The sequence below is a fragment of the Rhinolophus sinicus genome, linkage group LG03 (genome assembly GCF_036562045.2).
Source record: "Rhinolophus sinicus isolate RSC01 linkage group LG03, ASM3656204v1, whole genome shotgun sequence".
NCBI classification, from domain to species: Eukaryota; Metazoa; Chordata; class Mammalia; order Chiroptera; family Rhinolophidae; genus Rhinolophus; species Rhinolophus sinicus.
The window spans coordinates 43,366,512-43,901,084 of record NC_133753.1 but is presented as its reverse complement, the minus strand read 5'-3'; the positions used below and the strand labels follow the sequence as shown (position 1 = coordinate 43,901,084).

Sequence of the window (534,573 nt, the reverse complement as noted above, 5' to 3'; positions counted from 1 at the left end):
ATTTATCATGTGTTTTAAAATCTCCCGCTTGATAATATGATCATAAAGACAATTACACATTGCGGAGTAGCTTCTTTGAAAGGAAGAGTGATGAAACACGATTAACTGTTATATTTTTGGGGTAATATTCCTAAATGTAACAGAGTTTTAGCTATTTTTAACCAACAGGAGAGGTGGGACGCTGTTGATTAATTGTCCAAAGAAACAAATCAGCCTTTTAATTTCATAAGATGATAAAAAGAAAGTCATCCTTTCCAGATTATATAGGCTGAGTTCTTAATTGGATATTGCATATTTTTATCATTTTTATTAATGAAATATAATTATAACAAAATAATCTACTATGATTCATAGCAGGCATAGAAGACTAGGGTCTATTTTAAGCAAAATCTATCAGTCAAATAAGAAAGAACTGCAACAAAGAATCCTAATTCCCGTAGAAAAATCAGAGGTCTAAACAAAATCTGTAAACTAATTCTGCTTTCAGTTTTTTTGGCCAAGTTCTTTCCTCCACTTTTAATTTAACCCCTGTACTTCTTTATTACAATGCATCATTTGGTGTTACACTTAAATTCAGTGGCATTTTAAAATATATTGACATTAAATGAGATGTGCCAAGTCTGGGGCTCTGATGCTATGAACTGGTACAGGAGGCAGCTGCCAGCCAATGAAACCCCCAGTGCTGAGTTTCCTTTCTTACTTCTCTTCTTCCTTTAAAATAAAAATAGGGGATATATCGAAATAGGATTTTTCTCTTTTCTCTGTGTAATCTTTTATTTCATTGCCAGTTGATTTAATGGGTAAAAGCCATGTATATAGTTCATGCTCATTTCCCCCCCTCTGCATCACTTCAGCAAGTCATCTTTGGGGCTAACACAGTTAATGGCTTCCAAGAGAGTCCATTCCATAACATTATGGATTCTGCTATTGTGAAGTTCATGAAAAACATCATTTTCTGCTGTCCTGTACTGTCACAAATGCCTAAGAAATAGAAAAACTTTTGTGCACAACTGTCCATACACTGAACTGAGAAAGCCCCAAATGCTCATGAGACTGTTGCTTCTGACCTCCACTCCCTTCTGCCAGAAGATAAGAACTTGTGCCCTCCTCCGTTTGTGACCGTTGCCAAGAGGGTTCTATCTGAAATCACCTTTTCACGGTGCCTCCAAACACATTGGCACCTTCCTGCTTTCTCATTTTTAAGTTGACAACTCAAAGACAAGATAGATTCTGTCCCTTCTACCTCAGGGCTGGGGATTCAGGACTTGCTATCAAATCTTTGCCGTCTTCAACATGTGTTTTGGCAAGGACGGTAGTATGGAATCCATAGTTTAGCGATGGGGTTGCCACACTAAATCCTTGAGACAGATGTACTGCCAAGATCTCCCAGAAAGCATTTCCCAAAAATATCCGGGTCTTTGGGGATCGAGAACAAAGTACACTCAAACTTTTATTTACAGCCCACAGTAAAATTAAAACATATTTATATTCATCCACGTTGTATTCATCTAAGTAATCCAAATCAACCGTCATTTACTGGTTAGATCACACTTGGCCCCATGACCCTGTAATATTAAATTACCCTGTTGGTCTCGAGCTATCTGATGTTGTGTCGTGCAATGCAGAAGCACTTTAACTGGGTATCAAGTGAACCAGCTCATCAGCTTTTCATAAAACGGATTAACGTTAGGATATAATCTAAGAACAGCCTTGCAATACTAAGATAAAACTATAATCTTTGTCATCTCCTTCATTCTCATAAAAAAAATATTAAGATGTTTGAGATGTTTCTCAAACTTACACTTGTAATGACTATTGAGGACCCTAAAGAGCATTGGTCTAAGTGGATTATATCTATCAATATTTACCATATTAGTAACTAAAACTGAGAAACTTTTAAAGTATTTATTTTAAAATAACAATAATAAAGCCAGTACTGTTAACCTAAATAACATATTTTTATTTAAAAAAAACTATTTTCCAAAGCAAAAATAAATTTAGTGAGAAGAGTGACATTGATTGACATGTTTATAAATCTCTTAATAAAACATAATTGGAATCTCATATCTATTTCTATACTCAATCTGTTGCAATACATTGTTTTGGTTGAAACAGATAAAGAAAACCTAGCCCTGAACAGATAAGTGTTTGGAAAAGGGAATAATATTTTACGGTTTCTACAGCCTTTTCAGACGATTGTGAATAGTCTTCTTTGATTTTAAAACTCAACAGGGTAATCCTTACATGTTAGTTACAATGTGGAATTTAAAATCATATCAATAAAGCTTTTGTATTTTATGAGACAATAAGGTTGAAAAGGTAAATATCATCTTAGTATTATTTCGAAAATATTTTGACTTCACAGACTTCCTGAAAGGGTCACGGGAGCCCTCAGGGTGCCCAGACCAGACTTCGCGAATCCCTGGCTTTATCTGCATGCAGGGCTATGCCAGACACTGACAGAAAGTTTGATTAGGAGAAAGTTCTCACCCTTTTGAAAGGAAGGTCTTCAAAACCACACAGCAGCCATTTGGGCAGTCTGGTTTGAGAAAGTTTTCAAAACTCAATACATATTTGAGCGCCTCTTGTGTTTTCTACATCCTCATCACAAAATTCCCTAATCCCCCTCAGCAGCCCCCCAAACACAACTCAGTTTTATTTTCATCAAACTGGCACTCAATATATATATAAATAATGCAAATAGGCTTCTCTCTTGCTATATCTTTTCTCCTATCTCAGTGCCTTGTGCGTTTACACTTGTACAAGTAATTGAAACCTGGATATAACTATAATGTCTAGATCACACTTCTCTAGATGATTGTAATATGCTGGTGTGCAATCATTTGTGAAGTATGGCACATGTTCCCTAAATTTTTGCTATTAGAGTACCAAAGTTGGCTAATGGTGAACTTTTTTTTTAATGTATTAGAGCAATTCAAGACAGTCTCTATAATAATGTCACTCTTGCTCAGCTTGCATCCAGCATGCTTTCTTGAGTGGAAGAGAAAGGGATGGAGTTACTGTTACTGCTACTGCTGTGCTCCTTTCTGGAGTGTGTGATACATTTGAACATCTCCCATCTGTGTTTCAAAATGGGAGAAAGATTGAGACTTACTGCCCCAGACTACCATCAGGCCAAGGTGATCAGATGAATAAAAACTACTTAGTACTTAGAAGTCCATTTTTAACCCCTTCTCTGCCTTAGTGACCATTGTAAGGAATGGGACTTGGAGACAGATGAAGCTAGCTGTCAACCACAGGGTATTGGGTAGAATATGTGATTCTACTCCAAGGGCAGGGGTCTGTCACAGAGGCATGCACCAGTCCCAAGAAGGCTTAGTCATGGAGCATGGCCTTGCTCATGTTCTTTGGTTTCTGTGAAGGAAAAGCCAATCCTAGCAGAGCTAGTTTACTGGGTGCAAAGAGTCAATTGGCATCATATGACAGGAATTTGTATGGGAGTAGAGATGGTGATGGGAAAGGACATGAAGGTAGAAATGAATGGAGAAACGATAGCCCATAATGAGCATCCTTGGTTCAGCAGAGCCAAAAGTACTGAGAGACCCTTTTCTGATGTAAAGCAGAGGCAATACAATTTTGAAAAAAGAGGGAATACTCTATCAAACTAGGAATGTTTTTGAGGTGACAAGGATGGTCGTAAGGAAAGGAGCTGTGTCCCTCTCCATAGTGACAGGAAGAGAGCGTGCCCCTTTATGCCACTGCTGTTTTATTCTATGTGGATGAGGACCTAGAAGACGCTAAAAATTCCACCGACTAGTCTTAAATTCCCCAGAAGTTCTCCAGATCAGAGAACTCAATTTTATAAGAGTTGAATTGAAGAGAGGGAATGATGAGAACACGTGGCAGAAAGGGTTAGGAATTTAAGACAGATTCTTTGAGTTGAATCTTAAGACATATTTCGTTCACTCGTTTGACTGGGGATATCACACTGTTTCTATTTTAATGGTACTTACAGTCTGGTTACAGGAGCCAGAGTAGTGCAGGGGAGGGGAGAGACATACAACAAACAAATAAACAAGCAAGGAAAGAAACATGTAATGACGAAAATGAGAACAGTGTAGTGGAGCAAGAATGAGAGTGAGGGGAGACTGAGCTCTTTCTTCGGAAAGGGTATTCAGACACACCTGGAGGGCTGAGGGCCGAACAGCTGCCTAAGCTAGAAGAACTGTACTTTGAGAGCTCAAGTATAATCTTATGTTTGTAATCATAATAATTTCCCTACATTTAAATGAGATTCCTTTGGAAAATTTCAGTCTGCCTCAGCTGAAGTTAAGAAAGAAAGAATAATAACAACAACAATAACACTTACGTAATTTATGATGAGCTCTTATTCGGGATCTTGGCCCTCCCTCATCTTTTAATTAGAGGTGAAAGAGAAGCAGGATGCCTGAGACGGGTAGTACCTCCTGGGGGTAAGGAAAGATAGACAATTATATTAGTTTTCTATCAGCCTGTAACAAGTTACTACAAGCTTAGGGACTTGAAATAATACAAATCTCTTACGATACAGTCCTGTAGTTCAGAAGTCCAAAAGGAGCTAAAATCAAGGGGTCAGCAGGCTGTGTCCCTTTCTGCAGGTTCTAGGGGAGAATCCGTTTCCTTCCCCTTTCCAGCTTTTAGAGGCCACCCACACATGAAGAAACAAGGAAAGCCCTTGGCCTCCTTCCTCCCTCTTCAAAGCCAGAAATATGTCATCTCTCTGTGCCTGTCCTCTGTAGTCACTTCCTCCCTAACTCTCTACTCTTTTGCCTCCCTCTTCCCTTGTTGAGGACCCTTGTCATTGCATTGGGCCCGGCCACATAATCCAGGATAATCTTTCTTATTTGAAGGTCAGCTGATTAGCAACCTTAATTCCATTTGCATCTCAATTTCTCCTTTGCCATGTAACCGAACGCAGTCACCAGTTCCAGGAATGGGGACATGAACATCTTAGGACATCTTTATCTGCCTGTCACAACAATTGAAAGTAAAATTGAAAAAAGAGGCAAAGGCTCTTTGTCCCTTTTGGAGTTCTCCACTCACACTGGGAGAGTCTTCTCTCTTATTTTATGTAACTACATTTGTCACAAGAGCTACATCTGTAGTACGTGAACCATATAATCATTTCTACGTTTATATGATCTTGAACAAGAGACAAAGCACTTACCCTGAGTTTCCCCATCTATAACATGGCGGGGTTGAAGTAGATGGTCTCTTAGGACTTCCCCAGTGTTTCTAGTCTTACCTTTGAAGCATCCTGTCTTTGTAGATTATACTCCAAATTGTGATGTTTCATTACCACTGGCCGTGTCTGCCCACCCCCCAAAACCACAACATGCTTGCTGACAGTTTCCTGGTTCAGTCACTATTGTATTTAAGATATGCTGTCAGCATTGATGAGGTCTTTTCATGTAGGTGTCAACACATGTACTTTGTGGATAAACAGAACAAGAATAAATCTGATATATATTTTTTTAACTTGATTCTCAACATCTGCTCTGCTGATGGCAAGGAGCACTGCTTTATATCTTGCCCATGTGGAATGGTCTGTGGCATTTGTTGCAACATACACAGAATTTGTTGTTGGTCTTAGGAGCTTTGGAAGTGCACACAGCTCTTACTATTAAAATACCTTATGTTTACACAGCACTTGACAATTTACAAAATGTTTTCATATCTCTTACTTCATATTATCCTCTATAACAGGGGTCTCCAAACTGCGGTCCACGGGCCAACCGCAGCCCATGATCCATTGTTAATTGGCCCGCAGCAAATTCCAAAAATATATTTAGTTTACTTAAATAAACCAGGTGAAGCAATACGTACTTCACCTCGAATGAGTGGCCCGGCTGTTTGTGTATTTTACCGCATACGGCCCTTGGTAAAAAACGTTGAAAAAAGTTTGGACACCCCTGCTCTATAACAATGTTCTAAGATTAACGTGCGGTTCTTTAAAATGGGTGTATTTGAAGGATTAACTGAGTAACCAGGTCTATCATAATTCTGCATAGACATGTTATGTGCATCCTTGATCAGTGGTAAGGGAGGTACCAAGTAATTTGTTGGAAAACTAACCTCAAGCACTTGGTTGAAACACGGATTTATTCACTCCCGTGCTGCATGTGCGGCAACAAAGTGATCAGACGTCTTTTATATTTTAAATTGGACATCATCTTAATGAGACATCTCACACTGCCTTTTATCTTTACTTTTGAAAGGAAACGCGTTCATGGAATGCTCTCAGGCACTTTTCTTAATCATACTTTATTCTTTAGGCATTTTCCCTGCCTTCTTAGAGTCTCGATATATGAGTTATTCACAATACATCTTTCTAAACATTTATCTGACTATAGATAGAATTATACATATGCAAAATCCCAAGAGTTACAATATTGCAACCACACATCAAGACGGCATTCTTTGTAGCTGTCTATATCAACTTTCGTATGTGGACTGGTTCCCCAAATTATTTTAGAAATTAATAATTTTTCAAAATTAATCCAAACAGCCCATTTGCCCTTCTGCCTCTTTAGTTAAGTTCATCTCCATAAAGCAAAAGGGAGACTTTTAGATGAATTGCACACTCATTTAATTTCCAGACATTGTCTAGTGTTTAAACACTGACATCAAAGCAAAGAGCCAATTATCAGAGTTCATTTGATCTGAAGCCCTGTTGCCTGAATTGCTATAGTTTTCCTTCTGCTGAAAAGGAAATGTGTGTCACATTGCGAAGATGCAGTATTTAAAATCACTTTATCTATAATAGTTTAACTTGAAACATGTGTTTGGGCTCACTAACCACAAGGAGGCATTGAAGCATCTCTCCAAAATTTGAAAAGCAATTTTATTAAAAAAAAAAAAAAGTTGCACCTACAGTTGCTGAATTTCACATAAGCAATTACACCTGCTTGATTTTACGCATGCATGCCTTTTAAGTTCATGTTTTCATTCACTTATATTTTTTAACCCCTAAAATGTCAGCAGAAAGTGTTGTTGCTGTTATTTCTTTTTGTGGAAAATTTTTCGACAATAGTCCACGTGTTTTCCTTTTGCTCTGTTGCCAATGGACCTGTAGGCAACTGGCAGGACTTTCATTAGGGCTGATGAAGAACTGCACCAACTGTAATAACCTGTACTGCCCTGTAAAGGTCAAAGGTTCTTTGGACTGTGTCAGCAGAAGTGTATTTCTTTAGTATTTGAATCACTTAAATACATGTTCCTGCCAGCAAAGTGTTTCTCTGAAACTCGTGTGTCAGTTTAGGATGATCCTGGGACCTGTCTTCAAAATGCCCCATAGGAAGCATACGTGAAAAAGACAAAATTTTTTTTTTAAACCTGAGCATAATTTTCTTACATGCCGTTTTGAACATTCATGTCCAATGTCAGAAAATGTCCCCATGCTTTTATAAGCCTGATCCCCAGCAGCTTTGCTGGAATTGAAAAACATGAACCACTCTCTGTTGCAGAAAGCGCTGCTTAGCACATCTTCCAGAGTAATGCTTAATCCCCTGAGAAGCAAGGACCTCATTCTACGGAGTTGGGTTGTTGCTGCGAGGTGCTTCAGAGAAAATTCTTGCCTGGAAATGTGAACTGTGACACTTTGAAATTCTCGTGTGCCATTTTGCCATACTGACTTGCTCTTTCTGGGTGTTGACACCTTGTTTGCCTTTTAGGATATTCCCAGCCCGTGCGACAAAATATTGCCGACTTCAACACGAAGCAGAACATGCAGCTGGGGCGGCTGTGTGACATCTTAGGTACAGAAATACTTGCACGGAAATGACTCTTTAGAATGTTTATCAGTGGATGTTGATAAAATGTTTACTTTCTGCTTATTTTCTTTTCTTCTACAAGGAAAAAGCTTGGATTTCTAATCTACTTGCAGGGCAATTGAATGTTTTATTTTAAAGAACAGATTTATAGTGAAGTCAACTTGAATTTTAAAATGACGTTTTTCATAGAGACTAGAGTCAGTGGAACTATAACAGCTATATACGATGTCAGAGGGGTAGTAGATTGGGGGTGGGGGGTTATCACTTTGTGAGGGGTATAAATGTCTAACTATTACATTGTTTTGTACACCTGAAACTAATGCAAACAAATAAATAAATAAGACATTTTTAACCAATTTACGTGGGTAGTTTTCTCAATTCACTTCGCTGCAGTTTTGGATTAGGATTTCTCTTCTATAAGCCCAAATCTTCTTCTTTTACTGAATCTTGCAGTGAGTGAAGTTAACATTTTCATGTCAGTATTGTCTATTATATTATCTGGGGAATACGTGGAAGGTGGCATCAGAAATGAAAAGCATTGCATCTTCATTATAAAAGTAAGAGGGAAATAAAGACAGGTTTTTAAAAGAATCTTTTATTTAAATATATATCATCTAGTTATTAGAAACCAGGAGGTGTCTGATGGAGGGGATTCTAGGAAATACAGACCTGGTGTGATAGATACATCTTTGTAAAGGTTCAGTTCCAATACTGCTTTGGTCAGTGCTAAATCAGACACCACCTGGAGCCAGGAGCAAAAGGTGCAAGAAGGCAAATGGCTTTGGTTGACACCATGCAAAGCTCAGGTTCAGGTTAGGCTTAAAGAATAAAGGTGGCAAAGGCTAAGCAATAATTTTGGATTGGTTTGGGAGGTACTGGCCCAAAATTCAAGGTTAAACAAGCTTTTTATTAGTTACCAAATAAGAACTTCTTTGTTTTGTTAAAATGTCATTGCTTTGGCCCTTATTTAAGCAAAACAAGGAAGAATTTTAAACTATCAATGACCAATTGAGCTGGTTCCCTGGAATGACATACTTTACATGATTCATATATATTTCAGCATCATTATTATTTTATAAATTCCATTTGATAACAAAAATACATCAGTACTAGAAATTTACAGTGTCCTAAAATAGTAATAGTGTAATTGCTTTAATCTATTATCTAGGCACTAATATTGTTTTTGCAGCATCACAAAAAAAATTTTTTAATGACTTGAGATTGATTTGTCAGTGCTGAGCTATTTCAACTAAAAACCTGAGTGGATGGAAACCACTGAAGTGCAGCCGAGGGCAGACTTTGCTCTAATTCATTTGAATTAATTTTGTTCTTAGCTTTTTGTATACCCTTCTCTATATAGTACAAACCATCACCAAAGAATTTCTTTATAAATGACTCTCATTATTAGAAAAACTTGAAGGTATTAGGCTTCTGTTTTAAATAATTCAATAATTCAGTCTATGTCTACTTGCAATGGAAAATATTGCTAATATGAACATTTCTGAGATATTACTAACTAAATGCCGTTTCTTGGTACACTGTCTTCATGACATAGCGAGGCACTCCTAAAACCTCTCCAAAAGGAGTAACGAAAGTTTAAAAACACTAGTTCAAAGAAAGAAAAAGCACTTGCTTGTGAAATAAAAATATGAAGAAACTAGGAAAATTAGTAAAAATTTTGTGGAAGAATAAATAATTACCTTTTTAAAATTTTGTTTTTAAATGATTTTAGTTTCAGGTATACAGCATAATGATTAGACGTTTATATCCCTTACGAAGTGATCCCCCGATCATTCTAGTATCCATCTGACACCATACACCGTTATTGACTATATTCCTTATGCTGTACTTTACATGATTGTCCTTTCTTATTCCATTAATTCCTAGTGAAGAGTGTTGATTTTTCCATTTATTCAAGGGAAGCAAAGATAACCTGATCATGTTGGTAAGACTTGTCATTCACATATTGGCTGTGAAGTCAGGGTATCAGGTGGAGGCCCAGTGGTATTTTCAATTCCTGGATGAGTTAAGCTAGAGAATGACTGACATTGACTATTGAAGAGCAATCAAAGCCTTCTGCATTTTCATATGAATTCCTTTCCAAAATTACCTGTCAATTAATTTTGAACATTTATAGATTCACAATTAAACCACATTAATACTGGATATTAGTGTTAGTGATAAGTGTATTCCTTTGTCAGAAATGAACAAGAAAGGTGAAATTAGCAACATGATTTGTTACCACTTGTAACCTAGAAATTTCTTTCCAAGAGAAATTTAGTTTTCTGCCATGGAGTCTTGAAGTTATTTTCATTTGTTTTTGTGTCCTTTTAAAAAAACATGTACTTTAAAAAAATACCAGTTTGATTTTTAAAAACCACTAGTTTGGTAAGACAGTAGTCTCTTCCTGAAAACACAAGATTTGAGATAACTAATTTGATCATTCAGCAATTGGAGCCAAGTGATTTAACTACTGTCTCCTCGGTTAATTTATTTTGAGGTTTATGTGGCAATTTGGTTCCAAAATTAAATAGGAGCTTATATATTTACATGGATGGAGCACTTGCTCTAGGCTGATTAAATTTGAGCTCAGCTGCCTAGGTGCCCTAGGTACATTATTTAGCCTTTGTAAGCATTGGTTTGTTCATCTGCAAAATGGGGCATAAAATCACCTGGGGCACAGAATTTTCGAGAGTATAAATGAAAGTATATATATACTTTGTGAATCTATAAATGTCATCATATGTATATCTCTATCTCTCTATATATCTATATATTTATATCTACATCTATATCTACATCTATATGGCACCTGGTGCCATATCTGGCACATAGTAGGTGCTCAACAAACAGTACTGCTCAATGGCTTCCCTTGCCTAGGCCAGCCAACAGTGATTTCCCCACCTAGCCCTCCACACCTATAGTTCTTTTAATCAGTGTCTCAAGGTTTAACATCACGAAGTCCTTTCCTCTGTTGTTCCATCTTACTGATCTTGTCTCTCTGAACTCCTAAAAGGTAAGGTATATACTCTTTCTTATAGTCCCCCAAACCCTGGTACAGTGTGGAGTATGTAGGGGGCACTCCCTAAATCCTTGTGGGTTGACTGAAGGGATCTGGGAGACTGGAGAGATTCAGAAAGTGGGAAGTCTTATGCTATTACTGAGCACCAGAGCACACAGGGGCACCCTCCTCCTCCTGAGACAGGCATCTTGTGTAGAAGCAATGTCTTCTGAACTGGCCCGGGGCTGGGCCCAGAGCAAGTGCTCCATACATGTAAATATATAAGCTCCTATTTAATTTTGGAACCAAATTGCCACATAAACCTCAAAATAAATTAACTGAGGAGACAGTAGTTAAATAACTTGACTCCAATTGCTGAATGATCAAATTAGTTATCTCAAGTCTTGTGTTTTCAGGAAGAGACTACTGTCTTACCAAACTAGTGGTTTTTAAAAATTAAACTGGTATTTTTTAAAGTGTATGTTTTTTAAAAGGACACAAAAACAAATGAAAATAACTTCAAGACTCCATGGCAGAAAACTAAATTTCTCTTGGAAAGAAATTTCTAGGTTACAAGTGGTAACAAATCATGTTGCTAATTTCACTTTTCTTGTTCATTTCTGACAAAGGAATACACTTATCACTAACACTAATATCCAGTATTAATATGATTTAATGTGAATTTGTGTATATTCTGCCAAAATGAACAGAGGAGTTTTTAAATCCCCTCTCGGCCCTACCTGACCAAGGAAACATTTCCAATGCTCCCTCTTCTGAACTTCCCTAAGCCTGGTCTGTGTGCTTCTTGGTGCCCTGTCCTCTCCACCATGTTTCGTGGATGTCCATGCCTGTGAAATGGTTGCTCTTCACGGGCAGCATCTCCGTTGCTTTGATTCCTGTATTTCCCTCCACATCCAGGCAAGTGCTTTGCTCCTACTGATCAGTCAGTAATTTTATGAACGAATGCCTGCATGCATGAATGAATGATCCCATTGGCTGCAGATTTCCTGCCCATACTCCCTAAAATGTTCTGCTGCCTGGAATGCTGCATTCCATTTGGATGGGATATTTAATTAGGGTTTCTTTCTAGGTACATAATAAGAAGCACATCTTAAGAAGGAGCACAGTTAAATTAAGACAGTGTTTCCTTTAAAAGGAGAATCACTAGATGGCCTATATAATTAATCGACTCCTCTTTGGGAACAAAGCAGGGAAAAGGTTAATTTCCTGAAAAATATCATGGCTGTGGTCATAGTCAGACCATTTATTTGGGCAGGACATTCCCTGAATTGGCCCTGCCAAGTCCAGGCAGCATAAGAAATTGCCATTTCATCAGCTTCCAAAAATTAATAGCTCCATTTCATAATTTACTGAGGTTAATGGGATACCTTTTTAAAGCAGTATGCAATTCCCATTGATAATTAATGGGAGTTCTGGGGATGACTCCCTGTGTATTACTTGAAAGTACACTTCCGTGGTACCTCACAGCCTTCCTTCTGAAGGAATCATTGTGTCTATTTTTTTGGTGGTGGTGGTATTCATCTTTTCTTTAGAAATGCTAAAACGCAAACAAGCCAGTTAAACTGCTAAGATCTGTATAAAACCAATCTAAATGAACTTCAATGTGGCTTTTGGATACGCTCCTTATTTTAAGTTGTGTAACATCAATTTGACGCCAGAGTTCATAATGTCATTTACCTTTATCCCACTAATTAACTTTGTGCCTGTTGTTTTCAGATGCCAATGTGAGCGTCATCTACATCTGCTCCCATCAAATGAATGACGAGTTACTGCTGTATTACAACAAAATCCTGAGTCTACAGGCAGCTGTCAAATCGGGGAACCTTGAGGACAGAAGTGACCTGCAGGACAGGTTCAAAATTATCACCCCTGAAGCTATAAACATCTTCACTGTGAGTTTGTCTTCTAATTACGACGGCTTCAGGGATGCAGTAAAATTAAATTGGAAATTTTATAACTTGCAACGCTCTAGTACACATCAGTGAAATATTATTGCAAGTTTAACCGCTTTACTGATTAGACTACTAGTTGGACGGTAGGAAATAAATATCCCAGTTTAACTTTCAGACTTAGTTGCACTACCCCTGCCCAGTAACTCTGCAGCTGAAGCCTAATTGAGGTTATTGGGTGATACCATCAAGCGGGTGAATTTATAACATCTGTGGTTCCTTTTTCTTCATTTTGCATGAAAGACACCAAGGCAGAGAAAGGCTGGGCCAGGCCATGGTCACAAAACTAGTTAGGGACAGACTCTAGACCAGGGCCCCTATTTTCTGATTTTCCACACTGCCGTTCCTTCTTACTCCATTGGGTTGTTCCCCACCCTCAAGGGAATTTGATCGCATTTACCAAATCACATGGTGCCTCATGTACAAAGTTCAGGTTTTTTTTAACGTGTACTAATTTTTAACAAATGGAAAAAATGCTGACTGAAATCTCATCCCTAGACAAGAGCTTTTGGGAAATTCATGGAACCACAAGGGCACCAGTCCAGAATAAGGCAGTGCAAGAGATGGCTTGAAATGAATTTCTCCATATTTTAACAAGAGTTTAAACTTTCCACATTAAACAACCAACATTTTAATACCTAATGGACTATGCAGTTTTGAGGAAACTTTTTTGGGGTGTATTCAAGGGTCTGAATTTGCTGGTAAACATAGCTCTCTCCATTCACAAGTGGGATGCACCAAAGTCAACTCTATGGCCAGAGAAGCTGATTGCATGCTTTACATAGAAAGTGTATGTATTTGTTGAGTTACTATCCATTAGCCCTTCAGATGCATCATGATTTTGACAAACACACATACACCCCCAAAAGTCCTGCCAGGCCTGGGGAGGGTTGCTGTAGCATTTCTGCTTTGCTGGTATACTCAGTGAATTGTCATCAGGTTTTACTCTCTCCTACCAAAATGATGATTTTATTTTCTCATAACTGGATGCATTAACGTTCTCCGCCCCCCAAACTCTCTGTTTCATTGTCATCACTTGGCTGTGGAAGAAGAAGGCAAAAGCTGGGGTGAGACAAGCAAGAGAAGAGACATGGGACAAATCATCCCCATTTACTTATATTCTTAGGGGCCTCCCAGTATCCTCCACCAGCTTGCTTTGGTTCTTCCTAGCTATACCCTGGCCTCAGTGGCAGAGTTACTGTGGACAGTGGGAAGCAAGGAAGGAAAAAAGCTATTATTAGTGTGTAGTTAATAACCTCATTTTCTCCAGAGGTAACGCCTGATAGCTGCCAATAAGGAGTTTCTGCACATCCGAAATGCCCATACACATTGCAAAGGCATGGAATGCGCAAGGGGCACTCGTTTGGGAGAAGGAAAGTGAGTGAACTAATGTATCAAATGCTCAGCATATACTTTCTCATTTGATCCTCAGTACAATGCAACAAGACAGAGATTATCAATCTCCTTCTATGGGTGAGGAAACCAAGACTCATTTTCGAGTCCCAAGTTACTAGTGGGGCCAGAGTACGAACCAAAGTCTGCCTGACCCAGAACACTACTCATTGGAATGACTGCTTTGCTCCTGGATGACCTTGTGGCCGTGGGCAGGCAGGCCCTTTGCCTCTCTGTTCTTTGTTCTTCATCTATACCATGAGGTGATTGGTTAGATCATTTAAATTCCTTTCCAGCTCCACAGTTTTATTCCCTGAGAAATGTACCCTTGCCAGCCCACTCTTCAACTCCCAAGCAGAAGAGAGGCAGTTGGCACTCACAAAAGCACTGAGTTACAGTCATAATTTAGGTTGGCACCTTGATGAGTAGAAACAAGCAGGGAATATTTGAAGTACTTAATACTTCTCCTCATACTTTACGTTTACATTATTTGAGTAATCACTCATAGGCAATCAACTTTTTAGAATACAAAAATTAAACTCTCACTTCCTGCTCTCTCAATTCCTGCTCATGTTTAGTTATTGCTTTATTTCTTTTTAATGGGTTGGAAAGATTGTATCAGTGCTGATTTTCATTCAAATGGATGAAAATGGCTTTGAGGAGATTTTTTTAAAGCATGCCAAAAATCTGTTTGTACATCTCTCCAAGTTACTATACAATGTTTGAATCTGTAATGGGTACAAAGTGCTGTCATAACGTCATGTCTCCTTTTGAACATTTTAATGTTTATGAAGGCATCCTAAACAACTATCTTTTGTCTCGGGTCAAAAAAAACCCTAAAAAACGGTGGTGATAAATTAAATTAGTTACAATGCTATGGAAATAGGAACATTTTAGATGTTTGTCAGCTCTGTTAATCCACTGCGTGGATCTGATGATATTGATTTTTTTCTAATTGGTCATAGAAGACCCACAGTCAGTAATGTGTCCTCTGCCACTCACTCACATTCGAATCTTTATTAAACACATATTGAACACAACACATATTGAAAACACATATAGAGTACCATCTTGCCTGAAGAATAAGGCGTGCTGCCCACAGATGACTGTAATACAGAGTCGGGTAGAGTACTTGCCAATAGAAAAGCAGACCTAGAGGAGACAGAATTCATGCCGGCTGGAGACGTGCTCAGAACGTTCACGTTCTGTTCTATTGCGGCATCTGCCTTCCCCTCATCACACCTCATAAACTCACCGGACCTTCACTACTCAGTCTGTAAAATGGGAGAAATTGTGGCAGCTGTGGTGCGGCAGCTGTGCTAACACCTGGGTTTAAATCCTGCCTCTGTGTTTACTAGCTATGTGGCTTTGGGCAAATCACTCGAGCCTCAGTTTCCTCATCTCCAAACGAGGGACTGTTCATTGGTGCGGCGTTTATGGATCAGATGAGAGAATACATGTCAAAATGCTTTCAAAACCTTGTGAATTTAACAGGAGAGGATTGCCACCTTGAAACACTCTTCTCTGTATCCTGAAAAGCCCACTGTGTACATTGTGACTCAAGTCACCAGTTCTCCCAGACGTTGAATATTTTACATTTCCTCACTGGAATAATTTGTAGGGAAAGGAAAGGACTGAAATAAACAAGGAGGGAAGATAGTGATCTACCAGATGGGAAACACAAATTCAATGGCCATTACCAGCCATTGTCTAATGTAACATTGGGTTTCCTAGAACTGCGTTCTCAGAAGTAGGTTGTGAAATGGATTTCAACTGTGGTAGGAAAGGCATATTGCATCAATCTAAGGAGCTTAGGATAGAACACGTACTCTAGAGGAAGGGCCCTACTGGGTAAATCAATAAATCCTCTTCTCAGAGGGCTCTTGTTTTGTTTTGTTTTATTGGGAGGGGGTAAAATATACACAACAAAATTTACCATTTTAATCATTTTAAGTGTACAGTTCAGTGGCATTCAGTACATTCACACTGTTGGGCAACCATCACATTATCCATTTTCCAAACTTTTTCAACATCCCAAGCAGACACTCTGTACCCATGAAACACAAGTTCAGAAGGGCTCTGACTTTAAAGTTATTTTCAGAGCTGGAAGCTCCCTAGAGACGTCTAGTCCAACCCCTCATTTGAATATGGGAAACTGAGGCTCAGAAAGATCAAGTTTTCTAAATCACCTTGCAAGTTACAAATTCAGGCAGAATGGAAATCCCGGGCTCTCCCAAACTCAGCAGTTATTGTATCCACCAAGGGGTCTCACACCGGGACTGCTGGTATTCCCAGAAACAGCAGCTCGACATTTCTCCACATTTTAATGTCTGTGGAGTAAACAATTTTGACTAGAATTGGGGGAGTAGGTGCTAATCTACAAAATCCCTTGAACTCCCTTAAGACTCTAGCACCTTACATTATATTATTTACTTGGCATTTTAATTATTTTTAAAAAGAGAGTGTTCTTTGTAATCATAAGTGCTACCATTTATTGAATACCAACCCAATGCCATGCATTGTAATAGATGTTTACATTCATGATCTTGTTTTATCCTTAGAGCAACCCAGAAAATGGGTATTTTTATTCCATTTAACAGATGGAGAAACTTAGGCTCAGGGACTCTAAGTCATTTGCCCAAGTTCAGGTAGCTCGTATGAGTGACAGAACTAGATTCAAAGTCAGAACTGTTTGAATCCTAAGCTCCAGCCCTTCTCTAGAGGAAGCGGGCACAGTCTTAGGTTCTCATATTCCATCCTTGGCTAATGTCTTTCCCATGCCCACCCTCACCTGATAAAATCCTACCCATCCTTCAAAAGTCACTTCAACCCCAACCCCTTTCATAGTAATAATATGCTGGCTAACATTCACCAAGTGCTTATTATGTCCAAGGCACTGTGATAAGTGACTTACATGCATTCTCTCATTGAATCCTCACTGCATTCCTATGAGATGGATACTATTATTATACTCATTTTACAGGTGAGGAAACTGCGGCCCAAGAGGAGGAGGAATTTGCCTTTTCAGCTCTCCCCACCAGCATGTGGCTTCTGTCTCCCTCCTCCATGCCCCTGAGCCTTCTGTAGCTCTGTATGGCCCATCCCTGCTTTGTATTAGTTACGCAATAACAGTACTCATTTGCGTCCCCACTCCTAGAACGCAGAAACATGGTAGTATTCAGTGTGGTGTGTGTTGGCCATCTGGCTCTGTCCTCAGCTCCTATTAGACATGCCAGAATTATTTATATAATTAAATGAGACAGTCAAATGCATTGCTGAGCTGGGTCTAAATAACCAAAAGTGAAATAAAAAAAAGTTTTCCATTGGAAAATGAGTTTGAGTCTTGCTGAACTTTTCAAATATTTTTCATTCATGAATTCTCTCCAGAGTTGTTGGCTAAGAACTATGATAATTATTATAACAGAACATAATCCCTGAAACGGAGTTTGCGGCAGAATTTTGGAAAAGAGAGTATCAAGCCAAATGCTTTTTTTCCTACCGAATCGTTTAAAGAGTTGCCATATTAGGAGTCCTGTACAGTGAAGAATACTAGGGGGCGTTTTTCTTCATTTTTTTGTATTGATTTTCCAGACGCTTTAGTGTTAAACCATGCCAGAAGTGTTGCAGAGATGAATCACTATTATCCAAAGGCCGCCAGCCTCTTTTCCTTCTGACAGAAGGATAATTCCACATGGATCAAATAAATACAGATGTGTAGTAATTAGTTCTATTCCCAGCGAGCCTATTTCCAACACACTAAAGATGTGAGCGATTATAGAGCCTCACCCCAACAGCTTTTATCAATTTAAACTGCTAAACAACAGGATAGGTCATAACCCAGCCTGCTATTAATAATACATTTATTGTGTGCAACATTATAAATTAGGTGTACGGACTAGAAAAAGAGCACCTTTTAACAAGAATAATATGCTCTCCCCCTAGAAGCATCATATGTGCCTGACCACTCACCTGATGTACAGTCCCAAGGCAATCAAAAGAATAAAAAATCTCATCCGAGGCAAAGAGGCCTACATGGTCAGCGGGTTCCCCCACAGAGACGACCTGGCCGTGGCGGACATGTTAGACGTACCCATCCTGGGCCCGGAGCCTGGATTAGCTCACCTTTATAGCACCAAGTCTGGAAGTAAACGGGTCTTTGGCAGCGCCAACGTGCCGGTCCCTCCTGGAATATGTGACCTCTATAGTCATCAGCAGGTAGGTGAGGTGGGCAAGAGAGGCTCTGTTCAAATATGTCACATCCTCTTGACCTTGCAGGAATTTCAGGTCTTCTGGAGCCAGTCCTAGCCACTGAAGACAATGTGGAAGACTTGAGTTGATTCCATGGGATCTACTTTAGGCCTTTGTGTTTCAAAGTATTGTTCCTTGCAGAAATTGCTGGAATTCCCAAAATATGTACTCATTTGGATTAAGACATTGAAGACTCTGTTAATGTACCAATCTGCTATCAATATGTATTGCCTCCACATGGACTAGTTCATCATCATATTAGCGAGCCAGTCATGGAGCAGGACCCTGAGAAACGTGAGTCAGTTGGTTAAAAGGAGCAGGTTCAGAAAGCTCCAGGGAGTGGGCCTTTCTGCCGAGTCAGGTCGCAGAGGGCCTGTAGCAGGGAGCTGCAGACACCCTTGGCTCTGTACAGACGTCTTTTGGTTCCTCAGCAAGGGGCCATAAGGGGAGGAGGGGGAAACCCCAAAAGGGGTAGTGAAGTGACTCCAGGAATAAAACTATCTGCTTCTGGGTTTTGTTGTGGGCTAGATCTACGGCTATGCATTCTTCCAGCAGATAGTTAGGGCCCAAGCAATTTGCAGAACTATAATATTCGCCACTAGAAATGATCTCGGAGTTAATTCTGGCAGCTGTTCTCCCATTTAACTGCTCTCTTTTTTCACAATAAAGGAAATACACAAACAAGGCTGTTAACATTTCCTAACCTCTGTTTCAGTACATCTCCTGACCAGTACTCTGAGCCAATCACAACTGGTCCCAGGCAGCCACTTCTTGGCACACTAACGAACTGTGCACGATGAGACACATTGTGAGGGACAATATTTAGGGATCATCCCTCTTCTCTCAGTTGCCTGACCATGATGCTCCAGACCTCGTAGATGCTGAGCCCCCAAATGAAGCCTTTCAACAAATCATACTTTTCAGAGACTCCTTTGAAGATACCATTAGCTCATTACATTGCCCTAAAATATTTCCATCTTGCTAGAGTGTTCTTGGGCAATACAGGGGTTCATGAAAGAAGTTTCTCTTAAAGGTGGCAGAGTCTGAAAGAGGCACAGGTAATTTTAATAGGAGTGGAAGGAACTCCCCCTGAGTTGGTGTGTCCCTTCCATTGTCATTAGCCTCCACTGGCATTTGAAAATGACAAACTGGATTGCTTGACTCTGCCTCCCAGTAGAATACTCCACTAGTAGACTTAATATAAGTGAAATGCATTTTAAAATGATACAATTTCACATGTGCACATTATATTAAACAATCTTCAAAAGTTTAAAATCTATATGCAATATTTATATTGAGTCTGGCTTTCACCTTCACGGATGAGAAATCAGGCAATTTTTGCCATGAAATATTTTAGAACTTTATACGTATGTTGATTTTGGTTAAAGATGCAGGCACATTTAGTGCAGTAAAACCTCCCTCTAATGCTGTTATTCAGAAGTAGGATTTAAAACCTCCTCATAGACCCATTGAATTTGAAGGATGTCATTTCACCTATGGCATGTGCCAATTGTTATCACAATAAACCGAGTTCTAACTGAGTTCTACTCTACTTGTTTGGAAAACACACATCTGAGGTCCTGAAAAACTGAAGTAGTCACCGATGTGTTTCCAGGTAGTGACTACCCTACCTGATCTATCTGAGGGTGTCAGCGTTTTGAATTTGCAGATGGTGATGACTCCACAGCACTAACTTTTTACCTATGTGCATCATAAACTCAAAGCTGGTGAAAGAAAGCTGTGATTCTTTCAGTTTAGGTTCATAAAGTCCTGACTATCAGTTGGATTTTAGCAGTGGTCGTTTTTCTACTTCTGCTCTATACCAGTGTAAAATGAATGGCAATTTAAAACTGTATTACGTCTTTTGAACAGATAGACTCAAACAGAAAATGATAAATGTTTGGAAATAGCATAAAGTCATTTGGCTTATGATCAAGTTATTTATTTATTAAAATCTAGCATGAGCACAGTGAGCATTTCCTGTTTTGATCCGTAAAGTAATCATGCGAGTTCTCTTTCTGGCATGTGCTCCATATGAAATATTGACAGCTTTGGTTAAATAATCAAAAATAGCGATGCTATTTTAAAGCACTGTTCAATTTTCACTTAAAGATAGCACATAATTCTTTCCCGTGATGCAGTCTTTACAATACTATTGATCCTTTTCAATATTGTAGGGGATCCATCAACAGACATCCATTTTATAGGATTCTCAGAAGCAGCAAATAATAGGATTTGGGAGAAACAAATAATAATTCTGTTAGTATAATATGAGTCTCCAAATATACAATATATCCAAAGATACAATAAAAAATGCTATGCAAAAAACACTTTTCCTTAGGCTGGCAAAAGAATTTTATTGGACATTAACATGCCAAATATCATTTCTACTTCTGCAAAGTATGATCATAATACAGCAAAACATGATTAAATATAGACTCTATCTTCTCAACACAACAATAGAGAAAGAAGGGATGCAACTTTGGAAGGCACATTAAAAAACCTTCATAGGCTATGCTTACAGCCATATGGTGTGTAGACCAGAGTGCTTGTCATTTAAACACCCAAATTATCCACAGACACTACTTGATAATTATGGAGCTAAGACAATTCCATTTTCACCCTAATTGAATACCCCATGGTTGCATGGGGCTTCCAGGGATCTCAAGAATGCCCATTTTGGTGTCACTTCCACACTGCTGTGTAGTGTAACGTCCCCAGGAAGATTTGCTGAAAAGACATAACTCGAGAGAACAGATTGTGCCTTTAATCAAAAGAATTATAATCTTCCAGCTCCAGACTTCAGCAGAACTATAATCTTGAGCCCTTTCACACTCTTTAGTTGAGAAAGTAATACAACTCCGTTTGGTGAGCAAAAAGAATCATCAACAGAGAATAAGAGCGTTGCAGCGACCTCCGTAAGCACAGAAGACCACAGCTAAGAACGGCAGTGGGTAGGCTCGGAGACAGAATGCTTAGGATTGCTTTGTTTCTTTCTGGGAAGTATGGATTGGAAAGTCTGATGAGAAGACCAGACAAAAAAATCATTTTGTGATCTAATGAGTTATTTTTCTCCAAGGCTCTTCTAGACCAGTATTACTTATAATTAATCTTGTTATAGACTTTTGTCTGCTTCAGACTTATCCCAAATGGCTTATTGACTGTAAGAAAAGATGCTTCTCTTGCTCCTCCTCTGATTTCTTTCTCCGCCTCCCCCTTCTCCCCCACCTGTCTTCAGATTAAGATAGGCAGCACTGTGGAGAGAGCAAGAGCTTAGCTGTTGGAGTCAGAGACATTGGGCGGAGTCTTTGCTCTGCCTCTCAATGCTGCGTGATCGTGGGCAAGTTATTCAAATTAGCTGAGTCTCAGCTTTTATATATAAAATAAAACAAATAATGGTGCCTACCGTATAGGTTTTTGTGAGTATTACGTGAGAAAACTCATGAAAAGAGCTTAGTCAATGGCCTCGTGCCTACTGAGAGTTCAGTAATGTTTGATGGTATCATTATTATCATCATGACATTAGAGCTTGAACTTTTATCCCTTAAACTTCCATGTGATTGAGCCCAGTGTTTGAGGGAATACTGTTTCAAATAAAATGTAGAAGTGTGTATTCCAGGAAAGTTGCTTCCATGAGTGTTTTTTCTCCTTTATCTGTGTTGTTCATGTAATAGATATAATATAATACACTTGGTCGATTAACCAGCCAAACAAATGTATTTCACATATTAATGAGGAAAAACTTACATGTTTTATAGGTTATAACAAAGCAGCAAATAGTTAAAGTTTTCAAGATTATAACTCTTTACAGCCTTGAAATTATAAAAAAAAGTCATTTGAAGAATCAATAAGTAAACACACAATTCTCTGAAAAAGAAAGAAAACAATACTAAGATTCAATTACAAATATTCAAGGATTCTTTATTTTGCCTTCAAAAGCAGGCAAAGTGATAATTTCAGAGTTTCTCATAAGTAAGACTATACTTTTAAAACATGTCTTTTATTCCACTGGCATGTGGTTTCTTCACATCATACAAATATATATATCACATAAAACTTCTTCCATCTAATGTAATAACTAGAAGATAACCGAATGAACAGACCATTTGAAATTACGACATGTGAGAAGTACAGCACCTAAGTGAATACAATAAAAAGGAAGCCAGGAAACTAGCTGTATTAAACGTCGCTATGTCGTCCTATCCACAGATGATAGAACAGCTGAGTCAGCTGGTCACTGATCACCTGGAAATCCAACGCTGGCTCTTTAAAATGGACTATGAGTTTGGAGGAAACGGGACTGCATTTTGTGACATACTTTCCCACTTAAAGTGCCGCAAGTGGGTCCTAAAGGAGAGTAGCAGATATGGCCATGAAGACTGGAAAAAGAAATGGGCACAGGTAAGTGTTCAATGGTGACATAAATCCAGTGTCTGTGAACTGTTAGGAGATGAAGCAAAAACCTTAGTTAGGAGATGAAAGCACTTTCTTCTAGGCTCAGCTGTATCACCTACCAGCAGTGAGACCTTAGGCAAATCATTTTGCCTTTCGTGGGCAATAGGGTTGATTAGGTTATTTTAAATGCCCCTTCATTGGGCCCTGAAAATCCTCATCCATGTCTTCAAATTGATTATGAAAGTTAGGAAGTAATTTTTTTTTTACCATATTCAGGTAACATTACAAATCTCATCATTTGCTCTAAGTGGGTCTTGATTTTATGGTTCTAACAACTGACATTATTAAGCTAGCCATATTTTATTATGAGAAAGAAATTCTATTAGTGAATGGTTGTCACCTGGAAGCTAATGTATAATAGCATTCTGTCAGCAGTCATATGTTTTTGAAGACAATTCAAGGAAATTTATATAATTGCTGGTCCCTGTGAGATGCTGAGAAAATAATACATCCCAGCCAGAAAATCTCCCAGCCAAAGGTGAACAATAGGTAAGAAGTCTTAGCATATGAGTGGACGTGTGTAGAATTTTCCATGTACGTTGGTGGAAAGATGAATTGTACAACTTCTTAGTCTGTTCCAACTTGCTTAATAATTAAAGTAATCTTATATGGCTTAATATATAAATTAAACCCATAATATGTAAATTAAACCTAGCATTCTAGAAGCTGCTTCACTTTACATCCAGGGGCCTACGCTTGCCTGGCTTCTCTTAATCCCAAATCTCCGTTTTGGCTGACCTACTGGTGACAGCATAACTGATGAGGAAAATTCAGACACAAATTCCCTTCACCTTTTCCTTCCCTACCGACGAGCATAGCAGTGGGCTGTGCAGTGATTTGCATCTCCTTCGAGCGTCCCACTACAGAAGTATATGAATCAAGACACAAGTGATAGGGAGGGAGGGGCACACAAGAGAGAATCGCATTATTCTTGTGAGAGTGAAACAACAAATAAATCTAGAAAGTCAGAAGACAGAGTTCCTTTGACAAATGTTACCGTTCTTCCCATGATCTATTCTGGGCTTTTCTTCTCCCCTCCATCAATAAATGGACTAAATGCAGTACCTGTCATGGCCAGCTTTTTACATATTATTTAAAGGATACCAAAGTGAATTACTCTTCTAGAAAAAAAAAATAAAACAAGGAAAATGTATTTAATTTTGAGGCCCATAGAGGTTTCTCTTGTGTTCCCTTTGAACTGGATTTTGTCATCTTGTAAAGAATTTTCTTTTTAAGGCAAAACTGTTGAGATTCAGCGATGAAAAGTATGCCTTTTTATTTGAAAAGTTGAAATGTTAGTGTGCAACGTATTTGCTGGTCCAATATTTAAAACCAATCATTTTTAAAGAATTCTCCTGACACTAGACTGTGATAAATTTGAAATGTTTGACTTTTAAGTTTAAAAAAATATTTAAAATATTGATGTTAGCTGAATTGCACATGGAAGCCTGACTATACATTATTTAATTTCAATTATTTTAAACTATCATTTGGTGACAAATTTTAAATTGTCACCAAACACATTTGGCCTTATTGTTAATGTTATTAAATGTGAAACTTGAATAATTAATAAGCTATCTAAATCATTTTTTTTAACACTTAAGAGGGGGAAAAAATTATGCAGAAATCTTTTTATACTCTGAGACCTATGCTTAGCCATGGTGTGGTTAGAAGCCAAAAATGAAAATAAAGCAGTTCTGAAGAGCTTTTTTTTTTTTTTTTGTAGGAAACTATTGACATTCTTTTGCCTTCAAAGTGAAATTGTATTCAGAGTACAAGTGAACTGCAATCTTCATTGAGTATAGCTATTGAGAATTTAGGATTGGAATTATCCTTTGTTCCAGAAGACCATCATAATAGTGCATATTTAGACATCAAAGCATTACTTATGAGCACAGGCATGTTTTAATGTCCTATTACAGTTTGTAGACCTGTTTCTTTTGATAATGAAGATGTTGTATCATCAAGCCTAGCCTGGCACATACAAAACATATGCTGGCAGGTTATTAAAAATATCAGCTTCTTGATGAAAGACTATCCTGCAGGCTAAGAGTCCAGAGAAAGACTCCATTCTGGGAGAATTATTAGAAATGAGATTATGACTGTAAGCACTAAATTATGTTAATACTTACAAATAGCATCATTTGCATAGCAGTTTATGACACGATACCATGATTTTTCTCATTGGTATATTGTAGGCAACAGATTAAAAATAAGGCTGTTTATGGGAGTTGGAACTGTTTTGAGATTCTCTTGCGTCTTATGCAGATATTGGTTTTAGATCTGGGCATGATTCAGTGTAGACACGAGGATATAATATAAAGATCATCTTTTTTCCTACCTACCTAATTTAGAACCAGTTATTTGGTCCCTGTGAGATGCAGATGAGACTTGAAACAAAGTCACAGAGTCGACAAATGCTAAAAAGCTATAATTCCATTTTAAAAAATCAGTATAGACACGTAGATGATTTTAGGAAAAGCAGAATGTTGCATGATGGCTACAATGAAAGCAGTACAAATCTCATTTTCCTTCGTGGTGGCTCAGTACCAACCTTGTTCTCTTCATCCTACCAGGTAACAAAACCTAATTCCCCCAAGAGGGTCCAATGAACTCACTCATTTAAGTCCTCAATGCTTGTTAAAGTTTAATGACTCCACACACTTGCACACACCCCAAACGCCCCACCCCAAGTCGGGGGTATTTCTTTTATTTAGGAGGAATAAAGGCGTAAGTCAAGGAAGGCAGCTTAGGGGAAAAGCCTTCTTGGACACACTCACTAAGACAGTGTAGGGAAAGCCAGGTAGACATTTGCTGTGGTATCAGTCCTTCTGGCAGCGTTTTCTTTCTTTTTTTAAAGGATAAATCTTCCCTCCCTCATTCCTGGGAGGTTGGCTCAGTGGCAGCGATGCTACTGGTGATCCTGCTTTGCAGGAGACTGTCACAGACAGTTTCTCCGTGAGAAGAGCTAAGGCAGTTTACTTTTGGGTTTCTCTATGCAGACCTTCTTTGAGCCTCTGTTTCCCCAGATGGAACGTGTAGGATTATAGAGGTCTTTTGCGTCACAGTTTTACCACTAATGAGAAAAGGGAAATTGAGCTGGCTCTGAGCTACTATATAATCTTGCTATTTTAGCCCTTTGCAAGAGCAATTTGACCTTTACTTGTACATTGGTGTACTTCATTAGACTTTTAAAGTTAATTTGCCAAGGAGGGAAATAAATAAATATAAATATAAATATATATATACAGAGAGAGAGAAAACCAAAAAATGTATACACATTTTAAGAAAGGAAAACACTATTAAAATTGTAATACTCAATATATACCGATAATAAAAGATGAATAAAGTTATGTGTACACAAGTGGACACTTTGGTCAGCGTTGCTCAAACAGTAGTTTGCCTTAATCAGAAGTGTCTGGATGCTGATGGTGACCACTTTGAGCACCTCTTGTAATTGCAGACGTCAAACGTGATTTGTGTTCATCTTTTGTTATCAGTATATATTGACTATTACAATTTTAATACAGTTTTCCTCTCTTAAAATGTGTATACATTTTTTGGTATTATATATATATACACACACACACACTATATATATATATTATATATATACTAACATATATATACACTATATATAATATATATGACATATATATTATATATATATAATATATATATAAATTCAAGGCATCCAAGCCTAGAAAAAGTAGGATAAATCACAGTAGTTGTTTTGCTTCCTTGTAGAATGAAATCAGCAAACAAAATACACTATTACAAAAGAGAACCAACAGCCAATCAGTGTCTTGGAACTCCCTATGTCTCCATTGTGAAGACCTCCATCCATTCACATGGCCATGTAACTGGGTCATAGGAGCCACTATAGGATGGCTGGGTCTCGTGCCTTGTGTGAAATTTATTAGGTATTTATTAAGTGATCCCAAACAGCCATTACCCTGTACCGACATAATTTTTTAGAAAAGTTGAAAGGTAATATAACCACATTAAAGAAATATTTAATCAAGTAAGGACATAATCACTTTTATCAAACCTAGTTATTTTCATTTTTGTGTATTAATTTCCAAATGTGCTGCATTTATTTCTTATTGCTACAGTCATAGTGTATATGCTATTTAAATATCAGATCTTAAACGTTCTCCATGTTTACATGTAGTCATCACAATTAATGGCTGTATAATATTCCCTCATATTGATTTACTCTAACATGTTAAACCATTCAACTAAGTTGGAAAATTAGATTTCCAGCTTGCATTTTCTTTTTTCTTTTTGGTGGTGGTGGGTGGGAGGGAGGAAGGCATAAGGAGGAAAGATTTGTTTATTTTTGGTTTTGTATACACTTCTCTTTGCTTCCGATGAATTATTTCTCTAGGAGAGAGACCCAGGAGCAGACTCCTTTACAGCTCTTGTTACATATTGCCACATGACTTTCAAAGAAGGTAGTACCCATTTCCAAAGCTACTGGCAGAGAGTAAGCATAGTTTTACCACCACCTTACCAGCACTGAATGTTATAAATAGTTTGCACTTTTATTTCAGATGTCAAATGCATCTTATAATTGCTGTTAGTTTACTAGCAAAATACCATTTTTCATGTCCTTATTTATTATTTGTATTTTATATCAAAAATACAACATCTTGGTATTAAGAGAAAATCTAGGTTTTTCTAAGTTAAGAGAAATTGTAGGATATCATTTTTCTCTAATCATTAAGCTACATTTATTTTTTATATTTTGTTTTTTATATTTGTTTATTTTTTATATTTGTTTATTTTTTATATCTTAAAAACATGATTTCTTTTGTAGACCCATGAATATACTGTTAAGGTCTTGACACTTCCCTGTATTTTATAATAATAATAATAATGATAATATTGTAGAATACCTGCTGGGAATCAGGCATTTCAGCAATTTACATGAATTGTCTCATTCAATCACAGAAAAACCCTAAGGTTTTTACTCATTTACTACCACACCACTTTGGTAAGGAAGGTATTATTATTCTGTTTACAGGTGGAGAAACTGATGCTTGGGAAATTACATGACTTGCCCAAGTTCATATAGCTAATAAATGGTATTCTAGCTAATAAATGGTCATGCCTAGCTTGGAACCCACACCTACTCCTGGCCCAGTGCTCTGGCCACACCAAGCTGAACCCATTTAGAAAAGACCCCTTGTTTGAAAATCCCCAAGCAGTGTTCTCTCTCAGGTCCTGCCACTGTGACTCGCTGCCCTTGTGGCAGGTTTTCTGCTTTCTAGAGACTTTTGGGAAATACAAAGGTCCCTAGAACATAGCAGCCATTGCTCTTGAATTTCTATAGCACACCAAGGTTATTAGAAAGGGACCATGGACTCTCCAAGTCTCTATCTCTTCATCTGTAAAGAGGGATAATATGGGTACCTACCTTGTGGGGAGGTGGTGAGAATTAAATAAGATAACCCTTGTGAATCGGCTAGTCCTGTATTTACGGTAGCACACAATACGCCTTCAAAAATTCTGTTATTATTATTACCATAAAATTGCATTACATCTGAAACCATAAAACTCCTAGAAGAAAATGTAGGAAGAAAGTTTACAGATATTACCTGGAGTAAGATTTTTACTGATATATCCCCTCGGGCAAGGGAAGTAAGAGAAAAAAATAAACGTGGGATTATGTTAAACTAAAAAGTTTTTTCACAGCAAAGGAAACCATCAATAAAACAAAAAGAGATCCTACTGAATGGGAGAAGATGTTTGTCAATGATATATCTGATAAGGGGTTAATATCCAAAATTTATAAAAAACTCAACTCCAAAAAAAAACAACCCAATTAAAAAATGGGCAGAGGACATGAAGAGACATTTTTCTAAAGAGGACGTACAGATGGCAAACAGACATATGAAAAAATGCTCAACCTCACTAATCATTAGAGAAATGCAAATAAAAACCACAATGAGCTACCACCTCACCCCAGTCAAAATGGCTATCATCAGTAAATGAACAAACAACAAGTGCTGGCGAGGATGTGGAGAAAAGGGAACCCTTGTGCACTGTTGGTGGGATTGCAGATTGGTGCAGCCACTATGGAAATCAGTATGGAGGTATCTCAAAAAACTGAAAATGGAACTACCTTATGACCCAGCAATTCCACTCCTAGGTATATACCCAGAGAAATCCAAAACTCTAATTTGAAAAAATTTATGCACTCCTGTGTTTATTGCAGCACTATACACAATAGCCAAAGCGTGGAAACAACCGAAATGCCCATCAATAGATGACTGGATTAAGAAACCGTGGTATGTTTATACAATGGAGTATTACACAGCCATAAAGAAGAATGAAATCTTACCATTTGCAACAATATGGATGGACCTAGAGAACATTATGCTAAGTGAAATTAAGTCAGACAGAGAAAGACAAATACCATATGATCTCACTTACATGTGAAATCTAAAGAAAAGAATAAATGAATGAACTAATCACAAATAGCCTCAGAGATATAGAGGAAAAACTGAGGGTTGCTAGATGAGAGGAAGGGTGGGGATGAAGGAGAAGGTGAGGGGATTAGAAAGCACAATCGATAATGACAAGATTGCCACGGGGATACGAAAGCCAGTTTGGGGAATATAATCAATAATGTTGTAAAGATTTTGTAGGGTATCTGATGGACACTTGTCTCATTAGGGAGAACATGTCAGGGATGATGTAGATGCCTGATCACTGCACTGTACACCTGAAGCTGAAGCTGAACAGTAATGAAAGTCAACTATAATTATATATATATATATATATATATATATATATATATATATATCCACAAGAAGTGGAGTACAGCATTAGGAATAGAGACAGTGGAAATGTAACGGTACGCGATATAGAGGGGTAGTAGATTGGGGCAGGGGGTTATCTCTTTGTGAGGGATACAAATGATAAATGTCTAACTATTACATTGTTTTGTATACCTGAAACTAATGTTTTTAAAAAAAGAGAAAACGAAAGAAAGAGCACAAATCTCACACTTAAAGGAGTATAAGTTATATATTTTCCCTCACATAACCTAATCCACTCCCTGGATTTTTACCTAAATATCAGATGCATCCCCAAGTTTGATTAGGTCCTCTTCAATGATATACATGAAGAATAACATCTTTGTGCATAAAATATAATTGAGCTTTTTAAAGCGGAAAAAAAATTGCATTACAATTAAATTGCAGGCAATGTTGAACAAATATGCACAATTTAATTTTCCTTTGGTGATTTAGACGATCTTGTAGGGTCTTTTAGGCTTCCAGAATATTTTTCTATGCATCAATTATCATTGTATAGAATTGTGGTTGTTGAAGATACAGAATGGTGACCCAATTATGCCTAGCCAATGATTTATCCAGATAATGCCTTTAAAAGAATAAACCTTGGTAGTGCCCTGGTTTCTTATCATTTGAAAAGAGAAAATAATTCTAGTTACTTGAACTTTCTACATGTTGAGTAAAGAGGCATTGACCTGATAAAGTAGAGATTATTCTCACCACAAGATTGAGACCTGGTTACTTCATTTTCTGGTTCCAGTTGGTGTCTTTTCTAATTAGTGTAGCAGCACGTCACCACAGTCGTTGGAAAGTCTTAATCATTTACATATTTTTCCTTATCTCTGAAAATGACTTAGAATGTTTTCTTCCAGTTCAATGGTTATTTTCATGAAGCTGCCAGAGTTGGGTTTGAGGTGCTTCTCTGTGCCTGAGGAAGATGAGAGGAGAGGGAAAATTGCATCCCCAAGTTAAATGAAAGCTGGGTCCCCCTTCCGAGGACCTATAATAATCAGCTATACAAGCTGTTGGTTTGTGTGTCCTATTGATTTAATATGCTTCTAATCAGTACATAAAGCTATGGGCCTGCAGTGTTAATTTTTCATATGCTTACAAAGTACCCTTTGATTTTCTGTCACACGTTAATTACAGCGTTTTGCCATTAAATAGGAAGCTTTGTGTAAACTAATTACTAGGTAATCATTGTCTACTGCAAGCGTGCTGTTTGTACCTTTTATTTTATTCTAAAAATGCACAGATCTCACAGTCTGGAAACACTCTACCTTCCAGCCATTAGCTCTCACTAATTCATAGCATTATTGTGGTGAGAGTGGAGGAGTTGTAATTGTTGTGGTATCAGAGCTGTTAATTACCGGAGTAAACAGTTGAAATGGTGCCAAGGTCTATTGTACAAGGCAGAGAAAAGGAGGTTTAAATGTTACTCCCACCATCTGGGGACTAGGGGGAGAGGCAAATGCTTGAGAACAGCAGTGAGGCGCTATCGCCGCCTCAGCTCCAGGGTTGGCGGCCATATGGATCCGGAATATCCTGAATCAATTGAATTTAACTGCCAGTTTTTCGCAATAACAGCGTGGAAGGAAGAATAAAGCAAAAGATGAGAGGAACGAGAATTGGTTAGTGTTTTCACATCCAGGAAGTCCTCGTTGGAGTTGTTTTGGAAATATCTGCTTTGCTGAAAACCACAAAGCAGGCATGGGTATTTATTTGGACCCAATTTAGAATGAGTTTTACTCTCCTTTGCCAGCGACTGCGCCATTTGCTTCTGGTCATCTGTCCTCAGTGCCCCTGGGGAAGAGAGGGAGAAGACTGGGACTTTCATGTAATTGTGCCAGATCAAACAAAATTCCTCACTTTTGGAATTCACTGATTTATTGCACTGGTTTTTTAATGAGCATAGTCCATGGAAAGAAAATAATCATAAATACATAAGGCTATTACATTGCCTTAAGTACGTATATACGTCTGTACATGTGGGAATATCAAGGAAAGTACAGCTCTTCACTCTGATTAAGAGAAGTAAATGTTTGCCCATTCCTTTTGTATAAAATAAAAATACAATGGTCTCTCATTTCATTCCACAGATTCACCCTTCTCCCCTACCACTTGAATGAAAAATCAAGTCCAAAGGGCACATGTGTTTTCTTTTGTTTTTAATTTTTAATTAAAGAGATTTTTCAGCATATGCAATTTTTTTCAATCAGTAATATTTCTCTAACTGGAAAGAAAGAAACTGATTGCCAATAATAATTATAGCTACTTCCACTTATGGTTGATTTTTAAACCACATGGTTTCTTTTTTAAAATACTGTGTCATTTTTAAAACAGGCATATGTATTTACTTGATGTCACGCATATTTAATTTCCTTTAAACCCATTTTCCAACATTAAATATATTTTTAAAAAATCTGCCACTTGCTGCTGTAATTACTTTTTAATATCATTCCCAAAACATCAACGTATTCTTCTTTTTTTAAACCACCCTGGATTATTTATTTTTAATTGTTCCTTTAGCAGATGTTGAAGTAATTCTGGGTGTAATGTAAACAACTCTTTTAAAGAGAACGATCACAGACTGCCACATGCTCCATGAACCAAGGACAGTGTTTGTCAGGCTTTATGATGGCAGTTTGGGTCGCGGAAAAAATTTTCTGCTTTTCTGTATGTGCAGAGTTCAATTACGAATTTCAAGAAATGCTTAATCTTTATCTATCGAAACCCCAGCATGCAGCATGACTGGCTGAGCCTAGAAAGAAAACCATGGCCCCCTATGGGGAGGGGAAAAAGGAAACAGCAGTTTAAGTGCTGGGAAGTTGAACAGAAATGAACCTTTGTAGAGTTTCTGGTTGGGGCGAAGCGGTTGTGCTGAGATTTGGAATGGCGGCGCGACATATGTGCCTCAGTTGGACAAAACGCTTCTCAAGTCAAATCAACTTGCTAGGCCTGCACGTTGGTGCAAGGTGGAGGCCTAGATAATGAGGGACAGACTCCTCAAGAAGCAGCGAGTGGATAATGCTACATAAGTATGGAATTATATACCGCATTTTCACCATTCTGTTTAATGAGAGCCGCCGCCGCAGCGAATCACTTGCCACACAGCCGAAATGGGCCATTAGCTATCAAGGGAAAATTGTCTTTGCCGCTTTCAGCAGATGGAGCAAATATTTTACAAAGCAATTTTACATACCAAAAACATTTGTGTGCCTTAGTAATGTTGGCTGTTTTACATTATGTTACCTTCTACAGCAGCATAATTTTCCATCTCATCGAAGGCAAAGTTGGCATTTTTGATTTTTAAATTCTCAATTAACAATTAAACATGGAGTATTAAAGCAGTCCTTAAACTTTAAGTAGGTGTGGGAAGTAGTTTATGACTTGCTGAAGACATTTTCATTTTTTTTCTTCCTCCTCTCAGCATATTTTTGCACTCTAAAGAGGGACTATTTCTAATGATCTAATGGAAAGGAATGAGTGAAACGTCACTACTGATTGCAGAACGAGAGTAACCAATGCATAGAGTGATCAGAGCATTTGCTGGCTTCTAATGTCCCTCACGGATTGTGGTTACATGGTTTGGCCCACCCACTTGTATCAGTTTAAAATGTTTAAGCTTCAAGTAACGGCAAACCCAATTCAAAATAGCTTTAACAATAAAGAGAATTTATTATCTTAGCTAACTGAAAGTCCAAAGATTGTTCTAGCTTCACACAAGGATTAATCCAGTGGCTAAACATCACTCAGGACCCATTTGTCCTCTGTACCACACATATGATCTGCTCCATCCTCAGGCTGGCTGTCCTCAGGGTTAAAAGATGGCCTATGTAGATGATCTAATGTGACCCAGAGTGATCATTTATGCCCGCTGATGGTACTTACAGACCCCATTGCAATGTGGCATCCTGGCAGCCACCGGATTTGAATCCCAGTTTTGCTACTTCATGCCTGTGTGACATGAAACGGGGATGATAGTAACCGCTCAGAGAGTGATTTTTGAGATAATAAATATAAACCCCCTCCTCATGCAGGCCCACCACTTGGTAAGCTCTCAATAAGTGAGAGCTATTATTTTACCTGAAAAATGACTGTAGTTGTAAAAAGTAGTCCATGCACAGCAAAGTAACCTTTCTAAACTCAGCCTTGAATTTGGATCCCTCCCTTCTCTCTCTCTCTGTGCCACTAGCCAATTAAAATCCTGAGCACCTTTCATGGTCGCCCACACTTTGCCCTCTGAAAGAGGCAGCAGAAGTGAGAGGACTCACCCAGGGTCCGAAGGCAGCCAGAGAGCTCCTGCGGCCTCACTGTGTGAGTGTAGAACCCCTGGTCCCTCTTCTGTTACATGCGACATTTGCTTGGCTAGTCCATATGGCCCCTTTCAACCCTGACAGTCTTGCTTAGTTTTCCAGGTCACTGTCTTGTCCTTTTGGCCTTATGCCACCCTCCGTTCCTCCATTTAAGGATATCAGAAACCTCTACAAAGCAGAAGGTAGGTAGGTCTCTTGGTTTCTCTTTTTGAATACCACCGAACAATGCCTGATGTGGGAGATTTGAGATGATTAGCCAAGACGTTATTTTTCTGAATTCAGACAAAATGAGTTTTGGTGGGACTGATATTTAGAACAGTCTAATTTGTATTCCTTCTTGCTCCTCTCCCATCTTCCTGAATACACACACACACACACACACACACACACACACAGAATTTACTTCAGAAAGTTAACTCTCTGGAGTTTGAAGTAGCTTTAGTCATTGAGGGCAGTATTAAATTGGATATGCTAGCAGCTTCCCCTGAGATATCCTGAATTTCCTTCAGTGAAATATCTCTTCCTTCAAATTTACACTTTCTTGATAGAAAAAGATAGTGAGCTGAGCGGCGAGGTCCATGCTGGATAGATAAGATCTCTCGGCTGCATCGGTCAGGCTGCTGGAGGCCCTGTGCCTTCTGTAGATGCCCTGGAACCCTCCAAGGTCATGACTCTTGTCACACTCTCAGGGGCAAATGTGGGTACTGGACAAAGGGTGGCAAGGCTGTGCTGTGGCGTAGATGGGGCTGAAGTTCCTCCTGATGGGAAGGGCTCTAGAGCCACCAGCTCCACAAAGGCCAGCTGCCCATGTGCATGGCCAGAGCCAGTACAATCATGAGGGAATGAAAATCTGGAATTCTGATTTTTTCCAAAAGTAAAGATTACTTTTCTAACATTTGCTTATCGTCCACAAGGTCCATACTTTCCTTCTCACAGCCCCAGAGTCGTTAGGTCTCAATGATCTGCCCCATGCGGGCCATAGGCTCTCTGAAACACTGACTTAGTAGTCCATCACCTCGATGTGACTCACAGCAAAGAAACTTTCTAAGGACTCGTTCTTAAGTTTGTAAGATAGAGGAGATGTGCCCCAGTGGGCTTGTCACTTGGTTTTCCCAAGCCCAGTGGGAACCCACAGCCATACTTCCTCAGCCCGGCTTTGGGGCATTGGTCTTCTTTGTTAGAATGAATGGTTTTAACTGAAACAAAGGTAGCACAGAAAGAAAGATGGGTGTGGAGAATAGTGCTCAAAGGGGGGGTCCAGGTTGTTGGAACTGCGTGTCTTGTCTGCTTCTTTATGCTTTAGAGTCAGGGCTTTGGGGAGATGAGGGAATGTACAGTGAAGAGCAGAGAAAACGTGTACTTTGTGCAAGATACGAGAGGGGAAAGTCCCACTGCTTTGACAGCGATTTCTGTGCCTCCACGTCCCACGGCAGAGGCTGGCTGCGTGAGTCGGCCTCCCCAACCCTGATAACAACCTCCCCACACCGTGCAGAGTCTCCCTGAATGAGCGTGTGCCAGGACACTCTCCCTTTCTCTTGACATTTTTGTTCTGTATGTCCAGCTCTTACTAAGCTAACTAACGAGACTCTCCCACCAGGATTTCCTGGATAGTTCAGAAATTATTCAGATTATTTCGACCTACCTAGAGTATATATGCATATACTCTCAGATGTTTGTTGTCTACTGTAGATTTTCAGGGGGCACTAGACCCGGAATGAACCAGATGTTCCAAGGAGCTGGGGGGGTGCGGGGGGAGGAGGACGATAATCTTGTAAGGGCAGGCAACTTGGAAATAAATGCGTATACAGATTGTTTCTAAGATTCTTTCTAGCCCCACTTGCCAAAGCTGATTCTTTTTTGATTCCTCCAAATTACTGAGTGTTCACTAATAGATTGGGAGGTTCCCAGCAGCCCAAAGCAAGCCTGAGTCCTTCTTGCCAGAGTCCCATATTTTAAAATGAATACTGCCTGTCAAATGGTTTTGTATCTATGACCCTGCCCTACTTTAGACAGAAATAAAATCTGAAGAGGTAGCTTCCATGTGAAAATTTTTACATAGTCTTTTCTATTTGAAAATTTTTAGCTAGTCTAAGACAATCCAAAAGAAAAATAGTGTCCTGGAAAACCGAGTCTTTTTGTATCAAAAAGTCAGGCTTCTTATTCATTAGAAGGTTCCCTGCTGTTTTCATTTTGACAGTTGCTTTATGGTAATGTGGGGCCAGCCTCACCTGTAGTCAGATGAGGCTGTGACCTAGTGGGGAGCTGTGGCCTTGGGGGACTGAGAGCGGCCCCTCCCCACCTCCCTCTTCTAACCTGCCCCCACTTCAAACCCCACCTTTACAGTGTCAGCCTGAAGTTTAAGGCTTTGATCCCAAGGCTGTAGGACGTGGAGGCACCCCCACCAAGGGAAAAGAGCACAGCTTTAAAAGATGTAGGTGCCAAAGAAAGACCGTACCCACTCTGTAATTTCTCCTAGGGTCAGCCCTGGTAGGATCATAGAGTAAAAAACTTTCAGGTCCGAAGGATCTTAGGAAAAAGGTCCGTTAACTCCACATTTTACATCAAGGGAAACTGAGGCCCCGAGTTGGGGGGCACGTTGCCCAAGGATGCTCAGCTGGTCAGACTGCTGCGGGTCTGAAGCCGGAGTTACCTGATGCTCAGGCAGAAGGCTGCCTTCGGAGAAAACAGGCACAGGGAGCGGCAGTATTCAGGGGGCCAAATCACTTGGAAATATGAAAACGAAAGTGGCTGGGAAAATAAAGAAATTTTCAAAATGGCTTTCTGACTCTGGATAAACAGTAACCACATTTTTTTTTTTTTTTTGCCTGTTGGAGGCCTGGTTTTTAATCACTCCACAAGCAGTTTCCATTTCTGTAGTAAAATTGCTTGTGGTTCTATTTAATTTGTTTCTGCAGGAGCCAGCTTTGCTGAAGATCTCCGAGGAGCTGGCGGGCATTTTAGCACAGCACGCTCAGCCAGTCAATGAGAGACGCTTCCCGACGTGGAGGAAATTCCTCCACACATTTCTCAGTCAAGGTAAATAAGACTGTAAAGTTTCTGGTGAGCATCCGTCTCCACAACCTTGAATTCTAGTTTTGGGTCGACCTGGGGCCGACTTAAACACTTTACATCTCTTCTGTTGGTGTAGGAACGTGCTCCTACAAGCGGACTCTTTTAAACTGTTCCTAAGTATCTATCCTGCTCTTAGCCTCATACGTAAATAGGAACCGTGCACACCAAGCTTGTCTTGCATAACTCAAGATTCCTGCCTGTTGTTTGCACCACAAAGGTGAGCTTAGGAATCGGGTGACCTGGATCTCAGTCTCATCCAGGTTGATGAGCAAGGCTCTTCAACCCTCAGAGGCCCAGTTTCTTCACTCACCTACTTCACAGGGTTGTTGGGAAGATTCAGCGAGAAACACAGAAAGGAAAGTTTCTACCACAGAGCCCGACCCCAGATAGAGCATTCATAGATGCTGGTTTCCTCTTCCGTTTCCTAGGAGAACAGAAATGGTCTCGCCTCCAGATCTAAACGTAGCATTTCTAAATAAGAGTCCTCTGCAGTCCTGGAACAAAGGCATCCTCCATTCCTTCATCCCCCTCCTCCTAACTCATCCTCCTTCTCTAAGGACATTAGGAGGTTCCCTGCGAATGAGGGACTGAAGAGAGTGACTGCCGTGTATCCCCAGGGACACCCAGGCCATGCCCCTCACTCTCTAGGAGGTTACAGAGTAAGACAGATGTTCTTATATGCTTACCCACGTGAATGATAGCAGAAGGCTAGTATTACAGAAAACAGAAGAGACCTTTCCACTCTATTCACCACTATCAGGTGATAACATTATATTAACATTAATATATAACAATATCATAATAATGTTCTATGCTAACAGCAGCAGCAACAACACAAGGATGATAATAGCAGTGACGATAACATAATAAGCACCAACAGTGCTAATTGTGTGCCTGCACTATTCTTAGTATACGTAGTAATTCATTTATTTGATCCTCCTAAGAATCTTAGGAGGTGGGTACCATTATCACCCCTGTTTTATAAAGGGGGAAACTGAGGTACAAAAGGTTAACCAACTCACCCCAAATCACTCTGTTGCTATGTAGCAGAGCCAATAAAAGGCTATGTCTGTGTTGCTCTAGGAGTCTTGGCCAGAGCCAGGGGTATATTTATGAAGGAACGCAGGCTCAGCGATGACAGAGCATCAGGAAGGACAGATTTGTTGGTTACTGGAATACACTGTGTGTTAGAACACATAGCAAACACTCTGCTAATTAACTACTCAAGTAAGGGGTTGGATGGCCAGCCATCTAACAAGAATGCCGAAAAGGGGTGTTCACAGGAGGGGGAGGTCATGCTGTATGATCCCCCATATTCTCTCAAATCTGTTTCTATGATGCTACAAATTTCCACACGTACTCACTGACAAAGTAAAACTCAGAGTCAACCCCAAGCATAACTAGAAGAAAATAAGGTACCTACAACAACAAAAATGGTCAAGAATAAGAGATTCTTTTTAAGTTAGGAGGGGAAGACGAGGAAGATCTCCAAGTCCATCCAGGACAGGCTGTTAGGAAGTTTCCAGATCTTCCAAGGTCAGCCTGCAAATCTTCCTCTAATCTATGCATTTTCACGTGAGCTTTGTAGATTAGAAAGGGTTTTCCCAGCCACTGTCTTCCTTGAGCTGTAAAACCACAAGCTTAGGCTTTGCCTTGATGTTCATCTCTCCCTTCTTTCCTTCCTTCCTTCCTCTCTCCCTTCATTCCTTTCCTTCCTTCTTTCTTTTCCCCTCCCCCTCCCCCTCCCCCTCCCCTCCCCTCCCCTCCCCTCCCCTCCCCCTCCCCCTCCCCCTGTCTCTCCCTCTCCCTCTGTCTCTGTCTCTGTCTCTCTCTCTCATGTTGTAAACACAGTGCCTGTTTATGGGAGGCAGAACTAGCTTTATTGAGTCAATTTATAGATGAAGAAACAGGCACAAAACTAGGAAGTGACTCGGGTAAAATCACACAACAAATACATGGTGAATGGGAACAGAGCTGGATCCTACAATTTTAGCACATCTCAGAAATCCAGTCCTACTAAGGTGTTTTCTAAGTCATGTGTTTTTATACCTCTGCCCAGCTCTGAGCCTAGTATATACATCAGACCTACATAAATGTTCACTGACTAAACAAGTCCTTCCCCCAAGGTTTCCTGACTCTAAGGTCACCTTCTCCTGCCATCTTCCACCATTGTCCCTTTCATTTCATATCTGCTCTTTCAGTATGCTTATGGTCACAAAATGTGCTACAGAGGGGATTTCTGCATTGCCATGGTCTTATATCAAAGGCAATACAGTTTTTAAAAAGAAGAATTAATTCCTTTGAAGGGAAAATAATTAACAGCAAAAAGGCATGGTTATGGTGCTGAGAAAACAATACAAATAAGCTACTTTGAAGTAAAAATAATCTTATAAGTATAAAGGACAATGTGTTTCCACTATCTTTCGAAATGTAGGTGACAGCGAAAGCCACAAAGTTATCTGTCTCAATCAGACACACACAATAGGTTTCTTTGTGGGTTTTGTTGTTGTTGTTTTGCTGCATTTACCTTGTTAAATCTCCAACAACTGTATTTCGGTACAGCACACACGAGTCGGTCTCATCTAAGAAAAGCACGTCTCAAACCAACCAAAAAGATAAATCAGTTTTCCTTCTGCAACTCAGCTTTCTTTGGGGCCAGCTCCAACCACCTTTACAGACACTTAAGGCAAGTGCCTTTTATATGAAGTAACAGATGGCTGCATTTGAGAACTTCTAAAATATCTGGATTTAACCCTATATGCCATTCAAAGCCTGCGGGCAGAGACCACCTCCCAGCAAATTTGTGAAATTAGCAGGCCAAGTTTCTCTTAATACTGTCAGGCTCCAGAGTCCGCCACGTCTAGGGGACACATAGCTGTTCCTACTTTGAAAATATATCATCTGATTCTTTACAAGTAACATTAAATTTTTTTTTTTTTTTAATAAAAGGGATATATACAGTAAGATCTATGTTAGGCCTGAAAACAGAAAATCAGGGCCATGTAATTTTTTGTGGACAACCACCACTGAGCCAGCCCACAAATAAATAACCTAGGGCTAGTATTGTTGCTGTGCTGTGGCATCAAATTTGCCTGTATGATTTTTGTTCTTCAGAGAAAAAGGGAAAATGTGATATATTGTAAAGCTTTCATTATCAGCAAGGAGGAAGGAAGCACACCTGTTCCTTAAGGAAGGCAGCACCTCCTGGCTCTGTATTTTAAAGAATGTTTTACAACTGGCCTTCTCTAGGAGTCCTTTGGCTGACATAATATAATGGTCACTATTTCAAAAGGCAGTGGAACGGAACAGAAAGGGTCCTGGTCAGTAGGGTATGAACTGTGGACTGTGAGCAGTTAATTCCCCCCGAGGGATTTGTCTATAGGCCTTATGTGCATCATTTACGTAACGAACGGGCATAGACGTAATGATCTTTACAGTGTTTTCCTAATTATGATCAGAATCAAAACTGCCATCCATTGAGTCCCACTGTATGCCAAGCATTGGGCTAACCACTGAAAATACTGTATCTCAAAGACACAACAATCTTGTGAGGTCGGTTTTATTATGCCCATTGTACAGATGAGGAAAAGGAAGTCCGGAGAATTGAAGTTACTTGCCCAAACTCTCACAAGACATGGTACATGCAGGCTCTGAGACCCAGTCCATCGGTTATAGCCCGGCCTCTTTCCTCCTGCTCTAGAGTGGGGCATAGTCCTTGTGAACGAATCCTTTCACCTACTCCATGCTTTCCCCCCAGGAGGTGTGGCCGAAGCATACCCACCTGCAGAAAGCGTCACCAATCTGACGGTGGACATGCTGATAGAGCCCAACGGAGAAATCAGGGTGCTATCAATGGGAGACCAGTTTCATGCGGAAGGCCCCTTCATCTCCTCCGGTACCACCATGCCTCAGACCTCAGTGGATCCCCAAGTTCTCAGTTCTTTGTGTCTCCGAATTGGAAACGCTTGTAAAATGAGAAATGTGGTTGGTTACTTTTCTATAGACCTGGTGACTTTCATTGATCCAAGCACCATGGAACAGCAGGTAAGTAGACTTGATACCATGTGAAATACTAAAATATGTAGACTCCATAGTGTCCACACCCATGCAACAGGGCATATAAGGGAGCTTCTAAGACCCACTGCTCGTCAGATAAGCTGAATCGGTAAACTCTGCATTTACATGGTCCGTGCCAATCCGTGTGAGACCAGGCTGTACGTCGGGAAGTACAAGACCAGGGTCTTCTCATTCAGGTGCAGTTGGAGTTTAAATGATTACAGCTCATCCCAGAGAGCTCTGTTGATTGGGCCTCAATTCTCTGCCTGGGTCTTATTGTGAGATTATTGTATGCCTTTCAGGGATCGAACCTTTCTAGAACCTGTTCTTAAATAGAAGGCCAATCACTAGAAAGGAGTTCAGAGTCCTTGTTTCTGTTCCTTTTCTTAGTTCACCAGCAACTTAGGTTGTCAATATTTTCTTCTAAAAAATGTGTTACGAAATATTTCATAAATATAAAAAGGTCCAAATAATAATGAATATCACGTGTCCCTACCCAGCTTAAAATAAAGTGCCAGCACCACCTCCAGTCCTTTGTACCTCTTGCCAAGCCTCCTCGCCCGGTCCTTCTTCCTTCCAGAAGTAGCCACTGTCTTACATTTGCAACTTTGATTCCTTTCCATATTATGCTTTTACTGCACATGGGAATACCCATGAATAACATAGTTTCATCAACTTTGTGCAGATCATAACCTCCTCTATGTTATTATTCTACAGCATGCTTTTATTCACTGTTACATCCGTGACATCCTTCATGTGCACATGTGTGGCTCTGATGTATAATATTCTAAATTATAATGTTTAAACTCCCTACTAGTACTTCACAGGACTTGTTTTTTTAAATGTTCAGTTCCTCCTCTGTGAGTGTTGGGTGACCACACCTCTGTCTAAAGGATGAAATGGCTTCCTGCCCTCCCTCTCCAAATATCCTCTGGCCATCCAACACTAGATATATTCTAGCTGTTTTATATTAATTATTCTCTTTTACGATTCTCCATTTCAGTCAGATGATGGTTTCAAAGTAAGAGTTTATATTGTGGGCAGTTTTCCGCTTATTCAATAATCATTTTCCATTTGCCTTCCTGGACCCTCCCTTGGTTTTACATTCTTTTTCTCAGGCCCGCAGATTAAGAGAGAAAAGGATAAACTGAAGGGCATTCAGAAATAATCTACCCTGGGTGGAGGGAGGATGGAAACAGTGCCCTCTGGTGGAAGAGCTGGGTGGCAGGGAAGCAGGAGGAGGAAAATACGCCCTCTCCAAACGCCTGTCATGAGAAAGAAGGATTAAAGCTGCAATCCTTTGGGCGGTAGGGAGGACGGAACTATGGGGAGAGTTGACTTGTGGTTTTTACTTATTCGTGCTTGGTATAGGGAGATTTGCACATGGCAGTGGGAGTGATCTTCTCCAAACACAGAGCTGGTCCTGTCCCTGGGCTTACCACCTTTCCAGGGTTCTGGGATAGAGGTTCCACCCTTCCCCTGACTGGTCCCATGTACCTCGCCAGCCTTTACTCACTCTAACTCCTCCTCTTTTTCTCTCTTTTCCAACCACACTGGCCTCTCTCTGTCTCCCTTATTCATCATAGTACCTCCTGCCACAGGGCCCTTACATATGCTGCCCCTCTGCCTGAAATGCTCTTCCTCTTCTTTATCTAGTTAATTCCCTTCCCGTCCATCATGTTTCAGCACAAGCCCCATTTTCTTAAGAAAGCCTTCCCTGACAAAGTCAAATTCACTTGTTTTAGGTTCTCACATCATGTACCTCTACTCCATATCACTTAACTTAGTCACAGTTTAAACTTATTTACATGATTATCTGATTAGAGCTGTCTCCCCCTGTAGAGTATAAGTTCTCTGAGGATCTGTACTATGTCTCTCTTTGCTCCCCACTCAATTCTCAGCACTATCTCTGCACAAAGTAGGTGTTCAGTAAATATTTGCTGAAAGAATGAATGAATAAACAACAGATGCTGGGTGGTGATGCCAAGGCATTTAGAGAAGGCGCTCAGACATCAGTTGACAGATGGGATAAGTAAATATTAACCCATTGTTCTCTGATTTTATCATACTATGATTTCTAATCCCTTCCTGTTAATACTTGAGTATATGGCCATTTGTGTTACAATTTTCAATAGGACATTGGAGGAAGTTCTCAGTGAGCGCACCAAAGGGTGTTTCTATGTTGGCAAGAGAAGTATGTTAGCTCTTTGTGTGTGTGTGTGTGTGTGTGTGTGTGTGTGTGTGTGTGTTTGCGAAATCACTAGCATATTCTCTAGCCATTTTGCAAGTACCATCACTTCAGAAAGCACCTTAAGTTTGTTTTTCTAATTGGCGTGTGTGGTGCCAGTGAAGAGACTGGCATATTATCAACCTCTGATTTTTGCCGGTCTAACAAAGAGAGAAATGTTAACTTGTTTTCCTCAGTATTTCTTTATTATTGATAATAAACATCTTTTCATATGTTTGTTGGCAACTTATATATCTTGTCTTAATTGTCTCATCATATCTTTTGCCCTTTTAAATTGGACTACAATACAAATGCTGATTTGTAGAAGCTCTTTGTATATAAGGAACTCTTATCCTCTGACTATTATACATGTTGCAAATATCTTCTCCCAGATAGTCATTTGTGGCTTTTCTCTTTTTTTCAGCCATGCTTCTCCATCATAAAATCATTGTTTTTCCTTTGTAATTTATTAGTAATATTTTGTGGAATTATTTTGTAGAGTACCAAGAGTACTCTAATATCTTACTGCTCATCAAACTTCAATCCACAAAACTTAGCATCCATTGCTAACTTTCTTCTGAGTCAGCCACCACTACGATGGTGGTAATTTTCTATTTCCATCATTCTTTCTACATTTATTCATTGGCAATCTACTGCAAGGAAGAGTTTTTCCTTCTCCATCTTTCATTTATGTATATATGCATGGATGTATGTATATGTGCATGGATGTATGCATGTGTGTATGCGTGTATGTATGCGTGTATTATTTATACCAGTTCGAACTCATGAGTTTCTACTCGCTTCTGTCAATTGTATTATATACTTTTATCATTTCGATATTCAGATTGTCCCAAATTTGGCTAGTGGGAGGCCCTTCAGTGTGGCTCTTGTGTCCTTTTGATGTGTCCCATATTCTTTGAGCATTGTCTTACCTTCTAGCACAATGAGATGTTCCAGGTTCATCTTACACTTTCCCGAACCCAACCAAGGATCAACCTAAGAGCCTTGGGTCCTTTTAGTGGATCTAGACTTGTGCGCACTTCGGCAGCACATATACTGAAAAAAAGATCTGGGCTCTTAGTGTTCTCATTGCTACTGGAATGTTATTGCTTCTGATCTCTTTCAGTGGATAGAGCAAGAAAAAAAAAAATATATGTATATATTTTACACACACAAGCAAACATATAGCTACGTCTATACATACATATTTATCCATCTATGACTATTTCTATCAGTGTATATATTTTTTCTATTTATTTCATTTAGTGTATTCATCCTTCTTTACTTTTATTATTCCAGCTGCTGGTATCTCATGTTATAGTTTTAAAATTGTGCCTATCATAATTTGACAAGCCTCTATCAGTGTATATATTTTAAAACCATGCATTCCTGCCAGTATCTCGAAATTCCAATCTAGATTCTTTCTAGACTTCCCCTTTTCCACACTTAAAAATAGACACTTTCTCCAACAGTGACAAACCTGAGTCTCTTTATCCTCAATATATTTACTTATTTGCTCCATCAAATTATATATTTGTTCAAGGTAACCAACCAATATCCCAACCAATCCTGCTGTGTTCTTCACCTGCCACACCTGTGCTCCACCCCTATGCTTCCTGTACTTGGACACAGAACTCTGTCATTTGTGTTTTAAGTTTATTCGTAATGTTCTTCATCATACTGAAGTTTCAAATAGTCAATTCTAGCTCTTTATCTAAAGTACTGTATTACCTTGAGCTTATCACTTTCAGCTTCAGTTTTCTCAGCTATAAAACGATTAGGTTGGCTTATTTGACTTCTGAAGAACCTTAAGTTTCAAAAATTATTTACTTCAATAATATTTTTATAGTATTTGTTTTTCACATTCAAAATTTAATAGTAGTAAGAATCCCTTTTTAAAAACTGTCACAAGGAAATCATCACAAAGATTTATATATACATATATTAATCACAACATTATTAAGAATAGCAAAATTTCCAAATAGCCCAAATTCCAATAATAGAGAATTTGTTAAGCAAATTATGATAGCTCAATAGAATTGAAAGCTATGAAAACAGTAAAACTGAAGATATTTTGAAGAATATTGAACAGGAAACTGTTCATAGAACAGTGGAAGGGTAAAATGCAGATTACAAAACAATAAATGTAACATGATAATTTTATAAAAAGAAAAAAAACATACATGCAGAGCAAAAAGAACCTAAAGAAATAAAAGATATTACAAGTCATTATTTCCGGATTGGAGGATTGGAGGTGTAGCAAGCAGAGTAATACTCCCCACCTCCCCACCCCTCCAAAGATGTCCGTGTCCTAATTCCTGAAACCTGTAAATGTTACCATACATGGTAGCATGTATACGTGATTAACTAAAGGCTGTTGAGATGGGAAGATTATCCTGGATTATCCAGGTGGCCAGTGCAGTTACAAAGGTCCTGCTGGCTTTGAAAACGGAGGAAGTGACCATGAGCCAAGGAAAGCAGGCGGCCTCTAGAAACTGGAAAAGGCAAGGAAACAGATTTTCTTCTAGAGCAGATAGGAGGAAGGAAGCCTTGATTTTAGCCCAGTGAGACTCCTGACATCTGACCATTTAAGCCACTAAGTTTATGGCAATTTTGTTCCAGAGCAATAGGACACTACTACAGGGAATAATTTCTGTTTTGTTCTTTGTGCTTTCTGTGTTTGCATTTTCAAAAGTAAGCATGCAATATATTTGTAATCAGAAAAAAAAAATGATTGGCTAATGAAAATCATAAATTTGTATAAAATGTTATAGTTTACAAAGCACATTCACATACATGAGCTTACCCACAAACATGTCTTACAGTAGACACAGGACACAGAAAACTGAGATGACTGCATTCATCTCAAATTCTTGCTCTCTGACCCCAGCTGGGCCCCCTAACTTACCGTGCTGGCATGGTAAGAGCGGAGGGGACTAGCAGCCAAAGAAAGGAAGATAAAGTAACAGTGGTACAGCAACGACAGCCCCACAATTGTGAGTCAACTCCAGATAAGAGTATGGAAAATCCTGTCCAGACTTCAGGAGGTGAGAGTGAAGTTCTAGGCTAGCAAAATGGAGGAACAGTGGTAGAAATGTAGGGTTTAAATATTGGGAACATCAGGCAGAATCCAGGGTCATTTGGAAATACGAGGAAAAGGGCCAGTCCTGGGAGATGGAACTGAGGGGAGCATAGTACAAAACCACTCCTGCCAGGGGACTTATGTCCAAGATTCCAGTACCCTAGGGATGAGGAAACTCCAGGCTTCCCCAGAATCCATCCAGATACATGGAACTACATGGCAGCCATGTTAGAGAAATGGCTTCCCACATGAGGATGAGGGGAGAGGCCCTGCCCCATGTTACTGTGGAGGGGTCCAATCCTTAAACAAAGACCAGCACAAGCTATTTCCACACCCCACTGTGTCCTGGAACCAGGGCCCTTGAGGGCAGTATCTAGGGGGTTCCATAAAGCACCTACCAAAGGCCTTAGATTGAGGAGAGTCTGACATGTTCATTAAATAAATACTTTTCAAGGGCCTACTCTACCCCATGTTAGATACTGAGGGAACAAGACATGTTCCGTGTCAGCTGGAAGCTCATTTCATATCCATCATCCAATTGCATTTGCTACACATGCACACAATTTCTTTGTTGTCTTACTGGTTCTTAGGTATAAATATTGCCTCCATGAGATTTCTAAATCCTCTAGAAAGCACTGGACTTTCATTTTTTTTAACCTCTTCCTGATGTCTAATACAATGATAGTCACATGAATGCCAGTTGATTGATGGACTTTTGAAACTTCTAGAAGATCCAGATCTGTTGAACTTACTTATTCACTTCTGGGCAATTTTAAAAGAAAGAATAAGTGCTTATTGAGCATCTATTATGTATATGCCATTATGGTAGGTACTAGAGAGGCTGCAAAGATGCAAAAGATGTAGAGGTGCCTGCCCTTAGGGAGTTCACAATCTATTTGGGAAGACAATCTTGAAAAGTGAATTACAAGAAAAAGCTTAAGTGACAACTACATCGAACAATAAAAAAGAGACATCAAAAAGGTAATGTCGGTTTAACTGCCTTCTGTTTGGAGCAATCAAGAAAGGTTTTTACAAAGTAGGTAGGATTTGAGTTGAAAGATAATTAGGATTTGAAGGAGAGTAAGAAAGAGGGAAGGCTGCCGTGAAGGGTGGTGGTAGAAAAGCACAAAACACATAGGGTAAAATGATGGTCTTACAAACATCTTATCTGATTTACCTCATGTAAATACCCATTGATAGATCATTCTCCAGTTCCTTTTCTTTATATAAAAGTCACTAAACAAATAGATTGGCAAAGATGCTTTCTGTTAAAATTCCCAGATTAAAAACTTCTTTGTTTTTAGATAGCTGTAAACTTTAGAAATAACTATCTATTATGAGCATTGGTAGTTATTACTTTTAAAAAAGGAAAGGAAATCCAATCTTTAAGAAAAGAGTTTAGATGAAAAACAACTGTAGGAGACTAGCGATGGATGACGGCCCTTCCTATACACAAAAGGAAATGAGACTTGTTACAAAGTACAAACGGTGAGGAAAGACAAAAATGGAGACCCTGATGTATATCAGAGAATAGCCCATATATTCTGAAATCTATTTCTAAGAGTTTCTGTATACAAATATATCAGTCTAAAATCGAAAAAAAGGAGATAGCTGAAAATATTTTCATCAAGATTGGTTATGGATTCTGGCCCCAGTCTTTCTACTTACCAGTTGTGATACTTTAGACAACTCACTAGACCTCTCTGAGCCTGGTTTTCTCAGTGACAAATGGTGAATTCCTGCCCTCCTTCCCGCAGGATGTTCTGAGAGGCTGAGCAGATATAAGGTGCTATTCTTATTAAATCAAAAGGCATAATCACATGTAAAGCTGTCACCCGAGCCCTCAGCAGGTTCTCAAACTGTGAGTGGAATCTGAATTGAATTAGCATTACTTTTAAAAGTCAGCAAGCATTTTCATCATCATAAAGTGAAATACAAGCATCAAAAATGAATATATTTGTTTCAGAGAGTGGAAAAACCAAGGTCTACAGAAATATCATAATTCCTTCTTATTCATTGCTATATACCCAGCACCTAGCACCATGTCTAGCATATAATAGATCCACAATAAATATTTATTAAATGAAAATGAATACTTCTCTCTGAGCACCCCCTCCCCAGTACTCTCATTTGCAACATCTCCCTATCTCTGTTTCCAAGATATACAAGGTGTTCACCAAGGGAGCTCAATGAGATTTATTTTTTCTCTTTAGGGAAGGTATTTTATTTATATATAAGAAGGTTAACAGTGTATATCTAAATTAAAATATAATAGGCCTTTGGTATAAACAGAAGTGGCTATTATTCTGTGTTTTTAAGTGCTATAATAGGCACATTGTTAATCACAAGTTAATACCTAGTGAAGGGAAAATAGATCCCAAAGGGTTTTAAAGCATTAAAGTAAAAGACCTGTCCCTTTAAAAGGTCTGCATCTTTGTGTCATAAAACAGACCTGTAATATACAAGCAATGACCATAGTGGTGGTGATGATGATGATTTCTACAAGAAACACAAAGGTAATGATAACAATACATTTTACAGTGACAATTACAACTTTGTGTCTTCACATTGACAATACAGGTAAACTAGTGGCCAGCTTTGCTATATACAATATTACCACATGTGACTGTCCTTAAATGTCCTTACATTATAAACCTTGACCTTCAGAAAGATTGAACACAAGCCTAAACATCAGCTGTTGGGTAGAAGTTTGGTTGGTCTACATATACTGTAGACCCAGTTCCTCTGTTTACATCTAGTCGTCCCACCCAGGAATTCAGATACCCATTCTCATCATGGAGATTCTTGTTTTCTTTCAAACGAAACCCTGAAACTTCTCTCTGGACTTTGAGGACGCTAATTACCAGAAACGTTGCCAGGGTGAGCAAATCTGGGCACCCAAGTTTCTCCACATCCGTGTGTTTGCAGTTTGTTCCCCAGCATCACAAACACAGAGCTGAGAGATGCTTTCCTACTTCCAGCTGTCACCTGTGGTCGAGACATTTTGTACGATAAATTTTGCCTTGGAAAGTTGTCTTTAACATTCATTTTAACCTAATTTTCCCTGTATCATAATGTTGGGGTGACAATGTACAGGGTAATTTGTTCTAGGCCTTACCTATTTCTTCCAACAGCCCTCAACTAACCCCCACCTACCAGGGGGCACCAACTGCTTTTCTCACTGATCATGTCCAAAGTACCCCCAGGACAAACAAGCTGACCTGCTTGGTGACTCCCATGCTCCATAAATGCTTTCTCATCCCAGCTCCCACGTGCCCCCTTCATTCCTACAACTTGCCTCTCCTTTCTTTTCTCTCAGTACACAACTTCCCTTCTTTCAAAACATGTTTTGCAATCCAGCTCCTCATGGAAACCCACCTTAATTAATCCCATTTCAACCACCACTTCAGTCTCTAGCCTTTCAGAGCTGAGCAATAGTATTGGTGGCCAGAGTAATTATTAATAACATTAACAATTTATCAATTTTTTGTCAAATGCCAAGCACGCTTTTTATCTATTTTACGTATAGTATTCCGAATTCTCACACCAAGTGGGTATTATTATCCCTAATTTACAACAGAGGACACTGAGGCTAGAGTGTCATGTTCAAGGTCACACAGCTATTAAGTGGCAGATCCAGGGTTCAAACCATGACAGGAGTCAAACCAAGCTAGCTGCCAAGCCGGTGTACCTTCTCCATAGCACATACTGCATTGAATTGATGGTGACTTCTTTTGTAAGTCCCTCCCCCTTCCTGAACCACCATCACCAAAGAAAATGTGTGTTTCTCTTATCTATCCTCAATATGTTTGCTGAATTGAGTTGAACAGCTTAAAGCCAGAAAACACATCTCCTATCTTTTTTAAATATATTCCATCCTTGTGCTCAGCACATAAGGTAATCATTAAATGTTAATGACTAAGCGAAATGGAATAAAATCAGTGTTGTGGTAGCCATTTGTAAGCTTTAAGAGTTTAAATGAGCAAGCCCATACACAGCACCACAGCTGGGAGCACCATATTGCCATTAAGCCAGAAGGTGGATTCACGGGATGGGAGCATTGAGAACAGACACCAGAAGAATAGTTAAGTCAGTTTTCCAAACCACTTTCTACAAGTAGCTACTGCTTTCTTCCCCCATAATAATTTCACAATAATTAGCCTGCTAGGTGAGAAATCTCAGGGGGGAAAAAAAAGAGAGAGAGAATCAGAGGAATTTAGAATAAGCACTAAATATTAGGTCAGGGTTGGAGGTGATGGTGACAAATAGGTAGTCATTCCCAGCTAGCTGGTCAAAAAAGTAAGGGAAGTGCCATCTAGATTTCAAGTCTGGGCTTTACCTTTCAGAATGAATGTCTTTGTTCTCATTGTTAGATTAATGAAATCCAATCTCACATTCCAACACGTGGTTATCAAAATGCATATTTGGTGAGGAATAGTGTCTTAGGCTATCAATCTCTGTTTCCTTTCGCCTTCTTTGCTCCTAGCATGAAATTTCCTACTTTTTGCCAAAACCTTACTATGTAGCTTTTTAACTTAATTAAATATATAGGCAATTACTGACACCATCTGTCTTCATAGAAAAAGCACAAGAAGTGACACGAAAGACTGGAATTCTGAAGGGAATATTTAGCAAACAAAATCTTCCAGCTCCACTATAGCGGTATTTATTTTTAGGAGCCCTTATTTTAAATCACTTACATTTTTTTTAGAAATAATGAATTTGAGTGACACTTAAAATGTAGTGGCTTTGGTATGATTTTTTAAAAAGAAAATATCAAGTAATCCATTGCTTTTTCAGTAAAACGAAAACTTAAACACGCCGTTGAACATCTGTTACTAGTACAGTCTAACACGGCACTTAAAATCCTTTAAAATCCCTGAAAACCTTTATAAAGTCACATGAATCTTTTGCATAAATAGAACTGTTTTAACAATATGTATATTCCTTTAAACATATATTTTGCTTTATGAAACGTAAGATCCATTGTGTTGCCTATTGTCCCAGGCCCTTATAAATAAATAAATGAAATGGCTTCCCTTTTTGAGGGACTCGGTCATCCCCTAACACGCCACATTGCTAGCCCACTCTACAGTACCTACTTATCTATGTCTGCTTTTACATTTCTAAAATTTTTCTTTTGAGACATTTGTGGCAATGATATCAATATGTAAATGATATCAAACCAACCCTTTGAAATTTCATCCAGCTAAGGTAGGAACCAATACAAAATACAAGTCCAAAGAATAAAATTCACCCCCCACAGAAAGAACATAGGCAGGAAATACAACGGAATTGTAGAAAAAAGAGCCGTGTGTACGGCTCCAAGAAGATCATGGAGTTCCCCTAATGTTGGCGGTTACCACCAAGATGACAACTGCGTTCTCTTAAAGCTTTTCCCTGAACTGGAAAAACAGGTTTTGAATATTTGAACCCCATGTGGCAGCAACTAAGTGCGTACGCTCCATAAACAGAAATGTGCAGGACACGAGAACATCTCTAGAGAGCCTTCAGTATAAGAAAACACCTTACAAAGAAATAACTACAAAACTTCTATCCATATGAAAGACGTACCGTATACCAAAGATTATGCTATTTCAGATTCGAGGGGAAAAACATCAATGCATGTGTTTTGAATTTTTTTATTCACTTGTTGGTGAACGAAATAATGAAGTACTTTCACAATTATTTTGTACAAATTGCTTTGAAGAGACTGTATAAAATGCTTATCAAATACAAGTAGAGCAAGAACTAAGAATTTACACTTATCTGCCATGACTTACAAGCCTTCTAGTGCATTCTCCTGAGAGTAAGCTATATATTCAGAAAGACTGCATTGAATTTTAGAAGAAAAGAAGGAGGGAGGAAAGGAGGAAAGAAGAAAGGAAATACCTTCCTTAATGCTATTTCTTTCATTTGGTAGAAATTGAACCTAGGGACAAATGGTATCAGAGGGGGTTGCTCAGTTGAAAGCAGCCTCTGGGGTGAAGCTCAGAGGAACAGACCCCTAGCATAGCAGCAGAGCCCCAACAGGTAAGCCAGGACTGAGGAACACTTATTCTGGTGAAACTAGAGGGTAACTTTCAGTCAGCAGCTACTAAACTTTCCCAGGGTCCTAAGGCTCCACCCATACATTTCTGGAAAGTGCCACAGGACTTTCATTGACCACAGGTAGCAACCTTGGCTTTTAGCCTACACTGAAAGACAATATTTCTTTGTCTTTATACATACAGCTCTTTCATTACAAGCTCTCAAAGTGCTTTACAGATAAATAATGGGGAAGGTGAAGCAGAAAGGTGTTAAGTGACTTGCCCAAAGTCCCACCGTAAATCACAGACCTTCCTCTGGCTTCAGATCCATCTAGTAATTGGTAGAGCTTCTGGATTTGACCGCCAGCATCAAGGTGATTGCTCACATTCTACCAAGCATTTTTTTCACTCACCAGGTAGAGAGTAATCTCCAAGGTCAAGCATAGGAGAGAAAACCTGGATTTCAGAGTCAGTCACACCTGGATCTTAATCCCATCTCTGCCCCTTAGCTGTGGAACTTAGGCACATTTCCATTTTCTCTGAGCCTCCACTTCCACTTCTATAAAATGGGTATGTTAATATCTACCTCACAAGGCTGTAAGGATCACATGAGAAAATACATACCAGAGTGTCTATTATATAATAGGTCCTTAATATACATTAACTCCCCTTCCCCTTTCCTTCCCCGGGCTTCCCTTCTAGAGTCTGTCCTCCAAGTGCTCAAATCGGCAGCTTTCTAAATATGGGGCTGCCATCAAAAAAGAAGCCATATTGGCTCGATGGGGAGCCGAATCTTTCAAACACCAGAGTTCATAGACAACAAAGGCAAAGTTGTGGGAATCAGCTTCATCTCTCAGATAACCAGCTCCAGAAGGTTCCATTGTGGTAAACAACCCTCTACCATCACGAAAGTAGTGAGGACTTATTGGATTACTGGATTGACATGATGGGGATGAGCAAGTGTCCCTGTGGAGAGAATAAGACTGAGGGGTGGGGTGCAGAGAGGAGAGCGCCCCAAGCCCCAGAAGCCAGGCCGAAGTCCTGGGAGGACCGTGGAATGAGCAACAGGAGGGAAGAAGAGGAGTGGCCATGCCTAACAAAGCTTTCCCGTGCCACACGCCCCTGCACAGCCCTGCTGCTCATCTGGATTTGGCCAGGCCCAGCCACACGCAGTCCAGGAGCTGATGTACAGTGAAAACCTGCAGTGAGGAGTAGGGGAAAATGTACCACCTTTTAGAAAAGTGACACGGTGTCCTTAGAGCCAATTGCGTCTTTTTGACAACGCTAATGTATTATCCCTCCCAACCCATGACTGCTCATTGAGGCCCAGGTGATAACCCTTGCTGAGGTCTAGTTTGCTTTAGTGTAGGTAGCAGATAATTTTTACCCACATATGAAAAAGCTTTTTAAGGTACAGACTGGAAGAATACCTAGAATAAATCCAGAGGGCAGTTTGGAAGGTCGTTTATCATGGGCTCCCTCATTCAGTCATTATTTACACACTCAACTAGATTCAAACAAATGGTCGTACAAATTGTGTAGGCATCCTTCCAAGAATAGGTCTCCTAGAGGCTGGGGTATGTGTGTGAGTGAGTGTGTGTGTGTGTGTGTGTGTGTGTGTGACAGCTTTACTGAGATACACATGCCGTAAAATTCACCATTTTAAAGTATACATTGCAGTCGTTTCTAATATATTCACAGGGTTATACACCGTTACCATTATCTAACTTTAGACCATTTCCCTTACACAAAATAGAAACCCTAACCCCTTAGAAATCATTCCCCATACCCTCTTCCCTCCAGCCACTGGAAACCATTTTCTGTCTGTATGAATCTCCCTATTCTGGACATTTCATATAAATGGGATTATCCAATAGGTGGTCTTTTGTGACTGGCTTCTTTCACTTAATATAATGTTTTCAAGGTTCATCCATGTTGCAGCGTGTATTGATGCTTCATTCCTTGTAATGGCAGAATAATATTCCATTGTGTGGATATACCACATTTTGTTTATTCATCAGTTGATAGACATTTGGGTTGCTTCTACTTTTTGACTATGTTGCCGTGAACATTCATGTACAAACTTTAGTAGGAAAATTTTTTCATTTTTCCTAGTTATATACTTAGGAGTAGAACTGATGGGTCATATAGCAGCTGAAAGTTTAACTTTTTGAGGAACTGCCAAACTGTTTTTTAAAGTAGTTGTACCATTTTACAATCTCACTGGCAAAGTATGAGGGTTCCAATTTCTCTGTACCTCTGACAACACTTGTTATTGTCTTTTTATTTCAGCCATCCTTATGGGTTTGAAATGGTATCTCTCCTGTTTGCGTTTTAAAGGGAAGATTCTCTTTCTTGTATTATTTAATTGAATCATCCAATGTAGATTTATTGTACACATTAGTTTCTGGAGTTCTGTGTTAGGTGTTGTATACGATGCAGAGATGAATATGAGAAGGCCCTCATTCTCAGTCAAATTCTCCTCTCCAGGAGTTTTCCAAACGTAAACAAATTTGTCTTGGACTTGAAATCATGAGCTCTGAGCTCTAGTCTGAATTCTGCTCCTGACCAGGTCTCTTCCCTTCTTGGAGCCTTGTTCCTGGGGTTTGAGGGAGCTAGACTAGACCAACTCCAAGGCCATAGCTCACATTCCACATTTCTTGCCTGTATACTCTGCAACCGAGGTAGTTCTTTATTTTGATTTACTGGAGTAATTCTAATTTACTGGAGCCATTGAGGAAACTGGGAAGGTCCAGCATGCTCTGTGCCAACTCATTGCACTGAAGGGACCAATGCTGTGTGTTCATCCTCATCTTCCTTTGCACAACAGTCTTCCACGTCCACCAGGACTGGACACAGCAGTCCTCCCCGAACGCAGATACAGAACAAGAGCTTTGTGTTTTGAAAAGTCACACAAAAGCCTTTAGAGCTTATCTGTAGTAACTTTAAAGGAATACTTCTCAACTGAGCAAATCATTCACCAGCCCTGATAGTTGCAGCGTGAAGATTAAAAAAAGAGCATAACTATCTACAGCATGGGATTATTATATTGAATTGCCATGGAAAAAGCATATACAATGATAGTCCTAAAAACTTGTAATAGGTTTTAAAAATTGGGCTTTCATGTTTATTATAGTTTAGTGTTAAATGTCAAGAAAGTGGTCTTCCCAAAGTTCATAATAAAAAATGTAAGGAAATACTTAAAAAGAAAAAAGAAGTGAATAATTCCATGTGTTAAGAATATAAATAATATCAGTCAGGCCATTGATCTTGAAAGTAATAGAGGGAGAATCATAGATTTATAGAAGTAGTAGAAGAAACTTAGAAAAGGAAGCCGAGAAGGCAAGGGTATATTAAAAGATTTGTGATTTTTTTTTTTTTAACAAAAGTGAAAAACATAAACACGGTTGTTGATGATGCAGGTTTTATTTCAATATTTTCCATCTTGGTCCCCCAAAATATTTTTTAATATAGTTCCTGCATATCCTGAAAGAATTTCCAAAGCCACAGAGAAGCTTCTGGCACTACAAGAAATTGGGCTATCAACATTGGTAACTTGGTGTCATGGAAAAAGCTGGACCAGGAGTCAGGAAACTTGGGCTTTGCCTCCATATCTTCCCCTATTGAAGGACCCCAGACAGTCAGTTCACCTCCCAGAGTCCTGATCCATGAAATGAGGAGGTGGGAATGACAGAGGTCATTGTAGGTCTGCAGGACAGAGCTGTTTGGTTTTAGAGAGTCTATCACCCTACATCATACAAAGTGTACTAAATGCACTCCCATGGGACACACAGAACTGTATAAGAATTGTGTTGCATTTCACTGACGTGTCAATGTGGTTGACCTTTTTAAAAGATTTATTGTTATTTTGCAGATTTCTTATTTGGAAGCCAATAACGTTCTTTGTGTGCGGATTTTTTCAGAATCCAGACATCATTTTGAAGGCCTTTGAAAATCGTGGATGCCCTAGGCATGGCAGACTACCAGGCCTTGAGTGCCAAGTGGTGGGGCTCAGATTTTTTGCTGCCTGTGACCCTACGACTCCAAAGGCCCAATATAAGGCAGTGTCCAGGGTGGGTGGTACAGAGAATGGCTGCTCTAGTTGCTCAGAGACAGCCTCGTGGAGCTGTGATTTAAATCGTGCCCAGAAGGGTAAATGGGATTAACAGAGATAGAGGGGAAGGCCTCCAGGAAGAATACTAAGTCTCCACTGTGGATCAGGGCCCAGGGTGACAACCCCACACAGCAGCAGTAGCAGCTCTCCTTTGCGTCTCCAAGACACTGGGCTATCCCAGCAGCTGCCACTAGGTGGCGGCATGCCAAGAGGCTGCGATCTCCTCTGTCTATTGACTGTGTAACACAAGCAATTCTTAACAGGTACCAAAATCACATCACTATTTTACTAACTGAAAATTCTTACAGTGCACTGTACCACCTGCTTTAAGATGAAGTGTCAGTGTGTTGTTTACCACAATGGAGAGCTTGATGCTGTCTGGTGATGCAATGGCCAAAGTAGCTGCCTAAGAAAGGACGTTCTCTGTACGATAGCCAGGATTCTGGAGCCTGTTTTTAAACAGCATCTGAGAAGAGGTACATGTGCCCCCAGACTGTGGCAAGAATACCAAAGTCAAGAGCCAAGCAAGGGAGCTGTTACGCCTGCCCCAGCCTCTGCTCCTGACAGTTACAGGGAAGGAGTCAGGGTCCAAACAGGCCTGTGTCTGCCAGACCCCCCAACACTAGTCACACACTGCGTCTCGCTGATCCTCACAACAGCCCTCTGAGATAGAGACCATCACAGGCAGGTCTGTGTGAATAGACAAGGACACTGAGGCCCAGAGAGGAAAAGGAAGTGCACACCACGCAGCCAGTGAAGGGCAAGGCCAGCTCTCCCTGGGGGGTCCTGTAGCCCCATGTTGTTCCCATTCCAGCGAAGCCACTTGCCACCACCATGTCTCAGCCCTCTGCATTACCACGTCTTTCCTGTCACCTTCATGTCTCGCCCAGACTGCAGCAAGAGCCTCCTCACTGGCCTTCCTGTTTCCATCCTTGACCCATCACGGTCTCATCAGCTCACCACAACCAGGAAAACCCTTTAAAAATATAAGTTAGATCATGTCAGTCCTCTACTCAACACTTTCTCATGGATTCCTGGCCTCCGCCATTGTCAGTAGCAAACAGGCCCATGGCTGTGTGTGCAGCCAAACCGCTAAGGACAGAGGGAGCCTCGGCCTACCCATGGCTGCATTGCCCAGCCAGCAGAGGAGCTGGGCAGGTGGCCTGGCCTCCACATCTTAGTCATAGTTGCGGGGACCCATGAGTCTGACTGAGGGCTTGATCTTGCTCCGGAAAGACTCAAGGGGTCTAGTGGGGCATTTGTCGCACACTGCCCTCAGCCAAGACAGGCTGCTGAGGAGGGTGGGCTGGGTAGCACACTCTGCACTCTGATGCCGTGTCTGTGATGGGTGAATTCTCAGCATGGCATCTCTCAGTTGCCTTTGTTTGAGGATATATGTCTTTCAAAAGTTTTCCATGAATGAGACATCTTCACAATTCCCAGTTAGCCTCACAGATGCATCCGGAGGCAACTGAGGGAAGGTCCACCAGGACTATTAGCCCCAGTGATTAGTTGAGGAAAGTGTGGTCCAAAGCGGTGACTTGCCAAGGATCGCAGCTATGTGTCTCAGACCCTGGTACCGAGAGCTGGGGGCTTGAGCAAGTCGTTTATCCTTAGGGAGGTTTGGTTCTTCTCCTTGCCAAAAAAAAAAAAAAAAAAAAAAAAAAGGAGGAAAAGGAAGGAAGGCGGAGAAAGAAGAGAAAGAGGAGAAGGAGGGAAGAAGGAGGAAGAGAAAGAGAAGGAGGAAACCTAAAGATGGTTCTCTAAAACATCTGTGGATTCTTAAAGCTCTGAAATTCTATGAGTCTTCAATGAATGTTATTTGATCTATAAATTAGTCTCTCCATCCCATACCTACCCTGATGCCCATAAGAGAGTTGGGCAACACCCAAGTCTTTGCTATAGAACTTTATTTGCACTTGGAGACAGTCACAGAATATAGGGCCTGAGCACATCTGCCCACATCTGCACGCTCTGCCACCCATCCATCCTGCCTGCCACAGGAAAGAGGCAGAAGCAGCAGGGGTGGGCAGGCCGTCTCCATCTGTCTGTTTCCCACACCTCCCCACACAGAAGCATGCTATTAGCTTTTAAAAATCTCAAAGCTTGCAGCTCAAACGGGGCCCAGACCCTGGGAACAGAACAATTCTGGGCCAGCTTGCCTGACTCTGTCTTCTGGTTTTCACATGCTTGTTCCAAGATAAGTTGCTTGCTTGTGCCTTCTGCTCTGTGTTGTGCCCCCTCCACCCCAGGTCTCCCAAGGCAGCTGCAGTGAGCGCTATATCCAGCACAGGACTGCTTAGGGCACTGGAGGGCTGGGCCTCTGCAGCACTACTTCCCATCCCATCCCTACTGGCCCTGCCCCTTGCTGAAGCTGCAATTGACTTTTATGCAACCACTCTAATAGAAACAGAATGTACAAGGTCTGACAATTAAGTTCGTAAACTCGTTCTAGAAAAAGAGCTATATCCCTCATTGGTGGATATCACTATGGTCACCTTCAAAGTACTCCCCTTGGGAAGCTTTGCACTGACGCCAGGGCCTAGTCCACTCTTCAAAGCAATTTTGGAACTCTTGTTCTGGAATGGCCATCAGAGCTGTCATCGTATTACCCTTTATGTCCTGAATGTCATCAAAATGTCTTTCTTTCAATATTTCCTTTATCTTCAGGTAAAGAAAGAAGTCATTGGGGGCCAGATCAGGTGACTAGGGAGGGTGTTCCAATACAGTTATTTGTTTACTAGATAAAAACTCCCTCACAGACAGTGCCATGTGAGCTGGTGCATTGACATGATGCAAGAGCCATGAATTGCTGGTGAAAAGTTCAGGTCGTCCAACTTTTTCACAGACTTTTCAGCACTTCCAAATAGTAAACTTAGTTAACTGTTTGTCCAGTTGGTACAAATTCATAATGAATAATCCCTCTGATATCAAAAAAGGTTAGCAACATTGTTGCAATAAGTTCGCAAACTTGTCAGACTTCCTATGCCACAAATGTTAAGCCCCAGGTGACATTTTAAATTTTCTAGTAGCTTTGCTTAAAAATGTAACCGAAAAATAGATGAATGTAATATAAATAATGTGTATTATTTAATCCAGTGTAACTAAAATATTATCATTCAATGCGTAATCAATATAAAATAATATTAATGAGATATTTCACATTCGTTTTACCTCCTTTGCCTTCAAAATCTAGTGTGTATTTTACATTTACAGCACATCTCATTTGGACCAGCTGCATTGCAAGTGCTCCATACAGTGGAGATAATATTAGTGCAGATCTAGAACATACATGAAAATCCACATAATTGCACTGACCATATTTCTGGTAATATTAACAATAACTGTTAACATTTCATTATATGCTCATCTAGCCTTTTCTATGCAAAATATTATTTTTGCAAAGTTGAAGTCATATTGCCCATACGACTTTATATCCTTCTCTTGTTGTTTTGTACATCTTCCTACATCATCAAAAGTTATTCACAGTCATTATCTTTAGTGACAATAGCATAGACTATCCTGTGACTTGGATGAATCATAATCTTCTTAATCAATGCCCAAATGTTGGGCAGCTGCAATTTTTCAGCATTACAGGTAATGCTGAGATGAATATTTTTATGTTGCTTGTGCTTCTGAAGGTGTTGATGTAAATCTCTCTAGTGTTGTAGTCATTTTTAACAAAGTGAGTTTTGAATATCATCAATCAGTCAAACAACTATCAACAAGTGATTTATGACTGGGAGCACCTTGGTTTCTCATCCCACACCTTTGATACCTGGCTCCGTAACCTAGGGCAAACCACTTTGCGTCTCCTACCAGAGTCGCTCCATTTATAAAGTAAACTGATTGTATGAGATGATTTTTAAGGGTCTTTCCGGCTCTCACCTGCAGTGATGTTATCGTCTCAACCTCACATCTAATCAATTAACCTGTCAAGCTAGTCATACAGTCTTGCAAGTCATCTCAAAGCCACCTCCTAAACATTTCAGACTCCATCCACTTGCCCCGCTCCCCATGCACAGGGCCTGTGTACAGGCTGCCGTCATCACTCCTCTAACGGGTGATGGGCGTATCCAGTGCAAAGAGAGGCTAGGTTCTCAGGTTACCATTGAAGGCCAGAATCAAGACTAGGATTAACTGAGATAGCATGGGGCTGGCACCCAGGAGATAGATGCTCAGTGAATATTTGCTGCATTTGAATCTGAAACCAACTTCTGGAGCCCCCCCCCCACCACCACCACCACCCGCCACAGACCCTGTCCTGAAAGTTGCCGAGGAGCTCACAGTGAGGCATCAGAGGTGCTGCAGGCAGAGCCCTGCTCCAGACACTGGGTGGGAGGGAAGACAAAGACTAGGCAGCTTCCCCTAAAGGGATGACAGTCTAGGGGGAGACAGGACCCCCGTACACAAAACAAGCAGGCCTCAGGCAGTGTCTTCAATGACACCACCAGATGGAGAGCAGAACAATTATCTCAGCAATTCAGGCAAGCCTGCTACTGAGAAAAAGGCTGAAAGAAATTTGTTCTATTTCTTTTGAGGACCAAGGGGTTAGGAAAGCCTAGGGGAGCAGAAGTGGTTGGCTCGACAAGACCAGAGTTCTGGCCTGTGTTCTACGATCTTAGGCAAAACCCAGAAGCCACATTTTGATCGCAGCACCATCAGGGGTTAAAATAGAGACAGAGTAATACCAACCTTGCCCAAACCTAACCATCTACTGGATTCAGTTGTCGTTAGATCGAAATACCATGGTTCTGAACAGGGAAACAAACCAGTTACTAAATGGTGCAATCTAATAGCTAGACAGGCAACTGAAAATGTGTCCTAAGACCCTACTCCTCTTAAAGGAAATATCTTTTTTTTTCAATAATCATAAATAACATTTGTATTGAACTTTATTATGTGTAAGACAATTTTACGTGCATTTACTTCATTTTGTTTTCAAAATCCCATATGGTAAGTACCATCAGTTGCTCCTCTTACACTTATGGATACTGAGATGAAGGGAGCTAGAACAGTGGTTCGAGTTTACACGGTTTCTGAGGGCCCGATTCAGGCCTTCCAACTCCTCGGTTCTCGCTCTTTCCTCTATATGGTACGGCCTTCCCCTTAAAATCCTTATCACTAAAACATTAATAGTGACATAGACTTTAATCATGTTGGTTATATACATTTCCCTTTGATCGAGGACCCTGAAACACCAAAACAGACGTTGTAGAAAAAATGCCAGACATGCAAGAGCAGCACGTTCATTCTCTCGTATTAAGGGAAAGGAGCTGTCCCCGTCTGATTTGCATTTTATGCCGTGCAGCAGGAAATATTTAAGTTGACAAATAGGATATTTACCACTGCAACAGATACTTGGCAGTTAGTTTTTAACAATTGTTGCAAATGTGATTTATTTGCTATTATAAAAGGGTATTACTGTGCGAATATGACTCCTGAAATTAGCTTCAGTTTAGCAAGGGGCCTTGACAGCTTGACCTCTTAATATCCTTATAATGATGCCATTTACATTCAATGCTTACTCAAGTCACTCACTGCTAGATTTGTTTGAGAGGAGTCCACTCTAGGGCAGATGTATTATGTATTTTAACATACCGCGTTGATGTGTGGGGCACATGTAGGCCTTCTAAGAGGAAAAAAATGTTTAATCAAGTCTTCATGAAAATGTGTTCATTTCCAACTTCCTACAGTGAAAATGCATTACTGCTAATTACAGCATACTCCAGAAATACAATACTTCATGTTTTCTCCACAAGACATTTCCATGGCGTGGATTATATTAAACAAGAACATGTTTTGATCCTCGGCAACTTTAGCTTTTAATTTGACTGAGAAAGTGGTGCAGGGTAAGGATTGGCTGGGCCAAGATCAGGGCTGCCTCCTCCAGCAAGAAATGGGAAGAGGGCGGACTGGAGTGAAATCCCAGCACCACCACTTCCTATCTGTGTGGACTTGGGTACCTCTCTGAACCTCTGTGTCCTCATCTATGACATGGATTGCTATTGTTTAGGCCGTTATAAAGATCTGAGATGTTTGTGATACACCTGGCACATTGTAGGTCCTTGAACCGAGGAGCCAGTCCTGTTTGTGTTGCTGGTCAAAGCTCAAAGGTCACCTGCTCCATGATGCAGCCCTGACTCCACTGGACAAATTCAGCCTTTCCTTTCTTTCTGCTTCAGTAATACTTTGTCCCATCCCTTTATTATATCATGCATTGCACTGTGTTGTGATTAATTGAATACGTATGTCTCTGTCTTCCCCCTCTTGATGGCAGGACCTGTGCTTATATGAACCTTTGACACTGGTGACTAACAATAATAGGACTTGAGCATTGCACTGAGGAGGATTCTGGGGTGCTTCTGGAGTCAGTGTGGGGTGGGGGGCAACAAAGGCAATTAGGGGTGCACGCCACCCATAGGACAGGGGAGGGGGAACACGTGACCCACGTTAGCCATTGCCAGTTTAACACACAGTAGATGCTCAGTGAGTATCTGCCAAAGGAATTACTGGACATCACTCAGTTCTCTAGTAGCTTACAGGAACTCATAGTTTACGTATGTCTACTTCAAAGCATTTTAATTCTTATTGCATCGTTGTGTTCTTCCAATAACCCTGTGATGCAGCTTGGGTGGTGTCACTGTTTCCCAGCTGAGGATACTGTGACATTGTGCATTCCTGCATCCTCATAGTAAAACGGTGCTACAGCTAAGACTTACATGTCAACCGTAAGTTTCCCATCAGCAATATATTAAAATTCCCTGAGAGCCCAGCACTGCTCTTTCTGAAATCAGGGCAAAATGCCTGTTTCTCATACTGACTCACTTTTCCCCCTCTGCTCCCTTTCAGTTTCCCATCCCCTGAAATTCCTGTCCAGTCTCATTTCTCAGTAGAAAACATTGCACTGACCATCTCAGAAACGGCAAATCACAAGCAGAAAAAGCAAAGTCCACAGGAGCCTTTTGGAACTGAATATCTCCATTAGATTATCTTAGCCCAGAGTTTTCACTTGTGTAACTTCCCACAAGCACCTTGAACCTTCTGATTACAGGCGGACTGGAGGCTCCATCCCTCGTTGAATAAAACAGAAACAGAAGCAACACCATCCACACTGTGAAGTCACACATTCACTCGTTCAGTTGGGTCTGGTGTGGTTTGGGCTGGTCGGGATGGTTGGGCCCACAACCTCACCTGCACTTCTATGGCTCGTTTTACAGGTGTGGGCAACAGGCCTCGACGTCTCCTACAGTGACCAGCTGGCCCTGACTCAGCTCACCTTATACCTGACCGACGGCCATCTGGATTGCAGGTTCAGCACCCTTAAGGTGCCCTGCTTTGTTCCCAAGAAAGAGAAGAAAATGAGCCAGCTCGCAGCCCTGTCAGTGCCGGTAAGCGCCAGAAGCTTTCTGATTCTCCCCGGGGTTCAGCCACACTCAGCCGCCACATACTGATTCTGGGGACATGCCAGACTCGTTGAGTAGAGGGAGGAAAGAACCTCAGGCAAGTCACTTAGCCTCCTCGAAATGGGTTTCTGACATATGAATGCACTGGTCAGAAGAAAGGGGAGAGGGCATTCCCAGAAGAGGAAGTCCGAGGTGGAAGCGTGAGAGAGCGTGGAGTTTTCTGGGGTGCATCTCTTTGGTGTTCCCCTCGGTTCTCTTCTCAACTCACTTCCCTGGGCAAGCACATCCACACCCACTGCTTCAATTACCAGCAACTGCTGACTAAACCCATATTTTGTTGTTGTTGTTGAGCTTCAGACTCCTGGACCCAATATTGTACAGAACTTCTCCATCGAGTGCTCAGGGTCAAACTATCCAAAACTGCATGCGTCGTCCCCCTTCCCTATACTTCCTTTTGGTGGGTCAGGCCAGAGGCTGATCGGACACCCCCTACGCCCACATCCAGTCAGCAGCCAGCTCACGTTGATGCAAGCTACTACGTGAAATGCCTCAAGTCCGACCCCTCCTCTCCCTCCTTGAAGACAGCGCCTTAGTTTCGGCTTTCATCGTCTCACCCTGGTATTGTAATAGCCTCTCACTAAGATTCCCTGCCTCCTAGCTCTCCTTCAGCCTAAACGAACATGCAGTCAAGGTGGTCAAGGTGAAACACAAACCTGAGCATGTCGCTCCCCTGCTTCTGAGTTTGAAATGGCTCCTGTCATCTGCAGGAAAACCCAACTTCCCGGGCGGAGCTCCTGAGGCCCCTCATGAACCGCCTCTGCCCGCAGCCCCCATCTCCCATCGCCTCTCTAGCCCATCACTAGGGTGGCTGAGGTTTACCAACCTCAGAACCCCGGGTAACAGTGGGCTGGGTCGGTCATGCGGAAGGAGAACGAAGGTAGAGGGCCCCTCATGTAGGTGGGATGTGAGAGGGGTGGGGCTCTCTGGCCATAGCTGCTCTGACAGCTGCCAGAAGCTTCCTTCTGCCTGGTGCCATGGTGGGCTTCATACCCTTTCTAAAAGGGAAGCTCTACTTGAGATCCAAATATATCAACCAGGTAAAAGAGGAATTCCACTGGTTAACAGGACCCCACACTGGTGTTCTAGAGGTACCTTTTCCCAGCAGTATCTCCTGCCTCTCTGCTGAACCTCTTTGGTTCAAAAAAATGCCGCTGGATTTAAAGAACCCTAGTTTGACTCTGCCCAGGGTCCCCACATGCACCTTCCTTGGCTGGAACTCAGAGTACATTTGGGTAGGTAGCCTGGACATGGTCTTGGGAGACTCAGGCAGTGGCCTTTTCCTCCTCAATCCTCTTGTCCTGTGAGGTACCCTGGCTCACAGAAATCCCCTTCATCTCTTTGCTTCTCGAGAAGAGAAGTAGAGTTGGAGTGGGGGGGGGGAGCAGACCCACTTTAATTAGGTCCCAGGACCTTGCTGAGAATCTCCCAGATCGGACCCCATCTGTAGCCTCCATCCTCACCAAAGGGACCTATAGGAACCTAAGTTCAATGCTAGAGGGAGGGACAGCAGAAAAGTGGGAGCCCTTCTGGCTTAGCAAACCTAACTCCATGCCATTTCTAAAAGGAAGCTGGAAGCTGAGTTAGTATTCAATACGAGACTTCCAAAGACAATTTGCTGCATTTAAGCATGTTGCTTCAGAAGGCCGTAAGCAGAAGTTGTACTTATAATTAGAAGCACTCTCCCATTTTCCCCATCTTGCCTATAGGTTTCAATCCTAGCTACAGGCAACATACGGGAATTCTCCTGTGATCAAGAGTCTTAAACACTTTTAGGAATTGCCTGCACTCAAGGGGAAAGCATTATGATCTTCAATAATTCAAATGTCTCTACAATCACCGAAGAAAAGCTGTGCAGGTTTCCTGATGTAGGGAAAAATTGAAAGTGCTTTTGGTTTTAGGAAGATAAATGGATGTTCTCCTGGCGCCACTGTGCGTGTGTGTGCACGCACATGCTCCCATACACGCGTGCACATGTGATAGGCGATTTTGAAAGGAAGCGTACACACTTGCACACACAGTACAATTTACAACCAACCTGAAGCTTCCTGAACAAGTGCGAACAGACTGGGATGCCGTCAGGTTTACGATCAGTCAGTTGACAGCCCCCTTTGAAGACTGAAGAAAAAGGAACCAAACAGATGAAACCGCAATGATAATGAGAGTGCATCCAGAACTAACGCCTGTAAAATGCTTCATTTGGGCCTATGCCTTTAAACAATATGCTGTGCAGGGGGAAAGCAAAAACTTGTCTGGACTCTAAGAGCTGTTGTCCCATGTCAGAAACAGGTGACAAAGAACTGTCATTTAGACCCATTTACCCCAGGTGCATGGGCTTCCAACGTCCTCCACAAATAACCACTGGAAGGCAGAAACTACATCGGAGGAGTCCCAGACACGCATGTTTTAGAAATGAAAAGGAGTCACCCAACAACTCTTAAACTTCTAAGTCACATTCTGTCAGGATGGGCCTAAATCGTTATCCATTTCTACCCATTTTTCCTCCTCCTCTCTCTCTGTGGCCCCTCCAAACCACAGTGGCGTAGGGGCCAAAAGTCACCGTCTTCGCCAACATCTTAAAACAACCCAAGTCATTTATAAGCATTTTTAACAGCACATGATCTGTAATGAATGATTAAGTAAAACCTTTTGTGTTAAATTACGTTAATAATGATTCTGTCTCCTGTAATTTATTATGAATTCTCAAATGCTTCGGGTTTGATTTTGATAGAATGCAACAGCAACGAAGTTTATGTGATGACTTTATTTTTAGAACTCCTTCTTTGAAGGCACACAGTTCCCCCACTACTGCTGCTACTGTAATTATGTACAAAACCAATCACTCATTAGAGTTAGGATACATTATCTTCTAGACAGATGAGGCTAAATAAGCAACACATTAATAATTCAGAGAGCAGTTCATTATGCATGTGGATGCCTGCTTCGTAACTGAAATAAGAACCTCATCAGCCTCTGCCAACCCTTAAACAATAGTTCTGTATTATTGCAACCACATTCAAGTTTACGCTTGTTAAACTGCTACTTGGATTATTTTATCAAACATTCATTTATTTGTGGTCCCTCTACTGCCGAGAACAGATTTTGGAAGCTCCTTTTTTAAGTTAATGATTTGAGCAATGGGTGTTATTAATTCTCAGAATATTATAAACATGATTAATTTTCAGGCAGAGATTTATTACATAAGGATTTCAACTATGTCAACTGAAATGCATCACTGTCACAACAAGTATCATGGCGAAAATAGAATATGCTCCACACTTCGAGTGCTGGTGCTCAGAACTAAATCAATTTAAATTGTGGCTGAAGCAAAATTATATTCTCCAGTGAAAAGGAGTATTTCGAGCTTCTTTTATTTGGCTTGAAGCATTCTTGTTAGCTTGTGATTTAGAAAGGTAGTTTAATAAAACTAGACGTCTACCGGTAATATTTTGTCTTCTATTTTTTTCCCCCCTTGTTTTACTAGAAAAGGCTAACCTCTGGAATTCCCACACATTCCCAATGTGGTCAGTGGGAATTCGGAGTGAAGAGCACTGGTCTGGAAGCCAAGGGTCGTGAATTCTGATCCTCCCTCTGCCTCAGTTTCCTCGTTTGTAGAATAAGGGAGGGCTAAATGATTCCCAAGGCCTCTTGAGAGATTTGATTTTATGGGCCTTACAGAATGGAGCTCTGTCCCAAGCCTGGCCCAGGCCGCTTCATGTACAGTGGGGTGCTGGCGTGGGGGCGGAATGTGCTGTAAGGGAACACAGGAAGGGCCCATCCCTCCATACCATAGCCTTCCATCGAAAGGGCTTTTTCTTGTAGCATCTTTCAGAAAGGAGTAATATTGTTGTGACAGGTTACATCCTAAGTCCTCATCAGCCACCACCTATCAGTTAATACTTTCAGCAAAAATCACCTAGAAGTTAATTCAGCAAGTTTTTACTAAATAACTGCTTTATGCCAGATACTCTACGAAGCCCAGAGGATATAAGGATGAGTAGCAAAGACCTCCAAGTTTATTAAAGAGCACACACAGGCCAGCAGATAACTATAATGCATAGAATAATACGATAATTACATCCAAAATGTATTGAGTCTTGACTCCATGCCAGGTACTTTAATGAAGTGCTTTACGTGAATCTTTAGGCAGGTACTGTTATTACGCTTGTTTTAAGATAAGAAGACTGATGTTAAGATATATTAAGAAACCTGTGGAAGGTCATTCAGCAAGCAAGTGTGGAAGCCAGGATTTACGTCCAAGTCTGTCAGGCTTTAAAGCCAGTGTCTGACCATTGTAGTATCAACGTGCCTTGCACTTGGCTGAGAATCAATGATCCAGCCCCAGAAGAGAGCTTAAGCTCATTCCTGAGAAGTCTCTGGTTGAGGCCACAGAGAGCTCTTCTTCCAAGGGAGGATTCAACTCCCTGCATGGTGAGGTCGTTTCCAGGCATACTGCCATTGTCTACTGGCTTCTAATCTGCTCTGAGCTAGGTCAAGAGTTTAGTGAGCACTGAACAGGCCAGATGATCATGGAGGAGTCTTCTGATGCTATGAAATCCATTTAGATTGTGATGTCCTTGGCAAACCTAAATGGACTTTATAGCATCTGAAGAGTAGATTATACAAGTCAACCTTTTAAAAATGATGTTATCTGTTTGTATAATATTTTATACTTTAAACAGACATGAGTGTACTTGATCTCCATGATAACCTCAAGAAATAAAGAAGACAGGGGCTATCATACCCATTTTACAGATTAGGAAACTGAGGCTATGCAAAGTTAAGTAAGTTGCCTTATGAATCACAGATTCCTTATGAATCACAAGCTGAGGTCTGGGAGGAGGGGAAATTGCAATCTGTCTCTATAGAGAGGAAGAAACCTCAGGATAGCCTGTCCTTACTTGCTGTCAAGTAATACTGGACAGTATGCTCTTCTCCATGGTTTGGAGCCAAGATACAGAGCACTGAGCTGGACCCTGCTACTAGATGCCTGCCTACCTCTCTCCCTTACTGACTAGGGCCTGATCGTGGGTTTGCTAGTTTATACACTATGGCAGCATAAGACAAGTTTAGAAGACAAAAATAACCTTGGAATTATCTTGTGAATTCATGGTAATTACCATGCAATTACATGCTCAGTAATCACAATGGAATTCCAGAGTATTTACAGTTTACTTCCATATACAAAAGCTCAGGCATCTGGGCCTTGATTGTGAAGGCAGGAGCACGGCACGGTGATCTCAGAAATGGAGAGAGAACCTGAAATGTCATGATAATGTCAGGTCTTATGATCCAACAGCACTTCCCTTTCTTCTCCTATTCCTGGTTGCCCAGCACCTGCGGGTCCCCAAAGTTCAAAATCTGGGCCAGGCACCTTCAGTTTCTATGCCTGCAGGTTGGCCATGACCCTATATGCCATTCTCCAAATTTCCAGTTATCCAAGGACAAACATGGCTGGTTGGCAAAAGCAAATATCACATCTTACAAGACATACTACAAAACTTGCAGGATCCAGTACTTTCTTTCGTACATATTAAATTTGAAACGTTTTTAGGAAATATTAGAATTGAAATACGTTAGGCCTACTGCAACCAATCTCTTTGGGGTAGCTCTCACTGATAGGCAAGCAAGAAAAAGAACAGGTGTTTCCCAAACAACGAAAGCAGTTGGAATAAAAATTCTAACATTGGTCCTCTCGAGGAGTTGGACTACAGTTTGTGACTTGCTTCCAACGGGTACAGTATAGAAACGGGGAGAAGTATCTTTACAGCAAGAAACCTGGCAAAAACCACCGTAGCCAAGAGATCGAGACTGGGCTCATCACTCGTGTTGATACATGTACCCTTGATACAAGGTGATGAAAATGGCAGTTTACCGAGGTTGCCCTCCTCTCAAAAACACATTACCCCAGTCTAATCGTGAGAAAACATCAGACAAAGCCAAGTTGAGGGACATTTTATAAAATAGCTGATCAGTACTCCTCAAAACTGTCAAGATCATCAAAAACAAGGAAAGTGAAACACTGTTACAGCCCAGAAGAACCTAAGGAGACACAACAACTAAATATAGTGCGGTACATTGGATGGGATCCTGGTAAAGAAAAAGGGGGGAACTTAGGGGATAACTAGTGAAATGGAAACATAGTATAGACTTAATAGTAATGTAGCAATTTGGTTCCTTAAGTGTGACAAGCTTACCACAGAAATGTACGATGTTAACTATAGGGGAACTAGATATGGAGTATACAGGAACTCTGTATTTCTGTATTAGCTTTGCAGCTTTTCTGTCAATTTACAACTATTCTAAAATCAAAAGTTTGTTTAAATATGTTGTGAAGAGTCTTACATTCGGTTGTGGTCTTTTCCAGTCACAGGCCACCCATCGCTACGCAGTGATGAGCACCCAGCTGAGACACAACAATCTCTCACTGGTTTTCCACTACGTTTTCCTCCAGATGTGCAAGGCCCATGGCATTGGCTATGACATTCAGGTACGGAGGTCACAGTGGGTCAAGGTTGGACCATATATAAGCCTGTGGGCAATCTAGGCAGCTAATAATTTGAGGCCCCTTCAAACATACGCGTTACACATTAGTTTGACATGTACTTAGAAGAAGGATAATAAGCATGGCTTGGGGAAGGTTAGAAAAGCAGCTTGGTCCTGGGACATTCAACTCTATCCCCCAATTGTACACCCACCTTGGTAAAGCAAAAGCCCTATCGCTCATCAGACTTAGGAGGAATTGGGGGGCCATCTCTGGATCCTGAAGCATGCCCTTAGCTCCCTGACCCCACCCAAAGTTGCTTATCCGTTACGATCCTCTGTCTTAGTCTGCTCAGGCTGCCATAACAAACACAGGCGAGGTAGCTTAAACACAGAGATTTATTTCTCACAGCCCTGGAGACTGGAAAGTCCAAGGAGAAGGTGCTGGCTAAGTCGGTTCCTAGTGAGGACTCTCTTCCTGGCTTGCAGAGGGCCACCTTCTCGTTGTGTCCTAACGTGGCAAGGGATAGGGCGAGCTCTGGGGGGTCTGTAACCTAAGGACACCAGTTCTATCGGAACAGGGCTTCACCTGATGACCTCATTTGCCCCTCATCACCTCCTTAAAAGCCCTAGTTCCAGTACAGTCACAGAGGGGTTAGGGCTCCAACACATGTATTTGGGAGACACACACAATTCAGTCCATAGCTTTCTTCTACTTCCATTTAGTGGTTTCTTTCGAGAAAGAGTTCTGATTTTTAAAAGTGTTCCCCATTTTTGGTCTATGTCCAGTGATATGGATGGCCCCTGCCCAGCTGCTTCATCCTTAATGGAGCTAGATGGGAGCAAGCCGGCTGTAATATCTCCTGCCTAGACTAGAACCTCCGTATTGTGCCTAGAGACTCATGTTACGCTGAGAAAGTTTCACGTTTTTGTACTTCGATTCAGATTTTCAAATCTCTGACACTGATGACTACTCTAAGACCTGACTGACCCATACGCTTGCACTTGTGGAAGACCCATTCCCACATCACATCAAACACATTAACATATATTCACCTGTCACATAAAGTGTAATTTATGGATAATGACATAGAATTGGGCAATAACCAATTGATTGAGTGTTTCGATTTGCAGACATTTAGGGCTACATTTATCAAGTTTTATTTTTTATACTTGAGAATACAGTTTTTCAGGGGTCAAATCTTTTCCGAGGCCCCTAAAAAGCATATAGACCTTAGCTTAGGCACAAGGCCAAGAGTGAGTAGAATGGCCTGCCTGACACTTGGCAATCTCCACCACACTGCAGGGCACTCACTGTTCAGGGTGCATAAGGCCCTTTGGTTAGATTGGTTCGTGCTGTTTGCAAACATGTATAATGCAGCTCATATTCCCTTGCAAATTACATTAAAATTGGTAAAATATAGAAAGAATGAGAAAAGCCAGACTGAACTGATTTACCTGAAATTAATTGTTGCATCTGCTCAACACAATCCCTTTGGAATTAAGTAGTTTTTAGCCCCAAACCGACTAGACTGAAACACTTCCATGTACCAGAAGGTGGCTAAACCTAACTCAGCTTTATCTGAATCTATTTATTTTCTTTTCTTCTAAAATATCAAAGCAGAACAAGCTCTATGAATAGGCATATGTGGCAGGGGAAGTCTCCTGCCTAAAAGAAAACATACGCCATAACTTTCTATTGCCTGAAATTATTATTAGAGATTTATTTCTTTGACTAAAGCCTTTCTACTTGATTGAAGTTCTAGTACTCCTGGGAAAAATAAGGCACCAAATTTTATAAGTTATTTATACCTTCGTGGTTCTGAGTTGATCAGATTCACTTCCAAGAACAAATTTGAGTGGGGGAAACAGACTCCCATGGCCCAGGGGAAACAGTGGACGGTACAGGGGGAGGAGTTCCGTTGAGGGTGAGAAGAACTACAGAAAGGGTCAGAGAGGCACTGAAGACGCAGCTCTGCCTCCAGGGCACACGTGCTGAACAACTTATAAAGGATGAGAGATGAAATGGGAGAGAAAGAGAAATATGGATTGGGGGCAATGGAGTGATAGAACAATATGAAAAGAACAAAATAACAGAAGAAGAGAGAGGATAAAATCCAGAGACTAGAAGAATCCATTTTTTAAAATGAGAAGGAGGGGATAAACAGAAAGAAAAAGAGCAAATAATAAACAGAAGTACAAGAAGAAAGAAAGATAGAAGAAATGGAGCCCTAAAAACCTGAGGTGAGCGAAAGGAGTCGTGTGACTACTTGGAAAATTTGGAAATTCTTCAATAGCATCCTCGCTCTGGTTTTCCAGACATGGGTTCTCATGTTTTCAGACCCCAGGGTCCTTCCCTGGTCAGAGCTGTGCCCTTATTTTCTTAATTGCCTGTCTCAGAGAGGCAGGTAGATGACCCAGCATTTACAGAGCACCTATTATACACTGGCCCTATTACTTCATTATCTCTTTAATCTTATCTCTCCTGTAAGAAGCCATTATTTCTACACATCACACTGAGGAGATTAGGCTCAAAGAGGTTAAGCACTTCCCCAAATCACACAGCCAGGCATTCTGTGGAACTGACATTTGAATCCGTAATTGTCCATAAAGTCAAACATGATTCTTTTTCTTACACCAAGCTGTCCTCTACACACCTTTTCCTCCCCACGGGCCCTGTATATTCTAAAATATTATCACCAACCCAATCCAAGAATCCTGGGAACCATTTCAAATAAAATATTCCACCTAGTTCCCCCTAACGTATTCCTCAGCTAAAGAAGCACAAACTTGTCCATAGCCCCCCATGACTATCTCTACCTTGCAAAAGGACCAAAAAAAAAAAAAAAAGCTATGCTTAACAATTAATTTCTCTAAACTTTTATAGCCTCCTTGAGTTATGCTGCGTCTAAAAGGAAGACCAGGGTCACCTCTGCTACCTGCTCCCATTCTTGCTCAAATTTAATGTGGGTGTTCTTTCCAGAAAAGAAAGCAATATTAACAATACAGCATTGTCAGTGCTACCAAAAGGAGAGTCCTAAAAAGTCATTATTCTCAACATTATGTTTTTCTTCCCATTATTATCACAGAATTTTAAATGATGTTTCTTGTCCAACATCTCAGGGAGAAACAAAAAGGGAAATGAGATCACCCTATGAGTTTATTTTTCCTTGCTACATATTGGAAGGAAGCGTTGCTGAGCTTGTAAGCAACTTAGTGGGTCCCATTCCTGGTATCTCTGTAATGCTACAAAATACCCCCACTGATTTCCTAATGAAATGAAGTTGCAATGAAAGCCATATGGAGGGAAGTGTCATGTTTACAGCCTGTGACAGCGTGGGGCAGGGCTGGTCTCACACATACGTAGGCAGTGTGCCATGGTCCTAAATCGCTCCACACCCGCCAGCAATCATTTCCTCAGGCGAGGATATTGCCATGCTGGCAATCATTAGTGCCGTTCAAAATATTCTGATTCTCCTCCTTCCAGGCACGTAACACAAACACACTCGGCCCTCTCTCTGCAGCCTGGCGTAGCCAAGTAACTTGGTTCGGCCAGTGAGCTATGAACAGAAGTGCTAGATGTCCTTTCTCTGTCGAAACCTGTAAGAGCCACTTCCTGAGTTGCCATATCCTTTTCTGGCCTTGGAAATCATGGAAGCACATTGAGATGGAGCCTCCTTCCCCCTGGGTCCCTGAGTGTCACCAACAGTGACCGGAGACCCATGCCAACCCACGTGGGAAATGGAGCATAAGCATGAACCACATGTTGGTTGTTATAAACAACTAAGAATTGTTTGCTTTTTTTTTTTTTAATTACTGCAGCAGAACTTCTCCCACCTGACTGATTCAGAAATCAGTATCAAGAAAAGAATGCTCCCCAAACAGAAAACTAATATTATCATTTCAACATGTAATGAGTATACAGTTATTGAGATAATTTACTTTGTTTGTACTAAGTCTTTGAAAGTTATAGCACATCTCGATTTCGACTGCTGATATTTCCAGTTCTCCGTCGCCCTGTGTGGCAAGGGGCTACCGTGCAGGACAGCACAGTATAGAATGTAAGACACCAGACCGATGAACTAATCAGTGGTTCTCGGCCCTGGCTGCCTGTTAGAATGAGCTGAGTGAGGAGCTTTACAAAGTGCAGCGGCCGGGGCAGGGCTGGGATTATAGTGAAGGAAGTGAGGCACTTACTCAGAGCACAAAATTTAAGGGAGCGCGCACGCACACACAACCATTAGTAATGAAGACAAATAATATTGTAATGCAATGTGCTAAAAATAAAAACTCATGCAGAAAATCCATGATGAGCAAAATATCAACATTTTATAGTAAAATGTACTAATTGTTTCCTTTGCCTCAGGTTCCAATATGGCACTGTACCCACTCCAGACCAACTATTAAATAATAACTAATAAATCAGTGTTTCTGGAGGTAAAGGCAATATGTATTGTAAATTACTCAGATGATTCTAATGTGCAGAGAGCACTATCTGTGCTAATGCCCCGATTTCCTGATACAAGGGGGACTTAGCAGGCAGTCACAATTCTAGCATGTAATATCTTTTACCAAATCCCCAAAACGTCATATTCTCTTTGTATTTCCAGAGATGAGAAGTTCACAACTTCATGGGGCAGCCATTTCCACTTTTGTACAACTCCAGTGTTAACTCTTATTTATTTGGAGAGAACTGTTAAAAGATAATTTTCCAAAAAAAATAAAATAAAATCATGCCTCTCATACAGATACAAAATTAAACCCATGATAAAGATTTTATTTAACAGAGAAGAATTAGGCAGATGTTATAACCAATACCAAAAAGAATCCAAAAAAATTGGACACCTTTATAGATCAGGAATTTTGAAATGAATATGCAAATAGACACAAAACTGGTTTTACCGCAGGGGAGCAGGAAAGGAAAATCAACTGAACCTCTACCAGACTGGACAGAATTTGTTGTCTCTCAGTCACCTCAGCTTACAGAGCTGTAAAAATATCTCCCATAGAATCAAAGAAATAGGGTATGCCACAGACAACACAGTTTTCCATTGAAGTACAAATTATTTTCCACACAACAAATTGCTTCTCTCTATTTTTTACCCATTGCTCTTAGAACAGTGGTTTTCAAATTTTGATGTGCACGAGAATCACTTACTAGGAATTGAGCTAAAAGGCAGATTCACTCCCAGTGTTCCTGAGCGTGGATGCTGCCCATGCAAATGCCTTTTTAACACACACACCAGAAGATTCTGACGCAGGTATTTTGAGGATCTGACTTCTAAGAACACCTTGTCCTTGCCACGAGGTAACAGGTGTTGTTGCGGTTGTGGAGAAAAGGGAAACTCGCGCACTGTTGGTGGGATTGTAAGTTGGTGCAGCCACTGTGGCAAACAGCATGGAGGTGCCTCAAAAAATTAAAACTACAACTACCAGCAATATGATCCAGCAATTTCACTTCTGGGTATGAGTCCAAAGGAAACAAAATCACCATCTCAAAGAGGTATCTGTACCCCCATGTTCACTGCAGCATTATTCAAAATAGCCAAGATATGGAAGCAACCTAAGTGTCCAACGAGGGATGACTAGGTAAGGAAGCTGTGGTGTACACATGTACAAGGGAATATTATTCAGCCGTGAGAAAGAAGGAAGTCCTGCCATTTGCGACAACATGGATAGACCTTGAGCACATTATGCTAAATGGGATAAGCCAGATAAAGACGAATATTCTATGATGTCATTTATATGTGGAATCAAAAAGCCAAACCCATAAAATGGTGGTTACAAGGGGCACGGGGAGAGGCGAGAACTGGAGATATACTGTCTAAGGGCACAAACGTTCACCTAGAAGAAGACTAAGTTCTGGAGATCTAATGCAACACTGGATTATATACTTCACAACTGCTCAAAGACTAGATCTCATGTGTTCTTATCACTACAGAGTCATAATTATGTGACATGCTAGAGGTCATAGCTAAGGGACAGTGGTCATCGTATTATAATATGTAAATATATCAAATCAACATGTTGTACACCTTCAACTTATACAGCGTTGTATGTAAATTATATTGCAATTTAAAAAAAAACACTGTCCTAGAACATATTTACTCCATAGTCTGGAGACAGCTTTTCCAAATGTGCTTCTTACAATATTTGCACGTAGTTCTTGATTTCAATACAAATCCGTCTGAGTGGTCTTAGTGTGGTACGTTTTCTTTGTTTCCAACATAATATGCTATTTCTCTTCTCCCCGTTTAAATTTTATAGGACAGACAAGGAACTGTTTTTATATTATATGAACACCTGAAGAGAGACAGGTTGGGAATGTTGTGAGTATAAAGTGTGTCTATGAGAGGTAATAAGCTGAGAAAATAGACTATAACCACTAACAAGAATGATGCCTCTCATACACTTTAACCAGCAGGCTGATTTATTGGAAGCCTATCTTATTTTATTTAGATCTTCAAGTATTTCATAAAATGACTTTAGCTGTGTCAGCCAGGGTTCATAAGTATAATTAATTATCCAAATTGATGAGTAAGAGGCTAGTTTCAACAACGTAGTACACTCAAACACACACACATACAAGGCACAACCAACCCGGCTGACGATGAGCCAGCTCGGATGGTGTGAAGGGGAAGGGAAGCTGGCATGCTTGGAAACGTGTTCCGGTGACTTTGACAAGGTGTTGCCCAAAAAGGCAGGGTTTGTAGCCCCTCCTCAGACCCAATTTCGGCCCTAATGCAGTCTTCTCAAGATACGTGTCTGCTGAGAAGTGTCCTGCCCAGGAGGCTTTTCTATGCTTCCCTGTGTCCTGCCGATTTCTCTCCAGGGTGTTTTGGGGAGCTAGCAATGTTGTCTCCTCATCTAAGACTCAGAACTATAGAGCCACCATCTTGACTTGTGTCTTAATTCACATCTTGGAATATGGTGATTTGGTGCCTTTGAGTAATCCCATATCTCTCTTCCTTCTAAGAAAGATAGATGTCATAGATGGCATGGCCTCGGATCGAAACTTGCACACACAGTAAGATCTGGTCTCACAGAAAACTGACCGAGTAAGAGCCAGTTCCTCCATTAGCATAGATGTTCCTGAACAGCCTCTGTTTCTCCCCACTTGCTCAGTCTCCTCGACACTGGTCCCAAGAGGTACACAGGAAAACAGGCAAAGAAGCGCCCAGGACAGGTGTCGGCTCCCTATGCAAAGTGCAGTCCTTCGTTTCACCAAAGCGTTGTCAGTTATAACGGACCGTTATCCGTGCAGTGGATTCACCCTCATCAATTCCTTTGAATTTATGAGACGTTTTGGTTTCTTCCCCCTTTGGAGCTAGAATGTGGCTACAATTTAATCTAGTACTTACGATCTTAAGTGCTTCTGACCACCTGGGAGGAGGAGAAGCGCGCTGTTGGAGTCCTCCCCTCCAGTCCCAGCCTTTCCCCAAGGTCCCTCTAAACATACAAATCTTACTGGGTCACATTAAAAGAGCCCCTTCACTATTCATTTTAGGGTCTCGTCCCCACCCTTCTGCTATACTGCCGTGATAGCAACAGCAATGAGACCTCAGTCCATAACATCGCAACAAGCACACACTCATGTTATCCACCCAGATATTCACATCCAGGATGATGGTGGAGCCACAGGCTCCCCGGCACTTGTGCAGGAGAGAAGCTGCCCTTTGCTTCCCAGTCTTATTCTATCCTTCTGCTCCCCTCCCTGCCCTACCCAGACCTATGAATAAAATCCAAAAGCATTTAGCCAACTGTGCCAGACACAGTTCTAGGGGTTGGGCATACGAGGACGGTAATGAACCACAAGACAAGTCCCTGCCCTCATGAAGCTGCCATGGGGGTGAGAGGCACGCTCAGTAAGTAAACAAGTAAATATGACTTAGCATGTTACCTGCTGACAAGCCAGGAAAGGGGAGCAGCAGCTTACCAGTAACCAGAACACCAGAGATGAAGTATTTCCTGTTTCACTCCCTCCAAATTTGTCACTTGGATGCCAAGGCTGTGGCAGGACATAGGCCACCAGGCAGTTACTAGGCCTGGGAGGACCAAGCACTCAACTGGATTTGAAGTTGGCAAGGTAGGGAATAAGAAATTTGTATTTTCCAGAGTTATGCCTCTAATTAAGCAGGTGAGGTTCAAGGCCCAAGTGTACTTCTGAGCTCAGGAATTCAGACAGTGTGTTAGTTAAGTACAAGAACTAGAAATCAGAACAAAGACATGAACTTCACGTTACCAGCACTGCCTGGCATGAAAGGTACACTGCAAAGGGCAAGCTGGGCTGGTACCGGAACTAGACAAACCCTGATGCATGGGGTGTGAGGCTGGAAGGGGCGCGTGCCCTTCAAGATGTTGAGGAGGGATGGCGAAAAAGACACGAATCCTTATGTGGACCCCTGCATTGTACACACACATGCGCGCACACACCTATAATTTATTTGAAGTATGGGTTGCAATCTTTAGTATAAATAAGAATCATGGGGACGGGGAGTCGTTTGGGGAAACTACACATTCCTGGATCCCAAACCCAAAGATTCTGATTTTGTTGATCTGGGGTAGAGGCCAGGAATCTGCTGTTTTAGAAGCAGCCAGGGTCTGATGCGTTCTGACCCTGCGGCAATAAGATACAAATCCTTTCTTTAAATGATTGACGTTGAAGTTGCCTTTGGCTGTTATTTATTCTCTTAAAAGAAGAGATACTAACGTTCAGTAGCTATAAGGGGTGGGGGTGGGCAGTCCTTGGATTTGGGAAACGTAACTCAAAAAGTTTGGAAGCACCGATCTAGTCCAATTCCTTCATTTCAGAAATAAAGAAATGGAGACCCAGAGAGGTTAAGTAACTTCCCCCCAAGTCACAAAGTCAGTGGCAGGACAAAGAGCTCTGGTCTCGTGTCTTGGGGCCTGGGAAACTGTCTACTCCCGCCCTGACCCAAGGGAAAGCCCAATCAGATCGGAGGGCAGCCATTCCAAAAGGTCTAAGCCTTAGACTCTCAGGTGACTTATTTTACAAGTAACACTAGGAAAGAAGTAATCCCAACGTTTTTCGCAGCTGCCTTAAGGGGCAGCTAGCTCTTTAGGTTCAACCCCTCAGGACAGAACAATTTTTTAAAAAATTAACCCCCATTCATTTAATCTTTTCTTTGCCTCGAATAAAGAAAGTTTGAAAAATAGCTAGAAAAAAACACCCTGGAGTTTTGTTCCTAAATTTAAAAACTTGCAATGACCTAGTTTTTTGGGAATGTTCACTGACCACAGTACAAGTCTACAGGATGGCTTGTAAGTCATCTGCGAAATACTTAGAATGTGTGTTCAGCTTTATAAAGATTGCTGACCATGAATCGGGCACCTTCTCCTCTGAATGTGGATGGGTTGCACTCATAAGTAGCAGGAATCACTTGAATACATGAAATAGACAACAATACTGAGGGGCAGATGTGGACAAGGAAATTGTTAGGCATGAAGTATGCTTAGCAACAATTCTCTTACACTAACTTAAACAATTTTTTAAATGAGCTAATACTACTGTCCTAGCTCAGTGGTAGCCTTTTGCTAGGAATGACTGAACCCATTCCTATATTCTGCTAAGTTGATTAATAAAAAATATTTATTGCACAAATCCTTTTTGTTGACAAGTTAAAATGAAGCCTCATCCTTCATATCTCCCTGAAGATTGCCACCTTGTGAGATTGAAAATACTCATTAAATTCCATCACCAGACAGGCACAAATGAAAGGGTGATTGTTTTTAAGCATGTGGGGGGAAATGTTGGTAAACTCATTTGTTTGGATATCATTAACAGAACAATCGGTGAGGATCTCCAGGGGGTCCTCATGACCTTTGCTCGCAATCTCTTCATCATCCATCAAGAAATATCAGCACCTAATATGCAAGGCGAGACCAATTTTAAGGTGAGGTGTTAATTAACTAACGATCCTGGTTAATTTCTATACAAGGGCTGACAATACCTCATGCTGTATTGTAAACAAGTGCTAAACCATCTTTTTTTTTATTGTAAGCAGTACATTTTTACAATGTGCAGGGTCAATATTGTAAGGTTCCCACTGAACCTGTTAGTTAAATTTAATAGTTTGAAAGTTTTTCTTTGAAATATAGACTGTTTTAACTTGCTACCATTTCCAAACCCAGGCTTACAACACAATAGGGCTTTCTGATGTTGGAGGGGAAGTTGAAATGTCACAATGGGGCCAAAAGAGAGACTGGCACAACCAAAAATCCTGAATGTCATCTACCTATAGTTCACTGTCTGGCTAGGGATTCTTAGCAAGCCCACGTTTCTAGGGCCAGAGAAGTTCTGAGACCAGGGAGGACAATGTGTTTAGGGAGGAAATGAAAAGGACCCTCAGCACATACTTGAGCCATTTGCTCCACCCTGTTTCTCCAAAGTGGGGCAGATGTTTCATCACTAACCTTTGAAACTTCCACATGGCCTTTAAAGATGTTCGTTCAGGTAATCCAGTCGTCTGTGATTGACTAGCTGTCTCCAAATTCTAGAAAACAGGAGCAGGATTTGTCCAAGAGTTTTTAAAATACCAAATGAATAGAGAGGAACTGGATTTGGTATTGATCACCAAGGTTTGCATCTGATTCCCAGCCTGAGCCTTCATCATATTTGAATGGGTCAAGTAACTCAAAAGGCTCAGTTGGAAACCACATGTCATTTTTCTCTTAAATGGAAAGCCCAACAAAACCTTGATGAACATATAATTTTTTAATATGTTTTTTCCTTGAGCTAGGGCCTGGTCCCTCTAGTAATAGTAACAATGATAATAATGCTTTACTCTTCAATGTGATTTTTATGAGTTGCAAGATTGACCCCACTTTTCCCACAATTGAGAAGATTCAATAAAAAACAGGCCCAGTGTTACATCAACTTACACTGATCCTAAAGGATCTATGTTCATCATTTATACCCTAAGTTCCTGCCAGCTAGCATCATTTCACCTATTACTGCTATGAGCAAAATTCTGAGCGTATGTGCACATAATCAGTATAGTCTGTCAATGTATAGCTAATAATTCATCATTGTACTGGAGGTTCTAGCCAAAGCAATTAGGCAAGAAAAAGAAATAAAAGTCACCCAAATCAGATTGCAAAGAAAAAAATAAAACTATCTCTAATCACAGATGACATAATCTTATATATACAAAATCTTAAAGAACCCAGAAACAATCTATTAGAACTAATAAACAACATCAGCAAGATTGTAGGACCCAAGATCAACATACAAAAATCAATTGTATTTCTATACACTAGCAATGAACATCTGAAAATTAAAAAAAAAAATTTTAATCCTTTACAATAGCATTAAAAAGAATAAAATACTTACGAATAAATTTAACAAAAGTACAATATCTGTGCACTGAAAACTACAAAACATTGTAAAAGAAAGAAGTTCCAAATAAATGGAAAGATATTCTGTGTTCATGGAGTAGAAGACTTAATACTGTTAAGATGACAATACTCCCCAATTGATCCACAGATTCAATGCAATTCCTATCAAAATCCCAGCTGGCCTTATTGTAGAAACGTACAAGACGATCCTAACTTTCACAGGGAAATGAAGGGACATAGTCAAAACAATCTTGAAAAAGAACAAAGTTAGTGGAATCACACTTCTTGATTTTAAAACTTACTACAAATCTACAGTAATCACCATAGTGCAATATGGGCAAAAGAATAGACATAAGATCAAGGAAATAGAATTGAGGGTCCAAAATAAACCCATACATTTATAGTGAACTGATTTTCAGCAAGGGTGCCAAAACAAGTCAATGGGAAAAGAATAGTCCTTTAAACAAATGGTGCTGGGACAAAGGATATGTCCCTATACGAAGTTGCACCTCTATTTCACAACATATATAAAAATTAAGTAAAAATCCATCAAAAACCTAAATTTAAGTACCAAAACTCTTAGAAGAAAATATAGCTATAAATCTTCATGACCTTGTGCTTAGCAATGGTTTCTTAGATATGATACCTTAAATGCAAGCAACCAAAGTAGAAATAGTAAGTTGAACTTCATCAAAATTAAAAACTTTTGTGCATCAAAGGGCACTACCAAGAAAGTGAAAAGACAACTTACAGAATGGAAGAAAATATTTGTGAATCATATGATGTCTGATAAGGCTCTAGTGTCCGCAGTATAAAACTACTCTTACAACTCAACAACAGAAAGACAAATAACCCAACTTAAAAGTGGTTTGAATAGATATTTCTTCAAAGAAGATATACAAATGGCCGACAAGCACATGAAGAGATGTTCAACATTATTAGCCTTTAGGAAAATGCAAATCAAAACCACAATAAGACACCATTTCACACCTAAGGAGGTGACAATAAAAAAGACAGACAATAGCAAGTGTTGGCAAGGATATGGAGAAACTGGAACCCTCCTCTATGGCTGGTAGGAATGTAAAATGGTGTCACTGCTGTGTATAGTTTCATAGTTCCTCAAGAAGATAAACATAAAATTACCATATGACCCAGCAATTCCACACCTAGATGTATATCCAAGTGTATTGAAAACATATGCTCACACAAAAAACTTGTACATTAATGTTCATAGAGGCATTATTTGTAACAGCCAAAAGACAGAAACAACATAAATATCCATCAAAGGATAAATGGGCGAATTTCATTGTATTACATGAGTAATATTCCATACAATGAATACACAGGTGTACATCTTCATGACCTTGTGGTTAGCGATGGTTTCTTAGATGTGATGCCTGAAGTGCAAGCAACAAAAGCAAAAATAGATAATATATACAATGGAATATTATTAAGCCATAAAAAGGAAATGCTCCAACATTTCCTTTTTCTGATTCATGCTACAACATTGGTGAATCTTGAAAACAATATGGTACATGAAAAAAGCCAGACACAAAAGGCCACATATTGTAAGATTCCATTTATATGAAATGTCCAGAGTAGGCAAATTATAGAGACAGAAAGTAAGATTAGTGGTTGCCAGGAGCTAGGGGAGGGGGAAATAGGGAATGGCTGCTAATGAATATAGAGTTTTTATTTGGGGTGATAAAACCGTTTTGGAATTACACAGTAGTGACGGTTGCTCGTGAATATACTAAAAACCACTGAATTGTACACTTTATAAGGGTGAGTTTTATAGTATGTGAATTCTACCTCAATAAAAATTAACTAAATAAAATAAAGTAGAAAGATGCCACTTTTCTCCCCTAAACCAACAGAAATAAATACTCCCATCATCCTACTAGCCATCATTTTAGGGAGACTAGACCAGGGCTTCTCAAATTATCTGTAGTGAAGGACATATTTGTTATATTTTTTCCAACCTATGATGGATCGATAGTTTTGTAAAATACAACAAAAATAAGTTACTAACAAAAAAAAAAATAAATAATTAAAGATATATATATATATAAAGCAGAAGCCCTTTTTTTTTTCATTATATTTAATAGACATTAAAATTTCTATAAAGGTTTCCAAGTTCTTACTCTCAGTTTTTGTACTCATTTCATCAAGACTAATAACCAACAATTTGTAGATGGGTTCTGGCTGACAGAGCACACTTTGGGTAGAACCATACTTAACTAAATCATACTTAATTCTAAAAAGGAGCAAACTCTCACGGGGCTGGAGGAAAGTGTTGTAAGAGGTGTTTAAGTAATAAATATTGTTTTATTGTTCATTTACAGACCACCATTAATGATATTGAAGTCATTCTAGGAGTAACAGAGGAAAACAAAATGAGATTTGAAGAAGAGCTACAGTCCAAAGATAATAAAAACCTCTCTAAACCAGATAAATGAATTATCTTAGAATACATTACTGATTTTGGAGTCCAATCTGGAGCCACAAAAAAGCAACATTTCTTTTACTGTTAGGAATAAAAAGGGGTGGGGAGTTAGTTTGCTTTGTTTGCTGGGAGGTGTATCGGAACAGATAATATAATGCTGTTTTTAAAAAATTGTTTACGAAGTGATCTTATTTTACTTATTAAACCAAAACCTATTTGTGTTTTCACTTGAGAGCGTTGAACAATCTCTTCCTCTTCCCAAACTAAGGAAGAAATAATATAATAAGAAAGGTACAAGTCTTACTGATTACACTTCTGCATCTACTTCTTTATAAACTTCAGGATAATGGAGATTTTGTTTTTAATGTTTTATAAAGTTTTCTCCTCCTATTTCTAATAGTAATTTGTCTTCTGCATTTAAAAAATTAAATAAAGGTTTAATCATTGATATTTGACAAAATACAAATGTCTTTTATTTTTGAGAAAATTACATTTCTATGGATTTTTAAAGTGATCTTTTATCATTCATTGTATTTTTATCGTACCAAGCCACTATTGTTTGCTGTTGTCATTTTTCAAAAAGTAAGGTAAACCAACATCTAGTTGACTAACGCATCAGAATTTATCTAGGTGGCAGTATCTGCTCTTAGTTTAAGATACAGTGTAACTCGAGCCCTCTAGTTTGAACAAACATTTGTATCCTCTAGTTCTCCATTGAATACAAAGGTCGGATTTTTACAAGCTTAATTCAACCTCACTTTTTAAAGGGCAAATTGTTAAAATTATGCAGTGCTGACACTAGCTCTCAGCATTTGCTTCGTAATTGTTCAAAATATTTATACAGCATCCAGCTTTAACAAGGGCTGAAAGAGCAAGTCACAACAGCAAAATCACATACTTATTTTTAAAGAATGATATCTTCAAAAAATTTTGAGTTGGGGAAAGGAGGGGTATTTTTTCCCCATGGGATTTCAATCATTTTTTTAACTATGCTTCAGCCACAGGCTGAGTTTCTGCAATAAAATTAACATTTGTGTGTGTGTCCGCTTTTGTCTTGCTATAGTTGGAAATACATTAATTAGCCAGGTTTCCTGCCTGTGCTAGGTACAGCGATGACCTCTTTTTCTTGCCAGATTGCTCTAATCCATACGAGGGGCCCATTGTCCAGACACTTGACGAATAGGAAGTACTACATGCCCATTAGAGTCTCGCCTCGAATGAAGCCAGAGCAACATAAGGTCCAAGAGACTCATTAGTTCACTGGCACAATCATGTCCTGAGAGTAAATGAAACCCTCTGTCTCCTTATGGCTCTCATCTGCTCTGGACTTTAAAAGAAAACTGTCTCTGTTTTGTTCAGCACAGCAGTGGATCTTTCACACAGCGAGATCCCCTCTTAACAGTACAAAACTGTGAAATCTATCGGGGAAGTTTTGTGTGTGAATTGTGATTAGCACTCTTCGGCCTCAAGCTGCTGGCAATAGTCAATTGAGTTCACTCCCTGGTACCTTTTTTTTTTTAACCCACATGATTGGTTTCTCAAACAATGCATTTTCCTTCTTTGCATCTATCATTAGCATACAGCACAGAATCAACGCCTGTTTCCAAAGTCAGGCCTTACGGTATGTTCAGAATCAGGTCTCACTAGAAAGTGATGGGGAGTAAGGTTCTCTACCTACAAACCCACAGCTTCAAAATGAAAGGAGAAAAATTGGTGTAATAAAACAATCACTTCAAGTAATTAAGTGGAAGAAGCCAGAGGACCAGATTAAATTAGTGAACTGTTTTAATTACAGAACATTTGAAAGGAAGCATAGTCCATGATCCTTTAACACATAGATGCAGCAAAGATACTGTGCTATTGGCAAACTAAGGCAAGTGTGGGGAAAAAATCATACGCATGTGTATAATGCATCCTAAACACAAATGAATCAAGATGAATTACTTAGCTTTTACTACTCTAAGCAGGACACTGAAATCTTTGCCAACAAGAGGTCTTTTGGAAAACAATGTGCCATTTTTCAGGAAGTTTTGAAGAGAAGCATACATTTAACAGCAGAACTATCTTTGTATGAGAAATGACCTGTTGTTTAATATTGAATGTTCGCAATGGTTTGAGAAGCAAATTGTACTGACCATTTAGGAGTGCGGTATTGGATGATGATCTCCCTATTGGAAATATTTCCCTTTTCATATCAGCCATTTTATATTGCTTTTAAAGAAACCAAGTAGATGATATTTAATGATAAAGAAACCGAGTAGATGATATTTAATGATAAACTGTGCTATCTACTTACCTACCTTCCACTACCTACTCACACTTACTTTTTACTGAACACTTATTGTGGGCGAGGTGTGTACTGTCCTAGAAGCTTCATATACATTATTTTATTGCATCTTTCCAACAACGCCTGTGGGTGGCTACTCCTACTGTCTTCATTTTACATATGAGGAAGAGGAGATTTAGTGAGGGTCTCTCACCCCGTGTTTCAGGCTAACTGAAAAGAAATTTGGGATTTGCACTCTTTTACCACAAATGCTAGCATGCTGTACAAAGTAGCAAGTTCAGCATCACTTGTCCCAGATCATGCAAGGGACTTGCTCTCTTTCGTAACAAATGCTTGTGTTGTTGGAAGGGTGGCAGGACAGCTTAACTTATACACACTGACTGCTAATGAAATAAACTTGCACAATTGGCACCATTGTGAGGCATCACAATTATGCAATCACAGAAATCAGGAGAAGAGAAAGTGTGGTCAGTGCAATTCTCCTGTGGTGATGGATCTGTAAGACTTTGGTAGAGGACTGACGATTGGGAGTTGCAGGAAAGTTTGGAAGCTGGGAAATCATGCCCCATAGTTTTGTATAAAAAAATGGGTATGAGGTCCTGAAACTGGGGAAGGGTTAAGAAAGACTTCCAACAAGGTGTAGCGTGACCTGGGAGAAGCATGGGGAGCTTTATTTCAACTGTATCATCCTAAGAATTGCAAGCATCCTTATTTTCAAGTATAAAACGATGAGTTTTATCATAAGTAATATATTAGTAACCATCTGAAAGCTTTAACAATTAATAATCATTTGTATTCATCTGGCACCTTTCTTCTAAAGAGCTCAAAGCACTTTACATCTGTTGTCTCATTAATTCCCAACACTGTCCCTATGGGGAAGGTAATAAGTATTTTAACATTTAAATGTTTATCTTTCAGACTTTCTCAAGCATACATTAATTCTATTTCCAAAATTGTAAATGTTCATTAGTTTTATTTTACTGTTCCTCTGGCTTTAAGGTGCATAACACATTTGTTTAACTCTTTAAATGTTCTAATCATAGTAAATCTGATTTGGAAAACTATAAATTAAGTTGCCAAGATAATGTGAGGATGGTGGCTGGGGGTGGGAGGAAGCATTTGACATTGCTTTTCTCACTGGAAGAAGTTTGGTCCAATCCGTTGCAAGTGCAGATGAAATATGCTGTGGCTCTTCTGTGTCTTTTCTGTATTCCATTCTCTCCAAAAGGTGACCTCAGGAGGGTAAAACTGTATGTGAAAGCCTGAGGCAGATTGACCTATTATTTCTATCTTTGTTTTGTTAATGATTTCATCAATGTGGAACAGAAATCTGATGCATTCTATTAGGAGTTATATCCCAAGGAGTCACTGAATAATAAGGGCCAGAAACTTGTCTCCTAGGCCTCCCTCTCTCTGGCCATACCTTCCTCGATTTTCTAACTAGAAAAATGGCAGATAGTAATACCTGCTCCTTAGGGAAGCAGTAGAGATTAATTGGCCAATGTTGAGAGACTGTTTCAAAGATGAAGGGTTCTACATAAATGTTTAAGTATTATTATTACATTGCTTCTTCAAATGGAAGTTCTCACTTTGAAATGTGATTATACCCTTTCCCTCAAAACCCCTTGATAACCACATGTATAGGTTTATTTTTCACTCTAACAATCTAACTCATGGTTGTGAAACTTTATTGCACTTGATGGAGGGCCCTGGCTTTTATTAGCTTTAAACTGCTGGTTTCTGGGGTATTTATGTAAATGAGGGAAAGATACCAAAACAGTAAATAATAAGAATGTCCCTGCTGTTTAAAAATCTGTTGTTAAAAAAAAAAAATTGTCTTTTGTTGTAAGAAGACCCTAAACATAGCACAGAAAAATACAGCTTTGGCATCTATGCATTAAACAGTGTTTTCGATTTGGGGGGTCTTTTGATGGTAGTTTCCCCCAAGCATTTCTTTACTATTCTGTAAACATTTTACTTCACTTCCACAATTGTCACCATATATATCATATAGATGTGTGTATGTATACATGAAGAGAGAAAGTGCGTAAAATGCTACATTTTAAGATTTTTTTTTTTTAATTAACAACATGTTATAAAGTATACCAGATGGCAAATTATAGCTCCTGGAAACAAAAGGCCACACCCAAGTTTATTGTAGTTGCCTCATAAGGAATGTTATGATGAAATCATCGTCCCATAAACATGACAACAAAATAGCAGACCTTCCATTGGTTGCAAAATTAACTTCGAATTCAAATTTTGGTTCATTTAAAGATTCATGCCACTTCCCAGCAGAGAACGCAAAATACTTACTTTACAATCATTGAAAAAACTCAAAATTATATAACAACACACTCTTTATTTTCAGGTTTACAATAACTTTCTACTCATTTCCTGTGTTTTTTTTTCAAGCTGAATATTTATGGCCACATTCCTAAGCCAAAAAAGACCACTTACAACAATAGTGAAAAACCAGAAAGGTCTAAATGTTCAACAATAGATTATTGCTTAAAAACTATAGAATAGGGCAGAGATCCAAGATGGCGGAGTAGATAAACACTGTGCCTGTTTCCTTCTGTGAACACATTAAAATTACAACTAAATTATAAAACAATCAACCTGGAGAACCACCTGAAGTCTAGCCAAACAGAAGTCCTATATGTAAAAATATAAAGAAGAAGCCACACTGAGACTGGTAGGAGGGGCAGAGACGCAGAACAGGCCCCAAACCTCTGTGTGGCATCTGAGAATAAGGAGGGATATCTCAGCCACAGAGTTTTCCCCCGAGGAGCGAGAGACCCCAGCCCCACACCAGCCTACCCAGTCCGGAGTTCTGGTGCCCTGAGGAGCCCCCACAACATCTGGCTGTGAAAAACAGTGGGGATTCCAACCATCCAGGTGGGACGGAAGGCTGCAGGAAACACAGAGATCCTCTTAAACAACCTGTGCACAGACTCACTCGCTTGCAGGCACTCACCTTGGGTTCCAGCGGAGGGATGGTGACTCAGTGTGATGGTGTGGGTGTTGGAGACATATGGGAGGCAGACTGAGGTGTGTGGCTTCAGGCGAGGGAGGGAGAACAGTTGCCATTTTCCCTGTATGAGTTCCTCTTCCCATGGAGCAGGCAGGTGTACTCCATTTTTCCTGTGTTGAACCCACCCCCATAGGCCAAAGCTGAATCTGATTGGTCTGGTGAGCTCCGCTGGGATCCCGCCCCACCCAACTCCCCCAATGCTGGAGGCACTTTTTCTTCCAGCAGCCAGCCCCATCCACATTGCTCTTGGAAAACTATTGAAGTCTGGCAGGCCCCAGGCAGGCAGTGGTGATTGACCTCAGTGTGCTCTGAGATTCCTCCTGAGCCACTCCAGGCTCAGAACTGGCACCAAACTAGAATTTACATTAACCTGGTGACCACAACTTTTCCCACTTTAGTGACTCCCTGAGACCCTGCCTCACCCAACTTGCAAACTACACAAGACTCTATCAGCGACTGAACCTTAAGAGAGCCAGCAGGTGGCAGCAGGTTTTGGGGTGTCCTGGCTTTTTGCGGAGTTACCCCAGGCCTGGTACTGGTGGCAGACATCCTCAGTTTGCAGCGTGGCCTCTCCCATGCACCTCCAGGGTTAGCATATGCAGCAAACAACTGTGGATCTCTTTGTAGCTTCTACCAGGCCGGTCACAGTCAGTGGGTGACCCAGGCCTGCACTGGAGCCCCTCCCAAGAGGCCCCAGAACCAACATACTTGGACGTTGGCTTCAGATCACAGCAGACCACCACCCAATTAGCCCCACAAGCAGAACACACAACAGGCACCAGAGCCCACTGGGGTGTATCCCACTCAGTGGGGTAAGCCCCTTGCAAAGCAGCCCATAAGCTGTGGACATGGCCAACCCCCCAGCCCCAGCCAGTCAGCCTGATGGTCAGTCCTACTCACTGACATGCCAATAGCAATCAAGGCTCAAATATAACAGCAGAACACACATAACCCACACAACAAAATTTCTGGAGCACCCAGAGCAGGTGGAGATGTAAAGTAAAGCACAGGGAATATAGCCAATGATATGATAATAAATATGTATAGTACTAGGTGGGTACTAGTCTAGTCAGGGAGATCACTTCTTAAATTATATAAATGTCTAACCACTATGCTGTACACCTGAAATTAATGTAACATTGAATGTCAACTGTAGCTTAAAATTTAAAAAAAGGGGAGAAAAGGTGAAGAAGAATAAGAGGTCCAAATTTCCAAGTATAAAACAAGTAAGTCATGGGGATGTAATGTACAGCATAGGGAATATAGTCAATAATATTGTGATAGCATAGTACAGTGTCAGATGGTTGCTGGACTTATCAAGTACTTATAAAGAAGTGATTACTCTTTTTTTTAAAAGATTTTATTGGGGAAGGGGAACATGACTTTATTGGGGAACATTGTGTACTTCCAAGACTTTTTCCAAGTCAAATTGTCGTCCTTTCAATCTTAGTTGTGGAGGGCGTAGCTCAGCTCCAGGTCCAGTTGCCGTTGTTAGTTGCAGGGGGCGCAGCCCACCATCCCTTGAGGGAGTCAAACTGGCAACCTTGTGGTTGAGAGGATGCGCTCCAACCAACTGAGCCATCTGGGAGCTCAGCGGTAGCTCAGCTCAAGGTACCGTGTTCAATCTTAGTTGCAGGGGGCGCAGCCCACCATCCCTTGCGGGAGTTGAGGAATCGAACTGGCAACCTTGTGGATGAGAGCCCACTGGCCCATGTGGGAATCGAACCGGCAGCCTTCAGCATTAGGAACACGGAGCTCCAACCGCCTGAGCCATGGAGCCGGCTCCTGATTACTTCTTTAGGTATATAAATGTTGAATAACTATGGTGTACTCCTGAAACTAATATCATATTATATGAAGTCTGACAATTAAGTTCACCAACTCATCCCAGAAAAAGTGCTACATACCTCATTGCTGAATATCACTATGGTCACCTTTTTTGAAGTCCTCCCCTTGGGAAGCTGTGCACTGATGCCAGTGCCTAGTCCAGCCTTCAAAGCCATTTTGGAACTCTTTTTCTGGAATGACCATCAGAGCTGTCATCCTATTACCCTTGATGTCCTGAATGTCATGAAAATGTCTCCCTTTCAATATTTCCTTTATCTTTGGGTAAAGAAAGAAGTCATTGGGGGCCAGATCAGGTGAGGAGGGAGGGTGTTCCAAAACAGTTATTTGTTTACTGGCTAAAAACTCCCTCACAGACAGTGCCGTGTGAACTGGTGCATTGTCGTGATGCAAGAGCCATGAATTGTTGGTAAAAAGTTCAGGTCATTTTTGTCTAACTTTTTCACGCAACATTTTCAGCACTTTCAAATAGTAAACTTGGTTAACTGTTTGTCCAGTTGGTACAAATTTATAACGAATAATCCCTCTGATATCAAAAGAGGTTAGCAACATCGTGGCAACAAGTTCGCAAACTTAATTGTCAGACCTCATATGTTAGCTATATTTTTAATAAAAATCTTTTTAAAAAGTTATGAAATGGATCTATATAAGGGACTATATATAGCCATTTAAAAATCATGTTACTATATCTATTGTATGATCCAGACATTCCATTCCTAGTCTTTTACCCAAGAGAAAAGAAAGCATATACAAAAGACACGTACACGAATGTTCACAGCAGCTTTATTTGTAATAGCCCAAAACTGGAAACAACCCAAATATCTGTCAACAGGCAAGGGGATAAACAAATTCTGGGATATCCTTGCAATGGAATACTACTCAGCAATGAAAACGAAAGAACTGTTGATAAACTCAAAGATGTGAATCTCAATGAAACACGCTGAATGAAAAATTCCAGACAAAAAAGAGCACATGTCTATTTACACGAGGTTCTAGAAAACATAAACTACAGTGACAAAAAGCAGATAAATGGCTGCCTGGGGGTGGGATGTGGGGTGGGGCAGTGAGGAGGACAGAAGGATTACAAAGGAGCAGAAGAAAAATATCCATAGTGATGGATAGTTTCACTATGTTGATTGTGAAAATGGCCTCATGGATGTATACAAAACTCATCAAACTGTACATCTTCAATATATGCAGTGTGTGAATATCTATTATACCTCAAAAAAAGCTGTTTTTTTAAAAAAAATCCTGTTACAGTAGAAGAAAATGAAATTATATTTAATTATTATAAAGTGAAGAAGCATAGTTTAAAACAGCACAACCTTTAAAGAATGTGGGCATATATGTGAGCACACACACACACATATATACACACAAGACTGTAAAGATGAACCCACAAAATGTTAACAGTGCTTACTTCTTAATGATAGATTTTTTTCCTTTCTGTAGTTTCTATTTTATAATGAACTTGTTTTTAATTAACGGAGCAAGTGAAACAAAACTCTAATTTGGGGTAGGTTGGGAAAGAAATACATGAATGTCTTCATTATAAGTTCTGTTATCCACAGTGATAATGAACTTAGGGACGTGGACTGGGAATATCATAATCACCTCCCTGCTCCAAGTTCCCAAAGTTGCACCAGAGAGTAATGGTGCTTTCCCTAGCACCATGGATTGACTGTTTTATTTTGAGCTTAATTCCCTGGTCTGAATATTGTAGAATCCACACCAGACAGTGACTTAAGTGCCATATCTCCTCATGCAGAGATTCATAAAAAGGTAAATGCTTCTGCAAATATTTGGAGGTACAGATAGTGATTAGGTGGCATTTGTAGTTATTCTAAATGTGTATGTAATTATGTATGTAAATGTAAATGTATGTGTATGTAATGTATATCACATCCGCTTTAGCTATAAATGTCTTAATGTGTTTTAGTTTTCGCTTTTTCCTTAATGGACAAGTAATTTATCCTGCCTAGCCCCCATTTTTCTGGTTTGTAAAATAAGAAAGTGGAACTGACAGTAAACTTCCTCCCAACTTTAATATTCTGTGATTCTATGCCACCATCATCAAAGTATCAAAAGGAAAACATTTTATATATCACACAAAGAGGTGATTTTTTTTTTTCCCCTAGCTTTCTCTTCCATTTACTGGAAATAATGGATGAAAATATTTTGCAGCTTTGTGGCAGCCTCTTAAGCTCTCCCATATACCATCCAAGAGGGCTATGATTTTAACTTGTTACAAAATATTTTATCATTTTAAGATAGTTCATTGCAATGCAAACAGTTTTCTCTTGGAAGGAATCATTTTGATTGCTGACAGTAGCAAGCCAAATATATACTTTAGACTAGGATCATGTCTTTCATTTTTAGGTTTTCACTTTCTCACACTGACTTCTTAGGTATTGCTAATCATCTAAAGTGGAAACGTTTTGTTTTGAAAGCATTTTTATTTAAACTGATGAAATGTGTACCTCTGTACTAGAAGATCTTGGTGCAAAAAGGTGGGATAGAAATGACCAAAAAAAAGCTTTCAATGTGCATTTTTGTCCCTGTCTAAGCCAGAGGATGCCTCCTTTTTATATCTGCTTCACAGTGACAGGATGGGTCGCTGGAGTGCTCTCTGAGCTTTTCTTTAATTTGTACCTGGGGTCAAAAAGAGATGGAAGATGTATTTTGTAACATTCTATTTTGCTATGTAGTAGATGTGGTAGATGTGTTCTTAGAGCTGCATAAATGAGAGATACGAGTAAGATGGTGAAACCAGTTTTACCTGGCACCTTTAATCCTGTATTTTGAAAGACCTCCTAAAATGCACTGTTTCCTGGGCCATATCTACACACTGGCAGGCATAGGCTTTTCTAGGAAATGTTCTGACATCCCTGTGGCAAGGCTTGAACAGGGAGGTGAAAGTAAGATGATTCTATATCCCTCTGTAAAGCCCACACTTACCGTTATGGCTAAAACACTTGACACTTCATTGCCAGGGCAGAAATCTCCCTGCTTCCTTCATTCTCACTGTCAACTCATAGATTCTTGGCACTAAAACTAAGAAAACAAAAACTCATAGCTGATGTAAGATTACTTTGTCTTTAGTATACCTGAAGGGCATTTTTATTTTTTCTAATTATAGAACATTAGCTCATGATAAAAAACAACAACAAAAACAAATAGGATCACATAGCTTCTTCAAAAAACAAATAAATAAATAAATAAAAAACTTTCAAAAACCAGGAAAGTAATGGGAAGAAATTTAAAAATCAGCAATTATTTCACTACCTGGGGATAACTACAAAAAAGATTTTGGGGTATATCTGCTATCATTCCTACCTAGGGCCTCTGCATTTCCCGTTCCTTCTGCCTGGCACAGTCTTCTCCCAGAAGTTTGCCTAGCGCACTCACTCGCTGCATTCAGGCTCTGCTCGACCATCACTAGATCAGGGGTCCCTCCCTGTGAAGGGGTCCCTCCTGTCTTCTTTAATGTATTACAGCATCACCCTTACTCTCTATCCCCTTACCCTGCTTTATTTTTCTTCAAAGCAATTAACAATATGTGGTATTACATAATAGATTTATTTTTTATTATCTGTCTCACCCAGTGGATTGTAAGTATAAAGATGTACCCAGCTCCTAGAACAGTACCTATCCATAGTAAAAACTACTCAATTAATATATGTTGCATTTATCTTTTATCATATATATATTTAGTCCCTATATATAGTCTTTTATCTTTGTGTATGTAACATTTAATAGAATCATATCAGACATACTGTTTTGCAGACTGTGTTTTTCACTTAGCAATAAAATCTGAAGACACATCGGAAATTCTTACCCAGTGTGATTTTAAAAACAGAATAAAGGATGTTAATGATCCCCTATTGTTTGACCAGTACATGTGCATTTTAATGTATCCTTCAAATACACACCATGTTAATGTCAACCAGTTAAGATAATAATATCAACAATGCCTTATATTCATATGATACTTTATGGTTGACAAACTATTTTCATATCTCATTTGATTCAGAGAGCTTAAATAATTTCCCTAAAATAATAAAACCAGTAATAGGGAGTCCAGACTCAAACCGAGGTCTATCTGTCTCTGCAGCCTGGGCTCCTCCCAGCACCTCATCGTCCCTGGCTGAAGCCTTTATTTTACGGATGAGTAATCCATGCTTAGAGAAGGGGGTTGTGATGTGCCCAGAGTCATACAGCTTCTTAACAAAGAATACAGAGAGAGTGGAACCCGGGACTCCTGACTCCCTATCCAAAGCTCTCTCAACTACACTGTCTTTCAACTACATGCTGGCTCAATAAATGAGAAAAAAAAAATCCTAAATTACTGTGTAGGTAAAATGACGACCAATACATGCTGTTATACTTCTCTGAAGATCACACAGTGTATTTACTTGGTGATGCGAAGTGCCAACCTGATGACACTTGCAATCCTGAGCTTATTTGATGTGGTTGGGAAGCAAATGAGACTCCAGTGCCCCTGTTGCGCAGAGGTGCTCAATGAGCATTTCCTGCGTGGTGGGGAAGTGCCCTATATTTACAGTATTTGATCCAGTTTAACAGCAAGATCTAATGTTAAAATTAGCCTGGTAAAAGTTTTCACCCTAGTTCACACAAAAACAAGATTCTGAGATTATGACTAGCAATTTTTCATGAGTTGATTTATCTGAATAAAACCTATAAGGTTTTGAACCATTAAACATTCGATTTAGGGAAAAAAAACTTAGCATACAGAAGAATAAACTGAGAAATGGAACAGATTTGTTTCTTGTAATAATTATGAGCAATATCTCAAACTCAGCATCCTTAGACCATTGGGCTGTGTAGGATGAATGTGCTAATTAATCAATTACTACCCAACAATGTACCCTGTTTATTTACTGAAATGCACCAGAAACGTGTGCAGAACTGGTAATTATTAATCATCTTCAGTAACAAATATGACTCAAGTTCACCTTCATATAATTAATAGAGCATGTAGTTAGCTTTAGCATCTTGCTTTATTAGAAACAGCAATAAGGAATAAAAAGAAAGAGCTGAACCACAAGTTGTGGTTCACTAAAATGCTGGCTTGGACTAAATGTGCCTATTAGCCATAGCAGCAGTATTACTCAAGCCATCCAAATTACGGCCAGATGCTCTCTCCATTAAAACCCAAGTTTTTAAAACTAAACTTTAAAACCTGAATAAAATTTTAGACGTACAGAAAAGAATTCCCATATACTCTTTATTCGGGTTCCCCAAATACAACCCAAGTTTTAGGGCTTGATAACTTGCCTAGATTTGGGATGTTTGTTGGTGGTGCCCAAACTCCTCAATGTGTGGCTCTCAATTTTAAACATATTTTAAAGGTACTTTCAATGTACATAGAAATAGTTGTTTTACAACAAATTTTGCAGCGAGCCAGTTATGAAAAAAATCATTCGTTGTTTTTTTTTTTGTTGAGTCATCATGTAGGACCCAAAATTTCCTTTCAGCCAGACAAAGTTTTGGACTAGATAGATGGCCCATATTTTGGATCTTAAATGCTATTTCTTGTGTCCTTACTGATTCTGCACCATCTCAGGGATAGTAAATTGTGCTAGCTACATTTATAGCTAAGTCTGGCATCATGTGACTCTTTTTAACTGTGGTCAAAGCATGAGGTTTTGAGTGCTGCCAAGGTAGGTTCGAATCTCAGCTCCACCACTGACCTGCTCTGTGACTGCAGGCGACTATTTTAACCTCTCTAATTTCTGACATTCAGTTTCCTCAGCTTGAAAATGAGGAAAATGAAACCCTGCTTTGGAGCATTGTTTAAATGAGACAATAGGTGTACACTATCCAGCACAAATAAATACTCAGGAACTAGTCAATATTACTATGCTGATGGTACGGTATTACCCTCTGTGGCCACTTGTAGCTTAAGAAACTGAAATGTATTAGTCCATTCACAAACAAATAGAAAGGTATTTCATATCATGGCAACTACAAATGTAGATGAATGTATTTGAAAGTTTTCTCCTGAAAGGGAAAATCTGATAAAATGTAATGTTATTGTACAGTAAATTAAGAACCTGTCCCACCTGAAAATACCAATGGAACATCACTTCAAAAATGTAAACTGGCCGGTTAGCTCAGTTGGTTTGAACTTGGTGCTAATAACACCAAGGTTGCCCGTTTGATCCCCACATGGGCCACTGTAAGCTGCGCCCTCCTTAAAAAAAAAAAAAGTAAATTGACAAATCATAAATCAGGGTACAATATTTCTATTATATAATGACTCAAGGACCCTTTAAATGGAAAGCCCCCTTAAGGCATCTCCGTATTTGTTTATAGATCATTAACTACTTGACAGTGAGACTGGGGATGGGGCATAAAAACTTACAGTTAACACGCTAAGAGCCACTGTTGGTTGAAGATCAGCAATAAAGCTAAAATATCTTAGGAATTTGATATGAAAATAAAATGTCATGCATTTCATGAATGTATCTGTTAGTAAAACAAGGCTCACTTTACAAAGCTGGAACCATAACTATTGCCAATGTGACAAGGTGATTTTACTTGGCCATGTTTTCAAATGCTTCCACAAACGATGACTACATATTATGAAGATTTGTAATGTTGGAAACATGATCATAAAATGGATTGTGTTATCTACCAGCATAAGTCGTTATCTGGTTTCAAAAATTCACAAAAATGTCTCCTTGCCACCAGATTCTAGCATCCACAGCAGAAGGGAACAGAAATGTTTCAAGCTAGGGAGCCAGAATTTTAATTCTTGATTCTGGTATATGATTTTGAGTAAGTTTGTTACCTCTTCTGTAGTTCAATTTCTCTAACTACCAAAATTAAAATTTTAATTAAATTAAAACCACTGACCCTACATACTGTAATTTCTTTTCTCCAACATCCCTCAAACACACGACTTGTATTCACTTTACCCACTCCCTCCACCCCCATTTATTCAAAAAGTAGAACACTTACCATATGCCAAATACTGTCCTAGGTACTCAATCACAAAGGTTAACACAACAGACATAAATTTCTGGCCTTACAATGTTTACATTCCAGGGGGGGAGAACTTAAGAGTAGTTTAGACACAAGATGCTTTTGGATGAGATTCTGCACCCGCTATGTTCAGGGTAAAATGTTTTACCAGAGTAATTCTTCTTGCCACTCTTTGTAACAGCAGCCCCAGCTGCCAGCCAACCTCTGGAGGGGCTGTCAGCGTATCAATCAGTTCCACAGGAGGACTCAAGAAGATCTAGATAAGAATACAGTAGCTCCTTCCTTTCCTAATGACTTCTGCTATAATTCAGAACTTCGAAGAGGATAACTTTGCGTAAAACCAATGTATATTGTCCTTGCCAGGGCAGACACAAGGATATAGGAATGGACCAACAAGCTGTGTGTGCTACAGATGACAGTGGGGAGAATCAATGAGCATTCATCCAGCTGAAGGGGTAACTCACCACCACCTCCGCTGGTGCTGAGCTTGGCTTAGAAGGCACTGAACTATTAAGTAGATTTGGGTTCCTAGCAGATTTGGGTGGCTCTTTTGGATATCTGTTTTAAATTTCCAGAGCATGCTGGAATATGAATCATCTCCATGGTCTTTCTTTCCTTTAACCCTTAAAGCTCAAAATGTAAAAAAAATCCTAAATGTAAACATTTCTATCCCTTTTTCATAAGTACTTTACCTTTTACCTACATGCTGACACATGTACCCAGTATCTTCCCTATAGTTCTTCTGAGAAGAGCAGTGAATTAAAATCTACATGCCAATGCTACTTTCTTTTAAATCACATTATTATAAATATGTGATTAAATCAGGGTCTCACAGTAAGGTTGTAAAAACAACACGAAAATATTCTTTGTATGTACAAGGTCACATTTGGGTCATGTCCACTATATATGTTCTCTGTACGTACTTCTTCATAAATGCTAATAATAGGATGTGTTAATATATAATACTACCAGTGGCGGCTGGTTGGCTCACTTGGTTAGAGCGCAGTGCTCATAACACCAAGGTCGCCAGTTTGTTTCCCACATGGGCCAGGGAGCTGCACCCTCCACTAGATTGAAAACAATGACTTGACTTGGAGCTGATGGGTCCTGGAAAAACACAGTTCCCCAATAAAAATTTTTTTAAAATATATAATACTACCTGTAGAACTCATTGTGTTTTTCAAGATATTTATTGAAGTATTTTACATACAGATACATGTATATATATATATACCGAATATATATATATATATATATATATATATACATATATATATACATATATACATATACATATATACATATACATATATATATATATGTATATATATATATATATTCGGTTAAAATAATTTTCACAAACTGAATACACCCATTTAACTAGACTCCAGATCAAGAAAGAATAATTTGTTGGTTCATCAATTATAACAAATGTACCCTCTGGTGGAGATGTTGACAATGGGAGAGGCTATGCCCATGTAGGGGCAAGGGGATGTATGAGAAATCTCTGTACCTTCCTCCTAATTTGCCCTGAGCCTAAAACTACTCTACAAAAATAAAATCTTGTTTTTTTAAGATATAGAAACAAAAGAATAAAGAGGGAGGCAGAGAGAGAATAATCCCAGTCCCCAGAAGTCTCCTCATACTCTTTCTAGTCACTGACGCCCCCCCCCCCGCCTTCCCCCTGCTAAGAATGACCACTGTCCTGCCTTCTAATAGCATAAATGAGTTGTGGACAGTTTTTATAGTTTATATAAATGAAATCATGTAGTAAGAACTTCAATGTCTAGTTTCTTTCAATTTTATGTTTGTGAGATTCATGTACGTTGTATGTGATTCTAGACCGTTCCTTCTCATTGCTGCATAGCATTCCATCATGCGAAAATGCCACAGTTTGTCCATCTGCTCTCCTACTTATAGAGCAGTAATTCGAGTAATTTCCAAGTTGAATATTACAAATATGAATAGTCCTGCTATAAATATTCTAGTACATGTCTTTTGGAAAACATGCACGCAATTTCCACTGGGTATTGTTACGGACTGAATGTTTGTGTCCCCTCAAAATTCATATGTTGAAGTCCTAATACCCAGTGTGACTATATTTGGAGTGAGGTCCATGAGGAAGTGATAAAGGTTAAATGAGGTCATGAGGGTGGGACTTTCATCTGATAGGGATGGTGCCCTTATCAGAAGAGGAAGAGACAGACACTGCAACTAGCTTTCTCTGCCGTGGGATGATACAGCAAGACAGAGCTACAAGCCAGAAAAAAAACTCTCACCAAGAACCCAATTGGCTGGTATCTAGATCTTGGACTTTCCAGTCTCCAGAATTGTGAGAAATAAATTTCTGTTGCTGAGCCACCAAGTCTATGGCATTGTGTTATGCCAGCCTGAACACACAAACACAAATATACACCTAGGAGTAATATGGTTGGGTCATAAGGTATGCACACAGGCACACCTCAGAGATACTGCAGGTTCGGTTCCAGACCACAACAATAAAGCGAGTCACAATCTTTTTGCTGGTGGAGGGTCTTGCCATCAATGTGTAAAAAACACAACATCTGTGAAGTGCAATAAAGTGAAGCACAGAGCTACGAGGTATACTTGTATATTCAACTGTAATGTATACTACCAAAAATTTTTCCAAAGTGGTTGCCTGCAGTGTATAAAAGTTCTAATTGCTGCATATCCTCGCCAACACTTAGTACTTTCCATCTTTTCTACTTTAGTTTCTCTGGTGGGTGTGTAATGGTATTATACTGTGGTTGTAATGCCCATTTCTTGGACGATAATTGAAATTAAGCACTTTTTCCCATGTTTATTGGACATCTGGATGTTCTCCTTTGTGAAGAGTCCATTCAAATATTTTGTCCACCTTTCTACTGGATTGTCTTTTTAAATAATTTGTTCCAGATTCAAATGTTTTCTCAGATATATTAATATGTATTGCAAACACTTTTCCCATTCTGTGGATTACCTTTTCACTCTCTTAATCGTGCCTTTCAATGAACAATAATTCTTAATTTTAATATATTCTAATTTATCAATTTTGTAGAACTCATTTTTAACATATTCTGAACATCTACAATGTCTTGGGTGCCTTTAAAACAAAAAAACAAGAAGGCTAAATACCTTCTTTCTAAGGAGCAGCATGATATAGCCACGCACATGCTAAGTGGTGTACACAATATCACTCTTTACAGTTATTTTAAGGGGTTCCTTCTAAGGGGTAAGCCATTTCTACACACTTTGTGGAAAACTAAGTATTCATGTATTTAATCCTTAATTATTGGACACATTGTTTTTTAAACATTGACTTAGGCTTTTGAATACCAGCTTCTAAGACTCCTTTTTTCATGGTCGTAAAGAATTAGAACTGAAAAGAAATCAAGCATCTGATCTAAGTTGTGCGTTTTTTGAGAAATCATGTTATTTCTATTATGTAAGTGGTACCACATAATCTTAAAGTCAGAAGAGATATCTAGAAGTCATGTTCTCTAGCTCTATATCTTTAGTTTAGGATAATATTTCATTCGTTCACTCTTAAATACCTGGTGTGGTCCACCATCTATCAGCTCTCTTTGGAGAAATTTCCTATCTTAGAAAACAGAGGGAGATCAAAGAGCCTAGGATTAGGGAAACCCCCATCACTGATAAAGTTTTGCCAAGAGAGCATCTTCCAACAGAAATCCTTCAATTTCCTAGCCCTTTTCCCAAGCTTTCATGAGAGAATGCCGTGAAACCTATCTAAACCTCTGCTTCTCTTTACCAGTGGGTTTTAACTGATATGCCACAGAACCTAAGGTTTCTGAGACATACTTCAGAGGCTTCACAAATGTTTGATTCAAATTTCATTTTTTTAAAAATAGATTATGATATTGCCAAAAGAGATATAATGCCAAAATTTAACATATTGCAAAACTGCCCACACACTGATTTGAGGTTTAGTCATTTCAGTGTAGATCTCAGAATTAATCTCCTCCTGCCATCTTTGTAACTGAAGCACATTCCCAGGTGAATCATTTGAAAACTCTTCTCACTTGTTTCTACTTCTCTGGAGGGTTCAGGATTTTCTTGATAGTATACAACCAAAACAGAGGAATAAGAAATTAACTGTCCCGAGGCTGCTATAAATGCAACTGTTGTCCGTAATCCTCAACTTCAAAATTTTCAAGCATAAAACAGCAGGGTCGAGAGTCCAGTGGCAGTGAGGCCAGAAAATGCATTTTCTGAGCTTGGTTCTGCAGACTTCGTATTTATTATTTTAGCTACTCAATTTCCTTCCAATAAATTCCTTCTTGGCTAAAAACAAAACAAAAAGGAAACCAACCCCCAAGACAAAAACATACCAACCTCACTGTTTTGTTTTCTATTTACCTATAAAGTGAATATTAAAAATGTGAACTTATAAATGTTTAGTAATCAAACACAAGTTTTCATGTACTTTATATGTTGAAGTTCTGTGACAGATTTTATTTGAAAAAGGACTCTGGTGCTTTTTAAATTTTAATTTGAAAATCAAATACTGAATCATCTACCTGACTTGTGCCTTAGCCACCTTCCAGTCACTTCTATGCCAATCTAACCACATCATGCTTCCACCTACAATCCTTTTAAAGTTATTATCTAACAGGGAATCCTATAAGGTAAAGCTCAAACTATTTGAATGCATCAATAAAAACTGGAGAATGTAAGAATTAGCCACACTGCCCTCCATTCCCCTTGAATCTTAACAACATAGTAATTGTTACATGGTGCTTACACATAATTATCTCATTTACCTACAGTGCTTTACAGACATATCCTATATACAAAGGGCGCCAAAAAATGTATACACATTTTAAGAAAGGAAAAAACTATTAAAGTTGTAATACTCAATATATACCAACAACAAAGATGAATACAAGTCACGTTTGACTTCTGCAATTACAAGAGGTGCTCAAAGTGGTCACCATCAACGTAATTTTAATAGTGTTTTCCTTAAAATGTGTATACATTTTTTGGATATATATATATATATATATATATATATTACCGGGGGTGCCAAAAGATGTACACAAGTGGACACTTTTGCCAATGTTGCTCAAGTAATAGTTCACCGTAATCCAAGTGTCTGGACGCTGAGGGTAACCACTTTGAGCACCTCTTGTAATTGCGGAAGTCAGACGTGACTTGTATTCATCTTTTGTTATCAGTATATATTGACTATTATGCTTTAATAGTTGTTTCCTTTCTTAAAACAAGATGAGTTTCTCCAAACAAGATGAGTTTACAAAAATAAGAGGAAATGCTTTAGAAAGCAGGTGCATACAAGTTACCTGAAGAGGCTGCAAAGTTTGAGAAAAGGTTTTCCTAAAGTAATAGATTGATAATGGGTGACTGAGGATTATAAAGGTTTATAACTGAAACACTCCAGGTCTGGCATGCACCAGGCTAAGAGGAGAGAAGGTGGTGGTACGCATCTGGGCATCGCATGGAGACATGTGACTTTTTAAAATACAAACTTCTTTTGAAATATCTGGGACTTATTTTAAACAGTGAACACGATAGTGAAGACCCAAACATAATAATTCTCCCTATCACCGAATGCAAATCTGGGGTCTTGGCTATTAACTCACTTCTCTGAGCACATCTTCTCAAGTGTTTCCTCAACAACGCCAACTTAAGGATTCCACTTGAGCCAGAACTTGGGTGTGAGCTCTGCCATTCACTAGCTTGGTTATTTGTTTTAAGCCTTAATTTTCTTCATATCCAAACTGATAAAACCTCCCGACCCCCTTCCCCAACCCCAAGGTTACTAACGACCACATGTGGTCATGAGTGACGATTTAACCACCGCCTTGCGGTACTTATCCTCAACCCCACCGCCGACCACTGAGCGGGCCCGGTCCCTCCCCCCTCACTCCCCTGGAGCCCACGGGACGTTCGTGCGCACGCGCCGGCGCGCCCCGGGGGCTCTCGCGCACCCGCGCGGAGCCCGTTCGGCGTCCCCGCCGCTCGCTCCGGGGAGCGAGCGAGCGCGCTCCCGCGGCTCCGCCCCCATCGGCGCGCGCCCCCACGGTGGCCGAGGGGCGGGAGACACGGGGAGGCCGGCCATGGAGGCCCTGAGAAGGGCCCACGAGGCCACGCTCCGGTTGCTGCTGTGCCGACCCTGGGACTCGGGCGCCGCCTCCCGCCCAAAACCCCGCGCCTCGGAGGTGCTGACACAGCACCTGCTGCAGCGGCGCCTGCCGCACTGGACCTCCTTCTGCGTGCCCTACAGCGCTGTCCACAACGACCAGTTCGGCCTATCGCACTTCAACTGGCCGGTGCAAGGCGCCAACTACCACGTCCTTCGCACCGGCTGCTTCCCCTTCATCAAGTACCATTGCTCTAAGGCCCCCTGGCAGGACCTGGCCGGGCAGGACCAGTTCTTCACGGCGCTCAAGGTCGTCAACCTCGGTGAGTGGCCCGGGCCTGTTAAGCACGTCCTACCAATGGCCCAACTGTTTGCAAAGCACGCTGACAAACGTTCTCGCGCGGAGGCCGAGACCCCGGCCCAAGGTCAGACCACGTTGGCTCGGGAGGAGCTTTCCTCGGCCAGGAGCTGGCTGGCCCGGGAGCACGCCCTCGCCACGCTTCTCTCCCTTGCTGTGGGGTTTCCCAGATGCTGGCTGCGCGTCCCACTCACACTGCACCCATCTAGCACTGGCCTTGGCTCTGGTCTTTTGTATTTCCCACCGTGTAGGTGCTCGTCAGGGTTAAGTTGATGCTACTGAATCGTCCCCCGCAGAGTGGACTTTAGCCACAGACCTGTACTGAGGGATCTCCCTGCATCACCCCTGGGGTGGGGACATTCCATCCACTTCCTGCCGCTCTTAACTGGCAAGACTCATACATTAGGCAGTAAGGAGGCTGTAAGCTACTGGAAAGTGGCTCTGAAGTTAAAAAGGTCTCATTGCATGTCAGGTTTCTTTCTCATGAACCACTTTGTGCGTGCGTTCCTATTCCAAAAACTGGAACGACCTTTTAAGTGTGTTGTTTTCTTTATATGAAATCCCAGCAAATTCCTTCTACTAAAAGCACTAAAGATTTTCATCAGTCATCTTAGCCTCCTCAGATGCTAAGCCTAAAAGATATTTTTAAAACTGCCTCTTTAATATTTTTAGGTTTTCATGGGAATATTGTAATTCTAAGAGTATTTTTACTTTTGCTAGATGTTTATTTTCTTTTGGTTAATGACAGAAGAGGCATGAATATTGACATGGGGGTATCTTTTACAGGTCAGTGGAAAATAGGCCTCAAGATGTTTTGAACCTATTAATAGCTGATACCAAATTAATCCAGATTTCAGGAATTCAAAATCTAGACATGGGAGCTGAATCATGTTGTGCAACCAGGTTTTTAAGACCAAAATTAAAGCTAAAGCAGCTGCACTAGTGTTATATAGTCTGATAGTTCATTAAATTTAAATATGGTATGTGTAGTTTTGCTTATAATTCACATATGTCAGTCATGGGGTTTTTGAGCCATTGCTCCACTGGGACTGTCCTGGGTTCAGTCCAATAAGAAAATTATATAGCAATGTGTAATCCTTCAAAAAAATGTCTTATTGTTTGGCTGATGGACTATATAGAGCATGCCCACTAATTTTGAGGTTGATACAAATTTGAAAGTGTGAGGTGACTTAGAAAATTCAATTCAAAATTATTTGGAAAGAGTGGAGTGATGACTAGATTCAAGAAGAATAAGTTTTTTAAAAAGTTTATTTTAGCATTTTCAGAATCAGAAAAAAATACTCTTCCCAAATGTAAAGAGTAATAGGTTAGGAAAAATATAACATGAGCCAAATGCCTTTTTTTGTTGTTGTTTGTTTTCACCATTTAAAACCTAACACTTTAGGGACACCTTAATGATTAGGAGCCTCTCTTTTAGATAAAGAAATCCAAAGAAAAATAGGATCCTAGAACATTCTCACAAAGAAAAGTAAAACCTTTTGAGGAAAGAAACAGCAGTTGTTTTTTTATGTTGAAGGCCAAAGAGTGATTGAATGATCTTTGTGGTCTTTAAAAATTTTTTTAAATCCTGCTTAGATGGGAATAAGCGATTCAGTGAAACAAAAAGAAAAACTTTCTGTTCATACATGTTTTAATACAAATTGGCTATACTAATACAGGGAATTTATTTCTGGACTTTTTAAAGAGTAGTGTATTCACCAATTTGGTAATGTTTACTTTGTATTTTTGTCAGAAGGTAGGGAATGTGAACTAGATAATAGGATTCTTTCCTATTCTGTGATGTACAATTGCCCTTCTGGATTATCAAGTACATATTCTATTAATAAAAATACTCAGGATTTTATTCGTCTTCTACCCTTCCAAATTAGAAACTATTCCAGTAATTCATTTTGTAAATAACACAGATTTCTCTCTTACCATTTGTTCTCTTTCTCCTCCGCCTTTCCTTCAATGGAAGCTGACATTTTACTGATGGTTTATCAGTCTAGGAATCCTGCTGGGAAGTAGATTGAGATTTAAGAAAAGCAACTTACCATTGGAATGAATGGGTAATCAGAGACTTGATACAAAGTTCTAATTTTTTTTAAGTGCTTAATTTGACAGTGGTTTACCTACTGTTCAGCTGACTCAAAATGAATTATTATGCAAAGAACTGACTTTCACGTTCATCTGTTTCAGACTCTCTGGAAAAAAATTAATTTTTCATGGAATCTTACAGACTTGAAAGCATATGTGCTACAAAGAAAATTGTTTTTTTAATGTGTAAATTATATCAGTGGCAAATCTCATACAGTATATTAGCCTGACTGCATTAAATAGACAGCTGGGAAAAATATATAGAATTTCTGACTCCTATATCACAATTCCATCCCCTATCAAACAGCATTACTGGTAATGAATGGTTCTTAGTTCTTTCTTAATAGGAGAAAATGTAGTTATTAAGCTAGTAATCTTTGATCAGTCCTCCATTTTAGCTGAAAAAATACTGACCAAATATTTAACTGAAAACTGTGACAAATACTGTAAAACAAAATTTTCAGTGTCACTAGCTATTCTTTAAATTTATGTCCTTAGAATTGGTTTAAAAGGCATATTTTTTTTACCCTTAGTATATTTAGAAAATTAATAATTGTTTCTAGAGCCTGTTTTGTCTTCCTCCATTGATTTTCAGCTTTTGAAATAGTGGTATCATATTTTAAATTTATTTTTTATTTCTATTGCTCCCTATACTCCGTGCTCACTTCTGCCTGTTTTGTTCTTGTTTTTCTCTTGTCCAGTCCCCCATTTGCCTTTTTATTTTTCCTTTTTGGTTAAATGATTTATAAATAGCTTTATGTTGCCATAGCTTTATGTTGCTTTTAGTTTTTATAGATTTTTTCGTAACATTCCCTTGGGGCATTTAGAGATTATTTTGGGTATTACTAAGGCAAAGAAGGTAATACACTGTAAAAGGTTTCATTAAAGTTCCAGGGAACCCTGTGATAGTGACAAGCTGTGACCCAGTATATTCCTAAAAATAGAGAGATGCCAGCCTGTATGGGCATTTTTGCCTTTTCTCATTGCCAGCTAGTGATGCTTCTCCTGATTAATCTTTGGCATCACAGTGGCTGGAATGTACCTTCAGGGAATAAGCACAAAATAGTTCAGTGCACTTATACACTCAAAAAGAGCATAACATAGCAAATATACTCTTGCATAAAAATAAGAAAAAAATTTAGCAATACGATTAGTCCTGAGATGTGTTGATTTTCCTATTAATTAGAAGGAAAGCAATTTTCCAAATGTAAAACTCTTCTTTTAAATTGTCATTTTCTGTCCAACTCCTACACAGGAGCAATAAAATTAATGTGTAGAACATAGAATACTTATTGATTGATGTGCCTATGGTTTTATACATATGTTTTAAATATGTTAATGGTCACTGATTCTAAATAAGTACCTTAAAAAAGATAGGAATTGTGAAAGTTTGTTTTGTGTCCACCATAGTGTCATATGCATATGAAAGCTTTAATCCCTAGCTCAGGGTAGTATATAGGTTTAGTTTCATGTATCACAAATGGCAACTAATCATAAACATAACAGCAAAATCTTATCAAATGGAAATATTCCAAGGAAGAAACGTGTTGGAGTCTAGTCTTCCTACTTCAAATAGGTCTAAATAAGATTGTTTCCCAATCACTTATAAAAATACTAATGGGTTGTTTCTTTCTCATGCCTGTTATTATACTAAACACTTCCTTAGTGTTAGATTTTGCCTTAGTTTTGAAGACAGCTGTTTGACCCAGTTTCTTTTAAGTTGTACAAAAAAGTTACTTTAGCCATCAGTGTTACAGTTTAGCTTAAAGTACAGTAAAGTTGACCTAGTAATTTAAGCTCAAGGGCAATAACCAGGAGCATCTACACTTAAATTAATGAATATTCTGTTTGCTTATTTGTAAAAAGAACATAAAATTACTTCATAATTGCTTGGAGGTAATGAATTAGTGCTTATAAAATGCTTTGAATTAAAATTTATACCAGCTATACCTATAGTTTTAAAAATCTCTAGGCTCACACAGTTGTTACCATGTTCCAAAAACATAAATGAAATTGAGATCTTAGAGTCACTATTTACTCATATTTTTATAACTTTATAATTTGTTGACATTGCTAAACAGTGCTATGTGATTTGTACCATGACAAATATATGGGTACATGATTAATAAGTATTGATGTTCATAAATAACATACTCATTTGTTTTTTAGGTATTCCAACTTTATTATATGGACTTGGCTCCTGGTTATTTGCTAGAGTCACAGAGACTGTGCATACCAGTTATGGACCAATAACAGTTTATTTTCTAAATAAAGAAGATGAAGGTGCCATGTATTGAAAGTGTGCATTGGAGAACATAAATATTAGTGGATTTTCTCTTGTGTGAATGTGCAGTATTTATTTTTGATCCTTTAAAATAAAACTTTTGCAAACACCTTGTTCTTTCTATGATGTCTGGCTCTTTAAGATGAATCATTGTTCTCAAGAGACAAAGCTTTTCACACATTGTTATATATTACATACTCCCTTTAGTCAATGGGAACTAGAAATACATGAAGCTTATACCAATTTTTTCCTAGAACTAGATTAAACTACAGATAAAAAATGATTATAACATATATAGATTTTATAGTTAGGTATTAACAAATTCTCTTTGAAGAGAAAATACAGACACCACACAAAGAAGGAAGAGGAAAAAAAAATCTTTTACATAGCATTGGAAAAAGAAGTAGAGGATTTTAGGGTATATGGTGGAGATAATATAATATTGGCAAATCCAAAATTGATGAGAATTCTAATTGCAATCTGAAATCTAAACTATTCAGCTGCCAGGATTTTCAATGGAAATGTATTAAAGCTCTTAATGCCATTTACCTGGATGAGAGGTCTGGGTATAATGTTGAAACTTCTCATTGCCTCAAGAATCCAATACCAACTACCTTTTAAAATATAATAACTGGTTAATGTAAATGCATCAAGATACATGAAATTAAGACTTATTAAAAGTTAAAATAGCATGCTGATAAAGCTGTAAGAACAATTAAGATCTAGAAAGACTCAGAAAAATAAATTTGATAACTGTTTATAAAAGCAATTAGCTCAAATGGTACATATCCATAGACTTATTGGCGATGGGAAGTGGGCTGAAATTTTAAAGACCTGATGGCAGTTTTGCATTAGAATTTTATTAATTTAATTGCATTTTTGAAAGCAAAGTCATTAAACAAAATTTATCCTTGGGGGGTAGTTACAAAATACCCAGACGAATGGTAAATTTCAGAAATTTGGAGTAATTTAGGGAGAACTAAGTAGAACTATTTAATTTCTAAACCAATGGGTGTTTAAGATTTATGATCTTTCCCATAATTACAAACATACATTATATATTATTTTATGTTAATGTGTTGCTGATACTCTATAACATTTACACTTTTTTGTAGCAAAATATAAAATTCAATCTAACCAACATTTGGATGCTTGCTTCTGGCAAATCAGTAGAGAATGAGGAAGTGATTGAGGTGAAAGCACCAGAATCACAAAGTAATACAAACTGGCTTCGTTAAAGGTAGTCATTTTAAATGAGCTACAGAGAGTGAACTGTTCTTCAAATATATGTAGTGTTCACTTGTCTAAAAGCAATTCTAAGTAATACTTTAATCAAAGAAGTACTTATGCCAACATATTTAGTCCAGAAGAATATACTTGACACTAGTTAAATGAATGGCTTACACAAAGAAGATAGTGTTACATTAAGCTTCATTAATAATAAAACTGACTATTAGCATTTTGCAAGGGAGGCTAGAACTGATTTCCTCTGTAATGGGCGAAGTTAAATAACTATAGCTCATAAGTTTTAAGTCAAATACTGCTCATTCATTGCTGCTGGTTTTGTCAATACTTGTTGTAAAGGTTTGGTCCCAACACAAGGCTGATAAAATGGTTTTTAATTACCAGACTATAAATACAGCTTTTCAGTAGAGTTGCACTTCTTTTCACAGCGGCCTGTTTGATTTCTGATAATTTGTAGTGCTGACTCTGCTTACCTGTTTTTCAATAGCTATAGTCAGTGTGACTTCTTGTCCATATGGTGATAGGTAAGTCTCCTCGGAGAACATCTTTGACAAACTACCCTATTGATCTCTGTAATTCTCTGCTTGCAGCATTAAATAGAGCCTTGATTTCTTGTCTGATGTGCTCACTGTGTAACAATTAAGCAAATGTAATATTTTCTTGTATTACATGAAAATCAATAGACCTCTTGCTCTCATAGAGTTGATCATGGTGAAGGATGAACTCAGTGATGGCTAAGGGCATGGTTCAAATATTAAAATACCATTCATTGGATTTATTAAGTCTTATGAACCTTTTAGTCTGAAAAATGATTGCCATTGAACAGTAATGGTTTAAGTTTTTTTCTTTAAAGTTGGATATTACATCAAAGCATTGTGGCCTAAAAGGGATAAAGTATAAAGGCTGGATGTCAAGAGATTGAGTCTATTTTTAGTAGTACCAGAGCTGTCTTACTTTTTGACCTCAAGCTGTTTACTCCTTTGAGTCTTTGTTTTTTTCCACCTGTAATTTGAGGACAAAACAAGAAACCTTTGTATCTTAAAATATATCATGAATATACTTGTAATTAAATGTCAGTTTTATTTCAGAAAATCTGTTTGCAATCCTCATCCTTCTGTTCCATATATATATGTATATATATATACATATATATATGACTTCATTAATAAAAGGATTTTTAAATGTGAGAGGAAGAAAGGAGAAGACACTGAAAGCATTGTGTGTGAGTGTCTGCACATGTGGTTATGTCTGACATGGAAAGCAGGGTTCCTACCCTTCTGGATATCAGGAATTTTCTTCGGTAATGAAACAACCAAAGGGCTTTTCTGTCTATACTTCTTTAGTGGGATTTTGTCTTTAAAATAATCTAGGCACAACTATTTTTTAACAACGGTGTGTTTTTAGTATAAAATCGTGCATCTCTTCTATTGTTATTTCTATACAAATCAATTATCCCGTGTTGGAAGAAATTCCCAGTCAAAATTCTTAGTTCCTATGTAAGTTGTGAACCACCATGAAGATGCAGTAACAGAGTTGGGAGCATGAAAGAAGTTCCTAATACAAAAATCCCTAGTTTCTCAGTGCTAATGTCTTAACATACCAAATTATACAAATTGTTATAATTTCATCACACATATTTAGTCACTAATATTTTGTTAATTATTGACCAGTAAAAATTGAAATATTTTTAATTCTTATAAGCCATATGTGTTTCTTTTTAAATGTACATTTTATTTTGTGTCATTTATATTCACTCAAAAAATCAGAACATCTATAATTCTTCATGAAATAATTCATTAAAGAATGAATGACGTTTGAATGAGCTGGGTGACATAAAGACAAGGATCCTGGTTTCAGTTCATTTAAAAGCTAATGCAGAATAACAGAAACTTTATCTTAAAGCTAGTGGATCGGGTATCTACTTTTTTTCAGCACTTACCATTCAGACAGTAATGATGTTTGGGGACATCTTAACCTAAACAAGTACTTAGCATTACATCTCACCTGGGTCAACAGTCTAGGGTATCACAGTTAAACTGTTACTGTAAATTAATGGAAAATGTTACTGCACTTTGCTGAAAGATCAATGTCCAATAAAGGCTGCACAATCAAATCTTGTTGCAATGATTGAGGTCTTTAATTGCGTTTCAAAGATAAGGTGGTAATCAACACAGCTTTAACTGATCTTTTTTACTAGTTCAATTACATGCTAATGACTAGTGCCAAGTCAGAATCTTTAACTACTTATACTTATTAAATCTTATGTTAGTAATGAAAAATTACCTTAGCTATGCAATCGATAGAACACAAATCTTAATTACTATATTTCACTTTTTCCCATTTTATGTGCTTGACAAATATTTCACAAGAGCTTTCCCAGCAGTAAGAAATGCTATGGGTAGTGACCAGAGTCCACAGAGTATTTTTCTAATATAAAATGGAGATCAGATGTTGAGAAATTTTTTTTTCTTTAAATGAGAATGTGGCTAAAATAGTTTCCACTGATACAAGCTTGGCCATCCAGCTACTTCTCAGAACACTGTTCTTGTAATTGAGAGTACATTTAATACAACTGGGATAAAATCTAGATTGGTTTTAGTAAAATGTATTTCTAAAAGTTCAGTTAGTTTTCTAGTTAAACTGATTTCATACAGAGCCTACTATAAAATTCTATTTTGGGAAAGCGTAAAAGTTCGTTAAGGCAAATGATAAAAGAATAAACTGGACTTCATTAAAATTAAAAACTTTTGTGCTTCAAAGGACACTATGGAGAAAATGACAAGATAGTGACAAAACGGGAGAAAATATTTGCAAATCATATCTGATAAGGGATTTGTAGCCAGAATATATAAAGAACTCTTATAACAGACATTTCTCCAAAGATGTTATACAAATGGTTACTAAGAAAAGATGTTCAACATTAACTATTATGGAAATGCAAATCAAAACCACAATGAGATACAATTTCAAACCGACTAGGATGGCTATCTATAATCAAAAACACAGATAATAACAAACGTTGAAAAGGATGTGGAGAAATTGGAATCCATATACATTGCTAGTGGGAATGTAAAATGGTTCAGCCACTTTGGAAATCTGGCAGTTAAATATTAAATATGGAGTTACCATATGACCTAGCAATTCTATTCCTAGGTACATACCCTAGAAAATTGAAAACACGTTCACACAAAAACTTGTACACAAATGTTCAAAGCAGCATTATTTGTTCTAGTCAAAAAGTGGAAACCACTCAAATATCCATCAATCAACGAATAGATAAATAATATATGGCATACTCACACAATGGAATATTATTCTGCCATAAAAAGGAATGAAGTACTGATACTTGCTACACCATTGATGAAGCTTGAAAGCATTACGCTAAATGAAAGAAGCCAGTCATTAAAAAACCACGTATTATTCCTTATATGAAATGTCCAGAATAGGCAAATCTATAGTGACAGAAAGTGGATTAGCAATTGCCTAGGGCTGGAGAGGTGGGGAAGAAATGGGGAGTGACTTAATAGACATGGGATTTCTTTTTGGGGTGATGAAACTGTTCTAAAATTGACTGTTGATGGTTGCACAAATCTGACTGTACTCAGATTATTGAATTATACACTTAAATAGAAGTACTATATGGCATGTGAATTCTCTTCCAATAAAGCTATTAAAAATTAGTAAAGGGGGAGGGGAAATGGGCAGTTAGTGTTTAATATGTATAGAGTTTCAATTTTGCAAGATTAAAAGAGTTCTGGAGAAGGATGGCATTGGTGGTTGCACAGTGATGTGAATGTACTCAACACCACTGAACGGCGCACTTTAAAATGGTTAACATGGTAAATTTTGTGTTCCGTGTATCTTACGACAAAGAAAAATATTTTTAAAAAATTAGTAAAGGATTTAATATTACCATGATAAAATTAACTGCATGATTTTCATAGAAAATAACTGAGTTTGGGAAAATGTTAGAAATTAAAAGAAGTAAAATGTTAATTTAACATCATTTTATCTGTTGCAGGCTTGGAATTCAAAAAATTTTGGTTATGAAACCTAGTTTTAATTAAGTGGAAGAAATCTCATTTGGGATAATTTTTAGTAGCATTAAAAAAAGGATATACTTGGTTTGAGATTACTTAAGACCACAGAAAAGCATGTAAAATGTTAGTAAATGAAAATCTCCTCTTTTAGATCCTAGTTGCTGGATAAATACCAGCTACTACTAAAATAAGGTTTTATATAGTACTGCTTATAGCTATTTTAGTTGCACTTATATCTTTTTAAATACAGTTTATGAACATTGTACTACTCCATTATATTATTAATTTACCTTCAGAGATATTTATAGTATCAATTTAAAAGCTGTAAAACTTCATGAAAAGTAGCTTAAACACAAGGATTTTGATAAACAAAAGCTTTCAGTTTTAAAAGCAAATCATGGAAACTACTTCTTAAAGAAGATTTGAAGGATTTTTGTTGTTGTTGGTAGAATTATGAACCTTGTAAACTCAGTATTTTTTAGTTAACCTAAATACATAAATCTATGTGAATTCATCTTATGAAAAGAGATATGTCATTAGATATATGATCATTATATGCTTTAGTGATTCATGGACCTTGTTACATACATGCTTTGTAATGTATGAATTATTTAGTAAGAAAAATCACAATAATTTTGTTGTTACTCAAAAATTTATGGGTTGGCAGAAACAATTATGCAGCCCCTGAAGCTGGCACGTTAAGGTAACATCATTAACGCTACGTAGTATGATTTTTTTTAGTAGTTATTTGATATAACCTTTACTGCTTCTGCTAGAATATATCAGTAATTTTATAACAATCTGTCTGTAAACAGAACATTGAATTTATTAAACACAAAATGATTCATTTTACTCTTCTTTGAAGTGCATAATTTAAAATCATACCTAAAAAGTTGTTTACCCGAACCCCGAAGGAAGAATAAAAATATAACGAAAATAAAAATCAATACTCTAGTAAATAGATATATATTTAAAACTCCACTTAATGAAAGTAAATATTTTTATTTCAAAAAAGTACATGTTTAAGAAATCGATGAAAATAATTCATGAAGGTAGATTATCTTGTAGCCTTTCTTTAAGACCTTTCTTTACTGTGAGATGAAGCCAAATTTAGTTTCTTATGCTCTCATATCTCCAAATTTTATAAAATGGAGGAACCAAGACTTGAGAGTTTGAATAAAAATCTAAGTAGTGTCACTTAAATTTTAGATTACATTTAAAAATCAAGTTATTCATTCATCACACAGACACTTTTGCACTGACAGAATTTTGGAAATTTTACCTGTCAACCACATCTAGCAGTTCTGAATCTACATAACAAGGGTCCATTCAAGCCATACTAAAAAGTGCACTTCGGTACACACACAGCTGGATGAGAACCAGGTGTTACTAATTTTTTGTGTGTTTTCAGTATTTGTTATATAATGAAGGCTCTATGTCAAATGAATGTATGATCATTCAAAATTAAAAAGAAAACTTGCCTTCATCTTTAACAGATTTAAGAAAGGGATACTGTAATAGATCATATGGATTCTTTGTAAGAACAGCAACAAGTTTTGAAATACTATCTCAGATGTAATGAATTGACTTACACGGTTCTATGTATTTCGAAAAAGAAAAGATTGGAATCTTGTTCCATTATCCTTTTTAGGCACTTCAAAAGGTGCCATCTATGTTCTCATACATAAATTTTGCTATTTAAAAGTCAAACAGAATGATGTGTAGAACTAAATGAAGTGAAACATTAAACAGAAAGTAATAGGATCAGTTAGACTTAACTCTTTGTAAGCAGAACTAGAAACAATGCATTAGTAACTAGGAGACAAGAATGTTTTAATTTGAGTTGGCAAAAAATGGAATGGGTGACGTCTTGAGACAGTGAGTCCTATTGTTGTTGGAGATGTTCAGGAGGCAGCGGGATAATTCCTTAGGTTGACGTGCAGAGAATTATTGAATTGGGCTGAGGATTACCGTGTTTCCCCCAAAACAGGACCTAGCCAGACCATCAGCTCTAATGCGTCTTTTGGAGCAAAAATTAATATAAGACCCAGTATTATACTATATATTATATTATTATATTTTATATAAGATCCAGTCTTATATTATAGTAAAATAAAACCGGGTCTTATATTAATTTTTGTTCCAAAAGACTCATTAGAGCTGATTGTCCGGCTAGGACTTAATTTTCAGGGAAACACGGTAGATTGGTGATTTTGTAAGTTTCCTTTAACTGCAATTTTATTATCATTCTTGAATGCCTATGTCTGATTCCCAATCATGCTATTTGGTTTGGTATTTATTGCTATTCCACTATGGTGTAATACAAAGAACCTTGATTTGAAAATTTAAAAATATGGTTTAAGGTCTCTTGCTGTACTACCACTGGTTGAATAACCATCAGAAAAATTAAAGCTTTCTGAGTCTTCATGTCCTCACATATACAATAAGTTTATCTAACATTTACGTAGCATTTATTTGTGCCAGGTCATAGACTAAGTACTTTATACATATTAACTCACTTAATCCTCTCGTAACAACTCTATGAAATAGGCATTATTTTTATGCCCAATTTTTACCTGTGGAAACCAAGAAGTTGCGCCCAAGGTCACACATGGTGAGTGTTACTCCAACGTCTGCAGTCTGTCTACAGAGTCCATGGTCTTAACCATTACTCTATATACTTTTCTATGATGCGCAGGATAAATCTATCAAAAACAGATGTGTGCTTTGCAAACTGTAAAGTGCCACAAAAATGTGAGATATATTTTGTTAGTTGATATAAAGAAAATATTATATAGATGTTTAAACAATGAAAAGAGGGAAATAATAAAGTTTAAGTGATTTGTAGGGACAATCAGCCTACCCCAATCTAAAGGAAAATTTATTATGCAGAATTAAACCTAATGACATTTTAAATTAATGAACTAATTCATTTTAGAGCATCTAAAATCCACAGTACCTGGCACATAGTAGGTGCTCCACCATGAATATCTACTGAATTGTTTCTGCTTTTGCAGGAGTGCTGGAATTGGTCTCACTGTTCTTTTCCATTCCTGCCAAAACAGAAGAGATCAGACTTTCCTGTCATACTTTCAGGGGTTTGCTGTGTCTGATCATTTTTGTCCATGCGTCTTCATATTCTTCTTTTTAAAAAACTAATAGATAACAAGCACTATGATAAGCATTATGTTTATTGTTTAGTTATTGCTATTGTAAATTATATCTTTTTAAAATTAAAGTTTCTAAAACATTATTGCTAGTGTGTAAAAAAAGCGACTTACTTTTTAAAAAAAAACTTTATTTAGAATAATTTTAGATGGACAGAAATATTGCAGATATAGTACAGAGAGTTCCCATATACCACACCCAGATTCCCCTAATGTTAGCATTTTACATAATCATTGTACTTATGTCACAACTAAAAAGTCAACATTGGTACATTATTACTAACTACGTTCGACTTTATTCAGGTTTCACGTTTTTCATTACTGTCTTTTTTCTGTTCCAGGATTCCATTGAGGACCCTACATTACATTTAATCATCATGTCTCCTTAGTCTCCTCAGGTCTGAGTTTTTTTGCTTTTTGTTTTCTATGACCTTGGCAGTTTTAAGAAGTACTTGTCAGGTATTCTGTAGAATGTCCCTCAGTTTGGGTTTGTCTGACATTTTTCTCATGATTAATCGGGGTTATGAGTTTTGGGAAGACCACAGAGGTCAAATACCCCTCTGATTATATCATATCAGAGAGTACATGGGGTGATGTTAACTTGATCACTTGGATAGGATGATGTCTGCCAGCTTTCTCCACAGGAAAGTTACTGTTTCCATCCTCTACTGTCATTATATTGTTTTAAATCAAAATTAATCAACACGTATTTGAATGTTATATGCAAGGGCCCACATTAGGCACTGAAGGAGACAAGTAGAATTCTTGAACATAGGAGGCAATCAACATTTCGTTGTAAAATTTGAGGTTCAGTGGGAGTCTGTAATAGTTGTCTCAGTCTTGATGGGGATGGTGATGGAAAGGCAAAGGAACAAGGGAGGCTCAAGACAGGCAGGAGATGCACATGGTAGTTGCATTCCTGTTACTTAATTTACTTTGCCTTCAAAATCCATTCATTCATTCAACAAAAATTATTAAAGTGCCCACTGTGTGCCAGGTACTATTTCAGGTCCTAGGGATATGCAGTGAATAAAACACATACAGTTCCCTCTCTTCGTGAAGTTATAGTTTAGCGGGGAGACAGACAAACCAATAGGTAAAACATGTCATATATTAGGTACTAATAAGTGCCAGGAGGAAAATAAACTAGGGAAGGGGACTAGGAATTGTGCACACCTTTGTGCCTGTATCTATGGGTGGGGTGGGTTTGGGGCTGGTTTGCCTGCCTTTTTCAATAGTGTGCTAAGGGAAGGCCTCAGCAGGAAGGCAACATTTAAGTCAAGACCTGTAAAATGAGGGAGTGAGCCATGCGGATATTGGGGGTAATGGCAATCCAGGTAGAAGAAATGGCAAATGCAAGGCCCTGAGGTGGGATGCCTGGTAAGTTCAAGGAACAGTGAGAAAGAGGCTGCTGAGACTGAGGGAGAGTGGTAGGTAGGAGATGAGGTCTGTGGAGTGCAGGATAAGGAGAGTGTCATAGGTCAAGTTAGGAAACCATCTGAAGAGTTTTAACCAAAGGAGTGACTTGATCTAACTCTGGCAAACGGGCTGAGAATAGACTGTTGGTAGTGGGGGTCAGGGTGGAAACAAAAGATTAGGAGAGAAATATGGTAGTTTGGACTATAGCAGGAAAGGGTCAGATTCTGGGTGAAGGATTCAAGATTGAGAGCAAGGTAAAAAGATGAAAGAAAATCTCTCTGAATATATAGTAGTAAAATGTTATTTTCCTCATTTAAAAACTCCCTTTACAATTGCAAAAAGATAAATAACCAGATTTAAAAATGGCCAAAAGACTTGAATAGACGGTTCTTCAAAGAAGATACACAAATGGCCAACAAGCATATGAAAAGATGCTCAACCTCTCTAATCACTAGGAAAATGCAACTCAAAACCTCACACCTATTAGAATGGCTACTATCAAAAATACAGAAAATAAGTGTTGGAGAAAATGTGGAAAATTGGAACCCTTGTGCACTGTTTGTGGGAATGTAAAATGGTGTAGCCTTTGGAAAACAGTATGGCAGTTCTTCAAAAAATAAAAAAATAGAATTACCATTGTAATTTCCTTTTTGAGTATATATCCAAAAGAATTGAAATTACAAACTGAGTTAGTTTTCCCCATAGTAGTATGAATAAAAAAGCTGTTTTAACAAATCGTGAGTTCATAGAAAAATCTGTTTTGTGGTCTATTTTCTCTAATACTAGGAAATGAACTTTCAATAAAAAATACATGGGGACCTTGAGCAAATGGCTTATTTTTCACAGCACTGAAGTGCAGGTGGAAAGGGGTAATTCCTAGACTACATATCTGGAGGATCTGAGTAAATGAATTTCTACCTAAGCTATTAATCTACAATAATTGCAGAGAGAATTTATCTCCTATAATTAACTTTCAAATTAAATATGAGACAAACTCAGAGAAAACATATGCAGAAAAAATTTTGGTGTTATATTAAAACCAACCAACATTTAAAATATTTTTTCTTGCATTAACTGTTAGAGGGTAAAGTGACACTCCTCCCTCACCGGTTTACACAAAATTCAGCCCCCAAAAGTAAAGCCAAATGTGCACCTTCATGACAGAGATAAAAGGAAACACCTACACTTTGCAATTTGTGACCAAACATTTGTATGGGTACCGTAGATCAACAAAATTATGCACTTTAAAATCTGAGGTTAAGGCATTTAAAAATAACCGAGGGTTACTGCTACTGCCTGTGATATCCCTGATTGCGTCAACATTGCGATCTAGTTCAAAATTTATGGACTGGACCGGGTATTCTTTGTAACGGTTTAATAAGAGAAGATGAAGCCACTACTACAGCTGTCCCTAGGCAGTTAAAACTCTTCAGTGCATTTCTTTACGGTTGCTTTTGAATAGGGAGCTGTTTTCCACTTCCGGGCAATCGTGGAGGTAAAGAACTTCAGTGGAAAAGTCTTACACGCTTTGCCAATGTGAGAGAAGACGAGCCTCTGGCTCTGTGGCTGGAAAGAAGGAAAAGAAAAAGACAGTTTTGTTTGTTTGTTTGTTTTTTTAGTTCTTGCCTTGCTCTTGCTGATTTGGTGCACAAACCCCCACGAATGTTTAAGTACACGGCTTGACAAAGTAGGGAGAAAGGAGAGCTGCAGTTCTGTCCTTCCGAGGCGTCAGGAAAGGCAAACCGTACGCAATTTTCAGCCGTCAGTTACTTGGCTTTTGGCGGACTCCAACGCTGGTTCAGTGTCCTCTTTCGTTTGTTAGATGTTTTCACGTCGCTACTTTTAATGAGGACCAGGAATGGGAAGGCCATCACTCAGTCGCCGCTGGCGGTCACTTGGCCACTGGCGTCTCCTGAGTGGGCGGGCCCGTCCGTTCCCCGACGCGGCGCACTTGCTCCTGGGGCCCCGCCCTCCGGGGCGCGGGGGCGGGGCCGGCCAAGAGCTGCCCTCTTCCAAGATGGCGCCGGGGGAGGCGGGTCCCTCTTGCCGGCTCCGGTGGTTCCGGCGCTGCGCATTTTGGTTCCGGAGTAACTGTGCCCTCGCCGCCGCCTTCCTCTTTATCCTCCCGCCGCTACTGTCGCCGCCGCCGCCAGGACGCACGACTTCTGGTGGCAGGGGCTGAGCCCGCGTGCGCCGTGCCCTCTAGCTCGGGGTGGGGCAGAAGACTCGCCCCCTGACCCTCCCGCGGAGGCCCCCTCCTCAGCTTTCTCGTGGTCGGGCAGCCCTGGGGCTACTTCCGAATAGCCCCCGACTGAGTCCCCTCCAGTCTGGGACCCTCCCCTCGTCCTCAAAGGAGGTGTGGACACCTGCCGCTGTATTCCCCTAGAACGGTGGCTTCTCGCTGCCGGCTTCTCACACCCACACAGACGGCGGCCAGCTGCACCATCCCATTTTACCTTCTTTTCCAACTCTAGAATCTTCTGACCTCCGCTAGTTCCTACTGGTCCTGCCACTTGCCCAGTCCACGCTCACAGGGAGACATCGCTTAACCCCCACACCGCCTGGGCCTGGGTGGGTTCCTGCGGGCCCCTTCGTGACCACCCCTCCTTTCTGATACTCCTCACCCTCCGTCCTCTTCCCTCGGCCCCCGCGGAGGCCCCACGTAACCAGGGGCCAGAGGAGACTCCCTGCCCCAGAATGTGAGCCCCTTTGACCTGTAATGCTGTGGCTGGCCTTTGGACCCTTCCATGCCATGGAGAACCAGGTGCTGGTGATTCGCATCAAGATTCCAAATAGTGGCGCGGTGGACTGGACCGTGCACTCCGGGCCGCAGTTACTCTTCAGGGATGTGCTGGTGAGTGCAAACCTCAGTGTCCAAATGCCAGCGAGGGGGGCGCAGGGATTTGTGGGGCAGTCAGCACTTGACCACTGAATCTTACCTCTGGTGGCTTGAGCTGGTGGTGTCCACTGCTGGCCTCGTGTAGGGGCAGTTTAGTGCTTCAGCCATGAGCATTGATTAATTTCATGCAGGGAAATCTGGCAAATGTGCCGGGCCCTGGGGAAATAGAGATGATCAGATTGAAACCCTGCCCTCAAGGAGCTCACAGCCTGGACTGGGACACAAAAAGCTGAGTCTAGAAGAGAGATTTTTTTTTTTTTTTTTACAAATGTTTCGCGGAATGTCCCTGGCCAGATTCCAACCATGTTTTTCCACTGAGTTCCCTGAACTTGTGACCACTGGGAAAGGGAAACAGGGTAGCTGTAACCTATCACGTTTCAGGAAACCTAAGGTGTCTTTGGTTTTAAGATATTTTATGTACCTCTAAGAAAAAAATACCCATTAAACTGTTACATGCCACACATTGTACAAAAGCAGCCTGATTTTGGAGATGTTAAAATAGGGGGGAAATGTGCATCTTAGAATTAGCGATGTATTCTTACTTTCATAATAAATATTTGGAATGTATTTTAAATAAAATGGAAGGTGCGGGCATAGTGTAACCTGTTTGGCCTTGGCCTGTTGAACCCTCTTACCTTTTTTGCAGGTAGTTACTGAGGATGAGTGAAGTAAAATGACTTTTCCAAAGTCGTGTTGATTGTGAGTGGGGGAGTCAATACCAGAGCTCGGATTTCCTTATTTTTACAGAATGCATCGTGCCCATTTTATACATTGAATAATTGAGTATCAAAGGCAGAGCTGACATACCAAGAAGCACATTGCAAGGACCAGTTCTATAGTGGAGCTTACCTGCAAGATAACATGGGGTTTGGGAGGAGGAAGATCTTTGGTGTGATTTTTGATTGTCGTAGGTTAATCAAAGTTTGATTCCTGTACCTTGGTTTTGAGTTCTGTACCTTCGCTTTGATTTTACTGACCACCAGACCATACAGATTTTCAGGTGTCTGAGCCAGGAGTGCAGAGCCTGGAGTAAACCAGCAGCCTCCAGTCTTGTACATCAAATGCCAGCCTTCTCTTTGCATCCGGAGTTCTCTTTGCATCCGGAGTTCTCCACGCACTCAACATGCACGTAGATTTCCCCTCATGATAGATTTCCCCAGACTCCTTAGCATGGTCCTCTGGGCCCATCTTGATTGGCTCTTGTCTGCCTGTCATCAGCTTCATCTCTCGCCACAGTGCAATGAGCAGAGCATCCTGTGGCCCAGGTATTCTAGAATTAGCCTTCAGTTCTTCCAGATGCTCACTCAGCCCTTCTTCAGCTGGCCAACTCCCACCGTCCTTCAAAGCCCACCTTCACTTTTCCTCCACATCAGTCTTGGTTACTTGCCTTTCCTCTGTGTTCCCACAGCTTTGTTCAGGCAAATCACGTAGGTTTTGTCATAATTTTGTCCCCTCCACTAGATGGTAAACTTCTGGAGGAGATGGCCATCTCTGTTTCTCCTTTGTTTTCGGTGCTGCATAGGACCCCGAAATATTTGTTTAATGAGGGAGCTTCAAAGAAAATGCATGCAATTATGGTTTTGAATCAAGAAATTTGGATTTATTGGCAAGCAGTTCCACTAACTACGCAAGTCACTCTACTTCTCTCAGCTTCAGTTTCTTTACTTGTAAAATAGGGATAATACGTGCCTCAAAAACTTGTGAAGATAACATGAGATTGTGTCTATGATGACAGACATGAGCTTTCTTTCACTTGACTCATTTGAGATAGCAGAAGGTATTAGTGTAAGTAGAATGGTACAATGTTGAAGAAACACAAACTCTAGAGCCTAAGTTTAAATTGCAAGCCCTACCAGATTCACTTGGGCAAGTGTCTTCTGTGTTTCAGTTTCTTCGTCTGTTAAAATAAAAAGGTTGGGATAACAATAGTGCCTACCTCACAATTCTGAGGACTCCTGGAGTTGATCCACGGAAAGCACCTAGAACCCTCTGGAACATAGTATAAGGATAGTGATGTCCTTATGACGTAAGTGTAGGGCCTGGGTCTTCTGCTTCCCAGGCATCTCTCAGTTGTACCTTAGCTTCAGGCTGACTGGCCTAAAAGTAAACGGCACAAGCAGTCCCACCATCTAGAGCGCAGAGTGCCGTGTAGCTTCACACGTGCTGGCTCAGGTAAGCCCAGGTGCAGCATGTTTTGTTGGGGAGGCCTGATCAGGGGCTGTGGCAGTGCGTGCTGCACAATCTCCTCATGCCCCTTCAAGTTCTTTGAACTGGGAGCCCAGATCCTGGAGGACTCCTGCAGTCTCTTCTCTATGTTCACCTCATCTCTTCATCAAGAAATTGGCAAAATACCAACAGATGCATCAGCATGTCTGGCTTGGACCCTTAGAGATTAAAGTCAAATGAAACCTGGAAGCATCTCCTTCATCTCATATAACTCTTTTCACCCCAGCTTTTAAATGAGAAAGGATGAACGCTAGAGTGAGGAAGTGCTAAAGCCACGTAGCTAGATGTTGGCAGAACCAGACGCAGACGCCAGAACAGTTTTTAGGTACTGAGTCAACCATAACTGAGTATTTGGGAATCAGAGTCAGTAGTTGACGGCTCCACTCACAGCTCCATCAAATAGCTGGGAGCCCCTGGGCAAGTCACCTGGCCTCTTTGGGCCTGTGTCCTTTGTCTGAATTAATTAGGGACAGTGCACTGTGAAGAAGGCCTAGCTGGTGCTCAAGGGCAGAGACACTTGCTTTCTGTGTTTCTTTTCTTCCTTTCCCCATTTTGCAGAAAATTGTGCAGGAGATCTGAATCTCCTGAATTAGTGGGTGGTAGGGGAGAAGGCTTCCCCTTTCATCTTGTTTGAACCCTGTCTCCCAAGTCCCAGTTCAGATTCCCCCTCATCTGTGAAACTTCACTTGATACTGAGCCTGTGATTTTTCCTGCCTCCAGAGTTGGTAAATACTACTTGCTATTTATGTTTTTGTTTGGCTTCTAATTGTACTATAAGTGCTTTGTATTGTTGGTCTTAAGTTTATCTTTGTGTCTGTGACCAGATTATAATCTTCCTAAATCTTACTCTTCTGTTGCCTACAGTTTTGTGATCTTGCTCCTGGCACGTTGTAGATGCTTAATTGTATTTTTGGTCTGTCAGATTTTTGACTGATGGATGAAAGAAAAGGATGAACAAATGTTCACCATCAAGCTGTTTAAACTTTCTTTTGAAACCTTCTTTAGGTTAGGGAAATGTTATGTTGAGAAGACTGGGTCACTTTGAAATAAATCACTTCAGATATAACTGGAAAATATACATAAAATTATTTAATGTGCCCTGTTTAGAAATGGCCAGTAAATATTGACTGATTTTCAGACTTTTTACCCATGTTGTCATGATAGCCCCCCCCTTAATTGCTTTAACAAAATAAGATGGCCAGTTGTGTGCATGTGACTCTCTCAAGCCAAGTTGGCTTTTTTCTTTCTCCTTTCCCTCCTCAGTAGACGTAAAACATGTGTGACTCCTTGTTTATGTTAATGGGCAAAGTAGTCCATTGCTGCCCAGCAGGGTTTTCAGCTAGTTATTAGAAATTTGCTGTTTGATGGGATCTGCTATTCATGAGTAGGAAATGTCCTAAATGAGTTTGCTAATGCTGTAGAGTTCATCTGTCGAGATAGATTGAATGATCAGAGTTCCCAGAACTAACCAATGATAACCTATACTTGGAGGGTTAGGGGTAGAGCCACCCTCCTTTTTTTTTTAAAACCAATACTGGCTGGAAAAGGTCCTCAATAAATCCTGGGGAAGGATGAAGTAAGTGAATGAATGACCATCTTCCACTGGTTGTGGGCTGAAGTGTAAGGTTTCACGAGGTAAGCTTCGTAATGAATGTCCCAGTCATCAGTGACTTACCTGTTATCTGACCATAGCACGGACACTCTGAAGCACCTTTCAAATATGAACTCATTTAGTCCTACAAGGTAGCTGCAGTTATGATCTCAGCTTACACAGAGGAAACCGAGGCTTAGTCACTCAGCTAGTGAGTGGCGGAGCCAAGGTCCAACCCCAGCAATTTGGCTCCAGTCCACACTCACAGGCGTTGCACTGGCTGACTGTATACTTTATTTCATCCTCACTCTGCAGTTTCCATATACCTGTCAATAAATACTTCCTACCTACAAGTGTGCAGAATTTTTTTTAACACTAAAATCTTGGACAAATACTTTTTATCTAAAAGTTGGTGTTTCATTTGCTAAGACGAGTCGGGAAAAAATAATCTCCTTCAGCCCTACTGAGTGAAGGCTGCCTAATATAGTTCCCCTTGATCAATTTTATATGCATAGATTTATTTTTGAAAAATAAAAAAGGCACTGTAGAAGCAAGGCTATTATGCAAATTGACACTGCAGCAAAAGCTTCTAAAGGGCTGCCTTTAGAAGGAAGTTGCAGCCTCCCCCTGCTCAGAAGGATTGTGGGCTCCCTACGGAGAAATACTTTCAGCGTCTTGCCTGTCAGCCTGCTGCCTGGTCCCAGTTGGGCACAGCCCAGGAGGGATGCTGTGGCGGAGCTCCCTGAGAGCAATAAGTTTGCAGGCCGTTTGTTTGAGTTGGGCCTGGACATAACGGAGGGTCACTTTTCCCAGAACTGATTTTCTTTCTTTTTTTTTTGTAAATTAAAGCTGATTGGGGTGACAATTATTAGTAAGGAACTGACTTTCTTGAAGGTGTTCTGTGCCTCTTTAATTAAGCTGCCTTTGTAGATTAATTTTCAAGTGTTTTCAACTGTTTAGATTCATTTAAACATTGATATCAGATTATATACACTTAAAATTTTTTTGTAGGCTAGATTAACTGTAGTTCAATGTCATTAAATACCTGTTTTTCAGTTGCTTAAGAGTAAAGGTTGATAAGAATTGTTTGTATTCAATGCAGCTTTGTGGATTTATATCATTATCACGGGAACTTGTTTTTTGAACTTTTCCCACGATGAGTGCAAGGCAAGGTGTTGCTAGTTGCATAACAGGAAGTACATTTGTTGAATGTCTATAATGTGTTAGGCTAGCTTGTGTTTATTACGTTATTTAATTTTACATAACCTCTATAAGTATTACTAGACCCATATTGGAGGACATCAAGTTGAGGCTCAGAGAGGTTAAGTAATTTGTTCCCAGTCACACAATTAAGTGCAGAGCTGAGATTCAAACCCAGGCCAGTCTGACTCCAAGACACCTTACTCTTTCTAGTGCAGTGCTTTCCACAGCCTCGCACAGAAGAAACCAAATTTTTGTAAACACACAACAGTGTATTTGTATACACTGAATCGAGAGTGAAAGATGGTATTAATACAAAATAGAAAAGGCTTTGTAAAGATTCTATCCCTCCACCCCCATTCCACTTCCTGAATAGAGATTTAAACTCTGGGCTTGCATTGCTTGCCTAAGTGTGATTATGAGCTAATGTTTTTATAGTTTATGCCCACATTTCAAAAATCTCCAGGTTCTCATATTTCCTCTAGGATTTGCCACATGTTAGCAATAAAGAAGATGGCTAATTGTGTTTCTTTATTCTTTTTCTTTGTTTAGGATGTGATAGGCCAGGTTCTGCCTGAAGCAACAACCACAGCATTTGAATGTAAGTTTGGCTTCTGTAGTTTCTTGACTATTTCTTTCTGCAGTAATTTTTCAAAGGGTTTATGGGTTGTATTACTTTAGAAACTGACAAAAACAGATTATTTATGATCATCATATGGTACATTTAAATATTTATAAATTAATGCAAGTTTAATGATGATATTTAACTGAGTAATATTTTCTTATTTAATCATATCTTGCATGTGCGTATTTCTATAATATGGCTTTAATTACCAACATGACCTTTATCTGCTCTTGCTCCTCACTGTAATAATATTGTGGGACGAAATGAAACGTGTAAACTACCTGTAGACCAATGATTATTGATTAAGAGGTTTTAATCCATTGCTGCTTTAAAATAGCAACAGCGTAGAGCTTTTAAGTGCACACTGAATGGAATAATTCTGTTTTTGTGGGGCTCGGCGTTGCTGCTAGATGATGACAGCAGCGCTTCAGGTCTTGCGCCTGCGTCCTTCCCCCAGCAGCCCCCCCCCCCCACCACCACCAAACCAATTGGCTTAGGGAGGGGGGCAGGGGCAGGGGCAGGCTGGACTGGAAAACTGGTTTTGACATGAGCCAGGTCATTGCAGGAGAGATCAGACTCTGAGTCATGTTAAGATGAGAGTTTAGTCAGTAGCATAGGGACTCTGGCATTGAGAAGGGTAAAGCGTTTGTAATTATAGTTCCCATCTCTTTTTTGAAGATGAAGGCCACTTTTCCTTGTAGAAAAATGTACGGTTTCTCCACACAGTTGTATACTTTTTGTTCTTGTTTTTTAAGCAGATGGTTTCAGACACAGAGTGCAATGTCCTCTCTTTTATTTATGTTCTCTCTGAAGGACAGTTTGGCAGTACTTATCAAAATATAATATGTGCAAAACCTTTGGCTCAGCAGATCCACTTTTAGGAAGCTGTCTAACGGAAATACCTACACATGCATGGTTGACTGCCCTTCAAACCAAGTGTTCATTGTGGAATTATTTTTTAATAGAGAAAAATTAGAAGTAAGCTAAATGCCTAGAATAAGAAATTAATAAACTATTTATCAATAATCTGAAGCATTAAGCAGTAGCTATATGGAACGAGTTTGGATTTTATGCATTGACATGGAACGATATCCATGATATATTTATTATTGAATAAACAAATATTAATGTATATGGTACAATCTCATTTTGTAAAAAAGCTAATCCCTCCTCCTCCCAATTTCACCCATATATTGAGAGGCAAGGATCTGAAGGCGCCCACACATTGCTTTTCAGTGGTTTCCCCTGGAAAGGGGACTTGGGGGCTTGAATGGAGAGGGGGTGGCTGAAGGAGCACACTTTTTACTTTATATAGTTCACTATTGTTTGAGTGTTTTTCGACAATCATTACATGATTTAAAAGCTACGTGACTAGAACTCTTAAAATAGTATTTTATTAGCCACACTGGAGTCTATATATTATTGTAAAATGGCACATATCTGAAATACTTAGTGTTGCAAGCTCTTCATACCCGGTGCGGTAACTCCTTGGGTGCCAGGGATTTCATGGACAGTCTGATAGTTAAAATTTGAAGTACTTCCTGTTGTCAGATGCTGTGCTAAGGGCATTTAGTGGGTTATGTCATTTAATTTAACCTTCACAAGATCCCCACGAAGTACTTTGATGGCCTGTTACTAGCTCTGTTTCAGTTGAGGAAAAGACACCTTTAAGCAACCTGCTCAAAGGCTTAGAGCTGGTAAGTGGTCACGTGGAATTTTTGGAGTAGACTCAGAGCATCGCTGTATGCTCAACCACTGCTGAGACTTGTTCTGAGAGCTGTTATAATGCTTGAAACTGCGTGTTCTCATTGTTCTTAAGTGTGGCAGAAAAGCTTCGTACTTTCTACTTCTTGTTTTCTGGGTCCCCCAGAGTGGCTCAACGTACTTGTGCCCCGCAGGCTTCCAGAGTGAGGTTCCTGATTACCTCAGTGATCATTTATTGATGGCCTGCCCTGTGCCAGGTGATATACTAGATGGTTTACCTAGATTGCTGGTAATCTTTGCGACACCTCTGTGAGGTAGGAAGATTATACCTGGGAGGAAACTGAAGCTCAGAGACATGAAGTGATTGCCAAAGGTGATCAGTTAGGAAGTGGTAGAGTGCGGATTTCAAACACAGTTCTTTCTGAGTGTAAAACTTTGAGCGTTTTATCACCAAGCATATCAAACGCCTATGAAGTGTGTTAAGTATGTTTTATGCAGTATATGGGTATGATGAAACAATTCTTGAAAAATTAAACTTTGATCAAATAAATATTTATGGCAATATATTTAATACTGAAAAGTATGTCTAACACTAACAGAAAAAAAAATGTTTACACTTTTAGGTTTAAGTTCTTAGACATCTCATTCCTTCTTTTCCCCAAGAGCAGCATCTTTGTACCCACCTGCATTTTGTTTCTTATTTTTATAAAAAAAATAAAAACAAAAACACAGACAGACAAAATAATGGTAGTTTTTCGTGCTTAGATAATCGTGTACTTCTCGTTATAGACTTAAAATCCTAGGCTGGCTTTTTTCGTGATTGTTCCAAGGTGACCTTATTTTCTGAACCAAAGATGTAAACTCATAAATGGAATCTATGTATAAGAGACAGTTGGAAAGATATAGTTTGTAAGTTAATTTGCTGATATTTTTGAGCTGTTGCAGTGGTTTATGGGTCTGATAGAGCAACTCTTGAATACATAAAACTTCAATCAAAGATATATTTATGGTAATATATTTAATACTAAAAAGTATACCTTGAACACCAGTTGATTTCTTAGATAAAAGAGATGGTTTTATATTTAGTGATATGATATAAATGTAGCAATAAGAGAAGGGGCACCATCAAATTACCTGTTTTACGTAAATGTAGAGAAAAGGATTTGAGTAAATGGAAAAGAGGGGAAAGGTCAGGTAATCTTACAGATTCTTCAGTTCTTAGAAGTGCCGTCTCTTCAGTGAAACCTCTGGTCGGTCCCCCAGCTGTGGTTAATCTCTCGGTGTACCTTTACAGGAGCACGTAACACTTTGTTTCATTGTGTATGTGTCCATTACTCACTGTATTTCGAAAGACTTGGTGATAGGGGCCATGTTTTATTGCACTCTCGCTCTCTTCTGAGTAGTTAGCCTCGTGCCTTGTAGAACCACCCTTGTTGAATAAAATGGATTTGTATGTGTCCATATTCAAATGGAAATTATAAAATGCATGGGACCTAAAGCTAAGGAGGTAATTTGCTGTTTTTGGATTGTTTATGCTATTGCCCAGGCAAAGAATATAATTGGTTGGTGGTGGACAAGTCAGGCTCCAAATCCAAACTCTCACCCTTGACTGGGCCCCGTGTCCTGAGGGGGCCGAAGGTCTGCAGTGGCTGTCTTCTTTCTGACTTCTGTCCCTGGGGATGGTCTTTCTGAGGGGCATTAGAGCTGGATGAGGGGAGGGAGGCCCATTGATGCTGAATTCACCTCTTGGACGGATGGCCCTAAACCTCTTTTTCTTCTTACTCTTTCTAGGTCCTTTCTTCCTTATAAGAGCACAAATTAAAGTACTTTACAATACCTAGTGTTTGATTGTTTGTTTGTTTTTTAATTAGGAAGGTATAGATGATCTTTCAAAAAACATTCAAGCAGCAAAATGTAAACATCCCCATTTTCCCCAAGTCACTAGTTAACAGTTTCTCCTGTATCCTTACAGAAATTGTCTCTGTACGTCTTATATGTTATACTGGAACTAGTGTCCCCTGCCTGTACTTAATAGTATACATTAGGCCTCTTTCCAACAACATCACTGTGCACAGATCAACTTCATTCTTTTGGATGACTACATTGTACTTAATTTTATGGCTATGGCTTCATTTCTTTAACCTATTGACGGACCAATTTTAAGTTGTTGCCAGTTTTTTAGTATTAGAAAAAATGCTGCAGTCAGCAGTATTGTCTTATATCTTTCCACATCGTGGAAAGATATTTCTAGGCTAAATTCCTAGGAGTTGGAACCTCTGAGACAAAGAGTACCCATATTTTACTTATTAATAGCTCTTACCGTGTTGGTCTGCAAAAGGTAGAGCCAGTTTACACTCCCACCTACAATGTTTGAGAATAACCATTTCTCTCTACCCTCACCAACTCTGGGTATTAGCAAGCTATTTAGTCAATGTCAGTTTGATAGGTGGTAACGATTATTATACTATTGTTTTATTTTTTATTTCCTCAGTTATAAATGAGCCTGATCATCTTTTCATTTGTATTTGGTCTTCTGTATTTGATTTCTGTGGACTATTTGTCACCTTTGCTTATTTTTCTATTAGGTTGTCTTTTTCTAGTAGATTTAAAGCTTTCCAATATTGAGAAAATTGGCCCTTTGTCTTATATGTTACAAATATTTTCGTTTAGTTTACTACTTTCCTTTCAGCTGGTTTGGTCTTTTTTTTTCTCTTTTTTCCCATGGAGAAGTTTAAACTTTTTACATGGTCAGATTTATCATATTTTCCTTTGTGACTTCTGGTTTTATGTCATACTTAGAAAGGTCTTCCACATTCCAAGACATTGAAAAAAACAATCTGTATATGTTTTTTCTGATTTAATGGGGTTAAGCGCACACAAACGTACGTTCATGTGTGTATTAGTGTGTGTTTTTCTTTTTGTAAAACAGTGTGCATTTTTATCACAAAGGTTTTTTGTTTGTTTGTTTGTTTTTTGGTACATCTTCAGTTTATTTTGGTGAAAGGAGGAGTCAGATGGGGATCCAATTTTATTTCTCAAGCAGATAGAGTTACGCCCATACCAGTTATTGAATGATTTGCCTTGTGAGAACACTTCTGAGATGAAGCTAAGTTCTATAACCATAAAAAATCTTTTATGTTTGCATGTGTGGGCCCTACATATGCTGTAGGAGTCTGAGATTCATATAGGCCCAAAGACGCCTGCTGATTTTCAGTTCCATTAACAGATTAATAAGCACATGAGGTGATGAAAATCAACTGTGCTCACTGATGAGTTCCCTGCCCATATCTGTTACATGGGTTGCTCTCCCTGAATTTTCTGTAGACAAGTTACTGCTATAAAATGACCTTGGTGCTGGTTGCTGGACAGTAAGATCTTACTGGTGACTTGAAAGATGCATTTTAAGTCTGTATAGAGAAATGCTGACTTCTACCTATGAGTACCACGTGGCACCACTTTTCCATGACACTCTGGCTTCACATGTTTTGGTTGGTAGCCGTCATAAATAGCTTCATACTTGTCACACCATACATCTGAGTTTTGGTTCAGAAAAGATGGTTGTAGGATAAGTCTTGACTATGTCTTTCTTCAACCATGACCATTTTATACTCACTTCACATTGAATAGAATACTTTCCAGTTGTTTTATGAATTTCTGGAAGATTATTTTGGGTAGAAGTTTTAAAACCAGTACATCATATCTCATTTTAAATTTGGCATATGACCATTTAAAGCAAAATTGCACTTATATAAGTTGTAAATTCTTAGACTATAGAAAACAACTAGAGCTGATTTCTGGGAGAAACACTTGCAGGAGATAGATAGTTGTCATATCCAAATAGCAAAGGCAATATCATTAGGAATAGTTGGGTGGGAACCCCTTTTGCTTTGGAGAAAAGTCTAAATTATAAAATATATGGAAATCATAAATAATGGGGGAAATGAAGTTCATTTTATTTATAGTAAATGTAAACTATAAATGGTTGCTTTTAAGTAAAACTAGGTAGGTTAATGAAAAATTGTAGTTCACAGTAGACCTACACTGAGTCTAAAAGTTATTTAACAGATAAGAGTTAATTGTGCATCTTTGAATTTGAGACGATTTGAAGGGAGCTTTAATTTATTGGAATTTTGGTTCCAAATATTATCGATACAAAAAATCCAAATCTTTTTTAGTCTTATGAGAGCAGTTGCTTATCAATATAGTCTTGCTATTTTGCATGAGAATTAAGAAGTTTAAGTCCTTTACCCAAGCACCACGCTAGTTGTTCTTTGAAGGCAGTAGACAATACTGCTCATTTTTGAATCCCCAGAAACCCAGCATAGAACCTGGCACATACGGTAGTGCACGCTCAAAATGTGTTTTTGGAATGCGTGGATGGTTGAAGGAATAAAGTAATAAGGACAAGCTCTTTAAATCTCATCCATCAGCAGATTCTACTAGCTCTGTCTTTAAAATGTATCCAGCACGTGATGACTGCTTAAACTCTCAGCTTGGTTGAGGCCACCATCATATCTCACCTGAACTAGGACAGTGGTCTCCTAACTGGTCTCCCGACTTCTGCTTTTGCCTCCATACAGCAGCCAAAGTCAAGTGATCCTTTTAGAAGTTAAGTGAGATCATAACACTCAAAACCCTCCAGTGGTTTCCATCTTACTCGGGGGTAAAAGCCGAGTCCTTAAAATGCCCTGCATTTTCTTGTTTGCCCCCAACTCTGCTCCACCATTTCTTCTCTAAACTCATCTATTCCTCTCCTTCCTTTTCATTCTGTTCCAGATACTCTGGCTTTCTTTCAGTCTCTCGAGCATGCCAGGTATTCTTCTGCCTCAGGACCTTTGCATGAGCTGTTCCCTCTGCCTGGAACATTCTTTCCCCAGATATCTGTACAGCCCAAACTTCCTCATCTCCTTCAGTCTCTCTCAACTAAAGTGTAGGTAAACTCCACGAGAGCACTTTGTTTTTCCTTTTCCACTGTTAGTACTCCCATTGCTCAGAAAATTGCCTGCTATCTGGTAGGCACTTACCTATTTGTTGGAAAGAAGAAGGGAGCAAAGAAGTGAAATAGGAATCAGGAAGTGGGAGGCATGGAGCCAAATAAAACTCATGGATATGAAAATTTGGCTATAGAAACTGTGGCCTCTAATCCTGTCCAGACTTTAGATTCCACACCTGAGAAGGACTCTAAACTTAACAATGGTTCTAGTAATTCCCTGTGGATGTCTTTGTAACCTCTACAATTATGTTTTCATTTCATCCCTCTTGTCTTGGAAAAATGCCTTTGCTGTAGTTCTAATTGACTCTCACCTGGCACTGAAGGAATGTGACAAATGACATAATACGTCGCCCTAACTTCCTGTTACTCTTTGTAGAAGCCAGATCGTTTCTCTTGAAAGCCCACCCGAGTCCTGTCCCCTCAGTGGGTGCTGTCTGGCTCGTCCTCCCCGGCGTCTGCTGTTCACTGGCTGGGCCCTGTGCTGGCCATTCAGACCGCCCTTACCCGACGCTGCCACTGCTCCTCTCTTGGGCTTGTATGTTCCTGCTCTTGGTTTCTCTTTTGGATTGCATGTTGCCTCAAATAAAATCGCTAACAACATATGGCCTGTTATGATTCTCTTTTCCCAAACTCTGCCATTTTGTATATTTGTGACACACTGCAGATTTTGTGAAGATTGCTTCATAATATTTGTTTACCATCTGCTGCACCCTATTTGGTATCTTGCTAGGATTTTTTCCCTCCATTTTAAGTGACATTAACAAAATCCAGCCAGTACATAGACTTTCTGGTTCTACTTTTGCTTCCCTAATGTGCTGGAAAATCATATTACTATGCTCCAGGCAGCTAGAGAAGCCTGGAATTCTCATTGTGAACCAGTGTATCAGATCTGTTGCACCCCCTCCCCCCTCTTGGTCATATCTAGTAATGTTTTTTTGGTCAGATGGCAAAGAACCTCCATGTGTAAGACAAAAAGAGTTCAAATTATTTTTTCTACTTCTCTCTACTTAGGACCACTACTTTCTAGTGTTCTTCACCAACATATTTATACTTTTGAAACTCTGTGTCATTTTAGTAAGTTTTTATGATTTATAGTTCCAGTTAGTGTACTTTTTATAGCTAATCCAGTTCGATGGGCAAATAGCCAGAGTCTTTGCTGGATGGGCTGTGTGAGTCCAACTTTTTTTTTTTTTTTTAGTACATTTTATTGGGGACTATTGGGAACAGTGTGTTTCTGCAGGGCCCATCAGTGTCAAGTTGTTGTCCTTCAATCTAGTTGTGGAGGGCGCAGCTCAGCTCCAAGTCCAGTCGCTGTTTTCAATCTTTAGTTGTAGGGGGCACAGCCCACCATCTCATGTGGGAATTGAACCGGCAACCTTGTTGTTGAGAGCTCGCGCTCTAACCAACTGAGCCATCCGGCCACCCCTCCAGAAGCTCAGTGGCAGCTCGTTGTCTTCAGTCTAGTTGTGGAGGGTGCAGCTCACTTGCTCATGTGGGAATCGAACAGGCAACCCTGTTGTTCAGAGCTCGGCTCTAACCAACTGAGCCATCTGGCCGCCCTGAGTCCAACTTTTTATTGAGAAAAGTATTTTAAGTTACCATCATACTAAATTGCTTGGTATTTAAGAGATTTCATGTATGTCTTCTTTGGAATTCATTGTCTTTAGAGAGAAGTATATTCTTACTTTAAACTTCTTACTCTTAATTAACTTCTCATGCCTGTCAATTCACTGTCTTTATTTTGTTTTATTGTTTCCAAGCTTTATTGAGCTATAATTGACATGTTACATTGTGTGAGTTTAAGATGTACAGGGAGCTGACTTGATACACGTACGCGTTGCACGAGTTGGCCACCATAGCATTAGCTAACACCTCTATCTTGTCACATAATTGCCTTTTCTTCTTTGTGGTAATAACATTTAAGATGTACTCTCTTAGCAACATTCAAGTATGTAATACCGTGTTACTTGCTATACTCACCATGCTGCACATTATACTTATAACTGGAAGTTTGGAAGTTTGTGCCCTTTGACAAATACCTCTCCATTTTCCTCATTCCCCGGCCCCTGGTAATCACCACTCTACTCTGTTTCTCTGAGTTTGGCTTTTTTAGGTTACACATATAAGTGATATCACACCGTATTTGTTTTTCTATGTCTGACATTTCATTTAGCGTAATGTCCTCAAGTTTCATCCAAGTCATTGCAAATGGCAAGATGTTTATTTTTCATGGCTGAATAATATTACACACACGCACACTCCAACACCAACATCTGTATCCATTCTCTACAAGATCCTGATTTCAATTCCTTTGGATATATACTCAGAAGTGGGGTTGCTGGATCATATGGTAATTTTATTTTTAATTTTTTTGAGGAATCTCTATATTGTTTTCCATAGTGGCTGCACCAGTTTGCATTTCCACCAATAGTGCACAAGGGTTCCCTTTTCTCCACTAACACTTGTTTTCTCTTGCTTTTTTGGTGATACCCGTTCTAACAGGTGTGAGGTGATAAATCAATGCGGTTTTGATTTGCAATTCCCTCATAAGGAGTGATGTTGAGTATCTTTTCATGTACCTATCGTATGTCTTCTTTGGAATTCATTGTCTTTAGAGAGAAGTGTCTTTAAACTTCAAAACCAATGGTTTGCTCTTGAGCTGCCTGTGGTCTTCTCATAGGTGTGATTACTTTTCCAACACAGTCTCCTCTTCGACATTAAAAGGTGTCTTCATTAAAACTACTAGTCACAATTATTAGAGTGAATCAGACAGTCCCCCCAAAGAGCAATTTGTAAAGAAAACCAATACATACATAAAATGGGGTCTCTTACTAATTTGTAAGAACTATTATTCATTGTGTCATATAAGCCAGATTTTATCTTCAGGCTTTCTTAGACTTTCAACTTATCTGAAATATTTCTCTTGGAGTCAGACCCCTATGGGACAGCATTCAATACTTTGCCACTAGGTTGGCTGTTCTGGCCTTTTGGCCTTAGTTTTCTGTCCACTTAAAGCAAAATACCCTTGTAGAGTTTCATAGCTGCTTTTTATGGCACTTTTAGACAAGAAATTATTCTGGTGGCTGACTTCCCTCACAGTTCTTTGCTAAAATCATTCCTAAGAGAGTTCATAGAATTATAAAATTCCAGAATCTTTTGTTTTAAGTAGTCTTAAATGTTCAAGCCCTGGTTTTGAGAGCTTAGAGAACTCTATTTGTTGTCATTATTCTAGTTTTAGAGAGACTGTGATTTAAATTATTTTTCTGGAATTTTTCCTCTCTTTACAAATTATAAAAATTTTACCTGTTTTACTAAACTCCAAGTACTTCCTCATTCCATCTGAACAATACCTTTTGAGGTCTTGTGTATATTGAAATTTGAATATCAGCAGTTCCTTTGCAACCACCATCTCAATAGCTGGTTCGAGTGTAGAAATGAGATTTACAAAAACCCTCTTTGGTCAGGCTGGAAATTTTACCAAGTTCGGGACTTCATTAAGAACAAATCTGTTTAGCCCATATCAAAACAGAGAATTTGACTTGGTTTTAAAACAGAAATGTAAAGTGCTTTTATGTGTGTTAATATGCAACATTTTATTCCTTTATGCTATGTCTGTTTTTCCCCTTTGTTTCCCATATTTTTAAGAAAACCTTTTACTTAACTTTGAAAATACTAGTTTCTAGAACCTATGTAGAAACTCCTTGTTTCCAAAACTAGAATGGCATTTCCCCCTCAATTTGGCTTTATAGATTCTGTAACTAAAATTTAAAAAGAAAGTGCTAGGTTCCTATGTAACCCTTTATGTATGTAGCATCCCTAGGAGTGGCCTTCTTTGTTACTGAGACTGACCACGGTGTGCCTTGCACACTGAAAACAGGCAACTCTTGGTAACGTTACACTAGTAGTGACTTTAGACAGCTCCTGGCTCTATAGATATTTAAGAAGTGTGACTTGATGGTACTGATTTACGTTGAGTTGGGGAACTCTTTGGGAGTGAACCAGGGTCCAGGACCGAGGAACAAATGTTTTGGAGAGAAAACCCCAGTGAGAGCTGTTGGTTTGATCACTGAGCGGCCCGGCTCATGATGTCCCTTTGCTATTGGCTACTGAGGAGAAAAAAAGAGTAACATTTTGCTCCCAAATAGGCTAATTGGGAGACACCACAAGCTCCCTCCTATAGTTCCCATAGCTTGGTCACTGGGCAGGGGGATGTCTTCAGAACTAACTGCAGCTGGGCAGGAGGGAGGGCCCGCTGAGGTGTGATGGGCAAAGCTCCATGTACTGAGCTGAATTTGTGCTGTATTTTCAGAAAGCGTCTTCAGAGCATGTCATGTAAGCATATTCTCTTCATGACAAATCCTTATTCTCCAGGCCTGGAATCAGGTTCTCTGCATCTGATCAAATCAGCATTTAGATATCCAAGAGTGACCAAAAAAGGAAATAACACCACTGATTGTTTCATAAGCACACCAGAGCTGAGACATCCAAAGGAGAGAGCCCGCCCCTTCCAGGTGGCCCCTGGCAGTTTGTGTACTTCCTCCAACACTATTGCTCAAAGTATTCGGGGCATTTTTCTTTCAACTAAATTTAGAGTCTACCACGTAGACTGTTTTCCTGCTGCCAGATCTTTATGTTTAGAAAGATGAAGTAGCTAACTGAATATTTAGAAATAGCCAAACGTCCTTCTGGGTTCTGCCTGGCAGGTCCTGTAGGTGAATGATCAGGCAGACAATTCCATTTTGGATTAAAAATGACATGACATTTTCACGTGATCTATTTTCAGGTTCTTAAATCAGTTTGTGAAGAGAGATTTCACAACTATTTTGAATAACAGAAGCATAGTTGAAATAAGTACATTGTTACTGGGTGTGGCGACTTTGATGATACACTTATTCAAATGTATACATTCTGTTTATGTACTTTTTGAAGCCTTATTGTTCTCTAGTTTTAAGACGATTATTTCAGAATAGCATGAATCTCCATTTGCAGCTTACTATAGTTAGAGTTCCCAAAACAAATTGAAATTTTTCAGAAGAGAGAGAGAGAACTACACTAGGTAGGATGGGATATGGGGAGAATTGTTAGAGTTGCTTTGCAAGTTAATCTTACTCTAGGCTCCCAATTTTTCTGTAAAAATGGAATAGTAATAATAATAAAGTCACACCACCCACATCATCGGATCATTGTTTTTAAGCAGTTTTTAAGGAGGTACTGGATATGAAGCACAGATCATGGTGTCCAGTAAATGTTAGCCATTTTTATCATGCTATTGTGACATGACGGGTAGCCTGGAAGAGAGAAAGAATGGAGAAATAGAAGGAGAGGGTGCTTATCCTTACTTTAACATAGATACATGTCATGAACAATATTTAAATTTTCAGCTGTCCCTAAAATTTTTAGTTATTTATTGAAATTCTGTTTGTATTCTGAACAACAACAACAACAAAAACAATACAACAAACCTCAACAGCCCCTAAAACAGGGTGTTGAGGATTTGGATATCAAATGGTATAATAAAAAAAACCAATTGTATTATTCCCAACTGATGTGGGTTTTGTACAGTAAAGAACACAAATCTTACCACTTGCATTATGTTGCTTTTTAAACAGATGAGGATGAAGACGGTGATCGAATTACAGTGAGAAGTGATGAAGAAATGAAGGCAATGCTGTCATATGTAAGTATATTACAAGTGAGGACTAGTTTTAAATGTGACTGTAGTCGAGGATGCTGTTTCTTGGCATAGTGAAGATATAAAAGTAAATCACAGTCACCATAACATTTTTCTATATAGTATAGAAGGCTTTCAAAGATTTCCTTACATGAAAGTTAAGGGCATTCTTTTCAAAAGACACTTACTAATCATATCATGAACATTAAGAATAATGCATCTTAATGACTTTTGCATTAGGTATGGTGCAGACTAAATGGACTATCAATTTCCTGTATTTTTTATGCAGTACTTAAAGTAACGGCTCATTAAAAATGAACCCCTGGGCTCTAAAAAATTTTTCAAAATCTACTTTCAGCTAGAGCTCTCTTTCACCCTTCAAAACAGACTATAGTTATAATGTAACTGCAGGCTTAATAGGGATACACCATTTAAAGATGTATTCTCAGTTATTTTACGCACTAACCAACCCCTTGCCCCCATCCCAAGATGAACTACAGGGTTACTTACTGAATCAAAGTGATTTGAGTATCTCCGGAAAGGACTTTTCTTTTGTGTTTCCAATTTCAGTGGAAATTTGCATTAACATTTGTCTCAGGACTGATGTAGATAAAAAAGAGAAAAGAGTACATTTCTAAAAATTTAGTACTAAGCTTGAAAAAGTCAACTATGATGAAGAGACAAAGATAGCTTCCCTGAGCCCCGATTTGCGCTTTCTTCTTACCTTGTTTTATTTCCTCTTATTTGTTTTTTATTTCATCGGGGTTTGTTGTCTGTTTATAAAACCTTCTCTCCTGGCCTGTTGGAGAGAGCATTGGACTGGAAGTGAGGAGACCACTGCTCTCCCCTGGCTTCCTGGCCTTAGGCAAATCACTTAACCTTTCTGTGCTGGAGTTGCCTCATCTGTCAATTGTGGATAATAATACTTGTCCTTTCTACTGCCCAGGGTCATTGTGATGATCAAATGAGCGAACAGACAGGAGAGCCCTTTGAAAACTTAAAAGTTCTATACAAATGCAAAGTTGTATTATAGTGGAAATGTTGGATTCAGGGTCCTTGCTTTTCATGAGACTCTAATTTTAGCCAACAGTTAGGGTGTAGGTTTTTGATAGACCTCAACTTCAACCCAGGATATTGTTTCATTGTAATGAAAACTGTAAAATATCTGTATGGGTTTCCGCCAATAGTTTTAATTTAGGGTAGGAGGAAAGAGAACAAGAAGGATGGCATGATTAACAGAGCGTTGCATTCAGAGCTGCACAGAGTAGGAAAAGTCAATTTCCCATTGACTTCCCATTAACTTATTTGAGAGTCTTTGTGCACTGAGAATTTAGAGCAGGGCTCATCAGCACCTTGAAAGGCAGACTAGGCTGGTCTGCTGGAAGGTCTAGCACTAGAATTGATAGATTGGCTAACTCTCCTGAGAATGTGACACGCTTATTTTTAGAAAACACACACAGAGATTGGTTCTAAGTATTTTCACACATATCCATTGCAGAGAGTACATTACTGACATCAGTGTACTTTCATTATGTCTGTGACACAACCACACACAAAGGTGTGTTTTCAAAAATGTACTTTTGGGAAGATCGGACAAATTGTGCCTTTTAAGAATGTTACTGGATGTGATCGTAATAATAATAATCATTCTATTTTTTAAGTTGCTACTCTATATAGTAGATGCTTATAATATTTAATTCCCTTTTATTTTAGTAATCCCTCTATGAGGTAGATATTGTCGTTGCTAATTTTTAGATGAGGAAGCTGTGGTTAAGAGACAGGCCCAGGGTCTTAGAGCTGGTATGAATGTAAATATGGAATTTAAGTTCAGTTTCTCCTTGTGCCAGCGCCCATGCTCCTTTAGTGTTTTACACTGTTTCTCTCCTATCCACCTCCTTGCACATTATATTGAGATCTTCCTGTGTCATCACCACTATTAAATTTTGAATGATTTGTGTTTATATAATACCCTAGTTGAGATATCTGTAGCATATATTCCTTATGATTTGTGCTTATTTTCTCAAATGTAGTGTTTATTTTTGTGTTATAGGAAAATATTAGAGTTATGTAATCGTCTTTAAACTTAAAAGTTCCTGACATTTCTTGAGAGACACTTTTTAGTCTGAAATCATGTAGCTCATTGATCCCTAAATATGTGGATTTCTTAAACTAATCAATTTTCCATTTTTAGATTGGAGGACAGACATAGGCGTGATAACATTTTAATTTTGCCAAATAAAAAATTAATACATAAACTAATAAAATTATCTATTAACCATTATTTTATTAATAAAGAAAATAGTGGGAGTCATTTAAAGAATAAAATATTGGGCAGTACAAAATCTCAAAAGTAAAGATGACCATTAAAGTGAGTAAATTTAATTTTAATGTAAAAACTCACTACATTATGCTCATTTTTAGTAATTTGCTATGGATGTTGAAAACTTTTTTTATGATGGCAGTGGTCCGTGCACTGTGGTCAGGCTGATTGGGTCCAGATTTTCTCATTAATTCACTGAACAAATATTTAGAGATGGGAGCCTGAGGCCCCCAAGGAATTTTAACTTCAGGTAGAGCTCCCTTTTTCTGATTCTGAGTGCTTGAGCAAAATATTTAAAAATGAAAATATCCCTGTGAGAGGTAAGTCTTAAGTTATTTAAAACATAAATGTATTTCCATTTCCTCTTATTTGTTGCAGTAGCCCCTACCATTGCACACCCTTTGTTTATGTAGAGTCAGGTTCTGAATAAACATTTGAAAAGTAGAGAGTACAGGAGTCTCTTTAAAAGCACAAACAAGATTGGTTGGCTGTCATTTTGATCTGTCTGGGTTCTCATGGTTGAAATTCCTTTGTGTTCCAGTTTTTCCATGAAGAGAACCCTTTGAACCTAATTTCATAATAGATTTTGGTTGATACTCCTTAGTTGCCAACCTGCTATCCAAAGTCTTCATTGTTTTTTTTTATTTTTTAGGCTCAGTTTAGCTCTGAAAATTTTTGATTCCTGGGTTTAGGTGCTGACATAGGAAGATACTGACAGATGACTGACCACATGTTTACTTTAAGAAACAGCTTAGTTTTTTCATGTGGAATTCAATAAACTTGCAGTCACCATAGTATTTCTTTTAAAACCATATAGAGAAAGCAAAACTAGAGAGACTTTTAGCATAAATTCTTTATATTTTTCCATTGATTACAAAGGTTAAATGAATAAACAGCCTGGATTTCTGCATAAAGTTATAACAAATTTTGCAATGTCTAAATTGTAACTTGCAGAATTACTTTTTTTCCTTTAATCACTTGGTTGCAAGCATTTTCTGGCTTTGGGCCAACAGAAGCATAAGTTTTTATCAGTAATTTAAATAGATTTTTGTATTAGACCTGAAAATGTTGCCTTTTTAATTGAAAACTTATCAATTATTTAAATTGCTAGCAGCCTTAGGCTGTTAATTTTATGTGTGCCATAATAATGGCATACAGTGGTTTTTGATACATGTGACACATGGAATATCACATTGTGGTAAGGATTTGTCATGACAATAGGTTGTTGTGTGCTGTTAAATAATAACCAACATATTAAACCAAAGTCTGTTCTCACACATTAGTACCATTTTATGTAAGTTATTTAGAAGTTGCATTCTTTTCTTCATTAGATATATTTTTAAGAGATAATGAGAAGAAAACAAAGCTATAATAAATTGTTTTTTAAGAAATGTAAAGTAATTTGGTCTCCAAGGAGATATTTAATGTATTGAGAGAATTCAGCAGCCAAGTGTTATTACAGCACCATTGTGTAGCTCTCTGCGTTTTGTTATGAGTTTGTGTTAATCAACAATCTGTTTTTATAGCATAGTTTCTTGTAAGTTATGTTGTTAGAATATTCCACTTCTGGGATCATGGCTTTTTCTCTGACACTACTGTATCTTTTTAATTCCTCTATAAAGTATTTTTTTAATTAGAATTTGAAATGCTTTATTAGAAAAAAAATACAACCAACCTACATATTCTGAAAACTAAATACCTGATCATTGCTAAGTATTTAAAGGACCCTGTTAAATATTCTCTTAATGTAGTTTAAATCTTTTTGCTTTGTTTTCCCTCTCATTTTCTAGAAAGACTGAAGACAATGTGTTGCTTTTCTCCTTCCATCTTTTTGTATTTGTTTTCTGGTAGTTCTGGCTTCATTTCCTTAAACAGCATCAAACAGCAATGCTGGGTCTTGTTTATTGATTCATTATAAGCTTCATCTGTCATTGAGACCCAGTTATAGGAGGGGGTTATTTTAATTTAACCTCTGCTTTTGGCTGGCCTTTCATTAAGAAACTCAGCAGTACATCTTGCTTTTGTAAGTGGATTCATATTTGTTTCTGCTAAATCCTGTGTCTGGTAAAAGATTTATTACACCTGGCTCTCTCAATACTGAGGTGCTTGTATGAGTACCGCACAGCAGTAAGAAGAAGAATTTTTTTCATATTGTCCTTTCTCTCTCTTTATACCATTTTTTCCCACTTGCCAGAAAAGTATGGCATGAATCGAACTGTGACTTTTCCTGTTGTGTCTGAGCCCTTGTGTTTTTGTAGAGTGTAAGTAATTCCTTTGGTATACTTGACCATAGTGGACCTTGTTAGACATGGATACCATGAGGAAAAATACCTTTTGACCTCTAGCACCTTCTAAATTGGAATATGGTTAGCTTTATCCTGGAATGCATAACTTAGAGAGGGCCTCTAAAATCATAGTTACTGAAGTGGAGTTGGAAGGGAGGCTTAGAGGTCCTGTCCAACTGTTTCATTTTGCAGAGAAGGAAACTGAGGCCCGATGAAACCAGATTCAATTGGAGGTCATTGCTAATGAGTGGGAAGGCCTGACACAGACCCAGGTCTTTGACTCCCTGTCCCTTCACTCCTGGTGGTTTTAAGTGATGTTTTTGTTTTGGCATCTGTTGAGGTAATGTTAAAATCATTGAATATAAAAAAAAATACTCTGTGGGCTTTTGAAGTTTTAAAGATTTTTGTCCTTAGCTGTAAAGCTGAGTTTTACCACAAAATTTCTTGCCCAGTTAGGAGTTGAACATTTAACAGCCTCAGGGCCTTTGCTGTTAGGAAGTTTCCTTCAGAGAGCAAAGAGATTGAAAGTTCATTTTCCACATGGTGCTTTTAAATATTCTCCATATTAATAAGTCCTACTTGGAACATACTTTGTGGAAAATCAGCTCAGTTGAAATCAGCTCAGTCTTCAATGAGCGGTTAGTCTCCTAATTCAATTCAATTCATCCAAACAACTGATAATACAGTATATTCTCCTGTCAGGGTGGAGAAATGGTAAAAAGAGTGAGAAACTGAATGAAATAAATTGTTTTGGAAATTATTCCATTTTTTTACTCAAATGGTAACATGCTCTAAGCTGTAAATAAAGTTTTTCTTTTCTCATTCTAGTCAATGAATAAAGCATTTTGTTCAGAGGCAGATTATTTTAACTACCTTGTCTATTTTGTCTGGGACATTTGGATGACCTTGAAATAGTGATAAAAACGTATTAGTCCTTTATTTGGCCCCTGTTGTGAACTATCTTGGGGCACCTTTGTTGGCAAGGAACAGAAGCATACTCAAATTTACATGACAACAAGGGGCTTGTTATGTGGCTCATGGTAGCAGAAGAAAAAGTGAGCACAGCAGGCCTCAGCCAGGGTGGCATCAGGGCAGGGCACGCTGGGGGCCATTGGCACAGAGGCTTTCGCCCACCTGTATTTTCTCATGAATGTGGCTGTGTTCCCAGTTCAGCTCCATCTCTGTGGAGGCCTCAGTGTAGCCTGTAGTTTGGCTCTTCTTGGGTCCTGTGTCATGACAGCTAGGACGAGGGGGCAGAACCATGTTGTACATCAGTGAGCCCTTTGGGAGCTACGTCTGGGAGCTTCTCTTCAAAGGAAACGATGGACCGCTGGCCGTGAGTGGCATTGCCGTTAGGCCCTTGTTGGCAGCTCCAAATGAACCTCTGTGCTGTAAGGGCCAGTTTCACTGGAAACAACGGAGTAGTTTCTACACATACCTGAAAGGTGAATATGTTTGCTACTATAAAGTTAGAGGAATTCAGTAAGTTATCAACCAAAAAGGTGTAAATCAAGGTAATTGAAAATTTCAAAATAAGGTGTTTCTCTCTAAATATATGTTTTTTTATTATATATGTGTTCCTTATTTCCCACTGCCATTTATTTATTTATTATTAAAGTATAGTCAACATACAATATTATTGTTGGTTTCAGGTGTACAACATAGTCGTTCGACATCTATACACCTCATGATGCTATCACCACCATAAGTCTAGTAACTATCTGTCAACATACAGAGTTACGACATTATTGACTATATTCCTTGTGTTGTACATTACATTCCTATGACATATATTTTATAACTGGAGGTTTATACCTCTTAAACCCCTTCACCTTTTTTCTAATTCCAACACCCACTCCCTTCTGGCAGTCATCAGGTTGTTCTCTGTATCTGTGAGTCTGTTTCAGTTTTGTTTTGTTTTTTCATTCTGTTTTTTTTAGATTCCACATATAAATGAAACCATACGGTATTTGTCTTTCTCTGTCTGACTTAAGTTCATTTAGCATAATACCCTCTAAGTCTCTCCATGTTGTCGCAAGATTTCATTCTTTTTTATGGCTGAGTAATATTCGTGTGTGTGTGTGTATGTGTGTGTGTGCGTGTATGTGTGTGTGACATTTATTCATCCATCTATCAATGGACACCTAAGTTGCTTCCATATCTTGGCTATTGTAAATAATGCTGCAGTGACCATAGTGGTATATATATCTTTCAAGTTCGTGGTTTTGTTTTTTTTGGATAAATATCCAGAAGTGGCATTGCTAGGTCATATGGTAGCTCTATTTTTAATTTTTTGAAGAACCTCCATCCTGTTTTCCATAGTGGCTGCATCAATTTACAATCCCACAAACAGCACACAAGTGTTCCTTTTCTCCACATCCGTGCCAACACTTGTTTTATTTATTTATTTTTTAATAGCGTTTGAGCAGTAGGCCAGATCTCTTATCAAAGTACTATCGGGACTGGCTAAATAAAGCGGTCTATTTGTAAGGTAATGTCCCGTTTGGCCTGCTGTCTGCATGGGCTGATGGGCCTGTTTTATTTAAGTGGCAGGTTCCCTGAAGCTGCTATTTAAACTTCTCCTACTTTAGAAGTAATACCATCGCTGCAGCCTGGAAATCAGGTGAAAGGTTAGGGTAGTCACTGCCTCAAGCTACTGATAGTGGTGACTGAAAGCTTCAGCTGAGAGGATCCTACAAGTTTTGGACCCATCGGAATACAAATTTAAACTCCTGCCAACGCACATTACCTTATACTTGACCAAGTTGAATTTCCTCTGCTGTTGGTTGCCCAAACCTCTGTTAAGACCATCTGGAGCTCTCTAACTTCCTTTACAGTTTTACTATCCAAAATGAATAGGGTTATCATTCAACTTGGCCAACTTACTGTCTTTTTCACTTCCAAATCATTAATAAACACATCTATCCAATAATATTGGTCTATAAACAGGCCTCAGAGTTGTTCTCTGTTGATCTTTCCCTGGAAAACTTTTCATTAGTGCTTTTGTTTCTCATCATCTGATCAATCTATGACCATATGTGGACTCTTGTTCTAGAGTCATATAAGGAAGGGCACTACACATTGTAGTCACCTCAGGGGAGGGTCAGTGAGGTGAGTGGGCATCGGGGGACCCTGAAGCCAGGTAAGTAAATGTGGCTGTTAATTTGGTATTCAAAGTAGGTTGGCTTCATATGTTACTTTTGACTGCTAGAGCAGTTGTGTTCTTCCTAAGAGGTCTGTGTCACAGAGGGAAACCTTCTTCATGTAAAGTATAGGAAATAATTGAAAGAAGGTATAACGGATGACACATCTGAGTAGTGTTGTAATTGAATTTGTAGTTGTTTGACAGAGTTAAGATTATTGGGTTTTTCACTGGGAAAACTAATAAATTAACTATGGACTGCAAATAGCTGGTTAGTTTATTGATTATTGCTGTAATTACTGACTGAGCTACATATAATGGGGTATGCTTGCAGTATTGACAAAACAGGAATTTGAAAATTTTATCATTAGTAGGAAAAAAACCAAGCATGCTATTCCTTGTAAGTTGAAATACTGCACTAATTATGTTGTCTGTTAGAAGATATGCTAAGGAGAGATTTAGGAAACTGTCCTGTTATAAATGTATAGAAGAAGAAGAAGAAATAAACGTGGTTTGATATGTAAGACTTGCCACTGAGTAAGTTAGAAGGTAGACTAATAAGAATAGTTACTGTGTCCATATTAGTTGCTATCTGCCTCCTTCCCTGAAACATTTGTGAGGTACAGTGCTAGCCATTGTATGGCAGTAGCTTCTTAGGTTTTGAGGGGCACAGCCCTTTTTGAAAAATCTGAGAAAGTTGTTTATTTTCCCAGAAAATTCACACAGTAAGACAGTTTGCATATAATTTCAGGAACTTCAGGGATCTCCTAAGGCACATAGAGACCCCAGGTTAATACCTCTGCATTAAGAGGTAATAAAAGATATAGTCCCTCTTCTTGATAAATGTCCAAAAGAGAAACAATGTTTCTTATAATACTCTTTTACCTACTGTTTATAGTACTGAATGTAGTAGTAATTGAAGGAAGGGGAGGGGATACTAACTCAGCCTTGATAAAACCAGTTTTAGTTAAGTTCTACCTCTGTATTTGGTCTAAAAGTTTCAGTGATTTTGTTTAGTGGTTTCTGTGTCACCCTATTGTTACACACATTTTCTTTTATGTATTGTTGTTTGGAACTGGGAGATTCATAGTACTGTGCCCTATTTCAAGATTTTTTTGAAGTACTTTATAAGAAGATTTCCCATATACCACCTCCTTTGATTTTGATCTTGCTGACACCTTTGTGAAGTGAACAAGGCAAGGCAGGTTTTTACAGGTGAGGATAGTAAGGCACAAACAAATTGCATGTCTTTCTCAAAGTCGCACAGCTAGTAAATGTAGAACCAGGACCTGAGATCACGCACTCACTGATTTGTTCACTTATTCATACGGCCAGTTTTTCATACACTAAGTATTTATGGGATAGCACCTACCTGGCCAAGTGCTGTGCCAGGTGGTAGATGTGCGGTGAACATAACAGTTCATTCCCTCAAGGACCTCATGGTCTAGGCAGGGAGAGTAACAAAAAACGGAAGTGTTCAGTGTGGAAGAAGAAAAACTGCTAATTACCAGGCACAGTGATAAATGCTATAATGGGCTTAAGTGTGAGGGCTCTGTGAGCACAGAGGATCACCCGACCCAGCTCTGGGGACAGAGGAGGCTTCCCGAAGAGGGTGGTGTCGAGGTGGAGCAAGCTAGGGGAAAGCGTGTTTGGGGCAGAGAGGAGCGGATTGTAAAGGCTCAGGTAGAAAGATGCCTGGTGTATTCAGGAGGAGCTACCTGGGAGTCAGCGTGCTGTGGCAGGGGTGGGGACAGAGGGCGGGCGAAGGTGTCAGATGAGGTCCAGAGGGAAGGTGGGCTAGATCCTGGAGGGCCCTAGCTTGAGTGACTTGAGAAGTGGGGAAGATGCAGAAGAGTTAATAAGACGTGATTGATGGAGCGTGGAGAAAAAGGAAAGAGAGATGCTCTGCATTACTTCCAGATACCTGGTTTGGGGAACTAGGGCATGGTGATGTCACTCACTGAGATAGTGAACCCAGGTGGCAGAAGAGTCTAGGGCATGAGGGAGGGGTGGGAGAGGTAGGGACCTGTTGAATTTGAGGAGCCTGTGGACAACCAGTTGGGTATGTTCCAAATCTTAGGAGAGAAATCTGGGCTGGAAATAAAGATTTGTGATTCATCAGCTCCTAATTAGTCTCAATGACTCCTCTGGTAATTGAAACCTTTGAAGTGGCTGAAGTTAACTCAAGGAGAGTATAAAATAAGAAGAGAGGTTGATGAAAAACCATGGGGGAACTCTGTCATTTAAAGGAGGGGTGGGGAAAGGACCACTTCCAGGAGGAACTGCGTAGAGTGGTTAGAGAGGTAGGAGGAAAACCAGAGGGGGTCACTAGAGAAAAAGGGAGAGGTCACTGTCAGCGCAGGAATCTTTGCCTGCACCCTGCTGCCTTGTGCCTCCCTGGGCTCTGAAAGATCAGGTGAGGAGGCCGAACCCACACACGGTGTGAATGAGGAAGCCAACCTCCACCAGTTCAGCAGTCTACCCAGTAGCCCGGTTTATGTAGTTAAATGTTTGGGCTATGAGGAAGATGAAATAACTTACCTTTTGACTCTTAAATAATAAACATACATTTTATCTTCTAAGTGCATGGACTGGAATGAAAGAAGTATTTTTCTTGATTTACTGATAAACTGTTTGCTTCCTGTGAAATAGGGGTGATGGTACTTACAGAATAGGATAGGGTTGTAAGAAATTAAATGAATAAACATAAATACATAGTACTGAGCCTAACACACAGTAGGTATTCAATGAGTGATAGACGTATCTGTGCGTTGCTTTGTATCTCGCTTTCTTTGTCTCTGTCTCTCCCCTCTCTTTCTATTTAATAGAGAACTTGTGCTGTGTAAAATTAAACTGTGCTGTTTTGGAACTCAAGTTTTTCATATGGCAGATTTCCATGAAGAAAAAAATGTAATTATTGATTGAATTGTGCTGTTAGAATTAGAATTAGCTTCATAACAAATAGGACACTGTGTGATAAACTTGCAAACAAAACAAAGCCAAAAATTGTACTTGCAATCCCCTTGTTGAATCTGGCCCTCTGTTTCAAATTAATTAGATCTTTGGATAACTATGCTAAACTTTGTCACATCCTTATTAAAATTGTTTAAGGATTTTGAAGAACATCTCAGAGGGACCCTTAAACTAATCTGAGTCTGGTACTGGAGATTCCATTAGCAATCACAAAACTGATTAATCTTTTACTCAGTTAGCTTATTGATTATTGCTGCAATTACTGCATGTAACTGATTCTGCAAGGGAGACCAGCAGAGAATACATTTTATAACTGCTGCTGATGTGTTCAGTTTGAGTGCAACATTTTGTACTTTTTACACATAACTATTTTGGTATTTTTAAATGCTGGGACACTTCTACTGAATAAGTGCGATGCTTAATATTATTTCAATATTAGAAGATTCACTTTTTAATTTTTCAACTACTAATGCATTACAGTTTACAAAATACCTTCACTAATTCTATTGCTGCAGTTTAATTTTGAGCCTCACATTAACCCTGTGTAGTTTACCCTCATTTGGAGGAAACTAAGGTTCAGTGAGGTCGAATGATTGCCTGGACACTACACAAATTAGTAAGTGGCAGAATCAGGATTGAACCCCATTTCAATCAATACGTATTTATCTGACACCTACTATGTGCAGGGCTTTTGTGGTAGGGATGATGAAAGCCAGGATAGGATCATAGAGATTAAGCTCAGGAAGTTATTTGGATAACTTCAAATGATGGCATCATTAATGTTACAGTAGTTACTTTGTTACTTTTCTGTCCAAACTGTGTTAAGTATTTTGGTATACAGGATTTGGGCTTTTGTTTATTTGTTTGGTTGTTTATTTTTTTATTTTGTTTTTGTCTAGTAGAAGTCTTTGTCATTGTTTATTTTATCATGATTTGGAACAAAATTGGAAAGAATCCTTTAAACGGAGAATATAACAACACTTAGATCAAGATCTGAAAACAACTTGCTTTGCAGCTTAAGTGCTATCTTACATTTTCTCATGTGAGTCTCTCATTAATCATATGGGTAGATACCCTCTTCATTTCACAGATGAGTAAACTGAGGTGCAGTGGTTCCTCACTGAGGTCCTGTGCTAGGAAATGCCCAGTACTGAGACTCCTGGGTTTGAGGCCTTGAATCCTCCCAGTGCCTCGTTCCTCTCACTCTGCAGCATCGGTCTTATGGCCATTCAGGACTGCTCTGTGCCAGAAGAGATATGCATGTCCCTGTGTCTTATTCTTGTCCCTTAGGGGATGCCATGTAAGCAGTGGCCTAAGCTCCTAGGCCTGTGCCTAGTGGTGGCCCCCTGGCCCTCACCTGGCCTGTTCCTCAGAGGTCAGTTGCCTGGAGTGGGCCCGCACTAGGGGTTTAATTACCGCCCTTTATAGTTTATCCTTGATGCTGAATTACTTTGCTGTGTGGAACACAGATTCCCTGTTAATATAAACATAGATTAAACCCAGTATTTCAGGAGAAAATGTTCCCTGGGTTTAGAAGAATTGTAGAAAACAAAAGCCAAATCCTGACTACTTGCTTTCGAAAAACTGGCAAGTGGCATACTTAATATCATTACTATTGTGGCTGTGTTAATCGTGGTACAAACAGATACTATAGATTGCTACAAATTTTTTACAATGATTATAAAAGTATATATAGTTTACCAGTTGACTTGGCACAGATCTGAAATGAAAGGGAAACCATTTTTTTATTTTATTTTGTGAGGTAAATAAATAAAGTTGGAAAACAGGTCAATTTCATGCATGTAAGGTTTTATAGTAGGAAAAAATGCATTGCACCTGTTCTGACCCTTTACATTTGAGGTTATTTGTTTTTGAACTTCACCCCAAGCACCAGTTTCAGACAACTCTATAATTAATTTGTTAGATAAAGCATAAGGATATTTTATTTGTTTTGATTTCTACGACTGTGAAATAGTAATTGAAATTACTAACCTATTGTACACAGTGGTTAATTAAAGAAAAGCATTAACTATAGGAGAACGCCACCACTGCTGTTGTCTTGTATCAGTGTAAAAAGGCAGTAATTTTTTTGACAGCCACTGATTGGAAAGTTGCTTGCAGCCTTCCAGAAGCAAGGGGGTACATGCTGTGGATCAATAACCGGCAAATTTCCCATTAAAAAGAATACCTGAGCAATGTTCCAAATAGCCACTGGCATCTTAATTTTCCATGGAAACCTCAAATACTTGTGTGCCGAGGACAGGTCATTTTCGGACAATTTTTCCAGACTACTTGTTAACAGTTATTGCTGTCCCAAAAGGTTGACAGCCTACATGATTGATATTTCATTTACTTGTCATCAGTGTTTGAGTAATGGCGAGCACTAGATTTCTGTGGTTTTAAGGAATATAGTCTCCTGAAAGACATTTGCCTTAGTATGTATTGCAGAGAATGTGTCATACGTGTTGATGCTGTGTGTATATAAGTTGTCATGTACATAGAAGGAGAGGATCGGTTTTCTTTCCAGTGTGAAAGCTCTTGGAGAGCAGGGTACACTTCTGTCAGCCCATAGCTTGCACTTTGTGTTTGGGGCTAGAGCTTCAAACTTGGTAACTTGTGATTCCCAAGATGAGGCAGAATTCTGTAGCTCCCTTTATGTCTAAGGAAAAAGAAAACCTTGATCTCGTAATGATTTTAATATGCATAAAAACAAGAAGATATGTGTCTCTATCTTCTAAATAGAAACTTCTTAAGAATGTCAGCAAGCAATGGTTATCAAGGAAGAATTTCCTGAAAATGTGGTATATAATGTGTTTTAAATACATAAACAGCATAGATTGAAGTGGAGTTCTGCTCTGTGGAGTTCTGCCACTCAAAACACAGAATCAACAGTTTTCATCGTTGGTATTTTGCCACCAAGAACATCACTTTGTTAAGTGAGGGCAATAGAATCCATCTCCAAGTTAGGTGGACATAGACTCATAATTAGCATATTAAGGAAAAAGGGAATCAGACTATATAATACAACCTACTGAATGAATTTGTGTTTCTGAAGAAGTGTGAAAGCTTTTTTACTTAGAGCTTTATTTTTTGTGCCCACCCAGAATTTTAAAGTGAAATTTGATCTATATTAAAACGTTTATAATACTAAAGCATAAAAGATGTGTTTGCTTGAAACTGGGCTGCCTTTTTATCCTATTAATCCTGTCATCTTTGGATGGATCATATCTTATGTGTTCATTCCACAGTCTCTATGATTTAGATTTCCATTATTTCTGCGTTTTCTATGCAAAGAGGAATGATGTTTGCTTGACTAACTGGCATAGAGGTGAGGCATCTTCGTTGTGCTCTGCCAAATCCAGGGGAAAAGAACTAAAGGCAATTGGAGACATTTCTGCTAAAATGCCTTGTGTTGTTTTTAATACATAACCATTTTCAAAATATTTCTAGAGGTCAAATACTAATCTAAAGTCTTAATCAACAGTTCTACTTTTTTTTTCCCCCCTTCTATGGGTTGTCTCTTCACTTTTTTTTTTTTTTTTAATTGGGGAAGGGGTACAGGATTTTATTGGGGAACAGTGTGTAGTTCCAGGCCTTTTAGCCAAGTCGTTGTTGTCCTTTCAGTCTTAGTTGTGGGCAGGGCGCAGCTCAGTTCCAGATCCAGTTGCTGTTACTAGTTGCAGGGGGCACAGCCACCATCCCTTGTGGGAGTCGAACCGGCAACCGTGTAGTTGAGAGGACACGCTCCAACCAACTGAGCCATCCAGGAGCTCAGCGGCAGCTCAGCTCAAGGTGCCGTGTTCAATCTTAGTTGCAGGGGGCGCTGCCCACTATCCCTTGCGGGACTCGAGGAATTGAACTGGCAACCTTGTGGTTGAGAGCCCACTGGCCCATGTGGGGATCAAACCAGCAGCCTTCTGAGTTAGGAGCATGGAGCTCTAACCACCTGAGCCACCGGGCCGGCTCCAACAGTTCTACTTTTAAAGATAAATGGCAGTGTGGAGGATAGCACTGTACTGGACTTTCAATCCTGAGTAGTCACTGTCATTTTAATGTGTAAATAGAGAAAAAGTATTCTCGAGGCTGATAATGTATATACCAGCAATTTACAAAAGTACTATGAATTAAACAACTCATAAGTATCTGTACCAGTATGCATACATTACTGAGTAATCTCTTTCTATAATCTCTTTGCAGTATTATTCCACAGTAATGGAACAGCAAGTAAATGGACAGTTAATAGAGCCTCTGCAGATATTTCCAAGAGGTAATGTTGAACAAATTCTAATCAACAATGATTATTTCAGTAAACTGTTTCATCAACAGTTATGTTTTCCAAAGGTTTAAATGCACATAACATGATGTTTAGCTCTTAATTTGAAAAAACAAAAGAAGTATTCATTATCGTGGGGATTGCAGACTATATTATAGTTATGGCAGATAAAATATCTAATTTACTAGAGTAAATTAAACTAACTAGATTGTTTTTGTTTTTGAAGTACATGCTTACATTCGCTTAAAGAACTCTTGGGGGATCCACATGGTTTCTAAATCAAGACAAATGAATGATTTTAATTTCGGATATTTATAAATTGTGGCTCAAGTTGCTGTTGAGAAAGCTTTCAGCTAATACAGAAGCTAAGGTTTACTAAGGGGTTTTAGTAGAGACATTTTCGTAGAATGTTTGGTGCTTGGTTTTTTGGGGTGACATTTTCTAAACAATGGAAAGTCCTCATATATGGGAATGTAATCGTTAAGTCTCCAAAAAATATAATCTGATGAGTATAAGTCTTGGTGAATCATCTGGTCAAATAATTTGCTTTTCCTCTTTTAGGTTTGGCACTACTAGCCTTATGTCAAATATGATTATTCAACTGTGTAGAAACAGTCCCTCAAAATTTGAATAGTGGAAGAAAAAACAGTTTAGTATAAACCATTAAGTCTTTCACTCGTTATACACTGCCCCAGTTGAAATCCATGTTTTCTATCTGATGGAACAGATAAGGAAATTATCTACGTAACTCTTCTAGAAATAATTGAAATAATTCAAATTTAAAGTTACCTTTGTTAACAGATACTGTACAAATAATCATGGTATGGGTTTTCCAATTAAACATTCTAGACTTTCATTACTTGTAACTCTCTGAAGTTTGAATGGCTCAATTAACTAGTAGACTATTATTTGTACTGATAGAGTCTCCAAAGGCACTGGCTCGGCCAGCCCACGAGAAGATCTGGGTTCAAAAGTAATTTAGGCAATGGGATTGGGAGTGCTCAGTACGTTGTAATAATAACTTATTAAAGAGCTAAGCAAATAAAATCGAGCCATTGATAGTGTGTCTGAAACAAGGATTACGATTAATTCTGTTGCACCCGAAAACTGAAAACTAAAACAGAAAAAAAAGAAAAGGAAAAAGAGATGTTGCTATTTCTGTGTATTAGGCCAATAACAAGGATGAAAATTGTTTCTTAATATTTTCAATGACTGGAGAATTTGGTCAAGTGTCAAAATTGTTCCCCAAGGAATATTTATTCACCAGCTAAAAATTTCCATTCGTTGTTTCCCTACTTAATGACATCATAACTCTGTTGTAGCAAATCCTAATGTAGTATCCTGGAAAATTATAGTGCCCATGCTGTGGGCCTTTGTTTTTTTACTTCTTTTCCTCAAAAATCCTTTCAAGTTTTGTTTGTTTTCTTTTGAGAACAGTCCCTGTACCATCACTGTCCATACCATTGTGTTCCCTTCCATGATGATAACAACCATTTTTAGACATCTGCTCTGTTCAGGCACCAATACTGCTTTCAATGCTATCATTTCTAATTCTCCCAGTAGTTTGGCCTAGTTTGCTACTGTTGCTTTCATTGTATAGATGAGAATATCGAGGTTCAGAGAGGTTAAGTAACTTCAGAGTCACACAGCTTGTAAGTGGTTAATACGCCCTTTGTAAGAATTTTGTTTAAATTATAATTTGCTTAAAGTAAAAGGGCATATAAGTTAAAACATTAGTGGACTGTGCATGGGGATAGTTTGGGCGGGTCGGTACGAGTATGGGAAAGAGTGTAATGTAGGAAGAAGATATTTGAAAGGAGAAAATAAATGAAATGTGAGTGTCACATGTAGTTCGAGCACAGAACCTATTAGGCGCCAATAAATTGTTAAATAAAATTCTTCCAAACCAAATTAAAATTTTTTAAACTATGAGACTCAGTCTCCCTAGTATTTTTGCATGTTTTTGTACAATTATTTTTAGTTTTGGTAGTTTTTTGCTTACTTATCTACATCAGATATATGTAAGTGAGACTATGCAAACTTGTACAGTCTACCTAGTTGGTCTACCTAGTTGGTTAGAGGCTCTCAGACCTTAGATTCTGTGGCAGGCCCCATGTTAAAAAGAATCTCTAGACTAAACAAATGAGAAAGACAGGAAAAAACTATTCTCCTCTAACATCAGATGTTCTTCTCATTCCAAGTAGGACAGTTGCCTTAGATGATAACTCCCAGCTCATGGCGAAGTCCTCTCTGTTGTTAAAAGATATGTTAACACGTATGAAAATTTACTGGCTTTATTGTAACTTCTGACTCCAGAATTTTAGGAAATATGTGGTTACTAGGTTTTTTAATACTGTTTAGGTTTTTAATCATAAAGGTTTGAGAAGTCAGTTGAGGAATGATGCAAATGTTAAGGTAAGAGATAAGCGTTGATGCTAGTTTCTAATTTCTTGGTTAGTCACTTTCTTATTAAATGAAGTTTATGAATGTACTGGGTATGTCAGTGGAAATACTCTGAAATGTCTTAGGAAGTATTAATAGTCCCTCAAGGATCAGGTATCAAGTGTATGTGACTGTTGTTTTGTTCAAAAAGATAATTTCCATTTTAAAGAAAGAAGATTTGGAATCTTGATTTTAATGTATTTTAGGAAAACAAATAAAAACCCTTTATTACGGGTTAGATATATTTTTCTAGGAAAATAACAATAAATTTGAGTATACCTGAAATACACAAAATTAAAGCAACTGATGTGTTTTGTAATTATTACTCACATCTTATTGTTATTAAACAGCTCTATTTCTTGTTGTCAGAAACAGAGGAAAAATACATGTACATCTGAGAGAGGTGCAAAAAAAATATCAAATTCATCCCTCCCCAAACAATCAATCAAAATTGACGGCCCCTTAACATGTAATATGTAGGGCACTGTAGTTTTCAAATGGAAGCAGCATACAACATGGGCAGGAAGCTTTTGTGTTTTTAACATTTGATGAAGAAGCATTTGCTGAATTGGAAAAATACTAACCTCTAACTCACGATGGTGTCAGGAAATTAATATTATTTTCCCTGGCATTGCTTTATCGTTAGACTTAAATATTAGCAGAGGTTAAGATTTGCAAGAAATGTGATAAAATTAGTGATACCTCTGTATTTTAATAAATTTGAATGCTTATTGCTGTGCGAACTAGTACTATTAAAACTTGAATATTCATTCCATTTTAGAATCTCTAACAGTATTTTTGGTGTTAAAAGACCCTTCTCCCACTTTCCCACCCCTCAAAAAACCTAGCTATTTTCAAAGTAGTTTAAGTGATAGCAGGTACACAATGTGATAGAATGAGGAAAGATTGCAGAAATCTGAATTATGAAAGGAATCTAATCATTTTAGCTTATTTAACTTGATTTTTATATGTTTTAAGCAGAAATTGGAATTTATATGAGGTGGTGTCAGAAAGCTCTTTGCATTTATAAATGCTCACTCCTGCAAGTTAAAACCCTGGTTCATAATTCCCACTTTGGGTCTTGGGAGCCACTTTTCAATCATTTCTCTCTGCTAATTTTGGTGTCACCCTCATTTCTTTTTAAACGATTCATTTTGAGCAAATTTGTAAATGGCCCTGATGTGTTCTACAATTTAGTCAATTACTGTTTCAGCCTGCAAGCCTCCTGGGGAACGGAACATACATGGCCTGAAGGTACGAATTTCAATAATTGTTTCAGTAAAGTTAGATAGATTTGTAATGCTGTGTTCCACTTATTGAAATGTCAAATAAAACTGCACTTTCTCAAGCTCTGACAAGCCATCCTTTTTTTTTTTCTTTTTGGCTTTTTTAAAAATGGGAGGTGGAGGGGGATTCATCTGTAGTATTTGCTCAATATGTGTATATATTTGGATACAGGGGTTTTGGTGCTGTGTATTTTATTATTTGGAATTTTTTTGTTTGTTTCTTCAGGATGATCCTGGCTACTGGTCTCCACAAAGATTTATTTGAGTGAAAATACAGACTTCATTTCATTGATTAATTAAACACATAAGCATATTGCACACAGAATACCGCCCTCTTCTTTTGACATATTTATGCTAGAAACATATATCTATTTAATGTCTTTTCATTGTTCTGTGCATTTTGAATTCTAGATTCCTGCTTAAGGCTTTACATTTGAAAGAAAAGCTGGCTATTACATTAGATTCAAGCATTTTATAATTAATTACTTGGACCTCATTTTTCAGTGAATAAGAAATATTCTATCGTGTTCTGCTTGGTTTTAGAGCTGGAAGGATATGACAACTTGAGGTTTACCACTAATCCCTTAGCGTATTTTTAATGTACTTTTTTGAATATATCATTTTTGTGTATACAACAAAATAGTGAATTAAATTTTTTCTTTAGAATGGAATTCAATTCTAGGCAATGAATTGAAAAATTTCCCTATTTATATCTCATTTTTCTCAGCACTGTTTGTTTAAGTATTTGAATAATGACAGTAATAGTGTTATATAATAAACAGGTTGTATAGTTCTATAACCTATATACTGAATAGACTCCAACCGTGGGTCTAACAACAAGCTAATTAACCTTCATAGTGAAATGAGAAATTTGTGGCAAATTATAGGTTAATTAGAACTGTGTCCTCAGAACACAAGACTGATCAAGATTCTTCTTTATTTTTAGGTGAATACCCGGGCCGGACCCTCTCAACACAGCAGCCCTGCAGCCTCAGATTCACTTCCAAGCAATAGGTGAGAGCAATTGAAGTGCCCAAAGCATGATTATCTACAAAGTTGGGGGTAGGGAAGAAGCATGTGGGATGACACCTCTTTTCTGTTAGACCAAAAAAATGTGTATGTGGTAAGAAGAAATTGGACCACTTAGGTAACCCTAGCTATGTATCGACTGAAGAGAAAGAACCTCATAGCGAAAGATCAAATTCGACATGTTAAGGTATTAATTTTGGTTTGTGGAGTGGTTTTCCTACAGTCTCCAAATTATACAAAAACGTCAGTGCCTTTGATTATTTCAGGCCTTGATAATCTGGTTTGTAGATTGTTGAATGCTAATTTTTTTCTTGCTTGTCCATCTACTGACATCTTGACCAAAAAGAGGCAAAGAAAGAGTAAAGTGGTAAAATTTCAATTGACCAAGCTATGTTGCCTATTTTTGTATCTTTGGTTTCATAAGAGACTGAAGCTATTTAGAAGGAAAATAATTTTCATTCATTCATGCTAATGTTGCCACACACTGGGGCAGGTACTAGAGACTTGAATCTTTTCAAAGTGTTTTTCTGACAGGCTTGAGAACTTACTCCCAAACTCTCAAGGTGCTCAAGTAGAAGGGGCGACTTGCTTAAGCTAATAGAATTCTAGGTCACCTTGATTATACATTCCATTATTAAGCTAGAAAACATCATGTTACTGTACAAGCATACTTCAGGGATATTGCGGGTTCCATTCCAGACCACCCCAATAAAGCAAGTATCGCAATAAAGAGAGTCATACAAATTTCTTGGTGTCCCAGTGCATATAAAAGTTATGTTTACACTATAGTATAGTCAAGTCTTAAGTGTGCAATAGCATTGTGCCTCACAAAATACATACCTTAATTAAAAACTATTGCTAAAAATGCTAACCGTCATCTGAGCCTTCAGCGAGTCATAATCTTTTTGCTGGTGGAAGGTCTTGCCTCCATGTTGATGGCTGCTGACTGATCAAGGTGGTGCGTGCTAACAGTTGGAGTGGCTGTGACGATTTCTTCAAATAAGACAACAATGAAGTGTGCTGCATCGATTTACTTTTCCTCTCCTGGGTGATTTCTCTGTTGGATAGCTGTTTGATAGCATTTTATTCACAATAGAACTTTCAAAATTTGAATCAATCCTATCAAATCCTGCCACTGCTTTATCATCTGAGTTTGTGTAGTATTCTGCATCCTTTGTTGTCATTTTAACAGTCTTCATATCATCTTCACCAGGAGTAGATTCCGTCTCAAGAAACCACTTGCTTTGCTCATTCATAAGAAGCAACTCCTCATCCATTAACGTTTTTTTCATGAGATTATAGCAATTCGGTCACATCTTCAGGCTCCACTTCTAATGCTAGTTCACTTGCTATTTCCACCACATCTGCAGTTACTTCCTCCACTGAACCCCTAAAAGTCACCCATGAGGGTTGATTTCACCTTCTTCCAAATTCCTGTTAATGTTGATATTTGACCTCTTCCCATGAATCATGAATGTTCTTAATGGCATCTACAATGGTGAATTCTTTCCAGAAGGTTTTTAATTTACTTTCCCTAGATCCATCAGAGGAGTCACTATCTGTGGCAGCTATAGCCTTACAAAATGTAGTTCTTACATAATAAGACTTAAATTACTCCTTGGTCCCTAGGCTACAGAGTGGATGTTGGGTTAGCATGCCTGAAAACCACAATTTCATTGTACATGTTTATCAGAGCTGTTGGTTAACCAGGAGCATTGTCAATGAGCAGTAATATTTGGAAATAAATCTTTTTTTCTGAGTAGTAGGTCTCAACAGTGGGCTTAAAATATTCAGTAAACTATGTTGTAAACACATGTGCTATTACTCAAGCTTTGTTGCACTTATGAAGCAGAAGCAGAGTTGATTTAGCATAATTCTTAAGGCACGAGGATTTTCAGAATGGTAAATGAGCACTGGCTTCAATTTGAAGTCACCAGTTGTGTTAGCCTCTAATACGAGAGGCAGCCGATGCTTTGAATCTTTGAAGCCATGCATTGACATCCCCTCTCTAGCTAGCTCTTGAACACTTGTAGGGTTATTAATTGGCCGAACTTCAGTATTGTGTGTTGGGGAATAGGAAGGCTGGAGAAGACGAGGAGAGACGGGAATGGCTAGTCAGTAGAGCAGTCAGAACACACGCATTTATCGGTTTGCTGTCTTACATGGGCACAATTCGTGGTGCTCCAGAACAAGTTACAATAGTAGCATCAAAGACCACTGATCACAAATCACTATAACAATACAATAATAATGAAAATGTTTAAAATATTGCAAGAATTACCAAAATGTGACACAGAGACACAAAGTGAGCAAATGCTGTTGGAAAAATGGTGCTGATCGATACGCTTGACGCAGGGTTGTCACAAACCTTAAATTCGTAAAACAATAAACACAGTATTTGTGAAGTGCAATAAAGCAGAGTGCAATAAAACGAGGTATGCCTGCACTTGAAGCTGACCCTGTGAAGGTGATTGCTGTGCATGTGTGTATTCACCCTGGTGACTGAAAAGCCAGCCTCAAACCAGAAAATGCCTCTATTTTGTGCCCAGGTGTTTCTGAGAGTAGGACTGTAGCCAGTATTTGCACACAGCCCTTATCCACTAAAATGTAGTTTAGGCTTCTACTTTCCCTTCTATACCTCTTCTTCCCCTCTTAAGCCCGAATCTGGAGTCTTTTATCAAGGACTTTACTGTAGATAATTTAAAGTCTCCTTCTGACTCTCTGTACTCTCCGGTCCCCTCCCTAAAAGTCACTTCCTTGATTGCTTTATTATGGTGTCAGTATATCTATCCACCAGTTTTTCTGATGTGAACACATTACTCTTAAAGTGTGTTTCCTTTTTAAACAATTTATTCTGTGTTATAATACAGCCTGGTTAGTCACCAATGGATCATGTGTCTTGTGGTCACGAGGGGTAGGTCCTATAGTTCTCATCCAAGGGCTTGGCCCTGCCAGCCAGGGCTTATATTAATAGCTTCTCTCTTCCTGCTCGTTGAGCATGTGAGCTGTGGCCCAGCTGAGCGGAGGTACAGGGATTGAGGGGCACTTGTTACACTCATCTGCCTGAGAGAGGGCAGGGTGTTTAATTTTTACCCCTTCTTCCAGAAAAGATGTTGTTCAGACAGATTGACAGTGAGCCTTGAGGAAAAACCAGGACTTTGCCTGGTGTTTTAGGTCAAAGTTTGTTATAATATAAAGAGAGAATAGAGTTGAAAAAGATGGTAAGGCAGAGAAGAAGCAGGATCTCTTTTCAGTTCTCTCAGATTTAGTTTTAACAACATGAGTGAATTAGCTTGATTTTTTTAAGAAACTATCATTTATATTCACAGAATTCTATAAAATTTTACAGTTGGCCAGAGACTGTCTAATCTGGTCATTCTCAGCCTTTCGTTGCAGTATCTTCCCTTAGGCTGTGACAGCCTCCCAAACAGTACTGGTGGTTTGTTCCAGCAGTGATTTCCGTTAGGGGAGGAACGCAATTTGAAAAAGTCCTACAAGTGATTTTAACATGTCACCCTGGGTTGGCCATGTTCTGTGCCCCGTGTTGATCACTAATCAAAAGTACTTATTGAGTGCCTCCGCATTCGTTAGGTGTTGTCCTACGCAGTAGGAGTACAGTGCGGTCTTTGTCCTTTGGAGCTTGCTATCTAATAGGCACACAGACAAAAAAAGACCCCAGATATACAAGTAATTATACTTTATAATTAGTGTTATGAAGAAAATAAGCAGCTTTTGAAGAGAGCACACTAGGCAGGAATATGTTTACTTAGACTGGGTGCTCAGAGAAGACTCAGGGGGAGAGTGACATTCCATCTAGGCCTGAAGGACGAGCCAGAGAAGGGCATTTCAGAGGGAGGGGGGAGCATATGTGAAGGCACTGGGGTGGAAAAGGAGCTCAGCATATTTGTAAGTAGGCCAGTTTGGCTGGAGCACAGAGAGCGGTGCTGAGTTGGGGGAAGGTAGGAGAAAGGGGAGGAGAGCAATAGGAGAGAGGAGAAAAGGAGGTAGACCATGCGGGGCCTTGTGTTTGGATTTTCCTCAGCGTGTAGCTGAGCCATTAGACGACTTTCAGTGAGAGTGCCATGGCCAACTCTGTGTTTATAACAGACTACTTGCCTGTGGTGTGGAGAGTGGGAAGGTGTGGCAGTAACCTATCCTGCCCTCCCTGGATGCTTGACTCCCCGCTCCTTGCTAGATGGCCAGCCATGCTCTCCCTGAGCATCTCTCTGGCAGGGATGCACTGGGTCAGTTAAGGCAGCGCCTTCTGTTTTCAGGTAGCAAAATCTCAGTTCTTTTTCACGAGCTGAGATTTGTCTCCCTTCAGCACCCACTCATAAAGATTTGGCTTAGCAAACAGAGCTGTTCTCTCTTCTTATCCTCTTCCCTCCAAACATACTACTTCTCCTAGATTGCCTGTCTCAGTTAATTCTCCCATATCCACCCACTTGCTTACTCCAGATAACTGGCCTCCTGGGCCTCCCTCAGCTGCACATCCAGTCAGTCCCGACATTTGTAGGGTCTGCCTTCTGAATCACTCTGGAATCTGTCTGCTTTCCGGCGCTCGTGTTGCTGCAAAGGTCACTGAAGCTCTGGGTTACTGCTAACAGCGTCCCAATAGTTACCTCCCTCCGCCTTGCCCCGCTGCAGTCTCTCCTCCACACTGCAGCCAGACTCACCTTGTTCATGCTGAGTTCTGAGCCCATCGTTCCCCTTTCACTGCTTCTCACAACCTTCAGAACGGAGTGTATCCTCAACAGCAGGGGAAGAATGGCCTTTCGCATGTGGGTCCTCTGTCCCCTCCAGGCCCCTGGCCTGCCACTCCACTCCTTCTTACCCGACATTCAGGTCCACTGATGAACGTGTGGTGCCCTTAATGAGTCATGTTTCCTCTCACTACTGGGCCTTCACATCTGCTACTGCCTCTTTCCTACTTTCCTCCTTTCTAATCCCCTCTTCTGCCTTCAGTCTGGATACCTTGGTCATCTTTGAGGGACAAAGCTATTATCTTCTTCTGTAAACTATCCCTGCTTGTTACCTACTTCCCAGTCTACACCAGGTACCCCTTCTATGAATTCCCATAATCCCCCTGTGCTTGCTTTATTATAGCAGTTAACATGTTGTGTTACAATTGCCTCTGTCCCCGATAGATTCTGTGCTCTTTGAGGGCAGTGACTACAACATATTCATTGTTGAATTCCCAGTTCCCGGCATGATGCTTGGCACATAGGAGATAACGCATGAATGGATGAATTAACTAACTAATTTATATTCCCTTGAAGTCTTGTCTCTGGATTAACTTCGCCCAACTCATTCAACTTTTCTGATGCAACATCATTTCTAGTCCTGTCACCCTTTTGCTCTTCTTTGGATGTCTCAGTGTCCTTCTTAAAGTGTCATACCCAGGTTACAATTGTGTCACATTTAAATTTTAGAAGGTTTTAAAAGTGATTTTTGGATAGCTCAAGTCACTGTGAGGAGGTAAACAAAATATTGAGTAAACTGGGGCACAAAGAAAGTGCCAAGATATATAGATGTATTTATTTACTAGACCAAGTTGGTAGCAAGATAGTGGCCTAATGAATAAAATAAATCAGCTTTTTCCTCTGTTACTCTCAAAGCATGAGGTCTTTGCTGTAGGTAGATGACTGTTTATTAAACTGACCGCATAGTATTCCTAGGCCATAATTACTGAATTCAAGTTCCAATGCCAAGGCAAGGCCTTTTCTAAACATCTTGCCTTTCTCTTTCTGTAAAATAAGGATGATTAAACTTTCCATCTATCTACCTCTGGTGTTAGAAGATTGATGAAGCTCTATTAAGGAATCACGTTTTGTTTCTTGGATGAAAGGTGTTTTGTAAATGCAATGAATCAAAATGTTATTATTTCAAGTTGTATGACATGATAGAATATCTGTTGAGAAACATTGCCTGGGCATTGTTTGGTTATTTCTGTTTTTACAATAATTGCAAACTATTAAATTGGGTGTCATCTGTGGCAATAGAAGGATCTAAATGTTTCTCAGGAAAAAAAAGTGTGTATTAAGAGAAATAGACTTTGAACAAGGTCTGTACCTTAGTTTCCTTTATAAATTAGAAATAACTATGAGGATTAAATCAGGATAACACGTAGCAGCATTTAGCACTGTGCCTGGCATGTGGTCATCACTCAATAAATGGTAGCTGCTATTGGTTTGCTTTTTAACTGGACTGATTTTAAGCAGGTGTTTATTTTTTGGTGTATGTTTCAGCTTTAGTCCCATTCTATAAAATTCTTAACTGCCACTTCAGTGCATGTATTCTTAGACTTGGGAGGACATTATTAAAGTTTAGAACACTTGGTTGAGGACATGTTTTATAAAATCTGGGGAAAGTTGGTACTAAGGCTCCATAGTCTGCATTTGGCCATACATGCATATGAATTTTAGGACATATTTAGAAAAAAAAAGAATAATTATAACTTGGAAAGGTGAGTGTGGTCAAACTTGAAGTCTGAGATTTTCTCAAATATAACTTATTAAATGAGTGTGTGTGTGTGTGTGTGTGTGTGTGTGTGTGTGTCTGTTACCGCCATATAATAACCAGAACAACGACCACCATTGTTCAGACACTTAACACATGCCAAGGCACTGGGCTAGGTTCAAGGGTGGGAAGAGAATGGAATATGTAGATAGGTAAAATGTGGTCTGCGTTGTCAGGGAGCTTCCAGTCTCAGGGAGGGTGTGATGGAATGAAAGACATCTACGCAGATGAGTAATGCAGGGAAGAGAGTTAATTTGGTAGATGGGTAGAGTGTCAGAGTAGATAAAGAATACAGCTAACAAGCTTTAAATTTCAAATTGGACATTGATGGGAGAAGGTACCGTTTTATACGCCCCACTACTAACTGGACAGAAGTATACAGGTGTAACTGATTGTAAAGCTAGAAGGACTTCAGAGCGTCCCTGGGCCATGAATGTTTGCATAGTCATATATGTCCAGAAAAGAACATTTTCATATTCCTTAAATAACTCTGGAAGCTGTGTCTCATACCTACAGGCGAGGGAAGAGAAAGCAGCTGCAATTTATTTAACTCCTACTATGTGCAAGATACATAGTAGCCCTATAAAAAGCTAGGGTTTTTTGTAATATTTAATTTTCTTGGTTGCCTTATAAAGTTGATATTTTCCACATTTTATAGAAAGAGGAAATCGTGGTTCAGAGAGTATGGTTAGTAACTTGTCCCAGAGCTCATGGCTAGTGAGTACCAGGATTTATTTCTCCTACACATCTGCTTCCCAGGAAGCTGAATTGTAACTCTTCACTCTAGTAAAAGATCAGGATTTTTTTTTAATCTCTTGAAGTTTTGTAATCTTCGTTTGCTGTGAACGTTCTAAGAGTGCATTGTTAAGTGCTTTGCATTTAGTAGATGAAGAGTCCACATAAACTAGCCCCTGAGAGGTTACCCAAAGGCAGCAGAACTAACGGCCCAAAAAAGTCACTGAAGTAGTCCATGCAATAAATTATTAATGGAGTTTTAGTCTCTTTATTAATACCTTTGCCATTTGGCCAGTTACTTTTGAAAAAATATTATACAGGGAGAAGGATGTAAAGAATGTCGTTCACGTCTATACCTAAAATAAAGCTGTGTTTTAGTCTGGGATTTTCAGTGGTGTTCAAAGGTGTCGATGATCTTGTCATTAAAAACTATGTCTTCCCTTTTCAGCTTGAAGAAGTCTTCTGCGGAACTGAAAAAAATATTGGCCAATGGCCAGGTAGGTGTCACTGCATATTGATATTTCTGATAGTAGTAACTTATTACTGTCTAGTTTTTGTATCCATAAACTTAATAAGCAGATAAAGAGTCTGTGAATGTCTTCTTGTCATAAATGAATTACATGGCTTAATTTGATTGGCAGAACAATTTGCAGCACGTTTTTCAAACTGTGCTAATGGGTTTCACTCCCAGCAGATTGAAGTACCATGCACACACCCTGCTGCCATCTCAGTTTAAAAAAAGTTAATCAGTTCTGAACAAGTGTGTCAGCCCATGGGTTGTCGAAATGGCCCTGTATCCTGAGGTGACTGTTTCTTTCATTATCTTTGGGAAGGAAAAAAAAAAAAAACTGTTACTTTCTCACCTTAGCAGAGTTCTTTTGTCCTGAAACTAACACTGGCTTTTCAGGCAAACAGTAACAGCAGATCTTTGGCATTTAAAATTCCTGGGTTTTAGGAGCCCTGGTTTGCCTGGTTGACTGGCCATCTAAAGCTGCATGACCTAACCCAGCCAGTGAGGGACAAACGGGCCTGCAGGCCAGTTATTTCTCACTAATTTTGATTCAAGTAAATGGACACATCTGAAATAGTATAGCGCTTTTACACATACACTGGTAAATTAAGCTACCTACAGGGTCCTCGATTCCTCAATAGCAACATAAATGTGTTTTAATGTTTGTTATAGAGGAAGCCCTTTGATAACCTCGGAGGCAGGCGCCTGTCCATTGCGATTAAGCCTGCCTATTAGGCTCTATTGACTGAGACATCTGTGTCACTGCAAATAAAAGACTCTTATTGATTTTCTTAACTGCTGTTCACTTCCCGTCCATGTTTCGAAGGCTGAAATCTTAATTATCTCAGATGCTTATTCAGTGCCTCCACACGCTGACCTCTCCAAGCCTCATTGGCATTTCATGAATCAAGTGCTTGTAGGGGAGCATGTCAAGAAGACAAAGCTGGCTCCTCATGCTTGTCCTTTAATATCACCTGTAACTTTGTGGCCTGATAGATGTGTGTACCTTAAAATGGTGACTGTATGGTAGTGCTTCTGGAAGCCGTACTTATTTAGCACACAATCCCTTGAACACAATTAGAAGAAGTAAGTTGGTCTGGTTCTAACATCTGATCGTCATCCAGAATGTGTGAATTCTACTCCTTAAACGTTGCATATACAGCTAAGGAGAATCGGGTGCTGTACGTGTAGTCTCGATGGCCTGAGAGTTATAGATCGTATGCATCTAATGCTTTTCACTTTAAGCAGCCAAATGTTTGTTTAGATTGAGGTCCACATGTCCGCATATGTCCCCCTAGTGCCTTGTATGTGTTCAGAATCAGTATGAAACAAACCTGACTAAAAGCAGAAATAGTGAGCCTAGGATATTTATGTATGTTCAACATTAAGTTACTAATTGTAATTTATGTAATGTATGTATGTGTCATTTATGTTCTTCAGCTGGAAAATACATTTCAAAAGTGACATAAATTAAGAAGCTTTAACTACATTTGTTCAACCCAGGCAATGGAAAATAACCTGTCATACATTTCTCTTTCAAAAATGAAAAGCAGTTTATTTCTACTGCGAAAGTAAAGATTCTGAAATGTTCCTAATGTTTTGACAACAAACCTAGTACCATAAATATCTTAGTGGTCTCAGTTATGAGGTTCTCTGCAGTGGAAGATTGTCATGGCAGTGGTTTTTGACACCTAACGATATTTATTGCTTTCCCTTGGGAATATGGTACCCCCCCCCCTCCCACACACACACACACACACACATACACATTAAACAGTATGGCATTTTCTTTCTTTTAAGAATTAGCCTTTTTAAAAATATTTACTTTCATTCACAAAAACAAACAAAACAAAACAACTCTACCTTTGGAAATCTTCAAAATACTTCCTTCTACTAATTCCTCAATTCCTTGGTGCTGTAGAGTAACTAAGGAGTGAGTGAGATTACATTGCAGTGAAGGTAATGCTCGGTTGTGGGCGTCAATAAATTTCTGGACTGAACACTGACACCACTTGATATGGAAGATGTAAGTCACATTTAACGATACTTTAACACTTGAGCATAGTTTTTTGTTTTAGTGGTTTATGCTCTCAAGCATTAATAATGATTTGCCTTTCCACTGGCCTCCACTTAGATTTAATAAGGAATTCATATTAATCATTAAAAGAAAGGGACATGATTCTTCAAGATAATCAAATATTGACAGGTTAGAAATAGCTTTCTGCCTGGGTTCATTGATATAGGTTATGTGATATAAATATTTATTTCTTTTCTGTCACTCAGAGTAAATGCCACCAATTGATTCAGCATTGATATAGTGTCAACAGTTCATAAGAAACATTTGACTGGCTTGTGTTTTCCGATTAGTCTCTGCTCTATAAAGTAGGATTTACTAAATCTCTCCAATTGTCTGCTCATAGAGTGTGACTGCTTTCTGAAACCATTATTGCTTCGATTTGTGAAGCAAAGTTCTAGTGATAGGACTAGTTTCTGTCAGACCTTTACATATAAAATAAGGATTAATTGAGCATTTTTATTTTAATGATTTATAAGCGATAGATACTGATTCTTCTTAACCCAGGCAGACAATAAACAAAGAATATTTTCTTTGCTGATGTATAATTGAATTCCATTTCATTTTTCCATTAATTTCATTAATATTATATTAAATCAAGCACTTTTTTAAAAAGTTTAACATTCGGTGTTTGGAATGGAGACAGTGTTTTTTTGTTATTGCTTTATGATGGAGGATTCCTTTTTTCCAGCTTAAAAAAAATAATCAAGGTATTTTTGGCATGTTTTATTTAGAACTATAAATCAGTACCACTGATGTGTTTTCTGGATGTGTTTTTCCCACTTCATTTTTAGTGCAGTATCATCTGTTTTAACATTGGCCCTTGATTTGAAACTGATTAAAATGGTCCAATGGGTCAATTTAAAGGAATTAGTGCACAGTCACTCCAAGGATGTGTGACGTTGACCTTTGCATCTCTAAAGTTGGTTTTCCTCTTTTTATTTTTTAGATTTTGTGACAGTATTTTCTTATTCCTGGTAAATCAAGTATAAATGTACTGAGAAGTCACAGATCTAGAACTAATTCTGACCCTGCTGCATGTTTGGCTGATATTTTGAGAACTTCAGATGCCTTTAGAAAAACTTTTTAAGTTTAGCGGGGGGAAAGGAAGAGGAAGAAAAATAGGTATTCTCCTGTAAAATTAGCTTTAAAAACTGTACTATCACCAGTATATAAAATCTTAGATTCTTATGGTTCATGTTAGGTCCCATACGAAGACCAAAGCATAAATGAGACTGTGTATGTAAGTCTAAACTACATGACACCCTCCTCTACCCACACAAACACACCCTTTCCGCCCTGGGTTGTCATGTCTACATTTCTTTCACAGCCCTTGCCTCTCTTTCAGCAGGAGCAGAGCCAATACCAGTCATTTCTCCCAGGTCATTTGCCGTCTTGGCAGTTGACACATAATTGTAACTCTCATGGCCTTTTCTTTCTCCATCCTCACATCGGTTATTCTGCCTTTTATTTGTTCTTTTTTAGTCAAAATAAGGCAACTGAGTTATATTTAAATTTTATTTAACTTTATTGAATAAAAACTTTATTTCACTTCTTTTTTATATAGAAAGCTATGTGATTTTAAAAACAGGTCCCTTCTTAAAAGCAAATACCATAGCTAATGAAATTGCTTTTGACTTGTGAGTGCCCTTCAGTTGATTGCTTTTCTTCCTGTGAGCCAGCGACCAGGGATAGAGAGGACGTTCCTCCGTACTTACACGTGAGGTCAGCTGCTAAGATAGCGGATACTGAAAGATGAGTTCTAGCCTTGACGAGTTGTTGTTGACAAGTTATATGACCTAAGTGAGTTGAGCTTAAGATGCTGTGAAATTCAGTGATTTTTTATGATACCCGATTCTAACTATAATAATTAAATGTTGTACTCTGGCTCTCAACCCCACTTTTGTATCAGAAGGAGCACTCTTCCTGTGTTTTTTTTTGAGAAGTTGGATTAATATGCTTATTTAAACTAAGAAGGCAAACATGTTATTAACTGTTTGTGGTTCCCCTTAATGATTTTCTTCATAGTTGAGATCAATTAAAGTAACACATTTTGATCAGAGATATGAAATTCTGAAAATTTTGTAATCAATTCATGAGGTCAGCTCTAATAGTTTTCTTTGTAAAACTTCGTTTACGTGAATATTTGTATATCATATAAATATTAGAAAATTCAAATAAGAAAAAGAATCTTGCATTTTTAAATATCAAAATCAGTAAGTTCATATGCCAGGAAAAGGTCTACAAAACTTTAAAACACCATAGAAATACTTGAACCATTTTTTTAAATGGATACTGTCTTTTTAAGGGACATGGTTCTAGAACTTGTTCTTCAAAACCATTTATCTCTATGAGACACTTACAACTTTCCTTATTATCTGAGGGATTCCAAACTTCCATCCTTGAATCTGCTCCCATAGTGCTTAGTGCATGTGTATGTGCACAGAGGCACACATGCGTGCGAGTACACACACACACACACACACACACACGCACACACCCCTGACCCAGGCAGCATTCTCTACCTTCTGACTCTTTGGATGCCTACCACTCCTGCTTAGATGGGAGTGCTGGGAATGCTGGGTGGGTGGCTGCTCCACTTCTCTTTTCAACCTAGTGGGTAGTAGACGTAAAAAGACTAGAATGTTGGGATTATAATGGTTGAAGCTGCTCAGAGACATGCCATACTTAGCCCTTTGTCTTCTCTTTCTCCAACAAAATACCACAAAGTCCAGTCCTCCCTCCAAAGTCCTAGGTCTTTCCCAGTGTATTATTGGAAGGAGTAATATCAACATGCCTTGGTGTGTATGTTTTCCTGAGAGGACACCGCTAGTCCTCTTACATGGAAGGCCCTGATGGAGTGGTGGGGGTGGAGGGCATGTGACCACAGACTGTGCCCCTCTAGAGCCCAGCTCCTATAAGCTCCATAGCTACTTCCTGCTTACTCTTACATCTCAGTGCCAGTAATTCAGAACTTGTGGACTTCAGTGAAGTAGCTGTCTCCTAAACATTTACTTTGAGGCATGATGAGGCTGCAGCTTGTTGGGCAAGTTAATGGTACAAATTAGGTTATTAGAGTCATGTTTAGACACCTAGAAAAAGGTTCGAAAGCACTTAGCCTATTTGTACTCGCCAATAGATAACTGCTACTTACGTATCTGTCCTTCATACCCATCCATCAAAGTAAACCCAATAGCAACTCTGCTAGTTTAGCATCTCAAGTTATTTTATGTGCTGCTTTTTTTCATGCTGTCTTAAAATTTATCACTTGGTCCAGAATAATGAGGTTTTCTTTTCATGCCACATCTTTTATACAGGTTAAAATATTTATTTTTTTCTGTATTAGTAATATATAGGTAGTAAAGAACAGAATTTCCCTGAATTAGGGAAATTGTTGCCAGTTTTTCTGACTTGTCTGTCATTTCTCCACTGAACCTAAATATAGTAATTAGCTAATCACAAATTGCATTAATCAGGTTGTACTACAATTAAATTGGGTGCAGAATTGGCCTTTGCACATTAATCTGTCAATATTCTGTTAGGGATTGGCAAAACAGCTTGGAAAGGAAGCTGTTTTTGTTACCTGCCCTGTATTCCTAATTATCACAGCTCTCTGAAGCTTCAACCTCAGAAATGTATAGAAGAAAAATATTTCCCTTGATAAATGAAGCCTTGCTTTATTCAATTGTTGGAAGTTTAGAGTAGAGCAAAATAGTTAAAGCTATACTATAATGGTCTGAAAGCAAACTATTTTTTTTCCAGGTGATATTGAATTAAAAACTCCATCCATTCTCTGCCCACGCAAGGCAGTACAATTCACTGGAAATTGATTTTTTTTCAGGGCTTTGTATGGCTTTCCCCAAGCTTTAGCTATATGGAAAATAACACTTTTATTGAAGCCACTTAGTGAACAAAGTTGGCAGTTAATTTTTAAGCAACTGGACCAGTGTGTAGAAAATTACTGAATGCATCAAATATAATCTAACTAGTCTTAAAGTCATTTGATAAATAATTATTTAGGGAGTTCTTTAAAACTCTAAAACATTATTTTGAGGACACTAAAATCACTACTATTCACGATACAAATGAGAGTAGTATTTGTGGTATAATAGTTTTATAGAACATGGGAAAATGCATATGCTTTTGCATGTTAGATTATGAAAATGGTTTTAAAGAATCACATGCTTATATGTTTTCCTTTCCGCATTATAATACTTGATTATATGTGCATTAAAGTGCACTGATTTGGTACTTTTCTATCAGCATAGTGTGATTTCTACCCAGTTGTTGCTGTATACTGACTTATCATTTCCAAAGAAAAGCTGTATCTACTCTAGGAAAATCAGTAACATTATTCAGTTTGTTTAATGTTAATTATAGGGTCACCTGAGGAGGTTTCAGGGGCTGATTTATTTACAAATCATGAATTAGATTACTGGGTGTGTGCCTGTGTGCATGTGTTGTCTTCCCAAGTTTGCCTTTGGTTCCGTGCAGTGCTGTTTGGCATTGGTTATATGCAGTACTGGAGACTGTGTTCTTATCGGTATCTCTGACCTGACCCTTTTGAGCTATGTTATATCATTCCATTTTGACACCTTTTATCAAACTTTAATGAAATGACCCAGGCAAACAAATTGTCATTAAACTTTCCATCACTTTGTCCCTTGGTATCGTCTTTTATAAATTGGACAGCAAATGTTGTATTGATCTTCTCGTTCTTGCAGCTGAACTTGAAATGACCCAGACTGCGTGTTGTTTATGGCCCAGAGTTGCTTTTCCTTGACATTTCCGTCCACAGCATGACACCCTTTTTGTTTTTCTTTCTTTCTTGTGGAGATGAATGAACAAGACATACGGTATCGAGACACACTTGGTCATGGCAACGGAGGCACAGTCTACAAGTGAGTAGTCAATTTTGTTTAAACTTTCTATCCACTTTTGCCACATGTGGGTAACCCAGTTCTCCATGGCAAAGATTTTTAAATGACCATCAGTGCTTAGATTTTATTTCCACATTTGACTCCAAAATTCTGCAAGGCACTTATTTCCTCAGGAATTACTTGGAAAAGTGCATTTATATAGCCTTTTTAATATTTCTGAGTCTGCATCTCTCCTGGGTGAACCGTTAACAGTCCACCATTAGCAGGTGTACCTTTAACTGGCCTGAAGTTTAATGTATTTTTTCCTTTGTTCTTTAACACCGTGATATTTTTTTTAACTTGCTAGTACCCTATGTTAGTCCCCTGCCTGTTTACAGCTATGCCCAGTGGAAGACAAACCTTATAAATACCATTGCTTTGCCCTGTGTCGACATAAGTTATTAAAAAGCCTTCTTCCTGTTGTATTTCCTTCTCTCCGCACCCTACTCCCCTGAGAGAATTTCTACACATTGATGAATATGTTAAGTTATAAAATTCCCCCAAATTCTGGTAGCAGTGATCTTACCCTAAAGGAGTGTTCATTTTCATATTAAAAAATGCTAACCATAAAAAATAGTTCTCTCGACAGGGAAGTCTTTCTCATGCAGTAGTGCAAAGTTTAAACTACATAATGTAATATCTGGTACTTAATAGTCTGCAATGGTGTATGAAAAATATTCCACTAGGAATTAAAAAATCCATACTCTGTAAGAAAGCCCTGAGGGAGTAATAAAGCTTTCCTCCAGAGAGCTGTTTTCCATACATATGCTAGCCCTGCGTCACATGATTGTGTTTTTACCTTAGATATTTTAACATTGATACGAATGTATGTTTTTAAAGGTGTAAAATAATTTATTTTCTAATTGATTACTGATGTTCTTAGAATTTTAAGTTCTAACTAAGCACATGAATACAGGTAAAAATTGCCCTATTGTCCTTTGACCACGAAGGGTCACAGCCTAAAATCCTAGAACAACCTGCACATGTAAATGCAGCCTTAGCATAGAATTAGATTTCTCTGCGTTAGACGGTCCTTCAGAGTCATCTGCTCCAGCCCCCAACCCAGGGCTTCCGTCCTCTCTGCAGGTAGAGCTAGGATGTGAGTTCTTTCTCCTGAATGTAGTTCTTTATGAACTTATGTTTGCATATTTGGATTATTTTTTCCTACAGATGACTGGGTATTGTGACTAGTAGGTCTGAATGTTAAGTCCTTCCACTGATAATTCAGAGAATTAAGTGATGACATGTTTCTTACACAGTGCCTGGGCCTTACCCTTAAAATAGTTGAGCCTAATGTGTCTACCGAGTGGGAAGCTCCTGTTGGCCTTCCCTGCATCATCCCAGCTTTCCTGCCCGTGCAGCCCCCAGTACTGTCTAAATAGCAGCTCTTCATCTTAGTCTTCTCCTCCTTACTCTCACCTGTTCTGAAGGTTTATGGGTGCAGGTGCCCTTAGAAAGGAAAGAAAAAGGAACATGTATACTCCAGTTTGCTTCTATTGAGTTCCCTAGAGAGAGCAGTTTTCAAAGCCTCAACCTCTCTTCTTAATGCTTTTATTCTGATAGCCAGATATAATAATACAGGGAAGATTTTTAGCAATTCTTTGGATTCTTTTTACTGGCTTCAAACGAAATCCAAAAACATTTCTTTAGACTCCCAACCCATTTCTTATTTGTGCTATTTCACCAAATGTTTAACTCTCAAGCATGGTTGTATTTTTTAATTGAAGGCCTATTGTGAATTTACTATTCTGTTTTATTCTAGAAGGGAGAAAACATAAGACCACCCCCTCAAAAAAAGATAATTTTTACTAGAAATAATATCCTATATGTTAAAATTCTAATCTTTTATCTTAAAACATAGGTTTATTAAAAAGGGGGGGAGATACAGTGAAGTGGAAATAACATGCCCACCCAGCAAGGAAAAATTACAACAAAATTATGTTAGTATTTTTAAAAATATTTTTAATTGTGATAAAATATATATAACATAAAATTACCATCTCAATCATGTTTAAGTCTACAGTTCAGTGGTATGAAGTATATTCACATTGTTGTGCAACTATCAACACCATCCATCTCCATAACTCTTTTCACCTTGCAAACCTGAAACCCTGTACCCATTAAATAATAACTTTCCATTTGCCTGGTTAATGTTGTTTTTAGCAAGAAGCATGGCTGGAACTTCTCCTTTTATTAGGGCCATAATATCCAAGGGAACATCATCCCACATGTCCTTAGCACAAATTCTTTAATTTGCTAGAACACTGCGGTGACATTAGCAGCTTATCCTAAGAGTTCATTTAGCTACCATTTAGGCTCAATTTGCATGTTGTAAGATTTAGTATGTTTTTGACAGTGATTTATGGAGGATGAGTGGCAGTATCATGATCATTTTAGTATTTTATTTTGCATAGTACATTTCTTATCAAAGGAAGGCATTTCATTTGTCCTATTGCCTAGGTGATTCTTAATGGGAGAGAATATGAAGATACCAAAATGCAGAACCATTTGTCATTGACCATTGGCCTTCATGTCTGCCTGGGCTCCAGTGTATGTTGTTCTTATGTCCCTGGCTTTTAGTTCAGCACAGAGAAATGGTATGATCTTCAAGAAATGAAAATCCACTTTACTAAAGTCTCTATAAAACTAAGTGTTTGATGTGTTACGATTGACTTTCTCCTACACTAACTTTACCTTAATGGTGTTGACTATAAAAATTGTGACTTTTTTTTCAAACAAAATGATTACATTACAGGCTATGCTACATAAACTAGATGAAGAAAATATTGGAAAATCCACTCATTGGTAACAAAACTGCTTAATGGGCCTATTTAATTTTTTTCTTATAAAATATAATAAAGCTAACAAATGCAAAGCAAAAATTTAATATTTTGGTCTTATTTGCTCCACTTGATGGGATGTTGTGATTTTCAAGGGATAAATTGCAATGTATGTTACTTAATAGTTGATCACATTTTCACCCCTTAACTCATGATGTTCTCCCTAATTAATGCAGTATGAAGTTCTGCACCCAGATATTTAAACCAAATGTGGATTCTGTGTGTAGTCCCCTGCTGAGCTCCTCTGTATTATGATAGTAACCTAGGCTGATCATTTTAAGTTGGTGTTTCTTGGATTACTAATTTGGATGACATGGAGCGATCGTAAAGGAAATACCTAAGACTAATGGATAGCCCAAGCCTAGAAGGAAGAATAATTTAACAAAAGGAAATGAATGCACTTTCATTATTGCTCCATTTCTCAAAGTGCTACAAGTTGCTCCCCAAAAAATTAATTCAGGAAAGATGCATGTTTTATTCTCCTCTGACAGAGTCACCTCAATTTCAAAAACTTTGAAAAAGTAGAGAACAGTTTGTGTTGTGGGTAAGCGTGGGAGCTCTGAGATTGAATCCAGCATCTGTCACTAATAGTTGTGCGACCTTGGGAAAGTTATGTAATGTCTTCTGCCTCAGTTCCACCAGCTGTAAAATTGGGATAATAATATCTGTCTCACAAAGTTGTGAGGTTAAATGACATGTTTCATAGAAAAGGCTTACCACTGTGACTGACACCAAATGTTAGCTACCAGTAATGGTAGTACTAGTAACAGAAAACTCGTTGAGCCCTGTGCTTCTTATGCTTACTTGGTCATAGTATTCTTTTTTTGAGATATACCTATAAACATCTCATAGAATTAGGCTTGTGTTGAATTAACTTTGAGAAATTCTATGTTATATTATGATGCACAGGATACTCCTGTTCTAGTCTCCAGTTGTCTCATGAATATGACTTTTTATTATATCTTATATTATCTTGCATACAATGATTTTTTTAAAGTTTTGAAGTGTTTCCTCTTTTATTGTAGTGTATGTTTTAATTACTGGTATAACATTAAGCCTGTTTTACCACTGGAGAAAGCTAGGGCTCACATTCCTCTGGCCATTCAGTGGCAAAGCCAGAACTCTTCAGGTACCTCTTCCTTTCACTGTGTGTTTTCCCCCAGGCAGTGTTATTTCTCAAGGTCAAGCAGAGTCCATTGTGTTTTCTAGTGTACCCAGCACAGTACTAGGATAGAATAGATGCCTTATTCGTGTTGGCTGAAATGAGAATGAGGCAAGTGGAGGTTTTTGTAATGCAGGTTTTAGTAGGGCTTTTTAATTGGGTCCTTCCCATATCTAGCTAGTTTTAGAACCTGAGTAGTTTAGAGGCTGCATAATTGTTTTAGAACATTAAGCAAGGAGAATAGGAATTTCTAAACTAAGGGCATATATTTGAATGATTAATTTTCTTTCAAATGTTAAAATTTTGAGTACTTAGAGTCCATTAACCCAACATACCGTGTCTCCCTGAAAATATGACCTAACCGTACCATCAGCTCTAATGCGTCTTTTGGAGCAAAAATTAATAAAATAAGACCAGGTATTACATTATACCTGGTCTTATTTTAATATAAGACTGGGTCTTATGTAATATAATACAGTGTAATATAATATAAAATATAATATAACATAACATAACATATAATACAGGGTCTTATATAGTATAACATAAGACCGGGTCTTATATTAATGTTTGCTCCAAAAGATGCATTAGAGCTGTTGGTCTGGCTAGGTCTTATTTTCAGGGAAACATGGTACTAGTTACTATCCTCTTTTCTTGTGTAATATATGATATTGGGATGAAAGTAATTAACAGCCTCAGTTACTTTGGAAACATTCTGTGATAATGAAGGCTAGTCACTCAGGTTCTTTGCTCCTTCCTCAATTTGATGAAATCACTTAAGCTTTGGGTCCAGAAATGAAGTGATATTTAACTGTTAGGACTTAAGTCATGCTACGTCAATTAGACAAGCACTTAAGCATCATCTTTTATATTATTTTTTCCTTAAAGCAGATTATTCAGACTAAGAAAAGTTGTCAGCTTTTTTGGCCGTGTATTCTCATCTCTAGATGTTTGAAAACAGTAGTGAATTCTATATCTCTAGCTGCTTCCTACAGTACAATAAGGGTCTCACTTGGATTTAGGTAATTTTCTCAGTGATATAATGGGTAGCATATATACTGCCTATGTGATGTTTTGAAAATTGGTTATATACGATTATTTAATAATTAATTTGACCTATCTAGAGACAACAAGAAGAGGGAAAGGATAATAATTCTCCAAGATGTTGGTCTCTCGTCCTTTATGTTATCGTACTTATTTTATGAAGTATTTGTTGGGCAGTAGGGTGAGGATGGTCCTTGAAGATGGTAGATGAGATTACATGAACTGTTAAGTTCTGTTCTGTCCTTGTGATACGGCTGTACAGGCTGACTAAAACATTACATTTGTGTTTTGGAGCGGGAATTAGATCAACTCATTATAGTTACATGATTTATTTCATGAAAATTAGAAGCTCTGGTGGTCAGTTGTATAAAATGGGAAAACACATTAATTGTCTTTTTAAATGCTGTTTAGTAAATAGAATATTTCAAATCATGGGATTCCTGAGGAGAAAACAATAAAAAGCGTCTTTGATGAAAATATTGGGAACCATAAAGTACCTGGAAAACTCTCACTTCTTCTTCCACCAACCTACCTGAACCAGGTGCCAAACCTAAACCGCAGTAGGTCTGACCCCAGCTTCTCTAGTAACTGTATCAAGAACCCCACACCTTTATATGTTTTCCTTGAAATGCATCTTGTAAATTAAGAGTCGTTTTTACATGGTTTTGATATTGACCCAAGAGTAAGGTGATGGTTTGATTTATTGTAACTTTAAATTTCCAATCAAATGAAGAGCCTTTTCCTTGCAGCCAAGATCTTATTTTTAACAAGCAAACAAGACATGATCTTAATGCAAAATTAAATACTTGTATATGGCTGGATGGCATTATAGTATCACATGACAAGCAAGGATATTAATATTTTCTGAAAAATCAATGAGTATTTGTCAAATAAAATTAATTATGTATGTTTCCCTCTTCTCTCAGCATTCACTGTTATAGGTTTGTTTCATACAGTAATGTGTATTGTATTGATTAGACTCTAAAGAATGAACCTGAGCTCGTGATCCTCTACACCTTTCCCACATTTGCTTCCCCCCTCCACATTTGTATAACTTCACACATGCTCATATCCATTATGGCAATGATGGATTATTGGCATTCAACCAACATGACAGGATGTCACAGGTCGCTGAGCAGAGATTTTCAGACTCTGTTTCCACCTGAATTAACTATTATTGAAATAGTTTATTGAGATTGAAGTATTGATCATTTTCTGCTAACCTTGGCTTAAGGGAAGGAAGAGGAGGCAGTGGTGCTTTTGAACGACATTAAATTTCATTTTTTAAAATCTCATTTATTTAGCCTATTCCTCTTCCTGTTTTATAGCCTCTATTGTTTTATTGCTTGGAAAAGTGTATCTTGGCTTTATTTTTATGACAGTATAATTATACTTCAGAAATGTACTTGATTACTATGGGTAACAAAATTGTTCTAGTATATTGGTTTGGCCAATATTGCTATACAAACAACTTTTCAGTCAATTGAGTCTGTTAAAAATCAATACATTATGGTAATATTTCAAGTAAGAATTTGCTGAATCTAAGTATTTCAACACCATCTCCTTTCAGGGAAAAATAGTTTGAAGTGGCAAGACTTCTTCCTAATATTTTATTTTATTAAGAATGCTTTCTTCGTAAATAAATTTAAAGTCCCTAGCAGAAGTGGCTGTGAGCAGATAACATTAGCACACTTCTGTTTTTAAAGGGTGGAAGAGATCTGGTTTCCTCTTGAAATCTATTCTTTGGCTGCATTAGGAGGGTATGACATCCAGATTTGACTTCATCTTGCAGTTTGCCAGTTTTGGATTTAAAAGTGTCTGGTTCTGGATACTGAGTTGACAGAGCTGTGGATAGTTCAGAGACCACCCAGAGGATCACGGAGAGAATAATAAGGGGTTTAGAAATTGTGCCTGTCCAGTCCTCCTCCATCCATTTGTTGAACAGCGTGTTCTGAGCATGTGCTGTGTGAAGGGCCGTGTGCCGGCTGTCAGGGCCAGCCTGGCTCTCATTGGGCCTGTGTCCCGAGGGAGGTGAAACTCTGTGCACAGACAAGTGGGGGTCGTGTCCAGGTCACCTGCATGGGCATTGCATAGGGCCCAGCACCATGCCTTACCTACTGCGACCACTTAGTCAGCATTGCAGGGATTAACCTGCACAGGCAGATGCTTCCCAACCTAAGGGTGGACACGAAGTGTTGTCCATTGCTGGGTGGCCCTGGGAGGTGTGAACTCTCCTACCTTAGGCAGCATGACGTGGTTGTTGTTCAGAACCACTGAGAAATGAATTCCTGCTTAGACTTGGACATGACATGACTCTCAAGTCTGAAGTTCCAGATCTAAATTCAGCATCCAGCTATCATAAAAATATTGTCAGGTGTTGCTTGGTTTTGTTCTTTTAAATTTTGTCTTATTGTAGATTTATTTATTCATTGAACAAATATTTACCGGACAAGTTCCCTGTGCTCCTGGCCTTACACTAGTGGTGCAAGCAGACAATAAGGAAATGAATACAAAAGTAAGATGCTATCAGACCTCATAAGGGCTGTAAAGACTGTAAAATAAGTGGTCAGCAAGGCTTATCTGAGGAGGCAATGTTTGAGCTGAGGCCTGCAGGACAGGAAAGAGCCAGTCATGGGGAAATCTGGGAGATGAACCTTCCAGGCCGAAGGAACCACTCTTGGCAAAAGCCCTAAGGTGGGTGTGAACATGTCTAGGCCAGTGTCTAGGCCAGCATGGTTGGAGTGGTGCGAGCTCAGGGGAGAGCAGAGGGATGGGCAGGGCTTGATCACGCCGGATCTTTGAGACCTTGCTAAGCTCATGCTAAGAAGGCCTGGTCAGTATGGTTACCCATTTTTTAACCAGTGAGAAAATAAAGCTTAGAAGGGTTAAGTGGCATGCCCAAAGTCAAATCAAGACTGGAACTCAAGAACAAACATCAAGTTGTGCACTTAAATACATGCCATTTTTATTTGTCAGTTATACCTTCATATAAGAGCTAGGGAGGGAAAAAAAAGACTAAACTCAGGTCTTCTGACTCCTAGATCAGTACTTGGGACCACTTCTCAAGCCAGGGTTTTTCTGTTTGCCGTTCACTCCCTTGAGTTTCCTAATTTTTAACCCAAATTATTTTTGGATGTAAGATATAAATTAATATATAATTCTGAAAGTCAATGATGAGCCATCTCTAGTTGTTAATTTTAGAGACTTTTTAGTAGATGTTTAAATAGCCATTCCTTGGCTGACAGAATTATTGCAACAAAACTTATTTGGTTTATCCTTTGGGTCTCTTTACTTATCAAAAACCTAGAATTTAATAATCAAATACCTAAATTAATTATATGGCTATGCTAGTGGAGGCAGTGCATTTCTTGATTTATAAGGCACATTAATTTTTTTCTTCAGCTGTTTTACAGTATCTGATGTGTTAGAAAATTGTAGTCTCTTGGTTGGCATATAGCACAAGCAAATATTTGTATACCATACCATCTAGGGTATTTACTTAAATTGCTTTTTTGGAAAATAATTCACTGGGAAGTCCAAAAGGCATTTACTGTGTATAACTTTCTGCCACAGTTTTTTTCATTGCTGTGTTGTTGGTTACTTTGATATAAGAGACCATGTTTCCATTAAATTGCTGCCTTACTGGAGTGATATATGTTTAGGTTCTGATTTGTGCACTAACGGTGAATGAGAGAAGCAGATTACTAAATTAGAGGGGAAATAGCAAGAGAGGCTGTGGAGATTAATCATAAATTTTTTTAAACATTAATTTGTTTTTTAAGTGTGACTTTGTATTATGTGATCCTCTTGACTTTAGAATTTCCATACTTTTCCTAGTCAGCATTACAAAAGAAAGAAAAAGAATGTACAGTATTACTGCTAAGTACTGGTTTTTGTGTTGTGAATTCAAATAATGAAATGAAAAATGTTCAGACAAAATTAGAACTTGCTTTAGGGCATAATCAATATAGCATTTTAACAAGCTTAGTGTATTTGGAAAATATGTATTGTGTAAAGGTCTCAAACATACTGATTCTATTACAACTGCTAACTGTAGCAGCGAAATGTAACAGTATACTTAGTCAATAAACATAAAGCTCTGATTAAACCATAATTAAGTTTTCAGAAAAGTTACCTAAAAATTATGAATAAAATATATTTGTACAATGTCTCAGCAACAAAATTTATATAGCTAATGAAATTTTATAGTGGTAGAGAAAATGGTACATGGGATAAAATTACAGAATGAATTTTTACCATAAACACATGTACTAAGTTTCTGTACCATTTCTTCTCCCTGCCAGCTTTTTCTCAAGGTAATTCTTAGTTTTGCAGTGTATAGCAGCTCGGTCACTGACTGAAAGGGCAAATGAGAAATTTCCCTGCTTCCCTGGAAGTCCGAGTAAAATGTTTCAAGGCCCTGCCTATGTACATACACCCAAAATGCAGGAGCTGCTCAGAATCAGTGGCTGCATTTCCGTTTCCAAACTGGACCACCATTACATGTCCAGGGTTATCCCTCAGCAATATTGGGATGTAGCTGGGTAGAGGAGGTATCACCACTGAAACTCATACTTTTATTTCTTAGTCTCTTCCCAGTGCCCTTCTAGTGAATAACTACATTTTGGTCCTGTGAGGAGCTAATGTAAGCAGACTATGTGCGAGCCTAAGGATTTCTGCTGGTATTTTCTAGCAAATACACTACAGTTGTATTTTTTATTTTTGCATCAGGTGCATGTACCTTACAGGTGACCTGTATGAACAAACAGCTTCTTCCTTCTTCCCTCCTTCCCTGGAACTTGTAATCTTTGAAATAACTGATGAATGTCCAAAATGTTAGCTTCAATCACTTCAGCATATGAGTCTCCAGAAATTATATCTTTTTTTTTTTAATTTCCCATGATTCGGTGAGTGCATTTCTGTGTGTATTTAAATCAACTTGGGAATCTTGTTGGTGTTTTGGCTCCTGGTCCTTAAAAAGATGTTAGTTTTCCTCTTCCCACCCAGTCCCCAATTCCTCCCTCCTTCCATTAATTTTACTTTAACAGTATATGTGACATCTTTAAGCCTTAATCTCTTGAATGGATTGCAGAATAGCACCTTTTCGTGACTAATCTTGAGGCTATACAACAAAATGCTGCTTAATTTTTGAAGAGAATGTTCTAATACAATTTATATATTTTTGCAAGTCTCTAAAGATATCTCAAAAAAAAGAAAAACAACAACATTGTGGAATTGAGTTTAGAATCCAAACACTTTGCTTGTGTTGTCCAGAGCATAGCTCCTCAAAATAGAGAAGAGGCACAGTGCCCTGTGCAGGGAGGTCACTCAAATTCCTTCTTGTTTCGGGGTTTAAACCCGACTGTTTCCAGATGGTGGAAGGTCTGATGGTAGTTTGAGTGGTGTTCAGTTTTAATGTTAAAAGAAATAGTCGTTCCTGGTTTGTTTTGCCCCTCGTCATGATACGCCCATTTCATGAAGTCTGTTATGCACAAAAGTGCACAAAATGAAGACAAAGTGCCTCTCTTCAGCCTGACAAAAGCTATTCCTTTGCAGAATGGTAGCTGCAGCGAAAGTAAATAAATGAATGGACAGCAATCACAGCCTAGTTGATGAAACTGTTCAATTAAAGCACAGGCATTTACATGGTGTAATTTCCCTAAATTGCCAATGAGCCCCTTTAGACACAACCAGTGTTCAAATTGATTTCAGCATTGATTTTGGCTGAAGCTGATAAATTTCTGCTTGTTAGTTAAAGTAATTTTGCAGAAGACTTTGTACTGCAGTATTGAAGTGTTCATTTAGCTGATGGTTAAAAGAGGAGTTATTTACAGAGGCCTCTACTGTTGTTCTGAGATGGGGCAATTCCCCAATCATCTTTTACTTTTAATTTTTTAGGCTTCAGTATACCAATCAATAGGTGATTGAAACTGATTAAAACTTATCCAACCAGCTGCCTATGGCAGTTTAATTAGAAGCTGGATGATTTTTAAATTAAAGTTGTCTTATTTTCATTGCATAGCCATCTTCCAGAAGAGTAAGGGACTAACAATGCTGAAAACTTAAAGTTTGGCTTTGTTAAAGTGTCTCTCAAATGTTAACTCAGTAGCTCTTGATACTAGGGCAACTCAAAAATGTATTCAGATGTATGCTTTTATATAGATTAGAAGTAATAATATACTTGTTAGCCAAGGAAATTTTTTTTTCAGGCAAAGGGATACCCTGTAGTATAAGGAGATGTGTGAAAGAACAACTGTTTGCGATGTATGTCTTATAAGCAAGATGAATTCTTGAGCTTATTTTTTAAATACTGCATTACAGGATGAAACTAGCCATCATGATATCCTGTGCATCTCCCTCCTGAAAACCATCAGCTTTGAATTTATATTTTATTCTGTTTTGAGGTTCGGGTTAAAAACAATTCCCAATGAATGAAAAACATATTTTCATATAAGTACATGTTGACTTTTCAACAGTATTATGGGTAGTGTTATAGAAAAGAGTTGGGTTTTTTTCCTTTTTTTTCCCCCCCAGGGAAGCTTCCCCATACTTATTTTCTCTAGTGTTGGACAATTTCTTGAGATTTCAATGGAAATGGGTTAATATTTCTGTCATAGGGGACATATGACATCTGGTACTACAGGAAAGAAGGGAATAAATGGCTCACTTTTCAGAGGTGCGTTTACTCTTTGACCCACTAGGGTCCTATTTAGTGTTCTAGGAAAGGTAATTTAGTAAATTGTACTCCAGCGGCCTGAAAAAGTTAATGCAACTCTGAAAAGAGAGTCATTCCATTGATTTTTCCCTATTGCTTTTTAAAAATCAGCACTGACCACATTCAGAGAACCTTGAAGACAACTAGAGTTAGAGGATTTAGAAGCAGTCAGTTTGTGTTCACACAGGTTTATGGGGACAGGCAATGGATTTGGCTTCACAGAACTTGAATCCACTTCCCACTCCAATGCTTATCAGATAAGAATCTTGAAGCAGTTGTTAATATAACCAAACCTTCCTTTTTGTTTCTTTAAAATGGGGATAATAAGAATATCTGCCTTACAAATGTTTGTGCAAATCAAGTAGCTTCTCTCTATAAAAACTTTTTACAAACTAGGAAATACAATAGAATATTAATTATTAGTATTATAGAAGGAAGTTTTCTGAAATAGCCATTTTTGTGTCTGATTTTAGAAAGTGATTCATTATTAGTGACCTCTGAGCAGAGATTACATTGTAATGAAACCATTTCAGGAGGGAAGTTGCCTAGCTATTAATAGTTATTCCTCGAGGTATTCCTGTTTGTCCCCACATGTACTGCCTGACTGCTCCATTTCTTTCATTCTTATCATTAGGCTTTATTTCTCTTGCCTCTCTGTTTTGCCCATTACATTCTTTCAGAACCTTTGATCAAGAGATCACTATGACGGTAGCTTCCTTGATCTCAAAGGTGTTTAAGCCATATATTAAAAGACATTACTCTAGTTGATATAGGGAGTGTTAGAGGCTTGAACCAGGCTGCATCAACTTACGGAAGAAATACGGAGGCAGTGATGACCACAGTCACTGAGGCAGGTGTGGGAGTCTGGAGGCAGGTCTAGACATCTTTCTGACCCAGCCAAGTTCTCCGTATCATGTGTTAGGTTGGTTTGTGAGCCCTATTAGGATCATCACCTTGAAAAAGTTGTTAATATCTGTGACCTAGTAACATGTTTGGTTTGATACTTAAACAGTCTTGGGGTGGGTGCCTATTGCTTCACTGCACATTATTTTGCAATCAGTTGCCAAGCATCTGTAATGGGTTTTTAGGCAGAAGGAAGGTTGGCAGAGACTGTTATTTGAACTAGTACAGTTTACATAAAAGCTTCTTTTTACAACTGCTGTTTATTTTGGATTTCCTATTTTAACAGCTAGAGCCTGGCTAATGTGTTTATCTATTATGGAAGGCAACAACTGTCAGTGTTGATTTCCCTGAAACTATTTGAATTTTTTCTGTGGATGGCTATTTTAGTATGTGACATATCGGTAAAATCCACCCCTAAAGAAACCTACCAAGAGAATAAATCTCTAAAAAGATCAAGCAGTAAAAACTTGTTTAGAGTTTTTCATTAACAGAACCACAGCTAGTTTACATTTGGTGACTGAAAACATGTTGTATTAAAAGATGACATCGAGAGAGTCTTAAATTAATCTTACAGGGTAACAAAAGATTTTTGTTTTGTTTATGTATATACTCACATGCATTGATGCATTTGACTTTTATAAAGGCAAAGAAGGGTTCTACCTGTTGGGTGTTGTCTTCAGAATTGTTCAGCCTTCTAATCTTTTGACAATGTAATACAACCGACTCTCACGTTCCTTATTTTTTAAATTTTTTTTTTTCAGGTTCCTTATTTTAGGTAGACTCAAAATGTATCACTTGAAGCTGGGTATCTCCTAGTGGTACATTTAACCCTGTAATTTCAATCATCTCCATTCCTTTTTGTTTTAATTTTCTTTTGTGCCAAGTGTACAAAACCTTGGAATGGAAAAGTTGGAAAAAGACTTCCATTTGTTATTCTAAATTTACATAAAATCGGAGTTATTTTTTTTTTGGTCAATAAATAAAATGTCATCTAGAGAGCAAGAAAACAGCATCTGTAACTATGGAAACCAATGAACTTACATCATACTGGCTTTAACAGACACCTTTTTTTGATAAAGAAGTAGATTTAATTAAATCTCAGTATGGCCAACTCTTAACTTTCTCTGTTAGCAAGAATTAAGAGCTACATAGACAATTAAAATGGGCAACTAATCAAAAATTTTATTTTAGCCAATGGTTTGTCTCTTCCTAATCAAACTTTTTGTCATAATGAATCAGATCTCAGAGAGGTTTCTCTTTAACCTTGTCTCCTTTCCTTCGCCCTGTCTCTGATGGACATCCTCCTGGAAGGGCATTCGGAGAATAGAAAATCAGGAAACCCAGGATAATCCCACAAGCTGTGAATTCTGTGCCTGAAAAACAGAATCAATTTTATAATTTTAGAAAGCCATTACTATGCCTGAAGCAAGCTAATAACACAGATGCATTTGTAACTTTTATTTATTTTTAAATAGTCTTTGGTCACCTTTTTTCTTGCCTCCTACCTATCCTCTAAGAGACCAAGGGAGCAAAATAAGTAAGCATCACATTCTTTCCTGTTTACCTAGAATAAGACCATTGCTCTCTAATTACTGATTGTTTCTTACACAAACTCTTAACTATTGCTTTCACCATTTTAGTGACTGAATTATTCTCTTAGGTTTCCCATCCATTTAGAGAATTTTCCAACAGTTGATAGCACTGTATGAATAGTTTACAGAGTGATCGTGTCCCTCTTTTCACCAACCTTCTCTGAAATGTTATGTAAGAAGTAGAACTTAAGTCAGTGACATTTTTTCCACATGATATATGAAAGAATTGCCTTGCCCCCTTCACAGGACAGTGGCAATACTGTCATTTCAATGTTCTTGTTTTGCCATTGTGATTAAAAATCATCATACATGCAATTACATACATGAGATCCTTGCTCCATGAGGCAAAAAAAAAGCACAAAAGGTGTTTTCCTACTCATTTTGATGACTGTTTTGCTAAGAAATTGACATTTTAACAATATCAGTTATGCTGAAGTATGAAATATTTACAGTTGGATCATTGGTCAGCCTCTCTATTCTTAAATTACATTCCACCTCACAATCACTAGAGAAGCACAAGATACTCCCTATTATAAATTCTTTGTGCTCATAATTTAAAATAACTTGATTAGAATGTATTCAGGAATTAACATGCAGAATAGCGCCATAGAACTTAGATGTCTACTTTAATTGTATGAGATTGTACAAGCTTTATCAGAAAATATATGATCAGCTCTAGGTTATTTATTTTATGAACAGGAGTCAGCTGGAACGATTCATATTTTCTTGGTTCTCCTAGAATTTGAAATTCTAAGCATAAATAATTTCAGTAAACATTGTAAAATACAGATGCAATTGATTTACGCATGACATAAACTTGTGTGGGAGTCCAGATGTTGGAATGTGAACACAGGTTGTTTCTCCCTTATGTCCTGTGTGAGTGTAGGACTTTTTAACATTTTGTCTTCAAATTTTTCTTTTCCTTTCTTTCTCATTTTTAAAGATTCTTAGAGAAATTTAGTTTGTTGTTCGGGCTGGATCTTTTAATAAATTCTCATTAGGATTTAGATGAAGGTGAGCATGCCTCTCGCTTTGTGTGGATGGTCCTAGAGCCATCTTTGAAATTTCAAAGAGCCAATATTAGAATTAATTACATTTGTCCCCAAGTATTATTTTTGAAATCAGTCACATGTTTTTTTGAATACCTACTCTGTGCAAGATACTGCACTTGCTAGTACGGGAGCTGTAACAGCAACATTCAGGGGTGCAGGGATACCATTCTCTGGGTTCCATTGCTGGCTGACTGTCTGCACCTTCTCATCTCTTGACTGGTTTCTTCTCATCTTTCTGACTTCTGAATTTGGAGTGCCTTGGGGCCAGTCCTCAGAGCCGGTCTCAATTTAATTCCTAAGCGCTTTTGTAATTCCATGGCTTTGTACACCACCTTATGTTGATGAAGCCCAAGTGTGTATCTTCAGCCCTGGCCTCTGTCCTGAACTTCAGGCTCATATCTAATTGGTTGGATGTCTTTTAGGCATTTCAAATTTACCCACAACTGAATTCTTGATTTCCTGTGAAACTTGCTCCTTCTATAGTTTTTCCAATGTCAATAAATGAAAGCTGTTCTACAAGTAGCTCATGACAGAAACTTTGCAGTCATTCTTAATCCTTCCTTTTCTTTCAGACCATCCACCAAATTTACCCACAAATCTTGTTGGCTCTTCCTCAAACTATTGTAAGAAACGAACCACCTCTCACCACTCTTTTCCTACCACTATTATCTCTTGCTAGGATTATTACAGTAGCCTTCCAACTAGTCTCCCGGTTTCTATCCTTGCTTTCCTACAGTGTGTTTTCTCCACCCAGCAGCCAACATTATCTTTCTAAGATATGTAAGTTCTCCCCCCTCCCACCATGGCTTCTCATGTCACTCAGAATAATAGTCAGATTCTTCATCATGATCTAAATGATACTACACAATCTATCTTCCCATTACTTTTCTGACCTCATCTCCCACTGCTAACCCTCTTGCTTATTCCACTTCCATACACGTCAAACACACACCTCTACTTTAGGGTCTTTGAACTTAACATTTCCTCTCTCTAGAGTCTTCTTCTTCCAGATATCGAAATGGTGTGCTCCCTTACTGCTCATATGTAACCAGATGAGAGAGGCATCCCCTGATTTCTCTACCCCTAATGTATTAAAAAAAACATGCCTCTAATCTTGGTTACTTGCTGTATCCTTACCTTTATTCTTTTTCATTGTACTTCTGCTGCCTGACATACTATAGTCAGAAAAAGTGACCTTATATATTACAGACTTTATTGAGATTCGCTCTGTGCCTTAGTAAGTACATAATAAGTTTTTAAAAACTAAATTTTCTGTACCTGGAAATAAGTGTATTCTCAGTTCCATTGATGAAGAGTTCCAAATGTGATCATGTGACTAACCTGTTAATTGTGATGTTAAGCTCTCCTATATCTTACTAATTTTGATCTGACTGATCTGTTGATTAGTGAAGGACATTCTCCCACTATGACTGTGAGTTTATCCAATTTTCTTTGTAATTCCATCTGTAACATATAGGTTACTTTTTCTGACTACTGTACAATTAGTTTAGAAATCAATAATAAGTTAACCCTTTCAACACAGTTGGAAATTAAATTAAAATGTACACATCTGAATAACTTAGGGGTCGTATATGATAAATCATAATGGAAATAAAAATATTTACAACTGAACAATAAAAAAATGCCATATATGAAAACTTCATAGGATGCAGCCAAAGTCATATTTGAAGAATAGTTTTTTGTACATACATTAGAAAAGAATAACTGATATTAATAGGCTTAGAAGCTAACTCAGGATTTTTTTTTTTTTAATGGAAGGGGTTAAACCCAAAGGAAGTGGAAGGGAAGAAATAGTAAATAAAAAAAATTAATGAAATTAAAATTCAAGAAATAATTGAAGAAAACCAAAAGTGGGCATGAGATAAATATGGTAAGAAATCTAGAATTTGTATCATGGTATAGCCATATCATTTCAGATGGCTGTTTTAATTCTTTGTCTTCAAAGTGGGTTTAGCATGAAGTAATGCTACTTATTTTTCTTAAAAAATGATACTCATATATTGCAGACTTTTGCCAGTGTTCATTGTTAAAAGCTCTTGCTATCTTAGTCTCAAAACACCTATTGTGTTTCCGTGAAAATAAGACCTAGCTGGACCATTAGCTCTAATGCATTTTTTGGAGCAAAAATTAACATAAGACCCGATCTTGTTTTATAATATAAAACCAGGTCTTATGTAATATAATATAATATCTGATCTTACATTAATTTTTGCTCCAAAAGGCGCATTAGAGGCGATGGTCCGACTAGGTCTCATTTTTGGGGAAACACGGTAGTTGCCCTGGAAACTTACTAGTTCACTAAGATATAATACATGCCAGCCCCCATCCTCATTAAATCCTCACAACTCTATAAGGTAGGGATCGATTTCCCCATTCCAGGCTTGAGACAACTGAGACACGATGAGGTTCCTAACAGTCCAGGTTCACATTGTTAGGAAGTGGCAGAGCTGGGATCAGAAGCCAGGCAGTGACTTCAGAACCTACAGTCTTCACTCTCTGCCTGCCCCTGAGATAGATGGGCAGTGCTTGCTTCCTTGTCTGGAAAGATTTCGGATATGATGGTCCTTCGCCTGATTGAAATAGGTCAGCACCTTTGTAAATTTTGAATTATGACTTTTTCTGTTTTAGAGCATGATGCAGAAAATTGAAACATCGTCACATATTTCTTTTAGGTCCTAAAATACGAATGTTCTGCCACAGTTCCAGTCTTAGCTTTGCCATTGACTACCGTGTGAACTTGGACAAGTTTTTTCACCTGGGTTTACAGTGTGTCCACTGTAAAAGGAAGGGGTTAAACTAGACAATTTTCTATATTCTCTGCTAGGTCAATAAATTATCTGATTCCGTACTCTGCAAGAATTAATTCTGGTATCAACTTTTTTGTCTAGTCATCTAGAACCTAGTGTTCCAAATGAAAACAGAAAGTAGGAAAGTATGGATCATAAGTGTTCTCTTTTGCTGGGCTCTTTATTTTCAATACTCAAAATATTTGTGCCAGGTTACTAGCTTTTGCCATCCTGAAGTATATATGTTGTGTGCTTAGTTTTATGGGCTGGGAATATTCCCTGAAGGTCTGTGTTGGTCCCAAAGAAAATGGGACTCTCAGGACTAAGCACTAAAAATATAAAAATGCGTCCTTCGTGCACTCATTGGAACAGGTAATTACTGTGGCAACAACAAACTAATTTGAAGTGTTAGCTGTTAATTAAAACAATGCAGAGGTGTACAGTTGTCTTTGGTGTAACCAGAGCCTCCATTCAAACTTCATTAATCACTTTACAGTTAATGTGTTGAGGAAGGTCAAGACAATTGAGATGCAGTATCCGTTGAAAGTAAACAAATTCCTTTTCCCTGGATAGAATGCCATTTGCAAAGTTAACGGGCTTACTCAACTCATACCTGGCATTGCCTTTGTCATCGACTTCTCCTTGATGATTAAATGTTAAATTGGTACTGTCATTGCACTGTAAACCAAACCACACAGCATCTTTATTGCTCGAAATCGAACCCAAACTTCCATGGATGAATTAGCATGCGTCATAATTAAATCATCAAGCCTCCTCTTTTAATTCACTTGGAAATAGGAGACCTTTCTTTTGGAACAGAGATCAGCTTTCTTGACAAGCTAATTAACTTGCCAAACTGTCCAATATGGTATACATATTAGACTATCTGCTAATTTCCTTATCGCTGCTGGTCGTCTCAAAAGTCAGGTGTTGCTTGTTGTCCAAAGTGGCACACTGTTCTTTTTACAACTTGGGAATCCTTGTGTATGCAGTCAACTATTTATCTTCACATTTTAGTCTTTGGTTAGTGATTCTAAATATACAGTATTTTTTGAAGTTGTGATTGGAAGAACTTGTGGTCTATAAGAGGAAAAATAATAAGATAATTACAAAATTTTACATATTATGTTACCTGTATTTACATGGAATAAAGTTATTAAATTCCTTCAAATCACATTTCAGATTAGCTTAGTCTAACAACTCTATCAGGCATTGAGGAAGATACAGTGTAAGTCTTTATATGTCAGTGTATTACATGAGTGCAGATATATCTGAATCAAATTGTGACCTGAAATGTAGTTCACGTTGTAAAAGCCTGATATTAACATAGATAGTACAGTAAGTGGTAATTTGTTTTAAAACCAGTATAATATAGGGGTTCTACTTATAAAATGTGTATCACTTTATACAAAATGTATCAGCTTTCTTGACAAGCTAATTAACTTGCCAAACTGTCCAATATGGTATACATATTAGCCTATCTGCTAATTTCCTTTTACAAAGTATAAAGTATTTTTAAATAATTTGAGTTATGTAAACTTAATAGTATTTCTGTGTACTAGGGAGGTTGACATTTAGAGAAAGTCTTCAGACACTTTTACAGATTAAAGAACTCTGCTAAAGTGAACAATTGCCAATTTTGTAATTTTGCCTTTCTTTTAAATGAGATACACCTGAATTTCTCTATAATTAATTGATAAAATAAAGGCTAAGTTTACCTTCCATAGTTGGCTCAATTTTTGTCAATCAAGTAGAAAAAGCAGAATTAATTTATCTGTATATACATTTACATATGTTTTTTCCTAGTCTTACCTGAATTTATAACATTTTATATGTGAAAAGTTATAAATCCTTATAAGTTGTTAATAGTTAAATTATAAGTCTGTCACTTTAAAAACAATTGTCAGTGATTGCACAACTCTGTAAATTTACTAAAAATTATTGAACACTTAAAACAAGTGAATTTTTTCATACATAATTATCTCAATAGAGCTGTTTAAAAAATTTGAGCAATCACACAAATATTTCTGCCAGAACAACAGAAAATGATTTTTTCATTTTGATAATAGTGGAATGCATGTTCTTTTTAAAGAAATGAGCAATTTTTTTGTACCTGTGTGGTGATGGATGTTAACTAGACTTACTGGAGTGATCATTTTGCAATATATACAAATGTCAAATCATTATGTTGTATACCTAAAATTAATGTTACGTGTCAGTGATATCTCAAAAAATAATAATAAAGTAAATGAACATTTTTTACTACTAGGTCAGCTAAATTGGGAGCCTGGTAAATATTGCAACTTGGCAGGTGAGGACAGGGAATTCCTGAGAAGCCAAATTCCATTCCCCCACATCTTCCCTACCCCACTCACGTCTTAACACTAGCCAGGTGAGAGGAATAACATCCTATCTTGGCTAATGTGCAAAATCCTCTATAGAACACGATTTTAGTTCTTCCAAACTGATTTGTTTCTTTGTACTTTTATGGACTTGCAGTAACAGTGCTTGTTCATGTTGCATGGTTCATTTTGAAATTTTTTATGTAAGGCAAAATTGTTTCTGGATAATGGTCAGTCCTTGCTGTACATACATGAAGGTCCACATTTCATTCAAATACAAAAGGTCTTGATGAGATAATGGTATTTTATTTCTGCAAACCTTATTTTTACTCTTTTTCATAAATGAATATATTCATCTTGACTTAAATTGTAGTTATTTCACTAGCTGATCATACGAACTTACCTCTCTTCTGATGCTTTTTTAATACTGAAAGGTACCAGCTTTAGGGAAAGATGAACCGTATACTATGACTTCCTATGGCTTCTTACGTCGATTTATATCTTACGCCATAGCTAATTCCATGTGTTTTGAGATTATTTTGATGAAATGTAGGGATATAGTTGACCTGTGTGTATATAATTGAAATAAACAAAAGGAAAACCACCCGTTTTATATGGTTCCATATAATATTTGACAGAGAGCTATAGAAAACCACCACACACACTGACAGTATGTTGTAAGGGTTCTGGAGCCAAAGACCTGGCTTGGAGGTCTAGTTCTGCCACTTACTGCCTTTGTGTCATTAGACAGACTGCTTAACTTCTCTATGCTTCAAAGTTCTCATCTATAAAAGGAGGATAATAATGCCAGCCTTACCTCCGAGGGTTATTTTTAAGGTAAATGAGTCATTTTGTAAGCCATTAAGCTCAACAGAAATGTGAATTACCCATTTTATTAGTGTTTTTTGAAAGTATCATATATCCCATTGCTGCAGATGTGTTCAGATTTACATTCATGTCCTTAACCGTTATGTAGGTTGTTTAGTGATCCCAAGTGATTTTGTTACTTTTCTTCTTCCCATAGAGCATATCATGTCCCAAGTGGGAAAATATTAGCTGTAAAGGTAAGTGCTGGATAAATTTCATGAAATTCTTGATTCTCTCCACTTTTTCTTCCCCGTTAGCTTAAGTCACAGGTATTGTCAAAAAGGAAATGAAATGGCTTAAGGTTTTGCTGGTTGGTGGTAGAAGCTGTGGCACTGTTGTGACATTCAGGCCTCTGAAGGTATTTTACAGATGCCTTCTAATGATCAGGTACCTGTAAGCTCCTTGTGTTGTGATTCTTCTCATCTTTGTTACCTTCACTTCTTTCTGTGTCCCCTGCTAAGTGGCATCACGATCTTCCTGGTCTTGCAGCTCAAGACTCCTTTTTTTCCCTTTATCTCTGACATCCTGTACGTTACCATTTCCTGTCAGAAATTTTTCCTGAAATGTGTCCATTTGTCACTTTCTATTCTCATCCTCATTGCCTTGGCCTCATCAGGTTCACATACCTCCTACCTGGACTTTGTACAATTTCATCACTACACCTTTAATCTTTTTCTTCTCCCCTATCCCTTTACTCTGCCCCCAGAGTTGAGAAGTTGAATCACAGATCTGACCATGTCCCTGTCTTGGCATTTCCTCTCTTTCCGATCCCCAATAGTGTACAACATAAAGCCTAAGATGTGTGCCTCGCTCTGCCCCTTTACGGCATCCTGAAATACCCCAGCACCACACCCACCAGTCGTCAGGCTGTGCATACCTCATGGGTGTTCTACGCAGACAGACACTCCTCACTTGTTGCCATCTTGTTCATAATCCACACCTCATCCATCCCATACTCCAAGATCCCAGTCCTGCCATGACACTTTGAGTTTAATCTCTGGCATTGGTTGTTGGTACTTGATCTCAATATTTTATCTTAGATTTCCCCAATGGGCTCTCTTGAATTGTACCTCTTGACTGAACCTTCGACTACCTCCAGTCCAACCACACAAAACCCCACTTCCATCCCTGGGTTCTTAGCTAACAAACTGGTCAGGCCTGCTTCCTTCCTCACCCTCACCACAAATTGATCAGGCTCTCTATAGACCTACCTGTACAGCTACATCCTCTGCTTTACCTGTCTGTTACTTTCCATCATGCCCGGTATCTCCAGTCTCTGGGCCCTTAATAATGAAAGCTTTCATTTTTTGAGTGACTACTATATGCCTGGTATTATACTAGATGCCTTATAACTATTATCTTTAATCCTTAAAACTTCAAAGTAAGCATATGTATTTTAGATTTGAGGAAACTGAGACTCAGAAAGATGAATTTTCCAAGGTGACACAGTTGGGAGAGCCAGGGCCAGAATTTTTAACAAAATCCATCTGACTCCAAAGTACATGTCCTCTGCCTTGCCATACAGCCTTTATACAAGTTATTACCATTGCTCTTGCTGCCGATTTCCGTCTATTCTTTCAAGGTTCATCTCCAAAATGCCCTCTTAGCTATCCCCCATGAGAATTCAGTCTCTTTCCCTAACACTTGCACAGTATATATTTCTACATCTTTTATCTTAATTTAAGAAACTAAGAATCTGAACTATTAAATTGCTGTTGGTGATACCTTTTAGTAAGGTTAAGCCAGAGGTAAGAGTCAAGTCTTCTGACTGCTGTGTAGTCCAGAGTTCTTCTTCCAGACCACACCTAGTGCAGCACCTAGAATGTGTTATGTGACATCATGAAGTCCAGTTTTAATAAAGAGCTTTTGGTGAGGAAATAAAACAGACCTCCCCCTTGGGGTGTTTTCTTTGATGTTCCAACTAAACTAGGTTGACATAATTGTAGACCCGAAAGAGACTTTAGAGATGATCTGTGAAGCCCAGCGTGTTACGGAGGAAGAACCTGAGGTCCGCAGAGCTCCCGGCGTGCTGTAGAGCCAATCTCCATCCCAGTCTCCCCGGGTTCCATGAGTACAGCTCTGTTGTACCACCTTGGCATTGGGTTGTCTTTTCTACACCTGCTGAGCTCCTTTACCACTCAGAGGACCCCTCCACCAACTCAAGCATCATTTCCCTTTCTCGCGAGTTATTTGTCCTTTAATGTCAAAACTCTTAGATCGTTGCCAGTGATATACGCATATTTAAAACCGGTCAACTTTAGGTCATTCACTCCAAGAGAGGGGAACACCTCTGTAAATCATCTAAAAAACTTATATTTGGCCTTACAAGTACATTATTAATTTTTCATAATTTTACGCATTTTGAATTATGTTTAACGTAGGCTGATATTATAATTTTTGTGCATGATTGTTTAGTTGGGTATGGCAAGGGGCTAAGAGTTCTGGAAAGGATTAAAAGCAATTTTAAAGAAAACATTTAAAAAGAGCTGTTAAAGTAGAGACTTTCAATAAATGAAAATAGTGGGGGTTTACGAATGTGCTTTTCATTAGACCTGACCATAAAACTCAGCTTTAGAGCAAGGACTGTATTGTGTTCACTTTTCATCCCTAAATTGCATAAAATAACATACTAGATGCTCAAACTGGGTTGAATGAATGAATGATTTAAGAGTAAATATGATTATTATGTTTAAACCTTTTGTCTAGCCCCAAGCTTCTTGACAGTGAAGGCAAAAACCATGTAGCTTATATATTAATCATAATCTAAAAGATAAAGATGTATCATTTCTTCAGAACAGGCAGTTTTTCATTAAGTCTTAGAAGTATTGTTATTTAATTTCCAAATATGTGGGGATTTTGCCAATATCTTTCTGTTACTGATTGCTAATTTAAATCAGTTGTGGTCTGAGAACATATTTTGTATAATAAGAATTATTTTAAATTTATCTAGATTTGTTTTATGACGCAGAATATGAATTAATCTTGGTACTTCCTCTGTATATGAAAAGAATGTATAGTCTGTAGTATAGGATATTGTATAAATGTCAATTGGATCAAGTTGGCTGAAAGTGTTGTTCAAAATTTCTGTATCTTTACTGGTTTTTATCTACTTATCTATCAGTCATTGAAACGGGTGTTGAAATTTCCAGCAGTAATTGTAGATTTGTCTGTTTTTTCCTTGCAGTTCTATAATTGTTTTTAACTTAATATTTCTTGAATAGCTGTCAGGTACATTTAGGATTGTTATGTCCTCTTAATGAATTGGCCCCTTCTTTATCCATGGTGACCTTCTTTACTCTGAAATCTACACTGGCTGGTATTAATATAGTTACCTTAGCTTTCACTAGTGTCAGCATGATATGCCTTTTCTTTTAACCTGCTGGGTCTTTATATTTGAGGTAGGTTTCTTGTAGGCAGCATGTAGTTGGGTCTTCTATTTTAATCCCATCAGATAATCTCTTCTTTTTATTTGGGGTAGGTATTTAGATCATATACATTTCGTGTTATTGATATGGTTGGATTCAAATTTGCTTTTTGTTTTCTGTTTGTTCTGTCTGTATGTCCGTTTTCTGGCAGTTGTTTTAGAATTTATAGTGTGTATCTTTAACTTACTATAGTCTACCGCCAAGTAATATTGTACCCCTTTATAGCATGAGGACTTTACACTAGTATAGTTTACATAGCGTACTTGCATTTCCCTCATCCTGACCTTTATTGTTACTATCATACATTTTACTTACTCATGTTATAAACCCCAAAATGGCTTTACCTTTTTATCTGACTGAATCCTGTGCTGCTTTTAAGTTAAACTCTTTGCCTTATCTGAACACAGGTACTTTCTCACTTCACCACTTTGATTCACATGTTTCTCTCGAATTAGAATGCCTTCACCCGTGTCTCCACCTATCCACATCCTTAACACCCTTCAAGGGTCAGCTCCAAAGCAACTCTCCTCTCTTGAACTTACTTGGATAAATCCTGTCACATATGGTATATCTGTCGCTCATTCATTTTCTTCTTTGAATCTCTCTAGAATTCTCCGTTTGTGAGTCTTAGGGGTGTTATCACATCCTGCCTTGTAGTTGGCTATTAGTACACATGTACATTTCTCCTGTTATGCTGAAATCTCGTTGTCAGTGGGGAACAGATCTTCCTTATCTTCTTGTTTTACTCATTGATTCATGCAGAACCTTACATGGAGGGCCTAGTACAGAGCATCGTTATATGACTAGATGTTCAACACATAATTTTTTGAATGACTGACTGAATAAATAAATGTTGTTCTTTCATTTATCTTTCAGTTTACTCATTCATCTTTTGAGGTAACATCTTGAAAGCAGGTTCAGCTCATATACAAAATATCCCATAGTGTTCTTTGTATGGACCATTGCCTTCAGACAGAGTATTTCTTAGTTTTTTGTTGTTGTTGTTGTTGTTGTTGTTTTTATATTAAAGGGTGAAATGAAAGGTTAAGAGTTAGAAGCACATTTGATCTTTTCCTGACCCTCTCCTGACTTTCGTGTGACTTCAAGCATGTCACTTGAACCTCTCAGTGACCTCAGCTGTGAAACGGGGCTGCGTGGTGTCACAGAGGGATTGCAAAGAGTAGCAAATCACATCCTTGTCTAAACAGAATCACCAGCAGGGCTCTGATGCCTGCATAGAAAGATGAGGGAGATTTCATTTCCCAAGTCAAGTGGTCAGTTGTACCCACACTTTGAATGTCTGTGGGAACAATTAGATGAGAGTCCTGGAAAATCTGTTACTTTTCTATTCCTATTGAAAATATTTTTAATTTTTATACTTCTAAATGTTCTTATTTTTTTAGACAAAAAAAATATTCTAATATTTCCCTTTTTAGACTTCAAAGGTGGGAAAATAACAAGCACTTCAGATATTTTTAAAAGCAAGTTGAATTTTAGGAAGAATAGAAGTATCTTGAATTTTTATCTTATACTAATGAATTTAGAAAAAGTTCTGCCTCAAAGAAAGCATTTTGAAAATGCCATTAATCATATTTTAAAGATAACTATTTGATAATGACTGTATAACTCGTGAAATGTGCTTCTAACTAGCTTTTTGGTGGGGAGTGATGTAGGTAAGCAAGACAATTGCAAATAAGTAGAGCAGAAAACAGATAAAAATACTGCTAGCCATCTTGCAAACAGAACCTTTTTATACCATTAAGGTATTCTATAAAACCTCTCAAAGAGTACAGCTGAATCGATTTCCCAGTATTGTTTATTTTCTAATTGGGAAAACCCGTCTAGCAGGAAGTTTCTTAGCATTATGTGCAGCGTGTGCTGATTATCATTCTCGGGCTGTTTTGGGTTCTGCTGCCTTTAAACTAGCATTTAAATGGACCATTTGATTAATCATTTGTGTACTGACTGTAATCCTCCCAAATTTCCTTTCTGAGTTGTACATACTGTAAAAGACAATTACGTTGCCACAGATTACATAAGCGAATTAAAACAGAATAGCGGCTTAATTTGACCTGTGATTTTGCTCTCCTTCCCTTTAGTGGAGCGTGTGCCACTCCAGCAAATAAATGAAGTCATCCATGGCAGGTTGTGATGAATTGCCGTATTTATACTGTATATTTTAATAGCCTCACACTAATTTAAATTGAGCACAGAGTAAATTATAATTCAGTCACTTGACTGCTTATATTTAACTTGACAACTCATCCTTATTTGTCCTGGAGGTGTAGCGGAGAGCAGCAGAAATGCACTCAGGTATTTCAGTTTCTCACTTAACCCTTTCCCTATGAAATGCGTCATGTTCAGATTCCCTCAGGTTTGAAAGATGCAGCTCTTCCGAAGGAGAAAAATAATAATAATAATAATAATGACTCAGGGAGTCCATACTTTTCTTGTACTTCAAAAAGAAAATTAGTGTTTGTCATGCTTTTTTCTGTTACCTTCAAATAAGGAATTGGACTTGTTTATTTTTAGCAGTTTTAAAGCTCACTCACGGGAATGCCCAAGGGAAGGAGAATTAACCTTCCACCTAGAGTGCCAAGTCTCCCAGAAACTAAAAGAGCATTTCAGTAGAGTTATTTTAAGGTGGATTTTACTTTCCCTCTCAAGTTCCCAGAAATTATTTTATTCACTTTTCTACCCTATGGAATCTCCACTGTTCTGGACTATAGCAAATATCAAGAATGACCAAGGCCTGTTAGAGTGCCGTGGATTGGCTCTACACATACACTATTACTTGCTACATTTTAGGCCAGTGTGGCACTTTTATTTATTTTGGTGTTTATGTCTTTGGTTTTAAATTCAATTGTAGAAATCAAGCAATCCATTTCCTTCTTGTCCAGAAACAGCTTCTTATTTAGAGGATTCTGGTTGTAAAGAACACTTTAATGAAATCCTACATCACTTAATGGGCACTACTGTGAGTAAGACTGGGTGCTGGGTGTGGGGTGGAGGGGAGGCTGTCCTCGCCCTGGAGGGGCTCACAGCCACTCTTTACTCTTTTGGCTTCTGTTTTTTAGGAGATGAGGGATGAATGCTAAAGGCAGTGTGAGAGGAAGAAAGAAAAAGGGCCAAAGCTAGAGATAAATTCTGATGGAGGGTTTTGGGGCTGGCTTCCTGGAGGTGGCGGCAGCATTCAATCTGGGTCTAAAGGATAGAAAACTTGTTATGATCAATGACTATGGAGTGGAGGAAGAAGCACACTTCCAGTGGAGGGAAATCAGGAGCAAAGACTGGAAGTGGGGAAAAGCACAGGTCATGTGTGTGGATCAGTAAAAACCTGGTTTGGCATGAGGGTTGGGTTTGAGGTGGGGAGTACTGGGAGGAAATAGGATAACAAATTGGAGCTAGGTTATAGAACTCCTTGGATGTCATGCTAGAGTTTTAACTTTATGCTGGGCCACGGGAACCCAATTAAGGTTCTTGATCAAGGGAACAAGCCAGTAGTTTGGGGTTAATTCCAGTGTGTTTGCTAGCCATGTAGGATCATGTCATTTCTAGATTGAGGGCCTTGGAGGTGCAGTATAGCTTAGTAGTCATACTGAGCACTGAGTAAATGTAAGTTTTGAAACCTTAAATAAGTAGTTCTCAACCTTACTGTGGGTCAGAAATCACCCAAGTTTTTAAAAAATGCTAAGAGATGGGCCCAACCTCAGAAATACTGATTCTATTATTTTAAGGTAAGGCTTGTGCTTCATGATTTGTTTAAAGTGCCCTGGTGTATTTATATGAATATCTTTATATAAAAGTAATTATAATATGAGGCCAGGATTGAGAACCACTGCTTTAAGGTAAATAATAACTTTATTCCTTTCAGCAGAGTTTTTTAAGCTGAAAGATTCCCTGTACTTGACATAGTGGTGTGAATAGCTCTAATACTTTATGGCATAGAATTGAAACAACACCCAATGAATGTATTTTGTTGCTAAGTTTTATACAGGAACAAAAATGTAAGTGAATATTGTTGGCAAAATGACTATTGATCGGGAGAAATGTTTAAATGTTTCTTGGCAGTTTTGTATTATACTTACAGTCTAGTTTAGTGAGGACTTTTATAAATAACCCTAAAGCAAACTCTTGATAGAAACTGGCTATGCCTTTTTTTCCTCACGTTCCCCTCCCCAAATGGATGTGATTACTATAGAATGTGTTTTAGGATTATTCTTTTCTTTCTTGCTCTATCAGCACTTTGCAATTCATAATTTATGGGGTTTTTCCTCCAGTATGATTATATGTATTCCGCAGTTATGATACAAAATGTAGTTCAGTGTTGGATGGTGTGTAACTACACTCTTGTAATCCTGGATGTTAAGTTTTTATCTAGAAATGTTTAGAGTCAGAAACTCAGCCACAGATCTTAAAAATTGTCTTCCAACTATTTTATTCGCATCACTGTCTTCTTTTTAAGTAAAGAACAGTTTCCCTTCAGTTGGCTTCACTGACGTGCTAAGTAAAATTTGAAGTTGATGGTCTTTTTTCTTAAAAAATTAGTGTTTGAAATAAACTAGAATTTATTCTACGTAAGTTTATAAATAAGGCATATTACATTTCTGCATTATGAATCTGACTCAGTGGTTGACGTTTTAAGGAAAACCATAAAGCACCCGCACATCCTGGGAAGTACACGCCCGGTCCTTGGCTCAGGAAGGGCCCTGACATGGCTAGGCTGAGCGGTCCTCAGAACCTTGGTTTCTTCCTCTAAAAGAAGGGTATTCGATGAAATAATTTCTGAGGTTCCTTCAGGCTCCAACATTTTATAACATTATTAGCAAAAAAACATTATGCAGCTGGAAGAATAGAAAAAGATGATATGTTTTAAAAACTCCTTATTGCTCTTGTAACTAAAAACCCTACTTCACATGTCATTTTTACTCATCATCCCCTTCTGCTTATTGCCTAGTGTCTGAATTACAAGGCAATTTTTTTTAATGGTTTCAGGGTCGTTCTTATCTTTCTCTTCTGAAAATAACCAATGTGTCCAAAATAGGGTGTATAAATTAAGGGTGTTATAACTTAACTGACTTTTAAAGCCATTAATACTGACCTTTGAGACCTGGCTTTTTCCCTGGTCCCATCAATCACTCCTATACCACCTCCCCCAATACAAAGGGTTAGACAGATGTGGATACAGTTTGTATTACTGGGGGTTATAGTGGTGGGAGGAGAAAGGGGGAATGAATGGAGGAAACACCATTTTTTTAGTTTTTCTAGTTCATAGTGAGTATAGCTGTATTTAAAAAAATGAATAAATGTGTGAAGGTTGATTCCTTTCCATATTTAGGTCATTCTACTAGATATTACACTGGAACTTCAGAAGCAAATTATGTCTGAATTGGAAATTCTTTATAAGGTAATTTTTTTTTTTTTTTTTTTTTTTTTTAAATAAAGCATGCCTATGGTGTTGGCTTGTAGGTTTTTAACTACTTATGTCTTATTTTTGTTACAGTGTGATTCATCATATATCATAGGATTTTATGGTGCATTTTTTGTAGAAAACAGGATTTCAATATGTACAGAATTCATGGATGGTGAGTTTTCCTTTTATAATACTTTAAAAATGATTTTTGTGGGAGAGTGCTTTATAACCTGGTTTTGACATAAATGTCAAATAGAATGAAAAATAATTAAAATGCATTAATGATTACTTTCGTTATACTCTAAAAGGTCTTAGTGTTAGGGGTTCCTGGGGTTAAATATTTATGGCTGACCTGTAATTTCAAGAATGTAAGTTAATTTACTTTTATTGAAAATTTAAATAGAACAAATTAAATGCTAGTCTAATTGGTGGTTTGCTACTTGATTTTTTTCTATACAATCTGTCTTTACTTGCAAAACAGATGTTCTGTTCTTTTAATGTTTCAATAGCCAAAACAGATTTTTCTTTTAAAGAAATCTATTAACCCAATGTCCTGTGTCTTTCAGAAAGAAAGCGGTTCTTAATTGCAAGATAAATTATTTTTGAGCACAACTGTTTAGCCCAGATGTGTTTAGTCTTCTTTGGACTCTAGCCCTGTCCCTCCTTTAATTTTCATTCATTTCCATTTTGGTAAACTCTTTCTTGATCTGAATATTTTGGCAAAATGGCAGATTTCTTGGTATGCTCTCTGTGAAAGTATGTCATCATTGCTACTGTTTACCAGTTTTAGATCAAAGCAGTCTTTAAACTTCATATATTCAGTTTTGCAGTGTCTATCTACCCCATTCAAATTCAACGTTTTGAAATATACTTAGTTCATTTGGGGAATTCTCGTTATGTTACTGAAGCAAGTAGTTCATGCCCTGCAAGACTTTTTAATAAGCCAGCATTGATACCTTGATACTGTAATAAGGTATATGATGTATTCTAAATTAGTTATAGTAAATGCTAAGAATTAAAAGTCTTACAACCATAACAGGTAGTGTGACAATTACTGTTCAAAGAGACTGACTAGAACAAGTGGATTCTAGAGCCAGCAGCTGTTTGAGGATTCCTTAGGGTTTTCTGTGTAGAAGATCATGTAACTGGAGGTAGTTTTACTTCTTCCTTTCCTTTTTTTTTTTTTTGTTTTCTTTCTTAATAATTACTCTTAGGGTAATAACATAACAGTTTTAAAAAAATAATTACCCTTAGGTAATTATTACTTCCAGTACAGTGTTGAATAGAAGTGGTGAGAGCAGACATCCTTTTCTTGTTCCTGATCTTCGAGGGAAAACTTTCAGTCTTTGTCCATTAAGTGTGATGTGGGTTTTTTGTAGATGTCCTTTGTCAGGTTGTGGAGGTTCATTTCTCTTCCAGCTTTGTTGAGTGTTTTTATCGTGAAAGGGTGTTAGATTTTGTTAGATGCTTTTTCTGCGCCTTTTGAAATGAACACGTGTTTTTTGTCCTCTATTCCATACTTACGGGGCATTATGTTAGTGGAGTTGTGCATGTTGAACCAATTTACATTGGTCCTGACGTATAATCCTTTGTATATGTTGCTGAATTTGATTTGCTGTTAAGGATTTTTAATTCCATATTGTTAAGATATTGATCTGTAATTTTGTTTTATTGTAATGTCATTGTCTGGTTTTGGTAATTAAGATAATACTGTCTTCAAAGAATGAATTGGGAAGTGTTTCCTCCTCTTGTATTTTTTAGAAGAGTTTGTAAAGGATTGATGTTAATTCTTTTTTAAACATTTGGTAGAATTCATCAGTGAAGCCATCTGGTCCTGGGGTTTTCTTTGTGAGTAGTTTTTGTGGTCAGGTGGCATCTGTGGCCTGTTACCAGAAGTCCAAGCACTTTTGCCCACTGCCTCTTGGTATCGGAGTCACCAAGGAAAACACAACAGTCAAGCACTGGGTTGAACAATGCTTTACTCACGTAAAAAAAAGAAATAGAGCAAGATCAGCTTCAGTAGTGGGTGTGAGTTCCCCATGGCCAGCAGCAGGTTCTTCCTGTGGGGCAGAGAGCCTGCACACACCCCTCTTCTGCTACCACAAAAGGCACCCTCCCACCCCTTCCCACCTCACTCCTGGGGAGTCAGAAATGCTGAAAGCTGGGGGCATGCCTGAGGTCATTGACATACATACTCAAGCAGGACAAAGCAGGACACATTGAGCCTGAAACAGGGAAAAATAATCCCAAACAAGGAGATAAGCCCAGCACAGGTTATGTGGGCTCTTCATCTCTTGGCAAGTAAGTGCTCCAGGCCCAAGGCTCATTCTTACGTGGCGGATTGGGGTTTGGAAGACTGTGCACATAAGATTGTCTTTCATAACAGTTTTTAAAAAATTGTTGTATAATACCTGGGACATATAATTTACCATATCAACCATTTTAAGTGTATAATTCAGCAGCATCAAGTACATTCACCTGGCTGTGCACCCACCACCACTACCATGTCTAGAACTCTTTTTCATCTTGCAAAACTAAAACTCTATGCCCGTTAAACAATAATGGATATTGTTCCCTCCATTGCCTCCTACCCCCCAGCCTCTGGCAACCAACATTCTACTTTCTGTCTTTATGAGTCAGACTACTCTCAGTACCTCATTTAAGTGGAATCATACAATATTTGTATTTTGGGGATGGTTTATTTCACTTTACAAAATGTCCTCAAGGTTCATTCATGTTGTGGCATGTGTCAGAATTTCCTTTATTTTTAAGGCTGAATATTTGTGTTTTTTTGATTACCAGCCAGTCTCTCTATAATTATAGGTAATTACAGGTTTATTCAGAATTTCTATTTCTTCTTGAGTCAATTTTGGTCGTTTGTAACTTTCTAGAAATTTGTCTATTTCATCTGGATTATTTGTTGGTATACAATTGTTCATAATATTCCTTTATAACCATTTTTATTTCTGTGAAGCCAGTGTTAATGTTCTCTCTTTCATTCCAGATTTTAGTAATTTGAGTCTTCTCTCTTTTTCCTAGATCAGAATAGCTAAAAGTTGGTCAGTTTCTTTGCTTTTTCAAAGAATCAACTTTTTGTTTCTTTGATTTTTCTCTATTGTTTTTCTATTTTTATGTCATTTACCTCTGCTCTGATATATATTAATTTCTTCTTCTACTAGCTTTGGGTTTAGTGTGCTCATCTTTTTCTATTTTTTAAGATGGAAAGTTAGGACATTGATTTGAGATCCTTCTTCTTCCGTGTAAGCGTTTGAAGCTATACATTTCCATCTGCTTTAGCTGCACCCTAAAAGTTTTGGTACGTTGTGTTTTCATTCATCTCAAAGTATTTGCTAATTCCCCACAAAGGAAATCCCTTCTGATTTCTTCTGCGCCCCATTTTTATTTAGGAGTATGTCATTTTCCACATTGAATGTCCTTTTGTTGATGATTTCTAATATTCCTTTGAGGTCAGAGAACAAACTTTTTCCTTCTTTTTCAGGTCCCCCATTATGCATATGTTGGTATGCTTGATGGTGTCTTACAGGTCCCTGAGAATGTATTCATTTTCTTCATTCTCTACCTTCTATGCCTCAGATTGGATAATTTCAATTGACCTATCTTCCATCCGCTGATTCTTCTACATGCTCAAATATGCTCTGGTGAATTTTTCATTGCAGTTATTGTATGTGCGTGCATGAGAGAGAGAGAGTGTGTGTGTGTGTCTACTTTCTGTCTCATTATTGATATCCTCTATTTGGGGAGACATCATCCTCATATTTTACTTTAGTTCCTTAACACCAAGTTTTTATTAATTATTTGGATGCATTTAAAATAGCTGATTAAAGATTTTTTTTTTCCAGTAAGTCCTACATCTGAGCCTTTCTAGGGACAGTTTCTTGCTTTTATTCCTGTGTATGGGCCATACCTTTTTGTTTATTTTTACATGTCTCATTTTTTTGCTTTTGTTGACTGTACATTTTTAATAATGTAATATGTTAACTCTGGAAATCAGATTCTCCCTCATCCCCAAGGTTGTTTGTTGGTGTTGTTTGTTGTTGTTATATGTTTGTTCAGTGACTTTTCTGACCATTCTATCTATAATGTTTGCTTCTTTAGTGTATGGCCACTGAACCCTCTTTTTTGTTAGCTTACTGGTCAGCTAAAGATTTGACAGGGATTTCCTTAAATGCCTAGAGCTGATGAGTCTCCAGTCTTTGCTCAGGAGCTCAGCGTGAGTTGGGGCACACCTTCAGCATTCACCCAGGCAGTTGGTAACTTTGCCTTAGTCTTTCCTTCCTGCTTGTGCAGAGCCTCATGTTCAGCCCAAGGTAATTGCTTACAGTCTCCTCGGCCTTCATGAGCATGCACACAGCCTTATGCTTGTACATGTCTTAGATGTCCAAGAATATGTTGGAGCTTTTCAAAGCATCTGTGGACATCTCATTCCCCAGCTTTTCCTTTCAGTGTTTTTGGTTAGCTTGTTGTTTGCCTAAACTATTATCTACCACCTTAGTCACAAAGTTAATCAGTTGCTTCTAATTGTTTTCAACAAATGCCCCTAAGAAAAAGGCTTTTTGTACTGGGAAAGATCCAAGTCGGGTCAGATAAAGACAGCATTGCAAGTAGGGTCTTCCAGGAGGATGATTGAAATGCCTCTCATTAAGTCAAAACTAAATCCATTAAGAAACACCCAAATGCATCTCAGGATATATGCACATGTATTTGGATCACCATCATGGAAAAAAATTATTTTCCCAAAAAATATGTTGCAAAGAAATAAAGGAATTTTATACTTTCTTACCTAGCAGAGGCTAAGAGAGCTTCTGCTGAAACTTTTGCTAATGGCTCCTGACTGAAGTTTTGTTAGTATTAATAGTAATCATGGTCATTTTGAGAAAAGTGTTAGGACAAATATGACAGTAATGTTGCTTTTTGTTCATTTACTACATATTTGTGTTTATCCTAAATGCAAGACACTACTTTTCGTTTTAGACCCTGTATTAGGAACCAGACAGACCTTACCCCATGAGTTCTTTTATCCTAGTTACATGAAGATGGTAGTCCTAATTCATCAACAGAAGCATGTAGTTGTTTGGAAACTCAGATGGGTTTTTTGCTAATCTAGTAGCACTCTTCCTTTTGGTGGATAGTGGCATGCAATGCAATGACCAGCTAGGGATGATCTGAGGCTAGGAAGTTGACAGGTCACAGAGAGCAAACCAGTGACCTTGGAATCAGGAGCAAACAGTTCAAACCAACTGTGCCACAGATAAATGAGTTTTTAAATGCCTAGAACACCAACGTCTTAGCTAAGATTAAATTCTCTGAGATTACATGGATATTTACAAAAACTGGTGAACTACCTCAAAATGGGATTCTTTTTTGCCTTGTTCTACTGATAATGGTGGTAACATAATCTTTGTCTTTTTGGTTTAGCTTGTTGACTATTGTCCATTTAGCTAATTAAGCCCCGATTTATATCCTATGTAAAAATAAATCTCCTCTTAGGACTTCTTACTCGTATAGGTGAATGAATTTGTACCTCCTAGTTTGGAGCCACTGCAGCTGTTCACTTCATAAGGGATTGGCGCAATAAACTGCTTTTATCAGGATTCCAAGTACCAACATGTGAAGCTTGATCTTCTTGACACTCTTCATCCTTAGAACTGCCAATTCATCTGAAAGATCAATGAAAACATAAAATGTTTTTTTCTACCATACTTCCACTTTTATTGCATCTATAGTAAAAATGCTATTTTAGTAAATAAAGATGGTTCAGCTTATTGCAGAAGTGTCTTTTTTTCATTATCTTCCCAGTAGCACCCAGAGCCAAAACATAAGTTTCAATCACACCGTAGTTTTCTAGCTTCTTACCAGAATTTGGAAACTACAAGGCAAAGTTACCTAAAGAAGTGATCATTTTCCTGCTTTAAACAGGATAAATATAAAAACCAGTAGCTTTGTGTGTGTGTGGGTGGGTGTGTGTGTATTTTTTTTAACATGAAAAATTATTTAACTTTTTTCTCTGATGTTCAGCTTTAGGAAAACTTGACACATAAAAATTTTCTTTTTGCAAAATAGACTTAACTGCATTTCAGTAAAATAACATGCTCCATGCTAATCCCTTATGAAATACTTCATCTGGTAGTAAAGTGGTTAAATGTGAATTTTTAGCCTCTTAAAAACAAATTATTTCTCAAATATCCTGGATAATTCCATTGCAGAACTGAAAGACTGTACACACCTAAACTTGACTCAACAAAAGGTTATTACATATTGTTAAAGCAGTTCTCATATAATTATATCATTAATACTGCGTTTCCCCAAAAATAAGACCTAGCTGGACAATCAGCTTTTGGAGCAAAAATGTGGTTCTTTGCATATCTTCCTGAAATTGTTGTTGTTGCTTAAGTGTTTATTATCATTTTCTTTTTTCATTTCCTTTATTTTTCAATTATAGTTGACATTCAGTCTTCCTGAGATTCTTAGACCACTTGTGTAAGATTAAGATTTTGATAAGCATACCCATATTTATACTTCCAAGTGAATATTGGTTCCTTCAAAATAGTTACCTAGGAAAGTTATACAGTTATTTCAGTGATGTTACTGGTGCTGCAAATGTTTGCTGTCCCTTCTTTTGAAACTGCTTTCAGAGCAACTATATCTATTTGGTGAAATTCATGGTGATTTTAATTCATTTATTTATCTGACAGTTATTTATTGAATATCTACTATCTCATAGTTGTACTAACTTCTAGGTTGATGAAAATTAAAAACAAGCAAACAACATGGCCTGCCTTTATTACATTCATAGTCTAGTAGTTTTGGTTTTTGGAAAGTGCTAAAAGCTGAACAGGTAAAGGTGAAGGGTGTTAGTGAATAGCATTTTAGTGAAAAATGTTGACGTAGGAGATTGATTTTTATTTTTTACCCCATAAAGTGTTTTTCAAAATGTTATCAAAGAGAATTTTTTTAAAAAATCATTTTGAACTAACATGGTATCTTTGATTGTTTATATTGATACCTAATTGGAAGGGTAATATTCATTTAGATAGATGTTAACATTACTATTTTACTCTATTAGTTTTTGTGTGTATTTTGGACCTTATATTCTGCAGCTTTTGTTTAGTTAATGTGAAAATTCTGAGATAGGGTCCTGGCTTACATTTTAGAAAACTGTTATACAAGATAGATACCTAAATGTGATTACCCTATTGATCTAAAATTTTGTGTGTGTATTTAAATTTACATAATAAAGTACAGATTCTTAGCCTACCCTTGACAAATTTTCTTCAGTGTATATGTGTATGTGATTATACACTTGGGAATAAAATGGAAGTTACCTAGTTATGCTTCATCTGGAAGTATGAGTATGTCATAAATAAAATTGGATTAAAAACCAATTTTACCCTAGACATGTAATGCATGATATAAGGTGAGAAAAATAAATTTCTCACAGTGAATGCACAGAGGAGGGTTCCAGGGCACTGTTCTGGTAGTTTCATTTGTAGTAACACAGCATGTTTTTCTCTACAGGGGGATCTTTGGATGTATATAGAAAAATTCCAGAGCATGTCCTTGGAAGAATTGCAGTAGCAGTGAGTATATGGCTTCAACTTTATAAAATCTGAATGGTTAAGTCTCTAGTCCAGCCTATTCTCTTTATATCCTCCACATTTTTTTTTTCTTCTTCTTCAGTCCCTCCTGACTGCTGGAGCCTTCTTAACTTTCTTTTCTTACATTTTTGTGCTTTCTTCTTTTCATAGACCAACCCACAATAACTACATAGTCACGTGACATCTTTTAGGCTTACGGGTATTCTGACCTGTTATAGTTTCAGGTGTTCGCAGGGACCTTGGTGCTCTTGTTGACCAGTAAAATTTCCAAGTTATTCAAAAAGAAGGCTGGTTTTTGAACATTTTATAATTATAGGCATATTAGAAAATACTTCTAAAGTCTAAATTATTAAAATAAAACAGCCTATAAGAAAATACTTTATTCTTATAGAATTTTGCAGACTTTTGATGTTACTGGGTTTTAAGTTTTTTCACCCACTACATCTAGGATTTACTCCCATTATGCTTAAAAGCAATTTTCTCGTTTTCTATATTCACTAAAAAACTGATGAACTATATCAACTAAACTAAATTACTATATAAACCCCAGATTTCAAATTTGGAATAACGTAGGTTAAACAGTGTCTAAGAGAAGTCATGGGGTGGTGTAATAGTAAACAATTGCTAAACTACAGGCACTCTGATAACTTAAGCTGTTTAATGCAGAACAAAGTGATTATACCATGTACCATTTAATTAAATGGCTGATTTTCACATTCATTATACATCAGACTGACAACTCAAATCCTTTAATCCAACATGGACACTTATTTAGTTTTAGTTCATTGTAATTCACAGCTTTCCTTTTTTCTTTCTAATTAGTAGTGTGAACTGCCCAGGGTGATGAGAACTTTCTTTTCTGACGCTATTGCTGTTAAGGAGCTTCTAATCTACATGTTTAGGTAGATTAGTATGAAATTTGAGTACTTAAATCACTATTTTAGATGAAAATAAAAATGTTTCATTTCCTCTTTTAATCTCAGGGGAATGAATGCTTTGTGGCTTTTGGCAGTTCTTGGCTCTAAAGTTTAATAACACGTATAATAAAGGGCAAAAAAAGGCAAGGATACCAATTGCAAAAGAAGAAAGTATATGAGTTCTGTGTACTCAATTGCCAGTTGAACTTGGCTAAAACAGGAGTCTGCCTCCTTCAGTAGAGAAGCACGTTCTTCCTGGACTTCATACATCTTACCTCCTGCTCGTGTAGGGCATCCCCACAAGGCCACTGGTCTGTTCAGTTCTACTGGAGGGGGAAGCCTGTGGAGTGAAGGGAGTCAGAAAAAAAAATAAAATAAAATAAATAATAATAATAATAATCCAGCTTCAAGTGAAGGCTTACCTATTGGGCAGTTGAAAATATGACAAAAATTATATTAGTGAAAGGCATTTAAAGTAAGTGCTAGCCCAAAGCATTGTTTACATTTGCCCTTACATTTTTAAAAATTAGGGTGTTGTTTTTTTTTCTCTAGAATATGTCCAATTTCTCCAGCTTTTATGGCTCATCAGGTCATAGTAATGAAAACTGCCTGTGGCCAGAGTAAAAGAAATGCTTTTCATAATTTTGCTCTTCATCTGCCACTTTTTATAAACTCTGCTGGGCCTAAGCTTGTATAATGCCTCCACAGTGTAGCTTTTAATGTAATTTAAGTAGGCTACAAACTTGGGTAATCCTTTGTTGCAGCTGACAAACACCAGTGGAAAGATTCTACCAGTGAAAATAAGACTAGCAAGTTGATGGGTTGTAAGTCATGGTTTGTATAGTAAATGTTCTGACAGCCTGACCGCGTTCCCAGTACCCTTGATTGTCTCTCCTCTGGTGTTGTGAAGACAGCATGAGAATCATGCACTTGAGTTCTCTCAGTGAGACCACGGAAGTACAGGAGCACTACGGCCAAGTCGAAACAACAGAATCCGGAGACAGGAGGGAAATAGATGTATAGTGAATACTTCCTTGTGCCGGTTGTTGTAAATGTATTACGTACAGATACTGTTGATCTTTACAGCAAATTGGAAGTGTAGATTATTGTACATATTTTATACATGTGCAAGGTGAGGTTTAGAAAAGTTAAATAACTTACCCAAGTTTTCATATAACTAGTCAGTAGTAATTTGAACCCAGGGCTGTTTGACTCACACATACGATCGCTTCAGATTCTTTTCATGTCTTGGAACCACATCTAGGCATCTCTCCCTCCCCAAATTAACTTCACCTTCCAGGTTCCAATAATCTGGCATGCAGCACAGGTCCAAAGATCCAGAGTTCATTACACAATGAACCCCGTCAGCCTGTATGATATGTTCAGATTTTCTCTTGTAGGATGTATGGCAAGAGAATATTTTTCCTAGAAAAAGTCCATATTAACTGGCTGATTTTAGTTTTCCAATTTGCTCAATGATTTTTATCCACTTTCCATTTGAATCTGGTCTCCTGTAAAGAGGAATGCCTTTCTGTCTTTCCTGCCATCTAACACATTTTATTTTTCCTCTCATTTCTGAAGCAGTGACACTGTGTACTGTATTTTGAGTGCTAATGTTGATTGAAGTTGTCCCTGAAAGGATGTGCACTTGACATGTCAAGGAGTGAGTGATTGACAGCAGGTATAAGTACCTTTAGTGTCAAGGCTTTGTCACGTCATTGTTGTGAAGCCTCGCCTACTGAATACCAATAATACCCTCTAGATTTTCAATCAACAGATTTCTAGCTCTTTCTACACGGATTCTTACATGCTTATAAACGAAAATGTAGTCTATTTTAACAAAGTTGGAAGAATAGTGATGTTTTGAATCTCTAACAATATATAATTTTAGCAAGTATCATGAAATCAGTATTTGTTTTACTTTTTTTCCTGCCTGATATTCTGAATATGATGGCTTGCCTTCCACTTGTGTGTTTTCTGATTATTTGTTTCCTGTGGGACCAATTTTTTGTGGTGTGCTATCTGTAGTGGGAAGGTTTTATAATATGCAATTAAGCTTATAAGTGGAGAAGTTTAACCCTACTTCCAGAACTCAGAAGATAATTACTTCCATGCTAAATAAGATGATCGTGTTCTAGTTCTCAAAGAGAAAATTGTTTACATTATTGATGTTATTTTTTATAAACATTTAAGGAAATGTTTTTGCCCTGTTTCCTCTGTTTGTGTTAGTTACTATTATTTTGATGCTTATTTTTTTACTGTCTTACGGTCCAGAAAATGTATCTTTTGTTGTAATGCCACATATTCAAACCCCAGAAGAAATCATTTAGTATAAAAATTCATTCTGTTCTCTTAAAATTCACAAATATTGTGGAATTGATGACACTGTCTTAGCAAATCTTTCAGGAGTACATTCCACTCTGTGAGAGCAATTAAAGCATGTTAACCTCTGCTCAACATTAATTGATATAGATTTTATCTTCTTCTAGATCTTTAGTATTTGGAAATTGAGTTTCTCCCTTTGCATTTCTGTTTTTAATATTACTCTTAGTTTTTCTTCATCAACTAAAATCCTTACATGGTTAGCCCCCAATCCTCTTTTCATCATTTTCAAGATATGTAACTCACTCAGTTACTTCTCATAATGGTAGCTTTTCTTATTCTATGGTCCTGACCTATGTAAAATTTTCTATAACAATGGGTACTTTTAAATTCTTGCAGTAAATTTGAGTGATAGTGGTTCATTCATTGTATCTGATAACCTAATTATGAATAGTCAACCTTGAAATTGGTAAGTCCAGACTCATGTGCATCAGAGTCAGTGGGTGTAAATAAAAATATATGCATCTCCTTTTCCAATTTCTATATAAAGATTTTTAAAGGTTTTAATGTTTAAATTTCCGACATAGATTGTTGCACTTGTAATCCATGTACTTAGGGTCTTAGAAACTTCTTTTTTTCAGTAAATTATTTGACTAATTATTCTTATCCCAAGCTGTTAAATTCTGAAATCCAAATCTAATTCAGATGTTTTTATCTTCTCACTTGACTTCCTTGACTTGCCCTTTCAGTATTGTCTCCATGACTCCACACGTACGTGTGCACCAGCCAGACGAGCTTGAGAGGGTCATCATGCTCATATACTTTGTTCTTTCTTACCCCAATATCATTTAAAACATTTGGGGGGACTTTTTATTTCGAAATTCTTTTAAACTTACAGAAGAGTTGTGAGAATAATACAAGGAATTCCCACAGATGCTTCACTGAGAGTCTACAGTTGTTAACAGTTAGCCACATTGGGCTAAAAGTTGACCCTTGAACAACACAAGCAGTGAGGGGCATCAACCACCTACTCAAAAAATCTGTATGTAACTTGAGTTGGCCCTTCACATACGTGGATTCCCAACCGCAGATCAAAAATGCTACATATTTTTTTCCTGAAACATTTAGAGTAAGTTACAGATATCATGATGCTTTGCTCCTAACTACTTCAGGTGTATATTTCTGAAGAGCAAGGCTATTCTCTTACATTATCACTATATACTGGTCAAAATAGGAAATTAGCATTCATACATTAGTATTATCTAATTCAACAGTCCTTTTTCAGATTTTGCCAAGTGTCCAATAATACCCTGATGGACCAAAAGAAAAAACTTCTGGTTCAGCATCCAGTCTAGGGTTCGCATTGCATTTAGTTGTCATGTCTTTTTAGTCTTTCTTAATCTAGAACAGTGTCTCAGTGTTCCTTTGCCTTTCATGACCTTGATATTTTTGAAGAGTATACTGTCCCAACACTTTCATTATATATTCCTACATTGGCCTGAATACTTCTCTTTTTCACAGGAGTTGTCTGTTACTCAAGGCCCAGCACCTTGCTAAAGCCTTCCTGACTACAGGAAAGCAATCTCTTTTCCACCCATTGCCTTCTTTAGCTAATTATTTTTTTAAAATGTCTATCCTCGGTCATAAGTGTCATGACTTTTTAAAAAATTTCACATACAAAAGTGTAGAAAAATTTAAAAATGAAGGTCTCTGTCCCTTTTTCCTGTCCCTCTCCTCCCTGCCCACACCACTGCTAAGACTTCAGCAGATATACTTCCAAGTCATTTTATGTACATGCTCGTACATTTATTTCTTTCAATTCTCGTACCTTATGTTCAGAACATTGTAAGTTCATTAAAGGAAGGAACCTGAAAGTTATATATTTGGTGTCTCCACAAAGCCTGGCACAGAAATGGGAGATGCTTACAGGTTGACAGAGTTTTAAAGGAAGAATTATGGTTGATATGATTATGTTTAAATGTGGAAAGTTCTTTATAAAAACCATCATTGTACTGTTTTCTCTTTCTTAAATTTAGGTTGTTAAAGGCCTCACCTATTTGTGGAGTTTAAAGATTTTACATAGAGGTATGTACTAAGCTTACAAGTTCAGACTTAATTTGGGGTAGGGGTAGATAGCTCTCCAGGTCCCTTGATTTTTAAAGTAAGTGATATTTTAATCCAGCTGATATATTTGGTAGTCCAAAATATGGGTGCTTTATAAATGTTTTTTATTTTCTCCCTCAACTGCTCTGATTTAAATTATAAAGTTGGTATTGTGTTTTTGTGAATAATATTTACCAAACATGTAAAAAGATATTTCATAGTATTTGAAAAAAACAGGATCTTATTTTTCTTAATTCTAGTTAATACAGAACTTTCACTTCTGTACAATTGCATCTATTCCTTTTATTAACATTTCAGATATCATCATACACTGTTCCTTAAGAGACTGCTTCACATACGTACCTTGAAAGTGAAACTCTAAATAAGGAATTGGTGGAAGCATCAGAAATTAGTTCACTAGTCTATTAACAGAACACATGAGAATAATAATTAGGTAACTGTTGAATGTTGCAAAAGGAACCTCCTTTGCATTTTTTAATGTTACCAAAATGTCTGAATTCATTTGGAACAAATTATTAAGTGAGAAACAGACTATAACAAAGCAACTTCAAGGCCTAATGTTACTAACAGTACTGTTTAATTTTCCACATCTGCTCAGCTTAGCTTTATGCACATTTGGGGAATGCAACAGCATACACATTAGATGTGATTAAAGGAAAGTTTTCTTTAAAAAAAGGTATAAACTATGAGAGAGGAATCAACTGATGTCTTCAACTGTAGTATCACATCTGTCACTAAGGGTTGTTTTTTGTTGTGGTGGTTTTCATATCCTAGTGATTCCAATTTCTTCTTAAATCCTCCTTTCTCTTTCAAGAGGGTATGTAGATTTTGACAAGTAAAATATCAGTTCAGTTCTTGAAGGTATTTATGGAATAATAAACCAGATTTTTCTTTAAACACAGTCCACTGTACTTCTAGACTGTAGTTTGTGCAAAATGTAGATGTAGAGAGAGTTAGTATTACTCTTCCTGAGTATGAATAATTAGCATGTAAACACATCTGGTGGGTGTTTAAGAAACCCACCCAAGATTAAGAAAAATGGTATTTAACACAATATGACTTATATTGCTTCTATTCCCTGTACTCCCACAGGCACACACTCACCAACCCATAAAGTGGTTATAGCTATTTTAATAGGAATTAACACAGTGGTCAATTCCTGTCATTTTATTGATTTTTATGGACATCTGCTCTCTATTTGACAAAGGAGCTCAAGGAAGTCATCAGTTCTCAATAGCAAAGCCTTCATTCAAAGGACCTTGCCATGGAGATGCAAATGTTATTAGTAAAGTGATGCTTAGGACCATCCTATACTCTGGCATACAGCATCACTCTGACTTATAATGAAGTCTCACTGGCTGTAACCCTCTGTGAAGAATCTTGGTAGCACTAAGAACGATAGTGGATAGGGAAATGCTATTTAGTTATTCTGCAGTTATCTTTATTTTTCTTTTTTAAAATCAGAAATCATGCTGATAAATAGATATACCTCTATCTAGTATTTCCTATATCTAAATTGGTTGGTCTTCATTTTACTTCTTGTTTTAGAGAAATGATTGAAATTTTCATTTGAAACGGGACCTTGATAGACACGTTTCAAATGGATTTATGTCTGGATCTAAAAATAAATTTTACGGTGTTGGTCAGATTCCCAGAACAACCACCATATAGTCACTGTGGGCAAGCGTTGACCAGAGCCTCTCGGCAGGTAGGTCCTTCCTAGCTCTGGATGCAGCGTGGGCTAAGACAGGGTTATTTGATCAGTGTCTTATGGGGCCTTAATGGTTTGACTGATTGAGGGCATAGAGGTTTCAAAAGGAATCCTGAGCCTGTACTTTTCTTAACAGTATGTGCTGGCCAACTCACTTCCCACAGAGAGTAACCCACTATAAAATGCCACTAGTCCTGGGAAGAGGATATGTGCAAGGGGCTGAGTGGGGGCAGTGGTAGTGGGCCAACAAATCCTCTCAAGGGATATTAGTTTTAAATAAATACTAGTGAGTGAATGTGCAGTTGTATTTGTCTAGATGGAAAGACTAATGAATTACAGTGCAGATGAGCAGTTATTCCCCAGTAATTATGGGTATTCAACTATAGAAATAATATATGTTGAGCTTTTCAAGTTTCTTAGTTATTTGTGGAACTTTTACCTCCTGGATGTAAATGCCTGTGTTTTTATTGAAGAGTGCAAGAAGCCAGGTGTCCCTGAAGACTTGTAAAGCATTGTAATGAGAGAGACATGTACTCTAGATTAAGTAGTTGTTAACTTAGTATTGTAGAGGTTTTGTCCATATTTAATAACTTGGATTCCATGAACATAAGATTAAAGATGCCTTTTTATTTATCAAAAAGCTATTTAATTTTCTCCTTGATTAAAAAATTGTAGCTTTTTAGATCAGTTCAATCAGGCAATTAAAGATCAGAGCTTTTAAGTTCAGCTAAGGCAATTAAATAAGTAGTATACTGTTTATACACTTTCGCTGTATAAGTTCATTTCTGTACCTTCCTAAAAGTACATATACTCATATTTGCTTTCTCTAAATGATGACAGGAATTATAGCTGAATATGTGCCATATTGTCAAATCAAAGACAGGTGTCCTGCAGAGGGGAGCCTGATACAGGCTCCGTGAGGGGGAAAATGGGGAGTGAAAGGAAGATGGTGAACGAGGAGCTAGTGAGAGATCTAAGCCTCTTTCCCCTTTGCCTTGGTCTGAGTACCTGTGTTCTCCTCTGATCGTCATTTTCTTCCCTACCAAACGCCGCCCCCAAAACCCCTGTCTTGTATTTCTGAATATAAATTTTAAAAGATATTAAGAAATGGAGATTTATTCAGTTACCTAATGAGAAATGAGAACAACCTGTTTTTTCTCATTTAAATGGCTTCCTTTGAATACAGTGTTCCTGTATTTTAAGCTGTTAAATATATATAAATGGTGTATAGTGGAATTTATAAAACATAGTTAATGACTTCCAAACAAGCCGCTAAAAATCAAGTCTTTCCTATATCCAGTGAGTACTGTAGAGTACAGCGAAATCTGAGCACCAAGCAGTGACAGACCACCCATTCCATGAGGCTTGTTAATCTGGTACAGGTTAGTTCATTTGATAGTATATTGTGCCAACTGGAAATTTTTTTAGAAATTGAAGTACAACAGTCGTCATTCATAATGGATCAAATAATATATTCAGTTAGGTTTTACTGTTGTTTATTTTGTTCTTTTTAAGAGTTGGTTGAGATGAAATATGTGAAAGTACTTTGTACATGGTCAAATACTAATAATTAGGAATGTTTTTATTATATAAGTGAACTAATCACTTTATCCAGTTAATAAGCACACCCCACTCCCAAATCCAGCCAGGGAGTTTATTATATTAGCTTGGTGCAAAAGTAATTGCGGTTTTTGCAATTATTCTTAACCTTTTAAATTGCAATTATTTTTGCACCAACCTAATACTTTGTGTTACGGGGTCAAAATTATGAAAACTTTTTCTTTAAGATAAGCATGTTAGATCACATGAGGACATAGTATTGAAAATGTCTGTAACTTCCACCAAAATTTACTACTGTGGGAAAATTGCCTTTATTAAAAAGCATGTGTGTGAGCCCTCTAAGCGTAGCATGTACTGACTGGGTGAAAACAAAGAAAATGAACAGTGAGGAAGTCTGTTAGGCCAGCTCTGACATTACAGCAAACATTGCAGCTTCACTTCAAAACATACATCGCCACTAATGAGGTGAGAGCCCGGCATATTAATAAACCTCCAGCTCCAGTCACAGCCGTCATTACCCACATCAAACATAAACACGAGATTAACACCTATGCCATCTCTTTGGAAGATGTGAGAATGCCCTGGCAGTAACTGCTCTCTCTTTCCCTGAGGATAAAAAATAGAAACGGAAGGGTAATGAGACTAGGACTTAGATTAAGAAAATAAAATTGGCAATCAGGCTGGAGCAATCTTACACACACAGAGTTTATAGAAAGAAACAACCAAGGTAGGTGGTGTCCCAGGACATTTTTTATAGTTTTGAACTTGGTTAGTTTTATTTATTTTCTCTAATAGGAGAGCTTTTTCATATATATATATGTGTGTGTGTGTATGTATATAATTTTTTTTTTTTTAATTTTCATGTTATTCTGGAAGGCAAATGTTGCCCAGATAGATTTATGTTTAGAGAAACTAAGTCTTGTGGTTTCAACATGAATGTTTGAAATTTTTTCTACTCCTGGCTTTACTTTTGATAAATCTGGCCTCACATAGATCTTCCAATTGGTACTACATTAAATGCCAAAGCTAGTGTTAGTTCATTTGGCAACTATTTACTGTATACCTACTATGTTCCAGGCACTGGTCTGAGTACTTGGAATACATCAATATATAAAACAAAAGATTCCTACACTCATGAAACTTGTCTCCTAGCAGTGGTGGGGCAAGGTTAGAAAACAGCCCATAAATAATAAACATAATAAAAAAGTAAATACAAAGTGTGTTAGAAGGTCGTTAGTAATATGAAGAAAAGAAAAACTGGATCAGGCTTAGGGGAGGCAAAGCACAGGTTGCAGTGTTCATCAGGTAGGCCTCAGAGAGAAGGTGAGGTTGGAGCAAAGGCTTGAAGGAGCAGAGCTGCTAGTCAGGTAGATATATGGGGGACCAGTTCGAGAGCAGATGACACCCGATGGGATGTGCCGGGAGTGTTCATGGAACAGCAAGGAGCCCTGCGAGCCTGCAGCCGAGGGTAGGGGCAAGAGTAGAATCAGCTGTTAGGAACTGTCGCGGTCAGTAATACAGGCGGGTTATGGAGTCTCAGATCAGGGAGACAGTCATGCAGATGGGAAGAAGTGGTCGGGTTCTAGATATATTCTAAATATAGAGCCAAAGGACTTTCCCGTTGGATTGCTTGTGGGTTTTAGGAGGAAGAGAGAAGTCATGCTTGCTTAAACTTTCAGCAGTAGTTCAGTGTGCTAAAAAAGGTTTCCTCCTACCTTTTTTCTCTTAACATTTGAGACACCTCCATTAAAGGTCCTTTAATGAAATTAAAAACTGATAATATCAAGTGCTGACAAGTATACAGAGCAGCTGAAACTTTCATCCATTGCTGGTGGGACTGTAAACTGGTACAGCCACTTTGGAAAACAGTTTGGTACGTTTCCTGCAACATGATCCAGCAATCCCACACCTAGTGGCTTTATTCATAATAACCCAAACTGGAAACAACCCATTGAGGTACATTTGTACAACGTAATACTACTCAGCAGTAATAGGGAGCAAACTACTGATACACACAACGTGGATGAATATCAAATACTTTATGCTAAGAGAAAGAAGTCAGACTAAAGAACTACCTATTGTGTCATTCCACTTATATGACATTCTGGAAAAGGCAAAACTGGAAGGATGGAAAATACTTCAGTAGTTGCCAAAGGGTAGAGGAAAGGTTGTCTACAGAGCTCTGATGGAATTTGGTGTTTATTGGAAATGTTCTATATCTTGATTTCAGTGGTGGTTACATGACTGTACGTGTTTGTTAGACCACATAGATCTGTAAACTTTGAAAGGGTGAATTTTAGTCTCAATTATACCTGAGTAAATCAGGCTTTTAAAAAAGGAAGAGAAAGAAGGCATTCTCTTACTTCTTAGTGCGGAAAAAGCTCTACTTGAGAAAGAAATTTCTTCTTTGCCAAAAAGCAAACAATTCTTTCAAAGGGTTTTGGTGATACTTTTGTTATTACCGTCTCATGGCTCCTGGAGAATCCTATCTAGGTTTGGTCTAGCAACTCAGTAGCTTGGGGGAAAAAAATCCTTCATGATATAAAGGACATTTGCAATGTCAGGAAAAAAAGAGAGAGAGAGAGCGGGTGGGGGAAAGAGAGAGAGAGACAGAGAAACTTAAAAGTTGCTGTTGTCTCTGGCCAGCAATTGGGATCATCTGGAAATTGCACAGAATTTTCTTTCCTTAGTTAAGCCATTTTTTCCCCTCAGATATTATTAAAGAACTACAGAGGCACAACACTGACTTGGCCTGAATTGGGCAATATAAAAGCTCAGTTTCTAAGATGAAATAAAACTGTATTTAAATTTCCAGTTCAGTCCCACTGACTGAGTGCCTCATTTTATGACCCTGGAGAAGCAGGTCATTCCTGCTCTCTGGGCTCCGGTTTTCTCGTATACACTGAAGGGATGGCTAGATGGTCACTCAGATTCCTTCAAGCACCAGGATTCTGGATCATGTGATTCATGACTGGAGGAAGTACGACACGTTGGCATGGTAAGGGAACAAAGCAAATCAGAGAGGCATATGGGAGAAGAAAGAAAAGATTAAGAATCCTTGAGAGTAGATTTTAGGATGAAAATAGTAATAGTAATACTTATTAAGCACTTACTCTGTACCAGGCACTGTTCTATGTGCTTAACATGTATAAACTATTTTGTGTCCCTTCAAAGAGGGAAATTCTAGAAAATATGAAATATTTTAGAGTGAAAGATAAGAGACTGAAATGCACACAAATAATTGAGAATTAAAGAAATGTGACTTAGCTAAGAAAGTGATTGCTTTGTAAACCAGAAAAGCTCACGTAGTCAAATCAAAAGACGTTTTTAAGGGGAAAGGGTTTTAAACTATAAAGTATACTGAAAATAAAGTATTATCATTAACAAAGGATAATGAAAAGGACATGTAGACCCACAACTTAGGTGGAAAGCAAAGGAATTTTTTTTTTAATCTTTTTATTTTGAAATGATTGTAGATCCACAGGAAGCTGCCAAGAAAGGTCCAAGAAGGTCCCAGGCCAGGGCATCCTCTTTAAGGAAGGAATTTGGAAAAATACTGGAGGCTGATAGTCCAAAAGTATAGGCAGATAAATGTTACATATATGTATTTGCTAATACCTTTTAAATGAGGTCAGTGGAAATTTTAAGATTTGAAAAATATTACAAGAATATTTGTATTACATTCCAGAATTATTTTATTGTATTTATTAAATGAGAGAAGAGACATGCGATGGTAGAAATAAAACCTTTGAATTACTTAGGAAGGAAATTTTGATGTCAAGGTGGTAGTGTTACAAGAATACCTTAGTGTATGTAAAAGTTGGGATTTTTGGCAAAAATAAATTAAGGAATGATCATTTACTGGATAAAGTGATTCTTTAGGGAGTACATTGCTGGAAAGCATCGCTCTCAATAGAAAAGTAACCTGTTTAGTTTAAGTAACTTAGGAAGAAACGTAATGTGCACAGTACTTTCATGGCAACCTCTTCTGCAGTGATTTATACAGTTTGTGCTTACCCGTAGGTTATAGTGAGTTTTGAAATAACCTAAGCCGTATTATTGATATCTGCGGTACCAGACACAGTTTTTAAAAGAACTGGTTAGTGTTTGAGCAAAGTCATTTTAAAAGGAATCCTCCCCAGTTGGTTTTATGTTGCAGCGCGAGAGAGCTGAGGTGCAGGAGCTCCTTCCCTGAGCTTTGTGGCTGCTTATGTCAAAGGTGTCTGGACAGGGCGTTTATGTTAAGCAAGTGCTAGTACGGGAGCACAATTACACCCTGGCTCCTGTTTTTACATCCTTTAAATACTGTCCTTTAAATGTAAGTATTAATCACATGCCAGTTCTGTGATCATCACTTATGAACATTGTTTTGGGGGGGGAAATAGCCGTAGCCCATTAGCTGAGGTAAACAAACTAGTTTAATGACTCTGGGTTGTTGGTTTTTCTCCAGCTCTAACTATCAACACAAATGAACATCTCTAGGAATTAAGCCTCCTTCCCCATGTTGGTCATTCATTCTCTTTGCCTGGGGTAATCACCAGGGAGTTCTGTATTTGTGGTAATGATTTTCAAAAGCAAGAAACCCTGTATAGCATTGCTTAAAAGTGTTCTTTTAAAGAATATGTGCCTAGAATATGTAAAGAACTCTCAAAACTGAACAGTAAAAAAACAAAAAACAAAAACAATCCAATTAGAAAATGAGCAAAAGACACGAAGACACATTCCATTGAACAGTACATACAAATGGCAGATAAGCACATGAAAGGATGTTCAGCATCATTAGCCATTAAGGAAATGCAAATTAAAACCACAATGCGTTATTACTACACACCTAGCACAATTGCTAAAATTAAAAATAAAAGAAATAGTGACAACACCAAATACTGGTGAGGATGCAGAAAAATTAGATCACTAATACATTGCTGATCAAAATGTAAAATGCCACCGGAAAACAGTTTGGCATTTCTTTAAAATCCAAACATGCAACTACCACACTACCTAGCATTTGCACTCCTGCGCATTTATCCTGGAGAAATAGACTTAGGTTCACACACAAACTGTACTCAAGTGTCTATGGCAGCTTAATTCATAATAGCCAGAAACTGGAAACAACCCAGATGTCCTTTAATGAGTTAAACAAGCTGTGGTACATTCATACCATTACACTACTACACAGCAATAAAAAGGAATGAACTATTGATGTACATAACCTGGATGAATCTCCAGAGAATTATGCTGAGTGAAAAAAGCCAATCACAGAAGGTTGCGTAGTATATGATCCATTTTTATAACATTCTTGAAATGATAAAATTACAGAAATGGAGAGCAGATTAGTGATTTGCAGGGGCAGGAGGAAAGTGGGTGTGGCTATAAAAAGCTATGGTGATAGACCCAATGTCTGTCTTGACTGTATTGCTGTTTGTGATAATTGTACTATAGCTTTACAAGATGTTACCGTTGAGAGAAAATGGATAGAGGGAGTAGAGGATGTCTGTATTATTATAGCTCTATGTGAGTCTATAATTATCTCAAAATAAAAAGCTTAATTTACTAAAAGAATGCGATCTTTCTGTAGTTGTCTGTATTTGGGTACTTAATCAGGGAGGGTTGTCTTGGACTTAGTTTTTCTTTCTCCCATACAACTGTGATAAGATGTGTCATAGACAGAGGTCACCCCTTTTAGGAAATCTCTAAGAGGATGAGGAACCCAGGGGAACTACCACGCAGGCCACCTCCCCTTCCCATTCTAAAAATGAGTATCAGTGGAACCCTTAGAGGAGAGAGAAGAAAAGAGGTCATGTGCCATACAGGGAATGAATACAAATGGGACAGTAGTTATTCCTTCTGTAACCTCCCCTAAGATCCTCTGCCTTGCTGGGTATTGGGATTAAAGCAGATCATGTGATCACTGTGTATTTGACTCACACATCTTTATGGTACCCTAAAGTGAGCCCCTCACCTTTATGGTGACCCCCTGTCCAACCACTCAGCAAGATGTACTCTGTATGTGGTCTGATGAATGTTTGATTCAGCATGCCCCACAGATAGCTCTGGTTATAGCTTTGTCTCTTTGGCAAACTATGAGGTTTAGTTGCTCATCAGATGGAGCAGGAGAACAGCTTCAAGCACATATATGATGGATCATTTCTGTTGATAGAGGTTGGAGGCCCCAGTTAGTGTGTGATACTGATTGAATGCCAAATGCATATTTTTTTGTAATGTGGCTTAATTGAAAGTCATCCTTTGTTCTCCTTTCTAGTAGTAAAGTAAGACATTTATCCTCAGATAGAACAGTCTGCCAGAAAGGTTTAGCAGTTAGGAGACCTCTCCACATCTGTGCTTTTCTCCAAAGGAAAGGTTAGGTGATCAGCACCATGGAAATCAAATCCATCCTTTTGCTGTTGGAAGATTAATTTCCTTCTGATTGAGTGCAATAATAATAATAATTGTTGTTGTTACCATTCATTGAGTGCCTTCTGTGTACTACTGCATTAGATCTTTTGTGTATATTATTTTACTTAAGCTTCATGATAACCTTGTAAGGAAGATATCATTGTACCCCCAATTTTAGATGCGAAAACTAAGGCTCAAAAAGCTTAAAAAACTTAGTCATGAGAAAGGCAGTAAGTGGTTGGTAGCCTGATGGAAGAGCTCTAGTTTTAGGGTCAGACCCAGGTGTAAGTACTGCTTCTACCTCTTAATTCAACTCAGCTTAGTGACATTGGGTAAGTTCCTTAACCTCTGAGGTCTTAGCACTGTATCTGGCACATCATAGCTATTGTTATATAGTTGAAATAACTGCTTCTCAAGAGAAGCAGCAAGAGATTAAGTGAGAAAATAGTTAGAACCTTCCCCCAAACTTCCCTCCTGTATCTACTTTTCTGTGCAAAGTAGAAAAATCTAAAATAAAACATGTGAAGATCAGCCAGCTCTTCAGTGCCAAAGCTAGAATAATAATCCAGCCCATAAATTCAGATGAGATTTATCTCGTCAATACACTGCAGGTTGTTAAGGCTTAAGAGTTAAAATTGGAGACTCTAGTTGTGTTGCTTTGGGCAACTAATTTCATTAATTTGAGTCTCAACGTACTCATCTATAAAATGGGTTTAATAGTGCCTACCTCAAGGGTTATAATGAGAATTAAATGACATAATTATGCATGTGATAATAATGCACTTAGCCCAGTGTTTGGCATGTATATCGCAAGTGCCAAAAAATTGCTATCTGCTGTAATTATTATTTCTTTAGAACAATTTACCAGTTGGTCTTCTGGACATGTCTACAATCAAAACATATTTATGCATTTAATAGTATTCCATTATTAGTTTTCCCTTTTCATTGGAAAATTTTTGTGGTTAGTAGGGGTCTTAAATCGGTGGTGTCTTTGATTTGGGGAAGTTCGGGCAAAATATAGATTCCTTTTGACTCCCAGGAATTTATTCCTCCACAGCTGGTGTTTTGCATACACAGACCACAATATGTACATGTTGCCAAGTAAGAATCTAAGATCCCCCACATTAGAAGGGAACCTCTTTTATTTATAGTGAAAGGATTGAGAGAAGGCAGAATTGAGAAGGCCCGGCCTTTTTGCCCTTGGTATTAGCCTTGAAAATGCTGCATGTCTCCTTTATCATACACGAAGGAGGAAAAACATGTTTGTTGCCTCCATTCTCAACTGAATCATGAGACTCTAAACAGTAACTGCTATTTAGGATGGCTGATTGTGCTACTTAATTTTATTTAAGGCTTTTGCAAGAATATTTGGATGACCTACCCTTTATTACGTGATAGGATGATTAGAATAATTTTATATTGCATTGTGGTTTTCTCTTTAAGTGCATTCCTGTTGTGCACAGATCAATTTGTAATGCATGTCAGCATCGTCTATATTTAATTGTACCTGCTGTTCTCATTCATTAGAATGCAGTCCCCAAGAAATAACTAGATAGATATATTAGTTGTCTTTTCATAAGACAATTAAGCATAATGAAAGAAGGTTGCTGAAGCGCCCTGGCACAGTGCTAGGAGAGGTTGCTAAGAGTGGAGGCCTGCTAATGTGTCCTCTGGCTCCTGGTAAACTGAGAGTGGCTTTTTGGCATTCAAGCAAAACAGTGTAATTGCTTTGTAGAGGGGAAAAGTTGAAGAGAAGTTTATTTCTGCTTCCGTGATCATCTCACAACTGAGCCATATTTTAAAACTGAACTCATGTGTCCTTAAGAACTGTACCATGCCATTTTCCAAAAGCATTCAATGAGGTTTACACAAGAGAGCACAAAGCAAATTAAATGTTTTAAGTATAAAACAAAACGGAGACCGAAAGGGAGTAGAAGTAGGAGATATCACCAGCACCTGATATGAATAGATCACAGCAAAAAAAGGAATGCTCAATTTGCATGGTTTTGCTTTACTGACAAGAAAAAGCATATAATAGCCTTACAAAGTCACAATTTTATTTGGAATCTTACCAAGAAATTGAAATATAGGTAGGTCCCTGTGCAAAGCACATTGGGTAACTCCAACTGTAATTTTATAAAAGAGCTTTTATTTATCTATTCTGAACAGCCCCCTGGGTGCCCAGCCATATCCTGACCGAGGGTACCTCCCACTCTGACCCGGGTTTGTGTTGGGGATGAGGGCTGGGCAGTGGGCGGAGGACCCTTTTGTGAAGCGGGGCAGAAAGCACGTGCTCTTGTAAGCTCTGGCCTTCATTAGCAAGGCTTCAGCTTGATGCTGTTTATGTGGATTGTTTAATGGCTAATTGATGCAGCATGTGTTGAAAACACAGTTTCCGGCATGAGGCAGTTATGGGTGGCAACATGGGTTGTCTCAACATGATACCAATTTCCACAGTCAATTTGGTCAATTCAGTGAAAAAAACAATCCAGCCTGAAAATCAGTCAGAACAGTTACCAGAGATTATTGAGGCAACTGTGGTGGCTTGACCAGTTTTTTCATGTTTGAATCAGTTTTCCCATTTTGTGTACATTGCTTTAATCATTGTGGGAATTAATTTTAAAAACACAGAAGTGACATTTAAAAATTAGTGTCTTTCTTTAAATATTTATAATCATAATCAGGCCTTCTAGTGTGTATCAGTATTGAGAGGGAATAACCATTTTACCATTGACAAAAATGTGTGATCGGTGTAATTAATTGATGTTCCGTATTTTGCTATATAGTAAGAAAGGGACCACAAAGCACTTGAAAAACTATGGAGGAGTTAATAAGAAGTCAAATTGTGTTTGAGACTGATTTTTCAGTTAAATTTATTGGTGTGACAATGGTTAGTAAAATTACATAGGTTTTCAAGTATACAGCTCTATAATACATCATCTATATATCACATTGTGTGTTCACCACCCAGAGTCAGTTCTTCTTCTATCACATATATTTCACCCCCTTTACCCTCTTCTACCATGCCCCCTCCCCGCTTACCCTCTGGTAACCACTAAACTGTTATCTATGTCTGTGAGTTTTTGTTTGTTAGTTTGTCTTGCTCCTTTGTTGCTTTCAGTTGTCTGGCCCACATATTAGTGAAGTCATATGGTTCTTGACTTTTTCTGTGACTTTTTTCACTTAGCCTAATAATCTCAAGATCCATCCATGTTGTTGCAAATGGTACTATTTCATCTTTTTTATGACAGAGTAGTATTCCATTCAGTATATATACCACATCTTCTTTATCCAATCATCTGTCGAAAGACACTTTAGTTTCCATGCCTTGGCCACCATAAATAAAGCTGCAATGAACATTGGAGCACATACATCTTTCTGGATAAATGTTTTCAGATTTTTGGGGTAGATACCAAGAAAGGGATTGCTAGGTCACATGGTAATTCTAGTCTTAATTTTTTGAGGAACCTCCATACTGTTTTCCATGAGGCTGATTTTTTAAACACCTTTATTGATATGTAACTAACATAAAATTCACCCATTTTAAGTGTACAATTCAGGGATTTTTAATAACTTACAGAATTGTACAGACATCGCCATAATCCATTTTAGAACATTTTCATTACTCAAAAAATGAGTCCTCATGCCCATTTGCAGTCAGTCCCTCCCCCCCAGCCCTTACTGCAGGGACTACTAATCTATTTTCTGACATTAGAGATTTGCCTTTTCTAAGACATTTTATAGAAATGGAATCAAACAATAGGATATCTTTTTTATCTCTCTTCTTTCATTTAGCATAATGTCTTTGAGTTTCATCTGTGTTGTTACATGTCAGCAGTTTTTGTTGAGGTATAATTGACATACAACATTATATTAATTTCAGGTGTACAACATAATTCAATATTTGTATATATTGCAAAATGATCACTACAGTAAATCTAGTTAACATCTGTCACTATACGTAGTTACGGAATACCTTTCTTGTGATGAGAACCTTTAAGATTACTCCCTTAGCCACTTATACAATACAGTATTATTAACTATAGTCACCATGCTGTACATTACATCCCCTTGACTTAATTTCTCTTTTAACTGGAATTATGACACACACCCCCAACCTCTCACCTCTGGCAACCACCATTCTGCTCTCTGTATTAGCTTAATGTTGTTTTTTCAGTTTGGTTTGGTTTGGTTTTTTGTAGGAGGCTGGTCTACGTATACTTATTCATCTTTCTCTGGTTGAGTTATTTCACTTTGCATAATACCCTTTAGGTTCAGTCATGTTGTTTCAAATGGCAAGACTTCATTCTTTTTCATAGCTGAATAATATTCCATTGTATATACCACATGTTCTTTGTCCATTCATCTGTCAGTGGATGCTTAGGTTGTTTCCGTACCTTCAGTATTGTAAATAATGCTGCAGTGAACATGGAGGTGCATATATTTTTTGAGTTAGTTTTCATTTTCTTTGGATAAATACCCAAAAGTGGGATTACTGGATCATGTGGCACTTGTATTTTTAATTTTTTGAGGAACCCCCATACTGTTTTGCATAGTGGCTGCACCAGTTCACATTCCCACCAGTGCACAAAGTTTCCCTTTTCTCCACATCCTTGTCAACACTTGCTATTTCTCGTCTCTTTTACAACAGCCATTCTAACAGGTGTGAGGTGATATCTCATTGTGGTTTTGATTTGCATTTCCCCAATCTGAGTGATACTGAGCATCTTTCCATGTGCCTATTGGCCATCTGTATGTCCACTTTAGAAAAATATCTATTCAGATCTTCTGCGTATTTTCTAATTGGATTGTAGGGGGGGTGCTGTTAAATTGTATGAATTCTTAATATATTTTGGATATTGACCCCTTATCAGATATGTGTTTTGCAAATATTTTCCCCCATTTCGTAGGTTGCCTTTTCATTTCATTGATGGTTTCCTTTGCTGTGCAGAAGCTTTTTAGTTAGATTTGGTCCCACTTGTTTATTTTTGCTTTTGTTGCCTTTGCTTTTGGTGTCAATCCACAAAATCATCGTTAAGACCCCCTATCAAGGAGCTTATTACTGCCTGTGTTTTCTTCTAAGAGTTTTATGGTTTCAGATCTTATATACAAGTCTTTAAGCCATTTGAGTTAGTTTCTGTGTATGGTGTAAAATAGTGCTCCAATTTCATTCTTTTGCATGGGGCTGTCTAGCTTTTCCTTCCCCGTTGTATATTTTTGGTTTATTTCTAGGCTCTTCTTTTGATTTATGTGTCTATATTTATGCCAATACCATATAGTTTATATTACTGTAGTTTTCAATATAGCTTGAAATGAGGAAGTGTGATACTTTCAGATTTGTTCTTTCTCAAGATTGCTTTGGCTATTTGAGGTCCTTTTTGATTGCATACACATTTTAGTATTGTTTATTTTATTTCTGTGAAAAATGACATTGGAATTTTGATAGGGATTACATTAAATCTATAGATCGCTTTGAGTAGTATGGATATTTTAACTATATTAATTTTTCCAATCCATAAGCACAGAATATCTTGTCATTTATTTGTGTCTTCTTTAATTTCTTTCATCAGTGTCTTAGAGTTTTAATTGTACAGATCTTTCACCTCCTTGGTTAAATTGATTCCTCAGTATTTTATTTTTTTTGATGCAATTATAAATGGGATTATTTTTTTAAATTTCTCTTTCTGATAGTTTGTGTTTAGTGTATAGTAATACAGCAGATTCTGTATATTGATTTTGTATTCTGCAACTTTACTGAATTCATTTAAGTTTTTTGGTGGAGTCTTTAGAGTTTTCTCTATATAATAGGTCATCTGCAAATAGTGAGTTTTACTTCTTTGTTTTCAATTTGGATCTTTTCTTTCTTGCGTAATTGCTCTGCCTAGGACTTCCATTACTGTGTTGAGTGAACCCTGTCTTGTTCCTGATCTTAGAGGAAAAGCTTTCAGTTTTTCACCACTGATATGATATTAACTGTGGACTTGTCATATATGATCTTTACTATATTGAGGTATGTTCCCTCTATACCCACTTTGTTGAGAGTTTTTATCGTATATGGATGTTGGATTTTGTCCTGCTTTTTCTGCATCTATTGAGATGATCATATAATTTTTTATCTTTCACTTTATTAATGTCGTGTATCATATTAATTGATTTGTGGATGTTGAACCATCCCTGCATGCCTGGAATAAATTTCATTTCATCGTAGAATATGATCCTTTTAATGTATTGTTGAACTCTGTTTGCTAATATTTTGTTGAGAATTTTTGCATCTATGTTCATCAATGGCATTAGCCCATAATTTTATTTTCTTAGTATACTTGTCTGGTTTGGGGATCAGGGTATTGCTTAGCTTCATGAAATAGATTGGTATTTATTCTTCTTTGAATGTTTAGTAGAATTAACTAGTTGAAGTTGCCAGGTCCTGGACTTTTGTTTGTAGGGAGTTTTTAAATTACTGACTCAGTCTCCTTAGTAGTAATTGGTCTGTTCAATTTTCAATTTCTTCATGATTCATTCTTAAAAGGTTGTACATTTCTAGGAACTTATTTATTTCTTCTAGGTTGTCCATTTGATTGGTGTATAATTGTTCATAGCAGTCTCTTATGAGCCTTTGTATTTCTGTGGTATCAGTTGTAACATCTCTTTCATTTCTGATTTTATTTATTTGAGCCCCCTCTCTTTTTTGTTGGATTCTAGATAAAGGTTTTCCAATTTTGTTTATCTTTTCAAAGAACCAGCTCTTGGTTTCACTAATCTTTTCTGTTGTCTTTTTAGTTTTTATTTCATTTATTTCTGCTCTGATCTTTGTCATTTCCTTCCTTCTACTAACTTTTGGCTTTGTTCTTCTTTTTCTAGTTTCTTAAAGTAGGTTGTTTATTTGAGAGTTTTTGTTTGTTTCTTGTGGTAGGCATTTATGCTATGAACTTCCCTCTGAGAACTGCTTTTGCTACATCTATAACTTTCGGTATGTATTTCCAGTTTTACTTGTCTCAAGACATTATTTTAATTTCTCTTTTGATTTCTTCATAGACTTATTAGTTGTTAGTAGCATGTTGGTTAGTCTTCACATATTTGTAAATTTTCCAGTTTTCTTGTAATTAATGTGTAGCTTCATATCATTGGACAGAAAAGATGCTTGATATAATTTCAGTCTGCTTAAATTTGTTAAGACTTGTTTTGTGACCTAACATAATGATCTGTCCTGGAGAATGTTCTGTGTGCACTTGAAAAGAGTGTGTATTCTGTTGTTTTTTGATGGGATGTTATGTATATATCTGTTAAGGCCACCTGGTCTATCGTGTGATTTAAAGCCAATGTTTCCTTATTGATTTTCTGTCTGGATGATCTATTTTATTGATATAAGTGTGGTATTAAAGTTCCCTAACGTTATTGTAATGCTGTCTGTTTCTTCCTTTAAGTCTGTTAATTTTTGCATTATATTTTTAAGTTCTCCTATATTAGGTCCATAAATATTTACAAATATATCTTCTTGTTATAGTGACCCCTTTATTAATATGTAATGGCCTTTCTTTTGTTTTTTATTACTGTCTTTCCATTCTTATTTATTGTGGAATAATATTGCCTGTTGTGTGGATATATCACATTTTGTCCATACGTTTATTAGTAGAGTGACATTTGGATTATATCCAGTTTGGGGCTATTATGAATAATGCTGCTATTCATGTAGAAGTCTTTATTTGGTTCTATGTTTTCATTTCTCTTGAGTAGATACCTGGGGTGTTTTAGCATCTTTCTTTAAACATTTGTAATCACAGTGAATCAGGTCATCTAATATACATCAGTTTTGAGAAGAAATTACCATTTACCGTTGATACATAGTATATAATAAGTGTAATTCACTGCTATTTCATACTTTGTTAAAGATAGAATAGGAAAGTGATGACAAAGTTTATATGGTAAGTTTAATTTTTAATGACACTGTAAGGCTGATGTTTATTCAGATACAGGTTCCTGTAGAAAACCTATTATCTTCTGCATGACACAAGACTCTATTTGTAAGTTCTTTCATTCTTCCTGCTCCCTGATATTATGCTGATAATCTTCAAAGCACTTCAAATCATTAAAGAGAACTACATCATAGCTACCTATTATCTATGTGGGCTGTCACTGATGCAACTCAAATATTCATTACATCATCATTAAATAACTCTACTGTGAAATCTCACTGAAGGAGTGGGAAAGTATTGTGACAGGAGACATGTGTTGTGATTGGGTAGTTAGTTGTTAACTCTTTTTTGAACAGCACTTAGCATTCTGGAAGAAGTCTGCTTTCAGCTAGAGCTCATGTAATGAAAGTGAACTTTATTTAACATTTGGGTCTGGTCCAGTATATTAGGTGATCCACATCCTGACTTTCTAGGGTGAGGGTCATTGTCATTACCAGTTCTACAGAGCAATAGCTTCTAGTATATATACTACATTCAAGTTTACAAAATGTTTCTCCCATTCATTTTATTCATAAAACAGTTCATTGAGTTCCAGCTCTGTGACAGGCACTAATAAACACACAGTCTCACTTAATTCTTATAACAACCTGGTGAAGGTAGGAAGATCAGGTATCACCCTTGATCATATATATATATATGGGAGAAACATTATATATATATATATACACACACACACACACACACACACACACACACACTTTCCATGTCATTTCTGCTTCCTCTGAGAGGATCTGACCAAGAGGAACCTATTCTGACTTGTCTCTCTGCATGAAATGACTGAATTTGTTTCTAAAATGAAAAAAGATAAGAAATATTTGATATCAAACATGGGTCACTTTGCATTGTACTTTTATCTCACTTTCTCCAACATGATATTGACCTTTTGGCCAAGAGAGCTTAAAACCAAACCTCAAATTTAGGAACACCAAGCATGATGTTTCATATGTAATAAAAGGGATTACAGTTAGTTTTTCACTATAGGCTTATGTTTTGCATTAGACAAAGCTAACTTCTTTTTAGTGGTATGAAAAGAAGCTGTAATTCCAGGATGCTACATACCTCATTTGTATTTTCTTTGAGAAAATGTCTTAGTTAAAATCAATGCTAGTATTCATTTAAGTTCCCTTGCCTCAATAAAACTAATTGATAAACCCTAATAATTAATGGCCTGATTAAACCAAAATGACTTACATCTGCCCTGATGCTTGCCATTTATAATCAGTCACTTTAACGACTCATCTTTTCTGCGCTTTGCTTACAGAAGAAAGGCTACAGTTTTTTTAAGTGAGCTGAATGAAAAGCTGTATTCCTTCAATTGTTGTTTGTTTTCTGTAACTTGAGATTGCATTAAAATAAGCATAAACATAACTACCTCCTTAAAAGTAATCTTTCTCCCTAATCTGTTGTGCTGTTGTCTATGGCTTCGAGTGACATTAAAACAAAACCAAAAAAAAGAAAGAAAAAGAAATTAAACCATTCAGTATTCCTGGGGCTACTCCTGAGAGTTGTAGCATTTATATGTTTTCAATGAGAACTTGGAAGTAATAAGTTCAGTGGTTATATACTAGAATTGTCTATTACCTCAGATATCAGGTAGAATATTTTGTTCAGACAAAGTGAAACTTAAGTCACAGAGCTATTCTCATTCTAACATTTAAAAAGATTTCATTTGCTTAAAATTCTGCCACAGGAATTCAGATTTAGCCTAACTAAAGTTCTAGTGTTATTTATACTCCATCTATTTCAAAAAAGAGATTCAGGGCAGCTTTCAATATATGGTCAAAACAATGAACAAAAGACAAAAATCAAAACAAAACAGGAATTTTAAAATAAAAGGGTATTTCTATTTCTGCCTAGGAAGGAATCACTGCTATAGGAGTTGCCCTCCACCAAAAACAATTAGGAAACTGAAAAAAATTTATGAAACATCTGTTTTCAAACATTAGATAAGCAGTACTGGACTGTAATCCCCAAGAGAAGGCAACCTGGTGAGGTGAGCCCTGTAATCGCCCAACCTTTCTTCCTGGAGACAATTTCTGGACTGCAGCAAAGGGAGAGGGAACCCAAAAAGACCCAAAAGTCTTACTGAGCTGAAGAGACAGAGTTTGGAGATCAAGAATGCCAAAATGTCTATAATGTATATGGCAGAGTCCTAGAGAGGCAGAAACTATGCAAAAAAAGAGCTCAAGAAATTGTATACAAACCTCCTTGAGTCTTTGGCCAGATAGCAACCTCTGCATTCATAGGGTGAAATCTTACAAAGCCAGAAAATGAACTATTTTCCGGGAAAAAGATTTCTAGGGAGCTATAAGCTAAATAATTCCCAAAGCTTACATAGGTTGGTAATTTTAAAAATTTCATCTACCCAGAGTGGAAAAGAACTTGTTGAATACATTGGTGCATACAAGAGAGACTTTAGAAGGGCCATACTTTAATAGTGGGGCTAAACCAGTCCTGGAGTAGAAAGTTTCTCTAGGCTCTGTATAAATAAAAACTGAGATAATCGGTGAACAGATAATTCTTCTTCTGATAATGGATGAAAGATTATAACCAGGAGAAAAATCAGTCAGTAGAAATAGGATACCACCCCCCCAAAAAAAATAAAAGAAACTGAGATAACGGACTTAGCAGACAAGGACTTCGGAACAGTTATTAGTATAAGTAAACTTAAGGATTTCACAGAACCATAAGCATTTTGAGGAGAGAAATGGAAGGCATAAAACCAAGTGGAATATCTAGAAATGAAAGTAAATTATCTGAAATAAAATTTTCATTTAATGGAATTAACAATGGATTAAGTACTACAGAAGAAATAATCGGTAATCTTGATTTTAGAGATACAGAAATTATCCAAAATTACCACAAAGGAAAAAGACAAAAAACATGAGCACAGCCTCAGGGACTTTTGAGACAATATCAAGAAGTCTAGGATTTGTGTGTAACTAGAGTCTCAGGAGGAAAGGAGTGAGAAAGGGAAACAAAAAATAATTTGAAGAGATAATGGCCCCCAACTTTTCGAATTTGATAAAACTCATAAACCCATAGATCTCAGAAGCTCAATAAACCCTAACCAAGATAAACAAAAACCATACCAAAGCATATCAAAAGAAAAAATTTTAAAAGGAGTGATTTTTAAAATCTTAAAATATTCAGAGGAAACAATACATTAAGAAGAACAAAAATAAAAATGACAGACTTATTATCAAAAGCTATGCATGCCAAAAGATAATAGAGAGACATCTTTTAAATAAGAAGGATGGGGGAACTTGTCAACCCAGAATTCTGTGTTTAGTAAATATATTTTCAACAGCTGAACAAAGTCTTTTTTAGGTAATCAAAGCAGAAAGAATGTATTGCCACTAGACCAGCCTTATAAAAAATATTAAAGAAAATTATTTAGGGCAGAAGGAAAATGATACCAGATAGATGATTAGATCTGCATTACGGAATATATAGCACCAACAGTGGTAAACATGTGGACATATAAAAACTTTTCTCTCACTTTGAAATTTCGTTGAGAGATAATTATTTAAAGCAGAAATAAAGACAGCATATTGTGTAACTTACAACACATGTGTTATAAATGTAAGGTATACATAATCAACGGTAGCATGAAGGATGGGAGGAAGACTATAACTATTGTAATGTTCTTAAATTATAAATAACATACCCTAATATTATTTTAAAGTAAACTTTGAGAAGTTAAAGAAACACATTGTAGATCCTAGAACAATGATTTTTTCAAAAAGCTTCAAAACAAAATTTAATTGGAACACAGTCATGCCCATTCATTTACATATTGCCTATGATTGCTTTTGCAATCCTGAAAAGAATCCAACTAACCCAAAAGAAGGCAAGAGAAGAAAAAAGGAATAAAGAACAGTTGTTACTTTTTTCAAATAGTAAGATGTAGAGCTGAACACAAACCAAATCAATAATTACATTAAATGTAAATGGTCATTATACTGCATTTAAAAGCACAGATTCTCAGAGACCAGTTAAAAAAGCAAGACCCAACTGTGTACCCACTTTAAATATGACAGAGATATACCATACAAATACTAACCCAGACTGTTTAAAGGAAAAATTATAATAACCTATTACAGAGTTTATAATGTATGTACAAAAGACAAAATTAACCAATAATAGCAGAAACCCATGAGTGGTTGCCAGAGGTCAGAGTTAAGTTGACTATAAAGGGACACAGAATTTTTTGGGGTGATAGAAATGTTTCATATTTTGATTGTGTTATGGTTACATGGATGTATATACACTTGTTAAACTCATCAAACTGTACATTCAAAATGACTACAATAAAATTGATTTTTAAAAATGAATAAAAATTTTTAAAAGTAAAGGAAAACAAGAGAGGAAAATTTTCTTTTGATATTCTGAACTTTCTAGCAGTTAAATCAAAGGGAAATACAGCACATTATTTCAGTCTTTTCTAAGTGCTGGTCTGAAGACCAGGCTATATTAAACTGGTTTATGATTTAGTAGATCTGAGGTGGAACCCAAAAAGTTGTGTTTTTTTGTTTTTTAGTGGGGGGGGTTGGTTTTTTTTGTTGTTTTTTTTAACGCACAGCCAGGCTTGGGAGCTATTTAGTTATATAACTCTCATTGTCTTTATTATAGGAAGTGTGTAATTGTTCCAGAAGAAAATCCCGTTTAGAGTATATCAAAGCAGTGTTGTTATCCTGAATTCTCATGTGCAGTATTTTTGATCAAAGAACATACCAGCAGGTTCTTGGTCTGCACTTTCCTGAAAGGCAGAATCTCGCTCACGTTTCTCTCCACAGCACCTACTACTATGTCTAGCACATGGTGAAGTATCAATAAATATTTATTGAGTGAGTATTTTTGAATGACTGGATTCTTCTTAGAATGAAAAATGTCATTTGGAACTGTATTCATTAATAGTGAAATATATTCATTCTGAAGTATATGCCTTTAAGTAGGAAAAGATACAACTCCTTTTCAGGCCAAATCCATGCTTCTCTGGATGAGCATGTTTGTCCATCTATTCAGTAGAGATCATTCATTCACCATTTGCTCAACAAATACTGCTTCTTGTCTGTACCAGGCACCATTCTAGACATAGTAGTGAACAATCAGATCAAGTCTCTGCATTCATTGAGCTACCCTTCAAGAGAGGAGGACTTGTGAGGGAACAGATGTACTTACGCAGATATAATGTATTGATGGTACTAAGTGTTAAGAACATTGGAACAGGGCAGAGAGGAAAGAGGTTATTTGGTGTGGGAAGGTACTGCTGTCTATGCTGGGTGGTTGGGGAAGGCTTCTTTTAAAAAGATAACATTTGAGCAGAAACCTAAAAGAAGTGAAGGAGCAAACTATGCATATGTATGTGGAAGCAGAGCAGTCCAGGGTACGGAGCCACAAAGCAGGAGCGTACCTGGCGAGTGAGATGAAGCAGAATGGGCAGGGAGATGAGAATACAAGGTAGTGGAGAGCCAGCTCAGAGCAGGCCTTAGAGATTGTCACGAGGATTTCACATTTTGCACTGAGTTGGGAAACCCTTGGAGGTTTGGTGGGAGAGACGTGACACGGTCTCACTTAAATTTTAAAAGGATCATTTTACCTGCTGTGTTCAATAGCCAATAGAAGAGCAAATGTAAAAATAGGGAGATCAGTTCAGTAGCCTTGTTGAAGAATGAGTGCATATGGCCTGCCAAAAAGAGAAAGTAAGAAAACAGTCCCATTTACAATTGCATCAAAAAATAAAATAAAATACCTAGGAATATATTTTACCAAGGAGGTAAAAGACCTGTGCTCAGAAAACTATAAGACACTTAAAGAAAGAAGTTGAAGAAGATACAAATAAATAGAAGCATATACCATGCTCATGGATAGGAAGAATTAGCATCATTAATATGTGCATACTACCCAAAGCAATCTATAGATTCAGTGCAATCCCTATAAAAATACCAATGGCATTCTTCGCAGAACTAGAACAAATAATCTTAAAGTTTATATGGAACCACACAAAGACACCACCACATAGCCACAGCAATCTTGAGAAAGAACAAAAGTGGAGGTATCACCCTACCTGACATCAAACTGTACTACAGGACTATAATAATCAAAAAAGCATGGTACTGGCATAAAAGCAGACACAGTTCAAGGGAACAGAATAGAGAGCCCAGAAATAAACCCACGTCTATATGGTCATTTAATCTATGACAAAAGAGGCAAGAATACAAAGTGGGGTAAAGACAGTCTGTCTATTCAATAAATGGTGTTGGGAAAACTGGACAGATACATTCCAAAAAAATGAAACTAGACCACCTTTTTACACTACATACAAGAATAAACTCAAAATGGATTAAAGAATTAAATGTAAGACCCGAAACCCTAAAACTCCTAGATGAAAACATAGGCAGTAAACTCTGACATCGCTCCTAGTAATATTTTTTCTGATCTGTATTCTCAGATAAGAGAAACACAAGAAAAAATAAATGGTATTACATCAAACTAAAAAGTTTTTGCACACCAAAGGAAAACAACAAAAACGAAAAGACAGCCTACTGAATGGGAGAAGACATTCACCAATGATACATCTGATAAGGTTAATATCCAAAATTTATAAAGAACTCATAGAACTCAACACCAAAAAAAACAAACAATTCAATTAAAAAATGGGCAGAAGACCCGAATAGACATTTCTCCAAAGAAGGCATACACATGGCCAGTAGACGTGAAAAGGTGCTCAATGTCACTAATCAGAGAAATGCAAATTAAAACCACAATGAGATACCACCTCACACCTGTCAGAATGGCCATCTCCAATAAATCAACAAACAACAAATGTTGGTGAGGATGCAGAGAAAAGGAACACTCGTGCACTGTTTGTGGGATTGCAAATTGTTGCAGCCAGTATGGAAAACAGCTTGGAGGTTCCTCGAAAAGTTAAAAATAGAACTACCTTATGACCCAGCAATTCCACTTCTGGGTATTTACCCGAAGAAATCTGAAACACTAATTCAAAAACATATGCATCCGTATGCTCATTGCAGCACTATTTACAATAGCCAAGATATGGAAGAAACTTTGTTTTATTCTTTCTCTCTGTTGATCCACTGAAGTCAAATGTGTGTCTGATTAAAGCTACAGATTTGTTAATTTTAGCATACCTTGTGATTTCCAGGCAGCTCTTTCCAGGAGCTCAAAACATTTGTTCATGAACTGTCTCCATCTGATGTGGTGGCTTAAGAGTGATTTAAGGGTGTCAATATATAAAAGAGCAGATTGCCAAAAAGAAAAATATTCAAAGTTGAGGCCTGTAATGAGAATTAGATTTGGAAAATACGACCAGGCTATGTAGAATCTAACATCTCTTTCAGTTCAGCAAACATTGAGTGCCCACTGTGGCCATCTGTGATGTATATGTATTGAGCTAAACACAGGCACATCTGAAAGCACAACCCTCTTCTTAAGGAGCTCACATTTGGACGGAGGAGGGTGTCACAGACTATTTAATTTCCCTCTCAATGAGAGATGATGTAGTAAAAGTACTATATTATGTTGATGGTATAAGATTTGTATTGAAATTAGAGAAACTGGAGGCAGAGAGGCAAGGTCTTGTTAAAAGACCTTATACCTGCCTAGTCTTACCACCTGGTACTCAGAAAGAAGCAAACCCTGCCCCCAACCCGAAGGACGTGTATAATGTGTTACCTGAAGGGCATGCTCCAGAAACATGCTCTACAGCTACCCCCTGATCACAAACAAAATCATCAACATGAAATCGTACTGTATGTGCATGGTTTCCATTCATTTATTTTCTCATCCATTCAAGAAGTACTTATTGTGCATTTGACTGTATGCCTGGCACTCTTCTAGAGGCTGGGAATAGAGTGGTCAATAAAAGAGCCAAAGTCCTTGCGTTCGTGGAGTTTACATTCTACTGTCAGTCAGGTATCACTGAATAGCTAATGTATGAGAAAGTGCCTAGCATATTGCCTGTCACATAGTAGGTGGGGTTCAGTAATTGTGAATTACGGAGTTTGAACTTGAAGTTTGAATTAAGTACCTACTCTTGGCAAGATACTTTGTCAGGGTGCCCTTTCAAGGGTAGAGGGGAGGGGGGAAGATGAACAGATTTACAGATTTTCTTAAAGTGTTATGTAAAAAATTGTGTTTCTTGTTCAGTTTGGGGATAATTAAGATTATTTGCTATATTAAATATAACAACTTGTCTGTTCCAGACTACTTTTGCCACTGAAGGTGAAAGATTGAAACAGGTGCTGTTCTGTACCATCAAAAATGGCGTGCTCTTTCCTGCTTGGATGGTTTTTGTGGGCTTCCTGGTTTCCTGAAAAGGCTTACTGTTGTCACTGACCGTGCTTCACAGAAAACCTTTGTGTCATTATTTAGCAACTGACTGCCTTGGCGAAAGCTATGTCAATTCTTTTGTTAACTATAGCAGCAGTCAAACATGATGTAAAGGAAGAGGATAAATGAAACAAAGACTGATAAGTGCATGCATTCACACACATCTTTTAGATCAGTTTCTGAGTATCATCTGAAGTAGCATTTGCCACGTAAAAACCAGAAAAAAGCAATACTGCACTCAATTTCTCATTGTTCCGATATGACCTGTTACCAGCAACATATGAATGATTTTTTTCCTTGTTGGCTTCCTTTTGGCCTTACTGTTTATTAGTTGTGAGTGATACTTTCATACTGAGAACAAAACTAAGCCTTTTGTGGAAATTCTTTGCAAGATTACATTTTCTTATCTACCTACTTTTCCTAAAAGGATGATGGGTGTATTTACCATTGTTGGAAGCCAAGATTTTATTTGACTTTCAGTTGAAATAAACCCTAGAGGAACCAGAAATGGTTGGAACTGGAGGAGTTAGGACCTTACATGTGCCTCCAGATAAAATTCTTTGCCTTAAATTTGTGACTAGAATTCCAGGTTGAGCAGATGATGTCATTTCTGCAGTGTGACATGGTGTGTGTGTATTTGTTTTATTGAACAAGCACTGTAGATACAGAATTAGTTACGTGGACTTTCTCATCCCTTTTTAGATGTGAAGCCCTCCAATATGCTAGTAAACACAAGAGGACAGGTCAAGCTGTGTGATTTTGGAGTTAGCACCCAGGTAGGTCTCTTTTTCCTCCCCCTCTGCTCTCCTCTCTGCAACATCCACTTTTTTATTTTCATTCTACTCTCTGGATCGAAAAATCACCTAGCTGCCAGACAAACAGAACTCTGCATCTTCTCCTCGGCTGGGAGTGTGTTATTCATTTTTAATCTCCGAGAGAGTTTCCTCCATCAGAATATGATTGTTCATTGTTTAATGACAGTAAAAACTGCTGATATTGTAATTACTACTTACGAATAGCAAACTTCATTGATATGCAGCTTTGATATGAAAGCGTTTTGGCCAGACAAAAGGGAGGGCAGAGTGGGAGCTGTGCCTGGGGAGCCCAACTGGCCCACAATAAAAATTAATATTGGGAGCAACAATGGTGGAGGGCCATTACAATGTGCAGCACCAATTTTAATTAATTTCCATTTTGGGCCTCCCCTGAGAACCCCAGTGATAGTGACCCATGAGCGTGCTGTGATGTTGATTTGAATTGCAGCCACCTTTACTCCCAGCCAAACACGAAGACCAAAGCGAAGGTCATCGTTGTATTATGAGTTGTCAAAGTCTGTTATCCCTCCAGCGTATTTAGTGTTTGTTTCATTCTAGTAATGCATAGGGCTTCATTCACATCTTGAGCCATTTGACTGAAAAATGAGTGTGTTCAAATTCTACTTCCAATTGACTTTTTATATCAGGGTTTGGGGTACTAAAGCAGTAAGCATCCTGCTGAAGTGAATTGTTTAAGGTTATCTGCTATAAACTGTAATGCTGTGCATGTTTAAATTAAAATCACATTCAAAAGAAAAGAGATTTAATCATTTTTAATGCCTTCGTAGATAAATTTGTTCCCTTTTACAGAATTTTTAGTTGATTTATAGAAATGATGATTGTAGGTTAAATGAGGAATAATTGCCCATTTTATTTCCGCATTATCTTTATATTGTTCTAACAGACTGTTTTGTCTCATAGCTGGTGAATTCTATAGCCAAGACGTATGTTGGAACAAATGCTTATATGGCGGTAAGTAAACGTATGCAAAAATAACATTTAAAACCAACATCTTTATCTTTATGTACTTGGTAATGTATAATTCTTGAATTAATTCTACAGCTTTAGCCTAACATCATAAATTACAAAGTCAATTCAGTCATGATTCGATTGTTAAATCTTTCTAAAAGACACTAGGGTTTATACAGGAGCTACCAAATTATCTGACTTTGTTGACTTAACTGGTTGGCTCAAGTTTTGAAGTTTAATCCAACAGAAAAATTGTACCTTATAACATATTGGTTACTTTGCCATATTGCTTATATAATTAACCCTCAAGTATACCAAATTGTCAGTCAGTAAGATTGGTTGTTTTTTTCCCAGGAATACAAACATGCTTTGTCACGAGATAAAAATTAAATTATTGATGTGACCAACTCTTATTTATGGATCTCTGAATGTAAGGGTTTAGCAGGCAATTCTCTTCAGAACTGTACATCTGTATTCTGTTTACTTACTGGGTTCCTGCCTATTCTAAGAGAACTGATTTAGTTTCCCTGAAATAAATTAACCAAGAATAAAAAGTAGAAGCATATAACTGTTTCAAAGGCCAATGTGGATTTGGTTTTGACCTTTTCCTTTTTCCTACCTTTTAGGGAAGTTATTTGTGTCCATAAAAATGCTGTTATTTATTTCCCCAATCACTTCAAGACTGGGAGTGGGGGTGGAAACAAGTAAGAAAGCTTATCCAGTATCATTTTGGGAGCAGAGTTTTGTTTTAATATATTAAGGTTATATTTTTTTATTGAGGGGCTTAGATTTACTCCAGTAATCCATTTCACTTCTAATAGTCTTCATATGTCATGAAGTTAAACAGTGTTAGTGTGGATGGAACCCTGGATCTTATTCTGAGAACAGTACAAAGCATTTTTTTTAATTGAGATACCAGACTAGTTTAATTTTTGTCTCGTATGGTTTTTAAAGAAAAGTTTCATTTTTTAGGTAATGTGAAAAAATGTATATCTATTCACCTCTGAAGTCATCATATCTGTTTTTATAAAACTTAATCACCCTCCGGGCTCTACCAGGTTAGCTGACATTGGTGAGCCGCCTTTATAATTAACAAAACCCTGCCAAATGCCACAATTTCAATCTTTGAAAGAGTATGGAACACTGTGATTATAAAAAAAGAAAAAAACTATAAATGAAACAATTTCTCAACTGCCCATCATGTTCTTAGTAGTTTTAAATTGCTCTCATAATTAAATTGCATTATGTTTGAATGTACAAATCCAGATTACAGTTGTCTTTCCCAGGTGTACATTAAAGAAATTACTTTTTTCCTTTTTGTTTATGGATGAATGTGATGCATCCATCTGTTAATTGAAAATGTGAGGATTAAAATTATGAAACGTTAGCTCCGATTGGCAAAGCTAATACTGCTTTATTTCTTGGGTGAGTGAATTCTAGTCATCAACTTTGTCACGCTGTAAAAGCGTAAGTTACCCAGGAAGCAAAGAGTGATGGCCTGCCAGCGAGCTTCACTCAGTTCAGCAGGCTCTCTCTGGCCACATTCTTACCTGACTGGTGTGAGGTCAGAGGCTGAGAGTGGGGGGAGATGGAAATAACACTACCATTCTGTTACAGGTATTTACCCCTGCCTTCTTTCTGCTCAAGAGAGAGAAGAGCTGGGCTTTTTTTTTGAACCACAATTGATTCTCATTTTAACTGGTCTGTTTTGTAATTTTGAGCTCTACATGAGAATCTCTGACAGCTGTCAGGCCAGATTTGACTTACCACCTGTTTTTGTAAAGAAAGTTTTAAAATTACATAGTACTGTACAAACACACACAAACGAGTACGTGTGAAATCAGTAAAATCTGAATAAACTCTGTAGGTTGTACCAGCATCAATTTCCTGGTCGTGATATTGTGTTATAGCAATACTACCATTGGGGGGAACTGGGTGAAGGATGCACAAAACCTTTCTGTGTGTATGTATATTTCCTTTAACTTCTTATGAATCAAATATTTCAAAATAAAAAAATATAATTAAAAAAAGTTTTATTGGAACATGGCCATACCCACTGGTTTACATATTGTCTGTGGCAGCTTTAGCACTACAGTGGCAGAGTGCAGTAGTCATGACACTTGCAACAGAGACCATATGACCCACAAAGTGACAAATATTTTAGTATCTGTCTCTTTACAGAAAAAATTTGCCAGCCTCTGGTCTATGCCAGTGAAAGCCGTATCTGAAACTGAGTACCTTCAATTAATCAACCAGTATTTACCAAGTGCCTTCTGTGCCATTAGCCAGGTACAGTGGAACCACTGTGTAATCCACAAAAGATATGGGCAAAATAGGAAACACGGCGTTGTATATCGTCACAGTATTAGATGTGGCAAAATAAAGACTGACGTGGTACCAAACAGACATTTAGCGAAGAAGAAGGCTTACAATGTATGAATTTGATGATTCAAGCAGTATGTGAAAAGGACACTTGTGAGAGAGAGGTAACGGCGGTGAGATGAGCAACAACTCAGAAATAGAAAGTTACGTGATAAACATGGGGGTGAGGAGGTGAGGTAGAGGACAAATAATAAATTGAGGGGAATGTATAATTAGAGGTCATCTTATGTAAAGCCCTCATTTTACATCCATTTCCCCCACTTTATATTCCTATATACTTCTGTACAGTGTCAATAATAATAATAATAATAGCTAACACTGAATTAGCACTATGTACCAGTTACTCTTATAAACTCTTACATATATTAACTCTTAAATCCTCACAACAGCCCTGTGAGGTAGGTAACGTTCTCATTTTACAGATGAAGAAACCAAGGGATAGAAAAGTTAAGTGACTTACCCAAATTCATACAGTTAATAAGTCCCAGAGTCAGGATTCAAACCTGAGTAATCAACCTGCAGAGATTAAACTCTCTACTGCTGTGCCTCTCACTATATTCAAATTAGTTCTGTGTTGCTCCAAATCTAGCTTAGGAACTTCACAGGAGCAAGGTTTATTCTGCTCATTCTGTCTATCCAGCCTCTCGCACAGTGCTAAATTAATGAATTCATAAAAACTGCATTCCAAATGTGACTTGTTCACTAATTATAAGCAGAGCATTTTTTTCATATTAAGTATCTTTTATTATAAGGTATAGAAGACTCCCAAATTACTCTAACACAGCAAATAATCTTCATTCTATAACCTGAGGTGTAAGGTATAAAGAAATGATAAGTTAGGAAAAAGACAGGGAGGATCTTCTAAGATCCTAAGCCATTAAAGAAAAACAAAAACAGTAACTTTCAGGCGCAATAAGCAGTGGAGCATGTAGGAGACTTGGAAAGTCATCTGGTCCAACCTCGTCATTGACTGATGAGGATACTGAGACCTGGAGAGTGAAGTAGCATGTTCAAGGACACATTACATTTTAGAGGCAGATAATTGTGTTCAGTAGACATTTTAATCCAAAGCAAGAAAGATTTTCAATTATATTTCAGAAGTATTTCATCCAGAAGGCTTACAAAAGGGGTCCATAAGGCTTTGGGGCTTATATTAAATTAAACCATTTCTCAGAAATTCTACTTACTAAAAATGTTACTCTATTTTTAAACATAGACGTCCCTAAAACTTTAACCCATTGTTCAGTTATTGTGGTTTGTTTATTATAATATTTTAAATCAGTTATAAAAGTTTAACATTATTGTTATGAATAACTGAAGTTTTGAAAATAAAAAAGAAAATCTTACCCAAATACTTGTCCCTTGGGATGAAAAAGTCAATCTAAATGACTTTTTTCTCCCCAAACATTTTTTTTATACCCAAACTATTCCTATCCTTGGAAGTTATCTTTACCTAAATAAAACCTATACATGATCCAACTCAATTGGCCATGCTCATGCCGTGCTGGTAATAGGGGTGGTGATGGTGGGAAGGAGCCCAACATTTCCTGAGCCGTCCCCACGTGGCAAGTACTCAGTCAAGCACATCACATGGACTCATTTAATTTTCACACAACCCATGAGGTATACATGTCATTGTGACTGCCTTCATTGTGTAGATGAGGAAACCAAAGGTGAAGTAACTTTAGCCCAGGGTCTCAGAGTTGGCAAGTAGTGAGAGTCAAGTTTTAATTAGGATACCAGCTTCTAGTTTCTGACAGTAGCAAGTTAGGTAGGTTATTTGGACCAACTCTTGTGCTGAAAATGCTAGTTAAAATATTTTTTTAAAACCATCTCAAATGTACTGAAGAACTACAAAGACAAATTGTCAGGACCATTTTCAGATTTAATCCCACAACAGAAGTGAAAGCAGAATGTGGGAGCACGAGTTACTTATTCCTGAGGGCATCTGCCTATTCCACAGCTGGACCTCTAAGGCAGAGGGCCTCAGAGAAGGTCTTTCCCATGTCATGCCGGAAACCTGAAATGCTCACCCTCAGTGTAAAACCAAAACAGAGCTAAACCTTCCCTCTTCCCCCAGTCCCAGGGAATGGAACAGAAGGCTTCTTGGAGCTAAGAAGAGAAGCAGGAGAAAAAGAAAAGGGGAAGGTTGTGGCCATAGACTAGCTCTGGCATGAATTTGTACCCTGGGTATTTGTATACATGACCCGAGCTGGGAAAGGAGCTTCATGCTGAGAACTTGGTTTGAGGTAGGCACATCCACCTTAGGCCTCAGAACCTCTCCAGTATTTTTTTTCAAGAGCAAACACTAGCAATTAGTCAAAGAAAACCAAGTGCACAAGGAAACAAAGCAACATGAAAAACCAGCAAGAACAGCAGGCATCAGAAACAGCTGCACACAGATGTCAGATCACAAATTAAAACATAGTAGATTTGAGAAAGTCCCAAACAAAACTGCTAGGTTAAAATTAAAAATCTATTTGGTAGCACATTGGACATAGCGAAAGAGAGAATTAGTGAACTGGAAGATAGATTGAGTGAGAGCAGTCTGACTCCAGAACCCTTGTTTAACCAGTTAGCCCTGCTACCCACATAAGCATCTTGCCAATTTAAAAAAAACTCCATCGTTTGTGATACATATATATATATATATTTATTTATTTATTATTATTACATACTAACCTAAAGTTTTTGTGCATACTTTATTAATTTTTTGAGTAGCCTAGGAACAGAAATTCCTGTATCAGAAGAGATAAGGGATATCTTCCTGCTTTTGACAAGTACACCCTATGGTATTGTGTTGTAAATAGAGACAGTTCTGGAATAAGTTAACTAAATATGGGTCATAGGTAAATGCCAAGTCACAGAGGGTAGCTAGAAGGAGTGGAGCATGTGTGCCAGCTTGGAGCTGTTGCCCTTTAAGATCCTCTTAAACTCTGCTTTTTTATATCAGCACCACTCCTTACTGTTATTGTTAAGAACAGCCCAGGATTTTTTTCCCCCATACACTTAAACTTCAGCACAAAGGCACTGCAGATGGTAGTCCTGTTTTTCCTATTTAGCTTTCTACAGCGGTGACAGCTGTAATGTTAGAAAGTAACCAAGCTTTAGCTTTTGAACTGCAAAATCACAGATCTTCTGTCAGTAGTGTGGTACCTGGTGGTTGGTTTTGTTTCGTTTCAAAGGGGAGAAGACAGAGCAGGCCACCTTGGCTTCAAGTGTGAGAACAGCTTTGAATTTTCCAGCCGCGAGTCATCAAGTCCTGGCTCCATAAATCCAAAATGTATTAGGGCTTATCTTGTGCTTCTATCAGCTTCAGGGGCCTGGGCACGTTGCCGGGTCCCTGTGTACCGTCTCAGTCCTTTAGGATAGACACAAAGAGCTGGCTGCCCAACTTCGCTGAGCATTCGTGCTGAAGCACTCGTTGTTAGCTTATTGCAAGATCATTTCTCCAGTGAGAGGTTATCAGAATCTTGTCCTTAAGGAGTTCTCTTATTTGCCACCTGATACCTGTGACCATTTTCACTTTTTCGATTTTTTTCTTTTTTAATTTAATTGTTCTATGCTTTATTTTCAGCTTACAGTTTGCATTTGTTTGGGTAGTTCAGTGGGCAAATGTTATGAACGTATTTAATCTTATTGTTGGCCCTGTCAGAATATTTTTTGTGTGGCAACTCAATAATTAGTTCATGCTTGAAACCAATGTGCAGTAAGCATGTGTGACATGCCTTCAGTCAGCACACACTGTGTCCAGGCATCTTACGAGGTATAGATGAATAAGACAGATGAATAAGACAGAATTTGCCTCTTAGGAGAAACAGACTAGCAAATGGATGGTTACAATAGTGTGATCAGTTCATGTTAAAGCCGTGCATAACATTTTAATGAAGTACAGAGACAGGAATTGGTCATTTTCCCTGAGGAGTAGAGGAAGGTTTCACTGAAAAAAACAGGTGGCCCTTGAACAAGGTCTATAAAAGAAACATTCACTAAGCAGAGAAGAGAGGGAGATGGTCATTGCCTCTGCAGAGAACATGACAGTGTTTAGTGACAGGAGCTGAGTGTGCCAAACAATCACCCAGAGAAAGTATTTTTTTAAATGAAGATCACCAGAGCCACTGAGATTCAGACTCAGGAGGTTCATTTGTAATACGCATCTCAGGCAGGTCCGTGATGGCTAGTCGGAAGACTGCATTTTGAGAAATACTGACTAGATTCAGACTAGTGTTTGGTGCTCCTAACTCTTAATTCTGGGGGCAGATTGACATCCTGGAAAGAACCCTGATTTTGCAGCCAGGCATACCTGGGTCTCAGTCCTGGCTGTGTTCCTGAACAATACCCGCAATGCGAATCCATAGCTCTAGACTTCAGCTTGTCACCTAATCTTACTAAGCCTCCGTTTTCACATCTGTAAAATAAGGGCAGTATACCTCACTCTGCAAGATTATTATGAAGGATGGAGTATGCACAGTAGTGTCTGGCACATACTAGGTGGTCATTAAATGATAGCTAATTCTGACCTTATACTATAGTGGTTGCCAACTAAACCTCTCTGACTCGTTTTTCTCATCTGTTAAATGGGGATGATAATAAGACCCACCTAATATAGGTATTCATGAGTCTGAAATAAGACATGCGTGAAAAGCACTTAAAACAATGCCTGGCACATGGACATTCTTCAGTAAATGCACAATGATGGTATTGCTGCTGCTGAAGACGACGGCGTTACTCCTAGACCCAGCTGGCCAGTTCAGTAGGGATACATCCTAGTACCTATTGAACAAGGAAGAGTTGGACAACGGGTTCATTCATGTAGAACAAGCAACTTGAGAAATGATGGGCTGGGGGATTAGAACATAAACATACTAGGGGATGGAATGACCATGTCTCTTAGCAGCTGGGAGGCATGGTCACATGATGCTTGGCCCTTGGGAAGAATTATTCTTGGTAGGAAAGTGGCTTTACAAATTAAAGAAATAAATAAAGGAAGAAAGACCGTCCAATCTGCTACCTCAGGGCAGGGCTTTATGTAATTTTATGGACTGTGGTCCTGGGAGAAAGCAGTAAGTACACCAAGGTAGCCTGGTGGGAGTGGGAAGGAGGTTACAGAGTTCTGGGTCCCTGCTAATCAGCTCCCCAAAATGTAGGACTGCCAACTCACCTGAGAGCATCTGGCCCACATCATCCACAGGTGCATCTCCTGCTGATGGGTGGTAGATGCTTACGTCCTCCATCTAGTTACTCTTAAGGACTTACATGGGAGCTCCTGAAAGATGATTAGACGGTGGCTGCCAGGACTCCCGGGATGGTACAAAGGACATAATGCTGTCCTGGGGGCTAACAGGTTTGGTTTATGATCCCAGCCCTGACCTGACTAGCTCTGTAACATTGAACACCATCCTACTCTGGGAGACCTCTTACTCATTTGTTCCTGTGTTCATTTAAAAGACCTCTACGAAGTACCCTACTGAATGCCAAATCGTGGGGGACAGACCAGGCAGCACTCACTTCAGTATGAAATCATTCTGTTCAAGTAGAGAGTATGCACGTACTAGCTTTCCAGACCAGCTGTTTGCTACACATCTTGCATAGAGGACCAACAGTCCCAAACAGACCTTTCAAACTGTTCCTTGGTTCATGTCAACAGAAACCTTGATTAGTGGAATAACATGTTGAACGGTAAGTGAATCTGGGCAAAGGAAATAGGGATGTTTTTGTACGTGTCTGAATCTGTCAACTTTCCTAAAGTTTGAAATTATTTCCAAACACAAAGATAAAAAATCAAAAATGAGAAACTCCCTAGTGATCCAGACCCATCTCTCAAAATGCAAATACAGGTAACACATAATGTTGTATAATTTATCACTTCCACAGCTAAGATCACTAGATTTGGAAGGACAGGACCTGGGTTCAAGTCTCAGGACTTTGCCTAAATTATTTCACTAATCTAAGTCTTTTTGTTCTTCATTAAGGATAATAAAATTTTCCTCACAGGGACTTTGTGAGCATTCAATGAGATTTTATATATATACATATATGTATGTGTGTGTGTGTGTGTGTATACATATATATACACATATATATATTAGCTGTATAATTTATATTATCTATACAATACACACACATAAAATATAAAAAATTGCTTCGTTCTTCATAATGTGCTACACAAATGTTGCTGGCTCCCTGCCTTAGCTGAGCTCCTGTTAGTGTGTTTCCTGGAGTAGCTGACATCAACTCACAAGCCCCTTCTGTTTCCTTACAGCCTGAAAGAATTTCAGGGGAGCAGTATGGAATCCATTCTGATGTCTGGAGCTTAGGAATCTCTTTCATGGAGGTATGTTGTTTTTTGTAAATAGATGCTTCTATGTATATCTGTAGTAATATGTTCTATCAGGAAGAATGAAGATTTTGGGGAAAAAACTAAGCTAAACCTGCAGTGTGTTACGTGTATGTGTATACAGAGTTTAACTCTAAAGCCATTATTTTGATACCAGTGCATGGCTTGGGAACTGACTGTTCTAAAGTGCTATTTCTCACAGATCACCTGTATAAAACTTAATCTCTAGTGCTTCTTAAAAATACAGGTTCCCAGACTCCATCCAAGACCACTTAATGTCCATATCGCTTAGAATCCACATTATTACCGTGTTCTCCCTGGGTGATCTTCATACACACAAATCTGGAGAACCTGTGTTCTAAGAGAGAGATTTCGGAAAAATTCTGTGTGATGGTACCCTGGTTGGAATGCATATGACTTCCAAAGGTGATTACTTTAAAGAGTACAGCCCTACTCATTTGGATGTATAAGTTCTATATGTTTAGAAAGAAAAATGCCACCTTGTTCCAATATAGTCATATCACATGTTGCAGGACGGGTTGTGATGTGATCTGGGGGAGGATAAGCGGCATGTATTTAACACAGTTTTAAAGTCTTTACTCTTCACAGCCATATTCACAATGGATTTATCTTAGTGCGCTACCTGTAGCCCCAGTAGAACTCTGCGCTAAGATCTATACAGTCACCCTTGACCTTTAAGGAAACGTATGTAATTTCTATTAGGAGGACATCTGGGTCGATATGAATTACAATATTACAGAGTCTGGAGACCCATCAGGGCTTCAGCATTGTTTCTTACATACAATGATTCACATAAAGGAGGACTTTTCAAAAAGTAGAAAGGACTCCTTAAATAAGATCACGATTTTATCACTTTTTTTTTTGGTTAGATACATTTTCTGTGATTTTCGTAATGCATGAATGCAGTTGAATTTGTAAGGAAATATTGTCAGACTCAATTCTCCTATACTATGGAAAGAAAGTGAAAATAAAGTATTCAGTGTTCATTAAACCATATTCTGCTTCTTCATAAAAGGGAATCTAAGAGGGAATATGCTATGTGTGCATCAGCTGTGACGTGGCCATAATGGTGGACAGATGCTCAAAACTGAGTCTCAACAAAATCCTAAAGGGATTGTTCAGTTCACCTGTTTCAGGGGAAACTAGTACTTTTGATTTGTAGGGCTCAGGCCTTGCTGTTATATAATTTCCCTTCACGTGTTTTAAATCCTTGTCATTGAATGCATTTAATAAATGGCCAGATCGATAGTAAGAATATTTGAGAAGTTACATGATGTAGAGATAAGAATCCTAGCCTGGGAATGAAACACCTCGATGGCCTTCCCAGCTTTGTTACTGGATTTCTGGGGGGCCCTGTGTGACCACTGTGCCTCACTTGGGCCTCAGCAGCTTCATCTGTGAAATAATCATCTCTAAGGCCCTTGTCAGGCTACCATTCAGTGACTCTAAAACAGTCTGCTGTCGTCTGTCCTTAACAATTCTCTTTGACTTAGACAGTGGTGTTCCCTAATATGCCGAGGCGTAGCAGTACCGGGAAAGAGCATAACTAAGAGATTTAAGGTTTAGAGCATGTATGAATGTTCACCGTGCTTCCTCCCACATTTATTTTCTCATTCAGGTATTGACGTCCCATTATGCCTGTGAGGATAGACAGTGAGGGTCAGATAGTGAAAAGATACCCCCGTCTTGACTCTCATGGAGTTACATTTGGTGAGGAGTGGGGTGTGAGGAGAAAGACAGAAAACAGGATAACTAAACATGTAACTTGTCGGGTGGTGATAAAGTCCTTTGTTTTATACCAAATTTATTTGGGGTCCAAGGTGACCAAAAATATGTGATAGGGAAGGGTCGTAGGAGGTTTTGAGTCCGTAGAGGAGAAATTGTGAGCCATTCAACAGTAAGACAACTCCAGGGTTCTTTTAGGGGCAAAGGTGATGAGAAGATGACCTGAAAGTTGGGGGAGTTAGTCCAAAGAAGCACTTGAAGGCAAAGAGTCTTTGTTTTTACCATAATGCACTTGGAGCACATGTGATAAGTACTGTTTAAAATCACTATAGATAGACAGAAATGTGAATCTCAATAGCATTTTAAAATTCTGAGTAACAGATTATGTTCTGAAACATAGTCAACATCTTCTAAGAATTGCTTCTCTTCTGTTTATCCTCACTTTCAAAAACAAGATTCCCTTTCTTAGGTGTGCACTCTGAAGAGTCAAAACTTCCATTCATTCAGCAGTTATTATTTTAATACTGGTCATGTGCTAGGCCTTGGAGAGTGGGTTGTACAACGCTGAGAAAAGCCAGCCTCTGATAGAGAAGACAGACACCTACGGCCTGAAACAGAGTGACAAAGTCTGCAGTAAAACGTGTATAAAGGACTGCGCCACAGAGGGTGGTGGATGGGGCGGTCCTCAGAGGAGTTGACAGTTGAGTTACGTTGGTCTTGAAGGGAGTTTGCCACTGTGAGAAAGAAGGAAAAGGCTGAGGAGCCCCTGCCCATCCCCCAGCACACAAGGGAGATCTCTGTAAACCCTTCAGAGCGATCCCTTATCAAAATATGTAAGGTCTCAGCGAGGCCATTACTCCACCTATTTGTGTGGATACCTTCCTCCAAGTGTTTTGAGTCAATCAGTTTATTCCCCTGGGGCGCTAGGGGTAAAAAAACAAATGGGATAAAAATATAGGAAACTGAGCAAAGGAGTTCCTGAAATTATATGAGAATCAAATACAGACAAAATGGGCACTAGAGTTTTCTACCTCCATCTAAGACCCTGGCCAAAACTCCATAAATTTGGTCCATCCCCGAGGTTTGGTGACGCAGGAATCAGAAGTTTGCCTTCATTGTTTTACCCCTAAAATAAGGATGAGGTCACCCCTGCTCGCCTGCTTCATACTTTCCCCTTCCCTTGTTAATGTGCTGTCAGTATCCCCACGGGGAGTCACAACAAGGCCTCTTGCCACACGCTTTCATAAAAGATGATGCTACATGCCACTGAAAATGTGCCATTTAGAAGTCACAGACAGGTATATTTGTGCCTTGAGCAAAGAATCTTTAATATCAGACTATCCTTTATCTGGGGACAGAACTGCCCCCATCTCCTTGGTTCAGCATCCCTCTTTTTGTGGGATAAAGGGGTCTCTTCCAGCATCTTGTCAGCTATATGTAATATTTGGAGTCAGCAGAAGTAATATAAAGATGGAAATTACCCTGGAAGATGGAAAAAATGAGATTATTCAGCTTGATTAGAACATGGTAGTTTTACTAGATGGGAAGAATTTGGCCCCTTTCTGTTTGTTTTGTTTATGCTTTTCAACTCAGATTTTGAAATGTGTTGTCGTTCTCCTTGTGTGGATTAGTTATGGAATGAAATAAAGGTCATTGCCATTGTGGGGTTTGTGTAGGCAGGCTCACTTTGTAATGGGGAGAGAACCCATGTGGAATTGCACTTCTTCCTTAAAACTTCATGACAGGAATTAATGGAAAACTTCATGACAGAAATGCAAAAAAAAAAAAAAGAAAAAAGAGGATGAAGCACAGAAAAAAGAAGCAAGACCCACTAACAAGGGTACAAAACTCCTGAACTAGGATAAACTGGGAGGATTAATCCTGCCCCCAGAATATTTGTTTGACTCTTCTAGAAGGCTCACAATGGTTCAGTTAACTGGCCTATTCACTCTGGTGGCTGCTATTCAAGAGATTTCAGAGCTAATCTTTATAATGAAAATGAGTTTGGTACATACCGTGTTTCCCCGAAAATAAGACCTAACCGGAAAATAAGCCCTAGCATGATTTTTCAGGATGACATCCCCTGAACATAAGCCCCAATGTGTCTTTCAGAGCAAAAAGTAATATAAGACGCAGTCTTATTTCAGGGAAACACGGTAGGAAGGGCTTTGTTTTACCAAATTTGATGATTTTATTTAATCCTTAAAGGTGAGGAGTACCTAAAACATTTTAGGGCATAATTTCTTAGTTTCACAGGCAACTCAGTGCTTATCTTTTCTCCCACATAATGACTTGAGGAGAGAGTCCCACTGTTGTTTTTCACTAATTAGTTACTTCATTTATATTTTTGTGTCATTAGAGTCACAACATAAATCTGTAGGTGGGAGGTAAACAGTCATGTTTGCAAAAGCTCGGTTTTAGTTGGCCCTTCTTGGGTCCAAAAATAAATCAACATACTCCTCCTCTAGCCTTGCATTTACAGTCCCCCGATGATGCATATACATTTAAAAAGGCACCTGGCCAGTCCCTATTGTTCTTATGCTCACCGAGTATGCTCCATAAGTTTATGTTCTGGGTTGTGATTCTATCTGGTAGGTTATTATAAACCTTAATAAGGTTACGGTGAATAATCTTCTGACAGGCTTTTCTGCAGGAGTCAGGCTGAAAGCAGCATCTTTCACACGTGCGTTTTGCTCTTTTCACTTGGGTCCTTGCTCTTTCTGCCTTTGTTTGCCTCCTCTCTCTGCCAGTCTCTTGAGTCCAAGGCGTAGAACAATCTGGCTCGATGTGCTTGGTTAATTGGAGTGTCATCTAGTCCTCTGAGACCCCTCTTCAGCATGATCACTGTTTTATTGAAGTGGTTTGAATGATGTGTTAAATGATGAAAGCAAGGTCCATGGCTTAGAAAAGTGTCTCTAGACAGGTGAAGAACATCGTCAGAAAGCCACACACGGTCGTGGTCATCAAAGGAACACCATCTTCTGAAGATTTTTATGGGTTCTGTTGTTTTAACAAAGAGAGTTTTTCTTGAGTTTTAGAATTACCTTTACCGAGTTAAAAATAAATTCATGGAATAAATACTATGCTTTTTACTCTACATGGAATATCATTTTTTTTCATCTCCCCACGATTGAAACACCCTTCCTTCATGATTCTGACTCTGACCTCTACAGCTGGAAAGTGATATCTTCTTCTGACCTTCACCTGCATCTTAGTTGTGGCATATGGGTTATCCACTGTGTATCATGTCATAGTTCCTTATGATAGGATTCAAATTGATTCTCTCAAAATCTCCTGTACTCTCTAGCACAATTCCACTGCCCTAGTGAGTATTCAAGAAATCTTTTTGACTCCATTTTTTCATACTTTTGTAATGATTTTAAACTAGTTTCTGAAAATAAAGATCAGAGTTTAAAGCTTGATTGGAGCCTTGAACATAATGCGCATAAATGTTTGCTGAATAGATCACAAATATTTTGCAAGTGAAGAAGGGCTTTCTGTTTGCCAAAGTATCAGACCTAGATACAAATGTCCCCTCTGCTAGTATATACTGTAGATCCTTGGGTAAGTCCTTTAATCTCTCTGGGCCTGTTTCCTCATCTTTAGATGGAAGCTCTACCTGAGAGCTTCTGGACAAAGGTCACAATGAGAAAATTAAGACTTTATCTCTTCTCTTTAAAAGATACTACCTTTTGAAATGTTTACATTTGGTTCAAAAAGCCTAGTAATTCGGTGAAAGCATGTGGAATACATGCTTTAGCTTCCACTCTCGCCTCAAACTCCATTAAAAATAACCATAAAGGGATTTTTTTTTTTAAAGGCATAATATCATAAAGACAAAGCAAAAGGGAAAGGAGACAAGAGCAGCCAAATTTTGGATGTGGGAAATCAGTTGGACTATAGTAAACAACTTAGAGCTGAGAATGCTAAAATCCTAAGCCAGCAGTAAAGAAAATAAGAAACGCCCTGATTTATTGTAGAACACCCAGAACGCTAGGGCACTGATGGTACCAGATATCTGGACCCAGGAAGGAAGGACCAAAGAGAAGAGAACTGTTTTAAAGACTGTTTGAAAAGCACTTAAGCTGTTTGACCCACAGATTTTCCCTAACTCAGCATGGCAGACAGTTGCCTCACCCCAACCCTAACACAAGACTGGGGAGAGGGTTATTTTGGAAAGAATAAAATAAGTGATGCCTGGCACTGAGCAAGACTGCGTCCCGTTACTGAGTACAGACACATTGAGTGAAAGTTTAGATTTTAACTGTTGAGCCCTCTCAGCCTTCCTACCACCGCTTCCTAGGACACTGGCAGCCAAGATTACTTTTCAGGCAGGAAGGAGGTTGGGAAAGACTTAATCTAGGGAAATCTGACCAAGAAATCTTAAAAATCCAAACATTGGGAGTTCCCCCAAGGAGACAGCCCAGCCAGATCATGTTACGTCAGTCTGTCGGCTCCACCAATGAGCGCAATGTTTCTAGTCTGATTTTTACGTAGTGTCTTACTCTTAGCAAGTTATTTGAGGAAGGCCTTTAAGATGAGGACAGAGACCTAAAAAAAAAAACTAAAAAAAAAGCACATCACTTGGAGGGCCTTAGGGAGACAAATTCAAATGAATTACTATAGTACTCTCAGAGAGGTAAGAGAAAATACTATATCCAGGAAACAAGAACAGGCTGCTGTAACAAAGGAACCTTGAGAGCACAACAACAGATAGAGAAATGAAAATTAGGGACCCACGTGAGGAATTCTAACATATGAAAAACAAGTTTCGGGAAGAACGAACAAAGAAAACAAAGGGGAGAAAATCACCAAAGAAAATGTTCTCATTTTAATTTTATAATGTGAGAGAAATGTTGTTTGAGATTGCCCTCCTCTTAGTATTCCTACAACAAAATAAAAAAACAAAACCTAACTTTTAAATGATCTCTATCAATGCTTTGGCCCAGAGAGTGTGAGGTGTTTTGTTTGTTTGTTTTGGTGGGGGGGCGGGGGGTGTGTAGAACGTTTTTTAATTTTCTGTAGATATCTATAATAGAATTTTTCTGACGGAAAATTTAGCATAAAAAATATAAATGGTTGGATACAACTACCTTGTCTTATGGAAATGTTTAAAGCTCTGAACACATCTCATTTTTTTGTTTTGCCTTTACATATATTGTTTGATAGATGCCAGATAAGAGTCATTAGATACCAAGAAAATGAAGTGTGATCTTTCACATTTACAAACAAACCTATAAAGCGATGTGAAATAAAAGTAATAAGAAAGTGGCATGGATCACCCAGCCCAGTACCCTCGGAGAAGTTGGATGAAGAGTGTGTAAATCTTTCTATGATGTTTTCCAGATTCAAGGGCTATCATCCTAATTCTTCAACTGTTAAAATGCTCAGACTTGAGATTAAGCCAGTATGTTGGCACCACCACTTACAATCAGTGTGATCTTGCCCAAGTCATTGTGCAAGATCCCACTGTCAGTTTCTTACCTGTAAAGTGAAGAAAACATTGGAATTCATTCATTTCTCAGATATTTATTGAGCACCTGTTATGTGCCAAACACTTTTAAGTGTTGGGAATACACTGGTAAATAAAATATGCATGTTCCCTTTTCTTGCTGAACCTACCATGTAATGAGGGAGGCAGATGATAAACTATAATAGTAAGCACATATATTTTTTAAAATGGATACTTTTAATATTCGCGGCTCTTTTATAAACACTTTCATTTAACATTAACAACCCCATAAGGTTACTTTGAGAAGTAAGCTTCTCTTTGAAGTAACATCCTCATCTATATATTGGGTGTTTACCAGGTGACAAGAATTATGGAGCATTATCTAGACTTGGTTCCTGCCTCTAAATATAGAGAAGAACCCATTCCCCCTCTCTCTTCACACACACACACACACACAGACACAGCTGTCTAGTGGACTACAGCTGCGGCTTTGTTTGCCTTTCTAGGCCTTGGTGATTATGAACCTGGGCTGAGGGGTGACGGATGGCTCAAGATGCTCCATGAACAGCTGCTGTCAGCATCTCTAGACCATAAAAACTTGGCATTTGGTGTGATCCACTTAAATACTGATAGTTGCTCCTCTTTTTATAATTATTGTCAAGAACGGAAGTGGAAGTTGAATCTTACATTATGTCTAGTCTGCTGCTCCATCTAGTGAAACATGTTACCTGTTGATCAGAAGTTTCTGCTGAAAACCATCAGAAGGCAAAAGGATCAAAGCTGAAAGGGTCCAAACACCAAGGAAATTTCTGTGGAAGTTTGTATAGGAAAGTAGGCAGGAGTGTGATTCTAGAGTCCTGTCCATGGGCCTCCTTCCCTTCATTGAATGTTGAGGAAAAGAGCATATAGCAGTTTCTGTCACTCATGTCTCTGCTCTGACTCCCCTTTCTATAATTCTAACTTGATCTTTTCCATTGTGATTTTGTGTGTGTGTGTGTGTGTGTGTCTAAAATTTTTTGTAACTTACTGCAACAAGGAGCTATTAAAGTGACCTTTGGCATATGATGGATTGACTAGTTCAGCCCTTTGCAAGGTTTGTGAAGGGATCCAGCTGTCTCAGATTACCGTGCCTAAATGTGCATTTTCCAAGGTTGTCAGTGATCGTAGTGAATGTGAAACTGGAAGACAAAGTGAAGTTTCCCACTGAATGAGGCATTGTTGAGCTGCTTTGTGCTCAGAGCTTTGTGAACAACCATGAGATTAACAAAACAAGATGGAACAGGTGCTAGCAGTCCCAGCTAAGCATTTTCTTATTTTGATGGATTTCAGGCTGGTTTTTAAAGTTTGTCCCACAGCACATGTCTGAGTTGTGTATACGCACAGACCCACACGATTTGGACTTTTTAAAAACATTAAATCAACAAAGTCTTGATATGAAGAATATAGAAATAAAGAGAAGACAAAGCAAGCATTTGACAACCCATATTCAGATGTTTGAAGGATTGTCAGCAGAGAAGAGGCAAGCTGCTGCTTTATGATTGGCAGGCTGAACTTTGTGAAGATAACAAAAACAAGAAACAAAAAATCCCATGGTTTCCTATTCAGGAAGAATTTTCTAATGGATAGATCCCTATACCCTTCCTCCTCAACAGTGGAATCATTGCCTTTAGAGGTAAAAGTTGCCCATCCTCTGGGGGCATTTAAGCAGTGACTGAATCACCACTTATCTCAACTTATCTCAGGGTGTTACGTTTTGTTTTGTTTTTAAGGAAAAAATGCTTTGTAGAAGAGACAGGTATAAGATTACACAAGATGCATTCATTTATCCATTAGTCACTCAGGAAATTTTTGTTGAGTGCCTGTTATGTGCTAGACACTTGGGGACATTGCCAGTCACTTGGAGAATGAATCTGACAAAATCCCTGCTTTCGTGGAGCCTACATTTTAAAGAAAGGTGCATTATATCATCAGGGTAACCGAGTGGTGTGAAGTTACTTCTGAGTCGAGGTATAAAAGACGGGGCGGTTTGCTAGTGACATCTGTCAACCCTAAAGTTCTTTGAGTGTGATAATTTGGGGGAAAACTGCTGCAACCTTTGAGATATCCAGTGGTAAAAGCCGCTGCTCCTAGAAGTCTATCAATACTCAAATCCAGTGAGCTGGTATTGGCTTTAAAAATCCTCTCAAAGGTCTTATAGATCATATTACATACTTTGGTCCTAAACTGGATAATAACACGTTTAATATTTGTATACCATTTACTTAGAGAATTCTTTTACACAACTTATCTTGTATTTAGAGACTAGAATGTTTTCTCGCTAGAACGGAGACTTTAGAACTTATTTAAATTAGACTCCGCCTCTTAGGAGTGAGGAAGCTGAGTCCAGAGAAGGGGAGGTATGTGGCCCCTTACAGCGCACAGCTAGTACTGCGGAAGAGCCAGAACCTGGGGCTTCTGATGTGAAGTCTCATACTCTTTCCTGTTATTCCTAGCTGTTGGCATCTTGCTCATTGTCATTCTAACAAGAAGGGTGACAACATGACACTATGTATGTGTAACACTTAACAAAGCCTTTTGATATTCATTATCTTGTTTAAGTTTCTCTGATGGGAAATGACTGTAAAATCAGTAATTTAAGGCATCCAAGACTGTTCCATCCTATAAGCATCAATGTTCCCATTTTGCAAATAAGGAAACTGAGATCAGGAGAAATTAAAAGACTTTTCCAGGAAAGTCTAAGTTACTAGACCAGCCAGTAGTAGTCATGTATTCTGACTCTGGATTAAAGTCTGCTTCTTCCATTATGCTACAGAAAAGGAGGAGATCAAGTAGTTTGAAAAAAAGAGATAAATGATAAATGTAAATGGGCAGGAAGTCAGAGAAAGAAAAAGACTGGTTTATCATGACCCTGGTCATCAATCAAGGCTGCTTTTCTCAGGGTTACTGCCTACACTATCCCTATAGCTGGTTCAATTTTACTGTATTTTGAAATGTGCAATTGGCTGTTGTTTCTCAGAGACTAAGGCCTATTTTATTTTTTTTTAAAGAAATACAAAAATTATCCTAATCCTCAATACTTCTGCTATAATAGGAAGTGGGTAGGTGAAGACCCGCCTAATCAGTAAACATGTAGTGCTACCCTGTGTTGTCAGTAAGGATACAAACTTTGCCCTCAGGAGCTCCTTGACTAGTGGGGAGAAAGGTAAATAAATGTGCAATGGAAGAGCACAGGACTGGGCAGATGAGAGGGAGAGCTGAGATCAATGCGTGTGTCTCTCTCTCTGCCTCTCCCCGCTCCCTCTCTCCCCACCGCCACCACCACCACCATAGAGAGACCAGAAGTAAGAGAATGTACCTGATTATACTCCCTTGACTTTGCAATATCTAGAAATAGACTTGTAACCTGGGTTGAGCTCAATAGACTATACCGTAGCAGTGATGAATTCTCAAGTACCCACAGCTGCATGACTCCAGGAGCAGTTTAGAAATGGAGACATCCTTCACCGCCACCCCCACCTCGAGCTAGGTCTCTAGGGACTGTTATGATTAAAGCCACCTACTGTCAGATGATATAGGTCAGCATTACACATATTGAAAGGGTGTCATTTTTTAATTCTTACTGTGACTATCAAAATGGTTATTAAGCACATGAGATAGATTTGGGGACATTTAACTCTAATCTTTTCCCTTCTTACAACCCTTTAGTCTTTAATAAGAAATAAGCCACCTAAATTAATCATAATGCTTAAATATGTGAAAGTGATTATTCTAAGCAGTGCTGTCTAACAGGGTCTTGCCAGTTAAGACTATCAGCCCCTGATATTGAAGAGTCTGTATACTGTGTTCACTGAAGGATTGTAGCATAGAAACAACTAAATCGTGCACCAGCAGGGTGTCCAGGTTCCAGGAGCCATCACCATCCGGGGGTTCTCATAATCAAGGACTGCTGAGTGTCAGCCTACTGCAGAGTATTATTTCTGGTGTCATGGGGAATATATAAAGTTCATGACTCAGAGTTTGCCCTTCAACAAGTTATACTTTACCTGGCATTAGAGACACAGGAAGAAGACGTAGAACACTAGGAAATGTCATCAGGTGTAGAATGTGATTCACTGTCCAGTGAAGGGTGTTAGACAGGGAGTTGTATGAATTGTTCTCCAAATTGTCTTTTGGGACTAACTCCCAACAGAAGAGCAAGGAGAATTTGAACCAAGTCCTGAAAGGATAGGTAGCTTGGAGTTCCATCTGTTCACCTGTTACACCATCTCAGATTGCAGATAGGAAAACTAACGTCGGTGTTACATGTTGAGTGAGTTGTACAAAAACTTGAACATTCATTGTTCTGTTAGAAAAGTAGAATGTTTGCTTCTGTCTATCATGACTGAACTTTGCCTCATTTTAATTCAGTCTCTCACTGAATTTCTTTTCAGTGCACCCAGAACACCATCAAAAAGATACCTTTGCAGATGTGTTTAAGTGACTTTTAGACATTTAGGTATATACGCAGATATTTTGATTAGCATTACTCTGAGTTAGAGCTACTAATGGAAATCAACTTGGAATTATTAGAGTGTTTTCAAAGCTTTTGACAAAGTGGGTCTCTTTAAATGAAGGGTGGTTTTTTTTCCCTTTTTTTAAAGCCCAGTTAGCTGCCTCATATTTACTATGGCCTAGTTGAAATTATATATCACGTTTAAACCACAGTATTCAATCAAAAAATTATTCGGTCAGAGTTTTTGGTCTAATGTAGATAGATTGATACACACAAACACCCATATACATACATAGACATATATGCATACACATACACACTCCTTTTTAAGGGGGAAAAATGATGCAAGTGAAATAGCATTATGGGAGAGGAAGGAGAATTATGTGTTTGGGGACAGCAGGGTGAGAGAGACCAAGCAACATTTAAAGATTTAAACAATAGCATTTAGCATGAAATCTACTTTTTATCATCCTTACCCAGCCATCAGAATGAAGAAAGACAGTGTCCAGCTGCAGCAGTAGTTTGGTAGCAGGAGAATTAGAAGTAAAGGTACCAGTGCCTGAGGGGTGGGTCATGAATTAATAATTGCTGTGTGGCGATGAGCCCCATCAGAAGAGCTGAAAATGAGGAAGTTGCCTTGCAGAGTACTATCAATCACTCAGTGACCATAACTTCCAGTAATTAGTGTATTTTATGGGCCTTTGCTTCAGTGGCTCGAAAGCACATATGCTCCAGTCACAGCTAAACTTTGCCGGAGTAATATTCCAGGATGATTTATCCTCCTGCTGCACTGGGATATAACCCTATATTACGTGAAGATTGTGAACTAAGCTGCAATAAAGTGTAAGTTTAGGTACAGTTTGCCCAGGTTGAGACCTCAATGTATCATGCTTTTCAGCTTCCATGGTTAGGCTACAGCAAGCAATCATTTTTAACAGTGAAACAAATAAAGCAATTAAAGGAACAGCGTTAGGATATTGTACTTGTGAATTACTGTTGCCCTCTCCCCATTTAAGTGTCCACTGTAATAAGCCCATTTCTAATTTAAAAAACAAAACAAAACACTATTAGGAACATTTGTTTGTAGTGCTGTCTTTTCTCCATTATTATGAGTAGTAATCTGTGGGATAATATGTAGGACCTTCTGAATGATGGAGAATTGCCTGATTTAGTTCACTGTGCTACTGTGTGTAGGCTCCTTAAGTTAAAATAAATTTTCTTTCTATCAGTGGATTCTGGTGAGGATGAGTACTTCTTTTTTAAATACTGGCACATGCTAAGCAGCACTCCTGATGGGAACCTCACATTTTAGGCTCTTTCTACACAAAGAAAACGTTATTTGTGAGCTCTTAGGAGCACTGGGTGGTTTTTGCATAGACACGATGAGTTATTTGCCAGGGTTCAGCCACTGCACCGGATGTCTCTGGGGCCTTTGCGGGTGGGGTCCTTTGCCACTGCCAAAACATCTGTAGAGCCCAGAGTTCCTAGTAATTTAACAAGCTTTGCCATCATCCTACAGCATGACCTTGGGCAAATTAATTAAGCTTCTGGTGCCTCCATTGGGCCATAATTCTGTTTGTGTTAAAGAAATCCTGAGAGTTTATAGGAAAGTATGTGAAAAGAAGTATAACTTGAATAAGGAAAGGATATGCATGGTTTGACTGTATTCTTTTTAGAGTGAATTGTTTCTTCTACACCACTTTTAATGATGGTGTCCTTGAATTTCCTTACATAGAAACCAAGTGATAGGCTCACTTCACCAAGCATGGGTGGAAAGATATAGACGGTTTCATGCTTTCGTTATATTTATTATCCCATCTTTAATTTGCAACATATTATTATATCATACAAGTTAAAACAATAATACTAAAGCAAACTAATTGTCTTTAATTAAAGTGAATTAGGTTTTGACTTTAATATATTTGATGTAGTGAGAACTGATAACGTGGAGGGTCCCAAAGGTTATTAGGGCATATTTCTGTTGGGCCTGATGGTGTTAGTAATAACCCTCTTCCTCATAGTTTTAGACGTGAACAAATATGTCACTTCATCAGTCTCTGTTACTCGCACTTATGCCCCTCCGCAGGGGTTGCAGATTCCACAAGTTATCAGCTAATGGCGTTATACATTAAAAATTGAAGCTCTCCTCACTCCGAGGCCTTCCAAGGCTTTGTTCTTAAGCCCTAGACACTTTGGAGTGCAGCTGCAAACTATAGGCAGAAGATTAAATTAATTTGTAACTTTTTTTTTTTTGGTCCTGCATTACTAAATCCTCCACATTTAATTGAAACCTTACTTCAAGTCGCTTTGTGTTTCTGTGTTCTTTGTTGTCAGTTTAACCTCCAAAGCACTTTAACACTGGTGAATTGCTGTTATATCCTTTGGATTGTTTTTAAACCATTCAGTAAGAGGACAGTGAAATTGACACATGGGAAGAAAAGTAAAATCTTAGGGTAGATTTTGAGGTATTTAATATTTATTATGGTTCTTCCACAGCAGTTTCAGATGATTTAAACTCTCTCTCTAGGACTGTGTAAATTGGTCTTGGGATGAAATCTCACCTAGGGAATTTTATGTAATCCAGTAGTTAAGTCTGATTTTTTAAAGTTTCCCTGTGTCTGAATGCTCCAAAGTGGCTGCTGCATTTCTGGAAAATGAAGATTTAACTGTAGTGCATAATCTAAATGCAAAATCCTTAGATGGAAATTTAATTGTGTAAAATGTACACAAGGTAATTAACAAATTTTAGAACACTTCAGACTGTAAAGTCCTCCTTCAGCTAGATCACTGCCTGTATTGAAAATGCTTATTTTCAATTTGCAGTTATGCTGAGAAACATACAATATACATAAATTAAGAATTAAAAAATCCAGTGCTCTTCAGTATAACTATATTTATAACGACTCCCACATTGTTGATATTCTAAGTGGGAGACTTGATCACCAACAATATATCCTGAGTTTGTCTCCTGCATTTACTTTCTGGCTACAATATATGTTTTCTCTTTGTGATTTATGACTTCATGGTGATCATTATTTTTATTACCAGCAGAAGCCACTTTTTTGCTTTGTAAATAAATACCTCTATCCTAACTTCTTGTTAATATACAAAGGTGTCTATCATGCAGTTGTTATGTTTTTGGCAAATGTTATGATCACACCCACACACAAATACACTTGTTATTTAAATTAGAAAATCTAACATTCAAATACTACTAACTCAAGAGTACTTCATTGGACAAATCAAAGTCAGTAAGATGACATAAGGAACAGTCCTAGTTTTACAGTGGAATGTTAGTGGTTTCCTGATATTTAAATGTCTTCCCAACTGATAAATGTTTTCAGAGCATTCTTTTGCTGCCTTTTACATGGTAAATCTCTCACAACGAACAAGACTATTTGGCAGTTTGCCGAATCTTAAGTATTTGGAATTAACTCTTTCGCTGAGTCAAGTGATTTCAAGTTTTTGGTTTTTTTTTTCAAAATGTGTCAGAAATCCACCAAAAAAAAAAAGTTGATATTTTGACTATTTTATGCATTTAATAATAACAATTTGAGCTGCTTTGTATATAAATGACATTTTTATGTATAAAAATTTCAGATATATTCATTCGGATATATCCGACCATCACAGCAGAAGGGTTAAAACGCACTTTTTTAAACATTAAATAGACTCCTCTTCCTCCCCCAGCTCTACCTCCTCCGCCACCACCCTCAAAAAAATAAAGCTTTTTCAAATCTTTTACAACTGAGCCTTTGCCCTCCTGGGAATGAAAAGGATGTAAGAGTCGTTTGATAAATTGTTGGCATTTATGTGAGTCCACATTTTTCAATATACTTTTTTTTTTAAACTGGACCTAAGCTGCCTATATTTAAATGCGTCTTTTGTAAAGATGATAAAGAGAGCAAAGATTTCTATTGGCTTAGCCCTAATCTGTTTGCTTTGTTGTGATTCTTTTTTTTTCTCTAACTGTTAACCTATTTATAAATCTAAATCTACATACAGAGGTCATTGGTTGGCTGAACTTAAACCATTTTACTCAGTAAATTTAATTAAGAAAATACAGTGCAACTCATAAGTAAATGAGTTTTTTCCTAGTTTTAAACCAAACCACCCTCTTGTGTGCTGATTGCCTTGCCCGACCCCTGGTGATACAGAAACAGGCAAAATTAAAAAGGACATTAAAGCTTCATTAAATCTGAAACACATTTAGTACAGTGACATATCTGCAGGCCATTTCAGAGAAGATTACATACTCTCTTTTGTAAGTTTCCTAATTTATAATACCTTGACAATAAAAACTGGGGAAATGCAAGTAGATTAATAGACCAGTAGGGGTAAAAGACAGAATGGCCCCCAGTTCGCCTGTCTCTGAAAAGTTCACTCATAGCATATGTACTCCCTCTCCCTGTGAGGGTTCCGTGTTTTGACTTCTGGCAGCCTCATGAAGTACTTGTTCTTCATGCAGCCGTATCTGGTAAGAGCCCTTTTCCTTTTTCACTTTCTCCTAATTGAAGTTGATAAAAGGGTTCTAGGGCCTAGCTATATATTTCCTTCTGTTTTGGCACAAGACAAATAGTGTGGAACATAAACACTACAACTGCATTAAACCTGGAGGACAGGGACATACATGGAAGGCAGCTCCCTCTCCTGGGGCCTTAGAACGACTGTTTTTGGTGCCTGCCTAATAGGACCGCTGCCAGTTTTCACTGGTGCAGAATTGGAATCCTTGGCCTGCTGTTGGAGCAGCCCAGTGGTGACACTGTGAGAGAGGCATGCTGCTCTGGCCACGGACAAGGACCCATTGTCTGTCCTCTCACTCAAAAGAGGTCATACCTACAAGATGTCTGACAAGCAGATATCCCTGGAATGTTGTTGACAAGTAGGACTGAGACTCCACAGGATGTAAGGAAGGTACATACAAAGCAAAGCGACTTCCCAAGAATGATTAGTTCACTAGTTCAAGCATTGCCACCTGTTCCCCAGCAGACTGGTACGGAGAGGCTTCCAGCTGACCAGCTTGCACTGAATTTTCTGTGTTCGTCTGCATGGTGTGATCTCACAGAGTAAATGAAGGCCATCAAGCATCCTTATTACCTTGTACCAGTCGTGACAGAGAGGGGCCAAATAGATGAGGACACATTCCCAAGATGGCTGAAACCTGGCCTCTCCAAGAACAGTGATGGCTTGAGAATTTGAGGCTTTCAGTTGAAGTAGGAAGAATTCACATTTCTCACCTTATTCCACTCTTTTTTAAGCCTTCCATTTATCATTGCTTAGTTCTTTAAACTGCAAGAACCAATGGCAGTGTTGGCACCTGCCAGCTAGTTTAGATCTTAACTGTATATATGGTGGGCAAATTTCTTCTGTTGGTAAGCCATAGGGGCAAAATTCTTCCGCAGACCCTACTGACATGTTCAATATGTACCCAAATAAATCGCCCAGTACCGTAGAAGGGCTTGAGGTAGAATGTTCTATATGTTTTCTAGTAGTTACTCGTTTATAGCTATTAGCCTTTTTAGGTCAGAGACCCTCTTTTTTTTGGTAGTTCTCTAAGTCCAAATGGGAAGAATATGCCAAACTCATTGTGATAATAGGTGACAGCTTTGGTGAGCTGTCTCTGCCTGTCACTTCGGTACAGTTTAGTGCAAACTGCTAGTCTTCCTGTTACACAGTAGACCACAGTAACTCCTGAATCAATGTGCACACTCTCACTAGCCAGAGACTCACTGTGTTTACAAAATGAAGGCAAATCAATTGCCTGTATAGTAGGGGCAGGGGAGAGCTGAGTCCCACCCTTTCCTAATTAATAACAGTACATAGATAACAAACACAATCACAAAGAGAGTTTGGTTAGCTATTCACATTCTCTTTCCTTCACTATATCTTGTGATGTTTCTGCTATTTATACTTGAAGGAATTAACGATATCCACCAAATGGAATAATGATAATGTAACTTGATATCTTGAAAATCGATGAACTCTGAATATACACGAAATAAGTACAAGGTAATGAAACTTACCAGGTCCTCCAAACACATTTATACATCCAAATGAGGGTTGGCCCTTTCAGAGTAGTCACCTTTCAGGGTTTTATGGTTTATCCCTATTATATTGCTATTGCTCAAACTGCTTTTAGAACCTTGAAAATTAACCTCAGCATCTTCATGTCTAAGATGAGTAAAGAACAAAATATTTATTCCTTGAATTTGGGTTTTGGTAATACCCATAGACTATTCAAACCTTTGTCAGCAAATAATTTACATAGTCAAAAAGCTATGGGGTATAATTTTAAGTCCAAGATAAGATGTAAGATGGCAATTCTAATAAAGTAAATGTTCTCTTATTACTTGAAATTATTTTAGACATAATTCCAAAAAAAGGAGTTCACAAATGTTTAGCAGGGTCAGTGTCTTTGAAATAAATGCACAATTTCTCAAGGTCTAGAAAAGCAGTGTAATATGCTGGAAAGAACACTGGATTAAGTTGCAAGTCTTGGGGTCAGTCCCTACGCTTCCACTGATGAACCATGTGGGAACTTCTTCAGTGGGACTCAGGTGCTAATCTGTAAAATGGACTGATGTTCTCATGGGTCCATTCAGGCGTCAGTTCCCTGCTGTAACAATGCTATTTTGAAAGTATTTTCAAATACATACACAGGATTTTAGGCCTGACAATGGGCCACATTATGTCGTTGGAAAATGTTGCCACTATTTTCTTTAAATAAGTTACGGTATGTTTGGTAAATTTGATCTTATTACTTTATATCAATCCTATTCCTGGTCAAATCATTTTGTTTTTACAGGTGAAGATCCAAAGACCAAAATTAAGTGATGGGTCTAGAAACACATAGCAATTTACAAATCAAACAAAATGCAAAGCTCTAAGGATTCACTTTCATAATTTCTGACTTAGACCTGTAGTTCTGACTTCAGGCTTGAAATGGCCTTTTACCAGTAGTAGTAGTAGTAGTTCTTTTCTTCTAATTATAGATAGACAATGGATGAAAAAACTAACAAATACATGAGAATCATGGCAAGATTTTCTTGAAGTACGTTTCATTTCCCATTTCCTACAGCCCTTCCTATATACTTGTAGTTGAAATTCTACAAAGCTGTGTGCTGGGAACAATTAGGTGTTCCCGTTTTACAAAAGGCAAAGCCAACCATCTCTGTCTATAGTTTTACATCTCTGTCTAGAAAAAACTGTCACACACATGTAAATGTGAATAATGCCCATATAGCTGAGAATATTCCTAAGGGAAAACATAGAAGGATAATGTTTAGTTGTTTTAAAATTGGGATATTTTATTGGGGATGTAACCTTGTTCATTGAAAATGTCCATTCTAAATACAACTCTTAATGTAATTACAGTAATCATTTAGTTGGTACATTTGAGGTTGTGAGCTTTTTATATTTGCTGAATGCAATTCTGAAATTTAGTACTTGTCTGTCTTTAGGAGATCTGCCCTGCATGCAAATCTTTAACTAGACAAATATTATTTCCTTTCCCAGCTTGCTCTTGGGAGGTTTCCATATCCTCAGGTAAGATTGTTCATTACTGCCGTTTGCCACTGTGACATTCATTCCTATGTATGAAGGTGCAGGGAGCAATTGTGAACATTTGAGCCACATACAAATAAATCTGTCCTGTTAAATTGAAAAGTGATATCTTAAAGGAGTCATTTAGGAGTCTCTATTGATTTTTGATTTTTTTTAAACTCCAGATTTTTTCCTTCTTTGTTAAAGGTTGAAAGCCATCGTTGTGCTCTTCTTTGTGTGACATTGGTGATGTTTTCCCTTATTCTAGCCCAGTACCATGTGCTCATATCGAGATGGGGGGAGAGGCACAGCCTTTTCTTGATACATTATTTGAGCTTTTGGATTCATTAAAATTTTTTGAATTAAAGGATTGAGATTATATGTAAAAATATTTAAATATTTCATTATTTTTGCTAAGCAAATAGATGACCCCTAATTTTATATGGGTGCGATTTTGAACATATTCTTGTTTTTTAATTTGTCCCTTCCTATTCACATTTCTAAGAAAACAAACTATCCATTGTGTTACCATTGCTGATGATAATCTTTATAATTTCTTTAAGGTTTTTATTATAGGAGAGTACTAGTACTTAAAATATAAAGCTATTCTGTGGTTTGAAAATGACTCCCCAGTGTGTGGGGGGAAATAAGTGAAATGTCTAGAGAGATGAAAAATGAATGGTTTGGCTGTTTTCCTCTGGTTGATGCTCACTGTTTTTCTGGCATCTTGGTCTGTACAGGCCAAAGTGCCTGGAGGCATGTCTGATTTAAAGGTGGTGTTGGTCTCTGCTCTTTAAGCATCTATTAACTTGCTATTATTATGCAAATAAGTGTTGTATTACACATACTAATTTATGCATGGTTAGATTATGCAGATGCATCACAAACATGGTTATTGAATAATAGGATGGGGCTCCTCTCTACCATCTTTATAAGCGGTTTTAAGCAAATTCTCCTGATACCCATGTGGACATTTAAAGACCCTTCACTCGCTGAAACGTCTCTTTTGTATCCTTTTTCTTTTACAGTTAAAGCCATCAGATAAGTGGAACGGAAACTGTCCAAGTTGTTAGGTTCAAGAGCGTTAGTCTCACTTTTCAAATTTGAAGCCTTGTTTAAACATAATCTTTTCCTTAAAAAGAAAAACCTAAAATGTAGTAATCGCTTGGCATTCATTCTAGCATTTAGTGAGATTTTAGTATATACAGCCTGGCTGCTTAGCTCTAGGTAGCCCATCAAATTAAAATCACATTTTCAGGATTTATAGTCCATTAGAATATTTATCTTCGTAAGCCTCTTATTCTGTCAGTAATTTTTAAAGAAGTCACTATTTGGCCAATTTATGCAGTCTCCTAAAATTCTGTAAATGAAGAGGCCCTATATTCTATATCTACCACACGTCATGGTAGCAAACTTGTAAGCCAGCTAATAAAAATGCCAAAGATTAAGAATCTAGCTATATTCTTGAGATTCCTAATGTCTAGGGTAATTAATCAGTCAGATCGGGTAAGGGATAAGTCTGAGAAACGGATTGCCAGTGCATTTGACAAATGAAGCATTTGAAGGCTCTGGTCAGATTTGGGAAGAGGCTGTACACCTTTGCGGTGTTGTTTTCTTGAATGTCTAAGTACACGTTTACTTGATGGGTCAAAGTGGAAGTGGGAAAATTCTAAAGTGCTGAACTCCCTAGTTAGCAATGACCTTTATGCCAGAGTTGGGGGGCAAACTGTATTCCTTGCATCATGATAGAATATTGTTACCAAATTGGGACTTTTACGTACTTCAAATAATAGAAGCAGCTTTGAGATGCCATCAGGCCTGTTTCCCAGACTTTTCAACAGAAGTTTGTGTGCTTCGTTGTTAGAATCAATAATGACTATTGGTAGAGTTGGCATTTATTTTACAGACTTCGTACTATAGACTGAAGATTGGGAAAGAATACTTTATAAATTCCTTTCTTGCCCCCTCTCTTTTGCCCTCAAACAAAGCACATGAAGAAAACTATTTCTATAGTATCACGGAGACTGGATTATGAAATAGTACCTTCTCTTTAGACCATTTTACCTCATTTGAACCCTGAGCCACTTTGTGAGATCGCCTCCCCTAATAAACTGGGCAAATAGAATGACTGACGTGCTCACTATTGAACTGCAGCTGGTTTGGTGCCATTGAATCCCAAATGGAGTAGTCAGGAATGAATCATGGACTCTAAGGATTGGAAGGGATCTTAGACATCATTAAATCAAACCTCTCTTCCATATCTGAAAAGCAAACGTCCACACTCTGCTTGAACACCCTCTGTGATAGGAAACACACTATTTTACAGAGCAGCCATGGAGTCAAAGCAGGGTTCTGTTTACCAGGCTGAGGACTGCCCCATCCCAGTGTCACCCACTGGTTTGGGCCTTGAACACGTAGAAGCCTTTCACATATCCTTGAGATTACGTAGTTGTCAGTCCCTTCTGTCCCTGGCGCTGGGGACAGTACCAGGGCATTGCTGCTCTGGGCACCAGACCTGAGCCCTCTTCACTAGTGGCAAATTGAGAAGAAGAGTGGCCTGTTGGAAAGAGCTCCGGACAAGGAAACAGAAGATGAGATTTAAAACCAGCTCTGCCACAAACTCTCTGGTCAGCGCAGGCTTTCATTCTTGCTTTGTAACCCTTAGAGGCCTGTTTTCTTATCTCTAAAATGATATTCCTGATACTTACCTTTCCTGTCTCATTAGGGGAAGTATGCAGATCAAATGAGATGGATATGACACCACTTGGAAAAGTAAAGGGCCACCCCACTGGCCCGGATGTTGGGCTGTTGCACAAAATGAATTTCTAATTGTCAATCGAAGGCTGCAAAAGGATGTGCTCAGCAACCTGCCAGCCTCAACTGGAGCAAGTGTAAAATGAGCAGAGGGAAAGTGGGGAGGAGAGGCGAGCTTCCAGACTCGTCCTGCCCTCAGCCCAGCGTCAGTGCTGCTGACAACGTCGTTAGCAACGCCTCTTCCTGCTAGTGACACACAGTGTACCGCCTGGGACACAGATGAGGGAGGGGTGTTAGGAAGAGAGCAGAGAGGAGTCAGTGGCCTGGGACCAACAGAAAGGTTAAAGGAAGGGATTTTTGTTGCCAATAATCGTCTGATATGAATTTCATCGTTTTGCTTTTATTTGGTATTTGAAAGTACTATTTTGGTTTCCTTTAGCCCTTAAAATTGCAATGCCTCATTGGCATGCAGTTTAGGACTCTACAGAAAAAAGGTAAGGAGCACTAAAAATGCAGAGCCTTGTTACTATAGCTTATAAGAGGAAGAACAGTGGTGTCTTCGATTCATCTAGCACTTCTTCAACATAGAGCACTTTCTGTTACCTGACTCAGGCTGTCCATGCCTCCTGCAGACTATTCTTCCCAGCCTCCAGGTGAGCAGACTGAGGCTCAGAGGCAAGGCACCTTACCTCAGGGAGGAATGGGTACAGTTAGGTCTAGGGCTTGCAGGCAGCGAAACCAAAGAAGGGCTCTGTGTAGTCTGGATTTGGTTGGCTCTTCATGCCACTGCTCTTCCCACTCTGCCCCACTGAGCCCTTCTGTTGGTTGGCCTCGTTTGCCCTGGGGAGGCCTCTTGTGTAGATGAGAAATGCTGCACATCGGAGGCTTGTGCCATTGTAGATGATGACAGGACCATTCCCTGGAGCCCTTTTGCTTTTCGTACCATGTGTTTAGCAGAGTGACAGGAGGATCTGGAGGGCCCCAGAACTCGTACTGACCCCAGTGCCATTAAATCCTCCGTGCCTTTAAAGCATATTCTGCAATAAGAAATGAAAAAATGTGTTTTTAAACATTTTGCAAACAGATAGTGTCTCAATTTCTTGAACAATTGAGCTTTAATAGTAATCTGAAAAGCTGAGCAGGTCTGGACCAGGACTGGAGCTGTGTCTAGTTAATCATGTCGCTCCAAATTCAGTTGACTTAAAAAACACGATGGTGGGCAATGGTTTGTTTAATGACACCGTAATTTAGGAGAAATGAAAAAGATTGCCTGCAAAAAATCGTCATCCTTCATTCAAACTTTACAGTAGTGCCCTGCATTCGGGTGATAGTAAATCCATTAAGGCGACTTCTCAGGGGCTGCCCCAGCTCTGGCGTTTGGAAATGTGGTAAGCAAGATGCCACCGGAAAAGAAAGATAATACAGACACAAATGTATTTAAAGTACTTTTGCATGTATAAAAATGTTGTTCTTCTTTTGGCTACATTTCCTGATCTTGGTTAATAAATTACATCAAAATGACCTGAAGTTAAAAAAAGGAAAAAAATCTGAGCAAATAGTGCCCCTGGTATTGTAAAGCTTTGAATGTTTTCACACCCCATTAATTTATTACTTCTCTTTCTTCATCTTTAAATTTCATTTTTTTTTTTTTTTTCAAAAATTCCGGCTCCCCGCTGCTGCAGTGATTTTCATCTTGTTGTTAATTTTCCCTGCTCCATATGGAGCTCCAGACATTTCACCTGGAGGCTGTACTAGATTTTGCTGTAGTGATCGTACTTCCGGAGGCCAAAACTGTCATTTAGGGTTCCTGGTGCATCTGTCTGCGCCAGGCTTTTCACTGGCATGGGAGAGTGTGAATAACAAATTGGATGCACCTGAGATTCAGATGATTAGTGTGTTTTGTGAATCTCCAGGACTTGTAAGCAGATAGCTGGGGGGGGGGGGGGGGCAGATGATAGAGGGCTAAACAGAGACTGTGGGTGAATCTGTACTCACACCTTACATTTGGGGCTTTACAAGGGAAGTGCAAACATCCCTGGCAGTCTGAGTGCAGAGAGAGTAACAAATATTTCATCCTGCCTTGTCATTGATTAGAAAAGAGCCTTTAATTTCATTTCACCCCATGTTGTGATTAATTTGCATTCTTTGTCAGAAGTTAATGGAGTTTTTTATGGTTCACTCTGAAATCCTTGAAGACATCAGACTTGATCTGATGTTTATACAACCGCCAGCGGAATTTTTTCGTTTGATTGATGGCCAGCTTGATGTTATTCCAAACGGCTTTTTAAGCTGTTTTTAAGAATTATTTGAATAAAATGCATGCAAGATATTGTTGTAAGATCAAGATTATCTGTTAAAAATCTGTTTCAGATAAAGATGATAAGTAGTAAGAAGGATCAAAAACATAAGAGATATAGTGAATAGTGATGTTATTTGTTAAAAGTACATAAGAATGGCATTCAAATAAATTATTGCAATATATCTAGAGAGATCACTTTTATTGAAAAAATGTACTATCGTCTGGGCAAATAGAATAATTAAGGCTAAGGTAAAAAGAAAGCCTGGATCTTTAAGATTAAAAACCTTTACTTCCAATTGGCTAATTCTCATTTATTCTGCCAGCTTTTGCCACCAATGTACAAAATAGAGATCTACTGTTCTTAACTCAAGGAGACAGGGTCTGTCAGGCCTGTTAGCTGAACAAAATGATGACATATTACTTGTCTCAATAAAGAGGCATTCTTAAATCCCAATACAAGTTAAACATAAGTGGATAATAGGGGATTTTAAGTGAAAAACATGCATTCTTAATAGTATAACGACTGTCCTTTTTCACAAGATAATACAGAGATGAAAATATCCTGTCGTTAAAAGCAAAATACCCCGGTTGTTGGTGGGTAAGAGAAATAATAGGTGTTCACCCCCTACACACTGTGTATCGGAATATGAGGGAAGCTGTAGGTGGGTTTGCTCAGAACCCCCTGCTACTAACCAAGGAAGTGTGTTTTGCAAATGCTTTTGAATTACTAATACCATTTGTTTGATTTGGGGGCTCTGCCTTGCTTCAGCAGATTCTGGCTTTGCTGTGATTGCTGCTAGTGAGACTCATAGGTCAACAAGCTACTTATCTGAGCACTTTCATTTAAAACACATTAATTTATTTGCTGTATCTGAAAGTTTGCTAAATAATTGGGTGGTTTTAATTGAAGTTACTGCTTTGTGATCCTTGTATTAACATGATCTAAGGTCCTCTTTATTATATGTAATCCATAGTATTGACCACATTTGCTGTTTTCATTTAAATGTAAGCAGCTTGTCAAGGAGAAAATATTTTAACTTAGCTTAGAAACCTGCTATTTTAATGTGTTTTCTTTTTTCAATTGACAGACTGTCTTTTAAACATTCATTTATTTTGTAGTAATAAATTGTGCTCTGGACAGAGTATTTGTCTCATAATAGAGTAGAAAACACATGTTCTGAAAACTGTTTTAAAATATTAAATACTTTTCAAAAGCTAATGCCAAAGTACTAAAATTTTTACACCTAATTTTACTCATGTTTTAAAAGCTTTTGACTATATTGTTACTAATCCTAATTTTGATAATTTAACTTCATTGTATATTCAATATTAAATTTAGACAATAGCTGTCACTGTCTTATTTATATATTAATGTACTGATCATGCCCAGACTGACATAGACTTACGAAATAATACCTAAAAAGTTTGCCTTTTTGAAGAGGTGTTTGGAATCTATTATTTCTTACATGAACTTTTTGAAGTTCAGAACATCAAGGATTTTAGTAATAAGTTTTTTGTGTGAGCTCTCTACTCATCTTTACTTGGTAAGAGTCCAAAAGAGCAATATGCAGGCAGTTTTTTCCCTAAACAGATTTCTAGCCTACATGTTTTTTAATTCATTGTTGATTTTTGTCCTTGCTATTTAAGACATAAACATTTTAAATGTACTGATAGTTCAAGCCATAAAATGTACTGATATTTCAAGCCATAAAATCAGATTTTATGTTCCATAATATGCAGAGATGAAATTTAAGTGATATGAAGATGTTTACTTATACACATTTACTTCTTCCCAGGAATTTTTTAATTGCCCATGTCAATTTCCTCTCCTAGTATTATATCATACTTATCAAGAGGTCTCATAATTTTATTTGCTTAGATTATGCCAAAAACAGGAGGTGGGGTCCCAGTGTATCTTTAAAATAGAGCAGAAATGAAAGAGAAATCACCCCAAAGTGAGGGTAGATTAGAAATGAGGTATTCTCCATTAAAGATAAATTACTTGTTAATACCTCAATCGAGGCATATTTAGTTAGCTAGTTATGTTAGTGATTCCTATCTTTTTTTTAAGCAATAACGCTGTGGTTTTATTTTATAGCACCTTCTAAACTATTGTATGATGTACATCTCAATTTAATTCAACATATATATGTATTTGTCATTGAGCATCTACTCTGTCCCTGACGCTGTGCTAAGCATTGGGAGTGCAGAAATGAAACAGATGTGGTCCCTACTCTCAAAGACTCGAATCTTTGGGGGAGAAAACATAGACAAACGGCAGTTGATATAAAAAGAGTCCTACAAGAGGTGGTCTGCTCTGGCCTCAAGAGGAAGAGGTCAGCGCACTTCAGGAAGCCATGAAGGTTTCACAGAATAGGTGATACTTGAGCTGAGGTTCTGAGGTTAGAAGGATGGGAAAGAACTTTCCAGACATTTTAATCAAAAGGAGAAGCAAGTAGTAAAAGATAAAGGTCTAAGGCAGCATGTTGCATTTGGTGTCCTTCTGTTAACAGTACTTCAATAGTATACTACTACTATTGTTCCTTTCCTTCCCCTAACCATTTAGGAATGTCCCTAGGTAACTTATAGTAACACTGGGAGGGAAGAATGTTAGAGGAGAGAGGTGGTGGTATCAGGATAGAAATGGCAAGTGTATCAGAGACAAGATAATGAAATTGGTTTTGAGAATTTTTTGAATCCCTTTGCGATGAGTGGGAGCCTGTCTGAGGTTGGAAATCATTGCATTTTAAGATCTCTGCCCCTAAGATCAGTTGGCACATGCCTCTGAGGAGTTCCCTGCGACCCTCTATGAATTTGACTTGGCACATTATAGGACATTTTCTAGACTGCTCTGGTAAGAGAGGGGGCGGAACTGTCAAGATCAAATAAACTAATGCCTCAGAGAGCACTTTGAAAAATATAAGGTGGTAAACAAGAGCAAGGTAATATTAGTATTATTTATATTTCCAGAAAGTACTTCAGGGATTTACCTATGTAACTCTGAAAATATATGACCATGTCTCACACCAGGTAGGACTAAAATGAATTACTTTTCTGATCCCATAAGAGCCTTCCTTTACAGCTTTCCTTTTTGAGTTATAATTTATCATTCACAATCACAATCATAGTATATAGAATTATGTACAGAATCTAGTCATTTTTAGTTCAGTAACTGGGGACCATGATTCTTTTACAATTTTTAAATAATTAGTTTAGCCCAGAAATAGAATTGAAGTTTGAAGTAATGAACTTGGTGCCCAGTGTGGCTTTCAGGTGATGGCTGCCATCTTTTCTATCTCTCAGGCTCTGTGTTCTGGGAGGCCTTCCATTTTTCCCCTTTTGCTTTTACTGGTGCCGTCTGCTACTCCATAGAATCATACAATTTCAGGATGTAAAGAGATCTAACAATGATCAAGTCCAACTCCTTTATTTTGTAGAGGAGGAAATGGGGGCCCATAGCCATTAAATTACTCACTTATGATTGCCAGCTATTCAGCAACAGGGTCAGACTGTCTCCCACTCTAGAGGGATGGTGGGGGGAGAAGGTAGGATAAGGCACTGGAGGCATTGAGCCCAAATGGCCATCCTTATTTTACACACCCATCCACTCAAGTACTGCCTCCGACTGGTGTGTCTGCAGAGTGGAAATCACTGTCCCAGGATGCTCCATGATTGCCAGGTAATTGCTGAATATGGATCCCTGGGAGGAAAGTGGTCCTCAACAGTAGTAGGAGCAGCAGCAATAGGCAAAGACATCAACTTTTATTGTACGCCAGTGTTTTACTTACCACCATTTAGATTAGAAAACTTAGGTAGATTTGGGGCGAGGAGCTCATTGGCATCTAAGTTAAAAAGGGGGCAGACCTGGCCCAGCTTTGTTTGAGCACAGATTTCTTTTTAGATGTTTAACAGTTCTGGATCAATTTGGGGGGTGGGAGGGCGAGGCAGGGGGCGTTGGGGATTCTTCCTCAACTAAAATGTTAATGATGCTAAGAACCCAACCCTCTTTAGTGCCAATAAAACAGACAAGCTAAATTCATTGAAAAATCAATGAGTTGCCTAAAAGGAGCAAAGAGCTGATTTGATTTAGGGCTAGAGATTGCCCAGGACACACCAGGTGGAAAGTGGGTTCCAGGAACCACTTAGAAGCTAGGAAAGGAGGCAGTTGTCTGTTTATGCACAGAGCCAAGGTGTCATCTCCAAGGAATTGTGGGAAAATGAGGCAACCACTTAGAACCAAGTGTGGACTCGGTTGTGCTGTATCCTGTCAAGGTCTACAGGTGGTGACTGCCATGGAGAGAAGGAAGGAAAAGCTGAGGGATAGAATAGTCTTGTGAGGAAAGGTGCTCAGAGGAGGAAAGAAAGACAGAAGAGGGTCATGAAGCTCGTCTTGTTTTCTGCTCAGAAACAGGTTGCAGAGAGCACCATTCTGGGTGTGAGGAGACCTTGACTGTAGTCCTAGTTCTAGTTTGGTAAATATAGTAAACAAAAAACCCTCAGCCAAAGGCCTCAGTCCAGCCCCTACTCTTTGGACAGCCCTATGCCTCCTTGACAGCCAGGCAGCTGGAAACACTCAATGACTGAGGGTAGAGGGACGGCGAGGCAGCAAGTGACACCCCAGCAAGTCACAAGTTATATTACTGTCAGTATGCGATTTCCGCCCAAACACACACAGCTAACCTGAGTTCTGGTCCTGGCTTGACCTTTTTCCTTTTTAGACCTCAGTTTTTCCTCATCTGGAAAATGATGGATGTGTTCTAGGTCAGCAACTTGCAGAATTATGGGAAGACATGACACAGAGTAGGTGGGAATCCACTCCCCAGCACATGCATACATCCATGTACACACAAACACACGAGTAGTTCTGCCTTTATCTGTTAATTTTTAAAATGTATCTAAGTAATATCTTGTAGGAACTAAGAGTTACTTGGTAAACAGTCCAAAAGTGCTGGACTAGATACTTCTGTGGTCTCCTTTCTTCTTATATGAGCAGTTTCCTCCTCTTTTCCACACCGTCAGCTATTCTCATCACCATCTCCCAAGTACTCTTTTGGAGTGTACTGAAACCTGATTTTACCTATATCAAAATATAAGAGGTGTAAACTAAAACTCTGAAGCATAAGTCAAACTTTATTCATTCCATATCCATGACTTCTTTTCTTTAAATCTATTTTGAATTTCATTTACAGTCAAGCCAGTAAGACACACGTTAATTAACATGGTTATGTGTGACTATATTTCAAGATTCTTTCCTTCCTAATTCCATAGGAACCACGTATTGGCTACAATGGCAGCATATTTCAAAATCTCAGCAGGCCAATATTGTCAAACATACGCGGTCTGACAATTAAGTTCGTATCATGGTTAAAAATTTTTAAAATGCAGTGATATGTGGAGTCTTAGCCCTGAAAGAAAACCTTCTTTTCAATGCCTGGAAACATCACCTGTTGGGGGAAGCTGTCTTAGAAATCTACAGTGCCCTGAGTCCAGCGAGTTGTATTTTATCCCAATATTGAGTGTCATTTAGAGGAGAGTATAAGCCCCGTGCTTAAGTCTTAGTTAGCTCTGCCACTAAGTTTCAGGGACCTTAAATAAGTTACTTTATTTTTGTGGAACAGCAATTTTATCTTACCCATCTTCTGGGCCCCTAGAGTCTAGTACAGTGCCTGGCATCGAGCACATACTTGCTAAACACACGTGTATATGCATCAATGAATTAATGATTTAGTCTAGCTTTATTTTTTTATATGTTGGGATAGCAGGTTTTAGAATCAGGAGGAACTAAGAAACAAAACACATTCTTAGACTTCAATAATTTTATCCCCTTTCTTTTCTTCCATGTTCATATTCCCGCTCTACCCAGCCAGCATTAATACCTGAAGGATAAAAGCTTCCAAGGAGAGATGATTGTTGTCCTCAGATACTTAGGGTTCTAATGCACTAAGAAAAGACGTGCATTCATAATGTCAGGAACGTAGAACTGGAACAAGAGGTAGAATGGACATTCAGAAAACTTCAGCTCTCCATCACTTTGAAGCATCCAGGAGTGTGTAAGGAAGAAGGGACTCAAGGATCAGACCAGGGTGAAGAGCTAGGTCACATTAAATAAGCCACCGGGCTGGCCCATAACTGGTATTCTTAAACTAGATTTTAATAAGACCACCCTTTATGAAACAAAGAAAACAAAATATTGATAAAGCAAATGTCTACAATCTTCTTTGAAAGGAAAGGACTTAAAGAACTCCTTGGCCAGACCCTGTCCCATTAGGGAAAAGGTTACTTTTGTAATTCACATTTGATCATTTTGAATTGTGGTTTGAAGCTCCTGCTTTTTTCAAAATATTTAGCTTCTAGATATAAAACATACACTTGCCCAGAGGACTATTTACTATGGCTTCTATACACCTATGCGGAGTAGGACATGAGCCATGTCAATTTTAAATACACAAGGGATAAAAGAGAGAAGGCTGGCAGTGAGGCCCGTCCTCCCTGCCCCCCCCCGACTGGCACACCCAGCAGATGAATCATGTTGTGCTGTGCCTTGGCGCTCCAGCCGTTGTGTTTTGTGTGAAAATGCATTGTCCTTGATACTCAGGAAGTCGCAAGGGCCAAGTGATCTAATTTATGGTCCCATCTGAGCGGTGCCCTCCTCTAGGCATCTTACAGTTTCTCTCTCCCACCCGGCTGTTTGTTAAATTCACGGAGTCTCATTTTCACTTTTCGAAACTGGTCGCTCCTAAATGCAGCACCCCTGCTGGAGTTTGAGGTGTGGGGCAGAGAGAAGGTGCCAGCGAGTGGATCTTACAATGTGGGAATCACAGTGACTCTCTTACACCCTATTGAATAGCTCCCTGCTAAGTCCTCCTATGACTTATTTTTGTTTTAAGTCATTTATTTTTGTTTAAATGAGTCTTATGACTTAGTTTTGGGTTTTATTCTGTTCTATACAAGATATGCGAATAGACTCACAGGCATGATAAGAACTTGAACAAGGACAGACTGATGAACAGGGGAGATGGGATGGCACAAGTCAATTACGCTTATTCATTTTATGCTGTTAGAAATAATATATAGTATTCGTTTATTTTGTCTTATCCTCAGTATCTAAAAATGTCAGTTTGCCAAAATTTCCATTTGTAGTTAACCAGAGTAAATTTTATTCTGTTCCTTTTTTCAAAACGGTCCTTTGTTTGGGAACTCTTAGTGGTACTAAGCAGTGTGTATTCAGCTTGTGGTCATGTGGAAGTGATTTTTTTTCTCTCATTGAAGGCTATTGAGATTTGTGCACTTCTTTTTTTTTTCCCAAATCATACTGAATTGGAGGTGATACATCCCTAAATTTTAGCGCCCAACACAGTGCCAGATAAAATTAGATGGAATACCGGGACCAGTTCTCGCTCAGGAAGGAAAACAATCGTGGCACCTGAACGGAAGCTCTGCCTTTGAGGAACCTGTGGGCCCCCCTAGCTCATCCCTTTACTTCATAGACAAGAACTCAGAGCCCAGTGAAGGGAGGGATCTTCTGAGGCCATCGGGGCCTGACTGGAATTCCAGGGGTCTTTCTGACTCCAGAGTTTACGCATTCTTCCCACTCTACGTAGCCTCCTGAGCCTCAGTTTCCCTGGCAGCAAAATGATTAAATTGAACTAGATCATCCCTGAGATCCCTTCCATTTCAAAAATTCTTTAAGTCATTCTTCATTTAGAATAGGAAAGTCTCCATTTATCGTAATCCCTGTTTATATTTAGCTTAGTGCATCTGATTTGAAAGGAGAGTCTCTGCAAAATAGCTACACTTCCTGAAATTTGAAGTTTAAAAACAGAATAGAGTTCAGCACTGAAAGCTAGAATGTGATGCCAGTAGCACAAGAAATAAAAATGATATTCTTTAAAAATTCCAACCATATGATTTAATTTTATATTTCTCATTTTCTATTTAAAAGAAAAATAACACAAGCTCGAAAAGCAGTAAATATGTAAAGGGAAAATTTGTCAACTGATATTGGAAGATCTGACCTAGGTCACACATAAATCTCTCAGACAAGAGCCACAGGGCAAGCCATAATTTCAGAGAGTAAAAGAGAAAATGAAAGCTGTAGCTGTAGCTGGTGTCTTCTCTAAGTTACATAGGTGGATTCATTTTAGTTTTCTGATTGTGCTTCTGAGTATAATGTAAAAGGGCCAATAGCCAAGTCGGTTTTACCACTGTATGTAAAAAGTATTATTACCTCTACAGAGATAGAAGCATAACATGAGACTTCCAAAGTTGCTTTTTACCACCAGTCATTGACTAAATAGTTGAAGCCCCACAAGCAAACTTTTGCATTGGCAATGTCCTTTCCAGGATCATTTTCCAAAATCACGTTACAGGAGCTTTTCTAATTGCCAGCTATATGGTCCTTGCAAGGAAATACAATACGATATATGTTGCTGCAATAACCCCAAGACCTAGCTGATACTTAAGCCTGCCTCTTATGAAGTCATTCTTCCCTGTTTAAACACAGAAGGGTCTGTCTTGCATCACTGTCCCTTCTTGGATCAGTTTCCCTTCTTGGATGTTTAAAATCTTGGATCTAAGGACTGGAAAAAGAAAAAAGCTATACCCAGAAGGAAGAAGAGGTTCATCTAACTGGTGTATCAAAATGCTACTAATTCTGGAGACTGATTAGCAAAGTGTGTGACTGGAGCAATTATTATTGTTCTGTATATTGTCCCAAAGTTCTAGTTAGGCATAGAAAGCTCAACACAGTAAAACATACAAGCAGGAATGTGGACTTGGACAAGTTAAACAGCATTTCATATGTCACGAGGTACCAGCAGTACGTCAGCCCTCATAATATTATTGTGTCCCTCTGAACTCTGCTCTCACAGCTAAGCATTTGGAAGGCAGACCCAGAATAAAGAGAGGCATTCACAAGGCTAACATTTTATACCGAGCACCCTTAGTACAACGTTTAATGTGCCATAAAACTAGGGGTTTCACTTGTTCATGAACTGTGTGCAAACGCAGGGCAGTGACGGGAGGTCGACTTCGTTTGGATCTGTTTTATGGTTGCTGCGCCTGTACCGTAATGTGATCTTGGAAAAGGTAAACAACAAAGAGTTTAGCAGTGAAAAATATGCCTAATATAAATACAGTCGAGTACATGGCAGTTCAGAATTTGAAAAATATGACTGTGGCATTAAATTTTCTGGTGGAATTAACAGAGGAACAGAACATAGCCTTTAAGGCAATATATCTGAGGCAGAGAAAGGAGATAATACATCTAACTCTGTGGTCTGTGTGGCATTCATATAAAGAAAAGCACAGTAGCTTTATTTAATTGAGAAAATGAATCAATTACAATGATGTTGCATCATCAAATTCTTGGGAAATGGAAGATATAAGTCACCGTGTTGTGTAACAGTGTTAAAAAGTAATTGAGTATCTTAAGCATTTTGAATCAATTTCAGGTACTGGCACGGCTCAACCTTAATACAAAATTTATGAAGATGATTTCATACAATATGTTACTATCAAAACTGTGTAATAAAACCTGGTAACAATGTCTCTCTTTAAAAACCTGGGCAAAACAGTAAAAAAAAAAAAAAAAAGACTTTGATATTGGTGTTTCTCCCCTTCTTGTAGTAAAGAGCCAACATTAAAATAGTACAATTTTAAGTTGTCTTAAACCATGCATTTAGCCCATCATGTGAGGCAAGGTGGAGACAGTCCCTGAGATCTCAGTTCATAAGGAAACGTTCTCCCTTCAGTTCCTTTGGGCCACATCACTCATGTTACTGGGAACAATGTCTCACAAGCCATTCCTGAAAATTCATTTTGAAACATCTCTCTTGGAATGTCTGCTGCGTGTTTTCCTCGGAGAATGTTGTGATCTCCGTGACTGTTGGAAATTTGTGAAAAACATTCTCTTTGATATCAAGTGGATTTCTAATTCTTTGTTCATTGCAAGTAACTTTCCTGTTGAAGTAGATGTATCTTACTAAGAATGCGGGTTAGGGGGGATATGGAGTATCCATGTGCACAAAAAAATATATAAAAGCAAAGATACCTCATAGGAAAAGTTACCTGGGCTTTTCAAGATTTTTCAAAGGTGGTGTGGCTTGTTACTAAAATCCTTAACCACTTCAGGATGGTACTTAACAGCTTCGTCTTGCTTTTTAATGTAACTCTACCTGTAGAGCCTTATCCAGAAGTCCTCATGGACTAGAGAACAAGGAGCAGTCACGTAGGACGACATTAAGTGGGAACTAGCAAAGTGGACTAAGAAAGAGCCAGTCAGCCTGGGACAGGTTTCAGGGAGGGGTGTTTGCAGAGGGGGTGATGAGCCAAGAGCAGTGATGAGTGGGTACCATGTACAGTTGTGATAATATGTGGAGAAGTACTTTTAAACGCTCGAGCACTAGGCAGTGGGTCTGGCAGAAGAGTCTGCTGATCAGCCATATGGATGCAAAAGAAATGCAAAATGCAGCTTCTGCCCTTGAGAAGCTTACAGTCTAGTTGAGAAGAACCCACATGCCAAAAATGATAATTTATCAACTTGAGCATGCCCAATATGTATGCAAATCTAATTGTTTTTAAGTAATGCTATGACTGAAGGCAGATACAGTGCACATGCTGGAGAGAAAGAAGCGTTGAAGAAGCCACAGCCTGTTCCTGTGGCCTTCGGGCAGCCCCATCCTCTGGGAGGCCCAGCTTCCCATCATAGAATAGAGATGATCGTCCCTGCCAACCATTGGGCAAATCAAATGAGAATGTGAGAAAGAACCTTTCAAAGCACCAGTAAAAACATATAGCAAACTACAGGTATTTTCCTGATATTTTACCAGCTGATTGGAGCTCAGTTATCCCAGCAACCCACTGACCCTTCACTCATCCTATTTGGTTCCTGTTATCTTCCTTCTTAGGAAATTTAGTACCTCAGACTCCATTTTCATTGAGTTTGTAATAACTGTAGGCATTGCGGCCGGGCATTGAAGTGTTTAATACTTTAATTACTAAGTGGATGTTTTACTAATTTGGTGTCACGTATTAGTAACTTTCTAAGAGAAATGATGGTTTATTGGTGTTAGATGTGTGAGCAGCCTGCTTTAGAATGTTGATTAGGAACAAGCATTTCTTACTTCACTCTGCTTTTATCCCGGAAAAACAGTGTAAAACTTGCATGAATTTGATTTTCCCAGAGAGCATTGCAGCCCTGGAAACAGACTGAAGGAACTTTGGAAAAGGTGGAGTCTTCACCCCACTCCTGAGTTAGAGGCAAATACTTCAACCACATAATTAAAGTTTTCTTCACAAAATAGGGAATTGTGAGCAGACACTGGCAGGAATCCAAAATTCTAATTTCTGACTATGATTTAATTTCAATTTTAAATAAATCGGTTTTTAATTTAAAAAGAGTGAGCTTCATAACATTAGCAATGATTGCAACATTAAGCCCAGTGTTCACAATCTAGCAATATAAAACATTATTTATATCTGAATCGTAAACAGCCTTTTGAAATGGATTATGGTTTTTCTCCCTATTCTAATACAACCTGGAGGGTACTAAAAAGTGTTGTGTGAAATTAACATTCTGCTGACTTTCGCCTATAAATGAGAAGCGAGCTATTAACATTTGTGTATTTTCATTATGTAAATTGTGTTAACACATGCCCACAAATTGCCACCAGCAATGCAATAATTTTCTCTCAGTGATCATAATGTGTCCAAGTGAGTCATTTTGATTATGACATGCTAATTACATATTGCCTTTTTTCAGATTCAGAAAAACCAGGGATCTTTAATGGTAAGCTTTATGAGTTCAGAAAAAAATTCACTTTTCTTTTTCCTGATGGCTGCTTCCTTTGCATGCTTGAATGCCTTGTTTTAAACTTAGCAAATTGCATTTTGAAGAAAATGCAAACCTTTAACTGCCTGTATTAGATTAGGTACCATTAGAAATAATAGAACATCCTGAGCATCAATGTTTTTATAAGAGTTTGCTGTTGTTGATTAATCTTGCTATATTTTATTGCATTAATGATTTTTTCTTTCCACTCCACTGTAAAGATATTGCATAGAGGCTAATACTTTTTCCTCTCTTCTTTCCCATTGCAGCCTCTCCAGCTTCTGCAGTGCATTGTTGATGAGGTGAGGCATCGTCTTATGTGCTTTCACTCCTAAAGTCATTCCTAATGGTGTGGAAAGCTTATATTTTGTTTCCTAATGAAGCACAGTGCCCAACATCCTCAGAGCAAGTTGTGCTGTATGGCTCTGAGCTGTGTTACGTGAACTGGCCTTGTCCCGAATCCTGCTCTGATTCTAGCTGACTCCCTGCCAAACCAGACTGTCCCCCAGGCTGGTCCGCGGGGGTATCAGAAGCCCTAAAGACAAAACACGATAATATTAATTCATCCTCTCCCTGGCCAGATGGGGATGGAGCCGGAAATTAAAGTGGTATCATTTTTTTCCATAACAGATATTTAAAGTCAGTCAGTAAAGCAAGGGTCAGAGTTGAACAGCAAACATAAGCTGAATAAAATTTGTCTTCCTTGCTTTATTTACCCAAAGCATATCAGAGTGATAAAAATGTTCAAAAGCTGCAGGTCAACAGTTCAGCTTCAATTTCCTAATTAGACATTTTCCCCAGAATATACTCCTAAATTCTTGTGCTTTTAACTAGCATTCTCACATTTTACGTCATCCTACCTTTGATCATCCTTACCCATCGAGTTATACTGTCCCTTTGCCTTCTTGGAGTTAATCTGCCTGCATTTCTTTCTCAGTCAACTTTTTCTGCTTCTTATTCTGACTTTAAATTCCTTTTTTCTGTACACAAGGCTCTCAATTAAGAAACATTTTTTTTAAACCCGAGTTTTTCTGGACGTGGGTTTGCCTAACAGCAATGTTTTTGTGTGTTTTTTTAACTTTAATTTTCCAATATTTAAAACACTTGTAATGAAGGCAATAAATGACTCAGATAGGAAAGTTTGAAAGAAACAAAAAACAAATCGTAACTCATAATTATTCCTCTCAATTAAACATCTGTATAACCAGTTATGAGATTTGGGAGAAAAAATAAAGATCCTCCTAGGAAAACAACAAACGCGTACACATATCCCAATAACAGTAAGAATGGGGCTCTCACATCCTTAATGGTTGCATCCGTCGGTCCATATATCCCCGACAAGCCATAAACCGTGTTGGTGCTAAAATGAAGGCACCGTCCTGAAACAAATGGAGGCTCCATTATCTCAAATATCAGACAGGCCTCCTGGATCTAATAGCTCATCAATATCTTCTGTCATCTTAGATTCCAAAAGCATCCTATGTCTATCAGAATCCTCCCAAACAAACTGATTTTCCTGAGGTCCCCCTCCAGGATTGGTTAGTGACGGGCCTGGGGAAACGTAGGCTACCCAGACGCACAGCCTGCCGTGCTCCGTTGGCCCTACTGTTCTTGGTCTGCCCGGCTCCTTGGCATCAGAAAGGTCAGGTACAGATATTCATCACCATAACATGTGTATTGCTGGAGAGCTAATTTGAAGATTTTTCTGGATCAAATGGATATTTTCATGTCTTATTTGAAGTAGCAGTGATTGATATTAAATTTAAAATAGTTTACTTTTTTGATCTGAGCAAATTCCTGAGACTCTAGAAATTGTCATAGGTGATGTCCAAGGAGTGAAGGTCTGCGTGATGAAGAATCTATAACATGTAACTTAAATTGTATGTGTGTCTATAGCATTTCTTCCTCAGTTGAGAAGATAACTTAGACACCTATTCCCATGTACTCTAAAAACATACTAAAATATCTTCTTTATAGAAACTTGGGAAATTCACGTTGCCTTTACCAAAACAAACATGAATTGATCTTGCAACTGAGCTGATGTTCAGTAATAAGAATATTGGGAAAGAATTGGCCAGGTGACCTAACTTAGGCAAGGTGCTTCATAGCTTCTAAGAAAGAAAGGATTGGTGGGGTCCTTTAATTACCGTGCTTGCTCATGTTTATCAGATTTTTCATTGCTGTGAGACACTGTGTCTCAAAGGGTAGTTAGTCCAAGGACTAACTGCATCAGATTTATCTAAGTCTCTTGTTAAAAATGCAGATTCTTACACCCAGATCTCTGAATTAGACTTTCTAGGAGTGGAACCCAGGAATCTACATTTTTACTTGTTTAATGTGCAAAAATAACTCTTTGCACATTAAAGTGTGAGAATCTCTTCTATAAAAGACTTTCAGGGCTAAGACTGCCCTTTTAGATCCCACAGGGCGATTAACTATCTTATCTTCATTTGCATCTGACTTTTAGGGCTCCTATTCCTGAGTGAATATAACCAACAGGGTTTGAGCCATTTTACTCCTTGGGTAAGGGATATACTCCATTGAGAAATGGATATCCAATGATATATATAGTGTGCCTATTAGAGAAAAGTCAGATCAAAAAGGACCACTCCTAAGGGAGCCTAATTCAAACAAGATGGATGTATTCGGAGACCTGTACAAAATAGCCAAGCAAAGCCCAGTGTTAACATACCTCATTATTATGGGATGCAGCTTGACCTCCTGGCATAGGCTGGCAAAGCGTGAAGAAGTAGTAAAACAAGACCAAAGGGGTAGGAGCCAGCCCTGGAGTGGCAGGAGGTGAATGTCAGACTCAGTCTGGGAGTCAGGAGGTAGAATCCTAGGACAAAGCCAGAGTTAGACACCAGATATCCAAATAGATGACATCAGAAGTTGAACAGAGGAATAAGAATCATGAACATGAAATTTGGACCATAGAACAGGAATTGGAAGGGTAGCCAAGATAACAGGAAACTCGAGCTCCAATCAGAAATCTCGGCAATCCAGTTTCATTTTGGTGGGTGGTGATTAATCCGGCTTGGAGCTAGCTAACTCAGCACATGAGTGATGTTTTAACGATACCGTCTGACGCCTCAGAGTTGCTTCCCTTAAAAGAACTTCTTACTTTAAAATGTTCAGGTTCTGATCAGACCCTCTCCAAGTCCCTGAATGCCTGTGTTGTGAAGTACTTTGATTCATTGTGTGTGTACGCTCATACCGTGATACCTTAGCCATGTGAAATCTTTGGGAAATAAGGTGGCCCTACTTGTCTAGATAACTGAGATTTACTATTTTAAGCTCTGACATCAGTGAGGAAATTTGCATTTTTAGAAAGAAATGTTTCTAAAATCTATTTGCTCTTGGCAGCCTGTTGACAGAGTGTAGTGAATATCATTTAACCTTTTCTTGATGAGACTCAAGTCCTTGTTTTGAACATGGTACTGAACTAAACTTTGATTTATTGATGCCCTCTAGGGCTGTAGAATTGTATGGGGCTTACCTTGCTCTTTCATTGAATCTCACCACCCATTTTGTCTGTGTGTTTGGCGTTGGCACTCAGCAATGCACCTGGGCCCCTGGAGGTGTGTAGAGCCATTTGCTCCTCCCAGGCTAAGTGACCCTACATGGCTGTGCAGCTCGGCTTGGTGTTTCTCCTGTGTTCTCTCTTGTCATTGCCTCTGTTTTCTATGGTCACTCCTTTTTCTTTTCAGTGGCTACCTGCTGTCCCAGCGATCTGACCATCTGTCTTCAGTCTTTGCACTCCTGATAGTGATCCTAGCAAAACCAAAAGTGACAAATGAAATCAGGTGGTATGTGTAAGGTCTAACACACTCATCTGAGAAGAGAGAGAGTGCTTCAACCCCTCTTTAAGGAAGTTAAGTGGGTGGGCTTGTGTTCATTCAGTAAGCAGAAAGTTATCAAAAGAACCCATTATGTGCTAGCTTAAGTTGAATGGGCCATGGTCAGGACAGTCTCCAAGTCTTGAGAGAACTGGGTTTCTCTCAAGCTTCTCTCAAGTAGGCAAGGTTCCCAGGCCAACTGCAGACTAGCTCTGTGAGTCAGGGTAGGAAGGCAGAAGGTCAGTCCCAAATCCTGGGCCAACCCAATGTGTTGGGACTCAGGAGGCTATATAGCTATCTAACACTCTCCCCATTGTCTCAGAGTATGGAGTATGGAGACTGAAAGGACAACTGGCCAAGGAGCCAGTTTGGCAGGCAACAAAGGGCTGGCCCCACTGGTGATGTGGCAGGTGGAAAAACAACAGTAATATCTGAGTCACCAAGTCCCAGGCCGGCTGGAGCCAGCTCATGGGGGCCATCAGTGGACTGAGGTGCTGGGAATTGCAACGACTTAAGAGGGGACTTCCCCCTTGACCTACCCCCAAGTAGTCCATAGCCTTGGAAAAGATGTGGACACAGAAATGATTAATTATTTCATTGTAGGGTACGTACTATACAACCCCTAGATAGGAGAGTTTGTTCTACCAGGAGAGGGTTTGTTGTGGGAGCATGCCCCTCAGGGAAGGTGACATTTAAACTAAGTCTTAAAGGAGAGTAGAAGTTTGCCAGGTCAAGAAAGGAAAAAAGTAAGTATCAGATAGAAGGGCTTAAAACTTTCTTGTGAATCATTTTTGAGTTCACAGATGTGTTTTAGAATGTTCAGGCTATGTAAAATATAACAATCAGGAAAAATAGATTATTACTCTGAATACACATACATATACATATATTAGTGTGTGTGTGTATGTGTGTGTGTGTGTGTGTGTGTGTATGTTTCAAGCATATTACAGCTAAAAATAAACTTCTGTCTAACATCTGTAGGTGCTTAGCAGGACAGTTAGCAAATCCCTGATTTATATTTCCATTTATTCATTTTACTGGTGAAAAATGAATTCATAAAAGTCATGTTTTATACCCGATCAGAAGTATCTTCTACATGAAAGTTGATTTCTTAGTAAGAACTAACTACAAGATTTGTAAAATACAAAAATGGTTCTGAAATATCAGCACAAGCTTTTAGTGGTCAGTAATGGACTACAGTTTTCCAGGTGTGTAGACAAACAATGAGCCTGATTGTTTAAAGATGCTAACTGAATAATTCTGAGTTATATTGATTATTCTTCCCTGATGAGGCTAGAAAGGAAGAAGGTTTGGTGTTAGGAAAGCATGGCATAGCACTCTATGTAGAACATCTGGGTGGGTCTGCTGGATAGTTTACTCTTCTTCTTACTCTAAGAAAGCCTCCTGAGGAAGATGAACACAGAACAGGGCTTTGATAGAGGACAGTGACGTATGCAGAGTATGGAGACTGAATGGACAACTGGCCAAGAGCCAAGGGGTCCAGGAGGTAGAAAACAGAGGTAATCAATAACAGAAGGAAATTTGGGAAATTCGCAATATGTGGAAACAATGCACTGCCATAGAACCAATGGGACAAAGAAGAATCACAAGGGAAATTAGAAACTACTTTGAGATGAGCAAAAATGAAAACACTGTATACCAAACCTTATGGGATACAGCGGAAACAGTGCTCAGAGGGAAATTTTTAGTTGTAAATGCCTGCATTAAAAAGAAAGAATGATCTCAAATCAATAACCTAACCTTCTGCTTTAAACTATAATAGAAAAAGAACAAACTAAAAGCATGCAGAAGGAAGGAAATAATAAAATGAGAGTGGAAATAAATGAAATAGAGAATAGAAAACAACAGAGAAAATCAATAAAACCAAAAGTTGGTTCTTTTAAAAGATAAACAAAATTAGCAAACCTTTAGCTAGACTAAGAGAGAGAGAGGAGAGAGAGGACATAATAGCTAAAATCAGGAATGAAAGCAGATACCTTACTATCAACCTTACAGAAATAAAAAGGATTATAAGGGAATAATACTATGAACAACTGTATGCCAACAAATTAAAAAACTTAAATGAAATGAACAAATTCCTAGAAAAACGTAAACTACCAATACTGACTCAACAAGAAATATAAAATCTGTGTAGACTTATAACAAGTAAATAATATTTTTTAAAACTTCCCACAAGGAAAGCCCAGGACCATATGGCTTCACAAGTGAATTCTACTGAATGTTTAAAGAAAATTTAATATCAATCCTTCTCAAACTCTTCCAAATAAAATAAAGAGAAAGAAACACTTTCTGACTTCCTCTATGTGAGGCCAGCATTACCTTGATACCAAAGCCAGACAGAGACTTCAAAAGAAAAGAAAACTACAGACCAATTACCCTTATCAGGATAGATGCAAAAATCCTCAAAAAATACCAGCAAAACCAAATCCAGCAGTATATAAAAGAATGATACATCATGACCAAGTAGAATTTATCCCACAAATGCTAGGTTGATTCAACATAATGAAAATGAGTGTAATACACAATATTAATAGAATAAAGGACAAAAATCCCCTTGTCATCTCTGTAGACACAGAAAAAGCACTTGACAAAATTCAACACCTTTTTGTGATACCACATTGAACAAACTTGAAATAGAAGGGGACTTGCACAGCCTGATAAAGGACATCAGCTAAACACCTATGGCTAACACCATAGTTAGTAGTAAAAGACTGAAAGTTTTCCCTCTAAGATCAGGAGGAAGAGAAGGATATCTGCTCTCACCATTTCTATTTAACATTGTACTGAAGGTTCTACCCAGGGCAATTAGTCAAGAAAAAGAGGAAGATATAAAGTAATACTTGCAGATGACATAAAATATATAAAAAGCCCTAGAAAATCAATACCAAAGAATTATTGATTCAGTAAGGTTGTAGGATACAAGATCACACAAAAGTCAGTTTTATTTCTATATACTAGTAATCTAAAATGAACAATCCAAAAGTGAAATTAAAAAAAAAAAGTTACTATAGCATTTAAAAAATAAAATACTTAGGAATAAATTTAACAAAAGGAGTGGAAAACTTGTACACTGAAAATTGACAAAACATGATTGAAAGAAATTAAAGACTTAAATAAATGAAAAGACATCCCACGTTCATGGAATGGAAGACTTAATATTGGTAAGATGGCAGTACTCCCCAACTTGATCCACAGATTTGGTGCAATCCCTGTCAAAATCAAAATCCCAGTGGGCTGTTTTGCAGAAATGGATGAGCTGCTCTCAAAATTTATATTGAAATGTAAGTGAAGTCAAGAGTGGCCAAAACAGTCTTGAAAAAAAAAAGGAACAAAGTTGGAAGATTTAAATTTCCTGATTTCCAAACTCACTACATGGTTACAGTAATCAAGATAGTGTGGTATTGACAGTAAGGATAGAACATAGGGAATAGAATTGAGAGTCCAGAAATTAACCCATATGTCTATAGTCAGTTGTTTTTCAAAGAGGATGCCAAGCACATTCAATGGTGAAAGACTATTCTTTCACCATTGAATGTGCTTGGCATCCTCTTTGAAAAGTCAGTTTGAAAAGAATGAATTTGAAATCCCTACCTAACATCATACTCAAAAATTAACTCAAAATGGATCAAAGACCTAAATATAAGAGCTAAAACTATGATGCTCTTAAAAGGAAACAGGTGTGAATCTTTAGGACCTTAGATTGGGTGACAGTTTATTATATATGACACCATCAAGATAGTGGAATCACCGTAATAATGCCAGGGTTCCAAGCCAACAGACAGGTAGAGCCATGGCAAACCACAACTCCTAAGACCTTTGTACCCCAGTGTAGGAGGTGGGGGAGATGCTGGCTTTCCCTGTAAGGTCTGTAGCTGAGGAAAGGGAATTGACAGGAATGCCACAGACGGGAGAGGGGGAAGATGATGGAAAGGAAGTGGCGAGCTGAGGGATGGGCAGGAAGAGGAAGGAGGGGGCTGGGGGTGTTGCTGTGGGGCCTGGCCTTGGGTCCTCAATGATGAGGAGTAAAGTGGGTTTGCTTAAGATGCAAATAGACTCTCTCAGTCAAAAACATATTTAGTAGCCCATCATTATAAAAGTCTATGCCTTCTGAGAGTTCTTATGACTATTTAATCATAAAATGTAATGAAGACATCAAAGAGCCTTCACTATATACTTATCCGCCTGATTGGCGTATGCACGTCATTACAGTGGTGCTAAAAAGTCATTATGAATGGGGACAATCATCTACCCCACCAAATATCTGAACTCCCAGGAGTCCTCACATGGACGCTACACTTACACATGGCTTCTCTGATGTTTTCTAGACATGCCAGCAACCATGCCCAGTGCTGGAAGGAAGCAGTGTTTGATGCCAGCCCTAACCTGGCAGCTCGTCACACATGAGCCGGGCAAACCAAGAGGCAGCTAACATCTCTGTTCTAGAAGAGGGTGACACATAAAGAAGGGAATGAGAAAATTGAGGACTGGGAAAGGGAAAAGAGAAAGGAGGGAAGAGTCTGCGTTATGACCACATTATTAAAAAGCTTCTAAGCTTTTCTGTCTCTGACTTTGGGTCAGTCATTCGTTTTCAAAGCTTCCCCACACTTTCACACCTATGGTTGTGTTCCACCCTCTGCTGAGAATGACCTTCTCCCCTTTTTCCACTTTGTGAAAGCCTAAGCATTCTCTAAGGCCCAGCTCAAACATCGTCTCCTCTTTGAAGCTGTCTCTGTTACCTTCCCACCTCTTCCCATCCTGCCACACTCCCACCCAGTGCTTGGAGGAATTCAGCATAGCATTTTTTACAAGGCTGTATTATAGTTTGTAATCATACTGAATCAAATTTCGTTCTTGAATTTGTCTCCCACTAGATCACGACGTCATCCTGCACAGGGATTTATCCCAGCACCTGGCCCAAGCAGGATCTCAGTAAATGCTCCTTGTAGTAAATTAAAACATGGATTTTTCTAGCAGGGCGACTTCCTCACAAAATAGAATGTGATCTAAGTTTGTCTTTTCTTCTACGGAGGCCTATCCTATTCAGCTGAAAAGGACCTCCAGCCTATAACACAGCAGCTAAGTACAGAGACCATCTTAGAGAAACCCCTTTGTTTTCTTTTTTCTTCCTTTGAAATTATTTTATTGAAATGTAATTCACATAACTTGAATTTTATTCTTTTAAAGTACACAACTCAGTTCCAGAACATTTCCATCACTCCACAAAGAAACCCAGTACCTGTTAACAGTCATAATTCCTCTCTCCACTCTAATATATGACAACCACTGATCTAGTATTTCATTCCTATTGCTGGCTGAATAATACTCCCCATTTTGTCTTTTCATCAGTTGTGAACATTTAGGCTATTTCCAGTTTGGGGCTATTATGAATAATGCTGCCATGAACATTTGCGTACAAGTTTTTATACGGATGTATATTTTCACCTCTCTTGGTTATATACCTAGGAGTGGAATTGCTGGGTCACATGAAAATTCTATGTTTGACTTTTTGATGACCTTCCAAACTGTTCCGTAACCATGTTACATTCCTACCAGCAGTTTATAAGAGTTCAAATTTCTTCACATTTTTGTCAGCACTTGTTATTTTCTGTTTATTTCATTATGGCCCTCCTAATAGATGTGACGTAGTCTCTCATTGTGGTTTTGATTTGCATTTCCTTTATGATTAAGGGTGTTGAACATATTTTCATGTTTTTATTGGCTATTTGAATATCTTCTTTGGACAAATATCTATTCACATCTATTGCCCATTTTTAAATTGGGTTATTTGTCTTTTTAATACTAAGTTGTAAGAATTCTTTTATATTCTGGATTCTGGACTCTAAATTTTTTCCTCATTCTATGGCTTTTTTATTCACTTTCTTGATGGTGTCCTTTGATACACAAAAGATTTTCATTTTTTATTTTTTGGACTTGAAAGCCATTCTAGTTTGATGAGAGGGTGGGAGACTTAGATCTCCACCTATTCCCACCCCACCCCCAGCACCTATATAAAATCCTTAGACTGAAAACCCCTGATTATAGCCCAAATAATCAGTCTGGAAACCTGTATTAATCCCAAAACTAGGTACTGGGAATAGAGAATGAATAAGATGCACCTGCCAGAGTTTCTCCTCTAGTCAAAAAGGCAGACCAGTAAATAGCCATATATAAATAGACCACTTTCAACTAAACTGCAGTTGGTAGAAGTGGTGTGAGACCTGAGGTCCTGAGCTCTCAGATCATTTTAACTACTCACATAAACGGGTATTTGTGACAAGGTATTTCATGATGTGTGTAACTTGTATGACTGAGGCATTAGAAACTTGGTAAGTTAATCCAAGTAGAAGACAATAGTCTTGTCCTCCAGTGATATTGTTAACTAGACCTGTGTCCAATAGCGTTGGGAATATATAATGGGGAGCCTGAAAACTGATATTCCTCTTTTGTGTAAGGCAACCTTTAGAAATCTAATACCTCCTTTGAAAAGTTTAGTATGTTTAAATTAATGAAATTTGGCCGGTTTGAAGATTGAAAATAGGTTAGCATTAAGGCCATGATTCCTTTAGTAATTACTTTTTCTATTGGTAATAACTGTTTCTTTTAGAAATGACATTAACATTCTACCAAAACACAGCAGTAATCCAAAAGTTAATGTTCTGTTCATTTATAATTATATTTAATTCATATTTATGAGTTGTTGGGAGGGAGGAGAAAGAAGTGAGTTTTAAAAATGTAACAGAAGAAACAAGTTAAAAGCAAAAATTTTCCTGATAGTCTGAAGGATGTACAAAGTCACTTAAAAGTGGGAAAAATTAATTTTTAAATACAGTTATATAAAATCAAATTTTATTAGCTATTGCTGAAAATGTGTATATTATTTCCTAGTGACACTGAGTGAATTCAGTGGATAGATTTTCTCAATTTCTTTTTGTTTACTAAGCAAAATATTAGCGTAAACATCCCTGTAATTTTGCTTTCAGTAAGTCAAGTCGATTTTGGGTTTTTTAACCAGGAAAAATTCTGCATCTTTAGGCAATCGTTGAGCAAGTAGCTTTGTGTTTTCTTTGAATTGTCCACAAAGCCTGATGTATTATTAATGAATTAATTTCTTGGTGGTGGAGGCCTGTGAATAGCATTCTGTGAATGGGCAGTTGCCTGGTGGGGCCAGTTTTGGCTGCTGTCATTTAACATGTGTTGCTCTATTGTGAAGTCTTATCCAGCCGTAGGACAATGCTCATTTAATCCACCATGATGGGACCTACACACCCTGAGCCCAAGTTGGATGCCAGGGTCAGTTACCCAGCAGCTCGGGCCGGGGCACTGCTCTGCCTCACTGCCTAGTTGCTATAATCATTTCGCCTGCCGTTAATTCTCCCTAAACCAGGGAAAATGCGTCTGTGAGCAGTTCGAATGTTCTCAAAAGAGATTCCAAACGGGTGGGCTGGGGTGTTGCTTCCATTCCAGAATGGAGGCAGCATTCCAGGGAGTTTAAGTTCCTTCCTTCCTCCTGGAAATGGAAGCGTCTGGGCCCACGAGATCCATGATGTTCCGAGGTCCAGAGTAGCAGATGGCATTATGATTTTCCAAACCCTGATGAACATTCTAACTGAACTTGTTCATTTCACAGTATGTAGTTCTATTTTTTTCACTTCCTCTCCCTCCCGCCCGTCCTGTCTTCTTCTTTGTTCCTCTCGCATTGACTAATTTTAAACTGATGCGGTGTCTCCTTTAGCCAGCTTTAAATCCCCTTCTCTCGGCTTATTGTACGGAGCCAGGTAGGGCACGATTTCACATATAATTTTCAGCATTTGAGTTGCCGCTGACGTAGCCTTTGAATTTGTTTATAAAAAAATGTGTAAGCCAACACTCCTACACCACGCAGCCACGGGAGTTCTGTTTTTCCCCTTCTCTGTAGCTTGCAGTGCAGGTGGCAAATGGCAGCAGTTATTTTAACTAACAGTCGCATGAACGTTCAGGAGGACAGACAGTGTTGGCGCTGTGGACTTGGGCTTTCAGGGAGTTCTCAGAGTCTGACTTGATAGTGTTATGGCTTGTTGATTTTTGAGGACACGGACCTGCCAGGTTCTTGCCCTTGAACAGTGTGCAGGTGTAGTGCAGATGTTTCAGTGTTAACCCCTCACCTATGGAAAGAGGGATGATGCCTTTCATTGAAGAACCTGTTAAGGGTTACTTTTCTCTCCTAGATTTTCCTCTTTCATTTTTGTTTAATATTGTGTATGATCTACCTTTAATCTGAGATTGCTTTTCATCAGCACTTCTGCACATAGAACCTGGTGACACGCTAGTGCGTATATTAACATTATAATTTAGGTCCTGGATCAAACATGTAGGTGGACTTTTCCTGAGGAAAAAAACAAATTGACCTTACCAGTATATGAAATTCAAACACTATATAGGGACAAGGTAAAACCACAGGTAGGAATTGCTGAATAATTACCTTTAGACCAGCCTGAGCGGGAGGCTTCCCACGAGGGTGAGCTCATTTAATGGTTCCTAAAACTCAATCTCGTGGATGTCAGTGGTCATGCTTGATTATTTGCAGCAGTGTTTTATGAAAAAGCAATAGAAATGCATTGAGAAGCTACAGAGAGAGAAGACAATAACGGGTTTTACTTTTGTAAATGAAATCCCTTTGGCATGAGACAAGCCTGTTTTTTGCTGCTCTGCCTCCGCCATTGAAAAGGGAGCTGCATGTGGCTGTTAGTCTGCAAGTGTGTGTCTGAGTGTGTACGTGTACTGTCCACAGAGGCTCCTCTCAATGCTACAGTTGCCCATCGCTTATGACCAAGAGGAGACCTAAAATAAAAAGAGAAAATGGGATGTTCATTGGCTTTAGAAAGGAAGCAATTTTGCAAATGCGGTTTAAAAGATTAATGCACTTTCCAGTTCTCTCCCTACCTTTTTTAAGGAATTTTACAAAACATCAAGATCTTCGCCATTTGTTTAGAAAATCTCTAAGTAAATGTAAATCTTTTAAATGACAAAAAATGTATAGACGAAATGAAGGCTTAGTTTTGATATTAATGACAACGTTTGTTCCTCCTCTCTTATCCCAATACTGAGGAATTTCTAGAGCATATTTAGGAGAAAATGAAAAATCTTTATAATCTCAAGTCCAATTACCTAGAGACAGATTCCTTTAGACCTGTTCATTTGTATTTTGTGGTTTTTTATAAGCCATCTGGTTGTGATGTTCATGTGGCTAACAGCTGGTTCTCCCTTGATTTAAGGGTTTGTGAGTAAGGTGGGTATTTCAGTGGCGAAAATTTCAGGCCTTTCGCCCCTGGTTCCAGGTCCATCTGAGACAAGTTAAATGAGCTGCTACTGTCAGCCCGGACCCAGTGGACAGAACTTCACACCAAAATGCCCACGTATGTAATTTGTCACATCTGGCAACCCAGAGCATGGGGTGACCCAGTGTGGAAATTGAATCATCTTTCACTTTCTCTGCTCAGGGTTTGATGTGGAGTGGGATGAGCAAAAGAAGGGCTCTCTGGTTTCCAGCTGAGGAGGGTCAGAGGCTTTCTTTCCTGGTGATGTCCATCTGCAAACCGTCCTAAATTCAAAGCCTCATTCCCACCCCGGAACTCTCCCTTGTCACACCCCTCAGGTTAGGTCAGTTCCATCTGCATCGTGAAATCAAACATACACATAATGTCAAAATACTGATTGTTTCCTCACAGAATGGCCACATCTTTATAACTAAGGGTTTTTAACAAGCATTGACTACTTTTTTACAAATCTGATGTGTAATTATGGTTTATTCACATCTTAAACTGGACTGTCTCATTCTCTGACTGCCCAGGAGTACCTGTCCATCTATTTCCCACCTTAGTTTCTCGGATAAGGTGTGACTGCCTTTTTTGCCCGCCTGGGTACAGTCTGTTATAGCAGAAACATACAGATGTGAACACTGATGACATTCAGAATATTAAAACTGAGCTAATCTCCCAGAATCTGCTATTGGATTACACTTTGGACAGGTAGATTTTTGGCTTGTAGATAAGCTTCTGTGGATATGTTTAAAGGTGAGGGTCCAGTTGTTTTGGTTTTTGTCTTTTTTTTTTTAAACAAACTAGGTTTCCTCCCCAGTGGAGAGCGGATTTGTCCCATGGATTCTGCCAGTTGTCTCACAAAGATGTTGTTTTAAAGCAGTGAACAGTGGAGGATCAAAAACCAATTTGGGGTCTCACAAGGCAAAATGCTGTTCTGCCTGACCTGAAGCCACTGGAATCACAAATGACCTTTGATCCCAGCTTTGTGGAGAGAAGTGGAGTGATCTAAAAGAGCTGCGCCAATTAGTATGAACCGCACTGTATAAGACCAGAAATTGTTGGGCCAGGTGAAAGGAACATGAGGCTTGAATTAAAAGATTTATTTTTAAAATGTTGGAGCATAACTCTTAATACTGGTCAGACTTCTGGGGATTCTGTGATGGTAACTACCTATTAGCTTGATGGCTTGACACCGTGAAGTCTAGAAATAGACTATCAGAAAAAGTCAGAAGGCTTGCCATATTTTATTTAACTTGCCTGGTTGATTTACCTTAGAATTCACGAGTGTAGCCAACACCTTGACAATTCTGAGACGTTGCCCTTCTAACTTCCTTACGTTTTACTGCCACTAACTTTAAAATCTTAATTTGAAAGAACGTCGGTTTTGCGCAGAGAAGGGAACAGGATACAAGTTAACACGGTCAAGGTCCCTGCGTTCCCAGGAGTGAGAAAGGAAGAAAGGAAGGAAGCAAAGAAGGTGTCTCACGGTCCTCCAGGTGCTTAGACATTGTTCCCCATCACACTCCCCTCTGAACTCAGGTACCAGCCAAACTGCATTGAACCCTTGGTGCTCCCCAGTGCAGCCTTATCCCCTTGAACAATAAACAATACACAGAGTCTTTCAGGATATGGATTAAGTATCAGTCATCCCTCAGTGCCAGGCTCAGTGCCTTTGACATCATAGGTAGTCAAGAAAATTATGGAATGCAGGAACCAATAAATAATAATTGTATCCCTTTTTTTACAGTATTTTCTGTCTGTGCCCTACCAATGTCTGAATTGACCACCACGTCATTGTCAAGTTCCATTGTCATCTTCAGTTATGAATTAAAGACAAAAATTAAATCCTTGGTTATATTTTTTTAAGCAAAGATCTCTTAACTGTTTTCCAGCTGAGTAGCTAATGTCAGGCTTCTTCCTGATACAAAGCAGTGGTCCTCTAAGAATCTGGATCTCGTTAGAGTTTTTAAAACCAGCTCCTTAATTTTTTCTTTTTAAACTTTCTTTTTTGACATCATTTTAGATTTACATGCAGTTACAAAAAATAATACGGAGTGATGCTGTGTACCCTTCACCCAGCTTCCCCCATGGTAGGCAGCTCATAAGTATAGTACAGTATCTCAACCAGGAGAGTGACATTGGTACAGGGCACTGAACTTACCCGGGGTGTGTGTGTGTGTGTAAACATTAATGACAAATTTTTTCAAAGCCAAGAAACTTCGTTTCAAAAAAAATCTATGCCTTTAAAATAATAACCTCCCTTTTAAGTAAGTCGTTTCAAAAGCACTTTTCTCATTTATGTTTTCTGTATTTGGAATATCCAACATCCTGTCTGCTCTCAAGGTCACAAGGTGTACTTATGGGCACAGTTACTCTGCAAGTGAACGAGCAGCAGCTGTGGTTGGAATTGGACCTCCTCCCTCCTCCCCTCCCCCACTCCTGGAGTGTGCAGGTACACACACACACACACACACACACACACCGATTTTCTGCTGCTTGCCTTTTTTTATGCCTGAGTACCTTGCTGACAAGTGCTAATAACAAAATACCCAGAGAGAGTCCAGCTGAAGTTAGCATACATTAAACATTCTGAACCTGTCCTTTTGCTCATAGATTGTGCATAATTAATAATTAAACAGTTGCAGTTGTAATGGGTTGACCTTCCTGAACTGTTCATTATTCACAAGGCAAAGGCATCACTCAAACTTTTTTCCATTGTCCTTGGCTGTTCTCTAGCGTGCTGCCTGCCTGTGTTCTAGTTGTTTGGCGAAGGACTGACCAGGTAGTTACTGAAACCTCTGAGACGTGGACACAGTCCTCCTTGATGGCCAGAATTGCTTCCCGAAATGGTTATGGCAGCTATTTTTATGTAACAGTTGCCAGCTCCATAACAAGATCCAGCTCGTGTCCCCTTAGCAGGTCTCTAAAGTTGACTTGGGACTAGAGTCTCAGGTTAAGGCTTTTGGTTAAGGTCGTGTTCCCTCTTGCGTTCCCTACTCTGCTTAGAAGAGCCATAGGAAAACACCCCAACAAAGCCCTTAAGGTGAAGTATGGCACCCAGGGCCTTAAAGAGCGTGACTTCTATTAACAATTTAGAGTCGGTTTCGGCCAGTCCTGAGAGTTACCTCTGTAACCGCTTCTCCAATTGGTATTTGTATTTTTGAAATGTATTTCTTCATCTGGCCTGAACCCATATTTCACAGAGAACGGTTTTGATAAGTAGCAGCAATTACTTTACGAGGTCCTTTGAGCCCCATGGCATGGTTCTCAGTGTCCTCCTCACCCCGTGGTGACTGGGTGCCTTCCCTCCCTGGGAGCTTCTGTGAAACTGAAGCAGCTTTCCTACTAGCCTCCCTCCCTCCCTCCTTGGAACATATTTGAATTACATCAGGAAATAGGCAGGTTCTTGGAAGTGTTTTACATCCTGCTCTAAACTAACTTCTGATTTTAATTGCTTAAAAAAAAACGGTACTTTAAAATCTTCCAGTGTGGTGCCCACTGTCAGGTGTGTTCATTTGATTTCCTCTGGCGTGTTAACAGCCTGTGGCTTCTGCGGGGTTGGAGGCCCTCCCAGTACTCCTTTGCCCTGTGTTTGTGTGGCATTCTGATCACCCCTCTGGGAGTCAATCTTCTGTATCTCAGAAAATTCTCCTTGGAGACATGGACTTCAAGAAGGAAAGAAAGTATGTGGCATTATGCATGTGAGATTACAGCTTCCCCCTGCATCTTTGATGAGTGATTCTTTCCAGGCACCACTGAGATGAGAATCCACTCTCTGTGGTTCTGCAAAGTCGACTTGGGCTGGCATTTTCACAAGTGAAATAAATTATTCATGGGTACCACCCAGTGTTCCTTAGTTTTATATTATGAGGAACTTAACAGGCTACAATATCAGGTCTTAAATAAAATTAACTATCCATGCAAAGATGTCACATTTCCTCGTTTAGTGTCTCATCCGTGTTAAAATGACATCTCCATCAAGTTGCCTAGTCTATAATTCATTAATTTACTCGTAGTATCATACTTTGAAATGAGGCCCACATTAGCATCGTGTTTTTTACCAGGATCTTTGTAGAAAACTCATCCAGAATTTTAACCATCTTGGTAAATATTCAGCCACATTAAGACAGTAGGCTTTTATTTTCCTAAACATTGCGTTTTAAAGCAACTGCTACTCAGACACTTCTGATACTACAGCCTCCAAAAAAAATTTCAGGAACGAATGACTTGAGGAACTATCTGATCAGAGTCCATAATTTTTGTGCCTCAGACTTTGAACTATCTTTTTACTAATAGTTTTTGAGACAGTAAAATGTCATTTCTTGAACTGGGCCTTGTAGAATCTTGCAGGCTTGGTGATATATATGGCTTTCCTAAAACAGGCTGGGCTGAAATTGATATCATGTTTTATTTTTGCTCTTCAAACCGATGGGACTTCTGTGACCATTTTATAGTACCTTTATCGAGGACTTGTCATGTTATTGGACTTGTCATGTTATTGCGTGCCTTGTTTCTTTGGAGCAGACAATTTCATCAGCTATGCCCCACCCCCGTTTTTCATGTCCTCTCTGGGTCATGCCTGCATGTAATCCTTTGAACTTGGCAAGATTTTATTTCATTCCCATTTTCCTTTGTTTTCCTTTCTTCTTTGAAGCTTTTCTCTACTGATGAGAATTTTAAGTTTACGATTACTAACCTCCTCTGGATGAATGGAGTAAATTCAAAGGCAACAGATAGGCAAAAACTAAGAAACATTTTGTTCACATTCCTTTTCTTTTAACCTCTTTAGGATTTGTGGGGAGGGGAGGGTTGGGGCTGCTTTGACCCCCTCAGTTTCTTTTGATTCAATTGTATTTTCCAGCAGTTTCCAATTGTTTGAACTGGAAACAAAGCCTTAATAAGAGTTCTAGTTAATTTTCTGTCTTGTAATTACCGATCTCATTTTTCTGATAATTGGCCACAGCAATTATATGTATATTTACTAATCACATAGGGGGCTGTGCGATTGTATCTATCTGCCACCATTGATAATGACACGCATATTGCAGAGGTGCTTTTATCATCTTCTTTTTTCCACTACATCAAAGCCATTTCCTCTCGTTCTCAATAATGAATACATGCATGCATTTGACACAGTTGTGTGCTAGAGAAATTGTTTGGCTCCCACCAAATGCTGCATGCTCTGAGTTTCTTGCCTGCAGCGCTGGAAGGTTGTATGTAATGATATATTGCTCATCCAAATGGCCAAAGCACTCCAAAGCACAGTGAGATTAAAATAAGTCATTCCTTTGTTAATTTAAATAGGTGCATGTATCATACTTTGCAGGGCACTTTGTGTAGGGATGTCAGGGAGGAAAAAAGCCGCCGAAAGGTATTTTTAATAGCAAATGAGAATAGATGAGAATGGAGTCATTTGCAGCTGCCTACTTTATGTGGCTCTCTTGTTCCAACTGTAGGTCTAATGAGATGACTGTTAAAGTACTCTGCAGTGTAATTTCATTACATCCTGAGCCGTTACACTATAAACACAGTGGCACTCTCTGTCATTCTTGGAAAAACTCCTAAATTCTTAAAGCCTTCCTTTGCAAATCGTAATGGGGTTTGCTCCCTGTGTTACATGGTGGTTGTCACGTTTGTTGCTTTGTAGTTTTCTGCTCTTTCGAGGGCCACCCACTTCCATCCCAGTTCTGTTTGGTGGTCAACGGGGGAGCTTTTCATTGTGTCCTTAATTCACTGGCTTTCTCATATGACGAGTTTGCCTAGACTGGCAAATAGGCTGAAATTCTTTTTCAGAAAACCCCTTTGCCTATAAAAGCCTTTCTGTTAAAGTAAAAAAAAAAAAAAAATCTGGCCCCAATGATTCTATTAGGGCCAAATAGGTAAGGGCAGTTGAATATGCAAATAAATGTAAATAAAAAGGAAAGTGTAAATAAATAGCAAATCCAGTAAAAGAACAAAGGTCAGCGCAAGAATAATTTCACAGCTCTTTGTTAATTACAAGACCATTTGTGTGTTACTTAAATAATCATTAATTTCTCATTTACACTTTCGTACCTTCTTTCCTACCCTGTGGCTATCCCTGTCCTTTTTTCACCTCCCCTCCCTCTCTGCTCTCCTGTTTCTCACCATTGTAAAATGTGTGTGGCTTTAAATTTGGCATTTTACATAAACATGTGGCAGAGGGTGTAGGCAGTCTTTTTAATTGGATGAGGCTTTATTTTCCTTTCCACATGGTGTTGAATCCTTGGGATATACTCATCTTTATACTGTTACTTTGATGGGGGAGGAAGGGCATAAAGAAAGGAAAGGAATTGTTGTGACTTTTGGTGACTTGTTTTTCCTCCATCCCAGGATTCGCCCGTCCTTCCGGTTGGAGAGTTCTCCGAGCCATTTGTACATTTCATCACTCAGTGGTGAGCCTGTTTGCAAACATGCCATGCCCTCAATGTAAATGATACATGCCATTAACTCGGAGGCTCCGTGAGACCTCATGGCTCTCCCTGCTTCCTTTTGGAGACGGGAGGGACTTCGGGGCCTTGGGCAGATGGGGCAGCAAAGCTGAAGAAATTGTTTAAATTATGTAAACGTTATTTACACAAAGGGTTGTAAATGTACTTTAGAGGCTTTCTGTGTTAATAAACTGCTGGGAATCAGGCTACTTCTTTGAGCACAGATACTGTTGCTCTCCAATTGTTGTTGTTTTTGTGTTTTTTTAAAGAAATACACCATTTTATAGCCTCTATTGAACAGACCTATGAAGCTTATTTTTATTAATGTAACCTCAAGTTACCCATAAAACTGTCCATCACTTAGGGGACGCAGCATAGTTTATTAATTCATTGGATTTTCAGTAAGTAACTTTTATCTTTGGTTATATTTTAAATGCAGTACTGGTGTCCCATTGCAATGAATTTTGATGTTTGAAAGACTATGAAAAAATGGTTCTATTAGGCCCACTTTAACTATTAAAGAACTGAGAGGATCAAAGGGACCCTCAGACTCTCTAGGCAGCCGCTTGTCATTTTACACCTGAGGAAACAGGCATTTTTCTGCCAGGGGTTCTTTTCCAGCTTCCTGCCTTTTTTCTCCCAGGAGAATGAGTTTTTCTTTTATTAGCCCCTTCGCATCATCCACCTCTCCCCGTTCGTTCGTTCCTTCGTTCGTGCATTCAGCAGCACTCGCATGGCCTTGGAAGAAGGCCCAGTTGCTCCCCTGCCCTGTCCCTCACCCCAGCATGGAGAGAGAGAAGGAAATTGGGAGCAGAGGAATGACCGCCCCAAAGCAGAGACAGAACCAACTAGAAACTGTTCTGTCCATGCTGGAGCTCCGTCATAATTACCTTCACTTCTCTTTCCCTCCACCAAATTCTTCATTTCACCACGCCTTCAGAGTCATGGCCACTGGTGGAAAACGAACCCTTCGTTCCTGTGGTGCCACGAAATGGTGCCATCAGGAGTCCTTGCTAAACCAAGATGGTTGTACTCTGCCCCTTTCCCCTCCCCCGTGACCCACCTGATGATGACACTAAAGGGAAACCAAGAAATATTCCTTACCATAAATGTCAAGCTTTATCACCTTTTTGACTAAGTATAATATGTTACCACTTAATAAAAGTGTCTCATACACTTTATATTCCATAGAAAAATATAGAGATTCCCCCCAACTTTAAAATGTTATTAACACTATTTCTATTTATTTAAAATACATAATATCTTGTAGCTTTTAAAAACTATTTTCACTCTGCAAACATTTTATTTCCAAAGTGTGCTACGCTGGGAAAAAGCATACATTTTGGTTAAACACTGAAATCCTGCGCTCATTAACATTGGAGTCCTTATTCAGGACTATGTATTAATGTTTCTTAATTTCCTTTACATGGAATTCCTAGAAACACTGAGAAGCACATCATGGGAATGCCCCATTTTGAAATGCAGCAATTGAAAAACAAACTGTGCTATTCCTAAGCTGCCTGGAGCACCTGGTTTGGGCACCACTGGCCCCGAAGATGTTGGATTTCTGACAGGACCAGCACATTTATCTTGCTGTGTGGTCTGAGACCAACCTCGGGGTGGGGCCAGTTCTGGGCAGACAGGGAGAAGAGCAGATAAGGTTTTGCCTTCCTCCTGTCCAAAAAATTAATCAGCTGTTATATAAAAGTTTTATGGAGACAGAGGGAGGGATAACCTGTGTTGAAATTTCCACAGATGTCAAGCTGAAACAGAGATGATAGTGGGTAATAGCCTTGTTTTCCCAAGAGATACAGCTACTTTGGAATGTCAGATTAGGACTGTTACCAACTCTCCTGGCGAGACAGCTTGAATTACTTGCTAATGGATGCAGTATTTGAGAGGTGCATATGGTTATTTATAGGGAAGGCAAATGTCCTTGATGTCATTAATGGTTCATAACTACGATTCTTGTTTACCAAATGATCATTAAATCTCCCTATTTAAAAAAAAAAATACTGTCAGCAAATGCAGCGATTATATGAAGGGTTTTCTTCTTGCTGGTTAGAAGTTGCCTTACATAAAGAAAAACCTTCTGTGTGATTTTCCAAGTAATACAAGCAGCAATCTCTCTTCGTGACTTCATCCCACAGACACTGACTTTTGTACAAAACGGTCCTTTCCGTCCCATGTGTAGGTGCTTCATCATGTAGCTGACTACATGCTACAGCTACTTACATGCCTATTGTATGTAAGACATATTTGCATGAGGAATGTGATTCTTGAAGCAGCTTAAACTTAACTTTCCCAGAGCTGTTTTAAATGAATTATCAACTTGTAGCCAAAATAAATGAAAGTTGAGATACTGTAATAATAACCCATTGGTAATTTTGTAGCATTATCTAGATACCTCTGTTATATATTGTTATTCAATAATGAAAAAGGTGTTTTCTCATTTGACCTGATAGTCATGTTTCTTTTCTTATTGTCTTATCCCAATTACCAAAAAAAGAAGTATGTTGTTCCTTAAATTCAAGTTTGAAATAAATTGACAGCTGCATCAGGAAGAGAATATGACTGCTTTTTTTCACATTCATTTCAAAAGTTGAATTAGGATAAATTTAAATTCATTCTTTATCTGTATTACTGTATTGCATGAGTAACTCAAAAAAAAAAAACTTTGTGTTTCTGATTCATGAGATTCCCCCACAATCTAATTAATTAAAGGCTAAAATAAAAGGAAGAGAATATATGCTGATACAGGCATACTTCAGAGATACTGCATGCTTGATTCCAGACTACTGTAATAAAGCAAGTATCGCAATAAAACAAGTTACAGTCTTTTTGCTGGAGGGGGGTGGGGGTGGTCTCACCTTCAATTTGTAAAACACACAACATCTGTGAAGCGCAACAATGTGAAGTGCGATGAAATGATTATGCCTGTACTTTGGCCAAGAATGGAACACAATGAATTTTGAAAATATTCAAATTTCAGAGGAACTAGTCAGTGCTGGAAATTACAGCACAAATTTACAAGTGATATAGGTAACAGGCATTTTTTTCTCTTACAGCATGCGAAAACAGCCAAAAGAAAGGCCAGCACCTGAGGAATTGATGGTAAGTACATTTTTTGGTTACGTTAGTAATTCCCCAGATATGAATGTGCTAACATTCTGGTAAGAGGACCACAATGGAACTTGAAGCATCCTCAGGCTCCGGAAAGGCAGCAGTCAGTATTGGCTTAATCTGGGCAGGTGGTTTTGAAGCTCATGACCTCAGGTAGGAGTTTTTACTTCTTAAAAACCCACTACCCTTTTGAAACTTGATGCCAAACTCTTTTCCTTTGCCTGGCACTCAAGGGTCATGAGTTAATCTAGGCCACTCCTCGTCCTCATTTGCCATTAAAGCTTCTCAGAACTCAAGAGGGCTGGTAACAGAGAAGATAGCGTGTTAAGTTTTTCGTGCAATCCTCTAAGAGATTCTGAATGTGGCTTGGGGTCCTCTTGGATTCATGTAGAAGGAAATTAGATTGGCTGCAAAAGATCAAGTTAATGTGAATCTTTGGTCTTTCCTCGGAAGAGACAGCTACAAGGCTGCTGGTGCTGTGTTCTCAGCTCCAAGGCCTCTTTCTTTGATTGCAAATGACAGTTCTTAGTCAAGCAGGGAGAGGAACAGAGACGCTCCCTAACAATTCCCAAATGGTCATTTATTTAGTGCAGATTGTTGATTTGACAATGCACAAGCTGTTAAAATAATATTAGAATCCAGCATTAGTAAATAATAATTATAGTTTGTTCTTTCTGATGTTGTGAGTACCATTCCTGATCTTTAGACTATTGCAGTCAGAGCAAATTCCAACCAATTGGCTTCTACCACTTTAAGAAACATTTTACAGATACTGGTTCAGAGTTTTCATCCTTTGTATTTCGTCCTAATAGACACTCTAAGCATTCAAACTTCCGTATAATACAGATTTTATCCCCAGAATAAAATAACAGTCCCTGCCCCTTTTGCATCATGAGTACTTTCCAGGAAGGTAGTTTTCTGTTTCCTGTTACCCCTCGAGCAAAATCTCGGTTTTCAGGGTAGTTTCAAATTAAGGTTCACCCCTAAAACCTCTGTGACCTGTAGCTGTGCGGGTTTCATGTCTAGAATAAACTGGTCTTGGGAAGGTGTCTCTTTGATGGTTGAGAAATTCTTGCAGTTAGTCACATTTGAGAAAACTTGGAACAGGTCCTAGACATAGAGACCCATTTACCTTGTATGTTATTATGCTATGGCTGGATAGCTCAGCTATCAAGACAAAGGGGTAGGGTTGCAATGAGTTGGCCACTTAAAAATAAAACATCTGCAGATGGTACATACACCCGTAAAAGCATAGGGACGGATGTGTTGGTAAGGAACACCACTGCAGGGTGGCAAGGGTGAATACTTCCAGTGCCTTGGAAGCAAGTGGATGTGAGTGGGTGTGTGTGTGTGTGTGTGTGTGTGTGTGTGTGTGTGTGGAGAAACAAGGGATATGTATTTCAATATATCTCTTTATAACTATACACCCTGCTGTGTGCTGTACCGCATTTGTAATTAATAAATATCAATAAATCAATAAAGCACAATGAAAAATGTAGTCACAGGAAGTACCGTCCTACACTTAATTTAACATTATTTCTAGTACTGCTCACAGTTTGATTTAAATGAATGGATTCCCTCAGGTATAGCAACAGTGAGGCTCCCTCGCCTTAGAAAGGACTCAGAGAGGAAGGAGGAAACAGTGAGCGCATATGAGGCTCCTCTGGTCAAGGGGTTGAGCTCTGCCTGCCTTTGGCCAGAATCTGGGGCCCAAGAAGAGATGGGAAAGGAAGTGGATTGTCCGCGGTCTGAGGACCTGAGTCACGTCCTAGGGACCCAGTCTTAAGGAGCCAGTTCTTGATTCCTTCTAGCATATGAATGGCTTTAATTTTTCCTTTTCCCTCTCTGCCTACAACCTATTTGGTGCTGCTCCCATCTGGAAGCTGAGACCATCCTCTGGAATGCGTGAACTGGAGAGCCCACTGTGGGTGGGGGCCTTTCACAAAAAGAGCGGTTTATCTCCCAAGCGAGGTAACTCCAGCCAGCAGGGTACCCACATGGTCTGCACAACTTGGGCTGCATCAGCTGTGAGGCCTGCAGGATTGTTGAGGTTTCCCTGTGGGCTTGCATTTTCTAAATCGGGGAGAAAAGCAGAGGTAATACTAAGAGTTACAGATTCAGCATCAGGAAGCTCTTAAATGAACTCCAGTGTGTCCCTGACCGCCAGTGACCTCAGCAAGTCCCAGCCTAAGTAAATCAGACTGCAAGGAGGGGTGGGCCATGGACATGGGGGGCACGCAAGTGGTTTTTGTCTTTTTATTTGTTGCGGTCACCTTATATCCAGAATACCCAAGTCTTAAAGATGAAATGTACAACTCAAGTTTAGACCCTTGAACTCAGTTGTTAGCTGTTTAATTCTGTCTACACTCTGTGGTTGTTCCTAAGATGGTTTTCGGCTTTTGTGTTCTGAGTGGAAGTATTTTAAAGTTGGACCAAGAAATTCCCTCAATGCTCCCATTTTGGGGAGGCCAGGGCCCACGTGAGCTGGTGCACGTTTCTGGCCGTAGCCATTAAGCGCCCTAAAGAGTTCACTCAGAAGTTTCATCGTCAGCATCCATATCGTCTTGGGGGATTTCAGAACCAGGTAAACAGTTGAATTCAGCAGATATTTATAGACCATTACGTGCAAAGTCCTGTGCTAGACTCAGCAGAAGATGTAAGGAGTACGCCACATGCATAGTCTTGCAAGGGATATGGCAAGTCTGCAAGTAACTGGAATACAGTGACGGTGTAAACAACAGCAGAGTGCTGTGGGATCTGTCTGGGGAAATGGGGAAAAGCTACATGGAGAAAAGAGCATTTGGAAAGGGCTTTTGCAGGGTGGGTTGAATTTTAATGGAGAGCTTTAAGGGGACATTCCAGGCAAAGGAAACAGGCTGGGCACAGCAGGAGTGTGTATGGGCCCCAGTGTGAAACCTCTGGTGCCTGCTAGAACAGAAATCCCTTCAACAATGGCCATAAAGGTGGAATTCCAGTCGGCAACATATTCCCCACCAGCTGGGCAGTCTATCAGAAATTCCACTTAATAGAAGGAACCCTACTGTCCAGGCCTGGAAACTTTGACCTGACACAGAAGCAACACACACCTACACATTCCCTTTTTTTCAAGTGGACTCCCATTCAAGTATAGGAAAGTCCTTCCTCCTTGGAAAGAGCTGACTTTTATTCACTTCTCTAACAGCTGTTGCACGAATCAGGAGTCAGTTTTAAACCCAACAAAGGAAAACCAGCCATGCAATCAGCTGAGAGCTTGTAGCATGCAGACACAACCGCATGCAGACACAACCAGATAAGAACCCCTACACCCTCTTTCTGCTCCTGTGATGACTCCATTATGAAAAAAAAAAGTGGCTACTTTTTTTTTTTTTTTTTTTAATTTTATTGGGGTAGGGGAACAGGACTTTATTGGGGAACAGTGTGTACTTCCAGGCCTTTTTTCTAAGTCAAGTTGTTGTCCTTTCAGTCTTAGTTGTGGAGGGCGCCAGTCAGTTCCAGGTCCAGTTGCCGTTGCTAGTTGCTAGTTGCTAGTTGCAGGGGGCGCAGCCCCCCATCCCTTGCGGGAGTCGAACCGGCAACCTTGTGGTTGAGAGGACGCGCTCCCACCAACTGAGCCATCTGGGAGCTCAGCGGCAGCTCAGCTCAAGGTGCTGTGTTCAATCTTAGTTGCAGGGGGCGCTGCCCACCATCCCTTGCGGGACTCGAGGAATCGAACTGGCAACCTTGTGGTTGAGAGCCCACTGGCCCATGTGGGAATCGAACTGGCAGCCTTTGGAGTTAGGAGCATGGAGCTCTAACCGCCTGAGCCACCGGGCCAGCCCCATAGTGGGTACTTTTAAATCACCCTGATGTATATCGCAGGACAGACCTATGTCAGTTCTGTCCCAGCTCTGTGACCTGAGTCCACCAAATTTAGAAAAAGTTTCCAGGCTGTGGAAAGTGTGGAGGTGGCAGACAGAATGTTCACCATGCTTCACACACCCAAGCAAGATGTCACAGCTTACGTCAAGGGAAAAAAAAAACAAAAGGATTGGTGATGCCATAACAAGAGGGGAGGATAATCATGCAAAGGTGGGAGAGAAATTTTCCCAAAATGTCAATAATCAGATTGAGGGAAGCAAAAACATAAAAATCAGACCGACCCCTAAACTCAGAGACAGAGACAACCTGAGATGGGAGCATGGAGGTAGAGAGGGGTTCACGTCTGGGTTTGCTATTCAAATGATATGTTTAAATATTTAGAAATAAAAGGGATATAGTGAGAAACCTTATTATATAGACAGTTTGCTCGTGTAAACCACAGAGAATTCCTTCTCCAGAATTAATCTTCCTTTACTACGGTCAGGCTGTGACTCAGGGAAAGCCTCCACTGTTCGCTCCCCACTTCTGTCTTCATCTGCAGAACAAAGGGGATGGACTAGATCAGCAGCCCTTGACCTAGGGTCTGTGACTTCAGGCAGCATGTTAGAACCCCTGAAATTACACCCCAGGTCATGAATGCATGTGGGGATTTGCACTTTTTTCTGCAAAGAGGGATTCATGGCTGTCATCAGTTTTTCAGAGGGGACCATGACGCTGAATGATTGCTAAGCTCCCTCCCCACCTTCCCGTTCTGTTAGTTAGAGCTGTGAGGCCAGGACCAAATGCAAAGCTCTGGAGGGAGGCATGGCAGGCAGGCGTTCTCTCCCAGGGTGCTGGCTTGGTGTGGGGGAGGGCAGGGGAAGGCTTCCCACCAGCTGTCAGGCAGCCCTTTAACCTCGCAGCCCATCCTGACTGTGGACCATGACTCCAGCCCCAGGGTGTGGGCTGTGGACATCTCTGCAGTTACAATTTGGTTTCAAAGTGCTGTAGATCCTTCTATGCATTTAGAGTATTTCCAGAAGCTTTCCATGTCTAAGCTCTATTTAATGGAATCTATGCATAGTAAGTAATCAGGTCAGGAGAAGCAGCACCCGGTTTGAGATCAATCGCTGGCTAATACTTTATCTCGGCCACTTTATTATCTCATGCTGATCGGATTCCCATTCTCCGCCTTTGGAGCATACACTTCGGCTGTGGTAAAAGTACGTATCACATACATATTAAAAACATATACCCATTCTATCTGTATGTAAATGCGTGAGGCACAGCTGGATATTGCAGAGGAGTTTGATTTACTAATAGTTATTATCTGTTCTAGCTGTTCAGTGGCAGAGAGAATTTCAGAGAAACAAGCTGGCGCAGAAATTGTCTTTATGCTATTACTATACTGCTTTGGTAATTGTTTAAAAACATGGGTTTTCTCCTTAGGTTCTAATAATGCCTGTTATTTTGTGCATTTTCTTGTACATTCCAGAGCAGGGCATCCTCGTTTAGCATTTCCTCAAGTTTGGTTTTCGATTCAGGCTCCTAAGAAGAAACACAGAGTGCAGTTTGCAATTGAAATTTGACATTTTGCTTAGAAAGCAAGTAAACAGTGGGACTGAAAATACGTGAAGCAGGTGTGGGTTTTGGGGGCGGGGTGTCAGTTATAATCAAGACAGTGCTTTTAGATTTTTTCCCTTCTAAATCCCAGCAGCTGCAAACTTGAAGGCATCTCATTTCTCAGAGAAGACTTTGTGTATGTAGAAGAGGTGGTATCGTTTGGGGGCTTATAAACACCAAACTGCTCCAGAAAAATCTGTCTAAACATTTAATTACTTGCAAAGAGATGTTGACTTGTTTAACTCTTCTAAATGACGTTGTCACTGGTCGCTTTTCTGATTATCCAAACCTGATTGTAATCACATTTTCAGATAGTTTGGTTGGTTCTCTCAGTCAAGCAAGGTATGTGATAAACTGCGCATCTGCATGGTCCCTTTTAAAAACTGCAGACATCAACCACGTGAGATTTTTGTTTCTCCACTCAAATTCCAGTGACTTTTGGGTTTACACCAAGTGGCCTCGTTCACCATTACTAGACTCAAATCTTTTGACCACTGGGAAAGACAGGATGCGCTGGACAATTCAGGAAATTATTTTATTCAGGCTGTTGCAATAGGTAGAATGTTTATTAATGAAGAATGTCTCATTAATAAAGAAGAGGGACAGAGCCAAGGTTATGGAGACAGGTAAACAAGGAAGTCATTAGCCAGTCTCACGGAAGTCATAAGAAAGGAAGGAAAAGAGTCTTATTTCTGGGAGGGCAGGGTGGCTGGTCCTTGTGGTTAACAAAAGAGTGGGGAGATTTCTTAACCTGTCACTGCTTTCTGGGAGCCCAGAGCTCAGATCAAGTTCAACATTATCACCACATTCTATTATACTAAGTGGAGCAAAGATGAGTTTTGGTTTGTTTTGACCCAGGGCCTAGGTGTGTCCTAGGTACAAATATGAGGGTGGGCACGTTTCCTCGGCTGGGCCTCTATGCTTGCAATCTAAGTTTTGTAAGATACTAATGATGGTTTAATAAGCAATTTTGAACTTGGTTGTCATTGACTACATTGAGCTATTGCCTGTGTCATATAGAGCATGTTTTAAAATACACCGTGAGGGCCATACTCGTGTGTCTGGTCACCCACTCTTAAAGACATCATGTTTGCTTTTGGTTGTTCATTTAGAGGTGCAAATCAGCTCATTAGCTGCGGCACCCAGAAATTGCAGGGGGAGACACTGGCTGGGATTGTAACTTCAGCTCAATATTTCCTTCAAGCACAAAAGGCATCACAGACGTCTGGGGGCTTCACGTAGGGTCCATTTGACACCACTTAATGGTTTTTTTTTGTTATTTTCAAGTTCTGAAGGCCATTAAAATCATCTGTTTGTGTCTGCTTATAAATAGGAATCCACTAATAAGAAGCTGATTTTACCTTTTTAATTGCACATAATTACAACAGCAGAATCACTGTCTGGACGCTTAAGATCGCACTAAATCAGACAGCTTTAATTTGAATTTTTGATGACACGTTAGCACTTCAACAAGAACAGAGAGGTTACAACTCCAGAAAACAAGCTTTGTTGTTCCATAGATGTGACTGCTTAATCTTTTCACGAGACTTGAGCAGATAAATGTGTGTGTGTTTTTATATACATGCACATAGCAAGAGAGATACAGATAGATAAAATCTGTCATTCCTTGATCATGGTGATCTGACAGTTTTAATTTCCCAGTTAAGGATAACTTTTTTCCGCCATCAGTCAAGTTGGATCCCTTAATATGGTGATGATTTGCCTGTTTAAGATCGCGGTTTTTTGAATTCTTGCCTGCAATTTTTCTTTCTTGTTTTACTGGGCAGACTGTCATCTTCCCAGCATTGTGTGTCATGGCACAATGAGGCTGTGTGTCCTTGACTGCAGGAGTAGTTTGGTTATCTTGAATACAGTAGAGTGGATTGATCAGGTTGCTCTTCAGTTTTATCCCCATTCAGAGGGGGCTAAAGCTGGGTTTTGGAGTATGTTGTACATTAGTTCCTCATTTGACGACACTCAGCTCATCGGCAGTTTCTGTTATTTGGCTCATGGCCTCAGCCTAGGATGCCCTCCTCTCCCATCCAACCTCCTCCAGCAGCTCTGCCCCACTCCTCCCCATCACAGCTCTTGCTCCATCTCTGAAGCCCTTCAGAATTTATTGTCTCTCACTTGGAACTGCACGTAACTACATAAATTGCATATTCGTCTTATATTTACAAGTGGGTTCTTGGAGTACAGTTGTTCCTAACCCCGGCAACGCATCAGAATCATCTGAGTGGGTTGAAAAAAGGAAAACAAAAAAGACTGAATCTCAACCCAGATGAGGAATCTCTGACATTTGGATAAGTGAGAAGCTACTTTTTTATTTTTTAAAGCTCTCCAGGAGGACATAAGGGATGGCTCTCTGATGAGGGTCACACCCTGGTTAATGCCTTGTTTCTCCAACTAGATTGTAAGTTCTTTCAAAGTGAATCATGATCTTATAACTCAGTGCCTAACTTGGTCCTCTGCTGCTGTCATTCGGGTGATGTCTCTGATGTAATTGAAAGAAGGGAAATCACTATTAATTACTCTTTGCATGTGCCACTCTCTAATCCATTTCAGAAAAATACCATACTAGACATTGAACAGATAAGGACAAATAAGACATGTGCCATGTCTTCCAGGAACTCACAGAGTAAAGTTGAGGAAACTGACCAAAGTAGAAGCGGCCCCTGGACATTGTGACCAGTATAAGTTAGGCTGACCATGCTAGAACACGTGGCCCCAGGTTTTTGTGTTTTATTTTACCCTTTCATCTGGGTAAAATAACTTGGTGCCAAAATAAAGGAATTTCTAAGATTTTATAACGTTTGCAGGGATAATATTCAAAACATTTATCAACCAGTACCGCATGGGCCTGACCAATCAGAACAGGTGGAACGGGGTCAGCCGTCCCACCATGGAAGTGTGGGAGGAGCAAGAAGGTGTTGAGCAGGTACTGCTCCTCAGTACCTGTGGTCTTTGGCTTGCATGCTGACCGCTGGAGAATCACCTGCGACAGTTAATTCCAAAATCAGGAGGTCATTAGAGAGCCAAGACCTAGAGGAGACTACCTGGCCAGCCTGGTTAGACGGATGGCAGGGGACCCCAAGGCCTTTGTGTCTAACAGCATATCAGATGATGCCACCCGTCCCCAGCTCTCCAGAACGATGGATTAGACTGAAAAAGACCACAGACATTTAGCCGTTTGTGGGAGGAACAGAAAAGGATCTTGAAGCCTGGTCTCTGACTTGGGAATTGCTGTTGAAGGCAGCAAACTGGCTTTCCTGTGAGTATACTCCAATAACTAGATGCAATTCTTATCAATAATTAATGAGCCTAACCAGGAATTTCAAGGGTTGGGAAAATCTTAGAAGCCTCCTATTTACAGTTGTAACCAGCTGGATTTGTTTAATGGGTTGTTTACTTTTTAATTTGTAGCAGTTTTGAGAGAGACCTTTGGGGAATCTCAAGTCTTGTGGTTTCCGTGAGGCCTTTTGTAGATACACAGTTATTTGGTGGGGCGCAAATCTGCCTGAAGGTAATTTGAGGTTCTCTTGGCCATTTGGAAACTGCAGAAAAGCAGTAGAAACATTTGGGCCTTCTGTCCTCTATTTAATTTTCAAGATTAGAATTAAACATCAGACCGTGGTCTACCGAGAGACATTTGCCGGAGCGTGGACTAGTTCTTTCCAGTATCCTGGTTTACCGTTTCTCTGTTTTCTTAATATAAATGGTCACTGATTCTAAAGTAGGAGAATAGGTACCATTCGTTTATTCGTGCAAAGGTTCCCTTGACACAAATAAAAATTGAATTTTCAAATGTAACCAGATTAACTCTTAATTGTATACCAATAGCCTATGGGTGTCTCAGCTCCCTCAAAAACCTTCTGAATGGCCTGCATCTCTTTCTTTAAACTTGGGGGGAGGGGGATTCAATTAATAGCAGGACTTTCTAATTGTGGGATTGGTGTGGACTTGACAAAAATTTGTATAAATAGGGTACATTTTTCCACTTAAGAGGGCTGTGCTGAAACATTTTTAATTGGATTTTCATGGTGATTGACAGCATTTGATTATGACAGTAACTTTATTTGGCTGGACTGCTTTAGCCTCTTGTTCAGATTTTTCCATCAAAGCTCTTTTTCATTCTCTGCATCCCCAGTGGAGCAGCAGTCATTGTGGAAGAGCCTTTCAGCACCTTTGTTGTCACCATCCCTGGTGATGATTGGGCCCAGCTGGTAGTAGATAAGAAAATGTTCCTTTTACAAAGAGGCTGTGTCTCCCGCCTCCCCCCGTGGTTTCAATAATTTTAAGAGCCCCCAAAACCTGTTGAGGATTAGAAGTAGCTTTAGATGTGAAATGAGTGTTAAATATTAGTAATCGGGAGATTAGGGCCCCAGGGACAATGAGAGATAAACAACTGCAATTAAGGCAAATCTGCCGATGTAAACAAAATTTAGCAGAAACAGATGCCCTAACCATTTTGGGGGATTGATTTGAGGGCACCAAGGAATCGATTTTTGTCTTGTTTACACTTTCAAGCCCCTGTGATATACTGGAAGGCTAAATATTTCATACAGCCTGATTTTAGTTAATTTTTTTTCAGTGCCTCACAGTAGGCGTCTCTCTTCTCGCAGTGACCAGATCTGAGTTTATTCAGCATTCACAGGGAGCAGCTAATTGTCTATGAAGGGCCCCCGTGTTTAAATGGGCTTGACAGGAATTTAAATTTTGTTTCAATCAACCCCTGTGCTCACAGCCTGCTCCAGTTTCTAATTTTTAAATTAAACATGACTTTCTTTTTTTTTTTTTTTTAAGCCACAGCTTTGCCTCTGGAATACTCTCACTCTAACTCTGGGGAAAGCCACTCCGCCACCATGAAATGCTGTTGTATGCATGGCCTGAGGCTGGAAAGTACTTTCTCCAAAACAAGATTTTCCTCCCGTCAGGGAGGTCAGCAGAGTTTTGGCTGGGCACATTCTCCTTCCTGCCTTGGAAAATGGCCCCCTTTCCAGCTCTCGTGTGCAGGCAGCAGTGCCACGTCATCTGGAAAGTGGGTTAAGTACCACAGGAAAGTGTAAGGCTCGCTTTTAGGGGCCTGGCTGAATTATAAGCCCCAGCACGTCTGGTGCAGGTTAGTATTTCAGCCTTTTCTACTGCTGTGAGATAGGAGAGCACATGCTCTGAGCATTTCCGTGTGCAGTCCGCATTTGTATTGGTGGAGCTCTGTGCAGAGCCTCGTGCCTGATGCCAGGGAAGCAGTGTCAGCCCTGAGTCCTGACCTCTACCAGCCTACAGGCTAGCAAGGAAGGCGGGGATACAAACAGCCAAGCACAGGATATAATGTGGGACTCGCCAAACACCCTCCCTCAACTGCTCCTGCCTGTTTCACCTGCCCCCACTCACCTCCTGGCACTCCATTACACGTACCCAGTGCTGTCCCATCCTAACAGTCCCCAGATGTGTGAGGCATTCTCACATGGCCATATTTTTGCTCATGCTGTTTCCTCAGCTAAGAATGCCCTTTCCTCACATCCAAGTGAACTCCTACTCAGCCTCCAAAACCCAACTGGCACAGCCTCTGTGATGCTTTCCCAGGTGCACTTCAGTAGAGTTGATGTTTTCCTGTTGTATGTCCTCATTCTTCCTGGCAAGTACCTCTATTAGTACACTTTTCACGCTTTGTGGCAGTGGCTTGTTTGCATATCCGGTAACAGTCCATAAATAAATAAGAGCACAAGTTCCTAGAGGACGAACTCATGTCTTACTTATCTTTGTAGCCTTAGCATCCAGCCCAGTTCCCAGTCCCAAGTAGAATGCTCAATAAATAGTTATTGAATTGAAATATTATGAATTTAACAGATAAAATGATTCTGGGGAAGGCAAGATTCCTTCCAGCCAGAGTTTTCTCGAGAGACTTTGTGAAGGGAGCCAGGCCTCACAGGATATTTGGGTATTTATGTGAGTATACTACTTTCTGCACAATATGAAACACAGCTTGGATCATAAGGAGAAATACCAGACCCTCCAATATGCACACTTGCCAAAATCCATACTATAACTTCTTTTCTCTGAACTTACTTGAAGGAAACTGAGAGTCACAATTGCATGCAACTTGGAGCTGCAGATACTAAATTCAGAAGGGTTTCTGTTCTTTAACCTTTAAAAAAAAATAGATTTATTGTAGAGAGAGAAACCTAAACAATATATTTTAAACACATGAGTTTATAGGGTTCTTTCAAATAGTTATCTCATTTGATCTTCACACAATCACTATAAGGACTTTTCTTATTCCCATTTTATTGGTATGTTAAACTGGGGCTCAGAGAGGTTAATTAACTTGCCTGGAGTCATACAGCCCGGAAGAACATAAGACCATTCTGCAGTACATCAAAGCTCCCTCTATTGATGCATAGTGGGCAGGGGATTGTTATTGTGGTTGTGAGAATTTCAGTTAAGTCAAACTAGTTCTTGCAATCAAAAATAAAATTGAATACAGATACCCCACAAAGAAACGTGTAGGATTTCAGTGGTTTGTGCTTGTGAAGCCAAGATGCCCCTCTGGGATGATTGCTTAACTCACTCCTTTTGGTCCTCAGTGCAAACAAACCAAACAGGAAGAGAAAGTAATCACTAGCAGTTTGCACCTGGTGTGTTAGTTGGTTATCTGAGGGGAAGCTGTGAGAATCGGTGTTATTTATTACTTTGTTTTGGTTTTGTCAACTTGCAGCAAAAACTGAAGGTGCTGTAGTTCTGCCATTTATCTGGCCACAGACGTCTTCTCCTTTCCAGCCCTACCATCATGGTTGTAGAAATGAGTAACTTCCAAGAGATATATCATTCCTTGCATTTGAGAGAAACTTCTTTTAACTCAGCAGACTTTACCGAGCACATTCTATGTGCACAATATATTGCAAATATGGACCATAGACTAGCTGTAGTATCTGAACTGTTTCTTGAACACAGTGTAAGGAGTTTATGCCAGAATATAAATCAAGCATGTCTCAAGCATTCTGTTTAATTTGGATGGCTTTTTTGTCACAAAACTTTCTTAATGAAGGAAGCTGTGTGCTGATGTACATTGTGTCACAGCTGCTTATCTCATTGCAAACAGGTAGCAAGGAGCTCCCAGACCAACTACTTGAGTTGCACAGCTATAGGGAATACAGAGTTTGATCAGACACTCATCTTGTCCTCCAAGACCTTACAGTGTGGTGAGGAAGTAAAACTTTTATATGACGGAATTCCCTGCAGCTGGCGTGATATAAGGCACCAAGTAGCTAATAATCTTTTTTGACTAGATGATCAAAAAGAACTAAATGAAAGACAACCAATGGAATGGAAAAATATATTTGCAAAGCTTATATCTGATAAGGGGTAAATATTCAAAATATATAAAGAAGTCATACAATTCAATAGCTAAAAAACTATCTAATTGAAAAATGGGCAAAGACCTGAATAGACATTTTCCCAAAGAAGACATACGAATGGCGAACAGGTACAAGAAAAGGTGCTCAGTATCACTCACCATCAGAGAAATGCAAATCAAAACCACAGTGAGACATCACCTCACACCTGCCAGAATGCCTGTCACCAATAAATCAACAAATAACAAGTGTTGGTGAGGATGTGGAGAAAAGGGAATCCTCGTGCACTGCTGGTGGAATCATAAATTGGTGCAACCACTGAAGGAAATAGTATGGAGGTTCCTTAAAAAATGTAAACTAGAACTACCATGTGACCCAGCAACTCCACTTCTGGGAATATATCCAAAGGAAATGAAAACACCGTTGAAGAGGCAGCTGCACTCCCACGTTCGTAACATCATTATTCCCAGTAGCCAAGATAGGGAACCAACCTAAGTGTCCATCAGTGGGTGAATGAGTAAAGAAGTTGTAATACACATACACACAATGGAATATATTATCCAACAGCCAGAAAAAAAACGGGAGAAGAAGAAGAAGAAGAAGGGGGAGGAGAAGGAGGAGATCCTGCCATTAATGAGAACATGGATGGACCTTGAGGGCATTATGCTAAGTAAAGTGAGTCAGAGAAAGACAGATTCTGTGTAATCTCACTTAGGTATGTAATCTATTTTAAAAAAAAGAAAAGAAAAGAAAGATTCATGGTTACTAGAGGGGGAATTGGATGAAGGTGGTCAAAAGGTACAAACTTTCAGTTGCAAGATAAATGAGTACTAGGGATGTAATGTGCATGCACGATGGCTATAGTTAACACTGCTGTATGGTATATTTGAAATCTGAGAGTAAATACTGAGTTCTCGTCACAAGGAAACAAACTTTTTTTTCCTTCTTACACTGATATAATGTAAGATGATGGATGTTACTACACTTACTCTGGTAATCATTTCACAATACATATATAAGTCACATCGTTATGCTGTGCACCTAAAACTCATACCACGCTATGTATCAATTATATGTCAATAAAACGGGTAAAAAATAACTAAGTGAAACAGAAGCCAAACTGGTGTGTGCCTTAAGAGACACGTGAACTAAATAGTCAGGTCACACAGAACAGGGAGCCAGACAGAGATGAGGGTGCATCAGGAAGGCAGAAGGGAGACAGGCTAGAAAGACAGCCCCCAGGTATCCATGCCAGCACAAGCATTCGAGCACTGGGAAGAGCAGGAGCACCGCGTGGAGCTGTGACCTTGCTCCTTCCTGTAACCAGGATGGGAGAAGGGAAAGGCTTGGGTCCAGGCAACTGGCAGGACCTATTCCCTATCCTCTGTATGTGAAGTCTGGAGAGGCCGAAGACGGGCTCTGTAACTTGAAAATGAATCTGTCGTGAACATGAGACAAGAAGCAACATGGTAAACCAGAGAGAGCCTTGATCTGGGTATCAGAAGACATGATTCCAAGTACAGCCTCTGACTTAAGTAACTGGGTATTCAACAGTTACTGGGCTTATCTGAGCCTCAAGTTCATCTGTAAAATGGGGGTAGTGATACCAACCTTGAATAGTTTTTTTAAAAATAATATAGAGTTAATGAAAGTGTGTTTGTAAACTACGAAGTGCTAGACACGTGGAGCACTAAATCATTCTGCCTCTTTGGGTCATGATTTTCTCATCTGTCTAATGTTCCTAGGCATTTCTGACTACGTAGTAACTTCTTGGAAGATGGATGTGTTTAGTGGAGCTTAATATGACTTAGAATAAAGTATATGTTGCCTGTTGGATATTTGCAGCTAGTGTCCAAGGAATTGGTAATTTTTTAGGAGTGGATGGACCTCCCCAGTCATTAGAAAGCCTTAACTTTTTGTGTCCTCTGTTACCGGTAACATGTAATAAGCATCTTGTTGGAGGGAATTATTGTGAAACAGTTCATTGGCAGGTATTTGTTGTCCACGGCGTCTGTGAGGTACTGTGGTGGGTTCAAAGGAATATAAGAAACATCTAGGTCCTGAAGGAGCAAACTAGACAAGCCCATGGGAGACATTCACAGAAGGCAGGATGGGCTGGATGCTGTTGACTTGCATTGTGTGAGAGCTCACGGGAGAGAGGCTGAGGGACTTAGCGGGCAGGGAGGCAGGGCAGGGAGGCAGCTCGGCTCCAGCTGGGCATGTGGGATTGTCAGAATTTGTCTGAATACCTGAATTAGAAAGTGATGGCTCAGCAGAGCCAGCTCCTTGCATCCCTCCACCCCTTCTTTACTAGCTACTCATCTTCAAACATGTCACTGACCCTCTCTCATGCTCAGATTGCTTTCCTATAAAAATAGGGTCTCACAAAGCAGGTAGTTTAAATAAGATAAAAGTATGTTACCTGCTTAGCATGGTATCTTGCATAAATAAGTGCTCAATAAATGGTAACCATTATTATTATCCTCACCACTGTTTGTAACAAGAGGGAAGGTGTTCTGGGAAGAAGAAAGCACAAGTCGATACCGAAGGAAATGGGACAGTGAGGAAAGAAGACCTCTGGAAATGAAGGGGGTAAATTTAGCTGGGTGGGCCAGAGATCCAGGATTGGGAAGGGTTTTGCACACCCGGGAGGAGTGCGGCTGTGGATGCTGTTCCTTCAGCAGGGCAGTGGCTAGTGGGGGCTCCACCACTGTAGGCAGAGGGGACACAGGACTGCCTTCTGCCTGCCCTCCATGCACCAGGCTCTGGCTGGAACTGATTTCTGTGTACGGATGTCCTAGCCCTCTGGCTCTTTCTCACATTCCGTGAAGGACTTTAGCCAAAAGGATAGGAAACTGAGTTCAGAGCCTGTAGCTTCTTGGCTGCATGTCATTTGTCTTTCTTTCTGCATCTTCTTTTCTGTGTCCTTTCTGTCACTATCAGGGAAAATCATTAGTATGCTAATCTAGCTAGCCGTCATTTTAACACTGACCTTTCCTAACCTGCCTTTGCAATTTCAGGAACTATGTTTGACTTCTCTAAAAGTAACCTTAAATTGTAGTCTTGTAAGAATTCCAGAGCTGTACCCTTCACTCCTTCTTCTAATGAGGTTATGACCAAATGCTCATTATAATTGCTTTAGACTCCTTTTAATTTTCAAGCTTATTAATCATAAGAAGAGTTATTTAAAATTGCATAAATTAATCTTAGATTAAAAGCCCATCAAAGCCTCGAAACAATTAAGAATAAGTAGGATTTCCCTGGGGCAGCAAGTTTTATTTTAATATTGTAGTCAGGTGGATATCAGAACCTTGAAGTGTGGTAGTGATTAATGTATGCAAAATTTAAATGAGATTTTTTAAATGGCAAATCTAAATCACATATTGACCTAACTGTAGGCTTTAACTGCATTGTCTGTCATATATTTAAACTGTTTACTAATCAACATTTTAATTACAGTGTGTGCTGGCAGACCCTAGGACAAATAAACTCTAGCATTTTAAAATGTCACTACAAAGTCTGTTACCCGAAAATCATGCGACTCTTTTATTGGGAAGAATAGAGGAATGAGAAAGCAGAGCAAACTTTCTGGGTGACTAGAGACTTGGTACAGACAGGCCTTAGTTGTGCGGCTGCAGGGACGCTTCCCAGCCCCCACTCGCACCTTGTGACTGCTGGTGTGAGGCAGTCCTCTCCATAGCGCTGCAACTGGGTCTCCTTTGAAGTTGATTTATTTTTAATTAGAGAAATACTTCCCTTTGTGTGTTTGAGCCCTGGTTGCCAAGCATTATTTACTTGAGCAGGGTATAGCCTGGGATCTGGGATCCTTAGGTCCCCTCCCCTTTTGGGGTATGGAGATAGTTCCAGAAATTGGATTCGACCTCAGCTACCGTCAGCAGCCTTTTTTATTTTTAATTTACTTTTTTCTGTATTCGTTTCAGGTGTAACAAAACAATGTAATAGTTAGGCATTTATACCCCTCACAGAGTGATAACCCTCCTCCCCCAATCTGCTACCCCTCTCACATCGTATATAGCTGTTATAGTTACATTGACTCTATTCCTTACGCTGTACTCCGCATCCTGTGTCTATATATATAAATTATTCTGTGACTGTATGTATATAAAATCATAGGTGACATTCATTATTATTCAGCTTCAGCTTCAGGTGTACAGTGCAGTGGTCAGGCATCTACACCGTCCATGAATTGGTCTCCCTAATAAGACAAGTGTCCATCAGATACCCTATAAAATGTTTACAACATTATTGATTATATTCCCCAAATTGTCTTTCATATCCCCATGGCAATCTTGTGGTTACCGATCATGTTTTCTAATCCCCTCACCTTCTCCTTCATCCCCAACCCCCCTCCCATCTAGCAACCCTCAGTTTTTCCTCTATATCTGAGATTGTTTCTGATTAGTTTGTTCATTTATTGTATTCTTTAGATTCCACATATAAGTGAGATCATATTTGTCTTTCTCCGTCTGATTTATTTCACTTAGCATAATGTTCTCTAGGTCCATCCATATCGTTGTAAATGGTAAGATTTCATTCTTCTTTATGGCTGCGTGATAGTCCATTGTATAAATGTACCACAGTTTCTTAATCCAGTCATCTACCAATAGGCATTTCGGTTGTTTCCATGTCTTGGCTATTATAAATAGCACTACAATAAACACGGGTGCATAAATTTTTTTGAATTAGTGTTTTGGATTTCTCTGGATAGATTCCTAAAAGTGGAATTGCTGGGTCATAAAGTAGTTCCATTTCCAGTTTTTTGAAATACCTCCATACTGATTTCCATGGTGGCTGCACCAATCTGCAATCCCACCAGCTGTGCGTGTCTGTTTGCCATCTGCCTCTTTAGAAAAATGTCTCTTCATGTCCTCTGCCCAATTTTTAGTTGGGTTGTCTGTTTTTTGGTGTTGAGTTGAATGAGATTTTTATAAATTTTGGATATTAACCCCTTATCAGATGTATCACTGACAAATAAAAATACGGAACGCTTCATGAATTTGTGTGTTATCCTTGCGCAGGGGCCGTGCTAATCTGCTCTGTATCATTCCAGTTTTAGTCTATGTGCTGCCGAAGCGAGCACTCTGCAGCCTTCTGAGTCTTGCCTTCTCCCCACATCCTCCATCACTGCCCTGTTAGGCAGGCTGTCCTCAGCAAGGTCGGTGTGAACGGCCTCAGAACTTGGAAAGAGTTTCTCTATTTCACAAATACTCGTTTCATTACTGAAGGTAAATAGGGAGGAGGCTGACCTTGAACAAATGATTTCGCCCCTTGAAACTTAGGTTCCCACTTCATTGTGTCCAATTTACGGTTTCTGTTTCTATTTTTCTGTTTTTGCCTCATCATTTATTTTCTAAAACTAGTTTTTAAATTATGGTTAAAAATTTAAATGGTACAGAAGGATGTACCATAAGAAGTTACTCCACTTCCGTCCTCCCCCAGGGCCCCCAGCTCCAGAGTTAAGACTTCACAGCAGTTTGTCCTTCTAGAACTTTTAATGTTATTTTCTTTACCTTTTTCTATTCTTTTTTCACTTAATATATCTTTGAAGTCTTTCCACATCATATAAAAGTCTACCTCATTCTTTTTAAGGGCTACATGGTACTGCGTAATATGGATAGGCCTTATTTACTTATTTATTTAAATGTATTCGGATGACAGTGGTCAGCAAAACTACATAAGTTTCAGGTGTACAATTCTGTAATAACGTCATCTATAAAGCACATTGTGTGTTCACCACCCAGAGTCAGTTCTCCTTCCATCACCATGTATTTGACCCCCTTTACCCTCATCTACCATCCTCCCACCCCCTTACCCTCTGGTAACCACTAAATTGTTGTCTGTGTCTATTTTTTGTTTCTCATTTGTTTGTCTTGTTCTTTTATTGCCTTCAGTTGTATATCCCACATAGGAGTGAAGTCATACGGTTGACTTTTTCTGTCTGACTTATTTCACTTAGGACATGCCATATTTATTAACCAGGACCCTGTCATATAGAACGTTTTGACCATTTCCAGGTTTTTGCTATTAAGACAGGGACCATCTCCATCTATATCCAGCTTTATGTACTGGGTGCAAGGATGCCGTTTCCCCTCACCTCTTCTGATACTACGTTATCAGATTTTAATCTTTACCAATCAGATCAGTGGCAAATGTTATCTAGTTGCTGTTTTAATTTGCATTCTTTTATTAAGTATGAAGTTGAACACTTTTTTTCATATGTTTATTGACCATTTGTAATTTTTTCATGTACTTGCCTATTTTTCCGTTAGACAGCTTGCCTCTTCCTTCATCTTTTTGAGCCTGGATTTCGCTGTTTAGAAAGTGAGGGAGGTAGATGCACAATCTCCGAGTCCCTTTCTACCTCTGTAGCCTGTGGTCCAGGCCAACTGTCCTTTGGGTGGCTTTTAAACTACCAAAGGTACTTGTCTGCCTGTGATTTTGCCAAGCCAACATTGAGGTTGCATAGCCAATAGCTGGGGGTAAACTGCAAGAGGGCCATTTTCTTCTTTTGTTCAGTTGCGTGTCTTCCTCTTCTTAAAAAAACAGGCTTGGAAATTGCAAGGCAGAGCTGGGATTGAACTTCCTTTAAAGCTGCCTGTAGACATCAGGAATATTTATTTTCTCTATTTGTTTTAAGCCTGGGAAGACTGTGTGGTTTTCTCAACACTGTCCTGATGGAGCCCTGACCAGCAAGCGTGCAATGCCCCTAGCCCTAATGTGCCATTAATGATAGGTTAATGTACAGTATAATGTTTTTGGGACTACGGGTTCATTACACTTCTGAGTGTGAGGTCTTTCCACAGAGCGCCCAAGGTCCCATTGCATTATATCATGCAATAAAAATACCCTTTTCATATCACACACTAATAAACTGTATTTGAAATGCTGTCTGAGGGCACTGCCGTCTTGTCTATAGGCTGTGCAAGAGTGCAACAGTTGGGATGCCTTTTTTCTATTTTGTGTTTTAGTTACACGGAATTCTGAACCCAGGGAATACTGCTCATTCTTGTTTTAAATGGGGAAGTGAGTTGGTCTTTAGCCCTGAGGCTTAGGGGAGGGGCTGCGCAATGAGTGGTGAGGGTCCTTAATACATGCAGAGAAAGGCCCCTAATTCTCTCCTGCCCAGCACCCACGCGATATGCAGCTGCCCAAGAGCTGATCCAGTGTCTTCCACACTTGGCACTGAACATGCATTAGGTATTATAAAAAAATACATCCTTAGAAAAGGAGTGTAAGTACTGCCAAGTTTGAGCCATTGATAGCCATGACTACAGAAGTGATTCCATGATCGCCTCTGTGCCAGGAATTTCTCATGCACCGCCTTCCTGTGAGGTTGGTGCTGCTGTCCTTATTATACAGAAGACGCAGTTCTCAGAAGCGGGGGAAAGGCCGCACCGTGGAGAAGGAAATGCACAGGCTCCTAGGAGGCCCTCACACCAAGAACTCGGATTACCTAAGAGATCAGAGCTGTAACGGCGGGAGCAAACATCTTCTCTTCGGATGCTCATAGCCCAGTGTGCTCCTTAGTCCCTTCCTGTGAGTGGTTTAATCAGGCGGTTTTCTTCTCAAAGGTTTGCTGGCAGCAGAGCTGATTCTGAAGGTTGGGACTTGGAAGAAGGAGACTCTTCTACACTAAAAAGGAAAAAGGCATCAGAATTTTAGGGATGAGGCAAAGACTGGGATCCTAGGGCTTTAAATCACCTCTTCTGTACTTTCATCGAGAGCAGACCGTGGCACTGTGCTGTCTCAGGTGGGGGGTTGCTTCTCCCAGGGGGAGTGAGTGACAAGGTGAGGTCCAAGAACCTGGGCTCAGGCCAGCCCTGAGACTTCAGCCTGCAGCACCATCCTGACCGCCTCGGAGCTCAGTGTCCTTGTTTATAAAAAAGGCTGCTGTCTGCTTCCGACAGGGCAGGCGATCGTATGAAACAATGTAAATGAAAACACCTAGTTAGTACCTAGCACAGGATTGGGGCTCACAACTGTCAGCCGTTTTATTGCTGTTACTACCGTGTTCTAACAAGAGACACAGACTTTGGAGCTGGTGTCCAGTTTAAATCCCAACTCTACCTTAGCCAAATCACTTAACTTCTCCGAACATAGTTTTCAAACCCACAAATTGGAGATAATAACTGGAATGCTAGCCAGCTACTTCTTGGGGTGATTGTGACACTTGAATGAGATAATGACCTTGAAAGCACTTTGTGGAATGAAAAACCCTACTCAAATGCTGGTATCTGTAAATATATGTATTTCTCTCTCTAAATCAACATAGTCAAACGGTGTTATCTTTAAATATGCGTGCTTATAGCAAAGCCAATAAGGGCAAGTATTAAAAGTTTGACCTGTTCTTCTCACCACCAGGGAGCATGTCTTGGCCAAAAAGTAGACTTACAATAGCACAAAGCATATAAAAGTCAGGGCAGTTACATCCTCCATCCACATAACCATAGAGTCTGTGCTCACCTGAGTTGGTGTGAGGAGAACAGTACCTGCCCCAGATGGGCAATATTGGTGAGAACAGTGGTTGAAAAATCAAGGAACCATGTTGAAGGGTTGAGTTGGTCTGGGGAGCCAAGAAGATGATGGAAAGAAAAAAATCAAAAGTTGCTGAGCTTGTCCTGCAAAAGTCTAGACCTTTCCGTTCTAGGCAAAGTCCCCTTAATTGTTAGGAGAAAAGTAAGTTTCAAGGATAATTCATTTGTCTTTTAAGGGTTATAGTGTTGGTCTGTCTTTTGTTTTCAAATGTGGGGACTTCAGAACACTTAGGTAAACCTCTCAGGGGTTAAATCTGTCTTTAGGGCTACCAGAACTTGAAAAATGTTACCCTGTGTCAAGAAAACCAGAAGTGACAAGTTCATTTAAAAAGCCTGGTTTGTCATTGTTTATCTAATTTTCAGAGTTGACACAGAAAATTAAACCAGCTGACACTCACTCTCTGACCATCTCCCCGGCTCATTTCCGTGGTCCTTTCTTATCTGACCTTTGCATGTACAAAATGCTCCAAACCCCAAAATATGAAACTTCCCACTGAGTTTCCAGTTGCCCTATAGTCATTCCAAGATTCTGTCATAGGATGTCATCCCTAATGTTATTTTTAAAAAAAAGAAAAAAGAAAAAAAAAGATGAGGGTGTAAATCTGCTCTGTGAAGAATTTCTTTTTTCCCTCCACTTTGACCGTAAATCTTAGAAGTAATCAAACTCTGCAAAGGAACCAAGGTAAACTTGGGCCATAAGTGGCCCCATATGTCTTTCCTGGATTCAGTGTCTGAAGGCTTGTCTGCCCTGTGACATCACACTCTGCAAGAGGGCAGCTGCGGGTGGAGGGGTGAGACCCGTCACCACATGTAATACCGGCACCCTAAAACTCAGCAGCAAGCGCCATCGGTGAGCGAGCTGCTCCATATAAGGAAATTATTCAGATAACTGAAGTTTATTCTTTTTAAAACTTAAAAGATTACAGGTGTCTTCTTATATACACTCCTCTGTCCTCTTCAACAGATTATGTGTGTCAGAATTTTAAAACCATGTCTAGCTCGTCATTATGACACTATCTCCTGATACTAATGTGTAGGGCTGTTGTCCCTGACTGCTGGAGCCCGAGCTGGTTTGTTGTGTGTAACGTTGCTAGTAGGTGCCACTTCCTACTCCTGTCCTTATTTCTCCAACAGCCCTCCCTCCCTTCTCCTTCTTCTTCTTCTTCTTCCATTTGACTGTGTCTTTCACGCTTTATATTGGGAAACCAGATACTAAGCTTGTCAGCATGAAGTCTAAAATACCAGAAAATTGGCCTGAGAGACTAGCGAAAAGGAAAAGTATGCACGCTTTAGTTTAACTTCCAGATTTTTAGTGTCAGAGAAAGGCATCAAATTATAGTGACCTGTTGATATGTAAAGTGCCCCTAGTTTTGAAAACAGGCTGTTTCACTAAATAGGAAATATACGGCTTGATGATGTTGCATATAAATGTCCAAGTTTGCAACAATAGGACCATTTTGCTCTTGAATCAGTAATTAGGGTAGACTTCAAATTGTTGAAGTTTTGTTATTTTCTGAGAGGACCAAATAAGCCATGGACGTGCCAAGGGAAATCCTTAGGCTCTAAAAACCAGCCAGGCACGTAGAAGCTTCTGAATCCATCCATATTGAGTTTGATTGAATCAAAGTCTCCTTGTAAACCAGAGCATGACTGCCAGAAGAAGCAAGCTCGTAACTGAATAACTGTCCTTTTTCACAGTGGAAACAGACTTTGGTTTCATAAGGCAGCCAGCTTCTTTGTAACCAGGTGAAATGCGCGCCCTTCGTGATTCATGGTGTGCACGGCCAGCGTCAGCGCCTCAGCAAACACAGCCATGCTGCTCACCACCACCGAAAACGCATTTCAGGCTCCCGTACATTTAATTTTCTTCAACATTACCTTGCAAACCACAGTAAATCAATAACAGAATAGTTAAGTACCACAGGTTCTTTGTGTTTTGTTTTAGAAAATATTGCTCAAGGCTAAGAGTGGGTTCTATTGATGATTTTTATTTGCTGCGAGGACATTAAATGATCAGAATTTTCAAATGGTTTGCTTCCTATTTGTGGATTTCCTTTAAAAAGAAAAAGGAGGAGACAGTTTCAAGTGGAAAACGTTGGTTGCTGATAACAGAAACTCGAGAGTAACTGGTAATATTCAATCCTGTATTTTATAGATTAGGCCTCATAGCTTTGGCCTTGGTTATGCTTTTAATTCAAATTTTCCAAAAAAGCGGCCCCAGCCAGCCCCTTGGGCTCCCCAACATTCACCCCAACAGTATCCATTCCATTGAATTGAATGAGTCGCATATAATGGGGCACCATAGCTCAAAACAGTAAAAAAGATGGCACTTCAGTTAAAGTTAATTGGCCAAAATTTTGATGTCTAGTGTCTTTAGTAATTTGTTATCTGTTTTTTGTTGATTTGATAGCAACAAAAAATTTCCACTTTAGTTCCAGTCTTTGTGTGAATGGCTGTTTCTCCTCATTCAGAAACTAGAAAAGCTGATACTAAGATGAATTTTAATTGGATGCTTCTTGAACTAAGGTGAAACAATGGATATGAAGTACTTGCAAAGGTTAAACGTGTGACACCAGAGCTGGCAACCTGTGACTTGGTCAATGCTTGTTGGCACCCCCAGTCACCACCATTACCACCCTTGCCACTGTTCCCTCCATCTCTCTCTCTGCTGCTGAGTCATCACTCTGCAATTTTCAGACATGTTGGCTTCGTATCATTCACGTGGTATGTCCTCATTATTTTTAAGATTTCACAGGATTTGTGGTTATGTATTCTTTTTTCTTTCCTGATGATGTTTGCTTGTGTCTTCTCTTTACCAATTTTGTCAGAGGTTAATCTACTTGACTAACCTTTTAAAGAACCAGCATTTTATTGAATTGATCACCTCTTTGATATCTTCCTACTTTTTTTATTAGTTCATTCACTTATTCTTTTCTTTAGATTCCACATATAAATGAGATCATATGGTATTTGTCTTTCTCTGTCTGACTTATTTCACTTAACATAATGTTCTCTAGGTCCATCCATGTTATTGCAAATGGTAAGATTTCTTTTCTTCTTTATGGCTGTGTAATACTCCATTGTATAAATGTATCACAGTTTCTTAATCCAGTCATCTACCAAAGGGCATTTCGGTTGTTTCCATGTTTTGGCTATTGTGTATAGTGCTGCAATAAACATAGGGGTGCATAAAGTTTTTTGAATTAGGTTTTGGATTTCTCCGGATAGATACCTAGGAGTAGAATTGCTGGATCATAAGGTAGTTCCATTTTCAGATTTTTGAGATACCTCCATACTGTTTTCCATAGTGGCTGCACCAATCTGCAATCCCACCAACAGTGCACGAGGGTTCCCTTTTCTCCACATCCGCGCCAGCACTTGTTGTTTGTTGATTTATATATGATAGCCGTTTTGACTGGGGTGAGATGGTATCTCATTGTGGTTTTTATTTGCGTTTCTCTAATGATTAGTGAGTTTGAGCATTTTTTCATATGTCTGTTCGCCATCTGTATGTCCTTTTTAGAAAAATGTGTCTTCATGTCCTCTGCCTGTTTTTTAATTGGGTTGTTTGTTTTTTTGGAGTTGAGTTGAGTGAGTTTTTTATAAATTTGTGATATTAACCCCTTATCAGATATGTCATTGGCAAATATCTTTTCCCATTCGGTAGGATCCCTTTTTGTTTTATTGATGGTTTCCTTTGCTGTGAAAAAACTTTTTAGTTTGATATAATCCCACATGTTTATTTTTTCTCTTACTTCCCTTGCATGAGGGGATATATCAGTAAAAATCTTACTATTTAATTCCTTCATGTTATTACTTGCTGTCTTATGTTTTCTTTAGAATTACTTTTTGTTCTGTTTATAATTTATTGAATTGGACACTTAGCTCATAAAATTTCCATCCTTTTCCCCTAATAATCTATGTAAAGCTATAAATTGCCTTCTAAGTGTTACTTTAGCTGCATCTCACAAATGCTTACATGTAATATTTTCATTATCATTTGGTTCTAAGTAATTTCCAATTTCAATGAGGGTTCCTTTTTTGACCCATGAATTATTTAGAAGTATTTTTATTTGCAAATACTCAGAGGTTTTTGTTATCTTGTGGTTGGTGTCTACTTTTCATGCACCGTGGTCAGAGAATGTGGTCAGTATAATATCAGATCTTTGTTATTTGTTGAGACTCCTTTACTACATGGCCTTTTTCCCCCCTCTGCTTGATGAAAGGATTGTGTGTCCTGTAATTGTTGAATGCAGTGTCCTAATTACATCCTGTAGATCAACCTTGTTAATTGTGTTAGTCAAATACTTTGGCCTTCTATTTTCTACCTGCTCGATCTATCAGTTACTAAGAGAACTATGCTGAAATGTATTGTCTTTTGTCCCTTGCAGTTCTGCCAGTGTTTGCTTTAAGGTGGTGATGTTAGCTGCCTGTGTCAAAATATTATATTTATTTAATATTTATTTATTTAATAAATAAATATATTTATTTAATAAACACTTTATTTCAAAGTGTTTCTTTTAATCCTTATGTGGTGACTCTCTTTATTTCTAATGTATTGTGCTTTAAATTTTATTTTTGTCTGATATTAATATACCGATGCTGTGTTTTACTGTCCCTTTGTTTTCATCATTTCTGTGTTCTTTTGTTTTAGACAAATCTCTGCATTTCGTTGTTAGTGTTTTTAATTTTATCTCAGACTTTCTTTGATTAGTTTAATCATTTATATTTATTGCTTATTGATAACACTGGGATATTTTTTCTACTATCCATTTTGTACTTTATTGTACTCTTGACTTTTATTCTCCTTCCTCCACTCTGCTAGATTAATTTTTTTCTTCCCTTTTTTTCTTTCCATTGGTTTATAAATTATATTCTATTCCTAGTTGCCTACTGATTATCCCTAAATTTTTAACTTAATTTAGCAATGTCTAAGGTTAATCACTAAATATACCCTCCTTCCAAACAGTACTCAGTCTTAGGCTCAGTCTCTTACCTTTATATTAGGTAGAATTAGCTTCAACTGCATATGACAGAAAAGAAACAGCAGCTTAAATAAGACAGCACACTATGTCCCAGTCAGGTAAGAGAAGGCAGGAAGTAGGGCTCCCACACTAGTTGGCAGCTCCTGCTATCGTACCAGCCAAGGGGCAGTTGTGATTTTTGAATCTGAAAATTCCCATTTTTCACTGGTTCTCAGAAATTCCAGATATTATCTCTCTGGATATTGCCCCTCACCCACTGTGTATAGTCTCTTCTAGTCTTTCCTCTAGGCCTTACTCTTTAACATTTAAAAAATATTTTTTTCCCTCTGTACTGTGCTCTGGGCAATTTTCTCAGCGCATTCTTCTAGCTTACTGACTCTCTCCTCAGCTGTATCCAGTCTGTTGCCTGGCTTGTCACAAAGAGTTTCTTTTGTTTTTTTCCAGTGACTATGTGTTTTATTTCTGTGTTACATTTGATTATTTTTCAAGTCCCTGTTCTCTTTTTCATAATATCTTGTTCTTAGTGTTTCACTTTCTTCCTTTGTCTTTAATCTTTCCAGATGTACATTTTTTTTACATTTTCTTTCCAATTATTTTTCTATTATCTCAGTTCTGAGAACTCTGATCCTCCTGTGTATTGGGCCTGCTGACTCTTGTCCATGGTGAATTGTTTCCTCGCATGTTTTGGAGTTTTTACTGTAAGCTGATACTGAGTGGGGCTTATTCCTGTGGAAATTCTTGATCGTCAGAAGTATCTCCCGGAATGGCTTTCTGTATGTTTCTGAGAGACGCTCCAGAGCACCACTAGGTCAAAATCCATGTTATGCTAGTTTATAGCCTGGGGTTCTCAGAACATAGAGTTACATAGGCTCCGCTTCGTTTTTGTGTTTCTTGGGCAACTCCCCTCGCAGCCATCTTCTCGTCCCCTTTGCTGATGGGGGGCTTTTTCTAGCTCACCCCTTCTGTAGTCCCAGCTTTGTTTAAGGTCTCAGGGTCAGCTCTCCAGATGGACCTCGCCTCCTGTTTCTTCTTAGTTCTTCACACTTACCCGGGTCCTACCTTCCTAGAATCAATAGCTCCTCTTAGAGCCACAACACTTGCATCCACACGCTCATGATTCTGGTTTTCAGTTCCCTCATTTTTAGCACTTGCAGATTTCCCGTCTTTTCTATGAGTTCAGCTGTGCTTTTTTAAAATGTTCCCTTTTATCTGGCATGGTGAGAGCTTTGTAGAGGGAGAGCTTTTAAGCTGTCTTAGTCTCTCATCATCTCTTCATTCATGCCATCAGAATCACTCCATTCTGTTTTGTTCAACAAACTTCCTGCGCTCCCACAACGTACCAGAAACTGTGCTTGTTCTCATTATTTCTTTCCTTCCTTCCTGTACACTCACATGCCCACATACGCACACACACATGAGCACATCCACACACACACAGCCAAGGTCTCAGAGCTCAAACGTCAAATCCCAAGGGGTGAGGACAAAAGAGGGCAGGAGAGAATGCATCCTTCCAAGCATTGCATCTTTAAAGCTTACCACCACACAGCCATCACCCTAAAGACAAAACTTGGCCACCGAGACACCTGTAGCTAGCCCCACATTCACTGCTTAGACCATGCTGCAGATTCAGCCTCTCAGACGAGTCCTCAGCATTGTTGGAGCAAGGCCCTCATTGTCTCTCTGGCGCCCTCTGATCTTGACTCCTCGGGGCATCTGCCCAGCTCAAGACTGCCTGGGGGCCCCGGCATCCCCCCTCCTGTCACCCCCCCCATCCTATCTCAGTGCCCTGCCAGGGCAGCCCCACAGCTCAGCTCCCTCTGACACCAGCTCATGAGTGCTGGCACCGTGTGTTTACGCCCCTCACTGTGGCCCACTGGAGTGATTCCGTGTCCCTTCCCTGCACCACATTGTCAGCACAGGCCCCAGAATGACTCAGAGACCTCTGGAAACGTCTGTTCTCTTTTTTATTTTTTTTCCAACTTATTATTTATTTTAAGTGTGTTGTAAGCTCCAAGTCAAGTAGTTGTTTCAATCTAGTTGTGGAGGGCACAGCTCACAGTGGCCCATGTGGGGATCAAACCCGCAACCTTGTTGTTAAGAGCACGGCGCTCTAACCACCTGAGCTAACCTGCTGCCCCCACGTCGTGTTCTCTTGATGGACTGTTTTCGGACTAATTACTCTGTGTAGGAACACTTAGATCTGCTCGGATGAAAGGTGGAGAGCTCTTTGGCCCCCTTAGATGCCTGTGTACAGTCGAGGATGGCTAGAGGTAAGCAATTTGCTGCTAATAATTGAATATTTGGAGAGAAACATCTATTTCTGTAGCAATTGTGAAGAATAAACTCAGGAAGGTTGATTGGAATGGCATGTTACAGCTGCAAAACATTTCTGAGGTCTTCTGAAAGACCTCAGAATGTCTTTTCTGAAGGGCTGGAAAGGACATCCCCCCACCTCCAGCCATAGAAAAGCTTTAGAAATCAGAGGCTGAGAAAGCAGTCTCAGAACAGATGCTTCGGAAAGCTCTGCGCCCATGGCATTTGGCCAATTAAGCCAGGCTAGGTGGACAGGCAGATTCCACGTTAGCTGCACAGAGACAAGGCTCCCGCCCTCCCCTTACTGCCACGCCACCCCAGATGTGTTCTGTGTGAAGGAATAATAATCACCCCTCACGCTGCCCAGTGTATGTCTGTGAAACACCGTCTGCAGACAGGTGCCTCGTTTGGTCCTCACGACCCACCCAGGAGGAGGAGAGAGCAGTGGCATGCAGTGGGGGTAAGGAGGCCATGCCAGCACACAGCCTCCCCGAGTTCAAAACCAGTTGAGCAGTAACACTAAGGGCGTACCGGCCTAACTTCTGTAAAGATCTGGATGGAAGGATGTGCTTCCCTGTTGTGGCCCGAGTGGCCTTGCGGGGAATTGAGCGCTGAGTCCCAGTGAGAGGTAAACAACTGCAGCCCCGTCAGGTTCAGAGCCTGCCTAGAGGGCAGAACTTACCCACCCAGTGGGCAAAGATCAGATCGTGTGCCCAGCCCGGCCTACTCAGTTCTTCCTGCCTGGGGACAGAGCTCAGGAGTGTGGTAACAGAAGTCCTTCCATGGATAAGGATGAAACCAGAGAATGGAGGCTCCCTCCATTGTAGTGTCTCTGCTCTCGGTGAGGCAGTTGTGGCCCTTCCCAAGTCTTCCCAACACCTGGGATGGAGAGAGGTTTGCTGGCCCCTTGCATCACCCCACAGAGGGGCAGAGAGAAGAATTGTATTGAAATGCCTCAGCTTCTCTCTGCTGAGCCACTCATGGGGGCTCCTCTGCAGCGTCAATCCAGCCACCTCCTTCCCCAGCTGCCCCTGGTGATGAGCCTGGAAGGAAGCGTTGACCCCAGGGATGATGCCGACGTACGAGCTCGTGTGATTCATATTATAAGGGCTGCCTGCTGCCCTGCCACTTGTCAGCAGTGTGGCAGACATTGGACATCTGTGCATCTAATATAAATCATTTAACTTCTTTAATCTAAAGTTATCTCCTGCATAAGTAAGGATTAGATAGGTAGTTTTGAACGTTTGGCCCTGAAATGCTTTTTATTATGTAAAATTAAAGCAGAACCTCAAGTTTAATACAGAAAAAAGTGGTTTTTTAGCATGAATGTGTGAGTATTCCTTGTAGACACTTCTTTATGAAGTCATTCATGAGACATCAGCATTTTGAGCTGAATGTAGATGAGTGTGTTATTTTTTAATTAGGTTTTTACAAATGCAGTTTAAAATATTTCTTAACAATTTGAACCAAACATCTGTAGAAGCCCCAGCACACTTCACACCCTCCGGCACCAGACTCTGAGAAGAGACTGAGTGTTACCTCTGCCCCTAGGGCTGGAATCCCAAAGGGACATGCAAAGAGCCTTCAAGAAAGGCTCGCAGGCCCAGCAAGGAATCGTGAAGTGATGGGCAGCGTGTGGACCTTGCACCTCTTACAGGCACCACCTACTTACAGGACTGCCACTGCCAGCTCGCTGGAGCACCTGTTGGACTCGTTACTTGTGTTGTAACTGGGGTGTAACTGGGCCAGGCCTGCTTCCTTAAACAGGCTCAGGGGTCCTTGGCATTCTCTTCTGTGCAGCATCCTCAGTTGGAGAGGGTGTGCCTGGTGGTCTGGGGCTTGCCCTGATGGAGGGGAGTCCTGTGGTCCAGAGAGCCACCCCTACCTCCCGGGGAGTCTAGAGCAGCCTCAGCATGTGGAGCTTCCCCCTGGGCGTGCCCACCGCAGCCCGCGGGGCTTCTCATCCCACATCAGGCTCCGGCGGAAGCCGGTCGCTTACCAGTCAGGCCAGCTAAGTTTTCTTGGCAGCTGTGTAATTTCCCCTCAGCTGCTTCCAGTCTCACGTTAGGATCAAACGAGCTCAGATGACAAAGACGTGCAGCAGAGTGTGTGCTTCAGGGACGTCGGCAAGGTGTTTGCACAGCTCCTTCTGGGAGAGACGGCGCCTGTTGGGAGCTGACAAAGGCAGGCTCCGTAGAGGTAGAGCTGAGGTTAGGGGTGCCGTATGCTGCTAGGCATCCTGTTTCTAATTGTTCCTTCTGCTCTTCCCTCCAGAGGTCTGGTCTCTGTAGCTCTGGGAAATTTCTTCCAGGCCCTGGGCCTCCCTCTTCCTGCTGCTCTAGAGTCTAGACCCCAAGAGAAAGGATGGAGCACCAGGGACGCTGGGGTTACCAGACAGGCCACCCAGCATGAGCTCCGAGGGCAGGCTGGCCGCCAGCCCTAAGGAAGGATAGCAGTGTGATGGCTGAGGGCTTGGGCACAGTCAAGCTCCATGGCCTTGGACAGTTTTCTTAACCTTTCTGATTGAGTTTTGTCATCCGTAAAATGGGGAGAATACTAATACCTAGTAGTGGCTGAAGGTTAAATAAGTTATTTGATTAGAAATGCCTGACACATGCGACAGAACAGGGAGGACACAGATGAGCCTTTTTGCCACCCTCCCCTCAGTTTATCAGTTAAAAGTTACTTGTTGAGCACCTATAATGTACAGGGTACTCTTTGTTAAAAGTAGAAATTTAAAACTCGCCATGATCAAACTCAGGGAGCACAGCAGTTGGTTCCTCCATGGCAGAAGAGTCCTGGGTTCAAACCCTAACTCTGCCACTTCCTAGCTCTGAGACCTTGCCCCACATCACGTTTCTTAGCACCTCAGTTTCTTTCATCTATAAATGGGGGTGCTGGGAGGGTTCGAGGCCAGGTGCAGCAGTAAGAGAGCCAGAGGTGCACAGCAAGTGCGTGGTGAATGGCTGAGCCATGCAGAGTGTACAGCTTACCGTGCCATGCCACAGGCCTGCTGCGGACCAGGCCTGGCAGCCACACCAGCAAGTTGTTAAATGGCTTAAATGCATGATGTTCTTTTGAAAGTTATACAAGAGAATAAAGTATGGAGACCCCAGAAAGATAAATTCCTACTTGGGGAGAAACTCGAGACCCAACTGAGCGCAGGGAGAGATGTCAGTGAATGAGCACTGGACTAGGAGTCCAAACACCTGAGCCTCAGGCAGCACTTACGCCCCGGGGCAGGCTCAGGCCCCAGTTCCTGCCCACACGGTGGGCACACTGACCCCTCCCCTCCCTGCCCCCTTTGGTAAAAGGGTAGAGCGCTCCCACATTGGAGGGGCTCCCGAGTAGCTTCCTGTCAATCTCATCGTGATGAAATGGGTGGGCAAAAAAGGAGGGACATTATTACAGAAGGAGAGAGTCAAACTCTAGTGAAACACTGGACACAAATGCCCAGATGAAGGAGAGAGTATACTGAACTACAAGTCTTCTTCATGAGTTGCTGGCTTTTCCCCAGCACCCTTCATTGCGCCAGCCATGATTTGCTTCTCAGCCCACTGGCGGGGGCGTCTGGACCAGGTGACGCCAGTCGTCTTTGGTTGTTGTTGACTCGTGTCTCTCGCTCTCCTTCGTGTCCCACTTTTGGTTCCATTCTGCCTCGTAGAGTCCCATCCTTTTCCCTTCATTATGTCTCCATCTTCTGTGGCGAAGTTTGTGGACCATAATACTTCAACCCACGTCGGTTTAATTGTTGCAATTGGCCCTGAGAGAATCCAGGAAATGAGAGTGGCTCCCACTGCCTGGTGATGAGGCCAGTGAGATCAGTCAGCAGCTCCAGCCTGCACGCACCCTGCCAGCCACTGCCCAGTGTCCCCTAACACGCTGTCTGTGTGGAGGATAGAGGCCTAGGTGTCAGGGGCAGGGGGTGCTCTCGATAAGCAGCATGTGGGTGCGCTGGCTCCAGGGACGTGGGCCCTGCGGTGCTCCCGCTGCTCCTTGTAGCATGATGGGGCTGCCAGAGCTTGGCCACACCTGAGTTCCTCTGCCTGGGAGGGATGCGCATTTCGCCCAAGCTCTGCAGGGGGCGGGAGCCTTCCCTGGGTCTCAGAGACAACGGAGAGGGGCCTGTGAAGTCAGCTCTCTGGTGGCAGGTGCAGGAGGACACATGGTCCTGAGCATGGCACTTGGAATCAGGGGACCCATGTCGTGGGTCCAGCCATTTGCTTCAGGGACCTCAGACAGGTCCCTAAGTGTCTGCTTCCTCATCTGGTGGGTGGAGATGCATAGCTGTGTACGCCTCCAGAGTGAGGGTGGAGATTCAGTGGCAAAACCAGGACAAAGCCCTTGGCAAGTGCCGGGCCCACAGCACTGAGTGCATGGTGCTGCTCGCCGTGTGTTACTCAGTGTGCCGTTTCCACCCATCTCCAGGAGCCCGGCCTGGCCCCGACACCTGGAGCATCTGGCTGGGTCAGCATCTGCTCAGACCTGTCCACAGCCACCTGGAAACTCAAGCATCTCAGGGCGGCCGAGTGGTTTTCATGCTGTCCCCAGAACTGTCCACCACATTTATTTTGCTTGCTCGTTAAACTCATAAGGAATCCCTGCATCGTATGTCATGGGACTGGGGCAGTATCAGCCATACACCAGGGTCACAGGGGACGCAGTCCAACCCTGAAAATGCACAAGAGTAGAAACCACAAGACCTGAGTTCAGCCCCAGCACTTAACCAGTCGCTTCCCCTCCCCAAGCCTGTTTCCTCTTCTGTAAAATGGGGTGAGGGTATACTTTCCCTGCTTCTCCCACGGGGCCGATTGGAGGAGGGAGAGTGAAGTCAGAGCAGAGGTAAGTGTGTCCAAGGACGGCACTGGAAGGGTCAGGCTCAAAGCTGCAGGCTCAGTCCTACCTCCAGCCAGGCAGACGTGAATCACATGGTAAAAATAAGGGGCGGGGCGGGGGGGGCATTGCAATCTGGGTGTTGCTTCTCCCTCTGTCCACCCTAATCAGTCCAGGGAACAGCCCAGGGCAGTGAGTTTGAGTTACAGGACTTCTGGTCCAGTCCCAGCTCGGGGAACCCAGTCAGGTCAACCATGAGCCTTTGGCCTCCATTTCCTCATCTGTAAAGTGGAGATTCTAGTGCCCAAGTCTGTGACTTGCTGCCTCTGCCACAGACTGAAATGCTCCTGGTCCCTGCAGGCAGAGATGCTGCCAGGCCCGGGTACCATGGACCCTGCGTCCCCAGTGCCATTCCCACGCCCTCTCCTGCTGCACCTCTGAGAAGCTCTATATGCCTCAGTCCCTGCACAGCAGCTTTCTCAGTGTGCTCAGTCACGTGGTGGTCCTTGCTACCAACAGCTCCAAAACTCATGGTGCAGCCCTGGATGCCCCTTCATGTCTGTCTGTCTGTCACCCCACCCCCACCCCACCCTTCCCGTCTCCCTCTGTGATTCCTCCTCCTCCCATCCCTCCCAAACCAGCCAACAATAGCTGGGGACAGCCACTCATCCAGGTCACTCCCTTGCAAGGTGGTGTAAAGCGTCAGGGATTAGCAGGAAATGGGAGTCACCTCCCAGCCAAGGAGGGCAGGAAAGGGGCAGAGTCTCCACCAGAGCAGTGGATGCCGACCCTCTCCTCCCTCCTCCCAGGGCATTTGGGCAAAATGCTTCCCTGCAGTGCGGCCATCAGCCTTCCCAACTGGAGGAATGCCTCCATTCTCCCCTCCTGCAGTTCCGCTCTGCTTGTTCCCGAGCAGATGATAACAGAGATGGAGCATATGGGCCCCAAAGTCACCGGGCATTCTGGGAAAGTGACACTGTGCTACCCCAGGCTTCGTGGGAGGGGCCCATCGGCTCCTGAGCACAGCTTCTCCCTTTGTTCTTCACAAGGGCGCAAGGTCACCTCTCCTGAGCCTCCTGAAAAGGAAATGCACACTCTCTGACTTGAGAAAGAAGCCCCGCAATCTAGGCAGCGGTCTGGGAAGGCAGGTATAGGGTACGCGTATACATGGGGGGGGGAACATGTGGGAGCCAAGACAGTCCTTCCTGGGCCTCTCCTGCCTCAGCCCCCACCCAGGCGAGTGCTGCGTGCAGCACAGCCACGCACCATCCTGGCCTCCACCTCCCCTTCCCCGGCAGCGTGCTCCCGTGGAGGTCCTGCAGATGTGTTAGGAGCCCCCCCCCCCCCCCCCCCCCGCCAGAGTGCAGAGGGCAGGTCACAGAAGGCACCCAGCTGGGCTCCAGGCCTTGCTCCATGATGGCCTCGCTGAGTCCCCGCCTGGGCTAGGTGCCTTTGGCACCCTCCAAGCTGATTTTCCTCCCACTGCACCTCTGACAGGTCTGTGTACCTTCGAGCTCGAGCATGCAGGCTGCTTCAGGGGTGGTTTTCCTTGCCTGGATTGGGAAAGCTGGGTGAAGGGAAACATCAGCCCAGGCTGAGGAAGCCTGGACATTCTTCCTCCCTGTCCCCAGAGACATCTCAGGCCTGACAGAGCAGCCCCTTTCCCTCTCCTGGCCTGGTCCTCGACTGCTCCTGCAGACACTTGGGTCCAGGCACCCAGGGCGTCGGAACCCTGAAGCCCCATCCCTCCCAGCCACGCGATGAGCTCATTTGGAGGCAGCTCGGAGCTTTGAGCATGTGGCCAGGGGCTGGCCGTTCCCAGGGCTGCAGGCGAAGACTGGCGTGTCCTGGGAAGGCAGCCCTGAGAGCCCAGCTCAGGAGGCGGGAAGGAAGCCCAAGAAGGGCACAGAAAGCAGGAGAAAGCAGGGCAGCTGGAGCCCCCCTTCTCTGCTCATTCACTGTGGCTCCATGAGTGTCAGGTTACCCTTTTTGGTAGGGAAGGGAGCAGGCAGGTATATAGTCCTTAGCAGAGAAGCTACTTGGTGAGGAAGGAAGAGAATGCTTTTCTGACTTCCTTTTACCTTTGACCTGTGGCCAGCTTGACTATATGCTTTGCCTGCTTTGTTCTGGCTTTCCCTGGGAACTCCCAGGAGGCCCTAAGATTGGGAGTGTGAATCTTGATTCTTCAGAGCAGCAGGGGAGGGGACTGGCTAAATATAACCCAGCCTGCCTGTGGACTAAGTAGCCCAAGCCAGGCCCACAGAGACCGTACTGGCCCCTTCAGAATCCAGTGCCCAGCACTCACTAGGCACCAGAGTAGATCTGCACATACAGGCACATCCCTCTTCCTTTCTCTCCACTCACAGATTGGGACCTATTCCTAGAGCTTTAGACATAGAAGAAAACTGGAAGAAACTAACGTAGCCTCTGATACTATGATTCTCTGGTCTCTGGGCAGGCGCTGGACTGGAACGCTGGCAGCTGAGGAGCCCGGCTTTGGCTGGCCAGCTGTTGGTGATGGCGGGCTGAGGCGGGGCAGGCAGTACAGAGTTAAGACAGGCCCTCACCCCTGGGGAGCTTTCAGGCTGGTTGGTGTTTCAGGAGAAGGTCACCGAGACCAGGCAGAGCCCAAGGTGTGCAGTGAGTGCTCCAGCCAGACCTGTCACTGCTCTGCCCTGGACTTCAGTCATCCAGCTGTGAAATGGGACTGATCGCCACCCTCCCTGCTTCAGAGGGCGGCTGGGGAGAAGAACTAAGGTCCGGCCTGAGAACAGGCCTTGGCAAGGATACTCAGGTACAAAGTCTGGGGATTGCCTGTCACAACCTACTCCTCTTCTCCGCAGGGCCACCCGTTCATCGTGCAGTTCAATGATGGAAACGCCACTGTGGTGTCCATGTGGGTGTGCAGGGCGCTGGAGGAGAGGCGCAGCCAGCAGGGGCCTCCCTGAGGCCTGTGGGGTGCCGAAAGCCCAGGACTGGTTACCAAGCGGAAACCCCACCTGTCGCACCCTTTCCGTTTGCTGTCTACACCAGAAGAGCTTTGCTGGGCCCGGGCTCCCCTGCTCTCACCTTCAGCCCCGCCGGTAGATGGCCTCGCCTAGGGAGCCATCAGGGATAGCCAGCCCTGGCCAGGTCAAGCTTCGCCCCCTCCTATCTGGAGGCATCGACTGGGGGGAAGGTAAAGGGGTGGGAGCATCAACAAATGGAGGCTCCTATGCACCTGCCCTCTTCCTTTTTCCTAACGTTTTTATTTGTAAAGGGTCAAGTGCCATCAGCAGCACTGATGGAAATAAAAGTATTACTGCTTTATGATTGTCTCCCCCATGAGGGATGTACTGTACAGGGTGCCTGTTACCCACCCAGGGTTGGGGGAGGGGGGGCTCCCACTTCAGCAGGGGTGTGTGGCAGTGCCACCCCCCCCCCCCCCCCGGGCATGGAGCTGCCCTTCCCCAGGCACTTGCAAGCACCTGAGTACCTCATGGTGTTCTGGGATGAGGCCCACAGCCCAGCCCAATTGACAGACCCAGAATCGAGGCGTGGAGGTCCCCAAACCAAGTCCCTCAGCAGGAGTAGCTGAGCCAGCACTAGAGCTGACATCTCAGCGCCCCATCATGTGCTCCTTGCTGGACTGGGGTTTGTCCCACGCGAAGGCTGGGCTGTCCCGACAGCAACAGGAGCTCCAACACAGTGGTTTGACCCTGGGCAGTGAGTGAGGAGGGGGCAGGAGCCCAGGAGTTGGAAAAGGTGGTTCTAAGAGGCCCTCCTTCCACCCGCACTCCCCACCACCGGCTCCCCTTTATAGCACGCTGCCCCCCACTGCCCTTGACCCCACACCCAGCGAACCTTATTCACCTCAGGCTATTTATTCAGTCATCTTCTCAGGTAATCTTCTCAACCATCCTCCAGGTAAGTGTGGTGACCCCCATTTTACAGGTGAGGAACAGGCTCAGTGAGGCTCCGGTTTCCCCTTGGAGGTCTAAGTGGCATCCGAACTCATCCACAACCTCCTCCACCACGTTCCCGTCTCTGTTTTCCCAGGGCCCAAGCTACATCCTGGGACTTGGCCGTGACTCATTTCTCTTCACACCCCCCATCTAGCCCACCTGGAAGTCCCGTTGTCTTTGCCTTCAAAATGTATTGATTCCACCACTTCCCATCTTTATCCAAGGCTCCGTTCCTGGATCACTGCAGCAGCCTCTTCCTGCCAGGCCCTGCTCCCACCCTGCCCCTGGCAGTCTGTTTTCCACACGGCTGCTAGAGGGAGCCAGTTAAAGCCAGGCAGATCATGCCCCACTCAGAACCTCCGGGATCTCCCAGCTCGCTCAGAGGACAAGCCAAAGACCCAACAATGGCCGGTGTCACCCTACAATCTACCCCCATTATCTCTGACCCCAACTCCCATCACCCCCAACTCACTCTGCCCAAGCCACCGGGCCTCCTCACCGACCCGTGACAGCCAGGCACACACTCCCCCCCCACCTCAGGCCACGGCACAGACAGCCAGCCAACCCCAGAAGGTTCACACTCCCTCCATAGTGTAGCAGCTGGGAAGCCGCTGCCCAGCCCTGGACGACGCAGCGGGGACATCTCCCAGTTCCCCTTGCATTTAACGGGCCATGTGACTAGTGTTTGTCAATGGAATGAGAGCCAATGGCATGTTGCTTCCCGGCCAGAAAGCTTAAGATGCAGATGTGCCTCCTCCACTACCCCTTTCTCCATCCTCCTGCTAAATGAAAAGAATGCCTGCAGCAGGAGGTGCGGGAAGACTGAGCCACAAATGGAAGGAGCCCGAATCCTTGAATCACCGTGTGGAGGAACGGGCCACCCAAGGAACCACCTGCATTGAACTGGTAAATGAGCTAGACCTAAACCTTTGGTTGATGTGTGACTGGCAGCTGTATTATGCCGACTAATGTAGGCCTTTGTACTTGGAATGGGAGCATTCTTCCCCACGTTTCCACCTGGCTCACTCCTATACCCTTCAGGTCTTTGTTCAAATGGGATCTCAGTGAGTCCTGACCTGACCACTCTATTTCAAATGGCAACTCTCCCACACCTGCTTCCTGGCACTCATGCTCCTCTTGCTGGCACCATTTCCTCCACTGCACTTGGTACTGTTCTACAAACCACTAGTTTGACAATTTCTTCTCTCTTCTGTCTCCTCCTTTCCCTGCCTCTCCACTCCCCCCACACACACACCCCACCCCCGCCCCAGCACCATGTACACTCCACAAGGGCAGAGATTCTGGTGTTTTCTTGGCATGGCGTTCCCAGTGCCAAGAACAGGGAGCCTGGCCTAGCAGGTGCCCAATAAATGTTTGTTGTCTGAGTGGCCAAAAGTGGCAGGGCTGTGATTCCAAGCCCAGGCTCAGTCCTCCATGGAGGGGCCACGCTAGTGAGGCATCACTTTTTCCTTGTGGAGGGTCTGAGTCCTCATCATGTTCCACACTTTTCAAGGTGGTGCAGGCCTCCAGCTGCCGCAGGCCCCAGACAGAGTGTTCAACTCCTTACTGAGCACCTGCTGTTCCCTGGGACTAGGAAGATCACAGAACTGGCTGAGGCCCAGGCCGTTCAGGCAGCTCCTCCCTGGTCAGTGCTCAGGGCAGTGAGGGGCACTCAGTGAGTGGGAATGCTCAGGGGCTCCACAGAGGGGCCTGACCACCCCGGAATGTGAACCAGCCACCACCCAGACTTAACGCTTATCGTTGCTTTGAGAAGATGCACCCAGCAAGCCTGTCATCCCCAAATCCCAAGCCACGGGTGGTGGGGAAAATGAGCCAGCACTGTGCTGAGGGCTTGCTAGTGACTCATTTAATCTTCACAATGATCCCATGAGGTAAGTGATATTATTCTGCCCATTTTACAGATGGAGAAACTGATGCACAGAGAGGCCAAGAAACTTGTGCAAGGTCACCCAACAAGTCAGTGACAAATCACAGTTTGGAACTCGGAACCCCACCCTTAACCACAGCTCCCCAAGCACTACATACGTGCGTGTGACTGTGCACACATGTGTCCCAGCTATAGCATGCGTACAAACTCGGGTGTGCAAAGATACACCTTTGGGAATGGGGCCCAGGGAGCTGCTCTGACCAGCCCCCCTAAACCCAGAACACCCAGACAGAGAGCCCTCCAATGGCACTGTAACACTGCTCCAGAGGGCCCTGGACAGGGAGACCAGCTTCCAAGCTGACCCCAGAGCATGTCTCCATCTGAGCCTGTTTCCTCATCGGTAAGTGCAGAGGTTGATCTCCCTGAGTGCCGGAGCTGCTCCCAGCCCTGACATTCCCTGACTCCCAGCAGGAGCTCTCACCCGTTGGGGCTGTGGACCCCAATGAGCACCCCACAAAAGAGACAGAGCCTTGCCCCAGAATAACCTGCACCCATATGCACACATGGTCTTATTCATAACTAGGGTTTGCGGACCCCAGGTTGAGAGCCGCTGCTTTGGGGCAGCCCCCCAGAGTCTACATTTCCCTCTGTTTTGAGTCTTTGGAAGTCTTCAGAAGTCCCCTGAGGGATTCTGCAAAGACCCCTCTGGCTGGAGGACAGGGTCCTCTTTGGCCTGTTTAGGCTGGGTCACCCCTCTGCTCACCCTGGGCAGCCCGGAGGCCCAGCTGTGCTTGCATTCAGAGAACGTGAGAGGGCTGCGACCTGGAACACGGGGGCAGGAATGCACTCTTCCCTCTGCCCATAATGCCACCCTGCCCATATCGCCAACTCCCACTCCTCCCTTCACGCCCCTCTTCAACAGCGCTGCCTCTTGGAAACCTCATTATTCCCTCCTCTGGTTACAGACTGTGAGCCCCCTCCCCCCAGGGCAAGGGTGAGTCTCCTCTCTCCCCAGGACCTGGCCAGGGCTGGCACACGGAAGGTGGAAGGCGCTCCAAGGCCAGGAGGGCTGCGAAGATGGAGGAGGGAGCGCTCAGGCCCAGGGTTCTTAGGGAAGCCCCCTCTCACCAGAGCTTGTCACTCTCCTGTTCTCATCTCACTGCAACCCTCAGTGACGCCCATGTGCCGTCTAACCAGAGCCTCCTGAGACTGGACCCTGTGGGATGCAGCCTTGGGCCTCAGACCTCCAGGGGAGCCTGGAGGGGAGAGTGTCTGGGACAGGAGAGTCCTCACAGGGTCCCCAGCTCACACTGGAAAGAAGGCGTCACCCTGGCTTGGAGGCACAGAGGCCCCTCAGCACTCAGGCCACTGTCTCTTCCTGGTTCTGTCCTTCGCTTTTTCCCCCATGTGAAACAAGGGTTCCAGAATCCCAGGGCTTCGGAGAACCTCTAAAAAGACAGTGGGGACAGAGGGAAGGCAGATGGTACCCTTTTCCCCAGATGTGGTTAGGCACAGTCCATGGGGCCCAGCCCAGCTGGGAGGTGGTCCGGCCTGAAAGGTGGGCTGAATGCTATTATATAACCTGACTGGGAAGCTGCAGGTATCTGCCTGGAGGCCAAGTATGCAAGCTGAACAGACCCGCATCTTTGGGGGAAGGCATGTGCTTCCAGATCTCTGCACACTCAGGTCCGAAGGCCAGAACATAACCTCCGAGTGAGGCCCCATATGGTGCCAGGCACGCCCTTCCATCTCACAGTTGGTCAGCTGCCTCCACTTGGAGTGGGGGAGCCCAGAGACCACCAGGTTGCCTCAAATGCGTTTTCCATCCCCACTGACTGCTGGCTGCCCAGATTCCCTACTGGAGCTTCATCCTTTAGCAAAGTCTGGGCCCTATTGGGATGGGAGTCTCTGTTCTCACTCAGTGTGGAGGGAGAACATGGGACCCAGAGTCCTGGGGAAGGGGAGGAAGGCAGTGCCAGGCAAGCCTTCAGAGGGACAAGAAGGGAGGCAGCAGTGATAGCTCACGGCGGCCCCGGGAGCCAACAGTGTCCTGGCTCCGCAGTGGGGCCAGGTGGACTCCCATGACTACCTCACCAGGTCCCAACTTCCACGTCAAGGGATCAGGGTGTTTTCACGTCAGGCAGGCAGAAGCAGCTCAGTCCAAGAGCAGGAGAGACTCCCAGGGGTGTGTGGCAAAGGCCAGCAGGTGTGATGCAGGGGACCAGCAGTGGGAACAGTAAATGGCTCAGGACAGAGCCCGAGCCTGGTCCTTTGTGGGCACTGGCCACTAGCAGGGGGTGAAGGGAGCTCAGCCAGCCCTCTGTGGCAGGGCTGGGTTTCAATGGCACTTCCTGACTTTGTCATCCTGGAGACTGGACCGCCGGGGGATGCAGCAATTGTGGGCGGCAATTGTGTCCCTGATCCACCAGAGACTCATAAACTAGGGCACAGGTAGGTGGGGTGGGGCTGGCAGTGGATGGGGCCCCTCAGTGGAAGGCCAGGTGGAGTCCCCAGAGATTGGGGACAGTCCACCGAGATAGACTGTAATGTGGTGTGGGGTCAGGGGAGCAGCAGAGCCCAGGCCTTGTGATGACAAATTTTCTGCTGAGCAACTACAAATATTCACTGTGACTTTGGACAGAGTCTGAAAAAGACTTTGCTTCCTCCCTTGGCGGTATCATTTGTCTTGTTTTGAAGCCACGAGATTGCAGGCAGGCACGAACTTATAGACTAAAGTTTGTCTTAATTGCTGTGGTGTCACCACCTCTCTGGCAGATAACAGCACAATGACCGAGTCGATGGGGCTGAGCCCTCCAGGTCCTTCTTCTAAAGTGAGACAAATTTCCCTCCTTTGAGCCCCACAGTCCATTGGCAGCTCTGTCATTTATTTATCTCCCTAACAGTGTGAATTAACTTGCAAAGGATAAAAAGTCTCTCCTGCGCTCAGACTTAGTTAAAAGCATCCAGTTGGGGGAGGACAGTCCATGCTGCTGGTCCTCCCTAAGAATTTGCTTTTTATCCTTCCACCCCTTTTGGGCAGTAACAGGGAGAGCAGTGGGAAAAGCAGTGAGGCAGCAAGATGGGGGAAAAAGCATAGGGGGTTCCCAGAGTTCCAGTGTGCAGATCACGTTCTTTCTAAGAAAGAAAAGAATCGCATACCTGAGCATGGCAAACGGTCTTCACACTTGCCTGTTTTGGTCCTCCCATACCTGTCAGGGTGGGGGCATGACTGCCCCGCCTCTCTCCCCCACTCCATGTTCCATCACAGGAGTGACCCTCTGCTCCCTGAATGAGCCGAGCCCTCTTTGCGTGGGAGCCACTGTGCCCTTAGCCCTGGACACCTTCCCCTGCCACCTTTTTTCTCCTGCCGAACTCCTACTCATCCTCCAAGGCTCAGCTAAATGTAGTTCCTCTGAGGAGGCCTTTCCGTCATCCCACCCGGCCCACCTGTGACTCCGGAGGCCGAGGGTGGGGACAGAAGTGCCCCCCACCAATCCGAGAGCACAGACACCCACCTGCCCTCACCCATAAACTGTTAGGCAAGTTCCCCACACACACTCCAGCTTCCAAGGGCCTCTTGTTAGAGAAATCTGTGGTCAACAGAATATGACAGCCCCTCCCACAAGATGTCCTCATCCTACTGCCTGGGAACTATGAATATATCACATTACATGGCAACGGGGAGTTATGATTGCAGGTGGAATTAAGGTTGCTAATGAGCTGACCTTAAAATCAGCCGGATGTAGTCACAAGGTGGGTCACAAAGTGGAAGAGGGAGGCAGGAGAGGACAGGTAGAGTCAGAGATTTGAAGGTGCTACCCTGTTTCCCCGAAAATAAGATATAGCCGGACCATCTGCTCTAATGCATCTTTTGGAGCAAAAATTAATATAAGACCTGGTCTTATATAATATAATATTGTATAAGACCCGGTCTTATAGTAAAATAAGACCGGGTCTTATATTAATTTTTGTTCCAAAAGATGCATTAGAGCTGACGGTCTGGCTAGGTCTTATTTTCAGGGAAACACAGTACTCTGCTGCATTTGAAAATGGAGGAAGGAGCCAGGAGCCAAGGAACATAGACACCCTCTAGAAGCTGGAAAAGGCAAGGAAACATCCTTTCTAGAGCCTCTAAGAGGAATGAAGCTCTGCCAACACCTTGATTTTAGCCCAGTGACACCCATTTCCAACTTCTGACCTCCAGAATTGTAAAATAATTGTTTTAAAGCACTGTGGTCATTTGCTATAGCAGCAATAGCAAACGAAAACAATGTCTCCTCTTCATTTCCCAGCCCAGGCTGTCCCAAATGCCTTTGGAACAAACACTTGCGTGTGTCCACCCCTTTACAGTTTACAAAGCCCATGTTGCAGACCCGCACCCTCAGGCGCCCCCACCCACTGCCTGCGCACCCACACACTCTCCCAGCACCATGCACCCAGCACCACCAATTCCCAGTCTTCCAGCGTCAGGCTCTCCATCAGGCCTCTAGCTCCACTCTCTCCCCTCAGCCCCTCCCCAGAGCCCTGGAGGCTGGGCCCTTACTGGGCCTCACCTGTTCTGGGTACCTGCTGGGGTGAGAGGTAGCCCCAGCAGGTACCTCTCTGAATCCTTAGCAGCCCAACACAGCCACTGGAGACACCGTTTGTTCATCAGACTCTTCCTCAGCACCTCCCGTGTGCCAGCAGCTGGGGACACAGCAGCTATTGAGGCAAGCTAGCCCTGTGCTCTGTAGCCGACATTCCAGCAGGGGAGACAGACAAGAAAGAATAACACAATTTCAGGTGGGGACATTGCTATGGAGAATATATAAAGCGGAGTAAAGGGGTAGAGAGGGACAGGACTAGGGCAGGGGTGGCAGCAGTGGTGTTGGGAGGAGGGTTGCTTTCCTCTTTCCATTGACACCAGCTAAGGGGACTTGAGCTCCCCGCCCCCCATGTTCCAGGTGCTGTGCTGGGCCCTTGGCATCTCTCATCTCAGTTCTCCAACAATCCTGAGGCCAGCATGCCAATTTCATGATCAAGGAAGCTGAGGTTCAGAGACGTCAAGTGATTCCCACAAAACCACGCGGCTAGGAAGTAGCAGCCCTGAGATTCCAACCCTGACCTACCTGAAGTGAAGGCTGTTTCCTCAGCGACAGCTGTCTCCACATGAGATGTGGGCCATGTTCTCTTAGGACTCTCGCTCCAGTAAGACAGACAGAATACCCCATAGGCACTCCATCCCAGGCCAGCGCCACATACATGGGAAGGCAGAGGGAGAGGTGAATTGTCATTGGGGGGCGGGGGGAAGAGGGAAAGCCTCAATGACACTTGCTGCAGAATTACTGGTTCCTGATTCCTGAGTAGGTATAGAAAACTTCCATTTGCAGCTGCAGAGGAAAGAAGCTAGATGAGCCTCTTCTCCGAGGAGACCCCATCTCTCCTGGAGAAAGGAGAATAGTCATTTCTCCAGACCAGGAAAGACAGTGAGGTGCCAAGACAATTTAATGAGGAGAGTAATCTCATCAAATGATGCTGAGACAACTGCATATCGTGTACAAAAGAGTGTATTTAGATCCTTACCTCACATCATACACAAAAAAATAACTCAAAATGCATCATAGACCTACATGTAAGAGCTAAAACTATAAAGCGCTTAGAAGAAAACAGATACATTGATGTCATCAAAAATAAAAACTTTTGTGCTTCAAAGGACATCATGAAGAAAGTGAAAAGACCACTCACAAAACAAGATATTTGCAAAACCTATATCTGATAAGGAACTTGTATCTCGAATATATAAAGAATTCTTTCAACTCAACACTACAAATAACTCAACTGACAAAGTAGGCAAAGACTCCAAATAAACATTTCTCCAAAGAAGATGTACCAATGGGCTATTAAGTACATGAAAAGATGCCCAAAATCATTAGTCATCAGAGAATGCAAGTCAAAACCATAATGAGATACTATTTCATATCCACTAAAATGGCTCTAATTAAAAGGACAGAAAATAACAAGTGCTGTCAAGGATGTGGAGAAACCGGTGCAGGGCTTTGGGAAAACTGTCTGGCAGTTCCTTAAAAGGGTAAACATAGAGTTACCCCAAGACCCAGCAATTCTACACCTAGATGTGTACCCGAGAGACATTAAAACATACAATCACACAAAAACTTGTATATGACTGTTCATAGCAGCATCATTCGTAATAGCCCCAAAGTGGAAACAACCCAAATATTCATCAATGGATGAATAAACAAAATGTAGGACAGCCATACAGTGGAATATCATTTGGCAATAAAAAGGGGATGAAGTACTGATACATGCTACAACATGGATTAAACTCTAAAACATGCTAAGTGAAAGAAGCCAGTCACAAAAGACCACATATTGCATGATTTCATTTATAAGAAAGGTCCAAAATAGGCAAATCTACAGAGGCAGAAAGTAGTGATTGCTTAGGGCTGGGGAGGGGAGGGATGTGGGGGTGATAGCAAATGGGTATGAGGTTTCTCTTTGGGTGATGAAAATGTTCTAAAAGTGATGGGTGATGGTTGCACACCTCTTTGAATATATGAAAAACCATTGAATTGTACACTTTAGATAGGTGAATTGTGTGGTATGTGAATTATATCCCGATAAAATTCAACCTGTCCCCGCAAGCCGACTGGACTCCACCGATGTTCAGGCAGCTATGCAGAAGCGATCTGAGGCTGACAGGGAACGGGGCCCTCACTCGTGCTCAGCACCTACTTTGTACCATCTGCTTTGTGCAGGGTTGCGACTACAGAGAGGATTTTCAGGACGCTGTGAGTGAAGACTTCCTTAAATTTTGCACACTGGTACCTCACTCTAATCCCAGACCTGTCTATGTGCCGTACACCCAGCGCTTTGTGTAATCATCATGACATCCCTGTAAGACACATCTGACTACTTTACAGATGCTGGTTTGGAGACTACAACTGAACAGAACTGGGATTTTAACCCAGGTTTTGCTGGCTCCAGAGTCTGTTTCCTTCCAGTCCTCCCCCACCATGCTAAGTGGAGAAGACCCTGGGAAGAAAGCCCCTTGCAACCAGGGGAGAGCTCAGCAAGCCAGCCAGCTGCTCCCCCACCTGCCTGGGCCCATCTATACCTCCTAAGAGAATAAGCCTTCAGGGCTCTGCCTGAGTAGCCTTGCCTGACGTGTGGAAGGTGGGGACCTCCGAGACATCACCTAGGAGCACAGAACCTTCTCCTTTTGAAGAACCAGATGGGCCACTAGATGCCAAGAGCACCATTCAGCCACTATGGCCAGCAAGTCATGTGGGATCTGGGTTGGGCCTCACAGTCCTTACACTCCAATGCTGCTCAATCATTCACTCACCAAAACAACGTTGTGCACCTACTGTGTGCGAGGCTGTGTTCTGGGCTGGGGGAATACAACAGCAAACGAACATCCCAGGGGGAGAAACAGAAAACACTCCCAAACAAATAATTGGGAAATATTAACCAGTGAACAATCCAATAATGAAAATAAAACAGCATGAGACAGAGAGGGATGAGGGGCCCAGGCCAACAGGCAGGCTCAGAGGAGGCCTGTGCAGTGTCCAGGAGTCACCTCTGAGGCTTCTGAAAAGCAGGCACTGGAAAGACGTCAAGGCAGTCTGCTCTGTGTGGCAGAAACCTCTAGGTGCCATTGAGTCTCCTTGGTGTGTTTCCTTGGGTTTGTTAGAAATGTCAAGGTGCCCAGGGAGGCTCCCCTGAGCTGAGGACCTTGGAAAGAGACTGTGGCAAGCTGGGGCTGACAAGAGGGGAGCCCTTGGATGGCGAGGGATCTGGCATATGGACAGGGACCTGAACTAGAGATCAAGGGGGAAGGGGAGGCCTGGGGCCAGATGAGCTACTCGCCCACCCTCTTTCCCAAATACCCAGGCTCAGGCCTTGGGGGCTTCTGTGTCTGGTTGAGGCAAAGAAGTCTGGTCCTGGCTCAGTCCTCAGTTCCTCCCCGCCTAAATTTGCACCCCCAAGTGCAGAAAGAGCCCCAGCAGGAACAGAGCCTGTCCCTGTGACCTTCAAACCACTCCCAAGTTCTCCTGGCTCTGCCCCCTCCCCCCAAGCTTAAGTAACCTACACTCAACCAGGGCACCTCAGGCCCCACCCCGCAGGGTTCCAGGAGAAAGATGTTCATCTTTAGTACTCTGGCCTCAAACTAGGTCAATCCTTCACTCCAGCAAAGTGCCACTCAGTGTGTCCATCCTACAGGTGCAGGCATTGAGGCCAAGTCAAGGTCCGTGGTCACTCAGGTGGTCAGTAGAAGAACTGGATCTCGGCTGAGACTTTTCTTGCTCCTTTCGACGATGTCCCCAGGAGTGGGGAGTCCTCCGCTGGGCGGAGCCTTGTCCTGGCCTCTGATTCCCAAAGAGCCGGGTCTAGGCGGCAAGAAGCCGGAGTGCGCGGCCTCCCGCAAGTCCTGGCCTTTCGTGGCCTCGGTCTGCCCACTCAGCACCCGGAGTGAGGTGGGCCGGGAGCTCTGAGCACCGTCGCAAGGGCTCACCTCTCCTTTGGGGAGACCCAGCAGGCTCCGCCCAACTGCCTTCACTTGCCTGGGCCTGGCCGCCTCGCGGGCCTCCGGTCTATCTGGCCTTCGGATTAATATCCAGATATTAAGTAAACAATAAATTAGCAAAACTACGAGAAAATTTTACAGCCCTTTGCATTTGGCAATCATTGAGTGTTAATTAGAAATTCATTACAATTAAAACCCTGCCTAAACAGGGCCTGCGCGCCTTAATTACATCTGATTTTTAATTCAGAATACGTGTTTACACAGTAAGCGCTACGTACCCCATGATTATCCCCAATCCTCTTTATACTGTACTAATTATGTAAATTAAACCTAATTAACTGACGAAAACTGCCGTTAATTCAACTGGTAAAAGATATGTGCTTGCGGAGGAGGCCCAAGCCGGAGCCAGAAAGGGTGCATGACGCGGGGCAGCGTGGACGCGACGCCAGGGACGCAGGAGCTGCGCGGACCCGCTGGGGTGAAGGCAGCACGTGATCCCGAGTACGGCCCTCCGACCTTAGTGCCACCAGCAGTGGATAAAAAAGAGAGAATCCACGCTAACGGGGGTCAGAAAGGCTAAAGGCACCGACGTCTGCAGGCTACCCAGGCTCTGGTCAGGGCCGCAGGCCCCAGAGCGCCCTCTGAGGGAGAACGGTCCCACCCAGCCGTGTGTGAGCCTGAGTTCAAATCCCAAGGCTGCCCGGCACTAGCTGTCCGAACCTGAGTAAGTGACCTGGCTTTGCTAGGCCTGTTTCCTCAGCACGGTGTGCTGTCAGGGTTGGTAATTAAAAGCTTTTCCTTATCCTCCTTCTCTTCATTAAGATAGGCTCTCTCCGCAGCGTGCGAGGCACAATATTTGGGGTCCAGGAGATCAGCCTGCTTCCCTTATTGACCGAGGAACCCAGGTTGACTTCCACTGCCTGACCCTCAGTTTCCTGCCTGTAAAATGGGAATAAATGATCCATACTTATTGCAAGGGCCGTTGTGAGAACCCGCTCTGCAAACGGTAAAATGCGGTTCGCGCTGATACTAACCAACTGGATGCTGGGCCAGAGCAGAGCCCAGCCCCGACCCCCAAGAGCCGTTCCCAGGAGACCACTGTCCCTCCAGAGAGCGGCGGCGCTTCCCCAGCCTCTCTCCACGCGCCTTCCGTCTTTCTCCAGCTAAGACCTGGGTGAGAGTTGGGTGGGTCCGCGAAGCCAGGGGCGGGCGCAGGGAGCTGTCCTCAGCTTGGTGCTGAACAGAGACGCATAGCCGACCCTGCACGCCCCTGGTGCAGCAACCCAGAGAGGGAACTTTTGTCGGAGAAGTCCCCGGGCCCCCGGGGCCAGGCTGCTGGGAACGCCCTAGAGGCCGTCCCTGGAGGCGTTGTTGGCGCTCACAATACAATAGAGGCAGTACAGGCAGGCCCTGCTCATCCTCTTTCCACTCCCACCCACCACCACCACCCCAGGGGCCTCCTGGCTCCGCGGTCGTTGTCAACCACCACACCGAATTTTGAGATGCCTTTTAAAAAATCATTAGGAGGCTAAGAATAATTACCGAACGGGATTGTAATTATGGGGTGGGGGAGGCCGGCCAAGGGAGCGGGGATGAGCAGGTGGGAGCTGAAGGCGGCTCTCGGACTGCGAGGGAAAATAGGTTCCTGTTTTTCTCAGAGGGGAAGAGGAGGAGGAGAGAACGGCAGAGTTAGAACGGGACAGAGTCAGAGCCAGGGGAAGGCGGAGGGGACAGAGGCAGAGAGAGAAAACGGCTGAGCAGGCTCTGGGAGAAAAGAGAGAAAGGCAGGGAGATCCAAGAAAGAGAAACACGGAAACGAAAGGAGGCGAAAGAGCAAGAACCCGCTCTAGAAGAGACTCCGCAGGAACGACAGAGCCCTCAAACTTGGGGGTAGTTTTCGAGGCCTTGGAGATCCGTTAGCCAAGGGGAAAGGAGATGGCAAAAGAGTCCTCATGCCCGGCCTGGCCGCCCCCTCTCTCCAAGGGCTAGGCCTGGGTGATCCGCTCGCACCCACAGAGGCTTTTCCCAGGGTCCCTGCGAGCCAGGGAAGAGGAGAAAAGCGAGAGAGAGAAGTAGAGGAGAGGGGAGACGACCCCAGAGGAGCTGGAATGAAGGAGGGGAGAGGACCTGTAATCCGGAGCGTAAGGGAAAATGAGGGGGCGGGGGCGAGGGCGACCCGGCGCCGCTGGCCGCGGAAGATTTATGGCACCGCGCGGGTTCCAAGGACAGGCTGAGCCTGCCGCCGCTGCCAACGTCGGTAGCCGCAGTGGCCGCTGCGCCCCCTGCCCGAACGGCCCCCGCGCCCCGGGCCATCCCTGCCATTATTAACTTCTGTTTGATTAGGGTAATTGTTCAAACTTGGGCTGGACAGTATGATTAATTACAGTTTAATTAACGTGTCCATTAAGGACACTTAATACCGCTGGGGGGGCCGGCGAGGGGGCGCCTGGGTACGAGCAAAGAAGGAGGGAGTGCGACTGGTAATACAAATGAAGAGACCGAGATTAAGAGAGAGAGTGAACACCGGGACCCAATGGGATAGTCGGGGTAAGGAATGGTAAAGATAGAAACCAACAAACAGAGAAAGGGCAGAGGGGTGGATAGAAATGCAGCTTTGAGAAGAGAGAGGACACCAAGGGGTATCTGCAGCGTCAAGGGGCTAGATAGACCCTCATCATGGAAAAACTGAACTAGGAGACCTGGAGAATAGTCTAGCACGTCAATTAGAGAGCAGTTGACCCCAGGTGTCTCCCAGCGAGGCCTTGGCTCCTGCCCAAGTTCGGTAGAGCCACCCAAACCCAGTTCCCGAGTCCACTCCTCAGTAAACGAAGTAGGAGGTCGCTCCTCCTCAGGCTGGAGCTGTCCTGACACCTCCCATCCAAGTCAGATGCGGTGGGGGAGTTGGTTCTGCCCCTTCCCAGCTGTCACACCGCCCTCCCCCCACCGTGGTCTCTGTCCCGGCCGCAAGTAACCCTTCTGGCTTCCCAGGGCCACTCTCCGGCTCCACCGCCCTGACCCGAAAGTGCGATACTCCTCCCCAGCTCCCGCCCCTCCCTCCTGAGCCCTCCTTAGTCCTATCACGCGGCCTTGGCCTGGACCGCTTCTGGCCCCTAGGAAGGGAGCGCCTCCCCCACTTCGTTCCTGGGGGCAAACTTTGCGGCCCCGGGGCCCTTCTTCCCTCCTGGCCCCTTTGGCAAGCGCGGGCCGCAGGTGCCGGGCGCAGGGCGCAGGTGTGCTGCCGCTTACCTGGGGAGCGCAGGCCCGGGGCTGAGGGGAGGCGGCGCGCGCGGCGTGTGGCCCGCAGGCTAGCGGGCCCCGGGAGGGCGCGAGTGACTGCGCGGGCGGTGGGTGTGGCGCCCCGGCTCGCAGCTGTCAGGCGTGCTCGCCCCGCGCCGGCCTCGCACTCGGCCTGTGACTGCGCCGTGCCCGTCGCCGCGCCATGTGCTCTAAGCTTCGGCCTCTGCTCCGAGCCCTTGCACTGCCTCAGGGTCAGCGGTCCGGGGCACACGTCTCCGCGCCCGGGGCCCTGGCGCCTGGCACCTGCTGAGAGCGGGCGCCGCGCGGGAGGGGCCTGCGGGGCCGCGGGTGTGAGCGCAGGGAGCCCGGGAGCGCGGCTGTGCGCGCGCGCGGGGAGGGGCCGCGCCGTCACCCGGAGAGCCCGGCGGATCCCGGACTCCCGCCCGGCGCTCCGCCCGCCGCGCACCTCCGCTCACTGCTTGCCGGGCTCCGGCCGCTGCCGCCGCACGGTGAGTACTCGCGTCGGGTCGCCCGCCGCCCCCGCACCCTGCCCCTACAGCTTCTTTCGTTTAGTTCCGATTTGGGTTCTTGTGACTGTTGCTTTTATTATTATACCTAAAGACTCCATCGTCTCACTCCTACCGCTGCCCGCCACCCACCTCATCGTCCTCTCCAAGCTCACCCCTCAAGCCTCAGAAGCGGGCGAGGGCTTTCTGAGCCGCTCTAGACGCTGCGCCTTGTCGCTGCGTACAGCCCTTTGCCCCGGCTTTCCGCTCTAGCTCTCGAAATTCGGATCCATTCCTAGGGCCCCCCTTCTCCTGGCTCCGGGATCCGGCGCCGCCTCCTCCCACTCGGGAAAACCCCGCAGGGACCGCAGACCCTCAGCTTGGGAAAGATGCGCTCGGCTCAGCGCTATCCCTTCACTGCATGCGGGCAGGGCATACTTGCCGATTTCGGGAAACCAAGAAGACATCATCATTTCCCAGAACCGCGGCACCCCTAGGCCACCTCCCCAGCCCGCCTGAAAGCCCCTCAAGGGGGTGAGGAGCTTGTCTTGCTGACCTCTTCGCCGAGTAGTTAGGGCAGTATTTTTGCCTCCTAAAATGTTACAAGGGACTTCAACGCGAAAGGAGGGTCAACTTGTTTCAATTCGATCCGCAGAAATAAAGATGAAACAGACAGGTAACAGATAAATAGCTTGATACTTGAAGAAGGTATGAAGACAGATGGGAGAAAGAGGAGGGAGCTGGGAGAGACAGACAGCTCGGGGATGATAAGATCGACAGATGAGGGGCACCTAGACAGAAAGGGCGGGAGACAGACAGACAGAAGATCCCAGTCTTCTTGATAAAGGCTTTTAAACTCGCATCCCCTGCCCGGCTGGACCTGCTGCCCCTCTGAAAATGGATTTTCCTTTCCTGCCGAGTTTAGGGGAGGGGTCCTTAGGATTGGGCTGCCTGGGCCACAGGAGCTCCTGCAGCAGTGGGCCGGGTAGGAGCCTTCTGTGTCTGACGACACGTGGCTGGGCCGGGCACCTAGAGAATCCCAAGCATCAGTCTCCTGGTCTTCCCGCTACTGAGGTCCGCGGGCACGGCTGCCTCCCTTCCTCAGCAAGCGAGCAAAGCATGGGACGGTCAGCAGCTTTTGACCTGGAGCCTTGTGGTGGCTGCAGAGACTGGCCAGGATTCCCTTCAGCCCATATAAGCCAGGATAGCCTGGCCTGAAGGATACTCAGAGAGGAGACCCTCCACCCAAAAAAGGGGAAGCCCAGAGCCCAGAGAGACTGCATTTGGCCTGAGAGAAAATGGCATATCTGAAGGAGGAAAACTTAGGAAGTGGGCAGTTAGACGCAAAGGAGAAGTGGCTCCTAAGAAACTTCCTTGAGAACCTCTCCGTCTCACGCTCTGACCCGGATGGAAACCAGCTTTGGTGTGGAACGCAGCTCAAAATGCAGAAAATGTGTTTAGGAACTGCATGACCCTGGCCCCACTGATGGCTGGAAAGAAAATGGTTTCTATTTCCAGCCGGAATCTTTCTGCCCAAGGAACGCGGGGCACCGGGCCTGAGAGGAGAAACTCGAGTTTGTGGAAACCAGTGCTGTTATCCTGGGGAGCCGACTCGGCACGGAGCTGGGTGCGCTGGGGGTCGCACTGAGGCTGGGCGCGAACGGCGTGCTTTGGAGAGAGCCTAGTTCAGCACCGCGAACAGCGGTCGCCTCAGCCTCCCCCACCCCGCACCCTCACCCCCAGCCTGGAGACCCTCCTCTTTTCCCTTTCCCCCCGCCCCCTGCTGTCTGGAGAAGGGCAGTGACCACCCCTCCCCCCACCTCTCCTTTTGCTGTCCCCGCCCGCCCGCGTGCATGCGCGACTGAGCAGAGGGGCGGCGGGTCCCCGAAGTCCGGGTTTCAGGACCCGGGCGGGTAGGGCAAGCTGCGAGGGTGGCCGAAGGCCCACGGATCTCGGCGCCGGGAAGCCTGGTTTCGGCAATGTCTTTGCTGTGTGGCCTTGGGCAAGTCACTCTCCGTCTCTGGGCTCCACTTCCCATTCCGAAAACAGGATTGCGATCCTAGCTGCCGGGGCATTCCTGAGGTCTCAATTACCCCTTCTCCTCCCCCAAACCCCGGAGGCTTTTGTTCCGGCGCCAGCAAGCGTCTGAATAACAAAAGGCGCCCGTCCAGGGGGCGAATGAGCTTGGACTCCCCATTGCCAAGGTTCCCCTGTGCGCCCGACTCGGCGCGCCCCGCTGGGCGGGCCTGAGCCGCGGCGGCGCTGAAAATGGCTCATCTGCTCTCTGCTTTCTCTGTTTCGCAGGAGCGGCGGCATGGAGGCTCTCACCACTCAGCTGGGGCCGGGGCGCGAGGGCAACTCCTCGCCCAACTCGAAGCAAGAGCTGCAGCCCTACTCGGGCTCCAGCGCTCTCAAACCCAACCAGGTGGGCGAGACATCTCTGTACGGGGTGCCTATTGTGTCTCTGGTCATCGACGGCCAGGAGCGCCTGTGCCTGGCGCAGATCTCCAACACCCTCCTCAAGAACTACAGCTACAATGAGATCCACAACCGCCGCGTGGCCCTGGGCATCACGTGTGTGCAATGCACGCCAGTGCAGCTGGAGATTCTGCGTCGGGCCGGGGCTATGCCTATCTCGTCCCGCCGCTGCGGCATGATCACGAAGCGCGAGGCCGAACGCCTGTGCAAGTCGTTCCTGGGCGAGCACAAGCCACCCAAGCTGCCCGAGAACTTCGCCTTCGATGTGGTGCATGAATGCGCGTGGGGTTCGCGTGGCAGTTTCATCCCCGCGCGTTACAACAGCTCGCGTGCCAAGTGCATCAAGTGTGGCTATTGCAGCATGTACTTCTCTCCTAACAAGTTCATTTTCCACTCGCACCGCACACCCGACGCCAAGTATACGCAGCCTGACGCCGCCAACTTCAACTCATGGCGCCGTCATCTTAAACTCAGTGACAAGTCGGCCACAGACGAACTGAGCCACGCTTGGGAGGACGTCAAGGCCATGTTCAATGGCGGCACGCGTAAGCGGACCTTCTCGCTGCAAGGAAGCGGCGGCGGTAGTGCTAATGGAGGGTCAGGTGGGCAGGGGAAAGGTGGTGCTGGCGGCAGCGGCGGGGGAGGCCCGGGATGCGGCGCGGAGATGGCCCCAGGCCCGCCGCCCCACAAAAGCCTGCGCTGTGGCGAAGATGAGGCCGTCGGGGCTCCTGGGCCGCCTCCTCCCCACCCGCAGCGGGGACTTGGTCTGGCAGCTGGAGCCGGCGGCCCCGCGGGCCCTGGAGGGCCTGGTGGTGGCGCCGGCGTACGTAGCTACCCCGTGATCCCAGTGCCCAGCAAGGGCTTTGGCCTCTTGCAGAAGCTGCCCCCGCCGCTTTTTCCTCATCCCTACGGCTTCCCCACGGCCTTCGGCCTCTGCCCCAAAAAGGACGACCCGGTGCTAGGTGCGGGCGAACCCAAGGGCGGCCCAGGCACTGGGAGCGGCGGGGGCGCGGGCACTGGCGGAGGCGCTGGCGGCCCAGGAACCGGCCACCTGCCGCCGGGGGCCGGGGCTGGCCCGGGTGGTGGCGCCATGTTCTGGGGTCACCAGCCCTCGGGAGCAGCCAAGGACGCTGCGGCTGTGGCTGCAGCGGCCGCCGCAGCCACTGTGTACCCGACGTTTCCCATGTTTTGGCCAGCGGCAGGCAGCCTCCCTGTGCCGCCCTATCCAGCTGCGCAAAGCCAAGCCAAGGCCGTGGCGGCCGCTGTGGCGGCGGCAGCGGCAGCAGCGGCTGCTGCTGCGGGTGGCGGAGGCCCCGAGCCCTTGGACGGTGCGGAGCCGGCCAAGGAGGGAGGATTGGGCGCAGAGGAGCGCTGCCCGAGCGTGCTGTCCCGTGGGCCGCTGGACGAGGACGGTGTGGACGAGGCGCTGCCGCCGCCCCTGGCCCCACTGCCCCCGCCGCCGCCGCCGCCGCCCGCACGCAAAGGCTCCTACGTGTCGGCCTTCCGGCCTGTGGTCAAAGACGCCGAGAGCATTGCCAAACTCTACGGTAGCGCCCGCGACGCATACGGCGCGGGGCCTGCTCGGGGGCCGGGCCCGGGCGCGGGGGCCGGCGGCGGCTACGTGAGTCCGGACTTTCTGAGCGAGGGCAGCTCCAGCTACCACTCTGCCTCGCCCGACGTGGACACTGCGGACGAGCCGGAGGTGGACGTGGAGTCCAACCGCTTCCCCGACGACGAGGGCGCACCAGACGAGGCCGAGCCTGGCGCGACCGGCGCGCCCAGCACAGGAGGCGGTCCAGACGGCGACCAGCACGCCGGACCCCCGTCTACCACCTCCTCGGGCCCCGACTGCCCCACAGACTCTCCCGACGGCGGTAGCCCTCGCCCCCGGCGCCGCCCGGGGCTACCACCAGCCAGCCGGTCCGCATTTGGGGACCTGGCGGCCGATGACGTGGTGCGGAGACCTGAAAGGAGCCCGCCGAGTGGCGGCTATGAGCTGCGAGAGCCTTGTGGGCCGCTGGGGGGCCCCGCGCCGGCCAAGGTGAGCCCCGCGTCGACCCCGTTAGTGGCGTCTCCCTGGTTACCCCTCAGCACCGCGGGCGTGTGGGACAGGCCCTGACCGGGTGGGGGACGAAAATTTTGCTCTGAGCAGGCGTTCGAGCAGCAGGCCCCGGCTGCTCTCTGGGTAGGCCCAGCCTCGGGAGCGCTGTGGAGCTGGGCTCGCTGGGACCCATGGCTGAGGGTTTCGGAAGATCCGGGGGGATGGGGTGGGAGGGGAAGCCTGAGAAACCTGTGTGCTGTTTTCATTGATGGGGGTGAGGAAGAGATAGGCAGAGACCGTCAGTCACACAGCGGCAGAAAGAGAGAAAGAAAAGGGATCTGGAGGAAGAAAGCAGAGGAGAGAGGGACCCAAAGCCAGAGAAAAGTGCTGGTGAGGCCGGGTCGGTAGCACGCCCGCCCAGATGGAGATCAGAGCCCCGGGGCAGAGCAGCGGGTAAGGAGAGGGCGGCCTCTACCCCAAGCCCGGCCACTGCAATACGGGGTCCCCGAAATCGTCTTCCACCCCAACTCATAGTTGTCCCACTCTTCGAATTCCCGCTTTGAGGGTTCGTGGTGGGAAGCTGTCGAGACCGTGTGCGGGGAGAGAGAGGGGTTCTCAGGTTGTCCGGACGGCGAGTTCGGGTGTGTGTGTGTGTGGGGAGGGGTGCGGCTAAGCCGGAATTGTTGGCCATTTGAAAGTGGGTGTTCACACTTGTACATTTCCATTCGGTCCATTAAAACATGAATCGTTAGCCAGATGCGAAAGGCGTCATTTATGCCGGGGACCAGGCACGGGAGGGAGGGAAGATGCCGCAAAGGAGGTGGGGGCGAAGAGGGTGGGGGCGGCTTTGAACGGCCTTTGGCTTGGGAACCACTTTATATGTCGGATAATTTTCTCGAGGGCGCTAATAATTACCCAGAATCTGCAACAGTGATGTAGCCTCCAAGGGCGCAAGGCTGCGCGGTATGCGTCACCGCGGCCCCGGGCGCTCCAGTCCCACTGGCTGTCGGACCTCCGCCATCCCCTCAGCATTCCCTCCCGGCCGCCGCGCAAGGTTAAGCGGCTCGCAGCCGCCGCCAAGTGTCCCCTTAACCGCCTGTCATTTCTCGGCCGACGCAGGTGTACGCGCCCGAGCGGGACGAGCACGTGAAGAGTGCGGCGGCGGCTCTGGGGCCAGCGGCCTCCTACCTCTGTACCCCGGAGGCCCACGGTAACGCCCCCAGCCCCCCTGCGGAGGTCGCTGGCCAATGTGATGGGGGGACCGCAGGCAGAGGGCCGGGGCCAGGGGAAGCCTTCGAAGGAAAACGAGAGGAGAAAGAGGCAGAAAAAGCGAGGGGAAGAGGGAGAGGGAAAGAAAAACTATGGGGGGGGGGGGAAGAAGGTAGGCGAGAACTCCCAACAACTTCCATCGTTCGGTTACTCAACCACAAGCCGCCCTCCCTACACAAATAAACGCTCATGTACACCTCATACACTGGGTGAAAACCTTTAAAACCATGCCTGGCCCCCCTTTCAAGTCCTCTCATTTATTCAGCAAGTGTTTTTGGCCGCGAGGTCCCCCGTAGTCAGTCCGGGTCGGGCGGATGATGGGGCGCTTGGCGGTGCGCTTGGGTACCCCTGAAGCTCTGTGGTCGCTGAGGCCCAACGCGGGTGGGGGAGCCCTGCACGTGTGCGCGGGACCCAGTGGCTCACCGAGAAAGGGTTGAGGGCCTCGGGAATACCGGCAGGCCGCGTGCAGGAGCGCGGCTTCCACCGGGTCGGTGGTCACCACCTGGGCCGCGTTCTCCGCGGGAGCGGCGCAGGCAGACCCGGCGGCTACGCGCGCTCGCGGTGCCCCAGTATCTGCTCGCGATGTAGGTCGCTCGTCCCTGGTGGGCCTGACTGCTTGTATTGCTCTTTTCCAAGGGGCTGGGGAGGGGGCGTGGAACCGGAGAAGAGCAGACCGCGCGCGGGGGAGGGGATGCCCGGCCCAAAGCCTGAGGGTGCGAGCCCAGGCGCACAGCCGGGAACAGCGGCGGCCGCGACGCTTTTAATTAGGGCTCCGGCGCCCCGACCGCGGCAGCTCTGGCCGTATTGGGGTCACGGTTTCTTTGCCTCTCCTTGAAACTCGGTTTATTGCCTTTAAGAGCCAGATAAGGAAGACAATCATTCGACCGCCGACGATTTGGAAACGAGGAAGTCCTATCCAGACCAAAGGAGTATCTCCCAGCCAAGTCCTGCAAATACAGACCGAGGTGAGCCCTAGGACCCTCGCGCACCACCCTCAGTCGTGAGCTAGGGCCCAGGTCACCCAGGTTCCCACCAGCTTCGACTTATGAGGAAGAGTTTCCATCAAGTGTAAGCGGCTGGGGGTCTCTTCCGGCAGCTGGCAGATAAATATTTAAACAGCGCGGGCAAAGTGCAGGACAAGTTTACTGAGTTGCTTACCTCTTTGGTGGGTTTGTGGCTCTTCCGGGCAAGAGAAAAGGGCATATCAGAAGTAAATGGGGGACACCATCACCCACATAAAACAGGTCAAAGGGCACTTCCTGCCCTAAGATAGCTTGTCTTCCTTGGGTTCACTCTCCTACAGTGGGTCAATCTCTAAAATGATGGCTACACCCCTAAAATGATAGCTTGGAAGGTCGGTAGTACTGGATGCCTGTAACTGTCTCCTCTAAAGGCAGAGGGTGTGGAGTAGCTTCCTGACTTAGCACAGTTCCAGGTAAACTCACTTCTGCCCTCCCAAGGCCTCTCCCAGGACAGAATCCCTCTTACCTGCCCTTGTATCCCAGGCGAAGATGGGCTCACCCTGGATGTCACAGGAACTCAGCTAGTGGAGAAAGATATCGAGAACCTGGCCAGAGGTGAGGTTAAATCTGTGAAATGGGGCTACACTGTGCTTGGGGGTGTTGTAGAGGGATGTTATTCCTGTAGGAATGAGTGTGAGAAGACAGGGCTCTTGGGGAATCGGTTGTCACTGAACAGAAAGGATAACCCCTTGGACACATTATCCTGACATAGAGGTGTGTATGTGGGTATGTGGTGGCTACAGGGAACCAACCCCCCAGAGGTTCATTGGAAGTTTGGGTTCCCAAGGCCAGGCCTGTCTGAATAGACCAGTGAGAAAGAGAAATAAGTAATGAGCCTCAGAACTTGATGCATGTGGACAATCAGACAGGACAATCTGTGTCTCCCAAACTCACTGAAAATCATGACTTTCTGAATAACAAGATTCCTAGGAGGCATTTACTTTAGGAATGTCTGAGAGGTTAATTTTTTCCTGGAATTAATGCATAATCAGCCAGCCCACCCTAAATGGGATGAAGATGCTGTTTGTTTGCAGAATAGGACCCTGCAGTTGTTGCTCAGCCTGCAAGGGGGAGAGTGTGACTTGAGGCACAGAGGAAGGGAGCCTCTACAACCACTTTGCTCCCCTGTCTCCCATTTTTTTTGTGTTTTCTGAGCACCTGCTAGGGAAGGATTTCTCAGAGAGCCTCCCCACGGAGAGGACCCGGATATCAATAGTTCTGTGGTCAGGGCAGCCCCCTGCCACTTCTTTGGAGCTGGTTTCTGAGGTCACTAGCAGGGCTTTCCACACTTAACCTGCTCCCCTCTCCTCCAAACCAGCCTAGGGCTTGCAAATTGGTGTGGGGAGAGAGAAAAGCATCAGTGGTGTTTCACTCTGCGTAGTTACAGATTTTACAGGATTTGCAATTACCTTCAAAATCATTGGTGCTTTATGTAAGTGTTCTTAGCATGGATGTAGGGTCTGGGGACCTCCTGAAATTGCAAACTATTGTGAGTAGATGTATTTTTCCAGGGTGGGGATCCAAACCTTTGACCAGATTTTCCCTGCTCTGTATTATTGAAGGGAGGGATTAGGTCTGTCTTTTAAAGGGGTAAATCGAGTCCTCCTGGGCCATCCTCTAGGTTAGGAAGTTAGGAACAACTAAAGCTAAAGCAGATGCCACACTGATTAGTGCCTTGAGCCAAGACCTAGATGTGGAACATAGGTTCTACCATCCTGAATTTGATTCTCCTGGGCAATCTATCTCCTAGCCCCTTTTCCTCGCCCAACTTCTTTGGAAGCGAATGAGAAAACTGAGTGCTGAGGGCCTCTACCTACCGGCCCCACTGGAGGGGACTCCTATCTCAGGGCTATTGGTCAGGGCAGGATCTGGGTGCCCCTGGGCTTCCGGAGTCCTGCACACACCCCTCCTTCACCTTCCACTCTCACCCCTTCACAGAAGAATTGCAAAAACTGCTCCTGGAACAAATGGAGCTCCGCAAGAAGCTGGAGCGAGAATTTCAGAGTCTCAAAGGTACCCCCATCCCCGACCCTCCTCACCGACCCCACTCCCACTCATCGCCAGAACTTCCTTCATGCAGGCTCGGCCTCGTTCCGGGACCCCAATGTAGGCAGCTATGTGCCCTGCGGAATCCGCCGAACCCTCCTTTCCTGGGGTTTCCCGCTAGGCCAAAGACTGAGGAGGTGGGGGTGGGGATGGAGAGTGGGGAAATAGGGCCGAGGGAGGGGGCTGTGCGTAACAGCTCTCACTTAATCAATTTGCACAGATAATTTTCAGGATCAAATGAAGAGGGAATTGGCTTATCGAGAAGAAATGGTGCAACAGCTGCAAATTGTCAGAGGTAAGACGGGAGTCAGGTGAGCGCGTGCACGGGCAGTAACTGCCTCTTGTCTGGCAGGAGCCGCAATGTTGGCTCAGTCATTTGGATTTAAATTGAAGGTAATTTAACAATTATTTTTTTTTATTTAATATCCTTTGTATACTCTGATTAGCCTCAGAATGTCAAGCAAGCCCAGCAAACGGCTTGCAGGCATCATTACATGGAGTGATTGAACTTCTTATCGCGGCAATTTCCATGGTTTCTAAATTAAAAATCGAGGCGTAAAATTACCTGGGAAGTAATGCCTAAGTTTGCTTTAATTTTGGTTAGATCCGTCTGCCTTTAAGCGCCATCCCAGGCCATTTCCTCCCTCCGCCAGACTGCAGTTTGGAGTGTTGATGCCCCCTCCTTCCGTCCCCGGACTTATTTTTGCAGGGGGATGAGAACTCGCGAGAGGGTGAGGCCCGGGCTGTGACCTGGGCCGGCCCAAGGGTGGTCTCATTTCCTCACCGGCCCCTCCCCATGTCTTCCAGACACTCTGTGTAACGAACTCGACCAAGAGCGGAAGGCGCGCTATGCCATCCAGCAGAAGTTAAAAGGTGCGGAAGCCGGAGAACAAAGATAAGGAGGGGTGCCAAACGCTGGCTGTGCTGGCAAATGAACGAACGATTGAATGAATGAATGAATGAATGAATGAATGAATGAATGAATGAATGAATGAATGAATGAATGGCGGGGCTAGTGAGAGGGGAAGGCCACGTCTACATGAATCAGAAGCTGAGAGGAGGGAAATAGGATCTTTTAATTTAATGCGGAAATGATTCTAGAACGGTGAGATAGGGAGAAAGAGTCCGTTGGGCTCTGGGCATTGGAAAACCTGCCAGTCGGCCCCAGATCTGGTCTTGGGCAAGTGGACGTCCCTTTCTGTGCTTCAGTTTCCTCTTCTGTAAAATGGGGCTATTGAACCAGAGCAATAGTTCTGAATCGCCAGGATCTTTCTCCTACCCTCCTACCTTCTTCTGATTTGCTGGCTTGAGAACCCCTGAGCTAGAAGCGGGTGGGTGAGATTCCGGCGTGCAGGGGGAAGGGGATGGGTGGACCGCGCCGGCAAAGCTAGGCAGGCGAGGCACCCAACGTGGCCCGCCCAACTGTCTCTCTAGAAGCCCACGACGCCCTACACCACTTCTCCTGCAAGATGCTGACGCCCCGCCACTGCACTGGCAACTGCTCTTTCAAGCCCCCGCTGTTGCCCTAGGGCCGGCACCGCTGCGCCCACGCGCCCTCAAGCCATGCTGCTCTCTTCTTGTAAATACCCGCGGCCGCGGCGGCCGAGAGCGAGGAACAAGCCATTCGGACCGGACCGATGTAAATACAGCCTCCCGCCTGCCCGCCCTCCTCACGGGAGCCTCGGCCTTGCCCGCCCCCTTCCAGGTGCGGGAGCCCAGGGCCCTGTCTCTGTTTCCAAGTGTAAATACCACTTCGCCCCTCGGTTGAACTCCAGGGCATCGGACCTCATGGGGTTAATTGGACAGAAGGGAGTAAGAAAGGGGAGAAAGGGGCCTCTCCCCCCGTACAGCCTCGTACCCCCAATTGTGATTACAATGTAGCAACTTCGCTGGCTCTGGCCCCGCGCTCCCCGTCCTGTCCACTTCTGAAACTTGTTCCTAATGACAAAGTGGCTATGTGCAATGGATATAAGTGTACTGTGAGTCTCTTGATTCAGTATTGGGTTCACTTTAATTTATTTACGCTGTAAGTTAATTTTGCTTCCTTCTCCTGGACCTACTTGCTGTCCTGTTTTGCAGTCTCCTTTGGATTTTTCTTTGTTTATTTTTTGTTGTAACCTCTTGATGTAACAGCACTTTAAGAAGGACGACAACTGACTCACGAGATGGAGACCACCTTGAGCCTGTTTGGGGAGACCACCCTGTATCCGTGACTTTTGTTTTGTTTTTAATAAAAAAAAAATCTGTCACTTCCTGGGGCTGTGGAGGTGGGAGTTGGAGGAGATGGCGGGCGGAGGCAGGCTGAGGGCTGCGCAGCATGTGGAGCGTGAGGACCGCAGCACTAGTTCTGGGACGCCGGGGATGAGAATCGCGCCGGCTCAGGTGGGCAGTAGCGAGCGCCTGACCTCTCCACCAGTCCTTCAGACACACCCTCTTGCCGCACAGGCCAGCCCCTCCCCGCGTTTAGGACCCTCACTTGGGCCCCGGCCGGGGTAAAAGGACTACGACAGCATGGTTCCTGGCGCCCTGGTCTCTGACTTCCCTCGAGCGCTCGCAGGGGACGACAGAGTTTAGTTATGCCATTTTTACGCCCGTCCCATCGGGGAAGTCACCTCTGTCTCTGAGACACCGGGCACTGCCCAGAATCCCAGGTTCAACCAGAATTGCCAGGAGGTGAGGATTCCGAGGGCCTGGCCCGGGAGCACTGGGCGGGGTGAGGGAAGAGGTAAGCAGGACGGAGCTGAGCGGGGCAGGCCTGGAACCGCAGGGCGAGACGTTTGAACGCAGGGGTACAGACTCCTTCTCGCCTGCACAGCCGCTACCAGAAGGGAAGGAGCTCTGGCGGTTTAACATTCCGTCCATTTTAGTCTGAGTGGGTTTGTGGACCTGGTGGAGCCCTAGGTTTAGTGTCAAGCCCGCCCGCTGCGGGTGTCCGGGTCGCTGCTCTCGCCAGGCCCCTACGGGTGGTGGTAGGGCGTCCCGGCCACGGTTGCTGCGGCCTCACATGGCCGTGGGCCTCCTGGAGGCTTCAGTTTCTACAGTGCACCTGCGGTGGGGCTACAGGTAAAGAATGGAAACTGCAGCGCACTTTTTGGGGTGGGGTGCAGTGGGGAGGAAAGCTTGGATGGCGTGGGAGAGTGCACCTTATTGGGAACCATGCAGCCCTGGCTTCCAGTTTCACCTTCTCGGTTGACTAGCAGGGGTGCCGTGTGGCGCCTTTTGTGCTTCCTAGGCCTCCGTGTCTCTGTAGAATAACATTCAGGCCCCTCTCCCTGCGGCATGTGGCAGCGCTCTAAGAGATAAGCAGAGCGACAGCTGTCCGCGGCTGAGACCAGCGCCCAGAGGACCCCGCCCTCCAGCTACACCCAGGCTCTCCCTGAGCGTCCGTCTTGGGGCCTCGAAGGGCGCCTGACTTGGAGACCCTGGAGGCGGGCGTGCAGTCCTGCGCCTCCAGGAGAGCACCTCGGGCCGAAAAATTTGGTGCGGGTAGTTTAGAGGGCCTGGGATGGAGATGGTGGGCAGTGTGCGCGCTCGGGGCCACCCGGAAGGAGTGCAGGCCGAGAACCCGACCACGCGGTCAAGACAAGAAGCCAGTCCCCAAGGCCTCCTGCGCTGGGCCTTGGTGTCCTCAAGCTAGACACAGAAGGCACATGAGAGAGAGAATGGCAGTGAGGGCGCTGGGTAAACGGTGAGGCGTCGGGGAGGGATGAAGTGGCCTCGGGGACGCACGATCTTCCCGCAAGGCCCCTCAGGGAGCAGAAACATTTCCTATGGGCTGAACGGACCACATCAGTCTTAAGTATACCAAAGGTGAAATTGGGGCCCGGAGAGGAAGTGACTTGCGTCCCCAGGCGTGCGGGAGGCAAGCGGAGCTGGGACAGGGCGGGGCAGCGCGACTGTGGGAAAGTGCATGCGCCTTCCCCCCTGCGTCAATGCACCTTTGGAAGCCGCACTTTCCTTCTTGGTAAAATGCGAAAAGTTACTATCCAGGCAGGAAGTCCTGTGGCTGCGGCCCACACACAGGAACCTAGCAAGCACTCCTCTTCACCTTTCCTTTCCGAATTCCCCAAAGTAGAGAAAAAAGCCGTAGGCAGCTGGGGCCTGCCGGAAAGGGCGCTCCATATGGCCGGAATCTCTGAGGACTGGAGGTGTAGGTGGATCCGACCCAGAAAACTGTCGCAAAACCCTCCTGGGCTGCGTGTCCCATCAGAAGTGGTTTGTTCTCCCCCAAATGTTAATAACCAAACGATTGGTATGGATGTAATTATCAATAATTATACGAATTATTGCCGATTGCGGGGCTCGCAGCTACTTTAATTAGTTTACCAGATTCTAATTAAGTTAAATGAAACAATTAATAGGGAAAATATGCTTTGAAAAAAACAAAAACAAAAACCCAGGACTTTTAAAGTCTATTTCTCGCCACAACGTTGCCACCTTACGACACGTTTTAGGCATTACAGCCAGCGTCCGAAGGCCCCAGACTAAGGCGCCTTGTCTTAGGGAGAAAAAAATGGGGCTTGGGGCATTGGGAGCGGACTGTGGGGGACAGAATGTTCTCCTGGCTGTACTTTCGGGGATGTTTGGTTCTGCACCCTGTCCCCGGAGGTGCTCATAGGAGGTCTGGTTCTGGAGTCCGAGATCTAGGGGTAAAGAACCAGGTAAACCATTCTCCTTTAACCTCCCACTCCTTTTTCCGCAGAGGAACTCCAGGTCCCCTCATAGAGAGGTGCGTTGAGAGAGGTGGTCTCTATCTTCTCCTGTCCCAGCAAATCCAGGGGGAGAAACTGAGGCGATGGTGGAGATAACATCATGTTGCTTGATTTTTCACTCCCCTGGGAGAAACCAGTAGGTCGCTCTCCACCTCGGTTTCCTCTGTAAATCACAGGTAACCTGTTGAGAAAGACACCTGAAAGGCCCTTGGGTTCCTGGGGACTAATCTCTGTGTTCCCCTGGCACTTGTTCATGAGGCTAACAGGATACTCACCTCACTGAGTTATCCTTGGTTGTGTCTATTTCCTGTAGGACCATAAATCCCCTGGCAACAGGGGCCACATCTTACTCTTCCCGGTGACCTCCAACACAAGGCTCAGTGCATCACAGGTGCTCAAGGGTTGTCTAGATGAATGGGTTCTAACTCTGGTGCATCTAAATGCTGGAAATGTCTGGGGGAAGGAATCCCTAGGTACTTTTGGACAAAAGCTAGTGGGAAGCAATTAAACTCATTTGCATAGGGTTAATTAAACTCAGGCTTACTCCTCAGAAGATCTTTCATCAATAGGATTAGTTTGGGGGGCAGGTGTCAGGTAAGTGATAGCCTGTAATAGGAAAACTTTCTTCCTCTTGTAACTTCTTGCCAGAGAGGGTGCTCCTTCATTCCCTCACATTTTGCCAGGTCACTGGGCACATACTTGTCAACCTATTCCCAGCTACCTTGATCAAAGTATAGTCTTGGTACTTTGTATAAATGCGACTCATTTTGAATTCAGAACACCAATAAAGGCAGAGTTGGGCCTGCAGGTGCTTTCCATTAAATCTAAACAGCCTTATCTCTGACTCGCCACCTGGGAAGGTGCATAGTGTTTGATTAAGTGCACAAACTCTACAATCGGATTTCCTGAGTCTCGATCCCTTCTCTGCCACTGACTAGTTGTGTGACATTGATCAAGTTGTTGACTCTCTGTACTTCAGCTTCCCCATTTATAACATGAAAAGGGGGGAAAGAGTACTTCATAGAACTGTGCAGAGCCAGGAGAGTCAGCCAGGTCTCTGGATTTTCCAAGAATAGGAATTGCCTGTCTTTCCTCATTTCTGGTCTGAGACAACGGTCATGCCAAGTTTTCTTTAGAAGGAGAGGGAGCCACATCCACATTGGTCGTTTCCTTGTTTGGCATCCCAGAAGGAGACATTTAAAACCACTCACCCAATTGCCCAAGTGGCCTCCAAAGAAGAACTAGGCATCGTTGGGGGGAGAAACAAATCCCCAAAGATTGTCCTCTAATTCCATGCATTAGGGGCCGTGAGCCGAGGAGGAGGCGCAACAAGCGGTCCCACAGACCCCTATTCTCGGCTGTTACCTGGAAAGGATCATTTCACCTTCACTGAAGAGAACAGAAATGGATCCCTGATGGAACGCCGTGCGGCTGCTCCGAACGCCCGCGGGGAGAGTACCCGCCGCTGTCCCCGGGAGGCACCGGGGCTCCACCCCTGACTGCCAGCCCTGGCTGTGGAGGCAGAGCCTGGGAACCATGCGACTGCAGGAGGCCCACTGACTGTGCTCCCAGAGGCTGCAGGGACTGCCGGGCACCAGCAAAGCGTGTGCATCAACGTTTTTCTCCTGGAAAGAAATTGGTATTTCAAAAAGCATTGACAAAGTCATCACAGGAAATCTGAACTGTGTTGGACGTTTTTTTCCTTCTCATTTTACTAGTTAGGAGTGTATTTTTTGCAATTGAATTACCTGGGGGCAGGGCCCGATCTTTTTAGGGTCTTTGCCTTTAAACATCCTGTCAGGCCTTGCGGCAGCCGCTCACTAGTTACATAATCATACCCAGGTTGCTTTACTTCTGTGCCTGTAAAATGGTGACAGTAACACCCACAGGGCAGGGCTGTTGGGAATATTAAAATGAGATATTGTTGAAGCCCCTGGCACGTGGTAGATGCTCAGTAAGGAGTAGGCATTATTATTATTATTATTAAAGATTCAGAGGCAGCATGAGGAGTCAGTCTTGTTGCAAGTTCCTGTTATAGATCATTTTATGTTTATCGGAACACTAAGGTCCTGTTATGTTTTGGATGCGAAATGAATCAACTCTGGCAAAGCCATTTCCTAATATGTAAGGTACCGTAGAATTCAAGATAGTGTATAGGGAGGAAGAGGCCGGATGGAAAAGATGGAAGGCTGGGGGCCCAAGGGCCAGATGGCGCAAGCAAGACAAACGGGTGAATCTTCAAAACGTAGAACCTGTAGGTGAAAAGTGTTTGCATCAAGGTGCGAAGTCTGGGGTCGCCAGGTGGCTCAGGCGGTTAGAGCTCCATGCTCCTAACTCCGAAGGCTGTCCGTTGGATTCCCACTTGGGCCAGTGGGCTCTCAACCACAAGGTTGCACACAGCCCACCATCTCTTGGGGGAGTCAAGGAATTGAACTGGCGAGATGGTGGGCTGTGCCCCCTGCAACTAACAACGGCAACTGGACCTGGAACTGAGCTGTGCCCTCCACAACTGAGATTGAAAGGACAACAACTTGACTTGGGGAAAAAAAAAAAAATGTACACACTGTTCCCCAATAAAGTCCTGTTCCCCTTCCCCAATTTAAAAAAAAGAAAAAAAAAATCTAAGAAAAAAGTGCGAACGGTACAAAAATATGGAACGCTTCACGAATTTGCGTGTCATCCTTGCGCAGGGGCCATGCTAATCTTCTCTGTATCGTTCCAATTTTAGTATATGTGCTGCCGAAGCGAGCACAATACATTCACTTTCTTGCGAACTATATAAAGTGAGAGACATAGAATCTTTTACGATTATGGTGATTATACTGTGCACTTTTTAAAATTCCAAAGTATTCAAGAAGTTATGACCTTCTGTATCATACACACTGTAATTGTATCTTTGTGATTTTTGTCCACATTAAGTCGAATTGTCCCCCTAGCATTCTTACATTCTATATGCAAATGAAGGGACCATGGGAAATTGGCCCTCTGCCCGCCCGACCTCTGCGCTGCTTGCAGACGGCGTCGGTGGTTACGCTCGGTCACGTGGTGCGCGCTGCCGCGCGCCTCTCTCGCTCAGGCCGGAGTAGACGCGGAGTGGTAAATCCTCCCACTTGATCTCTGACGCGGCAGCGCAGTGCGGGGTAAAGTACGCCGGTCAGCATGTGCGCGGCACAAGTGCGATTTGGGATGAGGGGCCATGGTGCCTGTAGGTCCCCACAGAAGTCTGGTCTGGGACCCCGAAACGGTTGTGAGGCACTGGTCGGGCCGGTCCCTGCGCCGGGACCCGTGACTCGTGGAAGGGTTAGAGCCACCGACCGTGAACTGGTGGGGGCTGGTAGGAGCGGCCGAAAGCTGCGGACGCCACCTCGGGATGGGCCAGGGCGCGCCGCCTTTCCCCTGGGGTTCTCAGGACCAGCCAAGGGGAAGAGGGAGGATGGCTGATTTGGTGCCCAGGCTTCCCATAGTGCGACTCGGGGTGGTGGCTGCGTAGGAAAGGTCACCACCCTTTGATCCAGCACTGGACCAGGCACTTAATCAGTGTCACACATCCACACCCACCGCTCCCTCAATTTTCAGGTTAGAAAATTAAGGCCCTGGGAGGCTAACCATCAAGGCCAAAATTATCCTGCCAGTGGTGAAAAAAGTTGGGATTCGAATGCAAGTCTAGTTTCAAAGACTGATCTTTTCCCTTTCACAGTGGAACTTCTAACTAAAAGATTTAGAACCAGGAGTGTGGCTTCCCCTCTACCTGTTGGACAACAGTCCCCAAGGCCTTATCTGCTCAGACTTCCTTACTGCATTCCTTCACCAAACTTCCAGCACCTGTGGCGTCAGCGCTGGGCCTGCAGGGGTGAAAAGGTGGTTGGGGTTGGTGGAAATGGAGCTTCCGTTCCAGTAAGGGAGCCAGGAAGAGCATTCTCAGTGCTGAGCCCGGCTGGAAAGAAAGAACACGGAGGATAGAGAGTAGGGAATGAAGGCCACTTCAGTAAGTGGGCAGGCGAAGAGGGGGTATTTGAGCTGTCACTTGATGATAGGGAGGCAGCCCTGAAAGGACGGGATTGGAGTACCAGGCAGATGAAAACCGTGGGGCCACCTGAGTCAGTTTCACCCATCTGGGCCAGTCCTTCAAGGGAAGCCACTGTGCAAGCAGTTGGTGTGCTGTGAGAGCGGAGGGACCCACTCAGCTACGGCCAGAGAGCACCAGACCTGGCTTCTGGGGACTTTGGAGCCCCCGCCTCTCCCCCACCTGTCTTTAGTGAAATGGAAATCAGGTGCAAGCTGCCTAACTTCTCATCTGACCTCTCTCTAAATAAGCAGTAAGCAAACGCAAACCTCAGAATGCTAATATGGCTTTTATTGAGCGAAAAGAGCTAATTTGGGCAATGATGTTTCCCTCAGATTTACAAAAGGGAATTGCAAATAATGAAAAAGTGTATTAGCGTTGATGGGAGATGATGCTAATCTTCAATTAGCATCGTCGTTTTTATTCATTTATTTAGGAGAGCCTTTTCGACACAGTGGATGCGCACACACGTGGCACGGTGACAGGTTCATCCGGTGGGTTTATAATGGTCTTATTGCGGAAACCAGCAGGAGAGGGGCCAGGATGTTCGCCATTTCTGGCGCATGAACTTGTGTTATTTTGAGCGAGAGGTGGGCTGTTTGTTTGTTTGTTTGTTTTTTCTTATTGAACATTTTTGGCTCAGAGGAGAGAGAGTTGAGTTGTAGTTCCATCCCTCCCTGCACTGTCTTTGTGACCTTGGCAAACTCCCAGGCTCTCTCTGGTCTTTCATCTTCTGCAAAGTAAAGAAACTGCCCTAAAGATGATCTTTCACATCTTTCAGCTTTGACATGCTGTGATTTTTGTAAATAGGTAACTGAAGGACTTTTTTTGAGACTGTAATTAGCAAGATGTAAAAACTCAGCACTTTTTCTTTTATGTTTTAGAAGGGTGGGGCATGCCGGTCATCCTTGGGGCGTGAAGACACACGGACAGGCCACAGGGGCTGTTGTGGACCTAGGCTGGGACCTGCTGAACCATACAACACTTGCCTCTGAACCTGAAGGCTCAATGTGGAGGAAGGGGGTGGGTAAGTGAGAGGGATGGAAATGGGTTTTATGTGGCATGAAGCTGCAGGAGAGGAGACACATGGAGGGACCCAGTGAGAGAGAACTAAGGGTATCCTGATTTCCAGGTACGTCCTGGTCCCCATAGACCCTGATGGGACAGACGCTGAAGGAGTATGAGTGTTAAGAGGACTGGCAGTGCCAGCAGTCTCAGAGCGGCGGTGAGGCCTGGCTCCTCAGAGCTGTTGGCTGCTCTCCTCTCTGCAGAACCGAGGTGGCCTGAGTCCCGACAGTCTTCTCTAAATGTTGGGGCTGCAGAACCCTAAGAGATGAGAAATGGTTCTACCTGTCGGAGGTGGTACTTCCCACCACTCTGAGTGGGAGAGAACAGAACTAGCTTTAAGTTCATTTTGAACAATGAAGAACTGGGCTGTTTCATAGTGAAAAAATGTCAGTGAAGACATGAGTTCTTAGGATGGATTCTCTAAAGTGATAGTATTTCCCCTACAGCCAGAGAGCATGGAGTGTTTTCATATATCATTTCATTTGAAGTAAGAAGGGCCAGGGACTCCCATCAGCCCCACCAGCGGGAGGAAGAAGCAGGGATGTGGAAAAAAGTAGGCTTGGCCTTCTCTGCACTGGGAGCTCTGGGAGTGAATAGCATTTGTGGCTTCAGGAGGTATTGCCCTAGATTGTAGGGCAGCGACATGCTGAGTTCATAGGCCTGACCCAGACATAGAGCATGGCTGGAGGGGGCCTGGGTGTGATGGAGGACCCATCCCAGGCTGCCAGAAGTCCCTTTGAACAGCTCATGCACTCACGTAAGCCTTGTTTTTGTAACATCTCATTTCAAGTGTACTCTCACCTAAATCACCTCAGTGTGAATGAGTCCAAAGTTTCTTCCTTTGCCTCCTAGTAAAGGAGGCTGGGAGTGGGGGTGGAGCAGGCAAAACAGGGTCTGTGTGCCCATAGCTCAGAGGGTGGCCTGAGGGAAGAGGCAGGGTCAGCTGTGGCCAGCAGACCCCTCAGAGGGAGTTTCTCCTTCCAAGCCTCTTCACCCTGTGTGCCTGGAGCTCTTGCTCTTCTGGCTTGACCCTTGCTGTAGTTAGATCAGTTCTAATCCATCCCAGGTGCTCAACGAAATGGCGCACTAATCCTCCTTGTGTTTGGAGGGGGCACACAGCCCAGGCCTCACCTTTCATTCTCCCCCAGATCTCTTATTTGTGCCTCGAACTTAAATATCTGGCCATTTTCCTACCTGTAGGATCGTGACTCTGCTGCCTGGTTAGCGTGGCTGTTTGCAGATGAAATGCAGATTTGAATGTGAAAGGCCTTAGCCCATTAGATGAGCTGATTCAGGTGACGTGTGTAGGTCCTGGGCATGTGGGAAGTATGTGGGAGGTATGAAAATTCTCAATACATAGCTACGTCCTTACTCTCCTTTCTTCTTTCTTTAATTTTGCAATCATCTGGATGAAACTTACTTAAAAAGTGAAAACAGCTCCTTTTTTGTTTAGCTACTACAGAGACAGTTTCTTAGCTACAATGAAAATTTCTTTTGTAGTAGCTCCTTTCCTTAGCTTTTCTTTTTTCCTCCCTTTCCTGGCTACTATAAGGACTATTTTCACCCAGAGGTCTTTAATCCTTTGGGTTTGAGTTACTGAAGGCCCTGGTTAAAATGCAGTTATGTTGCTGGGAAGGGATACCACATAGACTCACTAACTCCTGTTCACTCAGCTCAGCATAGATGAACACAGGGCTTCTGATGTTCTCTACCTCATTTCATTGTCTCTAAGAGATAAGCACAGGGGAGTGTATGATTCCTATTTTACTGATGGGGAAAACCGAGGCCTAGAGAGGTAAAGTGACACAGCTAGTGGAATTTGCTCTCAGAAATCTGACTCCAAGGGCTAACTTTGTACCTAAATGGAATATAGGAGCACAATTTAAGAGGTTCTGGGAAACTCTCGCTAAAATCTCTCTCTGTTGCTGTAAATCCTGCCATTGAGACATGATTATTTTGAGCTATCTTAAGGGTGCACTGATTTCGTTCAAGACCCTTTTTCTCTGGCAATCCCAGGATGGCCTAAGAGCAGGAGATGCTGAGGTTTAAGGTTTGGAAGGTATGCTCTGAAAGAGGGTGCAAAAAGAATTGCCAAGTCCAAATACAAAGTCTGCCAGCATCTCTGTGACTCTGTCAGTTTCTCTCTGTGGGGTTACAGGGTGGGAGGACAAGTGACACCTCCAAATATTCACTGCCCTGGAGTCCAGTTATCACTCGGCCCCCAGGTTGCACTGACAGAAAAACTGCAATGGCTTTGAGCCAAGAAGGGCCATATTTATGTCCCAGCAATGAGTCTCAGTTTCCTCATATCTGATACAGAAATAATGCTTTCCCTACTTTATAGGCTCAGGAGGCCCAGTGAGAAATTCCACTGTAAAGAGCTGTACAGCGGAAGGTAGGAATAGCTGCTTGTTAGACACCCAGTCTAGCCTCAGGCAGTTAAATGCTTCCCTTACCTGGTGAGCGAGGCATTTGTGCCTCAGGAACAGACCTACAAAATATGAGCACCATGATGAACCATCACAATGTATTAATATTTTCACACCACTTAACTCTCATTAAAATGTACTTTGCTGAATTTAATATGTGATTTCAAATGACACAACATATTAAGTGCTTAATATACTAGAAATTATGAAACTATTATCGTGTTGATGCTATATGAAATAATTAGACTGAATTAAACTTTAGCAGCCAAGTGAAGGAAAGACTTCAACTTATAATATCTTAAAGTAGCTTAAGCCACTACTCTAATCCCCAAAATAAACATCCAGAAATTAGGATCCTTAAATAAAAACTGAACCATAATCTGTACTTACACCAGCTCTTCAGGGCTTCGGTGATGCAGCGCCTTGTTGCCTTGGGCAGGTGAGGCGCCCAGGGAGCCCCGCCAGGGCAGGGTGTCAGGTTCAGGGCTTCAGCTGCGGTGCCGGGCGCCTGGGGGAAGGAGGACGAGGATGGCTTCCTAAGGAGTAAGGCTTTCTGCTGAAGTGACAGATTGGTCTTCTTTGCCCCAAATTAGCCTATTGACAAGTTAAAAATAAAAACAAACCCACCTTATTTAACCTTTATTGAGTGCTTCCTTGATGCCAAGCATTTGATATGCATTTTCTTATTTAATCTTCACAATATATGCATGTTATAAGCCACCATTTTCAGATGAAGAAACTGAGACTCAAAAAGATGAAGTGAATCATCCAAGCCTTTATAATCAGAATCCAGTGCCCACCCCTCTATCATACGTGGTTACGTGGCCCCCTCATTATCTAGTGTGGGAGTGTGTGTGTGCATACCACTTCCTGTTGTAATAATAATCCAGTGACCAAACACATTAACGTACTGACAGTGACTTACGACCTATATCTTTTTTTTTTCATGCTCATAATTGAAAACTTTAATTTTTCTTAGTCACAACCTATATCTTTCTCACATTCTAGTCATGGAATGGAGGGACCGTGATTTGAGAGTCTCATTTTAAATAGGACGCAGCCTGGCTAACGTACGCAGGACGTTCTCTGTATTTGCTGCTCATTCAGTTCAAAAAGAATGAATTCATTACCTCCTGAGTATCCTGACATATACTTATGTGTAGCTGTCATAAACAAGACAACTTCTTAAAAAGAGTAAGGAATACTTTCTATCATAGAGAATACTAATGCTTAGCTATTTAAGATGCCATGTCTCAATTACTCGTATGAGCTGGAAAACACTGATCCTGGGTTGTTTGAAAAATATAAATGTGAGTGTGGAGACTTAAACATATTATCAGTTACTGGCCAGCAAAAATAATTTTAATGGAAGCAGGGAAATTTACATCAAGCAAACACATGTTTATATTGAACTGAAAACAAGTATTTTCCGTAAGTATCAGGATTAGGTTCTGCCTCATATAAGAGAAAACCAAATAACAGTGGCTTTAAGATGACAGAGGTTAATTTCTCTCTTGCATGAAACAAGTTGTCTTTCAAGGTCTGGTTTGTTGTCTCCACTGTGGCCCAGGGTTAGACTCTTTTGTCCTTTAGGGCAACAACTCATGGTCCAAGACGGCTGCTGAAGCACCAAGTTCCAGGCATTAGGAAGGAGGAAGGTGGCAAAAGCAAAGTCACACATGACTGCCCTGAATAAAATCTGTGACTAAGAAAGAAGAAAGTGGCAATGAATGGGCAGTGAGCAGTCCTTGGAGTACAACCTGGCCATCACATAGAAGTTGGCCAATATTACTCTTGGCTGTTGCTCTTCTTCCTTTCTGCAGAAGGGGGAAGGGAAGGAACATTTACTAATAGCATATAGGGTTCCAGGGACCATGCTGGACAGTTACACATTATCTCATTCCATTATCCTGTGTGGGCAGCATAGCGGCAAGTCAGGTAAAAGGGGATGCTATAACTTGGGGTGAGGCTCTACCCACATGTGGAGGTAAGGGAGTAGGAGGAGGAAAGTTGGAATGTTTGCATGAGAAGCCCAAGGGCTCCTGCGAATGAAGGGATGGATTAAACCTCCAACATTTGTTCTCCGAGATTCAAGTTCTTAAAAATTTTCAGCGCGGATAAGATGGGAGGGACCAAATTCCATTGGCAAGAAAGCTAACGCTGTGCCTTTAAAATAAAATAAAGTTGCCATGAGTGTAGAAAGGGAAGAGATTTAAATATTAAAAAGATAATAGAAAAATTGACAAAAGATTTGAATAGGCATTTCACAAAATGGGAGCTCCAGAGAGCCAGTGTGAAAGCATATTCAACCCCATTAGTCATCAGGGAAATGCAAAATAAACGACCTCACAGTTGACATTGAGAAGTCCGCAACACCAAGTGCTGGTGAGGAAGTAGAGCAATGGAGGTATGAGAATATATGGCTGGAAGGAGGAGAAATTGGTGCAACTGAAACCAGAGGGCAACCGAGTCCGGAGCTCATGCTGCCTGCGCCACTCAGCCAATAGACCGACACAGGAGCTGGGCTGTAGGATAAGCGTTTATTGTCAGAGCACCAATGATCTGAGAGGGCAGCAGGTTAACACTTTGAAAAACTGCCTTCCCATTCTCAGACTGGCTTAGGGTAGTTAAGGGAAAATCTGGGTGTTCCTCCAGAGGTTGCCTGACGGTTCCCTGGGGTCTGCATGGAGCCTTCCCTGTAGCAGCGTGGTTTTCTGTTGAAGTCAGCAACCCAGGAACAATGATGGGAGTAGCCTGGAAAGAATGCTAGGCCTTAGAGATTGTGATCAATAAGCCCAAGGGTATTAATCATAAGTTTCAGGGTAATTTTCTAAAAAAGGGAACTGGAGAGGGGACATTTCAAGCTCAAGCCACAGGGGGATCTCTTCTTAAGCTGTAGGTTAAGGAAAAGGTGAGGCCGGGGATGCTGCGAGGCCCCCCTCTAGTATGCGGGGGGGGTCCCAACCGGGCCCTGCTTCACAACCACTTTGGAAAGGTGTAGTCTAGTTTTATTCTGTCGACACCTTCAAGATGGTAAAAAATCTTTCTCGAACCCATGTTTCTCTGACTATCAGATCCCAGATAAAGCTATAATTTTTCCTCCCTTACAAGGTAAGGAGAGTACAGCAGGGATGGCTTGTCCCCCCTACATTGTCTGGGGCCTCAGCAGGAAGACTCAGAAGCTTGAGTCTCTAGCCTGGCGTTAATCATCTAAAGGCTGGTTCACCTGTGGTTGGTGCTGGCAGCCCCCCAGCGGGGGCCCTGTCTGGGGCTATTAACCACAAGGCTGCTGTTGTAGCCTGGCCTTCCTCACAGTATAGGGGCTAAGTTCCAAGGGCGAGTGTTCCCTGAGAGAGAGAGAGAGAAAGAGCCAGGTAGAAGCCATATTGCCCTCTATGCCCTAACTTCAGAAATCATTCAGGGTCACTTCTGCTCCATCCGATTGGTTGGGCAGTTACAAAGTTCTGCCCACATTCAGTGGAAGTATATCGGCTTCACTTTGTAAAGTCAAAATGTGTGATGCTCACACATACACACATGTACAAATACATATTGTTAACCTGAAGATAAAAGGCCTTTCAAAGTGAGAGGCAACAAGCCTCTTATTTGAAATAAAAAAGAGTAGTTATTTGGGAAACATTGATTCAGGCAGAAGCCCAAATAATGTTCCGATTAGGAGACAAAGACAATGGGTATTTGTGAGAAAGGGAAGGGGAACAATTACCTCAATAGAAGGAAGGCATTTCTATTGGTGTAGATAATGTAACAGTGATGCTAATTCTAAAGATTGTTTTTAATTCTCAGTCTAGTAGTCATCAGTCTAGTTAGTAGTCGTAATATCTAATTTCTTGTTATCCTTGCAAATAGGTCTTTGGGACACAAGGTTGCTTTAGGTCCAGTCCAGAGGTTATTTTGCCCTGTTTTAATATTCCAAAGGTTTGAGGTATAAGATGTACAAGGCAGTTCCTCTGGCATGGCAGCTCCGAATCCATTTTATTGTTATTTTTAATTATTTCGACTCCATTTTAAAGTGGGGTTCATTTATTACATATTTTTTAACAATATACATACAAACATATATACTGTGTTTCCCCGAAAATAAGATCTAGCCAGACCATCAGCTCTAATGCGTCTTTTGGTGCAAAAATTAATATAAGACCTAGTCTTATTTTAATATAAGACTGGGTATAATATAATATAATATAATATAATATAATATAATATAATATAAATACTGGGTCTTAATATAATATAAGACTGGGTATAATATAATACAATACAATATCGGGTTTTATATTAATTTTTGCTCCAAGAGATGCATTAGAGCTGATGGTCCGGCGAGGTTTTATTTTCGGGGAAACACGATATGTTTGAAAAATGCAATCAGCCATACTGCATTTCCTTAAAGTCTTGATTTTGATGTATGTTTCAGGCAGTTGGAGTATGTATTTGAGTAATTCTTTCAGGAAGATTGCATGAGTGAATATTTGAAAGCATCCATAAAGTCTCAATGTGTAGCATGTAAAGCCACCATCATCTTTCTTATTTAGAAAAAATAAAAATAATATAGGTTCACTTAAAATAATTCAAACTTTGCCAAAAAAAACAAACACAAAAACCCACAAAAAAACCCTCAAAGGTAATGAAAACCCTCCATAGCTCCACCTAGCATATATTATTATTACTCTAAAATGGGATCATACTCTCCATATTGTTTTTTAACATGCTTGACGGAGTGGATTCCCTTTCTCTCCCACTTTTGTAAGTGATCTGTGAGTGTCTCCTCCTAGCAGTCCTGAGTAGCGTGACCAGCTGGATCTGCTATATTCATCTGAGATTGTATGATGCCTTCATCCTTGCTTAGCAAACCGACTGTGTAGGATATCCTTGGGTCCCATCTTTCACAGTACAATGAATGAGTCCAGCCAACAGCAGAAATGTTCAGGGACCTGCAAAAATTCAGTCCAGTGGATAGTCAGTTGACTTGCCTCCTCACTGTGGAAGAAGCCAGTTTTGTCTCCATTTGCACATTCATTTCAATATTCCTGATCTATAAATGTGCCTGTTCTTTACATTCATCTTTGAACTGGTTGTAGCATCTTACTGGGTCCTTGGTTAATAATGAGTTAAATAAAATCTTTAATATGTGTTCATTTTATATCTGTACAAGAGTTATGATTTTACCTTTTATAAAAAAAGTATTCATTAACTGTTCTTTCCTGAAAAGTTGAGAAACAATGTATTCAATATTATAACAATGTAACAGGCATGATATAATGCTATTTAGACAATAGACTTCACATATGTATGTACAATATGATTAGAACTACATTTAACATTCTTATGTAAAAAATGACTGGAAAAGATAAAGCAAGGTGTTTAGACTGCTTGGTATTTTTCTTTATTATATTTTCCAAAAATTTAAAAATATGGGATTATGCCACCTTTATAAGCCTTTTTTTTATTAATTGAGTAATGATGGTTTTAAGGATCTTGAAGGGCTAGAGCAGGGCATCCTGGCCTCTGCACGGCCTCTGGGATCAGCAGCGAGTTCTGCTAGGTAGTGAGGAGGCATATGATACTAGTAATAGAAATAATAATGAAATAATGAGCACATATAATGTCCCAGGAATTGTGCTAAGCAGTATCTAATTTAACCCTTACAACAACTCTAGGACCTGCTTCTGAAAAATCACCTCACTGCTGAATCCATTGCACTGTGACTTTCTGATTTTACACTTAGAGGGAACTTTAAACTTAAGGTTGGGGTCTCCTTGCTGTCTTGATATCTACAGGTTGAACTCTGCCTCAGCCACTAATACTCCCAGTTGGGTGAAGTGGGCCTCACTTTCCTCATCTCCTTAAATGGCCATCCTGCAGCCTGCCTGATGTACTATGACAACGTTAAACTTCCTCGGAGCCCTATTCTCCCAAAAGGCAACAATAATTAAGAAATTTCCCCAGCTCTTTAAGTTCTGGGGAAACAGCTAACCGCAAAGGACCACGTTGCTCTCACATATTCAGAGAAAAGAAACCCTGCCCATCCTTTCTTACTATTCCCATAAAATTCTCTGATGAGCTGATGGCTCTCTTGTTTACTTGTCTCTCTAAACCTCGGCCCCCTTCCTTTTCTTTGAGACTTTCCTCATTAATGAGTATTCTCCATGTTGCAATAGACTAAATAAAATCTTATTCATTGGCTGGTGCCTTTTGCATTCACAATTACCAGAGGTCGTTGAAAGCGGTCAGTTGGGTGGGGTATCCGAAGTCCCGGGCTCCAGTCTTGGCTCACCCATGCCTAACTTCCGCTTTGGGCAGGTTTCAGGTCTCAGTTGAAAGCTCGCTAAGGGCCCTTTGCTTGCAGGATATGTGAGAGGCTGCGCAGCCCTTCAACCCCTGCGCGGGGAGGCGGGGCCTTGCGAGCAGCTGTAACTTTTGCACGCTGCCACCAGAGGGCGGAGGCTCCGCCGAGGAAAGCCATCGGCTCTGCACGGGCTTGCTCCTGCAGGGCTCTGGAAGTGGACACCATGCAGGGTTTTCAGTCCTCCAGCGCTTTTACTAGCTTCTTCTACTGCTATCCCCTGCTCCCTTCGCTACACCCCAGGGGCCGCCTTCATACTCCCGCACCCAGATATCCTCCTCTGCCGATGCTCCTCACAAGACTTGCGTGTGTGAGGGTGCAAGACTCTTGCGTGTGCAAAAGCCAGCCTTGAGCCTCCCGGCCTCTAGCGCTTATCTAGTGCCAAGCTTCCCCTCTTTCGGTCCTCTGGCCCCCTTCTCCAGACATGAAGAATTCCGGAGGCAGCTGGGAAATGGGGAGGAGAGGCAGAGGGAAGAGCTTTGGACTGCTTTTGGCTGAGCACTTCACCAGTCACACCCATCAGCTATTTAGAGCACCACAATGGCCCCTTAGAGTGGGCCAGGCAACAACTGTTACCCCATCTGAAAGATGGGGAAACAGGCTCCTGGAGAAAAAGTGATTAGCCCCTGGTTGCATAACGTAGCCAGTAAGTGGCAGAATTGGGACAGGAATGCAGTTCTCCAGGCCCGAAGCCCCGAGCCCTTGAGGAGGCGGGCCCAGTCGGAGATGGATTATTACTTGGCAGAATTAAACTTGGGCTGCTCCAGCAGATAGGGGCCCGGGACTTGTCTCAGGGCAGAGACCAAAATGCAGCTGCTTCTAGGACACAAATTGTAGTTTTATGTATTGACATTGTAAGATGATCACGTTTGCTTTTTAAAGTGTACATGTCTATTTACGCATTTTCAAAGCAAATATAAATAGAAAAGCCAACTGTCCACAGTGGCTGGCTCTGGTGGTTGGGATCTCAGTAGTGGGAAAAGGATTTTCATTTTCTCTGTATTGTTCAAAGTATTAATTACTATTACATATAAACCAGAAAGAAAAATTATCCTTTTTCTTTGCCTTTTGCCTTTTTCTTTGCCTTTTGGCAAAACGTAATACCTCGTTGATAAAGGGTTGAAAAATGCAAAGGAGAAGGAAGAAAATAAAATTCATCATTAATGTTCCTTCCCCCATAGATATCGCTGTTTTGATTTTTTTCTCTACAAAATGTAAATAACAGTATTAGCTGTACAGGAATGTTGTCAAGGATGAGAGAATGTATATAATAGCTAACATTCTAGCAGTGTTAGCTATTTTTACATATCACAAAATCAGCACCATACTATATATATCATTTATACACTGTTGTTTTCACTTATAATATTGCTTCATAAACAATTTCTCGTGTCAGCTGTTCTTCAAACATTACATTTTAGTGCTTGCACAAAATTTCATCATATTTAAGTACAATTTATTTAACCTATCCCCTACTGCTGAACCTTTAGTTTGTTTCCAATTTTTGCTGTTAAAATAACAGTGAGATTAACGTCTTTAAACATCTTTTTGTCGGCATTTCTGATTACTCTTTAGATGGATTTCTAGAGGTAGGATTACTGGGACAAAGGGTGCAAATATTTTTTAGGCTTTTGATTCAGGTTACCAAATTACTTCCCAGAAAGATCTTGCCAATTTGCACTCCCACCTGCGGTGTGTGGGACTGCCTGTCCCACAGCCCACAAAAGAGGGATTTGGGGAGGATGAGTGAGATTTGATTATGGTGTTAGACTGAGGAGAAGGAGTCCTGTAGAGAAAGTTGAAATTTCAGGAAAGAGAGGGGAATGTCTAAAGAGTGAGGTCCCTGGGAGAAGAGGACTGGGGGTTTGGAGCATATTTATAGGGCTCGCCTTGGACTTAAGAAGGGACGCTTCATTTTCTGACACTGGTGGAAAGAGGTGTGATTGGACGTAGATACACAGTCACTGTAAGTGGGCAGGTGAAATTCAAGAGAGCTAGTCCCTAGTGGTCCCCTTTACTCAATAAAGTAGTCATCTATTCAAGGGTTAAAGGTGAGGGCTATGAGGGAAGAGATTTGTGGAGAGGGATGGAAACTTAAGGAAAGTAAAAGGGTCGAAGGTTGAAATGGTTGACATTTTGGAGGCACCGTTAAGGGCCGTGTGTACTTTATAGCCCTGAGTAAAGAAAAAGGTAAGCACATTAATTTAAACCAAATCTTTCAAAATATGTGGTAAACAGTAGAAAAACGATGGGACTGGGGATCATGGTAATAAAAAGTTTATGAATTTCTGGAGTTGTACCAAACTTTCAAGGAACAGTTAATTCCTATTTTATATAAGTTTTTGCAGAAAATTGAAAAAAGAGTAAAAGTTGTCCAGATGATTTTATGAAACCGGTATAATCTTGATTCCAAAATCAGTAAGGTGAAAACAATGAATTAGGCTCATTTCACCTACGATATAGATATAAAAATCGTAAATAAAATATCAGTTAACTAACTTAGTTATATTCTTAAAAATACATTTGATCAAGTAGGGTTTATCCCAGGAATTCCGAGTTGGTGCAATGTCAGAAATCACCTCATTAATAAAGGGAAGTCATACTATTATCTCAATTGATGAAGAGAAAGCATTTGATAAAGTTTATCTCTTATTTACAATTAAATAACCACTTAGCAAACTGGATATAACAGACATCCTAAACTTGGTAAAGGTTACATAGCAGAAGCTTAAAACAAACATTACACGTCATGAAGAAAATTTAAGTGCATTCTCTTTAATGTCGTGAACAAAATAAGGAATCCAACTCTATTGCTACCAGTCAGTATGTAATAATGGAAGTTCTAGACAAAGCTACCAGGGAAGAAAGACTAAGAGAGAGAAGGATTAGGAAAGAAGAGGCAAAATGATCATTATGTAAAGATAATATTTTCATTTGCCTTGAAAATCAAAGAGAATCAACTGATAGACTGTTAAAACTATTGAGAGAATTCAGTAAAATCACTACATACAAGATTAACCTAAGAAAAAAAAATCCGTAACATTTCTCTTCACCAGCAGTAACCAACTTCTATTCACGATAACAAAAAAAAAGTACAATATCTAGGAATAAACTTGAGCATATACAAGAAACCTATGGAGAAAAACTTTAAAACTCTAATAAAGAACGTAGAAATTAACCTAAATAAATGAAGGGAAGTTTTATGCTCTTAGATAGAATGACAATATTGTACAGGAACCAGTTCTTTATGAATTAATCTATAAATGTAATGAAATTCCAATAAAAATTCCATTTTAAAATTTCTATGGACAGACAGGACTAAGTCAACCTTACCAAGGAAGAGTAAAGGAGCAGAACACAACAAAGCCACGTAAAAAGCTGAACAAAGCAAAACAGTAACACTTTTAGCACAAAAACAGACCAACAGACTCTGGAAAAGAATAGAAAACTCATAGTCAAGCCATGAGTTTGGGGGGGAGGCATCACAAATCAGTGAAGAAGGGGCAGATTAAACCAGCGTGCTATAAGGAGAAAATAAAACAGGATCCCTGCCTGATACCAAATAAAAGGATATACTGTACATGATGAAAGACGTAAGTGTGAAAAAAAACCCAAAACCTCTAAAGTTAATAGAAGAAAATACTATAATAGAGTGTCTTTGGCACCTGGGTTGGGAGAGGGACTCCTTACATAAAACTTCAAAAGCACAAACCAGAAAGAAAATATGATTAATTTGATGATGTCAAAATTAAGGATTTTTGTTCCAAAGAGGATCCCATAGACACACAATGGGTGATAAAATGGGAGAAGATACTTGTAAATCTAAAAGTGATAAGAGATTAATATGTAGAATATACAAGTAACACCTGAAAACCAATAAACAAGAGAGAGACTTCCAGTTTCCGGTCTAGCAAGTAAGGAGCTTGAGAGTCTGCACTCCGTCCTTAAAAGTAAAATGCTGAACAAATTGAAAATAAATAACTATTCTTAGATCTGTCAGAGCACTGGGGACTTTTCTATCAGAGATCGACCAGGCGGAAAATCAGTGAGGACATAGTTGAACTCAACATCATCATCAATCAAATCGATATAAACTGATGTCTACAGACTACTTCAACAGCTGGAGAATACACAAGTTTTCCCAAGTTTGTATGAAACATTCTCCAAGATAGACCACATTCTGGGTTATAAAATACACCTTAATAAACTTAAAAAATAGAAATGATACAATGTCTACTCTCAGATGACAATGGAATTAAACTAGAAATTACTAACAAAGTAGCTGGAAAGTCCCAAGACACTTGGAGATCAAATAACACACTTCTAAATGACACATGGGTCAAGGAAAAAGTCACAAGAGAACTTTAAAATACTTGGAACTAAATGAAAATGAAAGTACAACTAATCAAAAATTGTGTGATGCAGCACTGCTTAGAGAGAAATTTTTAGCATTGATGGAAAAGAAGAAAGGTCTAAACTCAGTGATCTAAGCTTCCATCTTAGGAAGCTAGAGAAAGAATAGCAAATTAAATCCAAAGTAAGCAAAAGGTAGCAGGCTTCGAAAATTTGTAATCCAATTTGAAGAGAATTATTAAGAACTAAAATCATCAGTAATCAGAGATTCTCAAAGACAACAATTAAATCACCTTACACCTATTAGACTGGCAAAAGTTGGAAAGCTGGAAAATGCCAAGTGCTGGCAGGTATAGGGATGGAGGTGCCTTCGTGTGCTGCTGGTGGGGATGCAGAATAATCAAACTTTGTGAAGAGCAGTCTGGCACTACATAGACAGTAGATGTGCATAGCCTAGGACCCAGCGAATCCACTCCTGGATGGATGTAGCACACAAATGATCACACAGATCCATCGGAGGATATGGCTTAGAATGATGCTGTGTCAGTTCTGATAATGGGCAATCATAGACAATCAGTTGTCCATCTGCAAAAAAGCAGATGGTCCAGTGTAGCAGGACCTCAAATAATGTTGTTCAATGTCGTTTCATTATAATGTTGATGAAATGCTGGAGGAAACTAACTCTTGTTTATATCGATTAGCCTATGGTAAAACTGCTTTCGCTATACCTTGTTTTGCTTAAAGTTTCAGAACCTATCAAGGACATTAAGTGACGGCAGCAGTTAGAGAAACAAGAGATTAGGTACATGTGTAGCAACATGAATGGACCTTAAAAAACAGTGCTGAGTGACAAAAGAAGCAGAATGAGATAAATAACTCAATACCATTTATATAAATTAAAATACATGCACCTACTTTTGTGATTTATTGCAAATATTTTTAAATCAATTTAAAAAATGCATATGGGGTAGGGGGAGGGATGAATAGGCAGAGAACAGGATTTTTAGGACGGTGAGAATACTTTGTATGATGCCATAATGATAGATACATGTCATTTTACATTTGTCCAAACCCACAGAATGTACAACACCTAGGGTGAGCCCTAATGGAAACTCTAGGCTTTGGGTGGTTATGATATGTCAATACTGGTTCAGTCATTTGTAACAAATGTACCTTCTGGTGGGGGATATTGTAAATGGGGGAAGCTATGCATGTAAGGGAGGCAGGAGGTAGATGGGAAATCTGTGTACCTTCCTCTTAATTTTTCTGTAAACCTAAAACTGCTCAAAGAAAGTCTTTAAAAATTTTTAAGTAAAATTTAAAGAATGCATATAATATACACACCGCTTGAAATGGACTGTAAGCCTAAATCTAGGACCTAAAACAATTGAATATCTAGAAAAAATAGGAGAAAATCTTTGAATTGGGATCAGGCAAAGACTTTTTAGGATTAAAAAAAGCATGATTGGCAAAAGAAAAAAATGGATATGTTGAACATAAAATTAAAAACATCTGTTTTTCAAAAGACACTATTAAGAAAATGAAAAGGCAAGCCACAGCTTGTGGGAAATATTTACAAAGCACACATATGATAAAGAATTTTGTGCCGGTCATCCATTTGTTTCTCGGCTCCAAATTCACCCATCTTTGCCTGCTCTGTGATAATTAAGGTGGATTGGGTAAATATTTTACCTGTGGCATTTGGTATGCTGTTACGCCAGTAGAGGGTGCCGGAGAGACACCGAAGGAGGAAGGCGTTTTCTCTTCCAGCTTCCTGGGTTCTGCGGAGTGTGGGCTCTGCGCTGCCTCTTGCAGGATGCAGCTTTCTCCGTTGCCTGGCTCCTGCAGAGGGCAGCTCCACCAGCTCCCAGTTCTGGTAGCACAGGGCAACCAGCAGTGTGTCCAGCTGCTAGAAGCTTCCCTCGGCACCTTGTCAAAATGCCATGACTGAATCGCTTCTCCCAGCACCCCTCAAATGACTGTGCAGTGAGTTCCATGGTACAGCACCTGTCTCTGGACAACATCCCCACAAAGTGCTGGTTTCCAGTATGCTCTCAGGAGCCACCTCATTGTCTCAACCATCAGTGAGCCGTGCTGTGCTCTCCCCCACAGGTCTGGAGCTCCTCTTCAGACCCTCCATCCCAGCCCTGCCGGTAGTGGCTGTCCCTGTCTGCTATTCCTGGATTCATCACAGTTGTCCTTCTTCAACTCTTACCTGTCAAATCGCCATCATTCCAATCTCCTGTTAAAAATTCTCCTGATTGGACCCTGACTGATACTGACTTATCTCCAAAATATCTGAAGAAACCCCACAGCTCAATAATAAAACAAACGGTCCACTTTAAAAACGAACGCAAGATTTAAATACGTTACCAAATAAACTATATGGAAAGCAGACAGGCACATGAGAAGATTCTCCATATGCTTAATCATTAGGAATTGCAAATTAAAACCTCAGTGAGATACTACTACGTCACAAATGTCTCCAATTAAAAAATCTGAGAACTACCATTAAGGATGCAAAGCAACCGGAACTCATGTATGGCTGGTGGGAATGCAGTACCAAGCGGCTCATCACTTTGGCATACAGTTTGGCAATTTTGTATAAAGTTAAATAAATCTACACTTATGAATATATCTCATTGCTTTAATTTGCAGTGACAAATGATATTGAGCATCTTTTTATATGTTATTTGCTATCTGTTTATCTTTGTGGTGAGGTGTCTGAATAGATGTTTTGCCCATTTTTAAATTGGCTTGTTTGGGTTTTTATTTTACTATTGAGTTTTAAGAGTTCTTTGAGTATTTTCGATGCAAGTCCTTTATCAGATATGTGTTTTGTAAATATCTTCTCTCAGTCTGTGACTTTTTCATTCTCTTAATAGTGTTTTTTGCAGAGCAGAAGTTTTTAATTTTAATAAAATCCAACCAATTACTTATTTCATGAATCATGCCTTTGGTGTATATAAAAAAAAAATCATTGCTAAACCCAAAGTTACCTCGATTTTCTCTTTTCTTCTAAAAGTTTTACATGTAGATCTAAAACAAATTTTGAGTTCATTTTTGTGAAAGGTGGAAAGTCTATGTCTAGATTTTTTTTTTTTTCTGCTGTGGACATCCTGTTGTTCCAGGACCATTTACTGAAAAGACTATCCTTGTGAATTGCCTTTGCTCCTTTTTTCAAAGATCAGTTGACTGTTACTGAATGTAAATTTTACTTCAATAAAATTGACTCAAGAAAAAAGTACATGCCCACAAAAACCAAAACTACATATTTTTCAAAAATATAAACAAAAGTGTGTACTTTAAACACAGTAGAGTGACTGCCAAGATATGTAAGATGGCTATAAAAGAGAGTGAGTGAATGAATAAATGGAAATAAGTGAGGAACCTTGCACAGACCCTTGATGGTAATTTTGTGATGTTGATGGTTGCTGCTAAACTCCTCTCTCCTTCTTCCTGGGCCCCAGGCAACTCAGCTAAAAACTGCATTTCTCAGTACAACCCTCCCCCCCACCCCAATTCCCCCTGCCACCCCCTTGCTACTTGCTACATGTGACTAAGTTCTCACCAATGGGATGTGAGTAGAAGTGACTGTGCAATTTTTATATTCTTAAAGATCCTCCTCGCCTTCCTGCTCATCAGAAATGGTCCCAACTGGAGCAGCCTTAAAAGTCACGTACTGAAAATAGCAGAGCTGCTTGTCTGGGTTCCTTCGTGTCTGGGTTCCTGCGTGACTTTGAGGAGCAGAGCATCCTTCCTGGAAGGTGAGCCTGCATCAACACCTGTGGGAACTGCCAAAGTGGGGATAAAATGGGGCTGAGTGAGATCAAGAATTGTTCCTCCCTGAAAAACAACCCTTCCCACCCAGTCCTTCCATGGTCTTCACTCTTACTGGCTATGATCCTTCTTGGTGTGGTGTGGTGTCCTGAGGCCCACCAATCTATTCTGGAACCGTCCACACTGGCGTTTGTGGCTTCCAGTGCCAAGTTCTGGTTATGGTGCAAAAGGTGAACGTGAGCAGCCCCCTCACACCCACCCCTCTACCAGCACATGCGCACAAAACGCACACACTGGATTCCTGGGCACAGAAGGAGAGGAGGGCAGTTGTGGAGGAGTGAGGATTATTAAGTTGGCTGATACAGGCAGGTCCATACTTACTCATTATATCCTGACATTCTAGAAGTTACTTACCACCACCACCACCCCCAAAACTGAAAAGTAAGTACCACGGTGACATTCATAACTCCTTTTTGCATCGTTTTGTTTTGAGTGTGTCTCTTATAAGACGCAAATGATTTTTTTTTTTTAACCCAAGCTGTGAGTCTTCCTCTTCTAATAGGGGATTTAACTCATTTACATGTATCATTTAAATTATGTGTTTGGGTTTTGGTAATCTTGCTTATGATTCATGCTTGTTTATGATTCTGATTACTTTTTTCCTGTCTTTGGTTGTGCAGATTGCATTTGGTTTGCTTTTGTCTTGCTGTGATTTGGAGGATAGATATCCTATATTTTTAATTCTACCAGGTTTATTTTAAGTGTTTAAAAATATTTTTTTTAATTTCAAAATGATCCTGCATCTTTGTTATCAAGCCTATTCAAGGCATAACAAAATATCAGTGTTCTTCTAAGAAATACATTTATTTGTATCTGTACCTTAGCAAGTCACCTCCAAATGAGATGATACAATTTTTCCCCTTTTATTGGCTTAGAGGTAGTATGGTAAGGATTTTGGTCTTGGTACAAAATAAGTATATAATTTATCACACATACTGTTACTCAGGAGTCCAACTCTGACCTTCTTCGTGATCCTTTTAAATTGCAGCTGATCTTATTAGTTTTATCAGTACTTATTGATAATGTGATGATTTTTCTTTTGTTTCTCAGCCTTTTTTACCCCACTGACATCACATTCTCATGTACATAACCTGTCTTTGAGGAATATTAAACATTTCGTAGAGAAGTAAAATAGCCACTCATACTTTTATTGGCATGATATCTACAAAAGCAATTTGTAAACATGTGAGTGGTAAAATCAGCCCTTTAAAGGACTTTTTAAAACATTGTCATTTTATAAGGGAGGTACATAAATATAACCAACTTAATTTGTTTTAATGAGGCTTTATTTTTTAATTTTTTAATTTTTCAAGTGCAATTGACATTCAATATTATATTAGTTTCAGGTGTACAGCATAGTGGTTAGACATTTATGTAACTTACGAAGTGGTCCCCCGGAAGTCTAGTGCCCACTGGATACCATATATAGTTATTACAATATTATTGACTATATTCCCTAAGCTATACTTTACATCCCCATTACTATTTTGTAACTACCAATTTGTGCTTCTTAATCACTTCACCTTTTTCACCCCCCTGACCTCCCTCCCACCTGGCAACCATCAATTTGTTCTTTGTATCTATGAGTTTGTTTCTGTTTTGTTTGTTTATTTTGTTTTTCAGATTCCACATATAAGTGAGATCATATGGTATTTGTCTCTCTCTGTCTGATTTATTTCATTTAGCGTAATGTTCTCTAGGTCCATCCATGTTGTCGCAAATGGTTAAGACTACATTCTTTTTTATGGCCAAGTAATATTCCATTGCATATATGTGCCACATTAATGTGAAGATTTAGTTAAGTTAAAACTTTTCTTTTAATAAATTTTATTTTTTTCCACATCTTCACACCATAGATAATAGTAGGAAAGAAACACGTACGTACTGTTGCAGAATAAATGTGAGTTAATCTTATTTACCTATTTAAAATTCTAACAGAATTCAAACATACATACTGATGTGACTATCATTATGACAAAAGCACTTGCACCATCAGTTTGTTTTCAGGTTTGGTAATTGTCACTGCCATGTGGTTCCTAATGGAAACAATCCTGGGGTCACGTACTTCCTGTGCCTTCTAGATGTGCATGTGCTCTTTGTGTTTGATTCCACTCCCCTGCCTCCTTCCCTGTTAAGAATTTTTCTGTGGGTAAAATAAGAAGAAAATCAAAATGAGTATAAGAATCACAACTCACAGGCATCAAAATCATTCCTAATTCCCACAACTATTTGTGGTGCCGCTGTCGGGGTGATCGCCACTAGCTGAGGCTGAGATACATTGTGAGTCACGTGCAATTGTGCATAGCTCACTATACCAGCCATGTCTAGGCTGCTCAAGAAAGTGCACTGTAATTCAAGGGAGTGAGAGAGCTTTATTATATTTGAATGAATGCACTCTGAGTTTTCAGTTAATTAATTTCAAATTAGGAAATATTCCAGGCAGTTAAGATAGTACAGTAAATGATAAGACAAAGAGCAGTATACATTCCACCTAGCTTACAAGATAAAACATTAGTTACACAATTAAAACTCTGAGACAATTGTTTCTCTGATTTAAATAAGTTAAAAAAAACTCTTCAGCCCCCACTTTTATTGACGTATAGCATACATCTGCTAATTTATTTTTCATGTGTAAGTAATTTTCAAAATTCTGTTCTTGACCCACCACTTGTGAATTTCTTGGGACAACTCTGCCTCTGATGACGACATAACAATAGTACAAAGGCTGGACATTGTCTTTCTTGAGCCATCAAACTGATGCATGACATAGTGTCTTTTGACTTTCCTCATTGTAAGAGGCTATTTCGATGCTTTTTGTCAAATATATAAATGCCAACAATTTAAGGTTAAAAAATGCAAGACTATAAATGAAAAATAAGTCTTTTGTCCACCCCTGTCCTCCAATCACTCATAACTTCGCCTAGGAGAGGCACCTATGGCTGTAGTTTCTTGTGTACCCTGCCAGAGATATTCTACATAGTCAGTGACTTTTCAAGATACACATATATCAGTTAGGCTGCATAAAACAGAGAGGCCATACCCTGGCTTAACCAGGAGAAGCTTCTGTTTCTCATTGACAAGTAGACCGGAGGCAGGCAATCAAGGATGGCAGCATTGTCATGACATCATCAATGTCCCAGCTACTTTCCAGCTCTCTGCTGCGTCCAACTGAATGTGTGGCTTTTGCTTTGTGGTTCATTGTCTCATGGTCACAAGTTGACTGCTCCACCTTCACTCTCACATCTGTATTTCAGAAATCAAGAAAAAGTAGGAAGATAGAGGGAAAGTCATGCCTGTATCAAAGCAAAAACATTCTCAGAGGCCTCCAGCTGCCATCCATGTATATCTCATTGGCCTCAGTGGCATCAGAAGGCCACTTGGAGGGAGCCTGGGAAGTGGCACATATTATCTGGGCCCACTGTCACTGTCAACGAAATGTCTCTTAATAAAGAAGGGCAGCAAATAATTGCATACTATATCCATCAATCCTACTTTGCTTTTTTCTCTTAACTAAATGATTCAACATGCTTTTCCTTCTTAGAATACAGACTTGCAGTATCAGATTCATTTGTTTATATTGATACAACAAATAAAAATGGGTTGCTTATTTAGGTGGTAGAGATTAATTGCCTTCAATATCCATTTCTGCCGTTTTTAGATCCACTGATTTTTAGATGGACACAAGTCCACCCAGAATAAGATTAAATTTCCAAGCATCCTTTCAGGAAGATGTGGCCATAGGACGAAGCTGTGGCCCATGAGTTGAGAGCTGATATGTGCACCTTCCAGGTCTTGCCTTTGAAGAGGACATGTGTGCCTTCCCCTCCCTCTTTTTTCCCTTCCTGCTGGCTGCACGGTAGACTTTGTGGTACAGGTGGGATGCTGCATGTTACAGCAGCCAAATCTACATCCTAACCCAACTTCCATCAATGCGCCAGACACTGTGCTAGTGGCCAAGGATACATACATACATGCGTACGAACATATGTACCTACATATGTACGTAAGTAAATAAATAAATAAACTAACTTTAAGGAGCTCAAAATCCGGTGGGGGAGACCACTGGGTAATCAAACATCTGTGAAGTCATATGATCAGTGCTGTGGTAGGGCCAACGACCTTCAGAGCCCAGCAAATCCAACCATCTACCGTCAGTCCATTTGTGCAGCTCTCTAACCATTCACACTTTTATTCATTTACCCACTTATCCATAGATCAATCCATCTGTCATCCACCCATACTTTCTTCCAGTCATCCCTCTGTGCCACACACTCTGTGCTCACGAGGACCCTGCCGTTACTGTTGTAGAGCTGTGCAAGACTTATTCTGATGTAGTTTTCTTAGACTTAACCAGAATGGTACCTTTTACCATAATTTTAACAGATGCCAGGTACCAAGATTATCACATGTGCAATATAATGATGAAATTTCATATTCAGATCATAACTAATGCTTATTTGTGCACAATTGTAGATTTCCCTTGATAATAAAAATAATATATTCACTAGATAGTGTTTTGCAAGCAGTCCTTCCCACTTAAGTTGGTTATGACACAAGCTCCCATTACAGCCCACCCTGGAGGAATGCAGGGAGAGAGAGAAAGGACAAATTTGGTGTTTGCTGTAATCATTTGTGATGCTGTAAAACTAAGGGCTGGCCCTAGCTGTGTATTCCCCTTCTCAATGTCTAGGGTGAGGGGGGGTGACTACCAAAGGACCTCCCAGGAATGTGACTCTTTCTCTCCCTCTTTTTCTCACTTAGGCCACTTGAAGAAATTTGTAAAAATTCCTCTTGACAATAAGGAGAAAATCAAAGCTGTCTCCATGGCAAGAACATAGTTAAGGTATGGAATATTCTGTTTTATTTAAAGAGAAAATAAAGGCGTCGTGTTAAGAAATTAGGTTCACTTATTGACCCCCATTAACAAATATTAAATGTTACTCATCAAAAGTGCAGTGAAGTTATACCTAAAATCATTAAATATGAAACTTCTAACAAACTAAAGCAGTTAAGGCTAATCTTAAAGGAGATAAACTGGGGCTGGGGGAGAAGAGGACAAGGTGGGGGAAAGAAGGGAGGGAGGGGGAAATTTTTCTTTTTGAAATCTAAAGAGCCCTGGAACCTGTAGAAATTCAGCCTTGTCTTGGTACTGCGGGGTGAGGGTGGGATGGCGGGTTACAAAGAATCAGATCCCTTTTCCCGGTCCTGAAGCAGGAAATTTACTGTGTGCTCAAGTAGATGAGATACACAATTGCAAAGTCAAACAGCAGAATGGGATGATACTATAAGAGATGTCACCAAGGGGATATGTTATGCCGAATGTTGAGTACACAGCAGGAATAAGAAATATGTATTCTTCCAAGGGGCAGCAATAGTCACGATGGGTTGGAATGGCCTGGAAGCTTTTCCTCTCTCCTCTTTCTTTCCTCCTTGTTCCAGGCACTGGGGGATACAGCCATGAACTAAACAGAGAGAAATCCCTACCCTCATGGCACTTACCATCTAGTGGGGCAACATAGACAATAAACTAAATAAAAAAAATAATAAAGTGTACAGGACAGTGATAAGTGCTAGGAAAAGAATAAAACAGGGAAAAGGAATCAGGACTATTGGAGGGTGTAATTAAATTTGGTGGTCAGGGAAGGCCCCACAAAGAAGGTGACTTGAGTAAAAGCTGAAGGAGGTGAGGGAGGGAACCATTTAGGTAGCCGGAGGAAGAGCATTCCAGGGAGAAGGAACGTACATGCGAAGCAGTTACTCAGAGCCTACTGTGAGCTCACATGACAACAATAGCAATATGTGACTATTTGCCGAACCATCTTCAACAAACATTTAATGCCTACTACAAAGACTAAGGGTGTTTTTTCTTTCCCAGAAGTTGGTAGGTTGAGGGTACCTGGGGGATAGGTTACAAAGAAGCAACAGCAACATTTGCATTTTTAAAAGAAGACAGCCTCTTAACCCAAGGGAGGGGTGGTGGTGATGGAGTCCAATCATGACTTTCCAGTCAGTGTGATGGCGGGGTGGTAAAGGGAAGGGAACAATGATAATGGGACAGGGAGATTCTGCTGCAAAGCTCTCTATCAACCACAGCTTAGGGCAACTGATCTGCCATTCTGGGTGAAGATCCTTCCACGGCTCTAGGCAGCTGAGCTCCTGGAAGCCGCAGGCCCAAGAAGAGAAAAGCTCCCAATTGGTGTTAGATGTGATCGGAGACTCATTACACACCTCCCAAGCTCCTCAGATTACCTGGCAAAGTTGGCTCTAACAACGTTTGGAGAAGGCAGGCCCATCCTTCCAGGCTAGCCTCTATATTCAGATTCTGGAGGAGTTGGCTTCCCTATAAAATACTGCAAAAGGAGGCAACAGTAAGCCCTTGTGGGCCTCTGGCTTCAGGGTGAATGTATTTCATCCCCTAGAACTGGCTTCAGGGTGAATGTATTTCATCCCCTAGAACTGGCTTCAGGGTGAATGTATTTCATCCCCTAGAACTGGCTTCAGGGTGAATGTATTTCATCCCCTAGAACAAATTTGGTGTTTGCTGTAATCATTTGTGATGCTGTAAAACTAAGGGCTGGCTCTTAGTCACTGGAGTGACCTTCCAGTGCCTTGATCTTTCATTCCTAAAATGGGAATAATAATAGTAGCAGCTATCTCACAGGGTGTTAACAAGAATCTCAGCCCTCAATTGGTGATAGCATTATTTAGTACTAATAATTATTAGTAGTAATAGTTCTCAGAATTGTTACATGGATTGCAATACATCTGAATAAACAGACTTTAAGGGTGGCAGTAGAGTGGTTAAGCGTAGAAGCTCTCAGTCTGGCCACCTGGGTTTGCATCCAGAATGGCCACTTAGGAGCTGTGTGCCCTTGGGCAAGTTACTTAACCTCCCTGAGCTCTCTTTCCTCATCTATAAAGTGAAAAAATAATAGTAGTGCACATGTCACTACCTAGAAGGAGGCTGGGCCCAGCTTTCTACAGCCAGAGCATCCGTGCTGTCCAAAGGGCCTGGGCAGTTAGGGAGTAGTTGTCAACTAATAAGACAATTATGTTATTATATCAACAGCACCTAATACTTCAAAGGGTTGTTAGGAGGAAAGAGCACTTGTAGAGAAATTTGTAACAGTGCCTGGCAATAACTATGTGCCATTATCATTGTTATCCCCATCTTGTAGATGAGGAAATTGAGGCCCAGAGAATTTAAGAGACCAGACCCTAGGGACATGCAGCTTGTAGGTGGCAGGGCTGGCACTGGAATCCAGGGGTTCCGTGGACGCCTGTCACCTGCCTAGCCTGGGAACTAGACAACTCTTCCTCGGCCCCTCCCCCCAACCCCCAGGCTCCCTGGGAACGGAAAGCTGGCTGCCCTCCAAGACCCAGGGGCCCTGGAGCCCTGCCCCCGCTCCACCCTCCCCCATCCTCAGAACAAAGTACACTCGCCGCGGGAACATTCCAGCCCACTGACGGCCAGGCGGGCGCGGCGGCCACGCCCCCAGAGCAGCACAGGGCGTCAGCGCCGGGGGCGAGCTCGGTGCCCCCTCGTGGCTCTGCGCCCGCCGGGGGTGCAGACGCAATTGCACCGGAGGAATTCTCTCTTTCCTAACCTCCGGGACACAAAACTGAAAAGGCCGAGGGACACAGTGGGTGGAGCAGATGCCGAGGACGGTATTTGCCCAGCGGACTCAGAAAGCTGCATTCTCTGCGGCGCCAACGCTTCGCTGGCCTCTGGGGCGTTGGGCTGGTCCCCTGCGGCTGCCACACTTCACTCCTCTATATGAAATTAATGCATGCTTTTATTAAGAAAATAAGGGTAGATAGAATTAGGAGAAAGATCTCATGAATCCTACCACTCAGACAACTGCTATTAATTTTGGTTATGTCCTTCCAGACTTTTCAATGCACAAAAACACTCAGGTATATTGACATGCAAGGAAAGGATCATGCTACTACTATACTGTTTGTTTTTAACTTAATAGACTTTGGTTTTTAGAGCGGTTTTAGGTTTACAGAAAATTGAGATAGTGCAGTTCCCTTATACTGCATCCCCCCCTCAGTTTTCCCTGTAATTAGCATCTTGCAGTAGTGTGGTGACTTTGTTACCATTGATGATCCAATATAAGTACATTATTAAATAAAGCCCATAAATTAAGCTTCACTCTTTGTGCTATAGAGTTCAATTGTGATGAATGCATGGCATCATGTAGTCACCATTACAGTGTCATACACAATAGTTTCACTGCCCTAAAAATCCCACTTTCTTATTGGTCCCTCCTTCTCTGATCTGTGCAACCACTGGTCTTCGTACTATCTCTCCAGTTTTGCCTTTCCCAGAATGTCGTATAGTTGAAGTTACATAGTAAGTAGCCTTTTCAGACTGGCTTCTTTCACTGAACAATATGCCTTTTAAAGTTTCTCCATGTCTTTTCATGGATTAATAGCTCATTTCTTTTTATCACTGAATAATATTCCATTGTATGAATGTACCACAGTTTGTTTATCCATTCACCTTTGGAAGGATATTTTGGTTGCCTCCGGTTTTTGGCAGTTATTAGTAAGGCTGCTGTAAACATTTGTGTGCAGGTTATTACGCTGTTTTCTAGCTTGCTTTTTTTCAATTATGAATGGCTTTCAGTATTGTAAATATAGACATATATCATTTTCATGGTGACATAAGATTCTATCACAGTTTACCTAACCAGTCCCAGTTGTTGAACATATAGATTGTTGTCTCTGATTCTGACCTCGTAAACCTGCCCCAACTAATTGGTCTACACTTGACAGTCTCTTGTAGTTAAGGCTTGGCTGCCTGATCCTTTAGTGCTTAAATGTCAGATATCCCACTTACTGTGTGAACCTGGGCACCTGGGCAAAGTCTTTAATTCTTGATGACTTGGTTTTTCATCTGTGAAATGGGAATAATTATGGTACTTATTGTGAGAATTAAATGAGCTGATACATGTAAAATGTTTAGAACAGTTTAGAACTTGCCACATATAAACCCATAAAATTTAGCTCTTATTATTTATTATCTTTTGAACACCCACTGTGTGTCCTGAGCTAGGCATTGTGCAAATTATCAAAGATTAAATCATATATGTAATCTTACCCTCGAGGAACTTTGGTTTATCCCCATTAGGGGGATAACACAAAGTACAGTAATACTGTTTTCTCTGTTCCAGGAACTGTTCTGGAGCCTGGCAGTAGTAGGGCTGGAATTTGTACAGAGGTGTGGTTCTAACCACCATACAACTCGGCCTTTCTTTACACATAATTCTAATACAAAACACAAAGCAAGATGGATCCTAATAAAGTGGAGATGAAGAACAGAGAATTCAGGGGGCCCAGTGATGGCTTCCAGCTGGGCACACCATCGCAGGCTGTATGTTAAAATCCATTCATTGAACAACACTGAAAGAGCGTATCTATACCAAGCACAGTCCTAAGCACTGGAGGAATAAAGAGGCAAATAAAACTGATGGGGAGAATATAATCTAGTAAGAGAGACTGGAAGCAAAGTCAACAAGCAAATGTCAGATGACAGCTTGTGACACAAGCTACAAAGGAAACATAGGCTGCCATGATGGATACAGGAGGCATAGTAAGAGATTGCAGCCTTAGTCAGATTTGTCTGGGAGGGGCCTTCAAAGTCGAAGAAGATGACTTTGAAACAGAGAACTGTAGGATGAGGAACCAGCCATGTGAGGAATTGTATGCAATACTCTAGCAGCAAGAACCAACAAACGCCTGGAGGTAAAGGGGGTTTTGGTGTGTTCTAAATGCTATCAGAAGCCAGTGTGGGAAGAGGTCAGGGAGCAAAAGGAAAATGGCTAAAGATGAAGTTGAAAGACTAGACACGGACCATTCTAAGGACACAAGCTTCAAGGGAATCAGGGGTTTTGTAGAGGAAAGAAATAATAATTAGTCTAGAAAAGGCAAAGAAGAGCAAGGAGGACTGCTACCCCACCTGCAGGCATGAGGTATATAGGATACAGGAGAAAAACCAGCCACTACATGAGAGGGCTGCAAGAAAATCAATGTCCTCAAGCAGAACCAAATTTTACTGAAAGCAAGAAGAAGGGCAAATGAATGTTGGAGAAGAGGTTGAGGATTTAGGGCATTTTGCTGAGGGTTTAGCATGAGTTCCAGGGTTACTGGTTGAAGAATGCGGGAAGTAGGAAGGATGGGAAATTGGATTAGATTAAGGAATGTGCGTAAATCTAGGTGATGATGGATGACCATCAATGGATGTTGAATTTTATTACTTTGTCTATTGAAAATCTATTATATAATTCTTTATCCTGTTCATGTGGTAAGTTTTAATCATTTTTAAAATTTATATCAATCTTACATTCTTGAAATAACACAAACTTTCAGGACATGTTATCTTTTGTGCACATTCTTGAATTCACTTTGCTGTTATTTTGTTGAGGATTTTTTGCATCTGTGTTCATTAGTGAGATTGACTTATACTTTTCACTTGTTATCCTTGTTAGGTTTCAGTAACAAGGTTATGTTGGTCTCATAATTTGAGTTTGGGTATGTTTTTTCTGTCTTCTGGAAAGTATGTATAATCATGGTATTTTTTTTTTTTTTTTTTTTTTTAATATTTATTAGAATTTGCCAATGAAGCCATCTGGGACTGGAGTTTTCTTTGTTGGAAGATTTAAATTATAAATTCAATTTCTTTAACAGATATTGTACTCTTCCAACTTTCTATTCCTTCTTTGTTAGTTTTGTAAGTTGCAGTTTTCTAGGAACTTTCCCAACTCACATTTTTATTTTATTTGAAGAGATCAGATTGTTCATAATCTTGTTATCTTTATGTCTGTAGGATCTGTAATGATGTCTTTTTTTCATTTCTAATATTGGTAATTCATGCTTTTACTCTTTTCTTTACCAATTCTTCCATTTTATTGTTTTCACAAACCAGTCTTTTAACTTTGATCATCCTTTTTATTGTAAGTTTGTTTTCGTTGCATTAATTCCTGCTCTTATCTTTATAGATTCCTTTATGCTTTTGAAAATTTAATTGTTGAAACACAGAGTTAATATGACCCAGCATTCCACTTCTAAATATACCTAAAAGAAATGGGAACATATGTTCACACAAAAACTTGTGCATGAATGTTCATAGTAGTATTATTCATAATAGCCAAAAAGTGGAAACGACCCAATGCTACCAGCTGACAAATGGAGAAACAAAATGTGGTATATCCATATTGTATTTGTTTGCTCAGGCTGCCATAACAAAATAGTACAGACTAGGTGGCTTAAACAACAGAAATTTATTGTCTCTCAGTTCTGGAGGCTGGAAGTTCAAGATCAAGGTTTGGCAGGTTTGATTTCTCCTGAGGCCTCTGTCTCTTCAATTTGCAGAGAGTTGCTTTCTTGCTGTGTCCTCACACAGCCTTTCCTCTGTCCTTGTGCATCCCTGATGTTTCTTCCTCTTCTCATAAGGACGCTAGTGCTATTGGATTAGGGCCCCACCCTTATGACTTTATTTAACCTTAATTATTTCTTTAAAAGCTCTATCTCATGAGATGTACAGCATAGGGACTAGAGTCAATATTTATATGGTGACAGATGGTAACAAGACTTATGGTGAACATTTCATAATGTATTCAAATATTGAATCATGGTGTACACCTAAAACTAATATAATATTGCAGGTCAACTATAATTCATTTTTTTAAAAAAGTCCTATCTCCAAATACAGTCCCATTAGGAGTTAGGGTTTCAATGTATGAATTTGAGGGGACACAATTTAGTCCACAACAATGTTGTTGCATGTTTGTTAATTGTATAGAAAGTCTTTGTATGACTATACCATGTTTTATTTATCCATACTATTGTTGATGGGCATTTGATTAGTTTCCAATTTGGGATTACTATGAATAGTGCTTCTATGAACATTCTATGTCTTTTAGGTGAACATTAAACATTTCTGTTGGATACATACCTAAAAATCGCTGAGTCCATTAAATATCCCTATTTTTCAGCTTTGCTAGATACTGGTAAGCAATTTTCCCATAGGTCAATTTATACTCTTACCAGCAGTTATGGAGGGTTCTGTTTTCTCTACATCTTTGCAACACTTGGTAGTATCTGATTTTTTTTTCTTCATTTTTTTAAGTCAATTCCTGAAGTAGTGTGGAATATCTTATGATTTTAATTTGCATTTCTTTCATGATTAATGAAGTTGAGTTCCTCTTCTGTATTTATTGTCCACTGGGGTATGATATATTGTGAAGTGCTTGTTCATTTTCTGTCATTTTGTTATTGATTTGAAGGGATTTTAAATATATTGTGGCAAAATGAATACATCCTCTGTGATTAAAAATATCTTACACACTGTGATTTGCCATTTTACTCTTTCAACTAGCAAACACTTTTATTCTTCTTATTTTTTTAATCATTTTTCTAATTTATCATTTTTCACTAGTTAACTCATTATTTTGGTCCTGTTTTTAAAATCTTTGCATACTACCAGATTGTGATGATGTTCTCTTATGTTTTCCTCTAAAAGCTCTTTTGTTTTCCATTTATACTTAGATCTGCAGTCTGTTGGAATTATTTTTCATGAGTGATATGAGATAGGGAACACAATTTTTTTTTTCCATATGGACATCCAGTTAGCCCAGCAGGTAGTAAAAGATGTTTCTTTTTTCAATGTACTGCAGTGTTACCTTTGCTATAGATTAGGTGACCAAATAAGTACGTAAGAGTCTTATTCTACTTATTGCTTTATTCGTCTATGTTAGGATTGATATATATTATCATTCTATTTCTGCCTTCTATTAGCTTTACTCTTTTGTTATTCTATTAGGGGCTATCCCAATAATTACAAATAAATCTGTGACTTATCAAAGTCTAATATTACTTGGTAGTTTTACCTTCTTCGTAGATTATGTAAGGAACTTAGAACACTTTACTCCATTTATCATCTGCCTCAACTTATATGCGATTTTTAAAAAATGAATTTTAGTTCCATACATATTTTAAACCTCAAAAGGTATTCTTATTGGTTTTTAGCAATCAGTAGTCAACTAGATATATTTATATATCTGCTAATTTTGATGCTCTTCATTTCTTCCTGCATCTCTGTACTTCTATCTGATATATTTTTCCATTTGCTTAAAGAACAGCCTTTAGGGTTTCCTTTGAATCAAATCTGCTAGTGATAAATTCTCTTAATTTTTATTTGTTGGAAAATGTTTTTATTTCATCTAAGTCTTGAAGACCGTTTCTGCTGGGTGTAATATTCAGCACTATGATGATATTATCACATTAAATTTTGGACTCCTTAGTTTCTTTGTTTTGTTTTGTTCGTTTGTTTGTTTTGAACTCCTCAGTTTTGTTGAGATTTTATATGTCATTCTATTTGTTGCTCTTTTGAAGGGAAACTATTTTATGTTTGAGTTTATGATTTGTGTAGGTGTGGTTTTCTTTCTTACATCCTCTTTGGGAATTTGGAGGAATTCTTACATCTGTAACTTGGTACTTTAATCAATTTTGGAAATGTTATCTCTTTAAATATTGTTTCTGCTTCGTTTCTCTCTCCTTTAAATGTGGGACTCCAATTACACGTGTGTTAGGCATTCTTAGTGTATTGCTTGCTTTCACTTCTGCTTTTTATTTATTTTTGGCTCTCCTTGCAATCTGGACATTTCTGTAGTTCTATTTTTTAGTACATTAATTCTCTCCTCAGCTTTGTCTAATCTGCCATTAATTCCACACATGAGTTTTTATTTGTTGGTTATGGTATTTTTCATATCTAGGATTTCTATTTGGTTTCCTCTCATGGTTTCTAGTTCTTTAATAGAGTTCTGAGGGAATACAAAGAATTATTCAGCATACTCACAAGCAGGTGTACTGTTGCCCTAAGACTGGCTTTGGAACCATCTGAAGAGCTGCTGGAACCTATTGCAATAGTTCTCTGTTGACCAACAAAAAGCTTCTTGGTTTATGGATAGAAGTTCCAAGGTGAATGGACAGCATCCTGTTTGGAAGACGGCCATTCTGACTGAAAAATAGTCAAAATAAGCTCAGTGGACTGAATTGCCTGCTGTTTGCCCTATGTTTGAGTATTTACTGACTCATGGGCAGTGGTCAATGGCCTCGCCATACGTTCAGGCAGAAAGGCAGTGGAAAACTGACATATTAAAGGGATGGCCATAAGGAGCACAGCCCTATGGAACCCACCAAGGGAATGTGAGTGGTGCATTAATTTAAGCAGGACATGTTGATGCCCATCTTATTTGTGCCTGGGTTGTAGTTTATAAAGGTGACTGCGTGATAACACTTAGAGACTAATGCTATTGAAAGAAGATTTTTACCTCTTACATTTCCTGAGACGAGAAGGCATGTTATGCCACATGGGTTCACAAGGAAAAGTACCAGAGTTGGTCAGGAGGCAGAAAGAAATGAGGGAAGGCCTAAGCCAGAGCCTTTATTGGAGTTTCCATGGGAAAGGCAAGGCAGGGCAGGGTAAACAACTTATGACTGGCTCATTTGAATAGTTCTGGTGGGCTTTGGGGATGGGGCTGTCCCTAGTTGTCTGGTACCTGCCCTGGGTTGGTTTAGGGCAGGGGAAATATTGAGTTGGCTTGTGAGAGTGAGATGAGGCGGTTCAGAGTATGGGCTCTGGATCTCAGGGGAGATGTAAACAACTTTGGCCATTAGTTTGGTCCTGTAATTAATGGGTGCCAAATAGACAAATACAGAATCAAAGAAATCACAGTTAGAAAACCTGTGAGAGGAACCTCTTTTCAGGATCAGAAGGTCATTGGAGCCAGTGACTGGATATCCTGGTGTACTCGCTTGAGGTGGCCATGTAGGTCCATGAAATGAATGAATGTTGTGGGGGCTGCCACAATACAGATACGGGCTGAATTTAGACCTATTCCTTTTGTATCCTCTGAGGTACAAAATGCCAATAAGAACTGTTCTATCTGTCAGCAAGAGAAGCAGAGACTGTAGATGGCTACAGGGAAGATTCCCTGGGGAGAAGGCCCTGAACATAGCTGGCAAGTGGGACGGATGCTGGTAGTACCGGAAGGCTATAGGTAGGTCCTGACAAGAACAGAGCACTGACTCTGGACTGGACTTTGGATACCCAGTGGTACATGCAAATGCCCAGAGTACTGTAAAGGAACCAGAACTGAAGAGAGCATACCAATTTGGACTTCTGAGTCCATTTTTCCAGACCAAGGGACGCACTTATAGCCCATAATGTCCAACAATGGGCAGAGAGCTATCCTCCTCAGAGTAATAGTTTGATAGAGAATTGGAATGGGCAATTAAAACATTAGTTGTCTAAAATGGGAGGAGATGTAGTCATGAAGTGCTGACTTACATGCCTTCATGAGTGTGTGCTCACACTCAACAAAAGGGGTGTCAAGGCAGTGTCCCCACTACATAGATCTTCTGCTTTTTTGGTGGCTTTGGAGAATGGGGTGGGCTGGGGGAGGATGCTGGTATAACTGCAGTTCTTCTGATGGAGGGGAAGATGGTGATATGGCTACACTTTTTTTCTTTCCCACGTCACCTCAACTTCTTTTTCCTACCTGATATAGTGGTCCCAGGAACAGGGCTGCAACTATAAGTGTCAAAAGAACGGATGATTTCTAAGGAGGAAACATAAAAATTTTAAATATAGTCAGAATTCCTAAGGGCCTGAGGAATAGAGTGAAGAAATAAAATGGAGTCACTATAGTCAAGCTGCTAAATTACTAAAATCAAGTAAGTTGAGGCATGAAGAAATGATCCTATTCTTGCTTTAATGGCCTGGGAACTTAAGCTTTTGAACTTTCCAGTCTTGTATCAATGCTTGGATACACATAAGACCTCCAGATAAGCTGACTCATGGGCAGTGGTCAATGGCTTCGCCATACGTTCATTACTCTGTGAAGGATTCACATATCCACACCACCTGACATCCATTATCCAGATCATTGGAAATACCCAGACCTCCTGGCACCCATCCTCCAGACCACTTGGCACCCGTCAACCAGACCACCTGACATCTGACTGATGACCATCCTGGACCAATCCTAGGGCTAAGAATGCAGGAATGATTATTCTTAAGAATGTACTTTTTACTATAAGAACTCTTAACTTTTCTTTCTTCTTCAGGACACTTTTGGGTTTTTTCCTAGCTGTGTTTACGGTTTGCAAACCCTAAGACCCTTGAATAAATCTCTCATTTATTTCTAGCCAGAGCCTCCAGACTTGTTGAGTTCATTGGACATGCCTGATGGAACAGGTTGTTCCTTCATCTGATCTGGCAAAACTGGCATTAACAGTGAATGCAGCTATACTGCCTAGTGGTAGAAATAACCTACTAGTTCTGCACCCATGTGACCCTGTCCTAGATGAATGAGGGTGAACTGAGAAGAAGGCACTTGCTAGACTAGTATTGTTGCCTATGATCTAGACCAGCGCAGTGACCCAACCTAACATCCCTTCCAAAGGTGGAAAGTTTTGGGTATAAATGGAGAGAAAGAGGAATAGTAGCTGAGGGTAAAGGAATGAATGAATGAGTTCAGTGAGGTAAATCCAGTATTACATTACCACCTCAAAAGAGGCTCAGAGCAAAAGATGATACTGTCTCTTAGCTCAGTTATACCAGATACCTGAAAGGGTGAAGTCATTTACATCTGAGACCACTGCTGCTTTTGGAACCTGACAAGATGGAATGGAAACCTGCAAAGCTGAGTGACCTTGTCCTTTGACACATTTTAGTCATATGATATGATAATGGACTAGACAAATGATCAGTAACTGAAGGGGACTCCTGTAATGTGCCAATATCTTTTCACTCTTATTTTTCAGACTACGTCTACCATAGTGTGAAAATGATACAACATCAGCATGGTTGACAAGGTAAGAATACTAATAGTAATGGTCAAATGTGATAAGGCAGAAAAAGAGTTAACAAAAAATGAGCCCACGGGGGATTAACAAAGGTTATTTGATCAGTACTTTGCACGGCCCCGTCACCCAGGCCTGTGTCCACTCACCAGGGACCACCCAGGATCAGCCCCTAGAGATAAATTTTTCTGTGAAACACCCCTAGAAAGGAGATAAGATCCCAACCAGAATTATCTGGTATGTGGTGCCTGCACAGACTGCTGCAGCCTGCCCTTAGCCTGAACTCCAGCCTCATCATAATACAGTTAGAATAAAATGAACATTATGGCTTGGCCCTGCTGTGGGTTTTTCTGTATGCATTCTGGGTAAGAGCATGCACAGAAAGAAACCAGTTTTATAACCTGCACATGTCAGTCAAATGACCTCAGTCAAATGTCCTAAGTTTGTACGTCACGTCTCTTGCTGTAAGAAAATTACCTACACTTTCCTATATAAGAAAAGCGAACGTGAAGTGTGGGGTAGCCCTCTTCTATAGACATGGCCATGGGCATCCTCGTTGCCTAACTTTCAATAAACCTTTTCTTGCTTTCTTACTTTTCTGAGTCTCATGAATTCTTTCACTTTCTGTGAATGACCAGGGGTATCCAAAAACAATATAAAATGTATAAGGAAATTGAGTTAAAATCCTTCTATCCTTATCCACACTGGCTTCTCCAAATGTTAGGCATATTCATGTTGGACTATTGCTCTATATGTTATATAAACGTTCCTCCAAATTTAGATGCTCAGCTAGGGTCGATTATTTTGTTATAAGGGAACCATGGCCAAAGACCAGGAAGTGGTTGTGTTTATAAGAAAGAATATGTCTTTGTCCTGGGTTCCTAGAACAGAGCTTCTAAAACCCTCAGAATCTCCCAAGTGATCTTTGTTATTCGGGAGCCTCTTGGCTCACACCTGAGTTTATGCTAAAGAGGTCACTCTAGGTGAGGCTTTAGGCTTCAGGACTGGGGCTGATTTGAGCCCTGAGATAATCAGCCTGATCTCTCAACCTCCAGGGAGAGGATGGGGCCTGGAGATTGAGTTGAGTCACATGATCAATGATTCAATCAGGCACGCCTGCGTCATGAAACCCAAACAAAAACTGGAGACACTGTAGCTCTGTGGAACTTCCTGGTTGGTGAACACACCAAAGTTCCAGGAGAGTGATGTGCCCTGATTGCATGGGGAGAGGGCACGGAAGCTCTGTGTTTGGGATCTTGCCAGACCTCGCCCTATGTGTCTCTTCATTTGGCTGCTCCTTTATAATGAAATTGCAATCATAAATGTAGTGCTTTCCTGAGTTGTATGTCCTTCTATTGAAATAATTGAACCTGAGGGACTTATGAGAACTCTCAAATTTGTAGCCAGTTGGTCAGAAGTGCAGGTGGCCTGGGGGCCCTCAAAGTGTGGCTGGTGTCTGAAGTGAGGACAGTCTTATTGGGAACCGACTGTGCCTTGAAACCTGTGGAGTCTGATGCCAATTCCAGGTGGTTGGCCCCAGAATTGTATCGTAGTCTACCCGCTGGTGTCAGAACACACTCCAGTTTTTATCCCTAACCCCAAGAAGTGGAAAAATACTCTGCTCAACTTCTCAACCTCTCAGTTGCCTCTTCTGGACTCATCAAATGCCCAGTGGGGAAAAGCAGCACTAAGTAATGAGCTTACCCCTCTAGTTTCCTTTTTCTGAATTCTGGCCCTATAGTTTTTCATTGCCTAGTTAGATCTTCAATCCTCCAGTCAGATATTTTTCATGTTCTGTCCAGGTTTTCTGATTGTCTTCATTTTGGTCTGCATTATCCAGCCTACCATTAAGGAAAACATAAATCCTTCTTTTATAGATATTTTTCTTTGTTCTTAAATACACATTACAATAAATTTATCATTTAAAGCATTTTAAAGTGTACAATTTAGTGGCATTGTTATACAATCATCACCACTATCTAGTTCCAGAACATTTTCAGCACCTCAAAAGAAAAAACAAACAAACCTCAGATCCATTAAACAGTCATTCCCCATTCATTCTCTTTCCCCCCAGCCCCTGGCAACCTCTAATCTGCTTTATGTCTCTATGGATTTGCCTATTCTGGGTATTTCATATAAATGGAATCATGTGATATATGGCCTTTTGTGTCTATCATGTATCACTTAGAATGTTTTCAAGGTCATAGATCTTTATATGTGGTGTTTTCTTTGTTTTCTAAATATTCTACAGTTACTGTTTTCATTTGCTTTTTGACACAGAAGGTATTTAGGGTACTGTTTTCTAACTTTTGTTCTATTTTTTATTGTCAACATGGTGAATTGTAGTCAGAGAATACAATTGATTCTATTTTCATTTGTTTGTAAATCATTTTCTTTGTGGCCTGTTGTACTATCAAATTTTCTAGATGTCTCATGGGGACTTGCAAATAAGATATAGTCAGGATATATACATATATATATAGAGAGAGAGAGACAGAGACACAGTGTGTGTATGTGTGTGTGTGTGTGTGTATTTTTTTTTTTTTTTTTAAGATTTTATTGGGGAAGGGGAACAGGACTTTATTGGGGAACAATGGTCAAATTGTTGTCCTTTCAATCTTAGCCGCGGGGGGTTCCGTTCAGCTTCAAGTTGTTGTCCTCTCAGTCCTAGCTGTGGAGGGGCGCAGCTCAGCCCCAGGTCCAGTCGCTGCTGCTAGTTGCAGGGGGCACAGCCCACCATCCCTTGCGGGAGTCGAACCGGCAACCCTGTGGTTGAGAGGACAGGCTCCAACCAACTGAGCCATCCGGGAGCTCAGCGGCAGCTCAGCTCAAGGTGCTGTGTTCAATTTTTTAGTTGCAGGGGGCGCTGCCCACCATCCCTTGCGGGACTCGAGGAATTGAACTGGCAACCTTGTGGTTGAGAGCCCACTGGCCCATGTGGGAATCGAACCGGCAGCCCCCGGAGCCAGGAGCACGGAGCTCTAACCACCTGAGCCACCGGGCCGGCCCCTGTGTGTGTATTTTTTAAACTGGGGTGCCAAAAAATGTATACACATAACTTGTATTCATCTTTTGTTATATATTGAGTATTACAATTTTAATAGTTTTTTCCTTTCTTAAACTGTGTATACATTTTTTTGGCACCCCCGTATATATATTTTATACCTGTCTAGCCAGATAGTTATCTATCATCAATCTTATTAAATATATTACTCAAAATCTCAGAATCATAACTTATTTTTTCTCTGTCTGATTTGTCAAAGTCTAAGAGAGGTGAGTTAGTGCACCTTAATACAATTTTATTTCTGTATTTATTTCAGCATTGCATTCTGTAAATTAATCCTTAAAATTTTTGTACTTTTACTTTATATATTTCAATGCTGTTAATGTCTCTGAGCTTTGTTAAAAAGCAAAATTCAACCTAGTAAATTTGAAGACCTGATTGGCTTTATCAAGCAATTCGTGAATCCGTGGCAGGCGTCCTGTCTAGCTACTAGAAGAGCTCTCCAAGGAGTTGTGCAAAATGGAAGGATTTTATAGGAAGCAGGGTGGGGCAAGGGAGCTATTTAGGGAAAGGAAAAGGATTATTTTGGGGCTGGGACATCCTTTCTTTGGGGGATGAGAAGAGGAAGTGTGTTTATTATGTAAATTGACTCTTCTTTCTATGGGGGACTGAGAGGACCCATGTGACAGATGACCTTAATGGTTGACCAGAAAATTCCGTACTGGTGGATTAAGATTGCATTCTGGGAGGGGTTGAAATTGAAATTAGATCAGGAATTAAGTCTGAATTTGGTTTCATGGGCTAAGCATAAGTGACGCCATTTTGGGCCTGTTTTTAGTAGTTTGAATATAGCTTGTTATTATTAACAGAATTCTTTCCTACTTTTTGTTTATATTTGCCTGCAATATGTTTGTTCCTCCATTTAATTTCAAACTTTTTTGGTTCTTTTGTTTGAGGTATATTTCTTGTTGATAACATATAATTGGCTTTCATTTTCTTTTAAAAAATGAGTTTATATTAGTTTTATTCATCCCTATATCAGATAGGGTTAGTCTACTTCTGTCACATTTTGTGCTCTCTGCTTTTATGCTTTTGTGTGCTCTGCTTTTGTATATTGTTTCCCAACAATTTGGAAGGTATCAAACTTCTTAGTTCTATTGGTGGTTACCTTTGTAATTTTAAATAATATGTTTAACCAGTATTTCTCAATTCATCATCTTCAGAAAAGAAACAATATCATTTACTCTCTCCTAAGAAAAATAAGGCCATTGGTGATTTAAAAACAATCTCCCTTGCAGTTGCTGTGGAAAACAATATGGCAATTCTTAAAAAACTTAAAGAATTGTCATATGACCCAGCAATTCCACTTCTGGGTACATATCCAGGAGAAGTGAAAGCAGGGTCTTGAAGAGAGATTTGTACATCCATGTTCATAGCAGCATTATTCACAATCACCAAAATATGGAAGCAACCCAAGAATCTATCAACAGATAAATGGATAAACAAAATGTGGGATTTGATTATTATTCAGCCTTAAAAATGAAGGAAATTCTAACACATGGTACAACATGGGTAAACCTTGAAGACATTACTCTAAGTGAAAGAAGCCAGTCACAAAAGGATAAATACTGTATGATTCCTCTTACATGAGATTCCTAAAGTAGTCAAATATATAGAGACAGAAACAGTGTCATTGCCAGGGGCTGGGGGAAGAGGGAATGGAGAATTAGTGTTTAATGGGAACAAAGTTTCAGTTGGGAAGATGAAAAATGTTGGAGGTGAATTGTGATGATAATTGTACAATAATGTGAATGTACTTAATGCTATGGAATTGTACATTTAAAAATGGTTAAAATGGTTAATTTTATGTTATGTATATTTTACCATAATAAAAAGAAACAAACTAACATCAATCTCTTTTCTTTCTATTTCCTTCCATCTCCTTTATTAATAATGACAATTTTGGTATTTTCCCCCATGAGCTATTATCAACAATGAACAACAATAAAAAAAATGTAGGTTTGTTTTTCAAAATAACTGTGACAATTGTATTATTTTCCTGATAAACATCATTACAGTTATATATACTTAATTATATGTTTAAATAGATTTAATGCTTAGCAACAGTCTTTTTATATCTCAGTTTCTTCCTATGTAAGTTCTTAATTTGAATTCATATTTTGGTGGTTTTTATATATCTTCAAATAGAGTGATAGCTTCCCTGATGACAGAATTAATAATAAGAATGTTACTTCTCTCGTGATGTGTTTGGAGGAGGCCCCTTCTGGCCTGGGGATGGGAACAGTTTCCCTGCTGTTGCTAGCTCTGGGGTGCAGCACACACCATCCCTTTTTGTTTTTTCTCACCTCTTGCCTACACTTTGTCAACAGTCCCTTCATAAACTCTCCTCAGTTACCCAGCTGAAGGGTGGCTTCTGTTTCCAGTGGGAATGCAGCCCCTGCCTCCTCTTCCCTCCATGTGGCCCCTGTCTCCTGTCTCTTTTCTTTTTTGCCATCCTTCGTTTCCAGTGGGGATGCAGCCCCTGCCTCCTCTTCCCTCCATGTGGCCCCTGCCTCCTGTCTCCTTTCTCTTTCACCATCCCTCATTTCCACCCCTCCCTATTCTCCCTGCTCTCTCCCGCCCCCTGTTGCCGCCAGGTGACAGGCAAGCATGTAGGTTAGCATATCTTGCTCCTCATCTGGTCTGTGGTTGCCCTCGTCCCTGGGTGGTCAAGAACAGAGTATTCCTTCTTTCTGCACTGCTCAAGATTCTGGCTGATTTTCAGAATGTGCAGCCCATCGCCCAGCCCCAGAAGCCCCACCCTTGCCAGCAGCAGGACAAAGCTCGAAATTCTGTCCTTTGCTTTCTTCCTTATAGAAAACCCATTCTGTTTCCTAGTCTGACATCTTGTGTGTAGGGGGTGGGGGTGGGGGGTGGGAGGGTGGTGTGGTTGAGACCAAATCTCTTACATCAGTGTCTAGATGGAGCATTAGCTGGTTCAGGCCAAGGCATTATGAGTTGCATTTTTATTGCTTTCCCAATCCTTGTGTGCAGATTTTATTGTGCTAGGAGCTTAAATTGTAATAAACAAAGAGGAAAAAAAAAATTTTTTTTTTAAATTACTCTGGCTAAAGACTCCAGTCTAAAAAATCCTTAACAGACCCTTGTAAGTCCTGTTGCTGGGAAGTATTTGTCCAACAGACCTGGAACAGTTTAAAAAAGGAGGAGTGGGGGTTTGGTTAACATTAAAGAAACACAAAGATTTTTCATCTGGCTCTGGAGGAGACCAGAGCTACAGAGGGAACAAGAAAAGAAAGAGGGGATTGAGCATTTTTGCAAACAAATGATAAAACTGCCTTTTAAAGAAGTGGGGGTGGGGGACCCCTTGTCCAAACAAGACATTTGCCAGGGTAGGAAATCATTTCTGCAATTGTTTACAATGCTCAGGCAGCCTGTCCAAAGTCAACATGGCCTGGGAGCGTTGCCCTGGGGCCTCCTGCTCTTTGCCAGCCGCCTGCCAGCTCAGGCTCAGCTATTTCTGGGACTTAGTTCCCTCCCTTGAAAAACGAACTGTGGCCCTCACTGTCATACCCAATAAAACCCCCAGTTTTTTTGCACCCTTAATCATGTTTTCCAGAAGAGTTGTCCAACTAGGGGCCTGGATACAAAGTATTGGGCTTGGGAGAGCCAGTTTGGGGGAAGGGGACCTTTTATTTGCAAGGTGCCAAGATGGAAATTTCCACTGCACTCCAAGATGGCTTCACCTGTGGCTGAGGAAACCTATTCTGTCTTCAGAGAGAAGACCCTGGCTAATGAACGTCCTGAAATGTATGCCCTTTCCTACAGATTATTGCACAAATCCAGAGCAAAGTTTGCTTTTTCTAAAAAAGTAACCATGATTATTAATAACAACCATTTAAATCTAGATATCATTTTAGTGTTGAAAGACTTTCACTTCTGTTATCTTATTTGATCTCTACCATGAGAAAGGCATTATTCATCTCATTTAATTAATTAATCCATCTATTTGTTTCTTGTTTTGTGGTGTTAACACAGTCACATGGTCTGAAAATTTAAAGGTAGATAAAGTATCCCTTCCACTCTGTACCCCTCCTCCCAGTCTCCACCTGCCCACAGGTAACCACGATGGTTCCTTTCTTGTGTACTCATACCTTGCTAGAGATGTTTTATGCATCTGTAAACGTGTTGGGGTGGTGCAAGGAGAGAGTATTGCATGGAGACAGAAGAGTCCCAGGCACTCGTCCTAGTTCTGTCTCTAATTGCTCTGTGACATTGTGCCTGCCACTTTCCCTACTCTAGCTCTCACTTGTATCATATGTGAGAATGGCAATACTAATAGCTAACATCCATTAGGCTTATATGTGCCTGCCACTGTGCTATGTGTTTTCACATGTATTTTGAATTAAACTCACCACAACGCTATAAGGAGGCATTATTAGCCCATTTATCAATGACAACACTGAGGAATTAAATAACTTGCCCACATCGTAGCTAATTAGGGGGAGAGCCTGAAGTTTATGAAGCCAAGCACTTTCCCATTAGAGCTCATAGCCACTTCAACCACTGAGCTATTACACTGCCACTCATCGATGATATTGGCAATACTGAGTGATGGCTTAAGGCAGGAGGCTGGCCCAGAACGGTCCCGCCAAGTCTGATATCTACAGTCCTGTGTCCAGTGCCTGTGAAACTCTGGCCAGGCAGCTCTGACTCACTCAGCCCCATTTAGATGGGATGGTAGACAGCTGGCAACGAGCAGGAGACAGCAGGGCAAGGCTCAGACATGAACCCTGGTGTCAGCCCCATGCCTCCTTCTCTGTCCCTCCAGGGGCATCAGGACAACTCCTTATAAACAACAAGTTTAAATTTTTATCGAAAGTAGTAATGCACATAATTTAAAAAGTCAATAGCATTCAGAGGCTTATAGCAAAAAGACAGCATCCCAGAACAACCACTTTTAACTCTTTTCACTACTTCTTTATGTGTTTATCTCCATTCTAATAAATCAGGGCTTTAGTTTTTCTGTAAAAGGGCAAACTTTTTCTGTAAAGGGCCACATAGTAAATATTTTTCAGCTTCATGGGCCATGCAGCCCTTGTTGCAATACTCTACTCAACTTGTGGCTAGAAAACCACCAAAGGCCAAAGGTAAATGAATGGGAGTGGACATGTCCTAATACAACTTTATTACAAAAGCAGATTTATTTTCAAGAACAGATTTGGCCTGTGGGATATTGTCTGTTGACACCTGTTCTAATTGTTTAAACTCCTGTTTCTTAATTTCCTTAATTTGTAATTTTAGGTATTACCCATTAATTTTCCATTATGCTAGATAAAAATTTACCTTTCTTAAACAGCTTCCCTCTCTGCAGTTGTTTATCCTCCTAAGTCATCCTAATAGGGTTACGTTGTCAGTTAAATCAATATTCGATGTTTGCATTATTATGACTGAGTAAATACAGTTCTCTGCTAAGTCAAGCAGTATACCATGTGACATTTCCTTTCTCATACAGCTTTTGTTTTTATCTGGAGTTGATAACTCATTCTTTTTTTCTTTTGCATAGTTTCTTTGACCTCAAACAGCCTCTCTCACACAATTTTGTCCAAGGTTAAACAGATAGTGTTTCAGTGCCTTTTTTTTTTTTTTTTCCTTTTAGTGCCATTGTTTTACTGGAGGCTCTCTCCTAGAGCCCCCCAGCCTCATGCTCCAATGTGGACTGGGTACTCTGTGGGCTTGGGCTCAGCTCGTATCCTAGGACCTCCTTTCTTAGGAAGAAAGGAGAAATCCATCTCTTTTCTAAAAGTCTTAGATCTCTTTTTCCCAGATCCCATGTCTTCTCTGTCTTCCTCATTTTGCTGGAGGATATCCTCTAATAATTTCCTGAGAAAGAGTACATGGGAAGTAAAATTTTGAAATTTGGTATATCTGAAAATAGCTTTAATATACTGTCACTCTTAAATGATAGCTTTGCCGGGTGTAGAATTCTAGACTGCAAATCATTTTTTTCTCAATATTCTTCTAACAGGTTAGAAGTCTGACATATGTTTGATTCTTAGTTCTTTGTATACAATCTGTTTTGTCTTCTCTAAAAGTTTTTATGCTCTTTGTTCCTAATGTTCTGAAATTTCAATATGGTGTGCCTTGGTGAGGTTCAATTTCTAGTCATGTGGCAGGCACCTAGGGGACCCTTTCAGTTTGGATATTCATGTCCTTCAGTTCTGAGAAATTTCTTTGTAATCTTTATTTCTTTCAAAATTTCCTCCCCTCCATTTCCTCTGATCTTTCTTTCTGAAATGCCAGTTCATTGGCTTTTAGACCTTTTGGATTGATCCCTTGATTAAATTTTTTTTCTCTATTTTCTGCCCCTTCATATTTTTTATCTACTTGGAGTAATTTCCTAGACTATATCTTCCAACCCTTCTGTCTAAATTATTTTTATTCTGGCTCCCATATTTTTGATTTCTCAAAGCTCTATCTTGTTCTCTCTGTTGCTTTTTATAGCACTGTGTTCTTTTTACATGTTCACAGTGTCTTCTCTGACTCTTCTGATGATGTTAAGTATGGATGGGACTTTTTTATTTGTAATTTCTATTCTGTTCCCTGCACTGTCCTTGTTTTCTCCAAGTTATTATTTTCTGTTTGTTTTATTCTGTCCTCACTGTTGAAGACGTTCTTCAACTTACTGGTAATCTTTGTCTATTCTTATTAAAGAATGAGACGCTGAAAAGCTTTATGGAAGGTCTGTATTCGTAAGGAGACAGCATAGGGACTTGGGCCCATGCTGAAGGAATGCCAGATGGCCAGGAGGTAAGCTGACCACAAGAATGCCACCATCCCATCACCCCTCACACAAAAATGCAGAAATTGCTGATCATTATCTCCTTTCTAACCATTTACTTCCTTACAGATGTTGAAACCACTGTTCCACATGCGCAGTGGATCCAGGTTTGACGGCTATATGACCTTCCTGGGGTTGTGATAATGAGCAGTCTGCCATCTTGACCACACAGCGCAGACGTGAACATAGCTGGTAAAGAAAGCCTACCTTTTTCAAAAAGCCCACCACTTTCAAAAAGCACGCTTTGTCATGTAAGCCCTCTTTGTCTCCAGGTTATAAAAGCAGCCATGCGGAGCCAGCCCCCAAGTCAGTTCAGAGGACCTTCCTCTTCTCTGTGCCGCTTCCCTTGTGCTGGAGCATAAGCTTAATAAAATTGTCTGGAAATTTTTCTGGGGTTTCCTCTCGATTGCTGTCTTAGGAAACCCAAGAACCCCAATGCTGGTAATAATAAAGAGGGTTGTCAACTGGTGATAGAGTGGGGAGAATATTTGGGGGAGGAAACCCCATTATCAACTAAGCTTCTTGTTTTTAGCCTCCTATTCACTTTCTGCATTGCTTGGTGTCCCCAGTCACCGAGCCTTTCTGGGTTTCTGCAGAGTGAACGGGCTTGCTTCCCATGGTATCACCAATGTACAGGCTCTTAAAAGTCAGCTGCTTCTACTCTAAGACAAACTGGATCTATCAGCTTTTCATTCTCCCAACATGATGACAACTCTTTTCCCATATTGTTTCCATTCTCATACTCTTGGCCCTGTGGGTTTAGGGTTTGCTCCTATTACAGTGCCCCCTAACTAGTCTCTTGACTTCCACCCTTGTCCCTTCACAGTGTGTTATCCACACGTGAGCAGGGCACCAGAATGTAGGCATTCCATAGGACCCGGCCCTAACCTCTGAGAGGCAAAGCATGATCAAAAGGGGAGCGGGAACTGAGGGGAGAGACTGTCCTAGATTTAAAATTTTTAGGAGACATACTGAAAATTGCAACGCGTGATCCTGAGTTAAACAAACCAACTGTAGAAAGACATTTGGGGACAATTGGCGAAATGTGAATATAGCTATGAAAGAATCATTAATGTTGTTAGTAATGAACATGGTATCATGATTATGTAGGAAATGTCTTTATCTTCTAGAGTTGTATATTTATTTGTATATTTCTATATTTGTATATTTTCTATAGTTGTATATTTAATTATGATGTCTGAAAATTTGCTTTAAAAAACTCAGCAAAAGAAAAAAGACGAAACAAACATGGCAAAATGTTAATAATTGTTAAATCCAGGTGGTAAATATGCTTTACCCTACTTTCCCTACATTTACATATGTTTGACGTTTTAAAAAAGGGGGGTAGATGAGTAATATTATGCTATTCAAGACTTCCCAAGGCTTCCCGACTCCTTAAAGTAAATCCCAAAGCTCTTATTGTGGCCTTCATGGCCCTGCGAAATCTGGCCCCGGCTGCCCCTGGACCTCAACGCCCCACTAGCCTCTTCACTGTTCTCACCAAGAACATCACTGCTGCCTCAGGGCCACGACATTTACTGTTGCGTCTGCCTGGCACATTCTTCCCGCTCCCCCATAGTCAATGGACCACCCCTCTGCCTTGCTCAGGACTCTGCTTCAATGTCAGCCAATCAGAAAGACCTTTTCTTAAATAACATTTCCTCTCTTCTCTACGGCATTTCCTAGTCCCCCTTTCCTGCTTTTGTTTCTTTATAGCATTTATTATCACCTGCCCTTTTTTTATTGTGGTAAAAATGTGCATAACATGAAACTTACCATTTTAAAGTCTACAGTTCGGTGGCATTAAGCACATTCACATGGTTGTGCAGCCATCATCACCATCCATCTCTAGAACTATTGCATCTTCCCCCAGTTGAAACTCTGCACCCATTAAACACTAACTCCCCATTCCTTCTCCCCCTAACCCCTGCTAACCACCGTTCTACTTTCTGTCTTTATGAATTTGATTACTTTCGGTACCTCATGGAAGCGGAATCATAGAGTCACTGCCCTATTGTGATTGGCTTATTTCACTTAAGACAATGTCCTCAAGGTTTATCCATGTTGTAACATGTCAGAATTTCATATCACCTGTCATTTTATATACTTATTTGTTAATTTTCTTACTATCATTATTATCTCCCCCAACACACACACATGCTCCCTAACCTCCACTAGAAGGTAAGGTCCTTGAGGGCAAGAAATGTGTCTGTTTTGTTCCTTCATTTTCTCCATGTAAGAAAGTCTAAACCTGTAGAGAATATTTATAAGAGTTTATTTGAGCCAAACCAACAACATATGCCAGGAAGCAAGATCTCCAATGCTCTGGAACAGGGGTCTCCAAACTGCGGCCCATGGGCCAACTGCGGCCCGCAATCCATTGTTAATTGGCCCGCAGCAAATTCCAAAAATATATTTAGTTTACTTAAATAAACCAGGTGAGGCAATATGTACTTCACCTCAAGTGAGTGGTCCGGCTCTTTGTGTATTTTACTGCATATGGCCCTTGGTAAAAAACGTTGAAAAAAGTTTGGACACCCCTGCTCTGGAGAATAACAGCTTTGTAGTTTCTTTTATGCATTTGGAATTAAGGAGGGGATTTAAGGAAGATTACATGAGGGTGGGAGAAAGCAAGGCGGGGATTGGATTACAGGATTATGTGCTCTCTTAAGGGTGGTCATTCCTTCGAGGGGTATTACTCTGGTATTCCAAAGGTGTGCTAACCTAGATGCACAAGAACAATGGACAGGGCTGGCTTAAAACCTTCCACTAAAGAAGTTATAGGCCTGGGGCGTGATGACGAAAGAGTACCTGCCCAGTTAGGAATTTATGATTTATTATAAAACCTCTTTTTGTCCACAATCTAGAGCAGTGCCTGGGCACAGAGTAAACATTCAATTAATGTTTGTTGAGTAACTTGCCTCCTGTTGAGGTAATTTCCCTTTTTTTGCAGAGCTGTCCTTCTCTGAGCATGACTTGTCCACTCAGCAAGCAATTTTTAGCTTCCACTGTGCTGAGCACTCTGGGGCATAGAAAGATAAGACAATGAAACCCATGCAGCTGAGAGGGTAAGAGTGATGGAATGGATATCTGTTTTCTTTTTCTTTTTTGTACTGCCCAACATTTACCCTACTTTTTCTGATAATAGCAGCGGGATTTTCCTTTGGGAACGCTCCTTCACCCATTCTCAAATCTATGTGGTTCTGAGGGATCCATCTTAACCTCTGGCTTCAAGGAAACACAAGCAACCCCAGCCTACCATTGAGACCCAGGCGTGGAACTTTTGTTGCAACCATGGGGAAAGAAATACAGCCATTCCACTGAGACTGCAAAACTGGGAGAAGGTTCGCCTAGAGCACTGAAAGCTTCCGTTTGAGAACGAAGACAAGCAGAGTTAAGAAATGGAAAAAATGAAACTGAGTCCTAATAACATTGTTTGGGCTCTTGGATCCAGCCATGCCTGAAGGCAAAGATTCATTTCCTGGAATTTTCAGCTTCCTGAGCCAATCAATTCTCAACTCCTTCCTCATTATTTGTTTTTAGTCTTACTTTGATTTGAATTGGATTTCTATTGCCTGCTATCAAAAGATTCCCGACCAATGTAAGAGAGATGAACAAAATGAAAAGTGAGTAGAGAGAAGCTTCTTGTGGAAACTCAGAGCTGTTATCCAGGAAAGGGTTAAGGAGCTGGGATGTTCACCCTACAGAATAGGACCCCCTGAATGATAGGCCATCTTTAGATATGGAAAGAGCTGCCATGTGGGAGAGGAATTAGATGTGCTGTGGGTGATGCTAGAGGAAACATCAGGGCCAGCAGATGAATGTTTTCAGGAAAAAGATGTCAGTTCAGTTGAAAGAAAAATGTTGAGGCCTCAGGAGCAGCCCAGAGGCCCAGTGGTGAGTTGGGAGTGAATGAGCCCAAGGGCGGGGTGGTAAAGTGAAAAAGAAAAGGGCAACCCTGCCTGGGTCTCATTTTAGATAACCCTTAGGTTCCCCCTATTCTGGAACTGGGAATTCTCTACCTGTGCTAATGCAGGCAGAGAATAGGTTTGTCACATGAAAACATTAAACACATGTCCCCTCCTCCTTGCCATTGGGCGCAGAATCCATGTCCCAGAAGTTAATTATCATTAAACAATGGACATGGACTGAAGGTCATATTGGTCCATGGGTAGTAAGAGAAGTACATTTTTCTAAGAATTTTGAAAAAAGTTTTTCTTATTAGATTTTCTTTCCTGTAAAACAATATCTGGAACCAAACCATGCACTTTGGTTTTAAGAATTATTTTTTAATTTGAAGAGTCTGGGTCATAGCTCTGGAGAGTTTCTGGATGGTAACTGCAGCATGGTCTTAAAATAAAAGATGCTCCTAATGTGCTACTATCCTGGGACCCCACAGTTCCCATGGCAATGCAGGAGGTCTACAAAGAGGCCTCAGACCCTCACTTGCCTGTCTTCTCTGGTCCCGCAGACCTTGCTCTTGGAGCAGCATCCAAGCTTCAGAAAGTGTTTCTGGATAAGAAGAAAAGCTGTAGATACAAAGAAAATATATCTGTCTAGCATCATTATGGTGTGGCAGGAAGAGTTTGGTCTTTGGAGTCAGACAGAACTGGATTCAAATTCTGACTCTACCTTGGATCAGACACTCAGTTTTTCAGAGTCTTACTTTTCTCACTTATAAAAGACGGGTGATGATGCTTTCTTAATGGGTTATTTTGAGGATTAAAGACGATGCTATTAGGTATTCAGTAGAGAGGATGGATGGAAATTGAAAGAATGAAAATAATATTTAAATAATAATTGCTAGAAGACCAAAGAGCCTTCAAAACCCAAAGGTAGACCTTAAATGGTTTTCAGGTACAAGGAGAGGGGAGAGAGAGAGACAGAGAGAGAGAGATTTTCTTGGGAGAAAGTCAAGGAGAGTATGAAGAATAGTTGGAGAGATTTTCAGAGCTTTGTGCAGGAGATCCTGATAGTTACCCAGCCAAATTCATCTTTCTTCCTGGGCAATTAGCTAGATTATATTTCCCAGTCCCCCTTGCAGGTAAGGGGGTCCTGTGACCCAATTCTCTCCAGTGGAGTATGAGTGGAAATGATATGTGTTCATGATTCAGATCAGGAACATGTCTCCTCCTCGTTTTCCTTCCCACCAGCTGCAAACCAGATGTGGCTGCAAAACCAGCTCCAATCATGCAGATCATAAGTGGACTCTAGAGACAGCAGAGCAACAACTTGGAAAAAACCTGGGTCTTGACCATGTGTGAGAAGAAGAAACTTTCCTCTACCTTTCACGGTTCTTTTAATTAAATCGACATGAGATAGATTAACAAGAGAAAATAACCAAATTTAATTTCATACGTGTGCATGGGAACCCCACATACATGAGAGGTTCAGAGACAGAAAGGGAAAAGGAAGGATATATGCCATTCTAAGCTAAGGACCACCTTGGGCCTTCAGAGGGGGAAGAATATCATTTGCAGGCTGATACAAAGAGCAGGCGTTCAGTAATTGATAGTTTTCCCTGCCATATAGATAGGTCCAAAAGGTTATCTCTGATAATTTCTAATGATGGGTAATGACCCCTAATTTAAATTCTTCTAGGTAGTTAAAAGGATGAGGGGCAGAAGTTTCTCTTGAGCCCACAGGGTCTTGGTTGCCTTTAGCTTAAAATAACCTGCGTACCACAGAGGCACATCTTGGGATGACTCACTCTGAACCCTTACAACGGACTGGGTGCAGCAGAGCTGCCAGCCATCATGGATGGACTATTTGAAAGAAAAATAAACTCTTTTGCTCCTTAAGTCACGGTTTTATCGGATCTCTTTGTTACAGAAACTGAGCCTTGCCCTAACATCTGGTATGGACCATCTTGGGTAGGGCATCCATTTCTCAAAGCTGATTTTCTTTTAATAAACAATAGGCAGTTGTAGTACAGTGGAAAAAGCTGTAGACTCAAAGTTAAGAAATTGGGCTGCTTAGTGAAAACTATGAACATTTTATGCTTCGCATTATCGTTGACAAAGATTTCCTCTGTGAGGCATCATTTCCTCATCTGTAAAATGGCAACCACAGAAGTATGAGGAGTGAAAGTTTTGTACACTGTGAAATGTTATACGAATGTGAGTACCTCTCAGCATCCTGGGCAATGGAGGGCATTAGACGTGCTCTATCTCCGACTGAGAGGCCAGCTGGGGTCCTTTGAAGAGGAACCAGGGAACAAAAGTGGTTGGAGTCTACTGCCTGGTCTCCTGGACCGATTGACATGAAATAGGCCAATGGTGGAATGTACTCCCAGCCAACTAATTGTAAAACTATGCAGAGTTATAGATGTAGCGAGAGCCTATATAACACCTCACATTGCAAAGAACAATCCTGCAGAGAAGCGCTGCACGGAAATAATGACCGGCAGTCATGAGGCTGCCTTCCGAGATAAATTCTGGAGTTTGGCTCTAAATGCCAACATCCTTAGCTAATCTAAGTAATGCATGAGCAGGAAGAATTTGGTGGCTGGGAGCCCAAGTGCAGTTGTATAAAGAACTCTTAATAGCAGTTAGAAACCTTTGGCCCTAGTGCATGATGGGAAATGTAACATTTAATCAAATCTGGGGGAGAGGGGCTGCTGAGAGGGCTGGGGGTGGGGCCTTGGGTCTTGGCAAGAGGCAGGCTGCTAAGGGGCCTCTGGCAGGGTCTCCACCACACCACAGATGGTTTTCATCTCTGTGGTTCCTTTATTCTGGGTGAGATCGACCCCTTCCAAGTCGGGAGTCCCAGATTAGAAAGTCCACCGTCCTGTCATTAAAAAGGCCAAGAGGGGCTCAGCCAAAACCTTAGAAGGAAAGATGTCTCTCCTATTGAGAAGGGAGGCAGCCTCTTACCTCCGATGGCCTCGTGATTTTTTTGAACTGGAAAGTCCTTCTAGAGATCGTTTCATTCATTCCCTACCTCCCCACTGCCATCTTCAACTCTCATTTTACAGTTGAGGAAACTAGGCCCAGAGTGGGGAAACAAAATTCTCAAGGTCACACAGCAAATTAGGGTCCTTGGAAATCATCTCCTCCAATCTGAACACTGTACCGATCCCCACCCTGTTACTTTACAAACATGAATACTGAGGTACAGAGAAAGTGACAAACTTGATTTCAAGGTAGAAGGGGAGGAGTAGCCAGGTTCCCTGGTACAAATCCAGGGATTCTTGACCACACCGTTCAGCATCTTCTCAGCTGAGAGTGATGATTGTGAAAGGCCCCTCTCCTGTTCTGGCTCACTTCATTTCTGCAGCTGTTAGCAGCTGGGCCGTGATGGGGTCTCTGCAGGACAGGGAGTGCTCTGCTGCCCAGACTGGGTCAGATGCCTGCCCTTGAACCAATCAGCTGTGGCCAGGAGGCAGGATAATTGCAGATGATGACAGCTCCATCAAGCAAGTAGATAGAGCTAAGGGGAGGTAGTTTCCAGGAGAAGGGGCTGCTGAGCAGGCAATTCCCATGGCCATGTCCTACAGCCTCCTTGAACTTGACTCTCCTCATCTGTAAAATGGGGACAGTAATTGTGCCCCACTGTAGGGCAGTTATGAAGAGTGTGCATCATAATATGTATAAAATCTGTTTTACATAAGCACCTAATACATATCAGTACCCCTCTCCCTTTGTTTTTTCAGAACTATTTTTAAAATTGGAAGCTATAGCCTATACTACATATGTTAGAAGAAAAAGTGAAAATTTGGCCTGAAAACTCCAGTTTGAAGAAGAAAGTGACGTGATTCAATTTTCAGTTTTTAATGATCCCTCTGGCAGCTGGATGGAACGTGATCAGGATAGAAGGTAGGAGCAGGAACAGGGGGAATGGCAGGAAGTTATTGCAATAGTCTGTCTAGTCCAGGCAGAAGATGCCTGTGGTTTGGTCCAGGGTAGTGGGAGTGCAGGCAGAGAGAGGCGGGACAGATTTGAGATATTCTGAGAGTTGACAACACTTAGGCATGGGGAATAAAAGTCAGGCACAAATCAATAATAGCTCCTCCATTTGGGGCTTAATGGATTGCTTTACAAATTTTTTACCTTTATTTTATTTTTCCTGGGTGATTTTATTGGCTGATTCTTTAAAAAATATATTGTGCCTATTTTTGAAGAGTCAACACTTTCACATGATACAAAATAAAAATATAAAAGGTATACGAGTACAGTGAAAATTCTCCCTCCCCCAAGCACTGGGTCCTCTCCGTGGAAGGAACCCAAAAGATGAATTTAATGTACATTGTTCAAGGGATGTATTATACATATACAAGCAAATACATACATGCACACATTTATATGGATCACACACGTATGGAATATAGATATAGTTTCCCTTTTTATACAAATCATATTAGACATATTTTCCTGCACCTTGATTTTTCTATTTAAGAATACATCTTAAAGACTATTCCTTTCTTATTTATCTATTGCTGCATAACAAATTACCCCCAAACTTAGTGGTTTGCAACAACAACATTTCTAACTCAGTTTCTGTAGGTCAGGGACCTGGGCGCTACTTACCTGGGTCCTCTGCTCAGGGCTTCTCACGGGTTTGCGGTCATCTCAAGGCTAAACTGGGGTCAGAGGCCACGCTCACTCATGAGGTTGTTGGCGGGATTCGATTCCATTCCTTGGGAGCTGGTGGACCCAGTGCTTAGTTCCTCGCAGTTCTAGCCGCATGGGCCTCTCTAATATGGCAGCTTACGTCTTCATGATGTAAGCATGCTAGGAAGGAAGAGAGTGCAAGCAAGTCGGAAGTCCCAGGCTTTTAGAGCCTAATCTTGGAAGTGACAGCCACCACTTCTCCTGTGTTCTAGTTGTTAGAAGAAGACGTTAGGTCCCGCTGTCCCCCCATTCCCTGATCCCATCACAGCACACATGTGAACACATTCACACACACAAGGCGGGCATTACACAAGGTGTAAAGACCAGGAGGCAGGGATCGCTGGGAGCTATGTCATAAGCTGTCAACCACAGTTATCTAGCAGTCCATGATAAAAAGCATGCGTGGTCTGCTCCAGCATTAGACGGGCTCTTGTCCCTGTAACCAGGGCTCTACTGATAGGTTGATGAGTTAATGTCTTTCGCCCTCACTGGTCGGGAAGCTCATGAGAGCAGGGGTCTGTGTATATGGTGCATGTAGCTGACGCTCAGCTAATACGGTGCTCTCTTGGGTACGGAGGGTGGCGACAGTTTCTCGGTTCTGTAATCAAGAATGCGTGGGGCAATAAACTGTTGTTTGTTCTTATGAAACTGGGTTCTTTGAATAGACGTTTTGGAAGGTTTTTGGAAACTCCAATCCAAAGGACTGTGGAAAGCACATTTGGACATGATTGTCACATAGAAAAGAAACTGTGAAAAGAGCCTGGACCAGGCTGGGCTGGACACACATAATATATATACAATATTCTGGACTGGACTGATCTTGGGCCATTCTGTATTTCTGTAATTGTCCTGCTGTTCACAAGAGCAAGAGGGTACATTCCTCCAAAGGAAAGTTCTCACTGCCAGTCATCCAGGGAGGAAGTCTGTCTTGGGGCCGAAATGGAAGACTCAGGATGAGGGCCTTTGGGATGACAGGGAAGTTTGTTCTCTCCCTCTTGTCTCTCCTTCTCTTTCTATATTTTGGCTTTAAGAAAGTTGAGTCGTCCCTATGAGGGAAGATATGCTCCAAGCAACCCTCCAGGTGAAGTTGGGTTGAGCCCGGCCATGTGGAGCAAGCTGGGGCTGGAAAAGTAGGTGGCCCTGTGAGATTATCTGGGTACCAGCCTGCGGTCTGTGTGTGGGCTCTGAGAAAAACCACATTAATCATGGTAGTGAGGATTTCTCATGTTTTACTCTTCTTCCCTGGTCCCCAAATTTTGTCAGCTCTGCTAGAAGCTGTGCCTGGTTTGTGTTAAGTATGATGCATTGAGTAAAGGGCCCAGCCATGCTTGGGGCTGAGTGGTTAAGAGGAGGCCAGGGTGGTGGGCTCAGTGGTGGCAGCCAGCTACAGAGGAGGGCCACTTCACAGAGGGTGTGGGGACCTACTGAAGAAGCTGGAAAGGAAGAACAGAAAGGCAAGCTCTGGGGCTGGTGTAACCCCACCCTGAGGGGCTCTCCAAAATAGCTCGGGACACTCTGCAGGGGCTGACTTCCGTGTAAGCAAGTAAGGTTCAAAGTAAATTGTAATTTGAGTATTTAATGGAGATAAGACAGTTTATTATTGTTGGCTGGGGAAGCCTGAATATTGCCATTCTGTTAGATGTTGGAGTAGTAAAAATAGATAATAGCAATAATCTAGTGTGTCAACATTTTAATGGAACTTTTAACAAAGCATTTTTACATATGCCCATCTCTAGTTGATCCTCAAATAATCCTATACGATATGTAGAGAGGTATTAGATTAATTATTCTTATTAATTACCAGGATAAACCACATAAATCTCCATATTTATAGATCAAATGTCAACAATTTATATGGTTATTGGCCTAATATTATTATAAAAATATAACTATAATTATAAATAACAACAATAGGTACTTTAAAAAAACAAACAAACATTATGTGCCTGGCATATTGCTAACCTCTTAGCAAATTTATCTCCTGCAGCTGTCACAAGAACTTGATGAGGTGGGTACCATAGTGGATAAAGCAGTGATCCTCTTGGGTCCTCCATCAGGGCCCATCTTCCCAGCTGGGAATATAGGCTATTGATGTCTTACAGTTCCTTCCCTCCCTGGAAATTGTCCTCCGCCACAAGTTGCTGCCTCCACCAAGACAAGGCCCAGTCCCTGAGGGTAGTCTGTAGTCAGTGACTGGCCAATGTGGGAATGTAAAGGCCTGGCCTCCTTGCCTCAATTTGGGACCGTCTGAAGGGCCATCCCTGCCCAGAGCTCCCTGTAGTATCACCTGAGGTCTCAGTTATAACCACCCTGGGGATCCGCTTCTCCCTCTTTCCAGTCCTGTCCTCTCACTTCTTGGGTGTATCTCCCGAGAGCATTGCCTGATAAACCTTCTGCAGACAATTCTCCGTCTCAGAGTCTGCTTACAGGGAACCCAAACCAAGACATTTGGTGCCAGAAGTGGTCCTGGGAAGCAGTGGGCTTTGGGGAGGGGTCCTTTGCCCGCCAACTATCAGTGAAAACCTCATCACTGGTACAGAAGGAAGGTTAGTCCTTCGCATGTTAGTAACTTCGTGATTGTTAAAGCTCACTCCTGGTGAACCGGGGTGGGATATAGGTGGAAGGAGTACACTGGCTTGTGCTGTGTCTCTGGCATTTGAGGAAAGGAGTGAGTCTAAGGACTGTGGAAGTCAATGACTATGGCTGAGAACAGTGATTTGCTAAGGAGCGGTAATGACCGTCTCAAAGTGAAAAATAACCAAGGCAAAAGGCAAAAGCCAGAGGGCTTCCTGGGCATTAAATCCTCCCTGCAGAGGGAGGACTGGGCTTAGGACTTAATGGTAAGAGTAGCAGAGCTCCCGGCCGGCCCGGTGGCTCAGGCGGTTAGAGCTCCGTGCTCCTAAAGGCTGCCGGTTCGATTCCCACATGGGCCATTGGGCTCTCAACCACAAGGTTGCCAGTTCAATTTCTCGACTCCCACAAGGGATGGTGGGCTCTGCCCCCTGCAACTAGCAACGGCAACTGGACCTGGAACTGAGCTGCGCCCTCCACAACTAAGACTGAAAGGACAACTTGAAGCTGAACGGGGCCCCCTCCACAACTAAGATTGAAAGGACAACAACTTGACTTGGAAAAAAGGCCTGGAAGTACACACTGTTCCCCAATAAAGTCCTGTCCCCTTCCCCAATAAAACAAACAAACAAACAAACATTATGTGCCTGGCATATTGCTAACCTCTTAGCAAATTTATCTCCTGCAGCTGTCACAAGAACTTGATGAGGTGGGTACCATAGTGGATAGATAAAGCAGTGATCCTCTTGGGTCCTCCATCAGGGCCCATCTTCCCAGCTGGGAATATAGGCTATTGATGTCTTACAGTTCCTTCCCTCCCTGGAAATTGTCCTCCGCCACAAGTTGCTGCCTCCACCAAGACAAGGCCCAGTCCCTGAGGGTAGTCTGTATCCAGTGACTGGCCAATGTGGGAATGTAAAGGCCTGGCCTCCTTGCCTCAATTTGGGACCCTCTGAAGGGCCATCCCTGCCCAGAGCTCCCTGTAGTATCACCTGAGGTCTCAGTTATAACCACCCTGGGGATCCGCTTCTCCCTCTTTCCAGTCCTGTCCTCTCACTTCTTGGGTGTATCTCCCGAGAGCATTGCCTGATAAACCTTCTGCAGACAATTCTCCGTCTCAGAGTCTGCTTACAGGGAACCCAAACCAAGACATTTGGTGCCAGAAGTGGTCCTGGGAAGCAGTGGGCTTTGGGGAGGGGTCCTTTGCCCACCAGCTATCAGTGAAAACCTCATCACTGGTACAGAAGGAAGGTTAGTCCTTCGCATGTTAGTAACTTCGTGATTGTTAAAGCTCACTCCTGGTGAACCGGGGTGGGATATAGGTGGAAGGAGTACACTGGCTTGTGCTGTGTCTCTGGCATTTGAGGAAAGGAGTGAGTCTAAGGACTGTGGAAGTCAATGACTGTGGCTGAGAACAGTGATTTGCTAAGGAGCGGTAATGACCGTCTCAAAGTGAAAAATAACCAAGGCAAAAGGCAAAAGCCAGAGGGCTTCCTGGGCATTAAATCCTCCCTGCAGAGGGAGGACTGGGCTTAGGACTTAATGGTAAGAGTAGCAGAGCTGCCGGCCGGCCTGGTGGCTCAAGCGGTTAGAGCTCCGTGCTCCTAACTCCGAAGGCTGCTGGTTCGATTCCCACATGGGCCAGTGGGCTCTCAACCACAAGGTTGCCGGTTCGATTCCTTGAGTCCCGCAAGGGATGGTGGGCTGTGCCCCCTGCAACTAGCAACGGCAACTGGACCTGGAGCTGAGCTGCACCTTCCACAACTAAGACTGAAAGGACAACTTGAAGCTGAACGGCACCCTCCACAACTAAGATTGAAAGGACAACAACTTGACTTGGAAAAAAGGCCTGGAAGTACACACTGTTCCCCAATAAAGTCCTGTCCCCTTCCCCAATAAAAACAAACAAACAGACAAACATTTAAAAATATATATTAAAAAAAAAGAGTAGCAGAGCCCCAGAGCAGGTGGAACTCTTAGTCCTGACAAGACTTGTAGGCCAAAGTCAGAGCCCTACTAAGAAAGGGGTGAGACCACTTGAGTGGGGTGGGGGTATATGAGTAAATGCAGTTGAGAACCTTGAACTCTCTGATTCTTCCGAACCCACTGGGGCTGTAGAAGTGACCCACTTCTTGTTGACAAATAGTGATCCCCTTTGTTGGAAGATCACATATGGTTTCAAGTGAGGCAGGTGCCCTACAAGATACTGCTTGTCTCCCTCAGAAAATGCCTCCACCTCCTTTCTGACTAGCTGATGGACAATAAGCATCAAATCCTAACTGCTGGGCCTGCTAACGGAGGAGAGGGACTACACACTGAAGGGGCTACAGGATCTGGCTAACACGTTCAGGCAGAACTGAATCCCGAGAGGGTCACATTAAGAGAAGAGTAGGGTAAAGTTGGATAAGAGCAGGTATTGATATGGATGTACTCTCCCAATGATACAGGATTTAACACCTGGACAAGGAACCTGGGAGGTGGTACTAACATACTTTAAAGATGGATTTTAGAAGCGTGGGAAAAGCAATGATCCACACGAAGTGTGGTAGAAATGTCAGAACTGCTGTGGCAACAGTGGAGGAAGAGATCAAAAGGCTCAGAGACAGGGGCATGCTAGAGTGTTTGAGTACATGTTTGAAAAGAGAAACAACAGGCCAAAATGGAGTCACTTTCGCTAAGCCACATCACCAAACCAAAACTTAATACCTAACCTAATTATAGTTTTAGCCTCTTTGAGGAGTGCAATTTTAAAGCAATCAATCTGGAATTTCCTGATGAAGAGTGAGGTGATCTGTCTGATAAGCCCCCCTGCCTTCCTCTAAGGGAAAGTGACCTTACCTAAAATAATCCACTTTTTAACTTCTTAGTCCTGCCCTCTTTCTGCCTATAAAAAAGCTTCCCTCAGAGTGTTCTTAGAATTGCTAAATGGGATGCTGTCTGATTCATGAATTGCTTAATAAAGCCAATTAGTTCTACAAATTTAACCTGTTGAATTTTGTTCTTTAACATACACAAGGCCAGAAGACACACCAGCCAACCCTGTTCTTGGGGAGGCCCTGGAGAACACTCTGTTTCTTAAAGCAACAGGAATGAGCCGGTGGTGGTGGTGGTGCGAGCACCAGCTTTACTGACAATAGGTGATGCTATTACAGAACTGGGTTCCTGACACCCACAGGGATTATAGAATTGCAAAATAATAGAAATCAGGCGGTGATGCTTAACCTTTAGGACCCAGATGGGCACAATTATTGCAATGAACAGCAAAATTAGAGTGGCATTCATGTTAATGAATGTGTCAATGACATCGTGTTAATGAGACTAAATGGGCAAGAAGTGGCAAGTATGATGTATTCATTCTAGAGGGTGAGAAATAAGTACTACCCAGGTTATGGCCCAGAAACATGGGTGAAGCGTATAGAAGTCCAGTGGCCCAGAGACATCCCCTCCAAATGATGGGACATTGTCAGCACATTTGAGTCTGAGTTTGCATGAAAATGTCCCCCACAGCTGCAGCTGATATCATAGGTAGGTTGGGGGTGGATGAGACACCTGGACACTAGAGGTGTCTACTATATCCCATTTTACAAACGGGGCAACTATGTCTCAGGGAGGTTAAATAAATTGCCAAAACACAGAACTGGCAAGTAGTGGATCTAGGATTAGAATCTAGACCTGTCTGACTGCAAAGCCCATATTCTTTAATACCTGGGTTGTATAGCTAAGGAGCTTGGGAGCAGAGATTAAGTGGACTCCTGTTGCATATCGGGTTCCCTGGGAAGCAGGCTGAGACCAATTGCTGTGCAGGAAGTTTATTGGGAAGTGTTCTCAGGATCAGCACGGGGAGAGTAAGAAAGCAGGACTTGGCAGAGGTGATGCCTCACCACGAAGGCCTCAGACAATCCCATCGGTTGCTGTGGACTCGGTGGCTCTGCAGAGTTGCCCCTTGCTGGCACGAAGGGGCTGAGCCTTTATAGTCTTACATGGAGGCAGTCTTTGGGCTGCCCCAAGAAGAGGAGGTCATGTTGAAAGGGGTGGTCCTTTCCAGGCTGAGGACAAGTCCCCCAGGGAACTCAGCTGAGAGCCATCAGCCTTCAACACTTGTAGCTGCTGGGGTAACAACGCCTTTGGCCCTGGAGGGGGCCCTGGAGTGACACACCACAGCACCCGCTATATTCTCCAGGTCCCCACAGCTAGTGGCTGAGCGGGAACACAAATGGAGGTCCTCTGATTCCAGACCTAACAAGGTTGGCCCTGTTTTTCCAGCTCTGTAACCTGCTCCCCTAGCTCATGATGCATGACCAAGACCATGGGCTCCAGCTGGGGACCTTGATTGGAAAGACGAATAATGCACTCCAACTTGATCAGAGGGGGTCGGTGTTGCGAAATAGGAATCGTATGGACATCTGAGGAGAGACAAGAAATTTAATTCATTTAAAAATACTTATGGAGTGCATACCATATTCCAAGCTCTGCTATAGGTGCTGCGGAAACCAGAAAAAGGCAGTACAGCTCCTGCCCCATAGTTTCCTTTCTATGGAAGAGGACGCGGGAGAAGCCCTGGTCTTCCAGAGCACCAAGCAGAGGGTCCTTCGTGAGAGAAGGAGGAGCAACGTGTCTCATTTTCCCGTAAGATGCCTACAGGAAAATAACACTCAGTTGATTTCTCATCTGATTATCTGCTACATGTAAGTTAATGAGTAAGGAAAGGTTGGTAAGAATTGTTACCTCTGGGAAGGAGTAAGATGGATGGAATGGGGGAGTAAAACGGAACTTTAATTTTCTTTCTTTCTCTCTCTCCCTCCCTCACCTCTCTCTCTCCTTTCTTTTCATCACTTCTGTGGGGACAGAGCCTGAAAACTGGACACCAGTTTCCAGGCTCTCGGCCTCATGTGGAAAGGTGCTGGCTTGGGTAGTAGATGGCCATCAGCTGTGACTAGTTGGCCATCAGCTGTTACTGGTTAGCCATTAGCCACTGATAGAACTGCCGTGGCTAAGCCAGCAAGCAGGGATTGCAGCTAGCAAGTGGGGTCGGTTGACAGAGAAGCGGACGGCAGATTGTGGATCGTGTGGCTCCTGCTTCGTGTCTCCAACCCAGCCGCCAGCGAGAATATAGCGGTATGACTCCCCTATCTATGGCTCCGTGGGTGTTCCTTTTTGGCCTTACCATATCCTGCGGTCTAGTGCGGGGAGCAGGACCTGAGACCCCACTTGACACCCCGCATGACAACTTCCTTATTTGCGAGCTGTGCCCAGGGTATATCTGCTGTGTCTATTGGCATATGTCTGTGTGGGGACCAAGTCCCAGAGAGCAGTTTCCAGGCTCTCGGTCTCATGTGGAAAGGTGCTGGCTTGGTTATTAGATGGCCATCAGCTGTGGTCAGATGGCCATCAGCTGTTACCAGTTAGTCATTAGCCACTAATATAACTGCCATGGCTATGCTAGGGGGTGGGTTGGTTGGCAGAGAAGTGTGGATTGCAGCTACCAAGGGTGGTGGGTTGGTTGGTATGAACTCCCCTATCAATGGCTCCGTTGGTGTTCCTTTTTGGCCTCACCGTGTTCTGTGTCCACCCACTGGGAGCAGGAGCTGAGTCCCTGCGTGACAGTCTGAAACAACCCCTACTTTCTCTCCAGCTCTGGTTTCAGGTCTTGAACAGCAGTTGGAACTTCTCTGCCCTGTGTCCTCTGTTCCTTTACTCTGGGGACTCCTCCTGCTGTTAGCTGAGAAGGGGAAAGCATGTAGTTGGAGATTCCATAAAATGGGGCACATGTTTGTGGTGCTTGGGCGAAGGAAAAGGAGTCATTGTACAGACTAGTTTTTACTCTATACAGTTCTGCCCTCCTTGGATGTTTTATAACACATGTGATTTGTGTATTACATGTCTAGCTCTTGCTATTGTGAGGTGTTTTGTTGTTTTGCTTTGTGTGGTCGGGTAAGACAAAGGTCATACCTGAGGCGATTATTGATAAAATACAAGTATTTCCCCGACCGACCAAGGTCTCCTAACTGCAGACGTATTTGGGTCTGCTGGGGTATTGGCGGGCGTTTGTACCCCATTTAGCACAAGTGCCAAGGCCCTTGTATAACATGATAAAAAAGGGGCCTCATGGGATTGGACAGAGGCTATAGAGCAAACCTTTGTTGCCACAAAACAGGCAGTGCAGCAGGCACAGGCTCTACAAATAGTAGACCCTGGTCGCCCATTTGAACTTGATGTTCACGTAACACAAGAGGGGTATGGTAGGGTCCTCAGGCAACGGCAGAAACGTCTCTGGTCGCCAGTGGGATTTTGGTCCCAATTGTGGAAAGGAGCAGAAGTTCGCTACTTTCTTATAGAGAAACAGCTGGCTGCTGTGTATGCAGCCCTAGTGGCCACAGAAGCCATCACAGGAACGGCACTGGTGTTGGTTTGAACAACCTATCCCGTCTAGGGGTGGGTCCGTACATGGACCCAGGGACCCAAGACGGGGGTGGCACAGACCACCACCCTCACCAAGTGGGGTGCCTACTTGGAGCAACGTAGCACCCTTAGTTCAAGCCCTTTGAGCACACAGCTACAACAGGTCCGGGGGCCTGTGGAGCTTGTAGCCCAGGCTGAGCCAAGCACTCTGCCTAGAGGGGAGGACTTGGAGCCCTTGCCCTACAGAGAAGGACGGCCCCGAGTACCTGAAGATGCCTGGTATACTGATGGCTCTAGCCGAGGAGCTGCAGCTGTTTGGACGGCTTTTGGTGCGCAGCCCAAAACAGACATCATTTGGTTTGATCCTGGGACGGGCCAGAATAGCCAGTGGGCTGAGCTACGGGCTGTGTGGATGGTAATCAGCCACGAGCCCGGGCCCCTAGTTATTTGTACTGACAGCTGGGTGGTGTTCCAGGGCCTAATGTTGTGGCTCCCTACGTGGAAACTCCAAAACTGGTTGGTAGGACACCATCCACTGTGGGGTGAAGCCATGTGGCAGGACCTCTGGGACCTAGGAGAAAGCAGGTGACCCTCATGCATGTCACAGGTCACTCCCCCTTAGTGTCTCCAGGTAATGATGAAGCAGATGCCCTAGCACGGGTCCAATGGTTAGAACGGGCTCCTGCCACTGATGTGGCCCATTGGCTGCATAGGAAATTGCAGCACGCTGGAAGCCGAACCATGTGGCAGGTGAGCAGACGCTGGGGCCTGCCTTTGAAATGGCAGGAGATAGCAGATGCCTGCTATGACTGTGCCGTCTGTGCCCAGGACAGCCCCCAACGGTGGAGGCTCCCCTGGGAGACACAGCAGATTACATGAGGGAGGGTGCCCCTCACTCGCTGGCAAGTGGATTACATTGGACCCCTGTCTAAGGCCTGCAATGCGAAATACATGTTTACAGCAGTGGACACTGCTACAGGGTTGATGTTTGCTTGGCTGTGTCCGGCTGCGGGTCAGCGGCATACAGCAGTCACTCTTACACGGCTGTGCGCCCTCTGTGGTCGCCCCCAAGTCATTGAAAGTGACAGGTACTCATTTTATGGGGCAAGAAGTGCAGCACTGGGCTTCCAGGATGGACGTACAATGGTGGTTTCATACCCCGTATAACCCACAAGCAAGCCGGCATGAGTGAACACTACAACGGCCTTTTGAAGCAAGGCCTCCGGGTGTCAAAACACCCTCCCATGATGCACGACTGGGCCTCAGTGTCTGTGGAACATCTTGAAAGTTCTGAATGAGAGATCACAGAAGGGAGGGCCCGCACCAGCAGAAGCTCTGCTACATCGAACGGCCTCTCCCATTCAGTTACAGGTTACCACAAGTGAGACTCTATTAAAGCCAGGCTATGGCAGAAATGGGAACATTTTGCTGCCAGCACCCACATGCTTAAAAGCAGGGGAACGACAGCAATGGACTTGGCCCTGGCAGGTCAAAAGCCCCCACTGTCGATGGTTGGGCCTGATAACCCCATGGGGGGCTGCTTTGACCCATGGTTTGCAAGTGATGCCAGGGGTGGTGCCGAGTGGCCACCGCAAGTGACTGTGGTATATGGAGGTCCTGATGCCGGGATGATTTTGTGGGGAACCTGTGTGTTCTCGCTATGGCCTATTACGGGGTCCCCTGTTCTGTTACATGTTGAAACTATGCAAGGGACCCCAAGCACTGCCATAAAGGTCTGGTACCACAAACCAGGAAAGGTGCCAGTGGCAGCGACCCTCCATTCCTAGGACAAAAAGCTGGCATGTGTCCTCCCGGATGGAAGGCATTTGCCATTGTTGGTTCCTAGGACTACTATTTCTAGAAAGTGCCTGTAGGCACTTTCCATAGGTGCCTGTAGGCTAATGTGACACAGGGACCCTCTCGGAAGTTGCTTGTCATGTAGATTGTGAGGGGAGACCCTGGAGGGGTGGAGTGTGGGGACAGAGTCTCAGAGAGCAGTTTCCAGGCTCTTGGCCTCACGTGGAAAGGTGCTGGCTCGGGTAGTAGATGGTCATCAGCTGTGACTAGTTGGCCAACAGCTGTTATTGGTTAGCCATTAGCCACTGATATAGCTGCCGTGGCTGCGTTGGGTGGTTGGTTGGTTGGTTGGTTGGCAGGCAGAAAAGCGGTCGGCGGATTGCGGATCATGTGGATCCTCCTTCCTGTGTGTGTCTCGCCCGGCCGCCAGGGAGACTGGGGTGCAGGAAGACCCCTTGTTGGGGTACAGGTGGATGTTTGCTCCCTGTGTCTCCAACCCAGCTGCCAGTGAGAACATAGTGGTATGACCCCCAACCCATGGCTCCGTGGATGTTCCTTTTTGGCCTCACCATACTCTGTGTCCACCTGCCAAGAGCAGGAGCAGGACTAGAGACCCTGCATGACACTTTACTTGTTTGTATCTCATTTTTTGGCATTGCAGAAAGAAGATTCTGGCTGACAAAGCCATGCCTGGCTCAAGACTTCTCAGAGTAAAGACCTGTAGGCCAGCAGCTGCCTTTGGCCAAACTGTAGAGGTGGTCGGGCAGCATGCAGGAACCCAGGCCTCTGTCTGGGTTCTCACTCGGTGGGCACGTCTCTCTCCTCTCTCATTGAAACCCATTTTCTTGAATGGCTTTGATTCTGATTGTGGATCATCCCGCTGAGGAGAAAGGTCTCTCCAGATGGGCTTTCTTTCTCCTGGGGCCTTTGTACTTGATGCTGAACCTTCTTGCTCAGGGTGAAAGGCTGTGTCCTGAGAAAGGAACACTCAGCAACGACTGATGATACTAGTGATCTGGTGATGGCAGACTCCCTAGAGATGACTTGTTAGTCCCTTGGGGAGAGCCAGGCTGGCTTTGGAGACAAGACGTAGGTAGGCTCTGTCATGGATATCTTTGAATTGCTCCTGCTCAGCCTTTCTGCCCACTTTTCTGGTGATAGCACCACAATTTGTCCTAGTAATTTACTCTTCTTTCATTTGATAGTCTTGGTAGGACTGCCATTCAAGGAACCCCCCCCATCCGTGGGCAGAGATGGGCCATGTCACCTGAGTTAGGCCATCAAATACTCTCTCTGAGGAAGTTGAATCTTGAGTGGATGATACAAAACCAGAAAATGTTTGGGGCCAGTTCATCCTAGTTCTGGTGACTATCCTCTGGTGTCTGCTTCCCAGGTTCCTGGCACTGCCCTGCTGCTTGTTTTTCCAGAGCCTGGGGTTTTAGCTTTTCCTTCAGTTCTCTGTTGCCTCATAGGATCCAATAAAGTGCTTTGTGAGTAAGTTACTCAGAGTCCATTTCTGTTACTTACCACCTAAGACCACTGACTAAAATGGAACACTTGCCACCAAAATCTTTTAAGCCCTATTTTCTCCCCAAACAATGGTTCCGGCTTTTCCCTTCGTGTATGTATGTATGCATGGCTGTTTTATTTATGCTGTGCATGTGGGTGGGCAGTGGTTGAGCAGGCCAGGTTAGGTGTTAGGAGCTAGGAGACGTGGTGGGGTCAGTTAGATTCCTATATCAGTTCCCAAATCACGTTGTCAAATTGGCATTGCACAGCCATGGAAGGGGACATGTGGCACACCCAGTCAGAGCACGCAGCCAAGGCTGAACATACTGCGTCCTTTGGAAGTGCCAATTTGAAGATTTTATAGGGGTGCAGAGGCATGTTTTTTTATTTTATTTAAAATTAAATACATATATATTTTGGCATAGAATATAAGAATCTGCAGGAATTTTTATGAGAACACAAATGTATTCTAAGAAATTTCCTACTGGCAGCAAGCCAATTCCATATGCATATCTAAACCTCTTGGCAGGATACATTCTTCTCTGCAGCTATAAAGGGTTTTTTGGTGGAAATTTAGAGCCCCACCGACCAATGGTGTTGGGAGCTTTGATTGCACTATACAGACTGTTCTAATCCAGGTCCCCCTCCTCTGTCCACCCTCGGATTCCTTTTAGGGTTGGGCTAGAAGTGGGGGCCTCTCAGAGTCCTGTTATCCCTGACAGCTTTTCATAGATTCTACTGCTACGTTATTAAAAATGGGCAAACTTGTTAAAAATCATTCACCTAGGAAAGACAGCCCCTGCTTCCAAGAGTAAATGCAAGAAGCTTAAAATCAGTGTGGCCGGTCTTATGATGGAGAAGAAGTCAGCAAAAACAAAACAAAACAAAACAAAACAACCCAAATATCTCTTCTGTCGTGCCTAAGATTCTAAATATATGGATTCCTACTATCTTCTGGGCACTTCCCACATTTAATCACTGCAACCACAAGGCAAAGATAATATTATTCCCATGGTTTAGGTGAAGATACTGGGGCTCACTGAGGTTGGGGAAGTAACCCAAGGTCACCCAGCTAATTTGACCATTTACCTTAAATATCATTCTTGTTCCATTTCCCCTTCTGAGATTGCACTCACGGCCTGAACAGGGAGTATATTAAGTCTTCAGCGTGAATGGATTTATTGTGTGCTGCCTTCCTCCCAATGGGAGGCCTCTGCTTCCCAGGGGGACCCTGGCCACCTGGGCCTAGGGTGCTGGAGAGAGGCCCAGAAAGGAATACAGGGGCTGAAGACAATTTCTCCCAAGGATCCTGTACTGTAGAGTTTTAAAATGTGGGCTTTGAGGATGAACAGAGCGGGATTGGAGACTCCACGCTCCTCATTGTAAGGGCAAGAGGGACAGGGCAGGGAGGTAGAGGCAGAGAAGCCCACCACGGCCAGCAAGCCACAGGCTCCAGAGGCCACGGTTGGGTTCCAAACCAACTCAGTTCCTAGTGTCTTTACACAGAGGAGCGGCAGCTGCTACACCTCCCACAACATCTGATCAAACAGCCTTCAGAATGTTACCAATTACAGAAAAGCTAATGGCAAAGGGACTGTGCATGGGCCTGGCAGCGGGGCCCTGGAAAAACCTGCTTCTTGGCCACCTGCTCTCATGACCTCATCTTGACCTGAAGTGTCCATGCTGCAGGTGTTTCTGCCTCTTGCCGGACACTGCTGGCCCGGGAGCCCATCACAGGACCAGGACCACAGAACACCTTCCTGGACTCGTGGGCTGGAATCCACAGTAGTCACTTCTCCTTGCCGAGATCCCTGTGTGGCGAGAGTTGTCTCCCACCTCCAGCTTTCCCAGGACATCCTGTGCAGCTAACTGTGCTCAGGCTGACAGGGCAGACATCCCTTGTGGCCAGGCTTTGAACCCTTCTGACCCCCATCTGGGATTGTGGTAACCTCTACACAGAGAAGCCAGAATCGGCTACTTTATTGTTAATTAAAAATTTTTCTTTTGAAACGTCCTTTCCATTGTATGTTTCTTTTAAGGGAAAAAGTTTCACTGTGAACTGTAACACTGACCACTTTTATGCTGTGCACAGAATATTCAGTGCTGGTGAATATGCAGGTCGTGGAGGAAGCACTACAGTTTCTGCTACTGGAGGGCAGGGGCTCTGTCTTAAAGGCGCAGATGCTCTGGTCTGGAAAGTCCCTTGGGAGTGGTCCAGTTCAGTCCAGAGAGGGAAAGGGCTTGTGTCAGAACCCAAGGTGAGTCAGACCGGAGTTGAAATGCCCCACAGGTGGTAAGAATTTACTACAGCATGTTCGCTCCCAGCACAAGGTTATACCCACAGTTCGCTCTCAAAAAATTTGTGATAAATGAATGGATGAAGGAATGACTAGACCAAGCGGGCCCTGGAGGTGGTTCTCTTGCTTCTCAATGAGGTGATCTTACTTTGATCTTGCCTCACCTCTCAAAGTGCCACTTTCACTGGCAATTGAAGCCAAACCAACCGCCCAGGTGGCAGTTAAACCCCTCATGCTGTCACCTGTGACCTCAACAGCTAGGGCTACATTTCGGGGTCCCCATCGCCTAACACAGTAGTCTTTGAAGGGAAAATGCACAGAAGAGTTTGCCCAGTGAATGGATTTGCTGAATAGGTATGTAGATAAGATGTTCTGCCCTCCTGGATCGTTCTTCACTTGGACAGCATGGAGGCGGTTGTCCTTCCTGGGATCTCCTTAAAGCAGACCCTAAGACAAGGGTTTGTTTGGTAATTGCTTATTTGGGAGATGATCCCAGAAACTGAGGCGAGGGAGTGGGGAAAGTGGGACACAAAGGCAGTTAGTTACCCCTTTATTAAGGAGTATTCATTCGCAGGTTATTCCTCTGGGCAACTGGGTCTCAGCCCCACTGGGGACCCTCTGAGGGGCTAGGAAGCTGTTATCCATCAACAGCTGTTCCTCTCTGGGTGAGGTTTACATCTGGGGCTATTGATTTTCTCCTTTCAGCCTCCCATGCTCCTGCCTCTAGAGAAAGTCCTCAGGCAGAGAAGCAGGCTTTTAGGTAGAAAGCCTGTGAATGCGGGAACTGTCCACTACAGCTGTAGGTGACTTCCAGGGTGGGCCCTGGGAATACAGGTGGGACACTGACAGCGTCTGCACTGTCATCCCCACTCTCTCACCACCAGCCCAGGCTGTCGACAGGTGCAGCAAGCCCAGAAGGCTATCTGATGGGCACAGCCTGAGTCGTGACCTTGGCCTCATCCCAGCCTGCCGTCTCCCTAAAAACAGTTCCAGAATGCCCCCATTGAGTTGATGGTCCCAGCTGCTTTAAGGAGCTGGTGGATAATGAAAGTAAAGCATTCCCTCCTCTCATGTTACTGTGAGTCTTCAAGGGGGTGGGGAAGTCAGGCACCAAGTGGGGAGCACATCGAGGAAGTGGAGTGTCCACTGGCCTGAGTGTCAATGTCTGTCACTAACTCACTGGGTGACCCTGAACAAATCACTTAGCCTCTTTAGTCTTTAGATGGCTCATCTAACATTAATATAATTGTGTTAAGTCATCATTGCCGCAATGTACTTTATAGTTTACAAAGCATGTTCACTCATCCGCTGTCTCATCATTTCCTTATAGACTTGAGGCAAGTATTTTTAACCCTGTTTTTGAGTTGAAAATGAGGTCTAGAGAGGGCTAATGGCTTTCTTAAGATCATATAGCTACAAGTGTCAGCATAGGACCTTTACTTTTCTCTTCTGTAGCTAACATGAACACTCCTCCAGGGCCAGGCTTTTGTGAATTGTGATGAAGAAAATGGAGACAAGATGACGGGTTGAGTGATATGGTAACAATTGATGGGGAATGAGCCATTACTTTTAAAAACATTTTTTGGACCTTAGCGGAAACATTCATTCATTTATTAATGCATCTGTACATAAAACAAAATTCTGTGAGGCATCAAATATATTCTAGGCATGATGAAAGTGGTGGGGGATAAACAAAAGAATCAGTTATGACGCTTGCCCTTGAAAAATTGCCAGTATGTAGGAAGACACACACTGAGACACAACTGTAGAAGAAAGTAACTTATTTATTCCTTTAATTTGTGAAAGTTTTTCAGTTTTCCAATAACCCTTATGGGAAAAACAAATACCCATAAGAAGACCTCGTCTATGGTAATCAAAACAGCATGGAACTGGCACAAAAATATAGATCAATGGAACAGAATAGAGAGCCCGGAAAGAAACCCATGCTTATATGGTCGATTAATCTATGATAAAGGAGGCAAGAATATACAATGAAGTAAAGACAATTTCTTCAATATGTGATATTAGGAAAACTGGATGGATAAATGCAAAACAAAAACAAAAAAAAGGAAGAAGAAATAAAACAGACCACTTTCTTATACCATACACAAAAATGAATTAAAAATAAATTGAAAACATAAATATAAGACCTAAAACCATAAAACTCCTATAAGAAAACAGGCATTAAACTGTTTGACATCGGTTTTAGCAATATTTTTTTGGGTATGTCTCCTAGGGCAAAGGGGACAAAAGCAAAAATAAACACGGAACTATGTCAAACTAAAAAGTTTTGTACCATGAAAGAAACTATCGACAAAATAAAAAAGCAGCCTACTGAATGGGAGAAGATATTTGCAAGTAATATATCCAATAAGGGGTTAATATCCATAATATACAAATAATTCATACAATTCAACATCAAAAACCCAAACAATCCTTCTTAAACCAAAGTCAGTTAAAAAAATAAAAAATCCAATTTAAAAAAGGGCAGAAGACCTGAATAGACATTTCACCAAAGAAGTAATATGGGTGGCCAATAGACATATGAAAAGATGCTCAGTATCACTAATCATCAGGGAAATGCAAATTGAAACCACCTGTGGCTCAGGTGGTTAGAGCTCCGTGCTCCTAACTCCAAAGGCTGCAGGTTCGATTCCCACATGGGCCAGTGGGCTCTCAAACACAAGGTTGCCAGTTTGATTCCTCGACTCCCGCAAGGGATGGTGGGCTGTGCCCCCTGCAACTAGCAACGGCAACTGGACCTGGAGCTGAGCTGTGCCCTCCACAACTAAGATTGAAAGGACAACAACTTGAAGCTGAACAGCACCCTCCACAACTAAGATTGAAAGGACAACAACTTGACTTGGAAAAGGGTCCTGGAAGTACACACTCTTCCCCAATAAAGTCCTCTTCCCCTTCCCCAATAAAATCTTTAAGAAAAAAAAACGTACAATGAGATATCACCACACACCCGAAGGGGTTCAGAACAGGCCTCCCCAAGGTGTGTTACTTTGGCATGTGGGTTATTTTGAGCTGAAAGCAATTGAAACCCTGCAGGCCCAAGAGAAACTTTTACCTCAACCTGAAAGAATTTAAATTGGGGCTTTGTCTATAATAAGAGTTATTACAGAGATAACTTCTTATGACATATCTACATGGCAGGGCAAACGTCTAATTATTGAACATCTGCTCTTCTTACTGTCCTGCAATGACCTCCCTCCCCTCTAAAGCCCCAGGTGCCTTACTTCATTCTTAGCTCAGAATGCTATACGTACCTCATTTTAACTTTGTGTATATGAACCTATCATGTATGTGGGGCGTCTGACTCTCTCACGGATGTGGGGTTCCCATATGTACATATGTAATTACATTTTGTTATTTTTCTTTTGTTACTCTGTCTCATGTTGATTTAATTATTAGACCAGCTGGAAGAACCTATAAAGGTAGAGGAAAGTCTCTTCCTCCTCCACACACAGGTCAGAATGGATATTATCAAAAATAACAACAAAAAATAAGTGTTGGTGAGGATTTGGAGAAAAAGGAACCCTCAGGCACTCTTGGTAGGATTGTAAACTGGTGCAGCCACTATAGAAATGCCTCAAAAAAATTAAAAATAAAACTACCATGTATGCAGCAACCCCACTTTCTGAATATTTATCTGAAGAAATCAAAAAACACTAATTTGAAAACATATATGCACCCTATGTTCACTGCAGTATTATTGACAATAGCCAAGATATGGGATCAACCTAGGTGTCCTTTGATAGATGAATGGATAAAGAAGATGTAGTACGTATATACAATGAAATATTACTCAGCCATGAAAAAGAAAAAAAGAACTCTTGCCATTTGAGACAACATGGATGGACCTAGAAGGTATTATGCTAAGTGAAATAAGTCAGATAAAGACAAATACCATATTTTTCATTCATACATGGAATCTAAAAAAACAAAACAAATGAACAAACAATACAGAAACATGCTCATAGGTATAGAGAACAAACTGATGGTTGACAGAGAGGAGGGGGGTGGGGGATGGGTGAAAAGGTGAAAGGGAATAAGTCCATCCTGCCAGTTATGGAGTAAGTCATGGGGATATAATGTACAGCACAGGGAATATAGTCAATAATAACGATGTACGGGGACAGACAGTTACTAGACTTACCTTGGTGATCATTTCATAAGGTATATAAATGTCTAATTACTATATTGTACACCTGAAACTAATGTAATATTGTATGTCAACTCTAATGCAAAAATAAATTTTAAAAAGGAGGATGTTTGAGATGAGGGTAGGAGTTTGAGCACAAACTTGAACAACTCACAAGTTGTGTTGAGGGTCATGTATGCATGTGTGTGTGTGTGTGTGTGTGTGTGTGCATATGTGTGCAGGGTGTGTGGGGGTATGCCTGAGATCAGAATCCCCCCACCACATTTCCCATCACGTCTCCCCAGTCACAGGAACTTTGTAATTACATCCAGCCTGGGCCTTAACCAAATAGCATTCTACCACCCTCTGCAACCTCTTTGTTTGATCTTCCCCCTGGAGACACAGGTCATGAGGAAGAGAAAGGAGGCAACAAACTGCAGGGAGTGAGTGAGGAGCTTCCTTTGACTCATCTTTTAATTCAGGAACTGAAAACAAGATGCCATTTCCCAAGGGTAGTTAGCACTACCCTGCATTAAAGGAACTCAGTCACAAAACCCTGGAGCAGGGGCCACCTTGGAAGTCACTAGTCAACCCACTTGGTTTACAGAGCTCAGAAAGGGGCAGTATCTTCTCTGATGTCACAGGGCAGGAAGGAGAAGCTGTGCGTAAAGTAGCCACGCGTGGAGCATGATTTCAGAGGCTTCCCCACCAGTTGCTACTGACGCCTACTCTGCCTTGCATAGCACCCAGCCTTCTGTTCCACCATCAGAGACCTGCCTAACAAACAAATGCACAAGAGGCGGGAGCTCGGTAAAGAAGGCTGATTTATGCTAAGGCATAGATGACTGATATCGTGGTTTTTGACACTAAGACATTTAGGTAGGGGGGCAGAGAAGAAGAGATCAGAAAGGCACTGGATCCTGAAAAGGCAAGAGGTGACTGGTTTAGAGGGAGGAGGGCACAGAGCTGGGAAAGGCACCAAAGAAAAGCTTAATACCTGCTTTGTAGGCCCTGGGTCCTGTGCCTGATTTTCTCTTTCCTCTGGGAAGGAAGCTGTGAGCTTTCTACAGTGTCAAATCACTCTTCGAGTCTAATCCGGTTGCTTTCTAGAGAGAATGTGTTTTAGATTTATTTTCAAAGTACATCTAAAGGTATCAGCTAGGTCATTCACTTCAGCTACCTGGGTCTGGTGGATGCCTCAGCTTTCATGCACAGCAACACTTCCTTCCTCCAGCCCTGTGGGGAATGAGGTATTTCTCAGGGTGAGGTTTCTGTTTTGTCTTGTTTTGTTTCTGAATAATTTAAACTCCCTGCTTTATGTTTCTAATCTCTTCATATTTTCAATATGAACATAGTTCTAAGGGCATTTTACATTCTCTGAGTGTGTTGTAATTGTTGTTTATAATTTAAATCTAACCTTTTTTCTTTCTTTAGTGTTTTTAATTACTTAAGAAATACATACTCATTGTAAAGGATTAAAAAATAGAAAAGTATATGAAGTAAAAACTAAACATCACTTTATCGCTTTCTACTGCCAGAGGTAGCCACTGTTAGCTCTTTGGTGTGTATCTTGTTTTTGTTTTGTTTTTAAACAAAAAAGGAGTTATATGGTGCATCAGCAGTTCTCAAAGGGGGCTCTTAGGAATTCCTGAAGATCCCTGAGACAATTTTGGAGGGTCCACAAGGCTATTTTTATAATTATATCAAGGCATTATTTGCTTTTTTCACAGTATTAACATTTGTATGGATGTTACAAAAAGCAAAAGGGGGTAAAATTGCTGGTGCCTTTTATCACAGTGTTAGCCACAAACTGTCCGAGTGTTTGTCACAACCTTCACCACCACACACGCCGAATTACAGAAATGCGAGTTTCACTGTGAATACCCTTGGTGATTCACTTTATTAAATTTCAACCCTGGAATACCTGTCTTTAAGATTCTGTATAATGAGATAAGTACACACAGAGTACTTCAGCTGCATTCCAACTAGAGGAGTAAAACTTGTCCAGTTGTTTGACTTACAAACTGAATTCAACAGTTTTTTTGTTTTTCATGGAACACTGTTTTTATTCGAATAACAACTAACAGGCAAACTGTGGTAGTTCACATTTCAGAATTTTTCGGACATTTTCTCGAAAATGAATAAAATGAGCCTGTCACTTCAGGGAAAACTGACAGTTTTTATTACTAGTGGTGAAGTTCAAACTTGTAAGCAAAAATTAGAATTTTTTTAAACGAAAAAGGTATATGCCACATCAGTTCTCAGAGGGTGCTCTGTGAGTTATAGTCGTTGCTGTGAGCTGGACATGACTCAGCATTGAAAGACTTCAGTGATGAGACTGGTGGTGATATTAACAAATGTGATTTTTAAAAATATTAATAAAATGTGTCAATATTACACAGATCTATATAACTCAGTGAACCAATGTTTTTCAAGTGACCAATGCATGTTACAAAATCATACATGGGTAAAAGTGAAAGACCGATGGCGTTTAATGTAACAGAGTAGGAAAAATTCACTGACATGGTTTCAGAATCCACATTGCAACTGTCAAGAAATTACCACTTGTTTAATTTTGGTGCCCAACCAAGAAGAATACCCACAATTATTTGAAAAGGTTATTAGAATAATCCTTCCTTTTTTCCAACTACGTATGTGTATGAGGCTGCATTTTTTTGCCTGTACTTCAACCAAAACAATATATTGCAGCAGGTTGAATGCAAAAGGAGATATGAGGCTCCAGCTGGCTTCTATTAAGCCAGATATTGAATACATTTGCAGAAATGTGAGCCACTGCCAGCCTTCTCTCTAAATTATGTTTTGGCATGGTTTATTTTCATAAAAAAGGTGTGACTTATGTAAACATGTAATGAGTTTATTAATTTTACTTTAAATAAATTAATAAGTACATTTTTAAAATGTCTTCATTTTCATTTCTAATATGGTAAATACCAATAGACATAACCCATGTAACATAAGCTCTTTGGGACACTCATCAATTAATAAGAGAGGAGTCCTGAGACCAAAGAGTGTGAGAACTGCTGCCCTAAATATTGTTCCAAAGCTGATTATTATTACATGTCAAAAAACACAGGTCTGGCTCACTCTTTTTAGCTATTGCATGTTTTATTTTTTCATAGTTTACTTAACCACTCCTCTATTGATGGACATTTAGATTGGTTATAATTTTTCATTATTATTTGTAATGACAATGAATGTCCTTTGTACTTATGTCTTACACACTTTTGCAAGTATTTTTGTAAGACAAATTCCTAGCATTGTTGAATCAAAGACTATGTGCATTTAAGAAGTGAATAGACACTTTCAAATTACATTCTAAAAAGATTTTACCATTTTAAACTTCTACCAAAAATGTGCTCTCTTGTCTTCTTACATCAAATATTTTATGTTTATTCTTTCCTTTCTTTTCTTTCTTTCTTCCTTTTTTTTTTGAATATTTTGCCTCAACAATGACTAGAATGGACTTACAATGAAAGTCAGAAAGAAAGATAAACTTAGAAAACTAGATAAGGGGTAGGACTGTGGGAGTGGGTGTTATACTAGAAATCTAGGTAAATGGAAGACATGCTAATTAAGCACTAAATTTTGCTTTGCCAGGCAATTAAGGTAAAAGAAAAACATGGGATTTATGTGTCTTCCCTTATCTAACAGTAGAAAGTCAATGAGCACCCCAAAAGAGACAGATCTATTCTTAACATTTATACGCTATTTCTTCACATGGATTTTTTCCCCCCCTTTTCATCTTTAAGTTTTTATCTTATTCTGGTTTATTCTATTTTATTGAATAGACAATACCTTTGTATGGTTTAAAAAGCTAAATAATATAAAAAAGTACACACTGAAGTGTCTCACTTTCATTCCATCCCCATCCACCCTGCTCCCTTGTCCAAGAGGTAACCATTTTTATTTATGCTTTCACTGGTTTTGTGAAAATGCATGCAAACATAAATATTTCTCTTTCTAAACGTAACGTTCTCTATACACTAGTCTACATGTCCTGTATCTTGTTTTTTTACTTAACAGTCTATCCTGGAGATCACATAATATCAATGTATTGAGAAACACTGTCCAATAGTATAGCCTACTAGCCACATATGGTTATTTAAACTAAAACTAATAAAATTAAAATTGAATTCCTTGGCTGAACGAGCCACGTTTCAAGTGCTCAATAGTTACATGTGGCTAGTGGCGACCAAATGGGACAGAGAAGAATATTTCCATCATCACAGAATTCTTTTGGAAAGCACTGGTTATGAAGATCTTCCTCATTCCCGTTTACAATTAAATAGTATCCCACTGTCTGGCTGTAACATACTCTATGCTTCTAGTCCAGTATTGCTGGACATTTGGGTTGCTAGCACTATTTTTGCTGTCATCAACAGTGCCCTATTTTCACATCAACTTTTGGGAAGTTTTTAAAAATATTTTTATTAAAAATATATCTAATATATAATATTATATTAGTTTCAGGGGTACACCATAGTTATTCAACATTTATATGCCTAAAGAAATGACCACCATGATAAGTTCAGCAACCACTTGACACCGTACCACTCTATCACAATATTATTGACTATATTCCCCATGCTGTACATTACATCCCCATGACTTACTTGTTTTATACCTGGAGATTTGGACCCCTTCTCCTTTGCCCCCCTTTTTAATTTTTCAATTACAGTTCACATTCAATATTATTTTATATTAATCTCAGGTGTACAGCATAGTGGTTAGACATTTATATAATTTAAGAAGTGATCCCCCGACTAGTCTAGTACGCACCTGGCACTATACATAGTTATTACCATATCATTGACTATATTCCCATATGCTTTATTTTACATCCCCATGACTATTTTGTAACTACCTATTTGTACTTCTTAATTCTTTCACCTCTTTCATCCTGCCCCAGCCCCCCTCCCAATAAATCTAGTACCCATCTGACACCATACATTATTGACTATATTTTTTTATGCTATACCCCACATCCCCATAACTACTTTGTAACAACCTGTTTGTACTTCTTAATCCCTTCCCCTCTTTTCACCCACACCCCCGACCCGCCTCCCAACTGACAACTATCAAAATATTTTCTGTATCTATGAGTTTGTTTCTGGTTTGTTTGTTTATTTGTTTGTTTTGTTCTATAGATTCCACATAATCAGCAAAATCACTTTCTATGTCTGACACTCCACTCAGCACAGTAACTTCCAGGCCCCTCCATGTTGGCACAGATGGCAAGAACCCATTCCCTTCCATGGCTGAGCAATATGCCATTGTATATGTATATATACCACCTCCTCCTTATCAATTCTTCCATTGATGCAAGGCTGACTCCACATCTTGGTTATTGTAAATAATGCTGCAATGAACATATGGATGCACATGTCCCTTCGAAGTAGCATTCAGGTTTCTTCAGATAAATACCCAACAGTGGGATTGCTGGGTCCTTCTTTGTCTCTTATAGCCTTTTTTTAAAAGTCTGTTTTGTCTGTTATAAGTATTGCTACCCCAGATTTTTTGTTGTTTTCATTTCCATTTTCATGAAATAACTTTTTCCATCCTTTTACTTTCTGTCTGTGTGTGTCTTTTGATCTGAAGTGAGTCTCTTGTAGGTAACATGTAAGGGAATTATTTTCTTATCCATTCAGCTCTCCAGTGTCTTTTAATTGGAGCATTTAATCTATTTATATTGAAAGTAATTGTTGATAGATACGTAGCTATTACCATTTTATTATTCATAATTTTTATTTTTATTTTTTTCTGTCTTAAAGAAGTTCCTCTAATATTCCTTGTAGTACTGGTTTGGTAGTGATGAACTCCTTGAGCTTTTTCTTGTTTGGAAAGCTCTTTGTCTGTCCTTCGATTTTAAACGACAGCCTTACTGGGTAGAGTATCCTTGATTGTAGATGCTTGCTTTTCATCACGTTGAATATTTTGTGTCAATCCCTTCTGGCCTACAAAATTTCTGTTGAAAAATCAGCTGCCAATTTTAGGAGGGCTCACTTATAAGTTACTAGTTGCCTTTAGGCTTGGCCATTCTAACTATAATGTGTCTTGGTGGGACCTGTTTTGGTTCATCTTGTTTGGGACTCTCTGTGCTTCCTGGACTTGTATGTTTATTTTCTTCACCAGGTTAGGAAAGTTTTTAGTCATTATTTCTTCAAATAGGTTCTCAATCCCTTGCTTTTTCTCCTCTACTTCTGGTATCCCAATGGTACAAATGATGTTGTCCCAGAGGTCTCTTAAACTATCCTCCTTTTTTTATGTTTTATTTTTTTGTTTTGCTGCTCTGATTGGGTGTTTTCTGCTACCTTCTCTCCCAAATTGTTGATTTGATCCTCTGCTTCATCTATTCTGCTTGTATTTCTTCTGCTGCATTCTTCATTTCAGTTATTATAGTCTTCACTTCAGACTGGTTATTTTTTATGGATTCTGTGTCCTTTTCTATGCTTGCTGTCTCTTTGTTGAAGTTCTCACTGAGTTCCTTGAGCATCCTCATAACCATTGCTGTGAACTCTGTCTCTGGTAGTTTGCTTGTCTCCATTTTAAGTTCTGTTTCTAGAGATTTCTCCTGTTCTTTTATTTGGGACGTATTTTTTTGTTTCCTCATTTTTGCTGCCTGTCTGTTTGTTTCTATGTATTAGGTAGACTTGCTATGTCTCCCAGTCTTGGCTGGGGGCCCTGGCACAGTCTCCCTGGTCACCTGCTCTGGGTGTGTGTTGTGTGTTCCCTCCTGTTATAGTTGAGCCTTGACTGCTATTGGCACATCAGTGTTTGGGATTGGCCTTTAGGCTGATTGGCTGTGGGGTTTGGCCACATCCACAGCTTACAGGCTGCTGTGCCAGGTGCTTACCCCACAGAATGGGATTTGTCCCCATGAGCTCTGGTACCTGTTGAGACCATCAAGAGGTGGGTATGCCACTTGTGGGTCTGGTCTGCTCTGCTCTGAAGCCAATCTCCAAGTATGTTAGTTCGGGGGCTACTCAGTAGAGGCTCCAGTGCAGGCCCAGATCACTCACTGCCTGTGACCAGTCAGGGACTACCTGGTAGGAGATACAAAGTGAATTCCAGTTGTTCACTTCCTGTGCTAAAGTTGGAAGCATGTGGGAGAGGCCACACTGTGAACCAAGAATGGCTGCCACCAGTGCTGGGCCTGTGGTCACTCCCCAAAAAACCAGGACACCTTGAGGCCTGTTGCCACCTGCCCTGTACCTTAAGGTTCAGCTGCTAATAAAGCCTTGTGTGGTACTCAGGTTTGGTGAGGCAGGGAAGAATTTTGGTCAACAGGTTAATGTAGACTCTGGTTTTGTGCCAGTACTAAGTCTGAAGCTACTCAGTAAAAGTTTCAGAGCACACCCAGGCCAGACGTTGCCTGCCTGGGGCCCTCGGACTCTGATAGTTTTCCAAGAAAGATTGCAATGTGGGCAGGGCTGGCTGCCCTCGAGAAAGTGCCTCTGGAGTTGGGAGAGTTGGGTAGGGTGGTTTCCCAGTGCGTCAGCAGGGAGGAGCTGTGGAACTCACCAGACCAATCAGATTCATATTTGGCAGGGGTGGTGGACCAAACACAGGAAAGATGGCACCTGCCTGCCAACTGCACTGGAGAAGTCCCCTCACAGGGAAAATGGCAACTCTCCTCTAGACCTTGCCTTGAAGCTACACACCACAGTCTGCCCCACATGTGCCTCCGACACCTTCCGAATCACCATCCATCTGCTGGAGCCCAGGGTGAGTGTCTTTGAGCAACTGCGTCTGTGTGTGTGCCGTTTTAAAGGATGTCTGGATTTCCCACAGCCTTCAGGCCCACCCGGCTGGTCAGAATCCCCACTGTTTTTCACAGCCAAATGTAGGTCTCCTTTTCCCAGCACCAGTACTCCTGGCTGGGGAGGCCAGTGTGGGTCTGGAGTCCCTCACTCCTCTGGGAGGAACCACTGCAGCAGCCGAGATATCCCTCTTGATTCTCAACCACCACACGGAGTTTTGGGGCCAGGCCGTTTCATGTCTCTGCCCCTTCCACCAGTCTTGACGTGGCTTCTTCTTTATACCCTTAGTTATATTACTTCTGTTCAAGCAGAATTTAGATGGCTCTTCAGTTATTGTTCTACGCGTATAATTTTAATATGTTCGAAGGAAGCACACATAGTGTTCATCTACTCTGCCATCTTGGATCTATCCCTGAAAGGTTTTCTGTTTTGTTTTGTTTTTTTAATTTTATATACAAAGAGCTAGCATTGTTTTTTTCACCTGGTAGATAAATGTCATGGATGATCCATTCAAAGATCACTTAGTACAATTTGATGAAGTCTGTATTCTCCGTGTACTGACACTGGTGGCATGTATTGATGCTGTATTTCCAGGTCAAACCATGCTGGTTTGAGCAGGTGCAGCAAGAGCAAGAACCCTGGCTGCATTTTCACAGGTGGCTCCAATAAATCTGCTCGTGACCCGTCTTGCTTTCAGGGGTACAAGGAGGCAAAAGGCACATTAATTTTGATAGCAGACACTCTGCAATAACAAAAGGCATGTTGAGATGAGGACATCACCTAAGTCAGTTATTACTCTGCAGCATGGGACCTCTACTTTCATGAGTCTATCCAGTCCTTAGCTTTGCATGTCTGGAAATGCTTAGGCACATATCACCTTAGCCACACTTATGCGAGAATGATGGGCATCCAAATTTAGCAATTAATTGATAGTAAATGGAGTTGATTCTTTAGATTTACTGAAATCCTCATGCCTAGGACACTGCACTCCTAGAAGGCATCTCCCATCCAGGGAGACGGATAATACTGAGAGGTATTTCACGCAACATGATAGTTTCCTGTTTCCCGACCAAGTATGTCTCTCCTTTTATCAGATAACTTGTGTCCACTGGATTCTCCATTCTCTGCACAGTATTATCCCATTGGGACATCATTTTAGCTGCCTTGGAAACTAGCCCCCTTCTGTTAATAGATTCTTTCTTCAGAGAGAGCACGAGATTTCACCTTGCTTGGTGATGATCAACCATCAGTATAGTTTCAAGTCTTCCCCAAACTCTTCAATCATACAACCACAGTATCTTTTATAATGTTATCATAATATATGGTAGTTTTAAAATATGTCTGCACTATTAGTACAATTCTGTACTAATCTAGTCTTTAGGAGATGGCGTTTAATCCCCACCTCCACCCTTTTCTCCCCCTTCAGTCTGGGCTGTGCTTTGTGACTTGCTTCTAATAACATACAGCAGAAGTGATGGTGTGTAACTTGTGAGACTCGGTCATAAAAGCACTGTGGTTTCTCCCTGTTTTGCTCCCTTGGGTCACTCACTTTGGGAGAAGCCAAATGCCATGTCCTAAGGAAACTCTAACTACCTGTCCTGTGGAGAGGTCCATGTGTGGAGGAACTGAGGCTTTGTGCTACAAACTAGCACTAACTTGCCAGACGAGTGAGTGAGTCACATGGGAAGTGGATCCTTCAGCCTAAATCCAGCCTTCAGATGACTGAAGCCTGGACAACCTCTTAACAACACTATGAGAGACCCTGAGCTAGAAGCACCCAGCCAAGCTTCTCCTGAGCCACAGAAACTGTATGAGATAATAAATGTTTATAATTTTACACTACTAAGTTTTAGGGTAATTTGTTAGCAGTGACAGATAACTGATATGCCCTAGATGGCTGAGATCATCCTCTTGTTTTAATTCCCATCTCGGAGGGTAACCTCAACCTCTATTCTCCAGAAATACTGAAGAGCACAGTAGCCTGTGAACCATCATTTCCTTATCTGTAAAAGGCAAGAAAGACTGGTGTAAAGGGCATGAAGCAGGGGCTCAAATGGAAGCTATTATTGATATTGTTCTCATTGCATTAATATAATATTAATATTATTAATATTATTGTCATTGATAGCAGAAGCACTGGACATCTTCTATTTGCCCCTCTATATCTGCCCCTCATCTTTTTCCACTTTATTCTGTGTCCCAGGAAACTGACGTCCGTGGACTATATCTCTTGCACTCAGGCTTCTGGTCAGGTTTGGCAAATGGGAAATAATAATATGCGATAGGAGGGTGAGAGGAAAGTGAGCAGGGAGATATATTTTCTTGATTTCCTCTCTGCCAGGTCATCATAGTTTGGGTTTGTGCTTCTACCTTGTGCTTCTAGCCTGAAGGCCACAGCCCCTGTCAGGGAACCTTCTCCATACACTCCGTGTCTTAGTACTGGTCACCACTTCCTCCCTTCTGCCCCCTCCGCCTAAGTAGTAACTGCTCCTCACTGTTGCTTGCCCCAGGGCGCTGTACTGCTCCTTGGTAGTTTCCCTAAACTCTGCCCTCATACTTTTGTAAACAGTCTCTTTATTAAACTCTTCAAATTATACCAATCCCCTGCAGGGATCCTGAGGTCAAACAATTAAGTTCACGAACTTTCCACCGAGCACTGACATGTATAGCTTAGAAATGATGTAGAATTGTTAGTCGTGGCTGTTTTTAATAATGATCCTGGATAAAAAAAAACCATGGTAACCTCTGAAAGAGTGCTGAGAACCCAAGTAGATACAAGATTGAGTTTAGAAAAATCTCCCCAAATGGTGGTTGAGAATATCCTGAGCTGAATTCTCTGGCACATATGTATACTGTAAGTATGGGAGGGACCTTGCTTCCCTCCAAAGAGCAAAACCCAGGACCTGCAAGGTCAGCTCGGGAAGGAGCCTTGCTCGGAACAGAGAGAGGCAGAGGGGGAAGAATAAGCTGGCCCAGCCTTGACTTTGTTCCCCAAGTGGACATTTCTTACTCTTAATCTCACCCACCTGCCCACATGGTGCTTCTGCTTCCCTTTACTGCTTTCTCCTGGAATTTCAACAACAGCAACAAAAACAACTTTATAAATATTTCAGGAGAATGAAAAGGAGAGAGCTGGAGCAGGAACCACCCAGTGAAGCTGCTTCCCAGCCAGCCTGGAGGACTAGGAAGTACCCTTTCTGTGTTTGTTCCTGGTCTGGCTAATTCTCTCTCAAGGCTTTAACACCTGTGCCACCTCACAGAAGGGGGCCAGCACCCCTCACAGGCCCCTGGCTCAGGCATACTACTGTTAGAAGGTTGTCAAAAGGATTCATCTGTGTGAAGTGCCTGGGCCAGTGTTGGCACCCAGTAGGTGCTATATGCAATAACAGCAGCAGCAGAAGCTGTGGTTATTAGTGAAGATGATGGGTACGGAACACAAACATGTTTTGACATCTAGGCTTGGAATTTATGCCAGGAGCCCATGTCGAATGGCACAGTCCCAAGAGTGTCTGGGATAGACTATGAAAAAACATTAAAAGCCTGATGTCCACACAGATTATACATGTAGTTGGCCTGTAGTTCACTTTTGTCAGTGGAATGAAGGAGAAATGACAGATCAATAACCAGAAACACGCTGTTCTTAACCACTGAGTAGAGTCTTTTTTTTTTAAAACTTTTTTTTATTAGTTTCAGGTGTACAAAACAGTGTAATAGTTAGACGTTTATCATTTTTCTCCCACAGTGTTAATCCCCTCTCCCCATCTACTACCCCTCTGACATCGCACGCAGCCATTACATTTCCACTGTCTCTATTCCCTGAGTAGAGTCTTCAGAACCCAGCTTAGCATTTCCATGGCTCAGGTTTATTCTGAATCTCAAGTACTATTCAGTGCAGTAAAATAAGTGTCGACTGGGGTGACTGAAGAGGGCAAGGTCTGCCCTGACCCTAAATGGCCCCAAATGGTAGCTTCTTAAGTTCTTATATCTCAATTATGCGTTTTTTATTAGAATTTTGAGCCTGTTTCCTCAGTATAGGCTTTTAGCAACCATATCTTACTGCTTAGAAAGTGAGAAATGTTGAAATGTTAATTCATATTAGTTGATTAGAAATGTGTTGAAATGTTCATAAATATTGGTTGATTAGTAATGTTTGGCTAGAGTGTGCAGGCCCACTCACATCCGAGTTCTGGGTGGTCCTGAGGCAACCCCATAGCTCAAGAATCAGGATTTTGAAGAAACACGAGTTTTTTGTGGACGTGACCTGTGAAAGCTGCTGTAATGTAGTCACGCGGGGTCGTCACCCAGCTGGGAGGAGCTAAGTTCGGCATTGACCTGCCCCACAAGAAAGCTTGCATTGACTCTGAGCACAGGATGGGCACTCTGCTGGAAACCCTGGGGAAATAGGAAAGGCCGTTTCCTACCTCAGCCCCAGTAGCAAGGGCGTGGGCCCATGGGATGGACCAAAGGGACCAGGACACTGACCCTCCCTTGGCTTCCACAGGCCTGGGACTTGGCAGTTCTGCTCAACAAGAGGAGTTCCCGTAGAGCCCCTCACCTGCCCTGCTCTTCCCTGGCTTCCCTGCAACGAAGTCGAGCTAAAAAAAAAAATCAATAAAAATAATGTTTGGCTAATGACTAAATGCTTCTCATATTCCATTTTCCCTCTTTATCAGTGACCACTTGGAATCTACTATAAACTGGGTACACGGATGTCAAATCTTCTTGGAGTTGGGTATGCTGCTGGAAGGTGTCAGTTTTGGAAAGCAGCTTTTTTTGTTTTGGGTCCCTTATTACCCACGTGGAGCTCCTTTTGAGGAAAACTGGCTACTTGATCCTGCAATCTTGAAGCAGGAACGGGCAGGGCAACCAAACCAACAAGAGCTGGCTGTAGATCAACCAGCAGCCCATGAGACAGCCCCCAAAGGACACCAGTAACTAACAAAACCGGACCCTTTCTTTTGGAGAGTTTAAACGTGAGTCTCAAAAGGGCAACCCTTGCTGAAGAGGCTGGAGAGGAGGAGGAAGCCTGCAGAATACAGAGAAGGCAGTGAGCAGAAGCCCCAAGGTAGAGCAGAGCAGCTTTACTGCCTGGTGGTGGAACCCCGGAATCAGCCAGTAGGGGATGCTGCAGGCATCAGAGCTGCATGATCCCCAAAGACCGCTAAACCATGTCCTGTTTGCCTCCAGGGCTGTTGTAGGGAGAGATTGGTTGGGCATAGGTGCCCCCATGGGCTGTTTTTGTTTGTTTAGAAAGGTGAACTGTGGAGGAGTAAGGAACTCAGACTCACTGTAACTAGAGTATCCTTACTTGCTTGATTTTTTTTTAATTTAAGCATTTGATCTATGGATCCTGGAATATATATTAAAATTCACTCTAGAGGAGACATACTTTTGAGCTGAGGTCCTATTTTCCAGTTTCTTTTCATTTTGGGCCTGGCAGGAGGTTTTTATATTGCCTCCCAGGTGTGGGGACCAGCCACTTGGTAGGGCTTGTAAAGAATGAAATGGGTTTTGAAAAAAGTTAAACAAAATTCATTTCCAATATGCTGTTGGCTTTAAAATTCCTACTCAGAGTATCAGCTAGCACGACTTTTAGGTGCTCAATTCAAAGCCATTGAATTCCTCTCCCTCCTCATCTCTGTTTCCTCAACACATCAGGTCCACCAACTCCTACCCCACTTCTTTCTTTCTTTCTTTCTTTCTTTCTTTCTTTCTTTCTTTCTTTCTTTCTTTCTTTCTTTCTTTCTTTCTTTCATTTAATTATTTTCATCCATTTGAAATAGACTTTTTTGTCAATGGTGTGAACCAAGATCCAGTTTGTTTTTCCCTATATAGATCGTCAATAATACCACATCGATTGAATAATTGAAATATTTTGTTATTTTTTAATTTTTAAATTAAAACAATTTTTATTCCCATCTCCTCATCCTCCTCCCCTTGGCAACCATCAGCTTGTTCTCTGTATCTGTGGGCCACCCCACTTTTTCACTGCCTTCTCATACCATCTTGGCTCCTTCATGCTTGCGTTTCTCTGTGTTCTTCTGACACAATGTAATACTTTCCAGCACCAGACATTATTACACCATGTTGACAGATAAGAACCGGAGTGCTGGCATGAGGGACAGAGTAGGGTTCAATGAGGACATTCATTGCCAGCTGTCACTGTGAGCAACGGGCCCAGAAAAGCCAGAAAAGAAAGCCTTTCTAAGCAATCCAAAAAGAAATCCAGAAGGAAAAATGGACACATCTGACTACACAAATTATTTAAAACTTCTGAATGGCAGAAGATACCATAAATAAAGTCAGAAGGCAGTGACAGAAGGAAGAAAAATATTTGTAATACAGGTAACAAACAAAAGGTAAATGTCTTTCCTATGCAAAAAGTGTTCTACAATTTTATAAGAAAAAGGTGAAAAGCCCAATAGAAAAGTAGGTTAAAGTTTGAGCAGACAATTCACAGAGAAGCAAATGCAGATATAAAATGATGATTGACCTTAGTTTAAGAAAAAAACTAAAAAGACACAGAATACATAGTAAGGAAATGGCTGCACCCATACATTGTTTATGATTTATTAAGTGAAAAAAGCAAGTTGAAAAATTAGTAGCATGATTGACTTTCTGTACTTTAAAAAAGCATGAAGAGATAAAGAGTGATCAATGGGTAGGTCCATTTAAACTTAAAGAAACAAATGAAAAAGGATACCCAGCAAGTTGTTAATCTGTGAAGTGGAAAGTAGGGTCTTGTGAGTCTTTGTATAATTCTTTCTTTTCAAAAATAGTTGGGGCATGGGTGATTTTACTTTCTATGTTCTCACTAATTTTCAACAAATTATAAAATGTGATATCATTGCAAAGATGTTTGTGGTAACTGATCCATCGGTGGCATGCCTATTTTGCTTTAGGCTCTGTATAAGGGTATTTCCAGGTTAGTTTATTTCATCCTCACAGCCCCCTGTGAAAGATACTATTAGAATCATTTTGCAGATGAAGAAAATGGAACTTCAAGAGCTGAAGAGTCTGTGGTCATGGCTTATAGGCAATTCAGATAGAAGATGTGGGCAACACAGGTGACACCCAGGTGGTTTGGATTTAGAGGACTGGATTTAAAGCCTCCAATCTGATGAGCCCCCTTTGAAATGCATGAAGAGTCCTTTAAAACTGGGTCTCAACGTGTCCTTCCCCAGCTGTCCAATTTCCCCTCCTTATGGCTTTTGACGTGGCTTCATAGAATTGGCATACTCAAGCCAGGGGACCCAAGTAACAGTGGAGCGAGAGTAGGGGCTTGAGGTCCCAAGCGCGAGAAGGCAACTTCAGCTCCCGCCCACTTAATCCTGGATTAAGCAATAACAAATGGTAGTCCAGGTGTGTCAACTGCACACATTTTCAACACTTTCAACTCTTTTGCACCTTTTTCTCTGGACACATCCCCAGCTGGGAAATCCCCAGAACCCCCTTCCACAAAGCAGGCAGCCCTTGCCCAAGGCGGTGGCAATGACTCCAGACATCTAATGAGTCTGAGTCTGTGTATAGGGCAAGGGATGCTAGTCTTTCACGCTAGGGTTGGGGGACAGGGGGAAGTCTGTGTGGGACCATAGCTTCCAAGAGGAGCTGGAACCAGGGGAGCAGGTGACATTTGAGAAGGAGGGGATAAGGAGAGCAGGAAATCCAGTAGATCTGAAATGAGTCTGCCTGGTTTATTACAAAACTGGAGGGTGGGCGAAAGGGTGTTTTGGAGCCATCAACCAATCCTGGGGCATAAGGTAGCCCCCAAATTATAAAATGCTATGAAAGAGACAATTAAACACCTGAGACAGGCCCTTGGTTTGTGCTTAAATGATACGTGAACGCGCATGTGAAGTGAAGTCTTCCAAGTAATGATGACTCGATTCACATATCATGGCACCTGTCCCTTTGAATCTCCCCATCTTCCAGTTGAAGAATCTTCCCTCCTCCCTGACGGCAGTCCTCAGGGCAGGTCACTGCCCCAGCTTTCTATGGGACGACGAATTGCTTAAGAACACTCAGTCCTGCCCACCAAGTCAGGCCTGCGGTCCCAGGGCAGCAGCCCTCCTCAGCTCAGCGCAGGGGCCTTCAGAAAGTCACTGGCTGTTACCAGATCGTGGCCTTCAAACTTCCTAAACTACAACCCTCACAGAGAAATCGGTGTTATAGCACAAACTGGTACACGGGTACTCCCTAGAGTATACACATGCACACCGAAACAAACGCTACTTCATACTCACCTTCATGACCTATAATGCACTCTCCTCTGTCTTCCATTCCATTCTTTTCTTTTGCATTGTTGAAATGTGTGTAGCTGCTCACAGCTCACTCGGTTGATATCCAGATCAATGGGTTAAGACCAAGAGTTTGAAAAAAACTCAAGACAACCAAATTATGCAGACATTTTGGAGAGACCACCTCAGTTTGCCGCAGCCATGTGTACTAGAGGAGAAACCAGAATGAAGGGCAAGTTGTAGTCCAAGGCCATCCCTCAGACCCGCCTCAGTAAGAGATTTGCAGTAACCATAGGGATAACTGTCTCGACTCATGTGATGAAAGAGACCATTGTAATTCTAGAATAACAATAAGATTAATTATTGAGGGCTTTTTATATGCCAGGCAGTGTTCTAAGCATTTTACTCCAATGAATGCATTTAGTCCTTACGACACTACCATGGTGTATGTAGTATTATTAATCCCTGATGGACAGACTGTTTGAGAACTTAACCTCCAGGAAATAGCTAATAAATATGGATGCTAGGCAAATTGGTTCCTGCAATATTCTGATTTATAAGAAATATATATTTAGTCATTCAGATGACCAAGATATATTTCTCATATGTATTTGGTCTTCATTCACAGTTCCATCCAAAACCCTTGGAATTTCCTAAATGTCAAGAGCCCTAAAGGTGTTTTTGTTATGTTAATGAGGTGACTTCCGGAAACACTTGCCGGGCCAGTGGAGCCAACCACAGTAATTAGAAGGTCAGAACCTTCAGTCCTGTCTCCTGACCTCAGAGGAGTGGAGAAGCCTGGAAATTCAATCAGTTGCCAATGATGGGATCAATTCTGCCTATGTAATGAAACCTCCATAAAAACCCCAAAAGAGAGGGTTCGGAGAGCTTCCAGGTGACCACATGGAGGTGCCGGGAGAGTGGCACCCCTGGGGAGGGCATGGAAGCTGCATCCTTCCCCATAACGTGCCCTATGCATCTCTTCCTGAGTTATATCCTTTTATAGTAAATTGGTAATTTAATAAATAAAGCGTTTCTCTGAGTTCTGTGAGCTACTCTAGCAAAGTAATCAAACTCAAGGAAGAAGGGGGTCTTGGGAACCTCTATTTATAGCCAGTTGGTCAGAAGCACAGGTAACAACCTGGGCATGCTATTGGCATCTGAAGTGGGGAGGGTCGGGAGAGAGGGGCAGTTTTGTAGGACTGAACCCTTAACTTGTGGAGTCTGATGCTATGTTCGGATAGATAGTGTCAGAATGGAGTTGGATTCTCAGACACACTGCTGGTGTCCAAGAATTGTTTGGTGATCGGGGGGGAGGGGGGAGTGGTGGAAACCACCTCCTTCCCTGCCTCAGTCCATGTTGGAATTGAGTAAAAGAACCCATTTGGTTCAGAGTCTCCAACTCCTAAATGCTACACCTACCTCCTCCCTACCCAGACATTCTTGGGACTTTTACAACCGGTTCATTTTGCCCTCTTTTCAAAAGATGCCATCCAATGCTGGACTCAGCAGGCTCTGGCCAGAATTCCACAGTGGATTTAGACTAGAGTTGGAGCTGTGGCTGGTTATCAATCCAGGACCTTGATGGCCTCAGCAGAGCATTCCTTCAGCACACATTTACTAAGCACCTCAAACTGAGAAGGTCAGGGCTGGGGAGCATCTCGGAGACTATCCAGCTGCTTAGATACGTTCATATGGAGTAAAAGGGACAGACACACCCTGCCCACAGACCTCACTTTCATCTGCTTCAGATGTGGAATCTCTGTATAAGCTCAGACCTGAACAAAAGAGTTCTGCTGTTAAAATAAGTACATTTGTTTGTTTATTTATGGAGAAGTGAGCAAAACTTTTAGGGAGTTAGCATCCTTTTGGAAAATAATTCATTGAACATTTTATGCTTATAGTAAAATACACATAATATAAAATTTACCATTAGTGACATTTAGTATATTCACACTGCTGTGTAACAGTCACCACTATCTTGCCTCAGAACATTTTCATCCCCCCAACAGAAAACCTCATACCCATGAAGCAATCACTCCCTGTGACCCTCTCTCTTCTGCCCATGGCAGCCACTATTCTACTTTCTGTGTCTCTGGATTTGCTTATTCAGGATATTTCATGTAAACGAAATCATACAATACATGGCCCTTTGCATCTGGCTTTTTTCACTTAGTATAATCTTTTCAAGTTTCATCCATAATGTAGCATGTATCCGTACTTCATTCCTTTCTATAAATGAATAATGTTCCATTGTATGGTTACACTACATTTTGTTTATGCATTTATCAGGTGATGGACAATGGTTTCCACCTTTGGCTATTGTTAATAATACTGCTGTGAACAGCTGTGTACAAATTTTTGTTTGTTTTCAATTCTTTTGGGGAGCGGAATGGTTGGGTCATATGTTTAATTTACGGAGGCATTGCCAAAGTGTTTTCTATAGTGGCCACACCATTTTACATTCCTACCAGCAATGTACGATGGTTCTGATTTTTCCACATCCTTGTTGTTTTCTATTTTTAAAAAAATTATAGCCATTCTAGTAGGGTGTAAAGTAGGGTATCTTATTGTGGATTTGATTTGCATTTCCCTAATGACTAGCGATATTGAGCATCTTTTCATCTTCTTATTGGCCAATGCATATTTTCTTCAGAAAAATGTCTATTTAAGTTCTTGGCCCATTTTTCAAGTGGGTTGTCTTTTTGTTGATGAGTTGTAGGAGTTTTTAATATATTCTGGATACAAGTCCCTCATCAGATATATGATTTGCAAACATTTTGTCTCATTCTGTGGGTTGTCATTATACTCTCTTGATAACATCTTTTGATGCACGAAAGTTTTTAATGTTGAAAAAGTCCAATTTATCCATTTTTTCCTTTTATTTCTTGTGCTTTTGGTGTCGTTTTTAAAAACCACTGCCAAATCTGAGGTCATGGAGATATACCCCTATGTGTTCTCCTGAGTTTTATGGTTATAGCTCTTACATTTAGGTCTTTGATTCGTTTTGAGTTAATTTTTTAATATGGTGTGAGGCAGGGTTCAAACTTTATTTTTTTTTTTTTGTATGTGGATATTCAGTTTTCCCACCACAATTTGTTGAAGAGATTCTTTCCCCATTGAATGGTCTCCACACTCTTGGAAAATCAATTGACCATAGATGTATGGGTTTATTCTTGGACGCTTAAATTTATTCCATGGATCTATATGTCTATCCTTATGCTAGTTCCACACTGTTTTAATTACTGTCCCATTATAGTAAGTTTTGAAATCAGGAAGGGTAAGTCCTGCAACTTAGTTCTTTTTCAAGATTGTTTTGGTTATTTGCAGTCCCTTGCAATTCCATATGAATTTTTGGATCACCTTGTTCATTTCTGCAAAAAAAGCCTTTGGGATTCTGATAAGAATGGCATGGAATCTATACGTTGCTTTGCATAATATTGCCATCTGAGCAATATTACATATTTGAATCCATGAACCTGAAATATTTTTTCATTTATTTAGATCTTCTTTATTTTCTTTCCGCAAAGTCTACGATGTATGCCTTGCATTTCCTTGGTTAAATTCTTAAATTTTAAAAAAGATTAATGGACTATTTTGGGGACGAATTTTAGGTTTACAGAAAAATTGAGCAGAAAGTACAGAGTGCTGATACACCCTCTTATTTTATTTTAATGTTTTTATGCTATTATAAATGGAATTGTTTTCTTAATTTCCTTTTGGGGTTTTTCATTGCTAGAGTATAGAAACACAACTGATTTTTATGTATTGCCCTCGTGCCCTGCAACTTTGCTGAATTTGCTTATTAGCTCTAATTGCTGTTACTATTTGACCTTTGCTCTAGTGCACACACCTTCTCCCACCCCCATTTAATTGTTGAAGATACTGAGTAACTGGGACTTGCCCAAGGTCCTACTGTCCGTTTTGGCTGAGATTCCGCCTAGATTCATACTTTCCCTTGGTAGTGGGAGCTCCAGCTGACTCCCTTAATTGAACCCTGGGGGTTTTTCAGTCTAATTTGCAGGCACAAATTCCAGTGAGTTCCTTCTACAAAGCCCCCTTTCCATTCCTTCTAACTCCCCAATCTCCACCCCCACCTCTTTGCCCCCATTTACCTATGACCATGAGCCTAGCTGAACTCCACCCCATCCTGGCCCCCAGTTCTTGCTGCCTGGTCAGGGGTATAACTGGAGGTAAATTAAACCCCAGGACCCTTTGCTCCTGACCTCCCACTTGGAGCAGGCAACCGCTGGGGGCACCCAAGCTCTCTGCTCATCCAACTCCCATGTGACCTTGGTCTCCCCAGCACCAGCTCCGGTCTCCCAGAGCTCTGCACACGCTGCCCTGGCAAGTCAGATCCTTTGCCTGCAAGTATCTGCCAGGAAAACAGTCGAATTCAGCATGCAAACCAGGATTATTTTAGGGCTTAGGGCCCCTGCCCACCTTGGAATGTGGTTTACACGTTCACAAAAGGCACCCCTGAAGGTGGAAGTCAGAGAAGCTGTGGGCAGAGACAGAGGGGTGAGAATGTGGCCTGGAGTTTGAGGGGGTGGGGAGGGAGGGGGAAGGAGGAGTCTCAGGCCCAGAGCCCCACCCGGTTGCCTAGGTGATAGGGGAGCTGGAGGGGGGTGAGGGAGAAGGGCTGAGTGGGCTGAGTTGATTTGAGCATCTCAGATCTTAACAGCATCTACTAGCACCCATCTCTGCCTCTTTTGCTTCCAATAGCTCAGGACCTACTGGGGGCTGTGGGGAGTCCTGAGCCCAGGGAGGGTCTTTCCATTCTTTTACCCTGATACCCAGTGTTTTGTGGCTGGGAGAAATAGAATGTCAGCCCTGGTAAAGGGCTTGCCAAGTCTCCCGGCCCAGTGGCTTACAAACAGGTTTGTAGCAACAGATCCTTGTTTCAAAGGAAATCTTACCCAAAACCCCATTATGCAAAACAGACACCTCAGAGGCTGATCACCCCGTTCACCCACCCCAAGACTCTAGGAATGCACTATCTAGAATGTGAAAATCTCTGGTCTGGGCCCAAACCCTCCTTGTACAGGTGGGAAAACTGAAGTCCGCAGACCATCACTGACTTGCTCAAGGGCACCCAGCAAATGAATTTGCGACAGAACCAGGATGGAAAATGGCCTCCCAAGATCATAACAGAGCCAGCAGAAAGAAGCAGAACCCTGGATGGAACAGGGAAGAGAACCAGGGCACAAGTTGTTTTAGGAACCTGAAATTGCCGGATCTGTAGAGACAACACAACTCGCTCATTTTTTTTTAGATGAGGAAACTGAGCCCAGAGAGGGGGCCGTGGCTTGTTAGTGGAGTGACCCTAAGAGGGAGTAATATTCCCCTAGAAAGAAAACAAACGTGAACATTTAGCTCTTTGGCCAGCTCACGCAGTCTTTCATGAAGTGCCCAGGTGCCAGATGGTGTAGGGGGAGGAGCACTGGCCTGGCCTGGGACTTTCACCCCCTGTGCTGCAGACGAGCCCCATGACCTTGGGAGATTTATTTGGAAAGCCAACGGATCATCTCCTGGGTTGTGAGAAGTCCAGAAAAGTAATAGGATTAAATGGTGCTTCAGAGTGTTTTGTATTGTTTCTAAATGTCAGGGCCCCCTTGAGGGGGAAGGTGAGTAAGCATGATGTTCTTTAAAGATCGAATTTGACAGTGGGTTTTTAAAAGGCCCTTTCTTATTCTTTTCATTTTTCATGACTAATGAGAAAGTAACACATGGCCATTTCAGAAAATGTGTAAAGTATAGAACATGAAAAAACAAAGCAGAAAATAAAATCACCCATAAACATATCACCCAGCAGCAACCATTGTTCAACAGTGCTGTACATTTCCTTTTTGTCTTTTTTTCTATACTTCTTTCCTTGTACAGAGTATATGATGTTGTAATTTTTAAAAATAATGTTGTTCAATGATTAACAAAGCATAACAGGACATACCCGTATGTCACGTCTGGTTATTAGGAAAAAATTACAAAGTGTATCAAAAAAGCAAAAAGCACAACTTGAAGAGACACAGAAAGTATCAGAACAAGGCATTGGCAGGGATGTTGGAATTATGAGGCTGGAAATTTAAAACAACTATGATTAATATGCTAAGGACTCTAATAGATAAAGTCGACAGTGTGTATGCAAGAACAGATGGGCAGTGTAAGCAGAGAAATGGAAATTCTAAGAAAGAACAACAACAAAAATGCTAGAGATGAAAAAAAACACCAAAAAACAAAAACCCACCACTGTCACAGAAATGAAGAATGCCTTTGATGGGCTTATTAGCAGCCTGGCTATGACGGAGGAAAGACTCTCTGAGCGAGAGCTTTTATCAACAGAATCCTCAAAACCCAAAGAGCCAAAAGAACAAAGGCTGTAAAGAAACATAACAGAATATGCGAGGACGGTGGGACAACCACATAAGGTATAACATATTTGTAATGAGAATACCGGAAGAAGAAAGAGCAAGGAACAGAAGAAATATTTGAAACAATAATGACTAAGAATTTCCCCAAATTAATGTCAGATACCAAACCACTGATTCAGGAAACTCAGAAATGAGCTCAGAAGCTCAGAGAACACTAAGCAATATAAATATCATTTAAAAAGAAAAAGAAAAACCTACCTCTCAGCATACCATTTTCAAATTACAGAAAATCAAAATTTGAAAGAAGTCAGAAGAAAAAACATCTTACCTATAGAGAAACAAAGATAAGAATTATATCTTCTCAGAAACCATGCAAGCAAGAAGAGAGTCGTAGTGAAATATTCCAAGTGTTGAGGGAGAAAAAATACCCAGCAACCTTGAACTCTGTATCCTGCAAAATTATCCTTCAAAAATGAAGGAGAAATAAAGACTTTCTCAGATAAACAAAAATTAAGGATATTTGTTGCCAGTAGATCTGCTTGATCTTACAGATAATAGTTTGCTCAAAATAACAATAGCAGTGACGTGTTTGATTACGTATGCTATGTAAAATCTTGTGTGTGTGGGTGTGTGTTGTGTGTATGTGTGTATTCTTATGTATGCTTATATTTAAGTGAAATGAATGACAGCAATGACACAAGGGACAAAATGAAGGAATTAGGATTATTTTGTTATAAGGTACTCATACCACCTGTGAAGTGGTATAGTGTTACTGAAAGTGGACTTGGATTTGTTGCAAATGCATATTGCAAACTCTAGGGAAACCACTAAAAAAGTATTCACTGACATATTAAGAAAGGAGAAAATGTAATCATATAAAAGCTAAATTAAAACAAAAAAAGGCAGAAAAAGAGTGGGAGACACAAATAGAAACAAAAAACAAAGGCAACAAATAGAAAACAGTAACAAATATGGGGATGATGCATCCACAAGTCAAGAAGTGCCAAGGATTGTCTGCAATCACCAAAAGCTAACAAGAGACCAGGAAGTATCCTCCCCTAGAACCTTTTACTAAAAATATTTTTTGGGGGCCGGCCAGGTGGCTCAGGTGGTTGGAGCTCCATGCTCCTAACTCCGAAGGCTGCCGGTTCGATTCCCACATGGGCCAGTGGGCTCTCAACCACAAGGTTGCTGGTTCAACTCCTTGAGTCCCACAAGGGATGGTGGGCTCCGCCCCCTGCACCCCTGCAACTAAGATTGAACACGGCACCTTGAGCTGAGCTGCTGCTGAGCTCCTGGGTGGCTCAGTTGGCTGGAGCGTGGGCTCTCAACCACAAGGTTGCCAGTTCAATTCCTTGACTCCTGGTAACTAGCAATGGCAACTGGACCTGGAGCTGAGCTGCGCCTTCCACAACTAAGACTGAAAGGACAACAACTTGACTTGGAAAAAAAGTCCTGGAAGTACACACTGTTCCCCAATAAAAAGTCCTGTTCCCCAATAAAATCTTTAAATATATATATATATATATATAGTTATTTTTGTATTACAGTTGGCATACAATATTATATTAGTTTCAGGTGTAGTATATAGTGGTTAGAGATTTATATAACTTAAGAAGTGATCACCCCAAGAAATGTAGTACCCATTGGACACCGTACATAGTTATTACATTATTAACTATATTCCTTATGCTGTGCCCTACATCCTCATGACTACTGTGTAACAACCAAGTTGTCCTTCTTAATTCCTTCCACTTTTGCACCCATCCTCCAACCCCCTCCCATTTGGCAACCCTCAAAATGTTCTCTGTATCTATGAGTTTTTTCTGTTTAGTTTGTTGGTTTATTTTGTTCCATAGATTCCACATTTAAGTGAAATCATATGGTGTTTGTCTTCTCCGACTTACTCCACTCAGCACAATGGTCTCTAGGGCCATCCATGTTGTTGCAGATAACAAGATTTCATTCATTTTATGGCTGAGTGATATTCCATTGTATATATGTACCACCTCTTCTTTATCCATTCATACATTGTGACTGGTTCATTTCACTTAGCATAATGTCCTCAAGTTTCATCCATATTGTAATATACATTAGAATTTCCTTCCTTTTTAAAACCTGAATACTATTGCATTGTAACACTCATTTTTTTATAACAACTTTATTGAAATATAATTCATATACCATAAAATTCATCCTTTCCAACTCTACAGCGGACTGTTTTTGGTATATGCATAGAATCATCCAACCATTACCACTATGTAATTTTAGAACATTTTCAACACCCCTGAAAGAAACCTAATAAGCATTAGACTTCATTCCCCATTTCCCTTCTCTCTATCCCCTAACAACTATGAATCTGTTTTATCTGTCTACAGTTTTGCCTCTTCTAGACATTTCATATAAATGAAATAATACAATATTGGGCCGTTTGTGTCTGACTTCTTTCACTTATTCATGTTAGAGTATGTATTAGTACTTCATTTCTTTTATGGTTGATTAATATTCCATTGAATGGTATACCACATTTTGTTTATCCATTCATCAGCTGAGGGACATCTGAATTGTTTCCACTTTTTAACTAGTATGAGTAATGCTGCTATGAACATTTGTGCACAGGTTTTTGTATGGACATATGTTTTCAGTTCTTTTGGGTATATTTCAAGAGCAGAATTGGTGGATCACATAGTAACTCTATATTTAGCATTTTGAGGAACTGCCAAACTATTTTCCAAAGTGGCTGTACCATTTTAAAGTCTCATGAGGATTCCAATTTCTTCATATCCTCACCAATACTTATTCTTATCTATCTTTTTATTATAACCATTCTAGTGAGTGTGAAGTGGTATCTGATTGTGGTTTTGATTTGCATTTCCTTAATGACTAGTGATGTTGAGCATCTTTTTATGTGCTTATTAAAATTCATTCTTAATATACATTTGCAAATACATTTTTAAAAGAATTTATTGGTATCTATGTTCTCACATAACAAGACAAAAATGTTGACAAAGAAGCTTTTTTATTTCCGTCCACTTTTCATGGGATATTCCTCACACACTTTTATTTTGCTGGCATCTGAAGTTTTAGTTTCAGGTTGTTATTTTATATACTTTTTTCAGGACGTTCTTATTAAGATTTTTTAAATTCTTGGTTCACCTTTGGTTTTTGTATGACAGTGTTTCTTCTTGGATTTATTATTTCTTTTCCCTTAACTGGAGCACAACATCTAATGTTTATTTTGTTTAGTTTTGTTTTTAGAAGGAATCTAGAAAGGAAGATGTGAGTCAAGTTTCTGAGTACTATTATGTCTGAAAATGCCTCTCTTTCATCATCACATTTAAATAGTAATTTGGCTGTTAAATAATAAATGTAAGTGTCCATTTATGTCAGTATTTTGAAAATATTGAACTGATGTTGCCAAAAAGAAATTTCATGTCATTGTTTTGTAGTAGGTAAACCTGATTTTTTTCTATGCGCATTTAATCTATTTTATTTATTTTATTTTTTTACCATTTTTCACAGCATTTATTTATTTTTAGTCAAATTACGTAACAAAAATGTGCTTGTTGTAGAATATTTGGAAAATGCTGAAAGCACAAATAAAGCAAAAATTATGCATAATCTGTGCACCCAAGTTAGTCACTATTAACATGCCAATAATTTTCCTATGTATTTTTTTATAAAATTAGAATCATGCTGTAGATATTGTTTTGTAACCTGCTTTTGTTTTCACATAACATATACTATGAACTTTTCCATTGCATTGAATATCATCTTACTGTATCATTCTTTGTTTGTTTGTTTTGCTTTTTTTATTAGTTTCAGGTGTACAAAACAATGTAATAGTTAGACATTCATCATTTATATCCCCCCATCTACTACCCCTCTGACATCACACACAGCCATTACATTTCCACTGTCTCTATTCCTAATGCTATGCTCTATTTCTTGTAACTATATATATATATATATAATTATATATAATTTTATATATAAAATTATAGTCGACATTCATTATTGTTCAGCTTCAGCTTCACGTGTACAGTGCAGTGATCAGGCATCTACATCATCCTTGAGGTGGTCTCCCTAATGAGACAAGTGTCCATCGGATACCCTACAAACTCTTTACAACATTATTGATTACATTCCCCAAATTGACTTTCGTATCCCCGTGGCAATCTTGTGGTTACCGATTGTACATTTAATTTAGATTTTCTTGTTTATCCGTGATGTTTTGAAATTTCACTATGATTAGTCCAAATGTGGGTTTAAAAATTACTTTATTAGTAACTGATGGACACTTTCAATCTGAAGATTTACTTTTTTTTTTTAATTCTGGGAAATCTCTGTTATTATTTCTTTAAATATTGTGTCCTATTATCTCTGCCGTATATTTCTGGAACTCTTATTAGATAGATATTGGCACTTCTGAATCTGTTCCCCATATCTTTAAGTTTTCTTTTTGCCATTCATCTCTGTTGCTTTGTGCTGCATTCGTTCTAAAAGAATTCCTAAACCTTTTCTTCCAGTTCCTTGATTCACTCTTTAACTGTGTTCATTTTGCTATTATCTCATCTATTTTTAAATTTTAATAATTATATATTTTATTACAAAATCTCTAGTTGTTTCTCTTTTACAACTAGCTCTTCCTGTTTCATGAATAAAATACTCTTCTTTATCTCTCTAAGGGTTTATAATTACATTAACTTTTAAGTCTAGTTCTGGTTACACTATTAACTCTCTTTCCTCGGTGTACAATTATTTCTCTGTTTGTTGGACCTATGCTCTCTTTTTTACAATATTGCAAGTATTTGGTGATTCTTGACCATATGTGCATTTTTGCAGTTGTAATGTCTTGTTAGGCTGATGGCTGCCTCTGATCGAGCAGTTTGCATATAGAGAGGGGCAAAACAGCTGCTGGAACTTATACTCCGTGCTATTTTGATGGGCAGGACCTGCTGCTGGGTGGGAACCTCAGCAGCTGGTCTTCTAGGCTTGGATGTTTTTAATTCCTTCCAGACTTTGACAGCCTTTCAGTAGATGGCCCTTTCTCATGAATCCAAGTGCTTACCCCTAGAGCTCTTACACACAAGGTACATGGAGAAATACAAGGCCAACAGGCCAGGCTGCTCCTGCTACAGTTCCCCAATTAATTCCTCTATCAATTTCCCTGGGCACTTTTTTGTTTCCGACTCCTTCCATCACCTCTAGACATTGACCGTCTTGGTGTTTCTCCCTCATCTTGGGAGTTTCACTTCAGCTACTGCTGTTGCTGCTTTGCTCTCTAACCCAATCCTGTCGGCTTTCAGTCTCACAGAGATTCCTCACATTTTGTGATCATAAAGAGAGCGCCTATTTGTTTGAACATATGTCTTTGTCCATCTATCTTTTCTTTTTTCTTTTTTTCAGATTTCTATCAAAATATAACTAACATACTATATTATATTAATTTCAGGTTCACACCATAGTTATTCAACATTTATATACCTAAAGAAGTGATCGCCATAAGTCCAGCAACCATCTGACACTGTACTATGCTGTCACAATATTATTGACTATATTCCTTATGCTGTACATTACCTTCCCATGACTTATTTATTTTATACCTGGAAATTTGGACCTCTTATTCCCCTTCACCTATTCCCATCTTTAAAAAATTTTCAATTACAGTTGACATTCAATATTATTTTATATTAATTTCAGGTGTACAGCATAGTGGTTAGACATTTATATAATATAAGAAATGACCCCCCCAACTAGTCTAGTACTCACCTGGTACTAATAATTACATAGTTATTAGCATATTATTGACTATATTCCCTGTGCTTTACTTACATCCCCATGACTATTTTGGAAATGCCAGTTTGTACTTCTTACTCCCTGTATCTTTTTCACCCTGCCCCCCAAACCCCTCCCATCTATCACCCTAACAAATCTAGTACCCATCTCACATCATACATAGTTATTGCAATATTATTGACTATATTCCTTATGCTGTACCCTACATCCCCATGATTACTGTGTAAGAACCAATTTGTACTTCTTAATCCCTTCCCCTTTTTCACTCACCCCCACCAACCCTCCACTCTGTCAACCATCAATACATTCCCTGTATCTATGAGTTTGTTTCTGTTTTGTTTGTTTATTTTGTTCTTCAGATTGCATCTGTCTTTCTCTGTCTGACATACTCTACTCAGCACAGTTCCTTCCAGGTCCATCCATGCCGCCACAGATGGCAAGAACCCATCCCTTCCATGGCCAAGCAATAGTCCACTATATATATGTACCATTTCTTCTACATCCATTCTTTCATCAGCTGACAGCCAGGCTGTCTCCACACCTTGGCCATTGTAAACAAAGCTGCGATGAACAGATGGATGCACACGTCTCCTTGAAGTAGCTTTTGGGTTTCTTCAAATAAATACCCTGAAGTGGGATTGCTGGGTCCTACTTTGTCTCTTGTTATAGCCTTTGTTTTAAAGTTTATTTTGTCTGGTGTAAGTATTGCTACCCCAGCTTTTTTTTTTTTTTTTTCAGTTTTCATGAAATATCTTTTTCCACCCCTTTACTTTCCATCTGTGTGTCGGTTGATCTGAAGTGATTTTCTTCGAAGCAGTATATGTAATAGTTTTCTTTCCTTTTTTAAAATCCATTCAGTTGTCCTACATCTTTTGGTGGAGGATTTAATCCATTGACATTGAAAATAATTGTTGATAGATACGTAGCAATTCCTATTTTTTTATTCAAAGTTTTGATTTTTTTTTCTATCTTAAAAAAGTCCCTCTAACATTCCTTGTAATACTGGTTTGGTGGTGATGAACTCCTTTAGCTCTTTCTTGTCTGGGAAGCTTTTTCCCTGTCCTTTGATTCTAAATAATAGCTTTGCTGGTTAGAGTAATCTTGGTTGTAGGTCCTTGCTTTTCATCACGTTGAATATCTTATGTCAATCCCTTCTGGCCTACAAAATTTCTGTTGAAAAATCAGCTGACAATCTTATGAGGGTTCCCTTATAAGTTACTACCATGTTTCTCCGAAAATAAGACGTAACCAGACAATCAACTCTAATGTGTCTTTTGGAGCAAAAATTAATATAAGACCCAGTCTTATTTTACTATAAGATGCGGTATAATATAATATAATATAATATAATATAATATAATATAATATAATATAACCAGGTCTTATATTAATTTTTGCTCCAAAAGACGCATTAGAGCTGATTGTCCAGCTACATCTTATTTTCAGGGAAACAGGGTAGTTGCCTTTCTCTTGCTGCTTTTAGGATTCTCTCTTTGTCTTTAACCTTTGCCATTTTAATTATAATGTATATTAGTGTGGACCTCTTTGAGTTCATCTTGTTTGGGATTCTCTGCACTTCCTGGACTTATATGTCTATTTTCTTCACCAGGTTAGGAAAGTTTTCAGTCATTAGGTCTTCAACTAGGTTCTCAATCCCTTGCTTTCTCTCTTCTCCTTCTGGTACCCCTATGATGCAACTGATGTTGTCCCAGAGGTCTCTTAAAGTGTCCTCTTTTTTTTTTGGATTGTTTTCTCTTTTTGCTGCTCTGATTGGGTGTTTTCTGCTACATTCTCTTCCAAGTCGCTGATTCAATCCTCTGCTTCATCTAGTCTGTTGGTGATTCCTTCTACTGCATTCTTCATTTCAGTTACTGTATTCTTCACTTCAGACTGGTTATTTTTTATAGTTTCTGTGTCCTTTTTCATGCTTACTATCTCTTTGTTGAAGTTGTCACTAAGTTTCTTGAGCATCCTTACAACCATTGTTTTTAACTCTGTATCTGGTAGGTTGCTTGCCTCCATTTTGTTTCATTCTATTTCTGGAGTTTTCTCCTGTTCTTTTATTTGGGATGTATTTCTTTGTTTCCTCATTTTGCCTGCCTGTCTTTTTGTTTCTATGTATTAGGTAGATTTGCTGTCTCCTAGTCTTGGCCAGATGATCTTATATAGTAGGTGCGCTGGCACAGTCTCCTTGGTCACCTGCTCTGGGTGCTCCAGGAGTATCCCTTGTGTGGATTGTCAGTGTCCTCCTGTTATAATTGAGTCTTGGTTGCTATTGGCACATCGGTGAGCAAATTGACCCTCAGGTTAATTGGCTTACAGCTGCTGTGCAGGGGGCTTACCCCACTGAGTGGGATTCACCCTAGCAGGCTCTGGTGCCTGTTGAGACGCCCTTTGTGTGTACTGCTTGCGGGGCTAATTTGGTAGTTCTCTGCTGTGGTCTGAAGCCAAATTCCAAGTATGTTGGTTCTGGGACCTCTTGCAAGGGGCTACAGTGCAGGCCCAAGTCACCCACTGCCTGTGACCACTTGGTAGGAGCTACAAAGTGACCTGTGTTTGTCCGCTGCCTGTGGTAACCCTGGAGGCATGTGGGAGAGGCCACACTGCGAACTGAGTATGGCTGCCACCAGTCCTGGGCCTGGGGTCACTTTGCAAAAAGCTAGGACACCCCAAGGCCTGCTGCCACCTGCCAGTTCCCTTACGGTAAAGCCCCTGATAAAGCCTTGTGTAGTACACAAGTAGGGTGAACCAGGGTCTCAGGTAGTCTCCAAAGTGGGAAGAGTTATGGTCACCAGATTAATGTAGACTCTGGTTTGGTGCCAGTGCTGAGCCTGGAATTAGTCAGCAAAAGTCTCAGAGCACACTGAGGCCATTTGCCACCTGCCTGGGTGCTGTGCACTCCAATAATTTTTCAAGAAAAAGTGCAATTCGGGCAGGGCTGGCTGCTCTTTGAGAAAGTGCCTCTGGTGTTGGACTAATTAGGTGGGACGTGGTCTCAGGGAGTCAGTAGGGTGGAGTAGCGGAGCTCACCAGGCCAATCAGATTCAAATTTGGTGTGTGTGTGTGTGTGTGGAAGGGGGTGCTCAATACAGGAAACATGGTGCCCACCTGCTGACTGCATGGGAGCAGGACCCCACGCAGGGAAAATGGAGACTGTCCTCCAGCCCTCCCTTCAAAGCCACACACCTCAGTCTGCCCCCCCCCCGTATGCCTCCAATGCCCCCCCCAAGTTATTATCCCTCCGCTGGAGCCCAAGGTGAGTGCCTGTGAGTGAGTGAGTCTGTGTGGGGGCCATTTAAGAGGATGTCTGGGTTTCCCAAGCCTTCCATCCCACCCAGATGGACTCCTCATTGTTTTTCACAGCCAGATGTTGTGGGGGCTCCTCTTTCCAGCACTACTCTGGGCTGTGGAGACCAGTGTGGGGCTGGGGTCTCTTGCTCCTCTGGTAGAAACTCCATGACTGAGATATCCCTCCTGGTTCTAAGCCGCCATACAGAGGTTTGGGGCCAGGCCTTTCCTGTCTCCACCCCTCCTATAAGTAGCAACATGGCTTCTTCTTTTATCTTTAGTTATAAAACTTCTGTTCAGCTAGACTTCAGCTGGTTCTCCAGGTTGATTGTTCTATAATTTAGTTGTAATTTTAATGTCTTCACTGAAGGAAGCAGGCACAGTGCTTACCTACTCTGCCATATATCTATATCTGTATCTATATCTATATCTATATCTATAACTATATCTATATCTATGTCTATATCTATATCTATCTATATCATCTATATCTATCTATCTGTATATACACACACACACACACACACACACACACACACACACACATATATATATATATATATATATATATATATATATATATATATATACAAAGTTAACATCACCAGTAATGTGACAGGGAGACATCATGTGCCTCCTGAATTGTTAAGGATGAACCATGGTTCTGTCATAATATATATATATATATATATATATATATATATATCATATATATAAATTCTGCATCTTTTTCACTTAATGTTAATTAAACACATATTTTCAGATATGCAAGTATAAATGTGTGTGCGTGCGTGTATGTGTATATGTTTCCTAGCTGTGTCTTGACATTTTAATAGAAAAGAGTATACTTATTGCCCAAATCTTGGTTCCTAAATATTAATACTATTATTCACAAAAGGTGACTGAGGCTTCTTTGGAGAACTGACTGATTCTAGGACTGAGGCATGGTCAGTACAAGAAAGGCCTGGAACATCTTCTGGCTTCAGTTAGTATGGAAGTGCCAGAAAAAAATGATGGGGTTATAGCAAAAAAACAAAGGAATCAGTTGAAGGTGCTCCCATTGGCCAATTCTGGGACAATTTGAGCATTAAAATAAATAATGATGTACTAAATAACAACTCATAGAATAAATTAAATAAGAATCCATGCTAAAATAAAAAATGAACAAATAAATGGGGGCGAATGGAAAGTTCTTCTTTAGAGTAAAATTACAACTAATAAATGAGGTAGGATAGATAGAATCAGAAAACTACCTTTTGGCAACCACCATAGTAATGTTTCAAACAAGTACCATTAACAGATACTGAAAGTAGTGGGTAAAAATTTAGCAGGAAATGGGATATTTTAATAGTCTCCAATCATCTCTCCCCAAAATGGTTATTAATTATAAAGGGAAAAGTAGTAAGTTTACAGTGGAGAAACCTGACAAGTCACCACCTTAATCAAATGATCAAAGTAAACATTACCAGTAAAGTGACCAGGAGACATTTGCTTCCTGATTTGTTAAGCACACACCATAGTCCTGTCATATTTCTAACAAAAATGCGCAACCAAAATCTAATCCTGAGGAAACACCAGACAAATCCAAAGTGAGGGACATTCTACAAAACAACTGACCTGTGCTGCTCAAAAGTACCAAAATCATAAAACACAAGTAAAGAGTAAGAAACAATTCCAGATTAAAGGAGACTGAAGAGACATGACAACTAAATGCAACCCGTGATTGTATCCTTGACCAGAAGAAACATTTTTTCCTTTTTGCTATAAAGGATATTACTGGGACAATGGTGAAATATTTATATCTATGGATTAAGTAATGATATATCATTATTAACTTCCTGATTTGTTTATTGTTATGTAAAAAAGCCTTTGTTTTTAAAATAAAAACACATAAAGTATTTAGGGATAAACACACACACACACACACACGGGCACGTGTTTTATACCATTAATAACTCTTCCATGAATATTCATTTTAGGGCCTGCATAATAATACTCCACTGGCTGGATACGTTGTAATTTACTTAATCATAACCTTCATTTTGGATCTTTCTATTATTTCTAATTTTTCCCTATGATAAATAATACTGAAATGAACACCCTTATATTTAATACTCATCCATATTTCAGATTTCTTCCTTTGGATAAATCTGTAGAAATGTTAATTATTGTCCAGGGGTATGAAGATTTTTAAGAACCTTAATACATACTTGATTCATATTAATTGGAATAACCTAATCATGTTCATGCATACTCTCATTCATTTAAAACTTTTGCTAAATTGAGGGGAATTATATTTTACATTGTTTTAATTGACATTTCCTGGATCATTAGCGAGGATGGTTTTTTCCCTAAAAATAGTGAATTTGGTAAGAGTTTGTTCCTGGTTCCTGAGGGACATGAGTTTGTTCCTGGTTCCTCATGACAGTCATACATTCCTTTTAGGAGTGAGAATAGCAAAGCTGTTTGTAACTCCTAAGAAGTAATAAATAGTGATTACCATACTAGCGGCGCATGCAATCAAATCATTTGTGACACAACCACATTACTGCACGAGATTGAATTGACAATTTATTTAGACTTCTAGAATGAGGAAACACCCTGTCTCCAGGGAATGGGAAAGAGTGGGTGACAGGAGGAGGTAATTTCTTTGCCTGTTTGTTTACTTACCAACCCCTTCACATCTTTCCCCTTCTCCCTTCTAAATATAGGTATGCGTAGGTAATATATTGTATATGTATATACATATAATGTGTGCTTTATAATATAACATGTTAAATATAATCATTACTAATATAATATAATATGATCCATGAATATATAATGTGTGTATGACTTTGCCAGGTATCAAGGGGATTCAGAGATATGAGGTCATCTGTCTTTCCTCTGGGGGCATACACTCTAGTGAAGGCAACAAGATTTGTACCTCATGATTCTAGGGCAAGGGGCTAAGCCGGGCCCCAGCTCCCTTTATAAACATCCTTGCATTGCCCATTAACCTGAGCTCCGCCTTTTCTGAAACCCTCCTTGCTTTTCTTCCTTGGCACCTTGTCTTGCCTGGAGTTCCTTTTACTTACTGCTGCTCATCTAGCCTAATCTCCTCCAAGACCCACTCAGAGGCCGCCCCTTCGAAGGATCCTTCCATAACTCCCCATTCTTAGATGCAATGGTGTCTGCGCACTCTCTGCCCTCTCCACCTCTCCCACGAAACTTAGCACTTTAGACTTGGCACTGTAGCTATTATTGTAGTTGTCATATGTCCTCAAATAAGCTGTGAGTTCCTAGGGGGCAGGACCTGGCCTGATGCATTTCTGTAGCTCTATGTCATCAATCACAGCTCCTGGCATAAAGAAGGCACTCCATGAACATGATAAGTGAAGGAATGAACACATACGTACAATATCCTTCATTTTCACAGTTTTCCCACATCCTCTGCAATGTGCTCAGTGTGTGTACAATATTGGTGTAAGTGTTGGGTCATCACCTCTGAGTGATTGTATACAGGTCAGCCTCGGGGCAAGTTCCCAAAGGGAAAGCAGGAACTGGACATGTGAATGTGGAAAAGGCATTGGATGGAGATTTAGGAGTCTGGGTTTCTACCCTAGCTCTGCCACTACTGAGCTGTGTGACCTTGGAAGGTCATTTCTTCCTCCCTGGGCCTTAATATACCCACCTGTAGAATGGGAGTTAGGAGTGATCACCAAGGTTCTTTCCTTCTTATACTTTTACCCATCTGGCACAAAGTGTGTTGACTGCCCTGGCAGCTCCTGAAAGCCTTCGGTACTCAGAGACTAAACTAGAATAAGGAAAGTAGCTGGAAGCCATTGGGTGAATATAAGCTTTCTAGCTTCTTGAAGGCCATGGAGTTTCAATAAAGATATTTCCCATGGATACCTTTTTTCTCTTAGATTTCATAAACTATTTCACTTACATACACTTATATACATGTAGCCTATCTTAAAAGGTAATCGTGAATATGAAGGGCAAACCTAAGCATACCCCAGATTAACTGTCTCATAAGCGTGTGTGTGTGTGTGTGTGTGTGTGTGTGTGTGTGTGTAAATGCATAGGAAAGGGCAGAGATGTTTACATACCAAATTGATAATAATGGTTTCCTCTAAGGAGGCAGAAGGGTACTGGGGTCAGGTACTCCAAAAGGACTTTAGCTTTATCAGCAATGTTCAATTTTTTACAAGGAGAATGTATCCTTGTATTATTTGTATAATTAAAAATTAAATAATAATCAATAATAAATTGAAAGCTCCAGGAGATATTTAATGCTGCACTGCCATAATTTGGGGTCTTAGTACCTGTATAAGCATACCTCTTTATTTTTATTTTCCCATTTTTCTGTCTGCATATTTCCTGTCTAAATATGAGGAGAGGAAATCATTAAATTTCTAACAACAAGAGATTGGTGAAATAAAGGTATTTCAATTCATAAGAATCTCCTGCAAACGTTAAAACTCCTATCTCCTCAGAGTATGTATTTTCATGGAAAAGAAGCCGGTTGTTTAGTGAAAAAAGAATCAAGAATCAAAACTTTAAATAAAACACAAACTTAAAGAGCCTCCTGGTGCGTGCAGTCCAGGAGGAAGAGCCCGTGGACACACACTCATAAGAGAGGTCATGTGTTTGCTGGGACAGGGCACCCACTTGCTTCTGAGCTTCCTGGCAGCTAGGCAGGGGAAAGGAAAACATAATTCCTTCCATAATGCTTCTTAGCAGAAAGAAGGATGTATACTGATTATGCAGAGGGGAAAAGCTTGCTATGAAAGTCTAAAAATAATTTTATATAAGTATCATTATTATTGTCTCATGAGGAAACCAAGGCTCAGATTGATTAAGTAACTTGCCTAATATCCCGTAACCAGTAAGTAGTATGGCAGGAAATTAAATGGTGCTCTTCCATTCATGACCTTACTCTTTGCAACGGCAATAACAAATACATGTTGTTGTCCTCATTTTAGAAATAAGGAAATGGTGGTTGACAAAACTTGATGTGCCCAGGGGGACAGGAGGAAAAGGCAAAACTAAGATTTAGACCCATGTCTTAGGACTTCAGCTCCAGAAGGGCCTCTGCAGCGCCTCATCTCCCACCATCATGCCCTCCCCGTTCCCCCCCCAAGGCCCTAATGCCCAAATCCGCCACTACTTGCTATTCTGCAGACACATGGCCTTTTCACCTATAAGTCCCCATTACCAAATGTGCTCCCACCACTGCCTTTCTTGGAAAAGTCTTCTTATTCTTCAACATCCAAATTTTACCTTCTTTGCTCTCCCTGATTCATGATTATACGTTATTCATGATCATAACTTCATTTGAGCACTTATCTGGACATACTGTAATTTTGCATTTATATATCTACCGTCACCTCCAGATTCCGAGTTCCATAAGCTCATCTTTATATACTCAGAGCCTAACTTTGTGCCTGGCACATAATAAGTGTTTGACAGATGTTTGATGAATGGATGTGTAATACACAGAGGGTGTCAAAAAAAATGTGTATGCATTTTAAGAAAGGAAAAAAATGGTATTAAAATTGTAATACTCAATATATACTAGTAACAAAAGATGAATAAAAGCCATGCATATGTATTTTTTTGGCACCCGTGGTATATTAACTTGCCCTTGTTCGGAGTGGCAGAGGGCGTACAATGACTTAGACATTTTAAAATAGTAAGAAGGATAATAAAAATTGTTCTGCCAAACAAAAGAGGAAAGGGAGGCCCAGAGAAATTAACTTCCATTAGTTTCAACCAATGTTCTTTTTGTAAAATTTAATTTGCTAGAAGCTCAGTGTATTTTTAAATGTTTAAAGCACCTTAATGCATGATTAGAATTTTAATAATTAAAAACTTTAATATCTATGATTGAGAGTTAAAATTTGATAAGCTATTTAATTTCTAAACCTGATACTTCTATTTTCTCATAAAGTGAAATGTGATGGGATTACTTTCAGGATGGGCACACCTTCCTTAGTTTGTCATTGAGAAGGTCACTGATGGTCATAATCGTCTCTTCCTTTATTTCTGTCTAGCTGAGACATTTCTTGAAACACGTTATACCTATTCAGGGTTTCTAAAACTGTCAATGTCAATTGCTTTTGCTCTTGCATCATCACATGCTGTGACATGAAAACATAATGCCCTTATGAAGTATGAGGAACTATCATGAGTGCCTACCAAGGCAAAATAGGGATACCCTCTGTAATGGTCAGGGTCATAGCAAGAAGTAGAATTCACCTCAGATGGTTCAAATGAAGATGCATGACAGAAGACGATACTTAAAAAAAATATGTGAGCAGAATTCAGGGAACCAACAGGGGATGTTGAACACTCAGAGACCAGCATCTGAGGGAGAGAAGGAAGCTGTTACTGTTATCACCTGTAGGCCTGAAGGGACAGGAGGAGTCAACAGTGTTATGGAGCCCAGGTTGAGCTGGATCTGGAAGAGGGGACTGCCTGTCAGGAGCTATAGCCATGGAGGAAGGCAGCCACTGCCAAAGACAGGCCAGGAGATAGAGGGAAAGAAAAAATATGACCCATATCTCTTCCTGTCCACAGCATCCTGCCAACCAGAAGTGAAATGGCAAGGGAGGATAGGAAATATACCCACAGTGATGGACTTTGGGGAATGGAGTAGGGCAGAGAACAATCTGCGTAAGTTGTGTGAGTGTGTTGCCAGGATGCAGGAGTTGGCTAGCCAGCATACACTCTGATAGCCAAACTAGAAAAACCTACACATGGTGGATGCCATCTGCCACTCAAAAGCAATGCTTGGTAGGTGACCGAAAGGGTTGAGTGCACCCAGTACTCCAGCCACAGTGTTTTGGATGTCATTCCCAGGAAGCAGAACTGGAATGGGATTTCAGTAAAGAAACTTGATTGAAGATGTATTGCATTGTACCCAATCTGGCAGTTGTAAGAACTCTCATTAAGAGTGTGGATAGCTGGGGTGAGGACTCAGAGAACAGAATTTGGTCAGGTGTCTCAGCGCTGTCAGGGGAGAAGGTAGGCTCACCATCAGTCCTGCAAGCCTGGCTCCAAAGAGGGATAGATGCATCGGACTGTCGTCATAGCTTAGTGACATCTGCCATGAAGACCACAAGCTCCCTCTCCCAGTCTGACTCCAGACTCCCCAGACAGCCTTGTGTTTTGTGTTTGACATCCCATATGGCTTTCCTGTAGAGAGAGAATGTGCTTATCAGCCCATGGAGTGTTCCGATTCTCTTGGCAGTTATAGTTCGTTGTGTATTAATAGATTGGCCTCTGGTATATCTGATGAACTTGGGGAATTCTGAATCAGCGTCCGTGGTATATCTCCCCAATCACCTTTACTTCCATTTCCAGGGCTCAGTCAAACCCAGATTCAATAACCAAGTATCTGAAGGTCTAGTGCAGAGGACAAGACTCTGGTGAGGGACCTGCACCAGGGCCTTGCCTCTAGACAGTCAGCCAGCCTCTCCAGAACACATCTGCACTTCAGTTCTCCAGCTATGCTGGGCTGCTAATAATCCGTACTCCACCTGTCTTTTCAATCTTTGTTCTTATTAAATTTTTGAACCCAAAGCTGGCAGCCATTCCAGTACCTCCCCCACACCCACCCCCATCTTTTTTTTTTTCAGAGAAGAAGGCAATGCCAGAAATAGGAAATGACTTGCCCAGGGTCTTAGCACGTGTTGGTGGCTCACCTCAAATCCTTTTTCATAATAAGAAGGAGAATGACGGATGGATGGATGGATGGATGGATGGATGGATGGATGGATGGATGCTTGCATGGATGGTACATGGCCAGCATTACTCCTCAATACGTACTCTGTTGTGGTTGTGACAGAGGTTCTGGGTGCTCTGTGCCACCATTGCAGTCATGATGGGTATTTCCATGCACACTCACAATGCCCATCTCAGGCATCTTACCCCTTTTCTGCCTTGAGTCTTCCCCCAAAGCTGCAGAAACTCACACAGCCTAAATGCAGGGTGGCCTTGAAGTGCAGAGGAGTCAACAACCCCAGGGGTAACCGTCTCTATGGAGGATGAAAATCAGGGCTGAAATGCCCAAACTCCCATCCTTCCAAGGAACAATTCTGAGGTGCATGCTATCTGATTCCTCCAAGGTTCGCCAGCAGGATTGAGGCCCACCTGTCCACAGCAATAACCGACTCACACCTTCACTGGCTTTTCTCAATTCCCTCTCGCTCTCCCCGTTCCCTTACCCCTGCTTCCTGGGATCATCTCCCAGGAGACGCCCTGCACTCAGTCCTTGTCTTAGGCTCTGCTTTTAGAACACAAATTCAGACACTGGTCAAATTGGTCTACTTCTCTTCCCCTGCGAGGAAGATGCTGCTGTTTATTCATGTATGTATGCATTCCTTCATTCCAGATGAAAAGTTCAAGGCTCAGAGTGGATAAGGAACATTCCCAAATTCCCAAGACAGTAAGTGACATTGCTGTGGTGGGTAGATACCAGCTCACAGGACAATTCTCCATATGGACTGCGGAATCTCATGGCTGGAAGGACTCTCAGTATCATTGAGTGTGGTATTCTCAACCTATTATTACCTTCCCAGGAGTCCTTTCAGGCATCTTTCCCCCCCCCCCATATCACTGCCCCCATGAAATTTTAATACCACAGATATATTGCATAGCCATTTATATACTCTGTGTGTGTGTGTGTGTGTGTGTGTGTGTGTGTGTGTGTGTGTTTGGCTAGACATTCTTTCAGATATTGTTGACATTTTCTCTTTTCAGCACTTGACATAATTATTTTTTTTGGTCAAGAGTAACTCATTTATTCAGCACACATTTTTCTTGACTGTCCATCCAGTGTTCTAGATACTGAGGGTAGCTGCAAATCACCTGGGGGATTTGACTATCCAATGTGAAGACAGATAGGTTCCAAATCATCTCAACATAGTGCGTGCTAGAGGGAGACATATAAGCTGTACTGAGGAGTGGAGGAAGGAGGGAGACAGTTTCCCTGAGGAGTCCAGAAGTCTCTGCAAAGGCGATGATGTTCCAAGAGATGTATATTCATTCTGTGCTCTGTCCATATGCAGAATCCTTCCCCTTTTCCCATCTGGAAGTTCCCAAGTTTGGAGAAGCATTTAGATTCTAAGTAATTTTAAATGTCTAAATTTTAAGGACATTCAACACAAAGTTTAGCTATTCAGCGGAATACTCAGGGTTTTGAAATATCGCCCATGAGCATCAGAAACCTATAAAGTAGCCACAGTTCCATTGAGAGCATCAATAGGAATTTGAATACCAACTGTGCAAAATTCATTACAAAACTAAAATGAAGTCAATCTTAAACATTGAAAATGTTCAAAACAAACAATGCAGAAAAGGAAAATGGTTTCAATAACAAACCCTCACTTCCAAAGAACAACCTTTCTTCCCTTCCCTCCCCCCTCCTCTTTCCTCTCTCCCTCCCTTCTTTCCTTCCTTCCTCCCCATCCCCAATCTCTCTCTGTCTCTCTCTGTCTCTCTCTGTCTCTCTCTGTCTCTCTCTCTCTCTCTCTGAACACTTCTTTTTCTTTTCTTTTTTTTAAATTAAATTTATTGTGGTGACATTAGTTAATAAAGCTATATAGGTCTCAAGTGTACAATTCTATAATACTCCATCTATATATTGCATTGTGTGTTCACAACTCAAAGTCAAATCTCCTATGTCACTGTATGTTTGACCCCCTTTACCCTTTTCTACCTCTCCTCACCCCTTTCCCTCTGGTAACCAGTATATTGTTGTCTGTGTCTATGAGTTTTTGACATAATTATTGATGTCAAAAACTTAGTAGAGTGAAATTATAAAATATAAACTATTTTATTTAATTCCCAAAGCCCAACTCCACACAAAAGCACTGAGAAATAAACATAAACAATACTCACGAGGCAGTGAATGGCAACCAATAGGCAGATACAAGCCATCTCTGGTGGCAGGACTTTTTGATGGAGCAAGCAGGAAAGCGAACGTCCTCCAATCACAGCCTTCCATTCACCATCATTTTGCAGAACTGATCTTGCAAACATTTTGTGTCTCTTCCATGAACTTAAAGTCAATGATGTTCATTTGATACCAAAGAAAATCCAATGAGGGAAATACATTAAGCACTAAGGAATAAGATTTTGTCTGATGGGGCTGAGCTGTACAGGGCCACAAACCATTATAATCGCTAAGATTTGTTCACCTCCCCAAGAACCAATTTCCGCCCCCTTGGGTGTGATGAGAATGCATGCGTTGGTACAACACCCTCAGACACTGAGAGCTGGAGGAGCGGTCACATAGTGGGATCAGGTAGAGCTAGAATGAGCACTGGCTCTTCAGATTCTGAGTGCAGAACCCATGTTATATCACCCAAAACACTTGCTCACCAGGCAGTTATGCATTGGGCCTACGCTCAGCTAGTCTTGGTGCTCTCTGGACCCATTTTTGTTGGAAAAAAAAAAAAAAATCTTCATTTTGCTGTGGAATGTACGATGATTATTAAGCTGTGTTACAGTTGCTCCTCGACCCAATTTCCCTCATGGCATATAAAAGCAGAGAGCTAATTATATGATAGTTATTACCTGGAAATTATATGTTTATTGGTTTTCCGCGAGCAGATACTACTATTTTTGAAGCTTTCATTTTTCTGCTCAGTGGCAGGAGTCACACTGTCTCTTCTCCCCATGTTCCTTCCAATCTCCTGATCAGCAGATGTTTTAAATGGAGCCACTGCCACAGCATAGAAAGCCTCAGGCTAGGGACGGGAGCACGTTGACTCAGCGCCTGCAGGAGGCCCCCGGAAGTCCCCATCGCCCACGTTCACAAGCACCTCACTTCTTGACAGGAGCCTTTAGCAATAAAGTGCTTGGCATCCTCTGGTCTAAATGGAGCACATTCCTATCTTTGCCCTTGGATACTGGGAATAGTATCCAATAGGAAGGGGCCTCATCTGCCACTGGATATATTTATCTACCCTTCAATTATGTGCCTTGGTTAATTGTCCCTTTTCTACCAGCTCTTCTTACTACAGAGATCCTGAGACTTGCCTGTAATTATAGTGAGGAAATAGTTCTATGAGCTCTTAAAAGGGGAACCTAAACTGGGTCAAAACAGTGAAGATGGCAGGTCAGGGAGCAAGGGTCAGTGCTGGCTTTACTTTGATGACTTGGTTTCCAGGGGCCTTGAGTGCTTTCTGCCTCTTGAGGGCTCTTGCCTGTAATTCTACCGTCAGCACCTCTTCCTATTGTTATTATTACTACAATTAAGATTGATAGACAACATCTGTGGAGGATTTTCCAGTCTACAAAGTGCCTTTTCCATGAGTGCCTCACTTATCTTCTCCACAAATGCTGAGAGACGTAAAGTGACTTGGCCGTACTCCCTCAGCCATTAAAATGCATCACCTCGCTCCTCTGGAAGAGCCACAGGGCAAGCTGCTTCCAGTCCCGTTTATGCTTCAGTGCGGGGATGAAGGCAGCTCAGAGCACTGGTGGCTCTGTATGTGTCGTATTGACAGTGGGCTCTCAGCACTCAGCACAATGCCCAACACATGCTCAGACCAGGGAATGTTTATTGAGAGAGAGAATGCGAGCATCTAGCCCAGAAATTGATGCGGTTGTTGTGAATTTATGGGCCCTCTCCCTGTTCAGTTCATTCTCCCCTCCAGGCCTCTGCTGATTGCTCCTCTGCGGAAGAGCCTCCTGCTTACCTAAACGTGGCCATCAGTATTGGCACGAATTTCACTAACTTAGGCACACTTTCCAGGGCCACTAACCTGTGGGGATCCCTTCCTCTTCTGTACTCTTCCAGCCCTCCTCACCCAAATCATCACTCTACTCAGCCTTGAAATGAGGTTGTAAACCAATTAATTACCTGCCCAACCACCTCATTTAACTGATGAAGAAACATGTCTACAGAGGTAAACAACCTTGCTTGCCCAAACCCCAGATAGCCCCAGTGAGTCAGTGACACTGTTGAATCCAGAATCCATGTATTTTGATTAGCCATCCAGTGTACTTCCCATTATACCAAGGAGAGGAAATAGGTTCCATCACAATTGTCAGCTTTGCTCAAGCTGTGGTGTCGGCCCAGAGTGATGGCCTGAGAAGCTTGTGAGGTAGTAGCCCTTGGTGGGAAACAGTGCTGCGATCGTTTAATCATGTCTGCCAGGCTATGGAAAGGAGTGTTTGGGATGGAGAGGAGCTTCATGGCAACATTTGGGACCCAGGTTAACCTGACCTGAATCCTCCACCGTGACTGACGTTGGCTGCCCCTTCACTCTCCCGAGTCTTAGTGAATTGATCCAGGGCAACTCCCGTTGGCTCACACTGAAAAGAACACCACAGTCTGAAGGGCAGGATCTATCACCTGCGTGGCTTGGTGATAGGGATGTGGTGTGGCCTACCTGTCCTCGCCATCTGGCCCCAACCCCACACACAGTTTCAAAACTTTGACTGTGTTTGTATAATAAGAAGAACAACCTTTAAGGGACAGCAGCTCAGTAATGGGATTTTTAAATTCCAACAGAGCCAAGGAAGCAGACTTGCGAATTAGAAGATAATTAAGAAAATGTTTCTCTTCTTCCTGGCTGGTTGTAAGGGTGGTTGTAAACACAGGTGCCTATAGGGACACATGATATAAATGAGTGTATCAGCCTGGGCATAGGACACCAGGGAACAGTGGGGACTGTGGCTAACTGGGAGGGCATGCCCTATGTAAAGGAATTCAAAGTCACCGACATTTTTTAAAATGCAGCTCTTGCTGAAGATATTTGTAGGCTTCATTTAGCTTTAGGGCTTTAGACTGAAAACTCTGTTCACTAGAGATATGTGTTACCTGATATAGCAGTTATCCACTGATTAGTCAGAAAAAGAAGCATACCAGATACTCACAGGGTGACGGTAGGGGGAAAGGGGAGATTCTAAAGGAGATTGGTGAGGTGTTCCCCAACTTCTCTGACTATTTTGAGGAGCAGGGTGCCACTACCTTTGTGGTCTGTCCTGCTGACAGGGTTCCAGACTAAAGAACTCAGACTTAAGGAATTGTACCGCTGGCGTAGGGAATGCTTTGGTGTGAGATAAACCCTGGGGTTTGAAGGTGATGTTGCCTCAAAATTGGGAGCAGATTTACAAGGCAGAGTGGAAAGATTTGCAAGTCAGATCTGCAAGGCGGAAGTAAAAAGGAAGAAGCTTTCTCAGAGAAGCCTGAGGCTGGGGCACAGGAGTAGGGACTGGAAGACCCCAAGTAGGGCTGAACTGTGCAATGGGGCAGCCCCGGGGGCTTGTGGTACCTACAGACATACCTGGGATGAAAAATTTTTCTTGATGCTCTCTCTCTGTCTATGGGGGAAATAATTTAGCATGCATGCTTGAAATCTTTTCTATTGCCACATTGAGAGTCCCCCTAGTTGCCTTACCCCCTCCCAAGTTTAGCTGCATATGATCACAGCACAGAGAAAAAAGAGAAGGGGCAGAAGGTGAGAGTGGCCTGCCCCTCCTGAAAGCAGCTTGCTCTCAAGGGGACCATGAGCAAGTTTCCAGGAGGCCCCCCGTGAGCTGTCAGGGAAGAGTACCTGGTGTTAGAGGGTCCCTGCCACACAAACCCCCATCTTCCTGATACTCAGTGGAGGACTGTAACCCCAAAAGGGCAAGCCACTGAAGCTTAGAACAACCCAGTTCAAGCGGCCTACCTGATCTCTGCCTTAATCCTCAGATGGAGCAGGTGACAATAAAAGCTCCAGCTCCCTCACAGGAGGGCTGGTTGACTCCATGCAGTGGAAACTGCAAAATGCTTGGGAAAATAGAGAGTCCTATAAATGCAAAATATTATTATGAGCCCTCCCTCTCCATGCAATTTTCACCTTCATGAGATGTTGTCTTCAAGACCCAGTCAGAATGATTTGAGTTATACGATTATGAAATGCACCTGACCTGACAAGTAAGCATTAGAAAGAAGCCCAGCCCCTTGGAAATGGCAGCCCTGGAATTGGACTAGCCTCTCTTCCCTGGGAGGAGAGAGAATGTGGGCCAGTGGCAAGTGCATGAACTGGGGCTTCTGGCAAGTCTGTGTCTGAATCTCAGTTTCACGAATGTTGGGACTTCGCCTCCCTGAGCCTGTTTCCACAGCTGTAAGATGGGGTGATGACACTTCTCACTGAGCTGTCACGCAGCTGGGTGGAATAGTCCTTTGGCGTTTGAAACTTTGAGCAATATAAAGTGGTGTTACAGGTGAATTTATATACAGATGGAATAGAAGGAATGCCTGCTGGATTCTCAGAAGATTTTTATACTTTGTATGTAATTCAGTTATTTCCTCAAGGAACAGACCAGGGACAAGAGAGATGTGTCTCTAGTAAGGTAGCATTCTTTCAATATGGAAATGCATTCCTGGCCAAAAGGGGCCTGTGAAATCTACCTCTGGGGCAGTTACAGACTCTGCGGCCCTTGAGAGCCTGAGTGGTCAAAGGTCAAGGTCCAAAGAAATGACTGTATCCCAGGACTTGCAGCAGTGGGATTGCTACCCTCCTGAGGCCCCCTTGGTATGGTCACCTGCTACTGCTGACATCTACACCCCTCTGAGCTCTCTCTCAAGCAAAGCTTTCCTGTCTCCTGCAGCCCTACTCAGGCAGAGGCACTGGCATAGCAGCCTAACTGGTGAGGCAATGAGAGCTCCTGGGAACCTGAGAGTTCAGCTCCACCTCGTCTTTAGTTTTTTTTTACTTTTCTTGTTTTTTTACTTTTTGAAAGGCGAAGCAATGCTAGGATCAATTGTGTGCTCACCCACCACTCAAAGTCTAGTCATATATTTGACCCCCCTTTATCCTCTTCATCTTTCCCCCTTCCCCTCGAGTAACCACCATACTGCTATCTGTGTCTATGAATTTGTTCATTTGTCGCTTTCTGTTTTATATTGCACATATGAGTGAAATCATATGTGTAAAAATGCTCTTGTCCTTTTCCATCTGACTTATGTCACTTAGCATGACACTCTCAAGATCCATCCATGTTGTCGCAAATGGCAGTATTTCATCCTTTCTTAGGACTGAGTAGTATTCCATTGCATATATGTACCACGTCTTCTTTATCCAATCATCCATCAAAGGACACTTAGGCTGTTTGCGTGTCCTGGCCTCTGTGAATAATCCTGCAATGAACTTAGGGGTACTTAAACGTCTTTACAAATAAATGTTCTCAAAATTTTCGAGTAGATACCCAGAGGAGGGATTACTGGGTCATATGGTAGTTCTATTTGTAGTTTTTTTGAGCATCTCTTCTTAATTGAAAAGGTCTCCTCTTTATCTGTAGGATAAAGTGCAAGCCCCGGAACCTGCACCCGAGGCTCCCACGTGGCTTAAACCCACTGGCTCCAGCTTGTTGGTAGGCGCAGCCCCTCTAGCCCGTAGCCCAGCCCTTCCGCACTTCCGATCTTTGCACACTTGTCTCCCTCACTCCCTATTTCTACCAGTTCATACCTGCCTATTTATCAATATGTCTGAGGAAACTTCCCTTTTCCCCCTAAAAGAGCAAGATACTCCATTCGTCACACCCTTAATCCGCAAACGTGGCTGGCCCACCCATACCTCACACCCCTGACAAGCACGTAAAAGTAATCAAACAGAAGCAGGCCTAGCATGCAGCTCTGTCCTGGGGGCGCCTGGTGGGTCATCTTAACCCATTGGTTTCTGGATCCTGGGGAGGTGACAGGGCAGGACAGGGGTGTAGGAGCCACAGAAGGTACTCAGATGATTATGGTCAATCTGGTCTTCTTAGTTCTCCAGATCCAGGGCTCTGAGCTCCAGCACTGACAGTTGCCTCTGAGCCCTTTGTCTTGTCCACCTGAGGACTTTCATTCTAGCTCTGGACTTTGGCTTTCTGCATAGATCCTGGACTTGGGCCAAACTTCTGGTTTGGTGGGCCAATTATTTATGATGGGGAATTCCTTGCCCCAGCCTCAGATTCTTAGGTGCTCCCCCAGTTTCCCACCCTCAAGGGAGGAGTCAGGCTGTTTCTTCCTCTGTGCAACCTACCTTTTTGTTTTGTAACTTATGACTTTGTCTTGTAACTGTTTGTCTTCATTACTGAGCCCCTCCCTGGGCTGTGAGTGATTTGAGGGCAGAAATATGGCAGAGTGGGTGTTGAAACATTTTCATATATGAATGAATGAATAAATTATGGTCAGTGATATTTTAATATTTGTATGATATCACTGTAAATAATATTTCAGTGCAATGAACTATATGGAAAATTTTTATCATCCACGACTTCCATTGCAAGCCTCCCAAGAGGGAGGAAAAAGAATCTGCCTGAATGGCCCCACTTAGAGTCAAAGGAATACTTTTACTTTAGTTCTTTTCCTTGTAGTTTTCTAATGCCATTACTTTCTTTGGGGCTTGTCCATCTTATTACCTACAACTTGAATTTGGATTAAGTCTGTTGCTTGGTTATGCATTTTGAATTTCATCTTAAATTGGTCACAGCTCATTGCTATTGCTTCACATTTCATCGGTTGTGTTTCCTCTTTTATAACTTCTATAGGTTGTGACTTAGGATAATAATGTCAAGATAAAAATCACCCCAAGCCATTTGCAGCTCTGGGAAGCTGGCACAGGACTGTCAGGAGCTGGCTGGGTGCCACCGAGTGGAGGAAATGTTCTTCCATGTTGCCAGCCTTATTGTAACTTCTTGCCAATATTTTAGGAAAATGATAATATACTCCCCTGGAGCCATTCTATATATTTCTATAGGTGGAGAGTCTTTCAACAGGTATTTCGACTATAAATACCTCTCATGTTTTTTCATTGGATTAAGTCTGTAACTTGAGCTTCATACTGTGAAATACTGACATTGAGATATTAATCACTGTGCATAGTTGAGGTCTCACTGTCATCATTGCCAGTCACTCACTCTAACCAAAGTTTCATAGTAGATGGAATCCATTCAGGATATGCTTGTGAAAAAATAATTGGAGACTTTTTTTTCAACCGCAAAAGTGTTCTTTTGGGGGGATGAGGAACAGGGAGAATGGGACGAGCTTATGAGAAGCTGGTAAGTAATCACAGCTTTATTCTTTTAAATACTTACTCTACGTCTCTCAGATACTGATTCAGATAAGAACTCAATTCAGATAATTCAATTTATTTGTACATGTGTGGTATTTTCCTTATTTGGTAGAAGAGTTTGTCTATCTGGCGTAGACAAACTGAATTTTCAAATTTTTGTTTAAGCATTGAGGAGATGTAGCCATAAGCATGTTTTTACTCAGTCAGTCAGTTGATTATTAGTCAACAATGCTTCCTGAGCACCAATCATGTGCCCAGGCCTATGTGTAGGATACAGAGAAGAATAAGGCACTGTTTTAGAGTCTAGTCATATAGTCCTGGGTTCAAATCCTAGTCCTATAACTTAGTAGCAAAGTGGAACTCTAGCAAGTGATGGACTATCTCTGAGTTTCTGTCAAAATGGGGGTGATAACACCTACCTCGCAAGGCTGCTGTAGGAATTGAAGGAGATAGTGGGTGTATTTTGCAGGGTGCATCTATAAATGTTGGCTTTCTTATCTTTCCCTTAGTCTTTAGCTTAGAGAAACTGCAGTGGAAAGGGTAGTCCTAGGAGCCCTGTGTGAGGGCCTTATTCTCAGGGCCAAGGACCATTACCTCCATGGTTACATTAAAACAAGCCCATGGGGGCTGACTCTAAGCAGAGGCTACAAACTGGCTGCCTGCTGGCCATAGCCAACCTTAGACACTTCCAATTTGTCCTGTGTGATGTTAAAATAAATTGAATTCATTGCCAATGTTTAAATATCAAGATATCCATACAACCCAGAATTTGGGGATTCTCCTGAAAACCAGAAGTTTCTGGCCTTTAACACTCAGATGGAGCTGACCAGAAGCTACCTTCTTTGGATGTGTCAAGTACTGTCCTGATTGCTTATGACTTTTCACAGGGAGGCGAGCTGTGGTGAAAGGGTACCATTTAGTTCAGATCCAGCTGGAATTCAAAGGTTAAGAAAAAGAACCAAGTCACGAGTGATGAGGTTGGACAGCCCTAATAGGATCCCCCAGAAGAGCAAAGTTTAGTTTGTTCATTCATTCATTTACTCAGAAATAACATTATTGAGCACCTTGATGTACAAGTCGCTATATTGGCTACAAAAGAAAGAACATTTATTGAGAATCTGCTATGTGCCAGGCTCTCACATGAGACTACAATACACTGGACACCTCCCTACAACAGACAGTGAACTAGTGCAATGTGTCAACAGTGTCACAGTTGAGAAACCCGGAAATACAGACATCAATATGGATGAATCTCATAAATATAATGTTGAGCGCAACAAGGCAAGTTGCAGAAGAATATGTACAGTGTAATATTTTTTCTCTTTAAGTTTAAAGGCAAGGAAACCAAAAAGAAATTGTTTAGGGATTCACACATATATAGTAAAGTTATACTGAAAGCAAGAGAAATAACAACAACAAAAATCAGTTACCCTGGTGGGGAGGCTGAGGGATGGGCTTTGGAAGGAGTGTACAAGAAAATGCAATGTTCTGGGAATGTTATGTAATTCTTTTTGTTTTTTTATTTGTACATTTACAGTATTTTTTTATCAGTTTCAAGTGTACAAAACAATGTAATAGTTAGACATTTCTCCCCTCATGAAATGATAACCCCCCCGCCCCCAATCTATTGCCCCTCTGACATCGTACATATCTATTACAATTCCATTGACTATTCCCTATGCTGAACTCCATATCCCGTGACAGTATACATACTAAATTATAGTTGACATACAATGTTATTCAGCTTCAGCTTCAGGTGTACAGCACAGTGGTCAGGCATCTTACACCATCCATGAAGTGGTCTCCTTAATAAGACATGTGCCCATCTGACACCCTACAAAATCTTTACAACATCACTGATTATATTCCTCAAACTGTCTTTCATATCCTCGAGGCAATATTGCAATTACCAATTTATGCTTTCTAATCCCCTCCCCTTCTTCCCTATCCCCACCCCCCTCCCATCTAGGCATCTTACCCTTTGCAACGATATGGATGGACCTAGAGAACATTATGCTAAGTGAAATAAGTCGGATGGAGAAAGACAAATACCATATGATCTCACTTATATGTGGAATCTAAAGAATAGAATAAATGAGCAAAGTAAACAGAAATAGTCTCAAAGATATAGAGAAAAAAACTGATGTTATATAATTCTTAAAGTGGGAGATAGGCCCATGGATATTTATGCTTCATAACTTACATACACGTTACATATATTCTTTTATAAGTATCAAATACTTAAATATTAAATTAATATATTTAAAATATATTTAAGAATATATTTTAGTATATTTTTAAAAGAACATACGCCACTTTGTTTATAGTGGTGTGTCTGGGGACTGAGTTTATGGGAAACTTTCTCTTTCATATTTGATTTTTTTAAATCTTTCATGATGCATATGCAAATGTTTGTATTGGGAAGAAAACTGTAAAGAAAGAAACACAGAACAAATATATTAGAGTCCTTTCATTCACAAAAGCCATGTTTCAAAACTCAGGTATACCTAAATCCAACTACCACCATAAGTCATCAAATCTAAGATACCATCAATCATAAGACACGCCATCATTATATGTGTCACTAAGAATGAAAAAAAATGCTGCCAAATAAACTCTGACACAATACTTTCTTATCACTTAGACTTTTTATATTATACTTATTGAAAGAGCTCTCTCAGACTCATTTAGACATATGCTTTTATTACATATCACTCATACGTAAAAAGGAAAATATAGATGAAAAATTGGGTAAGGTAGTCCTAAAGTATCTTTGCATTCCAACACCAGCTCACCTAGTAGATCACTTTTCAACTGAGAGTAATTGATGTCTGTGTTTTCCACTCAGCTGCCAAGAGCATTAACCATGCAGCATTCTGTCAAAGAATGCTCTGTGACTGTCTCCGGGATTTTCCTCTCAAGCCCCACTGCCTCCCATTCTGTTAGTTGATCTTCCCAGAAGGTGTCAACAGAGGTTTTCAAACAACAAGTAGGATTCATGTTCCTACCTCAAATGGTTCTTAAATGGTTTGTTGATGGAAACATTGATGGTTTGCAGCAGTCTGGTGACACCACGGGAAATAATAACCGACTTCACACGTTCCCGAGCAATACCACCTGCACCATGACCATTACCTGGCTAATGATAATTATAAGAAGCTGCTGACTGCAATAGGGCTCTCAATTGCAGAGAGGTTATAAAGTGAAAGTGATGTACAATCAGAATTGATGAATTATGAAAAGAAGATATTATCTCCTCCAAATGCATTTGTTAATATAAGTAAAAAATAATCAAGTAAAAATGAGGTAAAGAGCAAATTATTGCAGACAGGTCACAGGACTTCCGGGTCTCTTAAAAACAGTGGTATACCAAGAACCAGTGTTGGGAGCAGTACCTGCTAGGTACGGGCAATAGAGGGGTGGATTATCTCTCAAGAATTTAAACACAAACAAACAAACAACTTTCTAAGAATCTCTTTGCTTTTTATTATTCACAACGTGCTGGCAGTTCTAAACAAGTTGGTAATAACACAGACCTCTCTGAAAAAATGTTTTGTTGGTCTAAGTTCTAAATAATCGCAGTAGTTTACTGTCAAGTTTTTGTTATAAATAAATAAGTACTTAAAATTGACATTATGATTACATATGCCTTAATAAACATTGTATTCTACACGGAAGCTAATTCAGAGAACTAGTTCTACAGTTGCCCCCATCGCACACACAAGCAGACGCGGCTACATGTGTTCAGTTCAAAATCCATCTTGAGCCCACTCTGGACCCAATGCATGTCTCTAACCCTTGTGGTACTCCATATTCCTGCATTTAAAGAGTACATTTGCAATAAGTAATGATAGCACATGATCGTAAGAACTTGAGTTACTTCAGTTCTGTCATTTTACATGACCATGTGGAGTTTTTTTATTTATGCTTAAAATTCAAAACATTGAAGCAAAGTAAGAACTTTGAGATGGAATATTTTTATTTAGTAAGTAGAAATTGAGTTCACACATGAAATATTTTAATGATTTTGAATGATATACAGCATTTGTAATTTATTCATCTTTTAAAATTGTTGATTGTTTAAAGACTAAAGAAAAATAAAGAAAACAGGAACAACAATATTATTCATCACTACAACCAATTAATAAGTAGATATGTTTTTCTTTTTAAAACAAGATATATTAATGTAATCAAGATGCATAATGTAATGCTCATTAGTTTTTCCTTTTTTGTATGGTAGTATTTATTTTTTCCTTGACAATATATATGAAGTTCAGTAAAAGAAAGTTTTTACTGACTGCCTTTTTTTCTGGCTATTAATATTTGTTTTATTTAATTATTGTTGAGAAGACTTTTGTCATGTAGAGGAAGGGAGTGTTAAAAAATGATCAGAACTGTCACAACTCAGAGGAGCCTAAGGAGACATGACAACTAAATGCAATGTGGTACCTTGGAACAGAAAAAAGATAGATGAAAACTAAGGAAATCTGAACTAAGTAGAGACTTTAATAATAATGGTCAATATTGATTCCTTTATTATACTAGTATAATAGTTATATTAGTATATCATACTAATGTATAATGTTAATAATAGGAAAAACTGGGTGTGGAGTACATTGGAACTCTCAATGTCTGTAGTTCGAAAATGAAAAGTTTAACAAAAAAATAAAAAGATCAGCTACTGGGTAAATATGCTGGGTACATCATTGCTTAAGAGAACCAAAACCTTAGTTTTGAAATGTACTAACCCTAGGGGTCTTCTATAGTCCCTTCCTGTTTTCATGCCTCCCATGTAGTTCTCCACAATCCCTCCTCTAGGCCATCAGCCATTGAGTTATGACTTACTTTGTTTTCTCAATTTCTTTCCTCTAATCTAGCTGCAACAAAATGTGGTTCGTGGACCCCTGTTGATCCCCACTACCGTTCTAGGAGGTCATTCAAAGTAATTTTCATAATAATACCAGATGTTGTAATAGGATAAAATAATCAGTCTTTCTGACTCCATCTTGCTCGAGCCTGCCCAGTTCCCATAACAAATTGGTTAGCAACTTTTGCTTAGTTTTGCACATACTAGATATGCTATCACTAAAGGAATGTAACCTGTAGCCTAGGGATTACTGAAGCAATCTCCCCAAGGAGATAAGGAAGGTATGTACAAAAATAATGATTGTTTATCAAAAGATTATAGGAATCTCATGACAGAGACCACAGCAGCCAGAGTTTGTTGACCAATAGCAAAGAAGTGTCACCAGCCCCCTTGGGCCCTTGCTGACATCCACATGACTGTGGTCATCAATCACCTACTGACCTCAAAGCCCTTCCATTCCCTCCTTCCCCCGACATAAAAGAAGCCTGAATTCTGTACTTTCTCAGAATGGTTCTGCAGGACACTGGTCCGCCATCTTCTCAGTTTGCTGGTTTTCAGAGGAAAGTTGATTTCCTTGCCCCAGCTGCTTGTCACTCACTTATTGGCTGTTGTGCAGTGAGCAGTTTGAGTTTTCACTCGATTACAATGTTATTTGCTTTTCCCCGAGGTTGACTTTTGCACTAATGGTGCAGTGAGGGGAAAAACTGCTGGCACATCAGCATGAGTTACGGCAGTGGCAGCGCGTCGTACTGGTAGTCTCTGCACTATTCACCACTAGGCACGCTCAGTCAAAAAACAAAACAAAAAAACAGCTAGATTCACTTAAGAATGTTCTTCAGAAGGCAGTAAAAGTATTAATTTTATTAAATCTTGACCTTTGAGTACATGTCTTTTTAATACTATTCTGTATGATGAAATGGAAAGTATGAGGAAAGCCCTTCTAAATGCTGAAGAACAATGGTTGCCTTGAGGGGAAGTATTTGTGCAATTGTTCTGAATTGCAAACTGAATTCCCTGCTTTTTTCCTGAAACAACATTTTTACATGAAAGAACTCAAGACTGACAAAGTGTGGTTATTTAGACTTGGGTGTTTGGCAGACATTCTCTTATACATAAACAAAGTAAGCCAGTCACTTTCAGGAAAACAACTGGTAGCATTGGTTGCCAATTATAAAACTTGAGTTTTTAATTGAAACCTAGAAGTTTGGAAAACCTGAATTTGCCATTGAAACTTTGAAAACTAAAGACTTTTCTGATGAGATTAGTGGTGATATTAACCAATGTGGTTTTTAAAATATTATATAATGAACTATGTCAACATTTGGAAGATGTGTGTAACTCAGTGAGCCAATATTTTCCAAATGACCAAAGCATCATGTTTTAAAATCATGTGTGAGTAAGATGATCTATTCAAAGTACATGGAATTTAATGCAACAGAGTGGGAAAAGTCTATGCATGTGGTTTCATAATCCACATCGCAACTAACTTTTAAAAAACTATCACTTAATGAGTTTTAGAGTGATAGCAAAGAGAAAGATCCACAATTATCTGAAAAGGCTATTAAAATACTCCTCCCTTGCCCTCTACATATCTGTGTAAAGCTGGATTTTCCGCATGTACTTCAACCAAAACAGCATATCGCAACAGATTGAATGCAGAAGTAGATATGAGAATCCAGCTAACTTCTGTTAGCCAGACATCAAAGATATTTGAAAAAATCTAAAACAATGCCACTCCTCTCGCTACTTTTTTGTGTAGAAAATATAGTTATTTTTCACAAACTATGTTACTTATGTGAACATGTAACGTTTGTTGTTATTTTGAAATGATTAAATGTTTTTAAATGTTCTCAGTTTTAACTTGTAATACTGTATATGTCAATCAATTTAGCCCACATAACACAAGTTCTTAGGATTCTTGATGATGTTTAAGAGTGTAAAGGGCTCCTGAGACCAAACAGTTTGAGAACAGTTGCCCTCATCTAAGATAGATCTATTTCCTTAATCTCCTGGCCCCTTTTGGTCTCTGGAAGAGTTCCATTTATTGAGCACCTACTATGGGAAAACACTCAGTTCCTTCTCATTTATAAGCAGAATGAAACAGTTATGAAATTCCTGTGACTTGGCATTTCAGTCTTTGACTCCTGGTCTCTACTTTCAGCAAATGTCTGAGTGGATTTTCTCCAAGTTATTTTCTTCCTCCTCCTTTCTTTGTATCTACTCATCATTTAATAAACACTTTAGGAAACCTCTTAATAAATAAAATTAGTTGACATTTATCAAATACTTTTCTGACCTAGACACTATATATGAGTTAGTTATCTCATTTAATCTCTTAACAACCCCATGAGGCAGGTATTATTCCACTTTACAAGTAAAAAAACTGAAGGTTAAGTGACTGAAGTGACTTGCTCAGGTCATGCAGGAAGGCAGTGATGGAGTCAAGATGTGACACTAGGCCTAATGGGCTACAGACCTGATAATTTAGTCCATATTTTGTACACACATACAATTTCACTCGGAAGAGATATGAATAAATTGATAAGATATATTCTGTGTTGTTTACAAGCTTATAGGCTAGTAGAAAAGATTAAACAGTTTTGCAAACATTTGCTATTTTTAAATTTATTTCTATTCTGTCTTGCTCAAGAAAAAAAAAATAATTAAGAGCTTTAGTTCTTTGTATTCAATGTCTGATTCTCCCAAGGGTTTGGGAACATTAATAATCATTCAGTGAGGATTGACCATGTACTGAGCAGAGCACTGGTGTGGGGGGAGGCAAGCTGGGGGGGAGCAGAAATAGGCCTTTCAGTCCAAGAGCTTACTGATTAATGTGTATGCATGGGGTCCAGGGAGAGTGGAAAGGCTCACAAATAGCTACAAAATTGTGGGGAATGAGGCTATTTGAATAAAAGAGGCACATCATCTAAGGTGGTGATAGAGATTACCAGATGGAGAAAACACAGCTAATTGGGGGCAAGTAGGAAAGGCTTCTTAGAAGAGGTGGCATCTGAAGGGTAAGATGAATGAGGCAGGAAGAGATGACAGGAGACAGAAAATCTAGGTGGGCAGAAGGATATGTGTAATTGCCGAAGCTTGGCTTCTGTGGAAGCAGACATTGAGACAGAGTGTATTAAAGATCAACATCTATGAAATAGAGGAAGCAGAGATGGACAGATGAAGAAGTGGAATAGCAATGCAGGCTTGACAAAGCCTCAGCCAACCAGGGAGGGAGTTCAGGGAGTAACGCTTGGCAGAGCTCTCTCCAGTCAGTCGCCAGGGCCAGGCCTTTATATCCCCATCTCACTTGGTCTCACTTTAGAGAACTATAGGCTGCCCTGGGGCAGAAGGACAGGTGAGGTGACTGTATCTAAGGTCGAATTGCTAAATGAAAGTGACTTGATCACAGGTCTCCTTTGGGGAGGAGAACCTTGTGGTGTCTTGTGGAACAGATTCAAGGCCAAAGGTGTAAGTTCATTGATGGATTGTTTGTCCAGCTGCTCTTTTCTGAGAATGGCCCTGCCCCTTCCATATAACAATGATGCTTGATCATGAACAATCTTGGGCAACAGTGGGACTTTGTCCCCAGAACACAGTTGAGTGGTCCAAGAGTGGGGGCCTGAGCTGGCTGGACCAGTCAGAGTCTCTCTTTTTTTTCTTTTTTCTTTTTAAGATTTTATTGGGGAAGGAGAACAGGACTTTATTGGGGAACAGTGTGTACTTCCAGTACTTTTTCTTTCCAAGTCAAGTTGTTGACCTTTTAATCTTAGTTCAGCTTCAAGTTGTTGTCCTTTCAGTCCTAGTTGTGGAGGGCGCACCTCAGCTCCAGGTCCAGTTGCCATTTTCTAGTTGCAGGGGGCGCAGCCCACCATCCCTTGCGGGAGTCGAATTGGCAACCTTGTGGTTGAGAGGACATGCTCCAACCAACTGAGCCATCCGGGAGCTCAGCAGCAGCTCAGCTCAAGGTGCCGTGTTCAATCTTAGTTGCAGGGAGCAGAGCCCACCATCCCTTGCGGGACTTGAGGAATCAAACTGGCAACCTTGTGGTTGAGAGCCTACTGGCCCATGTGGGAATCGAACTGGCAGTCTTCGTAGTTAGCAGCATGGAGCTCTAACCGCCTGAGCCGCCGGGCCGGCCCCAGTCAGAGTCTCTTGCATGGGAATTTGGAACTGAGCCTGGGAGATTCTAATCAGATCTCTTGTAAAACTTCGGCGGTGGGTCAATGGCCATGATTTCCACCATGATGTCTGAGGAACAGGAGGGGAAAGATGAATAGACTAAAATCACCCAGAAGTGCATGGAAAGAAGCACCAAAAGAGCTTTGGTGACTTTTCTTGCCCCTGACTCTAACATCTTTTTTGAGATTTCATAGGTCATCCCTGTAATCTCTCAATGAATCTTCCCTTCCAGCCCTTTTTCTTTTTAATAAGTTGGTTTGTTTCGTTATTGGCTCCATTTCCCAAAATGTCCTTACTAGGAGGAGACCAATTAGAGGAGACCAGCAATGGGAATGGAAAAAGGATTAATTTCAGAAACATTTAGTTTGGCAGTAAACTGAATGTGGATCAGGCAAAAAAGAGAGAAAAGAGGAAGACTTTTATGGTGTCTTTGTGACTCGGAGGACATTGGCCCCAGGAACCTGAGGAAAGAGTGAAGAACTAAAATGAAGATACCAAATTATTAATATCAAGTAGGCTGAGGCAGGAGGAAATGATCCAATTCTTGCTTTAACAAGGCTGAGAACTTAAACTTTTGAACTTTCCAGTCCTGTGTCAATACCTGGATACACATAAGACCTCCAGATAACCCTCCCATTACCCCCCGAAGGACTCACATATCCAGACTACCGGACTTGACCAGAACTCCTGGCACCCATCAGCCAGACCACCTGACATCTGACTGATAACCATCCTGGACCAATCCCAGGGCTAAGAATGTAGGACTGATTATTCTCAAGAATGCATTTTTCACTATAAGTACTCTTAACTGTTCTTTCTTCTTCAGAACACTTCTGGGGTTTTGCCTAGTTGTGTTTCCAGTTTGCAAACTCTTAAGACCCTTGAATAAATCTTTAATATTTATTTCTAGCCAAACCCTCCAGATTTTTTTTTTTTTTTTTTTTTTTAGTTCACTCAACACTGGGAGAACAGAAGCCCCAGAAACTACATCAGGGACGTCAAGAAGAAGAGTTGGCCTGGAAGTGGGCAGGGCATGGAGATTTCAGTGTGGCTTATGCTGCAGGCGCTCCACGAGCACCTCGTTTCAGTCTGGCCTTCCTCCTGTCTGAACATACTCCTAAATAACTTTCCTCCCTCTAGGACAAGCACATGCTCTCCCTCTCCCACCTCCCAATTTTCATAATTCTATTCTTGTACACCTAACCATCTAGCCCAAGGAAAGATCCTATAGCCCTTGCAACCTGAGTCTTCAATTCCATTCATTCATTTATTTAATCATTTACTCCTATAATATTCAAAAAGAATTTGTATAATAACCACTGTGTGCTAGATACTGGGATCCAAAGATGATGAAGAAAGTGTCCCTGGATCAGAATCTAACAGGACAAATATACCAGCTATGGTAGAGTAATGCACAAAGACAGAAAAGCATGCAAATCATAAATGCACAGCTGGATGGATTTTCATAAACTGAACACATCCATGTAACTAAAGACACAGAATAAGTTCAGAAGCCCCTTTTTGTCACCACCGCTTCCCAAAAACACAGAGGAATTTACAAAAGCCCACTCGAGCAGCAGCTGGAAAGATGGTTAGGAGGTGTTGAAACTAAAGACAGAGAAATTTGTTAGGAGGCAATAGCAATCAATGATCTGTTGAAGAGCTAATGAGGCCGGATCCAAGGTGGTGATGGCAGAAAAGGAGAGGAAATGTTGGATTCAAAGATGGGATCAACTGACAATATCCCCTCTGCAGGAATTCACAATATGCATTTACTGCTCAAGGTAATTGTGATCTGATCCTAAGAATTTCCAGTGGCTTCCCTTATAATTTAAAAGTACCCCATATCTGATAAGTATAAGAAAATGTCCCCATCCTCAAAAGGACTTGTATCTCAATGCACTGTAGAAGGAAAGGAGTGCTTTGGTCAGCTTCCTGGATTACCTAAAAACAACAACAAAACCAAACTGGACCTTGTAATAAGAGACTACAGACACTTCCTGAGGATTTTCAGCTTGGAGGAGTCTTTTTGCAGCTCAAAATTGCTCACTGAGGCACACTGGCAGAGCTACGTAGCACCAACGCAAGTCTGTTAATTTCCCAAACACCCACACAATATTATAGGGGAAAATTTTTTTAAAGCAATAAAAAAAAAGGCCTGGATAATTGCTATACATGTTGCTGCAATCCTGACACAGTAATAACTTGCCTGTAAACACTTTCCTTGAAGAATTGATTAATAGAATGTATAATACATGGCCAAAGAAATTGTTTATCCCACAAAGACTTTAAAAATGGTACTTCTAGTGAGCCTGTGATGATTTTAGAAGACTGGAGAGAATAAAGCGACAAGTTTCTAAAAATGTTGGGTGGAAGAGATTTTTGTGAAACATAAATTTCCTCTGGCCGTGGCTGTATCATCAGCCAAATGACGACTTGGGTGAGACTGTGGGTTTTCGAATTTGACCTGTGGAGGTGGGTCATTTGACCTCATTTGACACCTGCTTCAACTAGAGCTTCTCTGCTCTCACCATTTAAATATTGGGTTTTCATGTACAATTTGGTTTGAAAAAAGGGATTGCAGAACTAAAATAGAATTTGAAAACCACTGGATTAGATGACCTCCAAGATCCCTTATAGCTCTAAAATTCTAGAATCCATCTAACATATGCCTGACTTGTGAAAGATGCTGAAGATACAAAGATTTTTAAGAACACAATTCCTATCCATAAGAAATTCACCACTGTGGTAGTCCCTGTCTTATCCACGGTTTTGCTTTCCGTGGTTTCAGTTATCCATGGTCAACCACAGTCTGGAAATACTAAATGGAAAATTCCAGAAACAATTCATAAGTTTTAAATTGCACACAGATGTGAGAAGTGTGATGAAATCTCAAGCAGCCCCACACTGTCCTGTGAATGCCCCCGACCCCCTTCCCCATAAGTCACTTAGTAGCCTCCTCGATTATCAGATTGACTATCACAGTATTGCAGCACTTGTGTTCAAGTAACCTTTAATTTACTTAATAATGGTCCCAAAGCAAAAGAGTGGTGATGCTGGCAATTCAGACACGCCAAAGATTAGCCGTAAACTTTATCATAGGTAGGTAGGTATAGGAAAAAAAACAGAGTATATATAGGGTTTAGTAGTATCCACAGTTTCAGACATCCACTGGGGGTCTTGAAATGTGACCCCACAGATAAGGAGCATGTGAATATGGGAGTGAATATGGGGGGTGCATGAAACAACATGTATCATGTTAATGATACTATAGTAACATGATACGGCCTAAAATGCAGGTAGGAATCAAGTATTTGGGAAATGATTTTGGAAGTGTTTTAGAGAAGGTGATATTTATATGAATATTAAATGAGAAAATGAGCTCTCCAGGTATAGAAAGGGGGAGGAGGTATTAGAAATAGAGATATTAGCATGAGCAAAGTTATGGAGGCCACAAGAGGGTATGTGGTTGGGGAACCACAGGTAGTTCATGTTCCCTGCATACCTAGGGAAAGTGGCTAGATGTGGCCAAGAGGGATGCTGAGGGACCAGCTGAGTAGACTAGAGACACTCTCCCAAACACCCACCCCTGGGAGCTCTTTTTGGGCTGATGCTGGATTTGGCAAGTATGTGACCAACTAACAATAATACAATGTTTAATCATTGACACGCCACTCCTTCCTTCTGTTATTTTGCAACTCTGCAGGGTTAAGTAAAAGAGGAATGTGTTGATAAGACGGTGGGTGAGTCTACAACAAAAGCTAGAAAAGGGAGAATAATAGCTACCTGCATTGGCAGTGTGCGCCTCATGCTCTATCTGAGGAAAAGGGAGTCCCGGCCCAGGGATGTGACCTACTCAGACCAGGCCAGGGTCAGGATTCTCCTCCATGCCAAACAGATTGCTTCAGGCTGTCAGGGGCCCTTCAGGGAACAGGACTGGGTGTTGAACTCTGAAACTGGTTCCTCTGGGAGAAGGAAATCTTCCAGTATTGAGGAGGGAGTCATTTCCCCCATGACAGGGAAGGGACTGAGTGCTCAGGGGTAGGAGACCCATCAGTGGTGAACGCCTGGGCACCCACTGGCACACAGTGCCCCAGATTGAGGGTGGCTGTATGCTGGGCCCAGAGAAGCCAGACCCCAGACACTTTAGCATGGAAGTCTAGGTGAAAGACCTTTGTAACCTGCTTGAATCGGAGGGAATGGAGCTGCCTCACAAGTTGGGTAAAGAACACCTCAGTTGTGACAACGATGGACCCAAAAGGCGTTTCCTCATACTTTCTGGCCTTTTTACCCTCCTAGGATTCTTGTACCACTCTAAGAAAGAAAACCCTTGATCATAAGCCACTCTCCTGGAAATGGATGCTCAAAGTCAATTTAATTTGATTTAGAGAGATAATGAGATGCCGTATTTTTGGCATCCAAATACTGCGGTGCAAATGCTTGCCACTATAATGGCTTTTCAGTGGGTGTTAAGACATGACCAGACCTGTGTTTTGGAATGATCACTCTGGTAATTGTAAGAGGATGTACGAGACGAGGAGAGACTAATCAAGAAGCCATTATGGTATTCCAGGTGAGGGGGTGATGGAGCCAGGACAGGAGGAATGGAGGTCTGCAGTGAGTTTGAGAGAAGTCTTGGAGACAGAATTAACTGGTCTGTGGCAGCCAATTAAAAATAATAAATGTTAAGGATGACACTAAAGCAGTGGTTCGCAGCTTGGCTATACATCAGCATCACTTGAGAATCTTTTAAGTGTCCCCTCCTGCCATACCCAGGCCACACCTCAGACCAATTAAGTCTGAATCCTTGCTGTTGTACTCTACCCAAGCGCAGATATTTTTCAATGTAGCCAAAGTTGACAATCACTGCACTAAGAGTTCCAACTTGGTAAACAGCGTGAATTGGGGTGGTATTAAATGAGATAGGGAACAAATAGTTCTTTGTGGTTAGGCTGTAAAATAGGTGGAGGAGGGGAGGAAGAGCAAGTTCAGGCAGCAAATAATGAGTTTGGGTTGGGATGCGCTGACTGCAAGTAATGGCCTGATGTCCCGGAGGAAAAGGCTGAGAGCAGGATCCTGTGGGTGGGGTGGGTGAGCCTTGGAAAAGGTGGGGCATCACTTCTTCTGAAAGAAGGGTGGGTAAAGATTTAGAACAGCTTCCATGGGGAATGAGAAGTGTCTGAGTGAGGAAGAACAACCAAAAAATGTATGCGTCAAGCACTAGCACTGGGGGCTTAGATGAGATTATTCTGAATTAGCTATAATATTAATCTGGTATTAAACTTGTGTTTAAATTTGATCAACATTCACCTCCATCAGTGGTGTGCTGAAGCCATCTTGTACCAGTTTGCAAAAGCAAATGGTTGAATTTACAGGAAATTTACCAGTCAGTTATTAAACACAGCCAATATTAAAATTAAAACGCATAAATTTGAATATATTGAATGCACTATGCTTAAAACAAAAGTAATAAATACTTATTCAATAATCATCACTATCTAATTATTTTACTATGTAATTACTATTATTGGTGCCCTTAAGGTAATTTATGTCTATTGCATGTGGATGTATGTAGAAATATTATATGATAGTGTGTTACTTGTGCATCTTTTCCTAACTGCGTTTGCTGACTTCAGATGGAGTCTTTACACCTTGTGAATTGGCAGATGCTACATGTTAGGGTTCTTACCCCCAACACAGACACACAAAGCCAGTTGTTAAACACTTACCAGCATTTCATTGATCTTAATGCATTCCACACATACGTACTTCTTGGCAATGTCCTGGCATCATGGCATCCTCTGGATAAAAAAACAGAACAAAACAAAACAAAAAAGCAGTAAAAATTAAATGTAGAAATTAAATTGGAAAGTCACCAAGCTGCAAACCTTTAGGCCCAGCTCCACCTCGGCTCTGGCACTAACCAGCGCTGTCAGTAATGTCTCCTCTCCCCAACCCCATCTCAATTTAGATTTACCACAATATGGCCTGTGTGTTAGTTATGAATCTTTTGACAAACAAATTAAACCAAATTGGTAGTAGAATAAATGCAATTGGTAATTACAAGTTGGTAAGAGAAGCCAATTTGTGCTAACTTAAGCAAAAGGGGGAATTTATTATGCAGACACAGAGGCGTCTCATGGAATCGCAATAAGTAGCCAAGTCTCAGCAAAGAACTGGAATGTTGTCAGAACTTTCTTTCTTATTTTCCAGCCTCTCCATCTTTCCTTTTTTCTAACTGAACTCTGGATTTCTTTCCTCCACAGACCCTGGGGCAGAAATCACCACTCCCAGATCCCGAGTTTACAAATCCTGTCCTTAAACCAGTCACACTGACAATGGAGTCTCTTAGTCTTGGTTCTAGATTCCCAGGGAAGGAGCTTATTGGCTCAGGTTACTCCAGAGGCCCAGCCCTGGACCCACCAGTCAGTTTCTTCTTCCATAAAATAAAGCTGAGGGAGACATGGAAGCCAGGTAGAAAAAAATGTCTACATGTCTATGTCCCTTTTTTCCTTAGGGGGAAATGTGTCTTTTCTGAGTATTGTAAAAGATGACAGTTGTGTTCTGAGACCAGCAATCCAAAACTTCATAGAAGCCCTCATTGTTCTTATTCCCGCCTGAGATAAAATCAAGATATCACATATCTGTGTCACCTCTGGCAGAGAGATGAACAACTCCAGAGAGCATCAAGCAAATAAAATGCATCAGCCTAAGTGGCAATTTGTAATTTTAATGGCCCAACTGCTTGTCATGGTATTGTGGGAGATATTTTAATCTTGTACTGTTTGCTGTAAGACTGAATTTCCCGCCATTATTCATTGTGGAATGTCTGTGGCTGGTCAGTATAGTCCATGTCAAGGGCTTTGTTGACTTCTTAGTTCATTAATTTCTCATTGACCAGCTTGAGGTACATACAGAAGGAGAGCAGAGCACAAATCTGTGGACTTGAGTAGAAGCCAAAGTTAAGATTGGGGATGGTGCACTGTTTATTATCTTCCAGTATGAGACTATAAACAACGGACGGCAGGGCTGTCTAGAATCTAGACTCCAGATTATCTCAGCCATCCCATAGTTCCTGGCATCAGGCCTCATGTGAACTGGACCTTGAAATTTTTTTAAGAGGACAAGCTCTGTTCCAATTTCAATACTTTATGAAATACCCCTTAGTTCTGAGTCATGGTAAACAATAAGAAGTTTTGCAGTTAATTCTGTCCCACACTGGTCAAGGAAAGGTGTATTACGTTTACCAATTACTCAGCAAATGTTTCTCGAGATCTTTCTTAAGCACAATGAGGCAAGCCAAAGAATTATCAAGCCCTTTAAGGAGGAATTTGTGATCTGCTTGTGGGTGGTTGGTGACTAGATTTGTTATATCTAAGCTGTATTTGGATTCCCACTTTTCAGGAAATTCAATTATAATAAGACATACTTGGCACTGAAATTGTTGGGACCATGAATCTGCCTTTGATGACTCAGAGTGTCTATTTGTATCTACCTTCATTTAACAGATATTCAAATATTGAGTGTCTGTTATATATGTGAGGCCCTGTTCTAGGCCTCAGAAATACAATGATAAACAAGATACAGTCCCCACTCTCTAGGAGCTTGCTAGATTAGTTGGAGGGGGCGGGGGCTGTCTGGGAAGAGGAGTGGGGTAATGGGCTGGTGGATGGTGGGTTTCAGTGCTAAAAGGGCAGCGCATGCATGGTGGGTCTGCCCAGAGAAGGGGTGTGCCACCTAGAGGTTTGGGTGGGGTGTAGTCCAGCAAGTTCCTCCAGAGGAGGTGATGGACATCTTATATTGAGACCAGAAGATCAACAGGAGTTTGCAAAGGGAAAGTAGGGAGGGCAGAACAAGATGTTCCAGGAAAGGGGAGCAGGCTGTACACAACTGAAACACCAGAGCTCAGCCTCCAGGAACAGAACTGCTCTTAAAAGTCCATCAGAGCCTCGGGGCTGGTTATTACATGTGAAAGTCTAGTTGTTGTTGTTTCTGAGATTACTCATAAACCCAGACATGTGTATATTACTGTTTATTCTGTCTCCCTTCTCTTATCTCATACTCACCAGGAATTCTATGAGGTAAGTGTTGCAGCTCCATTTCACAGATGAGGAGCCTGAGGCCGCGCATTGTCACATAGCTCAGCTTAGGGAATCTAGGCAGTGCTAGCTCAGTTCCTTCACTCCCACGCTACCTCAGGAGAAGGGTCCCTTGAAAGGCTGTCTGATATACGTACCCTCACACCTATCAATTTCTTCTCAGGAAACTGATAGAGGTATTAGGCACTGAATTTCTGTAATCTTGCAGAGGAATTGAGCACGCAGGTGCTAAAGCTGACAGACCTGGCCCCAAATGCCAGCTCTGTCACGTGTTAGCAGCTGTACGTGAACCTGGACAAGTTACTTAACTGACTCCAAGGCCATCCTGCTGAGACTTGACCTGAGTTCCTCCAGCTTCCCTAGCAGGGGTGGTGCCTCACAGCTCAAGTCTCATCCAGTGCCAAGATGGGGGTGGGAAGCAGTGTCTCTTCATCAGACACATAGTACCGTGACACATTGGCCCTGCCCACCTGGTCCCTTTAGGCCCAACAATTCTCTACTACCTTGTATCACACTGAGGATTTGGGCATCTTTCTTGAGTCAGCTTATAGTCACCCAGCCTAGATTCAGCCAGCAGCCATTCCTCTCTGAGGATTTACTACCTCCCAGGAACTCTATATCTGCCCCTAAGCATTAGCTATACCTGAAAACAGATTCCTTCCCTTCTTTCTTTTGAAAACCCTCTAATTTTCCCTCAAACTTCTTGGGTTTTGGGGAAACAAAAGCCAGAAAGCTTTGCCAGCTTCTGCTTTCTGGTCTGCCTGAGACCTTTCTGAAGGTTTCGTAGTCTGAAGTAGCACTATGACCCAGGTCCATTAAACAATGTCATCAGTAGTTGTCATTGTATGTTGACCTTCAGCTACCTGCAAGTATATTAGTTGATTCATCATCCATAAATTGCATTCACTCAACTGAACACAGTAGAAATAAATATGTACATTTGAGATGGATTAGCCTGGATAATGGGTACATGAGGTTTCATCATATGATTTCTTTTGTGTATGTTTAAAATTTTGCATTTTGACATTTTTTAACAAATAAGTAAATCTATTTTAAAAGCAACTTTTATCAATCCATCAACTTTTATACTATAACAAGAAATATTTGAACTAATATTTCACACTCAATGTGAACACTTTTTCTACTAGTTAGATATACTCTGTAACCCTTAGTTCCGATGTCATAAATTTGTGAAACTTGAGAAGGTCTCTTGTTAAAGAATAAAGTATAGAGACCAAGAGAACAAAAAATAACGGAGAAAAACCTAAAATTGTAAGGAGTCATGTCTGTGTTTTCTTAGAGGTGAAACTAAAGCCAAAAGGAAAAGGAGATTTTTAGAACTTGAGTGTACTTGGCTGTACCCTTCAGCATCATGGATTAATGGGGAGAGAAGAGGAGCCATAGCCTGAGGGGTTGGAGCTAGAGAAAATGACCCTGCCATCAGACTAGCCCCCAGGGGAGTGGCAGTAGTCTAGGACAATATCCAAAGGGACTTGCAGAACTCAGAGTCAGACAGGCGGAAGCATCTTTGTTCTGGGTCATCACTTGATTTAGAACAAGACTGCAGCCAGAACACTGGCCAGACTGACAAATGTGGGCAGAGTGTTCCGATCACCTGGTTCTAGGATCAAGGCAGGAAGTGGGAAGACAATAAAGACACAGGCAGTTGCCCACCTGAGGCTCTTTCTGGTTGGAAGAGGGCAGACAACTCAGGTTACTTCAACAGATTTTAAGGATGAATTGAGAAAGTGATTTGACCTCTCTCTGCTTTTCTTCAATTTAATTGTAACTCCTGACTTCTGAATGATTTCTGTGAGATGATGGGGGTCTGCTACCTCATACCGTTTGTTCACTGTCTTCTCTGACGGTCTCTAAGCTTCTGTCCCACTGTCTGCTTCTCTCTCTGTCTTAGAATGTCTTCCAGAGGAAAAAGACTCCCCAGTAATGCCAGCAGCAGGGCGAATGAGCACCTCAGTCCTGAAGGGAGATGTGGGGGGCACATCACAGCATCCACTACATCTTCTTTCTGTCCCTTAAAGAGCAGTTCTGGTGGGTCCACCGGTCACTCTGTAGTAGAGAAGGTGCCTGTCTGTCAGTGTTCTCGTGCCTGGAACCCCATAGACCTCCTCATTTGCAGTCTAAAACGATGGCTGCCACTGACTTGGGCCTGATCCTCCGCCTCATCTGTTGGGAGATGCGTTGCAGAGCTACCTGACTCAGAGCAAGACAGCTTTCTTAGAAGGGCCTGTAAGAATGTCGTCACATGCTACCAGTAAGACAGGTGTTGGGGAAATGTGTAACTCATGCCTAGAGGTCCCAAAAAGGTTGCAGAACCTCACTGAATCCTCCCAAACCCACCTGCTTGAAGGAACTGTGGTTGCTAATACTCTCAATACGGACCTAGAACCTGTGTGGAGTTGAGGCCACACACAGAGAGCTGGATGATCTGTAGGAGAGAGGGTCTTAGAAAGCGTTCTAACTCCACAATTTACTCATTTTAGGCAGGTCATTGGCCCAAATTTAGCACCTTATGTGCCAGGAACTGTGCCTAGCGTTGATGAGTCCCTCTCTGGGCCTCATGTTCTTTTTTGTTAAATAAGAGTGTTAGAGTAGATGATGTAAATGGATTTAAATGGTGGCCATATTTTCAGAAACAAAAATCGAAGATACACTGTCTGCCAATGTCAGAATATTTGATATTAAGCAGGACCCCAGAAAACCCAGGGTGTTTGATCTCACTGCACACCTACAGATGGACTCCCTCTCCCCAGACCCCCATCTTTGTTTCCCCCAGACATGACATATAAGATTACTTGATTAGAACCAGGAATGGAGGCTATATAAATTACATAGTCTCCTATCTTGCTAATCTTTAAAATCATTTAAGTATTTAGCCTTACTTTTTGATTTTTGGGGAATTTTTGGAAGTCTGAGTTAACATAGTCCTGAACACATTCTTTGAACACTCTTATTTAAACAAAGCCCCACCATGGTGATTGTACAGCCAGGTTTTTTCCAACCTCTGGAGACTTTATAACAATTTTATCTTAGGGCCAAGCCTCCCTACCTCCTAAGTGTTTTGCATTTGAATAGTCTTGCAGAGGTTGGCGCCAGAGCAAATTCTCAACAGAACTCTGTAGTCCCTGGCAGTTCAGGTAGCTCTGGAAAGGTGGGGCCACCAGCATCGCCTTAATCACCTGCACGGTCCCCCTGGTCACAGAGCAAGCCGTGCCGATTGTTGGGGGGGTGGAGAAGGATGAGGATCAGAGGCCCAGTATTTGGCTAACGGTTGTAAACAGTACTCCGAGTGATAATGGGGGGGCCGTATAGTACATGTAAGGCACTGTCATAAGTAAGAAATATAAAGGAAGGGAAGGAATATTAAAATTTATTAAGTGCATGTTTTACATTAGGCACTTGAATACATACTAACATTCAATTAATAATAATAATAATGATGATAATGTGCTTTCCAGCACTTACTGTGGGCTAGGCACTGTGCTTAATGCTTTATGTTTTCTTTTCTTTTATTTCATTCACTCATTCAACACATTTGTTTTAGCATCTACTAGGTAGTAAGTGCTAGGAGACATCAGTGGACAAAAATCCCTGCCCTAAAGGCAATTTCATTCTGACGGGAAAGACAGGCCCAGAGATATAATAAATAAGTCAATTATGTGGAGTGTTAGAAGATGACAATTACTGTGGAAAAGAATAGAGCTGGATGAAGTGGATCAGGGCGCCCACAGTAAGGAGGCACAAAGGGGGCTTAGATATTAAATAGGTGGTCCAGGTAGTTCTCCCTAGGAAGGTGACATCGGAGCCAAGATTCAGTTGAAGGAGGAGAAGGAGTGAGCTATACGGATAGATGGCAAAGAGCACTCTAGGGTGAAGGAACAGCTAGGGCAAAGGGTGAATGGCCGAAGGCTGTATCGATTACACTCACTCAGGAACCCAGGCTGATGGAGGCTATGTCTCAAGACGTGTTTCTGTCGTCACCAAGACCGGGGGAGAAGAGGAAGAGAAAATGATGAGTAAGCACTGGCTCTTAAAGCTTCTCCCCAAAAGTGACTCACATGATTTCCTTTCACATTTTGTTGACCAAATTCAGTTGCATGGTCAGGATTAATTTCAAATGGAACAAGGAAATATAATCCTAGCATGTGCTTAGGAGAAGAGAATCAACATATTGGTGAACAGCCATACGTCTACGACAAGCCACACTTCTGGTCACCAAATGCCTTTCCCACAGCCAAAATACCCTCACTCACCCTTTCCCAAAGAAGTCGATCTCAAAGTCCCATTCTTGAACCTTTAATCCTGATGCCTTAATCCATCCAGAGATTTTAAAATGTGGATGTGAGAGCAAAGCCTTGATTATATCCTTGTAGAGTTTTCATTGTTTTATCTTTCACCTAATTTGTACTGAGCAGCAGTCTGTCTTCCAACTCTGTAATTCTCTGAATCTGGACTCTTGCTTTTTATTCCTACTTGCAAACCAGTTCTTTTCTGTCTCTCTCTGTTCTCATTCTCTCTCTCTCTTCCCTTTATCTCTCTCCATCTCTCTCTCTCTTTCTCTGTCTCTCTCTAATACCTTGTTAAATATCCCTAACATTATGTTTCCTTATTGCTTCTTGTAGAGCTGCAAATTCGTTGTGTACATAATCTACCTTCCAAGTAATTTCAAGCAACAGCTTTTCTAAATGTTTCACCGCTGTGTAACATGGCTCACCATCCTCTTCACTGCCACCTCATCACAAAGCCAAAGACACTTTTTTTAGGTTTTTGTTCTGGCAGCATCTCATATTGGGGATCGGTCAAGATAAGATAGGTTATGCTTCATAGCAAACCTCCAAATCTCAGCCACTTAAAACAATAAAACTTTATTTCTTGTCTGTGCCAAGTGTCCCAGGTGGGCAGCAGGAGCATCCGCTCATTGTAGTCACTCAAAACCCTTGACTGATGGAAGCTCCTCTTCAACATAGGCTTCCATACTCATCACAGCAAGGAGAGGGACATGGCACAGACACCTCGAAGAGATACAACTTCCTTCTCCTAATACTTTCTTATTCAAAGCAAATCACATGAATAGACCTCATTTCAAAAGGTGTGGGAAAATGTTCATCTTATCATGTTCACAGAAAAGGAACACGTGGGTGTTCGTGAACAAATTTAATGACTATCACAGGTTTTTTTGTTTTGAGGGTTTATTACAGTGAAACAGACTATAAGTAACAATAACAACTTTTCATTATCCATATCCCTGGGTCTAGATTTTTAATTCCAAGTAATGCTTCTGCTACTCTATTTTTATTGTTCTGAGGGTGAGTCGCCATATTCTGAGCCCATCTTCAAATAAAATTTAATTTTGCTTTAAAGCTGAATAAAAATACCAAATCTTTGAGATTGAGTTCCTTCCACTAAGTGCACTCCCCCAAAATATGTTAAAATTGGGATATTTCCTTATTCTGTCCTCTCTTACCTGATATTTCATTCTGCAATTCTATTAAAGACTGAAAATCACAGTTAATAATGTGTTTTTTAAGAGGGTTGTTTTTATTAAAAATAAAAGTTTTCTTTTTGTTTTTTTCAAAATAAGGAATAGTTTAATTTAGTTCACTAAAAAAATGGCCATTCTTAAAATTATGATTATCTACTTTGTTGAATGACAGTATGTTAGTGAAACAGAAAATTTGACTTTCTTTTGGGAACTAAAAGGTAATATAAATATCTGGGCATATTTGAAAACTAGCAACATGAGGCAGCTTTCTACTCTTTCATCCTCATATTAGATCCTAGGCCTATCCTGAAGCTAGGCTCACAAGTTAAATATTTAAGTGAAGACGACTGCTTAAAAACCCTTTGTGAAGAAACAGACAAGGCAGTAAGCAAAAGAGGCATTCATTCATTCATTCATTCATTCATTCATTCATTCATTCATTCAACTAGTATTTATTGAGTTCCTATTATATATCAGGCCCTGTTCTAAGTGCAGGGGAAAAAGTGGAAAACAAGACAGATGTGAACCCTGACCTCCTAGAGCTTATTCTTAGGTCTGGGTCAGCACCAAGTAGACAAACAATAAATGAATAAAATAATTGTACACTGTGTGATAAGTCCAATGAAAAAAAATGAAGAAGAAAATGCTGCATAGTCTGGATTCTTGATTGCATGCAAAGAAATCCACTCAAGTAAAAAAGAAAAGATAACTTATTGGAAGACAATTGGGGGTTTCTGAGGATCAAAGGGAGTTTGGAAGAGTGGACTTGGAAAGTGAACTAGAACCCTGAGAGAGCCAGAGACTGGAAAGAAGGTCAAGCTGCAGAAAGCTGTGTTTGCTGGGTCAGCAGTGAGGTGTTACTTGACTGGGCTTGGTTCACACACCTGTCCCCTTAGTTGAACCACGAAGCTGTTTTCCCTCAGCTTCTGGCCTCCATGTTGGGTGGCTGGCTCTGGGCACTCCCCTCCCACCAAAACTCCTACAATGGGGGCTTTCCTCTGTGAGGTCTATTACAATGGAGGTGGCTTAGATGTGAGTCAGCCAAAAACAGGGCAAATGTTGACTCTAGGTGAAATGAACTCTACCAGGTACTGTCTTTAGATAAGAAGGCATCTCAGAGAATTTTACATGTAAACTGAGCCAAGCTTGTTCCTTTCTTTCTTCCAAATTTGCCACCCTGTGGTTTTAATGAGTGTTTCCTCGATGACTAATGAAGTTGAGCATCTCTTCATACAGAAGGTGCCAAAAAAAAGTATACACATTTTAAGAAAGAAAAAACTGTATTAAAATTGTAATACTCAATATATACCGATAACAAAAGATGAATACAAGTCATGTGTATACATTTCTTTGGCACCCCCGGTATAGCTATTTGTCATTTAGAGTATGCTCTTTAGTAAAGTGTCAATTCAAGTCTTTTGTCTATTTATTCTATTGGGTTGTCTGCTTCTCATTTTGTTAAATTGATTTGAAAGAGTTTGATAAATATCTCATAATATTCTAGATGATCTCCTTTACTGGATATATGTACTTCAAATACCTTCCCCCACTATTGGCTTGCCTTTTCTCTTTTCTTAACAGTGTCTTATAATGAAGAAAAGTTTAAAATTTTAACATGTTCCAACTTACTAATGTTTTCCTTTGTAGTTGGCACTTTTTGTGTCCTAGTTAAGAAATTTCGATCTAACTTAATTAAGGTCATGAAAATATTCTTCTATGTTAACTGACAGAAGATTGATTGATTGATTTTACATTTCATATTTAGATTTATGATCTATCTGGAATTGCTTTTATGGTTTGAAGAAGGGGTCCAGATTGATTTTTTTGCGAAATGATATCTGATTGACCTGTATCAGTTATTGAAAAGATCATGCATTTCCCAACTGTGTCTGAGCTATTTCTTGTGTTCCTTGGTCTATTTATCTATCTTTGTGCCAATATTACAATGACTTAATCACTCCAGATTTATAATGTCTTGATATCTGGTAGTGTGAGGCCTTCATTTAGGTTGTTCCCTTTGAGATTGCATTTGCTATTCCTGAATCATTGCATATCTATGAATATCACAATCAGATTATTAGTATTTACAGCAAATGTACAAAGATTTTCATTGCAATTACATTGAATGTGTTCCAACTAAATACAGAGGTTGCCAAAAAATGTATACACATTTTAAGAAAGAAAAAAACTGTGTTAAAATTGTAATACTCAATATATACCGATAACAAAAGATGAATACAAGTCACGTGTATACATTTTTTTGGCACCCCCAGTACATATCAATTTAGGGAGAACTGACATCTTTACAATACTGAGTATTCAAATCTATAAAAAGAATATAATCCCTTTATCTAACTAGGTCTTCTCTAATTTCAGTGAAAGTTTAATAGTTTTCAGTGTAAAGACCACTTTTTTAAAGATGTGTCCTAAGATATTTTTTGTTATTTTAAAAATGTAATTGTAATTGGCATCTTTTTATGAATTACATTTTCTATTTGTTTACTGCTGATATATAGAAATGCAATTGATTTTCTTATCTTACCTTGTATACAATGAACTTATTAATTCTAATATCTAATCATTTTTCTGAGAATTCTTTTAGGTTTTCTCCATGCACAATCATGTTTCCTGTGAATGACAATTTTATTACTTTCTTTCTAATACTGATATTTTCTTCAAATTACCTTATCATTTTTGGCTCATTGCCATTATCAAAAGGAATACTTTCAATATTTTACTATTAACTACGTTTTCTGTGGGTTTTTGGTAGATGTTTGTGCTTATACAAAGGAGTTCCCTTCTATTACTAGTTCACTAAAGTTAATATCATGAGTAGGTATTAAATTTTCATTAAATGCTTTTTCTGCATCTATCAATACAGTCATATGATTTTTCCCTTTTTGTTTCTATTCATGTGATGAATTAGAATGGTTAATTTTCAAACATTAAACGATTTTTTATGTCCCTGGAATAAGTGCCTCTTGGTTATATTCTATTATACTTTTATATATTGCTGGATTCAAATTGCTAATATTTTGGTTAAGATTTTTGCCTTCATGGGAATGAGAGAGAATGTCTATACTTTTCCTTTCTTGTAATATCCTTGTCAGGTTTTGGTTTTAAGGTCCTGGCCTCATAAAGAGTTAAGTTATATCTTTTCTTATTCTTGGGAAGACTTTGCGTAAGATTGGTCATCATTTCTTCCTTCATTATCTGGAAAATTCACTGGTGAAATCGTATGTGTCTGGAGTTTTCTTTGCAACAAGGTTTTAAATAATGGATTCAATTTCTTTAGTAGATGCAGGACTATTCTCATTTTTTGTTTCTTTTTTAGTACGTTTTGGTAAATTATATGATGTATACAATTTGTTCATTTCATTAAACCATCAGTTGTATTGGAATCAGGATGTTCACAGTACCTTTTATTAACTATTTTAATGTCTATAGGGTCTATAGTGATCCTTGGTTCATTCGTGATTATGATAATTTTTTTCTTTTTTTCTTGATCAGTTTATTAGAGGGTAACCAATTACATTAAAGTTTCAAAAACTTTTGGCTCTATTGGTCTTTTCTATTTTGTATTTGTTTCAAATTTTATTTCTCCTCTCGTTTTCACTATTTCTTTACTGCTAGTTTGAGTTTGATTTGCTGTTCTCCTAATATCTTCCTGAGATAGAAACTCGTATAATTGATTTTCAACCTTTTAATTTTCCAATATAGACATATATGGCTATAAATTTCCTTCTAAGTTTGTTTGTTTAACTATTTTTTTTATTATGGTAAATTACATAATACAAAGGTTGCCACTTAAGAGTTAAACAAATTCAGCAAAGGTGTGAAATACAAAGTCAACACATGAAAATTAGTTGTATTTCTATACACTAGCAATGAACAATTAAAAGAAAATTAAGAAAATGATTTCATTTATAACAATATCAAAAAGAATAAATTTCTTAGGAATAAATTTAACCAAAGGATATTGGTCTGTAGTTTTCTTGAGTGTTTTTGTCTGGCTTCAGTATCAGGCTAATACTTGTCTTATAGAATGAGTTAGGAAATATTTTTTACTAGAGTTTGATGAGGATTTGTGTTAATTCTTATTTAAATGTTTGGTAGAAGTCACCAGTGAAGTCTTGTGGTCCTGAGATCTCTTTATTGGAGGATTTATATTTTTTTACTACTGATTCAATCTCCTTACTTGTTATAGGTCTGTTCAGATTTTCTGTTTCTTCATGAGTCAGTTTGGTAGATTGTGTGTTTCTAGGAATTTGTTCCTTTTTTCTAGGTTATACAGTTTGTTGGAGTACCATTTTATTCTCTTTATAATCCTGCTTATTTCTGTGAACTTGATAGTAATGTCCACCCTTTCATTTCTGATTTTAGTAATTTGTGTCTTCTCTCCTTTTTTCCTTAGTCAGTCTAAATAAAGATTGGTCAATTCTATTGATCTTCTCAAGGAGCCCACTTTTGATTTTGTTGATTTTCTCTGTTGTTTTTCTACTCCCTATTTCATTTACCTCCACTCTAATCTTTATTATTTCCTTCCTTCAGCTATCTTTGGTTTACTTTTTTTTTTTCTAGTTCCTTAAGGTATAAAATTAGATTATTGATTTGAAATCTTTCTCCTTTTTTAATGTAGGACTTTACAACAATAAATTTCCATACGAACATTGCTTTCATTATACCCTGTAAGTTTTGGTATGTTGTGTTTTGTTTACATTTGTCACAAGGTATTTTCTAATGTCCCTAGTGGTTTCTTCTTTGATTCATTGGCTGTTTATGAGTGTGTTGGTTAATTTCCATATATTTGTGCATTTTTCAGTTTTCCTTCTGTTATTGATTTCTAGTTTCATTCCATTGCGGTTGGAAAAGATATTTTGTATGATTTTAGTATTTTTGAATTTATTAAGACTTATTTTGTGGCCTAATATATAATCTGTCCTGGAGAATATTTAATGTGCACTTGCTTCATATATCTTGGCTCATATATAGGTACATATATGTTTGTATATGTTATATCTTCTTTATGAATTAAACCTTTTATTAATATAAATGTAAATGAATTAAACTCTCCAATTAAAAGACAAAGATTGGCAGAATGGATTTTAAAAAACTTTTTATCAATACATGATATTCTTCTTTGTTTCTTACAGTCCTTTTTGTTTTAAATCTATTTTGTCTGATAATGATATAACCACCCAAATTTTGGTTACTATTTACATGGAATATATTCTCCATTCTTTTACTTTCAACCTCTTTGTGTCTTTTTATCTAATGAATGTCTCTTGTAGATAGCATATAAATGAATCAGGTTTTTAAAATCCATTCTGATATTTCTGTCTTTTAATTGGAGAATTTAATCCATTACACTTAAAGGAATTACTGGTAAGAAAGGATTTTTTTTCTGCCACTTAACTATTTATCTATTTATTTTCTGTATGATTTATATACTTTTCATTCCTCACTTCCTCCACTATTGCCTTTTTTTAAAATCTGGTTTATTTTTGTCTGTTTTCTTTTTGTAGTGTTCTCTTTTGATTACTTCCCATCTTCTTTCCTTTTCTGTACATATTTCAGTGATTCTCCAACCCAATATGAATAATACCAACTAAATTTCAATAATATACACTCTGCTCTTATACATGTCTGTCCCTCCCCCTTTATGTTGTTATTATCACAGATTGTATCCTTATACATTATGTGCCCAGTAACATAGATTTATAGTTAATATTTTGTGCATTTGTCTCATATAAGGGAAAAAAAGAAGAGTTACAAGCCAAAAGTACAATAATACTGACTTTATGTTTACCTATGTAGCTACTTTTAACAGTGTTCTTTTTTCCTTCACATGACTTTGAGTTACTAGTTACTATCCTTTCATTTCAGTGGAAAAAATCCCCTTTAGTATTTTTTCTAGGGCAGGCTTATTAGTAACACACTCTCTTAGCTTTTATTTATCTTGTAATGTCTTATATTCGCCTTCATTTTTGAAGGATAATTTTGCTGGATATAGAATTCTTATTTGGCAGTATTTTTTCTTTTTGAACTTAAATATGTTATCCCATTACTTTCTAGCCTCTGTTTTCTGATGACAAATCAGCTGTTAGTCTGATTGAGGATACTTCTATGTGATAAGTTGTTTTTCCTTTGCTGCTTTCAAGATTCTGTCTTTAACTTTTGACAATTTGACTATACGTCTCATGGATCAATTTGAGTTTATCCTACTTGGAGTTTACTGAGCTCCTTAGATGTGTAGATTTGTATAGCTTATTAAATTTGGAAAGTTTCTGCCTATTATTTTTCAAGTATTCTCTTTTTCTCTTTTCCTTCTGGAATTCCCACAGTATGTATGTTGGTCTACTTGACGGTACACCTTTAGGATCTGTTCACTTTTCTTTATTCTTTCTGCTCCTCAGATTGGATCATTTCAATTGTCTTATTTTCATGTTTATTGATTCTTTCTTCTGACTGCTCAAATCTGCTCTTGAATCCCTCTAGTGAATTTTTCATTTTAGTTATCATACACTTTAGCTCCAGAATTTCTACTCGGTTCATTTTAATAATTTTGATCTCTTTATTGATATTCTCATTTTGTTCATGTATCTTTTTCCTTGTTTTCTTTAACTCTCTGAGACTATTTAAGACAGTGGCTCTAAAGTCTTTGTATAATAAGTCCAATGTCTGAACTTCCTTCCATAGGGATAGTTTCTGTCAGTTATTGTTTCACTGAATGGGTCATATTTTCCAGTTTCTTATATCTTTTGTGATTTATTTTTTGTTGTCAAAAACTGACATTTGAACACTATAATGTGTTGTCTCTGGAAATCAAATTCTCTCCCTTCCTCAGGGTTTTCTGTTCTTGATTGTTGAAGACTTAGCTTGTGTTCACCCAGTGTTTTTACTGAGAGTTCCTTGAACATGGGGAACTTGAAAACAAAAAACGAAAAACAAAACAAAACTTTCCCATTTTTTCAGTTGGGCTCTGGGTAGGGATATTCCTTTAACACTTAGCTAGGCCATTTGAAATTCTTCTTCAGCCTTCTCTTCCTTGTTGCACTGAATGTATGTATCAGCCAGTGGTGTGATCTACAGATCTCAGATCTTTCCTGAGCAAGCATCTTGTCCCAGGCATGGAGTGGCTTTCTAAATGTCCCTGTGTTCATGAGTACTGTTGAATTTGAATGCCCTAATTTCCCAGTGAATTTCTGTCCCCAGCTTTAGAGGGTTTATTGTATGTACCAACTATAATCTTTGGCCTCAGGCAGTTGCAGGTTGTTTGTTTACCTTACCATGTTTTCAAGCAATGTCCACTTATTTTCTGTTGTGGGTTCTAGGTTAGGAAAAGTAGAGATGAATGCCTTGAATTAGTCCTTCAGCTAACCCCAGACAGATTAGAACAAACACAATGATTGCCAGTGACCAGGGTTCCACCTTCAGAGGGTGAGCTGCTGTTTTCAAGTACAGGGGCAAGTAAAAATGTCATAGCATTTTCTTATAATTTTAAAGATGTTTTACCATTTGCCTTTTAAAAAAATTTTATTAAACATTTGCTTGGTTGCTGTAAACCTTTAACTCTTTTCTAAAGTTCTAACAAAGTTGGTCTGACTGTTTGGGTAGTTTTTTCAATGTTTCTGCGGAGGTATGGGAGTTTGGAACTGCCTACTCTGCCATTTTACTGATGTCCCTCTTTCCACAGATTTTGATATATTGCATCTTACACATACACACACACATTTTTCAGATATACATATATATCTAAAAACACATATGCACTTTTATATTGAAGTAATTGTAGATTCACAAGAGATTGGGAAGAAATGTAGGGAAGTCACATGCATCCTTCCGTCCAGTCTTGCCCAAAGTTAACATCTATTGAACTGTAGTACAATATCAAAACCAATAAATTGACATTGGTAAGAACCATCCTCTCCCTCCATTTCTAACCCCTTGGCAACCACTAGTGTGTTTTCATTTCTATAAGTATGTTATTTCATTAATGTTACATAAATAGAATTACGCAATAAGCCTCCTTTTGGGTTTGTTTTTTTTCCACTCAGCATAATTTCCATGAGGTTTATTAAAGTTGTTGTGTATATCAATAGTTTGTTCTTTTTTTAAATTGCTGAGTAATATTCCATGGTACAGATATATCATAGTTTGTTTAGCTATTTACCCATTAAAGGAGATTTAGATGGTTTCCAGTTCGGGGTACTTATGAAGCTGCTATGAACATTCTTGTACAACCACCTGCATGAAAATAAATCTTCAGTTCTCTGGGATAAATGCCCAAGGATGCAATTGTTGAGTTGTATGGTAAGTACATTTTTAGTTTTCAAAGGAACTGCCAAACTATTTTCCAAAGTGGCTATACCATTGCTACTAACAATGTATGTGTGATCCATATCTAAGAAAGCTATGCCTAATCCAAGTTCATAGAAATTTACTCCTAACTTTTCTTCTAAGAGTTTTATACTTTTAACTCATATTTAGGTCTATGATTCATTTTAAGTTAAGTTTTTGTGTTGTATGAGGACCACAAATAATTTTAGGGTCCCACAAAAATGTTTTAAATTTTTAAAATAAAATAAAAAAATAGTATACTTGGATTACATTAGTCTTTATACCAACGTAGTTGTAAAATATAATTTTTGATTTTTTTTTTTTTTTTTTTTTTTTTTTTTAAGGAAGAAAGGGCCTCTGAGGTTTTCTGACACCAAATACTTGGTGTCTTTACACACCAGTTCTCCAACACCAACTGGGTATCCAACAATTCAATTTTGACACTTACTCCAGAAGTAAGCTCAGAGCCCACAGGTTAAGGCTGAGTTCCACAAGAGTGCCCCTACTTCAGATACCAGTCACCAGTCCTATGGGCCACTTGTACTTCTGATTGATCAAATTTGAGGATTCTTACAATCCCCTTCTCAAGTTTGATAATTCACTAAAACAATTCACAGAACT

General features: G+C 40.7%; 4 protein-coding genes, 2 long non-coding RNA genes and 2 other non-coding genes across 27 annotated transcripts in view; 5 read left to right on the top strand and 3 right to left on the bottom strand.

Annotated features, from left to right (window-relative positions):
- The window catches only part of IQCH (IQ motif containing H), a 184,537-nt gene extending 99,791 nt beyond the window's left edge, over positions 1-84,746 (top strand). Inside the window, exons 12-22 of one of the 2 annotated variants that reach the window (XM_074327525.1) lie at positions 7,674-7,757; positions 12,511-12,686; positions 18,078-18,350; positions 22,593-22,784; positions 36,876-36,996; positions 40,790-41,076; positions 63,761-63,931; positions 70,371-70,493; positions 76,754-76,815; positions 80,292-80,400; positions 84,190-84,746. In XM_074327525.1, the coding sequence (XP_074183626.1) occupies positions 7,674-7,757; positions 12,511-12,686; positions 18,078-18,350; positions 22,593-22,784; positions 36,876-36,996; positions 40,790-41,076; positions 63,761-63,931; positions 70,371-70,493; positions 76,754-76,815; positions 80,292-80,400; positions 84,190-84,303 (1,712 nt within the window). In that variant the 3' untranslated portion in view covers positions 84,304-84,746. Of the gene's footprint in view, positions 1-7,673; positions 7,758-12,510; positions 12,687-18,077; positions 18,351-22,592; positions 22,785-36,875; positions 36,997-40,789; positions 41,077-63,760; positions 63,932-70,370; positions 70,494-76,753; positions 76,816-80,291; positions 80,401-84,189 lie in introns of those variants that run through there. The other variant, XM_074327523.1, reaches the window with a different exon arrangement.
- Positions 84,747-104,424: 19,678 nt separating this feature from the next.
- On the top strand, positions 104,425-118,149 carry LG03H15orf61 (linkage group 03 C15orf61 homolog). 2 transcript variants are annotated; one of them, XM_074327522.1, is made up of 2 exons: positions 104,425-104,914; positions 118,124-118,149. In XM_074327522.1, the coding sequence occupies exons 1-2, from the start codon at positions 104,569-104,571 to the stop codon at positions 118,132-118,134; spliced, it is 357 nt and encodes a 118-aa protein (XP_074183623.1). In that variant the 5' UTR covers positions 104,425-104,568; the 3' UTR covers positions 118,135-118,149. The 2 variants fall into 2 exon arrangements, with proteins under 2 accessions (XP_074183623.1, XP_019581181.2); XM_019725622.2 differs by lacking the exon at positions 118,124-118,149 and adding an exon at positions 109,216-109,439 and having other exon boundaries at positions 104,427-104,914.
- Positions 112,428-122,316, bottom strand: LOC141570565 (uncharacterized). Of its 2 annotated transcripts, none has more exons than XR_012494697.1 (3): positions 122,141-122,316; positions 117,575-117,668; positions 112,428-117,320 (listed from the first exon to the last, which is right to left on the bottom strand). It is a non-coding gene; the product is annotated as an uncharacterized LOC141570565 (long non-coding RNA). The 2 variants fall into 2 exon arrangements; XR_012494696.1 differs by lacking the exon at positions 122,141-122,316 and adding an exon at positions 120,648-121,008.
- On the top strand, positions 121,268-349,901 carry MAP2K5 (mitogen-activated protein kinase kinase 5). Of its 11 annotated transcripts, XM_074327515.1 has the most exons (24): positions 121,268-122,055; positions 127,670-127,718; positions 140,049-140,116; positions 155,028-155,097; positions 158,759-158,799; positions 159,778-159,845; positions 167,563-167,611; positions 174,536-174,600; positions 196,100-196,139; positions 204,706-204,774; positions 204,871-204,952; positions 212,317-212,378; positions 217,672-217,720; positions 244,451-244,524; positions 245,485-245,535; positions 254,177-254,248; positions 273,457-273,486; positions 289,720-289,764; positions 290,298-290,324; positions 290,636-290,668; positions 309,874-309,935; positions 313,040-313,085; positions 314,978-315,065; positions 349,436-349,901. In XM_074327515.1, the coding sequence occupies exons 1-24, from the start codon at positions 121,921-121,923 to the stop codon at positions 349,462-349,464; spliced, it is 1,404 nt and encodes a 467-aa protein (XP_074183616.1). In that variant the 5' UTR covers positions 121,268-121,920; the 3' UTR covers positions 349,465-349,901. The 11 variants fall into 11 exon arrangements, 8 of the variants coding, with proteins under 8 accessions (XP_074183616.1, XP_074183619.1, XP_074183618.1 ...); XR_012494694.1 differs by lacking the exons at positions 314,978-315,065; positions 349,436-349,901 and adding an exon at positions 303,541-305,974; XM_074327518.1 differs by lacking the exon at positions 289,720-289,764.
- Positions 330,901-331,007, bottom strand: LOC141570979 (U6 spliceosomal RNA). The gene has a single exon (XR_012495404.1). It is a non-coding gene; the product is annotated as a U6 spliceosomal RNA (small nuclear RNA).
- Positions 349,902-364,566: 14,665 nt separating the features above from the next.
- SKOR1 (SKI family transcriptional corepressor 1) lies at positions 364,567-375,803 on the top strand. 3 transcript variants are annotated; one of them, XM_019725623.2, is made up of 9 exons: positions 364,567-364,697; positions 366,999-369,213; positions 370,333-370,423; positions 371,340-371,447; positions 371,988-372,059; positions 373,443-373,517; positions 373,771-373,845; positions 374,358-374,423; positions 374,985-375,803. In XM_019725623.2, exons 2-9 carry the CDS (start codon positions 367,009-367,011, stop codon positions 375,077-375,079), a joined length of 2,787 nt encoding a protein of 928 aa, XP_019581182.1. In that variant the 5' UTR covers positions 364,567-364,697; positions 366,999-367,008; the 3' UTR covers positions 375,080-375,803. The 3 variants fall into 3 exon arrangements, with proteins under 3 accessions (XP_019581182.1, XP_074183614.1, XP_074183615.1); XM_074327513.1 differs by having other exon boundaries at positions 371,943-372,059; XM_074327514.1 differs by lacking the exon at positions 364,567-364,697 and adding an exon at positions 365,584-366,321 and having other exon boundaries at positions 371,943-372,059.
- Positions 375,804-380,907: 5,104 nt separating this feature from the next.
- Positions 380,908-381,014, bottom strand: LOC141570970 (U6 spliceosomal RNA). The gene has a single exon (XR_012495395.1). It is a non-coding gene; the product is annotated as a U6 spliceosomal RNA (small nuclear RNA).
- Positions 381,015-381,290: 276 nt separating this feature from the next.
- On the top strand, positions 381,291-471,437 carry LOC109444323 (uncharacterized). Of its 5 annotated transcripts, XR_012494690.1 has the most exons (11): positions 381,291-381,402; positions 400,156-400,303; positions 405,138-405,219; positions 417,213-417,263; positions 427,184-427,306; positions 430,068-430,182; positions 430,263-430,740; positions 434,769-434,931; positions 442,765-442,982; positions 443,145-443,412; positions 447,155-448,342. It is a non-coding gene; the product is annotated as an uncharacterized LOC109444323 (long non-coding RNA). The 5 variants fall into 5 exon arrangements; XR_012494691.1 differs by lacking the exons at positions 442,765-442,982; positions 443,145-443,412; positions 447,155-448,342 and adding an exon at positions 471,096-471,437; XR_012494692.1 differs by lacking the exons at positions 442,765-442,982; positions 443,145-443,412; positions 447,155-448,342 and adding an exon at positions 449,692-449,981.
- The last annotated feature ends 63,136 nt before the right edge of the window (positions 471,438-534,573 follow it).

What these genes read in the sequence shown, in the direction of transcription:
- MAP2K5 (XM_074327515.1), top strand. Translation starts at nt 121,921, where the DNA reads ATGCTGTGGCTGGCCTTTGGACCCTTCCATGCCATGGAGAACCAGGTG. An exon ending in GATTCACTTCCAAGCAATAG is followed by an intron (nt 159,846 to 167,562) that starts GTGAGAGCAATT and finishes TTCCCTTTTCAG; the next exon opens with CTTGAAGAAGTCTTCTGCGG. An exon ending in AATTGGAAATTCTTTATAAG is followed by an intron (nt 204,775 to 204,870) that starts GTAATTTTTTTT and finishes TTTTTGTTACAG; the next exon opens with TGTGATTCATCATATATCAT.
- LG03H15orf61 (XM_019725622.2), top strand. Translation starts at nt 104,569, where the DNA reads ATGGAGGCCCTGAGAAGGGCCCACGAGGCCACGCTCCGGTTGCTGCTG. An exon ending in GCTCAAGGTCGTCAACCTCG is followed by an intron (nt 104,915 to 109,215) that starts GTGAGTGGCCCG and finishes TTTGTTTTTTAG; the next exon opens with GTATTCCAACTTTATTATAT.
- SKOR1 (XM_074327513.1), top strand. Translation starts at nt 367,009, where the DNA reads ATGGAGGCTCTCACCACTCAGCTGGGGCCGGGGCGCGAGGGCAACTCC. An exon ending in GGGGCCCCGCGCCGGCCAAG is followed by an intron (nt 369,214 to 370,332) that starts GTGAGCCCCGCG and finishes CGGCCGACGCAG; the next exon opens with GTGTACGCGCCCGAGCGGGA. An exon ending in AGAATTTCAGAGTCTCAAAG is followed by an intron (nt 373,518 to 373,770) that starts GTACCCCCATCC and finishes CAATTTGCACAG; the next exon opens with ATAATTTTCAGGATCAAATG.